This window comes from Macrotis lagotis, chromosome 2 (assembly GCF_037893015.1).
Source record: "Macrotis lagotis isolate mMagLag1 chromosome 2, bilby.v1.9.chrom.fasta, whole genome shotgun sequence".
Classification (NCBI taxonomy): Eukaryota; Metazoa; Chordata; class Mammalia; order Peramelemorphia; family Peramelidae; genus Macrotis; species Macrotis lagotis.
The window spans coordinates 116,405,597-116,905,103 of NC_133659.1; the positions used below are offsets into that span (position 1 = coordinate 116,405,597).

Below are 499,507 nucleotides of genomic sequence, written 5' to 3' on the forward strand. Positions count from 1 at the left end.
CAGAATTAATGGTACTATTGATTTGGTTACTGTTCTCAGAGCAAGAAGTAGAATGGGAGAGCACGGGAAGTTGGAAAGAGGCAGAATGGACAAATGACAAAGGTGATGGTCAGAGTTTTTGAGATCCTTTCCAACTCTAAAACTTTAGGAAGATTCTTGTGTGAGGTTAACCTAGAAGAATATTCCATTCTAAATCGTTCTGCCATGAAACTAGTGAATTTAACTCTTAATTCAATGAGTATAGATGGTTATTCTCTGATCCCAACTTCAAAATGTAGATGAATAAAATCATTTCATCTTCTTGACATCTAGATGGAAGATTTTTGTTTAAATTTTTACTTTTGATTTTCCAGAAATATTGGGATAATTCCATTAACCCTATGAAGGGGAGACAGGTTGGTTAGTCTTTGTCTCCATTTTCTCTTCATCTCCTTCCAACTCCACCCCCTAGGGATGCAGCAGTAATTTTTATCTGGTTTTGACTGCATTTTTAAATTATATTTTGTCACAAATCTACGTGAGAAAGGTTGAGGGAGTGGAAAATTGATAGAAAATGTAAACAATGTGTGGATCTAAGGCACTTTCATGGAGTCTTGATGAAATTTTTTGATTGGTTTTGGTTGATGATTAAATTATAAAGAATATAAAGAAGAACCAAAATAATGTCATCGAAAAAAATAAAGCCTTGAAAAAGAAGATTACATATTTACAAAAACAGTAGGAGATAACAGGTCAATGGCATAGATATTCTCCTGTTATTCTCATGATGACAAGAGAAGTAAGGATGGCTCCTATCCTGTCATATGCCTTTTGGGAGAGCTTAAGGTATGACATGAAAATGGACAAGTATATGTTGGCTTAAATATGTATTAGTGGAGAGAATATTCATATTGATGAGCTCAAAGATCCATTTGAGGGCTTCATTATTTCTGTTTCATGAAAACCTATGATGAAAAATCTATCATGAAGGTTCACTCTCCATTGAGTTAATTTACCATGTCTCAAGCCCCCAAAATTTGTGCCTGAAAAGGAGGAGAAAGTCAAAACATTTCAGACAACTAGAGAAACATTTATCTGCTTCATGCAAACAACTTAAGATCTCCTTCTCTAGATCCTATTTTTATATCTCAAGGATCCAACGATTTAAGGAAGGAAGGAAGAGAGAGGAACCAGTTAAAATCAGAAGTCACCAGATATAAGCTCCATTTCAGCCCAGCTCTAATCTTTCCCCTAATAGTTTTCTGAGGTGGGGATGAGAGGGATTTGTGATACATTTCAGGCTGCTTCCATGGGGTGCAGTTTGTGCAATCTAAGCCATAAAAGCTGCTTGTTATAGATCTCTGGCCCAGAAATATCAGCTGTCTACTTCCTTCCAATACTTTCTGGCTTTTACCTTCCTCATTAGTGAGATGTTTGCTGAAGACAGTCAAGAGAAGCTACAACAGTGTTCTCAGGAGGCAGCAAACACTGTGTATTTTACAGCTCTTTAATTCTGCCTTATTCTCTTTTGTTTCTACAACGGAGGTCTTTGACTGCCTCTTTCATCATGCTATCAGGCTTCCTTTTGATGCCTAAATTAATACTAATGGGAAGCTCTCAGCTATTTGCTTACTTACTTTTCTTCCCTGATCAGCCTTTCCCAGTTGAATTGCTCTGTCTTGGTCTATCATTCCTTTTAAGGCTCCAGGTAAGGGGGAGATAAAGTTCAAATAGTTCCCATTTTGGTTTGTGAATTTACATCTGGATACTCTGGGGGCAGGCTAAATGTCTAGACTAAACTCAATTCATCAGATAAAAATATCAACCACTCTAATTTAATTGTTGCCTCTTCTCAAACCTCTCCTTCACTCTGGCAGTATGTTCCCTCTTAACACTATCACCTCCAGTTTCAATGCCAGAATCTGACATTTCAAAGGTCTTCCTAATCTGACCCCTTCCAATCTTATTACAACTTACTTTCACCTTGTTATTCTTTGATCTGGTGAGACTGACCTCCTTGTTATTCCTCCAAGATCCCAAACATTTTCACTGGCTGTCCTCTCTACCTGAACTCTCTCCCCCATCAACTCTGCCTGCTGATTCTCCTGTCTTCCTTCAAGTTCCAGGTAAAATTCCATCTTCTAGGCACAGCCCTAGAGTCAGGAAGATCTGACCTCAGGCACTTAGCTGTGTGACCATGGGCAAGTCACTTAATCTTGCAAAAACAACAACAAAAAAATTCTACCTTCTATAAGCCTTTCCTGACTCCCCTTGATGCTACTGTCTTCCCTCTTGTGCTTGTCATGGCATCAACTTCCTAAAGTCAAGGTCTTCTTCAAGAACGAAGGACAAACATCATCTCCAACTTATCCTGTCTATATTGTGATTTCACACTGTTGTTTTTCACACAGTTGTTTCCATGATGTTTATACCCATCAGTCTGAATTCTCTGAGAGCAGACAGTTTTTTTTCTTTGAATCTTTAAAGTGATCATGAGTGGAGAATTAAACTAAAAATAATACTGGAATAATCAAGACATTAATTCAACTTTAGATACTAATGCTATGGGGAGGCAAGAAAGTGGGTAGAATGCCCTAATGGATAGCTGAGAGCAAAAAAGGAATGGTAGCTTTAAGAGGGAGGAGAATAGTTCTTCACTACCTAATGTTGGCTATTAACTATTCTCTAGCAAGAGGAAACTGGGGTGAAACTCAATTGGTAGGATTCAGATAAGATAGATCATATCTTTCACTATGATGTAGTGTTTCCAACATGCTCTACAGCAGCAGAATACTGACCTTAGAACACCACTGATATCCATGAACACCACCCAACAGTGACACAATGGGAGGAAACCTGGATCAGTTCTTTACAGAAAGAGACCATACTCTCCCCAAGAATGAAGATCAACAGTACAACAAGTCATCTCAATTGGAAATCACCCATGTATATCATAATGTATCCCTATCCTCTCCTCTCTTGGTTCTCTGTAGTTTCTAATTCTACCTTACTAGTTAAGTGAAAATAGTTTTATAAATTTTGTTAGAATCAGAACCAATCCTTACCAGAAGATAAAAAATATCAGGTCCCCCTGAAAGAACTGTTGTTGTCTTCCTTCACTATCTAACATACATCTGGGCTCAGGCTAGATTTTAAGCACAAAGGAACTTAGATCAAGGGGACCAGAGTCTAGCAGCCTGAAATCCCATCCCTCCTGGTTTCTAATAGAACAATATGACGTACATATACCACAGTTTGCTAAGCCATCCCCCAATTGAAGGACATTTACTGGATTTCCAATTCTTTACCACCACAAACAGGGCTGCCATAAATATTTTTGTACAAGTGATGTTTTTACCCTTTTTCATCATCTCTTCAGGGTATAGACCCAGTAGTGATATTGCTGGGTCAGAGGGTATGCACATTTTTGTAATTTGATTTTTTTTAAAAGTGAGAAAATCATATTATCAAAAAATGAAAAAGATGAATGTATCACCAGAGAAGATGATATTAATCAATTATGAAGAACTATTTTATTTAATTATATGCCAATGAATCTGACAATTTAAGGAAATAGGTGAATGTTAAAAATAGAAATTGTTCAGATTAACAGAAACTAAAATAGAATACTTAAATAGCCCTATCTTGGAAAAAGAAACTGAACAAACCATCAATGAGTTTCCTAAGAAAAATAATTTCCAGATAGATTCACTATTGAATTCTACCAAATATTTAAAAACAATTAATTCTTATCATCATAAACTAATCAGAAAAATAGGCAAAGAAGGAGTTCCACCAAATTTCTTTTTAATGACACAAGTATGATAACTAAATCAGGAAGAGCTAAAGCAGAGAAAGAAAAATTTCCTGAGTGAAAATCAATGCAAAAATTTTAAATAAAATACTAGAAAGTAGATTACACCAATATATCACAAAGATCATACATTATGACCAGGTAGGATTTATACCAGAAATACTGGGCTGGCTTAATATTAGGAAAACTATTACTATATTGACCATATCAATAACAAAAACAACAAAAATTTTAATTATTTCAGTAAATGCAGAAAAATCTTTTGACAAAATACCACAGTCATAAGTTTACTGGAAAGCATGGGAATAAATGAAGTTTTCCTTAAAATGATGAGTCTAATCTATCTATAGCCATCAGCAAGTATTATCTGTAATGGGAATAAGCTAAAAATGTTTCCAATAAGACCAGGGGTAAAGCAAGGATGCCGAACTATTATTCAGTACTGTACTTGAAATGCTCACTATAGCAGTAAGACAAGAAAACAAAATTGAAGGAATTATTAGGCAATAAGGAAACACTATCATTCCTTATAGATGATATAATAATATACTTAGAGAATCCTAGAGAATTCTAAAAACTAGTTGAAACAATTAACAATTTCAACAAACTTGCAGGATATAAAATAAATTCACACAAATCATTAACATTACTATATATTACCAAAAAAGTCCAGCAGTAAGAGATAGGAATAAAAATTCCACTTAAAATAACTGTAGATAGGGCGGCTAGGTGGCATAGTAGACAAAGCACCAGCCTTGGAGTCAGGAGTACCTGGGTTCAAATTCAGTCTCAGACACTTAATAATTACCTAGCTGTGTAGCCTTGGGCAAGCCACTTAACCCCATTTGCCTTGCAAAAACCTAAAAAAAAAAATTACTGTAGACAATATAAAATACTTGGTAGTCTGCCTGACAAGATAAATCTAGGGGTCATTTGAACATAACTAAAACATTTTTTCATACAAATAAAGACATCTAAATAGATGGAGAAAAATTATTGTTCTTGGGCAGGCCATTTAATATGAAAAAATATCAATTCTAACTAAATTAATTTACTTATTCAGTAACAAAGCAATCAAATTATTTATTAAAAAACTAGAAAAAATAATTACAAAATTCATCTGGAAGAACAAAATGTCAAAAATATTCAGGGAAACAATGAAAAAAATGTGAACAAAGATGGCTTATCAATATCAGATCTCAAAATATACTACAAAGCAACAATCATTTTAAAGCAAAACACTGTTACTGGCTAAGAAATAAAAGTAGTGCATCAGTGGTATACAACAAATTATATATGATGGAATACAGTTTCCTGATTATATGATTATAATAATATAGCATTTAATAAATCCAAAGATCTAAGCTTTTGGAAAAGAACTCACAACTTGACAAAAATTGCTGGGGAAACTGGAAAAGTTTGGCAGAAACTAGTATGGATCAGTATCTCACATTGTATAGCAAAACAAGGTCCAATGGGTACATAATTTAGACATAAAGGTGATTTCATAAGCAAATTAGGAGAACATGAAAAATTTTGCCTATCAGGTCTCTAAGAGAAAAATTTATGATCAAACAAGAGATAGAAAGGATCACAAAATATAAAATGGATAATTTTGATTAAATTAAATTTAAAAGTTTTCTTATAGAAAACCCCAACATAACCAACATTGGAAGGAAAGTAGGAGACTTGGGAGTGGGGGGGGGGGGGCATAATTTACAGCAAGTTTCTTCGAAAAGACTGTTTGTCAAATATATAAAGAATTGAATCGAATGTTTAAAAATAAGAGTCATTCCCTAATAAATAGTCAAAGGATATGAACAGGAAGTTTTCAGAAAAACAAATCAAATCTCTAGTCATATGAAAGAATGTTCTAAATCAGTATTGATTAGAGAAGTGCAAATTAAAGCAACTCTGAGTTACCATCTCCTTTTTATTAGATTGTCTAATATATTAGAAAAGGAAAATGACAAATGCTGGAGAGGATCTGGAAAAATTGGGAAACTAATACACTGTTGGTAGAATTGTGAACTAATCCAATAATTCTAGAAAACAATTTGGAACTATGCTCAAAGGACCATAATACTACATATACTTTGACCTCACAATACCACTATTAGATCCTTATCACTAAGAGATCAAAGGAAAACAATCTATTTGTACAAAAAGATATTTTGTGGTGGTAAAGAATGAAAATTGAGGGATACTTATCAATTGGGGAATGACTGATCAAGTTTTGGTATATGATTGTGCTGGAATACAGTTTCCCGATCTGTAAAATGAGCTGGAGAAGGAAAGGGCAAAGCACTCCATTATCTTTGCCAAGGAAACCACAAAGGGGTCACAAAGAGTCTAACATGACTGAAAAGTGACTGAACAACTATTGTGCTATAAGAAATGATGCACAGGGGAGGCTAGGTGGTATAGTGGATAAAGCATTGGCCTTGGAGTCAGGAGTACCTGGGTTCAAATCCGGTCGCAGACACTTAATAATTACCTAGCTGTGTGGCCTTGGGCAAGCCACTTAACCCCATTTGGCTTGCAAAAACCTAAAAAAAAAAATGATGCACAGATTGGTTTTGAAAAAATCTATGAAGTCTTATGAACTGAAGAACAATGAAATGAACAGAACCAGAAAAATGTTGTATAGAACAATAGCATTATACAATGATCAACTGTGAGTGACTTGGTTATCCAATGATGAAAACTCCTATCCACCTCCAAAAAAAGAATTGGTAAGAGTCAATGCAGATTGAAGCATAGTTTTTCAATTTTCTTTTTCTTTTTCTTTTTCTTTTTGCAACATGACTAATATATGAGAGAAATGGTTATTGGATTAGGGAGATTTAGTGTTTTTTTCCCTTCATCTTCCTCATTCTTTACTGGGTCAAGTCAACATTTGAAGTACATTGCTAATAATGCAATTGCATTGATGCATTCTAGTTCAGCCCTCACCCAAGTAGGGAATCCCATTGTGTTCTACTCAGGCTTGAGTGGGAGGTAAATTCTTTGTCTAGATTTACCAAGGCTGGAGGTGAACTGGAAGGTAAGAGTGTTGAAAGTCATGTCCCTCAGCCCCTCATTTGAATGAGTTCATCTCTTATTATGATATTCATTCTTCTTATTAATTGTTTAACAATCAGAGTTGGTTGCCACCTTCAGGAATATTTACTGTTCCAAAAGCATATCAGCATTGAGTGTGTTCTTTTATTAATTACTCACTAGCATAATTAATAAAAATATTAATTACCCAGAAGCTACATCTCTTGAACTTTTTATATGTCACAAATGGGACTATGATTTACATGAGTTCATATATATAATTGATAAGGAGTCAAAATTTTTAAAAAGTGAATTTTAAAAATAAAAAATAAATTTAGGGTAAAGAAAATTAAAAGCATAAGACATCATCTCTAGAAAGGAATACAAAAATAAAATTTAAAAAAAACCTAATGAATAGCAGTAGTCAAGGAGATGAAAGGAAAAGGTAATCCACTGTAATAACAGAAAGGAAAAAAAAGAGTTAATAACCAGATAAAAACAGAAAAGAAAAGGGAACTAATAAGCAAAATTCCAAAGACTTTCCCTCTGGAGTAGGAAATGGGATGGAGGAAACTGGTATTGAAGAGAAGAGAATCTTTGGGAATAGGACTAAATTTAAAAAAAATTAAATCAAAGTAAATAGATATAATATTGTGTTTACAGTAAAAGGGGGGAAATATAACTGGGAAGAGGACCCTTAATATTAGTGACAAATGAAGGAAAATATAAACTAACTCATGATTTTGTTTGTGAATTAAACAATCTAATAAAACAAAAAAGAGGGATAGATAAGTAAACAAAACAAAACCTGTTGCTTTTAAGAAACATTTGAAATACAAAAACATATACTAAATATAACTGATAGAAAACATTTTTCCTATGTATGAAGTGAATGCAAAGAAAAGCAAAAATCACAATCATACTATCTGACAAAGAAAAACATTCAAAAATAAATAAGTAACCCACATAATACTGAAAGAAGCCATAAACAACAAACCAATTTTGGTATTAAATATATATGCCCCAAATATCTTAGCACCTAAATGCATAAAGAAAACAATAACTGAATTATAACAATGTATAGACAATAATGCAAGAATGACAGGAAACTTGAATGTCCCTCTCAGTTCTGAAAAAGTCTAGTAGAAAGATAAATAAAAGAAAAAACATATGGAACTGACAAAATGCTAGAGAAACTAGAGTTAAAAGACTTTTGCATTTTCTAAATGGGATAGCAAAAGAATATATATATAAATATATATATATGTATATATATTCAGCACCTCTTAAAGCTTTTACAAAGATTGATATTGTGAACAAATGTAAAAAGGAAGCAACAGTAAATACTTTACAGATCATGATGCATTAAAAACAGGCATTAGTTCAAGAACCACAGTAGACACACACCCAAATGGAGACTTAGTAATGGCAACTTAAATAATAAGTGGTTCAAAGAACAAATCATAAAAATAATTAGTAATTATGTGAAAGAAAATTACAATAATGGAACAATATACCAAAATTTCTTAGATGTAGCTAAAGCAATGTTCAAAGAGAAAAATCATACTCTTGCAAATATACATTAATAAAACAGAAAAAGAGGGGCGGCTGGGGGAGTAGTGGATAAAGCACTGGCCTTGGAGTCAGGAGTACCTGGGTTCAAATCCGGTCTCAGACATTTAATAATTACCTAGCTGTGTGGACTTGGGCAAGCCACTTAACCCCATTTGCCCTGCAGAAAAAGAGAAGAGAGCAAACTAAAGATGCATTTTAAAAATGAGAAAGCCTGGGTGCAGCTAGGTGGCGCAGTGGATAAAGCACCAGCTCTGAAGTTAGGAGGACCTGAGTACAAATTCAGCCTCAGACACTTAATAATTACCTAGTTGTGTGATCTTGGGCAAGTCACTTAAACCCCCATTGCCTTGCAAAAAAAAAATTAGAAAGCCAACCAATAAATTATGCATAAAGGAGGAGTTATAAACTTAGAAGAAAAATAACTAAAAACAAAAAAAAAATTCCCATAGATATGATAAATAAAACTAAAAGGTGGTTCTTAGAAAAGACTAATAAATTTGACAGTTTGGGTTAATCTAATTAAAAAAAAGAACAGAACTCAATAAAATAGCAAATGAGCATGATGTAATCACAACTAACCAGAAGAAATAAACACAATAATCATTGCATTGTTAAATGTAAACAAAACAAAAAAAGAAATGTACTGTCTTCAAAAATATAAACTTCTGAACTGTCAGAAGATCAAAGAGAAATCTTAAAAAAGACAGTCTCAGAAAAGAAAGGCACTGTGAGATAAAAATAATACTGGAGATTTAAAAAAAGAAGCAAAAAAGAGTTTATACCAAGATTCAAACTTGAAATTTAGGTGAAATAATAAGTCACTGACAGAAAGGGTGAAGTTAGGATGAGTAACAGGTTAATAATGAAAGATAATCCCACTTTGAGACATGCTGAGTTTGAAGTGTCAACAGTCAATCCAACAGAGATATATCAAATGTCCTAAGTTATGTGTCTGCAACTGGATCTACCCATTCAGAACATGACAGAGAGGAGCAGTATCCAGTCCTTAGGTTCCCAGGAAATGTAGAGCACTGGGGAAAGGTCCAGTTTGTTTGCAGGTAGCAGAAAGAAACCAGGGAATCTGGAGAGCCAGCTACTGATGAAAACCAGTCATCATGAGAACCAGTTAGGCTCTTCTCCAACAATGTAGTTCTAAGGTTTTTATCTTGTTGATTGAATATTGAAATGCATGTGGATTTGGGGGTTTTTTTTAGGTTTAGCTATAATATAGTTATTTTCCTTAAATTATTACCTCAATTATTTTTTTCTTTTGTCTAATACTTTAAATATACAATCACACTATCTAGTAAATGTCAATGCCTAATCTAAAATGTCAAAGCTCATTCTTTGTTTTGTTCCTCATTGCTACTTGTTGATACTCCTAAGACTTCAAAAGAGAAGCAAAAAGAGTTGTAAGCCCTGCTTTATATATGTTTTGAGTGAGGCTTCTAATCTTTCTTGTTTGTATATTAGTTTTTAGTTTCAAGCATATGTGGAATTGTAGAATCTCAGAGTTATATGGAACTTCAAAGTCCACCTAATAAAATCCATATACAAATCAGTATCCTTTCTATAATGTACCTAACAAATATCAATAAACTTTAATTGAATATTTTGAATAAAAAAGAACCAATTACCTTAGAGAAGCCATTGTTTATTCTCAAGGAAAACACTGGAGGAAAAAAATGATACCTTCCCTAACCAGTACATTTGCTTGGTTAGTGAAATGAGTACATTAGTGCAGGCCCTCACTTTTTTGCTTCTCCATTCACATACCTTCTGAAGACACTTTGCTCCAGGATCAAAAGCAAAGTCACTGCTGCCTGAAAACCTTATTGACTTATGGAATTGGAAGAGATAATCTAGAGACAATTTAGTCCTACCCCTTTATTTTACAAGTGGAGAATCTGAGTCCCAGAGCAAGCAAGAGTCCTATTCAGGCTCACATCAGTGAGGGCTTCTATTTAGAGATTTTATTTGTGTGTGTGTGTGTGTGTTAGTGGGATGTGATAGTTGGTAAAGATTGGGGGAGAGGATTAAGAAGGAGATTGTTCATTCTAAGCTACATAGACTTTGTGGTTTGCTTTGAGCTTTATTCAAGCACTGATATAATCCAAAGTATTTTCTCTTTTCCTCCACAAACTCAGGTATTTAGGACTCCTTACCTTACTTATTCTCTTTCCTCCCAAGTGTGTCTGTAATTTTCCTCTATATGGAAGAAAGAGCATGAACAATTTCTTTTTAGAGTATTACAGGAGTCCTACAGAAGGCCATATGCCTACATGTCTAGAAGAATGTTAGCATATTTCTAAATTTATTTTGCTGTATTTAGCTAAATTGTAGTAGGTAAAAGTCAATTGAAGAATTAAAATCATTTATACCTGTAAGAAACATACATGCACATCAGTCAGTATTAGATAAATTCAATAATTTTTGAAGTATGTGTACAGGGCAAAAGAGAAAACAAAATAATCTAGCAATCACCTCCTGAAAGAGATCCCCAAAATAAAAACTTCCAGGAACATCATAGACAAATTCAAGAGCTAAGATCAAGGGGGAAATATTGCAAGCAGCTAAAATAAATAATTCAAATATTATGGAGCTAGAGTCAGAATTACACAGGATTTGGCAGCTTCCATATTAACAACCATAGAGCCTGGAATATGATATACCCAAAGACAAAGGAGCTGGAATTATAACCAAGAATCTCCCTCTTGCAAAATTGAATAATCTTTCAGGGAAAAAAAATGGATTTTTAATGAAAGAGAGGGTTTTCAAGCATTTCTAATTAAAAGACCAGTTTTGAATAAAAGATTTGGCCTCCAAATACAAGACTCAAGGGAAACACACACAAAATAAAATAAAATAAAAACAAGAAAAAGAAAACATGAAATTTAATTAGTCTAAACTGTTTATTTTTCTACATGGAAAGATAATATTTGTAACTTCACAACTTTATTACTATAATAGCATTTAGAAGAAGCCTAAGTAAACAGAGAATATAATATGATGGTGTGATAACTTAGAAAAAAATTTTTAAAAGGGTGGAAAAAAAAAGGAAGAAAGAGAGGGGAGATTGAGTGGGTTCAATTCTCCCACATAAAAGAAGCATAAAATAGAGGCGGCTAGGTGTCACAGTGGATAGAGCACTGACCCTGGAGTCAGGAGTACCCTAGTTCAAATCTGGCCTCAGGCACTTAATAATTACCTAGCTGTGTGGTCTTGGGCAAGCCACTCAACCCCATTTGCCTTGCATAAAAAAAACCTTAATAATAATAATAATAATAATAATAATAATAATAATAATAAAGAAGCATAAAGGGAAAAAAACTTAAACCTTACTCCCATCAAAATTGACCTAGAGAGGGAATAACATACATACTGATTTGGATATAAAAATTTATCTCTCTCTGAAAGAAGCAAAAAACACAGAGATAATAAATAGAAGGGTATGGGAGGCTAATAAAAGGGATGATTGGGCACTATAGTGATGAGAAGTAAAACACTTGTGACGAGGGAAAGGGTAGGGGTTAAAGGGGGGGGGACCAAACAAAAAATATCATGGAGGGAAATAGTTATCATAACTATGACTGTGAATGGAATGAGCTCACCCATAAAATTTGAGTATAGCAAAACAGATTAAAAACCAGAATCCTACAATATATTGTTTACAAGAAACAAATCTGAAGCAGATAGATACACAAAATGGGCTGGAGCAGAATCTATTATGTTTGATCTGAAGCAAAAAAAGCAGGGGTAGAAATCATGATCTCACACAAAGCAAAAGTAAAAATAGACCTAATTAAAAGAGATAAATTAGGAAACTATAGCTGGAAGAACAGTACTATAGACAATGAAGTTATATCAATACTTAACACATATACACAAATGATATAGTTGAATTAATTAAAGAAGGAAATAGATAATGAAACTAAACTAATGAGGGACCTCAACTTTCCCCTTTCAGAACTAGATAAATCTAACAAAAAGAAAGCAAGAAAGAAGTTAATGAGGTGAATAAAATTCTGAAAAAGTTAACTAAGATAGATCTCTAGAGAACATTAAATGGGAATAGAAAGAATATAGATTTTTCTCAGCAGTATACGATATCCATGTACAAATTTGCCATATATTGTACATAAAAATTGATAAACAAATGCAGAAAAGCAAAAACAGCAAATACATGCTTTTTAGATCATATTGCAACAAAAATTACATTGAATAATGGACAGAATCAAGAGAGATTAAAAAAATAATCTATCCTAAAAAACAAATGGTAGAAGAGCTAATCATAGAAACAATTGATAATTTCATTAAAGAAAATAGCAACAATAAAACAACTTAGTACAATTTATGGGATACAGCCAAAGCAGTATTTAGGGAAAAAATGTATATTCCTAATTGCTTATACCAACATAATAGAGAAAAAAAAGCAAATCAATGAAAGAAAAACTAAGAAAAACTAGGAAAAAAGAACACTTAAAATTCCCAATTAAACAACAAATTGGAAATCTTGAAAATCAAAGGAGAGATTAATAAAATTGAAAGAAAACTATTGAACTAATAAATAAAACTAGAACTGGTTTTTGGGGAGAAAAATAAAAACCACTGGTTAATTTGATTTTAGAAAAGGAAAGAAGAAAACCAAATTACTAGATCAAGAACATTACTATACTAGGCTGTCTCTGATCAGATTAAAGTGCCAATCATATAATATTAATTACTTTCTTTGTAAGAAACCAATTTTCAAATCATGGGATTATTTCATTTCTTGGAGCACCTTGCTGTTGTGGAGCCAGATATTTTATACATGATCATAAGTGAGCAGGTGGATCATAGAACAATCAGATTTGGGGCTTGAGTGATCTGCCCAGGACAAACTCACCACATAGTATAGTACAAGTTTTATGGACACATATCACTTAACACAGACAAGTATAATTCAGGGAAGGACTGTCATGATTGATGATGACTTCTGTTACTTTGTTTTCACTATTTTCCCTGACCCAAAGTCTTCCTGAGAAACTGTTATTATTTTTAATTCATTGTACATATGTTATTAATCAATATAAAAATCATAATTTTTATTGTTCCCTCCTTTTGGTCAATAAGAGGAGAGTCTCTTATAGACCAGTGATTTTTTTATTTATCCATATTTTATTTACCTAATGAATTTGATATAGATTTACAAAACTTCTTGATTATAAAAATTTGCTATAAAAGGGGATAAAAGGATATAGTTTTCACAGGACAAGAAAAACTCTCCTAACTCTGTATGATTCCATACATGAATCTTATCTGACAGCCAATTTTGTTGTCACAGGGTGTTAAAGGAAAAGTTCAAGATTCATCAGGTGGGCAATTTTCCTTTTCCAGACAGGAAATAGCATATCAGGGAAATAGAGTCAAGAGGATCCCACCTAGGTAGGTCATGTTCCAGGGTACCTTCACAACCCTTTCCCCAGACATAGACATCCACTTTAGCAGTCAGGGGTTGAGTTTCGGTTGGTCTTTCTAAAGAATGAAATTGTGAGACAAGTTGGTAAGTGTCTGATATTCTCTGTGCCCATCCAGTTACTGCAGTGGGGAGCCTTTAGCTGCTACACTTCCCACCCACAGGAACAGTGGCTTTGGAAGTCCTGTTACTTTCTCTTAGGGACTAAGATTATAAAAACCAATAGTCTAGATCTAAAGCCTAACAAAGTTAATGGAAGGATTTTGTACCAAAAGTTACCTCAATAATTTAGCAAAGGAAGTCTTAATATCCCTTTAACTCTTTCAAACATTCTTGATGACTGGGGGGTGATAGGCACAATGGAGGTGCTGAGTAATTGGCCAGGATGAAAGAAAGTTAACTGATGAAGCTCCTGTGAAATGGGTCATTGCCCAATCTATAAATGGTCAAAGGATATGAACAGGCAGTTTTCAAAGAAATCAAAGATATCTATATTCACATGAAAAAAAAGTTCTAAATCACTATTATCAGAGAAATGCAAATTAAAAGAACTTTGAGTTTTCACTTCATACCTATCAGAGTGGATAATTCAACAAAAAAGGAAAGTGTTGGATATCAGGGGTTGTGGGAAAATTGGGACACTACTCTACTATTGGTGGAGTGGTAAACTAATCCCACCATTCTGGAGAACAATTTGAAACTATGCCCAAAGCATAATATGTACAATACAGTGATTAAATCTGTATCCCTGGGGCAACTAAGTGGCCCAGTGGATAAGAGCACTAGCCCTGGAGTCAGGAGTACCTGAGTCCAAATCCAGCCTCAGACACTTAACAATTACTTAGCTTTGTGGCCTTGAGCAAGCCACTTAACCCCATTTGCCTTGCAAAACCTAAAAAAAAAATCTGTATCCCTAAAAAAGATCATAAAAAAAGGAAAAAGGGCTTACATGTACAAAAGTATTTATAAGTTCTTTTTTTATTTTTTATTTTACAAAGCAAGGGGTTAAGTGACTTGCCCAAGGTCACACAGCTGGGTAATTATTAAGTGCCTAAGGTCAGATATGAACTCAGGTCCTCCTGATTCTAGGGCCAGTGCTCTATGCACTGTGCCACCTAGTTGCCACACTAGCAATTCTTTTTGTGGCAGTAAAGAATTGGATGCCCACCAATTGGGGAATGGTTGAACTATTGGAGAATTTAATGGAATACTATTGTTCTAAAAGAAATGATGAGCAGGCAAATTTCAGAAAATCATGGAAAGTCTTACATGAACTAATGCTGAGTGAAGTAAGCAGAACCAAGAGAATGTTGTACACAGTAACAGCAACATTTTTCATTGAAGAATTATGAATGATTAAATATTCTCAGCAATATAATGATCTAAGACAATCCCAAAGGACTAATGATGAAAACTTCTATTCACCTCCAGAGAAATAACTGCTATTGAATGAATATAGACTGAAGCATGTCATTTTCCACTTTATTTCATTTTTTCTTTTATTTGAATCTTCTTATACAAAATGACTAATATGGAAATGTTTTCCATAATTGAACATGTAAAAACTTTTAAAAATAAAAAGTATGTGTCTATAAAAATTAAGAATTTAAACATGACCAAGAGATAAGAGATGTTTAGATCACATACATATGTATATGTATGTATTTTAAAATTTCTTCCCCAGGAAGTTTTTCCTAAATTTACAAATAGTCCAACATTTTTTAAAGTTTCAAATCTGTCACCAATTTCACCTCTGTGAAATCAGGAGAAGGCTTCTCCTTAACATAAAGATATCTTCAAAATCTGATTCCTCTAAACCAGCTGGCAGGAACAAGTACCTTTTCTATTTCCCAAAATTCCCTTCACTGGACCAAAAACACGACAGATGTTTGTGTGATGGGTATGAATGACGCATTCTTCCTCCGTAAAAAAATTAAAATAAAATAAAGTGAACATTTTTTCAATAGCTGGAGAAAACCCAAAGAGTGACAGACAGCTGATATAACGTCATCCATTTTACAGCCTGGAACACAGAGTGACTGGTGCTGGGAGATCATGACTATTTATAGAATCGTTAATTCACAAGTCTCTTTTGGCAAAGCTGGCACTGAGCACAAATTCATGAGGGCAAATGAAAACTTCATCTTAGCACTAGGTCTGTCTGTCGATAAGCATTTGCTTAACACCTGCTCTTTGCTGAGATTTAACTCTGGGGTCACATTTTAGGAGAAACATTAATAATCTGGAACTAGTCCAAAAGAACGAGACCAGCTTGGAAACATACTATACTAACTTGATCCATGGAAGGAAATGAGGATGTGTAGTTAAGAGAAGAGAAGGCTTGGGATGATAGGATAACTAGTTTCAAATATTTAAAGGTTTTTCACATTGAAGAATAATGAGACTTAGCAAATGTGGACCAGAGAGAAGAGAAAAACTAGGACCAATGAGTAAAGAAGTTACTATTTGACTCAATATAAGGAAGAATTCCTAATGTTTACAGTTAGTCAAAAATGAGTTCTCTGTCACTAGACATTTTCATATGCAAGTTAAATGATCACTTGTTTGAGATGTTATGCTTTTTTTTTTTTGCTTTTTCTTTGTTTTCCTGGTGCTTAGCACAATTCCTGTAATATAGGAATATAAAATATAGGAATATAAAAGCCTACTATTTGTTGATTGGCTAATGATTAAAACAGGAATGGAGTTATTAACCTCTAAGGTCATTTCCAACTTAAACATTTTATGATTTTATGAAGTCAAAAGATATTAAAGAATTGGTCCTGGTTTTTAAAGAGCAATGTAGTCACATTGTTTCTAACTCTTTCTTTCCATTATAAAAAACAGTGTGAATTTTGAAGAATAAAGCAAGAGGATAGCATAGAAAAGTGAGTAGTACAAAGATTACTAGATTTTAATCTAAGAGAGAGATCTGGGTTTAAATAATGAATCTACTGCTTAACTAGCTAAGGTCAAGTCCCTTAATTTCTATGAACCTCTGTTTTTGAAAATGTAAAATAAGATAATTTGACAAGATGACCCATAAGATCTCTCTAGTTCTACCCCAGGGATCTTTCCCTGATGAGGAGACCAAAGAGTAGGAATGGGAAGGAGGGATATATAAGACTGAGGCTAATCATATTTGTATAAGTTTCCTTGCTCCCAATACTTATGAATATGTGAGATCTGGCTAAAAATGTCTTTCAATATAGCCTTGAAAAGGAAAAGAAAGAAAAGGAAAGGTTATAAAAGGCCAATATACAACTGAAAGGGAATTCATAGGAAAAAAACAGGAAGGAAGGAAGAGAGAGAGAGAGAGAGAGAGAGAGAGAGAGAGAGAGAGAGAGAGGAAGGAAGGAAGGAAGGAAGGAAGGAAGGAAGAAAGAAAGAAAGAAAGAAAGAAAGAAAGAAAGAAAGAAAGAAAGAAAGAAAGAAAGAAAGAAAGAAAGAAAGAAAGAAAGAAAGAAAGAAAGAAAGAAAGAAAAAGAAAAGAAAGGTTCAGGCAAACTGCCCACCCCAATTTATTGATTATAGCTGTAATATATCTAGTCTTTCTTTATAGCACCAGATGCTGAGGTCAAGAAATTCAGAGAGGCTTAAAGCTTCTTACTAATAATTAACTCCTTTTAAGTAACTTTGACACTTGAATGAGCAAAGATGCTGCTCAAACTGATCATAGCTCTTAGGAAGTCAAAGATCACATGGAGCCACCATCTCGATCCCTTTGCTATAGACCTCGTAGGATTCAAGACACTTCCTTCTCTTCAGTTGAGACAGTGTAGGATAGGATGAAAAGATTCTAGAGTTAAAACACCTTCATTAAAATCTTTGGTATTTTCTAGCTGTGCATATCATTTCACTCTCTGGACCTCAGTTTCTCCATCTGTAAAAGGATGATCTCTAATTAAATGAACACTAATCTATAAATCTGTTATTTTGTTGATCTTTTGACCTCTCTCTAGAGTAGTTTTCCCACTTCTATAAATTGGGAATAATCATAGCTCAAGAAATTGTTATGAAATTGAAGTGCTTTGCTAAATTTAAAGCATTGTATAAGTAATTATTTTTCTCCTCTGACTCTCCCTACCTTACTTGGGTTGTCTCCCTAATTTATTCCATTTATCTTCACCTAAAGCAATAGTTTGGTTGGCAGAAGGGAGCAACAAACCAATGAAAGTTATTCTGCTTTGCTCCATATCCTAAGATAGAAGCAAAAATATGCTGGAACCAACTCACACCTGATCAGCAGAAATAATTGCTAAATTTTCAGAGCATCAGGCCTTGATTTATTGTTTTATTGATTATCTAGATTTAAAGTGATGGAGAAAATTTAAATTTAAGTTGATGGAGAAAATAATATGGATTAAACTTAAAAGTATATAAGATGAACATTTTGTTTTGAAAAAACATTTACCTGGGTACCCCTACAAAGAGAGATTGTGGGAATCAGTATTAATGAGGTTTTGTTGATCTGCATCTAAATGTTTACAGTACTGAGCACATGGAATTTGAATGATTAGTTTAACACATTAGCTCTTCAGGCTCACACTGCCTCACATCTCTACTGCCATTAAGTAGGAGACCAACACATGAAAATAACTTTTGATTGACTGAAACAGATGAAACTATGAGTCTAACCATATTGTAACAAAATCAGCTTTGATTCAAGCTCTTAAGAAACATGAAAAGGAACCATCCCTGAAGGTCATTTTGTAACAGATCACAGAATATTTCAAGTGTAAGAGGTCCTGAGACATGTATATTTGTATTCATAAAGAGATACCATATATTAACATCTTAAAGTCATATTTCTTACATCCCTACTGTCATTAAGTAGTTGGTCATCACTGCATTGTACAAACTCAGAAACAACTTAATATAACTGCTGCACTACTGGAAGATATATATATATACATATATATATATATATGTATATATATATATATACTATCTTTATATGTTTATGCCCACATGCACTCACATTCACATACATATACAGAGGTGTGCTGGGGCCAGCTCATACTGTTAAATTTTCAAAGTGAACTTTTACCCCTCTCGGTTTGACAAAAGCTATAAAATCAGGGCTTGGGTTTATTGCTTTGTTGATCATTCACACTTAGGAAAGTGATGGAAGAAATAACCTACTGTAGATACTGAGGTCAAGTTATCCAGCTACCTCAGTCTCCCCAGTAGCAGGGATGATAGATACAGGACACCATAATGATTCATTGTAACTAGAACAAGTGACTTCCAAGCCAGTGCTTTTTCTGCTGGATCATGGCTATCCCTTCCTATTCCTGGCTCTAACTTCAGCATTTCTTATTCTCAACTGAAGAAGAAAAAAAGGTTTATAAATACTCTTTCACATTGCAAGACATCACCACAGATGCAAATTTAGCTTGGTTGGTTGCACAAAAACATGGTGCTCACGACTCATTGTTATTTCTGTACATTAGTCTCACTAATTTAAATAGTTGGCTGGATGATCAGTCTGAAGTGAAGTTTGAATAATAAAATATAATTTTTATTACCTTCACAGAGTCACAGAATATGAGAGCTCAGCAGTCATTTAGTCTACTTCATCCATGGGAAGAATACCCACTAAAACACACCCAAAAAGTAGTCATCTGTTGTTTGTCTTTAATTGTCAAAGAAGACCATGAAATCGGGGTGGGGGGGGAGGTATGCCATGACAAGCAAGTGAATTGGATTTAAGTTAGAGATTGATGTGCAAAGTCACCAGCCTCACTTTCTCTTCCAGAGTCATATAGGACCAGTGACCAGATATGAATCAGGATGACTGGAGAAGACCCTGGATGTGAGGCAATTAGGGTTAAGTGACATAACCAAGGTCACACAGCTAGTTAGTGTCAAGTATTTGAGGTTTGAGTCCAAATTTGAATTCAGGTCCTCCTGATTCCAGGCCTGGTGCTCTATCCATCAAACCACCTTTGCTTGAAGACCTCTAGGAGGCAGAATGCAACACCTCTCAATGCAGTCTATTGTGGAGAGTTGGAAGGGGTTTTCTGAAATCAAGTCTAAATTGCCTCTTTGCAAATTCTATCTATTACTCCTGGTTCTGCCCTTTGGGGACAAAAGAAAAAAAAATAAAATCCCCTCCTGCACAAAGGAGCTCTTCAAATACTTGAAGACAAGTCTTCTCTCCTCCAAACTAATCATCCCCAGTTCCTTTAACAACTTCTCAAATGACATATTATCAAGTCCCATTACCATCTTGGTTGTCCTCTTCTGGACATTCTCTGGTTTATCAGTGTTAAGTTATGACTAAACATGGGCAGAACTGAACATGTCAGACCTACAGATGAGGATAGTATAGTTGTATAATCTTATCCTCCCAAGGTCACATTAGGTCTTTAGGCTGACTCATTACACTGTTGACATATTAAATTTATAATCCTCTAATACCCCCTAAGATTTTTTTTCAGAACACTAGTTATCTAATCATACTGTCCATCACCTTATGATGTGAAGATGATATTTATTTATTTATTTGTTTGTTTGTTTGTTTATTTATCTCTGCCCAAGTATCTCAAATGTATTTTTAATTCAGCAACATCAGTTAAGGGAAAACAGTGAAATGGAAAGTCAGAATCAAAAGATGGAGGGGAACACTGAGCATAGAGAAATGTCATGATACTGTTGTATTGAAAACAAATTTTATAATTTTCCCGTACTGTTTAATTGGCATTTAGAAGCCTGCTGCAGGTATTCCTATGTCTGAACTTGGTAGGTGACTACATGTCTGACCACAGTCACTTCTGGGGCAGGTACAGCAGCCACAACTCATACACAATAAAAGCCCCTCCCTTTGGAGTGTGCACAGTTGACTGTGCTTAAACTCTCAAAAATAGCTCCCATTCTGCCCACCAAAGAAATGTATTTAAGTACATTCCCTCCCCCCCCCCCACTTGCCCTTTATTTCCTATGTGACTCTGCTCTGGCAGCTGCTGCCCTGTTTCTTCCCTCTTTCTTTCTTCAGGCTGGATCCATGTGACCCCAGTTCCATGCAGATGGATCTGTGTTGATCTAAGCCCAGTCACTGCTTCATGACTTCTTCCTTTCCCTTTCTCTATTTTCTTTCTTAACTTGACTATCCATTTTGCTATTCTCACTCAACTGTTTCTTTATTACCCTCTTAGAAACTCACTCTTTTTAACTTGACTATCCTCTTTGCTATTCTCCCTCAACTTCTTTTTGCTTAACTTTATTATTTTCTTAGAAACTCACCTTCTTCACCTTGTTAAAGTATGGAAACCTGATTCTCACATGACTACTCTCCCTTATAAAGCCTGTCTTTCCCTCAGTTTCTGGGAATCAGCTTGTCCTTTAAGTCAATACTGAAACTTACAGAGAATCTAACTTGTTAACTTTGTAGTAGCTTGCAAACTTTTTGTACAACCTGTGAATGAAAGTCTAGGCTTTCTTACCTCTTGGAGTCAGAGAGTTCCATGATTTCATCACCCAAATGAACCACAGCTCTTCTTCTCTACCACAAAACAAAGACCTTATTTTTGGTTCTGGCAACTTGATTTGGGTGAGTTAATCTCTCAAGGCCTCATCTCCCACTCCCCTAATCACAACACTACAATGACTCATTACCCATCAATTAAAAATCAAACTCATTTGCTTCACAGTCAAGTCCCTTCAGTGCTATTTTGAGCTTCTGATTTCATCAGGGCACCTAACTCTCCACATGGTCTTCAATCCTTTCAAACTATTCACTGTTACTTTTCCTTTCCCTTCCTTTGCTACTATTTTGACTTTATCCATGTTTTTCCCTATACCTCATGTTACTTCACCTTTCATTGAATTTTTACCAATTCTTTAAAGACTGATTCAATGCCACCTCTACCAGAAAGTTTTCCATCATCCTCCCAATCTATAACAGTCTTTCCTCCTTTAGCTCTCTATAACATTTTCTTTGAACATCTTTCTTATGTACTTTCTATTCTATATGTGTTATCTCCCTCTACATGACTTAGCTTCATGAGGGCAGGAAACCATGTTTTATCTAAACATTATATTTCCCATTTGTCTCTCCACCACTACTCTTTCCTGCACCAAGAATGATACTCTTGAAACAGTAGGTTTTTAATAAATGTTTACTAACTTAAATTGAATTGCTATATAATTTCCAAAAGAAAGCTTTAATTCAAACTCATTAAACCTTTACCTAACAAAATGTTCATTAAATACCTATTAAGTCCAATGAATTATTTGTCTATTAGTTACTATATACACAAGCTTCTTAAGCATCATAGAAGCCAACTCTAAATAGAAAGTGCCTGAGGCAAGACAACAGTGGTAATATTTCCCAGGCAAGGAGTATGAGTTATGGATTCTCAAATCAACTTTGTAATTCATGATATAAAAATAATACTAAAATAATTTAGACAAAATCTGTTGCTCAGGACAGTGGAGATTATTTAGTTACTAATAGTGATTCCTACTTTGTTATTTGCTCCTGAAGGACTGAATGTTAAATTTCCATTCCATCTAATGGATACCCTGTTTTGGTGCCCTGAGGCAGAGGCCTAGTTACAGATCTTCATAAATGAGATGTTTTTAGGGTTTGCCTCCTGGATAAACTTTCAGGACACTTTCCAAATATTACGAATTGCTAACATTGCATTTAACCTTGATATACAAGAATAGGAAATACTTTAAGATGGACACAGAGTCATGCCATGACTCAGCACAAGATATCATTTATTCCTTTAGTTTAGTAATTACAGAACTGCAAGAAACCACATGAAGTTGGTGACTTTCTTTACCTTTCCTCCTCCATGTTAGAAATCTATCAACTTATGTTTGATTTATCATAATTCGGAGTTACTTTCAGGAAAAGAATGTATGATTCACAATAATGTGTTCATCTTCAACAGCCTCCTATGTTAAGGATAAAATCATGAAGGAAAAGTAGAGAACCCCTAAAAGCATGAAGGCTTCAAATCAACTGGCATTTGCCTAATTAAATTCTTATAATTCAATCATTATTTCTAATAATTTTAATATTAAAAATAATTATTTATAGCAATTAAGTAAGAAAAATAAGTATAATTCCTCAGTCTTCAAATTGTTATGAGAAAGGAGGGGAATAGTCTGGCCCAGATTCACCTGTTTCAACTAGTTAAATCATCTGCATGTTTACTTGGTTTTTAAAAATTATTTCAACAGTGAAACAAAGTGAAAAACACTACTCCAACATTTGGAAATGAAATTTAGAGATATGTAAAGATAGTTTTAAAAAAATCTATTTCCTTCTATATTTTTGAGTCAGATTGCTAAGCCAAGAGACTGGTGCCACAGTTTCTGTTTCATCCCCAGTGTCTGTTTCATCCAAAGTACATTAGTCAGAGATTAACAACCTGCATAAATCAGTCATCACCAAGGTCCAGGACCTCTGATACTGGCTGTGCTGAGTCCTGGGATTAATCATAATGTCAGGAATCTTATTATTTAAAGAATGGTAAAAAAAATAACTATCAGAGATGACATCAAGAACACAGAAATTTTCTTTTTGGCTATATCAGAAGGAAGTGACTTCCATTCTTCACCAGCTGATGAGAGGATTGAATTTAGCAACTTGACAATTGCTTAAGTTCGCCATGTGTGCCATGAAACATGCTAGGCAGTGGAGAACAGTATTTGTTCTCCTCTCAAAGAGTATAATGGAATTAGATATTTATTTATATATGAATGAATGTATAATAGCTATTTTGCACTACTTTGCAAATATATGTATATTTCATACTCACATACAGAAGTCCAAACAGAGGGACAGAAATCACACCTGGATTAAGAGCAGGAAGTGACCTCAGAGGTTATTTAGTTCAACCTTCCAGTCTTACAGAAGAAGAAACTGAATCTCAGAATGGTAGAAGATATTAGAAAAGAAAGGATGGAGACTTCTAATCTGGACCTTGAAAGCAAAGGAAAGATTTTAAACAAGAGGTGATGTGGGGGTAATTTATTCTAGGCAAGGAGAATACATTCAAAAGTATGGAAGTAGAAGAAGATAAAATAAGGTTGGAAGGAAAAGTTAGAACAGATCATGGAATGTGAAAAAAGAAGAAAGGGCTTTGAAACCCAAACTAAGGTGTATTGATAATTTATTTGTTTGGGCAATAGTGAGTAACCAAAGTTTTCTAAGTAAGATAATAACATGATTAGACCTATGTATTAAAAAGATTACAATGAAAAGAGTTGATTAAAGAGAGAAAAAAACTGAAGACAGGAGGATCAAGTTAGAAGATTATTCAGTTCAGGTACTGAACTAGGATGGTGACAATAGTGTAGAAAAGAAAGAGATGTATATATAAGAGACAATGCAAAAATAAACTCTACAAGAGTTAGCAGCTAATTGTATTTGAGAAAAGAGAAAGAGAGAGAGAGAGACAGAGAGACAGAGACAGAAACAGAGACAGAGAGAGACAGAGACAGAGACAGATACAGAAAGAGAGAAAGAGAATTCTAGGATGATTTTGAGATTTGAATCCTGGATGGTTCTGTGCCATCAAAAAAGATAAGGAAGTTTAGGAGGAGGGGTAGATTTTCATAGCTAAGATAGATATGTTAACTTTGAGGTAAAATAAAGAGTATCCATAGGAAAATATTCAAAATGGAACTGAAAATATAGAACTGGAGTTCAGAAGTGGGATGATGTTAGTGCTGGAGAGAAAGATTTGAAGATTATCCTTATACAGACAGGAGATAACTGAAAGCAAAGGAATAAGTGAAATTTCCAAAAGAGAGAGTAGAGAGAGAGCAGAGGTCCCAAGATAGAGAATGGAGGTTTTGAGGGATGGGGTAGGATGTTTCTCACATTTATTTTATAAAAAGAGGAAGAGAAATATACAAAAGAGAATAAAATTATTTCACAAAGTGAGAGGAAAAGCAATAGAATTCAATAACTCATCTAGCCCATTGGCTAGCTAGTTACCCTATGACTGAAGCCATAAGAGTTGATGACCTGCTCTCATTTCTGTCCTTTACCTCCCCTCAAGGTTTACCCAAGATTAAATGAAAATTTCCCTTCTGCCATGCATACCCAGAAGCAGAAGAACCTACCTCAGGTTTACAAAGGTTTATTTGGCATATCAACTGAGCATGCTCCAAGGAGATACAGGCAAGTCTGTGTGTGTGAAAACAAAAAAAGGAAGAATAGGCCAAAAATATTAAATGCTACAGGGAAAGAGGTTAGGGAGATTAAGGACATCATAAAGGTTTTAAGAGACAAAGAGAGACAGAAACAGAGAGCAATCATTGGTAAGCTTGAAAAGAGTAATTACCATAGAATGGTAGGGACAAAAATTAAATAGAAATATAGGTTTGGTTTAAATATGAATATTATCCTTCCATCTATATGTCAGTCTTTTTTTTTAAATCTGAAGATCTACTAGTCTGAATAAACTATGGGAATGTAGACACACATACACATGTATTCTTTGCAAATGTGGTATCAAAATTATATTCTGAAAACCTTGAAAACAGAACAGTCTATTGTTTATGTGTACATAGGCAAATGGTGCTTGGAGCCTTCCTAATTTCTATTATCAATTCTTTTAACCTCCAGCAGGATGAAGGGCATGTTGGAAGGGAGAATGGGAATTGGCAGGATCTCAAATTCAGATAAGACTAAAAAGGCTAGGCAAGAGGAAACATCTGGAGGACCTAGTAGAAGTCATGTGAGATTCCTTTTGCTGAAGCTGCTTATTATTAATTCTTCTTCCTTATGGGCTATAATCCAGCATTAATGACTTCTCTAGACTCAAAGAAGCCAAAAACACTCATAATCATTTGTATTTATCATTCAGATACAGAATATTATTATATTGATTGACTTTTGACTGACCTTTGTTTTTTTTTTCTCCCTTGTATCAAGATTTTTATTAAAAGAATGAAAGGAAACAAAGTACAAATGACTCAAACGAACATAAAAAATGAAAAAGCCTTCCATCTCTTCAAATGAAAGGATAGAGGAGTCTCTTTGGGGATGTGTTTCTGTTAGATTACCATATTCACTATTATTATTTTGAGGTGTTTTAAAAGCTGCCTCAACAAGGGAGAGAGGAGGAAGGCGCAATGAGACTGGTGTCCCTAATATAGAGGAAAAAAGAAGGAGATAATCTGAGGAAAGCCCCAGATGCCATCAACCCCCTTGCAGCATCTTTGCTGATCACTACAGGAATCTGGAGTCTGAGTACACAGTAGCTTCCTGGGGTTTCCTCCTAGCATTAAAAAGTGGCACCAGGTGTCCCCTCAGTTCACCACATAAAGGGAAAAGCAGCCAGTACATGATTCTGGTTCTGGTTTCAGCCATTTACCAAAGGATAATGCCCTATTCTTCCATGTTTGTTGGCTAGATGGGGACCTGGGATGCATAAGAACATCTAAATTTTCAAATTGTCCTGGGACAAATGAGGGGAATTCACCAGAACTCCCTTCATCAGAATACCCTTCACTTCCACTGCTAGGGGGGAATTCATCTGAATACCTTTATCTTCCAGGGCATTGAGTGGAATACCCTTTACTTCCCTTGCTAGGGGTTCATTGGAATATCCTTCATTTCCACTGCACTCTGGGTCATTTGAAGCAAAATTGGTGGCACCATTAACCAAAATGGAGGCTGGAGGTGGAGTTTCATGATCTTTTTGTTGACTTCTTTCTTCATGCTCTTTGTGCTCTTCTTCCTCGTCTTTTACTTCTATAGCTTCTTGACTTCTCTCTACAGCTTTTGTGAAGTTGTGTTCTAGTTTGTGAAGGTGTAAATCATTAGTGTGACTTCCTTATTTTTGGAATTTGAAGCATTGCTGTAGACATCGGCACAATCATCATAGTTATCACTATCACTATGACCACTTCCACTGTCATGCAGAAGCATGATATTGCTATCATCAGAATCACAATTGTTAACATTGAGGTGTTTACTGTCAGTCTGATAGGCAGGTGGGAGGTCAGGAGACCTAAGGGCATTTTCCAGGTCTTTAAAATGTCAGGAGACAAGCTGGAGTGGCAAAGAAAACTCCATGAATTCTTCATCAGTCATTTGTTCACTTTCACTGTTCTCTGGCTCACTTAAAACTGACATAGTGGCACCTAAGACCAACATGAAGCCTGAGAATGAGGCTCCATTTTCTCCAGGGTGTTTATTTGATTTCTTCTTTTCCTGTCATTCTACTTTCTCTCCCATTTCCATGTTTTCTCTGCTTTCTAAAATTTGTTCTTTGGAAAGCCAAAGCATAGCTGCCAGGTTGGGAAACATAGCTACCAGGTTGAGAAAGTAGAGGAAACTATAGTTCCCCCCCCCCTTACAAGTTGGACTTTGATAGCCTTCCAGGAAGCTTCTCGGTAAGGAAATTCATTCAGTTAGAATCTCTTCTCTGAGCAAAAAATCACTTGACTGACATTTGCTGAAAGGGACAGACAGACTAGTTTCCCTTGATTATTCAGGTAAGTTGACAAGGCTATCACCTTCTTCTTTTAGTTCCTCTAAGGATGACCATATTTCAGAGAAAAGAAGATTTTCATTTATCAAAAATGTTCAAGGAAGGGGCGGCTAGGTGGTGCAGTAGATAAAGCGCCGGCCCTGGAGTCAGGAGTACCTGGGTTCAAATCCGGTCTCAGACACTTTATAATTACCTAGCTGTGTGGCCTTGGGCAAGCCACTTAACCCCATTGCCTTGCAAAAACCTAAAAAAAATGTTCAAGGATTAAGATTTCTGGTTAACTGAATGGTAAAACTTAAAATGATGTACTGGCATCACCAATTTTCAAAGAACCATTCTAAAACCAAATGAATTTTACACTAAAACTCTACTAAACACAAGTGAAGCCATCTCTAATGATTCATAGAGATTTTGGGGGGTCTTTATTCTAAACAATGATGATTTTCAGTATATAATACTATAGACTCAGAAACTATGGAGAGAAGTTGGAGTCATCCTTATCCTGTGTGATTCTAATAAGCAGAAATTAAAACCAATAGGTGAAAGTTCTAAGAAGGGAAATTTTAGTTTAATATTTGGGGAAATTACTAGAACTGTCCAGTAATAGAATGAGTTTCCTCAGAAAGTTGTCCAAAAAGCAAAAGGATAACCACTTGACAGAGAGATGAAAGTAGGGTCTCTTCTTCTTCTTCTTCTTCTTCTTCTTCTTCTTCTTCTTCTTCTTCTTCTTCTTCTTTATTTGTTGTTGTTTAGTTGTTTCACTTTTGTCTGACTTATTGTGACCCTGTTTGAGATTTTCTTGGCAAAGATAATAGAGCAATTTGCCATTTTCTTCTCCAATTCTTCTTTAATTAAGAGTTTTTCTAAAGCAGTGGTATCAACTCAAATAGAAATAGAGGCCACTAAATTATACATAACACTCCCTATAGGTCATATATTGACTTGGGAAAACCACAAAAGTTTATGTATTTCTTTTTTAAATTAATACATCCAAACAAATTATATATAACCTAAATTTTAAACTAGCTCAGGCTGTATTTGAAAATGTTGTGAGTCACATGTAACCCACAAGTTACTTTTTTAATGTTTCTCAATTAGATGAATTCTAATTCAGGCAAGTTATGATTCCATATTAATCCTATAATATAACCCTAGAAAGGGAGAAGACAATATTTTTTTCCCAGAAGTATATCACACGATCAGAAAAAACTATTCCTGTGAATCTTATGACTTTTTCACAATTGCCAATATATTCAAGTATAATGGTATGAAAACTGATAGCATATCCTCAACAATAGTAGAAGGCAAGGTGCTAGATGTTTCTGATCTACTATATCAAATGAGAATCAAATGAAATATTGTAAAATTCTTACTATAGTACTTGCTACAAAATAGGAGTTTAATAAATATTTATTTCATCCTCCTCCCCCCTAGAGTTTTGAACTTGGAGGTAGACCTGGGTTCAAATCCTCTTTCTGATACTTTTTAGCTAAATAACCATAGGGAAATCACTGAATGTCTAAAATACTACATTTCTTTACCTATAAAATGGATAATGCCTATAGTACTTTCATTATAGGATGATCATATGACTCAAATAAGGTAATATATTAAAATTTTCTTAACATGCTCATCAAATAACAGGTATTTATTAGCTAATTATTATTTTAATTATGTTATATTTTAAATATTGATATTTATTTGACACATAATTAACAAAAAAAGATATTTTCACCTAATAAAAATTTCAGGACCTAATATCAGATGACCAAGTTATAAAAGATTATTTCTGAGTCATAAATATAAACTGTTTAGTTGTCATTTTTTGTCATAAATATTAGCTGTTTACTTGTCATTTTTATCTTACTCCTAAAAGTGCTAGACCCAAAAGAATAAATAGGAGTAAAACAAGAATAGAAATCCCTCAAAAACTGAGATATGAACATAGGTTCAACATATAGGTCAACCCCACAACTGATACACAAAATACAACATGGTCCAGTGGAAAGAGTGCTGAAATTTGATGTTAGAGGACACGTGTTCAAATTCTAACTCTGATACTACCTCTTTGACCTTAGGCAAGTAATTTCATCTCTCTGTGCCATAGTTTCCTCATCTGTAAAACTAAGAGATTGTATTGACTGATTTCTAAAGTCCTTTCTAGCTCTATTTCTATATTTTCATGTCAAGTCTCTCTGTGAATGAAGTCTTACATATTTTTTCAGTTCAGTCCTTTTCAGTTATGTCTAGCTCTCTGTGACTCCATATGGGGTTTTCCTGGCAAAGAAACAAGAATCATTTATCATGTCCTTCTCCAGCTCATTTTACAGATGAGGAAATTGAGGTAAATAGGGTTAAGGGACTTATCTAAGGTCTGAAAAATGTCTGAGGACAGATTTGAACTTAGGAAGATCGGCCTTCGTAACTACAGGCTCAGCACTCAATCCATTGAGCCACCTAGCTACCCCTTAAGTATTCCAGTCACTGTTTTTTGTATAGTAAAGATTCCTGATAACATTTTCCCTGGTTGGTTTCAAACTCAAGATGGTGATGAATGCTTTATTATTAGAGACATGTATAAGGAATAATTTATGAAAAAAACAGATTGTAAATGCTTAAGTTTGTTTAAAAATGGTTAGCTTCATTCCTACGAAAGAAAAATTCTCTCCAAGTATATTTTCAACACATATGCTATCCCTACCAACATCATCTCCAATACACTGTGCTTTTTATTAGATAAACAACTCAAATAAGGTTTTGACACATTGAAAATACTACCATTTTAGGAAGATTTCAGATTAACAAATATTGTTCAAAGCAAATACTATAGGACTTTCTAACCAAAATGACTACCTAAATGGTGAGCAGATTTTCCATGTCCTACTTATTTACATCGGCAAAAACAAAATTCTCACCAGACTGAATAATGATCAAGAAATCCAATGAGTAACTACACCGTCACTTCTTTCTTCCAATAATTCCACTAAAACTTAATCAAAATCTTCTTTCACAACATAACTAATATGGAAATATGTTTAACATAGTTATACATTTGCAAACATCTATAATACATTTTTTTCTAGATTAGTAGCTGTCAAGGGGAAGGGAAAATGAAGAGAGAAAAGAAAAAATGTGGAACGTAAAAACTTTCAAAAAATGAATGTTGAAAATTATCCTTGCATGTAGTTGGAAAAATAAAATAAATGTATATAAAATATTCTTTAAAAAACTTAATCAGAAGGTCACCCAAAAGCAATAGGAAGGTGGGTGGCTAGGGGAAACAAGAACTAGCACAGGAGAGCAAGCCTACCCTCCCAGCACAGACGAAAGATATCAGAGACATATGTAAGCTGCAGAGCTTTGTGTCTTTAGGCAGAAAAAGTGTAATCCTTCCCTAAAAGTCCTAGGGAAGTTAGAAAAGTAAGAGACATCAGAAACCTATAGGATAGGGACCTTGAAAGTCCCAAGAGGGCTAACAATCAAAGCATCAAGACCTGTACAATACAAGTGATCAGGAGTTCTTAGGTCTCTGCCATTCTGGTTAGATAAACCAAAGAGGTCCCTGAAAATACAGTATTCTGAACTTTAAAAATTCATGGGGAGGGGGTAGAAAGCCTGGTAGGTAGAAGTCAGAAGAGAAACTCAAGGAATATAGGACAAAACCAAGTAGCAACAAGCACCCCACACAAAAGTACAGTAGGGAAAGGAGTCTGGCACTGATGCAAAAACCAATCTCAGGAACTAAAGATAAGTAAATAAAATTTAAAAACACCAACCAACATTAAAAATTATTGTAGAACTAGAGAGCCCCCAAAAGGAGAGAGGAACTATAACAATAGCAAGTGATGGCTCAAAGAGAAAAAAGTTTATTTTCCACTTCATGAATGTAGTAGTTTTCACTGTATGACATTCGTCTACAAAAAAATGAAACAAGAGATAAAAATGAAATAAAAGTTGTGGTGGAAAGAATAAATGAGCAGAACCAGGAGAACAATTTATAAAATATGATTAAAAACAACTTTGAAAGCTATAACTTCAAATACAATAACTATTCAGTATTCCAGAGGACCAAGGATGAAACATATTATCCATTAAACAGAAATATGATGAATTTGGGTGCGGAATGAGACAATGTATAACCACATGTATATAATGTATTTCATTCTGCACACTAAATCTAATAGAGGTAAATATATATATAAATACATATATAAATATATACATTAATATACATGTATTGTGTGAATACTATATCATTCTGTTCACTAAAGTTGGTTGGTTCTTAAGGAGTAGAAGAAAAAGGAAGGTAAAAGGAATATACTAGAATAGGAAGGAGAAAGAAAGCAGTAGAAATTTATATTTCTATATAGAAGATATAGAAGAATAAACAAATAAACAGGAAGGGTAGGGGAGTCAGTATCAGATGAATCTCAGGACTATCTGAAACAGACAAAAAGAAAGTTGAACAAATACACATAAAAGTTTAGTGTAGAAATATATTAAATTCAATAGAGAAGCAGGGAAGGTGAAGGGGTGTTAAGAGTGATGATAATATCAAAAAAGTAGTAGACATAAGCAAAATAAACTTTCTGTAAAAGGTAAAAAGATAAGAATTAGAATTAAAGGATGACCTTTGCTAAATGACTGAATTAATTATGATATATGAATGTAAAGGAATGATATTAGGAATGACAAAAGAGTTGATTTCAGAGAATTTTGGGTAGTATGAATTAATGCATTGTGAAGTGAACAGAACCAGGAGAAACTATTTGTAAAAGGACAAAAAACATTGTTTTAAAAAAAATCAGAAAGATTTAAGAATTTTTATCAATTCAATGATCAACCTTGTCTTTGGAGTACCCATCTCCTGACAAAGTAAAGTGGTGAAGGTCAGAAGCTGAGGAAAGAGACACACATATTCGCACCTAAACATTATGTGAATTTGTTTTGCTTATCTGTTATAATGTTTTTTCTTTCTTTTAATGTGATTAGGGATTCATCGATTCCATCTATAACATCATTTTTCGGATAAAGAAATATGGTAATTGATTAATTTGCACATGGTCATATAGATAAGGTAACAGTTGGAATTCAATCATCTTATTTTTATTGAGTGGATTTCTAAAGAGATCTTTTTTTGAGAAAAGAGAATTAAGAAAATAAGCATTTTGTCCCAAGAATTATTTTTAAATCTGTTTTCTATTTTAATAGTGATGGGAATACTTCAACATTCTAGTTCTGTGTGCATTTTGAGGGGACTAGATGAATGATATCATTGATGTAGGGAATTCTCAGGAAGAAAATTCTTCTACCAATGTAGATATGTAACTTCTCTGTGATTTATAGTAGTGAAGTTTTGCTTGGGATACTGAGATATTGTGTCAGGAAACACAAGGCCAGGATATATATATTCATTAAAGGTCCAAATCTGGATTTGAACCCAGGTCTTCTTGACTGCAATGCCTGTCCTCTATCCACTAAAGTTAGGCTCCCTCTCAACTTGCAGACAGACCATGTTCAACAGATTAGTTTTATTTGTTGATTTGAGTTAACAAACTGAAATATGCAAAAACTCAATAAAAAGTACTCCCCCAAAAGGTAATGGATTATCATTCTTGTCTCCCTTATCAATCTTTAATATTCCTTTTATTAATTTGTGATAAAAGGAATTCTAGGTTTGGAGTCAGAAGACCTGGGTTTGAATCCTCTCTCTGCACTTCATAGTTCTTGAAATTGTGCAAATAAATTCAGTTTTCTCAGCTTTAGTTTCCTCATCTGTAAAATGAAGGAATTGCTCCAAGAGACCTCTAAGAACCCTGTCAAGCTCCAAATCCTTAGGTTTGACTTAGAGCTCTCATAAATGATGTCATCCCTAATTTTAAGAGCATTCTTAAATTTTTTTCTTTTTATTCTAAAACTAATAAGCACCAAACAAAGTAAGTAAATATATATTAAAACAGAAAAAGGATATTATCTTCAAGTCTCTATTATATATAGGTTGCTTCAATTTTAAAGTATATAATAACTTAGATTTGTAAGCTTTCAAAACTGTCCTATTTGTCAATGTTTCATTATGTTCTACCTTCAGTTCTCTGAATTTTTAAAAAGCTATCTCAATGAACCTCTTTTCTTTGTGAGTTGGTTTTTTTCTAGTTTTTGCTTTTCTATCCCTCTCCCCTCTACTTTTTTTTTAGGTTTTTGCAAGGCAATTGGCTTAAGTGGCTTACCCAAGGCCACACATCTAGGTAATCATTAAGTGTCTGAGGCTAGATTCTGTCTCAGGTACTCCTGACTCCAAGGCTGGTGCTCTATCCCCTGCGCCACTTAGCCACCCTCCCCTCTACTTTTAAAGCCCATTCCACAGAAAAATACACCAAGGACAAGCTTAAATAACCTTCTAGCTTCAACAAAACAGACAAGCTATATATCAAAAATTCTCCAATTACTGAGTCAAAACAATTTAATAAAAATGGCCATAGAATCATAGAATTCAAGAAAAGAAACTCAGAAAGGAAAGATTAAATAAATGTTAAGAAGTCTTTTATATGAAAAGGGATGTTGGAATTACAAAGAAGGAGGATAAGGTGCTAAATGTCAAAAACCAATAGTTTTCCACTCAGATTATTTTTGTTCACCCAGAAAAAATGGTTCCAATCCTACAAATACTCCATGATTACCATAAGACATGAGCCCTCCAACCGAGCTTCCCTTCTGGTTCCTTCTTCCTGGGACTTCCCCTGTAGGTCAAATAAGAGCTTTTATTCCTTTATCAGTCATTCTCAGACTTCACAGGTCATCTTTGTAGCTAGAACAGATTCCCATAGATGTGTCATTCTACTGCTAAACTCCCCTCAGAGCACTGAGTGAACATTACTGCCAGCAAAGTTAACCCTTTCTTTCTTCCTTTTCAGCAACAAAGTAGGGTTGTTTTTTTTTACAATTAAGGGGATTTTCCAGGAACAAGTTCAATGAAGTTGCTGAGACCTCTTACATTATAACCTGCAAAGAGAAATAACATAGAACAAATTTTAAAATATGGATCTTGGTTTGAGTTTGAGCTCTACTGCTAACTAGCTGGTGATACTTGAATAAACTGATTCACCTTGCTAGGCCTCAGTTTTCTTATCTATATAATGAGAGGGCTGGATCACAACAAATGTTCTCATATCCCTTCCAGCTCTCATATTCTATGACTCTGTATATTCAAGTTTAAGCAACATTATTATCAGATTCCACATAATTGTTGAGTATTTAACTTACAGTATCACTTACAGTTGAGATGAGTACAGGAATTGATGACCATGGATGATGATCAAAATGTTTGATATTCCATAACATTTTGGCTATTCCTTAAAAACAATTCTTCTGTCCCATGGAACACTGTCTCACCATGGTCATAAGTTCCATTGTTTTCTCTGTCCTATAATGCCCCCTCACCATAACTCAATCCATCTCTCTGTTGAAATTCTACCTATCCTCCAAGGTCCAGAACAAATACTACCTTCTCCAGGAAGTCTTCTGTGATATCCTCTGGTAGAAGTGATCTTTCCCTATAGAGCAGAAATAATCTACTCTAGCACTTTGCAACTTTTTCATAATATTTGACACAATCTTCCTTGAAAATATTTGTATAGGAGCAGCTAGTTGGTGAAGTGGATGAAGCACTGGCCCTGGAATCAGGAGGACCTGAGTTCAAATCTGACCTCAGATACTTAATAATTGCCTAGCTGTGTGTGACCTTGGGCAGTCCCTCTTAACTCCATTGCCTTAAATAAAATAATTTTTTTAAAAAAATTTTAAAAAAAGAAAATACTTGTGTACATTTCATCTACCACACTGGATTGAAAACTCCCTGAGAACAGTCATTTTCCAGTGTCAAATTTACTTTTGTCTTGCTCAGAGTACCTAAAAGTATGTTGCTCAATCTATGCAAAATAAATAGTGGGATGAATATCTATAGAATAAATGAATGAATTAACAAGTCAAAAATCAGTTCTAGACCAATTCCTTTAGGGATTGCTCAACTTTTAATTTCCTTCTAAATCTCTGAGTCTATAAATTCTTATATTTCTCATTTTAAATTGAATCCTGGGTTCCTGGAAATCCTTACTAATGTCTTTTCAATTCACTATTTCTAAATTTGTAGTGAAATAATGTATTGGAATCAACAATTCCTTGAGACCTTTAACAATAGCTGAGTTCCCCTAAGAAAAAATCTCCAGGGCCAGGTAGATTCACAAGTGAATTTAGGAACAATTGGTTCCAATTCTATATAAACTATTTGGAAAAATAGGTGAAGATGGAACTCTGCCTAATTCCTTCTATGACACCAATATGGTGCTGATACCTAAACCAAGAAGAGTCAAATCAGAGAAAGAAAATTATAGAACAATTTCCCTAATGAATATGGTTGCAAAAATCTTACATAAAATATTAGCAAATTAGATTATAACAAGTTATCATAATATGACCAAGTAGGATTTCTTCCAGGAAGGCAGTTGGTTCAATATTAGGAGAACTGTCAGTATGATTGACTATGTCAGAGAAATCATATGATTATCTCAATAGATGCTGAAAAAGTACTTGACAAAAATACAGCACCCATTCCTACTAAAAACACTAGAGATTATAGTAATAAATGGTTTGTTTCTTAAAATGATAAGTAGTATCTATCTGAAACCATCAACAATTATTATATGCAATGGGGAAAACTAGAAGCATTCCCAAAAAGCTTTGTTTGTGGTAGCAAATTGAAAATCAAAAGAATGCCCATCAATTGGGAAATGGATGAACAAATTATGGTATATGTATGTGATGAAATACTATTTCAATTAGAAATTAGGAGGAATGGAATTTCAGAGAAACCTGGATAAAGTTGCTTGAATTGATGCTGAATGAGATGAGTAGAACTAGAAGAACATTGTACACTTTAACAACAACATGGGGTGGTAATCAACTTTGATGGACTTGCTCACTCCAACAGTGCAATTATCAGGGACAATTTTGGGGGGATCTGTGATGGAGAATACAGAGAAAGTACTGTAGAGTTTAAACAAAGAACAAAGATTATTATCTTCAATTTTTAAAAAGTCATCTTATGTATTACATAATTTTGCTATTTCTAATATTTTCTTTCTTCCTTAAGGATATATATTTTCTCTCCACCCATTCAGTTTTGATATATGCATGCCATGGAAACAAATGTAAAGACTATCAGCTTGCCTTCTGTTGTGGAGGTGGGGAGGAAAGGAAGGGGGGGGGATTATAAGATTAAAAACTTTGCAAAAAAAAGATTGGTAGAAACTACTATTGTATATAATGGGAAAACAAATTATATATATATATATATATTTATATATATCAAAAAAGGAGTAACAGTTCTCATAGAAAATTTCAAACTCAATATCAGACTTATAACTGTTTTCCTACATAGAGAGTTATATATATATTAGCCTTGTTTTCCTCTTATCTTTTAATATGATCAATATATAGGTGGAAGGAGGTTTGGTTTTTTTTCTCAATATATACTGAGTACTTTGAATGCATTTGGTGCTGTGATATCAGTAGGCTAATATGGTAAATTTAACTCACCACTCAGATGATTTACTGGGGAATCTAGATTGTGTCATAGACAAAGCAGTTCAAAATGAAGCTCTTTCCAAGAAGCTTTCCCTGATTGACTCACCCTGGTGCTGGTTGTGCATTTACTTTTTTTTCCCTTCAGAACTCATATATGGAGATTACTCAATAATTAATTTATATCTATTGAATGTTTTGTAAATTTCTTTAAATTCTTCTTCATGTGTATGTGTTTTTTCTCCTCAGAGTTATACCTTATATTCCCCATAAACAAAAATTATATTTTCTCTCATTTCTATTCTCTTTCCAAAGTACACAGAATGTACCTTTTATTATTATTATTATTATTAATAATTATATTATATTATATATTAGATATAATTATATTATATTGTTATGTTGTATTATATTATATTAATAATAATAATAATCTTCCTTACTCCAGTTTCAGTGCTCTTCTCACCATGCCACCTAGTTGCATCTGATATCATAAAGGTACCATTTCAATGGGCTATTATTCTCTTCCTTAAGAATGAAGGACAAACCACATGTGAGCAGCATGTTTATTTTATCATTCAATTCTTTGATGATATATTTTATTCCTGTTCTTCTTCATAGTTTTAATTTCTTATATGTTGAACCCTACCTACATCTTTATTTATATGCTTATCCATTGCCCTTTGAATGATATCCATTGTTAATTCTTTAGAGATAATTCTATTACTTGATATCATACAACATGGGAATATGGGTTAAGTATTGGGTAGGCTTTCATTTCAGGGAGAAGTTTAAATCCATTAAAGGACCATTAAAATTAAATACTTCATATGCATTTGTCCAAGTCAGAATATCCTCTATTCTAATGCCCACGTGATTACTTGTTTTGAATTGACCTATCTGGCCTCAGTATCAAAGGATAAAGAATGCATCTCCCAAAGACTTATTGATGAGTTAGAGGAAGAGAAATATTAATTAATGCCTGGCCATGGAATTGGGTTAATGATTCAACTTGATGTCAAAGGGGTTTTATAATGAATATTTCTCTTTCCTGAGGTAAACAATCTAATCAGCATTCAAAAGGATAGAATTTTTCAAAATATTCCCTGAAATGTGTCTATAAAAATCATTTTTATTGCTCTTTAAACCCATTTGGATCTCACTCTCATCTTGAGGGCTTTTCATAAATAGGAGGGCATGAAGGAAAGTCCCCATGGGGACCTCAGCTGTCTTCCTGGCAACAGTCCTCAGTGTTGAAAAGAAACTCCTCAAGGGAACTCAGTGGCAAAGGTTAAATAGTCATGTGGAAATTAAATGGCTGCTTCAGCTCTGTCATGTAACATACTAAACTTGTTGAAGCTATTGAAAGTCACTATTTTTGTTCCATTAATAGCTGAAATGTATAAAGCATTTATAATGTCCTCTTGCCATTTAAAGTACCTAAGTATACTGGAGTCTCATCATAGCTTGATGAGTTAGGTACAACAAGTATGATTATCCCTGTTTCACAAGTAAAACAACTGAGATTTCCCAAGGTTAAGTAACTTACCTAAACTCATACAACTGGTAAATGTCAGAGATAGAATTTGAATCTGAATCCCCATTCCAAACTGAATGCTATCCACTGATGTGTAGTATTTTATTAACAATAATAATAGCTCATGTTTACATAGTATTTTCATTTTTTAATTTTTCAAAAAATAATTTATATATTTTTCCAATTATATAAATATATATTTGTATACATATATATGTATGTGTGTGTGTAAAAGTATATATATATATTATATAAAGACGATTTTCAACATTCACCTTTGTAATATTTCCTCCCTCCCTCCCTCCACCCTAGGATAACAATCTGATATAGGTTATGCATGTACAATCATGTTACATATATTTCTATATTGTTTGTGGAGGGGGTTTTTGTCTTTCATTCTCGAAGAAGAATATGACATCAGGGAGGTGATGCCATGATATACATGTGAATTGGATTTCAGTGAGGGGATGTTGTGCAAAGTCATCAGCTTTACTTTCTCCTCCACAGCCATATGAATCCAGAGGCTATCTAGCCTCTGAATCAGGACTACTGGAGATGGCCATGGCTAGTGAAGCAATCAGGATTAAGTGACTTGTCCAGATTTGAATTCAAGTTCTCCTGACTCCAGGGCTGATTCTCTACCCACTGTTCCATCTAGCTACCCCTAATATTTCCATATTAGTCAAGCTGTGAAAGAAGAATCAGAACAAAAGGGGAAAAACCATGAAAAAGTAAAAACAAAAGAATTTTTTTTGGTTTTTTTGCAAGGCAATAGGATTAAGTGACTTACCAAAGGTCACACAGAAAAAAACAAATTTTTAAAAAGTGAAAATAGTATGCTTTGATCTGCATTTAGATGCCATAGTTCTTTCTCTGGATGTGGATAGTATTTCTATAACAAATCCCTTGAAATTGTCTTTGGTCACTGTACTGCTGAGAAGAACTTAGTCTATCATAATTGATCATCATACAATGTCACTGTTAAAGTGTACCATATTCTCCTTTTGTTCACTTCACTCAGCATCAGTTCATGTAAGCCTTTCCAGGTTTTTCTGAAATCTTCCAGCTCATGATTTCTTATAGAACAATTACATCCATATATTACTACTTGTTCAGCCATTCCCCAAATGGTGTACATCCCTTCAATTTCCAATTCTTTGTTACCACAAAAAAAAGAGTTTCTATGAATATTTTTGTACATGTGGGTCTTTTCCCCTTCTTTCTGATCTTATTATGATACAGATCTAGTAGTGATATTGCTAGTAAAGGGTATGCACAGTTTTATTGCCTTTTGGGCATAGTCCAAATTGCTCTCCAGGATTATTGGATCAGTTCAAAACTCCACCAATATATAAAGTTCTCAGAGTTTACAAATAATATTCTTTAAAAAGAACTTTTAGAGCAGCTAGGTGGTGCAGTGGACAGAGCACTGGCCCTGGAATCAGGAGGACTTGAGTTCAAATCTAACCTCAGATACTTAAGAATTACCTAGTTGTGTGATCTTGGGCAAGTCACTTAACCCTATTACCTTGCAAAAACAAGGAGAGAAAAAAAGAACTTTTATTGAGATCTTTGATTTTTATACCACAATCATGTCTTGATATTTCCCCCTCCCTTTTATTCAAAAATAAATAAAAATAGTTAAGTATAAAAGCATTCCATACTCACAATTCTTTATCTCTTTACAAAGAAAAGGGAACTGTCATCATCTGTTCTCCAAACTTGAGAATGATCATTTAACCTAGATTTTCTTCCTAACAACTCTATGAGCCAAGACTTGGAATCAAGATATTTGTTTCCTGTGTAAAGACTGGCAGATTGCCTTCTGTTGGGGGTGGGGGGAGGGAAGTAAGATTAGGGGAAAAATTGTAAAACTCAAAATAAAAACTTTTTTAAAAACTACTTTCACATGTAAGAGGAGAAAAATGTTATTAAAAACAAATTATTATTGAAAAAAAGATATTTGTTTCCAAGTCCATGTTTCTTCCAGAATTTTCATAGCACCCCTTGAAAGACAACAAACAACCCCATCCAGGTTTTTTCCATGCCCCTTCCAAATCTATTTCTGATGCTCAAACATCCTGAATACCCACTATAGTTCTTTCTGTGGTGACAAAGAACCTTTCTTAAAGACCACCTAGAAAACAAGAACACCATGACTATCACTTGGTATCACTGTGATCCCCAATATCACTTCTCCAGAACACACCCTCTTCCCCTACTTCCCAATGCTTTTCTTTTCTTCAAATTAAGTAACTTACATTTCTTCAGTCCCATAAGAGATACTGGCTTGTTATTATTATTATTTGGGGTAGTTTTTGAGGGGAGAGGGTTTTGGTCTATAGTAACTGTGTGGTAGATAAAGTTCTGGGCTTGAAAATCTTGAGTTCAAATCCTATATTTCATGTTTACTGGTCATGTGACCCTGAACAACTTATTTAACCCTGTTTGTCTCACATCTGTAAAATGGGAAATAGAGTGCTTCTCTCAGAGGGTAACTGGAAAAACTGGCATATATGAAGTGCTTTGCAAATCTTGAAAAAGTTATCTGTTGTTGTTTTCAGTTGGGTTATGCTCTTTGTGGCCTCATTTGGGGTTTTCATGGTAAAGATATCATCGTGATTTGTCATTTCCTTCTCCGGTTCATTTAACAGATAAGGAAACTGAGGCACAAAAGGTGATGTGATTTGCTCAGGGTCATATAATTAGTACAGATCTGAGGTTAGATTTGGACTCAGAAGAAGAATCTTCCTGACTCCAGGCCTAGCATTCCATCTACTGTACCACCTAGCTACACACAAAAAGCTATATAAATGATAGTTACTTAAAGCTAAGCTCCAGAGGGAGACTGTGACCCTCCCATATTCACACAGGTGGTAAGTGTCAGAGATAGGTTGAATTCAGGTCCCTTCTGTCTCTAAACCCAACAATTAGGATTACAGAGTTGAAGTTGGGACAGGATTTTAGAGGCCATCTAGCCTTACTCCATATTACTTACAAGAAAGACGTCCCAGAGAAGTTAAATTATTTGCCCAAGTCATACCCAAATAGCAACTTGGAATTGAGTCAAGGTTCCCCCCAACTCTACATTTAGCTTCCTTTCCACTGTACTATGTCCTCCCACTTCTTCCATCACACCATGTCCAATGTTTCAGAACAACAGGAGCTTTGAAACCCCACAGGCTAATCGGCCACTTGTCTGATAACCTCTGGAAGAACTTGAATTTTTTGTAATTTTAGAGATAGAGAAGGGAGCTGCAGAATCCTAAGCCCACAGCCACACTTACAGGGGGAATCGGCATTCGAAGAATTTGTCCGACCTCCTCTGTAGAGGTCACCTCACTCTGATTAGCTTCTAGCACCCTCTGATTAGATTCAAGTGTCCTCTTGTCTCAGCAAGTCCTTGGTCAGAGTGCTAATAGAGAGTAAGGAGGGTTTATAAGTTCCTTTCTCTCTCAGGCCCTAGCTTGAGAGAGAGCACTCAGGGAAACTACCTTGTTTTATACTCAGGACTCAATAAATTTTGGTTAATTGTGACAATCAGTTTTGGATGCCAAAATAATTTTAGGAAGTAAAATAACTCCTTTATTTTATATCTTCTGACCACTTAAATGTGTTCAGTTGTTAGTGCATCATTTTGTGATCCAAGCATTTTGGAGAGCTATCTCCAAAGACTTATTAATATGCCTTCATTCTTTGACCCAGAAATAGCATAACTAGATCTATTTCCAAAGATAATTAGGAAAAGGGAAAAAAACTTATATGTTCTAAAATGTTTATAGCATCTCTTTGTAATGGCAAAGAACTGGAAATTGCAGGGATGCCCAAGAATTGGGGAATGGCTGAACATTTTATGGTATGTGATTGTGATGGAACATTGCTATGCTATGCTATGAACTTAATGATCTTAGAAAAACATGGAAAGACTTGAATGAAATAATGAAGAATGAAATGAGAGGAACCAAGAGAACACTGCATACGATGGCAGCAATATTATTTTAAGAATGATGCTGAGGACAGCTAGGTGGCACAGTAAACAGAGCACCAGTCCTAGAGTCAGGAGTACCTTTAGTTCAAATGTGACCTCAGACACTTAATACTTACTTAGCTGTGTTACCTTGGGCAAGTCACTTAACCCTTATGCTTTGCAAAAATTTTTAAAAATATATCCCAAAGAATGACTTTGAGCAAATATCTCATTGTGATTATTATAAATATATAAATTAACTATAAATGGTATACAAAGAAACACTATCTGGATCTAGAGAAAGAAAGGATAGATAGAAGTATGTTTAGAATCATTCTATAGATATTATATATATATATATACACATATATATATATATATATACCTATTTGCCTTTAATGGATATGCATGGTATTATAGTCCATTAATGGGCCAAAGTTCCAAATTACTCTACAGAATGGTTGAATCAGCTCACAATTCTACTAACAGTGCATTAGTGTCTCATTTTTCCCACATTTCCTTCCAAAGTTGTTATTAAGCTAAAGTGGGGAGGAAGAGAAGAAAAAACAAAAAAAAAAAGAAAAAAAAAGAAATTTGCATGATAACTTTATCCAATATTTAAAAGGAATAGCAAGTTGTGCACAGTAGATTTATAGTTTCATGTGCAATCATATTTCTTATTATACTGTGTTATGGAAATACTTGTTTTATTCAATAAATTAAAAATAAGATAAAGGAAAAAATATTTATTTCATTGAAATACTTAAAACTGTTATGTAACTTTTAAAGCCTCTCTTTTTGCTCTTTTCTGGGGGCTGGGGGCTGGGGGGAGGGAAGAGGTGAAGGCCTGTGATTTAATACAATTGGAAACACCCTAGTATGGAATTCCCTGCGGTTACCCAAACAGATCAGCAATTGGCTTGTAATTTAGAGTAATCCAGTTGCCTGGGTCATTAAAGGTGAAGTGACTTGCCAAGTGTCACATGGTTAATACATATCAGAGACAGTACTTAAAACCAGGCCTACCTGATTCCACAGTCAGCCCTCTCATCACTATATCATCTGTTGCCTTTCAGAAGGAATTTTTTGAAGTTCCAAAAACTTTTTAAAACAATCAATGAGGCATATTTAAAAAAAGAAGTAAATTCAAAGCTACATACACTGCTCTATATTCTCTTCCAGTTGTAATGTGCTAAATTAACTTTATACAGTGATGTAATCAGCAATCTTGCAAAGCTTCTCAGATCATTGGGGGAACATCTATTTCTTCTCAATTACCACAAAAGTTCCTCCAGTCAAGGACAGGATCTTATTTCTTTCATAAGGGTTCCACACGTACTTAATGTTCAGTGATGCTATTAAAAGGCTCCCTAAGCGTAGACCATTTCTGGAGAAACTGAATAGCATGAGAGTTTGCCTGAGGTATCCTGACTGACTGAGGATTACATAGCCAGCCTGGATAATAATAGCTAACATTTATAAAGTGATCAAAGGTTTGTCAAATGTCTTATATACGTTATCCCATTTGATTCTCACAACCACCTTGGGAGGAAAGGAGGTGATAATGTTATCCCTATTTGACAGATGAGAAGACTGAGGCTTCAAAGTGAAAAAGACCCGGGTTCAAGTACAACCTCTAAATAAATCTTGTGTCCCAAGGCAAATCATTTAAATTTTCAGTGTTCTAGGAACCTCTAGGTATCTAGGGTTGTAAATTGCAGAGAAGGTATCTGAATTGATATTGGGTTTCCCTGTACTAATGACATCATCTTATCTCTTTAGGATAGGATGGGTCCAATCTCTGCCCTATCCAATTTTGGAACAATCTTATTCAGGATCATTCATGCCAGTTCCTTAGCTCCCCACCACCACCCTCAACTGGGGTCTTTGAGTCAAAAATGCTGAAAGCTCCAACAACTCCCCCATGATAGAGCATAGAAAAATAAGAAGCCAGTCTACATTGAGCAAGAGTACAAAGCATATTTTTTTGAGAAAGGACATATAATCATCCCTACTCTATATGCACTGGAGATAAGAGGAGCATAGGGATGTGAACTGGACCTATGATTTTCTTGAAGATAGGGAACTTCTAGATGAGAAAATTCCCTATCCCATTATAGCACCTGTACTTTTACTTGAGGCTGAGGAGAGTTGCAAGTTAAGCCCAAGATGACACCTCCAGTGTGCATCAGAGGCAGAAGTTGAACTTAAGTCTCTCTAGTTTCAAGACTAACTCTATCTACTCTATTATACTAGCAACTGGAAGAATATTCACTGAACTTAAAGTGATGGGTGACCTAGGGTCAAATGTGCTATCCCTTCAATTTCCACTTATTTACCTCCAGAAGAGTTGCTTTAAATATTTGTACATATAGGGCTTTTCCCTTTTTGTTTTTTTAATCTCTTTTAGCATAGACCTAGAAGTGGTATTTCTAGGTTAAAGGATATGCATGGTATTATAATCCATTAATGGGCCAAATTACTCTATAGAATGGTTTAATCAGCTCACAATTCTACCAACAGTGCATTAGTGTCTCATTTTTCTCACATTTCCTTCCAAAGTTGTCATTTTCCTTTTTCTGTCCAGAAATAGATATTAATAGATATTAGATAGTACTTCAGAACTATTTTAATTTGCATTTCTCTAATCTAGAGCATTTTTATATGGTTATAGTTTTGATTACTTAAACTGAAAATTGTTATTATCTTTTGGTCATTTATCATTTGGGGAATGACTCTTTTATAAATTTGACTCAATTTTCCATGTTTGAAAACTTGAATTCAAAACTTTTTTTCACCATTGCTAACTGTATTTCCTTCCATTTATTCTTTTCTCTCTCTCTCTCTCTCTCTTTTCACCCTGTTACTTCTTAAAAGTATTTTATTTCTGTCTATCCCAGTCTCCCAAGTCATAAAATCTTGTGTGGATAAATCCATACACATCATTCACATATATAATTAATTAGTGGCCTCAGACAAACAGAGACCTAGGAAAGACCTTAGTTTAAATAAGACGAGGTCTCCCACTGCATCCTGGGCCATCACCTTTACCTTGGCACTAGATGCTTATGACTCTGAAGAAGAGGTGATGACTTTGCATAGCTCTGCCTCATTTAAATCTAATTAACTTGCAATCAAGACATCACCCACTTGATGTCATTGATCCTCTTTGAAAATGAAAGACAAACAACAGCAGTAATAATTACTATCATCCATATCATCTTTATTTCTGACTAAAACCTAACAGCCAGCAATATTCTCTTATAGTTAAAGCAGTAGTTGGCAAATTTCTACATTTTTGCTCCAAAGCAACCTCACAGAAGCCAAGATTTTCAGAGTGTGCAACCTCTCCTGAGAAAGCAGAAATCATACAAATGAGGACAAAATATCAAGATGTTTCCAATGATAAGCTCTTGATACTCTTTTTTTTTCCTGCTTATTCCCCTAGATAAAAGATCCAATTGCCCTATAGGAAAATCCCACCCTGTTTTCATCTCTTCAACAATACTCGAGCTTTTTTGCCCTTTGGGACTTGTTGAATTCTGTTAAAGAGTCAGAATCAACTTTATTTGGTTACTTCTTCCTTGGTCCGGTTTTTGTTTAATTTATTCATGTTTCTTCACCTCATAGAGGATATAGCTATCCCACTGAAAAGGAATACTAGCAGAGAAATAATTCCATCAGAGTGGTGTTTTTTGTACCATCATCACTGTGTTCCCTTTTCCATGTGGCTCGGTCACAAGGTCACTTATTGAAGGGCAAGATGGTGCCTTGAATCCAACACTGTGGCTGTTAGACCCTCCACAGAGCCCAGCAGTGATCCCTGCAGGCAACAGGCCTAATGATATCCCAAACTTGACTGTGTCAGGAAGAAGAGAAATCATTAAATAATTATCAACTGTGATAAGGCAGCAATTAAGCAAACACTTACTGCTAGTTTGGTCCAGATAGCAGGGCTCTTTCTTTCCCGGCTACAACTAACAAGAGAGCCAACAGTGTGAAAATCACACAATGACTGGCAAAGGCCAAATGTGTCATAGTATGATTTCGTCCATATCCTGTTGTTCTCTTCCATAAGGAATCCTGTTCCATCCCCTCCCCTTTACTCAGTCCTTGCAGGATGAATCTTTGAAGATCAGCATAGCAGAAGAAAAACTCTAACTAGTGATTGTGGTCAATGTGTGTAGGCAAATGAAACAGAAAAATCATTTCAACAGTTCTTGCTGGGATCCCAGAGTGTTGAATAAATAGCTTTGCAATTTGAATCACATTTTTCCATTGCCTTATTCAGGTTAATTCCATTCAGTCAGCATTTATTAAATATCTACTATATATTTGGCTGAGGCAAATACAAAAATCTGTGATAGTCTCTCTGTCCTCAAGGAGTTTATATTCTATTCTATAATATTCTTTCCCATGTCTATTTTGAAAACATATGACTGATCACTTGCACAAAAGTATTCATAGCAGCCCTGTTTGTGATAGCAAAGGACTGGAAATTGAGTGAATGTCCATCAATTGGGGAATGGGGGAACAAATTGTGGTATGAGTACATTATGGAACACTATTGTTCTATTAGAAACCAAGAGGTTTGGGATGGGAATTCAGGGAAGCCTGGAAGGATTTGCTAAGCGAGATGAACAGAACCAGAAGGACATTGTACACCCTAACAGCAACATAAGGGTAATGATCAACTTTGATGAATTTACTCATTCCATCACAATTTGGGGGTATCTTCAATGGAGAATACCATCTGTAACCAGAGAAAGAATTGTAGAGTTTGAACAAAGACCATAGATTATTAACCTTTAATTTTTTTAAAAAACTGCTATCTTATTATGTTTTGCTAGCTATTATACTTTATTTGTTTCCTTAAGGATATGATTTCTCTCTCATTAAATTCAACTTAGATTATGTATACCTTGGAAACAATGTAAAGACTAACAGATTGCCTTTTGTGGGGGTGGGGGGAAGGAAGCAAGATTAGGGGGGAAATTGTAAAATTCTAAATTAATTAATTAATTAATTTTTAAAAGAGAAAATATATGTCTGGGGCAGCTAGGTGGCACAGTGGATAGAGCACTGGTCCTAGAGTCAGGGGGACCTGAATTCAAATCCTACCTCAGACACTTAATAATTACCTAGTTATGTGACCTCGAACAAGTCATTAACCCCATTACCTTACCAAAAAAAAAGAAAGAAAAGAAAATATATGTCTTCAATTTTCATCAAGTTCTATTAGGCAATAGCTCCTTTTACTTCAGCTTTAAGTGATTTTCCAAGTCTTATCCAAGACTTGTTAAAAGAAAAATATAGATCCTTACAAAAAACAAAAACAATAAAGTATAGATCCTACTTGTTATCAGATCATCAGTTTAGAACTGACCCTTAGAGACCATCTGGTCCAATACTTCATTTAACAGATAAAGATATTGTGATTCAGAATGATCCAGTTTCACACAAATAGTAAGTATCAGAGGTAGGATTTTATCTCAGATGTTCCTGACTCCAAAACTAGCATCCTATCCACTATACATTGTTGATTATATTGTTACATGGGTTGAGCCTGACACCACTATCTGAGTCAAATCTATGGGCAAGCATTTATAAGTGCCAACTATATGCCATACTCTTTACTAAGCAATAGTATTACAAAGAAAGGCAAAAACAAAAACAAAACCAAAACTGCTCTCTGCTCTCAAGGAGCTCATAGTTTAAATGCAGAAGACAACATGCATATAACTATGTCCAAACAAGATACATACAGGATAAAGTTAAGATAATTGCAGAAAGACTAAGGAGCACTGGGAGAAACTTCTTCTACGAGTAGATTTGGTAAAAGTTTGAAGGATACCAGCGTCAGCTCTACTAAATTTTTATCTCAATGACATTGAGAAAGTTTAGAGGTCTCTTTTCTCTTTTGGCTCACACCCCAACCAATTATGTAACTTTATTTTTAGGGATCCTGTAACCAGCACCCCAGTCCCACTTAACCACCTAATATAAGATTAGCTTTTACCTATCTATTACTTCAAAAATATGTAGGCATAAACACAACATTCAACAGAGACAAGATGGTGAAGTTCAGAGAGAAAACTAGCTGGGTTCCCCCCCTAAAACTCTATCAAGAAGATCGAAGAAATGTACCAAATATACAGTGCAACAATCAGGCACAATTTGGGGCTATCTGCAATGGAGAATGCCATCTGTATCTAGAGAAAAAATTGTGGAGTTTGAACAAAGACCAAAGACTATTACCTTTAATTAAAAAAAAATTATCTTATTATGTAATTTTGCTGTCTCTCATACTTTATTTTTCTTCCTTAAGGATATGATTTCTCTCTCATCATATTCAACTTAGATCAATGTATAGCAATGTAAAGACTAACAGACTGCCTTCCGGGGGTATGCGGGAAGGAAAACAAGATTGGGGAAAAATTGTAAAATTCAAAATAAATAAAATCTTTCTTTTATTAAAAGACATACCAGATATAATAATCCTGATGGGGAAATCCAAGAAAAAGTCATATCAAGTCATTTTTTCCAAGCCAAGTTAGCACAGGCAGATAGGTCTGTGGACACTGACAGGGGTAGGAAAGGACTAAGTCCTGACCAGGAGTGTCAGGCCACAAGGTACATTCTAAGACACTGAGACTGATCCTTACCTGCATACTACACAAGCTGGGGACTCAAACTCATGCTGGGGCATTGCAACATTAGGTGCCATATGGGAATGGGTTCCAGTGGACAGTTTTGTCATTCATGTTCTGTTTGTTAACTTGTTTCAGATCACAAATTCAGGGCAGACTGAGGAGGGTTCCTGAATCTAGGGATGGTGAAAAACAGGTTGCAGGCATTGGGTTATAAGCTGAGCAAGAAACAATTGCAGAAGCAAAGCTACAAGGATGTGCTCTAGAACCCAGGATCAGAGCCAACTTCTAGCCCAGTTTGAAGCCTGCATAGGAATTACCAGGGCAGGAATCTCAGATAAGGGGAAACTTGTAATTCTATCACTATGAATCAGCAGAGTTTCCTAGATCTGGAAGGGTTGAATCTAGCAGCAGTCTACTATGAGTCAGACCCCAATCTAGATCAGGTACTTATAAAGCTCAGAACAAGGGGTCTCTGACCCAACTTTATCCTAGATCAGACTACAGGGGAAACACTGAAAGTTTGCAGGTTCTCAATCTGAACTAACCTAAAATAACACAATAGTCAGGACCTCAAGAAAGCAAAAACAGGTCCAGTTCAAATACACCCACCAGAAGGGCACACAACCCAAATCTAACAAACTCTGAATTCATGAAGTTGATTGAAATAATGAGGAATTTTTTTTTAATGAGGGGGGGAAAATGTCCTTGTCTAGTGACAAGGACATTCAGGACAAAGAACCAGAAGACAAGCATTGATAAGCAAAGCCACTAAGAAAAGCATAGCTTGGGCATAAGTTCAACTAGAATTCCTGGAAGAGAGATGAAGAATTTTTTTTAAATGAAATGAGATCACTAGAGAAAAACTTCAGAAAATAAACGAGAGTCATAGAAGAAACAATGAGAGGTAATAATAAATGAATATACAAAGAAACAAAGAAACAAAAATGAATGAATGAATGAAATTAGATAGAGAGAGATAAAGAAGTTGACCAGTTTACAAAATGCCTGAAAATTACAATGGATCAAATACAAATTGATGAACCCATGAACAACAAGAAATATATTTATATAAAAATAATAGAAAAAATATATAAAGTATCTCATAGCAAAAACAATTGACATGGAAAATATATTAGAAAATAGAATCATACTACCTGAATATCATGACTAATAAAAGAACCTAGACAGCATGTTTCAAAAAACTTAGGGGGGAAAAAAACCCTGCACAGATCTCTCAGAACCAGAGGGAAAAGTGTAAATAGAAAAAAAATGACCATTTGTCTCTAAACCAAACCTCTTAAGAATATTATAGATGGAAAGAGAGAGGGAATGGCTGATGAACCTCACTTTCACCTGAAGAGAGTAGAAGAGAGTAGAATACACACACACACACACACACACACACACACACACACACACACATATACACACATACATAGATGTACATATACACATACACAACTCAAAAATACTCCTCACTCTACAGAGAAATAGGAAGGAAAGGGAAGAAGGTAAAAAGAAAAATTAGAGTGAGTGCAAATTCAGTCAATCAACAGATTTTATTAAGCATCTACTATATACATTAGTAGAGGTCTATGAAAACAAGAGTTAAGGGGTTGGAGTGATGGTAACATTTGAACCTCCTTCTCATCTGAACTGATCAAAAGAAGGAAGAATACACCCCTACACACATAGAGTTTGGTAAATAATTACATTTCACCTAACAGGGAAATGGGAGAAAAGGGGAGAAAGGGAAAAAAAGGAAATTAGACAGAGGACACATTAAAGAAGGGATTGATCCTTAGTTAAACAAACTCTAAGAATTCAAAAAATATTTATAGCCCTTTTTGAAGTGGCAAAGACTAGAATTCTGAGGGGTTGCCCATCATTTGGGGAACAGCTGAACAAATAATAGCATATAAATTGATTGAATGCTATTTTGCTGGAAAAGATTATAAATGGGATGATTTCAGGAAAAAAACTTAAAAGACTTGTGTGAATTGATATAGAATGAAGTGAATAGAACCTCAATAACAATTTATACAATGACAAAATAATGTAAAGACAAACAACTTTGAAAGATTCATAAATTCCAGAGGGCTGATAATAAAACATGTTACCTATCTTCTAATAGAAGATAGAGACTCAGAGAGGGAAGAGAGAGAGACAGACAGAGACAGAAAGAAAAACAGAAAGAGAGACTCTGAGGGGGTATCCACCATTTGGGGAATGATTGAACAAATTAGAGAGAGAGAGATGGTATAGATATAGATAGATATAGATATTTCTTTTGAACATAGACAATGCAGAAATTTACTTTCCTTGACTACACATATTTGTTACAGAGATTTTATTTTTCTTTTGTTCTCCATGACAGATGGGAAAGAGAGTAAGCATATGCTTCTGATTGAAAAAAAAAATTATTTTTTTTTAAAAAAGAACAAATATACCAATAATTCTTCCCAATACTTTGGGAGCATTATCCCTTCTGTACCACTTCAATCTATGGGAAGAGATAAGAGAATTAGATTTACAACTTAGCTTGACTCCTAAGCTGCATTAGTCCCACCAAGTCCAACTCCAAAGACCCCTAGGTGAGCAGTCCTGGACACTTGCTCTCCAGGGCTTCACTGCTGGACTGACTCAATACTAGGGCTCCTGGTCTCCTGGATCTCTGTGGCCAAAGCTTTGAGGATAGAGACTACTTTCTCTATACCTAAAGAGAAAAGAATAAAAGAAAACCTAAAACTCTACACTCATTTCTCAGGGCCATACAGCTTGAAAGAGTGGATTGGGTAGGAAAGGCAATTCTCAGACTCTTCCCAGTTATTGCATAGAACGAGAAATCTTTAGATAAAAAAAAGTGGAAAGTAAGTCCTAACTGCTCAGACAGTCTAAAAAGACTCAAATAGTTTTAGTCATTCAGTCTATACAAAAAGACTAATTCCAAACACATGCCAGACCAATGCAGAATGCCCAAGTATACTGTGGTTCTCCAGTCTCCTGGAAGCAGGTTCCATAATGTTTTCCATATGGATCATGCCATTTTAGGAGGTCTAGGTATGCATCTAACCCCCCATTGTGTTAATAGATATCTATATTGTTTGTCCTTCATTCTTGAAGAAGACCACAACATCAGGGAGGTGATGTCAGTACAATCACATGAATAGGATTTGAGTGAGGGGAGGCTGTGTTAAGTCTCATTTTCTCCTCTGGAGCCATTTGTATTCAGTGGCCAGATGTGAATCAGAACAGCTGGAGATGCAAGGAAATCAGGATTAAGTGATTTGCCTAAGATCACACAGCAAGTAAGAATCAAGTGTCCAAGGCTGGATTTGAATGCCTATCCTGACTCCAAGGCCAGTGCTCCATCCCCTGCACCACCCAGCTGCCCCAATAGACATTTATAGGCACTGAGAAACAGAGCTGACTTGGAAAAGGTTTATTTGTTTGCTCACTGTCTTGCATATGACTAATAACTAAATTTGAACTAAATTTGTCTTTGATGGTCTTCAGTGAGTTATGCAGCACCTCCAGATAACTTTGCCTTGAAACTATTTTCTCTCCTGCCCAAGATGCAGTCAGTTACAATTTCAACAGTATCTTGAGCCTGTAATCTAGCCCTCTGAGAAACTCTCTCTTCTTGAGAAACCATTACATCCCTCAGTTACCTGGGGTACTTGTTAAACTCTTTTTTGTCTTTTCCAAAGACAAAAAATTCATATTGGCCCTTAGAGAACTTTTCACCAAGGAAGTATTTTTTTAAATTTCATTTAAGGCAGTGAGATTGAGTGACTTGCCCAAGGTCACACAGCTAGACCATTATTAAGTGTCTGAGGCTGGATTTGAGCTTAGGTCCTCCTGACTCCAGGACCAGTGTTCTATCCACTGCACCACCTTAGCTTCCCCTACAAGGAAGAATTTTTAAAAATCTCTTATTTATTTCATATTTTGCCAAATTTTGTCTTAGTTGATGAGTTCATTGAACCTCAGTAAAGGACCTTGTCCCCCTGGCAAGGATATATAAGTTATAAGACAAACTCCCTATCAGTAAGACAATAAAGCTGGACCCTAGCCTGAAAGAGTTAAATCTGAGCTCCTGCAACCTCATCTACCTGTCTCTAATTATCTCATCTTTGCTCTCAGGACTACCTCCTTTCATCTGGAGGTCCCTAATTACCTCATCTTCCTGCTCTTTAAAAATTTTCCCTTTCAACAGTTGAGTTACAAGTTGCCCAGGCTGGCCTGTTCTTGGGCAAGTGGGAAGTGTGATCCCAGATAAATGCCATTTGTTTGACTTGGAAAAAGTCTGAGTCTGAATTCTTCTAGAGATGATCTACATCTTGAATTTCAACATTATTTACTTGAAATTCACTGAAGTTTTCTTGTATAGTTTAAAATCCTGTCAAAGTATCCTTTGAGGCAGAAACATTTAGTAGAGAAAGCAAAGTGACCCTGATTCAGGGGATCTGGCTTAAAATTCTACTTTTGATACTGTTATGGTGGCAAGTTATCAAACCTTATTATGGATAAATTTCCTTATGTAATATAAGGGGATTGGAAATGGTAAGACAATCCCAGGCCTAGCTTTAACCTAAATAAAAGAAACTAGATGTTCCCCTTTCCAAGTGCTTATGAGATCTTTTTAGTGTCATGAAAAAGATTTCACCTTCTGATGCAAGATATGCCCAGTAACCTCAAAGATAGCCATATAATGAATTACATTGACCTAATATCCCAAATCACAAGTCTTAACCATTCAGAGCTTCAAGCTAAAATTACTTCCTCAAGAAAGTCAGTAAGCCCCATCCTAAGGACAAGTGGGAAAGGTTTTAGAATAATTTTTATCATAATAATAATATTTCATTCCCTATATGAGGACATCTGTGGATTAAAAAACAGCCTTCCAATACACAAGTTGCTCTCAAGAACTAAGCTTCCCAAATAGCCCTAACTAATAGAGAAGGAAGTGAATGGAAAGTCATACATACCCAAGGAGGACTTCTCTAAGTAATTCTTCCACAAGTTTAATTTGGAGGGTGTGAGATGAAGAGGAGTCACAAGGGAATCCTAAAAAAATAGACTTTTTTGTTAGAAAGCAAAATAGTAATGTTGTTAGAAGGACATATATTCCCCCACCTTAAAAAAAAAGAAATCTTCATTAGACTTTATCATAACCTCAAGTTATTGTCCTTTACCTTCTACTTTTCACAAACTCCTAGAAAAAGCTGTCTACCCTTGTAATTTCTGTTTCCTCTCCTATTAATCACTTCTGGATTCTTTGCAATCTGGCTTTCAACCTTATTAGACCTCATCACTCAACTTAAACTTCTATCTCCCAGGTTACCAATGACCTCTTGATCACTGAATGGATGGTTGTTTTTTCCCTCAGTCTTCATCCTTCTTGAACTTTCTATGACATTTAATATGGTCGACCACTCTCTGATCCTAAATACTCTCTCCTTTCTGAATTTGCTGAATGTTTGAGACATTCATGACTTTTAATTCTCTTCCTATTTATATGACTGCTCCTTTTTAATCTTCTTTGCCAGATCATCATCCATGTCCTTATTCCTATTTGTGACTTTGTCCAGAATTCTCTTCTCCTATCTTTATATGTACTCCTGTACCTAGTGAATTCACTAACTCTTACAGGTTATAATTATCATCTCTTTGTAGAAGACTCCCACATCTACATAACCAATACTAATAGCTCTTCTGAGTTCCAGTCTAACATAACTTATTAGACATTTCCGATCAACTGTTGCAAAGATTTTTCAAGTGCAATGTATCTAAAATAGAACTTATTTTCCCTCCTAAAAATGCACCCTTCTTCCAAATTTCCCTGTTTCTTTCTAGAGTACACCATCCTTCCAATCACCCAGGTTTATAACCTAAAAGAGTTATTTCAACTCTCACTCTCCTTCACTCCATATATCCAAACAATTGTCAAGTCTTATCAATTCTACCTCAAAGCTATTGCTCACATTCATCCTCTTTTCTCCAACACAACAGTCATCTTCTGTTACCTAATGTATACTGACAGCTTCTTAGTCTCTCGGACTCATCTCTCCCCTCTTCAATCCATCTTTCACATAGATGCCTAAGTGATATTCTGAAATCATAGGTTTGAACATATGAACTTTTTCATTGAGAAGCAGCAATGACTTTCTATAGGTTGTAGGATAAAATACAAAATCCTCAAAAGCTCTTCACAAAATGGCTCCAATCCACCTTACCAGGTTTCTTTCACATTACTCTTTGTCACTTATTCTACTTTCTAGTCCAGCTAGCCTTCTTGCCATTACTTACATAAGACATCCTACCTCCTGTCTCTTTATAAAATCTGTTCCCCTTTTTCAGAATGTACTTCCCTCCTTACCACCACTTCATAGCATCTCTAGCTCAAGTTGCTAATTATCCCCCCCAAAAAAATTATTTTGTATTTATTTTCCTGTGTATCTGTTAACCCAAATAGAATGTAAAATCTTTGAGGGCAGAGACAGTTTTAATTTTGACTTCATGACTCAAATGCCAAACAGTGCTTGGTATAGAGTAGGTCCCCGGTAAAACATTTGATGGATTAATAAAAATAATAAGTGGAATTCCTCTAATGGAATGGAGTCCTTTTTTTCTCTAGAAGAAAAATGGCTAAATTCACTCACCTACCATCAAGACAGGGCTTTAAAAAAGAATCTCATAATTCACATCTTCCCAACTCCCATCAAGAAAATCAAGAAGAAATTGGGTAAGAGTTTTTAGACCAATAGTGGCTGCCTCTTCTTAGGTTAGTCTATTAAGGGATAGGTTCTTAGGCTCACCAAATATTAAAACTATAAGAGCAGATGACAGGCAGGACATAACACTTATAAGAGCTGTGGGCAACACAAAAATGTAATATGAAAATATCTTAGGGATAAAAATACAATACAACATAGATAACATTACATTTTAAAGCAAAGTCAATATGTCATCCACAGAGATCCTCATTTATGGAATGGTGAACCCCATTTCTATTTGATTTTGACAGAAGTAATCTAGTCCAATTCCCATTTTATTTTTAATTTTAATTATTTTTATTTACTTTAATGATATCTTTTGCTTTATATCACCTTCTTTTACAAATATGTCCCTCACCCCTCTCCCACCTAGTGAATCACCCCTTCCAACAAAATTTTAAGAAGAGAAGGGAGGGGAAAAAAGCAGCTCAGAAAACCAGAAAAACCATCCACCCTACTAACAGTATATACAATGTTTCTGAAGTATAGTCCCCAGGTGCTGCAAAGAACAAAAGAAAGGATACTTTCTCACTTTTTCCCCCCCAGGAATGAGCTTGTCATTACACAGTATGTGCAAATTGATACACTGTTGGTGGGGCTGTGAATTGGTCCAACTATTGTGAAAAGTATATTGGAATTATAGTGAGAAAGTCACCAAAATGTTCATATTCATTAATCCAGTGATTTCTCAATTAGGTATGTCCCTCCAAGAAGATTGATGATAAAAATAAAAGCCTTCATATGCATCAAAATGTTAACAGAAGCACTTCTAACAAAAAAAATGTCCATCAGGGAACATCTCTACCAGTTTTAGTATACAAATGTAATGAGCTGTTGTTATGCTATTTTAAAATGTAATAACAAAATAGATGCAATGAAAGATTTCTATGAATGGCAGCAAAATGAAACAAAACCAGGGAAGCAATCTAAATAATGACCCAAAAATATGAAGTAAATAGAACTGCAACAAATTTTTTTTTAAAGATCAATGCTATCAAATTATAATTACCCTATTACCACTAAAAGAAATTTGAATATATATACCTACAACAACCTTTCTTTGGAGAAGTAGAGACTGGATATGGAATAGTGCATGTAACATCAGATTTGTCTGATATATTGTTTTTACTCACATTTTGTTTCTCATTTCTATAATGAGACAGGGATAAGATATACTGGGGAATTAAAGTGATGTAAAAATTAAAGGACAGTAATAAAATAATTTAAAGTAATTAGAGTATTGAGGGTTTGTACTTTTTGGTTTATTTGTTTTTGGCTCTTGCCATTTACATTGCTGTAGTCATTGAATGAACAGAATTTCCTAGGATCTGCATTAGCCAATAAGTCTGTGCTTTGATTCTTCATATTCATTATATAAGTATGGTGATATTTTCTTTATTTACCACAGTCTGGTTAGCCATTCTCCAATCAATAGAAAGCTATCTCTCCTCTGTTCTTTGTTCTACAAAAAAATACTGCTATGAATATTTGAATTTATAAGATTTTTTCCCTGCCTTTGACCTCCTTTCAATCCTTAATTTTAGAGTAGAAGAAAATGAGGTCCATAGTGGTAAAGAGACTTGACTTCACGCCTTTTGTATTTTGAAAATCATGATACAAATAATCATTCCTTGTTTGGTAATTTTGTTCATTTGCATTCCAGGCTCATTATAGTTTTTTTTTTGTTTTTTTTTATTTTCTTAAAATAAGATACATCTTTATAGTAGGTATTATTTTCAGAAATTATATATCATTGCTTAGATACCATGATGCAGCTTAGATACCAAACTTAAGGGTTATATATTCTGAACGCAGAGAAATGGAACAAAAATATCCTCTACTAATCAAATAAGCTAGACATTTTTACATTCTTAAGGTTCTATCTCAGGCTACCATTACCTGTACATTTGCACATAAATATAAAGAAGGCAAATTTTTCCTTGGCTCACAAAAATAAGAAGTTTCTGGAACCCAGTTGTTTCGATCTGCACAGCTGCCAGCAGGCAAAAGTTCTGCAGACTGATAACTGGTTCTTTGTCTGTTCCTATCATTCTTAACCCATACTCATTTTGAGGCAACAAAGCCAGATCTCTCTGTTCATGCTGGCCTAGGTCTGTCTCACCTGCCAGTCTATTCTTATTAACTTCAAGTAAGGAATGACAGCCAGGATCCAAGTTAGACCATTGAAAGCAGCCTCAAAAGGGCTTCTAGACAGTGAGGCCATAGCTTTACAAAGCCCCCCACACTGGAAAACTTAAGGTACAATATGGCACTTAGGTCCCTTCTCCATTTTCATGGAGTGCATGCATATATTAACACTTTGAAAAAAATACCTACACAGATTAGGGAGTATATTCACTTTCTTTTATTAATATTTTATTTGTTTTCCAATTATATGCAAAAGTGGTTACTACCTATCATTTTTTATAAGGTTTGAATTTTACAATCCCCTCCACTCTCCCTTCCCTCCCCCACCCCCCACAGAAGGCAGTCTGATAATCCTTACATTGTTTTCAGAGCATATTCATTTTCCACTAACTGCTCAAAAACACTGCTAGAAGGCTCAGGATCCTCACTGGAAGCTAAACACAGCTCAAATTCCCAATTTTGTAGCTCTCTCCATTTTCAACAGCAATAGAGTGATATTTGGTCCAATGTCTCAACTCTGTGTGAAACTGATTTCTGGATTTTTTTCTGCTTATATTCAAATTTCCTAGTATTTCATTTGGGACTTTTACTAATAAAGAGCTACCCCAGTATGACGGGGTTTTTTTAAAAATGAATTAAAAGTCAACCAAATAATTATACAAATTGATTGTACACAACCAGGGAAGGGCATTTTTAGCCTTGGATACCTCTAGCATTTCCAACTACTACTATTTATTCATCACCAAAAGAAGATAAACAAGAAATACTAAATAAATATTAAAAACCTATAATGGCTTCATGCTAAACATTGTCTTAACACATAAGGCAATATTTCAAAGGGAGGCTAAGATTACTAGAGACATATTACTAAAATTTGGAGATTAATACCAAGAAGAATGTTCCCACAAATCATCCTTTGGGCTCACCATCAAAGACAGGGGGCAACTGATAAATGAATCATTAGTCTGACCTCAGTATGGAATTTCTGATTTACTGATATTTTCATTTTTAATATATTAAAATAATACATTTATTTACAAGATACAGAAATAGATCCAATGACAAATACAAGAGAAGTATCTATCAGTCCATAATACTCAACAACTCTAGATTTGGTTTTACTTATTTCTGTTGTCTATTCATGTCTACATTACTCCATGTGAATTTGAAATGAAAAAAACAACTTTCTGATCATGAGATGCAAACTTTAGTTTCATTACAAAGTAATCACTCAAGACTGAGATATTTGTACTAACTTATCTCCTCATTTTAAGCATGTGTTGAATCTTTGGACCCAAGTGTGGAGGTGGTTGATGACTCTTACATCCTTCCTGAGGACATTTCATCCAGTTAATCACTCTTTCCAAGTCAAAGCCTAATCTTTGATTTGCTCCTTTCAGACATCATGTCCCATGGATCAGTGGTCATCTTTCAAGTCATCTTCCTGTTTATTGCCTTAAAAGTGGGAAATGGCTAACTGGACAAAGCAAGTCTCCCAAGGACAAGTAGAGTATGCAGTTCTCTAATAAATATTCAGGTCAATTGTCTTTCAAAGGTTATTGTGAATCACTTTTCCCTCCTTCCTTCCCATGCTTCAGTCATCTTGCTGGCTCCAAATTTTCATCCTTTGTCTCAAGCCTCAGCTGCTTTTGGTTTATTGCATACGATTCCTATTGTCTTTGTCTTTTCTATCCGCTTCAGTGTGTCTCATTTTCCTAAAGTACCTGGCACCCACTTTTCCATAACATTGTTCCTTTGTTCCAGGAAAACATAATTTTAGGAGGCAGCAGAAACACAGTTCCAAAGGCCACAGGGTGACATCCTCTCTCACCTGATCTTTATTCATGTCTGGTTTTTTAATTGCTTTTTTTTTTCCATTTCTCAAGCACCATGTACCTCCCTTCCTCCCTGACAGGAAGGAGCATTTTATTTCTCATTCAAAATGCCTTCCTACTGATCTCTATTCTTCAGAAGTTCCAGAGGCCCCTTGTTACCTGTTGGTTTTTCTCATGTTGGTTGATCTGTTGGCCTTGCTGTAGTTTATTACTGTTTCAACTTTTTCCCCCTCTTTCCAAACTTAGGCCAGAACTTACAACCTGCTGTCTTTTCTCATCTTCACTATCATTATCTTCAGCCCCAGTCTTCCCCATATGTTTTTTTTTATTCCAACACTGAGCTCTTTAAAGAAACAAAGAGAAGAATTATGTGATGGCTTCCACCGTCTGAGCATCTGTGGCTTTGTTTGAGTGAGCGCTTTCACATCCAAAGCTAAACCTTGACTTAACACATAAACTCAATTGACAAGAGGAGTATCCGCATTCAAGCCCACCAATCGGCAGAGGACACAATCAGAGGGTTATTGGCAGGTACCTTCTAATCTCCCTGGTGCACTGAAAAAACTCAATTCATTAAAATAATAAAAAAAGATCTTGGTCCCTCATGTGAGCGGCATGTGATTTTTCCATGAACGTTCAGCTCAGAAGGCACGGTGCCTATTATACATTCCATTTATAAATCAAACACCCCACGTCCTGCGGCTGCACGCTGACATGTCAGCGAGGTTTGGGTCAGCCGCACACACTTTCACATGAACAGCAGATTAAGGCAGAGAGAAAGAGAAGTGGCTCTTCCCGCCCCCCCAACCCCCCCACCTTTACCACCAGTAATAGGCAGATTCTACATTCAAATTGGGCTAAGACTCCAAAACCAAAGTTCCATGAACCACAGGAGTAAAAAAACTTGAGATAAAAGACAAGATCCTTCTGTTCTTTTAGCTTCCTCACCTTTCTTTCTTGCTTCCCTTCATCATGTTCATTGGGAAGTGATGTGTGTGTTCATATGTGTGATTTAAAGTGTATATCTAGGAAAAGACTGAATAAAATCTAGCCAGGAAAGATTCTTGTTTCCAAAGCCCCATGGGGTTGGAGACCTGAGAGTCTTAGAACATAATTATCTATACACATTGAGTAATGGATCATAGAGGGCCCTCACTTACCCAAGTTTTCTACAGGTTTTCTTAAGGCCTTGAGAGAAAATCATCTAGGCCACTGCCAAAGAACTCTTCCATGAAGACAAGATATGCCAAATCAAACCAACTATATTTAACAGATTTTTTGCAGTTTGTTTACTAACAGTGGTTATCTTGATGCTCTATTTATGTCAAAATCTTCCAGTTCACCAAGAGATGCCAAGGAAGAGTTTTCTTTAAGAAAATGTCTTCAGCCTCAGGTATGTAATTTCCATCTACATCTCAAAATCATCACCTTTTTTCATAGACCAGCTACCTATGAAACAAAGAAGAAGAGCAAATGCATGTATATATTGAAATTCTTTGCTGTGAATTAGATAAGAACCAAAAAGAAAATGAGCTGCAGTGATTTGGGAATTTTACAAGGGTTTTTTTCTTCCATAAGAAATTTAAGAACCAGTTCCTAAAGAAAAATGATTGTTAACTGATGAAGGATTCAGATATTGTATAAGTATGATAAGGACCATAGGTAGCAATCTTCAATGCTTTTGGTGAAAGACCTGAAGAGGAAGTAAGAAAATGTGAATGAAGGGTTGGGACCAAGTTTTTAATAATACAAATCCCATTTAAAATATATATGCTGGGCAGCTAGGTGGCATAGTGGATAAAGCACCGGCCCTGGAGTCAGGAGTACCTGGGTTCAAATCTGATCTCAGACACTTAATAATTACCTAGCTGTGTGACCTTGGGCAAGCCACTTAACCCCATTTGCCTTGCAAAAAAAAAAACTAAAAAAAATAAAATATATATATGCTTATTTTATAATTTCATATAGCATTTAAATTTTATATCTCTATCCATATCTATACATATATATATGAAGATATTATATACAAAGATGACAGACAGATAACTGGAATAGCAGTTAAATGGAGATATTGAAAGACATAGATACATAGATAGACATTAATGTAACTATATACATATATCTTTATATCTAATTCTACTTAGATATATGTATAGAGTTGATCCATGACAAGCAATGCAAGATTGAGCAGGTCTAAGCTAGGAAGGTTTTCAGTACTGACCTGAGGATGAAATATTTGTCCCCCTACAAGAATGGGCACCAAGTGCTTAATTTTTTTTCTGACACCACAATTCATGAAAATCTTGTTCTATGAAAAAAAAAGAAAGATTGTGGCCTTAATCAGTGGAAGGAGTACTCAAAACAATGAAATATCACAGATCCTTATACTAAATACTAAAGTTAGATAAGCCAAGTTGTGAGAGATTTTAAGCTTGTCCAGTACCATTTTGTTATATCTATGAATAAACAAATCATTAAAACCTACCCAAAAAGAAAAGGTGATAAAGCAATTAAAGGTATTTCTGTAAGGGAAATGTCACCATAGTTCAGTCCTCAATGTAACCAGAAGAGCAAACACCAAGATGATGAACCAGAATTCCTGACAGGTTTGAAAAATAACTTATCCTTTGCATCTGAGAAGGTATTAGTGAATAATACCTTATGAACTGTTTTTCTAGAAACAGGAATGGACTCCTGCTGCATATCTTGTTTCCTTTGTGGCTACTGTCATTTCCTGGAGGTAGGCTGGGTGAAACACAATGAGTTTGGGTTAATTGACCTGCATGAGCATATCCCTAGGAGTTTTGTTGAGGTAACACCACAAATTGATCAGCAATAGATGGGACACACTAAAACATAATATATCTTTAATACAAGTTGCCTTGCCTTAATACAGTCTGTTTTATGAAACAATGCTTATTCTGAAATCATTATTTTCATTAAATGCATTAGTTAAATTAAGAACATTTCCCTTATTATTGTTGGTGCTAATATTTACCTACTGGGTAGGTTGATGTTATGATCTGCTATTGATTTAAGGATGCTTCTTAATTTTAATTAACTGAATACCAATGATTTCTATTCTCAAGATAGGCATGTGTAATTCAGCTAATCCAGCTCTTTTCTTGGTAGGTGAACTTTACTAGATGTATAAGAACATAAGTGGCAACTGCTGGCAGCATAAAATGTGATGAATTAAAACATAAAATATGTGATGTGCTCAGAAGCAGTATTTAGGAATTGTAAACTCACATTTGCTTGTAAATGTGTTTCTATACACTGAAATGGATTTTCCTCCTTTATATCATGCCATGCCTATTAGCAGTAGAGAGCAAATCATTTGTGTGATTTTTGTAATTTTTAGCAATTTTCCATGTGTTCTTTCTCTAGTTTTGTTGGATTATTCAGCTCTTTTATTCAAAGGATCTATCTATCCTCATTCTATTGGGATAAAATGAACTGAAGGAGAATAGAGTCCACATAACACAGATAAACAGGCATTTAATAAATCAGATAAATAGATATTTCAATAATCTAGAACATAATAAGTCACATTTATATTGTGATTTTTATTTGAAAATACATTTAGCCCTTACCTTGAATAAACGCCTTCTTTTAAAACATGATGTTTCATTATGGCAGGGATTGCATATCATTCATTCTACTTAATCTCAGAAATGTGGTTGCAAATTCACCAACACTAGCTGCCCCTGCTGGAAGCAGTGCATGAGATTGAGATGATTTCTGTTATATCACACTAGTCATTTTGAATGAATAATTTCAGTGATATATTAAATGATATGCATAAACTAACAGAGAGATGAATGCTCCACTTTTGAAGCAAAATTTTAATTTTTTTTTAATTTTTTTAAATTTTTTAATTTTTTTTAATTTAGATTTTTGTAGAAAGTTAAATGAGATCATTCAGGAGGGAAAAATCACCCTTGGGAACTGAATTTTCTAAATCAACTTTAGTTACCTAAATAATTGACATAATGTTCCATAGTGTAAACAGTTTGTGAAAGAAAAAATTTGGAATTCATAAAAATCAGAGTCATAGAACTAGAATAACCCCTAGTGATCACTGAGTCTAAATCCCTTTATTTTGTAGAAGAGAAATTGAGGATCAGTGAATGTAAATGATTTTCTCAAGTATATTAAGTGACATCAATGCAGAAAGCAGAAAAATGAAGACTCAAATTTAATTCTTATTCAATGCCTTTATGGTAATATTAACTCATTAATAAAATATTAAGGTTTACAATATGTTTTTTTTCCTACAACAATCTAGTATTACAGACTACTGTATGCACAGGAAGGACTTAATAAATGCTTGTTGATCTGTGTGCTAGATAATGGAAGCATTCTTATCCTCATTTCACAAACAAGGAAATTGAGACTCAAGAAGGGTATATAGCAAAGTAAGCTTCAAATTCTGACTTCAGGTTTACTGACCCAGTGGAATTGGTTACCTTGGAAATGATGATGATGATGATGATGATGATGATGATGATGATGATGATGATGATGATGATGATGGATGTTTTCTATAGTGTTTTGTGGTTAACAAAATGTTTTTCATATACATATTGTCATATATACATATGTACACACATATATTTAATTTAAAACAGTGAATTCCATATCAGGGGAAGTTTCCAAATGGAATGTAGATGACATCCTATTTGATATGTTGTAGAGAAGATTCTAATTCAGATATGAAATGGACTAGGTGATCTCTGAGGTACCTTCCACCTCTGAGATTCTGTGATTCTACCACACCTCACTAACAATGATATCATTAATTTAAAGGTCATTTCTTGAGACCTTTTCAATGACCTTAATACATGAGCACTTTTCAATAACTGGGACTCAAGTATTTTTAGCAATAAGCAAACAGGAGATGATTTTCAGTTGTTCTTCAGAAATTTGTACTATTCCAATGACCATGCTTGAAAAGTTAATTAAATGTAATTTGGGGTTTCATTTTTGAAATTCCTCTCTCATGGCATTAATGGAATTTGTGCTGCTCACATGGTACTCCTTATAACCAAAATTATATGCTGGAAGTTGAAAAAAGTAAACTTAATGAGGGTTCTCTAAGGTCTCTTTCTGATATAATATTCAATTTGTCTATGAAATAAACCTATGCTAATAATATTCATCCTGAGAGGTCTAATTGGTAAAGTGCCTGCCTGGCACTAATATGTCTCTTGGGTCACCACTACAAAGGACTCCCCCCACATTTGAGTTTATCTATGGAAACTCAATATGATCCTATAGATCTTCTTTACTTATTACCCACCAAAAGAAGAAAGAAAAAAAAAGAACCATCTTTGTCATATCAAATGACTACCCATAGTACGTAAACATATTATCATATTGATAACCGTATGTCTTAAGTGGAGTTGCTAATGATAACTAAATATATTTCACCAACATGCCTAGCTCACGTAAACCATGGTAACAAAAGACTTGCTAATTCTAGTACCAGCAAGTGAATTAATAGCAGGCATCTGAGCTCTAAGATTTCACTTCTGATAGAAAATACTGATGTGAGGACCCATATCAGTATACACCAGAAAGTTTTCTTTCTATATTTAAAAAAAATGCTCTCCATTTCAGATTAACTTTAAGAATATGTGAAAAGATTTTTATGCCAAAAGAATATTTTATGCTATGGTTAATCTTGATCCTTGGGATGGATAATGTGGAATCTCTTTTAAAAACTATCAGCTTTCAAAAATATTTTTAATTTTTAAATGAAAAATGTCACCACTTTCCTCTATCATAAGATTTCTAACCTTTTGAAAGAAATTGGCAGAGTTCTTGCTCTTTCCATCCACCTCCTACATTAATGGAATGGTAGAAAATAGGGAGACACTGTATGGATTTATAAGAAATAATATAAAAATATTTAAGTGAATCTTCCTATGTTCTGCTGGACATGGCAACTTTTTTTCTTTTCTCATGTTGTATTTAAGCCTAAAATAATTTTTTAAAAATAAAAAAATTATTAAAAAAAGAAAAATATTTGGGGATTTGTTAAGAGGTATTGCTGTTAGTCATATTAATTTGTAGATATTTAATAACCAGTTTGATGCTCAGATCAAAATCTCATGATATACATAGTCATATTTTCAACCATCTACTATAGTACAAAACAAGATGTAGTTGGAATTTTTATAAAGGACAAAGGGGGTGGTAAAAAATTTATACAACCAAGAACTATAGCAGAAAGGGAAGAACTGTATCAGAAAAACTGATCAGCAATTAATGGACTTAAATTGATAATTTTACAAACAGACAGCAGGAACTGGCCAGTTAGAGTTAATCTAAAGTTAAATGTCCCAGTTAAATTCAAAAGGCTCCAGTTAATTACATGATCTGCTCACTTCATAAGATTTAGAGCTGGAAACCTGGAAAGATTATCTAATCCAAATTCTTCATTTTAAAGATGAGGAAACTGAGACGGGGGGGGGGAATGACTTTGCCAAAATTTCAAAGATAATAAGTAACAGAGCCAGAATTCAAAGCCAAGTCAACTGATTCCATATCTAATACAATTTTATTATACTCTACTTCTAAGAGCTCAAAGTTTCTCACTTTTTTCCTTGACTGAATTTAGATTGAGAATCTATCTAGAGTCCTCTGCTGTATTACTGTCATGGAAGATTCAATTCTGTGACAATGAGATAGTCAGGGTTATCCTCATTTTTCAAATGAGAAAACATGTTCAGGCTAAGTGACTTGCCCATGATTATATCCTGGTGTGGGTCAGAATTAAGAGTCAAACGTAGATCTACTGAGTCTAAGACCAATATTCTATCACTGCATAGTACAGCAATTAAGCCTCAAACCAACTGTTATCTTTTACAAAATAAAGATTATTTCTTTTCCCTCTCTCTTTTAAGAAGACCTATCTTTCACTTAAAAACCTGTGCTCCACCCTTTCCACCAAGATTTTTACAGGAGATTGTAGAATTGTTTAAATCTATTCTCCATAGTCCTGTATGTTCATTGCTCTTTGGGCACCCTTAAACCAGCATTGAGATAGCAATGCAAGGATTATGTTGTTTGTCCTTCATTCTGGAAGAAGACTATAACATCAGGGAAGTGATGCCATCACAAACACATGAATTGTATGTGAGTGAAGTGATGCTGTGCTAAGTCACCAGACTTACTTTCTCCTCCAGAGCCATCTGCGTCCAGGGCCAGATATGAATCAGAACAATTGGAAATGACCTGGATTTGAGGCAATGTGACTTGCTCAAAGTCATATAGCTAGTGTCAAGTGTCTGAGGATGGATTTGAACTCAGGTTCTCATGATATCATGATCAGCACTCTATTCATGTGCACCTATATGCCCCCAATACAAGGATTATGTTTTCTCATTTGTAAAATGAGGATAACATATTGACTATCTCACCACCATAGAGTTGTGACAATGGGACTGTGCAAATCTGGAAACAGAAAATAATGTAAGTTATTGTTTATGTGTGTTAGGGAATTGAGAGCTAGAGAAAAAAATAGAAAGACCTAGGAACAAGAACACATTTCTGATGCTGAGTATGGGTGTGTGACCTAGGCAATTCACATGACAGAGGTAATATGACTCTAGGTCACCAATACTAAAAGTTCCAGAGCAGATACTGACCTACATTGATTGAGGGTGTTTTCTCACCCAGAAGTACCCCATAACAAGGAAATCATAGGTCCAATCTCTATCCCTATGGCAGAACTATTGAAAAGAACCTCTCTGGGGCAGCAAAAATGCTGAATTATACAGAATCGCAAAAAGAGGGCTTCTCCCCATTAGAAAATTTAAACATTTTGTTTAAAAGTACAGAAATCACTCTGTATTTATCATTTATGTTCTGACTTGTATATTTGTCTTCCTATTAGAAAGTAAGCTCCCTGAGGGCAGGGAAGTGTTTTTGCTTTTCCTTTATGCCAATGCTTATATAATATGTAACAAGAATATGTCTTTATAAATGTTTATTTATCAATTTGTTGATGCTTAGGGAGAAATGTAGAAAAGCAATACTACTAGGGGAATAGCCATGTATACATTAATATTAGATGAAGTTTTGTGTAAATATATAATTGGCATGAGTTTAACTTTTTTTCTGATTAAGGTTTGTGGTCTCTTTTATGCATAATCCTGTTAGAATTGTACAACTCTCCACCAACTGATTCAGTTTTACACATATTCTTTTGTGTAGAGCAGTGGGTTAAGAGAATTTGTTTTTGTACCTACCACCTTCTTTTTGTTACTCTAGCACTTGCCATAGTGATTGATTCTTAGTAGCAATTAATAAATGCTTGTTGAGTAACTGATTCTTTTGAAGATCATAGTAAGTTCAAGGTCTATGATTATGATTGTATAACTATAATAGTCTAATTGAATTGAAACAACAGTCAATCTAGTTCTCTTGTCCTTCTTAGCAACCCCATGAGATCACTGTCTGGTCACTCTGAATAATTACAGTACAATAGTGAAAACTGTTGAAAAGTGTATAGAGCATGATATAAAACATAAATCGGGTCTACACTAGCAAAGTGAAATGAAATGTTGTTGCAAATATATAGATAATTCAAGTTCTAATGATCCACTTTGGTTTTAAATGTCTGAATGTTTGGGATGACAGGGATGATAGTCATTCATCTTGAAGCTGGAAATATGCTTTTTTAACCTCAATTCACATAGCTAGTATATCCCCCACCTTAATTATAGATGCATGTCTTTTTGACAGAGAAGTACTTTATAAAGGCTGCTTACTGTGTGTTATCATGAGACCTACCACAGGCATTCAATTTAGTTAATAACTCTGGATACTGAAAGACTTGAACGTTTTTTTCTTCCAGAAAAACTCTTTCGTTCATCCTGTAACTGAGTTTCATAGAGTAGTTTCAAGGTTGCCTGTGAAGGTGAGCAGCTGGAGTCCTAAGAACTTAATTTAAAGAAATTCAAAGAGCAAAAAATGCACTTTGTTCTTTGGCTTTCTTAAACCCACACTTCATATCCTTTCATAATCTTTTGTCTTTCATAGTAAAATACATACAAATTGTATGGGGGTGTGGAGAAAAAAGGTCTCTGAAATCTCCCTGGGCACCTCGTTGGCCCAAGTGATTTAAAATGGCATACATATTTTCTAATATTAAGATTTCTATATAGTAGCATTTGTATGTAGCAGAGAAAATTACCATTTTCTTGTTTTTCGATACAAATTCAAGGACAGGGAAACCTACTTATACCTTTACTATTTATAAGGTTTTCATTTTCTCAGCTTCTTAAAAAAACTGTCATAGGCAAATTTTCTAACCTTATAAAATTGGTGTTGAGCAAAAAACAAAAACAAAAACAATTAAAAAGTACCCTTCAGTGAATTTTTAATCAACTTGTGTCCTTAAATATGAATCTCCTCCTGGTCTTTCATTTGACCCCACTACCAACCAGTTTCTGGTCACTTTACAACACTTTAGCCATTAATGATCTCCTCCTGGCCCTTTCTAATGGTCTCTTCTCTAACCATCTTTTCTTTCATCTGATCTGTTAGCTTTGATAGAGTCAAACACTCTCTTCCTCCTCCTCCATAAGCCTCTTGTCTCCTAATTCTCTTTTTACCTAATTCTCTCTGTTCCTTTTCTTTTGAGAATTTCTAACATTTCTTTTGAGAATTTCTTCCTTCCTCTCACTGGTTCTCTTCTTAGGCTACTTTCTTTCCCTAGGTGGCTTCCTTTGTTCCCCACAAATCTGCTGATGGATGAATCCGAACCTTATTTCTACACCCTTGGGCCCTCTTTTTTCTATCAATTTTTTTAATCTCTTTTTTGTTCAATTGATATCACTACCATCTAAAACTTAAGTTTATTTCTCTATCCTTTTCAGGACCTACTTCTAACATAGTCCTTTTCTTCATGACAACTCATTAGCTCTGGAAAATTTTACCTGCCAATGGAGACCAAAGATTTTTCATCTTTTCCTTCTAAAATCTCCTAAGAGCTTATGAACTTTTCAGAAAATTCTCCAAATTAAGAAATTTTTTAATCTATTGGTTAAGATTATGCCAAGTATGTTAGAGTTTAAAAAGTGATTTTTTTCATTTCTGATTATACTAGACATATGTACCTCAGTGAGATGTCTTTATCATAATATTCAAACAATAATTGTAAAATTAAAGTCCTACCCCAATGTATTATGATGATGGAAGAAGCTAAACCCTGGATTCTTGAAGACTATACATGGGGAACAAAACTGCTGATAAGAGACAGAAAAATAAGTAAGGTATAAATTTTTCTCTAGTTCCCCCTCACAAGATTCATCAGGAGGTGCAGTATCATAAGAATACTACAATTTATAGAAATCTATTATGGTATGGAGAAATTTCAAGCCATAAACTAAATATTATAAGAATCTACATATTAAGAAAATTAAAATTCTTTTAAAGCCTGGTAAATTGTTTTCTTTACCCATTTTGCTTTTTACATTTTTTAAAATGAAAGATATCCAAAATACTGTGTGTGGCATGAAAAAGTCAATAATTAACAAAGAAAAATTAAGTACTAGTCTATTTTATTAATTTGCTTAATTAGAAAAGCAAAGACAAATTAAGAATTTTAATTTCCAAAACACTTAAAATTCTTTGCTAAGGTCAGTTTCAAATAGTTTAAGGATTCATGTATTCATTAATGTATATTCTCCCATCACTAATGCAGATAATGCATATTCTGATATATACCATGGTTGATGGTCCTTACAAGTTGGAATGGCAGAAAAAAATTCATCCCCTGGCAGCCAATCCTCTAGAGATCAACCTTTCTAAATTTAGAAAATCCATTCCTTGTTTGAAAGAAATAAAGTATATTTCTGGGCCTATATGTAAAACCTTTCCTGTTAGATAGAACTGAGCAAATTTTGCATTTCATCTGCATTGTCTTTGAGACCTTGAGGCCATACTATTTTAAGGCATAAGAGTAGGATTTGAGTAGATGTATTTAAAAACTAATTCTAGCTCTCTAGTTTCATGCTACCTTTATTTCCTGTATCAATGTATATTAAATGTTCTGGCTACAAACTGACTCACCTTCTAAGACCAAAACGAACTCAGAATAGACCTAGAAAAAACTCAGTGTGTCAAAGGATTCAGATAGTCACATTTCTCAGTTCCTTTTTTTAATTTTCCATTCATTTGATTTTCATAGGAAACTGTATTTATGGAGACAATTCTGGGTATACAGTGGAACTTCCCTATAAATCTATCTCAGAAGTCTTGCTCTCAAGGATGAGAATGTACTGTAATTTTTTCCAGTTTTCCTGGTAACTAGTTTCCTCGGATGAGGCTAGGCAGTTAAATGAGACAGGTAATAGGGCATAGAGAAGATTGGGCACTGTATAGATGAGGTGGAATACAGGTATGAGTAAATTTAATCACTAATAATTTTTTAAAATTCTCAGGTCAATTATATATCTATAACTATAATTTTTCAGCTTAATTATTTGGAAATTAAATACAGCATATGTATATACTATATAGGGAACTCTCCTGGGTTCATAGTCACCATGGGTTCTGATTTTTATGCAACTGAACATGGGAGAAATTTCCACTGAACATCCATCAATCTGATTCCTTCTGTTCATTTTTTAAGAGTATTTATAGAATACTCTTAGAATGTAGAAAATAAAAAGAAATCTCATATTTAGGAGGAACTCTCAGATCAGGAGGCTAAAAAGAATCAAGACAACTATAATATTTAAAATTATTTAAACATTTTCTCTCAGCAAAATCTTTTCAGTTATTTAAAGCTGCCCAATTGGGATATCAGCAAATAAAAATATTTGGTTTGTTTGATGACATTTTTTAAACTGATACAAATAATCTTTTGGAATTCAAATTTACCCATGTTTTAAGGAAAATTTTAGAAAAGGTAATTCAATTAAAATAACACATATTCTATATCCAGAGCCCTAGGAGAGATGCAAAGTTTATATAAAAAACAACCCATGCTCTCATGAAGCTTACAGGGGAATATGATACAAAAAAATCTATATAAGAAAATAGGTGATAAGTTCAATAGACAGGATGACTTATTTAACTTCTTTAACATCAGTTTCACTCAAGCATAAAAAAGAGGCAATTATATTTACCTTATGGCCTTGTTGCAAATGAAGTGCTTTGGAAGGCCCAGTTACATGAATTATTTGGATCATCATTAAACAGATACAAACAAAGCATTCCATGAGATCTGGAGGAAAGTTGTTACAGACTGGAATGAGAGGGGAATCAAGGGAGACATAAATTGCATTATAAAAGATGATCTGGATTTCCACTAGAATGAGGGCATTTCAAACTTAGTGAAGCAAACTGAGCAAAGGCATTGAGGCAGAGAAAAACAAATAGCATAGAAGGGACTAGTATGAGATAAGTCAGGGGTAGGAAAATTGGCAGCACAATATGGAAGACTGAATATCAGGCAAAGAAAATAGAACATTACTGAGTAAGTAATGGAGAATGATTGGAAATGTGAGCTGAGGAGTCATGTACAGATTTATGCATAGAGAATTCTATAACCAAGACTTGAGGCCTTAGAGGTTATCTAGTCTGGTGGTATCAAACTTGAATAGAAACAGATCCCTGAACGCTGCATACTGACTTAAAAAATCATGAATTAACATCATAAATTTATATTATATTTTTATTTTGTCAAAAATTTACCAATTACATTTTTTTTAGGTTTTTTTTTTGCAAGGCAAATAGGGTTAAGTGGCTTGCCCAAGGCCACACAGATAGGTAATTATTAAGTGTCTGAGGCTGGATTTGAACTCAGGTACTCCTGACTCCAGGGCCAGTGATTTATCCACTACACCACCTAGCCGCCCCATACCAATTACATTTTTATCTTTATCTGGTATACTTTTTATGGAAATTTGGAGGCCATCTGCCTTGAATTTAACACCTTTGTCTAATCCATCCCCTTTGTTTTATAGAAAGGGGAACTGAGGGCGGGGGGGGGGGGGGGGGAGCTAGGTGGCCTTGGAGTCAGGAGTACCTGGGTTCAAATTCGACCTCAGACACATAATAATTACCTAGCTGTGTGGCCTTGGGCAAGCCACTTAACCCCATTGCCTTGCCAAAAAAACTAAAAAAAAAGTGAAGCCAAAAAAATGTTCCCTTACATGTCCAAATAATATGGAAATGTTTTACATGACTGCATATGTATATTTTACATTAAATTACTTGCCTTTTCATAGAGGAAGAGAAGGAAAGATTAATTTAAAAATTTTTAAAGAAATGTTTAAAATTTTTGTTTACTTGTAATTGAGAAAAAATTAAAAACAAATTATATGCCCAAGGTCACACAGCTCACCTAGGCAGTAGTAAAGTCAAGTTCCAAAACCATGACTCCAACCAATGTCCAAGTTTGATGGCAGTATGAAGAATGGATTAGATAGGTAAAAGAATAGAATAGGGAGTCTTAACTGCTGACTAACAATTCTACAACCTCTGACATTGGATTTTCTAAGAGAATAGAAAAATAAGCTAGGAAAAGTGCCAGAGACATAGCTTTCCCTGGCATTGTGATTCAATGCCATTGTTACCCAACCCTTTGGTGTGTACCTATGTGGACAATATGGAACAGCTTTCTACATAACCCAATTGCACAAGACTTCCTCAACAACACAAAAGCACAGACAAAAAGGGAAAGTCATTCAAGAAATAAATCTCCAGTAGAAGTATGCAATTGTTTCACACTGAGGTCTTACTAGAAGCTTTCTAGGTTTTCCTGACAACACCCACCGCACATGCCAATTTAGGGAACCTTGGTTCAGAGCCTTGGAATCTCTATTTTTATATGCTCCTTTCACTCAATCTCAGGCTAGAAGAGATGCTCCTATCCTCATCAGTGTGTCACCTTCCTACCTTCCTGTTCTCACAATTCCTTTATATTGCCTCCCTAATTAGGAAAATACCTCTTCAATAAATTCAATCAAATAAACATTTATTGTCTACTATATGTAAGATACTATTCTTCAGGTTAACAATACGAAGGCTAAATAAATAATATACCCAGTCTTTACATCGAAGGAGTTTATATTCTGCTAGGGAATATGATATCTAAACAGATAAGTAAATATAAGATAATGAGAAGACCAAGGAAACAACTAGAGATAGGAAAGGTTTTTCTACAGAAGGTGGTAGCTGAGTGGAGCCTTGAACAAAGCTAAAAATTCTAGCAGGTATAGCTGAAGTAGAAGTGAATTTTAGGCATAGAATGATAGCTTCTGCAAAAGTAGAAACTTTGGAGGCTTTAGGAACTGCCTAGGTGCATGGCAAAATTTTTTTAGGAGTGCTAGTAGTGGGAAAAAGAGAAGAAACAGATAATAAAGATGTTGCAAAAGAAGTTTTAGCTATGGGAAGTTCTTTTTTCTTATTTTGAAAAAAGAATTCTATTTTGTTAAAGATTCCAAATGATTCCCAGATGGCTAAAACTATGCATTTCAGACTTTTGGAGGGTTATGCTCTTGAAGAAAAATTATCTGATTATCTGTATGCTTAGGAAAGTTGAGAATAATGGTGTTTGACTGTATATGACTTCTATATGGATTCTACGTCAATTAAGGCTTATGTAATTTTCTTCCTTGTATTGCTTTTTTTCTTATGTGAAACAAAAAAAGATAAACATTAAGGAAATGAGAAATATTATACACAGAACTAGTAAATGTATGAAATGAATAGACTAAGGCAGAGGGGGATTGAAAGTCAAGTTCTTGCTTCTCTTTGCTTTTTTTGGAGGAACTCCTCTGTGCTCACAGCTCCTTTTAAAATCAGTGGGGACTCTGCAGGAGGTGTAGAGAACTGAAAATCTGACCCTACAGGAGCGGCCCAAGGTCACCCAAACAGTTGGTAGCAAAGTCAGAAACTGTACCCAGCCCCCCTGTTTCAGCCACTAGATGACACTGCCTCCCCAAAAATAAGTGTAGAAATGTTGTTCTCAAAAAGAATGTACTGAAACATTCTGACTGAGCCATAGATCCTGATGTTGAAGAAGCAGGGGGACTTTTTCAGAGGCAGAGGAAGCATGAAGGTTTACAAGTCTGGACAAGAATGAATACAATTAATCCTTTCTCTTTGACCTCCCTTGCCACTTTATTGAGTTTCCAGTCACTTGGTTAATATGCTCTAATTCTCTTAATCATGGGGACAAACCTCAATGTCAAGGGGGGACATACAGTAGTTAGAGGTTTAATATCTGCACTTCAAAATGGCTCCTATGTCTTCTTAACAATAGCTGGGGAAAGTTCTCATTTTTCTTTTGTCTCCAAAATGCTCTCTGGTGATTTAAATAGTATCTCCTCCCTATGTAATTCTGCATATGGAGTGAAGATGCTGGGATGCAGATGAGACACAGGGATTTTGCTTTTATAATATACTTTAGAGATCCTCTCTCTGCCCTTAATCCTGGAGGGGAAGGGTTTCCTCTGTTTAAGTCCATGACCTTGAGGCACCTTTGCTTAATGTTGCTGAGACTACAAGGGTACCTCTTGCCATCTGGAATAGTAGGGGTTCTCCATACCATTTATCAGTGATCAAGCAAAAACACACACATCATTTTAATAACCTTTATGAGTTCACCTTAGGATAAAGACTGAACTGGAAATACCAGTCTATATAAACTTGCCATAGATTCATTTTCTGGAATCCTCATGAATTTTCTAGGCAAATGATTTAAACATTCTAAGCTAGGTTAAAAAATATCATCAGCACAAATCACATTAAAATATCATTAACTTTTCCTATATTTTGTTAATTCATTCATTGGCAATTATTAAGTGCAATGAAATTTGCTAGACAATGGAAGAAATACAAAAAATATCTGATGCCCTTAAGATCCCTGCCCTCAAGAATCTTATAATCTGGGTATCTAGTGTAGAGTGTGGGGGAAGACACCTTCTGGGTATAAAGTCCTATAGATAAAATAAATAGAACAGGCCTTGCCCTCAAATAGCTTATAATCTAGTAAGTGAGGCAAGCCATTTATAGGAAACATTAAATAACTACTATAATAGTTGTCTCTACAAATGTCCTACTCTGAGGTCTCATTATGATGTAGAAGTTACCCTAGATTCTTAAAGGCTGGGACAATGAAGTACAAGTTCATGCAGATTCTATTATGATGGAAAATGACTCTACTTAAGGGTAGGACTAAGTTTTTGTCTTTGTGTCTCCAGTGCTTAGCATAGTGCCTAAAATATTGGAGACACTTAATAAATGTTTGTTGACATACTAAAAAAGCCTCAAATGCGATACCAACAACAGACTGCTATCTAAGGACCAAATAAAAACATAATAGTTCATCACTACTTATTTGGCTACCTTGGCCATGGTAATTCATGAAATGCATAAAAACTAAAAATGATTCTCAATTCTATAAGGTCCCTTTCTGCTATTGCAGTAATAAAAGCAGAAAAAAGTTTTAAAAAAAAGATAAAAGTTGTTAAGAATAATGTAGTCTTTAGACCACCTATAAACAAATTAAAACATGTCACCAATTTAACTATTATCATTTTAAGTATGAGATCTTTGTCCAATAATCATTGGGTTGACATAATAAATGAAGATATTATAAGTTTTGGCATTCTCATCATTATGAAAAATTATAAAGGAAATAGTGGAGTTGGTTTCATGTTTTCTAAGGACTTAAGATATGTCATTTCATAAAATATTACATCATTTCACCTTGCTACATATATGTCAAAACAAAAACATGAAGATCATTGATAGGAAACTATAATTTATATGTCAACATCTTTTGCAGTGGATGAGGAGGTAGATAAATGGTATCATGATCTTCAGTAAAATATCCTCAATTCTAAAAGAATCAGGATGAAAAATATTTTCTACCTCCAGAGGAAAAACTGATGAATCCTAGATTCTGGACAGATTTAAGCATATTTTTCTCACTTTCTCCATTTTCCTTCCCCCCATCTTTTTTTTGCAATATGGATAATATATAAATACATTTTGTATGATTTCATATGTATAATGGGAATCATATTCTTACCTTCATAATGGGGAGAAGAGGAGCTGAGGAAAAGGAGAGAATTTAGAACTCAGATTTTTAAAAAAGAATATTTATAAAAAATAATAAAACTTCCAAATATAAAAAAGAAATGACAATTAAAACTGTCAGTTAAATCCAAAAAAAATTAAATTTTACTTATTAGAATTCAAAAAATTAGGGAAATTATATTATGATCTTAAGAAGGAAATTAATACAAAGACAGTGCCAAGATGGTAAAGCAGAAGCCACATACTCTCCCAACATTCTCTTATAAAAATTTAAAAATATTACATCAAATGCAAAAACAGCTATAAGCAAAGCTTCAAAGGCAAAAAATGCAAATTGGATGAAACCTTAACAAGTATTCCTAGAAGTATTAAAGAGATAAGAGTAGCAAGGGGGAAAATCGGGGGTAAAATGAGAGTGATACAAGAAAATTATGAAAGAGAATTAATAGTTTGGAAAAGAGGACACATACCCCAAAACTGAAAACAACACTTTAAAAACAGAATTGGTCAAATGTTAGGAAGCACAAAAATTCGCTGAAGAAAAAGAACTTAAAAAGTGAAATTAGACAAATATTAAATCTTTTAACAAAAACTCACAAGAAAAAATTCCTTAAAAATTATAATTGGGCAAGTAGAAGTTAACTCCATGAGACATCAAGAAACAACAAAATATAGTGAAGAAAAATAAATAGAAGAAATTGAGAAATTAAAAAAAAGAAAATCGGAAATATCTCATAGGAAAAACAACTCACCTACACAATAGATTAAGGAGACATAATTTAAGAATAGTTAGACTACCTGAAAGCTATGAAAGGAGCCTAGATAACACATTTCAAGAAATTAAAATTGGAAATATCCCCAACATCTTAAAGGATAAAATAGAAATTGAAAGATTCCATTTATCATCTCCTAAAAGAGATCCCAAAATAAAAACCCCCTAGAAATATTGAATTCCAGAACTCCCAGTCCAAGGAGAGAATCTTTCAAATAGAGAAAAACTATTCAAATATCATGAAACCACAGTTACACTCACATAAGATTTAGCAGCTTCCATTTTAATGAAGCAGAAGACTTGGGATATAATAATCCAGAATCTAAAGGAACTAGGATTACAACTAATAATAACCCATCCAAGTTGCGAAATGATCCAACCATTCTGGAAAGCAATTTGGAACTAAGCCCAAAGGGTTATAAAAATGGTGTATACCCTTTGATTCAGCAATACCACTACTAGGTCTATCTCAAAGACAGGGAAAAGGACACACACACACACACACATATATATATGTGTGTGTGTGTGTGTGTGTATGTGTGTGTGTGTGTGTGTGTGTGTGTGTGTGTATATATATATATATATATATATATATATATATATATATATAATGTTATAGGAGTTTTTTTGTAATGGCAAATAATTGGAAACTGAGAGGATATCTAGCAGTTGGGGAATGCCTGAACAGGTTGCGGTATATGAATTTGATAGAATATTATTCTTCTGTAAGAAATCATGAGCAAGCAGATTTCAGAAAAATCTGGAAAAGTCTTACATGAACTGATGCTGAGTAAAGTGAGCAGAACCAGAACATTGTATGTAGAAAGAACAACATTGTGTGATGATCAACTATGATAGACTTAGCTCTTCTCAACAACATGGTGACCAAAGGCAATTCCAAAAGACTTATGCCAGAAAATCCTATCCATGTTCGGAGAAAGAACTATAGTCTGAATGTAAACTAAATCATACTGTTTTCACTTTTTTGAATTTCTTTTGTTTTTTTCTTTTTCCTTATTTTTTTCCCCTTTGTTCTGATTCTTCTTTCACAAGACTAATATGGCTATACATTTAACATTTTTAGACATGTAAAACCTATATCAGATGATTTGCTGTCTTGGGGAGTGGAGAGGGATGGGAGAGAAGTAGAAAATTGTGAAACTCAAAAATCTTACAAAAAATAAATGTTCAAAAATATGTATAGAAGCTCTTTTAGTAGTGACAAAGAAATGGACATTGAGGGAATAGCCATCAATTGGGGAATGACTGAACAAATTTTGGTACATGAATGTCATGGAGTACTGTTGTTCTATAAGAAAAAATGAATGGTCAAACTTTACAGAAGAATGGAAAGAACTACACAAACTGATGCTGAGTGAAGGGGGCAGAATCAAGAGAACATATTACATAATAACAACAACAACATCATTGTGGGGCCAGCTAAGTGGCACAGTGGATAGAGCACTGACCCTGGAGACCTCTTGGGCAAGTCACTTAATTCCATTACCTTGCAAAAACCAACAACATTGCAAATTGTTCAACTTAATGGATACAACTCCTCTCAGCCATTCAGAGATCTGGAACAGCACTGGGAGACCTATTATGAATAACAACATTTAGGGGCAACTAGGTGGCGCAGTGAATAAAGCACTGGCCCTGGAGTCAGTAGTACCTGGGTTCAAATCCGGTCTCAAACATTTAATAATTACCTAGCTGTGTGGCCTTGGGCAAGCCACTTAACCCCATTTGCCTTGCAAAAAAAAAAAATGAATAACAATATTCACAACCAGAGGAATAAACAATAACAACAAAACCCCACAGAATCTGAATGGATACTATGTTCACTTTTTTAAGTTTTTTCTTCCTATCCCATGGTTTTCTTTCTTTTCTCTTGATCCTAATTTCTCACACACAAAATGACTACTATCTGGGCATGTTGAACATGGATGTACATGCACAACTTTTACTAAACTATTCACCATTGAAGTGGAAAGGCAGGGTGTTTGAAAAATGTATAACTTATGAACATACAGGTAGATGAATGTTGAAAGACATTCATGATATGTAGCTGGAAAAAATAAAAAGACAAGATCAGAAAAAAAATCCAACTATACGTCTATAAAAAATACACATAAAAAACAAGGCATATACAGAGTTAAAACTAAGGAACTGCAAGAGAATCTATTATGCTTCAGCTGAGATTGAAAAAAAGACAGGGTAGCAATGATAATCTCAAACAAAGCAAAAGCAAAAATAGACATAATTAAAAGAGATTATCAGAGAAATTAAATTTTGCTAAAAGTTACCATAGGACACCAAATATAAAGGTAACATATTATAGAAAAAGGTTTATAGCATGTTTCTCTGATAAAGACCTCCTTTCTCAAATATATAAGGAACTGAGTCAAGTTTATAAAATAAGAGCCATTCCTCAACTGATAAATAGTAAAATATATTTATAAGCAAGTAGTTTTCACAAGGAATCAAAGCTATCTAGTCATATAAAAATATAAATCACTATTAATTAGAGAAATACAAATTAAAACAACTCACATTTTTCAGATTAGTTTATATGACAGAAAAGGAAAATGACAAATGCTGGAGTAGATATGAAAAATGTGGGACACTAATGCATATTGATAGAGTAGTGAACTGATCCATTCTGGAAAACAATTTGGAACTATGCTCAAAGGATGATAAAACTGTATATACCTCTTTGATCTGGCAATGCCATTAATAGTTCTGTATCCCAAAGTGATTAAAAAAAAACAGAAGGAAAAAGATCTAAATCGACAAAAATATTTATAGAAGGCTTCTGTGGTGATAAGGAATTGTAAATGAAAACAATGCCCATCAGCTGGAGAATGGCTGAACAAGTTGTGGTATATGATTGTGATATAATATAATTGCACTGCAAGAAATGATAAGCAGAATGGTTTCAGAAAAAGCTGCCAAGACCTAAATGAATTGATACAGAGGGAAATGTTACATCATAACAGTAATATTATAAGAATGACCTACTATGAAATAGCTTCTTTGTTCAATACAATGACCCAAGACAAATCAGGACCCATGATGAAAACTCTTCTCCAAAGAGAACTGATGAACTCTGGGCACAAATTAAACTCCAATTTTTTTTTTACTTTATTTTTCTTGCTTTTGTGGGGCAACCTGGTTAATGAGAAAATGTTTTAAATTATTTCAAAGGTATAATTGATATGATATTGCTTGCCTTCTGAGGTAGAGGGGGAACTGAAGGGAAATAGAGAATTTTGAACCCAAAAAAAATTTCAAAAGGGTGTCAAAAATTAAATAAATATAATTTTTCTAAAATAAAATTCTTCTGATCCCTTTGAACAAAAAGGTGAAGTAGAAAGAATACACTGTAACCTTCCTCTGGATGTGGATGGCATTTTCCATCACAAGTCTTTTAGAATTGTCCTTGGTCACTTGAACTGCTGAGTGGAGTTAAGTCCATCACAACTGATCGCCACACAGTATTGCTGTTAGTGTGTACAACGCTCTTCTGGTTCAGCTTACTTCACTTCAGCATCAGTTCATGCAAGTCATTTTTTATTTTTTTTCAGTTATAAATACACTGTTTGGTGAGGGGCCATGTTAGAGGTGAGAAGGATCATCCTGTACCCAGATGATCAATATTAATAGATGCTAATTGACCAGACTGGATAGAGACAGAGACAGACAGACATCTTGTACTGCCCCCCCACTGGCCCAGCAGAGCATGGCATAGGGAGCCCCTCAGTCATGTGAGGGGTTGGCTGGTGAGGGGCAGGTCCTCAGTCAGGAAGGGGTGCCAAGCGCCAGTCAATGCCCTCATAGCAAGAAGAAGGGCATCCTGGAATGGGTACTTGTGGCTTAAAGTCCCTGGGAGAGGCTGAGGTGGGCATACCAGTCTGTTCACACATATCACTCAGGTTCTTGAGAGCAAACTCTGGCAGCACAAAGGCTGAGTGATGAATGTTTGAGTTGTAGTACTTGAGGTTTATTTTCTTGACTTGTTCCTGGGTCAGCTGCTGCACTGGCTGCCAGAAGTTAGTGCTTGGGGTCTTGTTGCAGAGCATGAAGCCAATATGGCTGCTGGGATAGGTGGGGATGGTACAGTAGGCATATTCCACAATAGGGAACAGAGACTTGCAGAAGTGTTGCATCTCCTTGATGAGGTCCAGTGCAACCATTGGCACTCACCCTGATAGCAGAGGATCTCATCATCCTTCAGCACTGTCTTCATCAGTTGTTAATAAGACTCTCTGAACATACTCTTGGCAGGACCCATGGGGTCTGAAGAGTCTGTGATGATGACATCAAAGGTGTCTTGGTTCTTCTGCATAAATTCAAATCCATCTCTAATATGCAAGGTCAGCTTCGGACTGGAGTAGCCCATGGCCATGCCTGGAAAATATTTCTTAGAGACCTGAATCATGTCTTCATCAATCTCACACTGGACCACAGACACCTCCGAGGGACTCTTCACCACTTCTCAAAGGATGCCCCCATCCCCCACCACCAATGATTAGCCCCTTTTGTGAGCTGGGATGGCTCCAGAGGGGCAGGTTGGCAATCATCTCCTGGTATGAGAATTCATTCCTCTCTGTACATTGGATGACTCCATCCAGGACTAGGACATTGCCATAGGTCTTGCTAAAGAAGACCAGGATCTCCTGGTAGCGGGAGCATGGTGGTGGAGCAGCTCATCCACCTGCAGGGACTGGCCTGGCAGGGCCTGCACATCTCCTGGAACCAACCCTCACAGATGGCTTGGAACCCAGGCTTCATGACAGGGTTGGGAGATGCAAGACCGTGGGCCACTGCCCATCTGCCCTCCCACCAGCCTGCATGGCCTCATGCAAGTCTTTATAGACTTTTCTAAAGTGTACCCACTTCTGATTTCTTACCAAACAATAGTACTTCATTACATTCATGTACCATAAATTGTTCAGCCATTCCCAGTTGATGGGCGTTCCCCTCATTTTTCAATTCTTTACTGCTATAATATTTTTGTACCTGTAAGACTTTTTTCCTTTTTTTTATGGTTTTGATGAATCAAAAGCTATTCATAGTACTATTGCCCTTTGGACATAGTTTCAAAGTGCCCTTCAGGATGATTGGATCAGTTCACAACTCCACCCCCTAGCTACCTCTTGATAGAGACGGGATGGACTTTGCAGAATGAAACTTCAAAAAATATATATGATCAGGGGTGTCTAGGTGGTGCAGTGGATAGAGCATAGGCCCTGGAGTCAGGAGGAACCTGAGTTCAAATCCAGACTCCGACAGTTAATAATTACCTAGCTGTGTGGCCTTGGGCAAGCCACTTAAACCCATTTGCCTTGCAAAAAACTAAAATAAAAATGATCAATTCAGCAATTAGTTTTATTTGACTATACATGTTTCTATTGGGGGTTTTGTTTTTCTTTCTCAATAAAGAGGATGGGAAGATGAAAGGGAGAAGAGGTAGATTTTAACTGATTTTTTTAAAAATAAAATGTAATTAAGCAAAAGTAAGCTGGTAAAACAACACACAAAACACAAACTAATTAAATCAATTACTTCAACTGTAAATGACTCCAATGAAAATGTGAGTAGAGGGGATGTTGATGAAAAATATAACTCTGGATAAGAAATAAAGGAGACTAGAGGCTTGTAGATTATACAGAAGTAACAAGTATTTTCTATAAGAAAGCCAAACATAAAAATAAAACAAATCTTTATGACTTACAAAGAATTTGAGCTTCTTAATAATATGAATTACAGGTATTATCTCCTTTTTACAAATAAGAAATCGAGGCTTGGAAAAGTCAAATTATTTGCCAGTAGTCAATATAAATATTTAGTATCATATGAGGGTCATGAACTCACATTTTTCTTAATTAACCATCCTTCATTCTTACTTTAATTCACCTTCCTTCATTGTTACTTTAATTCCAAATCATCTTTTGGCAATTTGACCTGGTAAGTATCAATCTTACCAAAAAATAAGTCTGATTATATCTTAACAGTCAGGAAACAATTGGTTAAATCACTTTGATCACTTTGATATCAATGGTGTTATTGGCTTGTTAGTATAAAGGTGAAAATCAATATCAAAATAAAAGAGTTGAAAGAAGATATGATGTAAAATTAAAAGTTTTGTATGAAATTAAAATTTTCAACAGAACCTATTCAAACAAGTTATCAATTTTGAAAAGGGAATTGCTAAAGAAATAGTCATTAGGGGGGTGGCTAGGTGGCATAGTGGATAAAGCACTGGCCTTGGAGTCAGGAGTACCTGGGTTCAAATCTAATCTCAGACACTTAATAATTACCTAGCTGTGTGGCCTTGGGCAAGCCACTTAACCCCATCTGCCTTGCAAAAAAAAAAAAACTAAAAAAAAACAGTCATTAATATAGATTGTTACTATTTCTTATTGAAGTTTAACTAGTGTGAAGCAATTGCCCCCCCAAAATTAAAAGAAACTAAAAGCAACTGTATCCAGCAAACATTTATTAAGTGAAGGACATAGCAGCTAAGGGCAATTATTTTTAAAATTTTAAGCTTATAATATGTTGAGTCCCTTTCTGGACTCATATGTTGAGTCCCACTTCTGGACTCCCTTATCTTTCCCAGGAGAGCATTGGAGGGGCAGGAGACAAGGATGACAAAGGAGACAAGTACTCCATCAAGATCTCCAAGTGCTCCATTTATTCATCAAAACACCAACGCCTAAATACCTTTCCAGTCTCTAATCCACTCCCACTCCTGTGGCACTTAGTAAGATAAGACTCTGATGTTCAAAGACACCAGGTGAAGAAAAATTTGCAATGTTCCCATACAATGTTCCCATACAGTTCCCAACATATATAAAACCTTAGATGAATTATAAAATATACAAAACCCTTATAGAAGATTGTAAGCAGAAAAAACTCCTAAAACACAAGAAGTGGTGAAGGAAAAGTTAAAAGAAAAATTGATTTGAGGCCAAGTATGCCAAATCATTCTAAGAGCACTTACAAGTGAAAATGGAAAGTCAGCTAACCAAAAAAGAAAAGAAAAGATCTGTGAACATTTTTATAACAATCTATTTTCTTTATCAATATCAGTGGATGCACCATATTTGAATTCTGATATCTCAGCTTCTGATTTGCTAAATAAGGAAGTAGAAATCCATCAAAGAAAATGAAGGCAGGGCAAGTGCCTGAAACCAAAATAAACACAAAGATGGTCCAGATAGCAAGTAACCCAATATTAAGAGATTAAATGGCTTCAATACCTATTGATCAATACATATTCCTACTTTATCTTTCTAAAATCTGTATACTATTCAACACATATCAAGCATATTCTTGCTAAAATATGGGTAAGAGACTGGTAATTTTTAATGTTATATTCTACTAAAAGCCACATTTTTATAATTAATTGATCAAAAAGTACAAAGAACAGAATTCACTGTTTATTATTTATCAACTATAAAATTTGATTATATAGAACAAAATGCAGCCTTAAAAGCTCTCTTAATAAAATATCTCATGCCCTACCAACCAAAATTCCAAAAAATTACTTTAATGAGTTAGAAAAAAATAGTAAGTAAATTCATATGGAGAAATAAAAAGTCAAGAATTGCCAGGAGCTTAATGAAAAAAAGCGAAAAAGAAGGTGGCTTAGCCCTACCTGATCTAAAACTATTTTATAAAGCATCAGTCATCAAAACTGTCTGGTACTGGGTAAGAAATAGAGTGGTGGACCAGTGGAATAGACTAGGTGTAAAAGCAGGAGATGATTATAGTAATTTGCTGTTTAATAAACCCAAAGAGTTCAGCTATTAGAATAAAAACTCCCTCTTTGATAAAAACTGCTGGGATAATTGGAAGTGAGTATGGAAGAAACTTAGATTAGACCAACACCTAACACCCTTTACCAAGATAAGATCCAAATGGTTACAGGATTTAGACATAAAAAACAAATACTATAAGCAAATTAGAAGATCAAGGACTAGTTTACCTGTCAGATCTATGGAAAGGGGAGCAGTTTATGACTAAGGAAGAGTTGGAGAACATCACCAAAAACTAATTAGATGATTTTGATTACATTAAATTAAAAAGCTTTTGCACCGATAAAGCCACTGTAACCAAGATCAAAAGAAATGAGGTCGAGGTGGCTAGGTGGCGCAGTGGATAAAGCACCGGCCCTGGAGTCAGGAGTACCTGGGTTCAAATCCGGTCTCAGACACTTAATAATTACCTAGCTGTGTGGCCTTGGGCAAGCCATTTAACCCTGTTTGAAAAATGTAGTAAATTAGGGAACAATCTTTACAACTAATGATTCTGATAAAGGACTCATTTCTAAAATATACAGAGAACTGAGTCATATTTTTAAAACAAAAAGCCATTCCCCAATTGACAAATGGTCAAAGGATATGCAAAAGCAATTTACAGGTGACGAGATCAAAGCAATCCATAGCCATAAGAAAAAATGCTCTAAATCATTACTTATTAGAGAAATGCAAATTAAAGCTTCTCTGAGGTACCACCTCACACCTCTCAGATTGGCCAATATGACCAGAAAGGAAAATGATCATTTTTGGAAGGGTTGTGGGAAATCTGGGACACTATTACACTGTTGGTGGAGCTGTGAACTCATCCAACCCTTCTGGAGAGCTATTTGGAACTATGCCCAAAGGGCAACAAAAATGTGCATACCTTTTGACCCAGTAATACCACTACTGGGTCTATACCCTGAAGAGATGATCAAAAAGGGTAAAAATATCACTTGTACAAAAATATTTATAGCACCCCTCTTTGTGGTGACAAAGAATTGGAAATCAAGTAAATGCCCTTCAATTGGGGAATGGCTTAGCTAACTGTGGTATATGTATGTCATGGAACACTATTGTTGTATTAGAAACCAGGAGGGATGGGAATTCAGGGAAGCCTGGAGGGATTTGCATGAACTGTTGCTGAGTGAGATGAGCAGAACCAGAAAAACACTGTACACCTTAACGGCACCATGAGGGTGATGATGGACCTGCTTATTTCATCAGTGCAACAGTCAGGGACAATTTTGGGCTGTCTGCAATGGAGAATACCATCTGTATCCAGATAAAGAACCGTGAAGTTTGAAGAAAGTTCAAGGACTATTCACTTTAGGGAAAAACAGATATCTTATTGTCTGATCTTGTTACCACTTAGACTTCTTGTCTCTTCTTTAAGGATATGATTTCTCTCTCATCACACCCAATTTGGATCAATGTACAACATGGAAACAAAGTAAAGACTGACAGATTGTTTTCCGTGGGGGGTTTGGGAAGGGAAGTAAGACTGGGGGAAAATTATAAAACTCAAATAATATGTTTAATAAAAATAAATTAAAAAAACATATCATATAGGAAATGCTCCAGCCCAATTCAGCTACAAATAGATTCTATGATTATTAATATTATATGAGACATAACACAGATGTTTAGCACAAAATGGAAGGATTCCCTCTTGATATTGAGGTCTTCCAGTCATTTCTATTTGCAGATGCTTTTGTGTTAGTTATACAATACCTCAGACAAAACTGAGGCCACAGTCTTCTCTACCAGCCTGTGACCCAACCAACAACGCTGCTTGGCTTGTATAATGGGCAAACAAATTGCAGCATAGAAACAATGACTTGATATGAGAAGGCAACAAGATAGTTCCCTTGATTTTTACACCACCATCATATCTTTCTCTCTCTTCCTAGTCCTTGCTATGTCTTGTAACCTTTTTAATAAATTTTTGTTTTATTTCCACCCATACTTCCCCCAGTCTGAATAATGATTCCTCATAGGCAGAACTGAACTCAAGTGGCCAGCGGCTATGTAAATGGCAAGCCAGCTGGTAGACTATCTGCCCAGACTGGGAAGCTGGATTGAGCTGTATAACTCCAAGACCAGCCTCTGTAGGATGCCAACAGATGTGCCAGCCAGTTGTTCTCTTGGACCCTGCCTCAATGAAGCCCTAGATGTAATACATTCACCTCCAAATGACCTCTGAAAGGGCCAGAAGAATCCAATTCTGAATAATTGTGAGGGGGAATGATGCAGGGGAAAGATGAAGAAAATTGTGAATGTAGAAATTGAGTGCTGTTGATACTCTTGAGATGTAAATTGACCTTAAGTAGAGAATTTTGATTGTAACAGAAACAATTTGTAATCTTTTTTTCCTAATTAAAGGTTTTATTTGAGTTTTACAGTTTTCCCCCCAATCTTACTTCCCTCCCCCCACCCCCCACAGAAAGCAATTTGTCAGTCTCTACATTGTTTCCATGGTATACATTGATCCAAATTGAGTGTGATGAGAGAGAAACCATATCCTTAAGGAAGAAACATAAAGTATAAGAGATAACAAGATCAGACAATGAGATAGATATCAGGCTTTTTCCCCTAAATTAAAGTGAATAGTCCTTGAACTTTCTTCAAACTTCACGGTTCTTTATCTGGATACAGATGGTATTCTCCATTGCAGACAGCCCAAAATTGTCCCCGACTGTTGCACTGATGAAAAAAGCAAGTCCATCATCACCCTCATGTTGCCATTAGGGTGTACAGTGTTTTTCTGGTTCTGCTCATCTCACTCAGCAACAGTTCATGCAAATCCCTCCAGGCTTCCCTGAATTCCCATCCCTCCTGGTTTCTAATACAACAATAGTGTTCCATGACATGCATATACCACAGTTTGCTAAGCCATTCCCCAAATGAAGGACATTTACTTGATTTCCAATTCTTTGCCACCATAAACAGGGCTGCTATGAATATTTTTGTACAAGTGATGTTTTTACCCTTTTTCATCATTTCTTCAGGGTATAGACCCAGTAGTGGTATTGCTGGATCAAAGGGTATGCACATTTTTGTTGCCCTTTGGGCACAGTTCCAGACTTCTCTCCAGAAAGGTTGGATGAGTTCACAGGTCCACCAAAAATGTAATAGTGTCCCAGATTTCCTACAACCCTTCCAACAATGATCGTTGTCTTTTCTTGTCATATTGGCCAGTCTGAGAGGTATGAGGTGGTACCTCAAAGAAGCTTTAATTTGCATTTCTCTAATAAGTACTGATTTAGAGCAATTTTTCATATGACTATGGATTGCTTTGATCTCATCATCTTTAAATTGCCTTTGCATATCTTTTGACCATTTGTCAACTGGGGAATGTTTTTTTTTAAATATGAATCAGTTCTCTGTATATTTTAGAAATGAATCAGGGCAGCTAGGTGGCGTAGTGGATAAAGCACTGGCCTTGGAGTCAGGAGTACCTGGGTTCAAATCCGGTCTCAGACATTTAATAATTACCTAGCTGTGTGGCTTTGGGCAAGCCACTTAACCCCATTTGCCTTACAAAAAAAAAACCTAAAAAAAAAAGAAATGTGTCCTTTGTCAGAAACATCAGTTGTAAAGATTCTTTCCCAGTTTACTACATTTCTTTTGATCTTGGTTACAGTGGTTTTATCTGTGCATTTAATTTAATGTAATTGAAATCATCTAGTTTGTTTTTAGTGATGTTCTTCATCTCTTCCTTAGTCATAAACTGCTCCTCTTTCCATAGATCTGACAGGTAAACTAGTACTTGATCTTCTAATTTGCTTATAGTATTGTTTTTTTATGTCTAAATCCTGTATCCATTTGGATCTTATCTTGGTATAGGATGTGAGGTGTTGGTCTAATCTAAGTTTCTTCCACACTAACTTCCAATTATCCCAGCAGTTTTTATCAAAGAGAGAGTTTCTATCCCAATAGCTGGACTCTTTGGGTTTATCAAACAGAAGATTACTATAATCATTTCCTGTTTTTGCACCTAGTCTATTCCATTGATCCACCACTCTATTTCTTAGCCAATGCCAGACAGTTTGATGACTGATGCTTTATAATATAATTTTAGATAAGATAGGGCTAAGCCCCCTTCTTTTCCACTTCTTTTTTCATTAAATCCTTGGAAATTCTTGATTTTTTATGTCTTCATGTGAATTTACTTAAAATTTTTTCTAACTCATTAAAACGATTTTTTGGAATTTTGAACAATTTGTAATCTTAAAGGTTGCTCAAATTAGGTGGAGATTCCCATTACCATTGATTCATTATTTAATGTAAAATTTGTATCCTAATCTTCTTAGGCCCTAATTCCTGGTTTAGTAATTGAAAGGGAATTCACTTTTGCCTTCTGGATGAGAGGCAAGACATAAAAATCTGAATTTGACTCCAGCTCAGGACCCCCCTAGTTTTCTCTACCAACCTGTGGCCCAGACAACAGCTGCTTGGCTATTCTCTTTCTCTCTCTCTCTCTCTCTCTCTCTCTCTCTCTCTCTCTCTCTCTCTCTCTCTCTCTCTCTCTCTCTCCCTCCCCCCCCAGCCCTTGCTATGTCTTGTAACCTTTTAAATAAATTTTTGGTTTATTTCCAAAAAAAGAAAAAATGGAATCTCCTAAATGAGGTGTATACACACTCAAAAGAGTTTACCCTTACAATTGAACCAAGAAAAACTAAATGGAAAAGTAGAGTTTATTGTTCACATGTTGATATACAATTGCATGGACAGCATATTAAGATGATTGAGGGGTGGCTAGGTGGCACAGTGGATAGAGCACCGGCCCTGGAGTCAGGAGCACCTGAGTTCAAATCTGGCCTCAGACACTTAATAATTACCTGGCTGTGTGGCCTTGGCCAAGCCACTTAACCCAATTGCCTTGAAAAAACCTTAAAAAAAATGATTGTTAAGTAAAAACATATTGGATAAATCTTGTAGGTGGACAAGAAGATCCTGAAATTTATTGGAAGACAGTCAGCTTAATTGCATATGGGAATTGTACAGAGCTTTCAATAATCACAAAAAATTCTCCCTGAAAAACTTTTCCATCTTTTTAACAATGTTAATCCTGGGAAATTACATGTCTGCAAGTTATAGAACAAGATAATCTCCAAAGAATCTAAAAGTTGATTCTCCCAAAGGAAAAAAAATGTATAATGGGAAACAAGTTACAGCATAAAAACAATGACTTGACATGAGAAGGCAGCAAGAAAGATAGTTCCCTTGATTTTTACACCACCATCATGAGAGAGGCATTTCCAGTTTATAGAGGCAAAACACTAAGGTCCAGAAGAATTAAATGACTTTCCTAAAGTTATACAATTGAGGAGTTGGCATTTGAACCCAGGTCTTCAGACTTCAAATTTAGTGTCCACACTGTAACTATACTAGGCAGCATCCCTATCCAAGGTAATTCATGACCAAATACACACTGTGTGTATATCAAAATAACATACACTAGAGAGGATAAAGAAAATCACCCTGTGACCTGCAATGATCAAGGAAGAATTTATGGAGGTGTTTGTATTTAAGAAAGGCCATGGATTCAATGGACTTCTGGCCAAGATGGCGGAGAGAAGACAGGCACAGTTCTAAAACACCTGAATCTTCTTCTCATCAGACTTGGCTTAAAGTCAACCTACACATACTCAGTTAACTTATAAAACATCTAACCTTTCAAGTATTAAAAGGGGAAAAGGGGAGGGGGGAATGGAGAAAGGGAAGGGGAGTGGAGGAAATAAGGGGAAATAACAAAAGGAATGGAAGGGAACAGGGAAAGGGGAAAGAAAGGGGAGGGTGTGATATAGGAGGGCAAACACACTGAAGGGGGTGGTATTCAAAAACAAAATACTGGGGAAGATGGATAAAAGGGGGGAAGGGGGAAAAATACAAACAGAGGGAAGATAGCACAGAGGGCAATAAAGAATTAGTAATCATAACCTTGAATGTGAATGGGATGAACTCTCCCTTAAAACGTAAGCAAGTAGTAGAGTGGATTAAAAACCAGAATCCTACAATATGCTGCTTACAAGAAATTCATTTGAAGCAGAGAGATACATATAGAGTAAAGGTAAAAGGTTGGAGCAAAATATATTTTGCTTCAGCTGAAGTAAAAAAAGCAGTCCTTATCTCAGACAAAGCAGCTGCAAAAACAGATAGCATTAAAAGAGATAAGGAAGGAAACTTTATCCTCCTAAAAGGTACCATAGACAGTAAAGTCATTTTCAATATTGAATATATATGCACCCAGTGGGACAGCACCCAAATTCTTAGAGGAGAAGCTGAAAGAATTACAGGAAGACAGACAGAAAACTCTACTAGTAGGAGACCTCAACCTCCCGCTATCAGATCTAGATAAATCAAATAATAAAACAAACAAGAAAGAAATTAGGGAGGTTGTTAGAAAAATAAGATATGGTAGACTTATGGAGGAAACTGAATGGGGATAGAAAGGAATATACCTTTTTCTCTGCAGTACATGGAACTTATACAAAAATTGACCATGTACTAGGACATAAAAACCTAATGATCAACTGCAGAAAGGCAGAAATAGTGAATACATCTTTCTCAGATCACAATGCAATAAAAGTCATATGCAATACTGCGCCAAGGAGATATAGACCCAGAGCAAATTGAAAACTGAATAACCTCATCTTAAAAAATGAGTGGACCAAAAAACAAATTATAGAAAGAATTAACCATTTTATCCTAGATAATGATAATAATGAAACAACATACCAAAACCTATGAGATTCATTCAAAGCAACTCTCAGGGGATATATTATAGCTCTATAACTGCTTATATGAATAAATTGGAGAAAGAGGAAATCGATGAACTAAACATGCAACTAAAAAAATTAGAGAAAGAACAAATCAAAAATCCCCAATCAAATACCAAATTAGAAATTTTAAAAATTAAAGGAGAAATTAATAAAATTGAAAGCAAAAAAACTATTGGGTTAATAAATAAAACCAAAAGTTGGTATTATGAAAAAACCAATAAAATTGATAAACCTCTCATCAATTTGATTTAAAAAAAGAAAGAAGAAAACCAAATCGCTAGTATTATAAATGAAAAAGGTGAACTCACCACCAATGAGGAGGAAATTAAAGTAATAATTTGAAATTATTTTGCCCAACTTTATGCCAATAAATTTGATAATCTAAGTGAAATGGATGAATATTTACAAAAATATAAGTTGCCCAGGTTAAATGAAGAAGAGATTAAATACCTGAACAACCCTATCTCAGAAAAAGAAATTCAATAAGCCATTATTGAACTCCCTAAAAAAAAATCTCCAGGGCCTGATGGATTCACAAGTGAATTCTACCAAACATTTAAGGAACAATTGGTTCCAATCCTATATAAACTCTTTGGAAAAATAGGGAAAGATGGAACTCCGCCTAACTCTTTCTATGAAACCAATATGGTACTGTTACCTAAACCAGGAAGAGTTAAAATAGAGAAAGAAAATTATAGACCTATTTCCCTGATGAATATAGATGCAAAAATCCTAAATAAAATTTTAGCAAAAGGACTACAAAAATTCATCACTAGGATAATACATTATGATCAAGTAGGATTTATTCCAGGAATGCAGGGTTGGTCCAATATTACGAAAACTGTTAGTATCCTCAATTATATCAATAACAAACCTATCAGAAACCATATGATCATATCAATAGATGCTGAAAAAGCTTTTGACAAAATACAGCATCCATTCCTATTAAAAACACTAGAGAGTGTAGGAATAAATGGACTGTTCCTTAAAATAATTAGCAGTATCTATCTGAAACCATCAACAAGCATTATACTCAATGGGGAGTGGCTAGAGGCATTCCAAATAAGATCAGGGGTTAAACAAGGGTGCCCATTATCACCACTACTATTCAATATTGTATTAGAAATGTTAGCATCAGCAATTAGAGAAGAAAAAGAAATTAAAGGAATTAGAATTGGGAAAGAAGAGAAAAAACTCTCACTATTCACAGATGACATGATGGTCTACCTAGAGAATCCCAAGAAATTATCTAAAAAACTACTGGAAACAATTAGCAATTTTAGCAAAGTTGCAGGTTATAAAATAAACCCCCATAAATCCTCAACTTTCCTATATATGTCTAGCAAGAAACAGCAGGAAGAGCTAGAAAGAGAAATCCCATTCAAAGTAACCTCAGACAGTGTAAAATACTTGGGAATCTATTTGTCAAGACAGACTCAGAATCTTTTTGAAAACAATTATGAAACACTTCTCACACAAATTAAATCAGATTTAAATAACTGGGCAAATATCAACAGCTCATGGACAGGGAGAGCTAATATAATAAAAATGACAATTCTACCAAAACTAAACTATCTGTTTAGTGCCCTACCAATCAAAATTCCAAAAAATTACTTTAATGAGTTAGAAAAAATTGTAAATAAATTCATATGGAGAAATAAAGAGTCAAGAATTGCCAGGAGCCTAATGAAAAAAAATGCAAACGAAGGTGGCTTAGCACTACCTGATCTAAAATTATATTATAAAGCATCAGTCATCAAAACTGTTTGGTATTGGCTAAGTAATAGAGTGGTGGACCAGTGGAATAGACTAGGTGTAAAAGCAGGAGAGGATTATAGTAATCTGCTCTTTGATAAACCCAAAGAGTCAAGCCACTGGGATAAAAACTCCCTCTTTGATAAAAACTGCTGGGATAATTGGAAGTTAGTATGGAAGAAACTTAGATTAGACCAACACCTTACACCCTTTACAAAGATAAGATCCAAATGGTTACAGGATTTAGACATAAAAAACAATACTATAAGCAAATTAGAAGATCATTGACTAGTCTACCTGTCAGATCTATGGAAAGGGGAACAGTTTATGACTAAGGAAGAGTTGGAGAACATCACTAAAAACCAATTAGATGATTTCAATTACATTAAATTAAAAAGCTTTTGCACAGATAAAACCAATGTAATCAAGATCAAAAGAAAAGTAGTAAATTGGGAAACAATCTTTACAACTAATGATTCTGACAAAGGACTTATTTCTAAAATATACAGAGAACTGAGTCATATTTTTAAAACAAAAAGCCATTCCCCAATTGACAAATGGTCAAAGGATATGCAAAGGCAATTTACAGATGAGGAGATCAAAGCAATTCTTAGCCATATGAAAAAATGCTCTAAATCATTAATTATTACAGAAATGCAAACTAAAGCTTCGCTGAGGTACCACCTCACACCTCTCAGATTGGCCAGTATGACCAGGAAGGATAATGATCATTGTTGGAAGGGATGTGGGAAATCTGGGACACTATTACATTGTTGGTGGAGCTGTGAACTCATCCAACCCTTCTGGAGAGCTATTTGGAACTATGCCCAAAGGGCAACAAAAATGTGCATACCCTTTGACCCAGCAATACCACTACTGGGTCTATACCCTGAAGAGATGAGGAAAAAGGGTAAAAACATTACTTGTACAAAAATATTTATAGCAGCCCTGTTTGTGGTGGCAAAGAATTGGAAATCCAGTAAATGTCCTTCAATTGGGGAATGGTTTAGCAAACTGTGGTATATGTATGTCACGGAACACTATTGTTCTATTAGAAACCAGGAGGGCCGGGATTTCAGGGAAACCTGGAGGGATTTGCATGAACTGATGCAGAGTGAGATGAGCAGAACCAGAAAAACACTGTACACCCTAACAGCAACATGGGAGTGATGTTCAACCTTGAGGGACTTGCTCATTCCATCAGCGCAACAATTGGGAACAATTTTTGGCTGTCTGCAAGGGAGAGTACCATCTGTATCCACATAAGAAGCTGTGGAGTTTGAACAAAGTACAAGGACTATTCCCTTTAATTCGGAAAAAAAAAACTCAGATGTCTTATTGTCTGATCTGGTTACCTCTGAGAATTCTGTTCTCTTTAAGGATATGATTTCTCTCTCATCACACCCAATTTGGATCAAGGTACAACATGGAAACAAAGTAAAGACTGACGGAGTGCTATCTGTGGGGTGGGGGGTGGGGGGAGGGAAGCAAGATTGGGGGAAAATTGTAAAACTCAAATAATAGCTTTAATAAAAATTAAAAAAAAAAGAAAGGCCATGAAGACTTGTTAATAGACTAGACAGGGAAAGAAGAGAATGAAAAGCATTTAAAATAAGGTAGTATCATGAGGAAAGGCATGGAAACAATTATGAGTAGAATTTTTCAGGGGCTAAAAAACTCTGGATTTGTGTTAGGGAATAAAAGGAAATATGATTGATATGACAGGACTGGGAAGGGTTTAAAAATCAGAGAACTTTAGATGATACAATAAGCAGTGGGGAAGTAGTAAGTATTTTTAAATAAGAGAGGGAGATAGGAGAAGTGGCTATTTGTGAAGATATTTTATAAAACAAAATGGTATTGATATACTTAGTTTATTACAACATCCAAATTTCTCCCATTTTTATTTTTTCAACTATCAGGAAATCATCCCTTTGTCACAAATCGAAATTAAAATAAATTGAAAGTCCATGTATGGTCAATTTATTAATAAGGCTAGCAATAACTAGATAGCTGGCTCGGTGAACTGATCATTGGGCCTGTAGTCAGGAAGCCTCATCTGAGTTCAAAATCTGGCCTCAGACATTTACGAGTTGTGTGACCCTGGGCAAGTCATTGAACCTCTCTGTTCCTTAATCAACTGCTGAAGGAAATGGCAAACTCCTCCAATATCTTTGCCAATAAAACTCCACACTCAGACATTATCATGCTTATGGTCCACAGGGTCATGAAGAGTCCAACAGGATTGAATAACAACAACAATTAAGCAGTAATCAATAAATTGGGTCAATGATTTCTCTCATAGAGTCTGACAGGATCTTTTAAAACAATTAGCAAGATGATAAAACAAAATTCTAAGCAACCTAGGTGTTTCTTCTTATGAATATGGTTATCAATGATATAGTCAGCATTTAAGATTATATCATTTGGGCTTCCTCTTCTGAAACCTCCTTCACCCTAGCCAAAATAGATGATTTGAGTCAAAAGAAAAAGGTCCCCAGGCAATGGGAAAAACTGCTACAATAGTTTAAAGTGATGAGATTTGACCTTTTAGGTAAATCTAGTTTCACTGGAAAGTGGATGATGGGTAGGATTACAAAAGGTGGAGATGGAAGTAGTTTCAAGCCAAAGCTTAATGATCAGGACAGTTTCTTCAGTATTTAGGTGAAGTTTACAAGGGAAGGTGCTTAAGTCTAAGCAAAATGAAATTTAAATTAACTTTCAACTTTATTCCTCCAAACATTTATTTTTAAAGTTAAGAGAAAGCAGAAAGGAAAAAAGTCTACAAAACTCAAAACATTGAATAAGTCTGAAAATATATGCAGTGAACCATCCTGAAGGGGAATTGGGTGTCCTATTTCTCTTCTTTGGGGTCATGCTTGCTTTTTGTAATTTTGACAAATGCACTTTTGGTTGTTTTGTGATGCTTTCCATTTATATTGTATATATTGTTTTCTTGAGTTTGCTTAATTCACTCAGTATGAGATGGAATAGATCTTTCCATCTTCCTTAAGATTATTTTGGCAGTAGTATATAGAATGAATTGTATGTAGTACGAATAGTATCTAGAATGCTTATATAATGTTTTAAAGTTTTTTTCTTTTTGCAAGGCATGGGGTTAAGTGGTTTGCCCAAGGCTACACAGCTAGGTAATTATTAAGTGTCTGAGGCCAAATTTGAACGGAGGTACTCCTGACTCCAGGGCTAGTGCTCTATCTACTGTGCCACCTAACCACTCCTTATTTAATGTTTTAAGGTTTATAAAGCACTTAACAAATATCTCATTTCATCTTCAAAACAAACCTTGAGAGGTAGGGCTATTACTATTCCTATTTTACAGATGAAGAAACTGAGGAAAGAGAAGGTTAAATGACTTTCCCAAAGTCACATAGCTATTGAGACTTCTTGCCTTCAAATCCAAGGTCTATCCTCAGCACCAACTAGCCGTTTCCCTAACAGACTGCTGAATGCCCAACCGAAAAGAAAGAGACCAGTTGCTATTGTAATTCAAGAACAAAATATTTAAAGTCTCATGGTAGTGGGAATAGAAAGGAAAGGATAATTTATAGTGAAGGATTTGGTAATTTTCTGGATATAAGGGATAAAGGAAAACAAAAGACAAACAAGGAAAACCTCAAACTGAGAATCCTGGGAATGAATGAATAAATGAATGATTTATTCAGAGCTTGTTATTCAGAAAAACCTAGGTTACCCACAGGAGACAAAAAGAGAAAAATAAAACTCTCCCTTCTAAGCCTCTAGCCCCTTCCTACCCCTCTAGTTCATATTCTAATGGAGAAGACAATACAAACAGAACGTTCCTATTTGGAAGACAAAATCATAACAGTATTGAAGGAATCTTTTTATTTAATTTTATTTATTTAAGGCAATGGGGTTAAGTGACTTGCCCAACCAAGGTCATACAGCTAGGCAATTACACAGTGTTTGAGGTCAAATTTGAACTCAGTCCTCCTAACTCCAGGATGGGTGCTCTATTCACTGCACCCTAGCTGCCCCAGCATGGAAGAAATCTTAAAAAAAAAAATCAGAATTTCAAAGAGATATTTTATTATTTTTATTTTTTATAAAAACACTTTTCTATAGCTTTCTTTCCTTTAGGTAAGGTCTATTTTTTTTCTATGCACAATTTGTCAGAAAACTATTGTATTTCTCTGACATCTATTTTGGGGGGAAGATATCAAGCAGAAGATCGTGTCCTCTTTTCAATGCTGTTTTGGGAATTTCAGGATAGCTTAATGCAATATTACTGGGTCTTTTCCCTCCACATCATGCATTATATGGTCCTCAATGAGAAGGGTATGGCCTGGCAGGCTGGAAGAAGGCTATTTTTAGAGACTGTGAGAATGTGAAGTGATAGACTGACAAGTATGAGCTCTTTTAAGAGTGTGCTGTCATCAGTGTTCTTTGGGTTGGTGAGTTGCCATGCCTTGGTTGTTGTTTTATAACATAGTTTTATTCATAACATGTTACTAAATATACTGCTAATGAATTTAAATATCTTAAAAATTTTTTATGTTATATGGATGGCTTTTGTTTTTACACAATCATTTCCAAATAAAGACCCCCCCCATGCTCTAATACTACCCAGTTGATCTTTCCTTCCTAACAAAATTAAAAGTTAAAAAAAAAGTGTTTAGTATTTAGCATTCCTAAAAGCCAGTAAACAAATTAAGTTTCAGAGGTACTTAAGTGTCCTACCCCAAGTCTCTGAAGAAAGAGATACAGAGTCTTAGTCATCTGGATTATTAAGTGGCCAGCTTTCAGCCACAGCCCCATTTTGGTCTACTCTCAGGCCAAGTCCAGCATAATTACCACCAAAAGGCAAAAAGTCCATATCTGCCATATTTTCATTCTAACCTTCAATCAGTCTGCTTCAAGAATGGAAGGAACAGAGAACGGAACCCCAATAGAGCTAGAAAGGTTTGTTACTTGACTTTACATATAGTCCATATGAATTCTAGGGAATTCTTATCCCAACTATAACTCCACTGGCAGGGTAGGAGTTAGAGTGAACTACTATTTCACCATCAGAATTCTAAGGAAAATCCTAGGATGTCAAAGGGGTTCATTTAATCACCACTGATTAGTTAATATCTTCCCTGATAATAATTTATCTATCAATTTAACCAACTAATATCAATTAGTTTTTATAAAAGGCTATTTACTGAGAATATACAACAACAAAGTATAAATATATTCTCCTAATCAGGGATATACCCTAAATCTACACTTCAGTCCCTAGAGAGAGTAAGTTCAAACTTAAAATGGTGGCTAACAAAGCCTTTAACAATGGAAGGAATTGCTCCCTGGCTTGCACAATACCACATCCTGGCTACTGTTGACCCTTACTAGCTTGAATCCACAGCTCACTTGTCACTGGACTCAAATACTGACAAACTTTGATACAGACTCCAGTTACTGAACCTTGCAAAATCTCACAAGGCCCTGTACCAAGAGAAAGAAGACACTAACTGGAGGCACCTTCTTTGACATAAACCTGTTTGAGGTCATAGATGGCTCATTAGCTGGTCCAGTGGAAGGAAAGGATACTCTCCCAACTCCATCCCCTCACAGACCCTCAAGAATTCTTATCCCATGTGGCCAACCTGAAAAAAAACAAACAAAAAGTTTCTCCATTGGTCATAAGAGGAAAACAGGCCCCCACAATGATGCATGCCTGCAAGTTGACAAAGTATGAATTAAAGCCCAGTCTTTCATTGTCTAGTCTCCTCTTAATACAGATATTAAAGTTTAAGTAATTTGCCCAAGGTAACATAGAAATATGGATCCCTTCTAGAGGAGTGGAAATAGCAATGGAGATTGTAATACAGTAAGACAAAGGCACCTTTGAACAATCTTCCCTTTCTTTATTATCAGGAATGCCATCTAAATAGTTCTTACCTAGAAGACTAGGTATGAAGCTAGGTGGAATAGTGTATAACTTGAAGTAAGGAATACTCATCTTTCTAAGTTCAAATTTGACCTCAGACTCCTGGTGGTTATGTGATCTTGGGCAAGTCACTTAATCCTGTTTTGCCTCATCTGCAAAATGAACTGGGGAAGGAAGTGGCAAAATTACATACTTGCAAGAAAACACTCAATTAGGGTTATGAAGAGTCAGACACAACTGAACAACAAAATGGAGGCTGAGTATGTCTATTTTACAATTTTAGATAAGTCTAGATAAAGAAGTTACTTACTTTACCAATGCTGTTTTGCCATTCATATAGTCCTGAGATTTGGAGAAATTAAGTGACTAGCCAATCTACAGTCAGTAGATTAGTCAAGGGTGAGACTTAATCCAGATCTCAATGACTCTATGGTCAGGACTGTATCCTCTAAGACTCCTTGCTACTCTTTGCAACTAGTAAAGGGATTTTAAACTGCAAGTAAAAGGGGTTTTGGGGTTTTTTTTTCACGTGGAGGAGCAAAATTCCAGCTACAATCTTGTCTGCATCACATATAAATTGCAGAAGTTTATATAATACTGTGTGAACGCATGCTCAGTTAAGAGTCTGGAAGATTTGAATTAGATTCTTGCCTGTGAGGCTTACTAGTTGTGTACCTGTGAGCAGATGGTTCGATATCTCAGATAATACTATCCACCTCACAGGATTATTATGATCAAATAAGATAATGAATACAAGTTGCTATGCAAACTTGAAATTACTACATATGTTTGAGTCCAGACCTATATTCTCAAATGTACCAAGTAAATGATAATTATCATCTGTTGTCTTCATCCCTTTTCTCTTATTTATGATTCCTGAGTCTATGCAGCCTTATCTGACTATACCAACTCGCATGAATAACTCCCATCTTTGAACCCCAACAAGAGAGCATATATACATATATATATATATACATACATATATATATATATATATATATATATATATATATAGCTATATTGCAAACGATTTTTCATTCAATCTTCCCAACAAACCCTTGAGGAAGGCACGGCAGCAATGACTATAGTCCGTTTTTTACAATTTGGTAATCTGTGGCTCAAGTAACCTGATCTCACACCAGCTGCAAAGGATAAAAGAGGTGGGCTCCCAGATTCCTAGGTCCTCAGTCCAATACAATTCACTTGCTTAGCATGGCAGCACTTCCCTGATGTCATAGTCTTCTTCAAGAATGAAGGACAAATTGTCAGGCCCTGCTTTATAGAAACTTCACTCAACTAAATTACAAGCACCCTGAAGGGAGACCTTTGAATCTCCCCTCAAAGTGATCCACCCACTGGACAGAGGAATAGCTAACTAGACTGATTTTACTGATAGTCCAGATTAATCTCTTAGATTGGATATTTGGCTGGCACATCGGGGCCAGAAGGAATTTTAAACTGCAAACTCTGCGGTACAAATTCGAAGAAGCCTCTTTCGTCAGGACTAGGGCTTTGACATCCTTTGCCTCCTTACCCTCCAATTTCTTTCAACTTCTTCAAATGTCTTCCTCATAAAATCTCTAGGTCCTATGAATCTTCCCATGAACATGAAAGAGATTTAGGTTTTTAATAGGAACGGATAATTTACCTTTCTTTGGGGATTTTTAAGGAAACTACACCTTCGTTTAACTTAAGTAGCCGAACTTGGAGCATTTTAAAGGAAACTTAACTGTTTCTGCTGGTTTATATGAAAACCTCATCCTGCTGAATGAGCCCTGGATTTGAAGGAAGAGGCCCTGCCTGCGCCTGGTCCTACTCATCGGTCTCCCAGCCCGGGGCTGGCGTCCCCCCGGCTGGCTCAGTGACCCTGGCTGGTCCCGAGGGCTCTCCCTTCCCATCTCTGCCAGCCGGCTTCCCCCGCCGCAGCACCAATCCTCCTTAATATGGATTTCTTTCCTCCCAGAAGGTCTCTTGTTTACATCGTGGTCTTCCTCCCGGCTGCCCCCCCCCCCTTAGATAGTGAGCTCCCTGAGGGCAGGCGTGGTGTGTCCGGGTGGGGGAGGGGAGTGACCTTTTTCCTTGCTATTCTTTAGCTTTTATGGAAGCGCTGGATGAGAGTGGGAGGAACTGATCTGTGCCGACAGTCCGCCAGGGCCCAGGGGGCCACACCGCGCCCCCCGCCCCACCCCCCTCAGGCCGGGGCAGGCACCAGCCCCTCCACAGTAGCCACACCCACTTTTCAGGTGAGTGTCTGGGGCCCCCTCCTAAAAAAGGAAAGGGGGGAGGCGCCGGTGCAGGCCGGGGCAGGCCAGGCCCGAGCCAGAGCCCGGGGGCGGGGCAGAACCGGGCCTGGGGCTCCCTGGGGCCCGCCGCCTCGTGGGTGGGCTTTAGGACCGGGCGGTGGCTCGCGGCACTTTCCGGGGAGCCAGTCGGCCCTTCCACGGCGCCTCCCCACGCGGGTGAGAGCCCCCGCCCCGCCCGCCGCGGGCTCGGCTCCTCCAGTCAGAGCAGGCGGGGAGCAGCCCCCCCCCGGCTGGCACCCCTGGGCTCCCTCCCTCCCTGCCAGAGCTCGGGACGCAGCCGGCCAGGGCGGGAGGGCGCCGGGCTCGGCCCCAGCATGAGAGCGGAGGGGGCTGGAGGCGACGGGGAGGACGCGGGCATCGAGAGGTTCTCCAGCCCGGGCAAGGGCCGGGGGCTGCGGGCCGGCCGGCGCTACGGCGTCGGGGACCTGCTCTTCTCCTGCCCGGCCTACACCTACGTGCTCACGGTCAACGAGCGGGGCAACCACTGCGACTACTGCTTCGCCAGGTAGGGCCCCCCCCTCGGGGCGCCCCTCTCCCTTCTCGCCCGGGAGCGGGCTGCCAGAAGGGAGGAAGTGAGTGGCAGAGGGCCGGCGGCGCCGCCTGGTCCTAGAGCCCGGAGGGCCGCGGGGGAGGGGCTGCCGGGGGCGGAGGGGAGGAGGAGGAGGAGGAGGAGGAGGAGGAGGAGGAAGGGGAAGAGGCTCAGCGAGGGTCGGGGGGCCTTTTCCTGCCTGGAATCACTAACTCCTAGGCTGTTTGCACCGGCTCCAGCCGGCCTCCTCTCGGGGTCTCTCCGGAGACCCACCGGCGGAGTTAAGCTTGGGGACGGGAGCCGGGGAGGCGGGCACCAGACGACCCCCTCCACCACGTCCCCAAGCCCCCGGCATTTCCTCAGCCCAGAACTTGTCCTTTGAATGATGTAGCCGCCAAGTAGCTGCCGAACTTTGATCCACTTTCCATGGAGGCAGGGCCGACTCTTTTTCATGTTTCTCTCCATGGCCTTCTTCCCCATCTGAAAGATTCTCCCCCTTAATCTTACGACTACTAGTAAAACTTGGGACAAGGCCGGTTGTTGGAACTCCAGTTCAAAAAAGAGGCAAGGTGGATGAGTGGATAGAGTTTCTGCAATTATAAATAGTGCTGAGCCGTAGAGAGAGCCTTCCTATAATCATGAAATTGCATCCCTTGTTTAGAGAAGGGGAGAGGAGGGTAGATTAATAATAATGTTGGTTACTTTGTAAACAGCAACATGCCGGCGCTTTCTTATTTATAACTTCATTCCTAAAAGACTTTGTGGGCATGTGGTAGATGGAGAAGTGGAAACGATGCGATGTTGCTGATAAGTTGTGGAGTCAGAACCAGAACCCAACTTCCTGGGGTTCTGAACTTCATTTTGCTGCCCAGCAGCATATATAGACTCAGCCCAGAGCAGGTATCTAATAGATGTTTCTCACACGAATGATTATCCTGGGTTTTTAAGACAGGATAGAGTGCCAAGCCTGGAGTCAGGAAAACTCCTCTCCCTGAGTTCAAATGTGACTTACTAGATGTGAGACCCTGGACAAGTCACTTAACCCTGTTTGCCTCAGTTTCCTGTAAAACGAGCTGGAGAAGGAAATGGCAAACCATTCTAATCTAATATGTTTACCAAGAAAACCCCAAATGGAGTCACAAAGAATATGGCACAACTGAAAGGTCTGAATAGCAACATCAAAAACCATTCAGTTTGGTTTCAGTACAGGAGTCCTTAAACATCAGTTTGACCAGGCCTGAACAAATTTGCATTGATCCCATCTATATTTATCAGTATCTCTCTTAAATCTCATACCCCCCCTTCACTCTGCTCCCTCTTTTCCTGTTTGAAACTAACTGGTATCTTTGGAATGAGTCAACCCCCCCCCCCCCCACACACACACACACAGCCCAAAGGCATTCAGAAGAATGACAGACTAAAGTTCTTTCAAATCCACCAGCTTTAAAAAAAAAAAAAAAGAATTTGATTGGTTTTGAGAACCATTCTTCTGCTGAGTATAACCCAGAGCAAAGTCACTTTCTATGTGTCTCCATCTCCATGGTAAGGATAATTCATAATTGACTCCATACTCTGAAGAGATTTGTTTGTGAGATAATGTACAAATCAGGTCCTCCTAAAACAAAGCCTATAAAACAGAGGCATTTCTAACCTTTTTTATGTTATAGTCCCTTTGACAGTCTGGTGAAACCTATGGACCCCTCCTTAGAATGTTTTTAAATGCAAAAAATAAAATACATAGGGTTACAAAGGAAACACTTTATTGAACTACAGTTGTCAATATTTTTTTTTAAAAATATGTAATGGACATATAAGAAAAGCCAAATATTCTAATTGTTCTTGTATAGGACTTTTGTTGTTTTGAATATGACTAAGATAAGTTTCCCTTTCTCCCTATTTTCCTCCTAATCCTGTTTTAACAGCACACAGCTTAAACCTTATGGAAGAAAAACATTGAATGAGACATGCTGCAATCTCAAGGTGATAGGAACTTCTTCAGTGAGTGACAAAATTAAATTCTGACTGCAGAGATGTTTCAGTGTAAAATGTGTTTCTCAAGGTGCTTTAACCTTGCACCGAATTTTTTAGAATTTGATAGAAGTTTATCTGGAAGATATTATCTAATTCTGTTTATCAGAATTAGAACAACCTTAGAAGATAAAAGGGTCCTCCAGCTGGGTTATACCCTATCAAGCTTCATAGGGGTTTAGGCCAGTCTGATGATCGATCCTTGATCTTAGAGTAAAAAAAAATGGCAGTGTCTTTTATAGTCAAATAAACATTTAATAAACTATTCTGCAATAGGCATTATAGATGCTGACTTCAAGGAGCATCTTATCTCTAGGGACAACAATACACAAAAGACACTTAAAAGGGGGGAGACCTGGAGAAAACACCTACTTGGGAGATGGGTTGCCCTCTTAAATGAAGAATTTGGAAGGTTTTCACTCTATTCAGGAAAGAGTGATGAAGGTATTGATGAGTCTGAGGATGAAGGCTGATAAAATCTCTCAAGATGTGTTGTGTGATGGGCCTTCCACAAGCATTCAGTAATCATCTCAGATGTGCCAGGCACTCTTACAAAAATTAAAGTGAATCTGTGACCTTAAGCTAATAATTTCTCAGACCCTAAGTTGCCTCATCTTTAAAGCAGGCTTGATAATACTTGTTTTGCCTACCTGACAAAGTGGTTGTCAAGTCAGTAAGCATTTATCAAGGACCTATTAATATGTATCCAGGTATTATGCTAGTCCTGGAGATAAAGAAAGATCTCTCCCCAAAATGCTCCTGCTCTAAAAGATCTCACAGCCTAATGGGAGAAGCAATATACAATGACATCCAAACAAGATATGGAAAGGAGAAATTGGAGAGTATCTTAGGCACTAGCAGTATGGGGAGGAAGAGAGGTCAGAAAGTGCTTTCAATAGAAAGTGGCATTTTAGTTGGGACCTGAAGGAAGCTAGGAGGTAGAAGTGAGAAGGGAGAAAATTCCAGGCATGGGAAGCAACCAGTAAAAATGCACAGAGTTGTGAGATTCTGGTGTGAGATGGTCATTATCACTGGATGGAATAGTGCATTTGGGAGAGCAAAATGTAAGAAAACTCTCAGCTGGCAGGAAGAGCACAAATTATGAAGAGCTTTAAAAGCCAAACAGATTTTATATTTGGTCCTGGACATAATAGGAACAATCAAGATTTATTTAAATGACTGGGGAAGATGCCATGGTCAGATCTGCACTGATCAGTTTGACAGCCAAAGAGGGGAGAAACTTGAGGCAGGGAGAACCCACCAGCAGGCTGTTGCAATAGCCCAGGCACATGGTGATGAGGGTCTGCAACAGGTTGGTGGCCAGATCAGAGAAGAGAAAGGGAGAGTATGAGAGTAATGCTAAGAAAGTAGAATGGACAAGATCTAATAAGAGATAGGATATGAGAGTGAGACAAGTCTGGTGAGAAACAGTGAAGGAAGCTTCACTTGTAAATCTTAGAGCATTTATGTGAATAGAAGTTATGGTCTTATACTCAGTAAAGGAGAAAACAACTACTATCAGAGGCTGCAGTCAATTGTTCTGTGTATGGTACTGTAGGGCAAGTCTTTTCAGACCAAAGTTTAACTTCTGGTTTCATTCCACAAAATTTTGGCTTCATAAATAGTCCCCCTCCCCATTTCAGGTATCAATTTGGGATAAACAGTAGAGCCTCAATTGGGAAAATTTATATATCATACTAACCTCACTGAGATTTATTGATCTTAAAAAGTATACTTGTAATTATATTCTTGAGTTATCTCAAAGCCACTGGAACCTAGGAGTTCTACTAAATTGGACTGACTGGTTTTATTTTTTCCTATAACTGTCTCCCAAACTTATTCCAGGTTCAGTAACATGTTCCATTCCCTTTTTGTCCTTTTCTATCATAGGGTGTCCTAATCTCTCTCTCTCTCTCTCTCTCTCTCTCTCTCTCTCTCTCTCTCTCTCTTTTTAATCAAATAGAATCAATTAAGTGCCTGTATACCATTGGTGCTAGCCATTGATGATTGTTTCATTAGTCAATGAATCATATCTGTTTCTTCCCCTTGGTAGTTAAATTTGTATCTATTCATCTATAGGAAATTGCCAGTACTGTTACACACCAAAAAGTCTTTCTTATGGGAATGTAGTTGATTCTAAGGAGCACGTTGGTGGAGAATCTTTAGGGGAAGAAAGTAAGCACAACTTCCTCTAATAATAGATATGATCATAATAGCCATGATAATAATGACATTTACATGACACTTTAAAGTTTGCAGTGCACTTAACATAATGCTGTTTCTTCTTTACAGCAACCCTGGGTTATAGATATTATTATTATCCCCATTTTATGGATGAAGAAACTGAGGCTTAGAAAGGTTAAATGACTAGGCCAAAATCACACAGATAGTAAGTTTCTGAATCAGGATCTGAACTCAGGTCTTCCTGATTCCAAATCCAGAGCTCTTCCCCCCGCAATTTTTATGTTGGTGGCACTCCCAAAATAGTTATTTGTTCTGTATAGAGCAAATAAATGATACCTCTTGTACTCTGTCCTAGTCAAGCCATATGTGAAGAAAACCTCTGTGATGCCTTCCATCTCTGAGATCCTGGTGATTGTTTGACATAAACAAGATCACTGAGATGGGTGATTTCCAGCTGTAGTAGGTCCTGTCTTCATGAAAATGAAACAGTACCCCCAAACACCTTCATGTAGTTAGAACTTTGCCTAATTCTCCATCCAGACTAAAGAATACTTTAAAGTGAAATGAAAGGATATTGGAAAAAAGGGGCCAGGAAGGTGTATTTGCCACATGGCAAGAAGGATATTGCCACTAAAACAGAATGATTGGATTTCTCTGTTCTTTAATCTTCAGAAGGATTCTTACAGCTGTGGCAAGTAGTGGTCTTTTAGGACCTCAGATATTATGCTATCATACCATGTATATTTTTCATATGCATGGGGAACCTTTTTTGATATAACTTATTGGGCCTTAAGAGACCCAGCTGCACATTTGGAATGCATTGCAGATAAAAAGAAACAGCAGATTTGTAGTTAAAATTCACCAATGAATTAAAACCATCATCTAGCACCTCCTAAAAAAACATCCCAGAAACATAGGTCCACAAAAGCTTCCTCTTCAAATGTTGAATCAGTTCTATTCTCCCACATAAAAATGTGACCTGGATGAAAAGTGGTATGGCCCTGTCTCTGGTGCAGCCAGGGATTTTAATCAAATTCTGTGTGATCATTGACAGGACACTTCATCTCTGCTTTCCTTCATAAAAATGGGAATGATATTAGGATTATAGCTAGAAGGGAACTTTGAGAGCATCTGTAGCCAACCTATTCATTTTACATATGAGGGAAATTGAGGTCCACAGAAGCAGTGATTTTCCTAGCATTGCACTGAGCAGGGATTCAAACTGGGATCTTATAATTTCATATTCAGTGTCCTTTGCATTTTGTCATGCTTTTTTAAATCAATTTTTTCCCCTGGGGGGGGGGGGAGGAAGTCATGTACTTCAAGGTAATTAAACAAAGCTAAGGGAAAGAATAAATTGCTTTTAGACATTAAAAAGCAGAAAAGAGACAGAGTGTTAACTTGGGTTTGCTACATGTTCTAGATTTTACCAGAACCAGAGTTACTATGATAAGAAATGTGGAAGATTCTGTCATAATGGATAATGTGCTGGATTTGGAGTCAGGAAATTGTGGAGGATAAGGAAGATTAGTTTGCAAATCTTAAAATACTCTGTCAAGGTCCCCTATATTATCACTCTCCTGTACTTGAAGAATTCTAGACAGACAATGATTTTTCAATATTTATCTTAAATATCTTCAGACCCTACAATCTTTTGACTCAAGCTTTCAGAAAGTGAAATTTTGAAAGTATTTATGATACAATCATTCAGATTCCCACAGGTGTTATTCTTTTACAATTATTAGCATTACTTTTTGCAACTTTCAAAACTCTTGGACTCTTTGTAAATCTTTTTAAAAGTCCAGGGCTAAATGGTATAGTTTGGCAACAATCAGAACATTAGTATCTTAAAAGTATACATAATCTGGTAAGACACAGGATCTATTTATTTTGAGAACTTGCAACAGTTAATTTCCAAGAAAACTTTGTATATAATTTTTAATCCTCAACTGTCATCCAATCACCCCTTCTTTAATTGCAGCCCAGTTCATCTTTACTGCGAGTTCACAATATTTTGCACCATATTTTGAAGATTCCAAGGTTACTATTCCCCCTATTTTTGCCTCTGAAACAAAGTAGAACATAACAATACTCAGACACCAGCATCTACTGTCTGAAGTTGGTCTTGTTGGCTTGTCTTAGCAATAACCTAGACTCTCTTCATTTGATTTGGTGTGACATCCCCTTTCTGTTTATTCACTCAGAGACAGCATAATATCCTTAAAGTTTTTATACCACCTTGCTCTTTTTGGGATGTGGAGGAGGTGAGTATAGGCTTAGTATAGGCTTATAGGGTTTAGAGCAGAACATTCCCTTAAAGATATCTAGTTGAATTTCTTCATTTTATAAAGAAACTGAGGCCCAGAGCTATCATATATGACCAACCAAGATCCTGTAGCTTCACCAACAGGAAGAACTAGGACATGAACCCAGGTTCTGGGTTTCCATAGCTGGCTCTTTCCCTGCTTATACCAAGTCTTTTATCATTAATTTCTAAAATATATATTTTTTAATTTTAAAACTTAATAATCTTTTTAAAAATCTCCCTTCTGGCTCCAAAATTCTGATTCTTAAAATTTTTGCAAAAGCAAATTATCACTTTATCTGCTATATTTAAAACAGGCCCATTATATTTCCCTTTAATGATACTGTTATGTTCATCTACCTAAACTCTTACACTGTTAAATATGTCACTGCTGGAATTCCAAATGAAAATCTACTGGACTTTTCACTAGTGGATTTTTAAAAATGAAAATTTTTCCAAAGTGTTTCCAGAAGTTTAATTCACTCTTAAGGATTGTAGGGTCCTTATTTTCTTGATCAATTCTTAGTTGTTTACTGATTGTTACCTGATCCTAGGGAATGGAAGTAGCCTTAAAAGTTTTCCTAATTTAATTTTGGAATGTAATTATTGAGGTCTTTCTTCTCTTGATCACCTCTATTAAACATAAAATGCAATAAGGATTGATATGTAATACTTTCATGTTGCATAGCAGTTTACATACATATCTCATTGTTCTCCATCACAACCCAGTAAGGCAGGTGCATTAATATTGTTATCATCATCATCATCATCATCACCATCATCATCATCATCATTATTTTTATTATTATTATTATTATTCCCATTTTGCACATGAGAAAAACTGATTTTAGGAGAATTTAAGTGAGAGTTCACATGGCTAGTGTCTTAAGATGCCGGATTCGAACTGCATTTTCCTGACTCCAAGGCTAGCATTCTCTCCACTGTATTCTATTTCCTTTCTTAATGACACTTCAGGTATCACAGTTTTTTTTTTGTGCTACAAGTTTACTCTAGGTAACTTCCTTCATTATTCATTAGTACAGTATTAGGATATAAGGAGGTTGATTTTAATTTCTCCCAACAACTCTGAGAGATAGATAGAAATCAAGTTTTATTATCCCTCTATGGCCAATATAGAAAATCAGAGCAAGGAAGAATTCTTCTTATGACTACAGAATAGCTTTGATGGAAATATCCCAATCTTAAAAAAAAACTATCCAAGATCACATGTAACTAGCCTTTTCTTGTAGCCTTAGGTTTGAACCACTTAATCTAAGCATGACTTCTGTAAAGCAACTAAAATGGTCATCTCCCAATCCATGACTGTATAACAAACACTTAGCAAACTGAGATGATTTTGCTCTGAATAATTGAAGTTGGATTCTAGAGATGAGAAACTGCATTGCTGATGATAGGAGTCTCATGACTAGATTGAGAAAGAATACCTAAAAAGTAATGAGTCACTAAATTTCAGATCCAGAAGGTACCTCAGAAGTCATGGAGTCCCACATTTTCCTGATTGACCATTTCTAGAATCCAAGAAAGAATAAAAGAACTCTTGTGTAAAAAAAAATACGTCTCTTTTTGTGATACAAAGAATTAATTGAGGCATGACTGAACAAGTTGTGGTATATGATTATGGAGTAGTATTGTGCTATAAGAAATGACAATCACAGTGTTTGTGAAAAAGCTGGGAAATCTGTGAACTGATGAAAAGTGAGGTGAGAAGAACCAGGAGAACAACGTATACAATAATAATAATAACTTATAAAGGCAAACAACATTGAAAGAGTTACTCTGAGCAACACAATGAACAACCACAATTCCAGAGGATTCAAGATGAAACATGTTAACCTATTTCTTGATAGGTGATAGACTCAGGATGCAGATTGATTTTTTGTTTGTTTGTTTTTGGAATGGCCAATTCAGGAATTTATTTTGCTTGACTAAACATGTTTGTAACATGTATCTTGCTTTCACAATGGTTGGGGGGGGGAGGGTTGGTAGATAAAGTTTAATTTAAATAAGAAATTCATTAAAAACAAAATAGTGATGGAATATTTAATTCATTATGCTATTTTTTCCCTAACAACTTAAAAAAGGAATCTTCTCTTAAAGCATCTTTAAGTGGTTAGCCAAATTCTTTTTTAAAATAGGAGTTCTTAATTATTTTTGTGTCATAGACAACTTTCGGCAGTTTGATGAAGGCCCCTTTTTGTCAACCCATATAATAAAATAAATAAAATACATAGCATTGCAAAGAAAATCAATTCTATACAGATATCCTTATCAAAATATAATTTTTCAAAGTTCATGGATTCCAAGTTAAGAATCTTTGATTTAAAACTAACAGTGATGGGAAACATTACCTTTTGCAGTAGCTTTTGGAGAGTTTTAAGTTGTTAGAAAATTTTCCCTTATATCTAACTGAAATCTGCTTTAATTTAGTTCTTTGTTGGTTTGTTTGTTCATTTATCCATTTACAAATTGAGACTGAATCTCTATGTCTGGTCCAGACTGGAAGTGTAGCAGCCTTCCATGATCCCCATCCCTTTGCTGATTAGCACAGAAACTTAGTACTGTTCATTTTCCAACATGGTCCATCCACTTTGCTCCTCCTGTGACAACTTGGTGGCCGATCTCAATTCTCAGTTGATCAGTTGAGCTCAGAACTCCCTAGATCTAGTGGACCACCGATCTTGGCCTCTCTAGGAGCAGAGAGTACAGGTATGTATCTCCACATCCAGCTGAAATCTGCCTTTTTAAAACTTCCATTCTGCCATTTAGTTAACACTGTCAGTAGTAACGCAAAATAAATATAATCAATGTCCCACATGTCAGCCCTTCAACTCTTATAGAATGTTATTATGTTACCTTTAAGTGTTGACTTTTCTAGACTAGATATCCCAGCTACCCTCAACTGATCCTCTTATGACATGGTTATCAGTACCCTTAGCAGATTAATTATACTCCTGAATGTATAGGGTCCTTTCCATGAAACCATGCTGTCTCTTATCAAAATCTTTTAAAAAATGAACCCAGGACTGAATGCAATAAATGTGGCCTTAGAAAGATAGAAAACATTTTTTAAAAAGATAGAAAACAACAGGATCATCATTTTGTCTGTTGTGGATACCAGACATATATTAGGCTAACATGGCATCAGCCATTTTTTTGTTTATAGGATTCCCTATAGGCAGTTTGATTAAACCTATAGGCCTCTTGAACCTTCAGGTTATATTTTATAGGAATTGTTAACTAGCTTTGTTTCTGCCATCCTGTACTTTGCTTTTTGAATTAAGCTCAGGAGTTTAGTTTATCATGATTAAGCTTCACCTTGTTAGCCTCTTTCCACATTAAATCTGTCAATATCTTTTTAGATTTTCAGTTACTTTAGTAGTTGAACCTCCCAAGTTTGTCACCTGGAGATTTGTTCATCATGCCATATATGCCTTCATCTAAGTTATTTAAAAAAATCTTTAACATGGTAGACCAAAGAATGGAACTTTGGGACAATCCTGCTATAGTTATCCTGTTTAACATCACTGCATTTGCTTTTTTGGGTCCAGTCATTTAGCCAGTTTTGAACCCCTTAACTGTATAGCATCTAGTATTTATCTCCTTTGCCTAGAAAGGATATATAAGAGAATGGCAAATGCCTTGATAAAATCCAGTATATTGGGGTCTATGGTACTGCTGATAGGTCAATCTGGAAATGATTTCAGAAAAAGGAAATGAAGTTACCTTGACATGATCTCTTTTTGATGAATCTTTGATTTCCTTCCTTTCTAAATCTTTTCTTTCCTTTATAAACTATCCTTAGCAATAGTTTAATGAACTTACATTATCATGAATATGAACATTTTCCATTGGTACAAATCAGAATGTATCTACACTTTCTCATCCCATGTAACTTTTGTCTAGGCCTTTCCATAAATCCTTCAGTGTTCAAGAGGCCTTTCTTTGATATTTCTGTTTCTTGTAGATAACATACAGCCCTCCGGTAGTCTTATCTGCTGTTTCTTACTCTTGATATGTAATTAGTCTCTACTCATATGTTTTCTAGTCTATAATATATATATATATATGTATACATATATATATATATATATATATATATTAGGTTTTTTAGCAAGGCAGTGGGGTTAAGTGACTTGCCCAAGGTCACACAGCTAGGTAATTATTAAGTGTCTGATGTCGGATTTGAATTTTTTTTTTTAGATTTTTCAAGGCAGTGGGGTTAAGTGGCTTGCCCAAGGCCACATAGCTAGGTAATTATTAAGTGTCTGAGGTCAGATTTCAACCCAGGCACTCCTGACTCCAGAGCCAGTGCTCTATCCACTGTGCCACCTAGCTGCCCCCATCTTGAGACCTTTTTAAAATTTCACTTCTCTCGTATAAATTCTTGTTGGTAATATATTACATCTTTCTTATACCCAGTATGCTGTTTCTTGTCATTCTTTGGTTTATCTCCAATTTTGATTTTTTAGAAATTCTGGTTTTCTGTGATTCAAAGTCATTTAGCCCAAATGGAAAAAATATTGGTGTCAAAAGCAATAGTACAAAGTTCTACCCAATTCTCCAAATGATGTTCAACTCACTCTCATTTCTCTTGTTGAGCTCTGTATCCTGTCCAGTGACCCTCTACAGTGCCTATCCAAGATTCATGTACTAATGGACTGATTTGGTAGTTATCTGGTCAAAGGCAGGTCAATATTCATCTTTCATCGATTTTGTTTTCTATTGTGGCCGGCTGATCCAATTCTTTTTAATAACACCTTATATTTCCCAGGAATTGGAATCTAGCTTACTTGCCTATATTTTTCCCCCTTTTTCATTGCCCAGAAGTTCCATTAAAAGGGGTATCCAGGTCACTTTTTCTTCTTTTTTTTCTTCTTAGGTTTTTTTTGCCAGGCAAACAGGGTTAAGTGGCTTGCCCAAGGCCACACAGCTAGGCAATTCTTAAGTGTCTGAGATCAGATTTGAACCCAGGTACTCCTGACTCCAGGGCCAGTGCTTTATCCACTGTGCCACCTAGATGCACTTTCTCCAGTCTGCTGCAGGGCCTGATACCTTAATTGCCATTTCTCACCCCCCTTTTCAGCTTCCTTTATGCTTTTTTAAGTTTTAAACATTTTTTTGCAAGGCAGTGGAGTTAAGTGACTTGCCCAAGGTCACACAGCTGGGTAATTATTAAGTGTCTGATGTCAGATTTGATTTTTTTTTTAGATTTTTCAAGGCAGTAGGGTTAAGTGGCTTGCCCAAGGCCACATAGCTAGGTAATTATTAAGTGTCTGAGGTCAGATTTCCACCCAGGTACTCCTGACTCCAGAGCCAGTGCTCTATCTACTGTGCCACCTGGCTGCCACACAGCTTCCTTTTGAGTGCTGTTTTCCTCATTAGATTGTAAGCTCCTTGTAAGTCTGTCTGCCTACATCAGTATTTTTATAGCTTTGCACAGACTGATATATTTTGTGTTTTTTAGTGTGTTTGGCTTTTTATGACTCCCTTTTGGTGTTTTCTTAGTTTCAAAGGTACTAGAATGATTTGCAATTGATTTCTCCACTGGTAGGTAGTAAATAATAAATGCTTATTCACTGATTGATTGAAAGGATCATAGAATTAGCAATTTGCGAATGGGGGAAACTGAGGATCAGAGAGATTGAATGACTTGTCTAGGGTTATACAGGTATTAACATAGCAAAGTCAGGTCTCCAAATCCTGTGTCCTTTCTCCAGCACAATGTTGCTATAGTTTACAAAAGAGAATTCTCATTAATGTTAGAAAAGGATGATGGTCATAGAGACAGAACTGAAAAGACCTCAGAGACTATCTAGTCTAATCCCCCCCCTTTTTTTTTACAAATGAGGAAACTGAGGTCTGAGGAAGTTAAGGGATTTGTTCAAGGTCACCCACGTAATAAGCATGATAAGTGAAATTTGAACCTAGACCCTCTGATTCTAAAGCCTATAACCCTTTCCTTTCCTTCATCCAATATATATCTTCTAAAAACACCCAGAAGAGTTATGCCTAGGGGGAAGTTGTTAGTCGGATTACAGAGAAAATAGAGGGAGATAGAAAAATGTAGAATTCAAAATCTTACAAAAAGATGAATATTGAAAATTTTTTCATGTAATTGGAAAAAGTAAAATAGTATTTATAAAAGTAAAAATTGGATTTAACTAGGTCTGCTTCTGTCTTAACTGCTGCTGTCTGCCATAGAAGGATTACAAAACTTTTGTAAATGTTCTCCCTTCCAAACCTGCAGTTTTCTGTAAGTTGACTTTCTTATAACTGGAGGAGGCTTTTCATTTGCCTAATGGTTAATAGATTAGTAGATTAGGGATATAGTCTCTTGCTATGCAAAAAAATTTAGAATACCTGGGTTATTCAGGGGTTGACTTTAACCTCATAAACATCAAATTGTTTTTTTGTAATTGAATGAACCAGTCAGGCAACCAGAGCCACTCATTCATTTCAAGTGAGCTCTGTGGACAGGGTTCCCATTGCTCTCAACATACTCAATTGCAAAGACACAATAGAACAGAAGGAAATCAGAGCTCTTCAAGACTTTTTTAAAAGGGCAAAAATGTACTACTAAATGGGGGAAAAAAACACCAAAAAAATAATTTCGTGGGTCCAGGAAACAACGTTCCTTTACAGACTGGGAGCCAACTGTGACTCTTAGGAACATGGGCAGCTTTCTAGATACCTATCATCAATCCCTGATTTCTAGTCCTTCCTTCCTCTTAAGTCACTCAGTACTTAACCTTTTATAGTTTATTTTGTAAATATCTTTTTTTTATTTATACAGCCCTCACACAAAAAAAAATTGATTTGCAAATTCCTTGAGGGCCAAGATAAACCTTCCTAAAACTTCTGATCAGGAGATGCAGGCTTGATTTCTAAACATAATCCCTTCTACCCCTCCACCCCTTGAAAAGGCAAGCAATTATACATCTAAAGTCATGCAAAACATATTTCCAGATTGCAAAAGAAAACCCCAAGAAAAATAAAATTTAAAAAGTAAGCAGAGAAGATTTGATCTTCATCTCTAAAGGGAGTTTTCTTCATCTGGGAGTTCTCTGTAATTACTAGAATCATGGATCCATTCCCTAGTCTTGGTTTCCATGTAGTCAATTTAGCAGTTGGTTTGGTCTGGTCTTTAAATAAGTTAGACTTTGCTTATTTCTCTAGAATGGCAATTGGACTACAATCCTTTGTAGACATGCCTGTAGCCTTGAGTCCTATATCATCATTATCATCTCAGCATTAAGTATTCCCTGCAGACTGAAATCCTTCTTTTAGAACTACAAATTAGAAAGGGTCTCAGAAGCTATATATCCCAAAATATACTTTCAGAATGGAAAAATATTTAAGTTACCTATCATCAATTGCTAAAATTCCATAGATAGATAATACATGATATGTAGGGTGATATAGCTAGAGCCAGAAGAGACCAGAGAGGCCATATACTTTGACCCTTATCAGTTCAGCCTCAAATTTCATTGATAAAATGGGAACAATAGAATTTCCCATCAGGATTGCTGTAAAAATTAATTATGATAATGTATGCAAAATGATTATAACCCATAAAGCATAATACAAATATAGCTGCTATTGCTATTATTATTAAAATCTGTAATTTTGTTAGGATAAAGACCTTCAAAGCAGATTGCAACCTCTATCAGTCCAAGGTTAATTGTCTGAATTATATAAGATTTAAAATATTTGTTCTTGGTCACATAGCTAGGAAATGTCAGGGGATGGGAAACCATCCAGTCAGCACTCTTTCCATTATTCATATTATAACTAGGTATATAATACATATATTTAATAAATTCCTCAGTAAAGAGAATAAAAACACTTTAACTTTTCTATTCATTTATTAAAGGGACATTCATATTAAGAATATTTAAGTACACTTAAATGTTATGCAAGAATATAGAATAATAAACTTATAGGAAGAGAACACAATTATTGTTGGCTCTTGACTTCTCCCAGTTTTTGTTTTCTTAGAATCATAGCTGTGATTATAAGATGTAAAAAAGTACCATGAATCAACCAATTACTTTACTTTGACTTTATCCTCCAAATTTGTTGTTCAATCATGTCCAACTCTTTGAGATCTCATTTGGGGTTTTCTTGGCAAAAGTATTGGAGAAGTTTGCTATTTCCTTCTCCATCTCATTTTACAGATGAGAAAACTGAAGCAAACATGATTAGGTGACTTGCCCAGGGTCACACAGCTAAAAAGTATCTGAGGTTGGATTTGAACTCAAAGTTGAGTCTTCCTGTCTGCAAGCCTGTTACTTTGCTGTAATTAATAATGTAATCAACATATTGAAAATAAGTTGGACTTGGAATTGAATGACATTTGAAATATACCTCAGATAGGACAAAGCACTTCACCTAAGTTTCATTTTCCTCATCTGAAAAATGGGGGAAAATAACACCTATAAAATCTGCCTCACCAAATGAGATCATCTTATATATAACACTTAGCAATTCTGAAAATACAGTCCAAATGCCAGCTGTAATTCTTCCCAGCAATGATTTGAAAAGCAATTAAAATGTAAAGCCCTGGCTAGAGATTTTTTTTTTCTGGGGAGGGCAGGGGAGGCTAATAAATACTCTTAAGAGGAGTTTCTTTGGCATATCATTTCAAGAGATTTTTATTAGAAAGAAAATCTGATTGCTTTGTCTTCGGATGTTGAGAAAGCTTTTCTGGCTCCAGGCTCTCATCTGACAAAACATTTCCACAAATAACGCACTGCAGTTTTGGCAAACCCTTCCCTGATATAAACCAGTCAGAAAACCTAGTTTTTAATTGATCTATGTTCTTCTTCTGGATAGACCTGAATTTTCTTTTTCCTTTTGAGAAACCAGTCAAGCTGTGCTTCATTTTTATTATCAGACAGGCAAATATGAAGAATTTGATCCCGCTTATTTTTATGAACAAAAACAAAACAGTATCCTTTGCATTGCCCCACTCATTTTTAAAACTCTTATATTTTGTTAGTAATTATGTTTCTCAAAATGATATACTAAAGATCCTTAAAACACAAGGCTATAATTATTAAAACAATTACCTGACAGCACTGGGAAAAAAAACTAAACAATTCTCTCTCACTGCCTAGAGGTTGGTGGCTGATTGCAAACCCTGTTGTATCTTGCCTCAAGATACAAGAGGGCCCTTGTTTTCTTAAGCCTTTAGTCCTCATCATGACTTTCCCACCCAGGACAAGAGTTTGTGTCTATTCACTCAGAGGTAGGGGATAAGTTTTGCCTCAGCTATCAAAAAGTCATGTTGTATTCTTTGTTTATAGATTTTGAAAGTAAGGATCTTTGGCAATAGAGGTTTTACAGATTGGTAAAAATTAATTGCCCATTGGTGCTGAATCAGTTGCATATCTTTAGAACTGTAATGAATCTTAGAAAGAGCTTCTAGTCTTGAGATTTTTTTTAGGTTTTTGCAAGGCAAACGGGGTTAAGTGGCTTGCCCAAGGCCACACAGCTAAGTAATTAAATGTCTGAGACCAGATTTGAACCCAGGTACTCCTGACTCCAAGGCCAGTGCTTTAACCACTACGCCACCTAGCTGCCCCTAGTCTTGAGATTCTTAATCTTTTTTTTTTAATTTTTTTTATATCCTGTACCCCTTTGACAGTCATGAAGCTTGTGGACCCCTTCTTCAAATAATATCCTAAAGTACTGTTCTGTGATGAGCCTGCCTTCTTTCTGGTTTAGGTTCAATACTGAAATAAAGTGATTAACATAAAGATTATTCCAAAAGGAAATGTACTGAATCAGAACAAGTCAGCAGGAAGAGACACTGAGGACACTTCAGGTCAGTCCTTGAATTATCTACTGGGGATCCATCAGTCAAGGAGTCAAGCATGTCTGATTTCTTTCCCACTGTTGTCTTATACTGGGACCACCAGGATGTGAGGTCAGCAGCTCAAGCCTTTTGTTCCTTGAACCAACCAAATTTCAGTACCTTTTAAGGGAAAAAACTAACTTTGATTTACTGGGTATAGGGATTGAAATATTATTCTTACCACAGATTCAGGAAACAAAATAAGATTACAAAGGAAAAGAATCCTGTTTTATTTTAAAAAATTATATTTAAATGTAAATATATTTAAGATATTTTAAAAAATAAAATTTATACCCACCCCCAAATTGAGATGGCATATTGTAGTCTAACTCCATCATTTTACAGATAAAGAATTTGAGGTCCTGAGAGGTAAATTACATAAGAAGAAAAACGTTGATCTAATCTAATCTTTCCCCAGAAAACAAATCCTCAGTAAGAATTCACATAACCTACAGTTACTTTAAGTCCTTCAGTACTAAGCAACTCACAATTCCCCAAGGCATAACTTATTCCATTCCTAGACAATTCATCAATAAAATGGGAATAAAATAGCACTTGTCTTGTCTATATCAGATACTTTCTGTGAGGAAAATGCTTTATAAATCTTAAGTATTAATTATAGAATATAAATTACTTAAAAGTAGAAATTGTCTCCTTTGTGTTTGTATCTCCATAAGTATAATTGAAGGCACTTAAGAAAGATTTGTTATTGTTTAGTTGTGTCTATCTCTTCTTGATCTCATTTGGGGTTTTCTTGTCAAAGAAACTAGAATGATTCACCATTTCATTCTCCAGTTCATTTTACAGGTGAGGAAACTGAGGCTAACAGGGTGAAGTAGGGTCATACAGCTAGTAAGTGTCAGAAGTCAGATTTGAACTCAGGTCTTCCAGAGTCCAGCATTCTATTCACTATGCCACTGAGCTCCCCCTAGAAGAGACCTTATTAGCAGGGACCTTAGAGACCATTTAATCTAGTCTATATCAAAGTGGAAATCCTTTTTACAATATACATGAAAGGCAGCATGGTGCTATGTGAGAGGCATTTCAGGGGTCAGGTATCCTGACCAGGGCTTCATAGCTAGTCTGTATCAGAGGCAGAATTTGAATTCAGGACTTATTAACTCCAAGTCCAGCACTCCCTTTCACTACCCAATGTTGTCAAATAGAAAGGTTTACCCTACAAGCTGCACTTTTACTCTGGAAAGTACAAATTACCATTGTTTGATGTGTTGTCATTTTATTTTTTTAAGCATTTCTCAATTATATTTTAATCTGATTCTGTCACAGGTTGCAAGTTTGCCACCTCTGGGCTATACTGTGCTTCTTCTCAAAGAGTTCAGAGAAGGCAGAGAACAATGTGAGCTGGAATAGTTAAAAAGAAGTCTCAGAGAAAGAAATGGTATTCAAGATGGAATCAGAAGAATGAGTAGAACTCAAAAAGACAGGACATTTCCATGTACTTGGTTCAGGACCTGGAACATAACTATTTATTGAACGATAGTAGTTTATGACCCCTCCTTGAAAATCATTCTTAGGGGTGTAGTGGATAAAGTGGATAAAGCACCGGCCCTGGAGTCAGGAGTATCTGGGTTCAAATGTGGCCTCAGACACTTAATAATTACCTATCTTGTGTGGCCTTGGGCAAGCCACTTAACCCGTTTGCCTTGCAAAAACCTAAAAAAAAAATCATTCTTCCTCACAGGCAGGGGTTTGAGTAAACCAAGTAAGTGGTGAGTAGAGAGCAACTCTAGACCAGTAGGTATAGATTTATCCCCAAAGGAGTAAGCAATCACTGAAAGTTTTTGAAGAAAGAAATGACATAATGAAAAGTATTTTAGAAGTCACAGACTTCCAGAGCTGAGTGAGATCTTAGACTTGTTAGTCTAATCCTCATTTTATGAATGAGGAAACTGAGGTACAGAATGTTTGGAATTTGACCAGCTAGTGAGCTATAAGGTTGAGACTGAGATCCACCTTGTGCCTTCTGGACATCTAGCCTGGGGCTCAAAGCACTGAGCATCACTCTCTCTAAAGCACTCAGTCTTAGGAAGGTGTTTACACACAGATGTGGACCAAACAAAAGGAGCCTGGCTTACTGTTTTGCAGAAAAAAATTTAGTTTAATAAATAGATTTGAATGTCACTGACTTTTGTCAAACAACAAAGGCAGTACCCCCTCCCTTTATAAATAGTTATATTCTTTGCTTCAGAATAGTTACTAAAATCCACAAGGATCAAAAGAAATCTAGAAAATCACTGAAAAATATACATAGGCTTTTTAGTTGAAAACTACAGCTAGTCAATTGTTTAAGGGATTTGCTAGCAAGTACTTTGGAAAAATCCATAACCTGGCTTTTCATACTGGAAAATAACCAAGGAGGTTTAGTATGCTGTTCTTCTAGTGAAAGGGGAGAGAGGATGCATCATCTCTGAGTTAAGAGTTAAGAAGGTTTTCTTAACTGTCTCTTCACTAATATTTGATGGGAGCATATGCAACTTAGAAAAAGATGAGGGGAGACCACATCAGGGTTGCCTGCAAAGCACTTGACCAAATATCAACTTACCTGGAGCTTAGGTTCTGAAGTCACCTATGTGTTTTGTTACCTCTCTGCAGCTAGAATGTTTGAGAGGAATACTGGAATGAATATTCTAAATAGTATTAATTGAATTCTTTTCTTTGTAGGGCCACAAATATACGTAGGAAGAACTATAAATACTGTTATTTACAACCCCTGCCCCCCCCCCAAAAGCAACAAAAAATGCTATTTACATTTTTGTGGAAGAAAGCAAGATAGTAATTCTCTTCATCCCTAGAGTAGAATTCAGGAAAAGGAAGAGGAGGAAAATAATAATTTTTTTAAAGGCAAGACAAAATAGCTTTTGTTCCTAAATGGCATATAAAAGTCTATTAAAGAACTTCTGGATTTGAGTTATACAATGTTTTTAAAGAATTATAATTTTGTTATTTGAAAGGATATTCTGTTAACACAGGGGAAGGGATCAGGAGAAGAAGCTTTAAGATTTAGAAAATGCTGCAGGTACTTTAAGAAATAGATGAGAATCAATTTACACTCTTGCTTAGGTACACAAAGGTATAAAGTCAGCAGAGCTGGGGTCTGAATTATCACACACTCCTGATCAGTGAAATCAGAATGAATGAAACTTCACCTCTTATCATTCAGGTGCTGAGCTGACCACCAAGCCCTGCTTCCTCCCCATAAATCATGGTACCAGTTCCAATAGTTGGGAAAACCTATTAACTTCTATCTTAATGTCCTAAAAGGTACCTGCCTCCTATAGAGGAACTGGACTCTAAATTTTAACGAGCTCAGGAACAAAGATCCACATTAATATAAACGTATAGTAAGGCCCTGTAATAAAGCACCCTGCTGCACATATGGATTCAGTTATACTGTGAATTAAATTGTGCATCTCTCTCACTCTATGACACAGATGATCTGGAGCACAAGTATTGTCCTTGTCCCCAATATCATTCATAATAAACAGATTCTAATATTCTCCAACTTTTATTTCACTCAAAAATAAGGTTGGACAGCTTATGTATACAATCCCACAAGAAATGTGAGAGCATAATTTTGTTTCCTATTTTCTTATTTCTTAGGTTACCTTGTGGACCAAAGCTCTTTTCTCTTTTCATTTTCACTGGGTCCAAAGACCCTGCCTGTCAGTTCTCATTTCCTACCACCTTTGGTGAAAAGTCATTGTTATTGCAAACCCGCTTCCATGCCAGGATCATTTTCTTTCATGGCAAAACCTGCTAAGCTTCATTTCAGAAAGTGTTTGGTGCTTGTATGATCAAATTTCTTTTTATCTAGACCAACAGCACCTGTGACAATCAGTGCCTCAACAAGCAGGATTTGCTAATTACATTCACAGACTTGTGGGTCTTCCTGGCTTTGGAATTTCAAAAGCATGGACTTTCATTGCCCTGAACATTTTTTGTTTCTTTTCATTTCAAATTGTCTCCTTGGACAATGGTAGCATATTCCAAGTTCTGCTTCTAATAGTAGCATGTATGTATTTTCCCAGGGCATCATCCCTTCTCCTCCTTCCCCCACATTGTTTATATGAACATATCTCAAGAGTTCAAAGACACCTTGATGCCAGCAGGGGGAAAGGGAAAATGCACCAGTAAGACCCAGGCTTGAAAAGACAAGAGAAAATACTGTTTAAAAAAAATAGGACTTTACTTGAGTAGTTTGTGTCCCATCTCCACTCTGGTCTTTTTTTTTTAACCTTAGGTTGACCAGAAAATTTCAAATTAGAAGTATCTTGAAAACAAAGAAACATGCTGAATATAGAAGGTCAGTTTTGCTTCATTTTTCCACTTGCAGACAGAGAGAAGAAGCAGAGGAGATAACAGGTTGATGCAAAGAAGCTCAGAGACAGGGGCAGAAGAATGAAAAGAATTCATAGCTTCCTTTTTAAAAAATGGTTGCCTGGATACTTTCCTTATGAACTAAAAAGATACTGTAAGCATCTGTGTTTATTTCCCCAAATTCAACTACTGTATCTAAGCAACTTAATAAATCAAATGTATGCAGCTCAGCCTTTCAGAGTAGTTATAATCTGCTTTGCAGAAAATAAATTTTAGTGCTCCCATTGCCTCCAACATAAAATAGAAAATTTTCAGTTTGGCATTTAAAATCCCTTCACAACCTGGCTCCAACCTGCCTTTCCATCTTCTTTTACTCCCCTCCCTCCAGGTTAGCCAGACTGACCTTCTTGTTTTCCCTTATACATAACACTCCATTTCCTATCTCCATGCTTTTGCAATGCCTATCCTTATTCCTGGAAAATACTCTTTTCTATATTTTTCCACAGTTCTGCCTTTTAGAATCCCTTGTTTCATTTAAGATTCAGTTCAAGAATCTACCTGAATTGATCATCCTCCCAGTTCCTAGTGTCCTCTCCCAAAATTACCTTGTATTTATTTTGTATGTATCTGTATATTGTTTTCTACTTCTCCTGGGAGACAGTCTCCTCCTATAAATGGAATAGGACCTGCCAGGCCCAGAGGAGAAACTTAATAGGTGCTTGATGACTGATTGAAGTGTTTTAAGACTCTTAAATCAATCAGATCATGTCAGTGATTCTTGATAATTAATTAGGAGAGCCTAAAATTGAACTGCTTATTCACTTTTGCAATCAAACTTGAATATAACACATAGTACTAGGCTAGGACATGATAAAATTAAAAATTAAAACCTAGATTCCAGTTACTTGGGGATTATGGATAAGCTTAATATTTCTAGGTCTCAGTTTCTTAATCTGGAAAAATAGATTAGATTTTTGCAAACCTGTGGTTCTGTGGATATGTTTCACAAGCCTTAATATTGAGAATTAACTGCATAAAAAATTTTATTCCCCCATAAAGTTTTCAGAGATTTGTCATTCAGAAAACTCATTCTCATGGAAAACAGTATGAATAAACTTTTCTAGCTAAAAGATGAGACAGTTAGCCAGATAATTCAGGGCAAAAGGTTTTCAGTCATTTTTTTCCCTGAAGTTTTTCACATAAAAGCAAACTTTTGCCTGAATTAGTGACAGTAATTTCCTCAGGTTTCTACTCAACAGAAAAGATTGAGCTTGTGAAGTCCTTTAAGTGATAATAATTCATCCATTTGGTAGCAAGCTTTAGCTCCAGACTTTATAGTAAGATCCTGTGAAAATACTGGTATTTAGGGACAAGATCAATCTGACCAGAGTCAGCATTTTGTGCTCCAGTGAGAGATCTGCAACATTACATCACTGTGTGCATAGAGGCCATTGACAAGCAAGATATCTAAAACCTGTAGAATAATGAGATATGAAATTGGTTGCAGTGAATGGAAGAGATGAGTTTCTATACTTCCCATTCCAGAGATCTGAAAACAGTGGAGGCAACATGGGTCCATGGAATGAGTGCTAACTTTGAAGACATAAGAAGGGGGTTCAAATTTTCCCTTGCCCAAATCACTGTTTGCCTCAGTTTCCACAACAATAAAATAATACCTATCTCTTGGTGTGGTTGTGAGATCAAAAGACATAATAATTGTAAAGTGCTTAGCACAGTGTCTGACAAATAATGACTGCTAGATAAATGTTAGCTGTCATTATACTTCATTTTATCTCCCCCCGCAATCCGCATGAGAAATGCCTTTACACTGCAAGTAGCCTGCTACCCATTCTATCACCATGTCCTCCTCAGTGTTGACTTCATCAGACACAGTAAGTACTGAAATAGGGAAGAGTGGTAAAAAGACTAGATTAGAAATCAAAAGGACCTGGATTTAAGGTCATCCAGACCCAGAATTCTGCCCCTTACCCAGTATGAACAGAATGAACAAACTTTTTCAGTTAAAACTTCCCTAACAGAACTATCAAACTTTTTCTCCACTATCCTTATCTCACTCATTTACCAGATCAGTGAGGCTTTATTTCAAAGCTGAGATATTAGAATTATGAAAGTTCATATCTCTACTAGTTTAAAAACAAAAGAGACAATTAAGTCACTTAGTTTCTTCATCTGTAGATAAGGGAGTTGGGTTAAATGACCACTCAGATTTTCCAACCCTTACTTTCCATCTTTATAATCTTTCCCACCTTCAAGATAATTGTCCAATCCTCAAAGGGAAAAGAAATTAAGAGTAACTCAGTACCTGTCCTTCTTTACCTGGTCCTCAAGGAACATGTGCTAAAAGACTGGATCCCACGAAAGACCCTTAGCCATTGAGAGATTGGCCACATTGTTCTGATTAAATGCTCCTCCAAATCTCAGCATGCTTAAAGAGTCATTATAGTTAAAATTGCCTGCTTTCCCCTTGAGATGTTACCATTGGGCCTGGAAATGAGTCAAAGCTGCATCTTAATTAAAAGTCGATCTTTTTTTTTTTTAGTGGAGGAAGGAGGAAGATAGAACCCCATACATATTAAACATCTACAAACTTACTTTTTCCAAGAAGCTATCTCAGATATTCCCATTGTCCTCTAATCACATGATTGTTATGTATTCAAGCTGTAGCATAATAACCCTAATTCATATGGCTCTTTGTGACAAAGTTTTATATATCTTAACACAGCAAGCCATTTTTCAAATGAAGATGAGAACTTTTTTTTAGTTTTTGCAAGGCAGTGGGGTTAAGTGGCTTGCCCAAGGCCACACAGCTAGGTAATTATTAAGTCTCTGAAGTCATTTTTGAACTCAGGTACTCTTGACTCCAGGGCCGGTGCTCTATGCACTGTGCCACCTAGCTGCCCCCAGAACTTTTCAAAACTAGGATTCAAATACAGGTTTTCAAACTTGGAGATTCTTATTTTTTCCTAAACATGGTTTATGATGATGATAGTGATGAGTATTTTTATAGCATTTTGTGATTTTCAAAGGATTTTATAAATATTATCTCATTCTCACAACAACCCTAGGAGAGCTTTTATTATACCCATTTTATGGATGAGGAAACTGAGGCTTAGAGAGTTTTAAGTGATTTGCTCGGGCTAACACAGAAGATTGCCTTACTCTCCATTTTAACACTCAGTTCACCAAGCTATCTTGATCCATGTCTATTTACTTCTTGACCAATGACTTTCTAATTACCATCAGTCATTTATGAGTGTTCTCCCAAATATGGTATAAGCTTCAGGATAGAAAGAAAGCTATCCTTTCATTTGTGTGTGTGTGTGTGTGTGTGTGTTTTTGCTACCCCCTTCTCCCCCCATCCCCGAGAGCACTCTCACATCACCCCCACTGCTACACACACAAACACACACACACACACACACACACCTATCCACCTATCACCTAGATACTCCACTTATAGTAAAAACTGAAAGAATGATTAGCCAACCTATGACTTCCCCCTCTGCAAAATAGAAGATTTTGGATAACCCCTGGATGTATCCAAAGGAATCATGTCTTTGTATTTTGGAGTACCTAGAAACAAGGGCCACCTTTGACTGGATTTATGTGTTCTTGACAATTTTTTTAGACCTGCAAATTTGGAATGTTTGTTATGCTTCAGCTTTGAAATGTGTGCCTCTCCCACACATTGTGCAGTCTGAGTCTCAGGATTCAAGCACTGTCATGAAAACTGTAAGACAGTCTGTTTAGTTCCAACAGAAGCAATTTTGGAAAACTTATGGATTCTGTGGGAGTAATGTAGTGACTATCGCTTGCTGACAAGAAGGAGCAAAGAATTCAGCAGTGTGATTTTTTTTCTTTTTTCCTCTTTCTTTTCTTTTCTTTTTTTTCTTTTTTTCCCAACTCATGAAGAGTGATCCATCAGGGTTGGCTAGTGTTGATTTCTTGTTGGGATAGGTAGGTCAGGTCTGCTATCTCACAGGCTCCAAGCTAAGCCTTCAATCTGCTGCAATGCAGCAGCATACTTTGCAGTGGAGTTGGAGCAGTGGCTGACTTTCCTGATTTTCCTTCTATCCTCTCCCCTGCAGTCAGATGATTCTTCAAATAAAGAGAATGATTTTACCAGAGCCATGAATTTCACAGGTTTTGTTGGGGGGTTTTTTGTGGGGGTAGGGGTTAGAAGGGAAGTAAAAATCTAAAATAAAGGTTGTTTAGTTATGTGTTTTAGTTTGTGACAATCTAGAAAGTATCATAAAGGAGCACTAGAAGTGTGGTTATATAAGTGCTACACAAAAACAATGCAATAGAAATCTCTAGAAAACTCACCTTTAACATTAGGGCTAAAAAGGTTGTGTTTGAGTAATACAATTAAAGAGAGAAAGTATAATGAGAAATGCACAGATTGTGTCCTTCAATCTGTGCTTCAGAGATTTCATTTGAGAATGTCCCTGTCAAAAAATGACAGAGTTTTTAATTTGAATGGCTAGTGTTTACAGTTGTTGGCATTACCAAGTTTTCTATGAAGCCATCTATAAGGCTCAGGTTGGCATTCATTCATTTTATGCTCTTTAAAGAGATTGTGTTAGTGTCCTGGATTTGGAGTGTTTAAGCACTCCGGGTTTAAAATATCAAACCTGCAAGATAGTTCTGCTATTATCATCTCCATTTTACAGGTAAGAAAACTGATATGCAGGAAGCTGACTTTTTTCCACAAAGCCATAAATAAATCATTTAGATCATTGGAAGATTTTATTATCTTGGTTTATATGTTCCTTTGGTTCAAAGAACCATGGACTGAATCTATGGGGTGATATAAGTTTTCTTATAACTGCTGTGTTACTTCTGGTCTTCCCTGTTAATTAATCTTTTCTATCCCATTACTTGAACTAGTATAGCATTCTTCATGTATTAAATATCCAGTAATAGAAGACTTATCTTCATGAGTTCAAATTCAACCTCAGGCACTTAGTGTGTGATCTTGGGCAAGTCATTTAACCCTGTTCGCCTCAGTTTCCTTATCTGTAAAAATGAACTAGAAAAGGAAATAGAAAACCATTATAGTATCTTTGCTAAGAAAACACCAAATGATGTCAGAGTCACAACTGAAATGATTGGACACCAATGACAACGCTTCTAGACATTCAGATGGACCAATAGTCATTTCCACTGGGATTTGACCTTTGGTTTATGGTCAAAAACTTCTTCTGAAAAGATGTTATTTACCAATGGGAAACTTAAGGTTTACAAAATCTTGATTCTTATCCAGTTTATTATTGCATGATAAAGTGGGTAGCATTGTGTGTCTGAACCTATCACCACTCTAGGGTGGATATTACAGTGGCCTTTTTCTTTTTTAAGGAAAGAAGGATTGTCAAAATGTGGAAGATGCAGACAAGCATTTTACTGCAACGTGGAGTGTCAGGTAGGTGCCTGCCTGAATACACAAGAGGGAAGAGGGTAGAGTTTTCCCTGAAGTTTGGTTCATTTCTCTTTTTGGAATAGAATGTACCAGAACAACCAAAATCAAGCTTTTCAGTTTGCTCATTTGCAAAATGAAGGAATTGAGTTAGATTTTTGTCTTGTGACAGATTTAATTTCATGGATTCTAATCAGGGAAATAATAGCTTTTTTCCTTTGGGCCTATCCCATAAGAAAGAAAGTTGTTTTCAGGCCATCCAACAAAATTAGAGTTCAAGGACAAGTACAAGATAAAAAAATAGTTGCGTTCTCAATGGAAATATTATCCTACCTATGCATCCATCACTGATTAAAAAAAAATAAAGCTGGAAAAGTGCTATTTTTAAACCTGAAAGTGAAGGTCTTTGTTCATAGAAGTCTTAAGTGTAGGCTAGTTCTAGACCTTGAACTAAATATCTCCCAAACCAAGCTTCAGAGAATTCTTGGCTAAAATGAAGCCTGATGGGTAGGAATTATAGGGAAGGAGAAGCTGATTTCTGTTCAAGGTAAGGAAGAACTTCCTAGTAATGAGATATCTCTAAGACCATTTGGCATCTTGGGGGTTTATTAAAATGTTATTTTATTTTATTTTTTTCCAATTGCATGAAAGGATAGTTTTCAACCTTCATCTTTTTTGTAAGCTTTTGATTTAACATTTTTCTATTTTTTCCCATTCCCTCCCCCACTCCCTATGCCAGGGAGTAATCTGATATAAATTCTCTAATGTAATAATCTGATACTTATAAAAATGTTTAATCACATTTAACATATTTCTGTATTGTCATGTCATAGAAGAAGAATCAGAGCTAAAGGAAAAAGTCATTAGAAAGAAAAACAAGTTTTTAAAACAAATTTTTAAAAAGTACAAATAATATGGTTTGCTCTGCATTCAGACTCCATAGTTTTTCCTCTGGATGCAGGTAGTATTTTCTATCACAAATCTTTAAGAACTGTCCTTGATCACTGAACTACTGAGAGGATTAAGGCCATCATAGTTGATCAGCACAAAATGCTGCTGTTAATGTGTACAGTGTTCACTTCACCTAGCATGATTTCATATTCCAGGCTTTTCTGAAGTTTGCCCATTCATGATTTCTTAGGAGAACAATACTATTCCATTACATTCCCCTACCAAAATTTGTTCTGCCATTTCCCTATTGATGGATATCCCTTCTTTTTCCAATTCTTTGTCCCTCCAAAAAGAACTACTATAAATATTTTTATACATGTGGGTTCCCCTTTTTTACAATCTCTTTGGGATGCAGACCTATAGTGGTATTGCTGCAGTCAAAGGGTATGCATAGTTTTATTGCCCTTTGGCCATAGTTCCAAATTGCTCTCCAGAATGGCTGAGACAGCTCACACTCTATCAACAGTGCAGGAATGGACCATTTGGTGAGTAGGTGAGTTCCTTTTCACTGAGAATGTTGAAGCAAAAAAAGCTTAAGTGATGGCTTATCAGTAACATTGTAGAGAAGATGTCTTTCAAATATAGTTGGGACACAATATTATAAAACACTTAAGAGACTTGTAATTCAGTAACTAGATTCTTTGTCCATATGCATTTTCTTACTGAAGCTATTGAGAATGTTTAGGGATGTAATGACTGTACAACAGTTTCTACCGCATCTCCCAGTAGGTGACAAAAAACTATGGCGAGAGAGAAGGAAAGCCAGTGTTAAATTCAAAGAGGCCTCAGATATTCTGCCCTTCTCCTAGAGCTACTTAGTATTTGTTGAATGAAAAGTTTAGTTTCCTTCATGGAAGTCATAGTAATGAAATGTTCCAATCCCTATTACAGTGGCACCTACATTACAAGGTTATTGTGAGAATCAGATGAAATGTTTGTTAAGCACTCAGCACAATGTCTGCACACATTAGGTACTTTAAGGCTCATTCCTTCCCCTCACCCAATCCCCATCTCAAACCCTAAAGGTAATTTGAACTCAGAAAGATGAATCTTCCAGGTCCAGCACTTTGTCCCCCTGGTTGCCCACTAATTCTTTGTAGCACCTGTTGGCTATTGGCTCTTCAGGAATTGGAAAATAAAAGGTAAAATTTATAGATTATCTCTTTCGAAACCAACTCTTGTCTTAAAACAAAGGAAAACAGTTGAACAAAGCAAACTGACAGTTTCTGGAAGTTGGCTGCATAAACAGTTACTTTGTACATTCTATTCCCTCTCTATCAAAAGGAGGAAAGAGTGTTTCCACATTTGTTCTCTAGAACCAAGATTAGATTTTGTGAATGATGTGAATTCTGCTACATTTTAGTATTCTAGGTGTTGTATACAGTGTATCCTCAAAGTCTTAGTGAAGTTTCAAGCTACCAAGCTTTAGCAAATGAATTTAAGCTATTAAAACTTAAAACTTCTCAAAGATTTTAAGGGAACCTTGTAGAAGGTGCCTAGAAATCAGTTTGGGCCCCTCAAATCTTTGAATCTTTCATTCAATTAAGCTAAAATGAACTAAATCATTTAAAAATTAAAAAGAATGAAGGAATATTGGCAGTTTTTGCCTCTGTTACTACTACTTATAATAATTCACCTTTAGGTACTGTTGTAAGGTTTGCAAAGTATTCTGAGGTAATTAGTACAATATTATTTTTCTCATTTTTATAGTTAAGGAAACTGAAGATCAGAGAAGTTGTGACTTGCTTATGCTAACATAACCTAACAAACAGAAATGTGGGCCCTGGGTTCTAGACTCTAAAATCCAGTCTAGAGAATGTTGCCTCAAATTCCTTGAGAGCTGTGTGAACTTGGGAAACTCCTGTCAAATGAGGAAGTTTGATTAGATTATTCCTCATATTCCTTCTTGGTCTTATGATGTTTATGAGAATGTTTGAGAATTTCTAATTGACTTAATAATAGAATGGTAAAATATTTGCTAGACTCAGTTTTAGAGGGTGACATTTTCTGCTTTAGATCCCAGACACTAGGGATGTTCAATATGGCAATCTGTTATGTGCTCTCTGTAGGGCCTGGTTAAGGGAAATCTTAGGTGAGATCAGTGTAGACTATAGTACTATACTTGTAAAAGTGTTGGTGTCCCAGTAGAAAAAGTATCATCCTTTTAGAGCAGAATCCTTTAAGATCTGGTAACAAGTCTTCTTCATGGGTAGACTCCTTGTTGTGGTCCTTCGGTGCCTCTCATTACCTGGTGCCAAGAGGAGGCCCCTTAAAAGTTGTCTGCAGTGGATATGGGCAGACACCCCCTATGTTTTGTAGTAGTAGTGTCTATGAGGAGTCCTAGGAGGATTCCATAATAGGAATTCTTTTTTGCTTATGAAACCAAGGATCTTGAGAATTCCAAGAACTACCCAAATTGCTGATAAATACCTTGAGAAGACAGCTAGATGGCACATTGATAGAGCACTGAGTCCTGGAGTCAGGAAGACCTAAGTTTAGGTTTGACCTTGGACACTTACTAGCTGTGTGACCATGGGCAAGTCGCTTAATTCTGTTTGCCTCAGTTTCCTCATCTGTAAAATGAACTGGAGGAAAAGAAATGACAAATCTCTCCAGGGTTTTTGCCAAGAGAATTCTGAATGGGGTATGAAGAGTTGGATACAATTGAAAAACAGCAACTTAACATGACATTGGAATGTGATGGTAATTGGGGGGAGGGTATGTTTCTCTTTCTTCTTTAACATGCACTAAGCAAGGAAGTGTCCTTTCCAAAAACTTCCCCCAGCAGTTTTCAAACAAGTAAAGTGGAATAGTTACAAGATACATGAAACTGAGGAGTAAGAAGAATTCCTTGCTAGAACACCAGGAAGACTTATAGAACCATTGTAATTCTAGAGCTGTAGAATAGGAAACCATTCAAATGTTGTCCTTTTGCTTCTGTAGAGAAATTCTTCCTCAAAGAGGTCCTGGACTCACAAGACCATAATCATTCCACCAGACCCACTCAGAGCCTGAAATATTTTAGATTTTTAATTTCATTTTGCACAAATTGACTTTGTCTCTTCCATTTCTTAGTTTATATAACTCAGTATGATCCTGCCAGAGGAAGAGTTTTAATGAGTAGTATTTAAAGAATAAAGGGAATGAAAACTTAAGAGAGAAAAAAGAGGAAAGAGGGGAGAATTGCTGGTAGGTTGGTGAATCCTTAGTATTTTAATGAAGTACATTTATTTTTACAAACAGGCCTGGAGAAATTCATATATTATTCATTCAGTTAGACCACTTCTTGGCAGAGATTGCTTCCAATTTACCATACCCTTATCAAGAGGATATTTTGGGAAGTTAGTTTGCAGGATAATGAGTAGGAACTGGAGCATCCCAGAATGTGTTTCTTATCTAGATAGCAAAGAATAGGAAATCTGTTTCACAATGAAATAGAAGTGATTTGAGTTGTAAGATTGTATCATGGTGGTTTATGTTCTCATAGGACTTGAAGTGAAAGGAAGTAGAGTACAACTGAAACAATAATGAATTGGATTCAGGACCCTAATACTTAATACCTGTGTGACCTTGAAAAACCCTCTTAACATTTCTGGGTCTCAGTTTCCTCATCTTTGAAGGAAGGGACTAAACTAGATGGCCTCTGAGATCCCTTTCCATTTTAAAATCAATTACATAAGTTTGGCAAAGTATTTTTATGAGTGTTTCCAAGTATTATTTAATTCATTTTACATGTTAAATGATTTGCCCAGGGTCTTTGCAACTAGTGTCAAAGGCAGAATTTGAATCTAGATCTTTAGAGCTCCCAGTTCCACCATGCTATTCACTAGATTACCTAGCTTCCATTTGAGTTGGTTAGACAATAAAAAAAAAACCCATGAAGAAACTATGAAATGTCAGGGTAATTGCCCTTTAGTTGACTTTCAGGAGGAAGATGCTAAATGCTCCCCACTTTCTATAGGTGGACCAGCCAGTGGCCTACTGGATAGAGCCCTAGGTCTAGGAGTTGGTAAGTCCTGAGTTCACATGTGACCTCTTCTCAATTACTAGCTCTGTGACCTTAGATAAGTCACTTAATCCTATTTGTCTCAGCTTCCTCAATTGCAAAATAACTATAAAATTAATAATACCTACCTCCTAGGGTTGTTGTGAGAATCAAGTGAGATGATAGTTGTGAAAAAACATTTAACTCAGTTCCTGATACATAACATAATGGATTCTGTACTATTACCTTCCCCTTATCCTATGAAAGTGACAAGTCTAGTTACAAGCTTGGATCACTATTTCCTGCTAATGACCTGTCAGTCCATAAGCATTAATTAAATAGTTACTGTGTGCTATTGGGCTAGACCTCCCTGGGAATCCAGAGGCAAAAAATAATCCTTGACCTCAAGGAACTCCCAGTGTAATGAAAGCAGTGAACAGCAGAGCAATCCTAGATCAGCTTTCCTCCAGAATGTGCCAGCACAAATGAGACAATGTCACCATTTTATTGGATAAATGTATAGTTTATTGATAGTTGTTGGGTAGCATCAATCATTTTTTCCATGTGTAAAACAGTGAGGAAACATGTATAATGGGAAGGGAACTGGTCTTATGTCCTGGGGTACTTGGTTTTGAAAACCACCTGATAGACTTCTTAACTGTGTGACTGCAGAGAAACCATTGAACCATTTTGAGTCTCAGTCTCATTGTCTGTAAATGGGAACATTAATGCCTGCTAATATCTACCTCACTAGCTTGTTAATAACTGAGGATAAAATGAAATCATTCATATGTGATTGGGTAGAACAGAGAAAACAATCTTTACAAACTCTCAAGGGCTCTAGAATTTTCAACTATTATTATAATTAAGGCATCATATACATCAGTTGTTCAGGCTTTACACATCTGAAAAAAAGTTCAACTCAGAAGCAGGGGTGGAAATTAATAGTACCGGTCTTAGATAGGCAGCTCCACCTCCTTGGCCAGTGTGATAAGTGGTGAGTCACCAACTTTCACTGCCTACAGTCATCACAGCCAGTATGAGCCACTTCCTAATACTAGGAAGCAAGCCTAGCAGAAGCAGCTTTGCACATTGAGTAGCTAAGCCCAAGTTGATTGTTAGCCACTGCCCTGTCCAGAAACAGTCTGTTAACCATCTCTCATTTCTGTGCCTGGAATGATCTCTTTTCTTATCTCTTCTAAGACTTTCTGACTTCCTTTAAAACTCAGCTCAAATGCTAGACTGTCCTGGTCCCGCTACCCTTCAGAATTTTCCTCTCTAAAGTTACCTTCCTTCCACTTTGTATATAGCTTAATTTACTAATTTGTATGCATGTTCTCTCACTCATTAGATTTTTTTTCACCTTTTTTATTTTTTCAATTGTATGTAAAAATAATTTTCAGTATTCAATTTTGTAAAGTTTTCTCCCTTCTCCCTTCCCTTCCTCACCCCCAGGATAGCAAATAATCTGATATAGGTTACATATGTACAGTTGTGTTACACACATCAGTCACACTGTGAAAGAAGAAGCAGAACAAAAAAGGAACAAACAAGAAAGAAAAAGCAAAAATCAAATTTAAAAAAGGTGAAAGTATTAAAATAAATATTTGTCCTTCATTTTCAAGGAAAACCCACAACATTAGGGAGGTGATGCCATGATAAGCACATGAAATGGATTTGAGTGAGGGGTCACTGTGCTAAATCACCAGCCTTCTCCTCCAGAGTCATCTAGGTCCAATGGCCAGATATGAATCAGGATGACTGAGATGGTAATGAGGGCTAAGTGATTTACCCAAGGCCTCACAACTAGCAAGTGTAAAGTGTCTGAGGTGGGATTAGAACTCCTGTCCTCCTAACTCCAAGGCCAGTGCTCTATACTTGTGCCACCTAGCTGATGAAGGTAGTGTGCTTGGTCTGCATTCAGACACCATAGTTCTTGCTGTTTATATAGATGGCATTTTCCATCACAAGTCTTAAAATTGTCTTTGTTTGTTATATTGCTGAGAAGAGCTAAGTCTATCATAGTTGATCAATACACAATGTTGTTTTTGCTGTGTGCAGTGTTCTCCTGATTCTGCTCTCTTCACTCAGCATCAGTTCATGTAAATCTTTACAGATTTTTCTGAAATTTGCCTGCTTGTAATTTCTTATAAAGCAGTAATATTCCATTATATTCATATACCATGGCTTGTTTAGTCAGTTTCCAATTGATGGATGTTCCCTCCATTTCCAATTCTTTGCCACCACAAACAGAGCTGTTATGAATATTCTTATAGATATGGTGACCTAGTAGTAGTATTGTTGGATCAAAGGATATGGAGAGTTTGATTGCCTTTTGTCATCCATTAGATTTTAAACCCCCTGGAGTACAGTGATTTTTTTTTTCTGTATCCCCTATCTCTTACCAAAGTGCTTAGCACAGTAAAGCACTTAATAGTGGTTTGGTGGGATTGAAGTAAAGGTTTAACTGATTATTTGATTAAGTCAGCAAGTATTTATTAAGCCTTATTATGTCCCAGGCTGCTCAAAGAAAGATTAAAGATGCTCCCTGCTCTCAAAGAGCCCATAATCTAATGGAGTATACAATATGCAAACATATATCTACAAATAAGATATATACAAGATAAAATGAAGATTATTTCCAGGAAAGAAATTTAAGGGGGATTGGGAGAAGCTTCTTGTAGAAACTGGAACTTGAAGAAAGCTGGGATTCCAGGAGACAAAGGTGAAAAAAGAAAATTCTAAGGATTAGGGACAACCAGTAAAACATTCATAGAATCAGGAGGTGGAGTGTTTTGCTAAAGGAAAAGCAAGGCCCAAACCACCCTATTGCACATTAAGAGGCATAGTTTCTAAATCTGAAATTCTGTGATTCTTATTATCTATTCTACCTCTGCCCATCTCGCTCTCCATGTCAGTCATTTCACTTGACTTGTCATGAAAAGTTATTGACTATATCTAGAATCCTTGTGCAGAACTATATCCCCTTAGGACTTCTACCTACACTATGTTTGGGATTCCTTCCTCAACTGGTTTTTGTGACAATTTGTATATTCCTTTTGCCACTGCACAGGGGAAATCACAGAATATCAGATTTTTGGAGGTACCACAGAGGGCAGGGTAGGCCAACCCATAGCTGAGAAAGAATTCCCCTCAACAATCCATTTGAAAAATGGTCAACTTGGCCTTCACTTCAAGACCTTCATTGTGAAGGAATGAACTGCTTCATGATCCACATGATCCACACAATGTGTGTGTGTGTGTGTGTGTGTGTGTGTGTGTGTGTGTGTGAGAGAGAGAGAGAGAGAGAGAGAGAGAGAGAGAGAGAGCCAATTATAAATGCAGAAACATTATGGGGAATATTGGAGCTAAGTTAACCAAGGTAGAAATAGAAGTAATATTGTTATAAAAGTCAGCTACACCCCAACCTGATCAGAAGGATGAATTAGATGATGAATTTGGGAAGTAGTTTGTAGATCTAGCAAGGGATTCAGTATTGTGGTGATAGGAGACTCCAGATCTCTGTGCATCTGACTCCATTTCTCTGCCAAAAGCAGACCTGATAAATCTCTGACTTGCCTTGATGATAATTTCATCTTTCAAAATGTGGAACAGGCAACAACAAAGACAACAGCTATTCTGCTCCTGATTATAACCAGTGATGAAGAACTGATTACTGCAGTGGAAGTGGCAAGAGCTTTAGGAGCCAGTAATTAGAGAGGCATCGTTGCTTAGTGGAGGTGCCCTCTGACTGGCATTGAGTCAGGAAGACACTTAACCTCTGAAGTCTGCTGGCAAATCTCCAAGATTATAAATTACAGAGAAGGTGCTAATATGTCCCTCACTAGGAGCTGCCTAACTCAGGGAAATCATAGATTCCAAAACAATAACAACAACAACAACCACCCCATTCAATCATCAATTGAGAAAAAGAAAAAAGGCATAGCCTGATTCCCTGGATTTTTCTAGTATAGATTTCAAACAGAAAGGATGGGTAAGGTAGTATTTTTATGACTTAAGTATGTTTCATGGGATGTCTAATAGGGATGGAAAGTTCTCAAGAATGAAATTGTGAGCAAATAGAAATTATTCCAATGAAAAGGAAAAAAAGGAGTTGACAAAAAAAAAGCCCAACAGTGCATGTTCATGGGGATTCAGGAATAAATAATATATATATATATATATATATGATGGGAGCAAAGGGAGGCAACAGAATGAAGACAAGATTGACAGGTTTGTAAAATTTATAAAGAGAATGGAAAAAATAGAATGAGCTGGGGCTAGCAATGACTTTATGGAAAATAAAAGATGCTTTTGGTTTCTTTTGGTATATTGATGGAAAGAGGGATGATCTAAGGAGGATCTTTGCCTGGTGTGGATGGGATAGTTGCACAAAATGAAGAAAACAATGAATTACTTAATTTACTCCTTTTTTCCCTTTTCAACAAAAAATGATTTAGGATCAGAAAAGGTTAGAATCTCATGGAAAATAAGAGGGGAAAAAAGTAGGAATGAAGGAAGAACACTTCCAGACTTTGTAATATAATATAACATGGTGATCATCAAAACCATTTGCTACTGGTTAAAAAAAATGGAAGAAAAGATCAATGGAGTAGACTAGATAAGAAAGAATCAGAAACAATTGAACTCAATAACCCAGTATTTGATAAATTCAAGAACAAAAAAGGAGAGTGATCTTTGAACTAGAAGGATAGAACGAAATGATTGTTGGCAGGGAGTTGAAACCCAGGAGTGAGGAGATGGTTGGATAGCATTTAACTGTCTTCAGTGAGATCAAGTCACTAGATGAGTACTGACAGAGCTGGCAGATGGGATACTCTAAAAACCTTAGAGAATGGTTGAAGAGATCTTAGATTATTAATGCAAATGTCCCTGTTTTCTTCTTTGTTTTTTGCAAGGTAGATGGGGTTCAGTGGCTTGCCCAAGGCCACACAGCTAGGTAATTATTAAGTGTCTGAGGCCAGATTTGAACCCAGGTACTCCTGACTCCAGGGCCAGTGCTCTATCCACTGCACCATCTAGCTGCCCCATGTCCCTATTTTCAAAAAGGAAAATAAGATATGGCAAAAAAAACCTGAATGCTTTCTTGGACTGTATTATATAATGATCAGGACAAAGCTAGTGATCATGTCATAATACTCTTCTTGGGTTAGGCTATATCTAGAAGATAGGGATCATTTGGAGGGTCTTTTAAGTGATGTTGAGGAGCTGTGTGACCTAGTAAAGTGTGATCCATTTAGCATTTCAGTATCTACTTCTTAGGGTTATTATGAGGATCAAGTGTGATGAATGTGAAGCACTTTAAAGAACTATGTAAGTGCTATTATTATTTACTTTGTATATATGCTTACATCCACTTTTCTGTTTTTATGTTCATTTCTTCAGTATAAGCTATTTGTTGTCAGGGGCTGTTCCTTTTCTGTCTATATAACCCCAATACCTAGCACTCTTGCATATAGTTGGCATTTATTATAGCCTTGTTGAATTAAATCGACTATGTCAAGTCAAGAGGCATTTATTTTGGGCCTACTTTGTGCTCTCTGCATAGTATAACTATGTGGTAAACACCAAGAATCCCCAGAAAAGGCAAAAAAAACCCCAGGCTTTTCTCTCCAGGATGTTACAATCTAGGTGGGAAGAAAACATGCAAACAACAATGTACAAGCAAAGATAGGATAAATTGAAGAATTATCTTAGGGAAAGGTATCGGTATTAAAGGGGTTGGGAAAGACTTCTTACAGAAGATGGAATTTTTACTGAGACTTGAAACTGGGAGATAGAGGAAGGACATTTCAAGATATGGAGATCAGCTATTGAAAATGGAGTATGGGAGGGGGAGCAAGGTTGCAGACCATTGGAAGCAGTTTGGTGAGCTCTTATTCATAAATTCTTCCAAATAGATTTAGAAAATATAAGACTGAATTTTATAGGGAATTCCAGAAAAAAAGTCATAGTGAATTCTTTTTCTACCTCAGCTTGGCACTGGGAGGCAGACTGGAAGGTTTGGAGATACTGAAGACTGAGTCTAGCCAGGAGCAGGCTTGACTCTGAGAGACTTGCATCAGGAAATATATAATATTTCTATAATGTAATATAATATATTATCCCAAATAATTTCCCAAAGTCCAAACACATGCTGGGACATCCCCAGTACTATACTGTGGTATTGCAAAGTGGACAGGTGTACACTGGCAGCTTTGACACATTATCTAGTTCTGAGTCACAAATCCATGTTTGTAATAGGTAGTTTTTCTTCTGTTTCTGAGGGCAATGGAAGCAAGGTGACAGTGATAATGAGAATGAAGATCTTGACTGATTAAAATGGAAAAAGTATGAGGAAAAAAACGAAATGATCAACCAGAAGATGGAATATCTCATGAGATGACTATTTGAGAAGGTGAATACCCTTGAATAGAGAACAATAAGGTATAAGAAGAGTGGAGAAGGAGGGAACCAGGTAATGAAGGGCTTTTAATATCAAACAGATGACTTTATATTAAAACCTGATAGTGATAGGGAATCACTGGAATTTGTTGAATAGGAGATGATGTAGTTAGAGCTTCTCTGTAGGAAGAGGAGCAGAGGATAGATAAGAGTGGGAAAGACTTGGTTCAGGAATACCAATCAGCAGGCTTTTAAAATTTTATTTATTTATTTATATCCATTTGTGCATGCATATTTCCAGTTACAAAATTTCTCTTCGCCTTCCCTTCCCACTTCCTCCCCCCCACAGGGAATAGTCAGATTAGCATTTTAAATACATATTTTGTCAAACATATTTAAAAATTAGTAATTTTTTGCATGAGGAATTAGGATTGAGAGAAAGATACATAAGAGATAATTTTTATAAAGTGTTCATCAGAATTCAGAAGGATTGTTGTTTTTTACTGTGCGCTTTGTTTTGTTTTTCTTTTGAGGATAATATAGTCCATAACTAGCCAAATACAGTTGTTCTAAATCTCTGGACTGTGGAGGATTTGCTTCCATTAAGGTTGTTCATCTTATAACGCTGTTGATTGTTGATGTGCACATTGTTCTATTGGCTCTACTCCCTTTGCTCAGCATCAGATCCCACAAGTCATTCTGTGCTTCTCTAGAGTCTGACCATTTATGGTTTCTTTTAGAACAGCAATATTCCATAGTATTCATGGACCATAACTTTTTTAGCCATTCCCCAATTAATGGGTATCCCCTCAATTTCCAATTCTTTGCCACTACAAAAAAGAACCTGATCAGCAGGCTTTTGCAATTTATAAGTATGAGATGATGGGGGGTCTGCACCAGATGCTCCCAAAGTCTTAGGATAGAAGAAGGCAAATTACAGGAGATGTTAAAAAGTTGGAATTGATTGCACTTGACAATAGATTGGCTATGACAAATGAAAAAGAATGAGAATATGAAGCTGGGTAACTTAATGATGTCTTCTAAAGTAATAGGTAAATTAGAAAGAGAGAGGAGGATTTAGGGAGAAATATCCTCTAAAGTTGAGTTTTAGGATCACTCTTTATGTGAGACAAGAGCCAATGAGGACATAGTGTCAGATAGTGGATGTGAGATGAGAAGGGAGAAGAGGCAGCTCTCTGTGAATAATCTCAATCTTTTCAGTAAGCTAAAGCAAGGTTTTTAACCAGAAAGAGTGGTGAATGGAGCCATGAAAAGTTTGAAGAGGAATGAAAAGATTTGGAAAAATTCCTATGATAACTGAGATTAAGGGGTTTAAAAGAATTGCCTTGTCATGAAGAGATCACACTAGAAATTATTTAACATAAATTTGTAGTGAACCCAGTTAGCACACTTCAGTGATTTTCTTCAGCAGCATGTGATTAGGGGGGAAAGTAGTGAATCATGGGATATGCTAAGGGAGCAAGAGACTTGAGAAGAAATCGTAGAACTAAATTGGTACACCAAGGGGTTAAGAAGGAAAAGGTTTAAAGAGTATGTAGGAGTGAAAAGAACTGGAAAGGGGCAGAAGGCATAGTAAGTCACAGTGAGAACAAAGAACAAAACTAAGGATTGCAGGACAGAGGGGAAAGGTAGAATGACAACAGATTATGATCAGATAAAGAAATTTCAATTGGATGTAGAAAACTAGTGAGTTTCTTCATGTTTACTTCAGTTGATGTGGAAGAGCAATCCATGACAAATGAGTAAACTGACAAACCTGGAGGGAAAAGTTTTCAAGAGGGTCATCAATATTTATGTTGAAGTCCCCATGAATTAAGACAGAATTAGGGAGGAGAGAAAGATTATGAGACAGGCACTGAATTCATTGAGGAACAGAGAGTGTCTTGGAGGTCAATGGAAAACAACTACCAGAGTCTTGATTGAGTAAAAAAATAAGTATTGAATGAACAAAGAAAGACTGGCTATTAAGAGATGATGGTAGAGGACAGCTAGGTGGCACAGTGGATAGAGCACCGACCTTGGAGTCAGGAGTACCTGGGTTCAAATCCGACCTCAGACACTTAATAATTAACTAGCCGTGTGGCTTTGGCAAGCCACTTAAGCCCATTGCCTTAAAATCTAAAAAAAAAATTTTTTAAAAAGATGAGGGAGAATCTGAAAGTGAAAACCAGGAGCAAAGGTAATCCCCAACATGATCATTGAGTCTGGTTGAATAAGTTAAAGTGCATCCAGCTCTGGAAATGATGGTCAGGGAAGAAGTCACATTACTAAGATAGAGCCAGGTCTTATGAGTATAAGATATTGGAAAGATCAAGAAAAGTTTTAAAATAAAAGCAAGTATGTTATCTATGAAGCAGACATTCAAAATAACATAAGTAGAAAAGGTGGATAGCTTTCTAGTGGAATGTTGTGGGGTTTGAATTGGGAAAGGGAGAAAGCAATGAGTAAGAGAAAATAGGATTTATGCAATGACAACAGGAAGTCAGGTATCACTGACAACGGATCAGGTATGACAAGATAGGAGTCTGTTAATTATTAGGGAACGATATCAGTAGGTTATCATCATTCCTAGGTGTCTTAGAAGAACAAATCTACTTTCTCTTCTATGGAACAGTCCTATAAGAACTTAAGGAAAGTTACATTTTCTTTTCTCTGAGCTAAGTATCCCTAGTTCTTTCAATTTGTATGGGATGGTTTCCCATTTCTCACTATTTCCAATTTGTCATTGACTTTCATAAAATGTGTTGTTCACACTGACTATCATATCCAGCTATATTCTGACTAAAGCAAGTTACAGCAAGACTGTTACCTTCCTAATTCTAGATACTGAATGTCTGTTGAGAGAAAAGGACACTGAGAAATGAACTGGTCCACCAGAAAATTAAGATGAAGAAGGGTGAAGAGTATAGCTAAGGTAGAGGTGATGGCCTTGGAAATCCTAAAATTCCATTTGCTCTTTTGGAACTGCCACATCATGTTTAGAAATTAAGATTTTCAACTGGAAATAATCATTCCTACAAATTAGTTTAGAAATTCAGACCTATGTATTTCTTAAATGATCATCTTGCCCACTGACACCAAAATGGCAAATACCACATCTAAATTGGAACTTCAGTTATCAAGTGTATTTTTGGATTATTTCTTTCAAGTAACTACACCCATTTTAGTTTTTCCTCTTAATTGATGTTTGATTGACTTAGAGTTGGAGTTTCCCTTTCTTAAAGGACCACCATAATATACAGGCTTGATGCTCTTTTATTCTAGGTGTGTGTGTGTGTGTGTGTGTGTGTGTGTGTGTGTGTGTGTATTCATTCATCTAGCTATTTATCTTATCTATATTTTAGTGGTCATATTATTTAAAAATAACTCTACAGGATTATTGTGAACATCATAAATGTTATACATATGTGTATATGATATATAGCAATATAACATTATATACACAATGTATATATACACATTTATTACCTAGACATTATATGTATTATATATTACATAAATATTAAAGTGCTGTATAATGATTATGATTATATGGATCTCACTATTGTGTTACTGATACTGATGGTGATATTATTAGTTATCTTTGCTTCCTAAAAACCAGATACAGAACTCCTAGAGAATAAAGCTTCATATCTATATCTTTATGTTGGTCTTCTTAGACTTTGCAAATCTTTTTTTTTTCTTTTAGGTTTTTGCAAGACAATGGGGTTAAGTGGCTTGCTCAAGGCCACACAGCTAGGTAATTATTAAGTGTCTGAGGCCAGATTTGAACTCAGGTCCTCCTGACTCCAGGGCTGGTGCTCTATCCACTGTACCACCTAGCTGCCCCTTATGTTGGTCTTCCTAGAGAGGGAAACTTCAACTCAATTTGACAATATTAATATTTCTTTTTGTATTCCTTTTGTGTTTTTTTTTTTGCAGGCAATGGGGTTAAGTGACTTGCCCAAGGTCAGACAGCTAAGTAATTATTAAATGTCTGAGGTCAAATTTGAACTCAGGAGTGGTGCTCTATCCATTGGACCACCTAGCTGACCCCAGGTTAATATTTCTTATGTAGCTCCTTCCCTGCCTTCTATCCTTCTTCCTCTCCACCTCTCATATCTACAAGCCTGCCACATGCATTATGCAATAGGCATTAAATAAATATTTATAGATTATTTGGCTCCTGTCTTAGATACTCCCTAGCTTCCTCTCATCTCCTTTACTTGGTCTCATTCCCTTTCTCACTCTTTCCCTGGACTCCTGAAGTTGCCAAAAAAACCTGTTTCTTCTCAGCAAGCTGGAACCACCTGTTCTGTACCTCTGTACTTTATCATAACACTCTCATTTCAGGCTACAGCTAAAAACAGAAATTCATCTCCCTTGTGCATATCTTGTCATTTCTCTCTCCCTCTGCTCTTGGTTATATTTGTCATGGAGTTATTTAACTACCCAGAGTTTCTTGGCACAAAACTTAAACCAAGGACCTGTGCTACATTTTGTGTTAATACTGAGTCCTTCCTATTTGAGGAGGTGTGGGGGGAAAGATTTGAGGGTCAGAAACTATTTGTTAGGATCATTCACCATCTAATTTTTTCATTGGGATCTTGGATCTGAATGTCTGAGAGGGTCAGGAACAAAGTAGTGGGGGGAAGGGTCTTTTGAAGACCATCTGAATTTTTCAGATAAATAGCATACAAATGCAAACTGAATGAGACTATAGTTTGAATTTTTAACTCTTGATTGACTACTTTAAATGTAACTGTTAGAACTCATCCTTCTTTGCATAATTGGATCACAGAATTCTGGAGATGAAAGAGATCTCAAAGATCATTTAATGTAATCTTTTTTGAAAAGGAACCTCTCGATGACATTCCAATAAGTGAACCTCCAACCTCTATTTGAAGGTAACCATATTTACCCAAGATAGCATGGGGATGACTAAGTGGAATATACAGTTTGCTAGGATATTCTCTGCAGAGGAATTTTAATTTTAGGACATACCTCAAAACTGAGATTTGCTTTCCAAAGAATCACCCTAACCTAAAAAAAAAAGCTAAAAACAACAAATGATTTTCCCAGAGCTTAACTTCTCTATTTGATTATTAAGATACCACATGATTGCTATAAGCAATATGAGGTAGTGGAAGGAGAGGTGGTCTTGTTTTCATATTGATTTAGGTTTAAGTCTCACCTCAGACATAGCCATTCTAGTCTTTGTAATAGAGGAGAGAAATTCTGGGTAAAGGTTGATAGGCACCCAGAATTTTGAGAAAGCAGATTTCAAAAAGAGTTTAGAGGAAAGCTACCTCAGAACTTATAGAGTAAAATTTTCCAGAGTAAGTTAGTCCAAGGAAGGATGGATGGGACATTCTCATTATGAAAGAAAAGGGGAATTTGTCTAAAGAGGCACATGGAACTCATCAACCAACTTAGTTTTTTTTTTTAATATATTGTAGATGAGAACAAGTGTCAGAAATGCCAGAGCTATGAACTGAGGATGGTGAAGGAAGCCAAAAACAACAAAAAGAGTGTGGGTTTTCACTCCCACTGCATCCAGGGCTATCTCCCATTATCCTGATCCATATCTGGACACTGGATCCATATGACTCTGGAAGAGAGACTGGTGACTTTGCACATCACTCCCTCACTTAAATCCAATCTCTTCTAGAATGAAGGGCAAAAACATTCATTAATCTACCAGCTATTTGAAGAAAAATATGGGACAAAGAAGGGATAGGATTGGGGTAGCTAGGTAGTGCAGTGGATAGAGCACTGTTCCTAGAGTGAGGAGTACCTGAGTTCAAATCCGGTCTCAGACACTTAATAATAATTACCTAGCTGCCTTGGGCAAGCCACTTAACCCCATTTGCCTTGCAAAAATCTTAAAAAAAAAGACAACAAAGAAAGCTGAGCTTTTTCATACTTGGGATCTATTTTCTCTTCAGAGGAGAATGATATCATGGAAATAGAAAACAAAAATCACTGATAGGGAGTTGAAACTCACAATAAGTAAAGAAAGATCAAGAGAATACCTTGTTGCCATTGATGATTCAAGTCATTTTCTCCAGATGAACTATATCCTAGGACATTTAAGTATTGAACAATTGCTTTGTTGAAGGTCATGGAGAAATATTATTCCAATTTAAAAAAAAAGTAAAAAGCAGACTCTAGGCAAGCCAGACTGACTTTGATTCCTAGGAAATTTTGTAAAATAGAATTAAAGAGATTGTTGGTGAACATCTAAGAAGGGAAACATTAATTACAAAGAGCTAGTCTGCCTTCATCAAGGCAGATTGTGTCAGACTAACCTTATTTCCTTTGTTGACAGGAGTATTGAAATAATAGATGAAGGAAATGCTGCAAATATCTAGATTTTAGGACATCTCATCTTTTTTTGTAGAGAAGAAAGAAAGCTAGAATTAGACAATAATACAACCAGATGGATTCAAAATTGGTCAAATGGTCAGATTCAAAGACTTACTTGTCCAGTTTTATACTCTTGTCATTACCAGACTTTATCTGAATTTTTATGTTCAATTCTGGACACTGTGATTTAAGAAAGATATTAATAGGCTGGAGTTTCCAGAGAAGGGCAACCACAATAGTGAAAGATCTTGAATCTTTGTCTTATGAGGACTGGTTGAAGTTACTGGGCATCTTTAGCCTGAAAAATGAAAGATTTGGAGAGAGATATGATAGATGTCTCCAATAGGTACATCCTCAACTGAATGTGAAGAATGGACTAGACTTGCTTCATTTGACCCTAGAGGGAAAACCAAGAGCAACAGGTCAAAATTTCAGAGAAACCGGTTTAGACCAGATGTCAGCAAAACATTTCCAATCAATAAAACTGACTTAAAGTGGAATGGCCTGCCTCTAAATGGGATGGATTCCCCTGACTAGATTTCAAGCAAAGGCTGGATGAGCACTTCCTTCAGGGAATGGATTGAGACTTAACTGGCCACTGGGATCCCTTCCAGTGAGTGTCATCCTTCTGGATTCATAGAAAGTTTGCTTCAATTCTCAGTGTCCCAGGAAACTCTTTAATAATGTAAGTCATAGACAAATTGCTCATCTTCATTGTCAATCAACAAATAATAATTGTTGTCGTTTGGTGTATTTGTTACTTAGTTGTATGTAATAACTCATGACCTCTTTTGGGGTTATCTTGGCAGAGATCCTAGAGTGGTTTTGCCATTTCCTTCTCCAACTCATTTTACAGATGAGGAAACTGAGGCAAACAGAACTAGTAAATGTCTGAGACTTTTTTTTGAAGAAGAGTCTTCTGACTCTGGAACTGACATTCTATACATCACACCACCTAACTGCCCGAGCAATGATTAAACATATTCCATAGCTAGGCTTTGTGATGTCCTGTGTATCTAAAGAAGGTGTAAGAAGACTGGAAAGGAGGAAGGGAGTAGGTTATAAAGGACTTTCAATGCCAGAAGATTTTCTATTTGATCCTAAAGATGATAGGGATTCAGTGGAGCTGATTGGTGAGAGGGTCAGGCTTGACACAATCAGACTGACTTTAGAAAGGCCAGTCTGGAATGATTCAGGGAGACCAACCAGCAGGACTTTGCAATAATTCAGGTGTGAGATGATGAGGACCATGTTGGTATCACTGTCAGAGAAGGAGGAATATAGGAGACATATTATGAAGAGAGAATCAATATAATTGAGCAATATATTGATGAGGGATGAGAGATTGAGGAGTTGAGGATGTTACAAGAGTGGGCAATTAATAGGATAGTGACATCCTTGCACCTGAAAGTAATAAGAAAATTAGAGAAAGGAAAAGGGCTTTGAAGAAATGGAAATGAGTTCACTATTGGACCTGTTAAAATTAAGATGATTCTGAGACATCCAGCTTGAGATCCAGTAGGCAACTGTAGATAGGAGTCTGTGTAATGATGGAGGGAGTTTTTATTTTGGAAGTTCCCATATTATTGGAAGCAAAAGTTCTAGATTAAAAAAAAATTGGTACCAAATAGGACTAAGAAACTGCTCATTGCCATGGGAAAAAATACTGACCTTAGTTAGAGTCAGAAGACCTAGTTTGGTTTTTTAAGTTTATGACCTTGAGCAAATCACCTCATTATTTCTCTGAGGTTCTGTTTTGTCATCTGTTAAATGAAGGCTTTGATCTAGAATATCCTTTAGGTTCTTCCTGTTATTAATCTTATGCATAAATATTGCCCTATTAGTAATATTTAAATACTGAGAAGAACCCAACAGTATCGGGGTCTCTTTGGAGATCTTAAAATTTCTATGACTAGTCAGAATGATTTTTGGGGGAAACCTGGAACTGACTTCATAATTTAGGTTCTCTTTTGTGAAAACTCAATTTCTATTTAACTGTTGCTTCCACCAGTATTCCCTCTAATTATTAAGTTGGGAAGAGGCAATCATGATTCCCAAGTAACAATGAAGATCGTATAGACAAAAACACTATGATAGAAACCCACATTTCCATATCCCAATATATATTTTAAAAGGCAAAAATCTGGATCTACCAATAGGAATATAGATTTAGTGTTGTAAGAGACTTACAGAGATATTTGGGTGCAAAACTTTTATTTTACAGATGAGATAAGGAAAGACCAGAAAAAGTAAATAACTTCACATTGATCGAAAATGGCAGTGCCTGGATTGAGTCCTGAGCCTTCAAACTTAAAAATCTCAATCTCTTTTTCATCCCATTTTCCTCTGTATCCAATATCTAAGCTGAAGTTCCCTGTGTTCTTGCCTAACCCCCTTTCTCCTCCAAGCATCCTAAAAGTGAGAACCTTGGAAGGAATATTAACCACCATGGTCATTTTGGGTACACTCTGGATAACTATTACTTAATCCTATGACAATGAGACAGAAATGAATTCATAACTGACTTCTCTCTTGACTGGAATGTTCAGTGGTTTTGAAATCATGTATAAGTATAAAAAAAAGTGAATCCTAGCTCACACTGATGTAGTACTTTACCTAAGTAATTTTTTTTTTGTTATGTGACATAGTGGATAGAGTGCTGACTCTAGGGTCAGAAAGACCTGAGTTCAGAATCAGTCTCAGACACTAGCTGTGTGATACTGGGCAAGTCCCCTAACTTCTGTATGTCTCAGTTTCCTCAGTTGTAAAATGTGCATAATGAAAACACCTATCTTCAAGGATTGTTGTGAGGATTGAATGAGATAATATTTACTTTTAAATTTGTAAACCTCTTAAAATTGTAAAACTTTTAAATTTGGAATACTCCTAAGAAGTTTTTAAAGTGGGCCCTTAATAAATCTTGTTCTTTTCCTCTCTCTGTTTTCTCTCTGTTGCTTCTAACAATACTTACTGTTAGTGCAGTTTGTTAACTGTACTTTACAGATGAGAACACTGAGGATCAGAAGCCCTAACTCATACACACCCAAGAAAGTGAGATCTTTTGACTTTGTCTAGAGACTTTTTTTTCCCACAACACCATATGGCTTCATCAGTGGTTAGACTGAGCATAACCTCGGATATTGACTCTGTCCACTGACATTTAAAGCTAATCTTTGTATTTGTGCATTCTATAGCAATAACCAGATAGATAAAGTTCATGGCAGAGAAAAATAAATGACAAATCTATTAATTGTGTTTTTTTTTAAATGTACTTTTTTCAAGATTAATACTGTATTTTCAGGAGCTCTGCATTGATTACAAATGTTTTGTAATTCAGTCCATCCGCAAACATTTATTAAACTGTTAGTTTGTGCTGGCCACACTGCTTGAGGACCAGTAATACAAGTGCAAACAGAAACAAAGTCCCTGCCCTCAAGGAAGTTACATTCTAAAAGAAGAACACTACACCCTAAAAGAGACCTGAAAAGAGGGTGGTCCCAAGAGAGATACTGTGGGATATGGTAGAGATGTCCAGAGTACAGCCTTGTGAGAATGCTTGGTGGGTTTGGGTGTTCTCCTTTGGGGGAGCTTCTGGGAGGAGCCAATCCATCAGAGTGGTACAATAGTGGGCAGAAGGGCCTTCCAACATGGGAACTCCAGATCAACCAATAAACATCGATTATTGGACTGGGCATTATCCTAAGCACACAGGATGAAGAAGGTGCTGGGGCATGGCTTTAAAAAAAAAAAGGAAAAGAAACATGATGAACCCTAGTTGTTCATGCAGGAATCAGGCCAGGGATTTTTCTCATTTAAATAATGGTGGGGGAGGGGGGAAGAAGTGCAAAAAGAAATATAGCTCCAGAATTTGGCTAATTATGATCCATGCATATCCAATGAAAATCAACAGCACCTGGGCCTCACCATGGGTTCTTTTTCCTTTTCCCCCTTCACCCTCCCATTGGCCTCTAAATTTCTGTGGAATCTTGAGAAAGTTCTCTCACTCACATCTTTATTCAATGAGATAATTTTTAAGTACTAAGCCAGCACTATATGACTTATTAAATGATTGTTCCCTTCCCCTTTATTCCATTCCAGGGTGGTAGAAATCCCTAGGATGTCTCTTCCAGTTAATCTCTGATTGTGATAAGAACAGGGACATGGCTAACCCCAAACAGTGATCCTGTGATGGAAAATATTTTTAAATGATAAAAATATCATTTCCATCACACTTCAACCCATGTTTTCCAGTACAAAAGATCTGTGATTTTGTATGAGTATTTCTTCTCTCAGTACAGATTGCTACCTGTCCTCACTTTAATGGATAGCTTTGAGAACTCTCAGTGGCTCAAAAATTCACGTTCATGGGGCCAGCTGGTGAGAAATCTTTCCAGACTTAGCTAGGCTGCTGCTCAGATGACAGACATTCTATCTGTCACTGTCCATTTTGGAAAGGCCTTCTAGAATTTGTGCTGTGCTGGCATTGCATTCTAGAATCCAGGGCTGTTTCCAAACTGCAATGAGGACTCTAAGAAAGCATTTTAGTAGGGTCTGAATTTAGTAGATAGGTTTAAGGAGGAGTTGTGTTCTTTTCAGTGAGGTCTTAGTAATTAGTTACCTTTTGCCTCTAGAAGGATATAAAACTAGCTACTGTAATCTGAGTAATCTGACTCAGGGGGATTGGTCTTAAAGAGTGCCTGCCTAGCCAAAAAAAAAAAAGACTTTGGCAATATAAAATTTTCATAGATAATCTAGTAAATTGAATAATTCACATGTATGAAAATTAGGGCAACTAGGGAGCTCAGTGGATGAGCTCCAGAATTGGAGTCAGAAAGACCTGAGTTTCAATACAATTTCAGATGCTTACTTTCTGTTTGGCCCTGGACAAGACACTTATCCCTGATTGCCTCAATTTCCTCATCTGTAAAATGAACTAGAAAAGGAAATGCCATCCACTCTAGTATCTTTGCCAAGATAATACCAAATGGGATCATGAAGCGGCAGATATGACTGAAATGACTAAACAAATGAATAATTGAGTGTGGATTATATATTGTTCATAGCAGTAAACTGGATTCATAAGGGAAGTTGTCATAGAAATAGAGAAGATGTGAATGCAAACAGCACAGAGTAAATTTCCTCATTTTAGAAACATCTGTCAGGACCAGCTCAAGGTTAGAGTTCTTTCCATCTTAAAAAGATGTTTTTATCTTCACTATTGGTGAGTGTCCTCGTGCCTTCAAAAAGGAAACACATTTCACTTGACCTTAACTGGGGGAACTGACTGCATCCTCTCTTCCTTCACTCTTTTTCAGTGTTTTGTATATTTTTTAAAAAAATGATTATTGCTATCTTTAACCTTTCAGAAAGAAGATTGGCCCATGCACAAGCTAGAGTGTTCTGCTATGTGTGTGTTTGGGGAAAATTGGAATCCCTCTGAGACTGTGAGACTGACTGCAAGGATCCTGGCCAAACAGGTGAAGGGGAAGAATCACATTCTAGAGCTGTTTGGTTCTATCGTTCTTTGTTATGAGTCAGGAAGTTGGATGACTGACCTGCTGTGCCCAGTTCATATAAAAACTTGTTTGACTCAGTTTCCTATTCATATCTATATTAGGTAATCAAATGGGAAAAAAACAAAGCTTAAGTACAGAATTTTGTTTGTCCTGTGGGTGCCAAAACCAGACCAAGATTATAGCAATAGTGTCCTGTTCTGAGCACCACTTAGTAGGATTTCAATGAAATTTAGTTCATCAAGGAATCTGGCTTATTATGTAAGAATCCAGGGGTGCCAGAATTTCCTGAGAATCCTTTGAGTCTTGCCAAATCAGTGTCTTGTCATTTCCTTGTTGTAGTGTGTATAGTGAGACAAAGAAAATGGTAGAAGCAAATGGAGTGGACCTGGGACAAAAAAAGAAAGCACACCTGGTCATTCTTTAAGTCTTTCATAGGCTACCTTTAAAATCAATTTTTATTGATGTCTTTTGTTTTTGCATCACTTAGATTCCCCCCAGATCTTTCTTCCTCTTCCCTCCCAGAGAACCATCTCTTATTTATTACAAAGAATTTCTTTTTCAAAAGATGAAGAGACAAAACAATCAGTAAAACTTATTAACATAATATCTGATGTTATAAGCAGTGCCCCACATCTGTTAATCTCAATCCCTGCAAAGGAGCGAGGTGTGTTATTCTTCTCATCTCTTCATTGTAGCCAAGCTTGATCTTTATAATTTATCTAATATTCATTTCTGTTGCTTTATGATGGTTGTATATACAATATCATACATGTATATTTATGTATATATGTAGGATTAATTAAATATATATATAAAATGTAACAAATGTTATTTTGTATGTATATATGTGATATATATATAGTTATATTTATTATATAATTGTTTTCTTGGCTCTCCTTACTTTTCTTTGCATCAGTTTATGAAAATCTTTCCAAGTTTCTCTGTATTCATGATTTTCATTGTTTTTTATTATAATAATATTTCATTATATCTTTGTGTCATACTTTGTTGAGCTATTTTCTAATCAGTGGGAATCTACTTTATTTTCAGTTCTTTCTTAATACAGAAAGTAGAACTATAAATATTTTGATTTGCATGGAGACTTTCTTTTTGTCAATAGTCTATTTAGTTTATGTGTCTGACAGTGGAATCTCTGGGCCAAGTAGAATGAACATTTTAGTTTCTTTATTTGCACAGTTTCAATTGGCTTTCTGAAATGATTGTACCAGTTCACAGCTGCACTAACAGTACATTTGTTTATCTGTCTTTTCACAACTCCTGTCACTGATGATTCCTGTGTTTTGATATCCTTGCTACTTCATTGGATATAAGGTGAAAATGGTATTTTGAATTACATTTCCTTTATTATTAGTGATTTGGAAGATGTGGGATGCTAGGGCATATTTTTTCTAAATCATTTTAGTATTCTTGTTGCTAACAGCAAGAAAGTCATAGTTTTTTTTAGTTTGTTTTTTTGGGGTTTTTTTTCAAGGCAAATGGGGCTAAGTGGCTTGCTCAAGGCCACACAGCTATGTAATTATTAAGTGTCTGAGACCGGATTTGAACCCAGGTACTCCTGACTCCAGGGCTGGTGCTCTAACCATTGTGCCACCTAGCTGCCCCAAGAAAGTCATAGTTTTAACAGACATATTCTGCCCTCAGAACCCAAGGTCCCCTCCCCTGTGAATCCAAATTGTGTATGTGTTGGCAAGCCTGAGGTATAGCTGTGAAGTACAAGGAAGTGACAGATAAAAAGAAAGAATTGGTGAAGAGGAAGAGGAAGGGGAAGGGGAATGGAAGTGTATAAACATTTATGTTTACTCTGTGTGCCAGACCTGTACTAAGTGCTTTACAGATATTATTTGATCCTCACAACAACTCTGAGAGGCAGTAGCTATTATTATTATTATTATTATTATTATTATTATTATTATTATTATTATTATTATTATTATTATCCCCATCTTATAGTTGATGAAACTAAGGCACAGTGAAGTGACTTGCCCAAGGTCATACTACTCTTAAGTTTCTGTGGTAGATTTGAACAAGTTTTCTGCCTTCAGACCCAAGGCTTTACAAGGGAGGAAAGAGAAAGAAGAAAAGGGAGTGAGGTGATAAAAGCAATATGTGCTTATATAGTAGACTAGAGTGGAAGGCTGCCTGCTTTGTCCCAATTCCTAATATTCTTGAAGTTGACAATCCCTGCATCATGACTGACAAGACTACTGGTTCCCATGTGGTTCTGCCTTCCCCACTTGTTATGTCAGTTATGGGCATCAGTATATAGACAAAAGAAGTCTTGGTCAGGAAAGGGCCAGATGACTTGTCCTTATACTGCAGTGCAAAGGGGTGTGTGGAACATACCAGAAATACTTTTAAGATCTTCTAGTTAGGGTGAGGTTGTTGGCAAGGATACTTTACTGTAAATCTTTCTTTAAAGGTGAAATTTCATCCACGCCTTCGCCAGCCCCTCTTCTCCCTGTTTCCCCACCTCATTTTTTTGTTTTTCAACTAAGCCAAATTTATTCACAAGGATTAGCACATGTCCTCAGCTCAAATATGATACGAAGGGTGTAAATAGGAGTCTAGCATTTTGGAACTCTGAGATAATCTTTCTGGAAATTCTTCTCTGTTTAGTATGGTCAGAGACTCATTAGAGTGCCCTGTCCTCTTCTGGGCTCCACCAGTTTATGGGAAATAAGGCTAGGTTTGAAAAATGGAATTTTTTTTGAGGGTTTGTTTTTTTTTAATTTTGGGAAAACAGGAGACTAATGGGTGGTAGGAAAGAAGGCTTAATAATAGTGTTTAAGAATGTTCAGAGATCCTGTTGAAAGGTAGAGTTTATTTTTCACCATGGATAGGAAAAGGAGAAAATGAGCTTACACTTTAGTAATAAGAAGTTAGCTAGAAGGAAGAACTTTCTGACAGCCAGAGAACTTCAAAAGGAAGAAACAGAATTATCTTCCCTGAAGGTCCCTTAAAAAAGTTGTGTGTGTGTGTGTGTGTGTGTGTACATTCCCATGTATGTGTTTATACACATATCTATATAATCCATATGTTTATTATAACTTTAATACAATAATTACATATAATGTTATATATTATACATAATAATGTTATGCTTATATATATATTTAAGATTATATGTTATTATAGGATTATAGATGGAAGGGAGAGAGAAGACAGAGAGAGAGAGAGAAGAATCAGATCTTCTTGGGTGACTGATCAAGTTCTCTTGGGGAAAGTAGATCTTGAACTCTTTGCTCTCTTGATTAACTAGCCTGCTTCTTTTATCACCATTATTGTTCTTAAGCAGTCTTCTAGAATTTTCTCACAAATGAACAATTTGTTACAACTAAAAACTATTGTGTAGTTCTTGGCTAGTAGTTGCCATACCATTGTGAGTTTATGTCAGATATATTTGCAGTAGTAATAATAATACCACATATTTTAAATGAAAGTTACTGAGCTCAAAAATCTGCCAAAAGTCATCAGCTTAAAGATCATAAAATCCATGCAGGTCATTATTCCAGTTGTATATTGGGGAATGCAGGTGTAGAGGTGCAGAGGGATAGAAGGGTTGAAGCTAAATGTTTAAGCTACATATTTGTTGTTGCAATCTTTTGTGAAACTACCTTCCACCCTGAATTGAATGAATGGTCAGTATGGCCAAGAGGAGCTTCAGGTTAGCTTTTGGGCTCTACCTTTGAACTCTTGCAAACATCATTTATTCTTGTTCTCCAACTCCTACCCTATTAAGCATTGTTAGTCCTCTTCAGGTGTTTAGAACAAAGCCATTGACATAGCTAGCATTGTAGCAGGCAGTCTGGGAGTGAAGCAAAAGCCACAGACATTGGCCTTATGAATGCATTAGGTAACTTGGTGGTGCAGTGGAAAGAACCCTGGCCCTGGAGTCAAGAAGACTTGAATTCAGATGCAGCCTCAGACACCCAGTCTCTTAAGCTCTGTTTGCTTCATTTTCCCCATCTGTAAAATGAGGAGCCTAATAGGAGAAGGAAATGAAAAGGAAATAATCATATATATTGCCCTTACTATATACCAGTACTGTGCCTAAGGACTTGTATAAATATTATCTCATTCAGTAATAACACCTGTTTCCCAGAGTTGTTATGCAGATCAAATGAGATACTGTCCATAAAGAACTTTGTAAACCTTAAAGCACATATAAATGCTTGCTATTATTAGCAATTCTTAATTTGCAAATAAGAAGAATTTCTGTTCTACCTCTAGAGAGGTAGAAGTGGGTATGGTATTAGACTTGGAGTCAGTAGCCATAGGAACCTTGGAACTATCTCTGCACCACATTTTCCTACTCTGTAAAATGAAAAAGTTGGACTTTGGCCTCTAAGGTTCCTCTGGCTCTAAACCTGTGTCTTTTAATGGTGAATTCATAAACATGGGCCTTCAAAGGAGAGGCCAGAAGTCAAATCAAACATTTTACTCTGTGCTGGTGCCTTAATGTCCTTCATAAAGTAAGATGAGATGTATTTCTACTTCATCATCCTCTCCTCCAGTCAGACTTCCTTGATGTCGGTGCTCTAGTGAGCAGCTATGAGATGGGACCAAAAAGGGCTAGGCTAGAATAGGTCTTTTAAAAAAACAGTATGTTAGTGGGCAGCTGGGTGGCATAGTAGATAGAGCATCACCCTGGAGTTTGGAAGATCTGAGTTCAAATACAGCCCCAGATACTTAATAATTGTGTGTGTGACCTTGGGCAAGTCACTTAACCCCATTGCCTTAAATAAAAAAAAATTTTATAAAAAGAAAAAATGGTATGTTAGGGGTTAGTGCTGGTTCCACTGGATAGAACTCTTTTTGTATAAAACTCTTCTTAAAATAGTTATATTGATATGGTTTAGGTTTGGGTTTTGATTTTTCCATTACAAATCCTTAAAGGTTACCCCCCCCATTCTATGAGTGATTTCTTACACAATATAAAACAATTAAGCAAAATTTACAGTACAGTGACTTCATTTGAAAGCAGGCAAAAGGTTGTCGGGGATGCTATCCAAGCAAAAATCTTGAGTGTTGATTTCAAAATTATAACTGTGATCTTGCACTTAGGGAAAAAGCTGAACCTGCATACTTTCTTTTCCAATTAACTAGAAAACACACCATGGGAGAACATCATCAGAGAAATTATTGGCTGTAAAGGAGTTTGAATCACGTAAGTCCCAACTCCTTAAGTTTTTCCAATTTAGAAAACTACAATATCTATAAATGTAATGGCAGACAGTTTGGAGAGGGACCTGTTTTTACCTACATGTTTTTTATTTGTTTGTTTTTAATAATTTCAAGCTAGCCTTTCTCCACGGCAAACAAAATTATTAAGAAGCAGAAAAGGAGGACAGGTAGCCCATAAAACTGATGCAGCACTGATTCTCTCATATTTCAGCTTTCCTGGCAGGCAAAACAGTTTTTGGGTTTTACCTGCAAAATTAAGTTGTCAGCAGATATTCAAAGAAGGTTTTTTCCAGGGAGCAACTGTGTAGTTTCTTAATGTTGGTCAAATGGATGAAAGTCAGGATAAAAAGCATTTGCTTTGAGTCAGAAAGGTCTAGGTTTGAATACTTCCACAGTTCTATTAACCTGGACACCTCCAAAATGAGGAACTTGGATTTAATGACTTCATTAAGTATTAAGAAGCCCCTTCCATTTCTCAGTCTAAGATCCTAAAATTGTATTACTGCAGGGGTCTTTGGAAAGACCTTCCTTAATATGGAAGGAGCTTCCCTGTGATGATTAACTTCATTGATGCTATCAGTAAGAATCTGTTTATATATCATTGTCTGCATGTTGTTTACCCATTAGACTGAGCTTCTCCAGGGCCGGTACAACATTTTACCTTTCTTTGTTTGATCAGCCCTGCCTGACCTAGAATAATAAAATAAATGTTTATTGACTGATAGCACTTCCAGACAAATCCTTGATTGCTTGTGGTCATTTTGAAATATCTGGACACAGGTTGCTTCAGATTGGGAGAGGGAGTGGAAATAAGAAGCTTCTCTCTTTTTTTCTAGAAGATAATTGTGCTTTTGGCCTAGAGGATATCTGAAAGTGAGCAAGAAATGTTTTCTGAAATCTGTATTCTTAAGTTTTCTGCTGTTTGCCATTGACAGTAATGAGAGAAGTCCAATGCCTAAATCTCAAGGTTTTCAACCTATAGAATCAGGTGAGATTTGGATTTTTTTTTCCATAGATTTGGATAAGCTGGACAATGAGAAGAGAGAACTGATCCAGAGTGACATTGCTGCTCTTCATCATTTTTATTCCAAGCACATAGAATATCCAGATAATGCTAGCCTGGTTACACTTTTTGCACAGGTAAGAAGATTCAAATAGTCTCATTCATGCTTTTTTCCTTCTTTTACTTCCCTTCCTCCACCAATGCTAGCATAGACAGGCTTGAATATACTCTCTTAAGCTAACTGATTCTTATCTTCATTTGATCACTACCTTGGACACAGAGGCTTTCCTCATGAATAAAATGAGAACAGAAATATTTGCCTCTGATGGACCTAGTGAAAATAAATGTAGGAAAATATAATATGGGCATGATTTGAACATTTTGGAAGGGAAAAAAGGGCATTGTACAAATTCTAAAACAGTAATGATAGCATTTTTGTATGAAATTCATTGTTGTTATTGGGTTCAACAAGCCTTAAATATCTGCCAGATGCCAGTCACTGTGATTAAAATAAGACACAATCTTGCCTAGTTGTATGACCTTGGGCAAGTCACTTAACCCCATTGTGTTAAATTTTAAAAAAAGACACACCCCCTGCTCTCAAAGGCCTATCATCTAATAGGAAAGAGAAGACATTTTACATAAAAACTGAATAGTGATAAATATATTTCTTGTGGGTTTGGGTGGAGGGATGGGGGTGGTGAATGCAATTCAAAGACAATTTTAAATTTATATAGTAGGTACCTAATAAATATTGGATGATTGCCTTGATATTTTAAAAGAAGAAATGTGGCTAAAAGGTGAAATCTACCCTGATTGCCTAAAAGTTGCTTTATTGGTCATAGAAAATATATGTCAAAGAGAGCAGAATGATGAGCTGTGAAAATTATTTCCCACTTCTTTTGGTTTGGGGGATAAAGGTCCTTGATGATCAAAATGGAAAGTAAAAGGGATTTAGAGTGGATCTAAAAACCGGTTGGAAAATGAGGATGTGGAGGAAAAACTAAAGAATTGGGCTTTTATAGATAAGGAAAGGAAAGCATAAGGGATTTTAACCATAGTCTTCATTTATATAAAGGGAGATGGTGCAGATGTTAATGAGGGGTAGGTTTTGGTTTCCAGAGAAAATGGATTCAAACTATGTTAAAATATAGTTAGAGTACCTATAATGAAAAGCCCTCATGGTATTATCTGTTGGATTTATGTAGATTTTTCTGAGGGTCATGAGAGAGGGAATTGGATCACAATAGGAATTTGTGGAATTATACCATTTTATAGGTGAAAAGGTCTTGATCAATTCCAGTTCATTCAAGTTTTATAGATAAGGAAACTGAGATCCAGAGAGAATAAAGTCATTTGCCCAGAGTTACACAATTAGTGAAGGAATAAATATTTGTTAAACTAAACTTCTCTCACCTATGAAGGCACCCTGCTAGGTACCAGGATACATAGTTAAGAAATTATAAAGTGTCTGTCCTCAAATAACTTACATTCTACTAGACAGGAAACTGAATGCACACAGACAAGGTAGGGTCTGTTAGAAACAAATGATAGATCCACTTTTGGGGGAAATTTTGAGTATAAAATAAGTCTCATCTAAAGGTATCAGAGGAAGGCTTCTTGGAAGAGGGGCACTGGGACCAAACCTCAAAGTTGGAGAACAATTTTGATGGGTGAAGGTTGTTAAATTCCAATGTGTCAAATGGCCAGTGAGACCACATGAAGATGAATATGACATATCAAGTTGGAAAACAGCTAATGGTCCATTTTGTCTGGAACACAATGTGTATGAAAGAGAAGAAAATGAAATAAGGCTGGAAAAGTAGTCTGATCAAACAGGGACTTGTGTTATTAGACTAAGCATGAACTTAGGGGCAGTGGAGAGCCATTGAAGGTTTTTGAATATAAGGATGACATGGTCAGAATCATTAGGGAGATGATTTTGGCAGCAGGGAGAGAGTGGATGCAAAGATACCAATTAAGAAGCATTACATTTCCCTGTAAATAAATGTTCAAAGGAGATGAACAGTTATCAAATGAAGAATTGTGCACTATAATAACCATGTGAACAAATGCTTCAAATAATTGATAATAAGACCTATGCAAACAAAAACAACCCTGAGGTTTTACCTTATATCTGACATACTGACAAAGATGATAAAAGATTGAAATAGTCAATGTTGGGGCAGCTAGGTGGTGCAGGGGCAGCTAGGTGGCACAGTGGATAGAGCACTAGCCCTGGAGTCAGGAGTACCTGAATTCAAATCCGGCCTCAGATACTTAATTACCTAGCTGTGTGGCCTTGGGCAAGCCACTTAACCCCATTGCCTTGCAAAAACTTAAAAAAAAAAAAAGAAATAAATAGTCAATGTTGAAGGGATTGTGGGAAGAAGAATATTAATGCATTATTAGTACAGCTATAAATTGGTATTAAAAAATAGAAAGGGGGTGGCTAGGTGGCACAGTAGATAGAGCACCGGCCTTGGAGTCAGGAGTACCTGGGTTCAAATCCGACCTCAGACACTTAATAAATACCTAGCTGTGTGGCTTGGGCAAGCCGCTTAACCCTATTGCCTTGAAAAATCTTTAAAAAAAAAAAATAGAAAGCAGTTTGAAATTATGCAAATAAAGTGATTGAAATGGCTTTCCCCTTTAAACCAGAGAATCCAGTGCTAGGCATATATATACCCTAAGGAGGTAATTAATAAGACAAGGGAGCCATGGACACCAAAATATTTATAGTAACACTTTCTATGGTAACAAAGCACTGGAAGCAAAGTAAATGCCCATCAATTGGGGAACAGCTGAACAAATTGAGGCAGTGAACATAACAGACTAGTATGGTTCTATGAGAGGCAATGAACATGAGAAACAGAGGAGGATGGAAAGACTTAATAATAGCATGTATATAACAGTTTCGTTTACAAACCACTTTACAAGTATTATCTCATTTGTTCCTCACAATAGTCACCCAGCCACCCCCTTTTTGGTTGTCTTAATTACTCTTTTGTTGATTTTTTTTATTCCTCTTTAAAAATATTCTTTATTATTAGGAATGACTCTCTACGGGGGGAGAAGAAAGATGCTAGGAGAAATGTAGACAATGTATCAAAACAAAAGATCAATAAAATTTATTTGTAAAATATTCCTCCCTCCAAAAAACCTAAATAAATTAAGGTTACTGTACTAGTGGAGGCAAATGATGATAAGATTTTTTTTAGTGGAGAAAAAATGATGGATATGAGAGATGCAGAGTAGAATCAAAGGGAGTTGGTAGCTAATTGGATGTGGATAGTGAGACAGAGAGCTGAATCAGCGTTGACTCCAAGCTTCTGAGTGAGTGATTGAGTGGTGATGCCCTCAACAGAACGATGTAGTTTGGGTATGGGGTTGGGTGAGAATGAGGTCAGTTTTAGACAGGACCTGGGTTTGAATCTTGCCTTTGCCACTTAGTCATCCTGTGTGACTTTGGGTAAGTGAGTTAATTTCTTTGGATCTCATTTCCTAATATGTAAGATTGGAGTAGAAAGATCTCAAAAATCCCTTCCATCTCTTAAATCTGTAATTCTTTCAGTTTGGATTAAATCATGAATTTGGAGCTAAAGAGGGACCTCAAAAATCATCTAAGTTTAATGCCTTTGTTTAGGAAACAGGTTCTGGTAGGAAATCTAAGTTGAATCCAATAAGTAGATGTAATAGAAATTAAGTCAAACTCAGGAAGAGATGAAAGCAGAGTGAATAGCAGGTCAGGACCCAAGTCACCACCTCTTATTTTAAAAACAAGTCAGGTGATTCTTTTTAGTAGTCCTATTTTCTAGCAGGAGGAGGGCAAAGTGAATTTTATAGCTATTTTAAAAGGGGAAAAAAAAACCCATTTCTTTGATACAAAATTTGTATCATGTTCTGATAAAAAAAAATTTTTAGCTGCTGCAGATATTGGACTTTTAGTATACTTTTCCTATATATTCTTTCTGCCTGTGATTTAAAGGAAAGGAAAAGGAGAGGGAACCCTCAAAATTTCAAAAGAAAATTCTTTTTTTAAAAAGGGGGGGAAAAGGTAATTGTCCATTTCTAATACTACCTCTGAGTGACCCATTTTGTTCTATCTCAAATTGCTGATTTTTTCCTTTCTGTAAGTGTGTAGAGAGGGTGTTGGTGAGAGAGCTTGCTGCTGGCAGAGCTGCAGCTGGTGGTGGACATGTCCACACTCCCTCTTTAGATTGAAGTGTGTTTTAATCACCACAAATATATACACTTTGTTGGGAAGTATATTTTTGGTACACAGCCTACATCCAGTCTAAATGCTAATTATGAGAATAACTTTAGCAAAGGCGTGTATGCCTGATTTGACTTAGGGGCAGGAAGGAATTATGGCTGATACTTCTTATTTAAAATGTGAAATGTATTTTTCCTTTTGCCTGGGTATTTCAATGGAGGAGGGATTCTTGAGGGAGTTAGCACTAGGGCTTAGCCAAGAAGAATCAAAGAGTACCTGAGGCAAGGATAAGCAAAGGTAGCGTTCAGAATTGGGGGGATAACCTATGCAAAGACCCAAACAAAAGGTATCAGGTATGGAAACAACAAACAACCAATTTGACCCGTCCTTGAAGAACAAGAAGAGGAGTAAAGTCTAATCAGCCAGGAGAGATCTGCTGGTCAGATTGTGAAGGGCTTTAAATGTTAGGGAGAGGAGAGTGGGAAAGAATGAACCTCTTTAAGTTATTTCTGCTTTGGAAGTCAACTGACACAATGCTAAGCCATGGGCATTGTGAATTGTAGTATGGGATTTCAGAAGAAAATCATGTATTTCATGATTCTTTTTTTTTTCTTTTTTAAAATTCCAGACTAGAAATGGCTCAGTCTGGTAGACCCAGTGATTGGGGAATAAGGCAAGGTCATAATAGACAGAAACAAATCTCTCATCTCTTAATAACCTTACCACCCTGTGTTGAGCTGTAAGGTCAAAAAGTTCCATCAAAACCCTGATCCTTATGTCTATAGCAACAAAATATTTCCAAGCTCTAACTAGTGGCCCACTGACTTTAAACAATTTTTTTTAATGTAACAGAGTTCCAGGATAATAAAGAATTTAGACAGAGCCAGAAAAGTGCTTCTCCTCCTTTCTCTCCCCCTTATTAGTGAAAGAACTCTAAGCATACATCATGTTGACCAGGGGTCAGCAGTGCAACCATCATATTTAAAGAAAGGAGGTACATTTGTATTGTGGAAAGAGCACTGGACAAAATTGATAAGATGCTTATTAAACTGTCTTTCTAGTGCCAGAAGTCAAAAAGAAAGACAATGGTTTGTACTCCAAAAAACTCTTGCCTCTTATTTTGTTCATTTGTTTCTTTTTCCCTTTTCTTTTTGTAGGTTAATTGCAATGGCTTCACAATTGAAGATGAAGAACTTTCACATTTGGGATCGGCAATATTTCCAGAGTAAGCTGGGTTCACCTTCATTTCTTTCCTTTTCTCTAGCTTAACGTGAATTTGAATTTTTTGATTTTTAAATAATCTATCTGATGTCTGCATGTAGCAGACATAAAACTCCAAGTAAATTAAGGCACCTTTTTAATTCTGCCAGGTTTCAAAATATTTCCCCTGCACTTAAGGATTTGAAGGTAGTAGTTACCAGAACAGTTGCTTGTTAAGTCCTGCCAGGCAGAGAACTGTTATTAAAGAACACTTTATAGTGTTCATAAGAGGAATAGTCCCATACCCTACTGAGAAATTTGCTTTCTACATAATCTTTGGTTCAAGTAATCTTCAGTTTTAACGATTAATTGCCAACCAAGATATTTCCATAGTTTTGCTTAAAAGAAACATTGGCTTTTGCCTCATCTCAACTTTTGATCATTGTGAATATGGGAAAAACACAGCATGTAATGCAGAAAAACCTCACTAATTCTGACAGAATTGGGGAGGAGGCTCAGCTGAAGAAGTGAATTAGAGAAACTAATTAAAGAAATAGTTTCCTACAACCCAGCCATCTGCACTTTTGAAGAGTTAGGGTTTCAAATGAGATTAGCAAAATATTTTTGAGTAGGAAAGGAAAGGGGAAAGCAATAAGTGTTTTATTTAGTGCCTACTATGTGCCAACACTATTCTAAATACTTTATAAATATTATCCTTGAAGAACCTCCTATAATGTAAATGAAACTTCATAGCTTTTACAGAGTGTGTTAAGATTTACAAAATGCTAAAGTCTGTTATTTCATTTGATCACTTGAGATTACTATGTCATAATGGTTTGCTACCAGCAAGTTTATTATTTCATGAAAATGGATGCTTCAAAAATGTTTAAAATAGTTTTTATAGTATTTATGTTTGTGTTTTATGTTTGTTTAAACACAAGTGACTCTTTAATAAACCTCTTTTCAGAGATAGAACAAAGGTACAGTCAACACAGCCAATATCCAAATTATCTCAAAATACAAGTCAGAGTCATGAATTTAATAAGATTTACCTACAGAAGAAATGAGGTGCTGCATATTTGAATGGACACATGCAGTCAAGACCCTTAAAGTTTTTGGTCATGAATCAGACTCTCTTTGCATATGTCTGTTTGTTTAATTGTACTTTCCCAAGGTTTCCTGGCTTTCCCAATTGACTGCTTTAACCCATGTGTGAGAATATGACAAGGAGTCGCCAACAAATTAATAGATTGCTTTATGTTGGGTGAACAGTAGTGACTGTGCTCCCTCTAGAATAACTAGAAGCCTTATGCATTAATAATAGCACTGGAGAACCCCCCTGGAGTCCTTAGCCACAATTTGAATTCAATAGCAGAAGTGACTTCAAGACACTGTCCCTAGTAGAGGACAGGGAAGAATTTCCCCATAGATGTTTCATTGAAAACAAATCTAACTCTGAAATGAATTCTTTTGAAACCAGTATCTTAGGGACCAAAGTAGCTAATTTTAAGTCAGCACCCCTGGATGAAACACTTCCTAATTGTATCTAGTTACTAACAAATCAGAGACTAAACTGAAAAAGACCTTGCCCTCAATGAGTTTATGTTGGGGCTGGGCTGGGTTGGTGTGTGTGTTTGTGTGTGTGTTTGTGTGTGTGTGTGTACAAGATATATGTGTATATAGTATTTATTTTGTATATATTTATTTTTGTAATATTGCTTTCCTATATTGAATATAAGCATCTTGGTGACGAGCTGATTTGATCCTTCTTTATATCCTTTGTTATTGTTGTTATTGTTGCTGTATTCCTTCATTCTCAAAGAAAACCATGATATCAAGTAAATGATGTCCTGACAAGCATGTAATTTAAATTAAAATGAGAGGATGTTGTACAAAGAGACCATTCTCACAATCTCTTCCAGAACCATCTGAACTTTTGTATCCCTAGTACTTAGCACAATTCTGGAACGTTTTAGGAGTTTAGTGATTGATTGGTTAATCAAAAGTAAATCCAAAGTCAATTTGTGAGGGATAGAGAGCCAAAGTCTGGTAAAATCATGAAAGATCTCATGTAGATACTTGTGCTATCTCATGAAAGTTCACATTTGATCTGAGTGATCTGAGCTTTGACATAAGCAAGGACTCTAAGAGGCAGAGGTGAATGAGAAGTCCAAAACTGCACAAAGGAATGAGATGAGAGGTTAAATGTTATATACAAGGAGCAGTGAATGGACCAGGTTGGTTTAAAAGCAAGTTAGATATATTGTTTACTAGAGAACTGGAGGAAACATAGCTATTATCATAGATTGAAAGCTGGCAAGGTCCTTAGAGATCAACAAATTCTTATTCTTTCATTTTACTTATAGAAAACTGAGGTACAGAAAAATTAAATGACTTGTATCTGAGATAGGATTTGAACCCAGGTTTTCTAACTGCAAGTCCGCTGTACTGTTTTCTGTGTCACACTGCTTCTCAAGTTATGTGTTGGAATCCTAGAAAGGAGCCAGATTGGCAAGGACCTTAAATGCTAAATAGAGGATTTGATCTGAGAGATGTTAGGGAGCCATTGAGACATCTGGGGCAAGGGAGTTTTTTCAGTATTTTTTTAGTTAACTACTTAAAATAATTATGGCACCATAAAAACAGTTTCAGGTTTTTATTTTTAAGTTTTTTTTAATTAGAAAAGGTTTATGTTTTCATATATACATTTTTATGTTTTGTGTGTGTGTGTGTGTGTGTGTGTGTGTGTGTTTTCTAATGAACTAAATGAGAGACACTGTAGTGAGGTAGGTAAATAGTTGGCATCAGAGTCCAGAGTCCAGAACCCCACGCACCTGGGAAGATAAGGGTGTCTAACACCATTCAGCATTATTAGAGGAAGTGTCTCAGAATCACACTTCCATGCCCCCAAAAGAAATCTGTACAAAACTAAATATTATATTTCCTAGAATAGAACTATACTAGTGTATTTTGGCAGTATTAATGTAATTAAAAATATGTTACTTCAGGAAGGTGATTATATTTAAGAGCATGCATGGTAATCCAAGCTACTAGTGTCTTGCTCTTGAGTTTGGAATGGGGGGGGCACTGAACCCTTCTTCACCATGTTCTAGGAAATAGCCAGTTGGGCCCTTTCCCCAAGCTTCTGGTAGCCATGAGCTTAGAAAGACAAGAAGAAAGTAGTTGGTCTCTCCACTGTACCCAGGAGTGGACACTGCTGGCTCTCCCCCAGACCTCAAGGAGCAAATTGACCTCTGGAATCAGTACTGTCATTTTGTATTCTTGGTGCAAATGGAAGAAAGGGATTTTTTTTCCTTTTAGTAATCAAAGGATTAGGAATTTATAATATCAGACACTGTAACAATAACATTTATAGATGTGAGAGCTTGTTCGAGGATGAGCCCCAGTTTTCAGACAGTTTTAATTGGGGGGAAAAAGTCCTCTGGGTTGAAATTCCTGTCAGCCTTGGGATTTCAAAGATAGCATTTCAGAGATCAAGCATTTTTTCCCCTGTAGTTTAGAAATTTTTGTTCTTAGAACTTTGACCTTGATACAATCAGAAGAAGCTCAAAGCCCCTCACATACATGAACCTGTCTGTCCTTCCCACCAGTCCTGAGATGTAGAATGAGAACAGCAGGGGCAGCCCTGTCCCAATTTTCCAGATGAGGAAATTGAGTCGCAGAGAGGCTCAAATGAATTTGCTCAGTCAAGATCAGCCAAGATGTCCTAAGCAGAGCCATGTAGGAAACCAGGCACTACAGAGAATGTGGATTTTTCAGAGTCTGAAGAAAGCTGGCTTTGGAAATGGTCCATTAATGTAAAAAATGTGGTTTGGAAAATGATTAATAAATGGCCTTTGCTTATTTATTACTTTTTATTGTGGAGCACACACTTAGATATATGATGCTCTTTAAGTTATACATCTTAGTGGGGGAAATTACATTTTTGGGGAACCAACATTTAAAATTTATTTTATTAGAAACCAATATTAACCAATAAGAAACCAATTGAAACTAGTTGAGAAACAATTTTATTTAAAATAGTTTCAGAACATCAAATGTCAGGAAACTTTTTCAGTCCCTCTTTCAAAGCCCTCCATTGAAATTCTTGGATCATTTATCTATATAGCACTTCTTCTCTTGTTATTCTATTACTGTCTACTCAATTCTTCTAGTCTGACTTTTTTTCCACTTCATTTTCCTATTTACCACACAGCAATTCTGCTTTCAGTGCCATTAAAGGTTGTAATCCCTGGATAGGATTATACTTCCTTTAGAATGAGTGAAATTGTTAATTATTAGCTTAAAAGATTAGGACATTAAAAGTTTCTGTCCAGCTGAGTGGTGCTTAACTTCCTGCTAATCACCTTGAAATAAATGGTTTGTTTTTCCTCTATTGACAATAGCGTTGCACTGATGAACCACAGTTGTTGTCCCAATGTGATTGTCACCTATAAGGGGACCCTGGCTGAAGTGAGAGCTGTGCAGGAAATAAATCCTGGAGATGAGGTAAGTGGGTCAGCACACAAACTGCCAATGAATGTCAGCCAGCCTTTCTTGCTGAATAATCTATAGGGGGGAAATCAGTGCTGGATCAGCAGGAATAGTGAAATGAATAGAATTAGAAATAATGGCCATGAATTTTACCACTAAATGTTACAGTCATTTCTTGGTTTCTTCATGGGACTATTTATCAGGTTTGCAGATTATTCAAGTTTATAGCTTTGAACTTTTTTTTTTTAGGTTTTGTTTTTGTTTTTTGCAAGGTAATGGAGTTAAGTGGCATGCCCAAGGCCACACAGCTAGGTAATTATTAAGTGTCTGAGACTGGATTTGAACCCAGGTACTACTGACTCCAGGGCAGGTGCTTTATCCACTGTGCTACCTAGCCACCCTGCTTTGAACTCTTATTTGCGGTTTGGTAGTTAACCTTTGAATAAGGGCCTTCCCTATACTAATATAGGAATTATCATCACATTAATATTTTGTGCCATCTCTCCTCCATTATCCCTCTATTCTTAAGGGTTGTTTTTGTTATTGTCTTTTCTTGGTCTCCTACTTCATTGGATCTATGTTCTGCACAGACTCAAACTCTTGTGCCTTTTCAGTCCGTGTGATTCTTTCCCATGTCTTTTTTGGATTCCTCTATTAGAGCTTCCTTTTATTCCTCTTCATAGGTCTCTTGACATTATGTGTCACTCAGACATTTATGTCATTTGACATTATGCAGCACTCAGTTCATTCATTAGATATTCCTTACATACATAAGCATACATCAGTGACCAACCTGCCTCCTCTTCAAATCACACATATCCTGACTGATAGTCCTTATTTAATTCTCATGTGGAAATTATCATTGGTAATATGCTGTAGCTCACACTCTCCACTAGACTTTGGTTAGCAACAAAGTTATTTTGATGCTTCAAAGATTGTGGTTGCTTTTTTTTAAAAAATCTAATTAAGAGGTACAGCCAAATAATGGCTTTTGTAAGGATCGAACAAAGTGAGGAGTTTAAAATAGAAAAGAGGCTGGTTTCACTCAAAAGATTGCATGAGTCAATTGGTCACTTAATAAAGCAAGCATTTACTATGTGTTAGACCTAGTTAGATGAGGATACAGTGCAAAAATGAAAGAGTTGCTCCCTTAGAGAAGTTTTCATTCTCTTAGATTGGTGAATGGATGCCTCTCATCATTCTCCCTTCTATTCTCCCTGTCCTGTCATCCTACAGTACTGATTAGGTGCTGCCAATGTCTTATAAGTGGTTCTGTGCTATTTGATTCTGCTCACCAGCAAAAGACCTTTTTATGGAGTAGTCTTTTAAATTTCCCTGATAGGGTCTGGTTTAAAAATAAATTACAGTTGCAATACAGTTGCTAGTGGGAGCGTTAATTGTTATAATTCTGTAGCTTAAATCAAATATCACTTTGATAATTTCTAATGTAAATTTAGATCTGGGTATTTTAGCTATAACCATCAGGGCCTTTAAATATGCAGAATCCTCTGAAAAGCCAAGCTATTACCTAGATAGGGCTTTGTACCTTCTTACTGTATGAGAAATGTACCCTAGCCTTGGCAGAACTGTCTAGGCTCCTGAATATCTGTCTCATAAAATCTACCCTAGTGCCTCTTTGTTTTTAAAAAAAATCCCAATTAGTCAGAATAATTAAGTCATTTAAGACAGAAATGCTCATTTGGGGACAGACCAAAAGGACTAGCAATTCATTGCAGTGACCAGCTGAGATGAGCAGAGACCGTCTGTCGGACTTTGTCGCCACCTTCTGGCTACTTTGAGTATTGCAAGGCTTGTCTATAGGTCCTTGCAAGAGGAAAAGATGACCAGAGGGTTTACTCAGGAAGAATGTTTGAAAAACTTGTAATGTGCTTTTTTTGGCTTTCATTTCCCTTATTATTGAAGTTTTTTGAAAAATTATGTAGTGATACATTAAGTAAAGTAGAAAGGAATTTTTTTCTTCCTGCTTATAGCCCTGCAAAGAGAAAAGAGTCCGAGAAGTAGTGTCATAAATAGCTGATATTTTGCTTTTTGTAGGTTCTTGAGTTTAGGGTGTGAGGATTAAGACCAGAGGGCCCCCCCCCAGGTTTGTTTTCCATAGCTATGTGTTGGAACCCAAGGTTATTGGCACTTAAAAGGCTATTTGAGATCCATCTGTTCAGTCAGACATTTGCCTGATTATGTGGGATGATCAGCAAATGCTGGTCCCTGTGAATAGATAATGGGTATTTAAATATTGGCTCCTTCCATATGCTCAGAGGCTTAGTGACGGGAACATGCTAGAAAACTCAAGAGCAGACCTGAGGGGCACCAAAGGGAAGAGTTTCCCAAGTTCCCAGGCACAGCTGGCAAAATCAGAAGCAGCTGGCTAGGTAGGCGATAGTTCTACATCTCCCAAGCCTCCCTGGAACAGCTGGAACAGCAAATACTGCAACTTTAAGGTTCTTTCTCCTTTGCAATGTGACTTAGGAGCAAAGGGGAAATATCTCACTACCAGTTTTTTCACCACTGGGAGCAAGAAGTAAAATTTGGTGCAGTAAAAGGGCAAAAAACTAGGATGTGTGGACAACTAATTCCAAGGGTAGCTTGCAGTTGCCAAACAACTCTCTTTGCGGGTGAGACCTTGCTGGAGGAAGTCTACAGTTGACTCTAGAGAGAGGAGACAAATAAGGACCTTTTGGAGAAGCATTTAAGGAGGCCCCAGAAAAGAACCTACAGTCCCATCAGAATTGGCATATTTATGTCTGGTAGAAGGGGATATTTTCTCAACACAGGAAGTCAATATGGACTCAAATCAATCAACTTTTGTGCCATCCTTGTGCGTACTACAACTCAGAGTTCATTCTGGAAGCATTGACTTGGAACCTGTTTATGTAACAAATTCTTGAACATTATTAATATTTAAGAGTATGGGAGCATAGATTTGGAGTGAGAAGGGACTTGAGATGTAATTGAATTCAACCCCATCATTTTATAGATGAGAAAATTGAGCTCCAAAAAAGTGAAGATACTTGCCCAGATTCAGAGTTGGTATCTGTGGGAGGATTTGAACCCAGATCTTCTAGACTCAGTCCAGAGCTCTTTCTGCTACATCACACCAGCTCTTGTACACTATGTCTCTCATGAACATTATAATCATCTTTTTTTTTTTCCTTTTTGCTCCTTAGGTTTTTACGAGTTATATTGACCTACTGTACCCTACCGAGGATCGAAATGACCGGTTAAAAGACTCCTATTTCTTTACATGTGAGTGCAGAGAATGTACTACCAAAGCCAAGGTAAGATCTCGGTAGGACAGACAGCCTGGTCACCCTGACATCCCTGGACTTCTCAAGATCTATTTCCAGAAATAGCTTCCCCCCTTCCTTTTCAACTGATCCCACCAATGTTCATCTCAGGAAAAGGTGACTTTTCCCATCCCTTTTTCAGGAGAAAACTTTGAGAGACAGGTGTTGTCACAGTGCCTAAAATCCAGCCTCAGACACTTACTAGCTGTGACACCCTGGGCAAGACACACAACCCACCTGCTTCAGTTTCCTCCTCTGTGCAATAGCCTGCTCTCCCAAGATGAGAATTCAGTGAGATGATATTTATAACTAGCTTGCAATGCAGTGTCTGGTGCCATATAAATGCTTCTTTCCATCTCCCTTTTCAGACATCTTAGAGGTCTATTATTATGGCAGCACTGTGGAGGGGGATGTGCACACTCCCAGGAGAGGCAGGTTCTAGTCTCTTTCTTCTGCTTCCAGACACCTTTGTGATATTGAACACATCACTGAGAGTATCCCTAGGCCCTTTTGTCCATCATTAAGATGAGAGAATTGGGATAGATGAGTTCTTAAGGTCTCTCTAAGGGCTAGTCTTCTAGGGCACAGGGTCCTACCCACCCTAGGGTATATATTCCCCACCATAGTATGAAGAGTTTGTCAAAAAGTAACTTTTCTTTCTGAAAAACAAATGAACACCTTTAATTGTGTTGCTTGTGTGTGTGTGTACTTGTGAACTCTAAAATGTATAGAGGAAACAATGAGCTAGGGGGTCTTTCTTTTGTATCTGATGTTTCAATCAATCCAAGGGCTGAACATTGAGTTGAACCTCCTCATTTTATAGATGGCACCAACTTTGCCAAGACATTCCTAGTCTGTTTTCCTTCTACTCAGCTCTATTTCTGGCAGTTCAGTACTAGTTGCAGGGGGTGGTTTCCATGAGAATTTGGGCACAGGAAGAAATTACCAAATTGCTGGCCCTTAAAACAGAGTTTACCTTTGGAAATGGAAGAGGAGGGGAGCAAAACCACAAATGAAGAATTCCAGCAACTTCACAAACCAGTTTAGAGAAGTTTTTAGGACACGAGACCAGAAAGATTGAGTTTAACCATAGCATCACCCACATCAAACCTGATGTTGACTAATGCCAACCCTACCCTGTTTTTTTTCCCCCATGTGGCCACAAATGCATACTGAGCATCCTGCCCTAGGCAAACATTCCCATGAAATCCAGTTTTTCAAAAAGATATTGTAAAAAAGTATTAAGTTTCTTTCAGGTCTGCTACATAATTTCTGTTCACCTCAGATTAATTCAGAACCATTGAAACACAGAGTATTTGACCTAGAAAGTACCTTTCTATAGTTAGATTTCTATAAATTTATAAAATTAAGAAATTTTATAAATGTTTTATTAATGCCTTTTTATCTCTTGTATTACCCAGTACTGCTCAGTTCCCTGCAACAATTTCCTCTACCATAACAAAGATAATGAAATTTGGCAAAATCAACACATGGGCCACATCTGAAGGTGTATACCTCATTCTATTCTAGAGAACCTACCTCCCCTCTTTGCCAAGTTACATTTGGTCTTATTGCATTAGAGTTATGATATCTTCCATATTGTTATCTTTTCTGTTATTGTGTTCATTGTGTACTTGTTCTCCTGATTTTCTTTATGTTATTATGGATCAGTTCACACAAGTATTCCCAAGTTTCTTTGAATTTCCATATTAGTCATTTCTTTAGCTGTAGTAACATTCTATTGCATTCATATCACACAATTTGTTCATCCCTTCTTCCAAACAAAAGGAATCCATTTTAAAAAAAACTTTCAAGATCAACCCTTATTTTACAGATAAGAAAACTGAGGTCCAAGGAAATAAAAGGATTTAACCAAGGTAACATGCACAGCTGGGAATCAAATTTAGACCTTCAACTTCTCATCAAACATCCTTCCACTGATCCCTGTACTCCCTTTTTCCATTAATGTCTGTGGTTGTCTAATAACTTGCAAGTCCTGATACAAAGTTGTGAATTCTTCATTTTTGAAAGGTTTTTCTCCCAATATAGTTTCCTTTATAGCATTCATAAATATTTCTTTCAGGATAAAGCCAAGGTGGAAATCCGAAAACTAAGTGAGCCCCCAAAGGCTGAAAGCATCCGAGACATGGTAAAATACGCCCGGAACGTCATTGAGGAATTTAGGAGGGCCAAGCATTATAAAAATATCCTTGTCTCACTCTTGCTACAAAAAACATGGGGGGGGGGCATGGTGTCTGAATTTTGAACAAAGAGATCCTCCTTAATAGGTAGCTTTTACATTTTGTCAATTGTGGAGAGCACTTTCCCCCATTTCTTATTTGACCAATTTTAACTTCAAAATAGATTAATTTGCTTCCTTGCAAAGTGTCTGAAGAAATTCTTTGACATTTGCCTTAGTTCCTTGAAGCTACCATTATAGACTCCCTACAGTATCAAGTATCATATGAAAGTGAATGATTATTATTTCTTTTAAGTAAATAACAAATTCACTATATGTTAAAACTATAATTGTGCAGTTTTGAGCTATCCACATGAATTAAGTAATTAATTAGATACAACCACTATGTACAAAGCAATCTGTAAATAAAGGGGTGAGCAATGGGAAAAGTCAGGACTGGGCCCAAGGGATTCGGGTGGTCAAATGTGTGTCTGTCCAGATGTGTCCCTGGCTGCTTTTTATAGACAGCTCTAAGTATTCAAGTGCTTCAGGTGGAAAACAAAATAGAAGGGAGGGAGGGAGTTTTCTATGGTATTTGCATTACCTTCACCGTTGTTTTCCACAGTTGCATTTAAGTGAGCCAGTTTTTCCTGTGGCTGCTATTCAGAACTTGAAAACTTGCCCAAGAGTCTCTTAAAATTTCCTCATTTACCAAAACCCTGCCCAAAATGTTTTCTCAGCTAGAAGCCTTGAACAATAATATAATTTTCATATAATAGCATGGGGTTGCTTTGTGGAAAAGGGGTTTAATTTATTTTATATAATTCCAAAAGACAGAACCAAAATCAGTGTAGAAATACAGGGAAGACAAATTTACTTCAATATAAAGCAAAATTTCATGACAGTTAGATTTATTTTAAAATGGAATGGACTATCTTTTGAGGCTGGATCACCATTACTGCAATTATTCAAAGGGAGGCTAAATGATCACCTCGCAGATGTCTTTTGGAGAAGATTCTTTCATTGAGGTGGAGGTTAGAGTGTGATACATTGAAAATAGCCCTGAAAAGGTCATTAAGACTTTTTTTTTAATGCACAAGAGAATACAGAAGAAAAGGCCAAAAGAAAACACAGATGAGGACACAGTTTTAACATATAGTGAATGTATTAGTTGCTTAAAAGGAAAAACAAAATAGATCTAATATTTATTCACTTTCATGTGCAATTTTTTTTCCTGTTCTACTTTGTAAGTGGAAATGCTTCTTTTATTTGATGTTTCAGTTAAGAATAAGAATTTTTTTTTAATTTTGAAAAGAAGTAGAAAAAAAATGCTGAACATAAGTCCCAGGAGTTCATTTTCAATTTTGACTTCACTTCCATTTGATGAAATTTCTTTAGATTTTATTGAAATTTGGGACATTCAGTTTTTTTTTAAGTAAAATAATAAATTTTATTAGAATTATTTTGTTTTCAAGAGATGTTTAAGAGCAATGTAAACTATTGTCTTTCTGGCCATGTATGAATGTGAAATTTGGATTCTGTAAGAAGGCAGAGCATATGGTCTTCAAGCATTTTACTAGGGTTTGTATGATCCTGGGTAGTCTTGTCTGTGCCCCACAATTTTGTGTAGCCAACTGTATCACTCGTTTTTCTTGACTCCGATGCAACCCCTAGCGAGCTACTAGAGATTTGTGAGCTCAGCCAGGAGAAGATGGGCTCCTTGTTTGAAGACAGCAATGTGTATATGCTGCACATGATGTACCAGGCCATGGGGGTCTGTTTATACATGCAGGATTGGGAAGGTGCCTTGCGCTATGGACAGAAAATCATTAAACCCTACAGGTGACTTGGAGAGGAGGGGGTTGATTTGGTTGGGTGGAAATGCTCTGAAATGAAATTTTTAGTTTTGCATATTTGTGGTAATCCAAATCCAAGGTGACTGATTTTTCTTCCTAGAATGTGCCTATCCTTTGGTCCTCTGCACATCTTAGGATAGGTCTGTTGATTCTTTCAGAGTTATTCTGTCTCTTTAGGGCTTTGCTTTCATGGACAGCCAGTCTTCCCATAAGAAAGTAGTCATCCCTAAAGCAATTGGGTGTTGGGGAAAGTGCCCCACTCCCATCACCCCCATCAGTGCTCCCTGCTTAGGTAGAGATCAAGCCACCCTTCCAATGAGGCTTAATAGTCTTGTTTCTTTGGGTAAGCCCATAGCCATGGAGCTACAGATATAGTATTCTTCACCTCTCCCATTTCCCCAAAGCTAGACAAAGTGGGAATAGGGGTAGAATCAGGCTAAAGATTTCAGATCATTTTTAGAGAGGTATAATGGGTAAGTTCTCATGCCTAAGACCACCCCAACTCCAATACTTACTTGTGTGTGAGACCTTAGGCAAGTCCTGTGACCTAGCTAAACCACCTTTGTTTTCAATTATTAGTTAAACCATTGTTTTCAATTATTAGATGAGTTGATCCTCAGGGCAGGAGGTAACCACCCTATAGTATCTTACCTCACTAGGCTCTCTTGAGGAAAGACAGAGTTAGGGATCAGACCCATGATTTCATTGATATAAAGAACTCCAAGTGAGAACACTTACTCTACCAGTGAGGTACTCGCCCAAGGTCATACAGCCAGTGTATATCAGGGTCTCCTTGGCTTTAAGGCTGGCTCTCTATTCACTGGGAAGTGTCTGCCTCTCCTCAAGAGGAAAGCCCATTGTAAATCATAAAGAGGTACAGAATTAGACTTTCCTGAATATTTTCTTGCCACTAAAACTCTTTTGTACCTTTTTGGACATTATTTGTCAGTTATCCTGAAAAGTGACTTCTCCTGTGGTCATTCCCGAAGGACCCTCTTACAGAGAGCAGTTACTCCTCCATCCCTGTTCTCCACCTTTGCCAAGGACAGAGTAGAAGGAGTTGGACTTTAATCTTCTGGATGCCGTCCTAAGGTTAGACACACAGACAAGTTTCCTGACCGAATGGTTAGACTCTAGGATGGATGGTTGAGGAGATAAATACATTTCTGAAAGCAGGAAAGGGTTTCACTAGTTTGGAACAGAAAGTTAATCACATAGAAGATGTATGAGTTCAAATTCTCTGGGACCCTTCAAGCCCAAAGATTGAGAGACAAATTTGGCTTTAGACTGAAGGTGCCGTCCTTAGGTAGCACTGCTTCGACCAGCCAGCAGAGGGAGCAAAGGGAAAGTAAGCGCCTGAAAACCGCCCAGAGAATTGAGTTTGTCCTTTAAATTCTAGATAAATTCCTCACCCCCACCCCCAAGCACACTGGAGTGGGTGCGGCCAGGAATGTGCAAACTCGGAGCTTCCTCCAAACCTCCCCACACTTTGCTCAGAAATCCCCAGCCACAATTCTTGTTGGAAGACCCAGCTTTCAGCTGGTTCACAGTTAGTTCCCATGCCACCCGGTGTCCCCTTGACTTTAGTCGGAGGGGCAGAGCATTGAACTGAAAAAAAAAAAAACTTGCCAATAGAGACCTCGCTCACATCATACCCCCCACCCCCACCCCACATGCTTCTACCTATCCAAAGAGCAAGGTAGAAACTAACCCTTTGCTTGGTGCTGCTAGTATAGGGAGAAATGGGTAGAACTGCCCCACTAGTTCAAACATTGCATAATAAATTCCACTGATGATTTACTACAGTATATATGAAATATATACATTTGGTTTCTCTACTCTGCTCTGGGGAGGGAAGAGGACAGGTAAGGAATGGGAAGTGTGGTCTTAGACTTCGTGGAGCTTCTGCAGCAATGCTTCTTTCATTTTGGCAATACCTGGAAGAACTAAGTTCCGGAGAACTGTTAGCCTAGATTTACTGTGATAATACAAAAACAGCATCCATGCACCCACCATCAGTAGATCATTTTCATAGCCTCGAATATTAACTCAGTATTCATATTAATATATGAATTTCCAGAACAGTTAAGGGGGCATTGTTTTAAAAAGTTTGCCATAAGATTTTTCTAGAGAGCTTCTCCCAGTTTTTTTCAATTATTTTCTATACAACCCTTGATATATAATCATATTGCATGAACAATTGAGCACTTGTGGGTTGGGTTGTGCTGATCCATTCAGATTTCCCCAACTGGATGCCCTGTTGGCTATTGGCAACCATTTCTGAGATTGCTGCCTGGGACTGGAAGTCTGTGACCACAGAATGGAAGAAAGACATTTGTTTCTTATAGACTTCAACTCACTACAGACACAGTGAACTAAAGGCACATGTTCAAGCTTCTTATTTCTCCAGGTTGGAAACATGAATGCCAAAGTAAAAGGTCTGATAATTAGATGGTTTGTCTCCCTTCTTTGTTGTCTTTTAGCAAACATTATCCACTGTATTCCCTAAATGTGGCCTCAATGTGGCTCAAGCTAGGAAGACTATATATGGGATTGGAACACAAAACTTCAGGTGTGAAAGCCCTGAAAAAGGTAATTTTACTTTTTCCCAATTGGGATCATCTTCTAGCTAAACATGATTCATTCACCTGTAAAAGTAAAATGTTGATATTACTGCTTGTCCTGCAGGACAACGTGAGGCTGTAGTACTTGCAGACCTTGGGTTTTTTTTTTAAATCTGTTGTTTTTTTCTTGGAGTGCTTCATTAATATAACTGATCAAAAAGCACTATTATTTATCTGTGATACATGTTTTTGACTAGTCCTCATTCTCCTTTTCTGGCACATCATTCATCCTACTTTACCCTGGAGACAATAGGAAGGCACTGAAGATTTCTATGTAATAAAAGCTTCATGTTCAGATCTCTGTTTGGGAAAAATTAATTTGGCTATTTGGGAAGGTTAGGCTGGAAAAGGAATGTTTGAAACAGGAAGTTTTTGAAGTATTCTGGGTGATAGGTGATTAAGTCATGCCCAAATTAGAGTGGTTTGTTAAGTCATGTGAAGAGAAAGATTTGGATGTGAAAGATATGCAGGTAGAACTCTGTAGAATGATTCTCCTGTTGGTATATACAGCTCTAATTTTTTCCTGAACTCCTGTTCAACAATACCAACTATTTATAGGATACCTCTGCCCAGTATGTCCATAGGCATCTCAAATCTGACATCCAGATTAAACATTTTACCTTCTCTCCTACTTTCCTCTTCCAAATTTTCTTACTTCTATTTCTATTGAATAGTGAGATCTTATTCCAGAAACTAATGTCTTTGGTTTGTCAAACAATATATTACCATAGTCATTTACTACTGTTTCTTTTGTACCTATTCTAAACCACTGTTCTACTTATTCTATTTCTAAACCAGTACCAGGCTATTTTGCTGATTGCTGCCTTATGGTATAGTTTTAGATCTGGTGCAGCTAGACTACTTTCATTTACATTTTTTTCTTATTCTTGACCTTTTGTTGCTGTAGATGAATTTTGTTACTATTTTTCCTAACTCTGTCAAGTAGTTATTTGGTAGTTTGATTAGTATGGCGCTGAATAAGTAATTTAATTTGGGTAAAATTGTCATTTTTTTTTTATATTAGTTTGGCCTAACCATGAACAATTGACATTTTTCCAGATGTTTAGATCTGACTTTATTTGTGTGGAAAAAATGTTTTGCAATTGTGTTCATTATAGTTTCTGGGTTTCTCTTGGGAGGTAGATTCTCAAGTATTTTATGTTGTCTGAAGTTATTTAACAAGGAATTTCTCTATCTCTTGCCCCTAGACTTCATATATATATATATATATATATATATATATATATATATATAGAGAGAGAGAGAGAGAGAGAGAGAGAGAGAGAAATATATATAGAAATGCTGGTGATTTATGTGCTACTTTGCTAAAGTTGTTAATTATTCCAAGTAGTTTTTAGATGATTTTCTACCATTCTCTAAGTTCATATCATCTCAGAAGAGTGAAAGCTTTGCTTCTTCACTGCCAATTCTAATTCCTTCAATTTCTTTTTCCTTCTCTTCTTGCTAAAGCTAACATTTCTAATACTATAGTGAATAGCAATGTTGATAATGGGCATCTTAATTTCATTTCTGATCTTATTGGGAATGTTCATTATGTAAAATATTTGTTGATGATTTTAGATTGATACATATTGCTTTTATTTTTTTAAAACATGTTTTGATTTTTATAATTATATTTCAGTAAAATTAGTTTCCTTTGAAATTTAATTTAATTTTTTAAAACCATTCTGAACTGACCATAAGCTTTGCCAAGCTGCTAAAAGAGATTCAACTATACAAAGAACAGCTCCAAAGGCTTGCTTTAGAGATAATTTTAATTGTTTCCTAAAAAAATTTGTATGTGACTTTGAAGAAGTTACTTTCTGGGCTTCAGTGATCTCATGGATAAATGAGAAAGTGAATCTGGATGGCCTCTTAAGATCCCCTTGTTAGTCATGGACCTGAATCATTTGATTATTTTTCTTGCTTTCACTAAAAATAAAGAATCTCATTTTTCAACCTGGGTCACAGGGTAAGCAGGAAGAAAGCTCCCCCTACCATCTTTTCATTTGGGGGGTCACAAGGGACCTCCAGGAATACTGGAAGGAAAATGGTCAGTTTTCTCATTTACCATTTTCTCCTTTAGGCTATTGCTATTATGGAAGTAGCTCATGGCAAAGATCATCCCTACATTTCCGAGATCAAAAAGGAAATTGAAGACCACTGAACCTATGCAACCCCTACAGCTTTTATTTCAATTCTTTGTGGAAACCATAGAGAATTGAGTGCATGAGGGTCCTTTGGAAGCATGACCCTCCAGCATTTCTCTAATAGAGCTGGAATGAGAAACATTCAATGCACTTAAAACCTTACCTACCAATTGCTCACTCAGAGGTTTGTTTTAAACTTCTTAATCCTTCATATGAAATTAATTTTTGAATGTTTTTTCTAAGAGATAATGTCAGGGTTTCATAAAATATACTTTTGACATCAAGTTGAAAGAGAGAAAAAAAATCCATTTTTTTCTTTCCTCTTTGCCTGTCTTATTGTTCAGAATAAATCTGAGTGCTATAAAGTAATAAAGAGATAATGAAAGCTCTTATGGTCTGTTTTTTATTTATTTCCAGGGAAACTTGTAAGGTTGGTTTGTAGGATTATGGGGGAGGGAGGATCCTAAGAGAGATTTGTAATGCATTTATAAGACTGTCCACTACCTTCTTAGGTTATCTAAAGGATAGCCTAAATTATAGAATTTAGACTTTGGAAGAGATCCTGGAAATTATTCCAGGCCAATTCTTCTACTTAACAAATGGGTAGGGGCAGCTAGGTGGTGTAGTGGATAGAGCACAGGCCCTAGAGTCAGGAAGACCTGAGTTCAAATCAGGTCTCAGACACTTAATAATTACCTAGCTGTGTGGCCTTGGGCAAGCCACTTAAGCCCATTTGCCTTGCAAAAATCTAAAAAAAAAGGATAAACTGAAGCCAAACTGGGGAAGTGATTTGTCCAAATGATTGGACCTTGTGTTCTGAATTCTTGTTTTCTCTCTGATGACCAGGAGCAGGGTTGATGTCTGAAGGAACAAGAAAGAAGAGTGTAGCAAACACAAATTGTGGGGGGGTAGAGGGAGAAGTGGGGAAGAGAGAAAATAATGGGAGAAGAAAGGTTCCTATGGCAAGGAATAATGAAAGTTCTACTGCTTCTAAAATGGTGGATGATACTTGATTGCCATCAAAGTCTCAAGTTCAAATTTAGCCTCTGACACTAGCTATTTGACATTGGGCAAATCATTTGACCAGTTTGCCTCAGTTTCCTGAACTGTAAAATGGGAATTATAATAGCAGCTCTATAACAGAGGATCAAATATTTGCATAGTGTCTAGCCCATAGTTGGCACCAAAGAAATAGTTATTCTCTTCCCTTCCCACTGTTCACAGCTAGAAGCAGATACTTAAATAATATCTCAAAAAGTGAATTTTTTTACAAAAAGCTTCAAAGATGCTTTGGGAAACTCTTTTCATCTCCTAGCTTAAGGACTTGCTGCTCTTTCCTATATCTTCCCCAAAAAACTTATGGACCTCTCAACTTTGTGTATCATGATAATGATACCAGTGATATCAACAGTAATGATAATAGTTAGCAGGGGACCATCTTTTTTAATTTTTATTTTTAATATAAACATTTTATTTGTTTTCCAATTATATACAGTAGTAGTTCCTACCTATCATTTTTTGTAACGTTTTGAATTTTATAATTTTTCCCTCATCCTCCCTTCCCTCTCCCCCTCCACAGAATGCAATCTGATAATCTTTACATTGTTTCTATGCTATACATTGATCAAAATTGAATGTATTGAGGGAAAAATCATATCCTTGAAGAAAAAATGAAATACAAGATGATAGCAAAATTATGTAGTACATTAGTACATAAGACAGCTTTTTTCAAATTATTTTTTCTTTTTAAAGATTTTTTAAATTTATTTTTGAGTTTTACAATTTTCCCCCTAATCTTACTTCCCTCCCCCCACCCCCAGAAGGCAATTTGCCAATCTTTACATTGTTTCCATGGTATACACTGATCCAAATTGAATGTGATGAGAGAGAAATAATATTCAAACATAAAGTATAAGAGATAGCAAGGTTAGACAATAAGAAATCAGGTTGTTTTTTTTCCCCTAAATTAAAGGTAATAGTCCTTGGTCTTTGTTCAAACTCCACAGTTCTTTCTCTGGATACAGATGGTATTCTCCATTGCAGAGAACCCCAAATTGTCCCTGATTGTTGCACGGATGGAATGAGTGAGTCCCATCAAGGTTAATCATCACTCCCATGTTGCTGTTAAGGTGTACAATGTTTTTCTGGTTCTGCTCATCTCACTCAGCAACAGTTTATGCAAATCCCTCCAGGCTTCCCTGAATTCCCATCCCTCCTAATGGAACAATAGTATTAGCATTCCATGATACACATATACCACAGCTTGTTAAGCTATTTCCCAACTGAAGGACATTTACTTGATTTCCAGTTCTTTGCCACCACAAACAGGGCTGCTATGAATATTTTTGTACAAGTGATGTTTTTACCCTTTTTCATCATCTCTTCAGGGTATAGACCCAGTAGTGGTATTGCTGGATCAAAGGGTATGCACATTTTTGTTGCCCTTTGGGTGTAGTTCTAGACTGCTCTTCAGAAAGGTTGGATGAGTTCACAGCTCCACCAGCAATGTATTAGTGTCCCAGATTTCCCACAACCCTTCCAACAATGATCATTGCCCTTTTTGGTCATATTGGCCAGTCTGAGAGGTGTGAGATGGCACCTCAGAAAAGCTTTAATTTGCATTTCTCTAATAAGTAATAATTTAGAGCAGTTTTTCATGTGACTGTGGATCACCTTGATCTCCTTATCTGTAAATTACCTTTTGCATATCCTTTGACCATTTGTTAATTGGGGAATGGCCTTTTTTAAAAAAAAATTTGACTCGGTTCTCTGTATACTTTAGAATGAGTCCTTTGTCAGAAATACTAGTTGTAAAGATTGTTTCCCAGTTGACTACATTTCTTTTGATCTTGGTTGCAGTGGTTTTATAAGACAACTTTTAAAAAAAAATTGAAGGTAATAGTCTTTGGTCTTTGTTCAAATTCTACAGTTCCTTCTTTGCATATAGATGGTGTTCTCCATCAAAGATACCCTAAAATTGTCCCTGATTATTGCCTTGATGAAATGAGCAAGTCCATTAAGGTTGATCATCACCCCCATGTTGCTATTACGGTGTACAATGTTCTGGTTCTGCTCATCTTGCTCGGCATCTTTCCATGCAGGGACCCGTCTTTTGCCTCTTCTCACATAGGAGGTGCTTGATAAATATTGACTTATTGACCGTCTTATAGTGTCCTGACACTTTACAAATATTATCTCATTTGATCCTCACAGTTCAATAAACTGAGGCAAACAGAAAGGGCATACCCCAAGACAGGCTGCCCACAAAGCCAAAATACATTTACTGTTGGAGCTGCCTATAATACCATTGGAAGCCATCCTACTTATTCAGCATTCCTTCTTGAGCAGTCCTACATCTCTCTGATGATATCTTTTATAACACAAACCATAGAGAGAAGCAGACTCCAGAGTCAGAGGACCTGAGTTTGAATCTTGCCTCTGGAAATTACTATTGGTGTGATCTTGGACAGGTCATTCCTGGGACTCAGTTTCTTCTTCAGTAAAACAAGGTGATACATTCCTTCCAACTCTAAATCTATATATGATTGTCTTATACAGCTGACCACCAAACACACCCTCTCTCACCGTTTATTTAAACAGAGATTCCAATAGAAACATGGAGAGAAAAATCAGTGTTTCTTTTCCAATTTTTATTAATGAGGAGAAAAAGCACTGATCTCTACCCCATACTTCCAGTGAAGCTTCAGATCAATTTGGCTTATTGCATAGCAAAAGCCTAAACATCAGTAACACAAGGAATAGTGTTTGTTAGCAACGACTGCTGTGGGGGAGTATAACATGGAATGGTATTTGGTTCAGAAGGATGGAATTTTTAATTTAGGAAAGTTTCTTGAAGTCCACTCAAGAATCTTACTCATCAGTTAATAATCAAAACTTGTGACTTAAAATTACCTTTAATCTTCACAATCTATTTGTACTAGTTGGGGGCAGCTATCAAGGTTTTCCCCATAGTCTAAGAATATGACAGTCTTAAGAAATAGACATTTTTCCTGATCATTTTCTGATTCCATTTTACTGTCAAGAGGCATAAATCAGGAAATGGCTGGATTTTTTGAACTAGTGTTTTTAGAGAAGCCCCTTAAGCCAAAAGGACAAAGAAAGATAAAAAACAAGCATATTTGGGTCTATTTCCTCTTTTAATTTATACCTCTAATAGCTCTCTCTCTCTCTCTCTCTCTCTCTCTCTCTCTATATATATATATATATATATATAATATATATATATATGTATATATGTATATATTTAAAAATGTAAGAAAAGAACTATGTTTGAATTAAAGTATATCTTAACAGTTTTTGGAAACTGCTTGGACTACTCATTCCCTGTGTGTTTCTCTAACCTATCCCAGTGTTTTATAATATGGATCATTTGTTAAAATAAATTTTTTTATCTTTTGTTTTACATGTTACCAGAAATTCTCCCAGTATATCTCTCCTCCCCCTTCCAGAAAATCATTCTATATTAAGGGAAAAAAATAAATGAAGGAAAAACTCTATCAAGACTAATAAACATACGAAAAAAAAAAGTCTGAAAAACTTATGTAATGTACCACACTATGAACCTCTTACCCCTGCAAAGGATTGGGAGGGAAGGGGTAGTCTTCTCATCTCCTCTTTGGAACCATGTTTGCTCTTTGTAATTTTATAACATTCACTTTTGATTGTCTTATGCTTGTTCTTTCCATTAACATTGTTGTAGATGTTGTTTATATTTTTTCCAGCTCTTTGAATTATGTATCCATCATTTGAATCATTTCTTACAGCCCAAAAGTATACCATTTTATTCATGTACTACTTTGTGTTTAGCCAGCCCCCAAGTAGATAAGCATCTACTTTGTTCCAATTCTGTGCTATCACAAAAATGTTGCTTTGAATATTTAGTAGTTATGTGCACTTTATTTTTATCAATAACCTCCTTGGAATATAACCCTAATAGCTGAATCTCCGTCAAAGGGTGGCATTGATATTTTTAAGAAGTGCACACTGGTCTAATGGTTCTTTCAGTCAGTTAATAAACAGGTCAGCTAGGTGGCACAGCAGGTAGAGTGCTGGGTCTGAAGTCAGGAAGACTCATCTTCCTGAATTCAAATCTAGCCTGAGACACTAGCTGTGTGACCTTGGGTAATTACTTAACCCTCTTTACCTCAGTTTCCTCATCTGAAGCTGGAGAACCACTGCCTTAAAAGAACTCAAATTGGTTTATGAAAAGTCAGACACAAGTGAACAACGACAGTCAATAAACATTCATTAACTGTCTATTACATACCAATCCTTGTCTTTAAAAGGATACAATGAAAGGCAAAAGATACCTCCTGTTCTAGAGGATTTCACTTTGTTCTGGGGAACAATATGTTCTCCAAATTCATCAAAGTATTGTCTTCCCATGTCTTAATATTCCTGGTTTGGAAAGTACATGTATAGGAAAGTCACCAAAAGTGGCAATCGTCTTCCCTTTGCCTTCTTGAGGTCTTCCCAAGGACAAAATTAGTCAACTTCACTGTGAGCAATTAAGTCAGAGCAAAATATGGATGAAAACCAACAAAAACAACAAAGCAGAAAATCCCTGCAATTGTTTCTTTAAAACAATATGTATTAGGGTAGCTAGGTGGCACAGAGAATAGAATGGTGGCCCTGGATTGAGGAAGACCCAAGTTCAAGTTCAGCCTCAAATGTTTACTAGCTTTATTATCCTGAGCAAGTCATTCAATTCTAACTTATATGTATGTATGTTCATGGAAATCGATGCCCTCTAGCAGTCTTGGGAATGAAAAAGAGAAGAAAAATGATAAATACCAAGCAAATTCTTTGAAAAAGGGTTTATTACATATGAATATTGATAGACATCTTTTCAAAAAAAAGTATAAAGAGTCTCACATTTGAAAAAGCATGTACGAAACTATTTACAACAAGGCAGTGAGCACCATAAAACATTATTCTAGGTTACTAATGCTAATAGAAATTTATAAAAACAGAAAGAAAGGAAACAGTGCAAAAAATACTGTCAAAAGTAGTCAGTTTTATACACAGGATAAAACTGGCAAGCTTAAGCTTATTTACTGATGAATACCACAATAGCATGCATAGTTTTTGTTTCATTTAAAGGCTTTCAATATTATAAACTTGATATGACATCCATACCAAATTTATAATGACTTCTATACATATGCTGACATTCCCTGACTTAAATATATATATATATATACAGGTAGCTAGCCAGCCTCTCAACAAGCTGCATAAGTGCAGGAGTGAGGGGCATGCATCTCAATGCCAAGAAAAAAGAAACATTTCCAATATAAATCATAATAATTACTGATTTTTGTAATCTTTGTGATCTTCAAGGTGCCTTCACATATATCCTCTCATGTCATCCTTATACCAACTGTAGAAGGTAGGCAGAGCATCTGTTAACTCCATTTTATGGATGGGGAAATAGGTGCAATGGGCCTATGTGGCCAAGATAACATCCAGTAAATGGCAGAGTCAGAATTTGAAATCAAATTTTCTAACTCCAGCTCCCCTTTCCACTGTATTGCTTCAGAATATTTTTGTTTTTGGGTTCCAGCTCCAACACTGGAAGCAAATAATTTTAACTTTCTGAGTCTCAGTTTCCCTTTGGGGATGATAATTATAACACACTGCATCTCCTAAGGTTTTTAAGAAAAGCACTATGTAAACCCCAAAGGACTACCTTCCCATAGCTATCATATTCCTTTCTTGCCAGATGTGCAGTGGCTGCTGCTAAGGGGAGAGACCAAGGGTGGATGGCCAGAAAGTAGTCATTGCTGACAGTGGGAGGAACAGAAGACATGAGTAAAAACTATGTATTCAACATTCCAAATTCCACTGTCTCCAATAGAAAGTGTTATATTTCACAGGCCTCTTAAATGTTGACGGTAACAGTCCTATTTTTCACTTATATCATGGGTCAAATAAGGTGCTGTGGTCTAGCTGGTAAGCAAAATGTGCTTTGAGTTCTAAGTAACCCACTTACAAATGAGCTTTAAGAATTGTTTGTCAGCTAAGGACTACCTGTACATGATATCAAGACGAAATACTATTAAATCACCATTTGCCTTGAGCTATTCTATTTGTTACAGTGTTTGATATAAACATAGACCAATGGAAACATTTGAATATTAAAGTAAAAACAGGACAATAAAATCCAGTGACATAAAGCTAACTTAGCAAGTTATCTGGTATAATACAAATTACATATAGTTACAGAGTTAATTAATAGTCATCTGCATGTGTAAACTTCTCTTCTTTTTAAAGTATTCAACCATCTAATAATTCTTGCTATTCAAGAAGCAAGGGCATCCTCTCCAGTGAGGACTCCCCGATAACGCAAATATGAGGGTTATTTAGGTATGCAAGACTACAGAGAACACCATGTAAATAAAAAGGTAAAATGTAGGTTATGGGGTGCGGCTTTCCTTGTCTAGATGGGGAAAATATTTTGATGCGTTCTATCAGTAGGTATCTAAAAAGCTTTTGAAGATGTCTATGACTTAAGTCACTTGGGTAAGACCGATAGCAGTGGGAGGTAAGAGACAGAGACAAAGACAGAGAGCAACCCTAAGAATACTGATATAACTTTGTTGCTCCTGGAGACTATTACTAACTCATAGTGCTTCCACCTTTGACAGATGGCACATCAAGGATGTATCGAGTGCCAAGGAAACAAACAAAATCAAACATTCTATTTTCTTTTTCCTTCCAACTTTTTATCAGAACTTATCAGGGATAACTTTTTCTGTTTCACTACATGAGGAAGGGAAAAGGAACAACAGAGCAACTGGTAAATTCTGATTAGAAAACCAACCTTTTGACCACCTTCTTCAAACCATTGTGAGATGGCCAATTTCAACCTGGTTAAGGTTCTATGGTCTTGGGTGACTTACAACTCATTCAGCTTCATGGTTGAGGGAAATAAAAGCAATCTGTGCAAAAAGTGAAAGCAAATAGGCCTCAACATGATGAAGATTAGAGATTGGTTTTCAAAGGTTCTGTTTCCAATTATAAATGTCACAATGCTGGCTATAACCACATGATCCCATAGGAAATCAACCTTTGACTAATTACTACAAAATATTTCCTAAATAGCAGCACCAAACCCTTAGGAGCAACTGGAGCTCCAAGTTTGTCAGTTGGTGAGCAGAACTTGAGTAGTCAGTTACTGGTCTCCATCAAAAGAGAAACAAAAGTGTAACTTCATTTTCCTAAGCTATATTAAGTCCTATCGGTTATCTAGATATTTTTACCACTGCTGTGAGGTGATGGCAGTTGTAAAAAAAGCAAGACTTCATTTGGGAGAACATATAAAACTGAGTTTCCAACTGAAACTAGTTTAACTAGACTATTAAAAATAAAATACTTTGATTTAGTTAATCAATGGGAAGGAACAAATTAGAGATTTTAGATGACTATTTTTCTAATAAAGTGTACCATTTTGAAATTATTGGGTCAAAAAGGCAAGCTCCTATGAAAAATAGCTACAACATGTTCAGTTTATACAATTAATAGATAATTATCATTGAACCCAATGAAATTATTATTTTTTTGATGATGGTGGTGGTAGTGGTGGTTATGGTAACAAAAATATAGCAGTTCTACCCATCTCTCTCCCCAGCCCCAGCCCATCTAAGACAGTCTCTCCATTTGGTCACTATATTCAGTCAATCATTGATTAGGTTTTACTTTCTCTAGTACAAAAATGTTTTTTATTTAAAGGGGATGACAGTGGTTTACAATTTAATGACCCTAAGAAATAGAACAGTCTATCCTGTGAAATCTAATCATTAGTAATATAAAGCCCACTATGCAATTAGACTTAATCCTCAGCAAACTGGGCAAATAAGATCAAATTTCTACAACACAAAACAAAGAAAAGAGTGATTCTTGATATACTGATCCATGTAGAAAGACAAACAATAATTTAAACTTAAAAATCCACTATCAAATCTAGCAATCTACCTCATTCAAATCTCTACTTTATATATATATATATATATATATATATATATATATATATATATATTGAGTAAAAATATAATGATATTTTTATGTATGTGAATATATATTTATATAAATATTAATAAAAATGAAAACAGATGCCCATATAAATGTATAGTCCCTGCCCACAGATTACTTGTCTTTTCACTGGGAATTGTGCAATTGGCTAAGGAATGAACATTCCAGTGACAACAAAAATATGTGAAAGCAATTAATACTTTGGAAACTATCTTTAGAATGGGGTTTCAAATTGCTCCTCCATCTTCTTCTAAGTCTCCACTACCTTAAACTAAATGCAAAAATCATCACACTGGGAAATTTACAAGACAATTTAGAAAGTGTGACTTTGGTAAACTGAAGACAGGATTAGCTATGGCTTTTTATTAGGGCATAGTCAAAGGCACTTGCATTCAGAGCAGAAACAAAGACAGTTACAAATCAGTCCTGGCCTTGAAGTGATATGGCAAAGCAATCTTGAATTTATTTTTCAGGTAATTGGGCTAACTGAAACTATATGGGATGGATGTTTATTTGTCCCTCTCCAAACAATAACCAAAAACCCTAGCCTAAGGATATAAAAGCAAAAAGAACTATGCTTAATGCTCATTGCCAAGGTCTAAGAAATTTCTCTCACATGAAGAAGAAAAACTATTAACTGGGAAAAGACATTTTGTTTTGAATGCTAACTCCAGATTTGCTAAACACTTGCCTTCAGTAAGAGGAAGACTAGTTAAAAATCCTGCATTAGATACTTGCTAGCAGTATGACCCTGAGTTAGTCACTTAACCTCTATATCAGTACCTATGACAACCATCTCAAGTACTTTGCAAGTTGTTAACCCATTATATCAATGCAGTTGTTTTTATAAAAATCAGGGCCTTTTTTTTACTTATTCTTTTTTTAAAATTATTATTTATTTAAGTAAATGGGGTTAAGAGTGGCCTAAGGTCACCCGCTAGGCAATTATTATTGTCTGAATCCAGGGTAGGTGTTCCATCTACTGCGCCACCTAGCTGCTCCTTTTTTAATTATTCAGAAAATGTCACCTTCTTCCATTTTGACTCTTTTTTTCCCCTCCAGTCACATTACTATTTCTTTCTGTGGGAATATTTCTAGGCCTTTTGTTAACAAGGAGTGGGGCAGAGTTCAACAATATTTTGATATCTTTTAAAATGATACAAGTGAAATGTCAACTTGAAGGGGGGAAAACATCTTGGAAGGACTAACCACTTTCACTCATCCAGATAAAGTATTCTCAGTCTTAAGCTTATAATCTATATTAAGAAATTTAATGGGATTCAGAAGATAACTAAATTTTCTCTCCTTTGCTATCAATGGTTTTCATGCTAATTCAGAAAAAATCTGAAAAGTGAAGGTGACTTGTGCTTCATAAAATCCATTAAAAATACAGCAAGACACACTAGTCAAGACCTCACAGAGCTCTCAGGAGGGTCCTATAATGCTTGATATCTCATAAAAGACATTTAAGTTGATACTTTACAATGCATATATTGCCCTTCTGACCTATACCACTCCAGGGAAGCATTCATTGGCACTGAAAAATGACACCAAGATGGGGCTTTAAAACAACATTCTCCAAACAGTGAACTACTCCTCTTTCTCCAACATCCAACAGGAACCTCCCTAACACAGACTGGTCCTAGCATGCCGTGAAAATGATTTTTTGTTTCTCCTAAAAGAGAATGTAAGTTGTTACACCTGCTTTTCCTAGCAACCATATCAAAGAACCAGATCAAAAGGCAAATTCTGCTTTTCTGCTGGGGGACCTTCAGGATCCTCCCATTTGCTTAGGTTCGTTGGTCAGGTTGCATTTCAAGAAAGGGAGGTTGTTAGGAGCATCAACAGGCCTGCCCATTGAGGTACAAGAACTTGCTTGAATAATCATAATTACTGCAAGATCTTATATATAACAAAACATGTTCTGAGAGTTGACTTTATGAAACAGTAATCGCATTATAATAAAAAAAATAGACCATCCATCTATTGTGTTTGTTGTAGCAAGTACTGAATTATAACTACAATTCATTGACAACAACTACTACTAGTACTTACTTGGGGAAATGATAGTTCATTGGAACACCAGAGGCTAGTGAGCAAAGGCTGAATTTTTAAACTACTGAAGATTGAGTAGATAGATACTTAGGAGCTACAAGGTGTATTTGAGCAAGTCACTTTAATACCTCTAATCTCAGGGTCTTACATTTTTTTAAGTCTAGGCCTGTAATTTAAATAGCATAGGATAGTCCCAGTAAGGAAACCTCCCCTACTGATGAATATGAACTGTCCTACAACTTTTGGTCAAAATATGTTTTCAGGTGCTGTTGATTGTATACCTTGCTTAGCATTGTATTTCAGAGGACAGACCTGAACTCAGGTTTTGTGGACTCCTAGATGAATCCTATCTAGTATTCCATGATACCTCTCACCCTGTAATTAATAACCACTTCCCTGAATTGGTTTGAATTGAGCCTTGGTTTTCTTATCTGTAAAACAGGGATAATAATCCTTATATTGCTTACCTCACAAGGCCATTAAAAAAGGGAAGTATGAATAAAATGATGATGATTATGATGATAATCACATGCTCATCTAAAGGAAAAACCAGAATCAAGAAAACAATGAGAAATAGTACATTTTAGAAAGGCCTAAAGTAATGATCTAAGAAAAGTTTAAGAGGCAGTGGGGTGGGGCAACTAGGTAGCACAGTGGATAGAGCACCAGCCTGGCAGTCAGGAGGACCAGAGTTCATATTCAGTCTCAGACACATAATAATTACCTAGCTGAATGACCTTGGGCAAGTCACTTTAACCCCACTGCCTTGTTAAACAAAACTAAAGAGAGAGAGAGAGAGAGAGAGAGAGAGAGAGAGAGGAGACAGACAGTGGGGCATACCTGGATGGTCAGACCTGGAGTTAGGAAGACCTGGTCCAGGTTCTGTCTCTGCTATATACTAAGTTCACTGTCCTTGGGTAAGACTGTAAGATCCTAAATAATGGATGAGTTGCAGATTACACTAGTGAGGAGGGAGTTGCTACAGTTTCACAAAATTAAATCAATGGCCTGTTCTCTTCCCCTTAATTCCTCCTTTCCCCAAAAAGATATGGTCCAGATTTTTAAAAAAGTAATCACTGAACTTAACTGAGCTTTTATTTCTATGAAGCCCAAGAAACAGAAGAAGCCACAGTAAAAGTTAAGTGAATATTGGGCAATCTTTCAATGAAGTATTAAGAACCCAAAACACTACAACAGAGACAACTGCTACTGGGTAAGTGGACAGCTAGTCAGTAAGATAGAAGAGGAAACTGGAGTACACTAATAGAAAATTAATTAGAGATGGAAGTGATTTTGGAGGTTGGCAATACTCATTCCTCCATTTTACAGAGGAAAAAAATCGAAGGACTCTGGTATTTCAAGTTTGGACAAAAAGACATCTTCTCCTTCAAGAAGGCTTGGTAAATTAAAAAAAGTGAAGTTCAATTCAATTCTCAATCCTTCCTACTACTATCTATTAAATTATGCTGAAAGGGCAATACTGAACAGAGTCCATGTAGAGGTATTTTAGTTTTTGTTGCTTCTACCTGACCTTCTCTGAATCTGGACCAATCCTCTAACCTTCACCCACAACTATTAAATTGGCACAATGTTGATCACTGTTCCAGAAAGCACCACAGATCTGGATTCCAAACAATTTTATGTGTACAATCATATGTTTTCTCTCCTCATTAACTTGGATAAAAATGCAAGAAACCAAGTGATCCTCAGTCTACAAATTCATACCTTTGAAATTAACTTAATTCCAATAGGAATTAAGTCTTGTCATGAGGTATAAGAGTGTAATAATTGCCCCTTAACGTGATAGGATAGGCATGATAAAGTGGCTTTAAATGGCTTGAAAGAGAATAAAAGTGATCATGATTGATATTTAATAAGCTATAAAAACTGAGAGGAGATGGGACATCTGGACTCAAACTGTTAGAACTAGAACAGAGCTTGGGTTTCTAGTCTAAGCAAAGTTTATTCATTTATTCCTTAAGAACTTTCTGCACAGCCAACTATGAAATGGTACACCATGGGATTGTAAATGAATGAAATTCATTCAAGTGACTGTGTTGCAATTTGTATATACAAGAATGTAAACTCCCTGAGGACAACTATTTCATTCTTTGCCTTTATGGCCCCAGATTACTGTGTCTAAATTACTGTCACACAGTAGGAACTTCATAACTACATGTTAAATGAACAAACTATTCTTCTTTGATGGCTCCCTTTATCTGAAAACCTCTCCTCTGGTTGTTCCTTGGGAAAGTTTTAGCCATTTCACATGCTCGGCAACTACCATTTATTAAGTGCCAAACACCATTTCAAAAACTTATAAATTGCAGGAAAAAATGATTTTAAAACAGTTTATTTCCAAGAAATAAGTCACACGATCTGAATGAAAAGGGATGTGACATAAAGACAATCACCTAGCTCTATTTAAAGACCATGTGCTGATAAGAACACTGGGCTAGAAGACAATCTTGAAAAATTAAGGTTATTTTAGGATATAAGACAATTACTTCAAACTTTGGGCAATAATTAAGGTGCAATTTCTTAAAGTTATAGGTCTACAGATATAGGACTGATGGGCATATAGAGTAGAAAGTGACTTTTCCAGTCTCTCCTTATGTGCAGGAAATCTGCTTTCAGTAACTTAATCAACTCAATAGTAAATTTGGCCTACAAACTCAACAGTGGCAGCTGTAAGATAGTAATGTTTACTTTTTCCTCTAGATTCTCCTGACATCCTTATGCAACACCAGGCCTCTATACAGAAGAAGAGAAAAAAATACAAAGGCCAAAAATGGTATGATTACAAATGAAAGCAAAATACTGGGAAAAAGGAAAAAAGGCCTTGGGAGAGTCTAAGCTTACTATTAATTATCTCACTTCCTCTTTATTTCCTCAGGAAGCCTGCTATCTCCTAAGGATGTATATGAGATAGTTGACAACTAACATTTTCCCTTCCACTCAGGGCTTATACATTGTACATATAAATCTATATAACTGCTTAGCTTAAATTTTCCTTTTTTCAATGTGGGGATCATGGATCATGTTGTTTCATTTAAATCTGTCAGAACAAGTAAGACTTTGCAGAAGAAATAAACATTTCCGTCAGAAAGCTCTGAATCCCACTACCTCCCACACCACCTCCCACCCTCCATTTAATTCTCTCCCTTTCAAATCCAAACTATAGCAATGGAACCCGACAGCTCGAGGTTCAAACTTGATACATCATCAGGAAATTATTCCAAAAGCTCTAACTAGATAACTAATTTAATACACTTTGCTTCAAGGTTTATTCCTTGGCCTGTTTCCCAGATATAAAGCATCTCTGGGCAATTATTATGCAGATGCCACAAAGAGGACTTTAAACGGTTGCCACTAATTTAACAAGAGATGTGTTGGCATTTGCTGGAGAACTGAAAAGAAAAGCAAAATGTGCTCAAGGACTAAAGGCATTTTAAAAAATATATACAAAATCTATAGAATAGGTTTTAAAAATTCCTTTGGGCTTATTTGATATTTGATGTAAACACCACCCACAAAGTTTGTGATTATCCTCTCTTTCCCTCCTCTATTTGGTGCACGGAAGAAAATTAACAGACCTCACTCAAAGTGGCTCCCATAAGCTAATTTAAGTGAAGCTCATGGCAATGGAGTTAATTTGGGGGGGGGAAGCACCCATTTGAAACCACATGTAAACAAGTTCTGGTGTCCTTCAGATTAGGAACCAAACTTAAATTTTAAAAACATTTTATCATCATACACCGAAGCAATGTAAAAAAAAAACAACAAAAACTCAATTTAAAAAGATCATCTAGTTCTAAAGCCTTGTCCACTGCAAAAATCTATGTGTGCTCTTTCTATACTACATTGAATAGTTATGGCTTTGATTTTGGGACACATATGCTAAGATTCCTAGAATCTGGCAAAGCTTATTTGAAGCTACACTCCTCAGTAACTCATGTCCTTTTGGGGGAGGAGGAAGAGATTTATAATCCCACATTTTCTTATTTACAAATCAATCAACTGAAATGAAAAAAAAATGAGTAAAGTTGCCACATGTGGTCAGATGCAAAATGTTACACAGACAAGAGCAGAAATTCCTATTCTGATCTGATTTCAAAGGGTCTACTTATAGCTCCTACCATACAACAACGAATTTGTAAAGATGATCATACTTCTGACTGTTCTGGGAGCATTCCTTCTGTTTACCTTCAGACCAGGTAAGACTATACAGTAAGGAACAGTGAGTGAACATAATAAAAAAGAATATCAATACCAACACAGTACCAATACCAATTAAGGACTCAAAGATTTGGGGTGGGGAGGTAAAGGCATTGTAATAGGGCTCTCTCCTAAAAGAATTGGAACTTCAGAGATAAGTCTAGTCAAGTCCTGAGTTAAATCCATGTCAGAAGTAAACAAGATGAAACAGAATATACTAATGCAAGAAAGTTCCAAAGGTAGTGATGGTACAACTGATAAGAAGGAATGCCATACAGATCTCAAAATAGGGATGGTGATGGAACTAGGTTGTCCTGGATGTGAATTAAAGAAAAAATTTCACTAGAACAATTAATGGATATGATCTCCAAGAAAGGAACAAGAATTGGAACTGCACTAACTCTTAAGTTACTGATAGTCCTGGCTTTTGTCCTTACAGGTCATTGAAAGATAGATATGGCTAACACATAAATACAATGGTCAAGCATTTGGGGGGAGGGGATTCCTGCCAAGGGTATATGAATGACAAAGAGCTCCTGTAAATCAAATCACCCAACTGTTTCCTTTGCAACATTTCCAATAACTTATTGATGGTCTGATGGACTGACTGCACCTATCACCTAGTCCACTGGGCACTTATCCACCACATTTAAATAACGAAAAATGTCAAGTACCTTCCCACTCTGCTCCCTTCCCACTTTGGTCCATCAGCTGATATCAATCAGGCAGCTAGCCTGACTGAACAGATGGGGTTGGCAGAGTGCCCCAAAGGCCACTGGGCTCATCAAATGAACCCACCAAAGGAAGCAACTACAAGAAACATAGTCATGAGGAAGGAAGCACAGAATACTAATCTCAGAATTATGGGTGGCTGGGACAAGTGCACCACATCTAGATTAGGAGTTCGTCATGCTCAAACCAAGAGGAAGGAATTTTTTTCTGGTTTTCCAACCCTAATTTAGCTTCAGAAACTAAGAGGGTAATGGAAAGAGGATTAGACAGGAAAGAACAGAGTAGCCAGTAAATGTAAGAAGCAAAAATATTCAATGAAATCACACTCTCTACTCTCAGGAAGACTTCTCCTTGCTTTTTTATGAAAAAATCATTCCTTTGCCTTCTTCATATTTGAACAATTGTAAATGATGATTGAATTACAAACTTTGTTTGAAAACTACAAATTAGAAGATGTGCTTCCTACCTTAAATATCAATCCCTAAGGTGACCAAGCAGTCTTTCCCACAAAGAAGTCACAATGCAGATCAGTCAAAAATGTGGTTCAACATAGAATCATTATAAATGGTATAAGATATTACAGAAATTCACAAAAGTTATTCCAAAGGGAAAAAATAAATTATCTCAGATAAAATAATCCATGATGATCTCTCATGTTCCTCTCATGGGGAACCCTTGAGTTCCTAACTTTGGCAAGATTAGGGTGTGATCGCTGCCAGCCATCTGCACCATACCAGATGTTGTCTGGAGACCTTTTCCATCCATAAGGTTCCATAAGATATGTTCCCAGAAGGAATCGGATCTTATGAGAAATTAAATGAGTCTGGAGTTTTGAAGAAACTGGATAAGGACCTGGTAGACAAACTTGTATTGAGCAATGGTCTGGATCATGAACATTCTCTGTTCTCTCAAGTGTCTCAACATCATAGGTACATCCACCTTCTGTAAAGGAAAGGGGGGAAAAAACAGAATTAAGTCTTAAAAGAGTAATATACAAGAGTACTCTCTTCTGTATAAGATTTACTAAAGAACAGTCATATTTCTAGAAAACAAGATGATAATATTGGTTAATAATTGTTGCTATGGGTGTAAATCATGGCAGATGTACTGAGCCTGAAGTCAGGAGGACCTGTTCTAATCCAGCCCAGACTGTGTGACCCTATTTGCCACATTTCCTCAACTGTAAATTGAGGACAATAATAACACCTACCTGATACAGTTGTGAAGATCACAGGAAATCATATTTGTAAAGGATTTAGCACAGTGCCTGCATATAGTAGAAGCTATACAAATCCTTATTCTTTTCCCTTTCAAAATTCAGCCAATGAGTCCTATGTCATGACAGTATAGGTTAAAAAAAGTAAGTCAATTCATGTCCTGAAGCTGACTAAGTTGGCAGAATGGATAAAGAGCTAAACTTGAAGAAGGGAACAACTGAGTTCAAAACCTACCTTGGACAATTCCTTGATGTGTGACCCTGAGGAAATCACTTAAACTTTCTAAGCCTCAGTTTCCTCATCTGTAAATGAGGAGGTTGGATTCAAATCTATATTACCATTATCCAACAGTGTAATTTTAGGCTAAACTTCTAAGAGCACAGATTTTCTCATGTGAAATAGCACATAGCTAAATCATGAGAATGTTGTGAAAATCAAATGAGAAAATATGCTTTGGAAGTATAAAGTTATAGTAGTATGAATACAGTATCTTTGAGACTACATATAATTTTGGGGCTAATCTTTTATAGACAAGGCATTTATAATGTCTTTGAATAGTTAAAACAGTTCATTGATGTTAACAGGAAACAATGCCTGAATTTCCAGGTTTTGGTACAAACATTTTTTATGAGACGTCATTCAATATAAATTTCAAACTATATTGTCATAAAGTAATTATACAAAATATAATACAAACATCTGGTGTATAATGAAGTGGTTTGTGGGGCTGGAAGCAAGGTCAGGGAATGCTTCTTATCAGAGAGTAATGGCCATTTCCATTCATTCAAAAACCTTCTTCTGGAGAAAATGGAAATCTCAAGTTAATGAAACAGAGTCTTAAGCTTTAGTGCATTACAATCTATGACATAAAGTGACATATAAAAGGCAATGACAATCTGGAAGCTTTAAATAATGGAATAAAAGAATCCCAATAGTTTACTTTTGATCACTTAACAGTATTTAAAGCACAAGAAATAATAAAATTTTCCCTGATAAAAATACCAAACAACAACACCTACAACAAAATTCATACTATTTCTCTCTTACACACATATATTAATGCATTCAACAAAATTCTGTACTAAGCTCCAGGGATTCAAAATGAAAAAACTAAAACAGAAAACAGAACAAACAAAGTTCTTGTACTCAGGGATCTTATGTTTCATTGGTGGAGAATAACACAAACAAAGATAAAAAGATCTAAAATATATAGAAAGTTAATGCACACTTAGGACTTAAAAATGATGTCCTTAGGAATAAAGAGAAGAGGAAAAAGAATTTGTACAAAAGACAGTTCAAGTCAACAAGCATGTATTAATCTCTTACTATGTGCAAGGTACCATGGGAAGTACTGTGGAAACAAATACAAGAAAAAAATTAAGTTATTTCCTGGCCTTACTGAAATTGCATACTAATTGAAAAAGACAACATATCTCCTAAAAAAAGGAGAGCATCACTTGGGGGTGGAGAAAGGGAATTATGTCTGACTAGTCATTTGGGGGGTCCTTCCTCAAATGGAAGTTTCAGAAAGAGTTCACTAATGGGAGAGAGGTCCTGAGTTCCTGCCATATTCAAAAATCAAAGGTTAGGCAGTAAGTTCCTTGAGGCTGGGGATCTTTTTATTTATGCCAACTTGCATCTGTTACATAGTATCTAGAACCAAGAAGACAAGGAACTTTAAAGTCTCAATTTAAGGGGCTTTTCCCAAAAGCAATGAAAGAGAAAGAAATTTAATCAGTAAAAATTTATCAGAACCTGCTGAAGGGTATTACAGAACAGAGTATAGCAGAAAATCAGAGACCTGTGTTAGAGTCTGGTCTCTGAAATTTAATAGCTGTGTGAAATCAAGCAGGTCATTTAACTTCTCAAAGGTCCTCAATTTCCTCATTTGAAAAATGAGGAAATATTTTTAAATATTCAGATTGTTTTATTTTATTTTATTTTTTTTTAGGTTTTTACAGGGCAAATGGAGTTAAATGGCTTGCCCAAGGCCACACAGCTAGGTAATTATTAAGTATCTGAGACTGGATTTGAACCCAGCTACTCCTGACTCCAGGGCCGGTGCTTTATCCACTGTGCCACCCAGCCTCCCCTATTCAGATTTTTTTTTTAAAAAAGAAAATCTTTAAAATTGCTTCCTGTTGTATTATTCTGCAGTTCCATGATTTAAGTCATTAGATCAAGGCATGGAGGATTATAGTACTTCTAATTCTTTGATCAGGTAAGATTTCTATGGGATCTGTTAGCTCCAAGGGGCAGGTTTATTTAAAGGATCAACTAAAGCAATTGGTATTAGTTCAGTCTTGCTGGTGACTACTGCTCCCCTTCCTTCCCAACACTGGGTAAAAAATTACAAAACATTAAGATCAAGATATCTGCCATTTGCTGAATAAAAAATTAGCATATCTGGGCAGGAGAGCAGTTGAAACTGTTCAGGCAAGCGAATATCTTGCAAAATTCAGACCTGCCATTTCCTGGAGGGAGGGGGGATGGATAGATTGGGCACTAAAATTTTACTGGTAGAATTTAGATAAGTGAAAGCATGAGAAAACAAGATGAAGAGTTATTCATGGGATCATAGTAAAGCTGGAACTGATCTCTAGTTTCATGTAGTTCAATAATCTTCATTTTAAAGAAGAAAAAATAGAGGTCCAGAGAAAGTAAATGCCTTGTCCAAACTCATGCCAAGAATAAGGAGCAGAGCCAGGATTTGAATCTCAGGCTGCATCCTGTCTCCAAATCCAGTGATCCTCTTACGACACGCGATTCTAAAATCTGTCAAACCCTCAGATAAGCCTTGGTTCAATAGTTTTAATCATCTCTTTCGTGATAAGAAAAATATACAAAAGAAAACTAAACTCCCATCATGACAAAATATCTTTAGGACATTGGGAGAACAAATTCTAAGTGATACACAAGTCAGAATATTGAGCTATACTAAAGATTTCCTATTCTAAGAATGGTGGAGGTTGAATTGAGTTTGTTCTGAAATCTGTAGGACACAAGGGAATCTACTTCTCTAACTTTAGAACCACAGGATTGCACTTTAGCATGGCAAGATCCAAGGGGTCTCTTGGAAAGGAGGGAGAAAAAGAGGAAAGGCTAGGGAGAAATAGAAAATAACAACCAGGAACTTTTTTTGACAAAAGAATGAGGTCTGACCCCAAAGAATAACTGTGAAAAGATACCACCTTCATTCCTTTGCAAAGGTAGGAAATCCATAACTATGAAAAACTACTTATTTTCAGATTTTTTTTCAATGCATTGATCACTTTGGTTTATTTTTTTCTGTTTTCTCTTTAGAAAAATTCTTTGTGATGACAGAAATTTAAGCCATGTAAAAACAATAACATCTATAATAATATCTATAAGATTTATGTTAAAGAATGGAGCCTAAATTCAATTAGAGATGCACTGAAGTATAACAAAATTAAGGTATTTTCCTAACTAATGGATTATAATAAAAATAAGGAACAGATGAGACCCTGTCTCTATTTATGCTTTTTGTAGGGTCAAGTAAAGAACAGAGAAAAATAATAAGTCATCACATCACTTTTGGCTAATGAAGACACAAGTTCTCTCTGGCTTTGCTAAGTTCCACAAAAGAATGTTCTGGCACAAAACAAGGTGCTTAGGAATTAAGTTATGCTCAGCCACACCATAGAAAGCTTGGTTGAGCCAAACACACAAAAATGAGTTGAAGCCAGGCCCTAGTAGCCAAGCCCATCACTCAGTCCTGTCCTGGCTTTGACGCTTATTGTTTGCATTCTACTGGGCCAATGACATCTGGAGATCAATGAGCCCTTGTGTCATCACATCATCATTGCTCAGGCTTTGATGACTCTCCAAAGAGCCCGGAACAGAACAACCTTTCATGTCAGGAAAAGCCAACTAAACGCTGCTCCTCAAGTTGAACAAAATAGAGGGATAGAGGGAGGTGTAGAAACGGGGAGATGAAAGGGATACAACAAAGCAGAAAAAAAGGAGGGGCACCTAAATATGCCTTTCTTTCTCCTGTGGATTATCATGTACTTTCCCACCAGTTATGAGCTACAGACACATAAAAAACATCCACATATAGAATGATTTCATTTATTTTACCTAACCAATAACAGCTGTATTTGGATTTGGGTGGCCCCCTTTTTTCCCCCATCAAAGGCACTCTGTAGGTGACAGTGAACAGAGAAGGGAGTCAAGACACTAAAAGGAGGTGATGAAATAGTTAGCTAGTTCCCCATGTCACATGAGAGGATCCATCCTCCTCTCTCTCTCTCTCTCTCTCTCTCTCTCTCTCTCTCTCTCTCTCTCTCTCTTTAGGGTTTTGCAAGGCAAACAGGGTTAAGTGGCTTGCCCAAGGCCACACGGCTAGGTAATTATTAAGTGTCTGAGACCGGATTTGAACCCAGGTACTCCTGACTCCAGGGCTGGTACTTTATCCACTACGCCACCTAGCCACCCCCTCCTCTCTTTTAAGAGTGCCTTCTCACAATAAGAGATGGATGGAACTTTGTTTGCTCATTTTCCATCTATATTACATAACATTTTGTAGCTAATCATTCACAGACAAGGTATTTATATGCCTTTGAATAGTGCATAATGTTTTGCAGAACAGTGTTTAAATTTCTAGGTTTCAATATAAACATCTAAGATATTATTCAATGTGTATTTCAAACTATAGCCTTCACAAAGTAATTATATAAATTGTTATCCCAATTCTGACAGTATGCATTATGCTTTCCCATTTAAAACAAAATTTCTTTCTATCCCATTAATTTTCTAAACTGTTTAAGTTTAAAATGATACTAGACCTTTTACAACCAGAAAGTTTTAACTACCAACAGCCATGTATGTAGAGGAATTGCAGAGAAGTGTCTTCTCAAACATCTCTTCTTTTAGGTCAAACCTTGTTTTGCATCATTAATTTTCAATTATTTTTTTGATTGTTGTTCTTTGCATTTACATAATTGTAATCTGTATATATTGTTTTCCTGGTTCTGCTTACTTCATTTTGCATCCTTTTTAGATGCCTCTTTTGCTTCGATTTATATTCATCAGAGGCAACTAGGTGACTCAGTGGATAGAGTACTGAGCTTAGAATCAGGAAGACTCATCTTCATAAGTTCAAATCTAGCCTCAAATACTGAGCTGTGTAAGCCTGGGTAAGTCATTTAACCTTGTTTGCCTCAGTTCATCTAAGCAATATTGAAAGCTCAATGAGTATATGAAGGATGAATTCTTTGTGTGCATTCCCTCTACCTCATAGCAATAATGGAATGATAGATAGCCTAAGTGAACTGAATTTTTGGAACAGCAAACTATTCCAACAATTAGAGAGGAAGTCACATCTCTGTGTCCAGGTTATCAATAAAGAAAATTAACAGCTGATTCTACAATACAGCAAATTCGTCTCTTAAAAAAAAGGAATTTACTACTGAAAAAGAAAACACATGCTTATATAGCATCTCCATTATGACCAGCATTTGGATATATAAGATTTGGGTTAATGAATGAGGTCTGTTCAAGGTGTCTATTTTTTTTTTGAGTCAATTACCTTGAAAAGTCAGAAATAGTGTGCGAGAAAAACCCTTAAACGCATACAGTAAAAAAAAAAAATCCATGTGTCAATTTCTTAAAGAATATGAAAAATAAGACAAGAATTTTGAAATATCTGGGCTCCAAATTTTCATTTCTCTTTTTATCATCACTTATATTTGTGTGCTTGATACCTTAAAAAGGTTTCCATAGATTTTAGTTTATCCAATTATCACAAGTATTTTTGTCAGTAGGTAGGGGAAGGTGGTATTATCACATTTTTAAAGATAAGGAAAACATTTTTTTCCAGTCTAATTGGTTTCCTTTGTAATGCAATGCATTTTACTTCAGATATTTAAAACCATAGGCTTCAGGGGATTACCAAAGTGATTCATAATAATAAAAATAGAAGTAATAATAATGAATCTCATTTCTGTATTGTTTTAAGACTTTTAAAAGGATTTACAAATCTCAACAATCCTGGAAAATAGATGCTATTATTATCATTATTTTACAGATTGAATATTTATTAGCACAGAATACTAACCTTGCTCAGATTCATATTATCTAGTGTTTGAAGTAATATTTGAACTCAGGTTTTCTTGACTCCATATCTAGCATTCTATCTATCCATTGTGCCTTTATGACCACAAAAATGGTTACGAACCCCCCATTCTAGTTCAACCTCCTCATTTGAAAAACTGGCAAAACTTGGCCCAAATTAGTAAAGTCACTCCATCAGAAAAACTTTGTCTGGAAAACTAAAAATAAGAATTTGGGAAGAATTTGAGAAGAAGTGGAAAAGGAGTAAAACATTTTCATTTACAAACCAATTTGTATACAATATTTTTTTCTTTGACAAAATGACATTTTTCCATCATGTAGATGGAAAGATAAGACACTCGTGTGGAACACAAACCAACTTACTTCATTGTGCTCCAAGCAGCATATCATTAGTTCAGTGAGAATGACCACCCCTGTTCTCCCCACACCAGCACTGCAGTGAACTACAATAGGAGGGTTGCAATTCTTGGTGGTATCCAACATGCTGTTGGTATGGCGACGAACTGACTGTATTTCCTCCAAATATGCTGTAAGACAAAATGCAAATCAGGTTGCAGAAATTCTACATGGTTTCATACAAAGGTTGAAAAAAATTCATGAAGTCATTTTTTTTCCTTTTAAGTGACAATAATTTACAGTTCTTACAAGACACTAATTATTTGGCCAGTACCCACTGTGCAGTCTTGGATCCAGAAAGTACCAGCTGGGAGTCAATTAGTCCATGGGAGAGTTTGGTCCTTTAAATTAAATAGTTCTTTTTAAAAAATTAAATTCTGGTTTTTCCCTTCTGCAAATCCCCAAGTCCCATAAGCAGATGATTCTAGACATTACTTACAGCAATTCCTGCTATTAACAGACTGGGATCAGAACAACAGCAAGGTCCCCTTGAAACTCTTGCCTGTCAAAGCCAATTTCTGGGGAAAGAGAGCATCCATCTGCCCCTTTCTTCCCTTGCTTGTAGAATGAGCCTGAATGTCAACTGAGACTTGACTTCATTTTTTGGTTCTAAAATGGAGATTAAATAGACTTTTTTTTGGACCCAGTGTTCACTACAGTTTTCATTCTGTTATGACAGGGGTATTAAATTAAATGACTTAAGATTAGCTTCCCATCTAGAAACAACATGTGTCATGCTTTCTCCTCATCAAATTGCATTCCTTTCTGTCTTCTGCCTGGCAGAATAGCTGTGTAGTGTTCTGTCCAAGGTCTAGTCTGTTACCCATGCTTACTACTATTTAAGATGGAAAGTCCAATTTTACAAAGGTGCAGTTAATAACAAAATGGATCACAGAAAACAAAGGGAATAAATATCTGAAAATCACAGTTTATACAGAAGTCTCACTTTAATCAATATGGTAAAAGTCAGTCTTAGTTGAGATTTTGCAGTGATTAAAGTGTATCCTACTTCTCAGTAAATCACCTCATCCATATCACAAAATTTAAAACAAATAAAGTCAAAGGAAACTTAGTCAAGACTTCTAAGCACATTTGATTCAATTTAAATATTTATTGAAGATAGGGCAAGTTAAAAGAATTCATGATTCTTATCTATTCAGAAAACAGTATTGAAATAAAAATAACTATTTTTAAAACCTCTCTTTCCATCAAGATTTGATGTGGTTTATAAAATTTTAAACAATGTAAAATAGAACTATTATGGATTAACCAATAATATAAACCACTTAAGAGAAACACAAGAATAATTTACCAGACATTTGAGATAAGCTAATTACTAATGAAGGACTGAGTGACTCTAAGTTTCCCAGCAACTAAGGTTAAAAAAAAGGAAACACACTAGGTGAGATAGTATTCAATATGTGACAAAAGACAACATGTAAATTTGTCTTCAGAGATAACCTTTATCCTAGAAGTATAAAATCAGAGAAATTTATCATATGGATTTCTGTTCAAGGGAAATGAGATTTGGTGGATAGGACTCAACCATTTTATGTGAGAGTTCAAAATCCTGTTCAAAGAGATGATACATCTGTTAATTCTCTTTAAGAAGCATGGGTATAATATCATAAAGTGATTAAATGAAGGAATCTCTTTTAAAAAAGTAAATAATTATCTAGGAACTTTACTTGTTGAGGATCTAACTTAAAAGGATAAACTTTAAACAATCTACAGATCTACTCTATGCTTTTTCAACATTTCAAACTGACCTTCAATTAGATCAAATAGGAAGAAATTTAATGTCTTTTTTAATCGACTTCTGGAGCTCTAGTCAGTAGTTACCAAGACTCCCCCCCACTTTCAGTACCCCAGTAGAGGTTTAATTTGTGGGGGCAAGAACTGGGGACGAGTAGGACACAGAGCTCAGTTTCAGGCCAATATGCCTTCTCTCACCTTGATGGGTAATGTTCTCAGCAAGAGACAAAAGGTAACTTTTGTTTTTAACAATAGGCTGAGCTCCAGGGCAGAGAGTTTCAGGCCAACTTTGGCCTGGACTCTATTATGAATAACGGAATATTCATGAGAATTATATAACTATATCAGAACTGAATCAAGAAATAAAAATGAATAAAAACCCTGGAGGAAAGAAATGGAAAGAGGAAAGAGATGAAAAGGAAAGCTTATAATGAAAGAAAGTAAATCCTACTCAGGTAATCAATCAATTCCTTAAAACCTAGAATTGACCAACTAGAGTGATGTTGCTATGAGGCAGCAAGAAATATCAGAAAAAAATCAAAAGATTAAAAAAAATGAGGGAGAAAATTTAAGTCATTTCATTTTTAAAAAACAATACTGATTTTGAAAATTGATCTATGAAAAATAATTTTAAAATTATTAGATTCTCTGAAAACAATAAAGAAGTGGACACTATATTTTAGGAAATCATTTATTTTTTAAAACTTCCCAGATCTTTTTAAACCCAAGAAATAAAGTGAAAACTGAAAACATCTACCAATTTACCTACTGAACCCCCAAAGAACAAACCCCAAGAATGTTATAGCCAATATGCAAAGTTTCCCTATGAAAGAAAATAAATTCCTTGAATTCACAGAGTAGCAATTCTAAGAATTATAGTCAGGATCACTATGATAGCTATAATGAAAAACAAGAGAAAATCTTAGAATATAAATATTCTAAAAGGCCAAAAATAAAGGCCTACAACTAAGAATAACTTATAAAAACTATAATCCCTATTGAGGAAAAAGTAGGCCTTTAATGGAATAAATAATTTCTGAGCAGTTCTGATGGAAATACCATAAATGACTATAAACTTTAAAATACAAACCCCCAATTCAGAAAAATCTAGAAAAGCAAATTTATTTGAGCAGATGGCAATGGATGTGAGGTAGAGGAAACAAGTGTTCTGTCAGAATTTTAATGCCTTTAAAGGCTTTTTAGGGAATTAAATAAGAAAACTAGAGGTCCTTGAGTAAAAGGGTTTTGTTTTCATGATTGGGCAAAGGGAAGCTTGTTACAAATTTAAAAGGATTAAAAGCGGATAACTAGGTATAGTGGATAGGGTGTTGGACCTGGAGTCAGGAAGATTTCATCTTTCTGAGTTCAAATCTGACCTCAAAATATTTACTGGGTGACCATGAACAAGTCTTGATCCTGTTTGCCTCTATTTCCTCACATGAACTGAAGAAGGAAATGGCAAACTTACTCTAGTACCTTTGCCAAGAGAACTCTAAATGGGGTCATAAAGAGTCAAATATGATTGAAATGACTGAACAAAGGGTGGAAGAGAGGAAGAAAGGGTTGAAATATGCTCATTCTCATAACTCAAGTGCATGAAAAGAAAGATATTACAAATATGGAGCAAGAAAAGAGGAATGTGGGTGTCAGATGAGCCTCACTTACCTGAAAATGACAATGGAAGATGAAACACAAATACAATCAGAAGTCTGGTGCAAAAATACATCAAATTCAACAGGGAAGCAAGCAAACATTGGGGGGAAGGGGGATGTAACACAAAGCATTGTGGAGGTTGATACCTCCCCTTAAAGTTAAGACATAGATTTCTTCACCCATAAAATAAAAGGGTGAAATTAAATAATCTCAGTTCTGTTCAGATCCTCTGGTTCTTTAGGTAGGTAAAAGTCTCAAACATAAGGAATACTTGATTTTCTATTCTATCTCATCTCTTAATCAGGATTTTTTTTTCTGCTGTTGAATTAAAACTTCTATCCTGGGGCAGCTAGAAGACATAGTGAATAGAGCACTGGCCCTGGAGTTGGGAGGACCTGAGTTCAAATTTGACCTCAAACACTTAAGAATTACCTAGCTATGTGACCTTGGGCAAGTCATTTAACCCCACTGCCTTGCCAAAAAAAAAAACAACAAACAACAAAAAACTTCTATCCTTCTGACATTTGAGCCCAGGTTCTCTTTTCTCTGCCTAGAGAGTTGGAGGACATTTGCTTCTGCAGCTGTGGTGAATCCCCTCATTTACTGAATTGTATTCTCTATCAAAAATTCATGAGAAAGTCATTGAGAGAGGTGAAAGAGTGTCCTGAGTGTTGGGAAATGAGAACAACAAAGCTCAGAAGGATCACAGAATCATGAGATAAAATGAAATTCAATGATTGTGAACTTATATTGACAGAACATGAACCTATAAGTGTCAGTGGAAACCAAGGAGGACACAGAATTCCTCCTATAAGTGCTATAAAATTGGGGGTCTCTCTCAATGACCAGTATTTAAAAGGGTTATTTAAGGGATAGAATCCTTCAGAAAAAACAAAGTTTTAGTTAATTCAAACAGTCTGAAGTCCCTGCAACTGGGGAAACAAAAGTTAAGGTGTCTCTTAGTTGGAGTGGTACTAAAGCTGATTGGGTGACCCTGATAAAGCTAGCTCCAATATGATCAACTCCTAGGAGAGGGAGAGATGTAAGGCTGTCTAAGAAGGTATGAACTAGAGCAAAGAGGAAACAGAATAGGTCAAAGTTTTGATGCCAGTCAGCAATAGAATGAAATCTGTGAATGAGTGACAGGAAGACACAGTTTCAGGAAAAAAAAAAAGCAGGGGGTGGGTGATATTTGAGAGGGAAAGGAACTACTGGAGGGAGAGGAACAACAGGATGAAAGGAATTTCATTGACAATGAAAGAAAGAGTCCAAAGTTCACAATGGAAGGGGAATGGGCAAAAGGAGAGAGAAACAGAGCAAAGGAAAAGTGAGAAAAGTTTTATGCCTAGGGTCTTTGTGATAGGAACTTAGGAACTGAAGGGGAAAGGGTTAACCTGAGAGAACAAACTATAGTTCACAAAACTGAAAATTATTTTTCACATAAGCAAACTGTAACCAAGACTACAACACAGGTAATAAGTTACCCCTAAATGTGCTGTTTGCACTGTAAGTGCAACTCTTTAGTGAGACTCTTTAGCACTTTAATGGGACATCTTTCTTTCTTGTATGGCCTGTTTTCAAATAGCAAAGCAATTCAACAATTGCATTCATGAAACAAAGAACTTACATAAAAAGCCTTGAACATCCTCTGGACAACCATGATCTGGCCAGTCAGTATATTGCAAGTGCCACACTGTCCTCTCCTGTCCAGACAAAAGATGTTTGACCTTCAAACCTGTGGTAGCATAGCAACCAGAATCAGTTCGGAACTTTGTGGTCACCTTGAACTTGCCATAGGTGGCTGAGCTGTGTTTAGAGCCCAGTTTGGGCCAGTATCGATGACTCTTGGTTCTTCCGCTTTCCTAAACCACACACACACATACACACACACACACACACACACACACACACACACACACACACACACAAAAAGCAAAAATGAAAATGGATTCAATTCAATTTAAGAAACATTTTAAGCATATATTGTATGTTTAGTACCATGCTGGGGTGGGTTAGGGGGAAATACAATATAAATTTCAGACAGTCCCTACTCTCATGGAACTTACAACTCCTGAGAAGTTATGAGTTAAAAGTAGATTAATATAATACACAGTATTATATAATAAGTGCATTTTTGATTCACAAAGCAAAGTTCTATATGAGAAATCCCAGGGAAAAATGTGGTTGGCATCAGTCTTCTCCCCCTTAAGGGAAAAACCTGATGACAAATCAAATGCTCAGAAGAGAAGAATGGCTTCTCTTTGGAAAAAAACAATCTAGCACTGTGTCTAGCAGAATGTGAATTCTCCATAAGATTTCAATAATCATAACAATCATTACATAAGCAAGTATAGGACTGGAAACTCTTTAAACTTTTTCATTTCTTTCCATGAAATAGAATATCAAAATATCTTCCTGATGTTAGCATCAGGAAGATATTTTGATATTCTATTTGTTTATCCTCAATGGCCTTCCATAAATATCCTTATGAACAACACAATTCCAAAGCTCATGCATATCTTATTATTCCACCCTAGGTACTTTTCCATCTTAAATATTCAGAAGCAACACAATACCTCAAAAAAAAAGTACAAAATCATTTCAGCAGTTTGATCACTAAAACAACATCACTTACAAATTAATATCTTTTTTTTTTTTAGGTTTTTGCAAGGCAAATGGGGTTAAGCGGCTTGCCCAAGGCCACACAGCTAGGTAATTATTAAGTGTCTGAGACTGGATTTGAACTCAGGTACTCCTGACTCCAGGGCCATTGCTCTATCCACTGCGCAACCTAGCCACCCCACAAATTAATATCTAAAAGGAAACATCTAGACAAATGGGAAAAATCAAATCTAGATGATTTTGTAGAAGAAAGAGAATACTGAAGCACAGGGTGAAAAAAAATATAGAATTAATCCATGGGTTAAAAAATTGTAGAATCATAGTAAAAAGAACTCTAATCCAAACATCTAATTTTATAGAAACTGAGAGAGATTAAGCAAGCTTGCCCAAAGACTGTATAGGTAGTAAGTGAACACTGACTTCATTGACTCCAAATGAAATGTTCTCTTCATTGCCCCCATGAGGTTCTTAAGCTGAAGTCTATGAACTTAATTTTTTCTTCTATTTTTAATAATTGTATTTCAATATGTTTGGTTTCCTTCATAATCCCATGTATTTTATTTTACATATTTGAAAGCAACTCCCAAAGGGGTCTATCTAAGATACAAAAAAGTATAGTATGTGAATATTCTAGCTTACAGTCATTCTGAAAATTTGGGACTTCATCATCTTCATTCTCTTTCATCCAAAGAGAATGAGATGAGAAAGAGAATACCGGGAAGAGAGTCAGAGATTCACTGCGTTTTGCAAATAGTATCTGATTTTGACACTTATTCCAGCAACACAAATTCACATTCTTAACAACCTATACTCAAGGAAAAAGCAAATTACAAAGACACATATGTCTGCTTTAATTAAAAAATATTCAAAATTTATCATCTGTTAGATATTTTCAGAAAGGTAACAGTTATTTGTTTTATAAAATATTTTTGGCTTTACAAGATTCTCAGCAGGGTTCCTTTAAATAAGAAATAGCATTCCCTGCAATAGGCAAATTGGAATTGCATTTTATTAAAAATGCAGTTAACACATATCTCCTCAGGCAGATTTATTCCATAAACTGATAATATATCCCATATTAAGAGCCTATGCTAAGTTTTACCCACCTGGGAAAATATAATTATACAGTTAATCTTCAAGGTCAGCAGTGTCTACAATACATCCTCTCTGATGGAATTCCCAGTGTAGAGGAAATCTCATGGCCATAATCTTAATATCAACTTTCCCCAAACTCTGTCCAATCCCTTGCTCATTTACTATTATGCATATTTCCACACCCAGCCCACACTTTAGTGACTAAGAATCTTCAGAAGTCAAAAGATCATCCCACAGTGGAAAAGTTTGAACACCACAGGCCTACAGGAAGAAGGACCTATTAAAAAATTAAAGGAGGAACAAAGGGAGGGGGAGTGGTGAGAAGTTCCCTTAATTTCAACTGTGATTTGTATTAAAAAAAAAAAAAGAGTGAGTAAAGTTTTAGCCTGAGTGATTTTGGTTAGGCATTAAATAATACTTGCTGATTATAAACACTTGGGCAGCATGTTCTAGCAAAAAAAAAAAAAAAAGCTAAAATGGGAAATCTCAGTTTCAGGAAACCTCAGTTCTTATTCCCTAACTTGTCATTTATTTTTAGACAAATCACTTCAAAACTCTGGGCATCAGTTTCTTCTTCTATAAAATGAAAAAGTTTAGATGATTTGGGGGGTTCAAGTTTATGAATCTAATGAGGTGTCAAGATCTTGAAATTTTTAAGAGAAAGGTGAATCATTCTCTCCAGTAATGTAACAAGATTTGACCTGACACCTGGATATGAGTTTGGACATTGCTTTAGATGTCTTCCATTAGTGATCTTAAAAATTTATCTACAAAGTACTGGCTAGTAACCAGACTAGAAGTCTCTTTTAATTCCATTTTCTACTCACCTCTTTACAACAGAAAGAAAATGTATTTTAAGTGTTTATTATTATCAGTGTTAGAAGATGGAGAAAAGAAAAGTGACACCGTTTTGCAGTAAGTAGGACTCCTTTAAAACTTGAGGTGATAAATACTGATAGGCAAAGAAAGGGTTGGTGGGCAACTGGTGTAGATGACAAGAGAAGAAGCCTTCATCTTCTTCATCTTGAAGAGCAAAGCACAAAGTAGGCTGCCTGATCAGCCAGTGGTGTTATTCTCCAATTTCAATAGAATAACTCTGTTTGACTTGGCAAGAGAATAAAAAGAATCTCTCCTCTCCCCAAAGAATAGAGACAGAACAACAGTTTCTGGTCTCTTTTCAGCTGATAAGAACGATGGTATGTGGAGTTGGCCTTGCCCAGGGTTGGAATATATGTCAATTTAAACAACAAGCAAAGCCCAAGGTTCTCAGATTCCAATGGAAAGATTGTTGCTTTGTTTGGCAAACAAAAAGTCATCCAACAATGAAGTTTGTTATTTTACTCTTTGGTTCACAGAAATCTAAGCAGTAGTTTAAAAAGGGATGACAGAGAGGCTACAAGAGTAAATTTTACTCTAAAAGTAAAACAACACCAATAACAAAGCCTAGATGGAAAAGATGAGAAAAATAATTGAATTCCAAGGAGGTAGTGAGGTTAAGCTGAAAATGGGCTGAATTTGGAGCCACTGAACTTGGGTTCAAAACTTAGATTTTTTTCACTTATTACTTGTGCAAACTTGGATAAGTGATTTCACCTCCTAGGGCCTCATCTCCCTCTTACTGAAAATGAGGGCTTTGGACTAGATGGTGGTTAAATAAAGTTCCTTCCAACCCTAAGTCTCTGATCCTATGATCCAAAGAGGATTTATGGGGAAGAGGTAAGTAGGGAGGAAGGTTCCCAAACCAACCATATTGAATTGTTAGTTGCATTCATAGAAAAGGATTTATTCCCCATCATTCCACATACCTCTTCTGCTGTGACCATAGCAATCACATTTACCCCTTGCTCCCACACCATCTGCCAGAAGTCATGGCAGGTATGGGGCAGAGGACCTTGAGTTGCTATATAATGCCATTGTTCTCCAGCAACAGCTACCTAAAAATCAGAAAGAATACCATTAATACAAATCCCATGAAACCTTTCACCATCTTAAAAATTTATCTTAATAAAAATGCCAAAAAAACTAAGCCATATGATTAGATGAAGGAAGGAAAGAAGAGGGGAGGGGAAGGGAAGGAAATGAAAGCGATTAATATTATCTCCATTTTATAGTTGAGGAAACTGAGGCAAATAGAAGTTAAATGACTTGGCCCAAGGGACATATAGCTAATGAGGCTGGATCTGAAAGCAGACCTTCCTGATTCTAAGCCCAACACTTTAATATAGATGAACTCTGATATTTATAGAATAAAGATCCTTTGCTCAAATCATGTGTTAAAAATTTGACCATATTTTATCCTTGAACATAAAAGGGAAATGATATATCTCCTATGCTTGATTAAATTAAGTGTTTCTACTGCTAATTCAATTTTACTCAATAGACAATTTATTAAGCATCTATCAAAGACTATTAAACATTGAGGATACAAAATGGGAGGTGATTTAAAACTTTTTCAGATATACAAATTCGAGAAAATTTGGGGAAGATTCCAATAACTTATTCAATCCTAACAATCTAATAGTATAGTTAGTATTCTCTCTCTCTCTCTCTCTCTCTCTCTCTCTCTCTCTCTCTCTCTCTCACACACACACACACACACACACACACACACACACACACAAAATCTATGACAAAAAGTCAGATTCCATGAAATTTCAGTAAAAAGAGAAAAAAAATTCACAAATCTATAAATTGTTCACTTATTTTATGTCTGGCAATACATGTAGAATGTAACTATGTATCAAAAAAACAAGATGCCTGGGGAAAGTAATTCATTATAATGGAATATGATTGTCTGAAAGAATAAATACATTTCGGTAATTAACAGTGGCAGAATGGAAAAATATTCATTTTTTTCCATAGTCACAAATTTGGTAAGCTATGAACTCAAGAAAGCTACTTCCCATCACTACTTTCATTTTCCTGATACTAAATGTAGATTTGGATAATTTACAAAGAGCTGAGAATATATGAAAAATAATTAGGTTGTTTGAGCTCATTCTGCTAAACTTCATGCTAAATTTTTGTTTAAATACTGAAGAAAATATTAAATATTGAAGAAAATATTGCACTTTCATTTTCCCAGAAGTATAACAACTAAAGAAACCTGATTTTTTTTTTAATTGTTTTAGGGAACATGTCTCCCTGTGGTGGAAGTGAAAACTGCTGCTCTGTAAGCCAGCACTGGGCAGGAATGTAATAAAATCACATAGATCTTTATTCCATCATACCCTACAACAATTCTTTTTCAGTACAATCCCACATGCCCAACCTCATATGCCCTCCAAAATGAGAAGAGAAGGGCTTGTGATCTTGGACTAAGACAAATCACCCCTATGCAGCTGGAAGTGATCTTAAAAGGATACTAACATTTAGCTCATGGCCACTGTTCACTACAAAGTTAAAAATATCAGATGAAAACAGCCACAAACAAAAGGACTGGCCAAAGTGCTTAAGGCTATGCTAAGATGAGCAAATGGATGCTTTGAAGGGAGTCTCTGTGCCCTGAGCCACAAAACTGACTTGAAAATCGAGAGGCCAGTTCATTTAAACTCATCAACCAATATCCATCCTTAAATGATCTTGAAAGCAATGAACTTTGTACATGAGTTTGGCATTGAGTTTTCATTCAATTTTTTATGCTCCATGAAATACCACATTAACATGACTCTAACCAAGCAAATCCTTGTCAATTGCCCTCTCATTATCTAGACATATTTTAGTTAAAGCTGCTAAACTGCATTTTCCTATTATTTGTGGGAAGTAAAATTCATGTACATTTAAAAGTTAGTCTTATCTATGGAATTGTGCTTCTCAAATTAGACTTTCTGGCACATGTTTTATGTGATCTTTAAATATTCTAAGAGGATGCTGCCTAAAGCATTTTACCACATTCTCAAGCAATGACCAGAGTTTATTAAAATCTAAATTAAATATACACACAGCTAGTACAAGCTACTAAGGTAGATTTCAAATATGACTCCACCTTCTAAGCAAATGAACATGTTTGGTCTCTGTTAGCTGCCCCCTTGGAACCCAGAGAATACTGACAAGACACAAAATTATATTCCAAAACCATGACTACATGTTTTTGCATGCTCTGTGGATCTCATATAAATGTTATGTCCACTATGGCAACAAATGATGAATGAGACTCTCAGAAGGTGGTTGAGGAAGGGAATACCTCTCTGCTAGTAAGTATCTCTGAGCATAGTTCAAATAATGACAGTCACTTTCCAAAGGTGGGAAAGTAATGGAAAATTGTAGGTGACATTCTATTAACAGTATGAATATAAAAATGTTACCTATACATATAACTTTTCAGATTATCCTTTGATCTACTATTCCATATTAGGATTATAATTTGAAGCCATAAATCAAAGCTAAGATACTGATTTTTACTTTCTCTCTCTCTCTCTCTCAACATAAATAAACTGAACAATAGGTTGGTTGTTCTGCCTATCAGGATTCTTCTAATAATGCATAGGAGTATTAAAAAACAGGAATAGCTGACTTTAGATACAAAAGCTCTATATAGAGTCACAGCACATTCTTTATACTACAAAAAGAAAATGATTATAACTGATTCTGGAAGGTACTTTAATATTTAGTGGAAGTTAAAAAGATTGTGCCAATATTGCCATGGGTTAGGGTCAAAGATTAAAAATCTTACAGGATAAGGAATACACTGTCAAAAAACTTCTTGGAGCTGAGGTTCACTAACCCTTATCATAAACATATATACAACTTTTCCCCACACTTCATTAAAGGCATATGGATGAATTTCCATTGCTTCCTCCAAGAAAAGAAAATAGTATAAATGAGCAAGGAGGGAAAAGATAAGAACAGACAAAATATCCTAACTAGTTTAATAAATTATGTCTTATACTAGCTAAAGAAAGTATGTATGCATACGTATATGTGCATATGTGACACACCATTTAACTACAAATTCTGACTCAGAGTAGAATATAATGGACTAAACTTATATCCTGAGAAAAACACATTGCTCATGATGAAATTATCCATATCCAAGAAGAACTACTAATTACAAGTCTTTAATAATTCAAAAATTCTGTGAGAACAGTGTTGTAAAGATCTGTTTGCACTTCATAAAATGAAAATCAGCCAAATCTCTAAAGCTAATGAGATGATTAGCTGACTAAAATCTCACCTAAACCAGTTTGAATTCTCACTGCAGTCCACATAGGCACATGTTATAATGATCACTACCAAATCAACTCAGAGGAATCTTCAGACTGTAAAATTTTTCTATTTTCTATTGCACATCTGATTTGTTCTGTCCTTCATTTTTTTTAAAGTTTTTTTTCAAGGCAAATGGGGTTAAGTGGCTTGCCCAAGGCCACACAGCTAGGTAATTAATTATTAAGTGTCTGAGGTTGGATTTGAACTCAGGTCCTCCTGACTCCAAGGCCAGTGCTCTATCCACTGCACCAACTAGTTGCCCCTTGTCTTTCATTTTCAAAGAGGATCAATGATATCACAGGGTGACACTTTGACTTGCATCTTAATTGGATTTAAGTGTCAGAGAGCTGCACAAAGTCATCAACTTCATTTTCCTTTTCAGAGTCATCAGAGTCCAGCGGCAAGACAAAAATCCAGAAGAATGATGATGACTTGGAATGCAGTGGATGATTTTGGTGTTTTCAATGTCTGTTGAATATAGCACCTGCTTCAGTTACTTTCCTGGCCACTGTTCTCATGTGCCTATTCTGCCAGGGGCAAGTCTTCATATGCTTGGAGAACATCCTCCAACTCACTAATGAGTTTGAGGCCTGTTTTTGAGCTACCCACAACCTGGTTTAGATAGGTCTGCTGAGAGTTTTACTGAAATAGGGCTACTGTATATGCACAGTTTCTTGAAGTCAGAGGTGAGAGACTGGTGACTTGTATGGATGCCAACAAATCATAAAAAGGGCTTAGTTAACTCTCACACCTGCTGACCCTCCTTTAATATCCCAAAGACCCCATGGTTGACAGATAAACATACAAAAAATTACTTAAAATATAAAGTTTTTTTTTGGAAGGTAGAGGTCTTAAACTTCAACCTACGAATTTCAAATTTCTCACTTCTCCTTCAACCTGGAAGACCCAACTATAACTTATCCAGAATTTCTCTGGGGGTTGAAGCTCTGTCTTGAGGTGTAGGCCTATCACAATACAACCGCTATGGTTCTTCTGGGTTAAATGTAATTGTCTATGCATTTTCTCTGACTTCAGGCTGAAGCCACTGAAACCAGAAAAGCTGCAGTCATCCTTCTTCAAAATGCCTAGCACCAGGTACAGCCATTTCAAGCAAGATGAACAGGAGGCAAAGGCCACTGACCATTTACATGGCCAGCAAAACAATAGTCTTCCCCATGAGGCAGTATATAATGTGAGCTTGGTAAAGGCAGGTATAGGCATAGACAGGAATCAAATTCAATCCATAAATGAAGTACTGATTAATTAGGAAAACTAGCTCATAACAACAATTGCCCAACAGAGATTTGCCCAGATCTATCTCTGACCATCCTGAGACTCCCCTCCCTGACTACAGGCTCTGTCTTCTGTCTCTTGCTCCTAAAAGACCCACTCTAGGACAGGTACTGCACAGCCCTAGCTCATGATCCATGAAGAAATTCCAGGGGTTCCATAAATTTCAATAGGAAAAGAATTGCATCTTTATTTTCACTAACTTCTTGATGAAATTTATCATTTCCTTCAACTACCAATATTTTAAAACCATTATTCTGAGAATTCCATAAGCTTCACCAGACTGCCACAGGGTACATGTTACCAAAAAAAAAAAGGTTAAGATCCTCTTCCTTAGGAAGAACACCATGGGTCTCAGGACAGGTATAATCTGGAACACCCAGAAGTACAAGACAGAGCAGGGTGAAGGTGTGGCAAAAGACTGATAGCAACCATGTGAGAAATTCTCAACTCATCTTTGATCTTTATTGATCTCCACAGCCTTTTCTACTGTCACCCTCCCATCCCTCAAAAAACAAGTGGTTTGTGTATGAAGGAACTTGAACACAACCCATTTTCAACTGGATTCTGATTCTTTCATTTCAGCAATAGTGAAATACAAGGCAATAATAACAAAGTGAAAATGACTTGAGTGAGGAGGGCAGCTAGGTGGCACAGTGGATAGAGCACCGGCCTTGGAGTCAGGAGTACCTGAGTTCAAATCTGGCCTCAGACACTTACTTAATAATTACCTAGCTGTGTGGCCTTGGGCAAGCCACTTAACCCCATTGCCTTGCAAAAAAACCTCCTAAAATCAAAACAAAACAAAAAAAAATTGACTTGAGTGACATCTTTTTTTTTTTAATTCAGTGCTATAATCCATATGGGAAGTAAAAAAATTCAATTCATTTGCAGTGAAAGGGCATCCAAAATATGTATACTTGACTCTCCTTTCTTGTTGAGACTACTAGTTTGAACAGTTTTTTCCCTCCCTGCAGTAACAGACATGCCCTTCCAGTTTACTAAGAAAATTATGGGCATCCAGAAACATCCCCTAAGGGTTTGGGAAAAAGCCAAATATTACAATGGGAAACCCTCAAGTTATTCCTCATTCTTTTATTCTCTTAATATACAGGTCTTTCTTTGTAAAATTTCCCCCCCACACTTGCTTATTTACCTTGATATGGGAGGCATTGATATACCCAGTGCTATTTTCTTTGGTTGGTACCAGCCCAACACGATTTTCCTCATAGGGGACCACCTCACGGATTCGACTACGTTCAGCATTTTCTGGGAGTGTGGCAGTAGTGAAAACACCATCTGGCTTCTTCTTTGGAATTTGCTCATATTCTGTAAATACCAATCCTTCTTCCAATTTCTTCTTCAGGGTTCTAAACTGCAAAAAAATAAAATAAAATTTCAATTCTTTTCAATTGTGTCATTTTAAATGGTTCAAATACAAACTCATCTTTAAATATGCTTATAATCACAGCAGTGATAAGAGTTTGCTAGAGCATACTTTATATAAGATCTCAATGGAATTTGGAATAGTGAATTAGTATGGGAATTATCAAGATTTCATCCTTTTTAGTTGTTTTTCTTTCGACTACATTATGCAAAAGAATATAATGTGAATCATAGACAGAAGGCAAAACTCCAAAGGACATTCCATTTTTGCCAAACAATTCATTAACACCTATTTGTAAAGACATAAGCTCAAATTGATCATCTGACATTTAATACTGGGGAATAACTGAATAAGTTTTAATCTTCATGGATCTCATTTTCCTAATTTTTAAAATGATAGCCTTTTGCCATATTTTCTTTTGAGATTTCTTTTATATATCAGTAATCCTGAATGCTATACATTTAAATTAAATAACCATCACTGCAGCAAACTTATACTTTAATACTTGCTCAATCAATTAACTATCCCATTCATCACAACAGCTAATTTAACATGAAGCATCCTTGTCAAGACTCTAGGGTTCCTCATACATCTCCCTCATTCTTACCTGAAAATTTAGCTTAAAACTTTTTTAAAAAACTAAGATTCTTTTTTTTTCTTCTCCTCTTCCCATACCACTCAGATGATTTCTTCCAGTATCTCCTATTTCATTTCTTACATGAAAAGATTGGTAGTCATCCTCATTACCAAAGCAAGCATCCCAGCAGGCACCCTTGATCTCTTGTCCTCCATTCTTCTCTAGTATAGTTGCAGGAGGACAGGAGTTTGAATCCAGCCTCAGACACTTGACACTTACTAGCTGTGTGACCTTGGTTAAGTCACTTAACCCTGATTGCTCCGCACCCAGGACCATCTCCAGTCGTCCTGATTCATATCGGGCCACTGGATCCAGATGACTCTGGAGGAGAAAGTGAGACTGGTGTCTTAGCACCTCTCTTTCAAATCCAATTTGTGTGCTTGTCATAGCATCACCTCCCTGATGTCATGGTTCTCTTCAAGAACGAAGGACAAACACCATAATCATTATTATCACTATCACTCTGACTCTCCCCATCCAGTGGTTTCTTTGCTGCTGCTTTTTAAATGTGTTCATATCTCCCTCATTCAAACAAAAACAAAAAGAAAAACAAAACTCATTTGATCCTAGCATCTCTGCAAACCCTCACATTCACAATTAAATGTTTTATGAAAAAATAAATTTGTTTCTGAACCTCTGCAGTCTAGCATCTGACCTCATAAATTCAATTGCAATTTCTCATTTTAAAGTCATCAATGAACTATTAATTGAAAAACCTAATGGCTTTTTCTCAATTCTCAAAAATTCTTGACCTCTCAGAAATCTCTGATATAGTCTATCACCCTCATTCCTTGAAAATTCTTATATTTTCATGATACTGCTCTCTTCTGGTTCTTATTTTAACTATCTACTCCGCAGTCTCCTTTGCTGGATCTTTATCCAGGTCATGGTAATTAAACATGGCTATTTCTCAAGACCCTTAGCTGGGTACTCTTTTTCTATATACTATCTCTCTTGATCTCATCAACTCCCTTGGTTTTAATTACCAAGACTATGCAAATAGTTTCCAGATTTATAGTTCTAGCTTCTACAATCACCAAATGCCTTTAGGATATCTCAAATCTGACATCCTATGAGAATCTCAAATTCAAGATATTCAAGGCTGAATTAATCTTTCCCCAAAACCCTTCCTCTCTTCCTAACTTTCCTGTTACTATTGAGGGTATCATTCAGTCACCTAGGCTTACTACCTTGGCATCATTTACAGTTTCTAACTTATACTCACTATATATCCAATATAATATCAAGTCATGCTATTTTAAACTTTAAAACATCGCTAATACATGACCACTACTATCCACATACATAATCACCACTTTTCTACAGGCACTCATCACTCATGCCACTAGGACTATCGAAATGATTTGTTTGTTTGTTTGAAGATTTGTTTCATTTCATTCATTCATTCATTACTTATTTACCTATTTAGCTGGTTGGTTGGTTGGTTGGTTGGTTTTAGTGAGGTAATGGGGTTAAGTGACTTGCCCACGGTTACACAGCTAGTAAATATCAAGTTTCTAGGGTACAATTTGAACTTGGGTCCTCTTGACTCCAGGGCAGGCGATCTAACTACAGTGCCACTTAGTCACCCCAGATTTATTATTTTTAAAAACTGAGTTCCAAATTATTTCTGTCCTTACAGACCCTCCTCCATTTGATAAAATAAGCAATTTGAAACTCATTTTACATGTAAAATCATGCAAACCATATTTCATAATAGCCATCTTGCAAAAAAAAAGGCAAGAAAAATAGAGTGGAAAAAATGTATGCTTCAATTTACACTTAGAATTAATCAGTTCTCTCCCTGGAGGCAGATAGCATTTTTCATCATGAGCCCTTCCAAACTGTCTTGGATCATTATACTGATCAGAATAGCTAAGTCTTTCACAGTTGATTATCATTACAATATTGCTGTTATTATGCACAAAGTTCTCTTTTTAAAAAATATTTTATTTGTTTTTCCAACTACATGTAATGACAGTCTTTACCAATCTTTTTTTTGGCAAGGTTTTGAGTTTTACATTTTTCTCCCTCCTTCCCTTCCCTCCCTCCCTTCCCCCTGACATAAAATAATCTGATATAAGTTCAACATTTATATTCAGGACTGTGTTGTAAGAGAAGGATCAAATCCAAATAAAAGGGAAAAAAATAGAGAGAAAAATTACATAATACATAAGACAGCTTTTAAAAATTGAACAAAATAAGCTTTAGTCTTCACTTAAACTCCACAGTCTCTTCTCTGAATAAGGATGGTATTTTCCATCATAAGTCTTTTAAAATTGTCTTTGATTACTGTACTGCCGCTGAAATGAACAAGTCCATCATAGCTGATCATCACTCCATGTTGTTGTTAGTATGTATAATGTTCTTCTGGTTCTGCTCACTTCACTCCATACAATCAATGTTCTCTTGATTCTGCTCACTTCATTTTGCATCAATTCACATAAGTCTTCCCAGGTTTTTCTGAAATCATCCCCTTCATTATTTTTTATAGCATAGTAATATTTTATCACAATCATATACCACAATTTGTTTAGCCATTCACCAGCTAATGGTCAGGCCCTCAGTTTCCAATTCCTTGCCATCACAAGAAGAGCTGCTCTAAATATTTTTATATATAAAACCCTTTGGTTTAACTTGGAGCTCTCTGAATTATAGGTCTAGTAGTGGTATTGCTAGGTCAAAGTGTATGTACCTTTATATTCCCTTGAGCATAATTCCAAATTGTTCTCCAGAATAACAGTAGATTACTGTCCCAATTTTTCTACATCCCCTTCCATATGTGCTATTTGCCTTTTCTGATATGGTAACTTATCTGATATATTATATATATATATATATATATATATATATATATGAGGTGGCACCTCAAATTTACCTTAATTTGCATTTCTCTCAATAGTGATTTAGAATATTTTTTAATATCACTATAAAATTTTGATTTCTTCTTCTAAAAACTAGCTGTTCTATCCTTTGATGATTTATCAACTGGGGAATAACTCTTGTTTTTATAAGTTTGATTGAATTCCCTATATATTTGAGAAATGAAGTCTTTATCTGAGGAAACTTGCTTTAAAATTTTTCCCGTTTCCTGCTTTCCTTCTAATTTTGGCTGCATTATTTTGTTTATCCAAAACCTTTTTAATTTCATGTAATCAAAATTATCCATTATCCAGAATCATCCCCTCTTTCTCAAATGGTCATAAATTCTTCCCTTATAGATACAACAGGTAAAATTTTCCATGCTTCCCTTACTCCCTTACTTGTTCCTGATATCCTCCCTTTATGTTTAAATCATATTTAAATCTTTTTATGTGGTATAAGATGTTGGTCTATACCTAGTTTCTGCCAAACTGCTTTTGCCTCCAAAGCTTATATTTTTGGATTTACCAAGCAGTAGATTATTATTTTCATACACTACAAGTCAATATGCTGCTGTGAATTGTATAACTAATCTGTTCCACTGATTCACCAGTGTTTCTTAGCCAGTAGCAGATTGTTTTGATGACTACCATTTTGCAATATAGTTTGAACTCTGGTGCAATACTTTCTAGTTGCTCTCTTCACCTCAAGCTTCAACCAATTCATTCTCTAGTCAACTACCTAAGTGATCTTCCTAAAGTATAGAATTGACCATAGCCTGCTCCTCCCCACCTCTGTTAATCTCAATCTCTCTCTCTCTCTCTCTCTCTCTCTCTCTCTCTCTCTCTCTCTCCCTCCCTCCCTCCCTCCCTCCCTCCCTCCCTCCTTCCCCTCCACACTCCCTCCCCTGGCAGACTGAGCACTCTGAGACAATTGGCTAAAAGTCTATTTCTATATTATTTAATGCATTTCTCATGGAGTCTTTCATCCTGTTATCACAATTGTTTGTACTTGAAAATATTTCAAGAAAACTTTCCCTGATCCTACTATCTCAGTCTCTGATTCTGGCTCTTCTCTTTTTTCCCTTCATCTTTGTGTCTCTTTCTTTCTCTGGCTGTTTCTTTCCTCGCACCAATCCCACCCCCCCCCCCTTCCCACTCCCACACCCACTCACTCACTCACAAAACTCCAGCAGTTCCCTGATACGTTTAGGATTAAAAATACAATTCTCTATCTTCTAAAGTCCTCCATAATTTGGCACCTTCCCTCCATGTCAGTCTTCTTATACTTTATTCTTCTCCATGTCCAGCTACAATCCAGCTACACTGACCCACTGGCTGTTCCTCATGCATAACACTCCATCTCTGGACTTCATGCATTTCCACCAGGCCTTACCTATTATTCATAGAAGACTCTTGCACCTCTCCTCTAACTTCTAATGTTCCTAGGTTCCTTCACAAATTGGGTCAAAGACAATCTTCAGCAGGAGACCTTCTCCAGTCTTTCCCTCTCCACTAACACACACCTGCTAGAATCTTTCCTCTTAGACTACCTACCATCAACTCAGTATATCTTGCACATATGTAGTTATTTGAATATTGTTTCCCCCATTAAAATGTCAGTACTTTTAATAGTGCTTTTAAGAAAGTAAGCATTTAAATGCTTAATAATTAACTGATAGTTCTCTAAAGTGAGGATTTTTTTTCCCCTAGATTTTCTCTTCGGATCCTTCCCCTCTATAATCTTAAATTATGGTAGACCGAGCACTCTGTAACTACTGGCTAAGTGCCTATTTCTATATATAATATATTACATTTCCCATGAAGTCTTTCATCTTCTTACTCCAATTGTTTCGAACTGAACATATTTCAAGAAGGCTTTACAGCTATGTATTTAAAAGGCTTTTTTGTTGATCAACCCACTAATCATATGAAAATAAAACTAGAAAACAATCCAAAGAGAATTCAAAAGTTGAGCTCTGTTAGTACTATGTCAAATTTGTTCAGCATGGTTCTGCCACTTCCTAGCAGCAGTAGAGTGTAGGAAAATAAAACCAGAGCTAGAAGAAACCTTAGACTACATAGGTCAACACTTTTATCTTACAGATAATGGAACAGAACATGAGAGATAAAGGAATTTGATCAAGGTCTCCTGAATAGAGCTAAGATTTAAATCCAGGTCTTCTGATTTTCAAGTTCAGAACCTTTACACTATAAAACAAATGGGCTCCAGACAAGGGAATCTGGAAGCAATAACCAGGGAGAAGGTGAATATGTATTTATGTCTATTTATGCATTTCAGAGTATAGGTTTGCCTGAAGAAGATCTTAATTTAGAAAGACTATGGTCATCCAACTGCATTCTGGGCCATTGCCAGTTGTCTTAATTTTTTGTCTTGCTATTAGACTCTGATGACTCTGGAGGAGAGAGGCTGATAAATTTTGCACAGTTCTATCTCACTTTAATCCAATTCATTCACAAATCAAGACATCACCCTTATGATGCCATTGATCCTCTTAAAGAATGAAGGATAAATAGTATTAAATAGAATACTTTTTGTATCAGAAGTCTTCCTAAAGAGTTGTGGGTAAAGCAAATGACTATATAACAACTCATATTTTAAATGCAGGAGGGGAAGCTTGCATATTGTAAGGGAATCCTATGGGCAATCCTTTTGTTATCTATTTTGCAAATGCAGATTTTTTATATGTTGTGTCCTAAAATGAGTCACACTTTTATATATTTTAGGCAATTTCAATATCCAGAGAAGAGATCTGAGAAATCATTTGGTTCAAACTCCTCATTTTGCAGGTCATACAGCCAGTAGGACTGGTCATTTGAATCAAATAGCACTTCACCTCCTTGACAAATATTAAAAAAAACTGAGGCAATGTTAAGTGACCAAGTAAATATAATAAATGGAGAACAAGAATGAGAATATTGCATTGTTAAATAAATAAATTAGTGTGTTGTTGAAAATATATCTCTAACACGATGAACAAAGAAACAAGGAAAGTAATCTCTTCTAAAAATTTGGAAATGATGATGGAAAGAAACTCAGAGAGAAAACATATGTTCAGCAAATCCAATACTTACCCTGTCATCCATTGTCATTCGAGATGCATCATCTTGGTTAACTTCACGTCCTGGAACCCGGGCCACTGAGAGCCCATTCAATGCTGCTAACATGAGTGGCCTCTTCTGAGCCTCCAAGCCTGCCATCTTCTGCTTCTCTAGATTCTTTTGGCAAGAAAAGGCATGTTCTCATTCTCTCTGAGTAATTGTTTATAATACCAATAGAATACAGGAATGCATTTTAATCTCCCCAAATCTGTAACTCCCTAGCCAAGGAATGTAGATGATCACTATTAGCAGAGTAAATCCAAAAACAACTTTCCTACTCTTCTCCTTGTGCCCCAGTAAACCTGTTGCTACCTGAGTGATGAGTTTTTACTTTCAAAGGAAAGACTCCTAAGGAGTAACAAATAAATACCACCAGAGAGCTCATAGAACTAGGTGAGGGCCCCTATATATCTATAAGACTTTGTTTTTAAGTAGGTGACAGGGAATATGTGTTGTAGTCATTAGACTGTGATGTAATCTATTGATGCCATCTAATGATGGCAATAGTTTAAATCACCCACTCACAAAGTTCTCAAGTTCTAAGTAACTGCTAGGTCACATAATAAACAGTAAGAGCTTTTTGTGCTCCCAATCAATAAGCATTTATTAAGCTCTTTCTGTGTTTCAGGTGAATGGGGGGGGGGGTTGACCCTGACTTTAAGAAGCTTACATTAAAAATAAATTATATTCTACCTTAGTGAAGAATATATAATCTAACTTGAGTCACAGAAGGGAACAATCCTTAATATATAAATAGATTTGGAGTTCTGAAATAACTTCAAAAAAGAGATGAATCTATAAGGCTGAGATCCAAGGTATAATTCTAATTATAAAGGCAGAAAAAAATGAATTGTATATATTGACAAAAACTTGTTAAGCTCCTACTGTGTGCAAAGCATTGTGTTAAGTGTAAAAGAAGATGCAGGATAAAAGGTGAACAAGTGCTACATAGTGAAGAAAATATGTATTATGCAGCATTTGAGCATGACTTTCTGGATGGTTCTATACTTAAATCCAGAAGTTGTTTTTTGATGAAACAGAATATAAAGTGGAAGCTTATGGCACTATTGGCTCTGATTATACTAATGGTATTGATCTCTATAATCATGTCTAGGCAGAAAATATAAGTAATTCATGCTCCAACTGCTAAGATGTAATTCAGACCTATTATAATCTAATCTAATAGAATAAAGGCTGACATGAGTCCTTATAACAATAATAATAACTATCATTTATATCATTCCTGTTATGTCCAACTACTTTAAAAATATTATCTCATTTGATGCTTACCACAGCCCTGGGAGGTAGATTTCTTATTATCTCCATTTTATAATCAAAGAAACAGAGGCAGCAGAGATTAAGTGACTTGTCCAAGATCATGGTTAATAAGTATCTAAGGCCAAATGTGAATTCATGTCTTCTTGACTCCCTGCCCAGTACACTATCCTCTGCACCACCGAGCTGCCTAAGGTATATCTTCATTTATCATAAGAACACAGATTTAGAACTAAAAAGGTCTGCAAAAGCCAACTCATCCAACTCTCTCCTTTTACAGATATCTGTTTGTTTTTTGCTTTTGCAAAGCAATGGGGTTAAGTGACTTGCCCAAGGTCACATAGCTAAGTAAGTATTAAGTGTCTGAGGTCAAATTCAAACTCAGGTTCTCCTGACTCCTGGGTCAGTGCTCTATCTAGTGCACCACCTACCTGCCCTTTTCACAGATATCTGAGGACCACAGAAATTATTTCCCCAATAACATTCCAGTAGTAAATAGCACATCTGGGATTTGAATTCAAGTTCTGTGACTCTGATTATTGTTTTTCCCACTAAATCACACTATGTTCTTTGAGGTCTCTAAGATTAATCCCCCTTTCCTTCTTTTTTTTTTTTTCCAAAAGCAGGATACAGAACAAAGTTAAGTTTATCCATGAAGTGGATAATCACCTTTTGAAATATTAGAAGCTTGCTGCAGGGCATATTCTAACCTCCTATATTCCCTCCTCCCCCAAGTTAAAATGTTTTGAGTCTTACTATAGAAAAATACACCAAGATGGGTAGCTAGGTGGGACAGAAGATAAACTAGCAGGTCTTCCTGAATTCATCCTCTTGAATTCAAATCTGGCCTCGGATACTTAGTAAATGTGTGACCCTGAGCAAGTCATTTATCCCTGTTGCCTCAGTATTTTAACCTACAGAATAAATTGGAGAAAGAAATGACTAACTACTCCAATATCTTTGCCAAGAAAATCCCAATTAGGGATATGAAGAGTCAGATGTGACTGAAAAATGAGTAAATAATCACCACAACCAGGATCCACTGTCTTTTTCAATAGTATTCTATTCTTTTCAATAGTACTGTGCAGTAGTACTTGTACACTCTTAATAACCTCAGCTTTAGAACCACTAAGACTGGGTTCAAATATGACCCAGACTCTTCACCCAGGCATGATCTGGGGAAGTCACCTATTTTGAGTCTTAGTCACTTCATCTCTAAAATGGGGCTTAAAGTTCTCCACTGACCATGTTCTACCCAAACAGGCCAGATGGCAACTGAACAAGTCTGAGATGAGGAATCTCTGAGATCTCAAGATACTTTCTGAACCAATTTGGTGAGATTCCTCAATAAAATTATTTGTCTTGGATTCATTCTCAGCACCTTTACCAACAATGTCCCTGCCCTATTCTACTATATTCCAGTTTAGTGAAGAAGGTATTCCAGTCTAACTTTAGAGTCACAGAAGGATCTTATGAATACAAATCAAGAAATAATTTCAAGAATGAAGAAAAGCAGGACCACCCAAAGATGAGGTTTTTAACATAATTGTTTTAGTCCATATTTATCATCATATTTGATTCTCTACTATCTGCAAAAAAATAGGCTGGGGTAGAGGATGAAATAATGCAGAAGACAATTCAATCACTGTTATTCTACTTTAGCTTCAAGCGAGAAATGATTATGAGAGTTACAGAGTCTCAAGAATTCTCTCTACCATCCCCTAGTACCATAATCTGAATCAAAAGTTGCCATGAATTTCAGAGCTGTTAGTTGAGGTCAAGTTAGTAGTGATATTCCTTCTAATTCATTGGCTTTGTATCCCAAAGTCACAGGAACTACCATGAGAGGTAGTTTCTAAACAGTAAATATAGATGAATAGGAAATGAGTCTATTTGTCAAAACTTAATTGAATGACTAGTGTAACTAACCATGGAATTTGACACCATGGCTTCACCTTTCATTAGGCAAGGAACCTAAAAGAAATTTGACAAACTCTGGTTTTTCCTTTTTTTATTTAGGTCTCAGATTGGGGTGAGAGAATCTTCAGCTTCAGGCTAACTTACTTATATTTCTTTAATTTAATGATTTGAAGGCTGGAAGAAGAGTGTAAGGGTGACTAGGGGCTAGTTAAGATGGGTCACTGTTATGTGTGATAAGACTTTAATAAACAGTATGTAGATAGATAAGAGGAAATCAGACTGGCCTGGCAAAGGTGACTTCAATTGCCCTGGAACTATTGTTGTTCAGTCTTTTTAGTTGTAACTTACTCTTAATGCCCCAATTTGGGTTTGCTTGGCTAAGATACTAGAATGGTTTGTCATTTCCTTCTTTAGCTCATTTTAAAAATGAGGAATTGAGGCAAATAACAGTTAAGTGACTTGCCCAGGGTCACACAGCTTATTAAATTTCTAAGGTCACATTTGAACCCAGGTCTTCTTGTCTCCAGGCCCAGAACTCTATCCACCATGCTACCTAGCTGCTATGGGCAAATAATAAAGAACTACAGACCTATAGGCAACATCTTGTTGTTCTTTCTAGGACTGAGAGATAGAAACTATGGCTAGTTTTTTCTTTCTCATCAACTATTTTTAAGCTCCTCCCCACCTTCCCTCTTCCATCAAAATCAAAATCAAAAAGTTGCCATTTGTCTCTGTATGTGAAAAAATTAGGAAGGAGGAGTAGATAATTATAACTGCATTTGATTTTGAGTATTGCTGCAACCATAGTTAAACTAACATGAGGACAAGAAAATTCTTAAAATAAAATGTTTCTATTAATTAGGTCATTTGTTTTGTTTTTCTTCTTCTTTAAATCTTGAGGCTTGGGTTTCCTAAAACATTCACCTTGACTGTTCTTTGCGAGTTAGGGGAGGTAGAAGACTTCTAAGAGGTTTATAAATGCAAGAAATTGCATAAATACAATTTCAATGTGTAGAGTTCTTCAAATGACCCAAAATTAGCTAATAGTTTAGTTATGGTGAATTAAATTAAAATTAAAGGCAGACACCAACCTGAGTTTGATTAGTTAAAAATAAACTGGTTTCTCAAGAAGAGAATAAAACCTCCCTAGAATACTAAGCAATATTGTCTTTGTGTTTATATATATATATATATATATATATATATATATATATATAAATAAAATACATATTGTGTATGTATGTATGCATGCATGTGTGTATGTATGTAAGTATATATATGTATATATGTCTATATATATACATATATATATATATATTTATATATTTGAAAAAAGTTTTCCTTTCAAAAATATTGTTTAGAAAAGGTGTGTAATGGTAGTGTAGGCAAAGACTGACCCAGGTATTAGCACCACCAACACCAATCTTCTCCCTCAAAAACACATTCCAAAATCATAGATTTAAGGGAACCCATGTTGTGGGACAAAGGTAGAATAAAAAGTCACTGAAGTTGCAGAAATGTGGATCAAAAAATTTTACCTTTTGCTCCAATTTTTCTAGAAACTTCTAAAGCATTTCCTAATTGAGCTCTACATCTGTCTCTTGTTTTAGGAGGAGTTGCATCTTCAGACTGTGTATGCAGATATAAAGAAATGGGGAGGCAGGCTCGGATGGAGAGGACAAAAGAACAGTAACCTGGGAAAGGATACTTACCCTGATCATCATTTCTCTTTCTATGATGCTGTCCTCTAGAGAAAACATTTCAGAAACAGGTCTCTCCTTCACTGGTTCTTTTTTGACCCGTTCTTTTACACTTGTGAGATCAGGTTCTGAGATTGATGGGCCAAGAGATGACCCATTGATTGTGAGCTGGTCAGGTCGAGATACACTAATGGCTTTGGTGGGTCCTGGTCTCATGACTCTGGTTCTTGCAATGACTGCAGACACTTGATCTTGTCTCAAGGCTCCATTACTAATACTTTTCCTTGGTCCTGGGTACTCAGGGGGTGGTTTGTTAGGGATACGGGCCAAAGCAGCTTGCAACTGGGCACTGTACCTCATGTTTTCACGGAGTGCAGGAATACGGGGAACTACTTCAGGAGTCTCTTCTTCCTCTTCACTCTCACTACTATGGATTAGCATTGTGGCATCAGAGGAGGTCTTCTTGTGATGGAAATGGGGGAGCTGTTGCTGTACATCATGACTAATTGGCACCTCCTCTGGCTGCACCTGTTCACGAAGGGTATTACGACGAGGTATTGGGGCATTGAGTGTCTTCAGGGCCATAGCTTCAATTCCACGCACCATGTTGCTGATCACCTCTAGACTATGACGCTTATTTACAGTGGCATGGCGCTTGTTTGCTGTCAAAGGCTCACTGACCTCTTGGAGTGACTGGTGCACCACAGGTGAGCTATCTTCTTGGAAAGTCTTCACTGACAGCTGGACTTTCCGTGTGACCAGATCAGGACTGCTACCACTGACATATCTGTGTCGGTGGCTAGCAAGATCTGGAGTGCTGGTGGCAGGGCGGGGACGAGGGTAGGGGGGTGGTGGCCTGAAGAGATAATTCTTGAGCATATGAGCTGTGTTGTAACTATGGTTATTTTGCAGTTGCATGTTGGCCAATTCTGGAGTGCTCATGGTATGTGATATGGCACTAGGTATCTTCTTACTATGCACAGCCTTATTACCTGGTTTGATCTGGTCAGCTCGGCCCATAGGTTGGTTGTACCCTCCATGCGGCACATAAGGAATAGTATAAGGATGTCTCTCCCTTATCTCAGGTTGACTGTAAACCAGGTCCTCTGGCTGGTTGTAAGCATGAGTATTGCCAATGTTGAGATTCCTAAGAGACTGGCTCTGACTGTCCACAGGCATAACTCCCCTCTTCATCTGCCGCATTACTGTTTCATAATCAGGAGTTGGCCGGTATGATGGTACAATGATTGCACTATGTCGGTGGCTAGGGATGTAGTCAGCCCGCATGATGTCACTCCCTGGGATGCTGAGATTGGATGACACTGGAGACGCCTGAATGAAGTTCTGGGAGCAATTGAGAGAGTTCCCACTGTGAGCACTACAAACACTGCCATTTGTAACAGTACCATTCAAGTAACTTAAATCCATTGCACACCGGTCCAAGCTGGTCTGGGATCTGTAGTAGAAGGCTTCTTCATTCCCATGGAAAATGCTGTCTAGAGTAAAGGTTAAATAAAACATGTGAATTTACTAGACTAACATCTATTTGACCATGCATATCTTCTCATTCACCTGGACATGCTGTGATAGAGAGAAATAAGTAAATAAATACATAAACCCTAAATCGCAACCTATAATGCCAAATGTTTAAAAAAAGAACTGGTAAAAATAATCAACACCCAGAAGGAAAATTATAAAACACTCTAAATGAAAAGCAAAACCGGATCCTAATCAAGGAAAAAACATTGAAATTCAGACTCACAGTCCCTTGGCTAACTTCTAGAATGAAATCAACTTGGAAAACTTCACCACTTAAGCAATCTCAACTCCACTTGATAGCTAAAGGATCTACCTTATGGGGATGTTTAATGGGCTGTTGAGATTTCTATGCTGGTTAAACCTTAGAAACATTATGGAACTAAAACTTCTGAGTATGCTTCATATTGGAATTTTCTCTGAGATGCCTATCTTTTCTAGCCACAAGGGCAGTATCCCTGGAGTATGAGGGAATATGGAGTGGGGAATCAAAATACTAGAAAATAATGAAGCAATTTACATAAAAGACATTGCTATCTAACTTTGATGGTCTCCCACCTGAAGAATAGGAATAAAAATTCCTAGGACTTAGGAACAATACAACAGAGTGATCTAGAAAAGATACAAACTTAAAAGCAAACTCAAATATGTGAGAAAAAAACTCAGATTTTTAAATTATAAACACTATGCCAAATGTAACCGGTAAGTGGTTTGAAGGAACAGAAAATAACCAATTACTGACCAAATCACTGGGCGTGTAATCTATGAAAACAGTAGGTTCATCAAAAATAGTTGGTAAGGACATAGGCTAAAGTTGGGAGATCAGAGAATCAGAGAGAATACTTGGATGGAGAATCCACTCCAGTAAGGTGCCTCAAGTATCTTTTGGAATTCTATTACAGCATATCAGCTCTTGCAAATCTTTTTTTAAAAATCTAGAACATTTTTAACTTTAAGGAATCTGGACTATAAAAGGTATTTTAATATACTCAGCTATTATTTTCAAATGAATTAATAATCTAGGTCTCCCCCCCAGTCCTCTTCCTTTTAGGCTATTTTACAGTTTATTAACATCTCTACCATGTGATTGGTTTCCCTCTGACTGAAATTAAGTAAAAACAAATTAACTTATCTCTGGGGAAAGTGATTGGTACTAGGAAAGACTACAAGCAATAGCTAAATATTAGGCTCTGAGAGGATCTAGGTATTTCCATAGTAATAGGGTATGAGGTTATACAATTTTAAAAACCATGAATTTTTTAAAGTAGTTCTCAGATAATGTCCTGCACCCAAGTTTTGTTTTTTGTTCTCTTCTTAAATAATAGTCAACAGCAAGCTTAAAGTAATATTTCTTCATATAAGCATTTTTGTCTGTATATATTTAATTTATTAATAGGATATTAATTCCTGTTCTTCAGTATAGACCCTCAAAGCTAACTATGTCTATTATCTTTACGTGTGTGTGTGTGTGTGTGTGTGTGTGTGTGAAGAGGAAAGAAGAAGGAAGGGGAAGAGGAGAAATATTGCCTTGAGTTTGCCAATGAACATCATTTAAAAAGGATGATACAATGCTATCTCTTTCACAAATCAAAAACTCTCCAATTTACTAGCTATGTAATCTTAGGAAAACTCAAGACCTTGTATTCCTTCCTCAACTATAAAAGAAAGGGGTTGGATTAGGTGACCTCTTACATTCTAAACAAATCTAACCTTATGAAGCTGTGAATTCCTACAATTCTGAAAAATAAATAAAATAAATACAAAGCATATAGACAATATAGCTTGGAGGATAGAATGTGGCAGGAAGACCCAGACAGAAATTCCTGAGAATGACAAGCTGAATGAACCCTGAATCACTTATGTGATTCAGACAACTCCTTAAAACTTGCAATCTGCAAAGGGTTTATAATCTGGAGAGGTAGAAAGAGCTCCTTTAAGTGGAAATTCCCATGTGTTAATAAAATCACAGATCACATGAACATTATTCATATATATATATATATATATGTATATATATATATATATATATATATATATATATATATATTAAGATGAAAGAGATTTTAGAAGTCAACTAGTTCCATCTTCTCAATTTATAGATGAGGAAAATGAGGGTTAAGTAAATTTCCTGAAGTCATAGAAGTAAGTAAATACAAGAAATTCCAACAAAACACAATTTTTCCTGATCCTTCCACTAAAAAAGGCAGTTATAATAAATATATTAATATCTCTTTTCATTATCTTCTATATTTTTTCCTTTTAAACAATAAAATCATAAGCCAGAAATACCTTGAGAAGTATGAGTTTCAGTGTAGTGTTCTCCACATTGAACATGCATAGGAGGCAAAATATATGGCTGTTGTCTTGGCTGAAACAAAAAACATATAAAACAAAGGAAAAGTCTCAGCAAATGAAAATCATCTATTTTTTTAGGAGAAAGAGTTAAGATACATGATCAGCTCCATCATCTAGGGTTCATAAATGAATCCTGCTCTTGGTAAACTACTATTTGCTCTTTTTTGACCTTGCCCACCCTTTGACCCCACTACTGCTTATCAAGTGCTTTCATTTGTCTTCTATTCTGGGACCTGGGAAACAGGAAAAAAACCCCAGAGCATGTAATAAAAGGTATTGTTTGCTTTGATCAATAATATATGATGAGACCTTCAGATAGAGAGGTGAAGGACACAAAGTCTGTAATGAGGCAGGGGTGTGTGTGTGTGTGTGTGTGTGTGTGTGTATGTGTGTGTGTGTGTGTATGTGTGTGTGTGTGTGTACATGACCGATACAGAAATTTATTTTGAATTCCAACTCTTACAGTCCCAGGCTTTCATGTATAAAGTTAAAGTGTTGATTTAAATAATCTCTAAGCTCTTCTAGTTCTAAAAACACATAAAATTTTCTATATTATTATTTTAAACAAGAGTTTACTGACATTATTAAAATGGTTATTGCCTTAGAAAACAGCAAGACCTAAGAAAGTTGAAAAAACAAAATCAAGAGACACCACATTTTGCTGGCATTTCTCATGCAATACATGCCTGATTTGAAGTTGAAAATAGGAACTGTCTACCATTTCCTTACTTCTTTTGGAATTAAAAAGCAAAAGTATTGAGATGATGAACATTCACTGAAGAAAAAAAAAGAAAGTGAAGACAAGGAAAATGGAAAAGAAAATTAAGGAAAGCTAACAGAAGTTGATAAAACTTCCTTTTGGAAAAGGAAGTAGATGAAAACAGAAAAGAAAACTTCTTAGCTGTGCTATTTACTCATAAATATCACTGACTTCTTTGGAAACTGAAATCTCCAAAAGCATTCTTCTACATTTTTAGAAAGAGTGACTCAACTTTTAACTTGTTTCTATGACAATAGGACATGTCATGGATTTGATTTTCAAGTAATAGAGAGGAATCTGGACTGGGCTAGAATGAAAAAAAATAGGATTTAGAATCACAGGACTTGAGTTTAAATCACAGGTTTGCTCCTTGTTATATGTGTGGCTTTGGGCAAGTGCCTTTATTTATATGGGTCTCATCTTTATCTTACATAGTACTCTGTAAAGAGATATCATGTTACACTGGAAAGATTATAGCTTTATGGTTAGAGGCTCTAGATTCCTAGCTCAGCTCTAGTTGTGTGATCTTAGGTAAGTGACCTCATCTTTTGAGAAGGCTGCTTCCTAATCAGCAAAATAAGAGTTTAGGGCTGGATGATCTCTTAAGTCCCTTCCAGCTCTAAATCCATAATCTTGTGACCTAAAGCAAGAAATCAGCAACCATACTTAAGGGAATAGTCACAAGAAGGAAATGAACTTCATCTTGCTTTCATTCCTATCAGTAAAATGTTACAACCCAAGTGAAATGAAAAGGGGGAAGCTGTGAATCTTGTTTCCTATAGGTTTATCAGGGTTAAATAGGAAAAGACCTTAACTTTATTGGTAAATAAATCTAACTATAAGATCAGATCAAGGGTTAGAATAGCTACTTGGTCTCCCTTCATGCTTCATTAACCTTTATTGGGAAATGATCTCACTGATTCTAATGCTGAGATTTTAATGAAAGGAAAAAGAGAAACAATAACAAAGGAGAGAAACTTTTTTTGAAACAGTGCAACATTATATAGCTAATGGTAGTCCAAGTGACAAGTTTAAAGTGTTTTTAAGTTGCGAAAGGAGGGCAGCTAGGTGGTAGTGCTGACCTGTAGGACAGGAAAACTGATCTTCATAAGTTGAGATCTGACCCCACTCACTAGCTGCATGATCCTAGGCAAGTCACTTAACCCTGCTTGCCTTAGTTTCCTCACCTACAAAATGAGCTAGAGAAGGAAATAGCAACCCACTCCAGTATCCTGGTTAAGAAATTCCATAAGGAGTCATAATGAGTAGGATAGGAGTAAGCAGCAACAAAAGGTAGGAACAATGTCTACACTATATAAAACAATGCCCTATTTATAGCACTTTGCTCATCTGGATACTAAACAATTATTAAAACAAGAACTATCTTTTGCAATGCTAAAAGTACAAAAGTTTCTAACAATGTATTCCCCTTAATCAAAATATCTCGCTAATGATGTGATGATAAATATGCATGGTTCATGAAAAAAATCAAATTCTATTTACATTAGATCATATATGGGAGGTGGGGGAAGACATTGAAAATTTATAAAAATATAATCTTGATCTGAAACATATGAAATAGAAACTCTAAGAAAATCAAATGGCATAAGTAAAATGAACTCTACCAGTGCTTTATAATATTTTCTATCCAGAAAACACTAACTTGGCCAGATCTAATGCTGTAGTAGCTAGATGTTTTAGTTTCATGAGTATTTGTAGTCTCATAACAGAATGTATCTGCTGAAATGAGAATGGTATTCCTTTATCCTAGTGTCAAGGAAAATATTTTTTAAAATGGTAAGCTTGGATAAAAGGAGCATTAAAGAAGTTTGGGATTAGGGGAAAAGTAATAAAAATGTTCAGTAGTCCATAGTCCACATATCATTCTAATGCTTAATTCTTTTGTTCAACTAACCATCTAATACCTTTACCTTATTTATTTATTCATGCAAAAACCATCTATCCAATTGTATTCTAAGTCTTTTCATAGGAAGAAGAGAGATTTTTTTTAGAAAAGAATATCACTTCTAGTTTTTGAAGAGAGGGAAAATGATCCATATCCCATAAAACAACAAAAGAATGTCAAAGCAATGTAAATTAAGAAAATGAAAATGCAGTGTAAACTATATGTATGTGCTGAAGGAACACAGGATATTCATGTTGGAATGGGATCAGTAGGATTTTTTGAAGGACGAGAATCTTGCTCTAGATCTAAGAGGAAATAATAGATACAGAACTCTGACACATTGTGACAAAATAGACAATTGTCTTCTTATAAAAAAAGGTAAAGAAAGGTTAGACTATGTCACAGCATATACTGAACATCTGCTTGCTTTGATGGGAAATTGTACATAGTTGCTAATTTGAACTGACAGTTTCCTCAATGGGTTTGCCCTGTACTAATGAGACCATCACTAATGACATCCAGACCAAATTCAATTCTTAACTCCACCAAGATAGAGATAACTTGATAACAACTATGTTCCACATACCAGTGATGATCGACTCCAGGTAGGCTGTCGTCTAATGGGAGGAGGAGAACTTGACTGTCTATACGAAACATGGAAAGATGAAAGCAATTTCACATTTAGTATCAGATTTGAAGTGTAAATCTTTTTTATGAAAAAAATACTTAGAAATAAGAAATTCTGAAATAAACTTCAACTCCCCTGTCAAACAAAAGTTCAAATAGATGAAAATAATTAAGAATTTTTAATACTACACAAAAACATAATTTAATACTGAAATAATCTGTCTCACTGGCATTGTCCTTTCCATCAAAATACCCAATATAGCAGAGAAAAAATAGCCTTGCATTAAAATTTGAAATGGGAAGAAGGAATAAAAATTTCTTGAGAAATAAAAGCAAGGTATCACAATAACATTAGTGACAGGCTAGAAGCAAATTCAAAACAAGGAGTTTTACATAGGTTAGACTTAAGTCTGCATTTCAGCTCAGAAACTTGACCATGTAAACAAGACCTCAGTTTTGAGTGCACTCTTGGTAGCTAGAGAAAACTGCCCTGTGAAGGACTAGGTAATTCATTGATAGCTAAAGAATGACCAAGGAGTCTTACATAGGCAAACAGAAAACCTTAAAAGTATTATGGAGCTAAAAGTCTAAGATAAGCCTCATGTGTGGCAAGGTTTATGGGTCAAGAGAATCACTGAATGAAAAATATCAACCCAGACAGAGAGGAGGCTGGAAAAGGAGACACAGGTGGAAATACTACATTTAAGTAATGGGGGTGCAAAGAAAAGTTATTAAAGAAACAAGCTTACAACAAATAAAGCAGAATGGTGATTAGAAAAAAAAAATAATAATTTTAGCTAGCATTTTTATAATACTTTAAGGTTAGCATAGCTCTTTACAAATACAACTTGTTTATTTATAAATAGCAACAAATTTACAATAATATTTCATTTTATCCTTATTAACAACTCCAGGTGTTTAGTATCCTTATTTTACAGATAGGAAAACTGAGGCATGCAGAGTTTGGGTTTTTTTTTAAAAAGTGACTTGCACATCATCACACAGTTAAGAGTCTAAGATTATATTTGAAGTCAGCTGTCACTAAAAGAATTCAATTTGCAGTTAGTTGACAAAGACTCAAAGCTCAGCACTCTCTTACTATCTGTGTAACTTTGAAAAAGTCACTTAACCTCTCTAGCTTTCCATTTATCTATTAAAATGGGAGGACTGAATTAAATAATGTCTAAGTTCTAAATGCATGATTTTAAGTTTTAAATTCATAAATGGAGATATTTATGAGTAGAAAAAAAATCAGAATTTTTATTCATCATTTTAATTAAAATTAATTTTAAAATCATTTTTAATTTTAATTAATTTTTAATTGATGGTAAATTATACTTCACTTTCCATTTGAGGAAAAAGCCATAGAAAAAGACAAAAGGTTATATGTCAAACCACCTTATGAAAGGCTTTGTCTCCTTGCTTCATGGCAGCATTAGAATCATTTGCAGAACTCATTAACTTCAAGGAGCAATTTAATGAATTAATCAAAATAGGAGTATAAGTTCATATGCAAATATAAATGGAAGCTGTTTCAGAAAGACACTTATCTTTCTGAGATCAGGATGGGAAAAAGTGTCCTTTAGGTTTTGTATTTGTTTCAAATGGCAGCTAAAAAATTCCTTATTGTTTTTCTTAAATTGTCTCTCTTTGATCTATCCCTTGTTCTGTTTCTATTGGTGAGCTTCATTATATACACCATTATATATAGTATATACACCAGTGTGTAGATATGAACAAATGCAAGCACATACAAATACACACATGAGTATATATTTATGTGAATATTATGACATTCATATAACTGAGATACTTAGACATGCAACAGACATGCAAATATGTGTATTTATATTTTGTAAGTATATGCATACATATCTATGATTCCTGACTCGCTAGCACCCGAAGGTGACCAACTTTCACAAAAACAATGACTTGTGAAAACTGGAATGGAATGAATGGCCTTTAATGTGTCGAGGGAAAAAAACTTTGCCCTGACCTAAAGATACTGTTACAAATGCAACAGAGACTCCTCAGCAGGGATTGCCTGGGGCCAACATTTTCCAGACCCTTGATTATGTTCACTGGGGGTGTATGAAGGCAATTGCTCATTTTGCATTTACTTTCCTGAAGCTTTTGGACACAAAATTAGAAGCCCCATATTTCTAGGCTCCCAAATTGCTCCCTGCTGACAAACTTCTTTTCAAGACAACGATAGCCAAGGTAATGACAATATGGGCCCCCAGCATGCTGTTCCCAAGGTCAGGTCATCCTGAAGTTCCCTCATCAAACTCTCCATTATCCTCCTTATTTCCAAAAAAGAAAAAAAATTAAAAATATGGATTTGTGCCATCTATTAGAGTCTTGCAAGCTTTCCTCTAATTACCAAGGCCTCTCATTTTCAGTCAGATGACATGACCCAGAGGCACATGCAGGGGCTAGCCAACTGTGTAAGTGAAACTGCAGTGAAGATGACAAGACCTTCTTTTCTTTCAAGCTGGCTCCTCACTTCACAACACACTTCTGACTCTATAATCCATGAGCCCTAGGAAATTCTGAACAACTCAGCCATTCTCAAATCAAGAAGTTTGTCAATGGGGGTGGAGTGGAGTTGGGGGGGGAGCTGTAGAAATTAAAGGATGCACACCCCTAAAACTAGAGGGTGTAAAAGGAAGGCTCTAACACACATGGAAACACAGTGAGAGCAGTTAAATTCATAAAATGAATTTTTTTCCATTCATATAACCTCACACAGATTAGACAAGAATTGACTGTCAAAGTTTTTGACTTCCTAGCATTGGTCTGCTCTTTTGATTTCAGGCAAAGTATCATGGGACGATAGGAGGGAATGGTGCAAAGAGGTATGTGTAATAGAGGGAGAACTTCTCAAAAAAACAAAACCCCAAACTCAATTAAATTAAACCCTCACACAAGGACATATATTTACTTACTCAGTACAGATTTTGTTCTGCTTGTAAAACTTGTGTCTTGTAGCAAACAACCGAGAAATGTATTTGGCATTTTCAATATCATCCTTTAAAAAAAAAACAAACCAAAAAATTGAAGACAGGGAGACAATAAACATTTATTTGATTAGACATACATTTCACCATGATTACTTCCTAAACTACTTATGACACACATATCCCCTCTCCCCGAATCAAAAATCCTGCCATAGGGAGTCTGGTGGTTGCTGAAGAAACTATTATGTAAAAAAGTGCTAGGCTCAGATGCTTCCATTGAATCACATCAAAAATAAGGAAGTAAACATTTGATATAAAATACTAAAGCAGAAAAATGAAGCAAGTAAAGTCTAAAACCTAAGCCAGGAACTTCATGGTGGATCAGTTAACCTGCTTATTTCAAATTAGCCTCTAGGGCACAATGAAAAAAAAAATTCCATCATAGCTCAGGTCAGCTAGGGAAAGCAAATATGGTGTAACCTAACCAGGGGATGACCTGATAAAGCCTGTAACTGGAGGAAGATGAGTACAAGTGAATGTGGCACAGCAGAGAACATGATCCATTCAAAGGAGTGTTCAGGAATTCTAACCAGGAGTTTACAAGTCATCTATAGTACCTAGAATGTTAATAGATAATGCTTTTATGGCTACTGAGTTTAAGCTTCAGTAAGAATATACTTGGAGGGCAGTGTCTGGAAAAAAGTAAGGCACGTTCTACCATTTCTACACTGTCTTTCTGAAAGCTGGTTTGTTGGTTCATGATAAGATAATCCATTGAGTTTATGGAATTCAAATGATAATTAAATATAAACAGAACAAGGGGATACATCAAAGAGAGACAATTTAAGAAGAACAATAAGGAAATTTTTAGCTGTTATATGAGACAAACACAAAAACCTAGATTTATCCTAGTTACATCTAGGGTGCTAGATAGCAACATAAGGATACAAAACAGAACATGCCCTAAGAACTTCCATTTGACTAGAAGCAAGAATTTTAGTCTACTATATTTGTCTTTAAAGAATAGCAATGAGTTGCTTACTGTGTGAAATAGGGTTGTCTCTTCTTTGTTGATTAGCTCCAGTAAGATGGTAGACTTGTTATGAGAGATATTACCAATATCATTCCACCTAAGTAAAAAAAAAAAAAAAAAAAAAAAGACATCGACCAGAGACGCTTTCAGATAACATAAGAAAATAACAACAGTATTTATATGGTACTTATGCCAAGCCCTTTACATATATTATTACATATATCATTTAATCCTCACAATAAACCTGAGAGGTAAATGCAAAATATTATCCCGTTTTGCAGACAAGGAAAAGGAGACATAAAAGAAATTAAATGATTTTCCCAGGGTCACACATCTAATAAGTGTATAAGGCAAGATATGAATTCAGATCCTGATTCCAAATCTTGCATTCTATATACTACGTGATCACCTAGGCCAGCAAGATGCAATCTCATTTTAGAAAACATATTTGTAAACTGAACACTATAGGATTATTATAATGTCCCCAGAGAAGAAGTGAGAAAAAAATATACTTTGGTAGAAAATCACTGATGTTAATGCTGCATATTCTGTTAGATGTGGGCAATGTACTGGTTCACTGTACTGAAGGTTTCTTTTTTCTTTTTTCATTTTTATAATCTGGTAGAATTGGCTAGGTGGATGGCAAGACAGAATCAAAAAGAATCATGAGATTAAATATGGCCTGAACAATTTACTAAGCTATATGACCCTGGACAAGTCACTTAACCTTTTTTTTGCACCAGTTTCTTTACATGTAAAATGAGTTAGAGAAGGAAATCAATCTCTTTGCCAAAAAAAACCCCAAATACAGTCATGGAGAGTTGAACACTATTAAAGCAACACAATAGTAACAAATCAAGGGAATGCCTGCCAGGTAGAGGAAGGAGAGGATTTTATTTGGAAAAATACAAAAGGGGGCAGCTAGGTGGCTTAGTGGATAAAGCACAGGCCCTGGAGTCAGGAGTACCTGGGTTCAAATCTGGTCTCAGACACTTAATAATTGCCTAGCTGTGTGGCCTTGGGCAAGCCACTTAACCCCGTTTACCTTGCAAAAACCTAAAAAAAAAATACAAAAGGAAAAAACACTGATATTTTTAAAAATATATTTTATGCTACTAAAAAAAGAAATGAAAAGAAAACCAAATCTCTGATTCCTTCCACTGTATTATTACCACACAATTAAAAAAAAATTTTTCTTCAAAGAAAACAAAAAATTTTTTTATGTAAAAGGTAGCTGTCTAAAAACAGAAAATATAAATTAGATGGGAGAATTAGATTACATGATTGCAAATTTAGATTACATGATTGGGCAAAGGTCCCAATTTTAGGATGCTAAATAAATATACATTTACTACATATATGCAAGAAATTCTTGGTTCTATGATATTCAAAAACAGATTATTGGAATTTATGGATTTTTTTAATCTTACAAAAAATTTGGATAATATTTTACATACACACACACACACACACACACAAATATATGTATAAACTAGAAGGGATTGTAAGAGTCCATTTTTACAGATGAGGAAACAGAGATTTATGGGGGGTTCAGTGCCGTGCCCATGATCACACAAATAGTAATGTATGAGAGACAGAATAATTATAGCTAGTACTTCAATAGGAACTTTAAAGTTGCAAAGTACTTTATAAATATCATCTCATTTTATCTCCACAACAACCCTTACTGATCCTAGTTTGCAATTGAGGAAATTAAAGCAGACAAAGGTTAAGTGATTTACTCAGGGTAATACAGTAAGTAACTAAAGCTATATATGAACTCAGATCTATCCTGACATTATGCCCAACACTCTGTTCATTATATCACCTATGTGTCTCTACAATTTGAACCCAGGTCCACTGACTCTATAACCAGTACTATTTCTACCATACCATTTTGCTTCTTTTCCATGGCTATCTAGTTCAATCTGAAGAAGAACTTAGTCTACCGTGTAATAGACAGAATTTCTTATGCTTTGTTTTTAACTATCTTAGGCTGAAAAACTCGATCTTTCCTAAAGTCTTTAAAATTTATCTATTCCCTTTAACTTCCAGGAGATTCTTACTTTTTAATAAAATACTTTTTCATAAATCTCTTCTCTGTGTATCTAAGCAAGAAATTACAGACTAAATTTATTTAGCCTACATACCAGATAAAGTCAAGCCCACTAAAGATTTTATCTTGTCAGTATTTAATAAACTACTATATTTCTAGGAGTTATATAAATACATTGTAGATATTTTCACTGGTTGTCCTCCTTACATAGAATTTTCCTCCCTTCCTATTGCTGCACCCTGAATTTCTTCAAATCATATTAAAATTACCCCTTTTTCAGGAATTCTTTCAGCACTAATGGCTTCTTTTTCTGAATTATTTTCAATTTATCCAATTTATATATTGCTCTTCAAAACAGATCAATGACTTCATCGGGTAACGTTCTGACTTGCACTAAGTGAAGAGTTGTGCAAAGTCGTCAGCTTCACTCTCTCTTCTAGAATCAATGGAATCCAGGGGCAAGACAAAAGTCAGGATGACTGGGAAATTTCTCTGTAGTTTGTATACTGTCTCTCCCATTAGACAGTGAACCAGCAAATGGCTTACAGAACTTCTGCTATAAAGGGGATCATTTTTTCAAACATTAAATATTACTAATCTGACTTTTAAATGAGAATGACAATTAAACATGTCAAATGCAAGAGAAGTCCCAACATTTTCTTAAAAATAATTATAGTCAATACAAACCCCCAAACTGCTGATATTTGTAATATAAGTAACATTATCAAAATGTGACTCATTAAACTCAATAATATTGTTTATGGGGGAGGGAAAAATACCTACAAATATATCTGTAAAAACTGCCCAAAAATTTACAAAAGAAATCAACAACAAAAATTAACAACTAGAATAATCTAATGAAAGTGTACCACCAACAGATACAGAGGAATCAAAGCTAAGCAGCAGCAAGGGCCTGGGGAACTGTATAAAGGAAGAAAATTGAAAGAAAAGATATATTGATTTCAATGAAACATTTTCAATAAGCATCAGGGAAAATCTTAAAATATAACTATCATACAATAATACTACATCATGTTCAAAAGTTTATTTCATGCAAATTAAAGTTTTTCTGAGGTACCACCTCACACCTCTCAGACTGGCCAATATGACAAGAAAGGTCAATGACCATTGTTGGAAGGGTTGTGGGAAATCTGGGACACTAATACATTGCTAGTGGAGCTGTGAACATCCAACCTTTCTGGAGAGCAGTCTAGAACTACACCCAAAGGGCAACAAAAATGTGCATACCCTTTGATCCAGCAATACCACTACTGACCCTAAACCCTGAAGAGATGATGAAAAGGGTAAAAATATCACTTGTACAAAATATTCAGAGCAGCCCTGTTTGTGGTGGCAAAAAATTAGAAATCAAGTAAATGTCCTTCAAGTGGGGAATGGCTTAGCAAACTGTGATATATGTATGTCATGGAACACTATTGTTCTATTAGAAACCAGGAGGGATGGGTATTCAGGGAAGCCTAGAGGGATTTGCATGAACTGATGCTGAGTGAGATGAACAAACCCAGAAAAACTTGTACACCCTAACAGCAACATGGGGGTGACGATCAACCTTGATGGACTCACTTATTCCATCAGTGCAACAATCAGGTACAATTTGGGGCTGTCTGCAATGGAGAATACCATCTGTATCCAGAGAAAGAATTGTGGAGTTTGAACAAAGACTAAAGACTATTACCTTTAATTTAGGGGAAAAACCTGATATCTTATTGTGTGATCTTGCTATCTCTTATACTTTATGTTTCTTCCTTAAGGATATGATTTCTCTTTCATCACATTCAATTTGGATCAATGTATACCATCGAAACAATGCAAATTGCCTCCTGGATGGAGGGTGGGGGGAGGGAACTAAGATTAGGGGGAAAATTATAAAACTCAAAATAAATAAAATCTTTATAGTTAAGGAAAAAAAGAAAAGTGTATTTCAAAGGACATTTTTTACACATCTAATTTGATACTTATTCCACCCTGTGAGGTTGCTATGGCATTATTAACATTTATTAAGCACCTATAATGTGTTTGGAACTGTGCTAAGGGTTGGGGGGAGGGATACAAAAAAACAGAAAAAAGACAGTACTCTTCCAAGGACTTACAATCTAATGGGCAAGATAACATGCAAACAAATATTGACAAAGCAAGTTGTATTCAGGATAAATAGGAAATAAAGGTACTAGAATTAAGAAGGGTTGGTTGAGAAAGACATCCTGTAGAAGGTTAAGATTTAGGAGGTAGAAAGGAGGAGGGAGAATATTCAAGGCATGAAAAACAGAGAAAATGCCTAGAGTCAAGAGATGGAGGGTTTTATTCCCATAATCGCTAGCAGGCCAATGTCACTGGATTGAAGACTACATGTTGGTGAGTAAGGTACAAAAAAGACTGGAAAGTTAGAAGGGGACTAGTTCATAAAGGGCTTTGAATGCCAAACAGAGCAATCTGTATTGGCTCCTGGGTGCAAAAGAAAGCACTTGGAATTTGCTGAGTAGAGAAGGATGAGGAAATAGACACAGAAAGGTAAGTAATTTACCTAAGCTCACAAAACTAGATCCAAGCCCAAAAACAGGTTTTCAAAATTTTTAAATTCAGCATTCTCTCCACTTTACCAATACAAAATCTATTCATGCAATTCATTTACATGCTCAATAATTACTTGCTGACACTCTGGTTTAATCAGACCTTAAAAATAACTACCAAAATCTGTCATCCAGTCCCTAGAAGGTTCAAGCATAATTATCTAAAAGAAATAGATACATTGGGGTGCTTTATCCCTACTTGCTCCAAACAAGCAATTATAATAACTATGACCACATTATTGCTTTATTTTTGAGCATAATAAGGTGTTATAACAGCAGTATAGTTCATCCTAAAAAGAACTTAGAAAAAAAAGTACTTAATAGAGCACAGTCAGAAATTACTGTTAGTTCAAATCCCACCTTTGACACACAGTCCCACTGTGACAATAGGTAAGTCCCTTAACCGCTCCTCCATCATTTTAGGTAGTAATGACCCCAGACTGAAGAAATATACCAAATTCATGCATACCTTATATTGTCCATAAATTAAAGATAAATTTGTCTTATGTTGACTAAATAACTGTTAAGAGATGTATTGAAATTATTTTCATGTCTGGGCTCTCTGAATTGCTGTTTGATTAGTTGCAGACTTCTCCAGGTTACTTGCTATCTACCTATGGTTATTCTATTTTATATATGTTATGAAAAGATTTACTGTGAAAGTGGTCCTTAAAACACTATTGTTTTATTAGAAACCAGGAGGGATGGGAATTCAGGGAAGCCTGGAGGGATTTGCATGAACTGATGGTGAGTGAGATGAGCAGAACCAGAAAACATTGTAAACCCTAACAGCAACATGAGGTAATGATCAACTTTGATGGATTTGCTCATTCCATCAGTGGACAATCAAGGACAATTGTGGCTGTCTGCAATGGAGAATACCATCTGCATCCAGATAAAGAGCAGTGGAGTTTGAACAAAGTTCAAGAACTATTCCCTTTAATTTAGAAAAAAACCCAGATATCTTATTGTCTGATCTTGTTATCGCTAAAACTTTTTGTTTCTTCCTTAAGTATATGATTTCTCTCTCATCACACTCAATTTGGATCAATGTACAACATGGAAACAAAGTAAAGACTGACAGATTGCTTTCCGTGGGGGATGGGGGTGGAAGGAGGAAAGTAAGATTGGGGGAAAAAATTGTAAAACTCAAATGAAATCTTTTACAAAAAAATAAATAAATAAAAGTGGTCCTTAAATTTTGCAATACAAATTGTGCATAATGATTCCTTTTCTTCTTATGACAATTGTAGTGATGCATACAGGAAAAAGGAATCGCCATGCACAATTAAAAAGAGGGGGGGAAAGTTGGTCGAGCTGGCATTGGAAACCCAGTCCACGCTATTTATATCATCCTATAGACCTTTGATACTTAAAAACTAGTCAGTGGTATCAGTACTTGCTTTTGGTACAAGGAGGGACCCTGATAGCCACCACAGTCATCTTTGGGAGTTAAAGATACTGCTAATATAATTAAAACCTCAGGGCAGCTAAATGGTACAGAAGATACAGACCTGGACTCAAGAAGACCTGAGTTCAAATTCTGCCTCAGACACTTACTAGTTGTGTGACCCTAGGCAAGTCACTTCATCCTGTGTGCCTCAAGTTTCCTCAACTGTAAAATGAGATGTAGATGAAATGGCAAACCACTGCAGTATTCTCTAGGAAAACCCCAAATGGGGTCACAGAATCCTGACCATGACTGAAGTGACTTAATATAACAAAACTAGAATCTCAAGTGCTTTCTCATTAGTAGGCAAAAGTAAAAACTTCTTTATGAATAATAAACAAAAGTAGTCTCCATTTTGATAATCAAGTTATTTAGTAAGGGCAATGTGATTTAGTGGATAAAGCATTAGCCTTGGAATCAGGAAAACTCAGGTTGGAATTCTTAGCCAAAAGATACTATATCTCATGTAGGAAGGGTCTTCAAATGCCATCTAGCTTCACATTCAAGGCAGGAATTGAACCTTAGTCTTTCTTATTGAAGAGATCATTAAAGAGATATTGAAGAGATCAGCTTAAAGCACTACCACCTCCCTTTTTCAATATTTAATAACTGTCCTTTCTAAGTTAATTTACAGGTTTTTTTGAGAGGAACAAATGAAATAATATACATAAAAAAGCTTTCATAAACCTTATATTATATGATATTATATGAAAGAGAGCAATTATCATCATTTGCCTTCCTTCAATTAGCCAATTTAATCTAATTCAACAGACATTGAATAAGCCCATACTAACTATGAGGCACTGTGCATACAATCCAGACTCAAAACCCAATTATTCCCTTTCAGTTTTGTAGAGTAGAAAAATGAGCTCCCTGAATCCAAGGGGCAAGGGGAGAAAGCCCTTTTTTCAGTGTTCTCATATAAAAAGGGAAGATCAATTTTCTAATAACTGCTCAATCATTCAAAGAGCTTCCCAATGCTAAAAGAAATCCTTCCCGAGTCAGATTAAAGAATTGAGTTTACCTACTGATAATTCAGATAACTTACTCTGAGCCTTTAACTTCATAATTTTAAGCATCACAAGAAAAAGAAACAAAAAAGAACAAAAATCAAAAGTTAGCCCAACCCTACCTGTGTATTGATAGTTGCCTTCCTATTCTGTTCCTCACAAAAATTCCCATGAAGAAAACACCCAGGTGAACATTGTTTCCATGATTATCCTGAGAGAGGAAAAAAACACAGAGGTTATGTTTGGTTTCCACTGAAAATTGGTTTCCTTGAAGTACAATGCAAGTATTCCAGATTTGGGCATCTTATATCTCAGTCTTCTGGGAGGCAGGCAGTGGGTCTACCCCAGTGGTGATCTTGACCAAAAGTTAGCTAATCATTGATTAGATAGGATGGAGAAAAGATTCTTCTGGTTATGTACAGCTGAACTTGATGGCAATGGAGGGCCCTGTCACTTTCAATTTCTATTAACCTACTCCTCCATTTTGCTCCTGAAATAGCTTGTAGGTGACAGGTATCATAGTAATGAGGATAGTTTTCTAGTAGATGCCAGAAAATTTAAAGAGCATTATAACCTTGTTGTTCCTGGGACTGCATCTTTTGTTGTATGTCTTCCAGACAGAGGCATTCACTGTCTGCTCACTGTTGATGATGCTCTTTTTTCTTCCACCACTTTTCTTTCCTTTTTCTCCTTCCCTCTTCTCTTTCCTTTTCCCTTACCTTCCTCCCCTCTTTCAATCTCTTTCTTTTTTACTTTTCCTTTGTAGTTACTTTTAGACTAGGCAGTGGTAGCCTTAATTATTGCTTATCTTCACTTGGAGTCCTTGAACCTAAAGAAGTAACCGAGATATGTTTGAGTGGTTATCTAATAATGCCACAACATTATATAAGGGAGGGAATTCAGGGAAGTCTGGAGGGATCTTCATGAACTGATGCTGAGTGAGATGAGCAGAACCAGAAAAACACTGTATACCCTAAACAGCAACATGGGGGTGATGTTCAACCTTGATGGATGTGCTCATTCCATCAGTGCAACAATCAGGGACAATCTGGGGCTGTCTGCTATGGAGAACCATCGGTATCCAGAGAAAGAATTGTGGAGTTTGAACAAAGACCAAGCACTATTAGCTTTAATATAGAAAAAAAACTGATATCTTATTGTATGATCTTGCTATCTCTTATACTTTACGTTTCTTCCTTAAGGATATGATTTCTCTCTCATCACATTCAATTTGGATCAATGTATACCATGGAAACAACGTAAAGATTGGAAAATGGCCTTCTGTGGGGGTTGGGGGGGAGGAAAGTATTAGGGAGATTAGGGAGAAAATTATAAAATTCAAAACAAATAAAATCTTTAAGTACAAGATTATATAAGGGACAGAATTAATAGAAAGCAGCCATTGCAGGCATATATTAGGGGTCAGTGGAAAAGGGATCACTACGATATGCCCCCCTTGCTCTTTGCACCCATCTCTCCATCATTCAATAAGCATTTATTATATGCTTGCTTACTACAAGTACTGTGTTAACTACTTAAACTAGACAAATAATTCCTAACCTCAAAGGGGTGTAACCTGGAGACAGCATGAACATGAACATGCATCCCTACATACAAAGAGAGGAATACATATTAGAGATTATAGGATACCTGCATTACTATCAAAAGCATCTCCTAATTAGTCATAAAACACGAGTTTGTTTGTTCTACTCCAAGTTGTAATATTAGCATTTCTAATTTAAAGACAGACAAAAATGCTTCAACATATTATTGCAAAGAGAATTTTATGCAATATATATAAAAGCATCATAGGTCATTTGCCATAATACTGATAAGGCATCTCTTCCTCATGTTTTAGGGACTTGATCTATGTAATACTACAATCTTGGAATTATCAAAAGCATAACTAAAACTTTTAATTGCCAAAAGGCAAAGGAAATACAAAGCTCCAAATGGGTATATGACTTAGACATAAAGATGACAAATAAGAAAATCAACAAATAAATTTCTTGTCAGATTTATAGTCAAGGTAAGACAATTCATGAGCAAACAAGGGACAGAGAGGATCACAGAAGATGAAATAGACAATTCTGAACATATAGAACTTTAAAATTTTAGCATACAAAACTAATTTAGTTCATATTAGAAATGAAACAAGTAAATGGGAATTTTACAGATAAACATTTATAACATATATAAGGAACTGATTCAAATTTACAAGAATAAGAATCCTCAGTTAATAAATGGTCAAAGTATGTGAACAAGCAATTCTCAGTTTTCAAAGGAAGAAATTAATCATTTATCAATAATCATGAAAATTATCACTAACAATTATTGGTTAATTTTGAAATTCTGCCTCACAACCATTAGATTAGTAAAGTTGACTAAAAAAAGAAAAATGAAAAATGCTGGCAAGGTTGTGGAGAAATAGGGACATTATTCAACTGCTGGTGGAGCTAAGAACTGATTGAGCCATTCTAATAAGTGATCTAGAACTACACTCTAAAATTTACTAAACCATACATACCCTTTGACCCAGTAATATCAACTATGCTCTAAAGAGAACAAAGAAGGAAAAGGACCCAGGCATACAAAAATATTTAGAGCATCTCTCTCAGTGGTGGTAAAGAACTGAAACTGAGGATCTACCCTTCAACTGAAGAATGGTTGAACATATGAATGGATGAATATATGAATGGAACGTACTCATGGGATGTATTGAAAGAAATTATCAAAGAGATGGTTCTAGGAAAACCTGGGAAGACTTGAATGAATGGATATAGAGGAAAACCAGCAAAAACAAGAAAACAATTGACACCACACCAACCACATTTCAAAGCCCTCTAATCAATAACCAATCACAATTCAAAAACATTCATAATTAAGTATGCTATCCATATTTTTGGACATGATCAACGTGGGAATTTGTTTTGCTTGACTATACATATTTATTACAAGGAGTTTTCTTTCTTTTCAATAAAGGATAGTCTATGAGAGGGAAAGAAGGTAAATTTTTGTTAATTAAAAATAAATTTTACAATAATGAGATGATTGATGGATAGCCCAGTGATGCACTGATATGTGGAATGATATGGACCAGAATAACAAAGGATAATAAAGTATAAAGGGATTATGTTGGTATTGGTGAAGGGGGCATTAATGGATACAAATGTTGACATGAATTTGCATGTATAGAAGTAAGGTCAAAACAAAGAGGTGTCAGAATTACCACTGTGTATACACAATAAAAAAAAAGTTCCTTACTCAATGTGACCATTATTTTTTTTGTTTTATTTTTGCAAGGCAATGGGTTAAGTGACTTGCCCAAGGTCACACAGCTAGATAACTATTAAATGTCTGAAACCAGATTTGAATTCAGGTCCCCCTGATTCCAGGGCCAGTGCTCTATCCACTACACCACCTAGCTGCCCCCGACCATTATCTTTTTAAAAAAAATCAGATCTAAACAAGAGAAAATCCAATAGTGACTAGAAAAGAGGAATTAACCATAGTAATAATTTAAGAAAATGGTTCAAGAGAATGCATAATTTTTGAAGAAAGGGCAAGAAAATTGGTTTCAAAAAATGAATTTGCATGTATAGAAGTAAGTATAGAAGGTTGACAAAAAATAAGTTAGGTTGATGCCACAGAAATGGTCATAAAAAGGAAAAAGAACATAACATCTAGGTTTCTCAACTTCCACTCTGTAAAATAAAAAGTTAGAAAGTTTCTGACTCTAATATTCTGCATTCTCTGACATGTATGTATATGAAGTGTAATTAAGTTTTGGGAGGACAATACAAATCTGAACCTATGAACTTTCAGGATGGCAATTCCATTTACTAATGCAGATCAGCAAGTCATCTGTACTGTAGAGTCTTAAAGAGCCACTTGGTCACTAAGAAACTAGATTAAAGAACATGATTAGTGTAAGTGAGAGAACCAACCTAGATCTTCCTGGTGCCAGTTCTAGCCCTCTATCCACTATACCATGGTGTTTCATGTTATCATGTTATAATTGGAATATGAAACTGACAATTGCAGACTACAGTAGAAAGAAATTATAGATAATTCTCCTTTTGTCTTTTTTGGGGTGTTTTATGTAGGGCAATGGGGTTAAGTGACAGGTCACAAGAGCTAGAAATTGCCAAGTGTCTGAGGTCAAACTTGAACTCAAGTCATCCTGACTCCAGGGCCAGCGCTTCATCCACTGTGCCACCTAGTTGCGCCCTCTTTTGCCTTTCTAATCACTTTATCTGAAACCATCAGTCTCCATCAAAAACCTAGGTCTACAAGTCATATTTTACAAAAGGTTCTACTTTTAAACCTTAGAAAGTATTAGGCCAGTATGGAATTTAGGTATTCCTATTCCAATGGTTTAGATGGAGGTATGCCTAAAACAGAACATAAACATTGATCTGTTTAATCTTCTGAAAAGTTAAGAGGAATTTTTTTTCCCAATTCAAGGTATTTACTAACTTTTTACTTTAATAGGGTCAATAATGATGGGTAATACCCAACGAGGCAATACATCAGTGCAGTGGAACCAAAGCATCTTGAGAAAAGTAATAAAGAGCCACTTGGTCACTAAGAGGGTGGTAGGTAGGATATATTTTCTCCAGACTGCTCTTTAACTTAATTTGTTCTGACTATGCCATCCCTTTCACTACTGTCTCATGAATTCTAATAATACTATAGTCTGAAAGTTTCTTCTTAAGTCACAAATTGCAAAAATATAAAGGAGAGGGAGTAATTAGAAGCTCTATTAAATCATGGCATCACCAAAAGAAATTTGTAGTATAAGTCTATTGCAAAAATGAGGTTGTGTCAGAAGTATTCATTGAATTATTAGCTCTCCATCCCTAGTCTAAGACAAGCAAAATAGTTGGCAGTTGGAAAGTCAATTTTCCAGAAGGAGTAGAAAAGTTTCCTCTAATTTTTCAGTGACCCAACATATCATAACAGTATGTGAACTGCTGAAATATAAGTAGGTTGCAGATGGCATTATAAGGCATTATTGCTGGGAAAATGGATTACAGCCCTACAAAGGGCAGCCATCAGAGACACAAAAGAAAATTAAATAAATCTGAAAAAAGGATTATTTAGTCATTTTCACAAGCTATAGCCACCCTCTTAGGCTACCCCTGATGCACATGGGTAATTCTCATTAAAGCAAATTGCACATGTGCATAGAGTAACAGGCTACTGATAGTCCATACAATGAAGCTAGTTATAAGTGAAATGCTTGTGATGAAATTGTAGTCAGGTTTGAAAATATTGGAATGAGCCAGTGGTATTTAGGTGTCCAGTGAAATTCCATTTTTCTCCTGGAAAGAAATTGAAACTCATCAAAAGGAAAAGCAAACTTGGTCTTAAGCTCAGATGCACAATGTTCTCTTGCCTTAAGAAATGTGCCCTCTGTATCATGTCAGATGCCTTTCACTGTGAGAACAAACAAAATATACCAGAAAGGGTTCATAAAATTGAATTAAAGAAAAGTTTCATTCCACCTACTAAATGGTGCTCAGAAACCAAAAGATGAAAGAAAGATGAAAAACATTAGACAATAAGTCATAGGTACCTAACTTTTATTAAATATTCTTTATATTAACTTGGGAAATAGCCATTTGTCTACTTCCATGGTTGCTCAGCAATATATCTACCCAACAAATACATAACAACGACTAATTCATTAATTTTTCAAAAGAATATGAAGTTATTCAATAGGCAGCAAAGGCCAATAAATGTTTTCTGTGTAACTAGAAAACTGCTTACAGTGTTTACATATAGTCAAAATTTGTATATTTGTGACTAGGAAAATCTTAGACTGCTTTGGGTTTTATGCTATTTCACATTATGCCTCAATGAATCTATGATCTCACTAATGTAGGAATCTCTTTCCAATGGCGCAGGTCACAACTCATCTCTGTATAGCTCTTGTCTGCGTTCTTGCATAAATTCTTCATAGGAGACCCATGAAGGGTCTTCTATTAAGGTCTCTTGTCTCTATCTCTTGACCAGAGAAGAAAGGCTATCTGGGAGTCATCTTACCATCGTTGCTGTGTAATGGGGCCATCCCCTTTTTCCAATTAGGCATTCTTTGATAATACCTTTTATGTCATCTTCTCTGAACAATGAAAAATGTCATTTATCCAAACTATAACCTGTAGAGATAGATAGCCTATAGTGTTTTTCCATAAGAACGTGCATCTTGGAATAACACTGAAGACGACTAAAGAACTGAAGCCAGAAATGAAGAGGACAATGGGTTTGGATTGTTTTTAATATTGTTTTGCTGTATAATCCCAAACTTTCACCCTGAAATAAAGACCTATGGTTTTTCATGCAAATATTTTTGTGTTTTTAAAGTTCTACTACAGCAAGAACTCTTCTTTGTCCTTATCTCTCTTCATTTTTCCACGGTATATTAACCACCTTCTCCATTTAAATATTTATGACAGTGGCTTTGATTTGTTTTCATCCCACCAGTATGAGTACTTTCCCAATTTCTTTTACTGAATTTTCATACATCTTCTTATCCTTCATCTTTCCTCTACATCTTCTCTCTTGATGAGCTCATTATCACCTATAAATTCAATTAGAACTTTTACATAGTTGCCTTCCAGATCTATATAATCCAGCCCTAGTCTCTCTTCTCTCAATTCATGCAACTACCTTCCATCCCAGTCCAATTAATGCTGTCATAAACTCTCTCTTGGACTATGCCAATAGGTTGATTATAAGTCTATCTCAAGATGGCCATGCAGCCCACAACAAACCACCAAGAATGGCTCAAATCAGATGAAAATGTAACTGGATAAGATTAATATGAAAACATACTTTACATGATGTCACATTTTTGATTAATATCATGCTCCTTGCCTTCTGAGTGGGTAGGGGAGGAATGGGAGGAAGGGAAAAATATCTGGAACTCAAATTAAGAAAAAAGAATTTTAGAAGTAAAAAAGCACTCATTTGATCATGTCACTCTCTTCTTCAAAAAGCTTCATTCATTAGTTCCCTCTTAACCTAGGATAAAATACAAATTCCTCAGTTTGGCATTTAAATCTCTTCATACCATGGCTCCAATCAATCTTTCTAGGCTTGCTGCATATTATTTCCATTTCTAAAACCTTATGCTCCATTGGTTTACTCTTGAGGATAAATTCCATCTTCTGCCTCTGTGGTTTGGCAAAGACTGACTCTCAGGTCTAGAATGGATTTCCACTTTACTCTGACTTTAAGAATTACTATTTTTGCTCTAAATCATTACTTATTAGAGAAATGCAAATTAAAGTTTCTCTGAAGTATCACCTCACACCTCTCAGACTGGCCAATATGACCAGAAAGGACAAGGATCATTGTTGGAAGGGTTGTGGGAAATCTGGGACACTATTACATTGTTGGTGGACCTGTGAACTCATCCAACCTTTCTGGAGAGAAGTCTGGAACTGTGCCCAAAGGGCAACAAAAATGTGCATACCCTTTGATCCAGCAATACCACTACTGGATCTATACCCTGAAGAGATGATGAAAAAGGGTAAAAACATCACTTGTACAAAAATATTCAGAACAGCCCTGTTTGTGGTGGCAGAAAGATTGGAAATCAAGTAAATGTCTTTCAAGTGGGGAATGGCTTAGCAAACTGTGGTATATGTATGTCATGGAACACTATTTCTATTAGAAACCAGGAGGGACAGGAATTCAGGGAAGCCTGGAGGGATTTGCATGAACTGATGCTGAGTGAGATGAGCAGAACCAGAAAAAACATTGTACACCCTAACAGCAACATGGGGGTGATGATCAACCTTGATGGACTTGCTCATTCCATCAGTGAAACAATCAGGGACAATTTGGGGCTGTCTGCAATGGAGAATACCATCTGTATCTAGAGAAAGAACAGTGGAGTTTGATCAAAGACCAAGGACTATTACCTTAAATTTAGAAAAAACTGATATCTTATTGTCTGATCTTGCTATCTCTTATACTTTATGTTTCTTCCTTAAGGGTGATTTCTCTCTCATTACATTCAATTTGGATCAATGCATACCATGGAAACAATGTAAAGACCGGCAAACTACCTTCTGTGGGGGGGGGGGGGGAGTAAGATTAGGGGAAAAATTATAAAACTCAAAATAAATAAAATCTTTTTAAAAAAGAATTTCTATTTTTCTTTAAAGTTTGGCTCCAGTGACATTCTCACTGAGACTTTAAATGACTCCGTCCCATTCTCCATCTCTGTCATACCTACTGCCTATCCTTCCCCATCCATGAAATTACTTTGTATTTATATTGCAAATATTTTATATTGCCATATGTATACATAGATTTCCCCCAATAAACTGTGAGTTACTTAGAGATTTTTTATTCTCCTCTTCCCAGGGTCTACTACACTTGTTGACTAAATGAGCAGCACACATGATACTTCCATCCTTTTGAGTTTTCTTTAACTTTTGATATCTTTATGTCTTTCTTCCATTATCGGATTTTAAGAACCTTGGGAGAAAAAAAAGACCTTGATCTTAAATAATTTTTTACCTTCACAGCATCTAGAAGAGTTCTGTGAATATAGTCCTGAACAAATATCTGCTGAATTAGTGATTTAATGAGAAATTACTCACTTATTATTGAAAGAGAAATTGTTCCTCTGGACACCAGATGCTCAAATTTTATTTATCAGAGGAGATAAACATTGATTCACTCAAAAAGCACTATGCAAAGCACCATAGGAAATGTAAAAGAGAAGACAGCAAAAATCTAAATCAGTTTAGAAAACATTATTTTTCAAATTTCTGCATCCTTTCTGAGAAAGCCACACAAAGGAAAAGACAGAGTACATTACCTTCACAGGGAAGCTTTCCTGTCCAAACCCATCCAAATGTTCCACTTCATTGATATACATGAGTTCAGCATCCGCTGGCGAGATTCCACTAGAACCAGAATAGTATCAAAAGGAGGAAATAGTTTAGGACAAAGCCAGTGAAAGAGTTGACCCTCATAATGCCAAGTTTCATAACTGTTTAGCTAGCTTGATTTAGGAGTAGCAATCATCACAAAGTTGGAATAATATCATGCATCACTTGATCACCCATTTCCAGAATGCTAAGAACCTCTCCTTCCTGGAGTGTTCTTTCACTAAGCAGGAAAATGGAAAGGGATCTACTTAAAATCTCTTGAAGAATACAAATCTTTTCTTGCTGCAAATTATCCTAAATGGCTTTGTGAATAAAGTAACCTGCTCAAAGCTAATACAAGCCATTTCCTGTATTTGGAATAATTCTCTACTACCTTAAAAATATAAAGACATTCTTTTTGGATAAAAAGGATCAAGGTAAAAGTTTAGAAGTACTACATTTGCCTTCTAATAATAGAAGGGAAGGATGGGATGGGATGGGAAGGATGTTTGTTTTGTAATAGCCTAGAAGAGTTCTCCAATGCTTCCTTGAATCAAATGTTCTCACTATTTCCCTTTAAGTCTAACCCTTTGATGTTTGTCGCTATTGGTAATATGGTTAAAGCTAGAGATACCCACTCAAAATAGTATTTTCAGTTTGCACTCCTAGGATTTCAAGGGATAGGGAGTGTCAGGATATTTTCAATACAACTAGTACATGGAACAAATCCATAGAATAAAGTTTTCCTGACTCTCTCTAACCATCAAAGTCTCTATGGTAGGATAAATCTGGATTAAAATAATTAAAAGTACTACCCTCAATAAAACTTAAAACTTCAAGAATAAATAACACAGAACTGTGTCACAAGCTGACTTGATCTTTTATATGGATGATGCAAGAGTAGTCATGACAGGTAAGGAGATATATATATATATATATATATATATGAATGTTAATATATCCTAATGTATGGACATTAGGAATCTAACATATTAAAGGCAATACTAAACATCACCTTCAATTGCAGAGCCCCCAGAATACTAGACCAGATTCAAGCCTGGCTCCTGAGACCATCAGGGAAGCAATTTGTATAGATTAAAAATCTGATTCTAACTCAACCTCTAATTTTTATCCTATATAGGTATACCTTGTTTTATTGCATTTTATTGGGCTTTACAGATATTGGGGTTTTTTAAAACAAATTGAAGGTTTATGACAACTCTACATCAAGTGAATTCATGGGCAATTTTTCCAACAGTATGTGCTCACATCATGTTTCTATGTTTCATTTGGTAATTCTTACACCGTTGCAAAAATTTTCATGATTATTGTATCTGTTTTGGTGATTTTGTGATCAGTGATCTTTGATGTTTCAATTGTAATTGTTTTGGGAAATCATACTGCACCTATATAAGACTATGAAATACATTGTATATGTTCTGGCTTATCCACCAGTCATTCCTTCAACTCTCTCCCTCTCCTTAGACCTCCCTATTTCCAAGACACAATAATACTGAAATTGAAACAATACTGAAACCCTTAAAATGGTCTCTAAATGTTCCAGTAAAAGAAAAGTTCCATCAATATTGCAAATTTAGTTGTTGTCTTATTTTAAGAAACTGCTACATCCACATCAACTATCACCCTGATCAGTCAACAGGCATCCACATCGAGGCAAGATCCTCCTCTAGCAAAAAGATTATGACTCACTGAAGGTTCAAATGATGGTTAGAATTAAAGTATTTTAGCAATAAGATATTTTTAATTAAGGTATGTATGTTGTTTTTAGACATAATACTATTATATACTTAATAGATTACAACATAATATAAACATAACTTTTACATACATTGAGAAACCAAAAAAATTCATGTGATTCATTGTGATAATTGGTTTATTGTGATAACCAAAGCTACTAAGATTCAGAAAAGAAAGTCCTTGGCGCTGTTAAATGTTTCAACACAGAATCAGAAAATGTTTTATCAATAAAAATGAGACTAAAGAAGAGCTCTTGATAATGGACCCCCAGAATAATTAGACCTTTCCTTGTAACTTGCAGTTGAATCACAATCTAATGTTGTCTTTCCCTTTTAGAATGTGAGCTCTCTAACAGAAGAGTCAGGCTTTTCTGTTTGTATCTCCATTGTTTAGTTTAATGCTCTACACAAATATGAACTTAGTAATTTTTTTTAATTCACTCACTTATTCATTCACTTGTTCATCTGTTTCTTACCTGTGTGCTTTATGTTCCTGGGCCACTTTCTGGGTCAGCTCTTCCAGGACCGCTTCTTCCAGTGCCAAGTCCTACAGAAAACAGACACCAACAAGTCTCATAAAAATCTTGTCTTGTCTCTTCTCTGTATTTTTTTTTTCATTTATTTAAGGCAATGGTGTTAAGTAACTTGCCCAAAGTCACATAGCTAAGCAATTATTAAGTGTTTGAGGCCAGATTTGAACTCCTAAGGGCCAGTGTTCTATCCACTTTGCCACCTAGCTGCCCCAGGCTCTTCTGGTCTTCAAAATCTGACTCCAAAATTCACCTTTACAGAAAATCTCATCTGAATGAACTCACCTGATAGCATACATTTCTGAACTCTTTTAAGGCTTCTTTTGTACTACTATGATTTACAATTTGCTGATAATTTTGTAAGCTTTCTTATGGCACTGCATTTATTCATGTCATGTGTTAAACTACCAAATAGACAGCCTAAATGCTAAGGTCAGGGAATAAGTCTACTTATAAATTTCCTATAACCACACCAACTTCAATGTGGCAAGTATCCTTGCATTTGCCATAACATTAAGACATGTTAGCTAACCAGAGATCATACAAACACACCTGGTTGAGAGCAAAATCCCTAGCTTCTGCTTTAAAGTAAAAGGAAGTGGGGGTGGGGTGCAGAATAGAGCATTCTAGCACAAAGCTGTGCACTAGGCAAAATAGAAGTCCCCAGATTAAGCACTGAAGACCCTGAATTCATGCAGAGAATGAGGTGCCAATTCTCACCTTTATCACTCACAACCTAGTTCCAGGTCACAAATTCAAGGAAGACCAGGGAGGATACCAAACTTAGAAGTGGCATTCCAGGGTAAAGAACAGTCACAGTTCCTAAGTTGTATACTTGTGGCATACTTGCTTCTGAATTTGCAAGGAGCCAGTTCAGAAGCAAATAGTTAACTATTTGGCTCTGCTGCCAGAGTCTGAAGGTTCAAGTCTAAAACCAGTCTAAAACCTACAGTAGAAAATACAGGGCAGTACAGTTGACCAAAGGGTAATCTGTAGTTCTATTACTCTGAACCAGCAAAGCTTCTCAAAATGATAGTGGCTGTGCAAAGGGCAATAAAACTGCATATATACTTTGGTTTGTATTCCCTTTGGAATCGCGAAAAAGGGCAAAAACCCCACATGTACAAAAATATTTATATCAGATCTTTTTGTAGTGGCAAAGAATTGGAAATTGAGGAGATGCTCATCAACTGGGGAATGGATGAACAAATTGTGGCATATGAATATGATGGAACACTATGGCTCTGTAAGAAATTATGAGGGACTAGACTTCAGAATAGTCTGGAAAGACTTGTATGAACTGATGCTGAGTGAAGTGAGCAAAACCAGAAGAACACTATAAACACTAACAGCAACACTGGGTGATGATCAACTATGATGGATTTATTCATTTCAGCCGCACCATTATCAAAGTCAATTCTAAAAGACTTGTGATGGAAAACATCATTCACATCCAGAGAAGGAACTAAATGCAGACTAAAGTTTACTATCTTCAATTTTTAAAAATTGTCTCATGTATTATGTTTTTCCTCTATTTTTTCTCCATTTTTGATATGATTCTTCTCTCACATCATAACTAACATGGATCTCTGTTAGCAGGATTATACATGTATGATCTATGCTGGATTACTTTTTATTGGGGGAGGGGGGAATGAAGGGAGGGAGAAAGAAAACTGTAGAACTCAAAATCTTTCAAAAAATGATTGTTGAAAACGGCCATTCCATGTAGTTGAAAAATAAATAAATAAAACATTTAATTAAGGGGGGGAAAAGATGACCGTGGCTGAGACTATCAGTAGGTCTTCTAAAATTCCAAAGGAAACAAGCCCACAGAGGACTTGTTACTCAAACCCAAACCCAGGTCAGGAACTTGCAGGGCTCAGCCCAGGAGGGGAGGTATCAGACTTTGCCTAGATCTACTAGGGAAACTGAAGCTTACAAATCTCCATTTTGAATTATCTCTGACTTATTGGAATAACATGACACTCAATACCCCCATGAGAGCAGCAGAAGGGCCTGAGAAAATACAAATTAAGCCCAGACATGCCTTCTTAATGTACAGAAAATCTGACCCCAACCTAAAGTCCAAAGTCATGAAGGCTAAAAGAATAAGCAGTTCAAAAAAGAATTTTACCATAAAAAGTTATTATGATCACAAGAATATTCAAGACATAAACTCAGAAGAAGAGAATGACTCCAAAGCATCTAAGAGCAAAGTCTCAAAGAAAAACATAGGTTGTATCCAATTTCAACGAAAATTTATGGAAGAGATTAAGCAAGAATATTTAAAAGTTCAAACAACTGTTTTTTATAAATGAAATAAGAGCATTAAAGAAAAATTAGAAAAGAAATAACTATGGAAGAAAGATTTGGAAAGGAAATTAATAGCTTGGCACAAAAGATACAAAGCTAAGTCCAAGCAACAAGTTCTGAAATGAAAATGGACCAAATAAAAGCTAATGAAACTTCATAGGAAACAAGAAATATTAAATCAAAACAGAAGAAAATATAAGTTATCTCACAGAAAAACCAACTGACCTGAAAAATAGACAGACTTAAGGGAGAAAATTTAAGAATCATTAGACTGATTACCTGTAAGTTACAACTTCAAGGGGACAGGCTTCATATTTCAAGAAATTATAAAAGAGAATTACTCAAATCTCTTAGAAAGAATCCATCAGATACTTCTGAAAAGAAACCCCAGATTAAAACTCCCAGAAACATTACAGTCAAAATCTAGAGCTTCTAGGTCAAGAGAAAAATAATGCAAGCAACCAGTAATCAATAATCAAAGTACTGAGGAGCCACAGTCATAATCACACACAATTTAATATATCTACCATTATAAAGGAATGAAAAGCTTAAGTATGATATTCCAGAAGTTAGTGATATAGGTTTATAATTAAGAGTAACTTGTCCAACAACACTGAGCATAATCCTGCAGGAAGAAAAGAATGACTAATGAAAGAGGACTTCTAAGCATTTCTGATGAAAACACCAGAGTTGCATAGAAACTTTGAAATGCAAACACAGTAATCAAGAGAAACATTTAAAAGGTAAACATAAATGAAGAATCTTAAGGGACTGAACAAGAATAAACTGTTTACATTCTAAAATAGGGAGTTAATACAAGTGTCTCATCAGAACCTTACTATCATCCAGGGTCATAGCAATCTAATTAGACAGAGGGTCTAGGAATGTCCACTGTAAGTTGATGCTCTTAAAACAAAGATGGAAAGAGAAGGGAAGATAAATACACAATGATCGAGGAAGGGGTGGGAGAAAGATAAGGAAAATTATTTCACATGATTGGGGTACATGAATAAAAATTTATACATATAAGGAGAAAAGGATGGTGGGAAGGACACTTGAACCATATTCTCATCTAAAATATCAAGAAAAATCAGTAATACACACACACACGCACACACACACATACACGCACACAGTTACAGAGCTCCATTTCACTCAACAGTGACTCGGGAAGGAAAAAGATAAAGTTGTTGTTTTGTTATTATTGTTGTTCTTTTTGTATGTCGTTCTCACTTTTTTTTTTTTGCAAGGCAAATGGTGTTAAGTGGCTTGCCCAAGACCACACAGCTAGGTAATTATTAAGTGTTTGAGACCGGATTTGAACCCAAGTACTACTGACTCCAGGGCCGGTGCTTTATCCACTGCACCACCTAGCCGCCCCTGTACGTCATTCTCAAAGAAGATCATGACATCAGGGAAATGACACCATGACATGCACCTGAATTGTACTTAAGTTGGGGGGGTGTGGCGAGGGGGGGGGGTTGTACTAAGCCACCAGCCTCCCTTTCTCCTCTGGATCTAGTGGCTAGATTTGGATCAGAATGACTTGGAGATGGCCCTGGATTCGAGGCAATCAGGATTAAGTACCTGTCCAAGGCCACAAAGCTAGTAAGTGGTCACTGTATTAAGAAGGATTTGAACTAAGGTCCTTCCAACTCTAGGACTGGTGCTCTGTCCTAGAAGGAAAAGGGAGAAGGGAAAGGAAGGAATAGGAAGAAGAGTAGATTAAGTGAGGGATTGTTCTTGAATCATGTCAAACTCTCCATAACCCCATTTGGGTTTTCTTGGCAAAGATACTGGAATGATCTGCTATTTCCTTCTCTGGTTCATTTTATGATAAGGAAACTGAGCCAAATACTATTAAATGACTTACCTGGAGTCAACAGCTAGTAAAGGCTGAAGACCAGATTTGAATTTGGGAAGATGAGCTCAGAAGTAAGAGATTAGTCCTAAGTAAAGTATTAACTAAAGATGTACAAAAATATTTGCAGATGCTTTTTTTTTTTTGTGGTGGCAAAGAATTGGAAACTTAAGGAACTCTCACCAATATAAGAATGGCTAAACAGCTTAAAAGCTATGAATGGGATTGAAAATTACTGTTTTGTAAGAAATGTTGGATGGAATGGTTTCCAAAAAAAAAAACCCAGAAAGCTTTTAAGAAGTAATGAAAAGTAGAGTGAATAGAATCAAGAAAACAAATCCTATGACAAAATTGTAAAGACAAACAACTATGAATGACTTAGGAACTCTCATCAACATGATGTTCAAACAGAATTCCAAAGGACTCATGATGAAATATGGTACCCATCTTCTGAGAGCTATATGATGAACAGAGGCAAAACAAAATAACGGGGTGGGGAAGAGGAAGATGACCAATATGGAGATCTGTTCCGCTTGCCTATATACATACATATATAAATAATATGAACAAGGGTTTTGCTTTTTTTTAAATAGGAGTTGAAAGGTAAAGTAGTAAAAAGAAAGCAAATTTGTATTGATTAAAAAAATGTTAACTTTAAAAAAGTGAATGTAAATGACATTCAATTTAACAATTAAGCATCAATTTATATAAAAGGTATCATACTACATATTATATTTATTCACAAAAAATATACCTCAACCTCAAGAAGTTTACATTCTGCTTGGGAATACAAGATATAAATACATCAGTAAATCTAATATTTTAAAAAATTGGCAATTACCACAGTCTAAAGTATACAAAAGATATTAAAGTCATGATCACATGTGATCAAATTATGAAATCTAAGGTTACTAAAAGGAAAACTATTCAAAGCTGGAAATTTCTTTGAGAGATAACAGAGGTAATCATCATCATCATCATCATCATCAAAGATTTTCAAGCAAAAGATATATAACCATTTGTTGCAGAGGCTGCATAAAGAATTATTTTCAGTTAAAGGCTGAACTAGATGACTACTGAGGCTTCTTTTAGCTCTAAAATCCTGTGATTCTATCATTTTCACAACTTTATGAAACAGATGGATTTTATTCTTGAAGTCAGCTATTTTGTTCTTCTCTCCTTCAAACAAATTCAATTTATCCTCATATAGCATACTTTCAAGACCTTTCAATACCCAAGTTATCCTCTACTACATGCCTTTCCTATATTTATCAATGTCCTTCTTTAAATGTTACTTAAAGAACAGAACTCCCCAAATGTAGCATGACTGTGAGGATATCCAGAACTTTTCTCCTTCCTAAGTATGATTACTATGCCTGTTTTATAGATGTGCAAAGATATGAGGCTATTAGAGGTTAAATTCCTCATTTACCAGCCCATAGCTAGTATGAAGGACAAAATTAACAACCAGATCTCTCCTAACTTCAGGTCTAGCACTTCCACAATAGCATACTATTTCCTTAAGCAGGTAAAGTCATAGATGAACTCTAGCTCTTTGCTCCAAATTCTTTACATCATTGCATCAAATTAGGAAATATTCATTTCAATATTGAGTTCTAAAGGGAATCCCAAGAGAGAATCAAATTAGTGTGATTTAACCAACTGATTACTAAGGATCACCCTAGATAAATAGATTTTGCCAGGAAATAGCCAAGATAATTGAAGCAAGAAAACTGAATAGTAAGTTATCAAATTCAAAACTTACTAGTGAAGAAGCTATAGATTTTCCATGTGGCTCTTTCTACCTATATGATTATATTCCTTCTATATCTTATTCTCATCTAAAATATCCAGAAAAATCAGTAATACACACACACACACACATACACACAAACATACACACACACATATACACACATACCCACAGACAACTTTCCCATGTTCAATCAACTATAAATTTGAGAGGTAGGATTTCTATTCTGATCTATCAGCTACTCTAGGCTATCTTTCAGGGTAAGGTCAATGGCAGGATAAATATAGAACAACTATTGGAAACTGATCTGTCCATAGAGATATTGAGTATTTGGAAAACTCTTATTTTATATACTTCGACATGTTTTCTTTACATCTTCTGACTAAATTAGCTTGTGTCATGGTAACTTTCAAATCCTAGGCATTTTCATATTTACTCTGAATAGAAAATAAACTGTGTTTTACAAATTCAATTGTATATGTGCATATCTCTGAAATCATTTTGTAAAACTCAGAAACAGCTTAAGAAAATAAAAGAGATAAAGTAGTGTGGGAGGATAGAAGGAGGAGAAACTATTTTACAAACCCTCAAATCTATGCTTTAAACAACAAGAAAAACAAAGTCAACTATTGTACTTAACTAAACTGTCTCTGTCTAGAACTCCTGGGCCTCTCTTTGGTATTTGTCTCTGTCACAGAAAAATGTGAGTGGTACTGTGCTAATGAAAAATGGCAAGAGTACATGTCTGTACATAACCACCCACCTATGGCATATACTATTCATTTAACTTTATTCTTTCAACTGGTGAAAAAATGCCATCACACATTTAGGAACCTTAAAAGATCAAATGGAAATAAATTCTGTACCTTTTCTCCCCCCCCCCCCCCCCCCCGCCCTGACAAGTAAGTTGCAGTTCTTTGTCTGTCTGACAGGAGCATGGGATAAAGAATAGAAATCTGACTTCTGAGTCAGGAAAACTTGGGTTCAAATCCCACCTTTGACACAAATTGATTATGCAACCATGAACTCCCAGTGTCCCAGGAAATTTTCTAAGCTTAAACATTGAAATACAGATATTGAATGTGCATGGACGCAGTGTTTCACCAGATTTCTATACTGATAAAATTACAGGTTCAGTCCAAAAATAACTGAAACTCCACATATACTCACACCATTTAATTATAGCTTTTCACTAATTCACCAACATCATGAATTTTCAAACTCAATGCTCCGATTAGAGCTAGAAAAACATGTTTATAACATGCAGAGTTTAAAATCATACCCAATAATTTATTAAAATGTCCCCTGGAGCATAACATTAAAGCACTAAACAAAATCCGTTAATCAATAGCTGTCCCTGACCACCTTTGCTCCACATTTCAAAACAGGTTTGAAAAATTTAGTGAGTCAATCAGCTATTTATTAAGTGGCTTCCATGTGATAAGAGCTGGGGACACTTCAGCATATATATACATATATGTGTGTATAAATATATAAATACACACACACACACACACACACACACACACACACACTACACAATCATTACATAGTAGAATATCCTGAAAAATTTGGTGCTTAAAGCATACCAACTTCTGATGGTAAAGACCTCATAACAATTTAAGCCTCTTTCTACTTTCTACTTCTTTAGACAAGGTCCCAGACAAAAAGATTATAATCATTGTTGACTACATTATTGTTTAGAAGATGAGAGTTAAAAGGAAAAAAAAATGTAAATTTCAGCCCTATGGTTCAAAACATCAACAAATATAGGATAGGAAGGGCAGAATTACAAAGAAGTTCATGTAGGATGGAGGTATGAGTGAACTTTGAGTTCTGATAGTCAAGGGTGCAACAGAGATATCCTCCCAAAAAGTAAAATTATGCTAGTCATTATCACAAATATATAGCATCTACAGCACAAGGGTAAAAACTTAAAAATTAGCCAGCTATATCTGATCAAACATTTAATTCAATCCTAAAAAGTTGCCGGATTTATTGAAATGCACGTCCCACTTGCCTTGGTAGCACCAGACCAAATGATAAGCCCTGTAAGTTGGACAATTCCCCCCAACATTACAATACCTAAAAATTTTAGGGCAGGAGGAGTGTTGTAGAGATCACTTGGCTGCCTCCTAATTTTTATGGATGAGTAAACTAAAATGACATCTAGAATGTCACAGAAGAAATTAAGTGGCAGTGCTTTTCATTACATTTTAAACAGATAAGATGCTTGACATTCCAAAATTCTGTAGAAGTAACTCCAGATTATCTTGGAAGTCTAGACTAAAAGGACTCTAGAATCTTTTTAAACAAACAAACAACAACAACAACAACAAAAAAACCTTGCTCATGGACTAGGAAAAAAAAAACCAATGATGCATATCATGCCTACGATGTCAGTTTCTTATGAATGCCAGTACAATCTAACATTGGCTATGTACCCAATACATCCAAAACCCTTTACCAGGAACTAGAAAATATACAGGAGATTCCATTGATCTTCTCTAATAGAAAAGCTTCTCAATTTTTCTGACTAAGGATAGAGTTGCTCCTTACTGTCAGTAATTCGCCCTATCCTCTCTAACTAAAGCCATGTCCCCTGGTAGTAGAACTCAACCACACCTCCAATTCATTATAGCAATGACAGGTCCCATCCTGTCTGTCCTAAACAGGTCTACCTATTCCCCAAACAATGTTTTGTTTTGCTTTTTTGAAGAATATCCTAACTCTGAAAGAAGACCATGCAGCTTGCCAAGAAAACATATACATCATGCTCTGTTTTTCTCTTCTGAAAAAGTTTCTCTTATTCAAGTCCATCTTGGAAACAAAAGGCAAAATAAAAAGTAGGAAAATGCACTCACCATAGGAAATAATACATATTCTCGGAGAAAATCTTGAGATTCAAATTGACTGTAGTCCCCAAAATCAGCTGAACCAAAACAAGAAAAAAGAAATGGTGTTTAATATAAAGGACTGAAAGGTGAGAGGGAACAAAATACAAAACTCTAAACTTATTTCCAAGTTAAGATTCACAGGAAAGTATTTTCCCAGGGAACAAAAAAAAGGAATAGATGGCTTCTTTTATTGATTATCATAATTTTTAAATAATTATTTAAATTTTTGTTTATTTAAACAATTATTACATTATTATTTTTTTTTAAAACAGCAACAGCGAAATCAAATGAAACCCTTCTCTTTAGGCTAAAATCTCCATTTTCTCATTCTGTTTGGAATTTTATTTTTCTCCAGTTACATGTAAAAAAAATTTTAACTTTCATTTTGAAAACTGAGTTCCAAATTCTCTCCCATACCTCCCTCACTGAGAAAGTAAGGAATTTGATATAGGTTATACATGTATAATCATTAAAAACATTTCCATAATAGTTATAATGTTAAAAATACATAGAGCCCCTCCAAAAATTTTTCAAGGAAAAATAAAAAGAATGCTTTAATACATCAACAATTCTTTCTGTGGGAATGACATAGTATGTCCTTCAAAGTAGTCTTGGATCATTGCATTGCTGAGAGGAGCTAAGTCATTCATGGGTGATCATTTTATAATACTGCTGTTATTTTATATGGTAATGTACAGAATATATTTCATTTTATATCAGATCATATAAATCCTTCCAGGTTTTTCTGAGAGCATCCTGCTTATCATTTCTTTTTGTTGTTGCTGTCGTTGTTGTTGTTTGCAAGACCATGGGGTTAAGTGACCTGCCCAAGGTCACACAGCTAGGTAATTATTAAGTGTCTGAGGTCAAATTTGAACTCGGGTCCACCTGACTCCAGGGCTATTGCTCAATCCATTGTGCCACCCCAATATGAGGAACTCCCCCCCACCTTTGGTTTTGCTTATCATTTCTTATATCAATATTCTAACATAATCACATACCATAATTTGTTCAGCCATTCCCCAACAGGTGGACATGCCACCAGAAAAGTTACTGTAAATATTTTTATACATATAGATTCTTTTCCTTTTGTTTTTAATCTCTTTTGGGATACTGACCTAGTAGTAGTATTTCTAGGTCAAAGGGTATACATTTTTCTTTAGCCCTTTGGGCATAGTTACAAATTGTTCTACAGAATGATTGAATCATTTCACAATGCCACCCCTTTTTCTGTCCTGTTAATTAATCTAATAGGTATGAGGTAGTACCACAATATTATTTTAATTTGCATCTTTCCAATCAATAGTGAATTAAATTTCCTTCAATTGGGGAATGGCTTAGCAAACTGTGGTATATGTATTGTCATAGAACACTATTGTTCTATTAGAAACCAGAAGGGATGGGAATTCAGGGAAGCCTGGAGGGATTTGCATGAACTTATGCGGAGTGAGATGAGCACAACCAGAAAAACACTGTACACCCTAACAGCAACATGGGGGTGATGTGCAACCCTGATGGACTTGCTAATTCCACCAATGCAAAAATCAGAGACAATTTGGGGTTCTTTCAATGCAGAATACCATCTGTATCCAGATAAAGAGCCGTGGAGTTTGAACAAATTTCAAGGACTATTCCCTTTAATTTAGAAAAAAGAAACTGATATCTTATTGTCTGATCTTGTTATCTCTTATACTTTGTTTCTTAAAGATGTGTGATTTCTCTCTCAACACACTCAATTTGGATCAATGTACAACACGGAAACAAAATAAAGACTGACAGATTGCTTTCCATGGGGGGGGGGGGGTAAGATTGGGAGAAAAATTGTAAAACTCAAAACTCAAATAAAATCTTAAAAAAATAGTGAATTAAAACATTTTCATAGGACTATAGTTTTGATTATTTCACCTGAAAATTTTTCTTATCTTTGATCACTTATCAATTGGGCCAGTGTTCTTGTTTCTATAAATTTTTGACTCACTCTCTATATTTGAGAAATGGGATCTTTATCAAAGAAATTTGTTTCAATTTTTTCTACAATTACTACTGCTAACTGTATTTTCCTCCAACCTGTTTTGCACCCCCCCATTCATTCTATTCTTTCTCCTTTCATCTTTGTACCCTTCAAAAGTGTTTTGTTTCTAACTACTACTCCCCCAATCCATCCTCCCTTCTACCACACACACACACACACACACAAACACACACACACACAAACACACAAATCCTTATCTATCATCTTCCTCTCCTACCTTCCTATAGGATAAGATAGATTTCTAAACCTAATTCTAATTATTCCCTCACTGAGCCAATTCCAATGAGAGTAAGATTCACTCACTCTCCTCATTCCTCAACTCTCTCCTCTAACCCTATACTATAAAAGCTTTTCTTGCCTCTTTTATATAATTTATCCCATTCTACCTCTCATTTTTCTATTCTCCCCTTACATTTCAGTTTCAACACTTAATTTCATTTTTTTAGATATTAAACCCTTCATATTTAACTCATACCTGTGTCTCTGTCTATATGTGTGACACGTGTGATATGTGTGTGTATACTTACTCCTTCTAACTGTCCTAATAATGAGAAAGTCCTTACAAGTTACAGTATCATCTTCTCGTGTGGGAATGAAAACAATTTAACCTTATTAGTTCTCTTTCCTATTTACCTTTTTAGGCATCTCTTGAGTCTTATATTTTAAAGTCAAATTTTCTATTCAGCTCTGATCTTTTCATTAAGAATGCTTGAAAATCCTCCATTTCATTGATTTTCCATTATTTCCTTTGTGGGATTATAATCAGTTTTGCTGGATAGGTGATTCGTCATTGTAATCTTAGCTCATTTGGCCTCCAGAATATTTATTCTAAGTCCTCTAATCCTTTAATGTAGACACTGCTAATTTGGAACTATGCTGAAAGGACAATAGAACTATGCATACTTATTGACCCTGCAATACTATTACTAGATCTGTATCTCAAAAATAAAATGAGGAAAAAAGGGGGAAAGACCAACATGTGCAAGAATAATCATAATACTTTTTGTGCTAGTCAAGAATTGGAAACTGAGAGGATGCCCATCAATTTGAAAATGGATGTACAAGTTTGTGTCATATAAATATAATGGAATATTATTGCTCTACAAGAAACAACAAGCAGGCAGATTTCAAAAAAACCTGGGAAGACTTACTTAAACAGCTCACTTGGAAGTGAGCAGAATCAGAACACTGTATACCTTAACAGCAACACTGGGCAATGGTCACCTAAGTCAGATTTAGCTCTTCTCAGCAATACAATAATCAAAAACAATTCTAAAAGACATGCAATAAAAAGATACTATCCACATCCAGAGAAAAAACTATAGAATCTGAATGCAGATAAAGGCATACTATCTATAACTTTTTAATTTTTTTCTTTTATTTTATTTTCCTACAGTTTTTATTTGTACTTGTATATACACCCAAAGGGCAATAAAAATGTGCATACCCTTTGATCCAGCAATACTACTACTGGGTCTATACCCTGAAAAGATGATGAAAAAGGGTAAAAACTTCACTTGTACAAAAATATTCATAGCAGCACTGTTTGAGGTGTCAAAGAACTGGAAATCAAGTAAAGGTACTTAAATTGGGGAATGACAAAATTTTATGGAATGGGGAGCCAAGATGGTGTCAAGAAAGGAACCTATCTTAGGCGCTCTCTCATAAAACTCATAAGCTAAGGACTATAACTAAATTTTCGAGAGACAGAACCCACAGAGGGACCCAATGAGGCAGTTCTCCTACTGAAGGTAACCTGGAAAAGATCAGAAAGGCTCTGCTCCCCAGGGTTGGAGGGGTGGCCCACCAGAGCAAAAGAGCTTCAGCCTCCTGGAGGCAGTCCCAGGGCGCTAGGAGCAGGAGCTCACAGCAGCCAGGGAGTTTCCTTACCTATGCCCCGGGGAGCACCGGGCACAAATTGGGGGGACAGCGAGGGACCTCTGCCAGAGCGAGCACACGAAGTCCAGCCCTCAGGGCACAGAGTGAGCAGCATGGCCAGCACAGCCAAGTTCCAGGAACAGAAGCAGGCAGAGCTGGTAAGCAGGAGCCCCCAGGCCATGAGCCCATTGAGCCTAGGGAGGGGAATGAAGAGAGTGCCAAGCTCTGTCCTCTGCCCCTGGAACAGGACTCTGGGGCTCTGACCACATTCAGATCCTGATCGCAGTCTAGGCCCTGCCATAGAACAGCAGCCCCCTCCCCACCTCAGCCCCATGACAGAGGGGGGGATGCTTATGGTCATTCACAGACCAGGAAAGAGGACAGAGCCTCACACACTGAGACCCTTGTGGGAGTGTCCCAAAAACTCAGGAAGCACCCCAAAACCAGGCTCAGGACGAGAAAAGCAGAGAAAAAAGAGGAACACCATTTAGAAATATTTTGCATATGAGTCCAAGAAAGATCAAAATACTCAGTCTGAAGATGAGGAAGCACAAGCTCCTGCATCTAAAGACTCCAAGAAAAACAAAAATTGGGCGGCTATGACAGAGCTCAAAAGAGACTTTGAAAATCAAATGAGGGAGTTAGAAGAAAAACTGGGAAAAGAAATAAGAGAGCTGCAGGAAAAACAAGAAAATGAAGTCAGCAGCTTGGTCAAGGAAATCCAAAAAAATGCTGAAGAAGATAGCATGCTAAAAACCAGCTTAGGTAAAATGGATAAAACAGTTCAAAAAAAGGTAATGAGGAGAAGAATGCTTTAAAAAGCAAAATTGGCCAAATGGAAAAAGAGATAAGAAAACTCTCTGAAGAGAACAAATCCTTCAGACACAGAACAGAATTCAGAGAGCTTGATGAATTTACTAGAAATCAGGAATCAATACTTCAAAACAAAAAAAAACCCCGAAAAAATTAGAAGAAAATGTGAAATATCTCATTGAAAAAAACAACTGATATGGAAAAGAGACTTAGGAAAGATAATTTAAAAATTATTGGAATACCTGAAAGTCATGATCAGGAAAAGAGCCTTGACATCATTTTCAAAGAAAAATTTCAAAGAAAATTGCCCTGATATCCTAGAAACAGAGGGCAAAATAGAAATGGAGAGAATCCACCGATCCCCCCGAGAAAGAAATCCCAAAAAACCAACCTCTAGGAATATTATAGCCAAATTCCAGAACTCCCAAGTCAAAGAGAAAATATCACAAGCAGCCAGAAGGACACAATTTAAATATTGTGGAGCTTCAGTCAGGATCACACAGGACTTAGCAGCAACTACAATGGAAGCTCGTAGGGCTTGGAATATAATATACCAGAAGGCAAAAGAGCTTAGAATGCAACCAAGAATCAACTATCCATCAAGGCTGAATGTCCTCTTCCAAGGAAAAAGATGGACTTTCAATGAACCAGGGGAATTTCAGATGTTCCTGTTGGAATGGCCAGAGCTGAACAGAAGGTTTGATTTTCAGATACAGGACTCAGGTGAACCATAGAGATTGGAGGAGAAGGGGAAAATATGAGGGACTTAATGATGATGAACTGCATGCATTCCTGCATAGAAAAATGACACTAATAATACTCATTAATAGAGCAGGTAGAGGGAGCCTTTACAGTTGAAGCACAGGAGAAAGCTGAATTTGAAGATAAAATATGGTGTAAAAATGGAGTCAATAGAAAAAAAGGGAAATGTAATGGGAGAAAGAAAAAAAGAGAGGGGGAATAGACCAAGATATTTCATATCACAAGATTTTTCTTTATTACAATGAGCTATTGCAATGATATGGAAGGGGGGAAGGCAAGGGAGAATGAAGGGAATCTTTGCTTTCATCAGAGGTGGCTAGGAGAGGAAACAGCATATATACTCAATGGGGTATAAGCATCTGGAGTAAGAAGGAGAGGGGGGAGGATGGGGGGAAGGGAGGATTTGAATGAAGTAGGAGAGGATGGACCATGGGGGGAGAATGGTCAGATATAACACATTTTCTTTTTTTACTTCTTGCAAGGGCTGGGATTGGATGGCCTGTCCAGGACCATAAGGCCAGGTGGATGCTGGGCCTAAGGGGTGGTATGAGGGCTCAGGGCCTCTTGGCCCCAGGACCAGGGATCTGTCTGCTGCACCAATCAGCTACTCTACAGCAGAGTCAGAGTGAAAGGAGAGAGAAACTATAGTACATGGTAGTGGAGAAATATGAAAGGAGGGAGTTGCGATCAGTAATGGCAATGGTAGAAAAATATGGAAGTAACTTTTGCCATGGACTTATCATAAAGAATGTGATCCACCCACAATAGAGTTGTTGGTGTTGGAACAAAGACTCAAGCACATTTTTTATTATTATTATTATTTGGGGGGGGTACAGGACAGATGGGGCTGGGTGGCCTGCCTGGGGCCACATAGCAGGGTGATCGTTGGGTGTCTGAGGCCGGATTTGGACCCAGGTGCTCTTGGCTCAAGGGCCAATGCTCTGTCCGCCACCCAGCCACCCCTACTATTTTATTTTGAGTCTTTTTTTTCTTTTGGTTTTTGCAGGGCAGTGGGGTTCAGGTGGCTTGCATGTCACACAGCTGGGTGATTGTTGCTGTATGGGGCCAGATGTGGGATCAAGTGCTCAAGGCTCCAAGGCCTACAATTATTACTTTTAATTTTTTTCTCTCCCCTTTATTGCTCAAGCAAGTCTATATTTATGGGGGAGGGGGTATTTCTTTATTCTTAAACAAGAATATTTTATTAATGTTTAAAAAATATTATTTGTACAAAATGAGAATAAATATTAAATAAATTGGGGAATGACTTAGCTGTGGTATACGTATGTCACAGAATACTATTGTTCTATTAGAAACCAGGAGGGATAGGAATTCAGGGAAGCCTGGAGGGATTTGCATGAACTGATGCTGAGTGAGATGAGCAGAACCAGAACAACACTGTACCCTAACAACAACATGGGGGTGATGATCAACCTTGACAGACTTGCTCATTCCACCAGTGCAACAACCAGGGACAATTTTGGGCTGTCTGCAATGGAGAATACCATCTGTATCCAGAGAAAGAACTGTGGAGTTTGAACAAAGACCAAGGACCTTTAATTTAGAAAAAAACAAAAAACAAAAACTGATATTTTATTGTCTGATCTTGCTATCTCTTTTACTTTATGTTTCTTACTTAAGGATATGATTTCTCTCTCATTACATTCAATTTGGATCAATTATACCATGGAAACAATGTAAAGCCTGACAAATTGCCTTCTATGGGGGGTGGGGGGAGGGAAGTAAGATTAGGGGAAAAATTGTAAAACTCAAAATAAATAAAATCTTCATAATTCATTGTACATGTATAATCCATTTCAGGGTGGGGGAGGAAAGTGTGAAAAGGATAAAATATTACAAAAATGAAAGTTATTTCTGCATATAATTGGAAAATGGATTTTTTTTAAAAATGTAGAAACTGTTAAATCTTGTGTTATCTTGGCTTGACTTAACTTAATTTGACTTGACTTGAATCCTCACCTGGGTCTGCCATCTAGGACTGAAACCCCAATCTGAGTATGAGCAAAGCAAGGTGGCTCCATGATACTTGAATTATTTCTTTTTTGGCTTCTTGCCTGGGTAGCTCTGGAAGCTGGCTATAATATTCCTGGGAGGAGGTAATTGGTGGGTTCTTTCAATTTTTTTTCTCAGTTTCTAAAATATCAGAGCAATTTTCCTTGATAATTTCTTGAAAGATGATGCTTAGGTTTTTTTTTTTATCATACTTTTAGGCAGTCCAGATGGGTTGTTTTTCCAATGAGATATTTCATTGTCTTCTATTTTTTTAATTCTTTTTGTTTTGTTTTATTATTTCTTGATTTTCCCTAAAGTCATTATTTTTTATTTGCTCAATTATAATTTTTGAAGAATTATTTGCTTCAGTAAGCTTTTGTATTTCTTTTTCCATAAAGCCGATTCTACTTAATAAGGAGTTTTTTTTTCCTTCAGTGAATTTTTATGCCTCTTTTTCCATTTGGTAAATTCTGTTGTTGTTTTTTTCTTTTTGGCTTTTGCAAGGCAACAGGGTTAAGTGACTTGTTCAAGGTCACACAACTAGGTAATTATTACACTTTGGAGGTGGATATAAAGTCAGGTCCTCCTGACTCCAGGATGAGTGCTCTATCCACTGTATCACTTAGCTGCCCCTCAATTCTGCTTTTTTAAAGACTTTCTTTTCCTCGTTGGCTTTTTGCAACATTTCTTTTAACATCCGGCCTAATCTGCTTTTTTGTCTGTCTTTTTTTCCTCAATTACAAGTGAAGTTCTCAACATTCATCCTTTTGCAAACTTTTGAGGTTCTAGATTATTCTAAGACCCTCCCTTTCTTTCCCTCTCAGCAAACTTCCCTGCAGCAAATAATCTGAGGGTACATGTACAATCATGTTTAACCTATTTCCTTAGTCTATTTTTAAAGTGTTAGTCTCTTCAGCATTTTCTGGTCTCTTTTATCAAGTTGTTGACTCAATTTTCATAATTTTCTTGAATCACTCTCATTTCTATTTCCAATTTTTCTGCTACCTTTCTTACTTGATTTTCAAAATAAGTTCCTCCAAAGAGGCAGCTAGGTGGCACAGTGGATAGAGCACCAGCCCTGGAGTCAGGAGTACCTGAGTTCAAATCCGGCCTCAGATACTTAATAATTACCTAGCTGTGTGGCCTTGGGCAAGTCACTCAACCCCATTTGCCTTGCAAAAAAAAAAACACCTAAAAAATAAGTTCCTCCATGATCTGAGACTAATTCACATTTTTTCTTGGAGGTTTTGGATATAGGAGCTTGAGCTTTATTATCTTCTTCTGAGTAAGTACTTTGATTTTTCTTGTCACCATAGTAACTTTCTATGGTCAGAATTTTTCTGTTCTTTATTTTCCCAAACTATTACTTAACTTTTAATTCTTTGTTAAAGTAGAGCTCTGTTTCCAGGGTGGAGGGCACAGTGTCCCAAGCACTGTGGGATTCTGTGCAGCGGATTTCAGAGAAACTTCAAGGGACCTCCAAGCTTGCAGTCCTCCCAGGGTGGTACGATCTACGTGGAAGTGTTCACTATTCACCTGGTCAGTGACCATAAGCTCTCCTTTCTGCCCTGGAATTGACAGGAGGATCCCTGCTCCTTGCAACCCCAAATTCTGAACTGCTAGTGCTGCTCCTCCTCAGCCTGGGACTGCCATGCAGGACTAAGAATGAGATCCAGGGATGAGCAAAGCAAGAGTCCTGCTGTAATGCTAGCAATGAAACCCCTGTAATCCCCTTCTGACCAGTCATTTGATCCCCTTATGGTCTACAGTCTGAGAGCTCCAGAAGCAGCTGCTGCGGCTAATGAAGTGGCTCCAATGTCTGCTCCTAGTGTGCTGGGGCCATTGCTATACAGAGGTGGCTTACACTGGGTCATGCTCTCACCAGGAAGATGGACCTTTCTTTTAACCTTCTAAGTTGTTTTTGGCATCTGTGGACTGAGAGATCTGGAAACCACCACTGTGATCACTGAATCAGTTATCCTCTCCTGGTTTGCTGGGGCCTGGTCTGCACTGGATTTTGTTTCTCTCTCATTCTGTTGACCTTCTAAGTTGTCTTAGGCTAGAAAATTGTTTCATTCTGACTTTTGTGAGTTCTGTTGCTATATAATTTGTTTAGTCATTATTTAAAGGCATTTGGAGAGGTCTGGGGGAGAGCTTGAATGAGTTACTTTTACTCTGCTACCTAGGCTCCATCCCTTCCATTTAACCCATTCTGTTGTTTTTTTAATTGATATTTTATTTTATTTTTCCAATTACATATGAAAATTATTCAACATTCATTCACTGCATATTTTTAAGTTACAAAATTTCCTTCCACCCTCCCTTCCCACCCCCCTCCCCTCAGCAGCAAACACTCTGGTAAATATTGTACATACACATTTGCATTTAACATATTTAATGATTAGTCCTTTTCTGTATGAGGAATTAGGATTAAGGGATAAGAAAGATAGTATGAGATACAAAAGAAAAACAGAAGAGAGATTTTCATCAACCCATTCTGAAGTGTCGACTAAGCATCAATAAAAGATGAAACACTAATAACAACTACAACTACCACAGCAACAACAATAAGCTCAGCATTTATACAAGGTGTCCCAGAAGTCTTGGTGCAAGCTTAAACCACTTAAATCTGCAGCAGCACTTCTGGGACACCTCACATAGAGCTTAAAGCTTGGTGAAGTGCTTTATCCTCACAACAACCCTGGAAGACAGAGTTTATTATTACACCTGTTTTACAAATGAGAAAACTGAAATACTAAAACTCCATAGCCATGGCTTCAATTTACCAGATTCTAGCTCATCACATTTACGACCTGATTTTGTTTCCCCTTTCTTCCTCTCATTTCCTAATTATTATATGAAAATAGAACCAAATATATGTTCAGAAATAGCTGCTACTTAATACTAACCAAAAAGCTATACTTCCAAGTTGTAGGTGCTTCTATGTAATAGGGTAAAGAATAGAAATTTTTTAAAGGCTTCCAATTTAAAAATTTAGGCAAATCTGCATTTATCAATTTGCTAAATATCTAACTATTCATATCTTAAAAATAACTTGCCAAGGGGGCTTTTAAACTTCATTTCAATTTGGACAACTCCAGAAGAAACACCATTTGTAACTTTTCATATTTCTGAAGCTGGAAATCCCCAACATAAATCACCCTTGGCAAGTACCCTTAGAAATCTTTACACCTCCTAGACAATTTCACATGCTGAGAGATGCCAAAAATGCTGTTCTATCCTGTTTTCAGCTCACAGAGGTATGTCTTGCGTACATGAAGAGAAACAAATGGGTCTGTGCCATAAAGAGACAGTAGTTCTTTTTTTTTTTTCTTTAGGTTTCTGCAAGGCAATGGAGTTAAGTGGCTTGCCCAAGGCCACACAGCTAGGTAATTATTAAGTGTCTGAGGCTCAATTTGAACTCAGGTACTCCTGGTCCAGGGCCAGTGCTCTATCTACTGCACCACCTAGCCACCCCGAGACAGTAGTTCTTAATGTATTCTCCCTAAGGGATGAGAATTCAGGAAAGCCTGGAGGGATTTGCATGAACTGATGCTGAGTGAGATGAGCAGAACCAGAAAAAACACTGTATACCCTAAAAGCAACATGGGGGTGATGATCAACCTTGATGGACTCGCTCATTCCATCAGTGCAACAATCAGGGACAATTTGGGACTGTCTGCAATGGAGAATATCATCTGTATCCAGAGAAACAACTGTGGAGTGGGACCAAGGACTATTACCTTAAATTTAGGAAAAAACATGATATCTTATTGTCTGATCTTGCTATCTCTTTTACTTTATGTTTCTTCCTTAAGGATGTGATTTCTCTCTCAAAACATTCAATTTGGATAATTGTATACCATGGAAACAATGTAAAGATAGTCAAATTACCTTCTGTGGGGAGGGGTAAGGAAGGGAAATAAGACTAGGGGAAAATTGTAAAACTCAAATAAAATCTTTTAAAATTTTTTTTAAAAAATCTCTTCTCCCTGTGCCCAGAAATAAATTTAAGATTTTATTTGAACATCTTATTAGATTTCACATAAAAATTTTTTTAAAAAGATGACTTTCAGACAAATACATGCATACAAGGAGAAAACAGAGTTTATTACTCATATTACCTGCAAATACAACATGATAAAATGACCTGCTGGGTGGCATGTGCTCAAGGATAGCAGACTTTCTCCTGTCAATTTATCCTCAAGTTCAGAGAATTGGAGAACTCATCTCATAAAATGGCTAACATTGCTGTTATGAATATTTTTCTTAGTATACAATGAGAATTCTAAAGAAAAAGCTGATTAAAACATAACTAGAAGTTTTACCATAGCCATTTGCTGTCATTTTTATGGACTCAGTATCTAATAGTACATTGTAGAATTGTAGAAGTACATTGTACATCCTATTGGAGGCATTTATTTGGTCAGTTAATTCAATAATTATCTGTCAAGCACTTTTCATGTGGAGGAGATAGTGCTGGGGAGTGGGATTTAAAGATTTAAAAAACTGGACCTGCACTCAGAGAAAATGCTTTCTCCTGTAAGGATACAATATTACTCTATCAGTTAATACTCTCTGTGTCTGACTGTCTGTGTATCTGTATGTGTGTTTTGTATGTATATGTGTAGAAGGGAATAAGTAAGTATATATAAAGTTTTATGGGCAGCTAAGTGAGTTGGTGGACAGAGTGCTAGGCCTGAAGTCACAAAAATTCATCTTCCTGAGTTCAAATCTATCCTCTTACACTTAAAAGTTATGTGACCCTGGGCAAGTCACTTATCCCTGTTTACCTCAGTTTCCATATCTGTAAAATAAGCAGAAGAAAATGACAAACCACTCAAGTAATTTTTCCAAGAAAACCTCAAATGGGATTTGAAGAAGTTAGAAACAACTGAAAAAGTGAACAATAGCAAAAATAAGGCTATACAGAATAACAAAATAATTTCTAGAGCAAGAAAATCCCAATAATTGAGGCAACAAGAAAAGACTATGAGGTGGCATGTGAACTATGCTTTGAAGAAAGCTAAAATTCTGAGACAAGAGTGAAGAAGGAATACTGTACAGAGACAAGGAGAACTTCTGCAAAAACATGGAGGGAGGAGGTCAAATGTTGGGCAATGGAACTAGAAAAAGAGAGTAGGGTGGAAAGGGCAGCCTATGGCTTAAAAACTAAAAATGGAGGTGGCAGCCAGATTTTAGAGAGTTTTAAATGCCAGGCTTAGGAGTTGCCACTTTGTCCTAAGATCATAGGTTACCACTGAAGATTTTTAGTGCAGAGAAATGGCACAGTTAGAGATGCGTTTTAAAAATAACAATATAGGGGCAGCTAGGTGATGCAGTGGATGGACCACCGGCCCTAGAGTCAGGAGTACCTGAGTTCAAATCTAGCCTCAGGTAATAATTAATAATTAATAATTACCTAGCTGTATGGCCACTTAACCCCATTGCCTTGCAAAAAACCTAAAAAAAAATAACGATATGGCAAAGGATGGATTAAAGAGGAAAGAAACCAGAGTTGGAGGAAGACAAGAGTTTATTGTCAATAAGGCTGTTGAGACATAATAAGGGTTGAAAATGGGGTGTAGGATAGGTGAGCGAAGAGAAGGTAATGCACAAGTCTCCACAACTGACTGGACTTTGGGGGTTGGGGAGAGATGAGGAAGAGGGAAGAGTCAGACCTGGAAGACCAGAAGGAAGATGGTGATGGGGAAATATGGAAGAGGGATGGAGGATGGAGATGGGGAGAGATAGGAAATTGTTGAACTGAATTGAAATGAAAAAGGAATGGGGAAATATTCTTTGCAAGAGGCAGTATAGTCTAAAGGCCTGAGTTAGGAGAACTAGCTAACTCTAGTCCTGCCACTAACTAGCTGCATTAAATGATGTTGGGCAAGTCATTTAATCTTGTGGTTTTTCATTCTTTCATACATAAAAGGAAGACATGGGACGAAGTTGAAGCTCCCTTTTACTTCTCAAATTCTATGAGTTACAGCTCTATCAAAGAGACTGTTGCTGAATGTTTAAACCAATATAACAATTTTTTTTTACTCTTTAAGTCTCTTTTTTTGTTGTATCCTATACTTCAGAGGTTGCCTGAAAACCTCAATTTAAATGCTGCCTCAGAAATTTATTATCAGCATGACTTCAGACAAGTCATTAAACCTCTCTCAGTTTGTTTCCTCATCTGTAATTCTGGTATAATATCATTAATATTGCTTAACTTAAAACTGTTCTGAATAAAATCCTCTAGAAATCTTGAAGATCAATCAAAATGGGAGCTATGAAAAAAATTTTTAATCTAATATTTTATTATGTTCCATATACTGTGCTAAGTGCTTTAAAATATTATTTCATTTAATCCTCACAACAACCCTATGAGGTAGGCTCTATTATTATCATTTTGTTTTTGCAGGTGAGAAAATTGAAACAATGATCAATTAAGTGATTTGCTAGTCTCTGGATTGGTTTTGAACCTGGGTCTTCCCAATTAGAGGCCCAGCATTCTATCCACTACATACTATTTTATATGATAAAAGAATTGTTAATAGAAACCTCTTTAGTGCTAAAGTCACTAAGATCCAAAAATGAACGCATGTGCACGCATGCATGCACATACACACATGGCAAGGGAATGGAAGAAAGGGCAGAAAGGACAAATAAAGTGAACAGTTAGATAAGAGAGTAGAAATCAGATAAAGGAAGAAAAAGAAGAAAAAAGCAAAAAAAAAAAGAATTGTAGAATACCATTTCAACTGTCTCAACTGAGTAGCACACTTGTGTTAATGGTTGCATAGTTTTGAGCTAGGCTGTCAACATTCATATTTTCTCTGTTCTCTCAGTCTATTCTATATACATCTTTCCAGAATCCCTGAGAATACAGTCATTCACATGCCACTATGACTCAAGCTACTATCTCTCTAGCTTTCTCCTGTTTAATAGGGTAGAGGCATTTTAAAATACTAACCTAAAGAAAACTCAAGAGATTCAAGAAACTAGACAAGACATGCAATGCAAGAGGAATACTAAGGGTGTGGCTAGGTGGCACAGTGGATAGAGCACCGGCCTTGGAGTCAGGAGTACCTGGGTTCAAATCTGGCCTCAGACACTTAATAATAATTACCTAGCTGAGTGGCCTTGGGCAAGCCACTTAACCCCATTTGCCTTGCAAAAATCTAAAGATGAATACTAAGCCCAAGAGAACCCCAAAAGGACTTTGACTGTGATGTGAAAGAAATCAGGAGGAAATCATGTGGTCTATATATGATTCTATAACCTATATATGATTCTGTAACCCTAGTTCAAATGTAGTCCTGTGTTTGGAATGAGGTTCAAGGTACAATTTCTATTTTTGAAAACTAGTGTCCAAAATTCAAGATGCCCCAGATAGAAATAAATAAGCTATTGATGGACTCATTATCATAAATTAATTCTATTTAAATATGAATTTTAAAAGCATGCTTTTGGGGGAAGATAGCTGGGTGGCACAGTGGATAGAGCACCAGCCCTGGATTCAGGTGTACCTGGGTTCAAATTTGACCTCAGACACTTAATACTTACTTAGCTGTGTGACCTTGGGCAAGTCACTTAACCCCACTGCCTTAAATAAATTAAAGAATTTTTAATTTAAAAATCATGCTCTTTTAGAAAGAGAAATTAAAAAGAATTACTTCGTGCTCATTTTCAATATACACAAAGGCAACAAAATTTTATTCCATCTATGTGAAACAGAATGAAACATAAATTTACTCTATTATGTGTCTATCTTCTTGCAAAACAGTCATATGTTTCTGTTTTTCTCTGTAATTAGCTTAGAGGAAATCACACTTTAATGGTCATCAAACTTAATTTATGATAAACCTACTAAACATTTCACAGATATAAAATAAGCATGAGAAAATGGATGGGAGACACTGAAATGAAGCTTTAATTAACAGCATAATGAAAACTGTGAGTTTTCCAAATTCAAGTAGGATTGTAAAAGTAAAATTGACTTTCAAAAGTTCTAGAAAATTCTTTCCCCAAAATCAGAGTCCTGCCTTTCCCCTTTTAGCTTAGGTAGAGATTCTATGGAAAGGGATGAGTGAGCTTTCTTTCAACCACTACAAATTCAGAAAATCTAAATCACTATAAATAAATGAATGAAAGAAAGAAAGAAGAAGAAATGAGGAAGACAGGAAGGCAGGAGGGAAGGCAGGAAGGAAGGAAAGGCAGGAAGGCAGGAAGGGAAGGAGGGAGGGAGAAAGGAAGAAGACAAGAAGACAGGAAGGCAGGAAGGCAGGAAGGCAGGAAGGCAGGAAGGCAGGAAGGCAGGAAGGCAGGAAGGAAGGAAGGAAGGCAGGAAGGAAGGAAGGAAGGAAGGAAGGAAGGAAGGAAGGAAGGAAAGGAAGGAAGGAGGCAGGAAGGCAGGAAGGCAGGAAGGCAGGAAGGCAGGAAGGCAGGAAGGCAGGAAGGCAGGAAGGCAGGAAGGCAGGAAGGCAGGAAGGAAGGAAGGAAGGAAGGAAGGAAGGAAGGAAGGAAGGAAGGAAGGAAGGAAGGAAGGAAAGGGCATATTTGCATATTTCAGGCATAGAGCATCAAGTGTGAAGAATTAACTGACTGGACCTTACCTTGTACAGCTAAACCAGCTAGTCGGACCCCTTGCTCCAGGGTAGATCCCAAGCGCCCATCCAGGACATCTTTTTTGACTTGTAGGTAATACTGATACCTATATATAGGAGGAACAAGAACAGAGAAACATAAGGATAAATAATTGAAACCCAGGCCCAGCAATGGAGAGGCTTTTGGACATAAAATTTTTGTGTATTCAACAAATGACTTTGGTGATACTGATAAAATGCCTTTCTTTTAGTTTATCAGTATAGGAGATGAATAAGAGCCATGCCAATATTTATATATGTGTTTGATGTGGCAGGTGTCACATCTTGTTCATTCTCAGCTGGAGAATATTTTCATCCAGTCACCTGCTTGTATGCCAGCAGGCTGAAATGTTGATAAGAGCCAGTTCTTCATAACATACTAAGAAAGCAAAATAGTTTTCTACACCTGGTCACCCACAACACTAAAGGCTGCCAGAACCAAAATCAACAAAGGGAAGAAATGATTCCTGTATAAGAGCTAAAAGCAACATAGATTGTAAAAAATTAAAAAAAAAAACCTAAAACTAAAGCACCATGAGGAAAGCTGCAGGCAATTGGTTGGATTTTAAAAAGATAATCAACAATAATACAATTTAGATCTATATCATCAGTACCTATCTACAATTCAATTCTATTCTACAGAGATTTATCAAGTACCTATTATTACAAGCTACTTCTTAAAAACCAAGATGAAGACAAACTACTTTGAACAAAACAGCTTCAAACCACCTAGCTGAATAAGGGTGGTAATCTAATGCAATCATACATCATCTTTCTCACAACAGCATACCTCGGACAGACATAGGAATGTGCTATTAGACAATATCAAGCCTCAGACTAGACCACTGATCTCAGAAACTAAGTATGGTGCCTTATTTTTCTTTGCCATTATAAATGGCCTCTTAGAACTTCTCAACAATCAGCAATCTCTTCACACCTCCCTAGCACTACCTTTTCTAATACTCATCCCTCTTCTTTTCCATATTTCCCTCACTTTGCCTTGACACACCCCTAATTATGGTACTGAAGCATCAATGCCTACCATTTACCAATGGAAACCTTAATTCTTTACCTCTTTGAACAATTGCATACCAAGGAACACTGAATAAAGATGTATAAGCAGTAGATCAAAACCCAAGCTCTATTCTATAAACAGAAAGATGAGGACAGGGTTTCTTCCCTTGGGCCCCCTATTTACTATTAATCATATTTCTAATGGTGTCATCATCCAACAGATAAATGACCATTCATCTTTGAAACTATCTATAGCCCCTCCCCCTATATTGCAAGGCAATGAGGTTAAATGACTTGCCCAAGGTCACACAGCTAGGTAATTATTAAGTGTCTGAGACCAGATTTGAACTCAGATCATCCTGATTCCAGGGCTGGTGTTCTATCCATTGCACCCCTGTATAATCTTTAAATTTCTTCTTCCAAATGCCCAAGTCACTATACTAATTAGATTTTCAGGGTTGGAGGAAGCACAGTCTCAACTGATAGTGAGCAAACAATGTAATATTTTTAAATTCTATTTACTGATGTAACTATGTATTCTAGTATAAAGAAGAAAACAAGTCATGACTTTATTAACCAAACATAATCACATAAAAATGCAAAATCCCTGCCCTCAAGGAGCTTAAAAATTTGGGGGAGAGATATAACATATTTATAAGCAAGGAAAGAAAACTGTTTTAAAAACAGTTATTAAAATAATTTATAAAATACAAAGTAATCAGAGTTATGATAACAAATGAAATATCAGACTTTTTTTAAAAAAAGAAACTAGCACTTCAGCAGATGACAAATGATACCAGGAGCAAGAAGCTGGAGTGAGCAGAGTGGGAGTGACATGGAGAAGCAAAGAGTGCAGAGATCACTCTTAGGATTCTTACTATGTGCCTAATTGTAGACAAATCACTGAACATCCCTGACTTTCAGTTTCTTCACTTATAAAATAATAGATGGCCTCCACGGGATCCTGTCTAACTTTAAATCTAGGATCCTAAAAGTTAAGAAGAGCAAAGATGCCAATTTTGTTAGATCAGAATTCATCAAGGGAATTAATGAGTAACCAGCTTGGAAAAATAGTCTGGACCCAGACTGTAAAGAGTTTTAAATGCCAAGAATTGGAATTATATAATTGATAATTACTTTTGTTATCTCAGATCTGGAGGGGACTTCAAAAGTCATCTGTACATGCCAAATCAAAACTGAATAAAACTCAATAATACATCCAACAGGCTGTCATCTAAGCTTCTGTTGGAACACACTGAGTGAGAGGTAAACTATTACCTCCCAAAGGTGTCTTATTTACTTTTGGATAATTCTAATTATTAGTAAGTTTTTCCATGAGGTCTAACCCTACTTCTCTAGAATTTCCCTCCATTGTCCCTAGTTTTGAGCCTTGAAGTAAAAAAAAAGTCTAATGCCTATATCAAAAGATAGTCCTTCCCAATTTTGAAACAGCTATGATGTGATCCTGAGACTAAACAACCTCAGTTTTGTCAACTTCTTGTCATATAGCATGATCTCAAAGTTCTTCACCAACCTTTTGGACACTCTCCAGTTTATCAATTTTTTTTGTAAATGTCAAAATTGAACAATGCAGTAAGAATTCACATTCCTAGTCCTTAACACTATACTTCTCTTAACGTAGCCTAAGATTGCATTAGCTTTATTTTTTGTCACAGCAAACATAGTATGACTAAGTTTTCTAATTTATGTATTTAATTATTTGAAGATGAAAAGTTAAATGTGAAATTCTGATGAAAATTTTATCAAAATTGAATGTTTTGTGTGTGTGTGTGAGAGAGAGAAAGAGAGAGAGAGAGAGAGAGAGAGAGAGAGAGAGAAAACATTCTCTCTTCCCTAATAGACTGAGATTAATGATTCCTCAATCCCTACCAACCACTCCACTTGGAATTGTTTTCTTCTACTTCTGATCTTACTGCATTTTTAAACTTTTCTTATTCATTTATGTTCTCATTTAACTTCTTAAAGGGGCATCTCTTATTTACCTTTGCAAATACTGAAACATCTAGCACAGTATTGCAGCAGATAATTAATAAAGATAATAAAGGTTTATAAAAGAAATGAATTATTTTCCATTAAAAAAGTCATAACTAGGGGCAGCTAGGTGGTGCAGTGGATAGAGCACCAGTCCTGGAGTCAGCAGTACCTGAGTTCAAATCCGGCCTCAGACACCTAATAATTACCTAGCTGTGTGGCCTTGGGCAAGCCACTTAACCCCATTGCCTTGCAAAAATCTAAAAACAAACAAAAAAAAGTCATAACTATTAAAAACCAGGAAATTACAAGTCATTCTCCAATTGATAAATGGTCAAAGGATATGAAAAGGCAATTCTCAGATGAAGAAATTAAAGCTATATAAATTCATAAGAAAAAAACATTATTGATCAGAAAAATACAAATTAAAACTACTCTGAGGTATCATCTCACACCTATCAGATTATCCAATATGACTAAAAAAGGAAAATGATCAAAGTTGGAGAAGATGTGGAAAAGACAGGACATTAATGCATTATTAGTGGAGCTGTGAATTGATCCAGCCTTTCTGGAGAGCAATTTGGAATTACGTCCAAGGGTAATAAAAGCATGCATGCTCTTTGATCTAGCAATACCACTACAAGATCTGTATCCAAGGTCTCTCCGAAGAGATCACAAAAAAGGGTAAAAAAATATTTATAGCAGCTCTTTCCATAGTGATAAAGAATTGAGGGGATGCCCCTCAATTGGGGAAAGACTGAACAAACTGTGTTATATAAGTGTGATGAAAAACTATAAGAAACCAATGAGGGATAGGACTTCAGAATAGCATGAAGAGATTTGCAAGGACTGATGTTGAGCAAAGTAAGCAGAACCAGAAGAAAATTATATACACTAACAACATGGAGTGATCAACCATGAGGAACTTAATCATTTCTGTAGTTCAATAATCAAAAACAATACTAAAAGACTTGTGATGGAGAATACCATCCATATCAAGAGAAGGAACTAGGGAGTTTCAATGCACACTAAATTTTACTATTGTCAATTTTTTTAAAAAAAATGTTGTCTTACAAATTATGTTTTTTCTCTTTAATTTTTTTCTCTTCCATTTGGTTACAATTCTACTTTCATAACATGATTACTATGGATCTGTTTAGCATGGTTTTGGATACAGAGCTTATATTACATTGCTTTCTGTCTGGGAGAGGGGGAGGGAAGGAAAGGAGGAAGAAAAATGTTAAAAAAAAAAATTCTTGAGGGGGCAGCCCTGGAGTCAAGAGTACCTGAGTTCAAATCCGGCCTCAGACACTTAATAATAACCTAGCTGTGTGGCCTTGGGCAAGTCATTTAACCCCACTGTCTAGCAAAACCTAAAAAAAAAATTCTTGAAAACTACTCTTATATGTAGTTGGAAAAATAAAGAAACGGAAAACAAAAATCAGAAAATTATTTTAACATTTAATTTCAGAAAATAAATTACATTAAATGTAAAAAGAAAAAAGAAAAGAAAGTTTTGCTAAGTCCTTGGTACCAATAAATGTCTCTTTAGTAGAAACAGATATGGTTTTATCAATAAAAACATTATGAATAAGCTTCCCTGAGGCCTTTCCATCTAACCTGGAGTTAAAACCTGTTTTATATATTTTGTCTCTTCTTATTAAAATATAAATTCCTTGAGGAACTATCTTGGTTTTCAACTTGTTTCACCAATACAACACAGTGTTTTGCACATGGTAAATGTTCAATAATTTTTTTCTATTTCTTCATTATTTTATTTTCCCTCCCTCCCTTCCTTTTTCCTTCCTTCCTTCCTCCCTCCCTCCTCCTTCCTTCCTCCCTCCTTCCCTCCCTTCCTTCTGGATCAGAGAAGAGCTGCTTAATCTGAACTGAATATTAAACTCCCAAGTAAACCCTATGGCCCACCTTTCACATACTCCCCATAATGAACTTATCATTGACATGTACATGAGTTGGCAACTATCTGGCACAGTAGAGAAAGAACTAGGTCTGGAGTCAGATTTATGTTCAAATCTAGACTTGGGCACTTGCTAGCTATGGGTAAATTATTTAACATCTGTCTAACTCAGTTTCCTCATCTGTATCTGGGGATAATATAGGATCTATTTCCCAGGACAGTTGTGAGAATCAAATGAAATAATATTTGTAAAACACTTAACATACTGACATGCTACAGAAAAGCTCATGGCATTATAAATGAAGGCAATTATTAGCTCCTATTCCTGCAACAGCTCTAAGTTTTTATTCAACAATGAATTTCCTCTGATCATAAATTCTCAGAATAAAGACTCTGTTTCTATTCCTATTAAAATGGAAATTTAATAAATGCTTCATTTTGATAGAAAGAACCAACTGTTATAATAATTCAACTGACAACTTAAATCTATGAATGAGAACCTTCTTTTAATTTTTAGAGAAGTATAGATAAAGAGGCATAGTCAGCTGAAAGCTGACCTTAGTGTCAGAAGATCTGGGTTCAAGCCGTACTTCCAATAGTGTCTGAAAAATAGTTAAATGCTTACTAAATGTATATTGCTTGATTGCCCCATTTCTCTTTCCACATTTATAAAATGGGGACACACTGAAGAAGGAAATGGCAAATCATTCCAGTATCTTTACCAAGTAAATCCCAAGGACAAAGTCCAAAGGGTCAAGGAGAGTTGGATACAACTAAACAACAATCTCCTCCAGAAACAATCACAATGCCTCTTTGGTTTCTGTGTGTGTGTGTGTGTGTGTGTGTGTGTGTGTGTGTGTGTGTGTGTAGAGGAAGATTTATATATATGTATATATATATATGTATATCTATTATCTATTTATCCATATATCCATATATCCATCATATATTTAGCTAGTTTATCTATGATTTGATTGGTATGTGGCATTCCTGATATGAAAATTTACTCCACTGATATAGCAACTCTTCTGTAACTAATAATATTAGAGTGAAAATTATAAAATATTATTTTTAAAAAAGATCTGGGGGTGGCTAGGTGGCGCAGTCTGGGGCAGCTAGGTGGTTCAGTGGATAGAGCACCGGCCCTGGAGTTAGGAGTACCTAAGTTCAAATCCGGCCTCAGACACTTAATAATTACCTAGCTGTGTGGTCTTGGGCAAGCCACTTAACCCTATTGCCTTGCAAAAACCTAAAAAAATTTTAAAAAAAGATCTGGGTTTGAATACTTTCTCAGACACTTACTATGTGACTGGGCTACATTTACTTCATCTATAAAATAAGGGATGTTGGGCTTGGCCTCATCGAAGTCTATCATTCCATGACCCCTACTGCTCATTTGGTTATTAGCTTTCCACTGGCATACAACTTATACCTTAGTGGCATTTATCATTACCTATGCATTAACAAGATTAAGTCTTGATGGGTGCCATTTTGGTGCCTAGAACCCTTCTGCCTTCACTAAAGGATCTTCTTCAGCATATCACTCAGTCAGTTGTCCATTAGGAGGTCTTTCCAGAAATTGATGCTACTAGGACTTCAAGGTGTTCCAAAAAGACTTAGTATAGTTTAAACCTATTAAAACTTATGAACTTTGTTTTAGGTTTACTATCCCAAAATTACACTTAAGACTTTTGCCACTCAGTGTATGATTATTCTAGTCATTTTAACAAAAGTCAATTTTTTTGAATTATGTTCTCAAAAATGGGGGAAATGGGGGAAGTTAGGTGGCACAGTGCATAGAGCACCAGCTCTGGATTCAGGAGGACCTGACAGTTAATAATTACCTAGTTGTGTGACCTTGGGCAAGTCACTTAACCCCACTGCCTTGCAAAAAAAAAAACTGGGGAAAAGAAGAAGAAACAACAGCAATGGCTAACAAATCTTAACTGTACTCAAATAACAGATGACAAGGATGGCTCCATCATTAGCTATTTATTCTTTTTGCCCCTTTCCATTGATCTCTGACATTATTTCCCATGACTAATCATGTTTCAGACACCTAAGTAGTTCAGTGGCTACAGCACTGGGCCTAGACTCAGGAAGACCTAAGTTCAAACCTGTGTTCAGACTTTCTCAAGTTATGTGACCTTGGGTAAGTCACTTCATTTCTACCTTGATACCTGGAGAAAGAAACAGCAGACCACCTCTAGTGTCTTTGCTAAGAAATATCCTCAAACAGCATTGTTGTGCTATGGTCTACAGGATCTCCGAAAGTCAGATACAACTAAAGGACAAATTATACTTCATCTGCAAACCTGGGTGGGGGGAAGGAATAGTAACATATTTTTAATGTTCCATAATTTAAATTCAAAGGTAAGGACATGTGGATGTAGGAAATTTGATGAAAAATAGAGCAACTATTTGCTCTAACAAATGAAAAATTAGAATTATTCTCTTCAGAGATTTCATAAAGTCAAGTTACTCTAGATATGGCTACTGAGAAAAGCCACAGCCCTTGTCTTTGAATATGTCTGATCTAAAGGAAAGATGAGATTATTGATTTGATTCCCAAGATTACTAGAGCAGGAAGGCAACACAAGGAAAACTTCCTGATCACTAAGACTGTCAAACATTATCAAATGAGATATTTGCACACCATTTAGGACAGTGTTTGGTACATACTTAATCAATGATTTTTCCATTTTTATCTATTACTTGGCTGCTGAGGGATGCTGGGAATCTAACAAGGCTCTCTCACCAATTTGATATCAATGGTTATTCTCAATTGCTTAACTTGTAGACCATCCAGGACTCTTGCTTATCTCCCCCTTTTGGCATTTTGCTGCTCATAAACATCTCTTCTAGAAACTGGGGAGAGGGGTATGGAATAAGGAAAGAAGATAGAACAAGTCTGAGTACTTTAACCAAAATAGAGGGGGCAGTAGAGATGCCTATGGGACCATATGACCTTAGTGTAGATGACAGCAAAATCTTAGGTCACTAAAGGTATCAACCATAAGGAAACTATATTCCATCATTTCTCATGATTTACCCCAGTGCTCAAGTCTGCCACAACCGGATTAATGATGCCTGGGAAGAAAGAGAACTGGACCAAATCACTAACTTGCCTTCTCCTCTGACTGTCAACCCTCAACATCTCAGAGAATTGTTTGGACCTTAGAAGTTCTCAAATAAAAGTAGTAAGGACAAAGATAGTTTGATTGATATTTTTAAAGGATAAAAATAGGTATATACTATTTAGAAATATTTGACTATTAAACTATTAAACAGTCTTCTGTACTTGTGTCATATGCTTACTAAAAAGTGCTCAATTTGTTTTGTTTTTTAATCCAGGTTTGAATCAACAGACAATTAAAACACTGCGTTGTTCCATAAAGTTACCAAACATGTGATTATGCCAACATGCAAACCATCAAGGAAAAAGGACAGGGGAAAATCCAAAATCTGGCAATTACAACATTGTGATATCTTATTTTTTTCTACCAGTCCCCTGCAGACCACAAATAGTCATCATGTTGGAACTTGCATGATTGATATACAAATACACACACACACACACACACACACACACACACACACACACACACACAAATACTTCGTGACAACAACTAAATTCTGGGAATCACAGACTTCCAACATTCACCTAAAACTAATCCTATTTTGGGATACCTGTAATTCTCAACTATAATTCTTAAATACTTAGGTTCCCGTAAGTCAAAGAATTATAATTCTCTCCTAAAAAAGGATGACGTGAATTTAAATACAGACAAATATACACACCTATCTTAACTATGCTATGAAAAAAGGCCAGTGATAGCAAGTACTACAAGAGAGAAAGGCATGCTGTAACCTGATCTTTGCTTTCTGCCCTTGAACTCTTGCATTAATTATAACAAATTACAGGGCAAACAGGTATAGTTTATAAGTATAATAAATTCCCTAATAATAACCTATAATTTAATCAGGGTTATTTCAGATTTTATTTTTTTCCTAAACAACACATTTTTGAGGAGAGAAAAGATAATTTATTCAGAGATCTAGACTTTTTCTTTCTACCATCCCTCTTCTATGTCATTAGGCATGGATATCTTTAAAAATTAAGCTTTAGAGCAAACAAGTATATGGGTTAGGTTTTCTTGAAATCTGAGGGAGAGGGAAACCATAGAAAGTATTCTAAATGGGGCGGCTAGGTGGCATAGTGGATAAAGCACCGGCCCTGGAGTCAGGAGTACTTGCCTAGCTGTGTGGCCTTGAGCAAGCCACTTGACCCCGTTTGCCTTGCAAAAACCTAAAAAAAAGAAAAGTAATCTAAATTGAGATGATATCCTTGTGAGAAAAGCTGATGGCACAAGCAGAAAATCACAAATTCAAGAAAAAGATATTCTGCCATACTGTTTGATATAGGCAAGTTTGAAGGAACTAGTAGTTGAATCTGGAAGCCAAAAGGAAAAAACTACATTCCTTGAAGTATATTCATGTTGACACATGTTAAGAGTCATACAGCCAAGACCTAAGGAAAAGGAAAAGGGAAGGAAGTAGGGAATGGAAAAAACAGAAATGCCAACACAGTGGGAATCAGACCACAATTCAAGAAAACCAGTTCTGATCAACAATGGTAGGAAAATGGGTGAGTTTGTGGTGGCTTCCCACTGTATCATCTGCCTCAACAGGTCAAAGAAAATGCCTAAACATCAAGGTTTCCTTAAATATTACAGATCCTGATAGGCACTGAATTATAAATAATGTAGGTATCCATATTTAATGGGGGAGGCTTTATTATTTGGAGATTTCCCCCACACACACACAGAATCTAAAAGTTCATCTAATCAAAAATGAACTTGAAACCAAAGTATGTTCTATCATATCCCCTATTCCAAACATTCATGTAGCCTCTACTTAGACACTTTTAGTAATGAAAGGACTCATTACAGAAGAAACAATTAATTTCACTTTTGTAGCTCTTCATGTTGATCCTAAATCTGTACCTCCATAAGATTAAATTTTAGTTCTAGCTCTACTTAGGGACAGAAATTAGACCTGTGATTTCATCAATATAGGGAATACTCAAATGATGCACATTCTGCCAGTGCAGGCAGACACCCCTTTAACATGTAGTTCTTGGCTGCCTAGATGACTTGCTCCTGGGTCACACAGTCTCAATGAGTCAGAAGTGGCACTTTAACACATGGCTTACTGACTTTAACACCAATACTAACCACGCTGTTTCCCCTTTGGGGAGGGAATCAAAATAAATATGCTCTCTCTTTAACCCTTCAAATAATTTAATAAAGAGAAGAATACAATTTAAATTTTCTCTTCTTCAGACTAAGTGCTGCTATTACCTTTAACCAGATAAGGTCATATTGACTCCTCATTCTGCCCTGATCAAAGCCCTCTGATCAAAGCCCTCTCTCTAATATCTAATAATGTTAATATCTTTCCTAAAAGGTGGCACAGGAATAGGTACAACAGAGCACTGACCCTGAATTTAAATCTGCCTCAGACGTTTGATGCTTACTAGCTGTGTTATCTTGGTCAAGTCACTTAACCTGAATTACTTTGCCAAAAAAGGAAAAAAAAAGTTACACAACTAAATGCTACAGATGAGATCTGATGGTGCAGAAGAGAGTATAACTGTCACTTTTCAGTTAAGGTAGATTTCATACTCTTTTCTTCAATGCCAAACCACACTGTTGACTTAAATTGAGTTTACAGTCAACTAATACACCCAAGTCATTTTCACAAATCCTACCTTTTTAGCCAAATTTCCCCTAGCAGATACATGGGAACTTAATTTTTTTTCAGCCTAAAAATGGAACTTCCTTTTATCCTTAATAAATTTGGTATAATTTTCACTATGCCTACTCAATCTTTTTTGAATCCAGTTTCTATCAGTGAGTATATTAGCAATTCCTCTCAAATTTTTGTCAGTTAGAAACTTAATAAGCATGACATTTACACCAGCACACTGAATTTGAGAATTAGATCTGGGATCAAGAAGGCCTAGTGTAGAATATCATCTCTGGCACTAGCTATGTTACTTTAGGCAAGTTACTTAAAATCCATGAGAGTCAGTTTCCTCATCTATAAAAAAGCAGATAATAACTATATTGTCTTTTTTACAATTGGTCTCACAGGTGGTCTGCCAAGAGGTACCAATGAGATAATACTTAAAAAAGACTTTGTAAAATAAAAAGGTGCTACATGAATGTCAAGGTAAAGTAACTTATCCAAGGTCAAACAACTATCAGGGTGAATATAAACATATAAACATCAAGTTTAATTTAACTTGGGAGAATAATTTGGAACTATGCCTAAAGGATTCCCTTTAACCCACTACTAGATCTGCATTCCAAAGAGATTTTTTTAAAAAGGGAAAGGTCCTAAATGTACAAAAATATTCATAGCAGCTCTTTTTATGGTGGCAAAGAAATGGATATTGAGGGGATGTTCATCAATTGGGGAATGCCTGAAAAGATTTTGATATATGATTGTGATGGAACACAACCATGCTTTAAGAAATGATGAATAGGATGCTCTCAGAAAAACCTAAGATTTATATGAACTGATTCAAAATGAAGTGAGTAGAACCAAGAGAACAATGTATATAGTAATAACAATATTGCAATGTTGATAAATTATACAAGACTTCTTAGTCACTCTTATCAACACATATGAAAAATGCTATCCATTTCCAGAAAGAAAATGATGGAAGTCTGAGTACAGAATGAAGAATACTGTTTTTCATTTTCTCTATTTTCTTGCTTTAAAAAAAAACAAGAGTTAATATATATTTGAATGACTTTATATGTATAATGGATGTCATTGTTTTCTTCTCAATAGATGGAGGAGGGATATGAAGGAGGGAGAGCATTTAAAACTATTTTTTTTGTTTGTTTAGGTTTTTTTTTAGGTTTTTGCAAGGCAAATGGGGTTAAGTGGCTTGCCCAAGGCCACACAGCTAAGTAATTATTAAGTGTCTGAGGTTGGATTTGAACTCAGGTACTCCTGATTCCAGGGCTGGTGTTCTATCCACTGTGCCACCTAGCCACCCCTAATTTTTTAAATGAACATTAAAAGGATATAGATACATACATAAACTATGACAACTTGGACATTATTTGTCTCAGTTAATTAAATTTCTTAAAGCCACTAAGAAAAATACCAATAAACAGGTGATGAGGCCATTCATTTTTAACTGTACAAAATAGTCATCTCAATTTGTAAAAATTCATTACATCCTTATTAAATTCTCTACTTCATTCTGCTTATATAGAGATCCTCCATGAATTTGGTTCTCTTCCTCATTGAGCAAAATAGAAAGAACTTACTTGCAAGTTCTAAATGCTGAAGTTACAATAAGCATATCCCACTACTTCAAATTAATATGTGGTCCTTTCTTCTTAGGATTTTACAAAATTAAACAACATCACTAACAACAACAACTCTTTAGCTTAGCTATACTTAATAAAATACCATGACATTCAGTGCTCTGATTTATAAATATACATGTTATTTTCTTGAAGCAATATTAAAGTAACCTATTACAATTCTGTTGGATGTCGAATTTTCTTAGCTTTTTAAAGATGGGACATTAAGAATGGCTTCTAATGTAAGCCCCCTTCATCTCATTCCTCACAAAAAGAAATTAATGGAACAGGTGCATCAGCCCTCATTTAAAAATCTAAAATCCTCTTCAACTTAAAAGTCACTATGAAATAATTTCTCATTGCACGTAATCTAGAAAATTAGTGAACAGGTTAAAAAAATTATTGTGCGAGGGACAGGGGATGAGTATTAATAAGTACCCACTAGATGTGCCAAGCACTGTGTTACAAATATTAATATTTACAAACATTATCTCATTTGATCCTCCCAACAACTCTGACAGATAGGTGTTATTGTTAATTCCATTTTACAATTGAGGAAACTGAGGCCAACAGATGTTCAGTGGCTTGCCTGAGGTCATACTGTTTTAAGCATCTGAAGCCATATTTAAACCTAAATCTTCCTAACTCCAGGGTCGGGGCTCTATCCGTTGCTCCTCCCAGATGCCTCTACCCTCAGTGTTTAGCACAATGCCAATCACACAGCAGAACTATGGTGGGTGAATTGATTGAAATGACTGAAGAAGCAGAGGTTCAAGCTTTGTTTGATAAAGATGCCTCCAACTATTACATTCATGTGCTTCAAAAGCAAGGACTATACAACATAAGCTTTTTAAAAAACAAAAAAATTGGAAAGAAAGACAACTGGTATTTGTAGGAAGACATATTTAGTTGCAGCTTGGAGTTACAGAAGCTCCCAGACCATATGTTATTTCGTTCAATGTTCTGTCCAGGATACTCTTGTAGAATATACTCAGAGAATTCTTGATTGTTTCTGACTTACAGAGGGATCCCTGATCCTACATAAGAGGTATATGCTGGGAGAAATGAACCTAAAGTGATCTGTCTACACTGTAGCATTTGAAATTCTAATTAAACCAATGAGTTGGGTATCTGTTCACACTGAGAGGTCAGAAGCACTGTTTTGATATGGTCCATTTGCTCTGTGGAAATTGATTCAACCTACTTCTGTGAGCTACCAAGCAGCAAATTATAAACTTAGAGAAATAAATCACAGCTGGACCCCAACTGAGAGGAGTTAAATGATCTTGTTGGGTAAAGGGAATAAAAACAAAGGTACAATAAGGCTCACTGCTAATTAGCCAACTGAAAACCTCTCATCTAAATTCCTACCATGCAATAAATCCAGAGGCTCATGCTACTAATAGATATCTCTTGACTCATCAGTTCAAAATATACACCTGTCTGCCCTGAAAGGCATGTGTTTATACCATTACCCATAATGCCACTATGGGAAAAGGTACCTTAGATTACATATGGAAGCAGGATGACTCAACTACTCAGAGATTTGCCTTTCTGGTCGTTGGCCAGGTTAGTGGCTAAGCTGGTTTGCATAATATGCTAAAAAATTTGGTGAACCTGCAGATGCAGCAATAGCAAATAATGCAGTTTGCAATCTGCACTCTCTGGGGAAAAATTAAATAAAAATAAATGAAACCATAATGCAGCTAGAAGAAGAAAAGAACTTTTGTGATTTGTACAAGATATTTTCTTTTCATACCCTACTTAAAAGCAACTCATGATGATTTTATATATTTGTAAGTTAAAAAAAAATTAAAAATAAAAGCCTTAATTCCTAGAAGAAAGCCAAAATTTCAAAGCCACCATTCATCTAAACTTTCTTGTAATTCTTTGAAATAGCCATTTTTTTAATGGCTGTATGCCATCCCTGAATGATATCACAAACCCTCTATGAATAAAAAACCCATTATTGGTCTCTCCCTCGGCCAGGCCACTCTTTGGAACATAGTCTATCAATGGTTCTATGCTTACAACTCTGCCCAGTATGTCATTTTCAATAATATATATAATGGGTGTCCCCAAAATCTTAGTCCAATTTTAGGCTATTAAAGGAACATTAATATAGCACCCATGAGGCTATTAAAGCTTTAAATTGCACAAAGACTTTTGAGACTCTGGTAATTCTTGTACAGAAGTGTTGTAAAACTCAAACTGAAAAGGGGGTCACTAAATCAAATATAAGGATCCCTGCATAAAGGTCCTTGTGGGAGGCATACTAATTTTGAAAATATAATAACATGATTTATTTTCGTTATGTTTTTATGCTATTGGTTTTGTCCTTCATTCTCAAAGAGGACTGTGACATCAGAGAGGTCATGCCATGACATGTAGGTGAATTGGATTTAAGTAAGGTAAGACTGGGCAAAGATATCAGTCTCACAAAATAGGATAACTTCAGACAGTCCTGGATACAGTGTATTTTTTTATATTTTCCCAATTACACTTTAATCTGATTTGACAGATGTTTTGACATCTCTGCTCTACATTCTTGCTCTCCAACAACTCAACTAGTTCATTGAAGTATTTCTGGTCATGGAGAGAAGTAGAATAGGTCTCACTTCTGTCTGATGGGTTTGGTTGGAGGAAGAGGAGGAGGAGGGAAAGAAAAAAAAGAAGGAAGAGGAGGAAGTGGAAAAAGGGAAGGAAGAGACTGTACTCTGTACAATGAACCAACTTCTTTCTCAAATCTCCTCCTCATCCTTCACAAACCCTGACCTAGAATCATTGTTTCCTCCCTTCTATCACTCTATTCAAGATACCCTTATAAATGAAAGGCTTTTCATTTCTTCACTTTTGATCATGGGTTAGCAATCTCCTCATTCTTGCATACTCTAGGTTCAAACTGACCTCAAACCCTGGGTTTCTTTCAGTCTCTGCATCTCTTTGACAGAGTGTAATCATTTGCTGTACATAGTTACTGTTTTAAAAAAAAAATCTGCTAATATTGTTAAAGCACAAAAAAATCCACCAATATGCCAACTCAAAATCAAAATCTTCCAAAAGTGACCCTGGGATAAAAAAAAAATCAAAGTCTAAATAGGATGTGCATTATCAAACATCAGAGTATTAGGGAAAAATGACATCCTGCTAAATAGTCAGAAACACAGGCTATTACTCTCCACCAACAAACACTGACCTACATCCCTTCTTTATTTAAGCCATAGATTACTTGAAACTGAGAATTACATTCAAATAAATATCAATTCTAAATCTTTAAATGTTTACTAATTACTTATTAAATGAAAAAGATGCTATTCATATAAAAAACTGAAAAATTATGGTGCCTTCATCAGGAAATTTTATAATGCAATAATAATATAACCTGACCTTTAAGCATCACTTCAAAGTTAGCAAAGTATTTTACACAGATTATCTCATTTGATCTTCAGAACAACCCTTTGAGATGAGTGGAGAAGGAAGGAAAGGGAAGGGGAGGAAGGGAACCTAAGTACTTTACAAATATTATGTCATTTGATTCTCACAACAATATTGCAAGGTAGGTACTATTTTGATCACAAATTTACAGTTAAATAAACTGAAGCCAACAGAATTCAAATGACTGGCCCAAGGTCATACCTGAAACCAAATCTGAACTCAGTCTTCCTAGTTCCAGGCATGGTGCTCTAGTCACTGGCTCACACTGTTACTATAACAATTTTGCAGATGAGGAAACTTAGTTTGTATGAGTTTAATTGACTTATCTAGTATAGCACAATTATCAGAGTAAGAATTGAGAAATGCAATAGACTAGTCCAGAAACACTATTTCCCCCCCCAATAACAACAAGAGCAGATTTAGGCAACAACTGTCAAATAACAGGACATACAGATTTGTTCCGTTTAGCTCCAAAGGGAAGAAGGGAAATAAGTGCAAGAGGTAGTATGGTATAGTGGATAGAGTGTTACACTTGGAGGCAGGAAGACCTGGGCTGAAATCTTATCTCAGACAATTATGAAATATATGACCCTTGGTTAGATACTGGTAATGTTCCTCAGTCTCAATTTCCTCATCTGCAAAACAAGAGTTGGACTTGATAATCTTTACATTCTCTTCCAGCTCAAAATCTATGATCTCCAATGACAATTTTTTATGAAGGGGAAACATTTCCTAATAATTAGAAAAAACCAAGTCAAGTCTGAGTCATTGCCTCAGAAAATGGTGGATTTTTCCTCATTGGTTTCTTCAAATAAAAGCTGATACCTAATAATTCCAGATGAGAATCTCAAAATTTGACACTTCCTCAGTCAAAGAATAATTCAAGAATGAATAAAAACAAGTAGGTAGTAGTAGCTCCTGTAGGTAGAGTATAATACTCTAAGAAAAAAAAAGGCCAACCAGTAGAAAGTTGTCAGCATATTACTGCATGAATTCAGGGACTAGGGTGCGAGATGAATTTTCCTATATTAAATGAATAATTATGGTCTTTGTAGAATCTTGAAAAAAAACAGCTGAAGATATTAAGTGTGGCAACAGCTGCCAAAGATAAAATGCCAATCCAGCAATATCTCACGGCCCAAGAATCCTGCATCTTCCTGCACTACAATTTTGCCAAATTATGGCTAGATATTTTCAAGTGTAGAAAAAGCAGCCTCCTCACAAATCCTCCTTTCAAATCCCTTGTGAGGCCTGAGGATTAAATGAACATACATTCCCTCCCCATTTGCTTGTGGATTGTGTTTTTTTTTATTATTTTGTTTTTTAGATTTTAAATATCTCAAAGTAGGAGGAGAAAAAAAGAAATAGAGAATACAATAACCTCTGGGAAAGGTACTGTTTCAAAGACTTATTAAATATGTAATATAAACCAAACTGCTATTCCATTTGTCTCATACCCAATCAGTGGTTAGAACATAAGTCTAAGGTAAGAATAGTGATTAACAAAAGAGAAATGGATAACTTTCACAAATTTCCCTTTGTTTACCTAGAGACTAATGTAATCAAGAACCATATGGACACAAAAAAATCTAAAGTAAGTCACTAACAATGATACACATGAGAGAAATGATGTCGTCATCATCAAGGTTATATATGACCAAACAAGAATATCAATCAATTACATGATAAAAGTGAAGATTTAGGAAGGACATCCTAGCTACAGATGCAGGTATTACAGTGAATAGTGCTCTGAACTTGGAGTCAGGGAGAGCAAAATTCAAATCTAATCTCAGATACTTAATAGTTGAGTGACTTTGAGCAAATCATCTAATCTAATATAAGCCCTGTTTCCTCATCTCTAGAATGGAGATAACAATAATACCTACTTCCCAGAGTTTTTGTGAGGATAAAATGAAATATTTGTAACATGCCTTGAAAAACTTAAAAGCATTATTATTAAACTAGCAATCATTATTATTTGAAGCACTTTCTGGCAGAACAGGAATTAATCAACATGGAGCTTTAGAAAAAGATCAGGATTTTTTTCTACTAAGAATCATTTGTATATTTATAACATCATTCAAAGACCATATTTGATCAAACATTTAATTAATTCACCCCTTGTTTCACTGACTGTTTTTATTGGTTACTTCTAGGTTACTTCAAACCCTTGAGTTTCCATAATGGAGTAACAAATCAACTAATGAGGTTTGGGGCAGTTAAGCACCACGAACTCATTGTAAGAACTGAATGACTGTCCAACTGTGATACAATCTAATGCTCTCCTCTCACTCAATTCTGGGCCGGGTTCATTGCTCAATGACAGCATCTCTCTTTTTTTTTTTTTTTTAATGTTTTTGCAAGGCAAATGGGGTTAAGCGGTTTGCCCAAGGCCACACAGCTAGATAATTATGAAGTGTCTGAGGGCAAATTTGAACTCAGGTACTCCTGACTCCAGGGCCAGTGTTCTATCCACTATTCCACCTAGTCACCCCCAGCATCTCTTATACAGCAGGATTCTATATAGAGATGAATTAACTTAATGCATATTCCATTGGAATACTCTAAGAACAGAACTTGCAAGAAAGTCTCTTGTTCACAGGTGGAATGTATATGGAGTGTTTTTGAAAGAATGCCAATAAAAAGCTTGCCTACTTCTTCACCATCTCATGTGTCTCTAGAAGCACTTGCAGAGCAGTTGATACCAACAGGTTTGTAAGAAATGACAAAACTAAATACCTGGTCCACTATTTCAAAGCTACATCTGTAACATCAGATAGAGAAAAATGTTTTTCTTTTATCTGTTGGGCTTATACTTCATGTATCTTTGTGTACATAATATGTTCAGAGACCATACTGAAGAGTTTAGGAAATTCAATTTCCAAGATATCAGTGGTTTGGAGGTCTTTAACTTTGATGCCTTCTCATGAGTTAATACACCAAAGAATCAAGATAGTCTGAGAGTTATGAATCCCTTGGACTATTGCTCAGGACTGCATTGCCTTAAAGGCAGATAAAGAAATGTCATGCAGAAATCTCATCATCAATGATGAGAAAAAGATCCTTTACCAGGTTATGATCAAGAATCTTCCTGTTGGAAATTGCCCTGATATTCTAGAAGTAGAGGGCAAAATAGAAATGGAGAGAATCCACTGATCCCCCCCGAGAAAGAGATCCCAAAAAACCAACCCCTAGGAATATTATAGCCAAGTTCCAGAACCCACAAGTCAAAGAGAAAATATTACAAGCAGCCAGAAGGACACAGTTCAAATATCGTGGGGCTGCAGTCAGGATCACACAGGACTTAGCAGAAACTACATTGGAAGCTCGTAGGGCTTGGAATATAATATACCGGAAGGCAAAAGAGCTTAGAATGCAGCCAAGAATGAACTACCCAGCAAAGCTGAATGTCCTCTTCCAGGGAAAAAGATGGACTTTCAATGAACCAGGGGAATTTCAAATGTTCCTTTTGGAATGGCCAGAGCTGAACAGAAGGTTTGATCTTCAGATACAGGACTCAGGTGAAGCACGGAGATTGGAGGAGAGGGGGGAAATATGAGGGACTTGATGATGATGAACTGCATGTATTCCTGCATAGAAAAATGACACTGATAATACTCATATGAACCTCCTCAGTTAATAGAGCAGGTAGAGAGAGCTTTTATAGTTGAAGCACAGGAGAAAACTGAATTTGAAGATAAAATATGGTGTAAAAATGGAGTCAATAGAAAAAAAGGGAAATGTAATGGGAGAAAGAAAAAGGAGAGGGGGAATAGGCCAAGATATTTCATATAATAAGATTTTTTTATTATTACAATGAGCTATTGCAATGATATGGAAGGGGGGAGGCAAGGGGAAATGAGGGAACCTTTGCTTTCATCAGAGATGGCTAGGAGAGGAAACAGCATATATACTCAGTGAGGTATAGACATCTGGAGTAAGAAGGATGGGGAGCAGGGGGAAGGGGTGGGGATGTGAATAAAGGAGGAGAGGATGGACCATGGGGGGAGAGTGGTCAGATATAACACATTTTCTTTTTTATGTCTTGCAAGGGGCTGGTTTTGGAAGGCCTGTCCAGGACCATAGAGCCAGGTGGATGCTGGGCCTAAGGGGTAGTATGGGGGCTCAGGGCTTCTTGGCCCCAGGACCAGGGATCTGTCTGCTGCACCACTCAGCGACCCTACAGCAGAGTCAGAGTGAAAGGAGAGAGAAAATATAGTACATGGTAGTGGAGAAATAAGAAAGGAGGGAGTTGCAATCATCAAAGGCAATGTTGGAAAAATATGGAAGTAACTTTTGCGATGGACTTACCATAAAGAATGTGATCCACCCATGACAGAGTTGTTGGTGTTGGGACAAAGACTCAAGCACATTTATTATTATTATTATTATTTGGGGGAGGGTGCAGGGCAAATGGGGCTGGGTGGCCCGCCTGGGGCCACATAGCAGGGTGATCTTTGGGTGTCTGAGGCCAGATTTGGCCCCGGGTGCTCCTGACTCAAGGGCCAGTGCTCTGTCTGCCATCCAGCCACCCCTACTATTATTACTATTTTATTTTATTTGGGGTCTTTTTTTTCCTTCTTCTTTTAGGTTTTTGCAGGGCAGTGGGGATCAGGTGGCTTGCATGTCACATGGCTGGGTGATTGTTGGGTCTATGGGGCTGGATGTGGGCTCGGATGCTCGTGGCTCCAGGGCTGGTGCTTCGTATTGAGCCACCTGGCCATACCTACAATTATTACTATTATTCGTTTTTTAATTTTAATTTTTTTCTCTCCCCTTTATTGCCCAAGCAAGTCTATCTATATTCATGGGGGGAGGGGTATTTTGTTTACTCTTAAACAAGAATATTTTATTAATGTAAAAAAATTTGCACAAAATGAGAATTAAAAAATAAAATTAAAAAAAAAGAATCTTCCTGTTGGCTGCTCTGTGGATGAGACATTATAAGATACTACTTCACAGATTCACCTCTTTTTTTAACCATTCTTTTCCTTGATGATCTAAGCCATTTTTTCATGAATAGATGACCAGCAATATGCTAGTCAACTTCTAATACCCATTCAGTCTTGCAATTTTGATTTTCCTCAGATAATGGTATTCCACAATTTGCAGTCATGTAGTCATAGAGGAAAAAAAGATCTAAAAAAAATAAGCTTTGGAGGCAATTAAGCAATATGGGTCCATTATAAAGAATGGAATGACTGGTCAGCTGAGATACAATCTAATGCTCTCCTCTCACTCAATTCTGGTCAAGTTCATTGTCCATCTACAGCACCTCTTATACAGTAAGATTCTATACAGAGATAAATTATAGAAAGATGAAGCTAAATAGGTTGTCTATCCAATTTCTCAGAGAAGAATTCTTCATCGACTTAGTTTTTCCAAGCTGAACAGTAGTTTGGTCAGACTATTTCATTTGAGGAGGAGGGAAAGGAGTTATCCCTAGCAATTAGAAATAAAGTTTGATGAATGGATGCAATAGCAACATATGATAAAAGTATTTGGAGAATTGCATTAACAAGAGGGATTCTTTCTCTTTGAATTCTGTGAACATCTTATAACACTAGAAAATACCTTAGTTAAGTACAATTTTTTAAATTTGATTTCTCAGTTATCCCAATTTGTTTCCCAGTTGATTCTAACACTTAGTAGCACATCTTCAGGGTCCCAAGCATCATATAAACCTACTTGGACTTTAACATATACCTGGAAGACACTCCTTAAGGTTTCATTTAAAAAAAAATCAATGAACAATAGACACAGCAAGTCCTTAACATCCCCTAAACTTCTCAGCCAGATATGCCTGTTCAGTCAAAGAAAAAGTCTGAAAAAGTCTATCAGTTTGCCATCTCAGGCTATGCATAGGGATGTAAACAGTCTATTCTGACAAAGATTTTATAAAATGAGAAGACATTAAGTCATATGGAGCAGTAGCTACTGACCTCAATCACTTATTAATTTTTTAAAGAATTGTTTGTGATCTTTTCCACTCCTTCAAAATCATCATAATTTGCAATATCTTAAAAGTCAAACCTTGAATGACTTTAAAATAGGGTTACTCAGGGGTCAAATTTCTTCTATAAATCTCTGGTCAGTTCAGTTTCTTCCCAAATGATTTCTTAATTATCATTGCTACTTCCTCACAAAGTACATCAGATCCTGAGATATGTTAAGATTTAAAACCAGGAGGTTTTGCTATTAATCCAATAAAGAAGAGATCAATTTTACTTCAACAAACACTTACCAGGTTCTACTATGTACAAGGATGAACTAGGCACTAAAAAACAGGAGACAGGGTCTAGACTGGTGCTTTCATTGATATCTGGTAGGGGCTCCTTCCCAGTATAGGTCAGAATCTTCTCTCATATGTATCATCTCAGAGAGTAGCCTAAAGCACTAAGAGGTTAAGTGACTTTCCCAGGGTAATTATGTTTAATAATTTATTTAAATCTTGAGGAATTCTCCCAAAAAATCAGAAAAGAAATATTTTTTTCCTATAAATTTTTACAAAGAAAATCACTAAAATGTCTGGATTTAATAAACATTAATAATTGCTTACTATTTATGATCTGACTCTCCTAAGAACAGTAACACTATTCCCAGAGGGAGCCAGTTTTCATGTGGACCCTACTACTAGGACTATAATACTAGCCTAACTTGCTGCTCATTGAAATTCAACTTAACAAGCATTTATTAAATGTCTCATATGTGCTTAGAACAGCAACTGGTGTGTAGGAAGTACTTATTGATTGACTGCTAGGAAGCCTATACTATGAACTGGAAATCCTAATACACAAAAAATGAGAACTAGATCCTTTAGATAGATAGCTAGATAGCGAGATAGCGAGATAGATAGATCTATATAACATACATATATATTTTCAAAATATCAAATAGAGGTTTATCATTTTACTTTAAAAATAACAAAAGGCATGAACTAGTCTTTAAATAGAATCAAAAATGAGAAAGAAAAGGGGGGGAAAAGAGAATTAAAATGCTCTATCCCTTCTCTGACATTTATTTAGGCTTGGTTTGTTTTTATAAGAGATCACCTAAAACTGGCACTATTTTTAGGCTAGCAAGATAAATCCTGCATACATTCCATGCAAGACATTCAACTCCAACTGAAAATTTACCACTTTCTCATGTGCCAGCACATTCTACAGCCTGTTTTCCAAGCCCTGTATGTGAACATGAGAGTCTTTAGGTGTGCCCAGGAAGATTCTGTTCTGAGACTGAAGCTGTCCACTATAGATATTTTTCTCCATAGGAACAAACCATGCATTGAATTGAAATCTAAACCAGTCTTAGGTTCTCCCAAGATCATAGATGGAGAACTGAAAGAGAATTTAAGAGTTTAAAACTTAAACTCAGAGGATCTATATAAACATTTCCTATAATGGAATTCCATAAATATTACTAAAGAAATTCATCCAAGGGGTGGCTAGGTGGCGTAGTGGATAATCTTTGAATCACAATTTTAGAGTTAAAAGGGACCCATCTACAAGTAGCATCTATGTGATTTTAGCAACTTAATTTCCTTAGCAGGTCCTTGGTTTCTGTTCTCTAAAATGAGGTGATAGGTAGGACTAGATGATTAAATGATGGATCCCTTTTAACTCTAAAATTGTGATTCAAAGATTATGAGGGTCAGAGTGGACATATATTACCTGTATTCATTGGGTTAGATTTGATTACCTCTTTTTTAAAAATTTTGTTTAAGGCAATGGGGCTAAGTGACTTGCCCAAGGTCATACAGCTAAGCAATTATTAAGGTAGATAAAGATATTAAAAAGGTTATCTGGAATGGCAAGGGGAAGGAAGAGATACAAAGATAGTGGAGATAAAGACCAAATTTGAACTCAGGTCCCCCTGACTTCAAGGCTGGTGCTCTATCTACTGTGCCACCTAGTGGCCCCTAGATTTGATAACTTCTAAAGAATCTTTCAAATCTAATATCTGAATATTATTGGGATATCATTGGAAAAAAAAGAACTGGGGAAAGGGGAGTATCTAGAAGGTAATTCCATCAGAGAAGAGGGCTTTCACCATGTAAATTCCCTCCATCCAGACAATTACAATTAAACAAAATTACAAAGCAAAATCTATTCAAAGACTCTGAGTGGAATTCTTTTAAATGCAGTTGATCCCCTATGTTAAAATATGTTTGATGATCCCTCAACTCTAAAGGGTTTGTATATTTGGGTCTGGAGATAGTAGGTGAGGAGGAGGTAAAATTTGCTAAACCATTGATTACATACACACACACACACACATACACACATATACATACATACACACACTATACATATACATATACATATACATATACATATACATATACATATACATATACATATACATATATTTGCCAAACATTCCACATTGCAGTCACAGAGAGGTAGTAACATTCTCTTTCAAAATAGTGATAAATAATCTGCACACCAAAGAATTTAAAAATCCAAATGTCACACATTCCCTATATTCAAAAATAAATGCTTGCAATTTCTTCTCTTATGTGATAACACTGGAAATTCTCAAAAACCCAATTTGCTTTTAACAATATTATAGGTTCACAGGTACACAAATTTAGAGTTAGAAGATATTATGAAACAATTGTGTATGAATTAACTAATTATCATATGAAGACAAAAATTTAAAATGCATGTTTTGAAGTTCATTACTTTATTTCTTGTATCCTCTTTGAAGATGTTCAATGAAGCAGGTGTTAAAGAATATAGTTTTTTTCCTTTCCTCTTGTGCTTTTTACCTTTCTATAGCTAAATCACTTTTAATATTTCCCTTCAAGTGAGTCTATTTTTTTGAATAGTTTTTTTAATAGTGCTATCAGCTTGAGGATAATTCTTTCAGGACTGTTTATAATCAACATTTATTCATTAAACACCTATATATAGTGTGTGAGACTGGGGACATAGTACAATGAATAAAACACTTCTCTTAAGTGTCATATTCAATTTTGAAGGGAAAGCTTTAATGAAGAAAGGGGAGAGAAATTTTATGAGACAAAGTTAAGAAAGAAGTGGATATCACACATGGGCAACATATTGATTGCCAAGGGTACAGAAATGGGAGATGTAGTGTTTTGTATACATATGAAAAATGTAGAGATCAGTTTGACTAGACTTTAGTGTAGCTAAGAAAGTTTATAAAATAAGTCTAGAAAGATAGTTAGGACCAGGTAATGAAGGACTTTAAAAGGCAAACAAAGAAGTTTCTATTTTATTCCTAATGGAAACACACAGCCATCAGATTTTATTAATGTAAGATGAGTAAATTTACTCTTAAGGAACATCACACTGGTAGCAGGCTAAAGGATGGACTAGATTTCAGTCAAGGAGAATCATTAATAGGTCACTGCAACAGCCCAGACAAGAAGTAATGAAGGCCTAAACTAAGGTAGTAGTTATAGAAGGAAAGTCAAGGTATAGGATGAAAGAGATGTTGTAGAAAGTAGATGCAGAAAAAGCAAGATTTGGCAAATGATTGGACATGTAAGGTAAAGGAAAGTGAGGATTTAAGGATGACTCTTAGAGAAAAGAAGAATAGTGGTGCCTTCGACAGAAATAGGAAATTTTGGAAGAGGGTTAGTATGATAGTGAAAAAAATGAGTTTCTTTGTCAATATGTTGAATTTGAGATATTTCTAGGAAAATTGATAATATTTACAGGTAACTGATAATGCAAACTGAAGGTTGAGAGAAGCTAGAGCTGTATATATAAAAGTCTAAGAAGTCATCAGCTTATAACCATTACATCTATGGGAGTTGATTAAGTTGCTAAAAGAAGTCGAGAAGAAAAAGAAGAGAGGGAAGACAGAGCTTAGGATAAACATGGGTAAAGGAATGATATGAATGGTGAGACAGCAAAGGAGACTGAAGAGCTATGAGAGGAACAGAAGAGAAGCAGGAAAGAATGGTAGCATGAAAATAACAATAACAGATTGCATTTATGTAATCTTTAAGGTTTGTAAAACATTGTATATATAATCTTATTTGACCCAAATTCAAAGATGAGAGATGATTTAGGAAAAGGAGATAGTCTGAGAAAGATTAAAAGCAAAGAAAATACCCCTCGATGTCCTTAGTGACTAGAGAGAGTAGTTTCAGTTAAATTGTGAGATCAGAAGTGGAAAAATGTGAAGTGTGTGAGAAGGAAATGGAGGCAGTGAGTTTAAAACAGCTTTTTTTTAAAGTTTGCATGCTACCTCCCCTGCTTAGATTATAAATTCCATGAGATCAGAAAAGGTTTTTTAAAGTTTTAAAGTTAAAGAGGAAGGAAAGATATAGGATGATAGCTTGAGGGGTCAGAAGTATAGTTTTTGTGAAATGGGGAAGACTTGAGAATATTAGAAGGAGTCAATAGATAGGAAAAAGCTAATGTTTAGAGATAAAGGGTCAAGGCAGGGATGACTGATGTTGCAATCTGCTGGAGAAGGCTGGAGGAGACCAGATAAAACTCACAAGTACCTACCATATCTTTTAGAAGGGAAGGGAAGAAAGTAAAGAAAGGGAGAATAACAGAAATAAAAAAGTATTTATAAGCATCTGCTGTATGTGAGGTTCTATGCTACAAGCTTTTACAAATTTTTATCATATTTAATCTATCTTGATCTTATAAATTTAAATATATAATTAAAATTATAAATTTCAAAGATAAATTATAAATTTCTTATTTATATCCTTACAAGATCCTGAGAAAATAGGGGCTATTACTATTATCGCCCATTTTACAATAGAGGACACTGAGGCAGGGATCATATAGCTAGAAAGCGTTAGAAGCCAGATTTGACTTTATCTTCCTGACTCCAGGTCCAGTGCTCTATCCATTGTATTACCTACCTGCTTCAGATTAGAGGAAAGGAGAAGCAGGAGATAAGAAACACATTACAAATATTATCTCATTTGATTCTCACAACAAAATTGGGAAAGAGGTCATATTATTTCAATAATCATTTTATAGACAAGGAAACTGAGACTGAGAGGTTAAGAGTCTTGCCCAGGTCACAGTTAGAAACTGTCCAAGATGGGTTTCAAACTCAGGCCTTTCTGACTTCAAGTCCAGGCTCCAGACCTCAAGAATCTTAAAATCTGGTAGGAAATAAAAATATGTACAAAAATATTCCAATCATAGTGTACCATCTCACAAAAACATACTATCTATACAGAAAGTAGAGGCACAACAAAAAGAATGGGAAATGTTAATTTATAATTCATTTGGAGGACTGAAAAATAAGAAATAGCTCATCAAATAACTAAAGATGCTCTGATAATGAGAGTTACGATGTATTTTGTTGTTATTCATTCCTATCCGACTCTGGATCATGATGTTCATGGGGTTTTCTTGGTATAGATAGGGTATTGGTTTGCCATTTTCTTCTCCAGTGGCTTAAGACAAACAGAAGTTAAGTGACTTGTCCAAGTTCCCACAGCTAGTGTCTGGCTGGATTTGAACTTAGGTATTCATTACTACAGTCCTAGCACTATCCACAGAACCATCTACTTTCCCCTTTTATAATGTACACCCAGATAGAAAAATAAACTTTTACGAGTTCAGGCTAAACCACCTCCTATAAATTCCAAAAATAATCATCATTATCAGTCTCCCATACCCTACAGCAAAGGGTCAAATATAAGGTCTCTGACAGCAACCAGATTACCCAGCATAAAATGTTTCTGTTCCCAGCATTCTCTCTGCCTCTCCCCCATGATTGCAACACTTTCCCTCCTCCACTCCTGTTATTTTCCTCTTATTCCTTTAAATCCCAACTAAAATTTCACTTGCTACAGAAGTCTTCCCCAACTCTGCTTAAGTCTAGTGCTTTCCCCTCCATTAATTATTTCCTATTTATCCTGCATATAGCTTGATTTGTATATATTTGTTTGCATGTTGTCTCTTCCATTTAGATTATAAATTCCTTGGGATCAGGAACTGTCTTTTGCCTCTGGTTATCCTTTGTACAGAGTCAATACATAGTAGTCTCTTAATAAATGTTTATTGATTAATTGATTAGGAAATGTTGATCAATAAAAATATGTTAATTACATAAAACACTGATCACATAGTAAAACATGGAAAATCTTAATATAAAGTTGATTTTCTAAGTCAAAATGTGATCTTTAAAGATCCTTACATTTGGCTTAATGATGCTCTGTTTCTATTTACATCTGTTTGATACTCTGCATCCTTCTCCTGCTAAATTAAATCACAAATATAGTTATTCGTACAGATTCCTTTGTCCTTATCAAACCACAATTCCAAACTTTAGAGTTTCTTACTTCCCGCATAAGAATACAAAACTCACACAATAAAATCTGGCCTGAACATAGTGTATAATGGCAAATGTGATTAAGAAAAAGGAGGATTAGTCAAGAAAGGATAGAAAGAATAAAAACAGGCTTTACAGATTTCTTTCATTATTCTTAGTTGATAGTGGTGGTGATGGTAATTGTTAGGAAGGGAAGAAATAAATGATATGATTTAAAACTTCTTTCAAACTTCAATGGTATTTTCCATATTCTAATATTTGGTGAACAACCCCTCTTCTTTTAAACCATATTTCCATAATTGAACTTAAAGAATATTTTCCATAGGGTATATTTTTTTTTTGGTGAACTGCCACACACACACACACACACACACACACACACACACACACACACACACAAACACACACACAAACACACTTTCTTTTTCAGTTTCTTGTTTGTTTGTTTTTTTAAGGCAATGGGGTTAAGTGGCTTGCCCAAGGCCACACAGCTAGGTAATTATTAAGTGTCTGAGGGAAAATTTGAACTCAGGTACTCCTGACTCCAGGTCCAGTGCTCTATCCACTATTCCACCTAGTCACCCCACCCTACACACACACTTTTAAAAGCCACATTTCTATAACTTAACATAAAAAAGTAATAATCATTTTAGATTGCTGCAACTGACATACTACAAACACTTCTATGCTCTAAAACAAACACACACACATGTATCATGCTAGTTGATCATCTCTAAATCTAACTATATTTGGATGACTGATGAAAAAAGGATGGATAAGGGGAAGAAGATGATAAAAGGAGGCTGAAGGAGGAAGAAAACATTGATAACTATAACCTGTATAGTACTTTACTATTTTTAAGAGATTTTATGTACTTTATTCTCACTTAATCTTTATTTAGACATATTATCAGGTATGATAGACTGTATTTTCCCCATTTTACAGATGAGGAAGTTAAGGACTAAGACCACAGAGCTAATAAGAGGGGATACCATTTATTATTTATCCATCAAGAAGCATCCATTGTGGTTTCAATGGTACAAACTGGCACCAACCAATTACAAGCATTACTAGAAGCAATGAAATGAAAAATGATCAAAAGCTTCCTCTTAATTCTTAATGCTATTACAACTAAATGACATTTATACAATATTTTTGCAAAATGGTTAACATACATTATCTCATTTGAGTTTTATAACAAACTATGAGGTGAGTCCTATAGGTATTATTATTTCCACCTTGCAGTCAAGAAAGCTGAGGCTTGCAGAGGTTGCTTATATGACAAGCTAAGTTAATATTCCATTGGCTTCTATTAAATCTTGTTAGAGACAAGATTTGAAACCTGGTATTCTTCGATATTGTTTCTCTATTCATATGCCATGCTTCTTGCTGATGTTCCTGTTCAATTATTCAGTTGTTTCAGTTATATCTTATTCTTTGTGATTCCACTTGAGACTTTTTTGGCAAAGATCCTGGAGTGGTTTTGCCATTTCCTTCTCCTGCTCATTTTACAGATGAGGAAATTGAGAGAAAGAAGGTAAAGTGACTTGCCCAGTGTCACACAGTTAGACCACATTTGAACTCAGAATAAGACTCCACTCTATCCACTAAACCATTGTGCTACCCATGATCAAATAAATAACTAAATATCAAAGGCAATATTTGATCCTGGGTCTTCCTGATTCTAAGTCCAATATTCTTTCCATTACAAGACAAAAAGAACAGAATGGTATTTGAAATTAGACTTCAAAATCACCAACTTCTTTAACCAGACAGGAACAACTCTGTTTTCAGTAATCAAGAGAGTGAGAACAAGGTCTTATTCACTAACAGAGTCAGCCAAGAGAAGGATTTGCCATTCTCAGCAAATTATTTTGGCAGTAGAGAATTAATTAATGCTATATCTTAAGTCTGACTTGAAGGGAGTCACTATTTCTCAGCCCACAGTCAAACTTTATGCATCTATTAAAATTACATTTCAAAATAAAAAAGGAATCAGAGGAAGAACACAAAGGGTGTTGTAAAAAGAAATAGAAACAGCACCATAATTAAAGCTTTTAAGAGGGACACTCTAGAAGCTGTTTGAACACTTACTTGTTTACAACAGGCTATAACCCAGCCTTATATTGAAATATAAGACTAAAAAAAGGGTCTGTTTGAAAGCAGCAAAAAGTGAGAAAAGTTTCAGGAGGTCACTGGAGCTACTGCCTGGGGCCAGGTTAAAAAATAACACCATTGTGTTCAGTACAGGAATTCACCACTTCACCCAATCTGAATTCTCTACCATTCCCACTCCCACCCCCCCATTATGGTCCCAGGGGATGAGATAAAGACTAATAGGAAAAGAAAGGTCCCCACCCTGTCTAAAAATGCAACTTCCCTGATTCCCTTGACACTCACATACCCACAAAATGCATTTTTCCTCTCTGCTTTTAAAACTTATACATTTCATGCTAGCTGAGTCCTGTATTCTTTATATGTTTAGCCACATCTCATTCCTAGGATAAACAATATGACCGTTTAACAATATACAATGTCAGATGTAAGATAACATATAGAGAAGTAATATGAACAATGCTATTAATGATATAATAAATACCCAATTTTCTTTTGTTCAAGTTCATTCTATTAGCCTTTAATATCCATCTAAGCACAAGAGCTTAGGAAAACCCTCGAAGACCAGACCAAGTTAGGGGCTAAGGGATAACATCAGATTTGAGCAGAGGCAGGAACCCTAAAATGCCAGCACCCTAAAATAGAGATGATTACATAGTTATGGTGTGTATTCAGGCACATGACTGTTTATGATCTTTGGGGGAGGAGAAGTAGGAGGTGAGGAAGTTTCCAATTTCTATAACTTCTAGTTACAGGACTGGGTCAAAGATTTGAATCAAGTGACTCAGAAACACCTTGGCAACAGTCCTCACTTCAGGAAATCAGACACATCTTGCATTGAAGGATTTGGCATTAAATTTCCTGACCTACTATTCCACTGCAGCAGGAGGAGAAACATAGGATATATCATGTTTATGGGGGTCTAATTCCTACAAGTAGAGATGGAACTGTTCTAAGTCACTGAATATAACTAAAGGGAACCACAGCCAACAAGGAATGACCTACAACCTTCAATATAATGCAAATACTGTCCTGCCTGGACCTACACTCAAACTTGTTTCCTCCCTTCCTTTCCTGTGCGTGTGCTTCCCATAAGTTTAGAGGCCCACTGGAGCAGGACCATATTAAAATCAAGCATGCAAAAAGAGCAGGATTGTGTTTAGCTTGAACGGAAACGGTATTCTGGTTTTTCTTTAGGCAACTGTAACTCACTACTTTTGACAGGCTACAAAGCAATTAGGAAGGTTAATTCTGTTCTGGTTTCTACTTTTTTTTCCTAGTCTTACTTCCCAAAGCACAGATAGGGACCATGAGGAAAACAACACAAACAATTATGTACAAATAAATATATATAAACATATATGATAACTGTATCATATTTTGGATGGGTTGATTTGGTAGGTTTATTCTACTTTGGGTTTCCACTTTTTCCTAATCTTTACCCCCTAAACCACAAATAGGGAATATGAGGAAAATAACATATAAACAATTATGTACACATAAATATATATGCATATATATATGTGTGTGTGTGTGTGTGTGTGTGTGTGTGTGTGCATAAGTATATATGATAACTATATCGTATTTTGGATGGGTTGTTGAACAGTATATGTTTGATTCATTCTCCCCTAACAATTATTTTACTATTCATAAGAATGAATAGAGTTAGAACTCTATAAGTGCTAAGTTATATTTTAATTTTACTATAAAGAAAAATGGGACAATAGGTTGAGTTTTAAGAGTACACGTTATACAAAATTTAATCAGTTAGAGTTATTTTTTAAAAATATTTTTCAGGGGCTGCTAGGTGGCATAGTGGATAAAGCACCGGCCTTGGAGTCAGGAGTACCTGGGTTCAAATCTGGTCTCAGACACTTAATAATTACCTAGCTGTGTGGCCTTGGGCAAGCCACTTAACCCCATATATTTTTCAGCAGACACTATCAACCTGGCTCCAAATTTAGAGGTGATATTTATGTAAATTACTTGCCAAATATTCTGACAAAGGTATTGGGGCTACCAAATAAAATTTATGAAATCTCAAACTGTTTTAAGAAAAGTATAGGGCCCAGAATAAGGAAGTTGATCCTCATAGTCTCTCCCCTGGGCTTCTCTCCATTCATTCAACCACTTTCCTAGTTCTGCTCTTATCATCTATTCCTGGAACTATTACAAAGTCTTCTGATTGGAATCTCTGCTTCAAATCTTTCCACTCCAATCCATTTTCCATGCTACTGCAAAAGTATGTTCCTAAACCCCAAGTCTGACTATGTCACTGAGGTAGCCAATAAATATTTATTAAGTATGTATTATGTGGCAGGCACTGTGTTAAATGTTGAGGAGATAAATAAGGAGAAAAAAAAGATAGCTCCTACCTTTAAGAAACTTACAATCTAATGGGGGAAGACAATAAATAAAAGGCAGCTGAACAGGAAAGGAGCCCAGAGACCTGGCTCAGGGGCAGGATACTCATGTAACTGAAACATGCGTAATAGCTAATGGAAAAAGAAGAGTAGTGGAAGATCCCATCACCACCTCAATAAATTACAATGATTCCCTATTACCTCTGAGATCAACCCTTTCCTATCTTTCTTCTCTTTTAATACTTCTCTATACTTAATAGTCATGAACAATGACTCCGCTCCAATCTCCCATCTCCATACCTTTTCACCATCTATATCTGATGCCTAGAATGGTCTCACTCCTCATTTCCAATTCCTGAAATACTTGATTTCCTTTAAACCCCAGCTCATGCACCATCTTCTATAGGAGACCTTTCTAAGTTACCTCACCTTGTTAATGTCTTCCCCTCTCAGATTGCTTTCCATGTGGTATTGCTGTTGCTAATTAGTCATTTCAGTCATGTCTGACTCGTTAAGTTTTCTTGGCAGAGATACTGGAGAGGTTTTCATTTCCTTCTCCAACTCATTTTACAGATAAAGAAACTAAAGCATATAGGGTTAAGTGACTTGCGCATGGTCACAGAATTGGTTAATGTCTGAGGTTGGATTTGAACTCAGAAAGATAAGTCTTTCTGACCCCAGGCTCAGCACTCTAGTCACCTGGCTACCCCCCACTTGCCTCCACCTATTGTCTCCATTACAATATGAACTCCTTATGAACAAGCAATTTTTGCTTGCTCTTTGGATCCCTAAAATTTACTTGGCTGTATGTCAGTGGTCTGGCAATAATCAATGAGATAATGTTTATAAAAGTACACAATGTCTGGCATGTATAAATGGTCTCCTATAAATACTTATTCCCTTCCCTTCCCTCCTCTTCTCACAACTAAGAGTACCACAATTTACAAGGTACATTAACAGACTAGAAGGGAGGAAACCAGAGAAGGGAGTTAAAGTCTTAGCATCTAAGGATAAACTGGAAGAATGAAGAATATTTGATTTGAGTAAGAAAATACTTTGAGAGAACATGAGAGCAATTGTCAAATAATTAGATAATTTTCACATTTAACCTATTATGCTTGATCCCAGAGGCTCTAACTATAGGAAAAAGGAGGTAAATTCCAGCAAAATGGGGGGGGGGAATTCTTAACATTTCAGGCTGACTCAAAATGGAAAGAATAGTCCTTCAGGAAATAAATTCTTTGTTAATGGGGTTTTTCAAGCATAATATGTTGTATGTGGATCAATGATCTGGACCAAGGTTGGATTCAATGACTTCTAGAATCCTCAGTCTAAGATTTTATGTTGTTGAGTCATTTTCAGTTGTATCCAAATTTTGTGGAGACTCTTTTGGGGGTTTCATGAAAGAGATATCGGAGTGATTTGCCACTTCCTCTCTGGCTCATTTTTACAGATAAGGAAACTGAGGCAAACAGGGTGAAGTAACTTGCCTAGGGTCTTTTGTACCTAGTAAGTGTCTGAAGTCAAAGTTGAACCAGGAAGATAAATCTTCCTGACTCCACACCCTGGTCTCTATCCACTAAGCTATCTAGTTGTTCAAGATTCTATGACAAAAATGTCTTTTTGTTCGAGACTAGGTCCCTCTGTACCCCCCGAACTAGAAGTACAACAGCCACTGAAGGGCCTGATTCCACCACTGCTCAATACAGAGATCTGATCTGATATGTTTCCAGTTTGAACCATCTTGGTCCTACCTAGGCATTCTGATAAGCTTTCTTCTTTCCACCACTATAATCCCCCTCTCAGCACTGAAAGTGTCAGTCTTATTAGAAATACTCATCAACTTCAGCCTTAAACAACTCATAACTTCTGAATACAAAATGATTTACTGGCTGTCATCTCCCCAATAGTAGGTATTACATGTACATATACAACACAGGGCTGCTTTAATTCTGCCTTTAAAATAAATATTTCTCAGTGATATACATATATATATATATGTATTACACATATGTACTTATACACATGTTTTATACATACATATTTACATATTTGTTGTCACTGTGAAATATTTATTTTACATGAATGGAGAAACTAGAGCTAGAGTTGACTAGAGTTCTGGACCTGGAATCAAGGAGTCCTGAGTTCAAATTTGGCCACAGACCATTACTAGCTGCATGATACTGGGCAAATCACTAAATTTCTGTCTGTCTCAGTTTTCTCATTGTAAAATAGGGATAATAATGACATCCACCTCCTAGAGTTATGAGGATAAAATGAAATAATACTTGCAAAACACTTTGCAAACCTGAAAGACCTACATAAATGCTTGTTGTTATTAACCAATCTGACAAACAAGGTCTAATGCATTTAAGAAGTAATAGGGGTGGCTAGGTGGTGTAGTGGATAAAGCACTGGCCCTGCAGTTCAAATCCGGTCTCAGACACTTAATAATTACCTAGCTGTGTGGCCTTGGGTAAGCCACTTAACCCCGTTTGCCTTGCAAAAACCTAAAAAAGAAGTAATAGTGGTATATATATATATGTTTGAGGATCCCAAACAATCACATGGAGACTGATGATGATGAGAGTATAGGATTTCCTTTGTCAAGAACAATGACTTCACTGGCTAATGTGATTACACTAATTGAAATTTGTACAGTACACATATCAACAAGGATTATATTCCAAGATTACCATGTACGTCCCCAACAAGTCCTGGAAATGGAGAAAATGTTATATGACCTCAGCAGGACAATGAGAAGCTCTCTATACTATAAAACCAAGGCATGGCAGCAATGACTAATGCAAAAGTAAACAATACTTCTCTGAAAATAACCACACAAACTTCAAAACACAGTAACTATGTCTGTATTCCTGCAACTAAGAATTGAAGTTTAACCTTCAAAAATAAATAAATAAATAAATAGATAGGTAGGTAGGTAGGTAGGTAGATAGATAGATAGATGATAGACAGATAGATAGATAGATAGATGGTTTTGACCAAGAACAAAACAAAACAAAACAAAACAAAACAAAACAAAAAAACAGAGAAATCAAGAAGGGACTTCCTCACCAGTAAAAATTTGGAAAAATCCCATAGCTAAACAAAAAATAATGGTCACTGCCAACAAATTCCTGGCTCTGACTTACTTGCTATTATTAAATATACTTGTTTGACTAAGAATTCTTCCATGTCTTACAAACCATCTTTTCTTTCAGTGTCCAGAAAAATTTGAAACCTTTGTGTTTATGAGAAAACTCTTGCTATGCAAATGATTAAAACACATTACAGAAATCTTCCCTTTTAGTCAAAAGCAGTTTGACAGGAGAGGAAGATGGCATTTTTTTTCTTAACAAGAGCCCTTTTTCAAACAGTAACACTGGCAATGAAAAATATAAAGAGTAAAATGGAAAGTAAGATAAAATGAGGGAAGCCTTCAGTTGAGTCATAGTAACCAGACCGGATACATGACCAAATTTTAAGGAAATTAGTCTTAAACTGTGGCGAGTAGGCAAGCTGCATAAAGGGTCTTTCATCTCTTGAATTTGTATCCCTTCTTGATTAAATCCATCCAACTCCCTCAATAAACCTCAAAAATTCAAACATATATAATACACACACACACACACACACACACACACACATACACATTAAAAGAAACTTGTGTGCTTTACTCTGTCATTGAAAATGATTGCTTTTTTGTGTTCTGTTCTCCCATCTGTCTTCTCCTTTCAAAAATGTCTTATTTTGATGTATTTTGTTTTTACACTATGGTTATTTCCCAAGAAATGGCCATTCTCATTTAAAAAGAACATTACTTATTCCCCTTCCCTCCCAAAATAAAATATTCATTATTAACAGCAAGAAAGATGTGACCTTTAACTGTGAAAGTATAGAATTAAGACTGATCACTGTACTGGATCACAGTTTTGTTGCCTCTCCATATTAACTTTATTTATATTATTGAATTATACAAATTGTTCTTTGAGTTCTATTTTCTTTATTCTGTTACTTCATAACAGGTTGTCCTGTGTTTCTTTGAATTCCTTATATTGGTCAGTCCTTATAATGCAGCAATATTCCATTATTCCATTCACTTATCACAGATTTTTTTTAGCTAAGCCCCAGTTATGGGGTCCATAATTTCTTTCCAGTTTTTCTTTTATCATAAATGATGCTTTAAATATGTTGTACATTAAGGATACAGAGGAGTCTGTATTTGATTCTAGAGGCAAGAAAGGACCAATGAATCTTTTTTGAACAGGGAAGTGACATGACTATTCCTGCGCTTTATGAATATCAATTTGACAGGTATCAGAAGAAATGATGAGAAACACAAAATACCTAAACTGTACTTATCACCCACTGATTCAGGGATACCTCTAATACCTCTACCTGGTGTATCCCTCAAGTTTCTTCTTTTGTATCCAGATGAATTTGTGATCATATCTGTAAGTTCATGCACACCAATTCACAGATATACTCCTGAAACTACAATATCAACTCTGGACTACTTGCCCCCAATTCAAAGGAGAGATAAGGTTAGACATGCTAATGCTACAGAAAATGGTGTTGCACTCAACCTGAGGGAGTTGGACCATTGCAAACATTTGTTAGGTGAAAACAAGTTTGGTTGGTTACAGACAAAGGCTTATTTTTTAAGCACAGATGGTTGAATGGTTGTCTCTTCCAAGGGGTTACCCACTAATGAAAGGCAGACTTTTCTTTCTAATCTATGCAAATATTTTACTCTGCAGGGTATGACAAAGACTAACTGTTTTATGTCAGACACTCTCCAGATTCCAGGTGCTCAGAGAGATGCCAAAGCCCATCTCCACCTGTGACTGGGTAACTTGGATAACAGCTGGATGACTGGAGAGTTATTCATTAACAAGTTCCTAATGAATGTTATTTAAACCTTTCTGGGAAGCACTCCTCTGGAATTCTGCACCCCACCCCCAGCTTCTCTTTGGCTGCAATGATGGGGAGAGAATTTCAATATTCCACTCAGCCCACAGCTGTTTTCTAAAATTTCCCAAGAAGGCTCAGATTCCCAGGAGCTCCCAGTGACTACTTAGTAGCAGTCTGCAACATGTGTGAAGTTCAAAAATTTGGCTAGAATCATGAAACCAAAAAGCCTGAGATTCTAGAATGTCATTTTGACCAAGCACTTTATTTTCTTAATAACTACTCCAGAAGGCATTAACTTATTGTACTGTGTTATGAAATGGTCAATTTTAGGAACATTAGATTTAAAGGTAGAAGGGATCTTAGCAGCCACCAACTCCAACCCACCCATTATACATACAAGGAAAATGAGTATAGTTAAGTGACTTCTTCAGGGTCACAAAATATAATGAATGGTGAAGAACTGAATGGTACCTAAAGCCTTTGACTCTAAATTTTGCACTTTTTCCTATTGCCTCTGGAAATTTGGGTGGCACTCTATAATTAATATAATTAATTCTCTTATTTCTTCTATTTCATTTTCTAATTCTTGGATACTCATTTCCTTTCTTTTTTTCCTTCTCACTTACACAACCCTGAGTAAAATCTGATATCCTTCAGGGCTCAATAGGCTCCAGATTTCCCAACAGCAAAGAAAAAAGACAATTTTCCCAATGTTCCAAACCTGCAGCCCCAAATATCTTTAAAAGACCCTCTCTGCCAAAAGAAAAGAGTTAAACTCATAGGTTAAATTGTAATGTTAATTCTTATATTTTTCTACTTTTCCCCAAAGTTAGAGAATCATTAAGGCTATATATAAAAATTTTAGCCTAATGGGGCATCTGAGAAAGTTATAAGGTGCATGAAAACGTACATTTTATTGTAGGTATGATAGGATCAGACCACTCCTTCTGCCCTCTCTTTTTTCCAACAGTTAAAATTTGTTCTTAACAGCTGGCCTCGCACTGACTAAACAGTCTAACCAACCTTTGAGAGAGGAGACAGGAAAGCTTTCCTTTCCCTTCATTTACAGTATATAAAAAAGGTAGTCAAAGAAGGCATTCCTAAATCTTCAGATTGATGTTTTTTAGATTCTCCCCCATCACATGAATGAATGAATGAAGCTAAGACATATAGATTTCCAGCTACAATCTAACTCTGTGTGATGATGACCAAGAGTACCAAGATATAATTTCAAAAATTCTTAGAAATAACAACTGAATATGAGGCCAGGAAGCTCCACACACACACCTCAGTCCCCTCCCCCACTACATTCTATAATATGAGAAAGTGAATTGTATAATAATTATAGAAGAAAGCAAGGATTACCTCCTTTATTTCCAATAATAACTATCCTAACATAAATTTGAAATTTAAAAGCTCCTATGGTTAACGCTCAATAATATATATAGCAATACTTCTAGTAGCTTTGATAATTCATTTATAATTCATGAATGGTATGGGGTCTTCTCATCTAGTCTGTCTCAGAATAAAGAAAAACTTCTTTTTGTTTTCTTTAGGTTTTTGCAAGGCAAAGGGTTAAGTGGCTTGCCCAAGGCCACACAGCTAGATAATTATTAAGTGTCTGAGGCCGGATTTGAACTCAGGTACTCCTGACTCCAGGGCCGGTGCTTTATCCACTGCACCACCTAGCCACCCCTAAAAAAAACTTCTTACAGTATTCCTGAGATGGTCATCCTAACTCATATGGTTTCATCCTATTGCTAAACACCTACAAATTTCTACTCACTGATCAAAGTTCTTCTTAGCTTCAAAGGGTATTATTAAATATAATTTTCAAAATATCCATGGCAGGCCTTCAAATATTATATTTCTACTATGCTGCCAGTCAATCAACTTTAGGTGGTCTTCTCTAAGCTTAACACCCTTAATTCCTTCAATTGTTTCTCATATGACATTGTTTTTATCCCCTCACTATCCTGGGAAGTCACACTCCTTTGGCAGCAAATATTCTACCAAGTTATTATTTATCTACAGAAAAGTGACTTGAAATAGACACAAAACCCTGAAGTTGTGGCTTGATCATGTCACAAAAAGATAATACCTGCATGTATGACAACCAAATTCCCAAAATTAAATAATGACCCATCTTCTTCTTCTAGTCATACTACCTGGTCATTTCATTCATTCTATCTGGTTCTTATGATATGTGCCAAAGATGAGATTTCTATCTGAAATATCCATCTTATTCACCGAATGTCTTATTAAACCTTTTACTTTTCATGGTGACTACTTATTAGAAATTGGCTGTGACTCCATTAAACACAAAAATTTCATTTTTTTAACATAGGGACAAAATACCATCTTTCTGTCAAAAGAATCCCAAATGTTAGTTTGTCTCTTCTTCAGTTATTAGGGGGCTCCTAAGAAATAACTCTTACCTACTAAATAGTTTGTTTTCCCATTTCACCAGCATTTTGGAAGAATAGCTAATCCCCAATCTGGAAGCTGGGCAATTAGTTTTGTCTGGAAATTTCCTCTAACCCTATTCCCCAAAAGATCCCATGGCTTAATGATTAATTTCTGAATGGCTATCTGGCCTCATACATTTTCTTGAGTTTCACATGATTCAAAGAAGATGCATTACACACAGATTTTACTTGATGCTTTCCCTCACTGACTTTCCTAGCAACTGAGAAAGAGTAGATCATCTCAATCAAAAGTCATTAAAATTATAAAGGAATTGTTTCAATTTTTGACACTCTCCAAGTCAATTCTCAGATTTATCTATACAATCTGAGCCCCACCTCATTCATCTACATGTATAGGATGTAGAAAAGGAAAATACTCTTACCTTGTGGCCTCTTGCTGAAGCTGTGATACATTTGGCACATAAAACATGACTCCAAAAAAAAGCAAAGGCTCATTGGCGAATTTGTCCAGCTGCTTCTTCAGAGGTTTTTCCAGCTCCACCCATCGTGCTTGCTGGCTCTTGCTAAGAAACCAGAGGCCAAAATAGTGTGTCTAGATAAAGGAACAAAATAATATCAGTCAATTCTTGTGATTGGCATCCCAGGACCAAGCACAAAAAGAGAAGACAATTCCTACCCACCCAAACTGTTCACCAGTGCAAAACATGTTGCACAAAGAAGGATCTGGCAACTTTTCCTTTTGCTCTTTATGGCTAATCAGAAGACTTCACTAACATGCAAACCAAGATGCAGCATATGCCCACTTCAATGCTTGTTGCATAGTTAAATAACATTTACAAAAGAACTCTATTGAGATTATGGGCACAAATGGCATCAGCACTTTATAGAAGCCACGACAGACTTTTTTGTTTAATATCTGGTGACTGACATGTTCAACTGAAATACAATCATAATACTTCATGATCTTACATGAATCATATTGACAACTATAGAGGCAGCTCTTGCATCTGCTGCAGAGTAAAAATTACCTGATTCCCAAGACCAAGGTTACTTTAAGTGGAATGCCTCTATGAAGTAAGATATTCTCAATCAGTACAAAGAGATCTTAACAAACAATTAATTAACCTCTTTAGGACTTTAATAAAATGCTTAGCTTATCAAACATGGCCTGCTACAAAGTCCTCATTCTCTCAACTATCAGACATTGAGAGCAGAAGGATTTCCACACCACAAGATGCAACAAAAACCCCCAGTGGTTATTTTTGATGGATTATAATGGATTTAATAGCTAAAAGTGAGATTTTTCATCTTTAGACTTGAAGCTTCTATATAAGTTTGAAGCAACATGCTAAATAATTAACATAGGAACTTCTATGCATCTAAGTATTTATTATACCATGCTAGGATTTCTAGATTAGCACAACAATTACTGATAAGCCCAACTTAACTTTGGAAACAGTCTTTTAAACCTAAATTCTCTCCAGGAATTGCCTTGGAAATCTTTTCAGCCATGGGAAAAAAAAAAAAACCTGTAGTGTTCAGTTTCCCAAATATAAAGAGTTTTGTAGTATTAATGCTCATGTTCTTGGTTAATCCCATTATTATAATTAGCATTTTACCTCTAAATATAACTGTCCAGTCATCATTCACTCAATCATAAAATCATAGATTTAGAGACAGAAGAAACTTTAGAGGTTCAAAGTCCAACTCTCTTATTTTACAGATGAAAGAGAGTAAGACTATCCTGTGGTCAATCAATAAGCATTTATTGTCTACACTGCGCCTTGGTGCAGTTTAGGAGGACTGGTACTTCTAGTGTGAGAGTGATCAAGTTCTTTTCAAGGCTGGTCTTCCACCTTTCACCCAATTCTCACCTGTGGCTCCAAAAAGCTATAGCATGCCAAACAGCCACATTCCAGTAAACAGTGGCAGTTGAACTAAACTAAGTTGAGGTAACCAACAGATCTCAACTCTCTTGCTGAGTAAGAAGTTGTCTACCCCCAAACATGTGAAGATTTCTTCTGGCAGAATGAGTGAATGAGAACAATTTGTTCCAAAGTTCATACAGCCCATGTAATAGAGAGCTTAGAGTTTGGTCAAGTATTGAAGATTCCACTGCATCCTAGGCCACTACCAGTTGTCTTGACTTTTGTCCTGTCACCGAACCTTAATGACTCAGGAAGAGAGTGAAGTTGATGACTCTGAGAAACTCTGTTTCATTTAAATCCAATTCACCTGAAAGTCAAGATATCTTCAAAAAGAAAGGACAAACAACAACTCTGCACCTTAACAATTTAGCTATACACTATAGAACTTTCATACATAAAAAAAAACAATTCCTTCTCCTTCAAGAAGTTGTATAATATTGCTGACTATTTAGCTATTAATTCAAATATCTTGTTTGCACACATGGCTACACAGTCAAGAGACTACTGGGATTGTAAGTGGATTCACAGTCAGATCTGGAATAGGAAGAGGAAGAAAAACAAAAATACATTCCTCCTAGGACATGGAAGTGGGCATATTTATATATCAGGACCCACTCACCACAGTGTTTCAATTGCAAAGTGCCAACAAATGTAGCCAAAGTTCTATTTCTGTGGCAAAATAATGCAATGGCAAACAAACTAACTTGAGTGATTTGGGGCCAAAAGATTTCCCCCCCTCTGTATTAGTACAACTTTAAGATGTCAGTCCCAACATGATTACTTTTGATGATGTGGAAAAGAAAAGCACAGGCAACTGCCAACTAGTCAACTCTAAAATACTCTGATTCTATGATTATCTAAGTTATGGATAATTATTGTAGTAATTTCATATAATTCCTTCTCCTAAGGTCCTGCTTTTTTTTTATCAATATTGGAGCAAAAAATTTTCCAACATCAGAAAAGAAGCTATCTAGGAATGAAGGAGGAAAGACTCCATGCAGGTACTTGGGGAAATAAAACCAGAAACTAATTTAGGAAAAAATAAATTCTAAGGCAGTATATTCCCTAGGATTTTATTTGGGGTCATATTCAAAGAATTGAAGTTTACCAACTCATTATTATAATGTTATCTAAAAGGTCTGTGATAATGAGGTCATTTTTGTAAATGACCTTTAGTTAAAAAAAAAAAAACTCCCCTGGGTGAGGTCCAAGACAGACTTTCCTTCAGATAAATGTTTTCTAGAGAAAACAGTATTATAATAGTAAGTTTGTATATAATTAACATATACAATGAAATTCTTTTTATTAAGGCTGATTAAGGAAAAAATAAGCACACATATTTCATCAATTCAACTTGTCTTATCAGGCTTTAACTGAATGTTACATCTAAGAAGGTAAAATTTAACCAACTGTAAAACTAAGCATATACAATGACATATCAAGTTACAAAAGGATTCTAATGTGCCTGTAGTAAAATATATTCCTGGTCGACTGTGAAATTAAAATTGTAACTTCTATACTGAAGACTGTCATTTCAAGACTTCTTTATTGCTTCCCCTTTTCTTCTCAAAGAATATGGGAAAATAAACTAAAGACTAGTTTCAAATTCTAGACCTGTCATCTTTTCTTTTTAATAGATGTTTGTTTTTAATTAAAGAGCATTCATTTTCTTTCTCTCTCACGTTGCCCCCATTGGAGGGGGGAACCCTTAGGTATACATAATCAAATAAAACAAATTCCCTCATTGTCCATTGTATGTGTTATTCCAAATCTTGAATTCAGCACTTCTCTGTCAGGAGAACAATGGTCCCCTGGAATCATATTTGGTCACTGCATTCATCAAGGTTGTTAAATTTTTAAAAGCTGCTTTGGTTCTGTTCACTTCACTCTACATCAATACCTATAAGTCTTCTTCTTGAATTCCTCTGAAAACATCCCCTTTGTCAATTCTATGTCTCAAAAGTATTTTATTAAATTCATATAAAATTATCATATTCATTATTATATTACATATTTTATGTTATTATATTACATATTACAGTATTATTTCATATAACATAATTTTTTCATTCATTCCTCAATTAATGGACACTCCCTTAAGTTTCCAGTTCTTTGTCACTACAAAAAGAGCTGCTGTATACAATTTTTGTACATAAGCATACTTTGCCTCTTTTTTGTATTGCTGCAAGAAATGAACTTCATAGTGGTATTGCTGGGCCCAAGATCATGCAACTTAAAGGCTTTTGAGGAATGATGCTGAATGACTGGACCAAGACAGAGTCCCCAATAATAGCATTATCTTGTATGTGTTTTTCTGGCAGCCCTTCTTTAGTCATATTTGTCAATCTGATGGATATGAGGCAGAACCTAATTTGCATTTTTCAAATGTCCACTATTTGGAGAAATTTTTTTGATAGATTAGATTTCTTCCCTTAAAAACTAAAAATCACCTGTTCATATCCTTTGAACTCATCAATTGTGCAATGCCTCTAATAAATTAAAATCCATTCCTCATTGTACTCCTTAATAGCAACATGGGGATGATGATCAATCTTAATGAACTTGCTCATTCCATCAGTGCAACAATCAGGGACAATTTTGGGGTATCTGCGATGGAGAATACCATCTGTATACAGAGAAAGAATTGTGGAGTTTGAACAAAGACTATTACTTTAATTTTTTTTTAAAAACCTGTCATCTTATTATGTAATTTTGCTATCTCTTATACTTTATTTTTCTTCCTTAAGGATATGATTTCTCTCTCATCACATTCAACTTAAATCAATGTATACCATGAAAACAATGTAAAGACTTACAGAATGCCTTCTGTGGGGGGTGGGGGGAGGGAAGTAAGAATGGGGGGGAAGTGTAAAATTCAAAATAAATAAAATCTTTCGAATAAATCCACTGCTTATAAACCTCACAAAGAAGATGTTTATCATAAAAGTTTGTTGCCAATATTTTCTCCCAGTTATCTGTTCCCTTAAAATCTTAGATACACTGGTTTTCTTAGTGTGCAACCTTTTAAAATTTTATGTAATCAAAATTATGCCTTTTATAATTTCTGATTTCCTCCATCCCTTGTTTGGCCAGGAGCTCTTTTCTTATCCATAGATCTGACAGATAATTTCTTCCTTTCTAATTTATAAACCTTTTAGAGCTAAGTCATATATTCACCTGAAACTAATTGTGCTATGTAGTGTTAGTTGATCATCTAAACGTAATTGTTGCCAAACTGCTTTCCAGTTTTTGTAGGAATTTTTTGTCAAATGGTGGAATCTTTACTCCAGATTTGGAATCTTTGGGTTTGTCAAACACTAACAGATTCATTCATTTCTATATATTCCAAAATTAATTTATTCCAATAATCAACTTCTCCATTTTTATCAGTATTAAATTCTTTTTTAATCACTTTGTATAAGTTGAAATCTGATGCTACAAGAACTCCTTTATTTCTCTTTAGATTCTTGACCTTTTGTTTCTCCAGATAAATTTTACTATTATTTTTCCTCTCTATAAAGTAATCCTTTAATAGTTTTGATTTTTATGACATCCATCATTGTCTTTATTATAATATACTTGGGATGCTTTTTTCAGCACCCTGGAGCTCAGTTTCCTTATATGTAAAAGAGATGATGTCCAAAATCCTATCCAGTTCTAAACCAGTGAACCTAAGCACATAGAACAGAAAAAAAGAAATTATACATGGAAGCAAAGGAAGAAGAATAAGAGTTAACAAAAAATCTTTTCCCAGGCAACTAAGAGTGCTAACCCCTGAACCTTAAGGAATCTGAATCATTAAATGAAAAAAATAAACCACTTTTAATGAAAAACTCAATTTAGGGTTCAAAATAAAATTTCTCCAAAATATACTTCCTACAGGGCTCAGCATATTCTATGGTGACTTGTTATATAATTTTCCATCTACAAAATTAGTATGCCTCAAAGAGCAGTGGCAAAGCAGATGCTTCCTGCACACACCTGGGACAATTTATTATGGGAAAAGAGATGATGACAATCTGAAGGACAAATTCTAACCCACCATGGAACATCAATGATTCCTAATTTAAGACAAGTGAAGTGATAGACCAGGTAATACAGTTAGGAAAAAGAATTGATGGGGCAGCTAGGTGGTGTAGTAGATAAAGCACTGGCCCTGGAGTCAGGAGTACCTGAGTTCAAATCCGGTCTTAGACACTTAATAATTACCTAGCTGTGTGGCTCTGGGTAAGCCACTTAACCCCATTTGCCTTGCAAAAACCTTAAAAAAAAAAAAAAGAGTGGATCAATGGGGTACCAGGCCAATGCATTTGTTTTGGGGAGGTGCCCAAGATCACTAGCTCCATTCCCGTCCCTTTCATTTCTTACTCTGGAGAAGCTCTAATGAATTCCAAAAAACAGACCTATGTAATGATTTTGCAATGTAAATATAATAATTGATTCCTATTTTATGGGAATATGCAATAAGAATTTGAATATGCAAATAATTCACAGAATTCACCATTCATACTCATTAGGATCTGGCTAAATATGATCATCCAGCTTTAATTTGTTACTACTGAGGAGATAAGGATGACTCATAAAATGTCACGAAGAGACTAAGGTATCTCCTAAATTCCATAAGATGATTTGGAAGGAAGGAAGGGAGGGAGGGAAAAAAGAAGATAATAATATCCCCTACCTGCCACCTGAGATAAAGTGAGAAAATATTTGTAAAGCACTTGGTAAACTTTAAAGTACTATATAAATGCTAGCTATTAATAGTAATAATATTTATTTCTGGGCAGCTAGATAGTGCAGTGGATAGAGCACCCGCCCTGGAGTCAGGAGTACCTGAGTTCAAATCCAGCCTCAGACACTTAATAATTACCTAGCTGTGTGGCCTTGGGCAAGCCACTTAACCCCATTTGCCTTGCAAAAAAAAAATCTAAAAAAAAATAATAATAATTTCCTCTTGTAACTCCTCATCTAGTCCTATGCATCTCTATGACTCAAATACTGAAAATAAAAGTGACTGAAATAGACCACAGGCTCATTCTGTCAAGACTTTATTTATGGGTGGATGATACATTCTTCTTCAAAGTTGGGCTTGTAAATGAAAAATATTTTCCACATCCCACCCCACTCCCAGCAGCATCTATTGTTGCAAAAGGCTAAGTCTTTTGTGTTATTTGTCACTCAAATAAGATATAAAATTAAAGTGGTGTTAGATCCATACCACCCCAAATATGCCCACTCTCCTTTGACCTCAAGAGTGTAGGGGGTGAATATTTGGATAGGAAATCATCTAAACATACTATAGACTTTAAAAAGCAACACAGAGTAAAGGAAAGAACAGTTGGAGGATATGGATTCTAATTGTATCTCTATCTCTAAATTAGTTCTTCAGCAGGTACTTCACTTTTGCTTCCTGTTCTGTGCAGTCCCTAATGGACAAGGGAACAAAAAGGAGCTTCTCTTTTTCCTCCATAGCCTTGTCCCTGAAAGTCAAGAATATAGATGCTACTTGATTGTTTTCAACCTTCTTCTCTCCTCTCTTTACTCTTCCCTGGCAGACAGTTCTAGACTTTAGGGGGTGTGTAAATGGGAAATCCCCTCTGGACCAAGTTCATGATTGTCACTCATAAGTAATTTCTGTCCTTTTAGAAATAAATTATCTCATACCTTTAGAATTTCATAGTCACAGTGTCCAAATTGGAGGATACCTTAGAACCCAACTAATCTAATGCATAACTGATCACGGCTTCCCTTTTCATCCTACTGAACAAGTAGTCACTCACCCTTTATTTAAATATCTTTAGTGAAAAGAAACGCACCAACTCCCAAGTTCACCCATTCTACAGTCTGATGCCTCTAATTGCTAGAGGGAAGGAAAGGAAGGGAACAAGTATCTCTTTACTAAGTGCTTACTACCTGCCAGGGTAGTAGAACTAAACACTTTACAATCAGAGAGGTTAGGGCTTAAATCAGAAAATTTGAGAATCATCAGCATAGAGTTGGGTGACCTTAATAGGTTACTTAGCCTCTCAGTATGTAAAATGAAGAGGTCAGATCACTTCTAGTTCTAAATCTATAATCCTATGAAATCAAACCATTAATAAGTCATTCAACAAGTTCTGAATACATTGCATTACTGTATATACAACATTTCTCCTTGTCCCAAGAACAGCAAGTCAAATGATTTGCTAAACTTCAGGCAGGTTTAGCTTATATCAGACTACTTTCTGTATTGGGGAGTATGGAGGGAAAGGAGTGAAGGAGAAAATTTTACAAAAATTGATGTTGAAATATATGGTGGTTGACTGTGAAAAATAATAAAATAAAGAATTTGGAAAAAAAAATAAACTTTGGGCAAAGTATACCTAAGACCTTCCCCTGATTTATCAGTAAGCTCATCAATCTGAGTTATTGTTAAAGTTTCATTATATGTTATTTTCAGGTAAGTAATTTCATATAAGTCATATAGTTATGTGTTTGTACTTAATTAGGAATTGTCTGGCAATACATACACCATTAAATCAATCTCTGTCTCATAAAATTATGTTTAATAGCAGTCAGTCTTTCAGGTACTCGGTTAACCATTACCAGAAGAAAAAGATTATAAGGCCAATCTCTGACAGAACCATCTCCATGCCTTCATAAAAGCTATCTCCTATTCCACAATGCATTCCCACTTTGTCCCCATTAAAGTGTGATTAAAGACTACCTTTTACCTTTCTTTATATCTTTAGAACCTGGCACAGTGCCTGAGTAGACTCTGAATAAATATTCATTGACTATCTCTGTCTTTTAGAATACTTAGTTACCTTCAAGGGTCAGTTCATGGGCTATTTGCTACCTTAAGTCTTTCCTTTTCTACTTATTTGTGTTTTGTCCCTTATCAAATCACCTTTTTATCTGTGTGCATGTTATATCCCTCCCTCCCAAAGCTGTTGGAGAGCAAGGACTATTTCATTCCTGTCTAAAATTTCCTAGAACTCCAGTCGTTGTTTAATAAATGCTTGAATTGGGGTGGCTAGGTGGCTCAGTGGATGGAGCACCGGCCCTGGAGTCAGGAGTACCTGGGTTCAAATATGGTCTCAGATACTTAATAATGACCTAGCTGTGTGGCCTTGGGCAAGCTATTTAACCCCATTGCCTTGCCCCCAAAAAAAACAAAAACCTAGAATGTTTTGGGGCGGCTAGGTGACACAGTGGATAGTGGATAAAGCACCGGCCTTGGAGTCAGGAGTACCTGGGTTCAAATCCGGTCTCAGACACTTAATAATTACCTAGCTGTGTGGCCTTGGGCAAGCCACTTAACTCCATTTGCCTTGCAAAAAAAAACCTAAAAATAGATAGATAGATAGATAGATAAATAAATAAATAAATACACAAATAAATAAATAAGTGGATAGGTGGATGGGTAGATAGATACATAGATAAATAAATAAACAAATGAAATGCTTGGATTGAGGTCAATTGAATATAAAAATATTCTGCATTAGAGCAGTTGCTTTATGAATGCGGGATGCAGGGCAAAAGTCCATAACATAGTATTAACTGTCCTATTTCCCCTGTATATTATGATAAAATCTGGTTATAAAAGGAAAATGAAGTCAAGGGTAACTTTAATCAACAGAACTAGATATGACAACATTAAGTCAAATCAAAGGTTTAGAATAGATGCAGGAAGAAGTCAACAGAAAGAAGAAATCACAAAAAGGCAACAGGTAACCTAGGGAGTATTTCTGGAAGAAGGAAACAGGTTGGTTTGGCCTGTGCAGTATTAGTGATGGTGAAAAGATAGGGCTGGACAGCTTGCTGATTTTGTGAACAGAAGAGGTACCAGTCTCCTCCTCCTCCTCCTCCTCACCCTACCAACCACCCTGTACCCAATGTGCTCAAGTTCCCCACAGTAGCCACACAGGACTTAGTCTAAATATACTAGGCTAGGATAGATACAAGTGATATTAAAAAGGGTGCTCAGTGAATTATTCATTCCAACACTTGATACACTTGGAGCATGACCTTTTTGTAAACATCTCAGCTATGTCTGACTCTGCTTTTAACCTTATAGACTGGAGTCTCCATTCAGATCAGGTCATCTCACCTTTGACGGCTCCTGAGCAAATACCTAACTGTGTATTTTAATGACATTCCTTTTTAACACTCATGTTTAGAATGAGACATTTTGTTTACGGTGCAGATTCCAGATAGAGAACACCAAAAACTGAGAGACTCCCCAGCCCTTCCCAGTCAAGAAAGATGACATTTTAATAATATCTTTCCTCATGGGTCTTTAAAACAGGGCGAAAGCAAAATTGGACATGATACTCTAGGTGCTAGAAGTACCTCTTCTAAGAAGTAATCAGAGAGTAAATGATCTCAATTGTGTTTTGTTTCTAAAGAAAAAATAAAAAGACCAAAAGGTAAGAGTTACATAGACAGGACTGCTTATAGATAGGGGCATCTGGATAGAACACTGGCTAGAGCTCCAGGCCTGGAGTCAAGAAAACTCATCTTGAATTCAAATCTTACACTTACTAGTTGTGTGACTCTGGAAAAGTCAATTAAACCCATTTGCTTCATTTTCCTCATCTGTCAAAATGAGTTGAAGAGGGAAATGACAAACCACTTTTGGCCAAGAAAATTTCAAATAGGTTCTGGCATAAGACTGAACAATAACAACAAAGTTGACAAGGAATCAAAAAATCCCCATTATCCCATTTTATAAGCTATCCACACAAATGAAATTATCATTTCACTCTTTATTTCTGTTCCCTTCCCTTAATTTATAGGACAATATTGAAATTCCAAAAAAACAGCTATGATAAACCTGTACATAGGAGTTTTATTCTTTTTTAAAAAATTTTTTAGGATTTTTTTTGGGGGGCAAGACAGTGGGATCAAGTGGCTTGCCCAAGAGCCACAAGGTAGGTAATTATTAAGTGTCTGAGGCCAGATTTGAACGCAGGTACTCCTGACTCCAGGGTCGGTGCTCTATCCACTCAATTCCAAAATTGGAAACCATCTGCTGGAGAGAGGTCTTTTCTTTTCCAGCTCCCAGAAAACCTTCTCTCCCCAAATAAAACAAATTGGGGACCAAAACACAGTGCAAACTCTAGGAGGTATCCCTGCTTCTCCCACCACAGAGTTTTACAAAGCTCCCTGATAAAATCATGCCAATGGCTAAGAATAGCAGGATCCTCATAAATAACCTGCTTAGTTGAAAAACCGTTAGAAATCTAGAGACAAATGACTGGCCCTCTCTCATCACCCTTACCTCTCGGAGCTCCAACCTCTGGGCCACAGCCTCCAGACACTCTTGCCCAGTGCTCTCCACGGAGAGCGTACACTCTATCACATTGCTGTCCAACAGGCGGATCCGGGTGACAAAACAATTCTTGCTTAAGACATTGTAGCGCCGTGTCCGGCGAAGTTTCAGCCCAAATGGCATGGTTATGTGGTCGAAGACAGCTGCCCCACTTATCTCAGAGTCACCTCAGCAGTCGTGTTGTTTGGGGACTTCTCTAGATGGTCTGATCCTCCAAGTAGGGGAAGAGGTGTCCATCACCCAGCAAGGCACTCCCGTGGCACAAATGCAAACTGAAGACAAAAATTCATGGTTATATTGAGGTAGAATAAAAGCAAGACCTGAGGAGAAACAAACCAAAAAAAAAAAAAAAAGACTCAAATCCTCAATAAGTCCTTATAAACTCCTTGGTTTTGAACTATGCCCTGGATGTTAGTGGTAGACTATAGGCATGGATGGAAGAAAACAAGAAGAGGCTAGAAAAAGAATGTAGTATAAACAAGAAATCCATATGATGGAGGCATGAAGAGAAGGACTGAATCAGGTGCTTATATCAATTATTAGACTTGTTTTTGTCATTCAGTCATTTCAGTCATATCCAATTCTTTTTTTTTGAAAGATTTTTATTTATTTCGAGTTTTACAATTTTTCCCCTAATCTTGCTTCCCTCCCCCCCACCCACACAGAAGGCATTCTGTTAGTCTTTACATTGTATCCATTGTATACATGGATCTAAGTTGAATGTGATAAGAGAGAAATCATATCCTTAAGGAAGAAACATAAAGTAGAAGAGATAGCAAAATTACATAAAAAGATAACTTTTTTTCTTCTAAGTTAAAGGTCTTTGGTCTTTGTTTAAACTCCACAGTTCTTTCTCTGGATACAGATGGTATTCTCCATTGCAGACAGCCCAAAATTGTCCCTGATTGTTGCACTGATGGAATGAGTGAGTCTATCAAGGTTGATCATTGCCCCCATGTTGCTGTTAGGGTGTACAGTGTTTTTCTGGTTCTGCTCATCTCACTCAGCATCAGTTCATGCAAATCCTTCCAGGCTTCCCTGAATTCCTGCCCCTCCTGGTTTCTAATAGAACAATAGTGTTCCCTGACATACATATACCACAGTTTGCTAAGCCATTCCCCAGTTGAAGGGCATTCACTCAATTTCCAAATTTTTGTCACCACAAACAAGGCTACTATGAATATTTTTGTACAAGTGATGTTTTTACACTTTTTCATCTCTTCAGGGTATATTGCTGGTATTGCTGGTATTGCTGGTAGAGGACACAGTGGTATTGCTGGTATATACAATTCTTCATAACCCCATTTGAGTTTTCTCAGAAAAGATACTGGAGTGGTTGGACATTTTCCTCCTCCTGCACATTTTACAGATGGGGAAACTGAGGCAAACAGGGTTAAGTGACTAGTAAGTGTGTGATCCAGCTTTAAACTCAGGAAGGACACTATCCAATGCACTTCTTTTTAACACTTTTTAACACTTTCACCATTAGTTATTTTTTTGCTGTCATTTCATTCCTATAATGGCAATTTTTTTAGGTTTTTGCAAGGAAAATGGGGTTAAGTGGCTTGCCCAAGGCCACACAGCTAGGTAATTATTAAGTGTCAGAGGCTGCATTTGAACTCAGGTACTCCTGACTCCAGAGCTGGTGCTCTATTCACTGCGCCACCTAGCTACCCCATGGCAATTTTTAGAAGCATTCTGGCATATAAAATCTTTCCATAAATTCATGCATCTTCAACTTCTTCACCATAGTTTGAGGGAATTACAAAGGTCAATGACTTGTCCATTATCACACAATTAATGTGTCAGGGCCAAAATTTGGACCTACTTGAATTAATCCTATTCCAAAGTCATCCTCTATCCATAATGCCTCTCTCCTATCACTACTTTCAAAATCCACATACCTATATTAAAAGTATTACAGCAGTAATAGTATTAGTAATACTAGTAGTTGTAGTAGATAACTCAAATATCCATAGGAGACATATATACTGCTATTATCCTCATTTTATAGAAATAATGGCTAATGTTTATATAGTACATATTATGTGCAAGTGCTAAACACTTTCAAATTATTAACTCATTTGATCCTTACCTTGACCCTGGAAAGTATTATTTCCATCCTATAGATAAGGAAATTAAGTCAAATAAGAGGTACAATGACTTGCCCAGGATAAAACCACATCTGAGGTCAAATTTGAAGTTATGCCTTCCTAATTCCAGGGCATAATAATCATCTGTAATAAATTTTGGGTAAATGCTTTTACATTTGCCTTCAGAATTTAAAGTGGCAGGTAATAAGCTTTTTAGGCTGTTTTGTGGGACAAAGTAACAGAAGCACAATAGAGCAACAGTGATATAAAAATATTTAGAGACAAAATTAGAAATAGATATTTTCTTCCCTCTTCCACTCTCTTATCTTTGAAAGGTGGTTTTGTTCAACTCACTACAATATTCTATTAGTCTTCATATTTACTTTCAAAAGAAATATATATACATACAGCAAACATACATATATATATATATATAGATGAAAACACAAATATGTATTTTTAAATGGATCTACGATTTCAATAACTTAGTTCCCCCAAACAAAGCAGATTGTAACTTTTGCATTTCTTTCTCTCCTGTGTAACTACTACCTATCTCTTGTCAAAAGTTTACCAAAGGGCATCAACTCAATATGCTAAAGGCCTTCCTCAGTTTCTATTAATTTTAAGAGCTCTAGTGAAACACACTGGTTGTCCATATTTCATCTCTCACTTCAGCTATTCACAATTGTGTGAATATAGCCTATTTTGTGCACGTGTGTGTATGTATGTAGACATAAATACATATATATCCGTATATTTTTTCCTACTAAAATAAGCTTCCTAATACACAAATAAGTCATATTCTTATTCAAAAACATTGGCTCTGTCTTGCCTCTACAAAAAAAAAAAATCAAACTCCATAATCTGGCATTTAAGGCCCCCTACAATCTGTGTCCAAAATACTTTTCTATATCTCACATTCATCCCCTTTACAAATATAACATTAAAGTCAATATGGTCAATCCCAAATTCTTTGTTCATCTCAACTGGTATTTTTCTACCTATTTATGCACTCTTACAGTATACAGATACATCTTCTCTTCAACTATGTTTATTATATTTTTTCTTTCCTTAAAAGCCAGTTCAGTTTCCACTTCCTTCACAAAGCTACCTCCTCAGCTTTCCAAAAATTATTTCCCCCCCTCAATTTTTATTGATTAGTTTTGTTTACAAATTTTCTTCATTTCCAAATACTTCCTTACCTCCCCTATTCAGAAAGCCATCCTTTGTAGCAAGGATCAATAAGATGAGTTGGGGGAAGAGGAAGTAGTTCAATAAAATTGAAATTAAATAGTAACATCAATTGTATTTGCGTCCATACTCTATCTTCTCTCCAATCTTCTTCTGAAATTTAGTGCTGTAATCCCCTAGACCTGTGCACATAGTAGCTCATTAATAAATGTTTACTGAATAATTAACTTGAATTGATCAGTTGAATGGATGGTGGGAGAGGACACATTTAAATATATTGACTTGACTTTTTCTTCTGTTCCTAAAAAAAGATGGAAAAACCACACAAATTCTTCAATCTATTTAAAATGATTGATCTTTTTTCTTTTCAGAAAAAGCTTTAAGCAACTAAATATTGAAAATTTGTCAAAGCCCCAGTCTTTCAATATATTTCACCTCTAAACTTTGCTCCCATATTTAATTTAGTAACAAGCTTAATTGATAGCCTTATGCCTGCTTCCAGTTCTGTCAACTACCAGCAGTATAACCTTATGGAAACCACTAGACTCCTTAGGCCTCAATTTTCTTATCTGTAAAATGGGAAGGGAAGTAGATTAGTTGGCTTCTATTTCTCTTCCAGCACTGTCTATGACACTTTGTCTATTTATTCAAATTTGGAAGTTCTGACCCTACAACTGTAACCAAGTTGTCATAGCAACTACAAGCAGTAACAACAACAAAGAAAGGTCAGTACCATCAAGCACAAGTGCCAATAACTAAAACTGCATGGCTCAGTAAACTCATTAGAAAACTGAAATGTTCTAACAGCTCTTCTATTCAACCTTCTGTCCTGCATGAGGCTCACTGTCCTCTCACACTCAACTTAATTGTCCCAAATGATAGCAATGACCTAAGTCATCATGGAGCCCTGTTTTCCGGATCACTCATCCCACTACAGAGAATTTTTCTCCCTTGCTCATGCCCCAGGAATACACAGATATGACTGCTACCTTATAGGCATTTTTGAACAAATAAGTTTTTCAATAATGCCAATAAACAACTCCATGCCAGCACCACAGGTCTCAACAGAGGTTGGCAGGGTACTATTATAGAATATTTTGCAAAACACTACCCTGGACTGTCATACCAAGTTTCTCATACTAGCCCCATAGCACATTCCTAGATATGGCAAGTTATTTTTTTTTTGATGGTTTAAAGCATAGATTCTAGAGCACAAGACTTGATTAAGTAACAGTCTGAAAGGCATTACCATTTCTTAAGCACTTTATGTTGGCAGATCTTTATGTTTACCTACAAGGTAGACTTGCATTGCTTGTCCTTAGATTATACACTGAAGATCTGTGGAAGGAATCCAGAATAGAGTGACCCACCCAAAGCTCCATTATCTGCAGTTGAACCTGAAGTCAAACTCATAGTCTGAATGCTCTGAGACAGCTAGGTGGCAATGTAGATTGAACACTGGGCTCAGAAGTCAGGAAGACCTGAATTCAAATGTGTTCTCAACTACTTACTAGCTGAGTGACCTTGGGCAAGTCATCTAATCCTCTTTGCCTCAATTTTTCATCTGTAAAATGATCCAGAGAAGGAAATGGTAAACCATTCCAGTATCTTGCCAAGAAAACTTCAAAATGAAACATCTGAACAACAACAAAAACCTTCCCAGGTTGTTAAGGATAAAATAAGATCCAAGTTGCAAAGTGCTTAGCACACTTAAAAATTATTGAGGATTATAAAGAGCTTTTGTTTATGTGATCTGCATCTAGAAATAGTTACCATATTAAAAATTAAAATTTTTTAGTATTGTTATGAAAACAATTTTGACCAAAGGATCCTACTCAGTGTCAGTACCGTCCCTTTTTTTGTGGTCCCCTAAACAATGACTTGAGAACTGCCAAATTATGGGATGGTGTTCAGATGGAGGGCCAGGTACACCCCAATCAATTTCAGTACTAGCTTCCAAAAGGAAAAAAATTTCCTTTATGAAACATAAGCTTTACCCTAACAAATTACCCCACATATAAATGTGCCACCAAACTTTAACACATATATATAAAGATATTTTGATTAGTTTGCATACCTAACTTCCCAATTCCACTTTTTAAAAAAAATCAATCTAAAGTGTAAAGATCATTGATCTATTGATGGTGAGTGAAGAATATCATCTTTAAAATCCACAATGGTACACAATTCTCACATCTCTTTTAGAAATACCCAACCATCTGGTTTTAATTTTAGATATATGATCTATGGAGAGAATCAACATGTGACAGGGGCAAATGTGTATTTTTAAACTTCTCTGAATAAGGCTGCTGAACTTGCACAAATGCACAGTTCAATTACTAACTTTTTCAAACCACGAAAATGTAAAGTTCGGGGTATTTTAAACAGACATATGCTCTTTGGAGTTATGTCTACAGGATTCTGGAAGAAATCTCAAAGAGGCCACTTGAATAACCCCTAGGCTACAGGTAGAATGACAACTAAATCAGAAGGGCAAATAACCTGTCTGGATCTTAGTCTCCTTACCTAGAAATTAAGGAGTAGCACTACGTGATTGCTAAAGGGCTTTTCAGTTCTAAATTGCTATAATTTTTATGAAATACCTATCCCTATTTTTAAGCTTTCCCATGAAGATTCTATAGCCTCCATTATTTTACCCAATTTCATTATGAACTATACTCACTACACATAATGTCCATTCTTAAAACTAGTCTAATGTGCATATGTATATATAAAAGTTTATATTTAATTCTGTCCTCAGAAAAGAAATATCACTTAGTGTAACTTTTCATCTACCTGAAGGTTATAAATATACCTCCACAGGAAAAGAAAATGACCACAATGTCAGTTTAAAGGGCCCTGACATCTTCTTTGGGGAAGCTTTAAAAAAAAATGGTTATACTAAATCAATGAAAGGATCAAGGGAAAACACAAGACAAATCAAGTGTAAAAGTTTTCCTCCAACCCTACCCATAAGAAGCTCTTATCACCAAAGCTCAGGTACTTACTTGCTTTTATAGTTAAAGAGTATACTAACAGGATGAGTTATAGGATTAGGAGCTAATCCTGGACAGGTAGGAAGTAATACAACTTTTAAAAACCACACTGTATATATGTTTTGATTTGTTTGAGGATGAGATTTCATTCATCTTAGGAGCTCTCAGTAAGGAACATCTTCTACCACTGTAGACTAGTTAACTTCTTTGTAACTTAGAATATTAGAAAGTTACTTGCCCAGAGTGATGGGAACTAACATGATTAACAGGCAAGTCCTGAAATCATGTATTCTTAAATCATAGCTAACTATGTTACTATGTCAATCTGCTTTCAAGTGCACCTTTTTTTCAGGGAAAAAGACCCAAATATGACTTTTCCATCTTAGGACCTTTCTTAAGAGAATGCCAGAATTGTTGGTGGGATTCCAATAAGTTTTCTAAAACTAAGCATTAAAGACAAGGAAAGTCCTGATTTTTCAAGATAGATACCTAAAATGTTAAAGGGGAAAAAAGGGAGATTCTATTCAATAAATGTTATTAGTTACGTATATGCATTATGCTCAGCCAGAGATTAAAACACACACACACACACACACACACACACACACACACACACACACACAGACACACACACAAACAATCCAATATCCACCATCAAGGAACTGACATTCCACTGAAGGATTTTAAGCCAAGAATCTCATAGGTAAGTCTAAGGAAGGTTGTTTTTGCCAGTTATACATTATAGCACATATTGGAGGTGGGGAGTAAATGGAATCAGGAAGCACAGTCTGAAGACTATTAAAATAATCTTAGCTACAGGTGGTGAAGACTTGAACTAGGTAGATAGGCACATAAGGGATGACATGAAGTTTGATATCAAAGATGTTATGTAAGTAGAATTGGCAGAATTTGGCAAATAATCAAGTAAGAAGCAAAGGGAAAAAGAAAAATTAAGATTAAATGGGGTAAAGGCAAAATAAGAATCAAGGAGAAACCTAGGTTATGAATGTTACAAATATGAAGGACTTGGGAGGATGGGATTACCTCAAGAGAAATAAGTAAGTTTGGAGAAAGACAAGGTTTATGGGATTTTTGTTTATTTACTTTGACTTGTTTGGATAGTGGATAGGAAGAGATAAAAGATAAGTTCACATAACAGCCAAAGTAGAAATATCCAGCAGATACAAGAAACAGATTAGGGTTCTGTGAACATATTTAACCACCCATATACATACAGTCTCACAAATTTAGAAGTTATTGGAATAGACATGATCACTGAACTGATGGAAAAGAGATTTGGGGGAATCTAGTGATAGATGAGAACACAAAGGACATCAAGATGGATGATGATACCACAAAGGAAACTGAGAAGGAACAGTGAGACAGATAGGAAGAAAACCAGAAATAATTAGTGTCCCAGAAGCCCAGAAAAATAGAAACCGATAAGAGGTCTCAAAACCAGACAGGGCAAGGAAAAGTGTGGACTACCAAAAAAAAAACAAACAACACCACAGAATTGAGGAGGAGATTATTAATAGGAATTTACTGAATGTAATTTTAGTATAGTAGTTGCATCAGAAGCAGATTTATGGGACTAAGACATAGTAGATAATACAAAATTGAAACCAGACATGTTTATGCACCAAATTGAAGGAGCCAGTGATTAGGGATGACATACTCCTGTTACAATTATTCATGCTTTCTACTGAATCACAGAATCTCAGGAGTTTGATGGGAAACTTGAAAGAAAGGGACAGAGATGGGGTGGGGAGGAAAAATCAATAGGACAAGGTGGATCTTAAGGAAATGCTTCTATTCATCATGTACTTCTATTCATCATGACTTCTGAAGTCAGAAAAATGGAATAATGCCTCACAGAATAGTAATCTTTATTGTTTTTTCCTGTGCTCATTTTCCCCAAATGTGTCTATGAGAAATTAAGCTGATGACAGAGGAAAATAAGGCATCTTTTGCTAATTTAGACACATACATTTCAAAAGGAAACTATCTTCTCTTGAAAACAGGAAAATAATATCAGCCAAGTACTCAACAATTTACTAAACTCAATTACCTCAGCCTGGTCATGGATATGCTACTAGGTAACAAGACAATATAACAATAACAGCAAAAAGACACTAAATGTGTGTTTCTCGAGAGAAAAGCACTGAGTTGTGAAACATAAATGTTAAATGACTACATTTCATTTTTGGTTTTGGTTTGTTGTTATTTTGCCTTTTCCATTTTGCCCCGGTCAATGAGTGTATGAGATTTGTTGTTGTTGTTGTTGTTGTTGTTTCCCTTAAGTAAAGGTCCAAAATATCAAAATCCTCTATTTACCAGTCTGGAATTTTTCCAGTACATACTATTACTATAAATCTTGAGCATACCTCACACAATTATTAGGCTCTCTTTAGATATGAGAAAGAAGAAACAAGTTGCATAAATTTTCCTATGAGTGACCCTGTGTTTAAACACTCTGTGGGGCTAGGAAAAGTTTCATGTTTTTAAAAAGAGGGGGAAAAAAAGGAAGGTGTATGTGTTGGGGGGCAGGAAAGGAGAAACAGACTTGATAAAAGAAGGTTGAAGAGAGGCAGGAAGTACTGATTACCTATAGTTTGGCATTTCTTTCATTTTTCCAAAATTTAACCAAAAGAAAGTTTATTTGTCCCAAAATTAGTTTCCAAAAATAAGATCATTTTTTCCCCTAAGTTTGACTTAGCTCTATTCACTTAGTTGTGATGAGGCATAAAATTATTTTATGAAGAAGTCATATCCTGGGTCATTGGATGGGTTTTTATTAATTGTGCTACATTTTAAGAAGAAATAAAGATTTTAAAAAAGTATTTCTCCTAAGAAAGACTTAAAATGAAAACACGGCTTTGCTGAAGAAAACTGTGTGTCTATGTTTGTATTATATGTGTATATAGAGAAAATTTATGTGTATGCACATGAATATATATATATACACACACACACATACACATATTTACAGCAGTTACATTTTTGTCATTAGCCTTTTCTCTTCTCTTGCCTGTTGAGAAATATATTTTTAATCTATCATAACTGAAGTTATTAGATGGTAGAGTAGATAGAATATTGGATTCAGACTTTTAATAGCTAGGAAATCCTGGCAAGTCATTTAACTTGCTCAGTCTCAGCTTCCTTGTCTATAATATGAGGATCATTATAATATCACCTACTTTCCTAGAATTGTTGGAAGGATATAATCAGATAATATGTTATAGCACTCTGTAAATTATAAATGATTATATAAATGCTAGCTTTATTGACCTTTTAAAAAACCATAATACTTTCAACCTTCCTCATTGTTTTTGTTAGCTAAAAATCATCAAGTTGAAAAGGAAAAATTCCTTTTAGAAAATCTAATTATTTCACTAGGTGCTGAAGTGAACAGAGTGCTGGGCCCGAAGTCAGGAAGATCTGAACTCAAATCCTCCCTCAGACACTTACTAGGTAGTGAGGCCCTGGGCAAGTCATTTTCACCTGTTTGCTTCCGTCTCCTCATCTGTAAAATGGGTACAATAGCATCTATCTCCCATCATCGTTGTGAAGATCAAATGAGATGATTTTTTTTGTAAAATTCTTAGTACGGGGACGGCTAGGTGGAGCAATGGATAAAGCACCGGCCCTGGAGTCAGGAGTACCTGGGTTCAAATCCTGTCTCTGACACTTAATAATTACCTAGTTGTGTGGCCTTGGGCAAGCCACTTAACCCCATTTGCCTTGCAAAAACCTAAAAAAAAAAATAAATAATTCTTAGTACAGTGCCTTCTACATAGTATGTATAATTTTTATTATTACTTAACCATAAGTATTAGCTCTCAATTTCACTCATTTAGAATATTGCCAAGAATCAGGAAGGTATTTAAAAAAAAATTTAAAAAAACTTTGAGATAAAATAGATGATACAAAGTTTAAGTATAAAAAGTAGTGACATACTTTTCTCACAAGTCTAATCCTATTAACTCTTACTTTACAGTCAATCAAAAAAAGTAAAATAAACCAGAAAATTAGAGAGCAATTATAGGCAGGCTACCGATCAGTGAAAAATGTTAACTTCCAGCAAGAGAAGAGGGAAAAAATTGAAATGAAGATGTAAAAACAAATTAGGAGTTTGAAACCTTTTAGCATGGTGGCAAAGAGTTCCACATTTTAATAGGCCTTGAGCATCTATAGATGTTCATAATATTATCCAGAGTCATCAAGCAAAGGTTAAATGATTTTCATAATATTTTGTTTAAGAATACAGGATAGTTAAAATAACACTTGGATTCTTAAAGAAGTAAAGCCTCACCTACTTAGAAGAAATGGCTATTCTGACTTTTCTTAGACTTACAGAAAGTTATATCTTTCTTGTACTAAGAATTATATAATATGAAAGTATAACTATATTTTGTTCTTAATTAACCCTTGAACCTTAGTTTGAGACCCTACAAGAGTAATACAATGAGATAAATATATGCAGATGATCCTTCTAAATTCCTCTAACCCTGTACTTGACAGGTGATGAAAATAAAATTATAAGCAGCCACTAGGGGAAGAAAGAAGACTAGTTTCTCTTTACTCATATCCTAACCTCTAACCAATCAATCAGGAGGCATTTACAAAACATCAATTATATGGTGAACACAAAGAATACAAATATATAGTGGGATGCTCCCTACTATCAAGATGCAAACATGAGGGATGGGGGTTAAGAGGCAGATGAGAGATCAGGCTTCAAGTAAATGCATAATATGGTCCTTTCATTTTTTAAAGTTCTCTTTTAAGAAGAATACAGGAAACATTATCTTTGGTAGAAAAACATGTACTAGGATAAAATGCAAGTTTCCTAGAATGTTAGATCCTGAACTTCAGGGACTACAAAAGTGCCCATGTAAAAGCATGAACTCCTCCCTTTCCAACTTGCACAACTGATCCTATCTGAAAAATATTTGAAACCCTTATCCTTCTCAAATAAGCCTAACTCTGTCTATTCATGCCAGGAATGCTTTGCCCTGGGAGACTCCACCTTCCTTTGGAAGATGGAAGATTCTGTAACTGGGTACACCCATTCTATATAGTTACTGCCTCCTCCCACAGTGATGCTATCAGTGTGGAGAGAGTAAGATGGGGTTAAGCATCTTCAAAAGGGTAACATATTTAAAGCTTGACCAAAAGTCTTATTGTTTAGAGAAGGAAATTTAACTTGCCTCAAAAGGAAGAAAATAGCACTTTGGGGTTTCAACCTGGGTCCTCTAACTGTAAATCCAGTCTTTCTTCCACTACACAATGCTACTTTGAAATCCCCTGGGAAAAGTTACAGGATATGATATAGTATCAAAGCTCTTTGAATTACCTAGGTAGGATCAAAGTCACAAAATATTTAGGCACCCTAACCTATACTGATTGTTATTTTTCTTTTCTGGTCCTATTCCTGACTTTTTCTGACTTCAAAACCATTATGCTAGCTCATCCTAGAACTTCCCTTAGTATCATGAGTCTCTTTGTCCTGGAATATTGTACCACCTGCCATGACCCTCTCACCCTAGTATATTCCTTCCCAAAATTACACCACACCTTTTCTCAATGGTGAGTTCCTCTGGGAGCCACCATTTTGTAAAGGGGTCCATGCCCATCTACCTTCCTTCTTCTCCAGGCTTTCCTTGTTTCTGACTTCAAAACCATGGCCCCAAGAGGATCCCTTCATTCTCCTACCCCCCCCCCCAGCCCTTCTTTTTCAGATCCCTTTTTATCATTATCTTCCTCCCTATTAAAATGAAAGTTCCATGAAGAGAAGAATAATCTTTTTTAGTTTTGCTTGCATTTGCATCTCTAGTATTCCATTCTTGCTTCCTTTTGAATGTGACCACTGTTCATAGAAGGATTTTAATAAGACAACATGCAATATACCTAACAGATAAAAAGTAACCTGAAGGTCAGGAACAACTCATTTTAAGACCTTCTGACACATATCCCTAGATATGGAATCTAAAACAGGTCATGTAATCTCTCATTAACCTAAGACACTCAGACTTCATAAAATATTTCAAATGAGGTGACATTCTGTCTATGACACTCCTCTCATTTTCTCTAGGGACTTTCTACTCCCTTCAGGAAGAACTATAAAATCTTCTACTTGACTTTTAAAATCCTTCAAAACTTCACATCTTCCTACATTTCCATTCTTCTTAAACCTTCCTCCCCCATCTTGTCCTTTTGATTTTGACCTCCATGATGTTTCTCACATAAGATATTCCAGCTACTGATTGTTGGCATTTCCATCGGCCTATTCCATGCCTGAAATTTTCTTCTTACTCATCTCCTTTTCATATAGAAATATATTGTGTGTATATATATATATATATATATATATATATATGTATGTATGTGTTTAAATATTAAGTAATATTAATATTAAATGTTTATACATGGCTACTTGCATATGATCTCCTCCATAGATTGTAAGCTCCTTAAGAGCAAAGACTGATTTTTCTTTTGTTTTGGTTTGGCGTTTTTTTGGTTGGTTGGGGTTTTTTTTTGGCTTTCTTTGTATTCCCAGCACTTTAGTGTCTGACACAAAGCAGGTTCTTAATATGTGCTTCTTAATGACTTGTCCACATCAGGAGTTCTCTATAGTAATGAAATCATAGGTAGTCACACACACACACACACACACATAACTATCATCAGTATTAATCCAACTAAGAGCCTATATCCAGGCTCTGCTTTCTTTCTTCACACACAGTGGGTATTTTGAAATATCACAGGAAACAAAGGAAGAAATGTCCATCTAAGGCAAGAAGATGAATTTCACTTCTATTCTATCCCCCCCCCAAAAAAAACCTGAGAGCAGGGAAAATTCTCATTGGATCCTCACAATAACCCTTTAAGGTAGGTGCTGTTATTAACCCCTTTTTATGGTTGAGGTTAATTGACTTGCCTAATGTCATACAGCCAGTAAGCATCTGAGACCAAATTTGAGCTCAGGTCCTCTTAACTTCAGATCCAACAGTTTATCTACTGATCCACTTAGCTGCCTCACACTTTCCACAGAGTAGAAAGAGAGCTAAATTTGGCACCAGAGGTCCTGGATTCAAATTCTAGTTCTGCCACTTATGATCTGTATGACCTTGGACAAGATGCTTTGCCCATGTGGAGCTCAGTTTCTCCATCTGCAAAATGAGAATATTTGACTATATGACCTCTATAGTCCCTTCCACCTCTAAATCAAGAACACCAATGACTAACTCAATAAGCACAGCAGCAATATTAAGAAGAAAACAGCAGCTCCTTTTCCTGCCAAAGGAGGTCATCACTCAATGTACATTTGTTAATCATTTCCATTGTTTTAAAAGCTAGGATTACTAAGAAAAGTAAAAAAACAACTCTTGACCTCCTGAAGCTTATATTCCAAAAACAGTTGCTTTTAGAGCTGATGTAAATGCCCCCCCCCAAAATTGAGAAAGATCCAACCTAGATCATAACCAAGTTCTCTCTGCCTTTCCTACATACAAACCTTAAAAAACCAAACACAAAAGCACCTGGAGAGTCCAAATCTGCCTCCAGGCATAAGACAAGATCGCCAAGGCAAAAGACTTAACAGACCACATACCACAGACCACACCTGCTTCCAGGTAAATCAACAAAGAGCACCTTTAATTCGCTCTCTATTTCACAAAGTAAGAGAAGGTGGAGTTGTATGATCTGTACAAAGTGAAGAAATACCTGACAAAAGGGAGACAGACCCAGAGAATGCAGGACCTGGTGATCTTCATTAAGACTTTTCATTTACTCCTCCACAGATGTGAGTTTGTAACAGTAGAGATTCCAGGGAACAAAGTCTACTCTCCTCTGGCTTCTTTTTCTACACTTAGACAAGTACTGACTTTGCACACTGCAATATCCCAAGGACCACCTGGAAACTAAATTCAAACTAGCAACTGTCTTAGAACTCTAAAAAATCCAAGCTAAATAAAGAACTAGGTCAAATAAGTACTAGATCAAATAAGTACTAGAACCAGAAGGGAACACATTTTACTGGGAAACTGAAGTCCAGGGAGTTACAGGAGATTAAAGCACCCTGAGGGAGAGAAAAGGATGGCCAAGTACCACCACCATCTTGTTTGCACATCTTTTCATTAGTTCATGAGCTCCTTGAAAGTAAGGACTGTCTTTTACCTTTCTTTGTATAGCACTTATTACAGAGGGCCTGGCAGATAGATATTTAATATAATAATAGAAACTTGTTGAATTGACCACTGTCTCCTTTTAGGTCTTGATGAAAAGAGCCCACGACCCTGAAAACAAAAGCCTTGAGAATAATAATGCTCTCCAGACCACCAGTTCTGATTCTAGCCCAATCCCTGCAATCATTAACTAGGGAAGCAATTCCCAAAGAAAAGACAGTAATACCAACCAACTGCCAAATACCTGCCATCTAAGGGATAAGAAAGAGAGGCTAGTTGAAATAACAAGACAACCTAAAAAAGACAAGAATTGGTATATCCCAAGAAAGTCAAACCACCTTGATCACCAGGTCCCATCAGAACCTAACCTAGGACCCAGAGTCTCAAAGGGCTGGCAGTGGCACCACCACCACCAGTCCTACATCAAGTCTGAATAGATCATCCTGAATAGCTCAGCAAGTGGTTCTACACTACCACCACCTCAACAGACCCAGCTACTGAAGACCTAGAACTTCTTGCCATCAAATTCCTTGACATTGCCAAATGGTTTTACATCAAAAAATGAAATGATTCTATCAATGAAAATGACATTAAAGAAAATGAATTGTACCTGAAAAAAAATAAAATATTAAATAAAAAAGGAAGACCCTATCAATGTTTTAAGGAAAGAAAAGAAAATGCATTACCATCATTTTTGCCTCTACAGTAAAAGGATCATGAGACCTTTCTATTTGACTGGCAGCTAAAACACTGTACATCTTCTCTCCTTCATTAGAATGTGAGTTGCCTGAAAATAGTCACTGTCTTTTCGACCTGTATTCATAGTGTTTTACATTTTACACATTGTGTTTAATAAGTGCTTGGTGCTTAATGAGTGCTTAAGTGGTATTTAGTAAGTATTTAATAAATGTTTTCATTAGATGGTGTCAATGACTTACCCAAGGCCCCATAGGTGAGAAGAGGCAGAGCTGTTATTTGAACCTAAGACCTCTAAATCCCAGGTTTAATGTTCTCCTAAAGATAAGCTAATAAGCAATTATTAAGCACCTCCTATGGATCAAGGACACATAAGTGCTAAGGAAACAAAATTAAACAATGACCTATGAACAAGCATGAGCTTAAACTCTAATAACAACATATACTTTCATTAATTTTGTAGAGAGCATGAAAAATGGAGGCTCAGAAGAAGTGTAGGCAGAGTTTTCAGGGAACCTAAGATGAGACTCAATAGCTGCTAACCTGCCTACAGCAAATTAGTTAGTCTCTTAGTCTTAAAAAAAAGGTGAAGACTTCATAAAGCAGAAAGAATCTAAGCATAAAGAAAGGACAAGTGAAAACAAGTCTTCATTCGAAGTCAAGATGAACAGCTACATATCAGCTTCTGATATTGTAATGATACCATGTGAGTTGTATTTTTTTAGAAGTGTTATGAGCAGATAATGCAATCATTCCTATAAAGCCAAGTACTTGAATTAGAAGCAAAAAGGAATGAAAACAGGTATGAACTCGTGCCAGCTGTTAAAGTGTTGTGTAATCTGAACTGATGCAATGAAATGTTAATTACTATGCAGGAAAATAAAACTTCCAAAGAGGAATGGCTAAGCTACTTAAGTGAAGGTGTGGACCCACAGAAGCGTGTGTCTGAAAACACACACACACACACACACACACACACACACACACACACACAAACACAAAATCTGGTATTCCTTTTGGCTTTTTTACCTTACAGTCATTTCTGAGTAATACAAGCACCAAGTGAGTCTTCCTTTTCAACAATCTAAAATAGCCAAGCCAAGTCAAAGAATGACCATATCAAACAGAAAATGCAACATTCAGCAGTCCATAGTCATCATCCCTCATCTCACTAAAGAAAGGAGACAGATATATTCCCTCATCTCTTCTTCAGAATATCTGAACAATATCTGTTCCTTTCATTTACATTATTGGAGTCATTGCATTTACTATTTTCCTATTATCTAAGTAATTACAGTTAGTGGCATCAGTTTATGCCAAGCAGTCCCATGTTCTCCTGAATTCTACATTTCAGTTCATTCATGTCTTTCCATTATCTTACCCAGTATAACAAATGTTGGCTAAAAAAATATTTTTACCTCAACATCATTCCTGGCAATTGGTAGTAACCTCCAAAATGAAGATTTCCTGAGTAGCTTGGACTCCAATTGTACAATTAGTTTTCCCATATAGGGATCTCTGCTTGCAAAGGGGGAAATACAAGCTATGATTGTGCATAAGACATATACCTCTAAGGACATACAGTCAAATGTCAAGTGTCTTCAGTTTTTAAATAGTGTTCTTATAACAATAAATTAACTTTAATATGGTGCATTCTCTGGCATGGTGGATAAAGCATTGAATCTAGGGCTGGGTTCAAATACTGCCTCAGGACTTTACTAGTTGATTGATCATGGTCAATTTATTTCATCTCTCTCTGTCTCAGTTCCCACATCTATAAAATAAAAGACTGGACTCGATGACCTCTAAGATCCCTTTCAACTCTAAATCTATGATCCAAATACCCTCTTAAACACAAAGATCATCTAGGGCAGAGGTTCTTAACATGGAGTCCATGAACTTAGATTTGTTATTTGTTTTTTCATTTTGATAACTGTATTCCAATACAATTGGCTTCCTTTGTCATTCTATGTGCTTTATTTTATGAATTTAAAAATATCCTTCTTGGGGGGGGATCCCCATAGGCTTCACCAACTTGCAAAAGGAGTTTTACAATAAAAAAAAGTCTTGTTAAGAACCCATGTATCAGACCAACCCCATAATTAAAGAATGAATATCCTCTACAACATGACCAAAAAGTGGTCATTGGATATCTGCTTAGAAAGCTTTTTTAGCAAGCTTCCTTCATGAAGTTGCCAATTTTCTTATATGGCCATATTTAAAAATCATAGCACCAATTAATCTAGATTCCTATGTTCTTTGGTTAATCTTATGAGAAATATGGGTAAAGGAGAGGCAAGATAGTGGAATAGTAGAAAGTAAGCTACACACACAGACACACACAAACACACACACACACACACACACACACACACACATATATATCCCCTTCCAAAACTTCACCAAACAGACCTAGAATACCAGACCCAATCCTGATTAGGAAAACCAAGATAATGGTAGAGTGAGTCACACAGTAATTCACATACAGCTTTCCAATCCAGCTTCCCCAAAGGAAACAAAGCAGTCTGTGGCTCTAGGGTCTGGGTCTCAAAAGTATTCCAGTTTCCTGGGAATGAAAGAGGTCTGAGGCTGTGTACATGGGCAAGACGAAACCCCAGCTCCATACTGGGGCACTGTGACCTTGAGCAGGAAGCAGAGACAGGTGCCAACTGGCAGCTCTGTTGCTCACTACCTAGTTCTGGATCACAGATCCACAGCAGACTGAGGAGAGACCTGTGCCCAGAGGTGACATTCAAGGGACTGAATGTCCACAGGTGGCTCCTTCAGGTACACCTTCAGGTAAGGAGTCATCTTTGTTATAGGCCCTAGGCTGTGTAATGAGTGAGTAACAAGTTCAAGAGCAAGCAACAGTGACCTGAGGAGCAGAGGAAGGACTCAGGTCTAGCCTTCAGCCTAGTCTGAAGCTAAAGTAGAATCACAGAGAAGGAACCAACAGCTTCCCAGCTGTCCTACAGCAGTATTCCAAGACTCTAGAGGAGGCAAGCCTATGGGCTTGTGGCTCAGACAACCCAAATCAAGAACTTGCAGAGCCCAAACCAAGAAAACAGCTGTAGTTATTATCAATTTGGGAGTACCGTATTTATTACCAACTTGGGAGTCCTGGCAGTTCAAAGACCCTTGCCTGCACTCAATAGGAAAGAAGGTGGTGGCAGGACAAGTCCAGACATTCCCTCCAAGGCTCTAACATCAAAACCAAAGTTAGGAAGTTATCTGGAAGAATGAGCACCAACAAAAACTGTTATGGTGACAGGCTTCCTCAAGACACAAACTCAGAAGAGAATGACTCCAAAACATCAACAAGCAAAGCCTCAAAGAAAAACACAATTTAGGCACAAATTCAAGTAAAATTGTTGAAAGAGTTAAAGTAAAAGTTTAAAAGACAAGTTTAAAAATGTTTTTATAAAGGAAATAAGAGTGCTAGGGAAAAAAAAGAATTGAGAATATTAGAAGAAAGAATTGCAAAGGGAATGCATAGCTTGCCAATAATTGCATCCACCTTTAGTTCTGTACACTTGCAGATTCGGTTTTTTTTTCTCTTTTTCAAACTGAAGCCCCGCCAAGGACTTATTCAGGAACAAGTTCCCTAAAAACTATTTTCTGTTTTTCAGTGATGTCTGACTATTCATAATTCCTTTTCAAATTTTCATGGCAAAGATGCCGAAATGGGTTGCTATTTCCTTCTCCAATTCATTTTATATATGAGGAACTGAAGTAAACAGGGTTAAGTGATTTGCTCAGGGTCACACAGGAAGTGTTTGAGGCCAGATCTGAAGTCAGGAAGATAAGTCTGATTCCAGGTCTGACACTAACCACTGTGCCAGAAGGTAAGAAATATTAAAACAAAAATCAAAAGGTAGATATAATGAAAAATGAGATAAGACTTGTGTAATACCTTAGTACTTAAACATGTTAAGTTTGGTGTCATGTAACTGTGGCATTGTCCAGATTTATTTATGTCAAAGGTTTTTAACCTGGGGTCTGTGAACTTTTCACACACACACACACACACACACACACACACACAATCTCAATAACTATATTTCAGTATAACTGGCTTATTTTTAATCCTAACTATTTTATCCATTTAAAAACATTAGTCCAGACTTGACTGCTAAAGGGGTCCATGAAACAAAAAAGAAGAAGCATTTATTTGGTTATATGTACTTTTGAAAGAAACTATCATGGAACATGACTAGAAAATTGACCTCTGAGTCACACAGCTGGTGAGTAGAGAATTGGGTTCAAGTTCCAACTCTGACAGATATTAACTGTATGACCTGTCTCAGTTGTCCAAGGCATCTCTTAAACTTTGAAAGATTAATGTGTGCTATATGATAATGAAGATTTTCACTTTCCTGTTTTGCTTTTAGGAATGCGAGATGTAGAAACTCAGGAACCTCTCCTCTTTGATCTCTAAGAGACTTGTATTCCATATGACTGTCAGTCTTGTTACTGCAAGCTGTGATTAGTTTGGTTTTTTTTTAGTTTTTTTGCAAGGCAGTGGGGGTTAAGTGGCTTGCCCAAGGCCACACAGCTAGGTAATTATTATGTGTCAGAGGCTGGATTTGAACTCAGCTACTCCTGACTCCAGGGCCTGTGCTCTGTCCACTGCGCCACCTAGCCGCCCATGTGATGAGTTTTAAACACTGTGACACTTTGTTCATCCTTGCCTCGTTAGGGAAATGGCCCAATGTATCACTTTAAAAAATTGCTCAAACTAGTTCTCTCTAAAAAATTATTTAAAATTCCTTTTAGGGAATCATTAGTAACATATGGATTTATTGTATAAATCTCCTCTTCTTCCCTTCCACCCCAACTACCTTTAGAAATCTCTTGAACAGTTTAAGTTAACTAGGTCTTTGAGACTCATGCATTTCAGTTTGGTACCCTATATTGTCTTCTTCTTTCCTCTCCACTCTACCCCACCTCCTTTCCCTCCCTCTTTAGGCATATCTGAAGTACCCACAGATCACTCATTTTGGGATATGCCTGGGCAGATCTATGTAACATGCTTTAATTTGTCAACATTGGGACAGACCCAAGAAGAATAGGCAGAGTAAAATTCCCCCCACATTTCTGGATTTGCTTGCAACATATATAAACACAGAGACTTGTTTTTATATCTGTAATTCAGCCTGTGGAATGAAGGTTATGTTTAGTAGAATAGTAGTCCGGATGTGCTAAAAATGGGGTGTATTGGGTTAGAAGACACTTAAATCTCTGGTACTCAGATTGGGTTTTTCTGTAATTTCTGGACTTGGCTGTGATGAAGGTCAGTTTCCAATAACCTGGATATTGTCTGTTTTTGGGTAGAGGGAATGGAAAGATTGAGGGATAAATTTTTTTTTTTGTTTGCCTGTTTTAATTTCTTTTTAAACAGATCTAGGTATCCCTGCTAGTAACTGCAAGATGGGTAGCTGAAGCTAAAGACAGGAAAATATTAGACTCTGATGCCCAGAACTAGTTTGCCTTCAGCTTTTCTTTTTCCTTTGTTTTGGGGATGCCTAGCACAGCAAGCTTTGCTTTCATTTTGGATAATTATCTTCCGCAGGAGCATTTTACTTTAGGAGAATTTTACTTTCTCTTCTATGAAATATTGTCATTAAGACCTGAACCTTAGAATTGTTTTTCTTCTGATAAGGAAGGATTTCCATGAATCCATCAGGTTTCTCAACCAGTGACTATACATTTGAGAGATGGCAGACTAGAGATGAAGTAATGTACACATAATGAAAAACTTTTTGGATGAGACCAATATCTTCATGGAACTATTGGCTGAACTAAGCAGCCATAACTTAGGCTAAGTATATGTAAACAAAAGGCACATAGCAGGATGTCCTGTGTTTTCTGGCTTAGCACTGTTTTCTTCATGGAATGAAGTTTAATTTAAGTTATTCAAAGTTGGCTAAAGGGATGGTTTTATTGTTGTTTTCTAGGCAGGTTAAGCTGTCTTGGATTGCTTTTCATTCCTGTTTCTTACTTCTTTCCCTGCCACCCCCTCCCCCCTACACCCCTCTACATACTCTTTCAAGCTGTAGAGTATTTTTTTAAGCTATGGAGTATTTTAATGGAAATGGTGCATATTTCTTTCAGAGAATTCCAAGACTCCTGATTCACTGTACACATACCTCCGATATCTGATCATTGTCCAGTCCTGTCTTTTTTATTTTTTGTAACATCTCTTGTATATGCCTCCTCTGATATTGCCACCAATACATCCTCATCACCTTACTCCTGGACCACTGTAATAGAAGTCTGCTGGTTGGTCTCCTGACCTCAAGTATCTCCCTAGTGTAGTCTATTCTTCACTCTGTTTTATCTTTAGATTTATCTTCTTAAAGCACAGGTCTGACCAGGTCATTTCTACTAGTAACTTCCAGTGGCTCCCTTATTATCTTTGGCATTAAATATAAAATTCTTTTTTTTTCTCTTAAAGTCCTTTATAATTTGATCTTTTCCTATCTCTCCAGTCTTCCTACGCTTACTGCTCTTGATATTCTCTTTCTCTGGAGGTGGATAATATACTTCATCATTAGGTCTTTGGAATTGTCTTGATTCATTGTATTGTTGAGAATAGCTAAATCATTCATAGATCTTCATCAAACAATATTGCTATCATTGTGTACACTGTTTTCCTGGTTCTGCTGACACCACTATACATCAATTTCCAGGTATTTTTTCAGAAATCATCCTGCTTGTTATTTTTTATAGCACAATAATATTCCATTAATAATCAGATACCAGTTTTTTTAGTCATTCCCCATTTGTTGGGCATTCCTTTGATTTCCAATTTTTAGCCACCATTTAAAAAAGTGCTATAAGTATTTTTTACAAGGTTATGCAGTTTCATAGCCCTTTGAGCATAATTCCATATTGCTCTCTAAAATGGTTAGATCAGTTCACAATCCCACCAACATTGCATTAGTGTTCCAGTTTTCCTATATCCCTGACATCCCTCATTTGTCATATTAGCTACTCTGATAGATATGAAATAATATCTCAGAGTTGTTTTAATTTGCATTTTCCTGATCAATAGAGATTTAGAGAATTTTTTTATATGACTAAAGATAGCTTTGATTTCTTTGTCTAAAAACTTCCTTTTGATATCCTTTGATCATTTATCAATTGTGGAATGACTTATATTTTTATAAATTTGACCAATTCTCAGTATAATTGAGAAATAAGAACTTTATCGAGTCATTTATTGCAAAAAATTTCCTTATAATTTTGGTTACATTGGTTTTTGTTTGAGCAAAATCTTTTTAATTTTATATAATCAAAATTATCTATTTTACATTTTATAATGCTCTCCATATTGTCTTTGGTCCTAAATGCTTCTCTTATACCTAAATCTAACAGATTATACTACTCTCTCCTTTTTTTTTGGCAAGGCAATGGGGTTAAGTGGCTTACCCAAGGCCACACAGCTAGTTAATCATTAAATGTCTGAGGTCAGATTTGAACTGAGGTACTCCTTGACTCCAGGGCCGGTGCTCTATCCATTGCACCACCTAGCCACCCCTGTTCTTTGCTTTCTTAATTTGCGTATGGTATCGTCCTTTAGGTGAAAATCATGTACCCAGTTTGACCTTATCTCAGTATATGGTGTGAGATGCTAGGCTATATCAAGTTTCTGCCATACTGTATGCAGTTTTCTCAGCAGTTTTTGTAAAATAAAGAATTTTTGTTCCAATAGTTTGAATATCTGTTTATCATAGATGAGATTACAATGGTCATCTATTGTAATACAGTTTGAACCTAATCTATTCCACTGATCCACCACTCTATTTCTTAACTAGTACCAGATGATTTTGATTATTTCTGCTTTATAATACAGTTTGATATCTGGTATGTTCATATTTTTTTCATTGATTCCCTTGAAATCCTTGAGCTTTTGTTCTCCCAGATGAATTTTGTTATTATTTATTCTAGCTCTGTAAGATAATTATTTGATGATTTCACTATGACACTAAATAAGTAGATTAATTTAGATAGAATTGTCATTTTTTATTATATTGGCTTAGCCTAGCCTTGAGCAATATATTGTCAGAGGCAATCATGATTTTTAACTGGTTTTTTTTTATTGATATGGTCAATCATGCTGATAGTTTCCCTGATTTTTCTAATAAGCTAACCCTGTATTCCTGGTATATATCCTGTCTAGACATAGTGTATGATTCTTGTGATAGATTACTATAATATCTTTGCTGGCATTTTTTTTCACTTTAAAAATTTATTTATTTTTAACATTTTGACATTTTGTTTTTCACTTATATACAATAGTAATATGTGGAAAACAAAATGTCAAAATGTTAAAAAATTTTTTGCAAGGCTCTTTAATTCTACAATTCTACAATTTCCCCCCCCCCCCACACACACACAGAAGGCTATCTGACAGTCTCTACATTGTTTCCATTTTGCTAGCATTTTTTTCAAAATTTTTATAGCTATATTAGGTGGAGAAATTGATCTTCCTCTGTTTTAGCATCTGGTTTGGGTGTCAGCGTCATATTTGAGTAGTAAAAGGAATTTGGTAGATAGGACTCTGCCTAGTTGTCCAAATAGTTTATCTAGTATTGGGATTGATTGTTTTTTAAATGTTTGGTAGAATTTACTTGTGAATTCATCTGATCATGGGAAATTTTTCTTAGGAAGTTCCTTAATGGTTTGTGTAATTTCTTTTTCTAAGATTGGGTTATTTAAGTATTTTATTTCTTTTGCTAATTCAGGTTATTTATATTTTTGTAGATATTCATCCATTTCATTTATATTGTCAAACTTATTGGCATATAATTGGACAAAATAGCTCCTAACAGTTTTTTTCAATATTCTGTTCATCGGTGGTAAGTTTACCACTTTCATTTTTGATGCTATTAATTTGTTTATCTTCTTTCCTTTTTAAAAATCAAATTAACTAATGCTTTATCTACTCTATTCCTTTTTTCTAACTGGTTTTATTAGTTCAATGCTTTCTTACTTTAAGTTTTTTTGTTTTTTTAGGTTTTTGCAAGGCAAATGGGGTTAAGTGGCTTGCCCAAGGCCACACAGCTAGGTAATTATTAAGTGTTTTTCTTACTTTAAGTTTTATTAATCTCAACTTTGATTTTCAAGATTTACAATTTGATGTTAAATTGGGGATTTTTGATTATTTTTCTGTTTTTTTAAATTTCATGCCCAATTTATTGATCAAATTTTTTCTATTTTATTGATATAAGCAATTATAGAATGCATTTTCCCCTACCACTTTGGAAACATCTCATAAATTTTGATATATTGTCTCAATGGTTGTCATTTTCTTTAATGATATTATCAATTAATTTTATGATTTGTTCTTTGACCTACTCCCCCCCAAGATTAGCTTATTTAATTTTCAATTAATTTTTTTAAAGAAGGATTTTATTTATTTTGAATTTTACAATTTCCCTCCAATCTCTTTCCCTGCATCCTTCACTGAAGGCAGTCTATTAGTTTTTACATTTTTTCCATGGTATACATTGATCTAAGTTGAATATGATGACTATAGATTGCTTTGATTTCCTCATCTGTAAATTGCCTTTGCAGATCCTTTGACCATTTGTCAATTGGGGAATGGCTTTTTTAAAAAAAATTGACTCAGTTCTCTGTACATTTTATAAATGAGTCCTTTGTCAGAAATACTTGTTGTAAAAATTGTTTCCCATCAATAAATTTTTAATCTCTGTTTCCCATTACATTATTGCATTTACTATTCTTGCTTTCTTTATTTGGTTGTGAGGTTTTTATATCCTAATACGTGGTCAGTTTTTATGTAGGTGCTGGGAAAAAAGGTATATTCCTTTCCATTCCCATTCAGTTTTCTTCAGAGATCTCTGAAATCTGCTTTATTTTTTCATATTATTTCTATCTAATTTTATTTATTCACCTCCCTAGCTTATTTTTTTATATTTTTATTACATTCATCTACTTCTGAAAGAGGTAAGTGAAGGTTCCCCACTATCTATTTCATTATCTGTTTCCTCCTATAACTCATTCAGCTTCTTCAAAAGTTTAGGTGCATTTGACCTTCAATTGTGGAATCAAGCATATAATAACCCAGTTGTAGAGTCTAATAACAATAACAACAACAATAATAATAATAATTATTATTATTATTATTATTATAGCAAAAAACAACATTACATAGCATGGAGACATAGAGGTGTTGAATGACTTGTCTAGGATCACATACCTAGGTAAGTGCCTGAGGGCTGGATTCAAACTCAGATCTTCTTGATTCCATATATCTCATGTGCTATTTTCTGACCTTGGTTATATGTAATAGAAATCTCTAGTTTCATGTACAATTCTCATTTTCTGTTCTGCAATATATTTGCAAAAACTTGTACATTAGTTCAGAATAAAAATTGAAATCCAGCTCTTGTCTTTTAAACTTTTCTAAAATAAAATCAATTTTATTAAACTGATTTAGATGCCATAATTTTTGGCCCTCTCACCCTTCCAAACCCCTTCTTTGAATGATCTTGAGCATAAGCTGTTGTGCCCAAAGTTGATATAGTAATTCATATGTGATTTGAATAGGCTAGCATATATGATATGGGACCCTCATCTCTTTCATTCAGGGTAGTTCACCTCTCTTTAAGAGACCATAATTCTAAAATTACATTGGTGATTTTTGTGTTGTTTTTTGACTATCATATTACACTACTTACTCATACCCAAAGTCCTGATTTTACAGATGAGGAAACTGAGGTCCAGAGAGAGAGAAACTGACATGTTTAAGGTCATAGAAATAATAAAATTGCAAAAGAAGGACTTCAGAACTGAACCCTCTATAATGTACCAGGTTGCTCCCTTGTTTAATTACTCTTTTTCTTTGGGTGTCCCAGACTGCTTGTTACTGAATTAGCTGCTTCCCTGACAGAAGAGTTCTGCAGACTGCTACATCAGCACTCAAGAGACAAGCATTCCAGTCTGCTCATGGCTTAGGGCAGCTCATGTTGCTGCTTATCATGTGGCAGCCTCCTGACTTTCAGGGAGACATGAGACCTACTGCTTTCCTACAATCCTGATTCCCTGGAATTTCTCCCTTAAAATAAGAGTTTTACTGTTTGTTAGCATCTTCCATGAGCATGGCTTTTTTTTTAAATTAAAATTTTTAGATTTGACAATAGATTCATTCATTCTTTGCTACAAAAATGAATCATTGATAGAATCTTGAAAATCCAGGGCTGGAAAGATGCTTAGAGGTCATCCAATCCAGCTCCCCCCCCCCATATTGTCTGAGTCTGACTCTATCGTTCTAAAAAATTTGATTGGTAGGTAAAAGCACAGACTCCTTAAGACTAACTTTACAGCCATTCTATTCCCCATCAATCCATTTCAGTATATCACTAGATTATCAGCTTTTCTGCATTCCCTGATCTCTGGTATAAGCCATCTCCTAGGCTTAGAGCACCATCACACTCCATCTCCAGAACCCCTTCTTCCTTAAGATCCAAACCTCTTTTATTGTCATTGGAGTGAAGTTTGAGATCCCAGATTCTCCAAAAAAAAAAAAAAAAAAGGAATGGAACAGCATGGAGCCAACACAGTATGAGAAGGGAACTAGCAGCGAAAGGGAGAGAAAACTTTACTGAAGTTAAAATACAGTGGAAGAAGTTGGTAGGGATCCGGAAAGATCTCATTTTTCATTATATCTACCTTGTCAATAATCAACACAACAGAATGAGACAGAAGACCTTCCAGAAGAATCATAGAATTCAGAAAATATTTGGGGAGAAGTTGATAGATTCATTTGAAGAGATTTGATGGATTTTTGAAAAACTGATCCAGTGATAACTGTTTTTAATAATTTTTTCTCTTCAATATTAATTTCCTGGGAGCAATTAGAAATTAACTACAAACTACTGTTAAAATTATTACAATGTTGTATTTGCTCTATTTAAATCTCAAAATTAAACAGGAAGAAAATCACATATTCATTTCAGCACTACCTGCCCTAATTATCAAAATAAGGGGATAACACTAGCAGAGCACCTAAATCTGGGACTGCCAGGCTGAAGGGTTTCAAGCTAGTGATTAGGTATTAGAAAGGAGGGAGTAGTGAGTTTGGATTAGGAAAGACCGGAATTCAAATCCTGCCTATGAAATCCATCAATCTCTCAGTCTCGGTTTTCTCAGCTGCAAAATAAGGGAGTTGAACCTGATGTTATCTACGATCACTTCCAACTTTAAATCCATGATCCTATAATTTTCCTTACCACAGCTTAAAGGCACAAAAACACATCTTCTCCCACACTGGTAGGGAACAATGAGCTAATAGGAAATTTGGCAAAACCAAAAGGTTATTCTCATAGGCTGACCAAGAATAGCTTCTCCAGCTCCATCACTATATCTTCACTCTAACAGCAGCACCAGGATAGTAAAGAGGGGGTCCAATCTATACAAATAAAATGAAGTCCTCTCCTTACCCCAGGGTTTGTTCTCAATACTCCTTTTTTGATCCACCTTAATTCAGAGTTTTTATAAAAATGTAAATTCTGTAAATCACTGTATGAGATGATCTTTATGATCCTTTGTATCTCAACATCCTAAGGGATAAAATGCTGAACCTAGATTTGGGAAGTCACAGATATTTGAATCCAAATCCAGCCTCAGATATTTACAAGCTCTGCAATTCTGGGCAAATCATTTATAATTTCTCTCTGCCTCTGTTTCCTCATCAGCATTTAGCACAGTGTCTGGAAAATGGTAAGTACTTAATGGTTATTGAATTGAACTGAATCTATAAAATGAGGATAATAATTGAGGGTAGTTGTGACAATAAAATGAGATATTTCAAATATATGTAATATTCATAAAGTCCTTTGCAAGCCTTAAAGCACTATAAATCCTAGCAAGGTGGTGCAGTGAATAGAGTGCCAAGACTCATCTTCCTAAGTTCAAATCTAATTCCAGACACTTCCTAGTGATGTGATCCTTATCAAGTCACTTACCCTTATTTGCCTTGTTTTCTAATTTACCATGTGTAAAATGTGCAAGAGGAAAGAAATGACAAAACACTCTAGAATCTTTTGTCAAGAAAACCCAACTGGAGTCACAAAGAGATTGACATGACTGAAATGACTGAACAACAAATTATTATTCACTATTATTGCAGTTTTCAGTTTTTTCAACATTTCTTTTTTTAATATAAACAAAGTTTTTCTAGATGATCTTTTTTTTGTCTTTCTTCCTTGAGGAAAGAGTTTTCCTGGGAATTGGTAATGCAATCCAATAAATCCAATTTCAGAAAATATAGTAAAGTAGCTGGTATTATAAAATTAATATGTGAAAGTGTGACAATATTTAGTGAGATTATACTGATCATTAATTGGATTGTGTTGCATATTAAACACTTTGTAGTTAAATAGACCTTTCACTTTAACTTTCCAAAAAAGCCTTGGGCACAAAACAGTTGATTGAAGAATTTTCATTTGTCCATCTAAATTAAAATTCCATTGAAAGATGTTGTATAATTTTCAGAAGAAATTTGAAATGACTAGTTTTAACTTTTAATTTTAGAAAATCTACTTGACAAGTAAAGAAACCTGACAGGTTATGTTACAATAATACACACAATGGATCATGCTAATACTTCAAAACACCAATGGTTTTGAGATCTTATCAATGTTGGTATTTGTTCTAACTATGCTATCAAAAACCCATCTCAGATTATTCATTCTGTTAAATTCTCATCCATTTCCTCCAACAGAGTCAAAAGAGAGAGTCCATCTAAAGTGCCACATGACCCATTTCCCTTAAATTCTCTTCATACCATATGGATATTAACAAAATCCAAAAAGAGGTCCATCTGTCCATTCACTCTCCCTTAACTTTGTAATATGACTAATTCATCCTTTCCTTTTCGGTCATATTTCTCAGAAGCCCTTCATAGCACTTCTTCCACACAGTTTCTCAACTATGATATGTGAAAGCTTAAATTGTGCCAATTACATACCTTTCCACTGACTTTGGAAGATGTGTCCCAACTTTGGATTCTTTGGATCCTACAGTATTCTGTGACTGGACTCAAGACAACAACACCAGTTAGTGAGGAGACAAGCATTTATCAAGAGCTTATTATATATCAGGCATGATATTAAACACCAAGGATATAAAGAAAGGTATTTTAAAAAATGATCTGCTATTAAGCAACTCATATTCCCTTAATAGAAACCATATGCGTTACATACATGTTACATTACATCACAAATATACAAGATATACATATTTATATATATATACACACACACATACATACAAGTGAAATGGAAGGTATTCTGGGAGGAAAAGAAGGGAAGAGGAATGAACTGGGAAAGGCCTCCTAAGTGATATTTGATATGAGTCAGAAGGCTCAGCAAGCAATCAGAGGTGAGGAGGGAGGGTACTTCAGGTAAGACAAAACAGCCTGTGCAAATGTATGAATTCAGGAGCTAAGGTTTGGGTATGTGAGGAACAAAACAATTGACCTGTGTGGCTGAATTGGAGAGAGCAGAAAAGTGTCCAGAAGAATAACTGTGTCTCAATGATGGACCTTAGTCACAACAAGATGCTTCAAATCATTAAAAGAATCATGCAGCTTCCCAGAGGTCAGCCTTCTCTCTTCTTCCTATTCAATTCTGAGACCAGCTCATTATTCATCTGAAGATTTTTTCCAAGATAAAAGTAAAGATAAAAAAACTGAGACTCAGCAAGGTTAAGTGACTTACCTACTAATTCAGCCAGAAAACTGACTAAATTATTAAACATTTCCAGCATTCTGAGCACTCTACAAAGTGCTGGGAATACAAAGAAAGCAAAAGAATTCCTTGAGGAGGCTCACAATTCAATGGCAACAACATAAAAACAGAGATATACAAACAAGGTAGATACAGGATAAATTTGAAATAATTAATTTTTAAAAAGGCACTAGAATTCACGTTTTTTGCTTTGCTTTGGTTTCTTTAGTTTTTTGCAAGGCAGTGGGGTTAAGTGGCTTGCCCAAGGCCACACGGCTAAGTAATTATTAAGTGTCTGCCCAAGGCCACACGGCTAGGTAATTATTAAGTGTCTGAGACTGGATTTGAACCCAGATACCTGACTCTAGGGCCAGTGCTTTTATCCACTGCGCCACCTAGCTGCCCCCTGAATTCACGTTTTTCTGCTAGGACTTGAAGGAAATTCACATAGATAATAAGCATTAGTGTCAAGACTCACAAGCAGGACTTCTAATTAAAACAGTACTCTATCTATTGCATCATGGTACAGCACAGAGGGTCAAACCCAAGAATATAATTGAAAAGTATGGGGGCGGCTAGGTGGCGCAGTGGTCCTGCAGTCAGGAGTACCTGGGTTCAAATCAGACCTCAGACACTTAATAATTACCTAGCCGTGTGGCCTTGGTAAAGCCACTTAACCCCATTGCATTGCAAAAAACCTTAAAAAGAAAAAAAGAAAGACATGAAAAACCACTACAAAAATGTGAAGTGAACACCACAAAATTGTAAATACCATGCTTGACCTTCATGAAGAAGAAATAAGAATGTATATCTCTCTCTTTCTTTACAGGGATGGGGCGGGAATGATGGACATGAAATATTGCATATGGTATAGTCAACCTTGGTAGATGAATATTTTCCTGTTTATTTTTCCTTTTTTTTTATTCTTTTTTTTTTTTTACAAGAGATGCCTTCATGAATAAGGGAACAAACAAGGATATATTCTGAAAGAAGAAGTATGAAGAGTATTGATTAAAAATATAATGTGTTGCCAATCCAAAGAAAGAGAGGAGTTTAATATTTCTAGCATGAAAACCATCAATGCCACTGTAAGGTGAAGAAAAGCAACAAGATAAAATAGAAAATCTTCTCTTGTCAAAGAAATGGACTGCAAGAAAAAAGGCAAGAGTTGTGTGGGAAGAATAAAGTGTATTTATACTTAGGAATAGAGGAAAAATGAATCTAACTTGGCTGGTTGTCATCTTAACCACAAGCCAATTTCAGAGAATTCCTGGATCCATAGAAACTACACACCAATCTTCCTATTCTCAATCTCTTCCCAATCTTAACCTAGAGCAAAAGCCTGGGATTCACTTAAAATACTGTTTTTTTATTCTGTCTTTTCACAGGAAAAAAAAAACAGAACTAGAAATGACAACATTTATTGTTTCCTTCTTCTTTTATTCTAAACTTACTGATTGCCAAATAAAGTATGTGTGTACAAATACGTGCATATATGTATACACACAAATATATAAAATGTTCTTTTTATTTGTCAATTGTTAAATTTAATATATATATATATATAGAATGTCCATTTTATTTGATATTTGTTTTACATAAATACAAAAAGAGGATCGCACATCAAACTGTGTTCTCTAACACCTTGCTTTTCTTTTTTAAATACTCAGCAAACTCAGCAAGTAATTTTCAAATCTGTCCTGCTTGTCTGATTCTTTCTAGTCTATCTTCTGTTCTCTTGTGTATTTTTTAAATGCTTCAATGACCCTCTTTTTTCCTTTATTTTCTTTTTTTGGCAAAACCTTTTCCCTAATTTCATTCCTCTATACCATAGTCCCTAATTTAAAAAAAGAAAAGAAAAATAAAGTCCTTCTAACTACTATTAAAGTCAATTCAAACATTCCTATATCATCATGAAGAGAAATATATACTTTATTATATATTTTACAACCATTTCCTCTCTGACAGAAGGAACTTAGCATATTCCATCTAGACTTTTGGATGCCTGGTTGGTCATTGATAACATTCTTAAGCCTTCCCAGGTTGTTTTTCCCTCTTAAAATGTTGATGTTATATCAACTGCTGTCCCAGTTCTGCTCATTTCAATCTGCATCAGTTCATACACATCTTCCTATGATTTTCAGAGAGCATCCCTTTCCTCATTTCTTACAGAACAGTAATATTCCTTTACCTTCAAGCATGCCTTCCTTATTTTTTTTTGTATAGTAAAAAAGAGCTAGAACTAGCTATTATTGTGTCAATGAATTGTAGACTTAAAGTGTATAAAACCTCCTACTGGTAAGAACTACAATTTAATTAGAACCCTCCAGGTCCAGGAAATACTATCACCAGTGTGAGTCAGGAATAAACACTCAACAAGAAATCTGTGCTATTTCAAATCAAACTCAATAAACAACAATAGGTAGTTACCTACTTTAGAAGACCTTTTAATTGAGTAGGAGTGAAATTTTCAAACTGAAATAGGGATAAAAATGCTTCTTTAAATAGCATGATATGTCTTGTTTTAATATACTTTTCGCACCAGTGAGAACCACCACTTCATGTTTCTTTAAAGACAAAAAGAAAATCAACTAGGCTGTCATTCTCAGTTCTGAGCTTAAAAATGTGCTCTGTAATTTTCCATTTCAGTCTTATGCTCACCAGTTTAGAAATGTGCTTTGGTCCTTAACAAAAATATTTATGCTCTGAAGTATTTATTGCTTCTGCATAACTAGGTCCCAGTGAACAGATGAAAAAGGTATCCAAGAGGAAATCTGGAATAATAGTGCAGAGTGTTCTGTGGCAGAAGGTCATACCACGGAACATACTTTATAAATGTAACAGGATAGGGTTGGAATCAGAGAGAGGCATAGCACAGCTTAGGGAGCTAAGCCGGGATCCAGAAGTCAGGAAAATCTGAATTCTAAACCTAACTCTTCCACTCTCTTGCTATAAAAGATCTTAATTAAATCATTGAACCTCTAATGGAACAATTTTTCCATACTACTTTTCCTTCATCATATAAAATTTAGAAGATTTAGCTAAAAATTATTCCAAAATGGAATAATGCATCCAATAAGTATTTAGAAAAAATAATTGTGTTCAGTTTTCTCAGTTGTAAAATTAAAGTTGATGCAACTTGGTGATTGCTAAAGACCCTTCAAGAGTCAACTTCTATAAAATCATGGAAATGATATACCTACCTCTTCATGCCAAGTTCACTTTCATATCGCATCTTCTTCATATTCGGATTTCTTTTGTGAACCTTTGGAATTCTCTAAATCCACCACAAGTGCACAGCAATTCAACTTTCTAGTAATCTCAGCTTGCTAACTTTATAATGTCATACATATTACCTTGATGTCTCTCCTGACTTTTTTCCAACTAAAATTTTATATATATATATATATATATATATATATATATATATATATATATATATATCCCAAAATTTAATTCAAATATATTGGACTAAGCTAGAAAATTTAGAAAGTAAAAAAAAAAGTCTCTGGTTAGTAATAGAGCATCAGAATAAGATGGTCAAGAAACCATAAAGATAATCTGAAATGGCTGATTATATCACAAGATTTGCTTCAGGTTGTGACCACTTTTCAGAAATACTTTGTTCACAGTCTGGTTAAAATAAAGAAGGTTATTTTGAAAAAATCATTTCAAGTCTGGAAAATTTCAGTAGTTTCTGAACATGTCAAAAATCATTACTGGGAAATAAAGTGACACTAAAAAATTGGCAATAAACTGTGCCAATTTTTGGTTTGAAGTGATAGAAGAAATCCAGAATTATAACTGGAAAAGTATTTTAAGTCCAACTTAAAGACTCCTTTTCTTAAATCCCACTTTTTACAAAACCTACATGTAAGCAGTTTTCTTCTGAAAAACTAACCACCCATTTTTCAAACCACCACCATTAATTATCCACAATTCACCTATCTTCCACTTTCTAAAACACCTCTTCAACTACTGCATTTCTTTTCATAACTTTACATTGATCCTTTGTCTTATTTTTCTTAGCTTCCTTATAGATTATTTCTTAAACTGAAGGAGTCTATATTCACCTATCATTCTCTTTCTAAAACACCTCTTCAATTACTGTATTTCTTTTCACAATTTTACATTGATTCCATGTCTTATTTCTCTTAGCTTCCTTCTAGATTAATTCTTAAACTGGAGGAGTCTATGAATTTGAATAGGAAAAAAATTACATCTTTATTTCAATATGATTTATTTCTTTTGTAATTCTACATATTTTATCTTACACATTGAAAATTTACATCACCAAACTGTCAAATGAGTTCATGATAAAATAAAAGTTTAATAACTCCTTGTTATAAATGCTATGGGACTACTTTGGGAATAAAGGCTTTTTGGTTCTTCATATTTAAAATACCCTTACACAGATAATATAAGAACCCACTTTTGGAGGGGGAAGAGGGTGTCAGAAATTATGACATTAGTGAAATGAATTCCCAGCATAAAAACTTCTGTTTATCAAACTCCTCTATAACTTACATTGTTATTCAGTCATTTTCAGTCATCTCTATCTCTCTGCAACTCCATCTAGGGTTTCCTTGGCAGGGATTATCATTCCCTCCTCCAGTTCATTTTCAGATGAAGAAACTGAGGCAAAGAGGGTTAAGTGACTTGCCTGGGGTAGTTTCCATGAGAATTACTTAGTACTCTAGAAGAAGTCTTGCCCAATACCACACAGTCAGTTCATGTCAAAGTGAAGACATGAATCTAGGTTTTCAGATTTCAAGGCAGATGCTCTATTCTCAATTAGGTTGTGTCTGCAGGCTACTATATACATATCAAAACCAGGGTAATGAAAGTCCAGGGTAATGAAAGCAAATAGCAGAAGACAAAACCAGGGTAATGGAAGTCCACTGGGTAAAATTCCAAAGAAGTAGTCTGGTTGATAACATTTTGAAACTCTTTAGTATTTTAAGTCATAGTGCAAAGTAATGTTGTATATACATAATGGTGCTAAAAAAAATTGAATACATTTTTACTGAGCACCGTGTGCTAAACATTATAAAGTCATCATGGAAGACAAAGATGCAATAAATAGCTCATCCATTAGGGAAAAGGTAAACAAATTATGATCTATGAATATAATATAATATTATTGTGCTATTAGAGATGCTTAAAGGGACAGTTTTAGAAAAACCAGAAAAGACTTATATGAGCTGTTGTCAATGAAGTGAGCAGAGCCTGGAGAAAAACTTAAACAATAGCAATCAAATATAGTATAAAGACAAACAACTTTGAGAGACTTAAGAACTCTAGTCAATGCAACTCAATGACTAGCCAGAATTTGAGCAGAACTACCCACTGAAGAGAGGTGATAAACTTAGGATGAGGCAGCTAAGACTTCTCATCTCTAGGTCTCACTAAGGTCTCTCTTCCTCTTGCCCTCACTCCTCCTCTTCCTTCCTCTCTCTCATCTCCCTCTTCTTCATCATTCTCTCTCTCTCTCTCTCTCTCTCTCTCTCTCTCTCTCTCTCTCTCTCATATTTCTGTCAAACACTGACAGCATCTTCTTTCAGTCATTTATTCTTGAAGTCCTAAGTTGGAAAGAACAGAGACCATCCAGTAGCTGAACAAGCATCCCCATATCCTCACCGACAGCTTTCAAGTATTAACTTGGAGGGTTCTAGTTAGGGGAGCACTAGCAACCTATTCCACAATTTCACTCCTTTAGCAAACACTAATTAAGCTCTTAATACTTAGTTTCTTGCTTGGGTGGGGCACCAGGGGTAAAAGAGAATAAAAACTGAAAAACAAAAAAACAAACAACTCCTGCCCTCCTCGAAAGATGTAGAAGAGAGGAATGGAATCCTAACCTGTGTCACTTTCATGTGTAAAATGCCATAAGCACACTGTGATCCTACACTGGCAGGTAACCTTTGCTACCATCATTGAAGGAAGTAACTTTTGTAGAGATGGGGTCTAACATTTTTGGCCAAAGCCAACATCACTACCAACAACAACAACAACCACAGAAGAACTGCCATCTTTCTGGAGACAAAATGTAAATAAAGAATTTGTGAAAATAAAACAAAGACAGTGCCCTAGGAAACAAAGTCTAAAATTTGCAAAGCAGATAAGAGCTTTATCTAGTTCAATCTAGTTTATCTAGCTCTAACCTCCTTCTGGACCTCCACTCTCTCATCTCCAGTTGCCTATTGTACCTCTCAACAAAATGTCTCACATCCAAATTCAACAAGGCTAAAACAAAACTCATCTTTACCCCCAAACCCTCTCCTCTTCCATCCTTACCTACAACTGTGAAGGGCACCACCCATCATTTCAGTTGCCCCAGTTCACAAGCTAGGTGTTACTACTTTCAACTCCTCAATTCATACTCACCTCATACCATATCCAGTCTGTTACCAAATCTTGTCCTTTCTACCTTCACAAGGTCTCTCTCTTCTACATTCTTGTTTCCATCAACAAAGCTACTACTCTGATGCACGGCCTTCATCACTTCTTGTTCGTACTACAGCAACAAACTTCTAGTCGGCATCCTTGCCTCAATTTTTTCTCACCACAATCCATCTTCCACTGAGATGTCATAGTGATCTTTCTAAGATGTGTTTATAGCCATATCATCCCAGTATTCAATAAACATTAGTGGTTCCCTATGATCTTCAGGATCTAATATTTTCTTTTCCTTAGGTTTTTGCAAGGCTGTCGGGTTAAGTAGCTTGCCCAAGGCCACATAGCTAGGTAATTATTAAGTGTCTGAGGTCAGATTTGAACCCAGGCACTCCTGACTCCAGGGCCGGTGCTTTATCCACTGTGCCACCTAGCCGCCCCTAACATTTTGTTTTTTAAAGCCTTTCATGGGTCCTTTGTACCTTTCCACTCTTCTTTATTTATTTATTTATCTATTTATCTATCTATCTATCTATGTATCTATCTATCTATCTATTTATTGCAAGGTAATGGGGTTAAGTGGCTTGCCCAAGGCCACACAGCTAGGTAATTATTAAGTGTCTGAGGCCAAATTTGAACTCAGGTCCTTCTGACTCCAGGGCCGGTGCTCTATCCACTGCGCCACCTAGCTGCCCCCTTATACTTAACTTTGTACTCTACAATCCAGTGGCAACAGCATTCTTAGTCATCCTTACAAACACTATTCCATCTTCTGACTCCAAGACTTCACCGGTTGTTCACATGCCTGGAATGCTCTCCCTCCTCCCAACTTCTACCTGAAAAGACTCTTAGCCTTTTTTGTCTTCCCATTTACACTGTGTGTATGTATATATAAAATATATATATTATATATATATATATATATAATATATATTATACGGACAAAGGTATTTGCATGCTGTCACCATCAGAAAGTGAAAGAAGGGACTTTCATGTATTTTTGCCTTTTTTTTGTAACCCCCCCCCCCCAATGATGATAATGGTAGAGGAAATCTCATTGTTAGTTTCCCCACAGTGACTGAACTCACAGGTCCCATCATTGTTTAGTCCCACCCCCAAAAAATCTACAAGAGACATATAATTTTCCACCCTTACCCCAATATGACCAATGATTAAATTGTATATCAATTATCCTTAGGCCCCTAAAAAATGTTAAGCCTCCCCAGAGCCAAAGGAGTAATGTCATTAAGAAAGAAAAGTCATCAATAGATTGCTCCAAAAGTCTGCTATACTACAAGTCTCATACTTCAGAGACTACTCAAGGGCTTTCATCAAAAAAAAGCAGCAGCTTTCAAAGGTACTTAACCTTCCTCTTCACTCCTCCTTTACAGATGGAAAATAAGCAATCTTAAGGTTCTTGACCAAGCCAGTAACAGACTGCTCAGGATTTCCCTCCAATTATTTGATAATCATTGAACCACAGGACTCATTCACAAGCTTCTACAAGCTTCTACTGAATGAGGTACTTCTGCCAACATATAAGTTATGTATCACATAATTAATGACAGTCTTTCTAGGTCTTTGGATGAAAGTTTCTAAAGAAATTCAAGATATATTTAAACATTATTATTGTTGTTTTTGTTATTGCTCAACGAGTCAATTTCTAGAAATGCTAGTTATAGCTGAGAGAGAGTGAGAGAGAGAGAGAGAGAGAGAGAGAGAGGGAGAGAATGAATGATGCCCATGGAAGAAATTAAGGGGTTTATTTTGCAGAACAGAAGACTGGCTGGACTCTTCTCAACCCCCTAGGACTGCTTGCAAGGGCTATCATAAGGAAGAGGGATTATATTATAGAGGAAAGAAAAATAGATGGAAGTTACAAAGAAGCAAATTTAGGTTTCATGTAAGGAAAAATTTCTTAGCAATGAAAACAGTTCAAAAGTGGATTGGACTTCCACTGGGCACAGAGACTTCCCTTAGAAACCTAAGATCTTTAAGCACAAGACAGATGAATATTTTGTCAGGTATGTTGTTGAGGAGATTTTTGTTCAGGCATGCATTAGATGAAATGCTGTCCAAGACCCCTTTCAGTTCTTGAGATTTTATGATTCTCTTATCTAAGGTCCTTTCTGATTCTAAAAGGTTCTATGTTTCTGATTACATTTTACTTAAAGGATAGGGTTTATATTTCTAATTTCAACTTGTGAGCTAGAGTTGGAATGAACATATTAGAAAAGAAGCTAGGTAAATGTAAAATTTTGGTTAACAACAACAAAAACAAAAACGGTGACCTAGGTCATAAGTATTATGTTCAGATGGGGAGGGGGAAAGAAAAGAGGGGGTGTATAAGAGGAATGGGGTGGCAAAAAGCATGTTAAGCTGAAAAAAGATATGGTATCTTTGATACAGTTGAGTAATTTAGAAAGTAAAGAGAATGAATCCCATTAAAACACAGGAAGTAGGCTGGAGTCATAAATCTGAAGCTTGGCTGCTTCTCTTCCATTCTTATCTCCAGTATGCAGTTGTTCATGTGCAAGAAAAGATAAACCTTTAAAGAGAAGGGGGAGTGGATGGGGGGAGAGAGACGGAATGAAAAAAAATCAAAATCAGAGTTCAATTCTCATTTGATGATAACTCATACTCAGGGGTAAACTACTTGGTATCTTCTCATACCAAAAGATTCAAGAGCTTTCTAAATCCTAAGAAAATAAGCTATCATTTGGTCCTAGAAAAAGGAAATCGGATAGAAACAAAATTCACATAAAGAAGTTGTCAGTTCTCAAATAATTTATTTGGTAGCTTGAATAATAACAAAAGTCTTTAATATTCAACCATATCCAAAATACTACATAGGATTAGGCTAGTCAGAGTTGGAAGGAACGAAAGGGAGCATGTAATGGTCTCCTTCCACTTTTTACAAATATAGAAATTAAAATCCTAAAAATTAAATCACTTTAAGCAAGTCATACATCAAAATAAATGATCCAGGCTTAAAGCCTGGTCCAGATTCCCAATCAATAGTCCTTCCTGTGTCCCATACTACTTTCTATCAGATCCAACTAAAAAGAGGTTTTTATTTTATTTTTAGCTCTAAAAGAAATACCATAAACTACTACTCACTCTTATTCATCCATCACATTTTCTTCACCTACATGGCTACCTTTCTACCTAGATCAGACCTTCATCACCTAGACTATTGAAATGCTCTTCTAAATAACAGTCTCCCTGCCTCCAGTCACTCTGCAATTCACGTTCTGTCAAAGTGACATTCCTAAATCAAAGGTCTAATCAGGTCACTCCCTACTCAGGAACTTTCAATGACCCCCCTACCCCACACCCACCCACTTGCTAGCTCTAGGATAAAATGTAAATTCTTCTCTTTGCCATTTAAAATCCTTCACCAATTTAGTTCAAATGTGCCTCTAGCAGACTCATTCTTTATTACTCACCTTCCTATAATCTCCGGTTCACCCATATTGGCCTATTTGTTGTCTTTTTCTCTCCCTTTATTTCAACATGTTTACATGTTGCTTTCCCTCTACTCCCAAAATACAAGCTCCTTGAGGGCAGACTTTTATTTTTTTCCCTTTGAATCCCCAGGCCTCAGACATGGATGTTGTTGTTGTTGAGTCATTCCAGTTATGTCTGACTCTTTATGATCCTACTTTGAGGGTTTTCAGGACAAAGATACTGGAATGGTTTGCCATTTCCTTCTCTAGGTTATTTTACAGAAGAATTGAGGCACATGTGTAATCCTGGGTAAATCACTCAATCTCTTAGTGCTGTAACTCTTCAAGAGTTTAAAGTTTTTGAGAAGGTTGGAACTGGTAGAGAAACAAAGTCTTCCCTATACCAATGAAGACCAGGTTTTATCACAAATGCATAGCATTTTCAGGTATATGAGAAGCCCTTAATAATTTTTTTTCCCTTTCAGTTGAGAAAAGCTTAATAGTAGTCCATAGAACAATGGAGCAGTTTTTGTATTACACTTTGTTCCCATTAAGAAATATCAAAAAGTTCCAGGAAACTCATAATTCTACCTTCAAACTCTTGAACCCAGAATCATAATCAATCATGATCACATCATCATTTCTGGATTCCTAGGTTCAGTTCTAATGAAATGTGCTAAGAGACTTTGGGAACAAAATCTTTGCCCCCAAATTCAGTCTCTAAATCTCTGTTCTGAGCTAGATTCAAGACAACAACCATTTCTATTTCCAAATTCACTCCAAGTGGCATTTTAAGGTGTGCAAATTCACCCATATTGGAGATACCTTTTCATTGAACCCAAAATGCAAAAAGTGCTACTGCCTCTATTAAAAGGCTATGCCTCCTTGATTCAGTCCCCTGGGAGACAAAGTCTCATCATATTATATTACCATGGCAGTTACTCCTATCCTAGGAAGACCATCACATAAATAAATGTATGTCATTGGTCACAGGAAGAATGAGAAAAGAGCATGGGGATTACTTTAAAAACCATTAACCTTTATCAAGCAAATTCAGGGATGTCTGAATTATGTCTTCTTGTATTCTGATAACAAGACCAGTCATTCAAATGATTGGATTTTTGTGTTTTTATTTACATGATTGTGATCATCATGTATTTGATCACCTGGTTTTTATTTATTGTGTTTCAATTCACATCTTTCTCCATTTCTCTGAATTACTCATTCAGAATTTGAAAATCTAATCTAAAGAAAAGTATATCTTAAGCACAATATTAATTTACTATCTTCACTATATCATAACAACTATCTTAAGCTTCATATTTTATCTTATATATTATATCTTAAGCTTGATATTTCTATCTCCTATTAATGTCCATCAAAGTAAATTAATTTTGATGCTTTAATTATATTTAAAGACTTAAGCAACTTTTATGTAAGACTTATAAGGAATCTTGTATTAACACCTCAATCCTTCAAATAATATTCTAGCACAACCATAATTCCTATCATTTACAAAGAGATAATGAAGCCAAGTATCTAACTCTGGGAAGTTTTCAAAATAACAAAGAAAGGCAAGACAGATGGCAAGACAGAACATGGTATAACAAGAACCCTAAGAACAAAATGAAGTGGCCTGATAGTTTGCTACCAGATTTTTCAACCTGCTACCTATTTAACAATCCACAAATCACTTTAACTTATATGGGCCTCAGTTTTCCAAAATGACAAGGGCAACACAGATTATCATTTCAGTGTTTTCTAACTCTAGATCTCATAACTAGCATTAGACATGAAAACTATTTCTCTGCTTCTTATTATACTCAGATGATTCTGTCATTTTTGTGTGTTGTGAGGCTATCTATATCTGAACTTTCTGGGGAAGAGTTTACAAAATCAATTCAATGAACAGTCATTATGGAGCTAAGATGATTATAAATCAGACAGTCTCTACCTTCAAGAAGTTTAGAGTCTAAAAGGAGAGATTAAAACTACACACAGACATATAAATTAGAGTTGGGAAGGAAATAAAGGGAAGAATTCTAAGAAAATCTCAGGGGGAGGGTGTGTCTGTCTGTGTGTGTGTGTGTGTGTGTGTGTGTGTGTGTGTGTGTGTGTGTGTGTGTGTTGCAGTGGATAGAGAGCTGGTCTTGGATTCAGGGAGTTGGGAGTTGAAATCCAACTTCAGACTCTTGACTCTAACTAGTGTGACCTTGGGCAACTACTTAATCCTGATTGTCTCACATCCCAGACCATCTCCAGTTGTCCTGATCCACACCTGGACACTGGACCTAGATGTCTCTGGAGGAGAAAGTGAGGCTGGTGACTTAGCACAGCCCCCCTCACTCAAATCCAATTCATATGCTTGTCAAGGCATCACCTCCCTGATGTTGTGATCTTCTTCAAAAAAGAAGGACAAACATTAGTATAAGAGAGAGAGAGAGAGAGAGAGAGAGAGAGAGAAAGAAAGCATTTTTAGTCAAATGGAATTACTGAAGGAAATGACACTTGGATTAATTTGTCACTTGTGATACTGGAATTGGTATAACTCATTTCAGTGACAGATAAGAAATATGTTTCTCGTGTTTGGGGATATATATATGTATATATACATATATATATATATATATTTTTATACAGGCTGGACAACAATATTTTGCACAGCACCAACTGAAAAATTAAAAAGTCAAACCCTCCTAGTAACATGTTCAAAGTTGTGCCAATATACTTTATCAAGGAACAAAGCAAAATGTTTGATTTACACACATCTTATAATTAGTGGACTGATGAAATAGGAGCTGACAATATAGCTGAGACATCAAAATACAAAGACTTTGAATCAAAGAAAGGTGATCTTTACTTTTTTCTGCACTGAGGAGAAAACTACTATTCAAAAATTATTCTTTCTCTAACATTAGGATATACAGTCAGAAGAATGAGTTATGATATAAGGAAATATATTTTTAAAATATTGCTTTTCCTTAAATCAAAACACATACAGCCTTCTTCATCAACATTATATAAGTAAGGCTACATATACTTGTATATTATATTTATATATTAAAGAGAATACATTTTTCTAGCATGTTTTCCTCTATGAAACAAACAGTTAAAAACCACAATGAACTGAATTTCTTCACCATCTTTTTTGGTCTTCAAATTTCTTAGAAGCATAACCAAACTAAGTACAATGTGTGTGTGTTGGTGTCTAATTGTGTCTCTATATGATATATACATATATGTAATATGTATGAAATTTTATAAATCAATACACATAACAAAATGGCAAAGAGATGTTCCCTAGCTAAGAAACAAGCACAAAAAAATAGTAAAGATATTCTTTAGTCCATTATGACTTTGTGAAATTAAATGATCTTTTAAAAAATTTTACTTGTAGGGGCGGCTAGGTGGCGCAGTGGATAGAGCACTGACCTTGGAGTCAGGAGCACCTGGGTTCAAATCCGACCTCAGACACTTAATAATTACCTAGCCTTGGGGCCTTGGGCAAGCCACTTAACCCCATTGCTTTGAAAAATCTAAAAAAAAATACTTGTAGACAAAAGGAATTACCTTCTCTCTTTACAAGGAAATCACATCCAATTGTCATTATTATAAAGTTTCTTCAAACCTAAAAAAAATGATGACTAAATGCAAAAAAAGAATATACAACTTTAAAAGGTATATAGTCTTAGTCAATAGTAGCAAATAGTTAAGCATTACTCATTCTAAGCACACAAAACTCAAACATGAGGTGTTATGTCTGGCATGTTGCTGTGGTTAACTATTAACTCCTGTCCCAACAACACTCCCAGCAACTCTCCTCCCTCTACCACCATCCCCCTCCTACAGCAAACCAGGCTGTTAAAAAAAAAAAAAGAGGAATGTCTCTCTAGCTTCCACAGATCCCTAATATGGTTAATGCCATAATCAGAGGGGAGAAAAGGATTCTCAGAAATCAAGACCTCAAGATATGCATCATTTTCAATTTATTTTGAAATCAGCAGGCAATATAAGCATCAATCTTTTAGCAGGCATTTAAGAAATAAAGCAGTTCTCTATAATTCATATTTTCAATGAATTATCCCTTTAGATACTTAATGCATGTGCTAATTAATTACACTTTTTTCTCTAGGATTTTTAATGTAACTTTTGAGTTTTAATGAGCATCCTGCAAAGTCTCTGTTTTGTCCCAGTTATAACAACTTCATTCATTTATTCAAAGAACATGATCAAAATTGTCCCTCCCCCTCAAAAAACTTGCCTTCTACTGAAGGCTATCAGAATCAAATATTCTGATAACTAGCGAATACCTAGTATATATAATTTATTTTTGCCTAAGGACATGATTTTTCTCTCAATACATTCAATTTTTTTTTTAGGTTTTTGCAAGGCAAACGGGGTTAAGTGGCTTGCCCAAGGCCGCAGGGCTAGGTAATTATTAAGTGTCTGAGGTCAGATTTGAACCCAGGTGCTCCTGACTCCAAGGCTGGTGCTCTATTCACTGAGTCATCTAGCCGCCCCCAATACATTCAATTTTGATCAATATATAGCATGGAAATAATGTAAAGATTATTAGATTGCCTTCTGTGGGGGGGGGGAGAGAAGAAAGGGTGGGGGAAAATGTGTGAAATTCAAAACTTTATCAAAAATGATAGAAACTACCATTGTATAATTGGAAAAACAAATAAAATATTTATATAATAAAGAATACCAAGTATTTATATAATACTTTATAAATCTCTTCTTACCTCAAAATAACTGTAGTAGATAGGTATAATTATTATCCTCATTTTAATGATGAGAAAATGGTTAAGGGACTTGTCCAGGATCATACAGCTACTGTCTGATGCTAAATCTGAACTCACGTCTTCCAGATTCCAGGATCAGTAATCTAAAAGTAAATTGCTTTTCATGCACAATATTCTTTCTGTTCTATTTTGTACAAAGAAATATCTATTTTGTTTGGCATTTGCTACATTCAGAATAAACGTTTTTAGTACTTAATAATAAAAAATGTTAGCATTCCATTTTACTCCTTATATAAGTTTCTCCCTCCCAAATTTTTTAAAATAATTTATTCCAAAGTGGGGGGGGGAATCCTGGAAATTAGCAAGGAAGGAGATTTTAGACCAAATCACCCCTAATTTTTCCCTAGCTTATTTATCTAAGGAATTACCTTCATTTTCTTTTCTAGTCTCAACCTCATGCTCTCATAACCAAATGGTGTCCTTTCTAAGATAACTAAGCCAAAATAGAGTACATTTTTAATATATTAATGTGTCATTCTAAGGGTCAGTTGAAACTTCAACTGCTTCAAAACTGATAACTATGTTCCACAAGTCATAGATAACATGGTACCCAATGGTTGAAGAATTGTTGGTGTCATGTTCCCAATCCTTTTAGGACTAAAAGTTAACTAGTAGTTAAGCTAGTCGATGAACCCCTCCATCTTGCTTGACTGAAAGGCAAAATGGGACAAAGACATCCTTTTTTTCCTAAGTTTTTCTAAGTTGTCTAAGTTTTTCTAAGATAAGCAATTAAGAAAACCTTGGAATGGCGAGAATTAAAACCATAGGACCATCGGAAGATACAATCATTACCGCAATTAGTAGAACTAACAAGCAAGAATCCTCATGTTTTGGTCCAATTTTAGGACACTGTCTCAAAAGAATTTAACCCAGTCAGTTTATTTCCTCTGGAAGTTTGGGTTAGAGGTAGGTCAGATGAAGGCCACATCAATGGATAGCCAACCTAAAGGAAAAAAAAAGAAAAATCCAAAAAGGTCCTGAAGAAAGCATTGAGTTAAGGTTAGAAAGGGTAAGTGGGGAAAACTTTCATTTTACCTTATACTATAAATTCCATGAAGGCAAGTCTTTGAGAGTCCCTACCAGTGCTTTACACATACTAGATTATGACATCAGATAAATGAGATAAGAATCTTCATTGAACTTGCCCCAGGCTTATTTTGAGGGATGACAGGGAACACCAAAGAGTCCTAATATGTCTCTATGTTTCTGATTGCATATTCCAAAGCAACATAGAGCACAGAAGAGCCAATTAATAGGTGAAATCATTAAGAGGTTAATAGAGATGAATAGATTGAGATCATTAAGTGGAAATGACTAATTTTTTAGGAAGCAATATATCAAATGTTTTGGTATCTTCCTGCCAAGAAGGAAAAATTACTAAGGTAACTGTATTGTACCATGTACAGATAAGATATTTCCAAACCATTATAAATACGTACACACACAGACACACACATGGAAAACTTAGATTCTTTCTGAATCTCGGTTTTCTCCTTTGTAAAAAAAGAATACCTTTCTAGGGCTGTGGTAAGAGACAATTGAGATGATGTAAAAAAAAATGCTTTTTTTCCAAACTTTAAAGAGCCATGTAAATGTTAGCTTTTGATTACTAAATTGAAAAGTACCATACAAATTTAAGGTGGTATTTTGAGTTGTTTCTCTAAAAGAGTATAAAGATCTATGCTATTCGTGATAGTTCAACAGGACCCACATTTGCCAAATGATTTGCTAAGAGTAGAACTGCAATCTAGGGTCAGGGAAATTCTAAATTAACAAATTCATGCTATTAAAATTTAGTCCATAACTTTAGAATTTTTATCATTACACTCTAAATAAATGACTTAAATGGCATCAAAATTACTTCTTTTCCAGTCACCCTTCTCCAAGAAGAACCTTTATTATCTAAGTTGTAAAGAGTACTTAGCCTAAGAATCCTCTATCTAACTCCCCCCAACAAAAACAAAATTGAGTAAATAGCATAGTACCTCCTTTCTCAAAGACAATGAGTGAGCAGGAAGGTCTTCCTCCTTTCAAGGAAAAAACCCAAGTATAACAAAATATTCATATCATTCTTTGTGATGAAACTAGAAACAAAGTGAGTACCTATAACCTGGGAAAGGTTTATGGTATATGAATAAAATGGAATTTATTATGTAGAAAGTATGAGAAATTCAGGAGGGAAAAACTTAAAACTCAAATGAACTGACATAAATCAAATAAGCAAAACTAGGAGAACAATACACACTGACAATTTCCCATAAAGTAAATGAAGAGCTCATTAAAAGAAAAATTGAGCTCTGTAGAAATGAATAATTAATGAAGACCCTGGAGACATAGCAAAACACTTCCCCCACAGTAGAAAAGTTGTGGGAAGGTGGAGATAGGAAGTTTAAAACGGCAGACAAGCTCACATTTTTTTCAAGTCTCTGTACAAGTTGTTTGTACTTAATTCATTTTTCAAAAAAGAAGGCTCAATGCAGGGGGGGGTAGGGAGGTGGAAGGGGGATGAATTACTGACAAAAGATAGAATACATCAACTTGACTTTTTTTAATCCTTAACTCTTGCATTGAGTAAATTCTATAGTAGTATGGGCAATATAATACAATACAGTTAGGTTGTGAAGTGAAAGGATCTGGGTTCAAATTCTGAATGCTGAATATTACGTTTCTCATAACCTAGACTAAATGATTTAACTGCTCTGGGCATCAGATTAAAATTAATATTTGCAAACTATTTACAAATTTCCCATTTTTATTCTAGCAACTCTGGGATAATGCCAACATCTCCATTTTTCAGATGAGGAAACTGAGACAGAATGGTTCAATGATGTGTCTGTGACTAGATTTGAAGTTAAAACTGTTCTGACTCCATGTCCAATATTCTATCCACAGTAGTCACCAGGTTTGCCAAAGCAAACTATTTCCTAGTCTTAAGTGGGGAGATGATAGGGTTGGAAAGTAAAATAACAGCATGTACAAATAAAAGTGAATGCAATATATACAAAGTAAATATAAAATAATTGGTTGGGAAGCATGAGCAATAGGGAAAAAACAGTTCTTGGAGCAGGTGGCAAGAGGTGAATATTTGATATATATATCCCTTTTCATGGGGTTTAAAAATTAACAGTGAGACTATTAAGTTTATTCTTTTTGAATTCACATTTCTTTTAATTTTCTATCCTAAAAACCAAAATAAGATATTCACCATCCTTAGGTATTTTGTTTTTGCTAAACAACAAATATACTTGCTAAATTGCAAATGAGCAAGAGAGTGTCTCATTTGGATTATAATGATCAGTTCACAATTAGGTTTACCACCTCTCCCAAGTTCACTAGGTGTTGCCCAGACATAGGCATTTGTCTGCAGGTACAACAGGAACTAAATCAAACGTGTCCCCTAGGGAAGTGGAATCACATAAAAACTTCCAAGCTCCCTAGAACTGGAGAAGGCACAGTAGCCAAGTCCAATAACCCAGTGAAAACCAATACATTCCTAAATTCCCTTCACTCCCACTCCCAAACAAAGCCACAGTGTGGCAAAGGGGATTAAAAAAAAACTTTCTTTCAGTAATTGTTTTTTTTCACTTGTGCAAATGAAGATGGGGGGGTGGGTATTTACAAAGCCAGAAATAATTCACAGTATTTCAAACAATCCTTTGAAAATGAGGTTTAGCAAATGAAACATGGGCATTCCCCAGACTTCCACTCAAGATTAAAAACAGTCATCCTTATGAAATGTATACAGGACATAAATGTTACATTTGTCAGAAACCCCACATTCCTGTAAAAAAAAGATGGTTTAATATGGCTATGTTGATTTTCCATCCTTCTTGCCAGATTAGCTTTGCAGCAGCCAAATACAAAATGTGGCTGTGGTCGATTTCTGTCCTAAGGGAGTACCTGCTATTGAAAAGTCCACCTAAGCAATCCAGACAGCAACCAAGAACTATAAATATTTATTTGCTATTAGTGACAGACACAGACTGAAACAGGAAAGGGTTTATGTTTGGAAGTATTAGTTTATCCCTGAAATAAAAAAAAAATCAATGGACTCCTCCCTTTAATGCACAAGTAAGCAATTCACACTAGGACAATGGCGTAAGATTTCTAGACTAGTTAGAAACAGTCTGTAAAAATAACACATATTTGTTACTATCCTATTCCAATCTAAAGATGAATGTCTAGAAAGAACATGTTTCCCTTCCAGCAGAGATTATAGCAAGGACCTGAGTAGAAAAGAAAGGCTTTCCTGTTCAAGAATTTATTCCTGATTTGCCCAAGATCACACAGCTAAGTAATAATAAAAGAACATGAGCCTTGAATCAGTTTGGGTGATGAAGATGAGAACAGATAAAGATTCTGCCTATACCCTGAATTTCTAAATGATAAATTTAAGTTTGATTTTCCTAGGGGAAATCACTAGATTTTAATGAAAGAACAATGATCATACCTACAGGCAAGAAATGAGTGACTATTATCCCAGACATTAGAGATGTTTATCACAGCAGAGACTAGGATCCCAGAATTAAAAATACAAAAGTATTTTGTGCTCCAAAAAAGAGAATTACATTTTCCCCTAGGCTTTTGAGGAAGAATAAAAAGCAGAAAGACAAGAACTAAGAGATCTACAAAGAGTCAAAAGAATATGATATTTAACATAAGCTCAATGAAGACAAGGACCATGTCTCAGAGCAGTTAGTATTCCTTTTCTCCACAATACTTAGCACAGTTTCCAACTCATATTAGGTATTAATAAGAATTTGTTTTGTTGTCTGAATTATTAAAAGACAGGGCTACTAGAGGTAGTAGTAGTAGTAGTAGTAGTAGTAGTAGTAGTAGTAGTAGTAGTAGTAGTAGTAGTAGTAATTCACCTTTATATCCAATGAATGCTCACAATCTTGTGTACTGTTTTGTATGACTTTTTGAGGTCATCATCTGAAGCTTTCCAGTGCAGTGGGTAGAGCTCAGGAAAGGCTCACCTTCCTGAATTCAAAACATGACCTCAGATACTTAGCAAAGTGTCTGACACATAGGTAAGCATTTAATAAAATGTTTGCTGACTTTTCCTGAGTGATATAGCTATTATTATCTCCATTCTATAGGTATGAAAATTGAGGCTCAGAATGGATTTTACCTTTACATTTAACTAGCTCTTTGCCCAGGGTCATCTGGTTAATGTCAAAAATAAAATTCTAACCCTTATTACAAATCCAGCATTTTTCCCACTAAACCAAACAGCCTCCCAAGGTAAACTCTTGCAAAAAAGACACAGATGAATCTTTTCCCCCTAAGAATGAAAGGATTTTTTTATTTGTGATGGGATTGGGGAGAATAAATGCACCAGCACTGCTTCTGCATTGATAATAGAGATTTCTATTCCCTATACACAATTAAGCAAAAATATAAATTTTAGGATAATCCCAGAACAAAACATCTTATTTTGATTCAAGTAGTTTTCCTCATTAAGTTAATCCTATTTAAGAAGCAGTTTTATATAGTGCTAACTGGATTAGCGTCATAGATAGGTGTCATCAAACTGATACCTACTAGTTACCTGACCATTAGGAGACATCAGCAAACAGTTGAAAAGATGATAGGTCCAGCAAGAGAGGATCTCACATCAAATCCTAACATTAATGTGTGACCTTTGACAAGTCGCTTAACTTTCCTGAGTTTCAGTTTTCATATCTGTCAGAGAAAGGATTTGGACTTGAAAACCTATAAGATCCTTTTGGCTTTAGATCTTTGATTCTATGAATCTCTAAGTCATTTAATCTCTCTGAAAATCAGTTTCCTTATCTATGAAATGGCATAAGATTATATCTAATTTCTTACAGTATTGCCATGAGGACCAAATGATCTAATGAATGGAAAGACATTGCAAAATATGCAAATTGATTTGTGTCTGTCCTTCTGATATCATGGAGGTGATGGTATGACAAGCAAGGGAATTGGATTTGAGTGAGGGGGTGCTCTGCTAAGTCACCAGTCTCACTTTCTCTTCACAGCCATCTGGGTCATATATGGCCATATATGAATCAGGATACTTAACAACAACTACTTCTTCTTCTACTTCTTCTTCTTCTTCCTCCTTCTTCTTCTTCTTTCTTCTTCTTCTTCTAGTTTTGTAAGGCAATGGGGTTAAATGATTTGCCCAAGATCACACAGCTAGGTAATAATATTAAGCACCTGAGGTTGGAGGGCCAGTGTTCTATCCACTGCACCACCTAGCTGCCCCAGGATACTTAACTTCTATAAGCCTTAGTTTCTTCATTTGTAAAATAAGGATAATAAAACCTATAACTCATATTTCCTAAAGGAATTTTTTTGAGGAAAATGTCTGATCTTAAAACAAATATATTGGGAAGAGGGAATTAATACACTGACTTTTTCCCAAAAAAATACAATTATGGCCATATATACCCATAAAAGAATATACAACTGAAGAAGACACATGATCTTAATAACTAATTGCAAATAATTTAAAAACCACTGATGAATCTCTTATCAACTTCTGACTGGTTTCATAAAACAGTTCACAGTATAAGATATCTTATGTTCTGTTCTAATAACAAAGCAGGAATTAGAACAGGTTAAAAAAAAGCAAATAATCCCCAAATCACTTATTCACAAAAACTAAACTCTCATTGATGAATCTTTTGCCCAGAGAGAAGCCAGAATCACACTGTTCAGACAAACCACCAGGAACTAAGTAAGCTGGGAAGTATGAAAGGGGAAATGTGGATTCTCTTTTACAGTTAGAAAATGCCTGGATTTGACTTCACAATGATGAATCTTCCTGTTTCTGGGCATATGTTCTCCTCACTGTGCCATCTAAATGCCCTCAGAGTTAAGGTAAGGTTAAGCCTTTCTTTCTAACCATTTGTCTACTTCCCATGAATAACTGATTCTTAAATATAAGAAACAGATAATTTGCATTCAAAAGGCACATCCAATTTTTTTCAAGTTCATACTTCTGATCTAGACTGCCATAATTAAACATAATTTTATTAATCACTTTTACCCATAGACACTGATTAGAAAGCCAGACCTTTAAAAAACTTTAAGTCTTGGGGGGGGGGGGGGGCAGCAAGATGGCGCAGTGAAAAGAGCACCGGCCCTGGAGTCTGGAGTACCTGAGTTCAAATCCAACCTCAGACACTTAATCATTACCTAGCTGTGTGGCCTTGGTCAAGCCACTTTGACCCCATTTGCTTTGCAAAAACCTAAAAAAAAAAAAAAAAAGTCTTCCAGGCAATAAGGAATGATTTCTATGAGAAAAAAAAACATATCATCTACAAAGACAACCACAAATTCTCTTACAAGGTATATGTCCCAAGAATGTGTTTGGTTTTTACCAAATAGGATAGTGGTCTCACTAAGAATACATCCTGTAGACTTCCTGTTTCTCTGCTAAAACAAGAGCTCAAATTACAGGACTCTGCCCAGTACTTTTGTCCAGCTGTTACTACTGAGATAGTACAGGCTACAAATCCCATCAATATTTGTCACTTTCCCAGAAAAAAATTTTTTTAGGTTTTTTTGCAAGGCAATGGGGTTAAGTGGCTTGCCCAAGGCCACACAGCTAGGTAATGATTAAGTGTCTGAGACCGGATTTGATCCCAGGTACTCCCTGGAAAAAACCTAAAAAAAACCCTAAAACTAAGACTTGCCATTGACCCTGGGATCAAAGAGAAATGCTTTAGCTACAAAGTAAATAGAGCATATGGCTATTTGCAAATGGGGGAATTTCAAGTCAGAAAGATAAAACTTAGACATGTCCTACTCTTAACCTGTCTATGATTGGCACCTGTGCTCTACTGACACTGACTGGCCATTTTCTGAGTTGGAATTATGCCTGTCCAACAGATGAGTGACAGTGAAGTTACAACAAGGGAGCAACAATGTACCTGTAATCTAAAAGTGACAGGTTTAAGATTCTGAAATACGAAAATTACAACTTAGCTCTAAATACCCCTTGAGAAAGCTGAAGAGGGAATAAATGTGCCCCTCAAAACCCTGAATTTAATTCATTCTTTTGACAACTATTTATTATGTACATACTATGGGCATTCTACTGTCCTAGGCATACTAAGATTAAAATAAAATCACCCTTTCAAGAAGTTTATATTCTATTGAGTGAGATTACTTCACACACACAAATAAACAGAAAGTAACTTGGGAGTAAAGACACTAAAGGGAGTAGGGGTGGAACTTTAAAATGACAGTAGGGGAGTAGATTATTTGAACACTCAAAGAGCACCCAAGCAACATGATGGATGTTATAGGTATTAGTTATTCAGGATTAGGAAGACTCAAACTAAGAAGATAGTGGATGGAAGCAGTTACTGTGGTGACAGTGGAGAAGGAGGTGCAGAAGGGAGACAAAGTCACTAATAATTTGTCTCCAGTGAGTTATTCTCTTCAGAAAAGCCAAGCTGTTACAGACCAGTTTAGGAAGTAAAAGAGGTATGGACAAATTTTCCCACTTTATCAAGGCTATACAATTCATAACTATTGGCAGTGACATTAATGTGTTTAGAAATTCTATCCAAGGGGGCAGCTAGGTGGCGCAGTGAATAGAGCACTGGCCTTGGAGTCAGGAGAACCTGGGTTCAAATCCCTCAGACACTTAATAATTACCTAGCCGTGTGGCCTTGGGCAAGCCACTTAACAATGTATTATTATATTTTCAACCAGTTCTACCCCACCAAATGGTTATTGATACTCTAATGAACTAGTTGTGTCTCACTTAAGAACTAATTCACTTCTTATATCCCATTATAATGGAAAGGTGCAGATGGCTTTTTCTTTTTCCTCTAGATCTTTGAGGCATTTCATTTTTTGGAAATTCAAATGTAGGAGGTAGCATATAACCAAAGAATAGTCCAAATAATAGATGTCTTTGAGAAGGGAATATCATTGCTATTTTAACATAAATATCTTTTTTTTGTTGTTGCAAGGCAATGGGAGTTAAGTGACTTGCCCAAGTTCACACAGCTAGGTAATTATTGCCTGAGGCCACATTTGAACTCAGATCCTTCTGACTCCAGGATCAGTGCTCTATCCACTGCATCATTTAGCTGCCCCCATAAATATCTTTAATGATCTAAAACTAGTAACCATATTGAGAGAGGAAAGATAAGAAGAGGCAAAGAACTGAAATAGATAGCCCTGGTAAAATGTAAATAATACAGGGCTGAGAATTTTAGTTCTAGTTTTGCCATTAACTAGCTGTGTAACCAACTTACATAAACCCCTAAACCTCACTAAGCCTCAATTTCTTCATCTGTAAAAGGGTAGTTTGAGAAAATCTATTATGATAATTGAGATAATTTGAGAAAATCTATTATGATAATTGAGATAATAAATATCTACATTATTAGAAAAAACTGATAACCTAAGTTCCTTTTGAGAAAGCACTGTTCTTTCATTTTTGTCTATATTAAAAATTTTTAAAGCAATCAAAGTATACCAAAAAATAAATGGGTAGAGATGAAATGGAATAACTATATCTATAAAAGCTGACTGGGATACTTGCTGGACTAGGGGTTAAATCTCCAAATTCCATTCCTTTGTTTACTTTTATTTGTTGGTTCAATATTTGGTAAGTGAAACCACATCCAAGCAAAAATATCACAACAATCATAATGACAAAACTTAGAAGGTTTAAGATTAAAGATATTTTCTCTGAAACTAGTTAAAACAGGAAAAAAGTTGACAACACAAAACAGAATCTAAACTAACACTGCAAATACACTGAAGATGAGATTCTTATTAAATGGTATCTTAACTATCTCCTCCATAGATTTACAGAATGATAGCTAACTATTAAGTTCAATTCAATGACAGAATGAATAGAAAATAGCTTCAGAATTAGGAAGATCTGATACCTATCCCACATTTGACTCATACTAGCTATTTGACTCTGGATAAATCAGTTAGACTCTCTTTTATAAAATTATTTTTTCCCTAAATAAATAAACTTCTTCATTCTCTCCCATCTCCCCTCCCATTCCCTACAAAGAAAAAAGACAATCCCTGCAAAAAAATATACATGGTAAAATAAAACAAATGCCCCCACTGCCCATTATCTGAAAATACATATCTACACATCTAATCTATCACCTCTTTGCCAGGAAGTGGGAAGTATTCTAAATCATCAGTCCTCTTCTATGATTGACCTTTGAACTTATCAGAGTTCTTAATCATTTGAAATAGTTGCGTTTTACAATGCTGTTGTCATAGTACAAATTATTCCATCTCTACTCACTTCATTCTACCTCAGTTCAAAGTGAGATCCAAGAGTCCCCTCCTCCTCCTCTGCCCATAGGTTATTTGTATAGCCTTCTACTTGCACCCAAGGAATTGTGAAATAAATTTCTTTTCCTCTTTTCTTCCCTAATAAAACTTTTTTTCTCTCTTAGGATCATCAAACCATAAGAAAAACCACTCTAGGTTCTCTATATCATTTGAACCCCTATATGAATTTACCTTCTGATAATTTTCCTGTGTTTACCTTTCTATACTTCACTTGGGTATTTCAAAATATCTACCTAGCCCTACTTCCTAAAAGTCATGAAAGTTCCAACATTTTCCCCTGTAGTATTACACTTAGTTTTGCTGAGTAAGTTATTCATGTTTGTAAGTCTGCATTTTTATCTTATGGTCTATTATATTCCTTGCTCTCTACTCCTTAATAATAGCAATGCTCAAATCCTGTGTAATCATGACTGTGGTTTTTTAGTACAGGTACACTTTCTTTCTCATTGCTAACAGTATTATTTCTTTGACATGGAAGCTCTGGATTTTGACTATAATGTTACTGGAAGTTTTTAATTTGAGGATTTCTTTCAGGAAGTGAGTGGAAATGCTTTCCCCATTTCCATTTGGTTCTCTGGTTCTGAGATCTAGTAAGTTTTCTTTCATGATTTCTTTTTTTTTTCAAGTAAGCAATCATTTATTATATACAATTTACTTGTCCTCAGCCCCGGGGATATAAAGAACAGTAAAAAAAAAACCCCAAACCTCAAACCCCCAAACCAACTAATCCCTGCTTTCAAGCTCACAGTCTAATAGGGGAAGAAACAATGCAAAAAACTATTTATTTTTTAATTTAATATTTATTTATACTCATTTGGTACAATAATGTTTTTTATACATTAATAAAATATTCTTATTTAAGAGTAAACAAAATAACCCCCCCCAAAAAAAATATAGACTCCCTTGAGCAATAAAGGGGAGAGAAAAATAATTAAAATTAAAAAAAATAGTAATAATTGTAGGTATGACCAGGTGGCGCAATGGATGGAGCACCAGCCCTGGAGCCATGAGCAACCGAGGCCACATCTGGCCCCGTACACCCAACAATCACCCAGCCGTGTGACATGCAAGCCACCCTAACCCCACTGCCCTGAAAAAACCAAAAAAGAAAAAAGAAAAAAAGACTCAAAATAAAATAAAATAGTAATAATAGTAGGAGTGGTTGGCAGACAGAGCACTGACCCTTGAGCCAGGAGCACCCGGGTCCAAATCCAGCCTCAGACACCCAACGATCACCCTGCTATGCAGCCCCAGGCAGGCCACCCAGTCCCATCTGCCCTGCACTCCCCCAAAATAACAATAATAAAAAAATGTGCTTCCGTCTTTGTTCCAACACCAATAACTCTGTCCCGGGTGGATCACATTCTTTATGGTAAGTCCATGGTAAAAGTTACTTCCATATTTTTCCACCATTGCCATTGCTGATCACAACTCCCTCCTTTCATATTTCTCCACTACCATGTACTCTATTTTTTCTCTCCTTTCACTCTGACTCTGCTGTAGGGTTGCTGAGTGGCACAGCAAACAGATCCCTGGCCCTGGGGCCAAGAGACCCCAAGGCCCCATACCACCCCTTAGGCCCAGCATCCACCTGGCCCTATGGTCCTGGACAGGCCATCCAATCCCAGCCCCTTGCAAGAAGTAAAAAAGAAAATGTGTTATATCTGACCACTCTCCCTCCATGGTCCATCCTCTCCTCCTTTATTCACATCCCCACCCCTTCCCCCTGCTCCCCCCTGCTTCTTACTCCAGATATCGATCCCCCATTGACTATATATGCTGTTTCCTCTCCTAGCCACCTGTGATGAGAGTGAAGATTCCGTCATTCCCCCTTGCCTTCCCCCCTTACATATCATTGCAATAGCTCATTGTAATAAAGAAAAATCTTATTATATGAGATATCTTGGCCTATGCCCCCCCCCTCTCCTTTTTCTTTCTCCCATTACATTTCCCTTTTTTCTATTGACTCCATTTTTACACCATATTTTATCTTCAAATTCAGCTTTCTCCTGTGCTTCAACTATAAAAGCTCCCTCTACCTGCTCTATTAACTGGGAAGGTTCATATGAGTATTATCAGTGTCATTTTTCTATGCAGGAATACATGCAGTTCATCACCAAGTCCCTCATATTTTTCCCCTCTCCTCCAATCTCTATGCTTAACCTGAGTCCTGTATCTGAAGATCAAACCTTCTGTTCAACTCCGGCCATTCCAACAGGAACATCTGAAATTCCCCTGGTTCATTGAAAGTCCATCTTTTTCCCTGGAAGAGGACATTTAGTTTGGCTGGGTAGTTGATTCTAGGTTGCATTCTAAGCTCTTTTGCCTTCCGGTATATTATATTCCAAGTCCTTCGAGCTTTTAATGTAGTTGCTGCTAAGTCCTGTGTGATCCTGGCTGCAGCTCCACAATATTTGAATTGTGTCCTTCTGCCTGCCTGTAATGTTTTCTCTTAGACTTGGGAGTTCTGTAACTTGGCTATAATATTCTTAGGGCTTGGTTTTTTGGGATCTCTTTCTTGGGGGGGTTGGTGGATTCTCTCCATTTCTATTTTGCCCTCTACTTCTAGGACATCAGGGCAATTTTCCTGTAGTAATTCTTTGATAATGATGTCAAGGCTCTTTTCCTGATCATGACTTTCCAATAATTTTTAAATTATCTTTCCTAAGTCTGTTTTCCATATCAATTGTTTTTTCAATGAGAGATTTCACATTTTCTTCTAATTTTTCATTCTTCTGGTTTTGAAGTATTGAGGCCTGATATCTCGTAAATTCAGCAATCTCCCTGAATTCTATTCTTTGTCTGAAGGATTTGTTTTCCTCAGAGAGCTTTCTTATCTCTTTTTCCATCTGGCCAGTTCTGCTTTTTAAAGCATTCTTCTCCTCAATAACTTTTTGAACTGTTTTATCCATTTGACCTAAGCTGGTTTATAGCATGCTATCTTCTTCAGCATTTTTTTTGGATTTCCTTGACCAAGCTGCTGACTTCATTTTCATGTTTTTCCTGCATCTCTCTCATTTCTTTTCCCAGTTTTTCTTCTAACTCCATTTTATTTTCAAAGTTTTTTTGAGCTCTGTCATAGCCTGAGCCCAAGTTCTGTTTTTCTTGGAGTCTTTAGATGCAGGAGCTTGTGCTTTTTCATCTTCAGACTGAGTGTTTTGATCTGTCTTGGGCTCATATGCAAAATATTTCTCAATGGTGTTCCTCTTTTTTTCTCTGCTTGCTCATTTTCCCAGCCTAAGCCTGTTTATGGGGTACTTCCTGAGCTTTTGGGACACTCCCACAAGGGTCTCAGTGTGTGAGGATCTGTCCTCCCTCCTGGTCTGTGAATGACCATAAGCGCTCCCCTCTGCCACGGGGCTGAGGTGGGGGGGTCCCTTGCTGTTCTGCTGGGGGGGGCCAAGACTGCTATCAGGATCTGAATGTGGTCAGAACCCCACAGTCCTGTTCCAGGGGGAAGAGCTCTGCAGTCTTTCTCTTCACTCCCCTCCCTAGGTTCAATGGGCTCATGCCCTGGGGGCTCCTGCTTACCAGCTCTACCTGCTTCTGTTTCCTGGATCTGGGCTGCCAGCGGCCATGCTGCTCGCTGTGTGCCCTGAGGGCTGGGCTTCATGTGCTAGCTCTGGCAGAGGTCCCCCCCCCTGCTGTTCCCCCAATTTTTGCCCGGTGCTCCCCGGGGCGTAGGTCAGGAAACTCCCCGGCAGCAGCCGAGGCTCCCAGCACCCTGGGGCTGCCTCCAGGAGGCTGAAATTCTTTCGCTCTGGTGGGCCACGCCTCTGGCAGGCCACCCCTCCTACCCCAGGGAGCAGAGCCTTTCTGCTCTTTTCCAGGTTACCTTGAGTAGGGGAACTACCTCACTGGGAACATCTGTGGGTTCTGTCTCTTGAAAATTTAGTTAGAGTCCTTAGTTTTGAAGTTTTATGAGAGAGCACCTAAGACAAGATCCGTTCTTGTCGCCATCTTGGCTCCACCTTGCAAAAAAACAATGATTTTTTGAAATATGATATCTAGACCTTTTTTAAAAAAAATTATAGCTTTTAAATACTCCAATTATTCTTAAATTATTTCTCCTTGCTCTATTTTCCAGGTCAGTTGGCTTTTGCTATGAGATGCTTTAATTTTCCTTCAATTTCTTTTAACCTTCTGACTGGCAATATTTCTTGCTAATCTCATAGTCATTAATTCCTGTTTGGTCTATTCTAATTCTCAGGGAGTCTGTGGCTTGGGTAAGGTTCTGTACCAACCATCCCATGTGTATGTTGATTTTCTTTCCAAGATTCTCCTTCATTGCTCTTTCTTTTTCAGTTCTTTCCTCTACCACTTTCATTTCATTTATAATGAACTCTTGGATAATTTTTTCTGGGAATTCTAAGTGATCTTGTAAACCAGCTGAGTTTTTCTATTACAGCATTACTGGAAGATATATCAGAATAATATTTATCTTCTGGGTTTATGAACTTGCCATTTTTGATCTCAGAAAAGATCTCTACCTTTTACTGTTTTGTCATTCTTTCACTGATCTGTTCTCGGCAACCCCACACAAAAGTTTCTAGATCTTTAATCTGGGTTCTTGGCCCATCTGCAAAAGCTCACAATGCTAGCCTACCTAATTCTAGATCAGGCCTGGCTGGACAATTATGGATTGCTATGGATTACAATCCATGACCCTGGCCCACCCCTGTTCCACACTTCCTATCCTTCTCAAATGCTCTTAAGTTTAATTTTGTGATCTTAGGCAAGAAAGATGAAACATCATAATTTTTCCTTGTATTTCTCAATCACTACTCAGGTCAGCATTCTTCTTAGACTGTTGTTAGAATTATTATGGAGGGAATTGGGCTGTGCTGCTTACTGCTACTCTGCCACCTTACCCCACTTAATCTATTAATGCTCCAGGCATTTCTCAAAAACAGAAGAGGGAGTTGCTAATATACATTAGCACAGAAAATTATTTATTATCTCGTAAGAAAAAGAAACAAGTACTTAAATTTCTATTTAAAAAGTTCCAACACACTATGCCCAAAGGGCAACAAAAATGTGCATACCCTTTGACCCAGCAATACCACTACTAGGTCTATACCCTGAAGAGATGAGGAAAAAGGGTAAAAACATTACTTGTACAAAAATATTTATAGCAGCCCTGTTTGTGGTGGCAAAGAATTGGAAATCAAGTAAATGTCCTTCAATTGGGGAATGGCTTAGCAAACTGTGGTATATGTATGTCATGGAACACTATTGTTCTATTAGAAACCAGGAGGGATGGGATTTCAGGGAAACCTGGAGGGATTTGCATGAACTGATGCTGAGTGAGATGAGCAGAACCAGAAAAACACTGTACACCCTAACAGCAACATGGGGGTGATGTTCAACCTTGAAGGACTTGCGTATTCCATCAGTGCAACAATCGGGAACAATTTTGGGCTGTCTGCAAAGGATACCATCTGTATCCAGATAAGGAGCTGTGGAGTTTGAACAAAGTGCAAGGACTATTCCCTTTAATTTAGAAAAGAAACAGATAGCTTATTGTCTCATCTTGTTACCTCTTAGACTTCTCTTCTCTTTAAGGATATGATTTCTCTCTCATCACACCCAATTTGGATCAAGGTACAACATGAAAACAAAGTAAAGACTGACAGAGTGCTTTCTGTGGGGGGAGGGGAGGGAAGCAAGATTGGGGGGAAATTGTAAAATTCAAATAATATCTTTAACAAAAATAAATTTTAAAAAAGTTCCAACATAATAGAATAGAAAATTTAGGGAAAAAATATCTAATGGAAAAAAAATGTAAATAACTAAGAACTTCTTGAGCTTAGAAACTTGGCACACTCAGCATTAGGACTTAGTAATGGCACTGATGCCAGTACTAAGTCCAAAATTCCACAATGACCTCCATACCTACACTTTTTAAAAAAAAAAATTTTTGTTTTTTTTAATACCCACAGTTTTGAAAAGAAATGATATCTAACTCTCTGAAATAATTGAAATTAAGCCTTATTGAAAAATGACAGAATGGACTGAAGTTTGTAGCAATCCAATTTGCCTTCTTCAGTTGTCACAAGCACTTGTAGTGCCATCTTACATCAATTTGACCTGAATAAATTAGTTAGGAGGCAACCCTGGAATTAGGAACCTCTTAAAACACAAAACATCTTGTCAGTTCACTGACTGACTTCAGAAACAGAGTCTATGTAAGTACAGAATATAAAAAGCATTCTGGCTTACCCACCTGGACCTGAGTTTACCCTTAAGCAGGGACCTAATTTAAAAGATTAAAAGCAACAAGCATTTATTATTCAACAAGAATTTATTAAGAGCTTATTATGTGCTAAGCAATGGGGACAGAAAAATAAGCAAAAAGAAAGTCAGCCTTCCTCAAGGAGCTTACATTCTCGATATTGAAAAATAAGACATAAAATAGGAGCTAATGGTGGAAAAGATAGTAAAGGAAGCATGTTGGCTAGGTCAAAAGAATCAGAAATAGCTACATAGGACTCTTTCCCAAAATTGAGGTAGGGGAAGAATTCACCATTGAGTGGAATCAAAATTCCTTCCTAGCCTATTAGATAAAAAAAAGTGAAACAGATCCACCATTCCTAAGAAATCTCCCTGAGAGTCACCTCTTTTCTTCAAATGGAATTGATCATAGGAACCTATAGAAAGAAAGGTAATAGATGAGATAGTAAAATAATTTAGGAATCTTGGTTAAGAAGTCAAGAAACATGAGAAACCCAAAAGTATGCCTGGAAAATTAACCACTGAGATCTCCAGAATTCGCCTTAGAAAGAAAAACCTAGTTCAAAGAAATCACATGTGGGGCAGCTAGGTGGCGTAGTGGATAGAGAGCTAGTCAGGAGTAACCAAGTTCAAATCCAACCTCAGACACTTAATAATTACCTAGCTGTGTGGCCTTGGGCAAGCCACTTAACCCCATTTGCCTTGGAAAAACCTAAAAAAAAAAAAAATATATATATATATATATATATATATATATATATACTACAAAGAAATCACATGGGCATCCCATACATAGTAATAATGAGTACTTCGGCATCTAGCTGCTTGTAGCTCACACAATTCCTGCTTTCTAGGTTCTTATGAACATAAACAAAGAGCTTGCCAAAATAAAAACATAACAAAGACAGTTTTCATGATTTATTAATAATAATGATGATGATATTTGTACAGTACTTTCAAGTTTACAAAGCACTTTCTTCCTAATTATTCTAATGAGGTAGTATCTGGTACAAGTATCATTATTATTATTATTATTATTATCCTATTATCCCCAATTTACACATTAGAAAACTGAGGCTCAAAGATGTAAAATAATTTGCTGAAAGTCACAGGGAAACTAAGTGGGAGGACTAGAACTCAATGTCCAGTGCTCTTTTTGATATCCTAATCTAAAACTATGGTAAAATTATGAAAAGGAAGATCTATAGTAGATTATCAAAGTAGTTTCCTATCATATTGAGAGGTTAAAAAACTTGGTCAGGATCGCACAGAAAATATGATTCAGAAGCAGAACTTGAACCTAGTTCTTCTAGGTTCTAAAGTCAGGTCTCCACTACTTTGCAAAGTGCCCATCAATATCTAGTCTTCAGGGTTACAGAGATATGTCAGCCAAGATTCCTGCAAAGGCTTGGCTTAACTGTTTCTTTTTTTAATATAAATAGGAGTTGATGGGGATAGGAGTGAAGTAACTGGAAGTGAAGGTAGCCAAAAAAACAAAAAAGTAACAATGAAACTTTTTAAAAGTCTAAAAAAATAAAAAAGAGGAAAGATCAACTATTCAAAAACATAACACAGAAAAGCATGAGAGGCAGCTAGGTGGCACAATGGATAGAGCCTCAGCCCTGGAGTCAGGACAACCTGAGTTAAATCTGACCCCAGACACTCAAGAATTGCCTACCTGGGTGACCTTGAGCAAGTCACTTAACCCCATTGCCTTGCCAAAAAAAAAGAAAAAAAACGAAAAGCATGCACACCACTAATAATACACAGTAGTTTCCAAAACTTACAATAAATCCTTTTTTCCATTGAAGGAACTGAGATAACTGGGGGTGGACAGCAAGTGGTTAAATTATGGCAATTGAATGAAACCATACTAAATCCATCCTATGACTCAAATCTAGAGTTAGCTCAGCTCCTTTTATCTACAAGTATGGGTCTAGTCCAATTTCTGTCCTTTGAGAAAACTTGATTTATTATGGAAATTAGGAGAAAAATGTAACTGCATTGTTTAGTCCTGCATGGCTGGAAATCTGGACCACCTCTATCTGCTGCTTAGAGATTCTGAACTAAGGACCTAGGTTATGCTGACCAGAAACCCAGTCAGATGCAAAGATTAATGTGAGGAGTTTTCTCACAATTGTACATCTCAAGTAAACTCATGTCTTATCCAAAAACTGGCCCTGTACTGATAAATTAGTTATTTTTTTTCCTGTGTTCCCTTAATTATTTACAGACACTTAAAGGGAGTAGGACACTTATTTTCTGATTTCAGAGAATTGTACCTATTCACTCTCCTCCACCAAAGTTAAAAAGTCTCTAATCTTTCCTCCAACCAGTAATCAGATTACTTAATGTACTATTTCCTTTTAACTAATTGGTGTTATCTGATTAATTATTTTCAATGTGCTAAGAGTTGGATATTCAAAGAAAGGGAGAAAAAAGTCTTTTCACTAAAAGATCTCACAATCAAATGGAAATTTAATGCAAAAGTAAATATATATACCAAGAAAATACTTTTGGAGAGAGGTTGTCACAAAATAAAACACTAATAAAAAATAACAAATAATCTGGTTAGAATGTTGAAATTCTATAAGGTTTGCAAATCACTATTCTTAGCCTGGCTTTCCAGATTCCAAACCCTCACAAATAGAAGGTTAATGCTGGTTATTAGGAAATTAATTAGTCAACCAAAATGCTCTGTACTCTTTAATGGTTACAGTATTGGGCAAATAGAACCACAACACACCTTTAGTATAAACCTTACTAGAGATGGAGATTTAATGACAGCATTAATATTATTGCCTTCAAGCACTAGTATCTCCCATTTTACAGATGAGGAAACAAAGACTTCAGAAAGTTAAATTTTCAGAGGGTAACACAATTAATAAACGGCAGAAGTTAGATTAGAATCCAAATGCCTCCTTATTTCAACCTCTTTCCACCACGTTTATTTTATCATTGTATTCCCACAAGGTTCAAAATTCATTGCAGAAGTTTGACACATTCTTACTAGGCAATATCTAAAAGTGACACCCAAGTACTTAAGGGGTGAAATTGTGAATCTTCAAAAAAATCCTCAAAATATATTTAGTATTAATTTACTTTAATATAAAAGTGAGTATAAGCCATATTATAATCTCATTGGGAGGAGGTGGAATAGCAGATTGGATAGAGAACAGACCAAAAGTTAAACTTCACAACCTTACCTCACTTAAAAAGAATAATCAATTAACAATTCCAACCACTTCGATCACTATAGACTCAAAAATTAGCTTCAACCTGCAAAACTACAGAAATAGGCTTGATCAGCTACACACTTACAGAGTGGAGTCATTTACACAGTTATAACTCTCAGTTCATTTGTTAATAATAGGATGGGGACTGGTGACTAATGATTCTGCTAATACAGGAAACATTCCATTGATGAGACTCTATCAGTGCAGGGCAGCATCATCTCTGTAACTTAAAACCTTAGTTTCCTAGGCAACAAAGAGGTTAAAGTTCTTGCTTTGGGCTATACAGTCTGTGTATGACAAACAGAACTACAATATGTATTATAACAACTCTTGTTAATAAAGATGTTTGTGAATGACACAAAATAGTTCTGATCATTGGTTTCTATATACTTCAAAATAGAAGCCACTAAAATCAAGTTGTTCTCATATTATCAGCTTCAATTTCAACAGTAATTAAAATGGTACTCGAATAGGTCACTCATAAGCAGGCTACAACACACAATGGAGAAGGGGGGGACAAAGGGAGAAAAAGAAAAATAAGAAACTTAGATGATAACTCCATTATATATTTAAAAAAAATAGTAAGTTGTACACAAGAGATATTCAGTTTCATGTGCAATCATTTTTTTTTATTATACAGTTATGGAAATGCTTGTTTTATTCCATTAATTTAAAAATAAAATATTGTTTTAAAAGAAAGAAATAAAACCAGGCTTCTAAAGCACTTCCTAGCTAGTCCTTGAGGACAAGGAATATCTTGCTTGCTTTACACCTTTATCTTCAGTGCTTAGGCAAAGTCATAGAGTAAATGTTTAAAAATACTTTAATTATCTAGATGACATTTTAAGGTCCTCTCCAACTATAATATCCTTCCTTTAGTTGCCCAAGACAAATAGAATATTGTTCTGAATGTAAGCTGTCCCTGATAGGCCTCACTATTAAAATGAAATCCAGTAGAAAAAAGACATATGTTCAAAAAAGATAATAGGGATAAAAGTTCACACTTAGGATTTTACAACCAACATTTAGTTCAGTAGAGTAATATTTTATGAAACTAAATATTTATTTCATTTGTTATATTATAGCCCAAGCTATCAGAACAATAGCCTTACCCTGTACTCTAACTTTCAGGCTTTTGGAACTGCTTCAGACCAGAAATGGTTCTTTTGGGTGGGAGGAAACAGGAAGGGCTTTGATTGGCTGACACTGTCTATAAAAGACTAGTCTTTTCATGTGAAAGCAAAGAAATCTATGAAGAGATGCCAAGGGAAAGAGGGAGTAGAGCCTTTCTGTTCTGTCCCAGGAGAACTAGGACCAATGGGGAAACATAGGCAAAGCAAGAAGGAACTTCCTCACAATTAGAGCTGTCCAACAAATAACCAGAGAGACTTCCTGAGGGGGACAAGGCAGTGGGATCACAGTTACTAGAGCTCTTAAAGCACAGACTAGATGACTATTTGCCAGATTCTGTCCTTGGGATTCCTGCTTTAGCTGTAGGCTGGACTAGAGGACCAACTTTGAAGTCCCTTTAAACTCTGAAAATTTATGATTTTATGAAATGTGAAAGAAGCAACTGGAAACAAGAGACAAGAAAGAAAAGAAAAGCGACCAGGGAAGTGAGCGGTAAAAATTAATTTGTTGTACCAGCAGTAGATACAAAGGAGGAAGGGAAACCAAGAAATCAAAAAAGCAGATGATCAAAGAATCTCACATTAATATAATTCTTCAAAGTCTATACTGCACTTCCCTCACAATTTCCTGGGAAGTAAATAGAAAGGGTGGTGATGATGATGATTCCCATTTAACAAAAAAGAGAACTGAAGCTTGAAGGGATTAAGTACTAAGTAAATAAATCACACAACACCACTTTAGAGAGACACTGGAATTCAAGAGATATAAAACTGCATTGACTATACAGCTATTTCTACACCACATCACAGTAACTGATGCTAATAAAATCAATCCTATCTTAAATTAAAATTTAACAATATGTTACTAATTTAAAATTTAAAATTTTTGAAACCCTGGATAGATGGGCTATTCTAAACATATCATACTATCATCAATATTTACCACCCATTCATAAAGTAGAATAAAAGAAAAGTAAAACACCAGCTCTCTCCATAAGAAACTCACAGTTTAATGAAGGAGATAACATGCAAATAACTATAAACATACAAGATATATAAAATGTAAGTGGAAAATAGTTTCAGAGGGAATGAGAGAAGAGACATCCGGAAGGGCCTCTTGCAAAATATGGAATAAAAGCTGAGTGTATAAGACTCAATAAAGAAAATAAGGAGGGGGGGGAAAGATGAGCATTCCAGGGATGGGAGACAGCTAGCTGGTCAAAAGGCTTATATCCAAAAAACTCACTTTCACAGTCCCAGATTATCAAAGAAAAGAAGCATGGGGCAGATTTTTAATTCTCATTTTTAAGACTAAGCAGAAGGGGTGGCTAGGTGGCACAGTGAATAGAGCACCCGCCTTGGAGTCAGAAGCACCTGGATTCAAATATGACCTCAGAGACTTAATAATTACTTAGCCGTGTGGCCTTGGGCAAGCCACTTAACCCCATTGACTTGAGAAAAAAAAAAGACTAAGCAGAACAAGAGAGTATATAAAGATCACAAGTTTCAATTATCAGCTAGAGCAAGTGGTTCCTTGAACTATTAAATTATTTTATTCGATTTAAGCTAACATCCAATTTTCACATTCAGGTCCTTATCCAAACTGGTATTAAAATGTAATTTCTCTTTCCACCTGAAAAAATGATACAGTATGTGGAAAGATAATCAACATTTACAAAAACTGAGCCATGAATATCATCCCAATCCTCTGCAAATTCAGTTCAATACAAAAAATATATTTCTAAGAACCTGAGTCAGACACCTTCAAAGCATAGCTCAGGAGCTACCCACCACTGAAAACCCGTGCTGATCCATTCTCAGAAGTTTCTCTGCTCATATTTTACAGTGAAATTTCTAAGTACATATTCTAACCTCAATAGAATGACAGACATTTGATTGCAACAGCTATTTTATTTTCTGCCTTTGCAAGTAGCATAGAAAGATATATAATATATTCTCATTAATCGAATGATAAAGTAAATAGAGATCTGTCCTTGGGAGCCAGGAAGATCTGAGCCTATGACAGATACTAGCTTTAGGTCAGGAAAAAGTCAATTAACCAATCGATGCTCTAGGAAATTTATGACTATAAGTTACAGAGAAGGTACCATTCATTATCTGAGAGATCCTAATATAAATAAAATCATGTTAGTCCTTATTTATTTAGTCTTATTTGTTCATGTCCATTTCACAAATTTCCAATCACTAACACCTAACTATTCCATAATGTTAATTCACTTAGTATTGTCTTTGTGAGAAATATTTTAAGTTGTCAAGTAAGTTCAAAACCCTAAACTGTTCTTGATTAAATAATTTCAGTTTTAGTTACTGAAACCCCAAATGGGAAATACAAATCCTTACATACACTCCTATTCAAGGAGGATTCTGGGAAAAGATAATAGAAAAATCAGTCATTCAGGTAAATAAAATAGTATAATCAGTGCCTAGAAATGGAATTGAGAGGATTAGGATTTAATTCCAACTATAGAGAAGCAGTCTTTCATTTAAAAATATGACATGACTGATCTTCCAATAATACCATATCCACTTTGAATTGTTCCTTCATAAATTAAGGTTGATGATGATGAGGCTTATCCTTCATTCACAAACCATGACATTAAGGAGGTGATGCCATGACAAGCATGTGAATTGGATTTGAGTGAGGGAATGCTGTGCTATGTCACCAGCCTCACTTTCTCCTTCAGAACCATCAGTGTCCAGTGGCCAGATATGAGTCAGGATGCCTGGAGATGGCACTGGATGTGAGGCAAGTATCTGAGGCAAATTTGAACTCATTTATCCTGAACAATTCCTATTTTTTGACCAAATTCCCTGATAATCAAAGGCTCACATTTGTGAAACACTTTACAGATATTAAGGATGAAGCATGTAACTCAGAACACAAGTATTCCATTTGGTAAAAATCTACTTTGATCATATAGAGATTAAATAGGAAGCCCTCATTTCATTATTACTGTGCAGTAACTTACTGAGTTATCTGGCCCAGACAATTCCAGCACCAAGCAATACAACTGACCTACCTTTGTTAGGTATCCTGCAAGATTAGGCAGTTCTGGAGATTTTAATGATTAATACCAAGCATGCTTCACTGTGCATGGATTTTATAAACTTTATTACATGCTTAATTCAATTACTTAGAGAACATAGATTTCAAAGTCACTAAACTAATAAAAATAGCAAGTTAAATTTGGGGAACTGAGGTCAAAGCCAGAATATGGGTTTATTGGGGGATTCTTAGCCTTTTCTGTAAATCTTTTGTACTTTTGACAATCTAATGAAGCCTATGTACTTTTCATAGAAAAATGTTTTTAAATGCATAAAATAGGATAAACATTGAATTACAGAGGAAATCAACTATATTGAAATAGCAATATTAAAACATTTTTTTGAATGGTCAAAGACTCCAGGTTAAGAATTCATAGTTTAATGAGACAGGGCTGGACATCAAGTGTTTGGGATTATAATCCCAAAGACAACAATTCTGGTGACATATTAGTGTCAAAGTAAAGGTGAGACCACCTTAAGTATAGTCATTCAAATATAGAGGCCAGAACATACACACACACACACACACACACACACACACACACATATATGAAAGGGAGGAATCTGTACAAGATAATTCACAAGAAACTTAAACATACCCCAGAAGCTTCCTTCTGCCCTTCAAAAATAAATGAATTCATTATTATGGGTTGATATATCACTGGTCAATAGGTACAATTTTCCTAGCATAGAAACACCTCTACCCAGGGAACTGACCACAAACTGGTTTTGCTCCCTATGTTCAATGGACACAACCTCTAAAGAGGCCTGTCATCCAGAATTGGGGAATTTTCCCAGTGAACTGAAAAAACAACCACAATTTTTTCTGTAATGGTTTGTTTGTTGCCCTTTTTTAAGCCTTGTAAACATTACCCCTCTGAGTAATTCTATTCTAGGCAAGGTTCAGCAACTGCTTATTCCTGAGGGTCAAAAGATATTCTTGGCAGGCCTATGACAAAGCCTAAGGAAAAAGAGGAGAAAACGGGGGGGGGGGGGGGGGGGGGGGGGGAGAATGACAATTGGTAAAGAAGAGTAACAGAAGCAACAAAAAGATAAAGATAGAAATAAAAGAAAATTGGAAAAGTAAGTGAACATAGTAGCAAGTACAGTACCACATACTTGGTGCTGAAGTTTTAGAATTTCCACTCTGCCCTATTTCAGGTTGAGATGCATTTAAATGTGAGATGCAGTTAAATTCTGACAATATAATAAATATTTATGTTATATCAAAAGCACTGTGCTAACCCCTGGGGAGGCAAAGAAGAAATATTCATGAAAAGAAGAGCTTCCTTATGGAATGAGCTAACTAATCAATATAAGCATAATGGGAGAGAATTCACTATTACCTTTTTTTAAAGACAAACAGTTTTGGAACTATTTATAATAAAAGCTATTTTCTGAGATTTTTTAGAATTTAAGTTTATTTTTTCAATGAACAGAAATTTATTTTCTATCTCTCCCATTTCCCCAACTGAAAAAGAAAAAAAAATTGAACTCTTGCAATAAATATGCAGTCAAGTAAAATAAATTCCCATATTGGCCATGTCCAAAAAATGTTTCCTGAGAAGATTTTTTGAGAAACAAAAATTTTGCAATAGACTCCCTTCTATAATTATAGCATGGATACACAATAATTCAAAAAAAAAAACCCAAGCTATCTGATTATTTTTTTTTTGGAGAAAGAAAAACTGTATTCTATAATTAGCTCTGGCTTTTTCTCTAATACTACTCCCTCCTCTTTTCTATGAGCCCCACTATTGCAATACTGCTTTAATTCAAAAAGTCCTTTTAAGTCTAACCTTCATAGCTCTAGGCTTTTAATCTTTCAAAGACTTTTCAATAAGTTTTACAGAAAGACAACCCAGAACTGACTGATTGTAAAATAATAAAAAACCAATTTCAATCCCACAGTAGCAACCCACAGGAATCTTCCTTACCCCACCCTTGATCACTGCCAACTCAAATCAGATTCATTTTTTCTTTTAAACAAATCTGGTTCCTCAAAGTTTGTCTGGCTAACTTCTCACATTTCCCCAAGAGCAAGCCTATTGCAATAAGCCTTTATTCACACACCCATGCCATCAATGTCTAACAACTTCCTTTGCCTAGACTTCTTGCTTCACACAGAGCTGTAATATTTCCTCCAGGTTTTTAACAAACTGGGTTCAAAGCTCAGTAGAATTGGTCCACAAATTTCTGACATTCCACCTTTACACAGAGCAGCAGTCATTTAGCACTTCATTGATAGTTATGAATAAAAAGCCTATAATTCCCCATCCCTTCACTCTCCTTCCCCCCCTCCCAAAATTTAAAGTTAATTCTGTCTGCTGCTGCCAAAAAGAGTCTTTTTCTCATCTCAAATGCTCTTCATTTTTGTTTAATTTCTTAGTTCCTACTGAGAGCAAAGTTTACAGAAGATCTAGGGTCTTCTTTTGAACTGGATCAATCAATTTGATCAATCAATAGGCATTTAATAAGAGTTCACTATATAGTAGATGCTTTGTTAAGGTCTGGGGATACAAAGAAATAGCAAATAGAGTTCCTTTCTCAGAAAGTTTATATTTTAAAGATGGAGACCTCATAAATATAACTCTCAACATATAAGATAAATATAGAGTAGATGGATGACAGTCTTAGAGGGGAAGGAATTGGCATGTGTAGCAACAAGGGAAGACCTTCCAGGAGGAGGTGGTATTTGAGCTGAGTCTTAAAAGAAGCTAAGCACTCTAAGATAGAAGATGGAGAGCATTCCAGGCAAAAAGAGTGTTCAAAGACCTAGATTGGGTATGATTAAAAAAAACAAGTGGGTCAATATGGTTGAATCTAGGGTTTAGGGAATTAAGATTAGAAAGATAGAAAGGTGCCAGGTTATAAGGAGCCTTAAATGATTTTTTTAAGAGTTTATCCTAGAAGCAATAAAGAATCACTGGGTCTCTTAAGTGTGTCTATTTAACACCTTTGCAAAAAAAAAATAATAATTTAATGTTAATACTGAATTCAGTTTTCCATTAGTTTTAGGCTCAAATCAGCAAGAAACAATTGTGATTTAACATTAATCTACTATCCAAGTAATTCTATCTGGAGGGGGATAGTAGAGAAAGAAAGGGTGTCCAAACAGGGAATAAATCCCCCATGCCCTCCAATATAGCTCTCTATCCTGAGATAATTTCAAATAACAGACACAAGAATCTTTGCTTTTTGTTTGGTTTTTTTTTGTAGTTTTTGCAAGGCAAATGGAGTTAAGTGACTTGCCCAAGGCCACACAGCTAGGTAATTATTAAGTGTCTGAGGCTGGATTTGAACTCAGGTACTCCTGACTCCAGGGCCGGTGCTTCATCCATTGCGCCACCTAGCTGCCCTGAAATAAGAATCTTTCAAGAGGAAAAGATCATAATACATAAAAATACCTTTTAGGTTAACATCTTAGAATTGTTAAGTAAACAAGTCACTATCAAGTTCCCCCTGGACCACTCCTCTGAAGAAATCAATGGAAGATCAAGATCTTTTATGAACAGGATGGAATAAAGAACACTTCAAATGTTTATTTTCTAGTTGAACCAGATGTGGCTTTTTCTTTAATAGCTAAATTGGGAAAATTCAGTATTTACCAGTTCTCTTTCTACTTTATAAGTAAGTTTGAACCAACTGAAAATAATTTAATAATAATTTAATAATAATAATAATGATAATTTACATAGATTCAAAATATTCACCATTTCACTGTTTTTGTTCAAAAACTCCTTAAAACTGGATCAGTAGGACTTAAAAAGAAGAAATATCTGTCACAAGTCTTTCAGAACATGGGCCACTTCTGGTATTTATGTGGCCCAGTCACCTGGTAATGTAAGAGAGGCTTCACTAAGCCATGAGTAAATGTAGTCTCCATATTTCTGAATGCAAAAATAGTTTGAGAGTATAGAAAATGCCCCAAATTAAAACTAAAGGCTACATTACTAACTGTAGAATAACTATATCCTGAGATACAAATATCTATCATCTATCTATCTCTCCAGCCCATCCATCTATCTATCTATCTATATGTCTACTCTAGAAATATATTATCTAACTGCACAGTATCATGTTTGTAATAAACACTGAAAAAAGTATTTTTCATCTTTTTTTAGAACTGGAAAGGACAGTCAATACCATTAAGTCCAATATTTTTGTTCAACTTGTAAGGGAACCAAACATTAAACCTTGTATTTTCTGAGGCACAATCTAATGCCAACTAATATTTGCTTTCCTTCTCCTAAGTGAATCAAATAACTTCAATGACTAAAAATAACAATAGTAGGACTAGCTAATTTTTATAGTGTATTAAGGTTTACAAAAAGAATTTTACAAATATTATCTCATTTGATTCTTATGAGATAGGTGCTATTTTTGCCTAATTTTATAAATAAGAAAACTGAGACAGAGATTAAATAGCTTGCCAGAAAGTGTCTGAGACTGGATTTGATATTAAATAACTATTTCTCTGCTTTTTTAAAAAAGTTTTATTGATGCCTTGTTTTTTATACCACTCATTTCCTGATAGACCCACTTATCCCACTCCACCCTATCCTGCCCTCCAACAAAAGAAAATTTTCCCTAGTAAAAAGAAAAACAGTTAAACAAAAATCAGCCAAAATAGCAACAATATCTGTCATAGTATGTACCATTTAGCATCCAAAACATAAAATCCAGATTCAAAAGACCAGGGCTCAAATCTGAGTCTTTCTGGCTCTCCATTTAAAAGAATGTGGTTGAAATGAATAATCTTCAAGGTTCCTTCCAACTCTAAATCTAATACTGCTATAATTTTTCATTTTTCTCAATGCCAACTTATTAAAAATTATCTTCCCCATAGAGATATAAAAGATAAGAACCCTCTCAAGCCTCCCAAACACCTACATAGACATAGGAATGGAGAAAAGCATTCTCCTTACAATAAAGCTTGGAAAACTGGCCAGCAGACAAACACGTTTAATGTATCTAGTGTTACATATTCATCAATGAAACCTAACCTAGACAGAGAGAAAGTTAAGCTGGTCATGATGTCTTTAGGTCTTGAGTTTATCACTTCGGAGTTACACTTTGGGTTAGAAAAGTAAAGGCAACACAAAGTATACTTTATAGGTCTGTGGGCTTCACCAACCTGCCTTCAAGTGACAAAAAAGTGAATGAGAAAGATTTCACAGGGGGTGGCTAGGTGGCTCAGTGGATAGAACACAGGCCCTGTAGTCAGGAGTACCTGAGTTCAAATCCAACCTCAGACACTTAGTGATTGCCTAGCTGTGTGGCCTTGGGCAGTCCACTTAACCCCAATGCCTTGTAAAAACTAAAAAAATAAAATAAAATAAAAAAAAGATTTCACAGTAATTTCCAAAGAACAACTGATAGCAATCAAGTCTGTTTAATGCTCTAACATGACCAGAGGACTTAGTTATTAATTAATCTAAAACTTCTATTACTTCAAGCTGAAATGTAAGAGTTAGGACTTAAATCTTGACAAATCCAGAGCCTATGTATAAAGAATTACATCCCTTTCTTTGTCTCATGCCCATAACTTCACAATTCAGACAAATTACCAAACATAACCTAATTAAGGGGGCAGCTAGGTGGCGTAGTGGATAAAGCACTGGCCTTGGAGTCAGGAATACCTGGGTTCAAATCTGGTCTCAGACACTTAATAATTACTTAGCTGTGTGGCCTTTGGCAAGCCACTTAACTCCATTTGCCTTGCAAAAACCTGAAAGAAAGAAGGAAAGAAAGAAGAAAGAAAGAAAGAAAGAAAGAAAGAAAGAAAGAGAAAGAAAGAAAGAAAGAAAGAAAAGAAAGAAAGAAAGAAAGAAAGAAAGAAAGAAAGAAACATAACCTAATTAAGATCCACCAAACTGGTAAAAGCTTTGTCAATCACGTAATCCTAAAAGAATATCATTGCAATTTAATTTACAAGCAGATATTTTTTAAGCTGAAAAATAACCTAGATTTTATCCAAATTCGAAAAAAAAGGTTGCAGCATTTTAACATTTTCAATAATAGACAATTTTTGTTTTTATCTTTATATTTAAAACTGAGTACAATATCCTGCATCCAATAGGTCCTTAATAAATGCTAAGATAATATTTGTAAAGTATTTAGCATGGTGCTTGGTAAACAGTAGATACTTAATAAATGCTGGTTCCTTTCTCCCACACTAGCTAGAATAATGTAGAAATGAAAAGGGCCTCAGAGATATCACTTAATGTAACTCCTTCATTTTACAGATAAGGAAACTCACAAAGAGACAGAGAGAGAGAGAGAGAGACAGAGACAGAGACAGAGACAGAGACAGAGACAGAGACAGAGACACAGAGAGACAGAGAGAGAGAATGCAAGCACCAGTGCTTGTGGGCCTTCAGGTATTCACACCAAGGTTTCTTCGGGAAATGGAAATGGTGAGTCAGTCATGTGGAGGTGTTGAAGAATTTGTCAATATTTACTCTGACACCAAAAATAAAAGGATTCTGAATGGATTTTACATGAAGAGACACTTTCACCTGGAATGAAAATACCATTTCAGGGCAAGATAGTCTCTAAATGGGTTTTTAAAAATGCTAATTTACAATGAGCTCCAGGTTAACATGTTAGAATGACAACCTATCCTCAAGCACCTCAAAGGCAAACTAATGGTCCTTATTGGGACCTATGAAATTATGACATTTGATGGAAACAAACAAATATTTCAACCAGAATTTCCTACTGATAGTACAAACCACACCTAAACCACAGCATGGAAGATTCCAAGAAACTGTTTTCTTTTCCAGGATTGATCTACTCAGTCTTAGTAAAAAATGAACAACCCAAAAATTCTCTCTCCAAAATGTGTAAAATGAGTTCCTTTTCTTTCACTGCCAGTTCACTGAATAGATGTTTTATACCAAAATATAATCAACACTGACAATTTTTTTTCAAATTTGTTAAGATTTCTAGCCTTAACAGCAGTGGAATCTTGTGTACTTGTGCCCTATAAACAATCTAATATTGATTTTTCTGGACCTAAAACTTTGTAAAATGGTAACTGTACCAATTTTCTGTTAGACTCATGTCTAAAATTGAATTCTAGCCCCATGTAATGCTATACAGAAAAAGAAGGGATTGTGGCACAGATCAGCATGACACTCTGGAAGAAGTTCTCCATTTTATATGCTTAATAATATAAAAACACATGGTCCTTTTCTAACAATACTAAATAAAGTTTGGATATATAGGCCAGATAAATGATAACAATAAAAATGTTCCTTTCTGTAAAAAGTGTCTTTCAATAGTTCAGAGCAAAATGCAATAAAGATTTTAATTAGGATATTGACAACAGGAGTAGAAAATGAAGGGACAGATAAATACAATAGATATTGCACAAGCGGTAGTCAACAGGATCTAGCAATTGATAGTCTACAGGGAATGAAGAGGGAAATATAAAATGTAACTTCAAGGTTTGGGGTTTAAGCAAATAAAATAGAATATTTGGTACCATCAAGAGAAATTGGGAGAGTAGGAAGAAAGAAGAAGAGTTTGATTTTAGACACAATGAGTCTGAAGTACATGGGAAAATAGAAAGTAGTGTCACCACAGCTTAAGAAGGATATAGAAGAAATCAACTCCTGAATTTTGAGGACTGAGGAAAAGCCATTATATTTGACAATCAGGTTCATCATTACTCAGACCAAAAGTTGCTAAACATTTTTTATGTCTAGGATACTGGAGCCAATCTGGTGATTCTCAGAATAGTATTTTGTTTCACACATTCATAATTGAAGGAAATGCTAAATTTCAGTTAGAGGTTATTGAAAAAAATTGTTTTTTGCTCATCCAACTTTGTAGAACCCCTTAAAATCTATGAACCCCAGGAAGTTATGCCTTGCTTCAGTATGGTTAGATCATAGAATTTAGAGTTAGAAAGGGTCTTTGTGATCATAAATCTAACCCTGGTCTAATATAGAATGGTAAAATGGAAAAGAATACTAAATAAAAGGGCAAAAAGGTACCTATACTGGCACTACCACTTACTTTGGATGACAATGGGTAAATCAACTTTAAGTCTCTGTAAAATAATAGTCGGGCAAATATCCTTCCAGGATCCCTTACAGTCTGAACTCTATAATCTTTATTTTAGAGATGAAGTCCAAGGAATGATAGTGACTTCTGTAGTAAATAGAAGAAATGGGATTTGAACCCAGGTCTTCTGCCTTCAGATGCAGGGTTCTTCTGTTCTCCTACTCCCACTACAACTGTACTTCCTGAAGAGTAATGAAAAATGAATGGGGAGGAGGGCAGCTAGGTGGTGCCATGGATGGAGCACTGGCCCTGGAGTCAGGAGGACCTGAGTTCAAATTTGACCTCAGACACTTAATAATTACCTAGCAGTGTGACCTTGGGCAAGTCATTTAACTCCACTGCCTTGCAAAAAAATGAATTGGGAGTAAGAAAGGAGTAGTTTTTACTATTTTTAAAAATGTGAAAGTGAAAGGAGAGTGATTTTTATTTAAGGTTAAACTATATATGTAGAAACCAACGAAGAGGAAGAAACGGAAAATGAGTTCCTGAGAAGATGTCTCCAGAAAGTAAGGTCTGGGAAGGGAGAGGAAAAGAAAGAATCTGGCACAGATAAAAGGAGAAAGCTTAGAAAGAAGGAAAGTCATCATTCTGGGGTCAGAGGAAGAAAATAGGTACAGGAAAGTCTGGGGGGCATGAAGAAAAAAAAAAAGAGAGACAACTATAAATGACCTTAATCTCAGTAAAGTAGGAAGTAAGGATATCTATTGAGAAAGGGGGGTGGAATTGAAGTTGGGGTGGAGGGATAGGGGTATGCAGTGAAGAGGAAGTTTGTAACATTCACTCTGGCAAGTATAATAGAGTCAATGAGAGATGAATAAAAGCATTGTTGTACAGCAGTGAAAGCCTAGTTAAGTTTAGATAGCATAATTTGTAGTGGACCCAGCCAGCACTGTTTGCTATTTCCTCTAAGAACATTCTACAGCTGAGCCCTAGAAAAGGCGAAGGGGGAAGGGACGATAAAGATTCATCTGGCAGTGGTATACAAGCCGGATTGGCAGTAAGAGAAAGCAATGAGTATTAGGAAGTTATTTCAATAGTACTGGCTGGTCCAGATAACTTGTATTAGGATAGCTGCTTTGAGAAGAAAGGAAAAAACTGATGATAGAAATACTCAGAAGATAGAATCAGCAAGATTTGATTAACTGATTAGATACTGGAGGTGAGAGAAGGAAGCATTGAAGATAATTCCAAGGTCTACAAATCCCCTAGATAAATTTTGTGCTCACAAATAACCACCAGATTGCAGATTGGATGCTAAATTTCATTAAATCACAAAATCTCTAGATAGAAAAGAACCTCAGAAAAGTTACCCAGTCAATGGTTTTGCCTTTCTCTGTAAACATAACACAGCACAATGTCTGATAAGTGTTTAATAAAAGTTTAAGTGTTAATAGTGATTTTAACTCATTTCTGAAGAAAAATCCCACCAATTTATATCTAATAAGTTGTCATCCTACCTTTGCTTAAAGACTTCTAGTAACAGAAAACCTGCTAGAGTTAGCCATTCTGCTTTTAGATAGGTCTAAGTGTTGAAAAATTTCTCTTATTTCAACTCTCTCTACAATTCCCAAATATTCCAAGCAAAAATAATTTAATCTCTCTCCCACATAACACTACAAATATTTTGAGAAAAACTAAATAGCAAAAAATCTTTTGACTTGTCTGATATGGTTTTTTTGATTGCTTTAGTGAAGTCATCTAACCCCCTTCATTTTATAGATGAAGGAAATGAGGTTCACAGAGAGGTTATGACTTTTTTCATTCAGTTTTTCAGTCATGAAGAGTTTATTATGCAGTTACTATATGTCAGGAACTATACTTAGCACTGGGAATACTGAGAAAAAAAATTTGCTCACAGATTTTAGATTCTTTGAACTTACTTTTCTTTTTTTAGGTTTTTTTTTTTTTCCAAGGCAAATGGGGTTAAGTGGCTTGCCCAAGGCTAGGTAATTATTAAGTGTCTGAGACCGGATTTGAGCCCAGGTACTCCTGACTTCAGGGCCAGTGCTTTATCCACTGCGCTACCTAGTCACCCCTGAACTTACTTTTCAAAAGAAACAAATAATTCTATGTGTAACATAAACAGAATAAGTATGTTTCTAACAGCTGCTAACTCACCTATTAAGAGCTCACATGACTCCCACTGTATGATCTCTCTCTTCTTTACACCATTCTCTATTATACATCAGAAGCAAATGAATAGATACAGATTTTGATAAAGATAAGATTTAAACTACTTTTTCAATAAAAACTACCAGACACTAGCTGTATAACCATGGTTGCTGGAAGTTCAAGAGATCAGATGATCAAGTTTTCAGGGGAGAGGATTTTGGAAATTGGGCAAATACTACAAATCAGGACTTCATTAGTTGTTCTGTTGATTGTCTAGATTTAACAAAATGATGAAGAAAATGTTAATAATATAGATTAAATTTAAAAGTGTGCTGTGAACCCTTTTTCCCCAGTCATCTTTAAATAATTACAGCAAACTGACTCATAACCCACCTCCTGCCCCCCCTTGCCCATTCCCCATTTCTGAGCAAGGTACTTATTTAACTTGCTTATTCTCTTCTGTAAAATGGACGTAATAGCATCTACCCCTCAGGCTTGATAGGATATAATGAGATTATGCCTTGCAACCTTAATGTGGCATATAAAGTAAACTGTCATTATTATTCAGATATTATGGAGGCTTATGAGATTTGGAATTGGAAGCAAGTGTTTGATGGTTGTCATGTAGAAAAGGGATTAAATATATTCTTTGTTGTTCTAGAGGACAGAAGTAAGGTTGAAGTAAGATTGATCTTTACAAAGAAGCAGATTTTGACTTTTGGAAGATTTTTATAATGATTAGTGCTATCCAAAAATGGAATAGCTTTTATTATAATATAATGTGTTTCTTGTCACTAGGTTTGTTCAAGCAAGCACTGGGTGACATTTTTATGGATGGCATGACATGAGTGGATTTCAGAATTAGAAGTCTGAGGGGCGGCTAGGTGGCGTAGTGGATAAAGCACCGGCCTTGGAGTCAGGAGTACCTGGGCTCAAATCCGGTCTCAGACACTTAATAATTACCTAGCTGTGTGGCCTTGGGCAAGCCACTTAACCCCATTTGCCTTGCAAAAAAAAAAAAAAAAGGAATTAGAAGTTTGGAGTAGATAACTTCTCAGGTTCTTTGCAACCCAACTGTAAAATTAAACTAGTAATACTTATCCTTCTCTAGTTCACAGACATAATTAAGGGCATCAATTAGATTACACATATCAATTGACTGGATTTTGAGCACCTACTCTGAAATAGACTCTGCTAGCTACTCAGGATAGAAAGATTGCAAAGCCAAAGGAAACAAAGCACAAAAATCAAGTTAACAAAGATATAAAGAAATAAATAAAAACAACTTTTAGAATTTACATTCTAGTGGGGGTAAACAGTATATAATCATCATAATAAATTCAGCGTATATGAAAGAATCATTTTAGCATGACTGCTAGTAGTTGAGAGGATCCTAAAAATTATTCTGGTCTTTTCATGCCTTCTTCTCCAACAGATTAAAAAAAATCTCTGGTCTTACTTATCTTCAGAAATTCCTTGTCTACAGGATATTTCCTTGCTGCTTACAGCATGCCCATGTCTCTTCCAACTTCAAAAATTCTCACTTGATCATCCTTGCTTACTGTTGTCTCATATTTCTTCTCCTATTTGTGGCCAAACTCCTTGAGATAATCTTCAATTGATGTCTCCATTTCCTTTCTTCTTTTTTTTTTCAGGTTTTTGCAAGGCAAATGAGGTTAAGTGGCATTTCCTTTCTTCTAAACCACTTCTTAACTCTATAATTTTGTCTTCCAACCTCATCATTCAACTGAACTTCTCTTTTCAAAGTTACTAACATGATTTTCTTGTCAAAGCTAATGACTTTTTTCTCAATTCTCTTCTTTCTTGAGCTCACACCTTTTCGCACTGCAGTCACCCTCTTATCCTTGATAGTATCTTCTTTTAAATTTTTTAATTTTTTTTATATTTTGGATTTTTGCAAAGCAATGGAGTTAAGTGACTTGCCCAAGGTCACACAACTAAGTAAGTAGTAAGTATCTGAGGTTGAATTTGAACTAGCTCCCCCTGACTCCAGGGCTGTTGCTCTATCCACTGCATCACTTAGCTGCCCCCTTTTTAGACTTTTAGACCAGGTATGTTCTGGTTCTCCTCTCACCTGCCTGATCAGTTCTTCTTAAGTCTCCTTTACTGAATGTTTTCCCAGACCACGTTGGCTAATGGTGAGTGTCCTTCAAGTCTCTGTCCTAAGCTCTTTTAACCTCTTCCCACTGTATTATGTCATATGGGGAACTCACCCACCACCATGAATTCATTTATCATCTCTTTGCTGATAATTTTCAGATATTTTATCCAACCCTTACCTCTCTTCTAATCTTCAGACCTAATTCTCCAATTGCCCACTGGACATCTCAAACTATACGTCCTATAGACATCTTAAACTCAACATGTGTAAAGCCAAACTCATTATCTTTCCTCTAAAACTTTCCTTTCTTCTAAACTTCTCCATTATTGTCAAGGGCACCACTGTCCTCTTAGTTCCCCAGGCTTGTAATTTAGATGTCATTCTCAACTCCTTACTCTCATTTCCCCCCCTGCCCCCTCCAATATTCATTCTGTTACCAAGACCTGTTGTTTCTACCTTTGTAACAACTCTAAAATATGCCCCCTTTTCCTCTTCTGACAATACTATTACCCTGATGCCAATGCTATTACCCTGGTGCCGGCACTTATATCTTCAGTCCTCCTTAGTCTTTTAGTTGATCTGCTTGGTCATAGATTTCTTCCTCCTTTAGTCAGTCTTCTTTTCTACTATTCAATTGATCTTCAAGTGCAAGTCTAACCATGTCACCTCCTAGTTAATAAACTTCAGTGGCTCTCTATTACCTCTAGGATTGAATATAAAAATCCTTTTTGGTGTTCAAATCCCTTTCTAACTTGTCACCCCAAATCCATCTTTCCAATCTTCTTATATCTTATACCTTCTCTCTCTCATACACTCTGAGATCTTGTGACACTGACCTTCATCTTAGTTCTCACATATTGAACTCCATGCTTTTTCCAGAATTTCCAAAATCCTAATTCAACATCCTTTATATACTACTTATTCTTTCTGCTCCCCCCTCCACTTTTATTCTAGCAGCTATAAATCCACCTGATTATTTTCTTCCAGTTCAAAATTTATAAATTTCATCAGCAAATTCTTTTACAACCTTAGAATATTAGGTGGTATAGTGAAGTCAAAAAGACCTGAATTCAAAAACTTTGAACATCTCTTAACTTTTCTGTTTACTTTCCTCAACTGTAAAATGGGAATAACAATAAAACTAGCTCAAAGTTGTTATGAGGATCAAACAAGCTTACAGATAAAAGGCTCTGCAAACCTTAAAAGCACTATCAAAATGTTAGCATTTGTTTTGCTGTCATTAAGAGAATTTAGGTTCTCTTACCATCTTTTCACCAATCCTGAGATTTAAATCCTTTTTGAAAGTATTTATTTTACTCTAACCAATTTGAAAATAATTCTCTTTCATAGAAGAGACAGAAGTTTTTTTTCACTTGTCTAATATTAACACCATCTGCCCCAAGCATCAAGACTCATTCTTCCTTGTTCTTCTTGTTTAAATATAGCTTTAAAAAAAAATCTTTATTGTCCTTTGCATTTTTTTCAAGCCTCAGCTCATTCTGAGCTTTAGTGTTCCTGAAGCTAATCTTACAGATACATGCATTTCTTTTGTATTCATCTTCAGTAATGTGCCCCTAAGTTCCCCCTTTTATATCCTTTTCAATTTTGATCCCATCATGAAGACTTGTGTGTTCACATTAGTCTCTTTATATGACTCCCCCCTCTTGATTCACAGATGAAGAAAATGTGAGGCACCCAGAGGTCAAGTATCTTACTAATGGTAATATAATGGGTCAGTGAAAGAGGCAGAACCCAAACCCTTAGAGGTTATAACTAACTAAGCTGCCCTTCTTTGACAAAGATATTGTTGGAGCTCTTGATTACTGATGCAGAGGGAATTCTATATATCATAAAACAAGGCAAACTTCACAGTCATTAGACATCACAAGAAGACATCACAAATATGGGTCTTGATTTCATTAAGTTTGGGGTTATTAGAAGTACCATGTATTATCCCTTAGGCAATCAAGACTTCTCCCTCATACTCAATTCTAGACCCAGTTCATTTCCTGTCCAGCCACACTGGATAATGTGTTGAAGACAAGCATATTGATGAATCAGTTCTAAAGGTTGGCCATTGAACAAACCATACATCATAGTTCACATCAGAGGAATCAAAACTGTTTTCAAAACTCACAAGGGCAAAACTCTTGAGTGACACTGGAATCAGATTAAAATATAATAAGGAAAAGATCAAGAATATCAGGGTTATCAATGAAAAAAATGTGAAGGAAAGCAACCCAATAGTACCAGATTTCAAACTGTGTTACAAAGCAATTATCAAAACAATCTGATATTGATTAAGAAATAAGAGTGGTTGATTAGTGAAATATATTAGGTAGGCAATTTATATAGATAATGATTTAATGTTTGATAAACCCAAAGTTCCAAGTTTGGGGGCAAGAAATCACTATTTAACAAAAACTGATGGGGAAAACTGGAAGGCAGTCTGGCAGGAACTAGGAATCTAGTATGGGATACCAAGATAGGGTCAAAACGAGTATGTAATTTAGATATAAAAGGCGATGTAATAAACAAATTAGGAAAAAGTGTGCAGATACCTGGATAAAGGGTTTATCACTAAACAGAAATGATCATAAAAAGTAAAATGAATATTTTTGACTACATGAGATCTAAATGATTTTGCACAAATATAACTAATACAGCCAAAAATTACAAAGATAACAGGAATCAAGGGGGGGGGGGGGTTTACAGCAAGTTTCTCTCATAAAGGCCTCATTTTGCAAATCTATGGAACTGAGTCATATTTATAAAAAAAACAAGAGCCATTCCCCAAATTCCCAAATAGTCAAACGATGTACACAGTTTTCAGAAGCTATCAATAGTCATATGAAAAAATGCTCTAAAATACTAACAATTAAAATCAAATTAAAATAATTCTGAAGTACCAACTTACCTATTAGTCTGCTAGGATGAAAAACAAGAAAAATGACAAATGTTAGAGAAGATGTGGAAAAAGTAAGTACTTTAATGAATAACTGATGGCATTATGAACTGCTTCAACCAAGGAATCATTTGGAACTATGCCCAAAGAATTATAAAACTGTCCAAACATACTGACCAAGAAATACTATTACTAGGTCTGCATCCCAAAGAGATAAAAGAAAAAGGGAAAGATTCATATGTACAAGAGCATTTATAGCAGCTTTTTCTGAGATAGCAAAGAACTGGACATTGAAGAGATTTCCATTAGATGGGTTGAACAAATTGTGGTATATGTTTGCGATGGAATACTGTTGTGCCATAAAAATTAATGGGAAAGGGCGGCTAGGTGGTGCAGTGGATAAAGCACCGGCCCTGGAGTCAGGAGTACCTGGGTTCAAATCCAGTCTCAGACATTTAATAATTACCTAGCTGTGTGGCCTTGGGCAAGCCACTTAACCCCCAGTTGCCTTGCAAAAAAACCTAAAAAAAAATTAATAGGGGGAATGGGTCCAGAAAAACCTGAGAAGACTTAAATGAACTGATGCAAAGTGTAATGAATAGAACCAAGTAATATAATAATAGAAAAATTATAAAAATGATCAACTGTGAAAGACTTAGCTACTCTGATCAATACAAGGTTTCACAAAAATACCAAAAGACTCATGATGAATTCTACCTCCAGAGGGAGAACTGATGAACAAATTGAAACATATTTTCCCACTTTATTTTTCTTGCTTTTTTTTCCTTTTGTAACATGGCTAATATAGAAATATGTTTTATATGACTTCGCATGTATTATGGGTATCATATTACTTGTCTTTTCCCTGGGTGTAGGAGAGGAATTAGATGGAGAAAATTTTACCTCAACATTTTTTTTAATTTCTAAAAATAGTATCAGGGAAACATTTAGCAAATGAAATAAAAATACAATACACTATAGACGTTAATGTTTAATTTCCTAAGTCAGTATGCAGGCCCCAGGAATGTGTTTCTATTTGAGTTTGACATAATAAGTTTGGATAATAAACATTTTTCTTCCACTTGCCTTTTTCCTGTATGGACAATCAGATTAAACTCTTGGCTGATTATTGATTTCATTTAAAAGGCTCTACAATGCTCCAAGGTTTAATCTCATCATCAAAATGTTATCTTTCAGAATTCCATCCAAAATGGCTGCCTGAATGGAGATAAGCAGTCCTGTTCCCACATACCTTCTCCAATGAAAACCTTAAAACAGCAGTAAAAAAAAAGAAGTGGGTTTTTTTTTAAATCCAAAGAGAACTTTCAGTGATTTTACCTATCCCCAAACTACATAAAATCAGCCAGATGCCCACAGACAATAGTAAAGGAGGTCCACTAGCACAGTCAGCACTAGGACAAACAAATAAGACTGAGTCTCCCAGATGTAAACTTTGCATCTAGAGTTAGCAAGAGTGGGACTCTCCCAAAAAGTATCACAGTAATCTGAAACCCTTCAACCTCAGAAGCAACCAGAAGAGATATCAACCAATGCTTATAGCTTCAGATCTCTGTTTGGGGCATCACTAGGCATAGGGGCTTCACGGTTTCTACCATTCTGGACTGATAGCCCAAATTGAGCCCTAAAGATTTTGTGCCCCTGAACTTCAAAGCTCCTGGGAAATGTAAAATCTATGACCACTATTAATACATTGATACACACCAGGAAAAAGAGAAAAGCACACATGTGGTGCAGTATAAGCATGTGTGTGTGTGTGTGTGTGTGTGTATGTGTGTGTGCTTGTTGAAAGGGAGTATGGTGCATTGAAATTAAAACTGGAACAAGAAAACTCTGTTACTCATTAACCAGATAACTTTGGATAAATCATTTAACTTCAGCCTATAGAATAGAGAAGATCATTTTAGAATTCTGCCTTCTGATTTTGGAGTTGAGGAAAAAAGGACCCAAGGGGATAAAGATCAAGTGTCCAAGATCACACCAGTAATAAAGAATAAGTAAGCAAGATCAGGCTTTCCAAAATTATGTTTTTCCCTTAATCTACCCTAAGGCTGGGGGAGGGGGTCAACACTGAGAATAATTCTCCTTCAAGCTCACTGTTCTGATCTCTTGTAGGGGAAGAAGGGGATACATTATCCAGGCAGCTAACATTAATTCCTAAATATAAGTCTTATATAGTCAGTCTCTCAAAAGGAATAATTCTATTTTTTTTATGAATTCTATTTTTTTAAGAAAGCTAAACTAAGTAACTTAAAAGATTACAACTTTTTCTTTTTAATTTGCTAAAGAAAAGGAAAGACTAGCATGGGGCTTGAAATATTCTGTTAATGTTCCTTTACTTTACATTTCAGATTCAACATAGAGTTGGAGCTTAAAGAGATTAAGGGTTCCTAACATGTTGGTTCAAATACAAAAAGAAAATGAACACAAATTACCTTCTCATTTTGTAAAGCTATGAAACATAGGTCTTCACCAATCCCCCCATTAAAAAGAATTTATGAATTAGCTGTCACTATGATATTAATCAGAATGTCATTCTGCTAAGTGATATATACAAAGAATTACCAAACAAAAGCGCATCTTAACCTTTATGACATTAAAATCTAAGACAGAAAATGCTAACAAGTATAAAGCTTCAAAACAGAAAACAGAATAGAAAGCTTAGTGTGAGGAATTCCCTATATGTAGAAAATGTCTCCATACTGGAGGATCTGCAACTCATCCATAACTAAAATCTTTTTCAAAAATATTATTTTGTTTTGTTTTTTCCAATTACACGCAAAGCTAGCTTTCAACTTTCATCTTTTTTGGTGTTTTGAGTTCTACATTTTTCTACCTCCCTGTCTTAGCTCTTCCTTCCCCAATCTGATATAGATTATACATGTACAATCATGTTTTTTGTTTTGTTTTGTTTTACGTTTTTTCAAGGCAAATGGGGTTAAGTGGCTTGCCCAATGCCACACAGCTAGGTAATTATTAAGTGTCTGAGGCCAAATTGGAACTCAAGTCCTCCTGACTCCAGGGCTGGTGCTCTAGCCACTGCACCACCTAGCCGCCCCTAGAATCATGTTTAACATATTTCCATATTAGTCATGAATAACCAACAATCTTAGAGAATTGCTGGAGGCACACACCAAGACATTAAATGACTTGCCCAAGGTCACACAACTGCTACTTCTATGTCAAAAGCAAGACTTGAATGCCAGGTCTTTCCAACTTCATGCTGCCTCACAACTTCTCTATCTGAACCCTTTTTGTATGACAGACAATAAAACCTCAATTGAGTATTTTCATTTTCTCACCCAGAATTTTTATGCACCTACTGAATAATATAGCACTGTACTAGGCAGGGGTTAGAAAAGATACAAATTTAAATAAGTTCTCTCATAAAGTTTGTGTTTTGGGGCGGCTAGGTGGGGCAGTGGCTAGAGCACCAGCCCTGGAGTCAGGAGTACCTGGGTTCAAATCCAGTGTCAGACACTTAATAATTACCTAGCTGTGTGGCCTTGGGCAAGCCACTTAAACCCATTTGCCTTGCAAAAACCTAAAAAAAAGTTTGTGTTTTAGAAGAAAATAAGAAAGATAAACATTGATTACACAATCACAAATTTAAAACTAGAAATTATCATGAAGGTCATCTAGACCAACTCCATTTTACAGGAGAAGAAATTTAGATTGAGAGATTAGGTGATGAGATCAAAGTCATGTTATATGAGACCCTCTAACTCCAAACCCAACTTTTTTACATTATACCATATTGCATCTAGCTAGAAGGTACAATATAACCAGATAACATTACCAATTTGTAAAAGCTAGGTGAATAAATTAGACATTCTGATTAAACAAAACTCTGTTATTTCAGTCTTGATTACTGAAAACCTTTCTGCAGCAAAACTACACAGCCAAAGCTATTTGAAAATTTGCCATGCTGAGTTTTCCAGGAAGTTGGAGGTTTGTCCCTTTAAAGCATCAAAATTTTTTACCCTCACTACAACCATCTTAGATGCAAATCTCTCTTACTCAAGTGTTGAGCCCCAGCTTTTTTCAATGTAGCAACAAAGAAAAGAATTTAATCTTATCTCAGTGACTCATGGCCATTATTATTGTCATCGATAATCATAATACCCTCAGAATGTGTATTTACTGCTATTTGGCCAGACACTAAAATTCTTCAGACTCTAAAGCCTAGAGGTCTTATCTTGTATCCATCATTTAAGATAATTTTTAAATGAGAGAAGAATTCATTGTTAAAGGAACTGGGAGAAAAGAGCCATCATAAAGTACTGCAAAAGGGACTATATGAATTGGTTCAATAATTTGGAAAATAATTTGAAATTTTGTAAGGAAAATTACCAAATTAGTCTTCAACCCTGAGATCCTACTGGATCTATAGCCCCAAAAGAGGTATAGCAAAACAAGAAGAGAAGCTTATGTACAAATTAGGGATAACAACATTATCTGTAATAACAAAAAGCTAGAAACAAACTATGTGCACTTAACTATGGTATATAAATGTAATGCAACATGACAAATGTGAAAAAACATCAGCGAAGCAAGGGAAAACTTGAACAAAGTGACAAGGCTAAGAAAACAGATCAAAAAAGAAAATACACAACTGATGGAAATCAAGTCAAACCTAAGAGGGAACAAAATTCAAATCAAATACAACAATATTGATAGCATACTATCAAAATTAAAACACACATCCTTCCTGTTAACAACTGGGAAACTTGCTACCAAAGTGAAAGAACAACATGAAAAGAAATACATTTCATGAGGGATTTGTTTGGGGAGTATCTATTGTATTGTATTTTTAAACTTAAAGATAAATAGTTTTAAGTTTCTGTGCTTTATCCACCAATTCCCTCTAAACCTTCTTCACCTTCTCCAGATTTTCCCATTTCTGCTGGCAGCAAATACTATTTATCTAGCTTCCCATGAGAAAATCTCAAGATTATCTTTTGATTCTTCCTTCTTTCTGACCTCTCATATTCAATTACCAAGCCCTATCAATAACAAGTCTGAAGCATTTCCAATATCTGCCCTACCTCTCTGTTCCCACTGCCCCCATTATCACTAGGCTATCACTTCAAGCTGCATTATTACTGCCATAGCTTCCTGACAATTCACATTAACCTTCACTCTTGAAGTCACCAACTATTACCCTGACCTCTGCTAAAATTATCTCCCTAAATTCGTTCTTCAAGAAACTTCTTGTAATTTGTGACTGATTCTCAAATGATGTTCACATGCCTTCCTTGCCATGCAAGACTCTCCAAATCATCTTGTATATTCTACCTTCCCAAATTCATTACATATTACACTTAACCCAACTTACTTTCCAGTCAAAGGGCTGCTCACTAAACCCAGAATATATCCTTGTCAAAATGCCTTTCTTCACAATGTTTTCTATGCCTGGATGTGATCCTTTCTCTTTTAACATTGCTTAGAGTCCATCTTCAATTCCACCAAATCTACCAAAATTTCTTTGGTCCCAACCGATAATGACTTTCCCTGTCCCCTTGCCCCGACCTCAAATAGCACACTATCATGATTCTCTGATGTGTTTTTTAATATTGTGTGGTAGAGTTATTAGTGTTAGGTTTGAAATGGGGAATTGTCTCCCTTCTATATATTCCAGGAAAACAGGGAACTTGGCTCAACTATATTCATATATAAAACTTGTCACAACTATAGCCATATATTTACATTTGATATAAAAAAATCTCTTATTGCACTGTGCCCTACATATAGTAAACATTTTAAAAATTAAACAATGACAGGATAGTAATGAAATGAAATTTTAGCAGACCCTATGATGCTAACAAGGCTGTGAAAACAGGAAACATGTACCAATGATATGTTTGTTATTCAAAATCCAGATAAGGTCATTTTAAAGAAGCTCTTTACTGAAGACTGGCAATCAGGGAATGAAATTTTTCAGTTATAATTCAAAAAGCATGAAGGAATTACAATCTACATTGACCAGCCAAGATAGTACCACATTAATGAAATCTCAGGTCCATGGAAGACTGAAATATGTATAATGTCACCTGAAGAGGAGGTTTGTGAGAAGCTCTAGAGAAATAGATTCAACAGTTTGGCATCTGATATAGTATATTCGGGAGGAAGCATCAGAGAAGCCTGACCTGACTGACTAAAAGAATGGCAAGGTCATTAACAAAAACAGGGAAATCAGGAGAATATGAGGGTGTGATATTTATTTTAAAGGGGGTCGCAGGAAGTTTAAGAGTTTGATTTTATATATTATTAATTCTGTGTCCATCCTTGCCATCAATTGTCATCTCTCCAATGCTTTCCTGAAGTACTTTCTCTCCTACTTTTTAATTTGTTACTTCCAAATCTGATAGGGGCTTAAAAACTAAGAAAAGAAAAAAAAATAAGTCAAAAAATCTTACAAATGTATGCCTGTTATGAGTCAGAAAAACATGAATAAGGATATGAAGGAAAGCCTACTTAAAGGAAAGCCTGAAAGTTTGATAAAGTTTAAGGACTTAGCTTAAAGGGTTGGATTTTTTTTTGGTGGGGGGGTTAACTGACTTTTGGTCCTTTGCTTTACTTTGAATAAATACAGTCATAAAATAGGGAAAATATCACTGTAAAATATATTAATACATTTTCAGGCAAAATTATATACAGCTTCTTGAATACAAAGTATTTATTTACGAGTGAGGATCTCAGAATAATTATTCTGAAAGTTAATTTTTTACCATATAAATATTACATGTCAACAGGTAGGAAAAGCACAAAGCAAAATTGACTTGTTTGCTATAAGTAGCATAAGAGACATCATGGAGGACAGGAAAAGGATTAGAAAAGGAAATGGGATGACAACTAATTGCCTGAGAATTCTAGTAGCATCTCTAGTGATTAGTATCTCTTATGGATCTATTGAATGAAAAAAATCTAGATGGAAGACTTGAGAAGCAGTGAAGAGAAGAGAAAGCAATCCAGAGCTAGGAAGACCTGGGCTCAACTTCCAACTTTGCTACCCACTCACAATGTGACCCTTGGCAAGCTGCTCAACTCCAAGTTGCTTAACCCTAAATTAGTGGTGTCAAACTCAAAAGAAAAGGGGAGGGCACTAAAACATATACATGACAATCCCTGGTAGTAACATGTTGACTTAGAAAACTTCATATTAACATTGTCTATGTCCTATTATATCTTTTATTTTATTACCTATTTTCCAATTATATTTTAATACAGTTCAGGGCACATTTGGAATTGTTGTAGGTCAGTGTAACAATTTTTGTATTGAGTGTTTGATACTCTGTCCTAAGCATTTTCTCTAAGACTAGAATCACATTTTACTAACTTTTATTGTACAGACCAATGTACAACATGGAAGCAAAGTAAAGACTGACAGATTGCTTTCTGTTGGGGGAATGGGGGAGGGAAGTAAGATTGGGGGGAAAATTGTAAAACTCAAATAAAATCTTTAATAAAAGAAAAAAGAATGAAAAAATATGTATCTGAGATGAGGGTTTTGTTGTTTGATTTTTTTAATAATTTTTTTCTCTCCTCAAAATGAAGTGTCCCTTCATTCAGGGGTTCAGTTTAGATTTTAGCATATAATACCTGTACTTATTTAATCCTTATTACCAAGGTTAATTTTTATCTAATTCAAGTTGTAATTTTCTTCACTATAGTCCTACTTTACTACCTCATCAGAGCTAGCATTCCTTAAAGTACAAGATCTGGCAGCTCCAAAATAATTGGAAAAGGTGATCCATATAATCTCAGAATAACTGTTTCAACCATCCAAGCACAGCAAAGTGCAGAGGTTCCTAACTAGAAGATAGGTCTCAATAAGTGATTTTTTTTTAAATTTTTGCCAAGCAACTCAAAACAAAGTCTACTCAGGAATGCTCTTCATAGTATCTGGCTCAAACTAAACTGCTTTTTGATGTTGTTGTTATTGTAGTAAGTTGATCACATCTATGAAATAACTTGAACTAAGATAAATTCCTAAAAGTCAACAACCATGTATACTTCATGCCAGGTAACTCATGACCCACAAGATTTAATACAGTGCTAGCTTTCCTGTGAAGGAGAAAAATGTACCTGAATAGATAACCCAGAGACAGTTTTATGGTATACTAATTAAAAGCCTTGCCCCTTCAAAATTAGCAATGTAACCTTAGACTTAATTACTTAAACAATTAAGAAACTACTTTTCCATTTATGAAAAGAGAGCTGAAATTGATAATATTTAAGATACTTTCCAGCATCATAATTCTATTCTATATATTTTATTTTCAAAATGTATTACTGTCTTTTTGGATCGATGTATATGGCAATAGGTTTCTCCCCCTTTTTATGGTTTTTGTCCTTTAAAAAATAACAGAAGAGAACAAAAGTAAGTTCAGAGGGAAATAAAGAAATAGGGCAGTATCAAAAGTAAAATGTTGGTTTTAATAAAGGCTTTTTTTTTTAAAAACAATTTGGGGGGCAGCTAGGTGGTGCAGTGGATAAAACACCAGCCCTGGAGTCAGGAGGACCTGAGTTCAAATCCGGCTTCAGACACTTAATAATTACCTGGCTGTGTGGTCTTGGGCAAGCCACTTAACCCCACTGCCTTGCAAAAAAAACTAAAAAACAAACAAAAACAATTTGTGTAAAGTAGAAATTAATTCATAATTTTAAATATTATCCTCTATTTTTTCTATATGACCTTCCATGTGGAAATAACCTTATTTGCTATTTATTAAGTTTGGAATAAAAAATATATTTCAGATGCATTATTTTCTGCCACAAAATTCCCTCTCTGATGGTCTGAAGGTGACCCTTAGTCCTTAAAGACCAAGACCCCATTTGGGCTTTCTTGGCAAAGATACTGTCATTTCTTTCTAAAGTTCATTTTACAGATGAGAAAACTTAGGCAAATACTTGCCCATGGTCACACAGTCAGGAAATACCCAAGACCAGATTTGAACTTCTTAAGAAGAGTGTTACCTGACTTCAGACCCAGCCTTCTCTCAATTGCACCACTTAGCTGTCTAACAAAAAATCCATCTATCTACATTCAGGAAGGATTACCATACCAGGTTAGTCACAAAGTAATGAATTTTTCAGTCATAGTTATTTTAGACCATTTTCTAAGTTACAGAGGAGAAATATTCTGAAACAAAATAGACAATAACAGCATAACAAAATTAGAGATCACTGAACTCCCAAACTAGTTCAACTTTCAGTTCTCCAAACTAATGACATCTTTTTTTTTTTTTAAGGTTTCTTGCAAGGCAATGGGGTTAAGTGGCTTGCCCAAGGCCACACAGCCAGGTAATTATTAAGTGTTTGAGGTTGGATTTGAACTCAGGTCCTCCTGACTCCAGGGTCAGTGCTCTATCCACTGTGCCACCTAGCGGCCCCGAAATAATGACATCTTAATTGGAATTCTGAGACCTTTTTTTGTATGTAGTTCTTCATGACATAAAATAGCAGACAGATGTCCAGCCTTGGAATCAGGAATAACTGTGTTCCAGTTTTGCCTCTGACACATTCTAGCTGTATTAACCTACAAAAATCACTTATCTTCTCAGTATCTCTAGCAACTTTTAAAAAACTTTAAGTTGCTGAAATGTTGCTATCCTGCATCAGTGGAGGGAGTTTTCACACAAAGAATTCCCCAAACTCTTCAAAATTACATGTCTGAAGCAAAATCACCATCACTATAATGATGGAAATTTTTTTAAATTCTCCTAAGCAATGCAAATCACACATCAATAGGTGGAGAAGCAAAATTTCTAGGATGCATTTCACTTAATAAGGAAATCCCAAATGTCATTATGCCTACATGGTTTTTTAAGCGAACAATCTGCAAATTAGAAAACAGCAAAATAATCAACAACCATCTTTTTCAAGCTTTGATTCATTTTAGATAAACCAATATTTTTAAAGAATATAATTAAAATTATTTTGATAACATCATTCAATTAGTTGTACAATTTCCATAATATAAATAACTCCAATTACACATTTTCGTTAAACCACATAATTGTATATTTCATGACTAATTTAAACCATTATTATGTTCAATGAATTTGTGTGACCTTGTAAAAATTCTTTCAATTAAAAAGACATAATCCATCCAGAATGTTAGTATAATCTATGGATTTAAATGCAGGTAATCAAAAAAGTCACTTCCAGTTTTCAAATGATAATTTGGAGATGGGGTTTAAATTTAGCAAATGGGTACCTTCATCATTAAAACTCATTTTACCCAATAAATATGAAAAAAATTATGCCTAATAGATCACAAGATTTCCCTGGCAGAAGTCAAAGTTAATTGCCACATGGAGCCTTAAATGAAACCTAACTGCCAGCTCTAGCTGTCACAGCTGACCCTAGTAACAGCCCAGCACACCCTCCATAAAACATAATCCTCCTTCATTATGGCCATTACTACTCTGCAGTTGGATACATTTGCTGCAAAAATAAATTCAGAGACCCCCTCCCCTAAGAAAAGACATATCACTACTAAGTTCTAAATCAACTACTTTTGATAATACTACTAAGGTGACCTCAAGTCAAGGAGTACTGCTCTTGGCCCAGATTTATTACAATATGAAAAAATGGAAAAGAAAGATTGATCACAGAATCAACCAGAAGAAAAACATGTCTATGAAATATAAGAAATCATAAAGAACAAAGTAAAAACAATGCAGGAGAAAGTCTAAATCTAAATTGAGTTGAGAAAACTATCAGTGCAGTTACAAAGTTTCAGATACTATTTCCAACTTCTACTTCTGTGTCTGTTATAAATAATGAGGTGGGGCAGCTAGGTGGCATAGTTGATAAGAGCACTGGCCCTGAAGTCAAGAGTACCTGAGTTCAAATCTGGCCTCAGACACTTAATAATTACCTAGCTGTGTGGCCTTGGGCAAGCCACTTAACCTCATTGCCTTGCAATAAATAAATGAATGAATGAATGAATGAATGAACAAATAGTGAGGCAAGATTCCCAAAATTTGCTTCCCGCCACATCAAACAAATGTTCATGGTTAATAATTTAGTTACCTCACTCATTTTGGAAAAGAAAAAAGTAAACAGGATGGGCAGTGTAATTTATGATAAAAAAAAAAAAAAGGTGACAAAATCAAGGATTATCCTGTATGTGACAACTTGAGTTGTTGGCAAAATGAGACAACTCTGTCAGTATGATGAATAATCAAGTCGGATTACCTATAGCATACTTCTTTTTTTTTATTAAGTAAATTTTATTTTTTATTTTTACTTTTCCCCTTAATTGTATTTTTTCCAATTACAGGTAGATAGTTTTCAACATTCACTTTCGCAAGATTTTAAGTTCCAAATTTTTCTATCTTTCCCCATTCCCCTCCCCAAAATAGTAAGCAAGCTGCTATAGGATGTACATTCACAATCATGTTAAACTATGACAGTCTTAAACAAGGCAGAGAGTCTAGATGTATCTCACAAACTGGTAAAGGTTTTTACAACCCTTACTTTTCTATCACATTCAAGTTCTCTCTGCCTGTAATAATTAAACTTGTAATAATTAAACAAAGTACCCTTGCAACATTAATGCAAACTGTTTGGGCTGGGAAATTCTCTTTATGGAAATACCTGCTAGTCGGCCTCAATTTAGGGGTGTGTCATGATTACTGTCTTTTTCGTGTGTGTTTTTTTTAACCTATCCTAGTTACCCAATGGTTGGCCTCGAAAATATGTGAAAATTTTGACTTGGTATTTTATACAGAACAAGACATAACTGGGCAAATAAGGTACTTAAAGAAAAAGGTCTTCAAACGGTCTGCCCAAACCTGTAGAAAAGGGTTTCGTGTCCCTGCTGCCAAATGTCCCTATTTCTTAAAACCCTGTCTTTGCTAGGTGTCTCTACCTGCTGGCACATTTCATTTCAAGCATTCTAAGTTTGTAAAGTTCAGAGAATAGCTTCGGAAGTTTCTGAGTATGATTTTTATCAGAAAGCATATTATCACTAACTTCAGGTGATGCCTTCTATACATCAGGTCTTTTCTAAGATAAACCAATACAACAAGGTTAATGAACAAAAAGGACATCTGGATGTAAATACTTCTAGACATGTATAGTTATCAACAACCATAAGGTTCTTAGATCACTTTACTAAGGACCAAATTCCAAACCAGGTTTGGCTCTGATAAATGTATTGCAATGTACTGCAAATGTGTATTGCAATTAGTAACCCCATCAATGCTTAGGAAGTCGTAAAAGAATCAGGGACTCTTCTTATCTCTTAAAGATAACCAAAAGTCCTCTCCAAGCCACCTCAGCAAAAAAGGTAGAATTTCTACTAATTCTTACTAGAAAAGTAGGATGAGATTCCTAAACTAACTCCCCAAATACAATAAAATAGCAAAAGAAAATAAAGTTTTTGACAGTCTTCTGATTATTCATTTTAAGAAAAGTAGGCTATTGGTTAGCCATCAATGGGTATGACATCACTGAGCGAGACAAGACGTAGATGCCACTCTATGGTGTTATCTGAGCTGCACTCCCAACTTTAACCAATGAAGTTTATGAATGATACCAACTTAAGTCAACCATCTGAGAAATTATAACTGTGCTTGGGCATCTATTTAGACTTTAATTTGCTTTTCCATTTTTAAAAAGCTTACATAAAGCCATCCATGATGGCTGGATGGATTCTTGGATCTATAGATTGAGAGGAGAGGTCCTTTATGTAAAACTAGAGCATGGTATACTCTAACTAACCACACTAACTCATACAAAATTCTAACATCAATACCAAGACTTAGTTAAGAGTGATAATAATAGCACTGGTCTTTTCTTCTTGAAAACAATTTTAAAGCAAATGTAGTAGAGTTCTTTGGATGAAAATGAGACAAAACTGAGTCAATGCACTCTTCAAACTACCAAATTAAGAAAAATTAGCATGCCAATAATAATGTAATTTAAATATTTAACCACCTCCTCCACTCCCACCACACCCCCAAAATAACTACATTCCAAATCAATGCTGCCTGTGCACTTAGGCAATATATTGTTGAGAAACAACACTGAACTAAGAGGCAAGACTTAAGTTCTAGTCCTGGTTTAATCACTCATTGGATGACAGACCTTGGGCCTTAATTTCTTTATTTATTAAAAAAATGAGGAGGAGGATAATACCAATATGTTATCATCCCAAAGGACTATTGGGAAGAAATGTGAATGTAAAAGTGCTTTAAGCATTTTTAAAAGTGATATAAAGAATTGTTATTACAAAAAGTCATTTGATAGAAAAGCATTTGGGAAGATTCTTATATAGGTACACATGAATGATTAGTAAATTAAGGGTGAGAGAGGTGAGGAAGAGGAAGAAAATACTATTTTCTCTCCTCTGCTATCCAACAAAGTTAAACAGGCATTTTCCAAGTTTTTCTCCCTTTGACCACTTCAAAGCAGTACCTGCACCTGAGATTTCGACCTCCCTCTAACCCCACAGATCTGTAACTCTAGTGCTTTGTTGGAACCCTCCTTTCCACATCAAGAACGCATACCCATCTGCCCTATGACATTGTTCAGGTTTGTCAAGCACTCCTTACATCCTCTCCTGCCAGGAGGTGGGTATGAAGATCACTGAGTTAATGTTTATCAAATACTTCTCAGCTTCTCAGATGAAAAGCATCACTGAAGTACAAGGTACCTATGAGGTGGGTGGGTCAGCAGTGAGTTGTGTTAAGAGGATAAATACCACAAAAGAAACCATGTCTCCAAAAAAGACACTTTCATGAATATTTCCAGGCTATTCAGGTCTTAATCTTAAAAGGTTTGCAGATGCATTCCCAAAAGCTAAAACTGAAATTTTCCTCTAAATACCATTCATTACTCAGAAGCATGGAGGACTTTTACATTAGCACAAAACACATGTTAAGTTACTAGTAAGAGAGGAAAAATATGTACTCCATTCTTCTTGCCTTTCTTCCAGAAGCCATATTTTGACTTCTGAGTGACTTTACTTCCTCCAAATTTTCTCAGGTGTCATATCTTCTGATTATTCATTTTAAGAAAAGTAGGCTGTTGGGGCAAGTGGACTGAACAGTAAAAAAACAGATTGCACATGTATGTTGGCATGCATATGAACTCAGTCCTAATATGGGATCAACCACAAAAATGTTTTGTAACAATAATTGATTCTCAGAAACATAAGGAACCATCTCAGGTCATACTCTGTATAAGTTTGGATGAAGTTGATAAAGAAGCAATAAGTCAAATAGAGAATCAATATGGCCTTGGGCAAGACTTGGATAAGAGTAGGAGGTAATTAATAAAACTTCCTTAACATGGTGATATAAATGTAGAGTCTATATCAGATTGTTTTCTGTTGGGGGAAAGGAAGTTAGGAAGGAGAAAAATGTAGAACTCTAAATCCTGCAAAAAAAAAATGACTGGTTAAAAACTACTCTTAAATGTAATTCAAAACACAAATAAAATATTTAAATTAAAAAAAACTTGGCTAAATCATTCATTTTAACCTTCTTGCCAAAAGCGTCTTCATCCTGACTAGCAGCATGAGACTTGACTTAAGAGTTTTGACAGAACTTTTATTAGAGCCTTAATGACATTAAATAGGGCCTTGAATCAGAAAGTTTTTTGTTGTTCAATCATTTTCAGTCATGCCCAACTCTTCATGCCCCCATTTGGGTATTTCTTTGCAAAGACGCTGGAGTGATTTGCCATTTCCCTCTCCAGCTCATTTTCCAGATGAAGAAACTGAGGCAAACAAGATGAAGTGATTTGCCCAGGGTCATACAGCTAGGAAATGTCTGAGGCCATAACTAAGGCCTTCTTGCCTCCTGGAAGAATACCTGGTGTGAAATCAGAAAGATTTATCTTCCTGAGTTCAAATCTGGCCTCACAGGGAGTCCATAAATTGAACAACTAGCTTCTGGATATTCAACTGAATATTTTTATCCTCATTCAGAAAGACCTTCATTCCAATAAGAAAATGAAGATTTGAGAAAATCACCTCAGTATCTTACCCTTACCATACAATCCAAGGCAAATAAGGATCTTTATGACACTTGAAACTTCTGGTTTCTTTTTAGTGTACTGAATAGCCCTTCCATTTTTGGCTCATTTGCAGGCTGCTGTCTACAACTGAATTGTCTGTGCAAACTTACTGTCTACTTCAAGCTTTACTAGCTAGAAAGACTTGCCTTGACTTCATCTATCACTCCTCCTGGGCAGATCATACACCTTCAGGGAGAATCTTGAAGACAGTAGGTAGAGAGACAAAGAGGAATACAAATAGTTTTGTAAAAGAAATAAGCAGACATTTTTTCCCAATCAGATGTCTGATGGATATAAAGTAAAATCACAGATACAAATGTGGCACAACCACCATGCAGAAGACTAAGGGAGTAATCATAATAGTGTTATTAACAAAAGCAGCATGTTATATAGGAAAGGGCATTAAGACTGACAGTCAAAAAGAAGAGGGTTTGAGGGTTAACACCATCTAAAATACCAATCAAAGGACTCAACCCCACCCATCTTTTCCCCTCTCTTTGTGGAATGCATATAAAGTAGTGTATGTAAACATTATATATGTTGACATATGATATCAGCCCTACAAAGAGCAACTCCATTTAAAAACAAGCTACAAGTTGACACTTGCACTATGTATACCATAATAAGCTTCTAAATTAGGTCCTTAATACTGTATGCCATTGGGCTAGAACATGAAAAACTTGTCATATTCCATTCAACTTCCTCCATGGATCAATTCAACCCTAATTTAAGTCGCTGATAAAAGAAAGTGTCTCTTCTAACTATACTGTAAGAAGAACGACAGGATTTCTAAGTGATTTATTTATAAGAGAATGGAGTATGACTCTCACTCTCACCTTTGGGGACACAAAGGCAAAAAAGATGAACATTTCTTCCGTTCTTTGATCTCTATACTGCTTCCACAAAATAGGCAAGGTCTTTCACTTCCACCTCTCAGTGGGTGGGCTCACTCCTGCGAGGGGGTCCCTTCTGCTGCTGGAGCTGGTCACCCAGGAGCAGAGACGGCCACATGCGGCACAGGAGCGGAACGGCCCTTGGCCATCTAGAACCCGCAGCAGGGTGTCATCCCTGCCATCTGGGCATAAAAAGCCCCCTCTCCCAGGCTTGGTTCAAACCTGTGTGCCAGAGCTCAGCTCTGGCACTGGAGGTGGGGGGCGCCGCTGGTGAGCCCCTACTTGTCTGACTTTTCCTGTGGATGCTGGATTCTGAATTCTTCGGTCCAGGTTGTGCTTTTTTTTTGTATCCAAAATCATTTCTTTTCCAAACTCCTCAGAGAAGGAGAAGAGAGGAGTCTGCAGTCCCGGGAGGCTGTTCCTTGGGGCCACAGCCGCAGCACCCCTCGGAGGCCGCAGGGAAGACCCCCGCGGGGTCTCACCTTACGGAGCGACGCACAGAAAAGGGGGCAACACGCCGGGTGACGTACTTTCGTGCGAAGCCGCCCGAGGGGCGCCCCCTAAAACTCTTCCAGTGAGGATGGAGTTGTTAAATACACCTCAGCGTTGGGGGGGAACCGGGCTCCGGGACCCCAAAGGGCTGCGGGCCCCCCGGGGCCGGCTGTCCCACCGCTGCGGCTCCCTCCCCCCGGCCCAACAACGCGGACGCCCTCGGGAGGCACCCCCCCACGTCCCCCCAAGCCCCGCCGCGCAGCCCCCCGCCCGGGGTCGGGGTGCCGGGGTGCGCCCCGCTTACCTGCCGGCGCGGCCCGCGGGAAGGTCGGCGGCGGCAGGAGCTCCGGCCCCCCAGGAATTCCTGGCGGCCGCTCGGGGCAGGGGAGGGGAAGTCGGGAGGAGGAGGAGAAAGGGAGGGGGAGGGGGAGGAGGCTTCCGCTCCGACCGCGCCGCGGGGCCGGGCCGCCAGGGCGGGCGGGAGCCGGGCCTGCGGGGCCTGCGGGGGCCTGCGGGGCCGGGAGAGGTGGCCCGGGACGGCGGCAGGAAACGCGAGCCCGGGCGGGGCGGGGCGGGGGGCGCCGCGGAGGGGCGGGGGGCGCCCCGCCCGGGCGGCCAGGCCGGAAGGGGGGCGGGGGCCGCGGAGCCCCGGGCCGGCGGGAGCGGGTGCGAGCGGGGCCGCAGCGCCCAGCGCCCTCCCGGGGACGTCAGCGGCCAGGAATCCCTGGAATGCGGGGCCCGGGGACTCCGAGGCGCGCCGCCGGCGGGAGGGGCGAGGGGCCGGGGGCCAGGCCGAGGGGCGAGGGGCGAGGGGCGAGGGGCCGGGGGCCGGGGCGAGGGGGCGAGCGGCGAGGGGCCGGGGCGAGGGGCGAGGGGGCCGGGGCGCGGAGCCCGGCCGTGCACCCCACACCCAGAGAGCGCCGGGGCGGGCCGGGGGTCAGCGCCTCCCGGACGCCCCCCGGAAAAGAGGCGCAGAAACAGACGGATGGCCCCGGCCTGGCCACGTGGCCCTGCCCCCAGAGGAGCACCCCCTAAAAGTGCCGCAGGCGACGCTAAAGCGGGGCGCAGGAGCTCACCTCCGCGCAGTGGTCTCCTCTTTCACCGCTTCAACCATCAACCATCTTTTGGGGTTTTTTTTAGATTTTTTGCAAGGTCACACTAAGTGTCTGAGGTCGGATTGGAACTCGGGTCCTCCTGACTGCGCCCCCCATTAGTCCGTCCTTTCTAACTAGGACTTCCAGGCCCCGGATCCAGCCCTCCAGGAGCTCCCCATGGAGGCCTTCTGGCTCACTGGATGTCGCTGGTACCCAGAACCTTTGGCACCTCATCTGCCCCACCCGGCCCCACCACCCACACACCTATGCCATTCCAGACCTGGGAATCTTCTCTTCACACTCCGATGGCTTCATCCCACTCCAGTTACAAAGCATAGCCATCCTCAGCTAATCATTTTAAAACAGTTATTAAGCAGCCACACTTCTTAAAAGACAAAGAAATGGCAAAACTGTCCCTTCCCTAGGGTTCTAATTCTATAAATAAAATAAATCAGTATCTACAAAATAGACACAATAACCTCAAGTGGGGAAGAGCTCCCAGACAGCGAAAAAATGAAAGGCCTCTTAAGAGAAGGCAGAAGTTAGCTGAGTCTTGAAGGAAGCCAAAGGAACCAGGAGGTAGGGGTCAGGAGGGATGAGGGATAGCGGTCAAAAGTATGTATATGGGGGTGGCTAGGTGGTGCAGTGGATAGAGCCCCGGCCCTGGAGTCAGGAGTTCCAGAATTCAAATCAGGCCTCAGACACTTAATAATTACCTAGCTGTGTGGCCTTGGGCAAGCCACTTAACCCCACTGCCTTGCAAAAACCTAAAAAAAAAAACGATTCCAAAAGCATGTATATGGAAGATGAACTATAGTGTTCAAGAAAGGGCAAATGGGTTTTTGTAGCCAGATGATAGCACGAAGTTTGGAAAAGTAGGAAGAGGTCAGATGATTAAATGCCTTGAAGACCAGGAACCTTCCATTTAATTCTAGAAGTAATAAAAGCCACTGGAGTTTATTGAGAAGGAAGGTTACATTATCAGATCTTTGCTGTAGAAAAAAGCATGAAAACAGCTGATTTCACCACTACAAATTTGTTACATAATCTTAACTGAGCCTTTGATGCTGGTGGACATGCCTTCATTCTTCATACATTCTCAATTTTTTTTTCCAAAATATATTTCAAATCTTCTCACCCCTCCAAACCGTAACTCCTCACATTTACATCACATGATCTGGCTTCTCAGTCAGTTCATCAATAAACACTTATTAAGTAGGCAATATGGAATAGTGGAAAGAGTATCATATCTGGAGTCAGGAAACCTGGGTTTGAAATTTGGACTTGCCACTTACTGCCTGAGGGACCTAAGGAGACACTTCATTTCTTTGTTTCATTTGTTTAAGGAAGGGAATGGATCAGTCATTGGTGTCAAACTCAAATAGAAATGGGAGCCCCTAATCCATACACAAAAATGCCTGCAAGAAACATATTCACTTATAAAATCATGTTTTTAGATTTCTTCCTAAGTCCTCTTCTGAATGCACAATTTCTATCTTTGACCCCATCATACAACCCTTTTTCATGTTTATAACTTTGGATTTATCTTTGACCTTTTTCTCCCCTACAGTTCTCATAATCTGAGAAATTCCAAGCCTAATATGTCACAAATGCATCCCCTTCAGTCTATTCTCATTCTCATCACTCTACTGCAAACATTTATTATCATTCCTCTGGACTTTTGCAACAGCTTTGTGACAGATCTTTTTTTTAAACCTTCCTTAGCCTGCCCTTTTTCCAATCTGTCCTTCATTCACATTGCCAGAATAATTTATGCTATGCTGACACCTGGTAATGTCATTTATTTATGCAAAAATGATTGCCTATTATCTTCCGATCAAAGCTTACATTCAAGGCTCTTCACAATCCAATGTCAACTTATCTCTTCAATCCTATCTCATTTTCCTTCACATTTTCTCCACTCCAATTAAGCAGAGGTCTCTGTGACCTCTGATTTCTATGTCATTCCTCAGGCATTAAATGCCTCCCTTCTCTGTGAGTTCCTAAAAATTCTTTAAAGACAACTCAAATTCCACCTATCACTCAGCCTTTCTTACTCTACCAAGATAACAATCTTAATTCTCAAATATACTTTGTTTATATATTTTTCAAGCATTTACTATCTTTCCTTCCTATTTTCTATAATACTGGTTGTGGGGTTTTGGGGGGGGGGATTTTTTTTTTTAGGAATTTATTTTATTTTTCCCCCAAGTTTCAACATTCACTTCCAAAATGCTGAGTTCCAAATTCTCTCCCCTCTTCCCATCCCATTCTCCCTCATTGAGAAAACAAGTTGATACAATTTTAAAATGTTTAGTCATGGGGGGGGGGGCACAGCTAGGTGGCATAGTCAAAGCTTTCTTGACCCACTGGTTCTGGAGTCAGGAGGACCTGAGTTTAAATTAGACCTTGGACATTTAATAATTATCTAATTGTGTGATTTTGGTCAAGTCACTTAACCCCATTGCCTTGCAAAAAAGTAAAAAAAAAAAATGTGTAGTCCAGAAAAATATTACCACAATAGTCATGTTGTAAAAGTTAACATAACCCCACCCCACCCCCCCCAAAAAAAACCTCAAGAAAAAATAAAGTGGAAAAAAAAGTGTGCTTCAATCTGTATTCATTTGGGATGGATAGAATTTTTTATCATAAATCCTTCAGAGTTCTCTGGAGTCACAGAACTGCTGAGAAAAGATTATCATAACTGATCATCCTATAATATTACTGTTACTTTGCATATAGTACATTTCCCATTGCATCAGCTCTGCTATGTTTTTTACTGAGAGCATCCTGTTCATCATCTCCAGTTTCCCAGCACTAGAAAAGAACTTATTTAAATATCCCTATACATATAGGTTCTTTTCTTCCTGTATTTCATCTCTTCTGAAATAAAGACCTCTTAGTTGTTGGGGTAGGCTTGGTTTTATAGTCCTTTGGGCATAGTTCCAAATTGCACTACAGAATTGTTGAATCATTTTACAACTTCTCCAACAATGTCTCAATTTCCTTATATTCCTTCCAGCATTTGTTATTTTCTCCTTTTGTCCTATTAACCAATCAAATAGGTATAAGATAGCATCTCAGAATTGTTCCAACCCACATTGCTCCTATCAATAGTGAATTAGAACTTTATTTTTTTAGTTTTTGCAAGGCAATGGGGTTAAGTGACTTGCCCAAAGTCACAAAGCTAGGTAATTATTAAGTATCTGAGGCTAGATTTGAACTCAAGTACTCCTGACTCCAGGGCCAGTGCTCTATCCACTGTACCACCTAGCCACCCTGAATTAGAACTTTTAAAAAATGATTTAAAAAGCTTGCATTGATAACTTCATCTGAAAATTGTTCATATCTCCTGATAATTTATCAATTGGCGAATGCCTCTTATTTTTTAATGAATTTGACTCAGTCTAAGAAATGAGGTCTTTATCAGAGAAAGTTGCTTCAATATGTTTTCCCACAATTACTATTGCTAACTGTATTTCTCTCCATCCTACTTTCCCCCACCTCCATTTATTCTCTTCTCTCTCTGTCCTTTTACCTTGTCCCTTCTCATTTGACCACACCCTCTTATAATCTTCCTTCCCTTCTTTTACCTACTCCCTCCTCTCCCACCCCTTTCCCCTTCTATTTTCCTCTAATATATGATAGATTTCTATACCAAATTGAGTGTGTATGTTATTCCCTCTCTGAGCCAATTTTGATTAGAGTAAGGTTCACTTACTCCCCCTCACTTCCCCCTCTTCCACTCCACTGCAAAAGCTATTTCTTTTCTCTTTTATGTGAAATAAGATATCCCATTCTACCTTTCCTTTCCCTTTCTCTAAGTACATTTGTCTCTCAAACCATTAAGGCCATCTTTTTAATATGTTAATCCTTCAAATTCAACTCCTACTTGTGCTTTGTTTATATCTATTCCTTCTAACTACCCTAATAGATGAAAAAGTTCATATGAGTTATCAGTACCTTCTTCCCAAGAAAGTATATAAGTAGTTCAACATCAAGTCCTTTATGATTTTCCTGTCATGTTTACTTTTTTTATGTTTCACTTGAGTCTTTTATTTGAAGATCAAATTTTCTGTTCAACTCTGGTTGCTTCATCAGGAAAATTTAAAAGTGACCTTTTTCATTGAATGTCCACCTTCCCCCTGAAAGAGCATGTTCAGTATTGCTGGGTAGATGATTCTTAGTTGTAAACCAAGGGTTTTTTGCCTTTTGGAATATCATATTCCAAGTCCTATGATCCCTTAATGTGGAAGCTGCTAAATCTTGTGTTATCATGACTATAACTCCATGATATTTGAATTGTTCTTTTCTGGCTACTTACAAAATTTTCTTCTTGACTTGTAAGTTCTGAAATTTGGCTATAATATTTTTTCTTTTTTTAATTTATTTTTATTAAAGATATTATTTGACTTTTACAATTTTCCCCCCAATCTTGCTTCCCTCCCCCACCCCCCTCCCATGGAAAGCACTTTGTCAGTCTTTACTTTGTTTCCATGTTGTACCTTGATCCAAATTGGGTATGATGAGAAAGAAATCATATCCTTAAAGAGAAGAAGAGAAGTCTAAGAGGTAACAAGATCAGACAATAAGATATCTGTTTTTTTTCTAAATTAAAGGGAATAGTCCTTGAACTTTGTTCAAACTCCACAGCTCCTTATCTGGATACAGATGGCACTCTCCTTTGCAGACAGCCCAAAATTGTTCCCGATTGTTGCACTGATGGAATGAGCGAGTACTTCAAGGTTGATCATCACTCCCATGTTGCTGTTAGGGTGTACAGTGTTTTTCTGGTTCTGCTAATCTCACTCAGCATCAGTCCATGCAAATCCCTCCAGCCTTCCCTGAAATCCCATTCCTCCTGGTTTCTAATACAACAATAGTGTTCCATGACATACATATACCACAGTTTGCTAAGCCATTCCCCAATTGAAGGACATTTACTTGATTTCCAATTTTTTGCCACCAGAAACAGGGCTGCTATAAATATTTTTGTACAAGTAATGTTTTTACCCTTTTTCCTCATCTCTTCAGGGTATATACCCAGTAGTGATATTGCTGGGTCAAAGGGTATGCTCATTTTTGTTGCCCTTTGGGCATAGTTCCAAATAGCGCTCCAGAAGGGTTGGATGAGTTCACAGCTCCACCAAGAGTGTAATAGTGTCCCAGATTTCCCACAACCCTTCCAACAATGATCATTATCCTTCCTAGTCATATTGGCCAATCTGAGAGGTGTGAGGTGGTACCTCAGAGAAGTTTTAATTTGCATTTCTCTAATAATTAATGATTTAGAGCATTTTTTCATATGGCTATGGATTGCTTTGATCTCCTCATCTGTAAATTGCCTTTGCATATCCTTTGACCATGTGTCAATTGGGGAATGGCTTTTTGTTTTAAAAATATGACTCAATTCTCTGTATATTTTAGAAATGAGTCCTTTGTGAGAATCATTAGTTATAAAGATTGTTTCCTAATTTACTACATTTCTTTTGATCTTGGTTACATTGGTTTTATCTGTGCAAAAGCTTTTTAATTTAATGTAATCAAAATCATCTAATTGGTTTTTGGTGATGTTCTCCAACTCTTCCTTAGTCATAAACTGCTCCCCTTTCCATAGATATGACAGGTAAACTAGTCCTTGATCTTCTAATTTGCTTATAGTATTGTTTTTTTATGTCTAAGTCTTGTAACCATTTGGATCTTATCTTGGTAAAGGGTGTGAGGTGTTGGTCTAATCTAAGTTTCTTCCATACTAACTTCCAATTATCCCAGCAGTTTTTATCAAAGAGGGAGTTTTTATCCCAATGGCTGGACTCTTTGGGTTTATCAAACAGCAGATTACTATAATCATCTCCTGCTTTTACACCTAGTCTATTCCACTGGTCCACCACTCTATTTCTTAGCCAATATTCTTGGCAGTTTTCATTTTGGAATCTCAGGAGGTGAGCAGTGAATTCTTTCAATTTCTATTTTGTCCTTAATAATTTCTTGAAAAATGACATCTAGGATTTTTTTTTGCCACAGTTTTCAGATAGTCTAATAATTTTTTAATTATCTTTCCTGAAGAGGCAGCTAAGTGGCACAGTGGGTAGAGTACTGGCCCTGGAATCAGAAGGACCTGAGTTAAAATCTGGTCTCAGAGGGGCAGCTAGGTGGCGTAGTGGATAAAGCACCAGCCTTGGAGTCAGGAGTACCTGGGTTCAAATCCAGTCTCAGACACTTAATAATTACCTAGCTCTGTGGCCTTGGGCAAGCCACTTAACCCCATTTGCCTTGCAAAAAAAAAAAAAATCTGGTCTCAGATACTTAATAATTACCTAGTTATATGACTTTGGACAAGTCACTTAAGCCCATTGCCCTGCAAAAAACAAAAACAAGATAAATAAATTATCTCTCCTGGATCTGTTTTCCAGATCAGGTGTTTTACCAATGAGATATTTCACATTTTCTTCTAGTTTTTCATTGTTAATGGTTTTGTTTTATTGTTTCTTGATGTCCCACAAAGTCATCAGCTTCCCGTTGCTCTATTCTATATATTAAAGAATTAGTTTCTTCAATGAGCTTTTGTATTTCCTTTTCCATTTGACAGTTCTACTTTTTAAGGCATGCTTCATTGGCTTTTTGGACAATTTTTTCCCATTTGGCCTGGTCTGGTTTTTAAGATTTTTTTTTTGTATTTCTTTCACCAAGCTATTAACTTGATTTTCCCACATCTCTCTCATTTCTCTTTCCAGTTTTCTTCTAGTTTCCTTACTTATTTTCAAAATCATTTTCAAGCTCTTCCATAGCTGAAACCAATTCATATTTTTCTTATAGGTTTTGTTTGGATTCAGAAGATTTGATTTTGTTTTCTTCTTCTGAGTATATATTTTGTTCTTTCATGTGACCAAAGTAATTGTATATGGTCAGATTTTATTTCTTCTGTTGTTTGCTAATTTCCCCAGCCTATGTTTAATTCTTTGTTTGTTTGTTTTTTTACAAGGCAATGGGGTTAAGTAGCTTGCCCAAGGCCACACAGCTAGGTAATTATTAAGTGTCTGAGCCAGATTTGAACTCAGGTACTCCTGATTCCAGGGCTGGTGCTCTATCCACTGTGCCACCTAGCCGCCCCTAATTCTTTGTTAAGATGAGACTTATGTCTCCTGTCCCAAGCTTCTGATATCCCCAGGGACCTGTGAGATTTCAAATCCTCCAAGTTCTTAGGTTATAACTACTGTCCTGGCCTGTACTCTGGTCTGTGGATGACCCCTAAGCATGCCCCTCTTCCATGGAACTATGAGGAGAGTCCCCACTTTGCTAAAGGCAGTAAGCTCTTTTGTGCTTCTACTCTTTCTCTTGAAACTGGGGTCTCAGACTGCAACCCAGATCTGAGTATGGGCAAAGCAACAGTGTCCTGCCTCAGTGATAGCAAAGAGACTCCTGCGATCTCCCATCAATTCCCTACATTCATGGACCTATAGTTTTGGAAGTGGCTCCTGAGACTTGCTCCTGGTCAAAGGGGATTGGGTCTGCACTGCTGAGATCTGTGCTGGACTGTATTCCATCCTCACCTTGGTGAGGCAAAGGTTTCCTGCTGACCTTCCAAGTTATCCTTGACAATCCCTGAGCTGAGAGGTCTGGAAACCACCACCACTGCCACTGACCCAGGCACTGCAAGGTTTGTTCCTGGATTGCTGGGACTGGTTCACTTAGCCTGGGATACATTACAGGTCCTTTCTAACCCTGGTGCAACAGATCCTTCCCACAAATCTTCCAAGTTGTCTTGGGCTGGAAAATTGTTTCACTCAATCTTTTTGTGGGTTCTGCCACTCTACAATTTGCTTAGAGTCACTATTTAAAGGTAGTTGGAATGCTTTGGGGGAGAGCTCAGATGAGTCCCTGCCTTTACTCTGTCATCTTGGTTCTGTCTACCATAATACTATTTTATTGAACACTGGAAAAAAGAAAGAAAGAAAGAAAAACCTTTAGTTCCAGCAAGATAAATTTCCATATGGTCAAAAATGTGTCTCATTCTGCAATTTAAGTTTACCACTCTTCTGGCAAGAAGCAAAGAGCATGCTTCATCTTTAGACATCTGGAATCATGGCTGATCATTGCAATGATCAGAATTCTAAAATCTTTTAAAGTAGTTTTTCTTAATTATGCTATTGTCATTGTATAAATTGTCCTTCTAGTTCTGTTTACTTCACTATGTATCAATTCATAAAAATGTCCTCAGTTTCCTCTGAAACAATTCATTTCATCATTTCTTATGGAGCAATAATAATGTTTTATTTATTTAGCAGTTTCCCAAAAGGTAGATACCCCCAAAGTTTCCAGTTTTTGCTACTATGAAAAGAACTACTATAAATATTTTTTACATATAGGTTCTTTTCTTCCTTTGAACTCTGAGATATTTGACTTGGTATTACTAGATAGATCAAAGGGAATCCACATTTTAGTGACTCTTTTTTTAGGTTTTTGCAAGGCAAATGGGGTTAAGTGGCTTGCCCAAGGCGACACAGCTAGGTAATTATTAAGTGTCTGAGGCTGGATTTGAACCCAGGTACTCCTGACTGCAAGGCCAGTGCTTTATCCACTATGCCACCTAGCAGCCCCTATTTTAGTGACTTTTGAGAAATAATTTCAAATTGCTTTTCAGAATGGCTGGACCAGTTTGAAGCTCCATGAATAGTTTTACCACAGCCTCTCTAAAATTTTCCATTTTCCTTTTCTCTTGTTTGTCGATTTGATAGAACTCGAGTAATTTCAATTTGCATATATCTAATTATTAGTGACTTAGAGTATTTTATTTTCATTTGGTTGCTGATAGTTTGGCATTTCATCTTAAAAATATTACCTGTTGGTATTCTTTGACTGTTGGGGAATTTCCCTTTGTCTTCTAAATTTCAATTGATTCTTTCTTTTTCTTGGATATAAGAACATCAAAAACAACTTGCTGTAGAGATCTCTTTCCCTTCCTTCCACCCTTGCCTGTTTCTCTTCTAATTTCTAAATTCACTAGTTTTGTTTGTACAAAAGCTTTTTTTAAAATTTATATAATGAAAATTATTTTTCTCATCTCTTATCACTTATTTGGTCATGAACTCTTCTCCTTTCCATAGATCTTAAAGGTATTCTTTGATCCTTTATTTTGCATATGATGTTACTTCCTATACCTAATCTAAAACATATATCCAAATGGAGTTTATTTTGGTAGATGTTGATTTATACATAATTTCTAATGAACTACTTTCTATTTTCCCCCATTTCTTTCTTTTTTTTTTTTTTTTTTAGATTTTTGCAAGGCAAATGGAGTTAAGTGGCTTGCCCAAGGCCACACAGCTTGGTAATTATTAAGTGTCTGAGGCTGGATTTGAACTCAGGTACTCCTGACTCCAGGGCCGGTGCTTTATCTACTGTGCCACCTAGCCACCCCATAATCCCCCATTTCTTAAATAGTGAGTTCTCACCCCATTAGTTAGGGCATTGGAGTTTATCAAATTCTGGCTTCTGTGTTTGTTTTCTTCTCTGTGTTGATGCCACAGATCTGCATTTCTTTCTTTCTTTCTTTCTTTCTTTCTTTTTTTTGCAAGGCAAATGGAGTTAAGTGGCTTGCCCAAGATCACATAGCTAGGTAATTATTAAGTGTCTGAGACTGGATTTGAACTCAGGTACTCCTGACTCCAGGGCAGGTACTCTATCCACTGCACTACCTAGCTGCCCCCCAAACTCTGCATTTCTTAATCAAAACAAATATTTCAGTGCTTGGTGATTGGTAGTATAATCTGAGATCTGGTATTGCTGGACTCCTTTCTTTCCTATTTGTTTTTATTAATTACCTAAAGATTCTTGAGCTTTAGTTCTTCCATATGATTTTTGCTGTGCTTTTTTCTAGCATTACAAAATAAGCAAGTTGATTTAGTTAATATTGTCCTTTTCATATTTAGTCTATATTTCTGAAAAAATATATAGTTGTATTTATTTAATTCCTTGGTAAATCTTAGTAGATAGATTCCCAGTTATTTTAGATCTTCTACAATTATGTTGATTGGCATTTCCTTTCTCATCCTCATGAGTTGTATTGGTAATATGCTGATGATTTGTATAGATTAGTTTTATATACTGAAATTTTGTTGAATAAATTTTAGCTGACTCTTTTGGGTTTTCTAATCATCTGCAAAAAAATGATTGTTTTGTTTCTTTTGCTTATTCCCTTGAGTTTTCTTTCTTGTCTTATCACTATAAGAGCAGCATCTTTGTTTTACCCCAATCTTATTAGAAAAACTTCAAACATTTTCTACATTATATATAATATTTGTTCTTTGTTTTAAATAGATATTACTTATCATATTAAAATGGTTCATTTATTTCTATGTTTCCTAGTGGTTTACAGAAATGGAATTTTATTTAAATATATTTCAGCATTTGTTGATATAATATGACTTTTATGTAATTGACATGGTTTATTATATATCTTATCTTCCTTATTTTGAATCATCCTGTATTTCTGTTATAAATAACCTGGTCAAAGTGTATAAGCTTTCCAAAATGTTATAGCTGATTTGCTCACATTATATTTAAAATTATTACATTAGTGCTTATTAGCGATATTGGTTGTAGTATTCTTTCTCTGCTTTGTGATAATAAAGATCATATTTGTGTCATAGAAAAAATTTTGGAAGTCCTTTCCCATTTTGGGGGAAGTAGTTTCTGTCATATTAGAATTGTCTTTTGTTCCCCAATTGACAAATGGTCAAAGGATATGCAAAGGCAATTTACAGATCAAAGCAATCCATAGCCATATGAAAAATTGCTCTAAATCATTAATTATTAGAGAAATGCAAATTAAAGCTTCTCTGAGGTACAACCTCACACCTCTCAGACTGGCCAATATGACCAGAAAGGATAATGATTATTATTGGAAAGGTTGTGGGAAATCTGGGACACTATTACACTGTTGGTGGAGCTGTGAACTCATCCAACCTTTCTGGAGAGAAATTTGGATCTACACCCAAACGGCAACAAAAATGAGCATACCCTTTGATCCAGCAATACCACTACTGGGTCTATGCCCTGAAGAGATGATGAAAAAGGGTAAAAACATCACTTGTACAAAAATATTCATAGCAGCCCTGTTTGTGGTGGCAAAGAGTTGGAAATCAAGTAAATATCCTTCAATTTGGGAATGACTTAGCAAACTGTGGTATATGTGTGTCATGGAAAACTATTGTTCTATTAGAAAAAAGGAGGGATGGGAATTCAAGGAAGCCTGGAGGGATTTGCATGAACTGATGCTGAGTGAGATGAACAGAAACAGAAAAACACTGTAAACCCTATCAGCAACATGGGGGTGATGTTCAACCTTGATGGACTTGCTCATTCCATCAGTGAAGCAACCAGGGTCAATTTTGGACTGTCTGCAATGGAGAATACCATGTGTATCCAGATAAAGAGCAGTGGAGTTTGAAAAAATTTCAAAGACTATTCCCTTAATTTAGGTTTTTTTAGGTTTTGTTAAGTTTTTTTTTTTTTTGCAAGGCAAACAGTGTTAAGTGGCTTGCCCAAGGCCACACAGCTACATAATTATTAAGTGTCTGAGACCGGATTTGAACCCAGGTACTCCTGACTCCAGGGCCAGTGCTTTATCCACTGCACGACCTAGCCGCCCCTTATTCCCTTAATTTAGGGAAAAAAACAGATATCTTATTGTCTTATCTTGTTATCTCTTATACTTTTTGTTTCTTCCTTAAGGATGTGATTTCTCTCTCACCACAGTCAATTTGGATCAATGTACAACATGGAAACAAAAAAAAAATGCTCCAAATCACTATTGATTAGAGAAATGCAAATTAAAACAACAATGAGGTATCATCTCACACTTATTAGATTAGCCCAGATGAGAAAAAGGGAAGATGATCAAGTTGGAGAGGTTGTGGGAGGATTGAGGCATTGATGTATTGCTAGTGGAGTTTCAAACAGATCCAAACTTTCTGGAGAGCCATATGGAACTATGCCCAAAGAGCAATAAAACTGTTCATACTCTTTGACTCAACAATTCCAATTCTAGGACTATATTGTAAAAAATGGGAAAAGTCCTACATATTCCAAAATATTTATAGCAGTTCTTTTTTGTGGTGGCAAAGAATTGGAAATTGAGGGGATGCCCATCAATTGGGGAATAGTTAAACAAGTTATGGTACTTGAATACTATGGAATATTATTGTTCTAGAAGAAACCATAAATGGTTGGACTCTAGAGGAGCATGGAATTACTTATGGGATCTGATGCTGAACAAAGGGAGTAGAGCCAAGAGAACAATGTACACATCAACAACATTATGAGATGAACAACCTTGATGGAAGCAGCTCCTCTGGATAGTCCAGACAGCTAGGACAACTGTATTAGACTGTTTATGGACTATATTATCCCCAACCAGAGGAAGAAAACAAACAAAAAAAAATACACAGGGGGAAAAAAACCACCCCTATTGAATCTGATGAACACTTTATAAAAATTATCTCTTGTACATCTCTTTCCCTTAATCCTAATTCCTCATGCAAAAAATTATTAATTTGTAAATATGTGTAACAAAATATGTATGTAAAATGCTAACTTGACTTTTCCCCTACTGTGGGGGGGGGAGGAAGGGTGGAGGGAAATATTGTAACTTGGATATATGCATGTACAAGTGGATGAAAATTTTTGAAAATAAATAAAAAAGATAAAAAAGAATTGTCTTTTGAATGTTTCATAAAATTAACTTGTAAATTCATTACACATTACTGTTATATAGCTCTTTAATATACTTATCAGATAATATTGCATTATTTTAATTAACTGCTTGAATATGCAATTTAATTAAATATTTAATAAAAATCTACCATGTATCAAATAATAACTGTGTCTTAGAGGTTGAAATAAGAATAGAGATAAGGACTGTGATTTATTGGTAGGGAACTCCTGGATCAATTAATTCCTCTCTAAAGTGTGAGGAGGTATGTATGTCATGGAACACTACTGTTCTATTAGAAACCAGGAGGGATGGGAATTTAGGGAAGCTTGGAAAGATTTGCATGAACTGATGCTGAGTGAGATGATCATACACCCTAACATCAACATGGGGGGTGATGATCAACTCTGATGGACTTGCTCATTCCTTCAGTCCAACAACCAGGGACAAGCTGCAATGGAGAATACTATCTGTATCCAGAGAAAGACTTATGGATTTTGAACAAAGACCAAAGACTATTACCGTCAAATTAGAAAAAAAAAGCATTATATTATTATGTAATTTTACTATCTCATACTTTATTTTTCTTCCTTAAGGATATAATTTCTCTGTCATCACATTCAACTGAAATCAATATATAATATGGAATCAATGTAAACACTAACAGAATGCCTTCTGTGAGGGATGGGGGGAGGGAAGCAAGAATGGGGGAAAAATCGTAAAACTCAAAATAAATAAAATCTTTCTTTAAAAAAAATAAAAATAGGGGCGCAGTGGATAAAGCCCTGGCCCTGGAGTCAGGAGTACCTGAGTTCAAATCCAGCCTCAGACACTTAATAATTACCTAGCTGTGTGGCCTTGGGCAAGCCACTTAACCCCATTGCCTTGCAAAATCTATAAAAAAAATAAAAATTTTAAAAAATTAAAAAATAACAAAATAATAAAAATAATATGTGAGGCGGTACCTTCTCTACAACTTATACTCATTGAGATTTGCTTGAAAGCACTCTACGAGCAAATTTAAAAAGACATACAAATATAAATCAAGCATATTAGAAGTAATCCAAAGTACAGCCAAGAAGGAAAAAATACTGACAGCTAGGGAAACCAGGAAAGACTTCAGTAGGAGGTGGCATTCAATCTGTGCTCTGAAGAAATTCGAATTCTTGTTTGTTTCATATTCCTAGTTTTCATTTAAAAATATTTATTTATTAATTTTATAGGCATTTTAATCTACTCTAATCCTCATTTTACGCCCTATTAAGTAATAAATAAAGATGAAAAATGAAACTCTCTTCATCAACTTTCATAGTAAAACAAATTCCCATATGGCCATCCCTGAAAATGTATGTCTCTCATTTTTAAGTCCATAACCTCTCTGATAGAAGGTAAATGGTGAGTTTCATCTTCAGTTTCCTGGCCCTATGATTTATCACTGCATTGAATATAGTTCTAATATCTTTCTAATTTGTTTATTTTTATAATGTTCTTATATAAAATGTATAAATAGTTATTATGCTGAATACCTTTAACCCAGTTCTAGTTTAACGAGAGGTCAAAGCAAGAGGAAAAGGACCCTATGTACAAAAAGAGCAGTTTGTTTTAACAAGAGGTCAAAGGAGAAAAAGGAACCCTGTATACAAAAAGAGCAGTTTTTCACTGTGCCAAAAATGAAAACTAAGGTTGTTCTTTTGAAAAATAGTTTTTAAATTATTATATTTGAATAAAATGGAAGATTGTTATTTCATACTACATGATAAAATGGATATTTTCACTGGAAACTAGGAAGAGTATGGAATGATGCAGAGGAAAGTGAGCAAAGGAGCAACTTTTATTTTTAATTCTTATTGACATATTTTTATATCACCATTTCTAAATCTGTCCCTTTTCTTTCCCTTTCCTTAAGAGCCATTCCTTAATTTTAAAAAAGATTAAATAAAAATTCAGCAAACCTGTACAACACATTAACTGAGTTTGACTGTATATGCAGTGTTTCTCACCTTTAGTTCCCACCCCCTCCTCACCATATTTAATGAAGGGAGGTAGAGACATAAACCTACCTCTTTTCTAAAGTCTTGTTTAGTCATTATAATTACATAGATATAAGTTCTATTGAATGTTTTTTGTTCTTTCAGTTTACATTCTTGAAATCATTTTATATATATATACATTTTGTATTAGTGTATGTTCTTATGCTCTGTGAATTCTTCATTTTTATCACTCTTATAGCATGGTAATATTGCTTCATATACATACATATATATGTATATATATATATATATATACATATATGTGTGTGTGTGTGTGTGTGTATGCTTTGTTTCACCATACTTTCTTTAGCCATTACTCAATCAATGAGCATGTATTTTGTTACTGATTGCTATCACAAAAGTACAGCATGGATCCCATTGTTTCCCAGTAAACCTGACATTCAAGGTTTTTCATAATATACTGTTACCTGTCTTTCCAGAATTATCCCATCTACTTTTCCATATAATCCACTCTCCATCTACACTTCAACCTCTCATAGGAGAGAGACACATTTTGGGGCACATGACATCTTCAAAGACCAAGGAGATCCTTGGAGTGGGAGCTCTGGATTAAACAATGGGCGATTCCAAAATACTTTCCCAGAATGGTTGAACAAATTCACAGTTCCACAAGAATTAATATGTTTATTTTTCTCACACCTCCTCTAATATTGAATCTGCCCATCTTTGGTCACTTTTGTTAATTTTCTTGATATAAAGTAAAACTTTAGAGTTATTTTGATTTGTAGTCTCCGTATTTTTAATCTTTCTTTTAAAAATTATTGATATCTTTTGATTGTCATCACCTACATTTTCTTCTATGTCCCTGCTCCTCCTCTTCCAAGAGGACCATCCCTTAAGGAAAAACAAAGAATGAGAAGTTCAACAAAGTTAACATATTGAAACAGTCTCTCATTATATGCAATGCTTCTCATCCATAGCATGCATGTTTCTGGCCTTGCTCTTAGTTCTACACAATTGCAGTATTGATGAATAAACTATAAGAGATGACAGTTAGTGATCTAATCATACTAACAAGCAATCACATGTTAGGATTAAAAGTTGCCATCTACAATAGAGCAGGTAATAAAAACAAAACAAAATAAACAAACAAAACAAATGTCTTTGGGACCCAGTTGCAGTGCTCCAAGTTTCCAAACTAACTTTGACCTCTTAGGAATCTATAAGTAAAAAAGTTGATGGGCATATTAGATCAAAAGGAAGATCACATGTGAGATAAAAAAAATAGAAAATAGAAAAATAAATATAACAATTTCCAGTGGGAAAGACTACAAGTACTGAACTGTATCAAGGAACTCCTAGATATGGGTCATGCCTAGAGTTTGTTGTGGACTGCCTAAGTCTAAGAAGAAGATGTGTAGGCTGTACACATATGGTAGTTAAAGTAATATACTTTTTATTTCATTCCTTTTGAACTCCTGCTTGTGTACCTGTCTTCATTTTGCCATACTCACGCAATTCAGACCCATTGAAACTCTTCATGGGAAAGGAGAGAGTAATTTTCCCATTGATGGAGGGGTTAAGTCAAGACTGAGTAAATAAATCCAGATAGACAGTAATCCTGGATTAATAAGATAAACACCTATGCCCCCTAAAGAGAATAAGGTATAGAATTTTTCAGCATTCTGGGAATCATAGAAAGCTTGACATTTCATGATAGTGTTGGGTGAAGCACAAAATTTCTACTGTACGCATGGTATTGCCAATATATCCTTACTATGTCGAAGGATGAGTCAAGTAGCTGGGCTATAAAATTCTCTGATAGCTAACTATGTATTAATTTGCATATTTGTTGGGGGAGAAAAAATACTGCATTAATAATGAAATAGACTATAAACCAAAGTAAAACTAACAATTTTTTTACTCTTGAAAAGTGGTCAAAAGGATTTAATAGGAAAAATGAGGTTTTAACTATTATACATAAAAAAATGTGAAACCTTCTTTATAAAAGTTTACTCCAGGGGTGGCTAGGTGGCATAGTGGATAAAGCACTGGCCCTGGAGTCAGGAGTACCTGAGTTCAAATCCGACCTCAGACACTTAATAATTACCTAGCTGTGTGGCCTTGGGCAAGCTACTTAACCCCATTGTCTTGCCAAAAAACCTAAAAACAAAATAAAACTTTACTCCATTTCAATATCTTTTAGTTTGCTCCCTTTTTATAAGTAGCAGGTTCATTTACTTATTCAAGCAGTATTTATTAAGTTCATAATATGTATCATGCATTGAGGATATAAACATAAGTAAAAGCTGGCCTCTACCTTCAAGAAGCTCACATTCTAATGAGGAAAACAACATATAAATGACTGAAAACACAAAATATATACAAAAGAGAAGATTCTAGCCACTGGTTTGCTGTGTAAAATGAGATTTAAGCAAAGTCTTAAAGGAAAATAATAAAACTTAGATGTGGAAATAAAGAGGTGGAATATTCCAAATAAAGGATAATTTTTTAAAAATACAATAAAATATAGGTAATATTACATTTTAAAAGAAAGCCAACATGTGGCCAGCTGAAATTCTTATGTATGATTTAGGTCCCCCCCAATTTCTATTTGAGTTTGATACCACTCTTCCACACTAATAGTATTTAACTATTAAATATTACAAGTCAAAAGGTAGAGTGTTTGTTGTATGTGAGGAAAAAGAAGTATAGACCAGTGTAGCAAAATAATAGAGTACATAGAGGGAAATAAGTGGAAATTACTGGCAAGGTACAAAGGGAGCAGGTTATGAAAAGCCGGCCACAACCAGAAGGGTTTATACTTGATCCTGTGGATAATGCGGAATTCTGGAGCTCATTAAGCAAAGGAGTGACCAGATCTGACATAGGTTATAAAAAATATCCTTGGCAGTTGAGTGGAAGATGGTGAACTGGGATTGTTAGAAGGGTTTGATCTATACTGGGTGGTACAGTAGTTAAAACATTGAATCTGGAGTGAGGAAGACCTAGGCTTAAATCTGGCATCAGATATTTACTGGCTGTGTGTAACCCTAAGCATATCATTTAATTTGTCTGCCTTGGTACTTGATAAATATAATAAATATTATTATTATTATTATAATAAATATAAATTACATTTATATAAGAATAAATAAAAATTTAATAAATCCTTTTTCTTCCTTCCTGTGTGAGTGGAGAGAAGGGTATATAAAAAGAAGCTGTTATGAAGGTAGAAACAAGATCTGACACTGCATTAGATCTGTGAGTTAGGGAGAAAAATACAAAAATAAAGTATATTGTAGAATACTTAATATTTAATTTTCAATATTATGTCTGTAATACTCTCCCTCCTCATCTCTACCTCTTCAAATCTCTGACTTCCTTCAAAAACTTGACTCAAATGATACCTTCTACAGGAAAGTTTTTTCTACTCCCCCATTTTTTAGTACCATTCTTTCCCTTCTAAGTATAACATGGAGGGTGCCGTGTATGGCTTAAAGGGAGCAAAGAATATTCATCTCTAGGGTTTCCTCATCATCCTCCTTTTTCAAGGGAGTTTTTAATTCTTGCCATGAAGTGAAGCAAGAGGTTGAGGTCAGAGTCTGACCACTCTGCTCACCTCAGAGAGTGGATCTGGGACTAGAATGCTATCTATTTGCTTTGTTAAATATTATTAGTGTAGAGCAGTGGTATCAAACTCAAACAGAAATTGGAGGCACTAAATCATACAAAAGAATTCTAGTAGGCCACATGTTGGCTTAGTTTTAAAATGTAATATTACCCATATTTTATTGTATTTTTATTTATTCTGCAAAATGTGTTCCAATTACATTTTAATTTTGGACTATATGAAGCAAACTGGCCTTATGTTTAACACCTTTGGTCTAAGGGAAGTAATTTTTAGGTTCAATCTAAATTCTTGATTGTTATTTCTTAATGGGAAGAAAGAGGGTTCCAAACTTTCATTTCTGAGACTTGTCTCTCTTTCCACCAAATACCAGTTCTAGGGTGAGCATTCATAGCAAGGAGCAAGGTCAGTAGCAAATCAGAAAGCTGAGAAAATGTATATGTGAGAATATATACCAGGTGACATAAAGTGAAGGAACTCTTTCAGTTGGGAGAGAGGTAACTCAGCTCACCCAAGAGAGAATCCCAGATCTTAAGTGAAGGTAAATCACCTAAATTCTCTAACATAGCATGTTGGAAACAAGGACATGATTAAAGTTCTACATGACAACTCTTTCTCCCTTTATGACCTGAAAGAGAGGTTGGAATCCCACACATCTTTTCTCTTGATGCTGGAAGAAAAAGTGAAGAGATTGGATAAAATCTCTCTCCTCTTTAAGTTCTCTCCCAACCTCACAAAGGTGTAAGGCATTGATCTCCATCAATGAGGAAGGAGTTGACTTTAGAGCTCAGGTTGTATAAGATTACCTTATTTCTACTGTTATGGATCTTGTATATTCCTATTTATTATATACTGGTTGTGCCCCTCATTTAGAATGTAAGTTCCTAAAAAGTTGAAACTGGTTTTTGCCATTCTATATATCCCCAGAGAATAACACAATGTCTAGCACATATTAAACATTTAATAAATACTTATTGAATAATTGACTGAGTTCATATGCCAACATTAAATTTCTTTAAAAATTTTCAATTTATACATGAACTGATGCTGAATAGAATCAAGATTACATTGGATACATTAACAATTGTGTCCAACAATGTTGTGTGTTGATCAACTATGGTGGATGCAACCCCTTTCAGCAGTTCAGAGAACTAGGACAACCCTGGGAGACCTGTTTTGTATGGACAACACCATCCACATACAGGGTGGGTGGGGAAACCACAAAAATCTGAATGTATAATATGTTCACTTTTTAAAATCTTCTCATATTTTTCTTCCTATCCCATAGTTTTCTTTCTTTGCTTTCGGTCCTGATTCCTCTTACTTAAAATGACTAATGTATAAATATGTTAAATACAAATATATATATATATATATATATATATATGTACAATTTTTTACCAGACTGTTCACTGCTGGGGTTGGAGGGAGGGTGGTAGAAAACTGTGTAATTTAAAAATATGTAAATGGATGAATGTTGAAAAACAACCATAGTATATAATAGGAAAAATAAAATAAAATATCAATTTAAAAAAATTTTAATTTATACCTAGCCAAATATTCAATAAGTAGGATTATAAAATTTCCCAATTTCTTCCTATCCTTAAGTGTTATACTTGCAGGTGGACAAAGGTGTTAGTTAAGGACTTCTAAGTGTAGAGAGCTGTTATGTCAAAAATCATAGGATTTAGAAGTGATACATAAGTTCCAACCAGTTGCATTCTGTTTAGCTTCCCCTCTTCCTCTGCCACATGGTACAGTAGAAAGCTCACTGGGGAGTTGTTAAGAGTATATGACTGAGGGGTGGCTAGGTGGCATAGTGGATAAAGCACCGGCCTTGGAGTCAGGAGTACCTGGGTTCAAATCCGGTGTCAGACACTTAATAATTACCTAGCTGTGTGGCCTAGGGCAAGCCACTTAACCCCGTTTGCCTTGCAAAAACCTAAAAAAAAAAGAGTATATGACTGGGGCAGCTAGGTGATGTCAGGAGGACTTGAGTTCAAATCCAGCCTCTGACACTTAATAATTACCTAGCTGTGTGACTTTGGGCAAGTCACTTTATCCCCATTGCCTTGCAAAAAACAATAAAAAGAGTATATGATGATTAAGGAAAGCAAAATGTACAGAAAGATAAAGAAATGAATACAGCAAATGTGTTGCTGAGAATAGTTTCTAGATATCTCCCTAATTTAAGGGAATTTTTTTAGGAAATTGGTCACAATCAATTCCACTTTTCTCAGTGACCCTTAATGTTGAGCTTTGGTACAATTATAAGAGATTATTCTCATTGATACATTTTAAAATTTTATATAAAATGCTATATTTTATATAGAAACCTTGTAGTTCTCTACTCTGTCAATAAAATGGCTTTGCCCTAGGATTGAACATAATTGTTTATCAGTCATATAAAAAATCTTTTAGTGAGCTTCCATTAAAAGTAGATAACCAGTGTTTACAACTACAGAAGTGTGACACATCAGATGAGAACAGAATCTCTATCATTTGTATAAAGTGATGTTTATGGTTGAACATGAGATAGTTATTCCCTTTATGACATCAGTCTCAAAGAGTTAAGGACATATTCTTAAACATCCCTGTGTTAATAACTAGTTACGGATCAACAGAAAAATTGTCTTTGGAGTTATCTAAACTTTTTTGAAACCTGTTTACATTCCTACCTGTTACCATGTGGGATAAAGTTTGTTCCACCTCCAAGAGGGATTCTGATGTCTGTAAAATCTGTAAATATCCCCCTCCAACCTTGTCTTGGGGAAGCTACTAAGTGCTCCTAAGCAATTTAAGATTATGAATTGTAGAGTAGTTACTATTTGCATTAGTAGAAAATATTTCCTCACTTGGAATTAACTCCTGAAATCACAGTCTAGACCAAAACAAAACAAGACTTCTTAAGTTCCTGTATTGCCATCAAGTTGCAGTTCAATCATAGAAACAGACGCCATCATTCTTTGACTAGAAGGACAAATTGTATTCAGAGAGGTGACAGTTTTATCTTAAAAGTCTTATGTAGCCCCAGTCCCAAAGCCTGTCCTTGTGCTTATGTGAGAGGAAGATCAAAGTTGAACAAAAGGAGAGAGTCCCACTCTATTTAGTCTTTAAGTGGTCTTCTTAGTTATGGAGTTTCATCAGGATTTGCAGCTGCTTCAGAGGCTTCTGGCTTCCAAATTTGAGAGAATTGGTAGATAAAGCCAATCCCAACTCAGTTTGCTGAAGGAAAAGACTCTGGGTGCTAATGGAATTTGGGACTAGGTTTATACTTAAAAATATTTAAATGAGAGACAACAGAACACCCAATCAAAAGTCAGTCAAGGATTTCCTGGATACATTAAAAAAATTCATATTTCTCTCTTTAATATTCATCTTTCCTAGTCCTGATCCCCACTAAACACAGAAGAAAAAAACTGACTCTTAAATGAAACCCTAAAGACAATCACTTCAATCATTATCTTAATCACCAACCAAATAATAATCCCCTCCCTCCCTATTTGTAGGGTCTTATTTCCAGCCAAGGTAAATTTCTAGTTATCTCCCTGATTTAGGGGAAATTTTTGAGCAAACTGGCCACAATCAAATCTATCTTTTTCAGTGGTCCTTGATGTTGAGCTTGAGGACAGGAGGTTATTTTCATTGATACATCTGTTATTTTATATATTTAAAATTAGGGATCTTAAAATGTGATTTACATACTTTATATAGAAATTAGTTCTAAGTAACAGGCAAAATACGACTCCAGATTTACTGAGATAAAAATGGGTAACCTTCAAGATCCCAGATTCTGAAGTGTTTGGAAAGTAAACTGAGAACAGGAATATGTTCAGTTCAGACATCTGCAGCTCATACCTCTTCCCTGCCTTCCCCTTCCCCCCTCTCAGTAAAAGACATAAGAGAGAAATACCCTGCTGTAATTAGCTGAGGAGGAACAACCTTTGAAGGGGAGGGAATGGGTCATGTTTGAGATGCCATTCTAAAGAGCATAGACGGCCCAGAAGGGCTTGATAGGGGGATGATAGAATTACCTGCTTACTACACAGTTAGGCTATATAAGAGACAGCTATGTAAGAGAACTCCCCAGCACTAAATCAAAACCTCCCCTAAGAGCTGGCCAGGTTTCTGGCTGCTTCCCCTGGAATGTAGGGGTGACTCAGAATGTGACTGACTCTGGTACTTCAAACATGTCTGAGTAATTCCCACAGACCACGGACAAGGGCAATTAAAGGACTGGTTTGGTATTACCACTGAGGATCTAAGAGACTTCCTGCAACTAGCAAGGAAAAAAGACAGATGGTCCAGGCAGGACCTCAATCTTGTGAGCTTTTATAGCTTTTTTTCCCACAAAAAATAGAGGCAAATATTTTCTGAAATAGTGGACCAAAAAAAAGCTAGATACAGTTCTCCAGGCTAAGAAGGCAAGTTTAGAGCAATGTTCAGATAACCAAAGAGAAAACTTCAAAGGATAAAGTCAACTTTCCTGGTTTCCCAGTGACAGTGATATGGAACACTACCTGTAAACTCTTGTCTAGGTATTACAAAATACTTTGTTAATTTCTTACCCATATTGATCAAATTGATGCTAACCAATGTTCAAACTTTGATATCAAGCTTGTTCCCATTGTTTAGTAGTTTATAATCTAAGTATACACTGAATGTACTTAGATGGGTTGATTACCATTCCCCTTTAAATGTTGTCTTTCTTAGAAAATAAGCTCCTTCAGGGCAGGGACTGAATTTCTTTTTGATATAGTATCACCAGTGACCAACACATAATGGTTAGTTCTTGTCCTTCATTATTGAAGAAGACTAAAACAACATCACAATGTTAGAGATAGAGACAAGCACATGATAAGTGCTTAAAAAATGTGTTTTTTAAAATTGTCAATTTTTTATGTCTATAAGACATTGAAACAATGGCCTGGAAGTAAAAAAAAAAACAACTCAACTGTTTCAGTATAAATTGGTCCAATGAAATTAAAATAGTTCTGTTCTTAGTCCAGGTTATCAAGGACAAAACCGAAGAAAGCTAAAAGCTTGTATATGAACATAAAAATAATAAATATTAACAGAGACTGAAAAATGATAAGGAATGCCTATGGTAAGTAGACTATGCTTACTCATCTCCAGATATGAAAAACAGGGATGGAATTGCAAGGCACATTGGTTTTAGAATTCAATGAAGGTAAGGCATATTAACAATCATTGAATTCCATCTCCTTGATTTACATTAGAAAAATGATACAGAGAAATGGAAACTATTTGCACATGATTGCATGGGTAGGAAGTAGGATAGAGCCCAACTCAGATACCAGATCCAGTGCTTTTCCAACTATAATAACTATCTGGAATGACCAATTTCCTTCCAAATGCCAAGTAATCTTTTATCTATCCTATAGAATTCTATTCGAAACATTCCTATGAAATTTTCTCTGCTTAAACAGAGCTCTATCCCATTCAAATTTTATCACTTTCTTTCCACCAAAATCATGATTCTATTTTTGTGTGTGTGTGTATATATCTATCTATATATATATATATATATGTGTGTGTGTGTGTGTGTGTGTGTGTGTATGTAATATAGCTATATTCATATATATAATCATATATATATATATTTATTGTTTTTTGAGTTGTTTTTCAGAATATTCAACTCTTTGTGACCCCATTTGGGGTTTTCTTAGCAAGGATACTGGAGTGGTTTGCCATCTCCTTTCTAACTCATTTTATAGATGAGGAAGTGAGTCAAACAGGGTGAAGTGAATTGCCCAGGATCACACAGCTAATAAGTGTCTTAGATTGGATTTGAACTCAAGAAGAGAAGTCTTTCCTGATTCCATTATCTACTGCACCATCTCTCTCTCTCTCTCTCTCTCTCTATATATATATATATATAGAGAGAGAGATAGATAGATAGATAGATATAATTTATTCTTACTCATTTTTCTCATTTATTTGATTTTATTTTAATATCTGCTTGGGTGTGTTGTCTTCATATTTAGATGGTAAACTTCTTGAAGGCAGGAATCTTGTCTTATTTTGTTAGCTTGTTATGCTAACAATAGTGCTGTGAAAATTAATGGGTTTTTTTATGAAATTGAAAATATAATTCTTTTACTAATTGAACAGTGTGATCAGAGGCAATTTTAGTTCCTTGAGAAGAGAAACTGTTTTTTTTTCTTCTTTATCGCCTATGCATGGTACAATGCCTGTGGCACAATGTATTTAATAAAAGCTTGTTGGTGTGCAAAAATATTCATAGGGCAATAAAAATGTGCATACCCTTTGACCCAGAAATACCACTACTGGGTCTATACCCTGAAGAGATGATGAAAAAGGGTAAAAACATCACTTGTACAAAAATATTCATAGCAGCCCTATTTGTGGTGGCAAAGAATTGGAAATCAAGTAAATGTCCTTCAATTGGGGAATGGCTTAGCAAACTGTGGTATATGTATATCATGGAACACTATTGTTCTATTAGAAACCAGGAGGGATGGGAATTCAGGGAAGCCTGGAGGGATTTGCATGAACTGATGCTGAGTGAGGTGAGCAGAACCAGAAAAACACTGTACACCCTAAAAGCAACATGGGGGCGATGATCAATCTTGATGGACTTGCTCATTCCATCAGTGCAACAATCAGGGACAATTTGGGGTTCTCTGCAATGGAGAATACCATCTGTATCCAGAGAAAGAATTGTGGAGTTTGAACAAAGACCAAGGACTATTACCTTTAATTAATTGATTGATTGATTGATTATTTTATTTTAGGTTTTTTTCAAGTCAAATGCAGTTAAGTGGCTTGCCCAAGGCCACATAGCTAGGTAATTATTGAGGGTCTGAGGCCAAATTTGAACTCAGGTACTCCTGACTCCAGAGCTGGTGCTTTATCCACTGCACCACCTAGCTACCCCTATTACCTTTTATTTAGGGGACAAAAACTGATATCTTATTGTCTGATCTTGCTATCTCTTATACTTTATGTTTCTTCCTTAAGGATATGATTTCTCTCTCATCATATTCAATTTGGATCAATGTATACCATGGAAACAACGTAAAGACTGACAAATTGCCTTCTGTGGAGGATGGGGGAGAAGTAAAATTGGGGAAAAACTGTAAAACTCAAAATAAACAAAATCTTAAAAACTATTCATAGCAATTCTTTTTTGTAGTGGTAAAGAATTAGAAATTGAGAGGATGCCCATCATGGGAAATGGCTGAACAAATTGTAGTACAAGTATATGATGCAACACTATTGTTCAATAAGAAATCATGAGGGACAGAATTTCAAAAAAAAACACCTGGAAAGACTTGCATGAATTGATGCTGAATGAGATGAGCAGAACCAGAACATTATACACACTAACAACAACATAGGATGATGATCAACTATGATGGACTTGTTCATTTCAGCAGTACAATAATCAAAGACAATTTAAAAATCTTGTGATGGAAAATACCATCCAAATCCAGATAAGGAATTGCAGAGTTTGTGAAGACCAAAGTTTATTCTTTCCAACTTGTAAAAGTTGTCATGTATTATGTCATTTTTTTTTCTCTCTAATGCTTTCTTTTTTCTCTTTGGATCTGATTCTTCTCTCACAACATGATCAATATGGATCTAATTTAGCATGGTTATAAATATAGAACCTATATCAGATTGCTTTCTGTTAGGGAGAGGCAAAAAATGTAAAACTCAAAACCTTGCATAAAAATTGGTAAAAACTATCATTGCATGAAGTTGGAAAAAAACAAATCAATAAAATATTTTTTAAAAAATTAAAAAGATGAAACAGAAAAGGAAAATAAAAAATAAATGCTTTTTGATGACTTTTAATTCAGGGCTCAGAGGGTAATTTCCCTATGGGACTATTATTTACTATAATTTTTAATAGCAGAAAGAAGAATGATTCAAGTAGAAAAATACCAAATACAAAATCCCAAGAAATGTTGTGAAACAATCTAATCTTGCAACTGGAATGAAGTTTAAAAAAACAGTCTCAGTAGAAACACCAAATCTGTCATTTCTGCTTAGAGACCTTTCACTGTAAAAATTATATAGGGGAATTGGAGAGCCCAGTTAGATAGAGACAGAAAATTATTCCAATATCATAGTGTTATTCAGCTGAAAATTTATTTTAATACATTTAATACATTTCCAATTTATCTTATATATATATATATACATTCCAATTTATTCATTAGTGTATATAAATATATACATACATATATGTACATATACTTGTCTATATTTCCATTCTGAAATTTATTTTTCAATAAATATTTTTTATATTTCCTATTTCTTACTTACCATAGTGTCTATGAATTTCTCCCCTTCCCCTTCCCTTTTCCCTACTCAGAGCCATCCCATATGGAAAGTGGGGGGTGGGGGGGAAGTCAGCACAACTGATAAGTACACTGAAATAAATCTGAAAATGTCTACGGCTTCCACCTCCATGAAGGAGTAAGTTGGAAATGTCTTCTCATATCTTATCATTTGAGTTCCATTTAGTCTTTATAATTTTCCTACATTTCTTTTTTTATTTTTTGGTGTGTCTTTGTTCTTTCCATTTACCCTAATTACTATGCATTTTTTTCCTTGGTCCTTTTTACTTCACTTGATATCAGTTCATAGATATGTTTATATATCATATAGCAGTTCCCATGCTTTTCTGTATTCATCACAAATATCTTTTCTTACATCACCAGTATATCTATTACATTTATATACCTCAATTTATTTAGCTATTCCCCAACTAATGGGTATCTACTTTGTTTTCAATTCTTATCTATCACACAAAAAAAGCTACTATAATATATATTTTATATTTACATAGTCTATATATAGTTATACATAGTTATATAGTGATACAGTTTATAGTATATAGGAGATTTTTTTCCCTTATCAATGGATTCTCTGTGGTATAAACTCAGTAAGGGGATTTCTGGCTCAAAGAACATGGACATTTAAGTTACTTTATTTGCATAATTCCATATTTCATTCCAAAATGTATATACCATTTCACAGCTCCACCAAAAATGTGTGCCTATCTTTCCCTAGTCTTAACTTCTTTTTTTTAAATTTTATTTTATTTATGGCAATAGGGTTAAGTGACTTGTCCAAGGTCACACAGCTAGGCAATTATTAAGTGTCTGAGGTCAAATTTGAACTCAGGTACTCCTGACTCCAGGGCAGATGCTCTATCCACTGCACTACCTAGCTGCTCCTCTGAACTTTCTTTTGCTATTGTCTATTTATTTTTAATGATTCCTTGATAATCAATTCTTGCTTTTCTAGAAACTCTTGCTTCTTTCAACATCAGCACAAAAGCTCTTCTAATACATAAGTTTAGTTGCACAAAACAAATTCACACATTGGCCCTTACTGAAAATGTATACTTCATTGTCCATCTCTGGATCATCAACTCCCTGCCAAGAGGTGGGAAGCATGATTCATCATTATTGGTCTTCTTAAAATTTTAAACTTTCTTAAAGTTTTCTTAAAACTTTTACAATTGTTTTACAATGCAGTGTGTGTGTGTGTGTGTGTGTGTGTGTGTGTGTGTGTGTGTGTTTGTGGTTTTGCATGCCTATGTATGATTCTCCTCACTCTATTCTCTTCCCACTGAATAGATGCCTACAAACCCTTCTGTTTCTCTTAATCTTTCCCTGTCATCATTTCTCACAGTATAATACTGTCTTATAATAATAAAATGTCTTCAAATATTTCCTAATTGATGGGCATGCACTTTATTTCCAGTTCTTTGCTACAACAAAAAATATTTTTGTATATATGGGTAAAAAAGTATTCTTTCCAATGTAAGCTATGTTTGCAAAGCAATATTTTTGCATATGACTAGGTCCTTTTCTTAATTGTTATAGAACCATAGATATTCCTGAGTAATACTTTCAGTGTAGATGGTAAATCTACTGGGAACAAAAACCTGAGAATTTCCCTCCTGCACAAGGATTAGTCATTTTAAAAAACTGATTGTGGCTCCTAAAAGAACAAACAGATGATCAGTCACACATAACTGCTACATTCTTTATGCAGCATAGACAAAAGGGAGTAAGGAAATAAAATGGTATGGGTAAATTCGTCATCCGTGGATAAAAAATTGTAATTCCTAACTAACCGTTGAGAGTTGTATTCCCCTAGATGAATGAGGTTTCACTGTGTATTGCTCACCAAAATGAATCATAACTTTAGAGCTCTAAGGCACCTCAAAGACCATATAATCCAACCCCTTCATTTCATAAATAAGGAAACTGAGGCCCAGACACTTGTCCCATATCACTCAAATAATAATTAACATGTCTTGAATTCAGGTCCTATTACTCTAAACCCAAGAACATTTTGTTTCATTAAGTATGTGAATATTTTTATCATAAGTTGGTGAATGGAAGGTAATAACTTTTTTTTTTCACTGAGACCAAAATTAGAATTCTAACTTGGTGAACCTAACAGAGTTCCTCAATTAATAATGATAATAATAATAATTAGTATAATAATAATAATTAGTATAATAATAATAACACTTCTATATCATCTACCATGTGCTTGCTAGTGTGCTAAATGCTTTACAAAAATCATCTCCTTTGATCCCCACAACAATCCTGAGAGGAAGGGTGCTATTTTATCAACATTTTTCCCTTGAGGTGATTTAGGCAGACAGGTTAATTGACTTTCCCAAGCTCACACATAAATATCTGAAGCCAGATTTAAATTCAGGTCTTCCTGACTTCAGGTCTTCTCTCTGTACAATGGTGTGTAAACTGGCTACCTCTCAAATTGAGGGGAATTCAATATTCAAACATCCAATCTTAGGAAAATGTTGTTATTCCCTTTAGAAAAGGATTTTTCATTTCTTTTTTTAATTAAAGATTTTTTTTTGTTTTACAATTTTCCGCCCAATCTGATTTTTCAATTCATAAAAAGGTTTGGCAAATTCCCCAATTGAAAAATGGCCAAAGGATATGCAAAGACAATTTACAGATGAGAAAATCAAAAGCTATCCATAGTCACAGGAAAAATTGTTCTAAATAATTACTGATTAGAGAAATGCAAATTAAAGCAGCTCTTAGGTACCATCTCACACCTATCAAAATGGCCAATATGACCAGAAAAGACAATGTTCAATGTTGGAAGGGATGTGGGAAATCTGGGACACTAATACATTGTTGGTGGAGCTACAAACTCATCCAACCTTTCTGGAGAGCAATTTGGAATTACACCCAAAAAGCAATAAAAATGTTCATACCCTTTGGTCCAGCAATACCACTACTGGGTCTATACCCTAAAGAGATCATGCAAAAGGGTAAAACTACCACTTGCACAAAAATATTCACAGCAGCTCTTTTTGTGGTAGTAAAAAATTTGGTGAAAATCAAGTGAATGTCCATCAGTTGGAGAATGGCTAAACAAATTGTGGTTTATGTATGTATAGGAATACTATTGTTCTATTAGAAACCATGAGGTATGGGAATTCAGAGAAGCCTGGAAAGACTTGCATGAACTGATGCTGAGCGAGATGTGCAGAACCAGAAGAACACTGTACACTAGAACAGCAACATGGGATTGATGATCAATCTTATTGGACTTGCTCATTCCATCAATGCAATTATCAGGACAATTTTAGAGCACCTGTGATAGAGAATACCATCTGTACCCAGAGAAAGAATTGTGGAGTTTAAACAAAGACCAAAGTCTATTACTTTCAGTTTTTTAATTTAAAAAGTGTCTTATGCACTACATAATTTTGCTATCTCTAATATTTACTTTCTCCTCAAGGTTATAATTTTTCTCCCAACACATTCAATTTCAATCACTGTATAGCATGGAAACAATGTAAAGATTACCAGACTGCCTTCTATGGGGGGATGGGGGAGGGAAGGGAGGGTGGAGGAAAGATTGTAAAATTCAAAACCTTATGGAAAATTATAGGTAGAAACAACAACTGCATATAACTGAAAAACAAATAAAATATTAATTGAAAAAAGGTTTGTCAAAAGGCTCCTTTAATACCAAGTTAAATGATAACATTATTGATTTAAATATAATCAATTTAAAATGGTTTTCAGAAATTCACATAAAAGACCCAGTAAATGCAAAAGATCCAGTTTTTAGCTCTTTCCTGGCCACTGTGTGTCCATGAGTCAAAATCATAAACTGATAATAATATCACCACTAATAATTGGCATTTGTATATCATTCTGAAGTTTATAATTAAATCTCTCCAGGTCACAGCTTCTTTATCTGAGAAATTTAGAAAGCTAGAATAGATGATCCAAATGATCGTTTCCATCTTTAATATTATATTATTTTGAACAAATGAGTAAAAGCTCCTTGTGTTTCTTTAGGGATTCTAGAGTAATACCAACTTGTTATATCTTCTTTGAGAAAGTACCAATCTTGAAGGGTGTTCAGTTACATCTATGTATTGTGGAATTGTAAGATATAAATCTAGGAAGTTTTAAGGGTTTCTATTTGGCAGAGGAGGATTAATAGTGATTTTGCTCTGCTGAGACCAAGAGGAGACTCATTAAATGTTTGGTTGATGAATGTGGCAAGATGTGATGTCTATAACTTATGTTGGAAAATCTAATGAAGTCAGATCATTAGGCAAAATTTCCATTGCCCTCCCTCCTTTCCACCCAGAAAATAGTACAATCATTAAACAAAACTTACAGAAAATCTAGACTGTAGAATATTGTATAGAGCCACTTTGTCAAAAAAGAAAAAGGCTACAAAGAAATGAGAAGTCATATTATGGACCATGTGGAAAATATCAGCTATCTGTAAGTATAAGGTCATTAAAACTTAGAATTGGAAGGGATCATAGAAACCACTGTCCCAGAATTAGAATTTCCTGAGGCAGAAAGGATCTTGGAGACCAGCTACTATTATTGATTCAAAAACAAAAGTATATAAAATTACTAGCTTCTACTTGAAGCACTCAAGGAATGGGAAACCCACAATTAATCTCACCCACCAGGCATCAGGAATTTCATTCCACTTTTAGATAATGCTAAAGGAGTGAAAATGTTTTTCTCAATCAAGCTTAAATTTATCTTTTTACAGCTTCTACCTATTCTGAGTTCTATTCTCTGAAACCGAAAAAGAACTAATCTAATCCATCTTCCATATGATGAACCTTAAATTATTGAGAGTAGCTATTACTTATTTGTCTAATAAATATGTATTATCTATTGTATTCCAGACACTAAACCAAAGTGAAGATACAAAAAAAAGGCAAGACTGTCCTTACTATCAAGGAGCTCACAGTCTAAAGGGGCACATAACACAAAACAAACTTTGTAAAAAAATATCTATAGGATAAATTGGATATGATTAACAGAGGAAAAATCTTAGGATTAGGAATGATTAGGTAGAAGATAAAGAGTGATTCTTGTAGATAAAGATTAAGAAGTTGGGGTTTGAGTTGGAACTTGAAAGAAGCCAGAGAAGCTAGGAGGTGATTATGAGGAAGAAGAGAATTCCAGGCAGGAGATGGGAATGTCTGGTTCAAGGAATAGTAAGGAGACCAATGTCACTGGATACAGAGTATGTGAGGATAAGGTGAGAAAAGAATAGAAAGTTGGGAAGAGCCAGATTATTGGAGAATTTTGAATGATAAACAGAATTTTATATGTTTTTCTCTCTCCTAATCCTATTTGTTCTTTCCCACAGGTTGAATAATCTCATGTCCTTCAACAGCTCGAGTGATAAGATCTTGATTCCATTTACTATCTTGGTTGTTTTCTTCTTTTTTTAAGAAAATTTTGGGGGCAGCTAGGTGGTGCAGTGGATAGAGCAGGGGCCCTGGAGTCAGGAGGACCTGAGTTCAAATGTGACCTCAAACACTTAATAATTGCCTAGCTGTGTGGCCGTGGGCAAGCCACTTAACCCCGTTTGCCTTGCAAAAACCTAAAAAAAAATAACTTTCATAAAAATAGTTTTAAAAAATTATTTATTTAAGGCAATGGCATTAAGTGACTTGCTCAGGGTCACACAGCTAGGCAATTAGGTGTCTGAGATCACATTTGAACTCAGGTCCTCCTGACTCCAGGGCCCGTGCTCTATCCACTGTGCCACCTAGCTGCCCAGTTGTTTTCTTTTTTTTTTCTTTTTAGGTTTTTGCAAGGCAAACGGGGTTAAGTGGCTTGCCCAAGGCCACACAGCTAGGTAATTATTAAGTGTCTGAGACCGGATTTGAACCCAGGTACTCCTGACTCCAGGACTGGTGCTTTATCCACTATGCCACCTAGCCTCCCACCCAGTTGTTTTCTTCTAGATGCTTTCAATTTATCAATCCTAAAATATGGTGATCAGAACTATATACAGTGGATAAGATGTACTATTTCATTTAATATTTTAAAAAATGTATTTTATTGTTAATTTATGGACTGGAATAAGCATTTCCATAACATAGTATTAAAACAAAAAAAGATTGCACATGAAACTGCAGATCTTTAAATGTGCAACAGTTATTATGTAAATTTCTGTTTTTATTCTTTCCTTCCCTCTGTGATATTATTAGATACAAACAGGCAGATATATGTAAAATTATTCTATACATACTTCTATTTATCAGTTTTTTTTCTCTGAATGTAGACTATCTTTCTTCATATGTCCTTTATAGTTAATTTGGGTATTTATAATATTCAAAATAGCTATTTGCTCAGATTTGTTCTTAAAACAATATTGTTTGCATTCATTCTTCCTTTCTTATTACCTAAAAAATTGCCAAGGCCAATTCTCTCTTTCCCAGCCCACCCCTTCTTCCCCAACTTACTTCTATCAGGGCAGGAAATAGAGTTTTATAATGTGTGATTATATTTCAGGGATGATTAGAAGGGCTTCCTGCAACTTCTGAATTCCTCTATTGATATCATCTTTTTATCTTAAAGCTTTGATCCCAGGTAAAATGCAAATCTCCTTTATGGGAACAGCACTTTAAAACATCAGTCATTTACACCATAGTGTGAAAAGAGTAAATTTTGAAAGAGAATGAGAATTGTGACCAAAGTGTAACTGCTTCACAATTTTGCCTGGGTCTCACCTAAATTCCCACGGAAAATCCACATCTCTCATTCTTTATCTACTCCATTTATTTTCCTGCCCTCTTTATTTCATCTTGTAATTTACTTCCCTGGCCTGCTCAAGAATTTCTGGCCCTTAAAACTGTGTTCCAACAATTCCCCAGGGAGGGTGGATGGACACCATACTTGAGAGGGCTTAGTAGTGAATACTCAAGTTTTGGATCGCCCAGTGCACTCAGATATTTTGTTTTGCATCCAAGACTATAATAGCTTTCTCCTTTGCTTGTTACCCCAGAAAATGTGTTTCAATAATGACTTGTGACCAGGAAAAAGTAATCAAGTACCTTCTGCCTTCTAATAGGAACACAGAGAGAGCACACATTGCAAAGCAAAGGGGGAAAGAAATATTTTCTGGCAGTTAGAAGAAACCTTAAATCTCTTTCCAGTTTAGGCAATGTGACAGGAATGTCCTTCTGAGGAATGAGTAAGCAAAATGCCCATCTTATGAAAGAAGAGGGAGAGAGAGAGCAAAATGCAACACTTTAAGAAGTTTTCTCTCTAAACAAATTACTGTAATTTAACAGTGATCTCACTTTTATCCCCCAAACTTGGCAAAAATAAGAATATTTGACAAAGTGATAAAAAATGAAGGACCATTTTTTATTTTCATATTCATTAATGTTAATATTAAATTTATGAATCAGCATCTTCTGCCCTCTTTACTGAGAAGGGAAATGGGTCAGTTTTGGGTAAGAAGTGAGGAATAACTGATGATGAGCAGGCAGCCCAAGTGCTACACTGGTATCCATAACTTATTTTTTTTGTTTTTATTTTTTATTTAATTTTTAAAAATTTAAAAATTTTATTATTTTGTTTTTCCAACTACATATAAGTTATTAATAATGACTAATAGTATTTATGTAGTGCTTCAAGTTTGCAAAGCACATTACATATTTTATCTCTTTTGATTCTCTTAATAAGCCTGTGAATTTGGTACTCTTAGCATCTCCCTTTTACAAATGAGGAAAGGTAGGGTCCAGGGAAGGCTGTAGGTAGGTCTTCAGGAGGCTGGGAGGTAGAGTAGTTGAAAAACACATGGATAACAACCACTGAGGAATGAGAAAGTTTAGGTAGGTGATCTGTACTGGTGCAAAGATTACCCAGATTTCCATTCATATTGAAGAGATATTAAGAGAAATATTATCTGTGCTTGCCTGTTATGGCCTGTGGAATTTTTCAACAACATTAATAAGATTAAGGATTCATCCAAGTATTGAATGCTAATAATGATATCCTCCTTGATGCTAGCGCCTTCCCTTTGATTATCTACAATTTATGTTAAATATCTAACTTCATTGCTGAATGCTTGTGAAACTTGGATAGTCTACCAGCACCATGCCAGGAAACTGAATCACTTCCATTTGAATTATCTTAGGAAGATTCTGAGGGCCTTTCTCAAAGGAAACTGCCAAGCATCCAAACTCTACAGCAGAGAGCAAAACTCAAGTGAACTGACCATGTTGTTCAGATGTGAAATGTAAGCTTGCCCTAAAGTCTACTATACAAAGAACTCAAAGGAGGCAAGCAAATGCTCCATGGTCAAAAGGAGTAATATGAGGACAAGGTTTCTCTGAAGAACTTTTGAATTGATTTCTGTTCTCTCTCTCTCTCTCTCTCTCTCTCTCTCTCTCTCTCTCTCTCCCTCCCTCCCTATCTTTCCTCCTTCCCTCCCTCCTCCCTTCAACTTGAAGAAATAAATCTGGGGGTGCTTGTTTCTGGTCTATTCTGTTTATTCTCAGTCTGAGAAGCCCAAGCTGAGACTCAAAGAACCAGGGAGGTCAAGACCCAGGATTGCAGGCAGAATGTTAGCCAGCCATGAGCATGGACTTTAGGGATCTTAAGAAGACATGATAAAGATAAGTTGTAATTTTTAAAATATATTATTTGATGTTGAAGCTATCAGGGACAGGACTAATATGGAGTCACTTGGGTGAGGTGACATGTGTTTCTACTCTCTTGATTCATTCTACCCATGTCAAACACAAGAATAATCACAACTCATCAATGGACATGGCTTACAGCCAAATGCAAGTGAGTACCAACATAGATTTCTGGGATCCCTAATTACAAATAACAGTTTTTCGCTCTGATTAGAAAGCTCCCCTACCCCTCGTGTTGATATATGATCTCTGAGAATTTCCCTACCATATCTATGTCAAATTAGGAATGCTCCCTCCTAAATCTGGCTTCAATTACTTGTTATCAACCAAGACAGTCTTTAAGACCCCACTGCTGAGCTCCTATAGACCATTTTGGGCAAGGAAGTGAGTTGGTCAAAACTGAGCTTTAAAATCAGAGATCACAGATTATGGAGAAAGAAGAGATCATCAACCAACTCATTTTAAATTGAGATGAGGAAACATAGGCATAGGAAAATTGAAGGACTTGCTGAAGGTTACATACATATTAAGTGACAGAGCTTGAATTTGAACTCTGGTCTCCTGTCTTCAAACTTATCACTCTTTGTTTTATTTTGTTTATGCAAGGAAATTTATTTATTTTTATTTATTTTTAGGTTTTTTTGAAAGGCAATGGGGTTAAGTGGCTTGCCCAAGGCCACACAGGTCAATTATTAAGTGTCTGAGGCCGGATTTGAACTCAGATACTCCTGACTCCAGGGCCGTTGCTCTATCCACTGTGCCATCTAGCAGCCCCACACTGGGCCACCTAGTTGCCCTCTATGCAAGACAATTTAAGTGACTTGCCCAAGGTCACACAGCTAGTAAATAGCAAGTATCTGAGACAAGATTTGAACTCAGGTCCTCCTGACTCCAAGTGCTTTATCCACTGTGCCACCTGGCTGCCCCCAAACCTAGTACTCTTTCCCCATAATATCAGTTTGACAGCTATGTAGAAGATAGATTCCAGAGAACAGTGATTGGAGCTAGGGAGACCACAATAATAGTAGCTAGCATTTATTTAGTGACATGTGCTTTATAAACATGTCATTTGGTTTACACAGTCACCCTGGGAGATAGGTGCCATTATTATCCTCATTGGACAGTTGAGGAAATTGAGGCAACCTGAGGTTAAATGACATGAGCAGGGTCACAAATAAATGCCTAAGGCTGGATTTGAATATGGTCATCCTAACTCTGAACCCAGCCCTTTATCCACTATACCACCTAGATGCCTTAATTAGGAAACTATTGCAGTAGTCTAAGTAAGAGATAAGGGCATAAACTAGGGTGGTAACTGAGAGTAGAGAAGGAACAATCACAAAAGATACTGTGGAGAATGAACTGAAAAAACACCAACTTACTGATCATATAGGAAGTGTACAGAAGAATGAAGAATTGAGGGCAAATCTGCAGTACAAACGTAGGTGCTAAGAAGAATCTCTGTGAACTTAAGAGAAACAGGATCTCAGGAAGAAGGTAGGGTATGAAGAGAGAAAATGAGTTCTGTTTTGAGTAGGAGGTGTCAAATATGATGAGGGACTGTTGTTAAGAAACTAGGATTTGACTATTTATCTATGTACATATATCATATATCTATTTCTGTATCTATCTGGGAATTTGTCTATGTACAGATCTTCTGACTCCAATTTGAGCACTCTAGTGACTATCTCAGCACTTATTCTAGCTTGTTTCAAGGAAGACTGGAAGCCATGGAAAGAAATATTTGTCTCTCAAAATATTAAAAGTAATATTCATTCTTTTTTTGCTCTTTTCCCCACTTTATTTCATATTTTTACCATGCCACCAAAATAATTATTTCTTTTAATTTAAACATAAAAAATATTCTGCAAAGGAATTTTAGCAGAGTTTGGGGCAAGAAAGGTATCATAGCCTAAAATATTGGGAAAGAGGAAAGGAAATAGGTCAGCAGATGGTCTTGATGATGTTGGCTACCTGAAGAGGCAGTTGATAGGTTGTAGGGTAGATCTTAAAGCCATAGAATCTGGGACAAATTGGTTGGCAGGCTGCTTGGGCTCACACTCAGGATTCATCATGAAGAGCATATGGGTAAAACCAGTGCCAAAATAAGAATCATCAGTATGGTGGTGCCTGGACAATTTTGGTGTATAAACATTCATACACTTGGGGCAGAACAGCTTTACCTTGGCATCACCTGATATGTATGACAGTCCAATTGGCAATATGGGCTGGTTTCCACAATATACCCTTGGAACAATAGCCCAAGTCTCCCCTCTGATTTTTTTAACATCTGGGCAATGCCACGGTTGGTGAAGATGGCACAAAGCAGGCTATGTAGCATACCAACTGACTGCTCAGTTATATCACTCTAGTTGGGGTCATCATCAAACAACTCATCAAGTAGTGAGTGGAGGATCATGTCTAATACCTACCTACATGGAACACCTGTCCATTGAAAGCTGTGAGGTTGAACTTCTGCTAGATATAATCCTCATTCACCTCACAGAAGAATCCATTGCCAAAGCCCACAGAATCATGAGATCCAAAACTACTTTCTCTAAGTTACTCATCTTTATATCAACCAGTCCAGGGCTGGGAAGCAGGAGGAGAATGTTGCCCATAGAGGGCAGCAGTGTCAGCAGCTAAAGTCCTACAATTAAGACCTAGGACCCCCATCAGGCCCTGTCATGGCAAACAATAGTAATGTCCATTCTTTAAGTTTTTTCCTAATCCTTTTGTAATTGAATTTTTACAAAGTCAGATACAGTATGGGCTTCTGTGTGTGTATATATTCTAAGGTACAGTAAAAATTTATATCAGTTTTATTCCCCTGTGAGACACATTAAATAATTTAGAATTAAAATCAGAGAATAAGAGTCTTTTAAAAAAACACATAGAATTACTAGCAAAGAGATATTAAGCAGAGAAAAAAGAAGGGGGGGAGTTTTTTTTCCTTTCAGTCAAATTTTTAAAACCTCTCCAAACCAGAAAGAGTTGCAAGTAGATAATATTTTGATAGAAGAAGTCAGTGTGGGTTAGATCCTAAAGTGGAGTTAGTGAATGAAATGTAAAATATGGTTGGGTAGGAAGAGGTTGAGGATACATGGGGATAGGGAGCCAAGGAGCAGTGTCTGACCAGTACAGAAGACAGTAGGGGTGAATATAGTGAGAGTATAAAATAGTAAGATCATTTCTGACTAGAGACAAAACATATAATTTTTTTTAAAGAAATATTTTTTTAAAGAAGAGTAATTAAAAAATATAAAAATCCCAAGGCAAGGCACATTCTTAACTCTCCTATCCAAGGACAAGTTGTTCTAGATTTCTCTCTCATGTACACCCCCCCCCCCCCAGAGTTATGTCCAATTCGAGAATGTCAATTCTAAATGGATTATGACCTGGACCCCTTTCATCCTCTCCTGTGCTTTACCAAAAGTATAAGGGAATTCCAGGACTTGGCTTCTAACTCACATTAAATATTGCTTTAATGCTGTCAGGGCAGAATTTTTGTGAAATTCAGCCGAGACAATCTAACCTTCTCCAAAAAGAGTCATGACAACACACAAACCAAACACAGTTTGTCCTCTCCTGAGTTATACTAAGGAAATCCCAGAATGTTCCGAAATTTCTATTTGGATTTTGGTTACTCCTACACCATTCCTTTGGGGGGAATGTAGCTGTCTCCCAGGCTCTTATTAAATCTCATTGCTACTTAAATGACTGACTCCATGTGTCCTAACCTAGCATTCAAGTATGCTCTACATCAGTGGGAGGAATTTTCTCCCCAACACCTGGTTTGACACCCAGAACCTCAGGGGTCTCCACCAAAGCATCATCTTCAACTGGAAGAATCAAATCATTGTCTGTCCTTCTGGTCTCTCAGCCAGCAAGACATGGAGCCAGCTGGCAAGTTGCAAAACTTGTCTGGAATGCAAAATTCCAAGCAGATACTTGCTTTGGTTCTCAGATCTGACCTGGAGTAAAGAACAATATGAGAATCGCCTAAATAGTTCCCTAAACAATAAGTATTCAACACTGTCAACCCACTGTAGTCTACAACCATTATACAACATTTTAATACAAAATCAACTTTAAAAATATACTTATTATGTGTAGAAGCACACAAATTACCCACTTACCCTGGCTGAAGACGGTACTATATTACAGACTCAGCAGAAGACATATCTTCCCTCTTAAGACCATCCCTGCCTCCCTCCTAAGACTTTAATAGGAAATACATGCTTTATTTAATATTTAAACTTGTTGCCTTCGAGCCTTATTCAGTATACTATCCAAAGTTCCTCATGAATTTCATTTTACAAATGTGTGGGTAAGGGAGGAGGGCAAGGGGAGGCAGGGCAAGTTTACTATAATTAGCAAGAAACCCATATTTTGGGCTATGTGCTCTCTGGAATTCCACTTAATAGCTCATTTTCAAATCCTCTCTTGGAAAAGGAATTTATATTACATAATCAAGAAAAACAAACCCAACATGAGCTAACATGTTACAATACTTCATGGTCTATGGTGATTAATCAAGTACACAGTTTCATGGACCCAGGTAAAAACATGGACCAATAAAGTCTGTCTTCTTAAGCATGAAGTCATGCTAGAGTCCTTCTAGTAGACAAGAAAACAGATCATTTACAATTTCCTACTTAATTCAATTTGGAAATTTGATATTGATTGCCAGAGCAATTTAATAAGTAAATTTTCCTAGGTTGGAAGTTAACTGTTTGATAAAAAGAGTCTATTCAGACTTTGTTGATATGTTGGTTAGTTTATCTCAGCTACTGTTCATCTTTTCCTTTCTTTTTTTTTCTTTTCTTTTTTTTTTTGTTTTGTTCTTTGTTTGTAAGGTTGTAAGGTTCCTTGGGAAGGGGAGAGGGGAAGGATAAATTTGGAGGAAAAGATGACTGAAAAACAAGATATCAATAAAATTTTAAAAGAGAGAAGTATCTGCTCCAAGTATTGACAAATCTTTTAAACAATGTATCAAATCAAGGATTCTTTTCAAAATTGCCTATTAGGATAATAATGAATTTATTCATTTGAAATTTGATTGAAATTCATCTGACTCTTATAGATTAAAACCTATGAAGCTCAGGAAAAGACTAATCCAATGTGACTAATTGAATGTATTCTAAGGCTTTGGCTTAAGACTTCCCCAAGGAATCCATTTACAGGGTTGCTGCATTAGTTGAGTGGCAAGTCACAAAAGAGAGAATAATAATAATAATAATAATAATTTCATTCTATACCAGACACACACACACATAGGGAATCTCAACCTACAGTGGACAGAGAGGTTTAAATCAAATTTAAGGGGCGGCTAGGTGGCGCAGTGGATAAAGCACTAGCCCTGGAATCAGGAGTACCTGGGTTGAAATTCGGTCTCAGACATTTAATAATTACCTAGCTGTGTGGCCTTGGGCAAGCCACTTAACCCCATTTGCCTTGCCAAAAATATAAAAAAATAAAAATAAATCAAATTTAATACTAAAGTGAAAAAAAATATCACAAATTCCTTGACCAATCAGTAAAAAAAAGCAAAATGTAAAATAAAAGTCTTGGGCTCAGATGACTTGAATAGGATCACTTAAATCTCTGTTATTCAGTTTCTTCATCTATAAAACTGGTAGAATAATACTTGTCCTGTCTGTACCACCAGGTTGTTTTGAAGAAAGTATATAGTAATATAGATTTCTTTCTGGAAGGATTCTCAAAGGTCATTTGGTCCAACTCTGTGATTTAATGTTTTAAATAAATTTTTTGATATTTTGATAATTTCTGGATATACCAGTTTATTGCTCATTAAAACTATCCTGTAATAAAGAAAAACAAGGAAGCCAACCAAACCACATATCTGAAGTTTTATGAAATATACCCCACCTTTAGGCCCTTACAACTCTCCCAGAAGGAGAATTCAGTAATTTGTTCTCCTCAATCCAGTTTGGTCATTATAATATTCAGAGTTCAACTTGCTTTTACTGTTTTTCTCATTTCTCATTAGTCACTGGATATACTGTTCCTTTAATTCTACTCCCCCCTCCCTCTGTATTACTAATTTATTTAAGTTTTCCCATGTTTCTCTGAATTCTTCATATTCAGTATTCTTTATGGATAGGGAATAATAACATATCATTAGAACTACATATCATAATTTTTAGCCATTTCAAAAAATAATTGTTCATGTTTTTGCTACCAGAGAAAGTGATATGTTGGAGTGTAAGAGTCCTTTGAATATTTCTGATCTCCTTATATTACATGCCTAAATTAAATTACCAGAGCAGAAGACATGAATATTTGATGAGGAAATCAAGACCTGGAAAAGTTAATTGCCTTGCCCAAGATAACTCTTTTTTTTTTTTTGCAAGGCAGTGGGGTTAAGTGGCTTGCCCAAGGCCACACAGCTAGGTAATTACTAAGTGTCTGAGGCTGGATTTGAACTCAGGTACTCCTGACTCCAGGGCCGGTGCTCTATCCACTGCACCACCTAGCCACCCCCCAAGATACCTCTTATTCTAAATAGCAAAGTCAGAATTTGAATCTAATACCTTTAACATTATATAAAGCCTTCTTTTCATAGCATTACTTGCTTCCTACTAAATCATCCTTCCTCACATTACAATGTGCTATGATTTTTAACATTACATATTATTCATAATATTTAATCAGCAGCAATAATAACTTTGGGTTGCTAATTGAAAATAAAATTTCTCCCATGAAGTCTTGTTCTAATTGTCTTTCCAAAAAGGATCTCTCTATCTTTGACTCTCTTGACTTCTTGGCATTCATATTCTAATTTAACTTTGTAATGATGGTGGTCTTTCACCGGTAACAAGGGGTGGGAATTGGGGGGTAGTCATTGTGTTGCTCAAAGGGAGACAAGAACCCCTTCTCTCCCTACCTTTCTCAAAGGGGAACTCTCATTCCTGCCAGGAGAGGAAGTAGGATGGAAGATGCCAACTCCTCTTTAGGAATGAAAAGATTTGAGGAAGAAGTCAACTTTAGAGGAGTTGGCAGTTTCCAGCATATTTCTGTCCTTGGTCTATCATGTTAGATATTTAAAGGAACTTCCCTTAGGCTGGAAAAACCTGAGGAGACTTCCAGAAATCTGAGGAGACAGAAAAATTTCCAAGCATGAACCTCTCCTCTCTCCCTCTCTCATCAACTGAATTAACCCTGTCCTTCACAAAGGCCCAGGGCATTGATTTCCACCAAGGAAAAGAGAGAGGCCCATACCAATGGGCTTGTACTCAGGTTACATATTAAAGTTATTTGTGTAAACTTGTCTCTTCTACTAGACTAGAATATATTTGAGAGCAGTGGTTAAAACCTATAACCAACTTTTATATATATTATATACATGTATCTAATATTTATTTATTCTCGTTTTGTACAAATATGGTTTTTTTATACATTAATAAAATATTCTTGTTTAAGAGTAAACAAAATACCCACCCCCCAAAAATATAGACTCACTTGAGTGATAAAGTAAAGGGGAGAGAAAAAATTAAAATTAAAATTAAAAAATAGTAATAATTGTAGGTATGGCCAGGTGGCGCAGTGGACGGAGCACCAGCCCTGGAGCCAGGAGCACCGGAGCCCATATCTGGCCTTGTACACCGAACAATCACCCAGCTGTGTGACATGCAAGCTACCCCAACCCCACTGCCCTGCAAAAAACCAAAAAAAGGATAAAAAAAGGCCCAAAATAAAATAAAATAGAAATAATAGTAAGGGCAGCTGGGTGGTGGACAGAGCACTGGCCCTTGAGCCTGGAGCACCCAGGTCCAAATCTGGCCTCAGACAACCAACGGTCACCTTGCTATGTGGCCCCAGGCAGGTCACCAAGCCCCATTTGCCCTGCACCCCCCCCCAAATAATAATAATAATAATAAAAAATGTGCTTCAGTTGTGGGTGGAACACATTCTTTATGATAAGTCCATCACAAAAGTTACTTCCATATTTTGCCGTCATTGCCATTGCTGATCGCAACTCCCTCCTTTCGTATTTCTCCACTACCACGTACTATAGTTTCTCTCTCCTTACTCTGCTGTAGGGTAGCTGAGTGGCACAGCAGACAGATCCCTGGCCCTGGGGCCAAGAGGCCCTGAGCCCCCATACCACCCCTTAGGCCCAGCATCCACCTGGCCCTATGGTCCCAGACAGGCCATCCTATCTCAGCCTCTTGCAAGAAATAAAAAAGAAAATGTGTTACATCTGACCACTCTCCCCCCCATGGACCATCCTCTCCTCCATCACTCACATCACCCCTCTTCCCCCTGCTCCCCCCTGCTTCTTACTCCAGATATTGATCTCCCATTGACTATATATGCTGTTTCCTCTCCTAGCCACCTCTGATGAGAGTGAAGATTCCGTCATTCCCCCTTGCCTTCCCCCCTTCCATATCATTGCAATAGCTCATTGTAATAAAGAAAAATCTTATTACATGAAATATCTTGGCCTATTCTCCCTCTCCTTTTTCTTTCTCCCATTACGGTTCCCTGTTTTCTATTGACTCCATTTTTACACCATATTTTATCTTCAAATTCAGCTTTCTCCTGTGCTTCATCTATAAAAGCTCCTTCTACCTGCTCTGTTAATTGGGAAGGTTCTTATGAGTATTATCAGTGTCATTTTTCTACACAGGAATACATGAAATTCATCATCAAGTCCCTCATATTTTCCCCTTCTCCTACAATCTCTATGCTTCACCTGAGTCCTGTATCTGAAGATTAAACCTTCTGTTCAACTCTGGCCATTCCAACAGGAACATCTGAAATTCCCCTGGTTCATTGAAAGTCCATCTTTTTCCCTGGAAGAGGACATTCAGTTTTGCTGGGTAGTTGATTCTAGATTGCATTCTAAGCTCTTTTGCCTTCCGGTATATTATATTCCAAGTCCTACGAGCTTTTAATGTAGTTGCTGCTAAGTCCTGTGTGATCCTGGCTGCAGCTCCACAATATTTGAATTGTGTCCTTCTGCCTGCTTGTAATGTTTTCTCTTAGACTTGGGAGTTCTGTAACTTGGCTATAATATTCCTAGGGCTTGGTTTTTTGGGATCTCTTTCTTGGGGGGATTGGTGGATTCTCTCCATTTCTATTTTGCCCTCTGCTTCTAGGATATCAGGGCAATATTTTCCTGTAGTAATTCTTTGAAAATGATGTCAAGGCTCTTTTCTTGATCATGACTTGCAGGTATTCCAATAATTTTTGAATTATCTTTCCTAAATCTGTTTTCCATATCAATTGTTTTTGCAATGAGATATTTCACATTTTCTTCTAATTTTTCATTCTTTTGGTTTTGAAGTATTGAGTCCTGATTTCTTGTAAATTCAGCAATCTCCCTGAGTTCTATTCTTTGTCTGAAGGATTTGTTTTCCTCAGAGAGCTTTCACCTCTTTTTCCATCTGGCCAGTTCTGCTTTTTAAAGCATTCTTCTCCTCAATAACTTTTTGAACTGTTTTATCCATTTGATACAAGCTGGTTTTTAGCATGCTGTTTTCTTCAGCATTTTTTTGGATTTCCTTGACTAAGCTGCTGACTTCATTTTCATGTTTTTCCTGCATCTCTCTCATTTCTTTCCCCAGTTTTTCTTCTAACTCCCTCATTTGATTTTCAAAGTCTTTTTTGAGCTCTGTCATAGCCTGAACCCAATTTCTGTTTTTCTTGGAGTCTTTAGATGCAGGAGCTTGTGCTTCCTCATCTTCAGACTAAGTGTTTTGATCCTTCTTGGGCTCACAGGCAAAATATTTCACAATGTGTTCCACTTTTTTCTCTGCTTGCTCATTTTCCCATCCTAAGCCTATTTTGGGGGTGCTTCCTGAGCTTTTGGGACACTCCCACAAGGGTCTCAGTGTGTGAGGCTCTGTCCTCCCTCCTGGTCTGTGAATGACCATATGTGGCCCCCCTCTGACATGGGGCTGAGGTGGGGGGGGCCCTGATTTTTCAAATTTTTATCCTGAGTCCAATTCAATGCTTTGTATATATTAAGTCCTTTTAAAAAATTTGTTGAGTTTCAGTCTTATGTTAGAACAACTCTAGGGATCAATATCCCAACTGTCCCCTTGAAAGAATTTACTGTGACCTTCCTTGAAAGAATTTACTGTGACCTTCTGTTGCTAGCTATTTACTTGTACTCTTGGGGTTCTAGAGGTAGACCAGAGAGGTGGTGGAATGTTTTTCTAATTCTAACAGATCAAGCCATCAGTCTGGTGTGTGCTTTCTAATATCAAGTGATGGATAGTGAATAAGAAGACATAACAAGAACCAAAGTATAAAAATAGCTTTCCTTCATACTTGGATATTTTTTTCCTCTACCACCTCAGTCCTTTGGGGGAGAAATGCACTTAAAAATGGTTGCTACAAAGCCTTTGTGATACTAGATTCACTTCAGATTGCATTATAGGCTTGGGATGAATTATTTCCTTGCTTCAGAGAACTTCATCTTGGTTGTCTTCAGTGGTTGTTTTCAAGTAAGTTGCAGGTGTCTCATCTAGTTTGGGTTGCCAGCAAACCCCAGAATGGACTCCAGTTCTTGGACCTTTGTCAGCTCATTCTTCTGACCTTTCCAGCCTCACTAAATTGCAGCTGTCTTTAATGCCCCCTTCATCTAAGTGCAGGATAGAATAGAAACAACAGGGTCAGAAACAATAGCAGAACCATGGGTGGACAATTATGGTCAGTTCTGTAGGGAGATAAAAGACTCCCCACCAAAAGCTTTACAACATTCCTCTTCATTCAAACACAGCCAGAGATCCCTTTAGCTGGTGAGTTCCTTTTGAATGCCCTCTCCATTCTGGTCAAAAACCCTGCTTTGCCACATAGTTAAGTAAACATAAAACTGTTGCAGAATATCTGAAATTGCTCCAAGGTAGAGAGCAGAGCCTTTCATTACGCATGTCTGGAATTAGGTTCACCATTCATCCATCAGGCCAAAATGCTATGAGTGTCACTGAAGACTGGATCATCATTGATTTCTCCTCTACTGTTCTGTTATTTAATGCATCAAAAAAAAGTTCATTCTGAATTTTCTAAATCACTTAATTTTTCCAGAAGAAATTTTAGGTGATTAGATGAATGGCTACGGAGCATTGTGGTATAACATAAAATGCTGAATTTGAAGTAAAAAACAAACAACCAACTTGGGTTCAAAATCGCAGACATATACTAGTTGACTAAGAGCAAATTGCTTTACCTCTCAGCTCCCTCAGGCAATTCTCTAAACCTGTAAATTATAGAGGAGTTGCCTCACCTGCAAAGGTGCAAAGGTGGGAGGAGTTTCTGTTCTCCAAAATTCTATAATGCCTCCACTTTTTAGTAAAAGGGAGCTCTGGCAAAAAAAAATCACCTGATAGCTCAAGAAATCACCTTCTTTTCCTTTTCTTCTTCCTCCTTCTCTTTCTCTGTCTCTCCTCTCCCCTTTTATATGTCCCTGAACCCCTGAATTAACTAACACTCCAGTAGCAAGTTGCTTGAGGAAAGAGAATGATTTTATTTTCTACTTAACTCCCACCAGGTCACCCTTTTACCTGTAAAGCAAATACAGTACCTTTTCAAAAATATATATATCTTTTGAGAATTGGTCAGCAGAAGCTATTTCTTTTTATCTGCTTTTTCTTATAAACTTTTGATGCATTCATGTTTTCTTCCAGGACAAATGAAGAGGGAGAGTTTTTATTCATTTCCTAAGTAGATGGGGAGAAAAGAGGGAAACCAAGGTATAATCTGTTCTTTACTGTCCTGTTCTGTGCTTTAGGTCACTCAGGAGAGCTTTCATTTCAATATAGCAGGTTGATTTTAATAAGCTTCTTCAACAGTGGGTCAGTCTTTGCCAGTCAAAGAAAGATTATTCAAACAAATCAAAGGATGGATGGCATTGTAGCTAAAAAATCTCTCAAGAGAGTCTTGGAAAAGAGAAGTGCAGTTGAAGAATACCACATTTCAGCTTTTGGGATAGAACAGAAAGGAAAAAGAAGTTTGTTCAGGAAGCACTCATTAAAATAATCAAAAAATATTAAGAGCTGGAATTAATAAATCATCCCAGATTTAGACAATTTTGTAAGTAAGAATATTAAGGATCAGAGCAAAACCCAAACTGGAGCCTACATCTTCGGACTCCCTCCCAGTAGATTAGTAAGGCTTCCTTCAGTAGAGTAGCATTGGAACAATAAGTTTGAGTATAGCCAGGAAGTTGGGGGGGGGGGGGTCAGGGACTATTAAAGGTGTGTCCCTCTCTAATGGATAACAGTTGGTTAGAGCTATTTGTTCTCAATTAACAAAAGATAAGAAGGATCCTTTCAAAAAAAAATTTGCCTCAAGGCTCAGAATTTAAATTTACTTTCCTAATCTCTTTCTTCCCCTGCCAGTTTAGGGTAAATTCTCCTAGTTTCCCCTACCTACCTAAATAGGTTTGTGTTTTTAAATTCCCTTATAATTCTGGTCATTTAAATTCAGGTCAATATGCTAGTGTATTGATGAACAGAAACTTCAAATCTGTTCAGATGTTAGTGCACATATTTGATCTTCTGTCTCCCTGCTTTCTTAAAGGAGAGATACCCACTTTCCAAAGCACTTTCTCCCCAACTCAGCTTCTCTCAACCATTATCTTTGTAATGAGTGTAATGGAGCAAAGTTTCATGAATTTATCCATGGGTGTGTATTTTGGGAAAAAAAAACACATTTCATTAACTTCTTGTAGTAGTAGTAATAGTAGTAGTAGTAGTAGTAGTAGTAGTAGTAGTAGTAGTAGTAGTATGTGTGTGTGTGTAAATCTATGGACCTGTTCTCAGAATATTTTTAAAAATACATAGATTTACAAAGGAAACAATGAAATGCAATTATCAAAATAATTAAAATAATAAATGAATGAATTCCCCCCCCCCCTTTTTTGCAAGGCAATAGGGTTTTAAATGACTTGCCCTCAGCTAGGTAATTATTAAATGTCTGAGGTAGCATTTGAACTCAGGTCCTCCTGACTTGAGGGAGGATGCTCTAGCCACTATGCCCTAGCTGCCCCTCCCCCCTTTAGACAAAGCAAGATCTCTTTCTCTGACTAGGCTAGCCTCCCCCACAAAAAAAAAAATTCCACTGACCTCAGATCTGTTGCAGGTGTTCCAGGGGTAGGATGGAGATGAATATTTATAATCAGTAACTATTCAGAATGGACTTCTAAAAGAAACTACCTTTGCCTATATAGACAATTGGTATCTCAGTGGATAGAATGTTGGGCCTGCAATCAATCAATCAATCAATAGTAAACACTTATTAAGTATTTATTATGTACCAGAATCAGGAAGATGAGTTCAAATCTGTCCTCAAACAACTTCCTAGCTTTTGACTGAATTACGTATCCTTTGTCTGCCTCAGTTTCCTCAACTGTACAATGGGGATAACAACACTATCAAACCTCCAAGGTTGTTGTGAAGATCAAATTAAATAATATCTGTTAAAAATACTTAACAGTGTTTGACACAGTAGGGGTTTAATAAATGTTTATTCCTTCCCTTTGCCTTAATGGAAGAGGCAAAAGAGTTAGCACTAATCTGTGGAAGCTTCAGAATATCAGGGGTTTGAATATGACTTTTAAGAGTAACTACCCAAAACACCCCATAACGAATCTTGGGAAATGTATTAAGGGGATCCAGAGCCAATGCTTTCAATGAGATCTTTGTTATATGACATTTTCCCTGAGTTGGAAAGAATTTCGTAGGCCCTCTCCTCTCTGAATCATACTTTCCTCTTTAAAAAATAAAGGGATTCAACAAGAATATTGAGTAATAATGGGAGCTAGAAGGGACCCTAGAGATCATCTATTTCAGTCCCTTTACTTTAAAGATGAAGAAATAGAGGTAGAGATAACTTAATAACCTGATACTAAGATCTCATGCTTTAAAGGTCAATGACTCATTCTCTGAGATAAGGGAATTGGTACTGCTATAGTGTTCAACTCTCTCCAAGTTAATAGCTCTTTGGTGGCCTGGGCTACAGACCTCTGGAAATTCTCTTAATTGTTATTACCATCTTATTGGATTCTGTCAAGTTAATTCAGATCTTGGGATGTTCAGATAAGTGCCCCAATGTTTGGATGAAAATTGCTATTGAAAGTGAGAAGAGAGCTTGAGTTTAAATTATGACTTGTGATCATAAAGATTGTCATCTCCCTGAGCAAATTTGTTCAGTCTCCCCTTCACAACATCATTTTATTTTGAGACCTTAATCTTGGACAAGAAACTTTTTTTTTGAACTCTGATAAGAAACTGAGAAACAGAGCATACAATGAATGAACACAATAGAGTTATAATGAGACCACAATGATTGGGGTAATTTGAAAAACAAAGCAAGGTAAGTTCTCTCCAAGTAAAATGTCTAGGATAATTAATCTTTTTTTTTTTAAAAGGTTGTGTTTCATAGAAGGTAGTTCTTAAGACAATAATTACTTCAAAATTCACAAGAAAATATTCTTAATACAATAATTGCTTCAAAATATTTTGTTTCTCAGATGCCATAGTTCCAAGGGCAATCTATCTTATCCAAACCCATAATTTTATTTGTACCTTGGCTCCTTTTTAGCAATAGAGATCTCTTTAAAAAGAGCCAAAGGATGACTAGAGAGTATCATGTCAACTTTTGAATCTGATAATTAATTCTAATTCAATTCTTAATTTTAATCACTAGATGTATTTATGATCATCTTTGGAAGGTATTTGCAATCATTATTAGCAGGCTACCAAGGGAGCAAGTGTTTTCTGTATTCCCCAAAAGAAGGGTACATATTATCTGTCAACATATTTTTGCCAATTTCCCTTCTTTTATGATCCAACAGAGAAAAATGAGAGAAAACTTGTAGAATACAGAAAGAATAGAAAGCATATTCAAGCAGAAAGCAGCTTTTAAATTCTTTCTAATGTAGAGGGAATCACCTAGTGGCGGGAATAGAAAAAGACATTTTGTAAGTATGATCACTTTTAGTTCAGTTCACAAAACTACTAGTCATTTCCCAACATTTCAAGCTCAGGTCAGTAGGCAGGTCAAATTCTTGCTTGAATATAAAGGTAAAGCCTAATGGAATCAGAAGCATGTTTCTGAGAATTTATGTGTTGGATTGACGATGAGATGACTGTTTTTAGTATATTTAAGATGTATTTGAAATGTTCTAACTGGGCATTCCATGGCCATAATAAGGTATGGCTCTAGCTTTCTGCTACATGAAGTGTTTGTCTGAGTTGATTTACTCTCAAAATTTCTACTCTAATTAAAGAAGCTCCTGGTAGGGAAGTCATTCAAAGAGAAATACTTCTTCCATAACACCATATCCTTTGAAACAACAATAAATAGTTCATACCACCAAAGGGATCATAAAAAAGGGGGAAAGATCCCCTTTTCAGAGGTTGTGTGTGTGTGTGTGTGTGTGTGTGTGTGTGTGTGTGTGTGTGTGGGAGTGGTTGTGGTGTTTATGTTTACTGGATAAAATGATCAGTCAATTCAAAACTATTGTCCATATCCTTTTTTTTTGGCTGAAAAAAATTGTTATCTACTTTATTTGCCTCTGCCCGCTTTATCTTCTTTTAATTTTTTATATTTTAATTTTTCAATTAAATGTAAAACCATTTTTAACATTTATATTTTAAAATTTTGAGTTCCAAATTCTGTTTCTTCATCCCTTCTTCCCCTCCCTTTTCCTTGAGGAGGCAAACAATTTGATACAGAATTCAGTGTCTCCTTGTTCATACATGTCTGAGAAATACATAGTCTTCAAATGCATCAAATGTTAATCAACTACTAATTGTAATCAACTACTAATAAATCAATTAATCAGTCACTAAATACTTTGTGCCAATCTTGTGCTATACACTAAAATAAACACTATGGATACAGACAGAAATTAAAACAAAGATAGATCCTTCCCTCAAGTAACTTGAAGCTTAAAGAAGACAAGTCACAAAAGAAGCTGAAAAATTGGGGGTTGAGTGGGGTGCATTCAGGTACTCAGTGGGGGCATGATGTACAGTTCCCAAGGAGTGTAAAAGCAGTGTAGCAATAGAGAAAAACTATGCCAAGTCCCTTTTTAAAATAAAAGTCCTGCTCTCTTGTTTGGGGGCAGAGGGTTGGCCAGTTGGTTCTTGTCCTTCATTATGGACATCACCATGTTAGAAACAAATTACAGTGTGTCCGACTGTGGCTGATCAGACCAAGCTGGGGATGCTTTACCCCAGGGTGGGCACAAATAGTTCATGTAAACACCTGGGGTGGGCACACTTATGCATCTCATATTTTCTTTTAGTTGCTTCAAGTCTGCCTTGCTCATAGAGTGTGCAGCATCCTCTCTGATGAGGGCATGCTATACTGACAGTCTTGTGCCAGTGTCTCCCATGCTACACAATCAATTCTAAAGTTCTTAAGAGGGACCTTCAGAATGACTCTCTATTGCTTTGTCTTAGGGGCAGAGGGTACTGATGAGATGTGAATACAGGCACATTCAACCTATTTAGTTTAGCAAGGCTGAACTAATTGCCTCCAAGGGCACAGATTGCTAAATACAGTTGTATTTTTTTCCTATACTGAGAGGAAAGGATTTTTATCATTGAATCAGGATAAGAGTCAGTATAGGAAATCAATAGAAGAGGGTGGAACTTCTGGTACTGGGAGAATTTTTTTTTTTAGGTTTTTGCAAGGCAATGGGGTTAAGTGGCTTGTCCGAGGCCACACAGCTAGATAATTATTAAGTGTCTAAGGTCTGATTTGAACTCCTGACTCTAGGGAGGGTGCTCTATCCACTTAGCCACCTAGCCACCCCACTGGGAGAATTTTTAAAGTTCTCTGATGGGTGTGGTGGTACCTGGGAGGCTAAAACTAGCAGGTAAATTCTGAGCTGTAGTGGGCTAAGGGAGATTAGATGTATGCTTTAGTCCGGCATCAAAATAATCAATGGAGGGGCAGCTAGGAGGTGCAGTGGATAGAGCATTGACCTGGAGTCAGGAGAACCTCAGTTCAAATCCAGCCTCAGACACTTAATAATTGCCTAACTGTGTGAAAGTGGGCAAGTCACTTAACCCTGTTGCCTTAAATAAATAACATTCAAAAAGAAAATGTCCAGTAGGAACTGAGGAGGCACCAAATTGTCAAGAGAGGGGAGAACCCACCCAATTTCTAAAGGGAGTAGATCAAAGCTCTCATGCTGATGTTGTAGCTTGACCCATGAGAAGACCCTGCATTTCCAGGCTGGATGAAATTGTAAAGTTCAGTTTTTAAAAAAAGTCTTTCTGGAGAAGGATGAAAGAAGGCTTAGAAAGACTTTTCCCCAAGAGACTTTTTGTTTTTTTCTTAGCAGACATTTGTTGCTGTTTATCCTTCCAAAAGAGGACTATGACATTGGGGAAGTGATGCCATGCCATGCAATTGAATTGGGTTTCAGTGAAGGAGGGCTGTGCAAAGTCACCAATTTTACTTTCTCCTCTAGAGACATCTGAGTCCAATAGCTAGATATGGAGCTGGATGCAGATGAAGTGAGAAACCTTGGCCTTTTTAAACTAAGATCTTTAACAGATCACTGTTTGATGGAGGCAAGCCCATTTTGTTATTAAGGCTAGCAAGAAAGAAAAGAGGCAAAGAATGTTTCTCTTAACCTAGTCAAAACAAAAATCAATCCAGGAGGGGAAGGTCCTAAGGGTATCTGGCCAAAACAGAAACAATTCCTATTTACATTCCCTCTGAGCCAAACTGGGCCCAAACAATAGGTATAATAAAAATAGTAGCAACACATTTTGGAACTATGCCCAAAGGGCAACAAAACTATGCATACCCTCTGAAACAGCTATACCACTTCTGGGTCTGTATCCCAAAGAGATCATAAAAAGAGGGAAAGACCCTTATACAAGAATACTCATGTACAAGAAAATTCATTGCAATTTTGGGGGATGGCAAAGAATTGGAAATTGAGGGGAATGTTTCAATAGGTTGTGGTATAGGAATACAATGAATATACTTGCTCTATAAGAAATGAATAATGAGGCAGCTAAGTGGCCCAGTGGATAGAGAGCATCAGCCCTGGAGTTAGGAGGACTTGAGTTCAAATATTACCTCAGACACTTAATACTTGCTTAGCTGTGTGACCTTGGACAAGTCACTTAACCCCATTGACTTGCCAAAAGAAAAATAAAAAAAAAAAGATTTCAGAAAAACCTGGAAAGACTTACAAGTGAAGTAAGCAGAACTAGGAGAATATGGTACACCTTAACAACAACTGTGGGATGATCAACTATGATAAACTTAGCTCTTCTTAGTTATGTAGTGATAAGACAATTCTAAAAGATTTGTGATGAAAAATGCCATCCCCATTTAGATGTACCATTTTCACTTTTTAAAATTTATTTTTTCTTTTTGTGACTTTTTCCTTTTTTCTGATTTTTTGATTAATATAGAAATATTCATAACATGATTGTATATGTTTAAATCTATATAAGATTACTTGCTATCTTGGGATAGAGGGAGGTAAAGGTGGAGGGAAGAAAACTTCACAAAATTGAATGTTGAAAATTTCTTTACCTATAATATTGGAAAAATAAATAAATAAATTTAAATTAAAAAAATAGCACCTACAAAACATTTACCACTCTTCTCTCCCTATAAACTCCAGGGCTCAGTCTCTGAAAAGCATGCAATACAACGGCAGCTAGATCAGAAATATCCTGAACAAAGACAGGGCCTTGTTTTTTGTTTTTCAATTGTTTCATTTAAGTCCAACTCATTTTGTCTGACTCTTTGTGATCCCATTGGGGTTTTCTTGGCAGAGATACTAGAGTGGTTTACCATTTCCTTCTTCAGATTATTTTATAGATGAGGAAACTGAGGCAAACAGGAAGATGAGTCTTCCTGACTCTTGGCCTGCTACTCTATTCATTGAACAAACTAATTGCCTGGTTTTTGTTAGTCCCTTTTGAATACATTCCAATTCTAAGTAGTTGTAGTCTAGTCATAGATAATAGTCTATCTCTTCATCACATTGTTAAAAGAACTCGTGTGTGTGTGTGTGTGTGTGTGTGTGTGTGTGTGTGTGTGTGTGTATTCCAAATTGGAGAATTGGGCACTTTATTATGCTTTTTCTGGAAGTAGGTTTCCCATCTTCTCCATGGGAGGTTGTCTCCACACTAAACTTGTCTGAATTCATCTTTCTGTTTACATGATATGTAATACACTCTGATGACAATATAATTTATTTCTGTCTCTACTGATATTCATCTAAATGTTTCACCACTGTCCTGGATTTCCTTGGAGGAGTAGATTTTCATAATATATGATGGTCCTAAAACTTCGGTGGTTCACAAATGGTAGTCTAGGGAATCCTGGGAAACTCGAAGGGAGACTAAGCAGCTAAAACTATTTTCATAATAATATTAAGATATTTTGATTTCAAATATAGTGAATATATATGTGTGTATATGTATATATATAATATATATTTGTATATATATATTCTTGGAAGGTGGTATCCTCAAACATTTTTAGGAAATCCTGAGAACAATTGCCCTTTTTGTATCCTAAGTAGTGGCCTAGTAGATCAAGGTTGGACTTTGAGTAGGGAAACATGAGTTCAAATGGGACCTCACATAATTACTAGCTATGTGATTCTGGGAAAGTCACTTAATCTCTTTGCCTCAGTTTCTTCATTTGTAAAATAGGAATAATAATAATACTAACTTCTTAGAATTGTTCTTCAGGTAAAATCAATGAATATTTATAAAAGGCTTTGCAAAATTCTCTATAAATATTAGCTATTATTATTCTGTTCCTTTTGAATAAGGTATAAATTTTTTCAGAAGCATATCAAGTCTTAATGATACTTGTGAGATAAAATTTTCTTCCTTATGTTATGATCTTTGTTTAAGTTTACCTTACTTAGTATTTGTTTAATTTTCCTCATCTATAAAATGAACTGGAGAAGGAAATGGCAAACTACTCCAATTTCTTTGCCAAATAAATGCCAAATGGGTTCACAAAGAGTTACTGTTTGTCTTTCATTCTCAAAGAATACCAAGACATCAAGCAAGTGAATTGGATTTAAGTGAGCGAGTTCTGTGTAAAGTCACCAGACTCACTTTCTCCTCTGAAACCATCTGGGTCCAGTGGCCAGATACAGATCAGGATGACTGAAGCTGAATGTGAGACCACTGAACCAACTGAAAACACTTTTTTTGTTTTTTGCAAGGCAATGGGATTAAGTGGCTTGCCCAAGGCCACACAACTAGGTAATTATTAAGTGTCTGAGGCCAGATTGCAGCTCAGGTACTCCTGACTCCTGGGCTGGTGCTCCATCCACTGGCCCACCTAGCCACTCCCCAACTGAAAACACTTTGAGTCACATCCAATTTACATTTCTCTAGTCTCTTGAGGCAGGTATCTTGTCTGATTTCTCTCTCTTACTTCTATGACTCAGGATCTTTCCCTTCTTCTTTTACTTATTTTCCACTGATCTCTTTCTGCTCTATTCCCTCTTTCTTATGTCCTTATGTTCCCTTCCCTTTTTTCTTTGTTTTTGGAGGCAGTTGGGGTTAAGTGATTTACCCAGTGTCATCTAGTCAGTAAGTGTCTCTATCCAATACTCTATCCACTGTGCCACCTAGTTGCCCTTCTTTTACTTTTCCGCTTCCAGTTCTAGTCCTTCAATTTCTCTTCAAATATAAACAAATGTTTTCTCCTCCAATTCAATTTCTAACCTTATTCACAATTTCAAAATCATGTTCCCAACTTTCTCTCAAGCCTACATCCTTTCTCTTCTACTTTTCCACCTCCTACTTCTAGAAATCAGAGATTAAACTATTTAAGAAGGTATCTGTGACTGAAAAGTGATAATCATTAAATCTATCTAATACTTGACTTTTTAAAGGGGGGAAAGTAGATCATAATAGTAAGGATTGCAACAAGACATGTTACATTTGCTATTTCACTAACCAACATTTCCCCTTACGTTATCTCATGGACCTCAACTATAGCCAGGTCAGAAAGACCTAGAACAAAGCAAGGGCTTTGTTTTTTGAGTGTCTTTCAAATGAACTGGTTCCAGCAGATTTTCAAAATACACAAAACTGAGAGGGATAGATGACATTTAACCTAACAGGGTAAGTTTAATTAGGAATAAATGTCACTGTCAGACACTAGGTGTCACTGGTGAACAAAGCAATTTGAAGTGTCAGCCTTAGCCAGAGGACCTGTCTGGATGCCTGGCTGGACCACTCACTCATCCTTCTCCCTCACTAGTTTCCCTATCTTCCCATCAGGCTTATGTCTTCCCCTTCTCTAGCCACTCATTCTCCCTAATTTTGTGGATCGCTTTATTTCCATATCCTGCAGTTTTGCTTCTTATAACTTATTCCTAGGTTTTTAAAAAAAGATTGGGGGGGCAGGTTTGGAACAGTTCAATACTTGTTTCCCTCTCTCACCCCACTGCATCTCTATGTACTTCAATTGGATTGTACTGACTCTCTTTATCTGAATATTCAATTTTCAGAGTTAGCATTTTAGAACCTCGAGAACTGGCAAATGCTATAAACCAAGGCTTGGTTTACTGTTTTATTGATTTCTACACTTTAGAAAGTGTTGGAAAAAATGTAAATATTTCAAATTGGACTTAAAAGTGTGACACCAGTTTTTAGAGTCAGTTGAATATTTACCACATTTCTGCTTCAGTTTCCCACCCTAACTCAAAAAAAGAATGTTTTATTTCTAGAGAAAATCTGCCTGGTTTTCCACCCTATTGGGCACAAAGCTTCTCTCTCTGTCTCTGTCTCTCTGTCTCTATCTCTGTCTCTGTCTCTCTCTCTGTCTCTGTCTCTCTCTTTGTCTCTCTCTCTCTCCCTCTCTCTGTTTCTGTCTCTTTCTCCTCCTCCTCCTTTCTTCTTTCTTTTCTTTCCTCTTCTAAAATGTGTGGAAGGCATAGCTAAATTGCCCAGCAGATAGTTAGGGGGCACTGTGTCCAGAATATCAGCCCTGGAGTCAAGAGGAACAGTCTCACAGTTGTGAGTCCCTGGGCAAGTCATTTAACTTCTTTTGCCTCTTGCCTTATCTGTAAAATGAACTGAAGAAGGAAATGGCAAACTATTCAGTAATTTTGCCATTAAAAACCTCAAATAGAGTCAAAGAGAATTGGATAAAACCAATTGTCTAGACAATAACAAAAATAGCTGTTATCTAACAGTTAATCTGGAAGAAAATTGGAGGTTTTAGTTGACATCAAACTCAATGTGAGACAATATTATATAGAAATCAAGAGAACTTAAAATGATTTTATACTGCATATGTAGAGTCTAGGACTAGATAGGTAGACTTTCACTATACTCTGCTGTAATCAGACTACATATGGAGAATTATTTCATTATGGGCATTATATATTAGGAAGGGAATTAATAAATTACAGAATATCCAGAGGATAGTACAAGATAGAGAAGGGTCTCAAGTTTATACCATGTGAAAATTGAAGGAACTGAGGATATTCCTCCTGGAAACAAAAGACTTGAATGTGAGAGGGGACAAAGTAGGTTTTGTCATATTATTTAAAGTTGGGATAGTTTTTTGCTAGTGATGGTGTTGGTGGGTTTTTGGTTTTTTTTTTTTTTTTTGGCTTGGCCCTAAAGAGGCTATCAATGGGATTTCTCTGAAGCCTCTCCAAATTTTTTATAACACAATAATATTTCATCCCATTTATATACTAAAACCTGTTCATCCATTCCTCAGGTGGCTATAGGGCAGGTTGACTAAGGGGATGTGGCACCATCTACTATGGTGACTTCTCAATGGAACATACTTTGTTGGAACCCTTTCTACTGCAAAGGCACCATATGCAGCTCTCTTCTCTTCAGAAGTTGGCTTTTGAAACTCAGTGGAAAAGCCCTGAGTAGCTTTCATTGAAGCAGTAACCTTTACTTTCCCACCATATGATTCCTCAGATTTCCTACCTCCTTTATCCTGAAACAGTAAGGCAGCTAGGGAATTATCAGACTTGGAAACTTTTTTTTTCAGGGCTTAGGAAAATCTACTGCCAACCCCTTCCCTTTCTTCCTCTGGTCAGCTCTTTTTGAATACCAATCTGAACCAGCTTGACAGAAAAATACCTCATCTCTAAAATATCAAAATTCTCTCACTCTCTCACTTTAATTATCCTCTCTGTTTTTTTGTATGTGTCTCTCTCTATATATAGTATATAGAGTACTAGACCTAGAGTCAGAAAAAATCTGAGTTTTCTGGTCTCAGATCCTACCTGTGTGGCCCTGGGAAAGTCACTTAACCTCTATTTTTCTCAGTTTCCTAATCTTTAAGATGAGACAACTCCCTCCCAAAGATATTATGAGGATGAAATGAGATAACTATAAAGCAGTTAGCAAATTTGTGACTGGCAAATAGTAAGGTCTATAAGTGTTATCTATCATCATCATCATCATCATCATTATTATTATTATTGTTATTATTATTATTATCTAAGCTAAGCATACCACAAACAATGTAGGATTTCTGTTGGCCAATTGTTTTATTATATTTTGAAAGTTCAAGAATAAAGATAGACATTTAGAAAAAAAACATTAAAGTTTCCTGAGTAGCTGCCTTTATCCTGGAAGGAAAGATGGAATTAAGGAGTTACAATGAATAACTTACCCAAGAGAATAGTAGGCTTTTCTTTGGAGAAAGGAAAGATGTGTCAGTTTCTGTCTCTTTTTCTCCCAATCCAACATTTAATCAGCAGTTCGGCATCCATATATCTACTAATAGTGGGAGTAGTTTTCACAAAACAATATTTATTTCAAAGATAAACAAATATACAAGTATATTACATAGAAACAAGATAAGAAAAATTTTTCCCTGTTCCCTGCCTACCATCTCAGTTTTTTCTTTTTTTTTTTTTTTTGGCGGGGGTGGGGGGAGGATTCAGTTTATAGCTCAGCACAGTTCCTCCTACCACTGTGCAGCACCAGTTCCAAATCCAAAACCTTCCATTAAGAGGGGAATAGTATATTTCATCATTAGTCCTCTGGAATAATGGTTGATCATTATGCTAATAAGACTTTTAAATTCTTTCCAAGTTTTTTTCATTATTATATTGTTGTCAATGTAGAAATAGTTCTCATGATTTTATTCACTTTATTCTACATAATTTCATACATACCAATATCAGATTTCTCTGAAACCCTCTCCATAATTTATTATAACACAATAGTATTTTATCATTTTATATAACTTATTCATCCCTTTCTCAATTTATGAACATCCCCTCAGATTTCCATATTTTCCTACCTAAAGAACTGTAAATATTTTGCATCTCTTTAGAATTTATTTTGCTTTAGGAAGATTTCCTTACTTAATTTACTCTTCTGATTCTTCCTTCCCTATTATGCTTTTCCTCTTATTTCCCTGTTGAATGAAATATATTTCTGTAACCAATTGTGTGTAGGTTTATGTGTCTAATTCTTCCTTTTTTTTGACTAGTTCAGATAAGATTGAAGTTCAAGTGCCAGTTGCTCTCCTTACTCCCTCTTCTTTATTTTTATAGATTACACCATGATTATGTGAGATAATTTCCCTTAACTTTTCTTTCTTTTCCCCCAACCCATGGAAGTTTTCTTCTTTCCATTCTTAAAATCAGTAAGACATAATAGAAACATTCCCTGGCCTTGTCTAATTAAACTGCCTTTATCTACTTAGATGATAAGGTTCAGAGTGGACATATGTTATCTCTTCTCACTTGAATGTAAATAGTTTATCCTTATTTAGTTCTTTATACTTTTTCATTCATTTTTATATTTTCATGTTTCTCTTCACTTGTGTTTGAACTAAGTTACTATATGACTCTGCTCTTTTCATCTGCAATCGGAAGTCTTCTGTTTTTTAAAGATCCCGTTTTTTCCCCCCTTTAGGATTACAGTCAATTTTTCGGAGTAAATTATTCATGACTGTAAATCTGTTTTGGTTGCCTTCAAGAATAGATTATTTCAGGGGGCAGCTAGAAGGTGCAGTGGATAGAGCACTGATCCTGGAGTCAGGAGGATCTAAGTTCAAATCACAACCCTACTGCCTTAAAAAAATTTTTTTTAAAAAGAATATTGTATTCCAAGCTTTCTGCTCCTTGATGTGTTGGCTCCTAAATCATGTGTGATCTTGACTATAACTCCTTATAATTTAAATTCTTTTAGTTGGCTGCCATATTTTTTATTTGATCTGGAAGTTCTGGACTTTGTTTACAATGTTCTAGGAGTTTTCATTTAGGAGTTTCTTTCTGTAGAGGATCAGTGGATTCTTTCTATCTGAACTAATTTCTTTTAAGATTTCTTGAAATCTTATGTCTAGGCTGTTAAGTAATTCAATGATTACTTTTTATTTCATTTTTTTTTTGTGTGCATTAGAGTTAAGGGACTTGTTCAGCTAGTGTCAAGTGACTGAGGCTGGAATTTGAACTCAAGTCCACCCAGCTGCTCCCTTAATGATTCTTAGATTGTTTTTTCTTCTATTTTTCTAATTCAGTTGTTTACCCTAGAATATGATTGATGATGTTGGTCCATTTTGAAAAAGACCATGACATCAGGGAGGTGATGCCATGACATGCAAGGGGTGCTGGGCAAAGTCACCAGCCTCACATAACCCCCAGATAGAGGTCCTTTCCTCAGTCTGCTTTCCATGTAGAATCTGGATCTGGGTCATGGTAATGATTTTTCCCCTTGGATTTCCTCATCAGAATTATATCTACTGAACCCTGTAGCTCCCACTATGTTGGGTCCATACTTATTTCATCTCACTTTCTAACACCCTGATAAATGTAATCAAGTCAAAATTGCCTCTGGAAAAGATACATCAATAGATGTCTAATTATTCCTAATTATCCCAAATCAAAATGGCTTTCTCTAGTAACACTGCCTTGAGATGTATTGTTTTAATAGAATATAACCATCTTGAACCAGGGAATTTGTATCCTCAGGTTTGATATAATTTTTGGTGTACAGTAAAGGCTTAATAGATCCTATTCATTCATACCATGGTTTAAATTAAGCTTAATTTGATTAATTTTATAAATAGATATAATAAAGTATATAGTAACATATATACTATATAATAATAAAAATTACTTTAAATTTCCCTTTATTAATTGAACCCCATTCTATTTAGGTGCTTTTCTTTACCCCAGAGTTTTCACCTTAAATATTGCTTTGCAAATATTATATCAACTTGTCTAAATAATAATACACTTCCAGAGGGTGTCTGAAAGGACAGCTGGGTGGTGTAGGTCCAGTCAGGAAGACTCCTCTTCTTGAGTCCAAATCTGGCCTCAGACACCTCCTAGCTATGTGACTCTGGGCATACTTTTATTGTTTGCCTCAGTTTCCTCAATTGTAAAATTAACTGGAGAAGGAAATGACTAACCACTCCAGTATCTTTACCAAGAAAACCCCAAATGGAGCTTCAAAGAGTCAGACACACTGAAAAAAAATGACTGAATAATCCCAGAGACAGCCTGGGGATCAGCAGAAAATAAAGCAAGTCGATTTTATTGAAGAGGCAAGGATTGTTATTATGGAAAGGGCTTCGAAAATTAGAACATATTCTACATTCAAGCACAAGTTATTTTTTTGTGCATTTTTTTGTATTTTGCAAATAGGCAAAAAGATACAAAAATCTGA

General features: G+C 36.0%; 2 protein-coding genes and 2 pseudogenes across 7 annotated transcripts; 1 reads left to right on the forward strand and 3 right to left on the reverse strand.

Moving 5' to 3' along the window:
- Nucleotides 1-81,471: 81,471 nt before the first annotated feature.
- Nucleotides 81,472-82,468, reverse strand: LOC141511941 (spermidine synthase pseudogene; annotated as a pseudogene).
- A 19,892-nt stretch (nt 82,469-102,360) lies between these two features.
- SMYD2 (SET and MYND domain containing 2) lies at nt 102,361-184,599 on the forward strand. 2 transcript variants are annotated; one of them, XR_012475723.1, is made up of 12 exons: nt 102,361-102,744; nt 128,883-128,946; nt 152,017-152,127; nt 157,294-157,354; nt 158,387-158,511; nt 163,748-163,815; nt 168,197-168,299; nt 171,470-171,580; nt 173,673-173,791; nt 175,434-175,610; nt 176,574-176,716; nt 178,108-178,196. XR_012475723.1 is itself a non-coding variant. In XM_074222661.1 (12 exons), exons 1-12 carry the CDS (start codon nt 102,554-102,556, stop codon nt 180,413-180,415), a joined length of 1,320 nt encoding a protein of 439 aa, XP_074078762.1. In that variant the 5' UTR covers nt 102,367-102,553; the 3' UTR covers nt 180,416-184,599. The 2 variants fall into 2 exon arrangements, 1 of the variants encoding a protein (XP_074078762.1); XM_074222661.1 differs by lacking the exon at nt 176,574-176,716 and adding an exon at nt 180,335-184,599 and having other exon boundaries at nt 102,367-102,744; nt 178,108-178,216.
- A 333-nt stretch (nt 184,600-184,932) lies between these two features.
- Nucleotides 184,933-436,821, reverse strand: PTPN14 (protein tyrosine phosphatase non-receptor type 14). 5 transcript variants are annotated; one of them, XM_074222659.1, is made up of 20 exons: nt 436,737-436,768; nt 381,579-381,729; nt 336,159-336,481; nt 325,388-325,557; nt 285,080-285,177; nt 268,940-269,007; nt 260,095-260,165; nt 257,810-257,897; nt 249,090-249,178; nt 241,873-241,960; nt 240,819-240,901; nt 237,830-237,887; nt 234,512-234,590; nt 230,699-232,182; nt 225,765-225,908; nt 218,940-219,158; nt 213,094-213,222; nt 209,199-209,433; nt 204,131-204,294; nt 184,933-197,396 (listed from the first exon to the last, which is right to left on the reverse strand). In XM_074222659.1, the coding sequence occupies exons 3-20, from the start codon at nt 336,330-336,332 to the stop codon at nt 197,268-197,270; spliced, it is 3,570 nt and encodes a 1,189-aa protein (XP_074078760.1). In that variant the 5' UTR covers nt 336,333-336,481; nt 381,579-381,729; nt 436,737-436,768; the 3' UTR covers nt 184,933-197,267. The 5 variants fall into 5 exon arrangements, with proteins under 5 accessions (XP_074078760.1, XP_074078758.1, XP_074078757.1 ...); XM_074222657.1 differs by lacking the exon at nt 381,579-381,729 and having other exon boundaries at nt 436,737-436,821; XM_074222656.1 differs by lacking the exon at nt 436,737-436,768 and having other exon boundaries at nt 381,579-392,802.
- A 37,973-nt stretch (nt 436,822-474,794) lies between these two features.
- Nucleotides 474,795-475,471, reverse strand: LOC141511942 (casein kinase II subunit beta pseudogene; annotated as a pseudogene).
- Between the last annotated feature and the right edge of the window lie 24,036 nt (nt 475,472-499,507).

Coding starts and splice junctions, on each gene's coding strand:
- SMYD2 (XM_074222661.1), top strand. CDS start 102,554: ATGAGAGCGGAGGGGGCTGGAGGCGACGGGGAGGACGCGGGCATCGAG. Junction 157,355..158,386: donor TGTAAAGGAGTTTGAATCAC/GTAAGTCCCAAC, acceptor TTTTTTCCATAG/ATTTGGATAAGCTGGACAAT. Junction 173,792..175,433: donor AGGAGGGCCAAGCATTATAA/AAATATCCTTGT, acceptor TGACTCCGATGC/AACCCCTAGCGAGCTACTAG.
- PTPN14 (XM_074222657.1), bottom strand. CDS start 336,332: ATGCCATTTGGGCTGAAACTTCGCCGGACACGGCGCTACAATGTCTTA. Junction 260,166..268,939: donor AATATGTATTATTTCCTATG/GTGAGTGCATTT, acceptor TGTTTTCTGTAG/GACTTGGCACTGGAAGAAGC. Junction 241,961..249,089: donor AGGCAACTATCAATACACAG/GTAGGGTTGGGC, acceptor TTTTTTACTTAG/GTGGAATGATATTGGTAATA.